Source organism: Anastrepha ludens, chromosome X (assembly GCF_028408465.1).
Source record: "Anastrepha ludens isolate Willacy chromosome X, idAnaLude1.1, whole genome shotgun sequence".
In the NCBI taxonomy this organism is placed as follows: Eukaryota; Metazoa; Arthropoda; class Insecta; order Diptera; family Tephritidae; genus Anastrepha; species Anastrepha ludens.
This window is the reverse complement of record NC_071503.1, coordinates 69,521,438-70,098,153: the sequence shown is the minus strand read 5'-3', so window position 1 is coordinate 70,098,153 and position 576,716 is coordinate 69,521,438. Positions and strand designations below refer to the sequence as shown.

Here is a 576,716-nt window from a genome sequence, read left to right as displayed (position 1 = left end):
AATAAGCAAAAAATTTAAAAATTTATGTGTAAATGAAATTATTTAAAACTGAAATACAAAAGTAAATTAATAATAATAAAGTAATGAACGCGAAAAACATAGGTTATAATTAAAAACATGACTTATTGCGATTTTTTAATATAACACAGAAATTGGGTAACAAAAAAAAAAAATTCTCAAACAACGAACAGAATAAGTTAAAGCAGATTACCTTTAATTTTTGTAAAATATCTCAAACACAAATTCAGTACCCTTACCTACGCTTTTCAACCATAGAATATTTACGTATATACAAATTTACATAAACCAACACACAGTTTTCAATAAAATTACATTATGTACATAAGACTAATTAAAAGTAGAAGTCGAAAAGGATATAACGAGCTTTGGATTCTACAAACTCACTTAAATTTAAATTATTACATTTCAATTGAATTAATTTTAAGGCAAATAATTATAAACATTTCAACATGTCATTTCTCCATTAAGCAAAAACGAACTGTTTTCGACTGTTATTTTCGGCGCGTTTCTTCTGGCAGTCTGCCATTTCGCCTATCAGCTGTTCAAAAGCCCATAATGTGTGAGTGCTGCCAAGTTTTGAAACGTCCTCATGGTCGCGCTCTCTCTCAAAATGAATAAGTTTCACATCTAGTTATCTATGCCCGTACAGGCAACATCGCGAAACTTAAAAACCCGTACACATATATATATATAGTAAATAACTTAAATAGCTGAACTTTAACATATAACATATATATATATAACTGTAACAAAAAACTGTACATATATATATATAAAAACAAGAATAAACTTTAAAAACGTGTACGAGTGTGTTTTATTCCTACATTTACATTTTAATGCAAACGCTCTATTTAACTCTGTTGACTACGCTCCGTGGTGAATTAATAAAAAAAATTTTAGCCCCGTTTTGTTAGCATTTGACATTCTCTCCTGAGCCTTCCAGAGAACGTTAATGTATAGAGAAGTCTCAATAACGTGAACACATGGAATTTCCGCGCGTAGTTCACCACAGACATATTTTTCACCAAATGTTAACAAAAATATACTCAACTGCTCAAATTAAACACCAGTTGAGTAAAATTCGTTTGTATGTAGGAAGAAAGAATGTTAGCCCTGTAGGCTAGCTACAGGCACTTTATAATAAAATACAAATATGCTAAGTTCAATAGTGACTTAGAAAGAGCAAATCATCAAAAGAAAAATATATATGTATATATAATTGTGGTGTGTATCTTGATGTTGTTCTACAAATGGAGGAACCTACAGTTTCAAGCCGACTCCGAACCGCAGATGTTTTTATGAGGATCTTTTTCATGGCAGAAATACACTCGGAGGTTTGCCATTGCCTGCCGAGGGGCGACCGCTATTAAAAAAATGTTTTTCTTAATTTTGGTGTTTCACCGAGATTTGAACCAACGTTCTCTCTGCGAATTCCGAATGGTAATCACGCACCAATCCATTCGGCTACAGCGGTCGAAAAATATATACATACATATTTTATGCCTGTCTAAGGCATCTTCTGTTAAAACCTTGTTCCCTTCAACCAAATAAAATGCTTCATAGAGAATTTATTCATTACCAGCCACACAGAAAAATGGCATATGCAAATTTATGTTCATATGCGCATATACATATGTATATAACGCCTTTTTCAATAGGTGCGCTTCAACTTTTTTCCGATAGGGAGGGCGAACGACGCAATATTTTTTATTTTTCGCTTGTTATTTGTAAACTTCATTAGTATACATTTCATCATGGAACGCTACACACTTGAGCAACGATTGCAAATCGTGCAAATTTTTTATGAAAATAATCGTCCTGTTGCTGCTACTTTGATCCAGATTTTTTCCAAAAAATCATCTTCAGTGATGAAGCTCACTTTTGGCTCAATGGCTTTGTCAACAAGCAAAATATGCGTTACTGGGCAGAAAGCAATCCACACGTGATTCATGAGGCACCGTTGCACCCCGAAAAAATCACTGTTTGGTGCGGTTTACATGCCGGCGGCGTAATTGGCCCATATTTTTTCGTTGACGAGAACGATCGCCACGTTACTGTGAATGGAAATCGATACCGCGACATGATAAACGATTATTTTTGGCCGCAATTGAATGGTATGGACTTAGACGACATGTGGTTTCAACAGGACGGGGCCACAGGCCACACAGCACACGCTACAATTGATTTGTTGAAGAGTAAGTTCGATGAGCGCATTATTTCCAGAAATGGACCGTTCGAATGGCCGCCGCGCTTGTGTGATTTGACGCCTCTAGACTATTTTCTTTGAGGTTATGTGAAATCACTGGTCTACAGTAACAAGCCGGCGACGATTTGTGAGCTCAGAGCCAATATTCTACGCGAAGTTGCTGGAATTTCGGCCGATTTATGCAAAAGAGTGGTCGAAAATTGGGTTCAACGATTGGACTTCGTAAAACGTGCACGCGGTGGTCATGCAAAAGAAATCGAATATCATACTTAAATGTATATGTTCAAACTCGATAATAAAAAAAAAATTAGTTAAAAACGTCAAACCGTTTGTGTTTTATTCAAAAAAAAAGTTGAAGCGCTCTTACTGAAAAACGCTTTATATGATGTGTGTATGTATGTGCACTAGTCACAGCAATAAATATTAAGGTAAAACTTCTTAAGAAATTCAGCGCACATTCAAAGACACAGCATTGAATGTACAGTAACCTTCAAATACTCTGATTTCATATGTTTTCGTTCAATTTTTATCAATTGAAGAACTACATACGTAAAGTACTATACTAATTAACTATTTACCTACTTTCAGAGAACATAAAATAAATCTTTCCAAATTTTCTCCTAGTATTGAAATGTTCGACACAGAACTTTTCTATAAGTTACTTATGCTGTTTTCTGGAACTTATTGTGTGCTCATGCGCGCATTTGACTCACAGCAGCTGTGGTTGTCGAGCATTTAGAAAGACATACGTATTTACATACATACATATATAGGTGCAAACAGATGTATATACGAGCCGCGACCATTCGATATGACAAAAATTCAAGATATACCAAATATTGACAAATAATTCTACGCGAAATTTCGAATATTCACTATTTTCGAATGGTCGAGAAAATTTAGATATAGGCGGATCGTTTTATGAATGAAAGTACTTTGCTCCTAGAACTATGAGCTCTAATTTATCAATGAATATTTTGATGATGAGTTTTTCTTCTACTGTAGAATAGTTGAAACTGTTCAGCGCCGCCGCGACTATTTTAGACTATTCAGCATTATGGCAACTAGAATGATGGCCACTAATGCTGCGCCTATTAATGCATTTTGTTCTTGTAGTCGCTAGGCATAGAATTTTGGCTTTGGACGACATACGCATTTACAGGAATAAAGTGAGTGGCCTGTGTGTGCAATTGTATGTATGTATGTATATGCATATGCATGTGTATATTAATAAGCATTATTATGCTAGGGCATCAAGTGTGCATACGCACATACAAATATGTACATGGAAGTGCAAAATATAATTGTTTTAGCATATATGTATATGTTAGGCAGGAATTCGTTCATTCGGGTATTTACTCCCAAATTATTGCATGTAAAAATGGTAAGGCGATGCGTCGTGAGATAGGTCATGGTTGCTGCAGAGCGTATGCACATACATATGTAATTGAACTTTTGTATAAATATAAGCAACATATATTTATATACATATATGTATGTACATACATATATGAATATACCAAAACACTTATACGCTCTATGCATCCTCTACTAAAATTAGTTTCAACACAAAATTTGTATATAGTTTTAAATTTACTAAATCGCACACAACCAAATGTGAGGTCGTTTTATAAAGTATTTTGTTTAAATTCTTTGTTTTAAATTAAATCAACAAACATTAAAGTTACTTTGATTTTAAATGTTGGCGCATATAATTCAGATATTTTCTTCTTTGTTTGAAAATATAGATTGAATAAAATTTCGTTTATCAAGGGAACATAAGAAAAATGCCAGGCTATTCGTCAATTTGATTTCCTACAAAAGCCAAAAACTGTGCAGAGCCAATATACTAAAGAGAGAATTTTCTGTAATCAGCTCTGTTAAAAGTTTCACCACACCCCTACGGTGGTTAGACTTAATTTTTGACAATTAACTATTCGTAGCCCGTGAGACTGCTCTATACATTAACGTTGTCTGAGCATCCTCTATGAATTTACGTTATCTGCCAGTACTGGCACCTCCCATACAAAATAATTTTTGTTCGAGATTGTGACTATGTTATTACTTATTTAATACTGCCATATTGATCTGGTCGGGGGAGTGAAAAGAAGAGGATGGGCGAACCGTTTAATCAAGTTCTAGAGGCGAGAAACGATGTCTTTGTTTGTACACACAAAAAGAAATCGACACGAAGTAAATACGAATGTGTAGATTTGTCTTTGCCTAAGCACTGAGAAAGCGTACGGTAAACGCACATATATACATATGTGAATATATGTATACATGTACATATACATATAAATACATCTGCTTATAAGTTAGCACACATTTTGTACTTTAGAAATTCATAATTGAATAACTTATTTATGCAGGCATTTTTTATTTATTTTAATTTAAGTTTTATTTCTTACGAAGTATTTTAGAGTTTTCTTTTATATATGTATGTATATATATATAATTGGCGCGTACACCCCTTTTAGGTGTTTGACTGAGCTCCTCCTCGTATTTGTGGTGTGCGTCTTGATGTTGTTCCACAAAGGGAGGGACCTACAGTTTTAAGCCGAATCCGAACGGCAGATATTTTTATGAGGAACTTTTTCATGACAGAAATATACTCGGAGGTTTGCCATTGCCTGCCGAGGGGCGACCGCTATTAGAAACATGTTTTTTTCTTAATTTTGGTGTTTTCACCGAGATTCGAACCAACGTTCTCTCTGTGAATTCCTAATGGTAGTCACACACCAACCCATTCGGCTACGGCGGCCGCGTGAGTTTTCTTTTACTCTACCATATTTTATTGAATTTTTTATCTAAATATTTATATGCCACACAAAAGTAGATACTTAAATGAATGGCATGAACGTATTTATGTACGTATCAAGGTATCTTTACTTACTAACAATGTATGTACATATGTACACTGAAGAGCAAAACTGTAACAAAATGTAATACTTTCTATTTCAACACATTTTTTTTTAGACATGTTTTAACAAATCAAATATTTTGTTTGCATAACTTTATTGGCATGTATGTACTCTCTCTCAAACCGGTTTGGTGTCAATGCAACAACAACAACACTAGTAGCAAGCAATAATGCAAATAAAGACAAATGTTACAGTTTTGCACTCAACCCATTTTTTATTTTTTACAATAAATAAAATAAATATTAATAAGATGTCCAATATCCTTTGGATTTTTTCAGCTCGTGGATACGATTGGGCATACTTCGTGTATACCTCAAGACAAAGTCAGTCGGAATAGCATCCCATAAAATTACTTTTTCAGCAGCAAGACCCATACTTTCCACTACACCCGGCAGATTTTGTGGCAATATGGCCAGGTATTCCTCTTTCCGCATTATACCGTCTATTCGTACTAAAGGACCCACACCATTTTTGGAAATGCAGCCCCACACCATAATGGAGCCACCACCATGTTTTACTGTCTGCTTGATGTGATGTGGCTGGACTGCATTTGGGTCTTTAACCCAATACCAGGCCCGACCATCTGACTGAAATCGATTGATTTTTGTTTCATCAGACCAAATAACCTGCAATCGTTTTGAAATTTTATGAAAAAAGGTCTTTTATAATCCATTTATAAAGACGTACCTGATCCCAATCTTCAACTGTCCAGCTTTGGTGAACGGCAACAAACTCCCGCCTCAACCGCACATGTATTTTTGTCAGCATTGGCTTGGTTTTCTTCTCCGCTGCCTTTAGCCCCAGTTTTGACAGGCTGCGCCTGGCTGTCCACTGACTGGCATCAATATCCAGCATCTTTAGTGCTTCTTTGGGAGTGACCGCCTTGCTGCTTGTTACCAAATTTGCCAGATGGCGGGCATCGCGGTCGCTTATCTTCCTTGGCCGGCCTCCTTTGTTACTGGGAACAGCGTCTGGTACATTTTTCCGCAGCCTTTGCACAGCCATGTGGCTCACTTCGAATTTTTTAGCTATTTTTCTTATAGACTCGCCCTTCTTCAGCAAATCAATTATTTGGCGTTGTACTTCCCGATTTAACATTTTGTCTTATTCACGGTCACGTTTATAATAATTAAAAATCCACCAAATATATAATTACGAGAAAAATAACGGAAAATTTGAAAATTAAAAGTGAGTGCAAAACTGTAACATTTGTCTTTATTTGCATTATTGCTTGCTACCAGTGTTGTTGTTGTTGCATTGACACCAAAACGGTTTGAGAGAGAGAGTACATACATGCCAATAAAGTTATGCAAAAAAAATATTTGATTTGTTAAAACATGTCTAAAAAAAAATGTGTTGAAATAGAAAGTATTACATTTTGTTACAGTTTTGCTCTTCAGTGTATGTAGATATTACTTTACATCTTAATATTGTACATTTGGAAAACTTATAACCAAACGAATTGTTATATTTGCACATGTTATTGTATATAGATTTATACATGCCATATGTACATTTATGTATGTATGTACGAGTATGTCCATACGCAGATGGTGTACAATGATGTTGCATATATACATATGTAAATCAATTAAAATAATAAAGGAAATAAATACACGGGTACATGAACGGCCTAATAAATTAGCGACTTCTTTTAGATCTGCACTGAAGCGCTCAAAAAGCAATTCCGGAAAACCCAATGCCACACAAGTCGTTGAAAATACGACCACAACGCACATAAGTACATACATATGTCCCGAAACCTATTGTAAATTACCTGCACCAAGTTTACTCTTATCAAGAGTCAAAATATCGTACACGTTGCTAGAAATACGATTGCAACCCGCCATCATAATTCGACAACTCACAACAAAACCCTCCCGCAAAGTGGTACGCATTTAAAGAGGCCACCAACTAGCAGAAGACCAGCTCAGCCCGACGTCCACATTTAAATTCTGTAAAATCAACAGCCACCTACTGGCAGAAGATCAACTCAGCACATTCCCACCCAACGACCGCACGCAATATTGTCGCAGCATGGAAATAGGCGCCAACAACAAATGCAGTTGCAGCACAGGCTTAGTTTTAGTATAAATATTGTGAAAATTGTAAAATCTTTTATCATTCTTTATTTCATTTCGAATAAAGGCGGTTGGCACCGCGACCCACTGCGTTTTTATTAACTTATATGCAGCCTTGAATTAACTTGGAATCTCGCCAAACGCACTTGAATGTAGAAGCCAAATTATTACGGTCTTAACAATTACGTTTTCGAAAAGTCATATTCTAACATGAACAATTAATATGAAAGTATTAAGATACAATGCAGCTGAATAAGGCCAAAGGAACTTCACTTTGCGATCATCATACCGAACTGAGATACAAGTAAAAATTAAAAAATTAAATTATTTGATTTTCAATCATAATGGAAAAATATGCCAGTCAGTTCATATTCATATTACAACAATTATATATTCATATTATAATATTGTCTATGCTGCCAGGGAAGTAAAAATGATTTCTTGGACTGTCTAATCACTGAAAACGAAATAGTTCGAATGGTTAATAAAACGAAAGCTAATAAGACGCCTGGGCTTGACGGGATTTCATATGGATTGTTGAAAAAATTCTACTAGTGAGCTTTTCAACCAGATTGTAAAAAATTACAATAACTTATACACAACTGGTGAAGTGGGAGACATTTTTCAAACAAATTTGGTTTAAGTTAGACTAATATTTTGAAGAAATAAAATTGTCAGCGGATTATAAAGTGGTGGATTATACGTCAGCTGGTCACACAAATATGAAAAAAAAATATTTTTTCAGTGATTTCCTCCCAAACGAAAATTTATCACATGATAGTTTATGTATTGTTTTTAATAAATAAATAAGTCAGCTGGCTATATGTAGGTGGAATGTGCGTCAGCTGATGCCCTGAAGGTGTAACGTAGGAGCTAGTCGGAAACATTTATAGCCTAAGTAAATGTATCAGCTGACGAGTTTTCCCCCAACATACTGCCAGCTGATTTGTTTTATTACTTACAGGATCATTTCAACAATCCGCACAAACATTTTTTTCGGGAGGAAATGACGTACTTGAAGTTATTCAACATTACATTTGATGAGTATGTCAAAAAGTGGGGATAAAAATATCCCGATCTGGCCACACTTCTCCTCAAATATTCCTCCATCGCCCCTTGCGGTGGTAACTCGTATTATATTAGTTGTAACGGTTTGGGCATATCGATTCTCACACAAGGCTAGGCATAGTTCTGGGTTTTGAAGTATTATACGTGTTAGTGAATAGAAATGTTGGCGCCCCTCTTTATAATTCATCGTCGCCGCCCCTGTACTTCCAATTGTCGTTACAGCTATCAAATTTATATTCAAACACTCTCATCACTGCAGTTGTTGTTGTCGTCGCTAACGTCGCTATTCTCATCGCTGGAGCTCCCGTTTACTTACTTCCACTATCTTCGCACCTTCCTTTATGCATCGTTTTTGCCTAATAACTAACAGCATTAGCATAAGTTTGTCGAACTATTTTCGCTCATTGTATTTTTTCATATTGTTTCAGGTGAAAAAGCAGGACCTTTCCAATATACCATAAGCGTCTTAGCTTACGCATATATTTAATTTAGTAATAAGAATCATTCTATTGTCAGAGCTCAAAAAATAAGCGTCGTACAATTTTTAAGCGCTTGTTTTTGTAATATTTAAAATCGTGAAAAAGACTTCACGATTCACCAAGAAGCATTAGTACAGTGACGGTCGAACAGAAAATAAAAATGTCGAGCATAGCGCCTTATTGCGTACTTTGTAAAAAAACAACTTCTCGGTTAAAATTATTTAGTGAAGACAATTTGTGCAAGTGCAGTGAAATATTAACTATCCGGAAAAATAATAATTTATCTGGATTCGAAACTGTGCTTCCTACGCAACAAACCAATTTTCAGTTATACCATTGCCAGTGTTATCGCCGCTTCACGGCTTTGCCGCCAAAATATAGAAAACTAGCATCGACATCTACAGATGCACCATCTCCTTTATTATTACCGTATGTATCTTGATTTGTTCTTATTAAGCTTAATTTTTTTATTGCAGTTTTTATTAATATACTGTAATATTATGGGAATCTTAATAATATAATATTTGCATCGTGCACGACACTACTTATACTATTACACTATATTTTTTTAACTCGGAAATTAAACTATAAGCTTTCAAAGAAAACGGATGCATTATACAAGTGATTTATCAATTTCAATATTTATGTTCACGTTATAATTAAAAAGAATACTCGTATTATGAAATAATAACAATAATTATATGTAGTAACAATATAATGCAATTCATAATATACCAGATCTTTTACAATTGTATACATATATAATTTAACTATACTCATGAAAAGAATTATTTTTATTAGGCAACAGGAAGATGGTTCAAGTTCAAGTGCGGAGGTCAATGAAACCAATCCCAAAAATTCTTTACTTGCCGAGGATACTGAGCTTAGCGAGATAAATATAAGCCCATATGTTTTCGAAAACATAGACTTTGTTGCCGAATCCGATACTATTCCTGAAAACGTTGAAGATAAAAATATTAGCGTCTGTGTTTTTTGCGATAGAAGCAGAAAAAAATGTAAAGATCGTGAGGAAAAATTCTCTGTTTTTACAAGAGATGGACGCGATACAATTGAAAATTTGGCAATCGAGAGCAACGATTCCGACATGATCCAGACAATTCAGGACTTACAATCAGATAAAGATTATTATTTTCATAAACATTGTAAAAATCATTATATTACTTCGCGGGAGTCAATATTACAACAAGGAAAAGAAAAATCTGAATGGCATTTGACACGAGACATCCGTGGAGAAGCTTACGATGTAGTTGAGCAGTTTGTCGCTGAAAATATTGTGAATCAAGAGCAATCTTTTTTTTTGAAGTTCTTAAATGAAATTTTCATTGAACACTTGAAGAAAAATCAACAGGATATTTCAAATTTTAGTTCTAAACCGTATCATTTAAAAGACAGATTACTAAAAAAATTTCCAAAAAAAATAAATATCATATCATTTAAAGGTCAAACTCTTGTGAAACCACTCAAGGGTATTATTAGCTGCTGCACATATTCTACATGAAGAAATACGTCAAATTCAATCTCAAAAGTTACCAGAACAGATCAAAACGAATAATTTAATTAGCGGTGAATGTAAAACTCCTGAAACACTAATACATTTTTATATAAATTTAATATCTGATGCTAATTATCGACGGAGGCAAAACAAAAAAACAGCGAGGTTAGGTAAATCGATTTCAGATGATTTGATTTACGCTGTTCATAATGGTACAATAAAATTATCAAAGCACATTTGCTTAGGCATGACGTTAAAAAGTTTAACCAACAGCCATAAAATTGTCAACATTGTAAATCGATATGGTCATTGCTGCAGCTACAGTACATTGGAGGGCCTTGAGACTGAGGCAACAATTGCCCGAAATTTGTAGAGAAGGTATTGTACGAACACCTGACTTGTACACTGGGGTTGCATTCGACAACTGCGATCGTTTCGTAGAAACGACAACTGGTAAAGATACGCTTCATGATACTGTTGGTATCATTTTTCAGATTAAAAAGAATATTATAAGCGACGAAGCTGTTGGAAATAAAAATGTACCATCAAGTTTAGAGATTGAAAGTCATATTGTTGACGAAGAAGCAGTTGAATATTCAAAAACACAGACACATATCGATGTAAGCGAAGCTTCGACTTCAGAATCTCGTAAACACAGACGAAGTAGGGATGTTAAAAAATAATCGATTTTTGCTTTAATCGATTTTTTTTCTTATTATCGATTTTTTGTAGTCGATTTTATTAAAGGCGAAAATCGATTTTTAATAAATCGATTATATGAATTACACATTTTAAATCGATTTTTGTAAATAGTGCCATCTGTGCGACGGATGATAAAATGGATAAGTAAGCTAACTAATGTGAACAAGTCGATAAAAATCAGTGCCATCTTTACGTACAAATATGTAATGAATTGTGATCCTGCCTTTATTTATTTCTTGGAAGCTTTGAAGTGTCGAAATAAATATTGGTTTAACCATAAAAATGTCTTCCGCTGCTAAAACACCCAGAAGCTGCTGGCGCAAGTATTTTACAATAAGGAAGGAAAATGCAACCGCAAAATGTAAATACTGCCCAAAAGAGTTAAAAACATGCAATAACACTACAAACTTGAAACAGCACATGGAAAGAAAACATTCTGATGTCTTACAAGCTGACGAGGTAAAACTCATTATTTGATGTAATAGTTATTATTTAAAATATTTTAAATTATATTTTGTTTTTATTTTTATCACCGCAGAATTCACATGAAGTTGATGTCCAGGATACTACCAATTTGAGGCATAATGATTCATTGGTGCATTCGCCATTGACAGACACTGAGGCTTCGTCGTTAACTCCAAAACGGGCTAGATCAACTATCGGAGCGGCTTTTTCAAGAATTTCAGCATATGCCTCAGATGGAGAAAAAAATAAACAAATAACAAACAGCATCGCAGAAATGATATGCCGGGACAGTCTTCCTTACAAGGAAGAACAGGATTCAAAAAGCTAATGAAAACTATCGTTCCTTTGTACAAGGTTCCATGTCGTAAAACTATCACAGATCTCATTGATACTAAATATGACGAAAAAAAGACCCTTATTAAACAAAAATTACGGTCTGTTAAAAACGTCTATCTTACAATAGATGAATGGAAGGATATGCAGTTAAGAAGTTTTTTAGGCGTGACTGTTCACTTTATAGAAAATTTTGAAATGAAATCGGTGAATATCGCATGTGAACCGCTTCATGACAATCATACAGGCGAATATTTATCGGAGATGGTTCTTAATGTTTGTGAAGATTGGGGTTTGTCGCATGACAAAATTGTGAGTGTTACTACAGACAATGGCGCTAACATGGTTAAAGCTATTGAGATTACTTTCGGCAGAGCAAAACATATTCGATGCCTAGCACATACGTTGAATCTAGTAGTTGAAAATTCTGTGAGTTCCTCTGATGTTAAACTTTTTTTGGATAAAGTACGAAAAATCGTAACTTGGTTCCACCAAAGTGGTGTAGGCGCTGAAGAATTGCGACAGATGCAAATGCAGGAAAGCGTTGTTGAAGGAAAATTGAAGCATTTGGTCGGAGATGTGTCTACAAGATGGAACTCACAATTATTTATGATTGAACGTTTTGTGTTAATGAGCAGCACAATTGGATCTATTTTAATAAACCATCCGAATGCACCCCAAATGCTTCAAGCAAACGAAATCGTTGTGCTCAAAGAAATTGGAAAAGTTTTAAAGCCTTTTCACAATGTTACCGAAGAAATGAGCGCTGAAAAATATGTGACAGCTAGTAAAGCTATACCTATTATCAAGTGCTTGAGAACTTTGTTAGACGCTATACCGATAACCAGTGATTTGGCCAATCAATTCAAATATTCATTGCAAACAGAACTAAAAAAAAGATTTGAAAACATACAGAAAGTTCACCTTTTCTCAGTCGCAACGTTTTTGGATCCTAGATTCAAAAAAATTCATTTAGATGAGCCATTATCTTTGTCAAAAACAATTAATTATACCAACCGATGCCTAAGTTTAAATACTAGGAATGATGATACTATACTGGTGACCGATTTTGAATCATCTGTTTCATCACAAGTTGCCAGCGACGATCAAGATATATGGCAGGTACACCATAACAAAATAATGGCTGCTAATACGTCAATGACAAAAAATACAGAGATAGATTTATATATCGCAGCGCCATTATCAAATCTTAAAGTAGACCCTCTCGATGTATGGAGAAGTTCTGAGGGAACTTTTCCAAAATTAACAGACTTAGCTTTGAAACACCTCTCAGTGATGGCCACTTCTGCACCAGCTGAAAGATTATTTTCGAAGGCTGGGAATATTGTCAGAAAAACTCGAAACCGTATTTTAGGAAAGCGACTACCAAAACTATTATTTTTAAACTCTTTGACTGAAGATTTATGGCAATAATTTTTTAAGTTTCTGATAAATTTTGATTTGAGGTTTGGAGGAAGCTTCCTTTTCTTTTTTAATGTTCATACCCAACAATTCTCGTTATAATATATTTAATACTTAAATTAATCGTTTAATTTTATTTTGATTCTAGTCGAATGTTAATTGATACAAAACATTTGTGGCAATTATTTAATTGAATTTTTTTATTACTTAAACTAAAAGCTTGAAGATAGCTTTCTTTTATTTTCTTAGTTTTGTTTGTTATATTGCTATATTTTGTACTCTTATAGTTTTGTATTATTTTTACTGCAATAAAATATTTAAGAGTACTAAAAAATGTATATATGTATCATTAATTTGAATATGTATTTATAATCTTAAAGTCGTCCTTTTAGATATTTTTTCATACTTATATATCAAATATGCATTTTTCGTATTAAAAAATCGAAATATCCACAAAAATCGATTATTCCCTCAAAAATCGATTTTTTATAAATCGATTTATCTTGAAACGAAAAAAATCGATTATTAAATGATCGATTTTTTCGACTCGAGGTCACATCCCTAAGACGAAGTTTTGATATTGTTGCCCACGAACAAATACGATATACAAAAAAACCGAGACTCATTGAAAGTATGTTGCCATCTGATCGATTACTGCAATTAAATACAATTAATTTTCTATCAGTGCAGCACATTGACTTTGCATGGGTGCTTTCACATTATTTGAATTTGCCGGGCACAGCAATGTGGGTTGGTTTTAATAGTTTGTTATACGAAGCACCACATTTGTTATTTAATTAATGCTTCCCAACTAACAAAGATATTGTATATGAAACTATGATTCAAAGTAAAAAAGTGGCTCTTGAGTGCGGACAAAAATACATCGAAGTAACGTACGACCTTGCGATTGCCAAAATTGCATTGCAGATTCAGAGCACGGAAAAGTGAACTTTTGACGATTTATTTATCCATCTGGGAGTATTTCATGCTATGATGGCGTACTTCAAAGCAGTAGGTCAATTTATTGATAACTGTGGTTTGACAACCATTATGGTGAATGAAGAATTGATTGCCAATGGATCGGTCAATGGGTTTATTACGGGCAAGCATTTTAACAGATGTAAACGCCTACATCCAATGATAGCATTGAAAATATTACATTTTGAAAACTTTATTCAACAAAAACAAATAGATTTACCTAATGAATTTAAAGTCTCTTTGGTGCAGTTTCTGAAAACGAGATCATCTGAACCTTCATTTGAGCAGGCAGAATTATTGGATATTAGGGTGGTCCAAAAATGCATGGGAAAAAATTTATATTAAAATTTTTATGCTGCCGCCCCCCATAATGGTAAAGAATGAAAAATAAAAAGACCCGTATTTTTTTTTTTTTTTAATCAGACCATATTTAATGGTGCCGCCGGGGCTTTGAAATATCCCATGTATTTTGCATGGGAAAAAAATACTTTTTCGTAGATTTCATGTAAAAACCTGGAAAATGAATATATTTTAACCGGATACCTCAGTTTCTCTTCATAATTGGTCAGGGAATAACAACCAATCTCACAAAAAAATATCATAAAAGTAATATAAAATATTGTTTTTCGATTTTTTCTTAGATTTTCGTTTTATGGGGGCTTTTTGGGGTTCTAATAGGTCTATTTATAAGTTCGTGCGGTTTTACAACAGATGGCGTAACTTGATTATTATTCCATCGATCCACATTTCCAAACATTCATTGGAGAGCTACTGTCGTAAGGCACAAACGTCAGTATAAGTTTTTTATTTGAAGCGTAAACAACAATATTTTTACCACACTTGAAAATGTCGAATTTCGTGCCAAATAATGTGTTTTTGCGGGGAATTCTTCTTCATTATTTTAATATGAAGAAAAAAGCAGCCGAAAGTCATCGTATCTTGGTGGAAGTTTATGGTGAGCATGCTCTATCTGAGCGAACGTGCCAGAAGTGGTTTGCACGCTTTAAAAGTGGTGATTTTGGCTTGGAAGACGAAGAACGCGAGGGTGCGCCGCCAAAGTTCATGGATACCGAATTGGAGGAATTGCTCGATCAAGATCCGGCTCAAACGCAAGAAGAGGTTGCAAAAACTTTGGGAGTTGATCAATCAACCATTTCCAAACGTTTAAAAGCCATGGGAATGATCCGAAAGGTAGGCCATTGGGTGCCGTATGAATTGAAGCCAAGAGACGTTGAACGCCGTTTTATGGCATGCGAACAACTGCTTCAACGGCACAAAAGAAAGGGTTTTTTGCATCGAATTGTGACTGGCGATGAAAAGTGGGTCCATTACGACAATCCAAAACGTCGGGCAACGTATGGATACCCTGGCCATGCTTCAACATCGACGTCGGCGCAGAATATTCATGGCCTGAAGGTTATGCTGTGTATCTGGTGGGACCAGCTGGGTGTTGTGTATTATGAGCTACTGAAACCGAATGAAACGATTACGGGGGATGTCTACCGACGACAATTGATGCGTTTGAGCCGAGCACTGCGAGAAAAACGGCCGCAATACGCCGATAGACACGACAAAGTTATTTTGCAACATGACAATGCTCGGCCACATGTTGCACAAGTGGTCAAAACATACTTAGAAACGCTCAAATGGGATGTCCTACCCCACCCGCCGTATAGTCCAGACCTTGCGCCATCCGATTACTATCTCTTCCGATCGATGCAACATGGCCTGGCTGACCAGCACTTCCGTAATTACGATGAAGTCAAAAAATGGATCGATTCGTGGATTGCGGCAAAACCGACCGAATTTTTCACAAAGGGAATCCGTGAATTGCCAGAAAGATGGGAAAAAGTAGTAGTAAGCGATGGACAATATTTTGAATATTAAATTTGTAACCATTTTACGTCAATAAAGTTTCAAATTTCGAAAAAAACCCGCACGAACTTATTCATAGTCCTATTATAAAAAATAGTTAATACAAAAAAAATTAATTATTTCATAATTGGTTGTTATTCCCTGACCAATTATGAAGAGAAACTGAGTTATCCGGTTAAAATATATTCATTTTCCAGGTTTTTACATGAAATCTACGAAAAAGTATTTTTTTCCCATGCAAAATACATGGGATATTTCAAAACCCCGGCGGCACCATTAAATATGGTCTGATGAAAAAAAAAAAAAATACGGGTCTTTTTATTTTTCATTCTTTACTATTTTGGGGGGCGGCAGCATACAAATTTTTTTTGGACCACCCTATTGGATATACTTGAAATATATGAGCAGTTCAAAACGCAAACATTACAGGGCGAACATGGTAAAACAGCGCAATATTACATGCTGTATGTAAAATTTATTGATTATTACTTATTACTCAATACTAGTATCCTGACGAGTAATTTCGAAATGTTTAAAATAGCCTTATCGAAAATCATTAATTTGTTTTAATTAATTAATTTCGCTTTCAATCAACCTAATTATGCGCGTTATGCAGTGAAATATCTTGATAATTTAATGAAAGTTAATGAGACACATCCAGGATTACACCCGAACTTTGAGAAGGGATCATTTGGCATTAAGCGGACAAAAAAGGCTTTTTCCAAACAACCGATTGACCTCACTCTTGAGCAGACAATTAATGCTGATGCAGCGAATAAGTTGACTGGAATATCACACATAACTAATTCCATCTCAGCCAGACAGCGATGGGGTCGCAGTCATACCATTCGATCAACTATCATTAGCCATACAATGAAAGAAACGGGGCTGAATAAAGTGCAAGATGTGACAGCAGATCTTTCAAATAGCCGAATAAAAAAACGTACAGCGCACCTTCACAGATTTATTGATGGTATTAAGCGTAATATCAATCCATTTGATGAAAATTTAGATAAAAAATGTTTGTACAACATTTCAACTGGTGAAGCAGCACCCGAAAATATTGAAAATTGCTTGCTCAACGTTGAAGAAGAGGGTAATAAAAAACGAGAAGCTTTTATTCAAAATTGCGTAAATGACCCGAACAAGTTTGAGCAGAGTATTTCTAAGTTGAAGGGTAATACTTTCACAGACATGATTAAAAAAAAGAAAATTACAGTTGCCCGAGGAGAGATGGAATTGCGAATGCAACGTGACTTATTCGGACAACTGCTTCAAATTTCTCTAAATAAAGAACTTGATTTGGATAAAGTGCTTAATTATCCATTAACACCAGTGCCACTGTCTTTGTGTCACCTTGACGGCACCATTGGCAAAACACAAAAGTCGGCTTTGATGACTTTATAAGAAAAATATAATCAATCTGAACCTGTTCAAGATACAGACGTTATTATATACGATGGATATTTCATGTTACATCAGATGAAAGATGTACCACTTAGCTTTGGAAACATTTCAAAAAAAGTATTGCAAATGATTTGTGCAAACAGAGCAAAAGTCATTACCATTGCCTTTGATTGATACATTTTCCCATCGATTAAAGGCACTGAGCATAAACTCCGAGGTATGGAACATGTAAACTTCCGTATCGATGGTCCAGATCAAGTGCGAAAAAAAGATTTTTCAATTGAGTTAAAAAATACCAACTTTAAAGAAGCACTTGTACAGTTTTTTATTGAAAATTGGGAAGAAAATTATATGGCACCATATATTAATAATAAAATAATTTATGTCAATGCTGACGATTGTTTTAAGTACGTAGTTAAAGTGGTAAAAACGGTAGAAAAAACACTTTCGTGTCCAGCTCACGAAGAAGCCGACACAAAAATAATTTTCCACGTTTGCCAGTTAGATTTTAATGCAAATGTAACGATTCGTTGCTCGAATGCTGACGTATTAATAATTATGTTAGCCAATATGGGTAATATTGCAGAAGATATCCAAATTTGTATGGAAGTCGGCGTCGGAAAAAATCAAAGATTTATCAACATAACAGAATTACATAAAGCATTAGGAGTAAATTTAAGTGCAGCGCTTCCTTCAGCGCATTCACAGGATGCGATTACAACCCGGCCTTTTTTAAGAAGGGCAAAAACCGCCCATTTTCAATAATGTCAAAATCTGAAGAATTCACTGAATGTTTCATCCAATTGTCACAACCATCTGAGAAGAGACTTGACTTTTTTGACAAAATACATACAAGAGTTTAAATGAGGCGAGAGTAGCATTGTTTCAAAAGACATACAAACTTCTTGATAATGATAATTCGTTTCGATTACCTAAGAAAGGTTTTGATGGTTCATCTCTTCCGCCGTGCAAAACGGAATTATATAATCATTTTCTAAGGACGTGTTATATTTCGGAAATTTGGTCTCAAGCACACCTGAAAGTACCAACTGTCAATGAGCCTTCTGACTATGGCTGGGTAGAAATAAATTACAGATATGAATTCATGTGGTTTTCTGGTACTCAGTTACCAACATCCATTGATCAAATAACTCAATCAGAAGAAGGTAAGAATTTTTTTTTAAATTTTATTCGTTAAACATGTATCCTAAATTATTTTTTGTATTTTTAAACAGATGACGATAATGAAGACATGGTGGAAAACAGCTCTGACAGCGACTCCGACAGTGAGTCAGAAAGAGAAGAAAGTGAGATGAGCAGAAGCGAAAATGAAAATGATTAATTAATATTTTTTTTTTCATATTTGTGGGACCAGCTGACGTATAATCCACCACTTTATAATCAGCTGACAATTTTATTTCTTCAAAATATTAGTCTGACTTTAATTTGATCAATGTTTTAATCGGGAGGAAATGACTAAAAATAATTTTTTTTTTACGTGCGAGGGTGGCTATAACTGCTCAACCCACCCTCGGAGCCGCAGCTGACGTTTACAACGCTTCATAATGCAACTATCGGAGGTAGTTTACGAATTATCGACTGAGAGGAACTTGATCGTGAAAATCTGTCGCTGGCTTACGGACTATGTAGTTGTCGAACATTTAGAAAGACATATTCGCATACATATGTATATTGATGCATACAGATGTACAGGTATGTACGGAGCCGCGGCCACTCGACTTGATAAAAATTCAAGACTTACCAAATATTGGCAAATAATTCTACGCGAAATGTTCCAATATTGACTATTTTCGAAAGGTCGAGAAAATTGGCATATGGGCGGCTGCTTTTATGAATGAAAGTACTTTGCTCTTAGAACTATGAGCTCGAATTTATCAATGAACTTTTTCATGATGAGTGTTTGTTGTGCAGTACAATAGTTGAAACTGATCGGCGCCGCCGCGACTATTTCAGACTGTTCAGCACTATGGCAACTAGAATGATGGCCGCTACTGCTGCGCCTATTAATGCATTTTGTTCTTGTAGTCGCTAGGCATTAAATTTTAGCTTTGGACGACATACGCATTTAGGAGAATAAAGTGAGTGGTCTGTGTGTGCGGTTGTATGCACATGCATTTGTAGGTGTATACTAATAAGCATTGTTTTGCTGGAAGTTCAAAATACAAATATGTAGTACATAGGCTAGACTATGATTCTAGGTGCCATAGTATAGCATATGTATAAAAAATTCACATATTTATATTTGCATATGCCATCTTCCTGTGTGCCTGGTAATGAAGCGTTTTCTATAAAGAGTTTATTGATTTGATCAATATATATGTATATATCAAAACACGCATGTGTACGTACATAGGCTAGGGCAGTGGTCGCCAACATTTTCAATGTGTTGAGCTACTTTCAAGATTTTGAAATAAACAGCGAGCTACTTGCACAAGCCAACATAAATTAAATAATACACAGTTATATTCGACATACAATACATGTATTTATTTTACTAATATACATACGTTCTATATATAATAAACTTATGACTTATAAAGCTTATACTTATGCATAACTACATCCATGTTCACACCTATCAATCGTAACAAAATTTTTTGCAGTCATAATGGCAAATCACAAGCAACTTAAAAAACAACAAAACAGTAATAGTACATTATTATATAAATAAAATATGGGCAGATAAAAAGAGCATATTTAATAAGAAGGTTGACATTCTGACGCATTGATAATTTTTTTAATATTTGTAATATAGTATAATTTGATACAGTCATTCGAATACAGTTATCCAAATGTGTATCTGTAAGCCGATTGCGGTATTTATTTTTAATAAATTTCATATTGGAAAAAGAAGATTCACACAAATAAGTTGAACTGAATAACGCTTTCACTTTCAACGCAACACGACATAAAACTGAATACTTATCTTTACTTACTAAAGTCCATATACATTTTGTATTTGAACCTAAAGATTTTAAAGTCAAGTCACTTTGAAAAGAATCAGTTCCATTTCTGTCACAGCAATGTCTTCGCCAAAGTTGTTCATAACACAAGTTGCAAACTGTTGTATATCAATGTCCATGAAGGGTGAAACAACAAATTGCGTCACTAAAGCAATTTTGCTGAAATCCTTGAAACGATTTTTGAAGTCTTCCTTCAAGTTAGAAACTATTTCCATATGATATTTACTGTCATAGGGCTCTAATAGATTTTTGGATATCTTTTCGGAAAGAATAGGAAAATGCTTAGTATCGCGGTTTTTTAGGTTTTGTTCCCAAAATTCAAGTTTTGTAATAAATGCATTTATATCAGAAATCATTTCCGCTAATTCTTTATCCCTGCCTTGAAGCTGCAAATTAAGCTCATTTAATTTCTCTGTAATGTCCACAAGAAAACCAAAATCTCTGAGCCAAGTCGAATTTTCCAGTTCAGGAATCGGTTCATCGCGTTTTTTGAAAAATTGGAGTATGTCAGGCAGGACATCATTGAAACGTTTGAGCACTCGTCCTCTGCTTAACCATCGCACTTCAGAGTGAAGAAGTAGCTCTCCGTATTGACAGTCAATTTCATCAGTTAAGGTTTTAAATAATCTTCTTTGTAACGCTTGAGCTCTAATATTGTTCACAATTTTCACCACCAGTTTCATAACGTTGTTCAAGTTTAGAAAATTTCCACATAATGCTTGCTGATGTATAATACAGTGGTAACTAAGAAATTGTAGAAAACTTTCATCCTTATGACATAGCGCCACGAGCCCCTTATCACAACCCTCCATAGCTGGAGCACTGCCAGTTGTCAGGCCTACCATTTTTGATATTGGAATTTTCTGACAAAAGATGAGATTTTTTAAATGAGAAAACAGCTCTAGCCCAGTAATATGTCCTTTGAGTGGAATAAACTTCAAAAGATCTTCTTTAATTGTAAAATCACTAAAAGCCATCCTGACGAATATGGCCATCTGTGAGGTGTCACCTACATCTGTTGATTCATCCAGTTGCAGTGAAAAATAAATACAGTTATCTAAGTCACTTCTTAACTGTAAAAAAATATCATTGCTCATTACTTCTACTCGCCTCATCACTGTATTAGCAGAAAGTTGCATAGATTTTATAGCAGACACTATTTCGTCTTTATTTCTAAAGTTGGCGAATAAAGAACCTGCAGCTTCCAAAAATGCTCGTTTTATGATTTCCCCGTCTTCATAAGGTTTTTTCTTTTGTGCAATTATCTGGGAAACACGATAAGATGCTTCAGTTGCAGCCTTATTTTTGTCGATTGTTTTCAAAAATATTGACTTTTGTCCAAATAACTGGATTTTTAAATGTTTAAATTTTTCTTTTCTGGTGGCAGAATTTAACGGGAATGCCTTCTCAAAATTCGAATGTACAGTTTTATGATGCCTCTCAATATTTCCTTTTTTAGGAACTGACACAGATGTATTACATAACAAACAAACACTTTTGCCTTTAACTTCTGTGAAGAAGTATTTTTCTTCGCATTCCGAATGGAAATGGTATGTCTTCGCCTTCTTACTACTGCTTGCCATAACGTTTCGAACTCTAACCCAACCGCTGCACGCTGAACGTTGATAATGCCGTTCAGTATTAAACTGAGCGCAATGTCGACGTGCATTGCGTATACATATATTATATAAAGCCAAAAAATTCTCGAACACGCTAATCGGTTCCAGCTGATCCTAGAACGGAGACGCGACTTCGCGTCGTGTTGCCTCAGTTTATCTATTTATTATGAAAATTTCTGAAATTTGCTAATACTGGTATGATTTTCAGACTTTTGGATTTTTTGCAACGTGAGCAGCGCGAGCTACCAGAATTGCCTTTGCGAGCTACCGGTAGCTCGCGATCGACGGGTTGGCGACCACTGGGCTAGGGCATCAAGTGTGCATATACGCACAAGCAAATATGTAAATTGAAATAAATTGAAAAAAATTTCGTTTGGCAAAGGAACAAATGAATGCATATTCAAATGTACATAAATATGATAAGGCGATGCTTCGTGAGATAGGTCATTGTTGCTCTAGTGCGTGTGCGCATACATATGTAACACCATAAGAATTGAAGATGCAACTGAACTTTTGCACAAACATAACTATCATAATATATGTATATATATATATTGATATACATATACATATATTCATCAATATACCAATATGCTCTTTGAATCCTTGTCTAAATTTAATTTCGAGTCGAAAAATTAGTAAAAACTTTCATCAAATTTGTATGAAGTTTTAAATTTACTAAAACGCACACAACAAAATGTGAGGTCGTTTTATAATGTACTAGCGGACCCTCACCCGCTTCGCTGGGTGAAAGAAAAATATAAATGAAAAGTGTTCTTAGTTTTTTTCTTGTTTCATCATTTAATTCATGCTCGGCCATTATTTTGTGACTTATTCTAATAACAATGTTTTATTTATTTTAGTGACTTACTCTAGTGATTGTAAACTAACAACTTATTCTAAAGCCTTCTGATACACAAAATTTTTGGTTTTATTTTCATACGGTGTATAAATATAAAGTAACGATGGTTTCCCTACTCGAGAACATCCTACATACAGTTGCCCATGTCCAAAGCATGGATAAGTTAGGTCAATTCCACATAATTGAAGTGTTTGACCTTGAGACTTATTGATTGTAATAGCAAAATCAAGGCGAATGGGAAATTGAAGTCGCTTAAAATCAAAAGGCAAATCTGTTGAAATCATTGGAGTGCGCGGAATCAAAACATCTTCACTTTTAAATTTGCCTTTCAAAATTGTTGCTTCAATTACATTGTTCTTTGTCCGTTTCACTGCTAGTCTTGTCCCATTGAATAGTTTCGGCTGATTGATATTTCGCAACATAATGATCACTGCGCCGACTTTCAATTGCAAACGATGTGGTGGCAATGGTGGTGAATTCAAAAATTCAATTGGATAATTCACTACATCGTCGGGATTAGTGATTGAATCAATTGATTTATAGGTGACAACTTCACCTGGAATTTGAGTCAAAATACTGGCATTGATTTCATTGACATCGACATTTTTGGCAGCTAATATATCTCTCTCGCTTAGCCAATCTTGATTTCGATAGTTTTGTGCAATATTTGGGAATACGTTTTGCACTAATTGTACTCTTGATTCTGTTACGGTACAAAAATTAGTTGGAAGAGTGATCATGCCTGTATTCTTATAAATTGGCTTTCGTCCATTTCCAATTTGCAACAAATGTTCGGAAAATTCAGCAGCTGTTGGATCATTCTGTAACTGCACACGAACATTAGTAGTTAATGTGAGTTTTTGAACATATCTCCACAGATTAGAAGATTTAAGGCACGCTCTCAATTCATCAGCTGCTGTTGATTTGGGAATAACAGGCAAAGTTTGTCGAAAATCACCGGCCAATAGAATTACTGCACCACCAAATATGTTTGTGTTATTTCGAAAATCTTTCAGTGTTCTATTTAAGGCTTCCAGTGATTTTTTATGAGCCAACGTACATTCATCCCATACAATAATTTTACATGTTTGTAAAACCTTTCCCATTCCAGAATTTTTAGAAATGTTGCAAGTTGGTTCTTCATTTACTTGCATATTTAATGGTAACTTTAATGCAGAATGCAGTGCGACCGCCGTCCAATAAAGTTGCCGCTATTCCAGATGATGCCAAAGCCAATGCAATATTGTTTTGTGATCGAATGGTGGCCAAAATTAACGACAACAAAAACGTTTTTCCAGTACCACCTGGTGCATCTAAGAAGAATATTCCTCCTCTTTCACTTGCAACATTGTCTATAATTGTGTCATATGCCTGCCTTTGTTCTGTGTTTAATTTTGGTAGGTTTGTTGTTACAAATGTGTTCAGATCATTTCGATCATATTCTTTTTCACGTCTTAATTCTGCATTGTATGCATCATGCATCGGACGATTTGGTGCGATCATCATTATATAATTCATCTGTATAATTCAAATTTGGATTTGCTGTAATGCGACGTACTTGATGTAGGATATCTTCTGTCATGTATTCTTGGTAAGTACTCCACAATTCTTTTGGGTTTGCTGGGAAACATATAACAATAATGCTGGCAAATAGTGTTCTTATTTGGTGTGGAGAACTTGTTGCACATGCATCCATAAGAGTTGCATCCACTGATTATCATTTTCAAGCAAATTCAATTCTTTGCATGCTTGTTGATAAGTACAACAAAGATGACCATTAACTCGTTTCAAACTTTCGAATGATCTTGGGCCGGGAATATCAACTAAGAGTAAACGTAAATAGAAACATTCCACTTTACTTGGATGCACAGTGTAAAGTCGTCCGATTGCATCACCCAAATGAACACCTGGATATCCATCTACAGGTATTCCTCGTTGCCTTCGTACCCAAGACCTTGATGATGCATTCCAAGTATAATATTTAGGAACATTTGAATAAAGCAATGTTCTTGCAAATGAATCTGTTTCACATAAGTTGAAAAATGCAGTTAGTGTTGTTGCTGGTGGTCGTTCGGCCATTTGTTGAGCAGTATTTTCAGTGAAATAAACACTTTGTTCATTTTCTAAATGGACTGACAAATGAATAACAGCTGGATGGCGATCATGAATCGGAAATGATAATATTCTCCAAACTGCTTCGTTGCTACTAATGTATCTTCCCATTTGGTAATTAGTAATTTCATCATTTCGATTTACAACTCCAAATACTGCCATGTCACTTCCTTTATTGATATATTTGCATATGTATTTGATGGATTTTACGGAGTTACAATATTCAACATTTATATGTGCGTTAAATGTTTTCGATAATAATTTGGAATACGGAACTATCCAACGGTTATCGATCTCCACATCTTGATTATTTATTTTCACAGTGACTGTTTTTCCATTATCTTCTACGGTACAATGGATATCCATCATTTCCAGTCATTGTTTCAGCAATTAATATTGCCTTGGGTAGTTTTTTGAACATTTACCATCAACCATACATGTAGAATTTTGATTTAACGTACCACACGGTCCATGAATCATGTTTTTGGTTACAGTAGAATGTAATTCTGGATCTTCATTTATATCTGGAATTTCAGCACATATAATATGATCAATTTTATCTGTGGTTAGTTTTTGTTTTAACCAAACCAAAATATGCGCATGAGGCAAGCCTCTTTTTTGCTATTCCACAGAATACATGAAACATTGTACATCTCCGTAAACTTTATGTTTTACAATGAAATCCATTAGAGACTGTAGCTTTCGTCTAAACACTCTTGCAGTAATGGCATGCCTAGCAGTAGCTGATTGCCCAGTATATAAATGATTCTTAATATCATCCCATTTCGGATTGCATGTGAAAGTTATGAATAAGTCGGGTCGACCATAATTTCTTACATAACACATTGCATCTTGGGCGTATTCATGCATATGCCTTGGAGTGCATGTATACGATGAAGGTAATATTACCATTTGACCAATGTTATTAACGTTGGTAACGTTGTTAATTGCGTCTTGTAAATGTATGTATTCGTCACAGCGTAATTTTCTTTGGTTGAAATTAATGTAATTCAATCGTTCTGTTTCTATTTTCGCATACATGTCAACAATATACTGATCAAATAATTTACGACATTTTAAAATGTGATTCTCTTGATTTTCTCTTATCATGATTCTGTATGCATAATAATTCATTGCGCTTACAGTTTTATTTGTTTCTTGACTATTTGCTGGATTTATTTGTTTTATATCAATCGAATAACCATCTTCACCACGACAGAACATAAGAGGATATTGTAATGCATCATATTTTCGATGCGTTTCATTAACACGTTCCAGTGTATCATTTCTTCTTTGCAAAACAATATCTCTTGGTTGAAATTCATCTCCAGATATAACAATTGCAACCTCGTTGCTTGAAGTTGGTTGATTGTATCTTCCACGATGTTCGCCGGCAGGCGTTTTATTTGCATCAATTTTAATTTTATGATTATCAGATGACAATCTTTCGATTGTTGTTTTAAAACTTTGCACCAAAACATTGTGTGTGTGTAATAAATCTTGTAACTCTCTCATAATGACTCTGTTTATATTTCTGGAAAATGCACACCGTGCTTCAAGTTCATCATCGTTGTCATTAATGAAATAAATTTGCAAAAATTTTGACTGTTGATCGGGTAGTGGTAGTAATGAACCTATTAAGTGATATGCTTGCCCTTGAATCTGAAAAAAGCCATAATTTGTGTCCATAAAATCTAATGATTCATTAGATGTGTCAGCGAATGTTGTTGAACGTTGAAGTTTATGTATTACCTTGAACGTTGGCATGAAGTTATCGGTTATAATTTTTCCAGCACCAAAAGATGTCATTTGAAAACATGAATTATATGTGTAAATTTTTTCAAGAAAATGTTTGGAATCGGGTGATGTTCCCGATAATAATGTAGCTAATGGTTCGGGCGGATATTGTATGTCTAGTAAACGAACTTTTCCTGCAGCGCAACACATGCCTGGTGTTTCAGTTTTGAATTTCATTGCTTGACAAAATCCGCAAAATTTATCCATACTTCCAATGACAACGTATTTGTGAGATGAATAATCAAGTTGTGGATTATATTGAAATGCTGCATTACAGAATTCATATTTATTGGCCGATTTTGAGAACGTGACCTAGTACGATCTCTTTGTTGACTTAATCTATCAGCATGATTTTCCTCACTTTCATTTTTTCTGTGATTTTGCGCATTTCTATTGTGACGTGTATTACGTCCGATGTTAGCATGTCTTCTACCTCTTGGAATTTCTTTTACCGAATCAAAGTGGTCTTCTTTATGTCACTCTGAGCTCTTGATTGCTACTTTCCTTGTTTTTTAACTGAAATTCAAATTAACATACTGTTAGCGCCATCTTTTAAAAATATATTTGAACTGTGAGCACGCGTTGAAATGAAAATTACACAGAACAGAAATGGGATAATAATATATATTTTTGAAATTTTTCTTGAAAATATCTACGAAAAGTGTGAAAACAATCTCTTTTCTTAAATATCTTAAGTAAAAACTTCTAAAATATTAATTATTTTTGCCGATTTCGGTTGCGTGTATTTTTCACACGATTTATTCACTGTTTCACTTGTTATCAATCATTTGCAAAATTAATATATATTTTGTAAATTTTTCGTGAAAATATCGTTGGGAAATGTGAAAACAATCTCTCTTAAATATTTCTGACACACTTTTTTTATCTCTTTGGTTGATGCCTGGAAACTGCTTCACTTGAACACTTTACCAAATAAAACACTTTCTTGTTAGTTTTAACAATTACTTTCACTATGCACTATTACTGATAACCTTTGGTAATCTTCTAAGAAAACGGCCTTGCTTAAGTACTTTTTTAGCGACGACCTGTTCAGGTTCGTTGAGCTAATGGTTTTGCTTCGGTTATCCCGAAGTGTGGGTGTAAAGAAGAAGTATTTAAGCAAAGTGTTAAGTTAGTCACAGCAGCATTGTGTTACGATTAATTATTGCAGGCCGTCTGCTACAGCTGTGCCTGCTAATTTGTTTGTTTCTATTCTATGCGAATGCAGGCGTGCAGCCACTGCTGTATGAATATATGTATATGTATGTATGTTTGCATTCCATTGAAATGTATGTAATGGAATGAAAATTTAGGCATAAATACTGCTGCGTTAACTTGTACATATGTGAATAAAATGTACGCTCCATGCAACCGTTTACAATAACAACCACACGCGTAAAAAGAACGCTGCCTCGTGTATACTGTGTGTTGACGAAGAAGTAAAGGAGATTTTAACCAAACATAGTTACAAACCTTCTCCACATGTGTTTCTTCAATGTGGCAAAGTTTGGTTAAAATCGGTTGAGCCATTCTCCGTAAAGTTCATCACAACGCGAAAAACGGCTGAATTTATATATATATAGATTTTTCTTCAATTCTTCTTTTTAAATTAAATGAACAAACATTAAAGTTACTCCGATGTTTTCGCACAATTCCAAATATTTATTTGTATTGTATTTGTTTGAAAATATAAATTGAATAAATTTTCATTTATCAAGGAAACATAGAAATGCACAAGCAAATCCCTTGCTAAATGCCGTCAGCATTCGTCAATTTGATTTCATACAGAAACCAAAAACTGAGCAGAGCCAATGTACTTGTGCATAATTCACTGTAATTAGCTCTGTTAAGAAGTTCCCCGCTGTCGAGTTGAGCGAGGTGAAAAAGTCTTCGCGGTTTAACTTCATTTTTGGCAATTCACACTATTCGTAGCTCGTGACACTTCTCTATACATAAACGTTCTCTGCGTTCGAAGCAAGCGAATGCGAGTAACTGGTGATGACAGCAATTAAATTTATGTTCCTGTATTTATGATTATCACTTTTTTTTTTTTTTTTATTGAATTGAATAACCTTTTCTTTTCGTTAACAACATAGCTGTTTAACATAATTATTTTTAGTTCCTGAACTTGCCATTTAATTCATATTATTTTTAAGATTAGAGGGCGGCGGCCGCCGTAGCCGAATGGGTTGGTGCGTGACTACCATTCGGAATTCACAGAGAGAACGTCGGTTCGAATCTCGGTGAAAACACCAAAATTAAGAAAAAAATGTTTCTAATTTTTCTAACCAAAAACTGAGCAGAGCCAATGTACTTGTGCGTAATTCACTGTAATTAGCTCTGTTAAGAAGTTCCCCGCTGTCGAGTTGAGCGAGGTGAAAAAGTCTTCGCGGTTTAACTTCATTTTTGGCAATTCACACTATTCGTAGCTCGTGACACTTCTCTATACATAAACGTTCTCTGCGTTCGAAGCAAGCGAATGCGAGTAACTGGTGATGACAGCAATTAAATTTATGTTCCTGTATTTATGATTATCACTTATTTTTTTTTTTTTTATTGAATTGAATAACCTTTTCTTTTCGTTAACAACATAGCTGTTTAACATAATTATTTTTAGTTCCTGAACTTGCCATTTAATTCATATTATTTTTAAGATTAGAGGGCGGCGGCCGCCGTAGCCGAATGGGTTGGTGCGTGACTACCATTCGGAATTCACAGAGAGAACGTCGGTTCGAATCTCGGTGAAAACACCAAAATTAAGAAAAAAATTTTTCTAATAGCGGTCGCCCCTCGGCAGGCAATGGCAAACCTCCGAGTGTATTTCTGCCATGAAAAAGCTCCTCATAAAAATATCTGCCGTTCGGAATCGGCTTGAAACTCTAGGTCCCTCCCTTTGTGGAACAACATCAAGATGCACACCACAAATAGGAGGGTGAGCTCGGCCAAACACCCAAAAAGGGTGTACGCGCCAATTATATATATATATATATATAGGGCATATCTTTTTTATCTTTAATAACTATGCTTTAAAAAATAAACATTGTGTATCAGCGGATTTACACACAGGGACATCTGGAAGGGAGACACTAGAAATTCTCTTTTCATGTCTCATTCACGGTCACACGGGCAAAATTGTTTTCGGCAACATTTTGACGTTTACTACTTTAGCATCTTGTGGTTGGAATATATTCTACAACCCGCTAATATGTAAAGCGGGTAAATATATTTATAAATTGTTGTACTTGAATAAACAAAATTAAACTAAAATAAATTAAATTAAATTCAACATAAAAATGTCCCAGAACTATCATATTTTAAATTATACCTACTTTACTAGCAAAAATTATCGTGCATTTTCCAAGCAGCGTTCGGATCTTTGTCATCGTTGTTATCTTCCGTTTGATTTAAAACCAACACATAACTCAGAACTTTCTCCCACAAAAGAAGAAAACAAATGAAACAACTGTCAAAAATTGCTTTAAGATTGGAAATACGAATAAGAAGAGCAAAGCGTGTCGCCAGTACAGGAAACAAATCCCCTTCTCTCTGCCGCGGCCGTCCTTCTCCAGCGAACAAAATGTTTCCCTTCCAAATGTTTCCGTGTGTAAATGGGCACTATGTGATTTAATTAAATAAACATGAATACTTGTTCACCTCACTAATGTTAATAGGTTTTAGAGATTAGGGACCAATCACCTATTTTTGCATAAGACATTGGTCTTTTTTACACGGTTTTTTCTGGAACCAATCTTCTTCTTCTTCTTAATTGGCGCTATAACCGCTTACGCGATTTTGGCCGAGTTTAGCAAAGCGCGCCAGTCGTTTCTTTCTCGTGCTAACCGGCGCCAGTTGGACACACCAAGTGAAGCCAAGTCCTTCTCCACCTGATCTTTCCAACGCAGAGGAGGCCGCCCTCTTCCTCTGCTACCACCAGCTGGTACCGCATCGAATACTTTCAAAGCCGGAGCGTTTGTTCCATCGTCTGCGATATTCGCCATTGCCAACGTGCAAAGGTCCAAAAATCTTACGCAGAATCTTTCTCTCGAACACTCCAAGCGTCGCTTCATCGGATGTTGTCATCGTCCAAGCTTCTGCGCCATACGTTAGGACGGGCATGATGAGAGTCTTGTAGAGTGTTAGTTTTGTTCGTCGAGAGAGGACTTTACTGCTCAGTTGCCTACTTAGTCCAAAGTAGCACTTGTTGGCAAGAGAGATTCTACGTTGGATTTCAAGGCTGACATTGTTATCGGTGTTAATGCTGGTTCCTAAATAGACGAAGTCTTTTACAACCTCGAAATTATAACTGTCTACAGTGACGTGAGTGCCGATACGCGAGTGCGCCGACTGTTTGTTTGAAGACAGGAGGTACTTCGTTTTGTCCTCGTTCACCACCAGACCCATTCGCTTTGCCTCTTTGTCCAGTTTGGAGAAGGCAGAACTAACAGCGCGGTTGTTAAGGCCGATGATGTCAATATCATCGGCATACGCCAGCAATTGTACGCTCTTATAAAAAATTGTGCCTGAGCGATTAAGTTCTGCGGCTCGTACGATGCTCTCCAACATCAGGTTAAAGAAGTCACACGACAGCGAGTCACCCTGTCTGAAACCTCGTTTGGTCTAAAACGGCTCGGAGAGGTCCTTCCCAATTCTGATGGCGCTGCTGGTGTTGAGCAACGTCATCTTACATAGCCGTATTAGTTTTGCGGGGATACCAAATTCAGACATCGCGGCATACAGGTAACTCCTTTCCGTACTGTCGAATGCAGCTTTGAAGTCGACGAAAAGATGGTGTGTGTCGATTCTCCTTTCATGGGTCTTTTCCAAGATTTGGCGTATTGAGAATATTTGGTCGATGGTAGACCTTCAAGGTCTGAAGCCACACTGATAAGGCCCAATCAGTTGGTTGACGGTGGGCTTCAGCCTTTCACACAATACGCTCGCTAGAACCTTATAGGCGATATTTAGAAGACTAATCCCGCGGTAATTGGCACAAATTGCAGGATCGCCCTTCTTATGGATTGGGCAGAGCACACTTAAATTCCAATCGGCAGGCATGCTTTCATCCGACCATATTTTGCATAGAAGCTGATGCATGCACCTTACCAGCTCCTCGCCGCCATGTTTGAATAGCTCACCCGGCAGTCCGTCGGCGCCCGCGGCTTTGTTGTTCTTTAGCCGCGTTATCGCTATTCTCACCTCGTCATGATCGGGTAGCGGAACGACAATTCCGTCGTCAACGATTGGGGTATCGGGATCTTCACTTTCTCGGTGACATGCGCAGCTGTCACTGTTTAATAAGTTCGAGAATTGTTCCCTCCATACTTTAAGATTGCTCTGTACCCCAGTCACCACTTCGCCGTCTTTGTTCTTACAGGAAAACGCCCCGGTCTTAAAACCTTCTGTAAGCCGCCGAACTTTCTGGTAGAATTTTCGGGCGTTGTTCCTGTTGGCCAGCATCTCAAGCTCTTCGCACTCACGTATTTCGGCCTCTCGTTTCTTCTTTCGGATAATACGTCTCTCTTCCTTTTTCAGCTCTCTGTAGCGATCCCACATGGCTCGCGTTGCGCCCGATCGCAGCGTGGCTCTATAGGCGGCATCCTTTCTTTCTGCGGCAGCGTGACATTCCTCGTCGTACCAACTGTTTTTTCGGGCTCGCCGGAATCCGATTTCTTCTTCGGCGGCGGTACGTAGAGAACGAGAAAAGTTGCTCCATTGTTCGTGGATGCCGGTTTGTTGGGCAGTACTCTCTGAGAGCAGGAGTGAGAGTCGAGTGGCGAATCTTCTGGCTGTCTGTTGTGATTGCAGCTTTTCGATGTCGAACATTCTTTGCGTAGGTAGATGTACGTTTTTTGCTGCACAGAGGCGTGTGCGCAGTTTGGCTGCAACAAGGTAGTGATCCGAGTCGATGTTGGGTCCTCGGATCGTACGTACATCTAATACACTAGAAGCGTGTCTTCCATCTATCACAACACGATCGATCTGGTTTCGCGTTTTTCGATCAGGAGACAGCCAGGTGGCTTGGTGAATCTTCTTATGCTGGAATCTGGTGCTGCAGACTACCATGTTTCGGGCCTCGGCGAAGTCGATCAGCCTCTGTCCGTTACCGGATGTTTCGTTGTGCAGGCTGAATTTTCCGACTGTGGGACCAAAAATTCCCTCCTTGCCCACCCTGGCGTTGAAGTCGCCAAGCACGATTTTTATGTCGTGGCGGGGGCAGCGCTCATAGGAGCGTTCCAGGCGCTCATAGAAAGAATCTTTGGTCGCATCGTCCTTCTCTTCCGTCGGGGCGTGGGCGCAAATTAGCGATATGTTAAAAAAATCGCGCTTTGATGCGGATTGTTGCGAGACGCTCGTCCACCGGAGTGAACGACAGTACTTGGCGACGAAGTCTCTCTCCCACAACAAATCCGACACCGAATTTGCGCTCCTTTACATGGCAGCTGTAGTAGACGTCGCAAGGTCCTATGGTTTTCTTACTTTGCCCCGTCCATCGCATCTCTTGGATGGCAGTGATGTCAGCCTTTACTCTGACGAGGACATCAACCAGCCGGGCAGAGGCACCTTCCCCATTAAGGGACCGGACATTCCAGGTGCATGCCCTCAAATCATATTCCTTATTTCGTTTGCAGGGGTCGTCATCAGTATAGGGAGGTCTCATCCGAGGCTTTTTCAAACTTTTCATTGGCGGGGGGATTTTTAAGTGGCGGGTCCCAAACCCAACGCACAACCAGCTATCCTGGAATGTTTCGCCTTCTCACGTTAGCTCACTCCCGAACGGGTGTTCGGAAGCTACCCAGAGGATACGTGGGCTAATCCCGGCCGTTGTGAGCTGCTTGAACCATATGCAGAAGAATCGTCCTGGCCATTCCCAAGTGAATGGCGATCAGTAACTTTCCCCACTTGCGTGGACTTCTACACATGGAACCATCCTCCCACCAATCTGGAACCAATCTACCGTGTAAAAAAAGAATTAAGTGTATATATATGTATATATAATTATAGTCAAAATATTGTTTCTTTACAGTCATAAAGACAATTCTTAAGAGACAGGTATAGGTTAAAAGTAAGTTCATTAACATTTTTCTAAGTAAAATGCCTTAATCGAAATTCTCAATTCGATTTCTGTTTTCCAAAAAAAGAGCTATACATATGTATGTACTTATGTGATCGTGTCGAACCAATAAGGTTTGAAATTCGGATTCAATATGATCCAATAGGACAACATTACTCGGTCAATATACCGGTACGCACTCGCCACAACAAAAATATCACCATCCGCGACAATTATAAATATATTGCGAAGTTAGCAACATATGTACGTACATATGTATTATATTAACTAGATTAGATCATCTTTTTCGTGCTTAATTACCGATCCGTAATCCTTGTCATGTCGGTCTCCTTGCCGCGGGGATGAGGCTTAAGTGGTGATTTAATCCCATGTTATGGAGATTAACTTACCACGAACCAAGAGGGTAGCTCCATATAGGAATTGGGTATCCACCCATCCGCGGAACGGTGGAATTGGTGGCCACCCAAGTACTATGTGGAGATTACCGTACCGACAACCTGGCAGGAGGTATAAAATGTATTTCTTTCTTGCAATGTGGAGGCTAAACAAGGATCTCTCTTCACGAGGTAACCCACTTTCGGGAAATCCTCCCGTCGAGCAATCGACGGCTCGGGCATCGGATGTGCAGGTCGAATGACACTCTTCCGTCAACGTCTGGCGAATCATTCGCGAGAATGGCAGCAAAGGCAATGACGTTGGAGATACATACCGACAAACAAGACGGTCTACTGTCCAAAGGGCAACAAGACTATCTTGACAGCTATCTTTGGAAAGCTATCGGTGAGTCGAAAGACGCGCCGACTTTCGAGGGGAAAAGCGTGGTGGACGGCATCGTAAACGTGCACTGTTCCAATGCTTTTTCCCGAGAATGGCTAGAAAAAGCGATAGCAAAGATTCCAGCCTGCGAAAACAGCAAGTTCATTCTTGTTGAGAGTAGCAAAGAAAGGCTGGCACGAGCGAGTGTCTGGATTCCGGGTCCTTCCTGTAATTCAGCAGAACTCCTCACACGCATCCGTGTTCAGAACAAGGACCTTGACACGACTCTCTGGAGAGTATACTCGTGCACTAGGCAGAAATCCGCTACCACTACGGAGGCGGGTTCCCACCTGGTACTGGGTATCGATCTTGGGCCCCTCAAGGTTCTTAAGTCGAAGTACGGGTGCCGTCCTCACCTACATCTGGGGCGAATCCACTTTCGTGTCCAGGATAAGGTGGAGGACAAAGCGTAAATATACTCAGTCTCATGACTGAAGTAATATTTACACAGATAAATCTGCAGCATAGCAAAGCGTCTACGGCTCTCTTGTGCCGTAGGCATGCAAAACTGCAAACAAACTCAAACATAATACTTATACAAGAACCATGGTTATGTCACAAGCGTATCTGTGGTCTAGGTGCTATGTCGTGGGGGCAAATACTTCATTGTGAAGGGAATGTGAGACCGCGAGCATGTATTATCATGCCGAGGTTGATCGAACACACGATGTTAAAAGAGCTATGCTCCGGAGATATCGTTGCTGCAAAAATAAAGTACTTGAAAAGTGGGAACAGTGTCGAAGCTATCATAGTTTCGGCCTACCTACCCTACGACTCTTTACAGCCACCTCCTTCGAGGGAGCTAAGAGAAGTGGTCAAGTATGCAGAATCCAATAATCTGGGGCTAATAGTGGGCTGTGATGCAAATTCACAGAACATTGTATGGGGAAGCAGCAAATGCAACCCTAGAGGTCTCAAGTTACTGGATTTTATCCTGTCATCCGATTTGGTCATTCAAAACACCGGTAACAAACCAACTTTTGTGACCAGAAGGAGACAAGAGGTGATTGATTTAACACTTACCAATAGGTCAGTTGGAAATCAAATTAACCGATGGCGAGTTTTGGAAAAGGACTCTCTTTCTGATCATCGTCTTATCGAATTCCGACTGGGAACTGATACAATATCAATACCTTCCTGTAGGAATTCTCGAAATGTGGACTGGGACAGGTATGGTGAGCTTGTAACAGAGCGATTATCAAACCTGAAAAAACTCAAATTAGTAGAAATGATTGAACATGCTACTAAGAAACTAGAAGGTGCTTTAATCAATTGCTTTGAGGAACTGTGCCCACACAGGCAAAGCAGACAGGGGAAAGAGGTTCCTTGGTGGAACCCTGAACTGTCCAAGCTTCGTGTACGGTCCAGAAAACTTCATAATAAGGCCTTAGAGACCCAAACAGAAGAGGACTGAGCTAATCTTCGACTTATACAGAAAGAATATAAGAACAAAGTACGGAAAGCCAAACTTGAATCCTATAGAAATTTCTGCAGTAACGTCGAAGAAATGAGGGAAAGAGCGAGACTTTGTAAGGTCCTTCATCTAGACGGCTCAGTAAGGCTGGATTCCATTCGAAAACCTGATAGTTCATACACCACTTCAAAATCGGAAACGTTTAACGCTCTACTCGAAACCCATTTTCCGTGTAGCAGAACTCTCTCTGAAGTAGAGAGTGGCATGAACAATAACGGTAGCAACGGTGGAACCTCTATGTACAGCTGGTATATTGCTAGTCGGATAGTGACAAGGGAATCGATAAGGTTTTCCTTGACTTCCCATAACAACTTGCGAAAATAAGAGGGAATGTGTATGAGGGAGAACAATTTGAAGATAAAAGACCCCTTTATTTGGCATTTCCCCGCTCGATTAACTTGACGAAAAATTTGCATGTGTAAGCAACAACAAAATCATCGGGTAAGATTAGCCTCTAACGAGTAGGGTTATTTATTACTTATTAAACTGGTATAACTCACGTCCGCACAAACATGTGTAATTTAAGGCAGCTCTATTCCCGTGTTGTCAATATATAATACATATGTTCATTTATACCAGTTGCTCCATCTACTAACTAACTCTTAGCGAAAAGAAGAGACCTAAAATTAATTGGGCTGGTAGATTAATGCGGCTGGTAAATGATTTATTTAAACTACGTAAAATCACTTTGTGATTCGATTCACAATCGCATTTTTGAATTAATTGTAAAGAATGATGGTAATGTACATTATTAAATAAAACAAATCACATTTCACAATCTAAATGTCTTTTTATCTTAGCATTTTACATCGAATTTTCAAGAAAAAGATTTTTTACCAATCAGTTCAGAACATGGCAAAATATTTCTTTATATGACTCTGAAATGATATTTGACACAGAAGCAAATTGAGAGATACTCCCTTTTTAAGGAAAACGATGTCACAACAAAAGAATGGTGCAACAAATCTTTATATCTATGGAGACTCAAACTCCCACGGTGGATATAATTTTTGAAAAATTTGAGAAATTTTCTTCATCCAACTAAATGTCTTTATTTGTTACATAGTGATTTGAATTTAATTTGTCTTCATTAAAAAAATGTGTTTTTTGTCTCATTCATACTTCGTTTTTAGAATACTGAGACTGCACATTTTATGTTGATATAACTCTATATTTATTATGTATTTATATACTATAGCATGTACAATAATTTATTTCTATAAGGAAAAACGCCATATATTATATTTCAGCTGCATCTTCGAATGCTTGAACATCAATTCACGATACCCAATTCTTTTTTTTCATTCCAGTTTGTTTTTTTGTAATGAGACAGAAAATTGTTTATGTACTTATCCAAAAATAAGCAAATAAGAGATGCGGTTATTTTATTTTTAGTGTGGTGTCTATATTCTCGGTGTTGTAGGGATAGAGATTGTTAATGAAATGAGAAGTTGCTAATACTAAATTACGTTTTTTTGAGATCTAAATTGAAGGTCCGATAGGAAAGAAGTTAATGAAAAAGTGTTGTTTAACATCTTTCACATCTCTGCGTGCTCCTTGGCAGATTTTTTTTAACTTTGCGCCTAATTGTATGCAACTCTAGGCAGAAGGATTATGAGAGTGCAGTAAAGCAGTATCGAATAAAAACAAATCTGCTGTTTGCTTAATGTACAAAATGGTCGCATCTCACGTAAAAATTTCAATACGTATTAAATGAACATTAACGTTGCCGTCTAACTGTTTTACAAAATTTTTGCAGCTCCAAGCCTGACTAATCTTCTCTTAGTTTTTTTTTTTACCAGAACCCTCTATAGAATACAGTTTTCCTATAAGCTTCACCAAAAAACGAAAAATGAATAAAATAAGCCACCCTAACATATAAATATATACACATTGTAGATTTTTCATGTTATTTAAACAAGATATGTAACTATGGAATACATGCAAAATAAAAATTGCGCAAATCTCATACCTCGTCACACATGTAGTACATGTAATACATATATTCACTACATCTGCGTTTTTCATTTGATTATACTTACATATACATATGTACATATATACATACATATTTATGTACAGTGTACATATACACTAGGGTGTCCGTTATTTACCAATTTGATTATTTTTCTTGCGACGCCCCCTAAACTTTTAGTTTTCCGTCTAAGAAAAATTGTGAGATCAAAATCAGCTCTTAATATTCAGAATAAACCTTGCCCCAAACACGATATATTTCCCATTGACATAACATGGGATTTTGCTACTTTTTGGAAAAACTTTTTTTTCTCTAGTATGATAATTTACAGCTATGAAAAACACATATTCTGATGGCAATTTTAACTCTCTACAAAAAAAAGATCTCTCATAATTTTTCGATAAATTGACTCCTTTAAAAGTTAATCGAAGTTAAAGTTGAACTGTGTGTAAATTTCAGACATTTTCACTTTTGCAGCAAAATTATTATTGTTGTAGTAAACTTCTCACGTTTATATAATATTTTAAAATAATCAATGGACTAGAGCCAAGTAAAAATTATTCAAACATTTTTCCATTTACAGTATCTAATCAACTAATATTACTTTTTAAAAAAATTATAAATTTTTGTACATTGCTATGAAATGTCTTTTTCAATTATTTTTACAAGCATTTCTGCCAACACATGGTTTGGTTTTTTCTTGCACATGCGCACTCAAGCATATTTAGTACTTTGACTATAGTTTAGTTGGCACTCTCAACTCTCAGTATTGTATGTAAATATCTTTTCATACTGTTGTGGATGTTCTCTGTCACATATCAACAACAATTAACTATATATTGAAATTTGTTAAGTCTATAATTCTTTAACTTAGAATCGGTGTAATTATTGATATACATAAACTTAAATATTCAATTAATATTAATAATACCTATAAAAAATTAACTTTACTTTTAAGATCCTGGATATTTGAGAGGTTTAGAAATTGTAAGAAATTTAAGAGTAGTCAATGACAATACAGAAAGAGCTGTAACATTGTCGGAAGAATATATTAACGTTTTAGCAAGAAGTGAAGATGACAAACAATATGTAATCCAGATTGTAAGCGAGTACAAAAAAAAAATTTCAAAATGTACAATAATTAAAACATTTTTACTAAAATAAATCGTGCATTCCTAGGTGGTATAAATTTGATTTGACTTATGAATTTTTTCATCTTTCTTCTTCATACCATAGAAATTGATCATTTTTTTATATAAATGAGAATTTTGCTATAACAGTAATAACTTTCCTGCAAAACTGAAAAAGTCTGAAATTTACACACAGCTCAACTTTAACTTCGATTAACTTTTAAAGGAGTCAATTTATCGAAAAATTATAGGAGATCTTTTTTGTAGAGAGTTAAAATTGCCATTAGAATATGTAATGGACTATGAATAAGTTCGTGCGGTTTTTTTTCGAAATTTGAAACTTTATTGACGTAAAATGGTTACAAATTTAATATTCAAAATATTGTCCATCGCTTACTACTACTTTTTCCCATCTTTCTGGCAATTCACGGATTCCCTTTGTGAAAAATTCGGTCGGTTTTGCCGCAATCCACGAATCGATCCATTTTTTGACTTCATCGTAATTACGGAAGTGCTGGTCAGCCAGGCCATGTTGCATCGATCGGAAGAGATAGTAATCGGATGGCGCAAGGTCTGGACTATACAGCGGGTGGGGTAGGACATCCCATTTGAGCGTTTCTAAGTATGTTTTGACCACTTGTGCAACATGTGGCCGAGCATTGTCATGTTGCAAAATAACTTTGTCGTGTCTATCGGCGTATTGCGGCCGTTTTTCTCGCAGTGCTCGGCTCAAACGCATCAATTGTCGTCGGTAGACATCCCCCGTAATCGTTTCATTCGGTTTCAGTAGCTCATAATACACAACACCCAGCTGGTCCCACCAGATACACAGCATAACCTTCAGGCCATGAATATTCTGCGCCGACGTCGATGTTGAAGCATGGCCAGGGTATCCATACGTTGCCCGACGTTTTGGATTGTCGTAATGGACCCACTTTTCATCGCCAGTCACAATTCGATGCAAAAAACCCTTTCTTTTGTGCCGTTGAAGCAGTTGTTCGCATGCCATAAAACGGCGTTCAACGTCTCTTGGCTTCAATTCATACGGCACCCAATGGCCTACCTTTCGGATCATTCCCATGGCTTTTAAACGTTTGGAAATGGTTGATTGATCAACTCCCAAAGTTTTTGCAACCTCTTCTTGCGTTTGAGCCGGATCTTGATCGAGCAATTCCTCCAATTCGGTATCCATGAACTTTGGCGGCGCACCCTCGCGTTCTTCGTCTTCCAAGCCAAAATCACCACTTTTAAAGCGTGCAAACCACTTCTGGCACGTTCGCTCAGATAGAGCATGCTCACCATAAACTTCCACCAAGATACGATGACTTTCGGCTGCTTTTTTCTTCATATTAAAATAATGAAGAAGAATTCCCCGCAAAAACACATTATTTGGCACGAAATTCGACATTTTCAAGTGTGGTAAAAATATTGTTGTTTACGCTTCAAATAAAAAACTTATACTGACGTTTGTGCCTTACGACAGTAGCTCTCCAATGAATGTTTGGAAATGTGGATCGATGGAATAATAATCAAGTTACGCCATCTGTTGTAAAACCGCACGAACTTATAAATAGACCTATATTTTTCATAGCTGTAAATTATCATACTAGAGAAAAAAAAGTTTATTCCAAAAAGTAGCAAAATCCCATGTTATGTCAATGGGAAATATATCGTGTTTGGGGCAAGATTTATTCTGAATATTAAGAGCTGATTTTGATCTCATAATTTTTCTTAGACGGAAAACTAAAAGCTTAGGGGGCGTCGCAAGAAAAATAATCAAATTGGTAAATAACGGACACCCTAATATACACCCAGATGTACGTAAGAATGCAGTACTGGTATGTTATGATACTATAAAATGCTATGTAGGTAAATAGAAAAAGTAAAGCAAACTTTTACATACCTGAACATTGAGAATTAGATGACAATTGCTGGCAAGTTTTCGCTGGACATACAATCCTTATTTCTAAATTAGGCGGCCGATCAATCAGTCAATCGACCAATAAAACAATTTGTAATCAGTTTAACATGATGTTGGAGTTTTCGTTTCAAATATAGTTGGTTTGTTATGGGTGGTTTATAGTATCACAATTGTTATAAATTGAAAATTCAATAATAATCGTTTTTTTATTTTTTTTGTTCAATTTGCAAAAAATAAAAGAGAAGTAATTAGTTAAAAATTTGTTCATCCTAAGCTGCACATTGAATTTTTTGCTGAAATATTTTTTGTTTTTGGTTTGTTACAAAAAGTTTTTACTTAAGTGAAAGTATGACTTCTGTTATTTTGTTAATTGGATGTAAATCTTATTCTTTATATTTAATTTGATATTGCGACTAAATACACATACATACATATACTAATGTTCTTATTTCTGTATCTACTCAAAAATTTTGATTCGTTATCCAAACAATAGCGAATATTTTATGATGTATATGGATGATGTTTCGATGATATGGTCTATTCCTGAACCCATGGGTGAACAACGCAAAGGCAATCGGGAAGATAATGGAAGCACGGTACTATATTTTAAACAAACTGAAAGCGTTATAAACATTGAGAATAATCACTTAAGAGAACGGTAGTTTTGCCATAAATTCTGTGACAAAAAAGAAAAAAGTTCCGCTTCGTGGCCATTTTCGCTTGTTAACAATGGGGTGGGAAGCTAAGGAAAATCACATTGCAGTGATTGCTCACGTATGTAAGTGTGGTAAAAGTGCAAATGAGATTTTAGAAATGCTGAAAAAATTAACATTTCGAGAATGTTTATTAACCGCACCATCAGACGTTTTTCCTAAGCGTCTGAAGTGACAGAAAAAGAAGTAGTCGTCCTCCCGTGGCTCGAACCGGAGCAGCCTTAAAAGCCGTTCGAAAAAGAATTCGCAAAAATCCCCTTAGAAAGCAGGAAATCATGTCCAGGGGAATGAATGTATCTACCAGATCCATGTCAAGACTAATTAGAGATGATATCTACAGGAAAGCCTTCCGTCGCTCAACTGGTCATCTTTTGACAACTCGTTTGAACAAGATCAAACTTGACAGATGCAAGCAGCTTCTTCGGCAGCAAGCGGTCAACGGCCATGAAAATATTATTTTCACAGATGAGAAAATGTTCACTGTTGAAAAAGTTTTTAATAAGAAAAACGAAAAACTTCTAAAGACGCAATAAATGTTGTTCCAAGTGTTCATCGTGGCCATCATCCAGCCTCCGTAATGGTTTAGTAAAGGCGTTACATCTCTTCATTTCTGCGAGAAAAGGGTTAAGACCGGGAAAAAGTATTCCCAGAAGGAGTTAAGCAGTACTTTCTTCAATGGAGAGCTTTGGATCTTTCAGCAAGATTCCACCCTTAAGGCAAAAATCACCCAGCAGTGGCTAAAACAATATTCCTGGGTTCATAGCCGCAGAACAGTGGCCGTCTGCAAGTCCATATATGCATCTATTGGACTACAGTTTGTGGTCAGAATTAGAGAACATAGCCTGCCGAAGACCTTACAGAAATTGGAGAGTCTCAAACAATCTCTGGTTCCAGCAGCAACGTCAATATTCATGGAAACCGTGCGTGCTGTAAAGCTAATCGTCTGAAGGCTTATGTAAAAGCAAATAGTGACCGCTCCGAATAAAAATTAATTTTTTTTTAATATTTACATGATCAAATAAAACTAACTTCATTAAAATAAGTATTATAATTTTATTGCGATAACGGACTTAACTTGTAGCAGACTTGTGGCAAACCCCAAGTATTGTGGTGTGAATAAGAATGAGGTTAGGTGCACATTAGCGTGGCAGTTATTTGACCTGTTTTTTTAATATATATACAATATTTTTTCGCGGGCTACCCTCCAGTTTGGTTCCATTCTATATAAAAATGACCTCTGTGAAATTTGGTGCCAATCGGATAGGGGAAAGGTGTGCCCCCGAGCCTTTCAATATGCAAAATTTACCCCAAAATGACAAAAAATTTTAATTTTATTAAAAGTGTGTTTTTTATTTTACATGAGTATATATACAGCGTAAATAAGTAGTAAAAGAATTTAATTGGTAGAGTATATTAAATTATACATATATAAATTGAAGAAGGAAATTATTATCCATACAGTATTTAGCATATATATATAGTTCCAATAACGAAATATAAAAAAAAACTAAAAAAAAGAAGAAAATAAAATAAAAATGAATTAAAAATCTTTATTTTTAGATATAGTTTGTTTATTGCAGTCTGGGAACTTCTGTCGATAGTCACTTACAACTTGGAGCACGTACTGCATTTGTCGCTCGTTTTTTGTATATAACTTATTAAAATCCTCTACGAGTACTAGTTTAACACCTCTCTCCGCCGTATCATTTGTTACTTTAAGTTTATTAACTACTTTTAAAGCTTGGACGAAATCTTTATGTTTGTGCCACCGGGCAGGATCTGTGCATAGGAATTCGTTTTTTTTTTGTTAAATCTTGCAAAGAATCGTTTTGTTTTGTTGGAGACAAATTGTTCAAGTCCTTGGTTTAATAATTCAGGAACTTGGCTTGTTTTCACGGTTATCCTTTTAATACTTTTGCTAAATGTGCAATCAGTTTCACGATTCAACGCCTTTACCATTTTAATTTTTGATTCTGCCGCCACATTTGGGTCAAAGAAGGCCAAGGCGATGGATTCAGGGGATAAATACCACAAATAATTTTTGGTTTTTTGTAAAGCCACACGAAAGATGTCTTCGTCAACTGTCCGGTATTTATAAATTTTGGAAAGAACACTGAAATCCAAAAATGGTGCTTTGGCTGCAGAAGGTGCACAAAACCACGCTTCGATATATATACTGATAAGGAAAATGCAAATATCACAAATTGCATTTTCCTCACGCGATGATAATTTAAATTCTTCGCGAAACATGAATATCTTAAAGCAATAAATAGCCTTAGCCATCCACCTTGCATGATGGATAGCTCCTGGAGCACGGAAGGATACTCCACGAGATGGTATTTCGCCAAGAAAAATAGCAGCCAATTGTAAAAATTCTCGATAATCCTCTCTCGGTTGTTGTTCTTGCAACGTGCTTCGTATAAAATCAAGATCTCGGGAAACATCGACCGGATCCAAATGTTTTCTGATCTTCTTATTCACGATTCCGGTTTTAAAATTATTTACATTTATTTTAGGCCAAGCAGCTTGGAACTTTTTTAAGATTGGTACGGTTGGGTCGGTAGTTTTACCCATCTTCTCGAAAACGGCTTTTAAAATGATTTCGTATATGTGATGGCGGCAAGGCAAATATAAGAGATCTTTTTCTAGAAAGCTTTCAATCAAAACACACGCACCATTAAAAGCGCCCGTATTAGAGGCAGTAGTGTCAAAAACCAATGCTTTTACGTAGTCCTGAATGCCCCATTCCGCAAGGGTTTCGCAAACAGCTGTTGCCTGTTCTTTCCACACCCTGATTGCAATGCAGGTACACCAAGAAGTTGATCAGCACTGCAATTTGAAAGAATAACAGGAAGTCGGATACTGTTTCTTTACCTGTTAGTGATGGCAGTAATTTACTATCCCAATGTATCGTAGCGGCAGGCAATTCCTTATCCTTAAAGATATTTTTGATTTCGGTAGCTTTCTTTTCGCGGAGTTTCTCACGAGAATTGTTAATAGACCACCTGTTGATCGCAAAAGTCTCCACATCTTGACCAAGGGCTTCAAGTGTAGCTATAAGAATATGAACTGCATTCCTGTCACTGATCTTGCACTTATCCAAAGCAGCAGCAAGCTTAGGAGTTATTATTATTTGTCGTCCTCTTTTTTGTTTTGCTGGTACAGACAAATGTTTTGAACATTGCGGAATTCCCTCTGAAGCACGCGCTTCTAAATCTTCTCCGCTGCTTGAACTCGACGTCATCAGTATATCAAATTGAGCTAGAAATAGTATTAACAATATAAGAACGATTTAGTTCAATATACATAAATATTCATGTTAAATAGGTAGCTAGAGAAGATGAAGATCAATACTTACTCAATTGAAGAACTTCATTATTGCTTCGTTCTTTTCTCTTCTCCTCTCGTAATTTTCGCTCAGAAACTCGAGTCTCTTTCACACTTAGCTGGTAATCAATTCCATACATAAACCCCGTGCGTCCTTTCATCCGCTGTTTGCTTAAGAACTGCTTATCTTCTTCAATGAATATGATATTCAATGCATTGGCGTGTGCAATATCGAAGAGATCCTCGAGTTTTTCAACGAAATCTTTTTCTTTTTTCTTATGATCCATCGACGTTCTTGCAGCATGAAGTTGAAAAGTTGCCGCCACTGCTGATAGAGACCTTCTAATTTTGGTATACAGTTCTTCAGTTCTTGCGTCGGAATTCGGGCTTTCTCACAATGTATCATCACTTCCCGCACAGCTAGTGAAGCACTAAAACTTGTAACGTTTGTTTTACAGATAGAAGTTTGTTTCCAAAAATTACATTTGAATAATACCCGAGCAGATAAACTTTTCTCGTAATAGAAACTAATGATTTTTTTAAAAAACTTTAATACAAAACTTTTTTAGCCATAAAAATTTGAATTACCGTTGTTATTTCAGAAACGAAATGCTCGCCTACTTTATTTGATACAAGTACTAGTTTTTGATATTGATATTATCCAAGACACGATGTGTACGTTAGTCAAAACGCGAACCCAATTTTTTATGCGCGGAAATCTGTTTGAAGAAATCTATTTTCATTTCGAATTTCAAAATGTGATCAGTTGATAAGTTATCTCACATATTTTAACTTCCGTTTTGTTTTTGTAATTCAGAAATTGAAGAAAAATGGAAAATTTTTGACAGAGTTGTCAAAAAGCAAGGGTCGAACGACTTGGTAGATTCTGCATTGAATATATTTTATTAAGCGTAATAATTTGAATTATCATTGTAATGTGATAAACTAAGTGCTCGGCTACTTTACTTACTACTAGTACTTATACTACTAATTTTCGGGTTTTTTGAAACTTTGAAGGCCCGGGGGCACACTTTCCACTTACCAGATTTACTTCAAACTTTTTTTCCACCATTTTTATACATAAAGGAACCAATCTGGGGGGTAGCACCAATAAAAAAATAATCTTGCAAAATAACTGCCACCCTAGTGCACATCTCTACATGTTTTTAAACCATATCAACAATTTCTACCCGTCTAACAAGACTATGCCTGTTCTGTTCAGGTCTTAAAATCGGAATCGCGTTCGAAAGTGTTGAATGGGATGAATTTTTCTCTCATATCTACAGCCCCTGCAGAAATATTTATGGGAGGCGCCAAACATAGCAAACGAATTAAGGGAAATTACATGAGGCATGTGTGTCGTGAATGGAGAAATATTTTTTTTTCTGCCTAACTATTTGTTGTTCTTCTGAAAGAGTCCAGATTTTTAATGGCAGTGAGGGCGTTGTTGGCAAATACTATAGTTTATGTTATTGAATGGGCTATAATCCGCATTAAATTTTGGCTTCTAAAATTTTCTGGACAGTGGGACGATTCGACTATAGAGCAGTTTTATGGATCTTTCATTGGCAGACAACAAATTTGAATAATGCAGAAGATCGATTGTGACATGGGCTGTGTGGCATGGTACGGCATCCTGCTGAAACCAAAGATCGTCCAAATCCATCTCATCAACTTTCGGTCTCAAAAAATCGTTTCAAGAATCATGCTTCTGTAGCGCTCACCGTTGATCGTTGCAATATTTTCCAAAGTGGTTCGAACGTAAAGTGATTTATTTTGTTCCATGAAGGTATGGTTCTGACATTCAAGACTTCCAAAAGGAAAGCGTTGTTAGTGCCAAAAAAATATGTGATAAAATTTTTTTTTTTAACAATTACAGTTTTCGTAACAATTACAGTTTTCGCACTACTCTCTTGACGACCTTATGTACAGAGATAAATTAAAATCAGTTGGACAACGGTCACCCTCACGTTTTGTAAAGGGTAGAAAATGCTGCGTATATTGGGGAGATGAGTAGTTGTATGTATGTGTTTCCCCCAAATTCGGTGTATTGAATTTATGTTCGTATATTTTTGTGGATATGTAACACTAAGACTAAATAGAGCGCCATCACGGTAGCTTGCATATATTAATCCAACCTTCAATGGCTCTGCTGCATAGCTTCGGCTGAATTTATTTTTATTATTATTCCCTCGCCACTTTCCCCCCAACATACCGCGCGTTATGTTGCATGTTTTTACAATAAAATAATAGATTTTTGAATTTTGTGATGTATATCGACTTTAATGTTCAAAAACTTGAGGTTATTGACAAAACTTTTGTTAACTATTCCAGTTGCAGACATAATAAAAGATAAGGTTTTTACTGTATTTTGTTTCCAAATTCTGTTCACTTCTATTATTAAATCATTGTATTTCCCTAGTTTTTCGGTATATTTTCTGTGTATATAATATATGTACGTGTCACTGGGTGTGCTTATTTCAATAAAAATAGTGATTTTTGTTCGTTGGTTTATTAGCGTTATATCCAGCCTATTGTGGGTGATTTTTCTCTCTGTTCTTATGGCAATGTCCCAGTATACCGTGTATTCCTCATTTTCCAATATATACTCGGGGATGTATTCATAATAGGGTGAAGTATTTGTACTTAAGAGTAGATTATACGCTATTTCTTGGTGTAGTATTTTTGCCATATTGTTATGTCTTTCGGTGTTTTCGCTTCCCACCAAAAGACGACATCCAGAAATAATGTGGTCTATGTTTTCTCTATTTATTTATCATTTGCGAAATCTAGTCCTTGTATCTTTTAAGATATACTTTTGGTAGTTTTTTGCCAAGATCACTTGATCTTGAATCGCAATTAGGAACCATTCTGTTTCAGGATGCAACTCGCCTTTTTTCAACCTAGTATAGCGCATGTCTTATCTACATTAGCATCGCTCATTATATGAATGTGTCTTCCATGAAGTTGTTTCTGCGACCATATTGCTTGTGTTTTCTTCGATTGTTACAAGGGGGAATGTTCCTTGTGTGTTACGTAGATTAAGTGGTGAATAATTTTTGTCCGCTAGGGATTGATTACACTGTGCGACAATTTTGGGGTCATCAAAATCAAACCACACCGGACCTTTTTTTTCTGAAAATATACCTATTCAATAGCAAAACCCTCGCTGTGTTTTTAAAAGTTAGCTCGATTTTTTTTTTTTATAGCGTTTTGAAGTTTTCTATTTTCATGAGATTTTGGAGTTTTACCTGTACGCTAAATTTGACTTATAAATCGACCTTTGTTTGATTTAATCGATTTATTTTGTCATAGCTTGATGCAGAAATTTCGTACATGTACAAATAAACTTATTTTGAGAAGAACCTATATCTCAATACGCAATTTTGAATACCAAAATTTCGAAAAATTGTATGTTTTTACCATTTTTTACTGTAATTATGAAAATAATTAAAATTTCTCACTATTTCTTCTAGCAAAAATGTTGCAAAATGTACTAAAAAAATAAATTTTTAACAAGATTTTTCTTCATAAAAATAATTTTTTTATACTCTGCTTTAAATTTTTTTTTAAATATCTAAAAACTCTGTAGGTAAAAATATTAAATAGATTAAGTAAAAAGAATATAGACTTGAATTCTTATAATTTTTTTTTTTTTTAATAAAATAAAGAATTTTTACGTACTAAAACCTTAGAGACGAGCTCTTTTCGACAATGATTGAATTTCAACATCATCATTATCAGAGAGATGATGAATCTTCGGCTTTGAGTTGGTTTTGTCAAGTAAAACAGCTTTTAAACTAAATTTCGATCTGTCAATAAATAGCCTCCAGTCGTCTGGACTGTATTTAATTCCCATTTCACTCATCAACTTTACAATATTGTGACAATGAGCAAACGTCTTTTCCTCATTAACCGCAAAGCAATGATTGAATTGTTCTTTCCTATTTCGATACGCCGTAACTTTCGTACCTCTTTCTAACAAGTTATTTGATTTTAACATTGATGCTAATATTTCTGATTTCCGCTGTGTTAGTTCCAATTTAGCAACAATTTCATCTAATTTACTTTGCGTTATTAGAATCGGCTGGTCTGACGTTAATGGTTCGGGAACATACTCGGAATGTATATCAAATAATGATGGCTGTGTCATAACAGAAAAAGATTCACTTAAAGCATCAAAATTGGGACATTTTGGCACGGGAATATTTTCATTATGATCAAGCGGTAATTGTACACACCGGACTGAAACGTATTTTTTGTTTTTCGCTTTCTTTTTGTTCAATCCGATCACAGTATTTGCACAACTATAACAATTTTTTGGATCATGTTCTTCTGGATTGTGCCATAGCATTGGCATTCCAAAAGGCATTCTGCTATGTTTTTTGTGCAACCAATTAACTAAACCAACATAACAAGCTCTACACACTATGTTTGGCGCCCAAGGTACATTCAAAATAACTTCACGATCAAAATAATGTCTGTATGCCACAGTAAAATCATCACTGATTGATCTATGCTTTTCACTCGCTGGTGTGAAACGTCCACAACAATAGCAGAAAACGTTAATATTTGCAGGACAATTGTACATTTTTTATTTTCTTAATTCATAAAAAATTCACGTAAATGAAATTAATAAATATGTTAGCAAAAACCGTATTGTTCACAAAATATTTAGCGCGTCAAATGTGTTTTAGGAGTTGTTATGCACGAACCTGATCTCGCAAGACTGCTGCGATCTTAGAACAGGTAAAATCGTTGGGAACAAATTTTGGAATTTCTAAAACAAACATTTCCTGATAAGACAGACTACAACCTTCTTTATACTTTTTATTTTGGAATGTGTGCTAGCCACTTTTCTATGTACTTAACAGGCTAAAAGTCTTGTGAGACCAATCTTGCTTTTCACTACTCACGATCACATTTTGTTACATCCAATATTCATTGAAAAACCGTATCTGGAAAAAATACTAGCAAAAATAGAAAAATCTGAAAATGTGTATAACGGGTGGTTACGTATAAAATTATTTTCATAATTACAGTAAAAAATGGTAAAAACATACAATTTTTCGAAATTTTGGTATTCAAAATTGCGTATTGAGATATAGGTTCTTCTCAAAATAAGTTTATTTGTACATGTACGAAATTTCTGCATCAAGCTATGACAAAATAAATCGATTAAATCAAACAAAGGTCGATTTATAAGTCAAATTTAGCGTACAGGTAAAACTCCAAAATCTCATGAAAATAGAAAACTTCAAAACGCAATAAAAAAAAATCGAGCTAACTTTTAAAAACCCAGCGAGGGTTTTGCTATTGAATAGGTATATTTTCAGAAAAACAAGGTCCGGTGCGGTTTGATTTTTGATGTCGCACTGTGTTATTGAAATTTGAAAATTCCAAAAGATACTGGGATAGCAAAAGGTACTGGGATAGCATATGTATTTATAGCTTTGGTAATATTCATGGTAATTTGGTAATGTCATGGAGATTCGAATCAATGTACTCCGAATTCCGACTGGTAGTTATGCAACAACCCATTCGGCTACGGCGGCCGCCAATTTATTATATTATATTTAATATTTCTGCATACATACACATAACAAGTTAATATCATTAAAGACTTAAAGCAAAAAAATAAAAAGTTTTTATGGAAAATACGCATTTTTTCATGTACAAACCAGCAACAGTTGGCATTTAACATTGGATTAAGTTGTTTTACGGACTCTTAGAGTAAGGCCAGAGAGCGTCAATGTATAGAGAAATCTCACGGGCTACGGATAGTGTGAATTGTCAAAAATGAAGTGAAACCGTGAAGACTTTTTCACCTCGTTCAACTCGACAGTGGAGAACTTCTTAACAGAGCTGATTACAGTAAATTATGTACAAATACATTGCCTCTGTACAATTTTTGACTTCTGTATGAAATCAAATTGACGAATAGCCGACGGAATTTTGCAAGGAATTTCCTTGTGCATTTCTATGTTCCTTTGATAAACGTAATTTTATTCAATTTATATTTTCAAACATACATACATACGTTCATATAAATATTTGAATTATATAATATGTGCCAACATTTAAAATCAAAGTAACTTAAATTTTCGTTGTTTTAATTTAAAAAAAAGAATTTAAACAAAATACATTATAAAACGACTTCACATTTTGTTGTGTGCGTTTTAGTAAATTTAAGACTTCATACAAATTTGATAAAAACTATTAATTTTTCATGCAATAATTAGGGAGTAAATACCCGAACGATCGAATCCCTGTCTAAAAAATGCTAGAACAATTTTCTTTTGCATATGCGTTTACATATTTGTATGTGCGTATGCACACTTGATACACTAGCCTATGTATGTACACATTTGTATTCTGAACTTCCAGCAAAACAATGCTTATTAATAAACACATATGCATGTATAGGGTTGTTCAATAGGTGCGCTTCAACTTTTTTCCGATAGGGAGGGCGAACGACGCAATATTTTTTATTTTTCGCTTGTCATTTGTAAACTTCATTAGTATACATTTCATCATGGAACGCTACACACTTGAGCAACGATTGCAAATCGTGCAAATTTTTTATGAAAATAATCGTTCTGTTGCTGCTACTTTAAGAGCATTACGGCCATTTTACGGTCCATTTAACAAGCCGTCCCGTTTTGGGGTTATGTGAAGTCATTGGTCTACAGTAACAAGCCGGCGACGATGTGTGAGCTCAGAGCCAATATTGAACGCGAAATTGCTGGAATTTCGGCCGATTTATGCAAAAGAGTGGTCGAAAATTGGGTTCAACGATTGGACTTCGTAAAACGTGCACGCGGTGGTCATGCAAAAGAAATCGAATTTCATACTTAAATGTATATGTTCAAACTCGATAATAAAAAAAAAATTAGTTAAAAAAGTCAAACCGTTTGTGTTTTATTCAAAAAAGTTCAAAAGTTGAAGCGCTCTTACTGAAAAACCCTATATATGCGCATATGTACATATATAAATTCACATATTTAAATTTGCATATGCCATCTTCCTGTGTGCCTGGTAATGAAGTGTTTTCTATAGAGGATTTTGATTTGGTTGAAGGGAATTCAACAAAGTTTTACAGAGCACATTACATAGTCATATTAAAAAGCTACAAACATTCTTTGCATCTTATCACCAACAAATTCTTATCGAGTGCTGCTAAATTTACATAATTCAGTCACTTACTGTTCCCTTGATAAACGTAATTTTATTCAATCTATATTTTCAAACAAATTTAAATGTACAAAATCAATCAATCAAAGGAGACATATGTATGTAACGGGTGATTTTTTAGCTATTATAATATCTTTTTAAACAGTTGGTTTAAACGGCTGACGCACGTGTCGTGTTTTGTTTCACTATCAAACATCTTCAGTTTAGTCTATAATTTAACCATGAATCGTCTTACAAACGAACAACGCTTGCAAATCATTGAATTTTATTATAAAAATGCGTGTTCTGTTAAGAAAGTTTAAAGTCGAAAAATTGTGCTCAGCGACGAAGCTCATTTTTGGACCAATGGATAAGTAATAAGCAGAATTGTCGATTTTGGAGTGAAGATCAGCCAGAAGAATTGCAAGAGCTACCAGTGTATCCAGAAAAGGTCACAGTTTGGTGCAGTTTATGGGCTGGAGGTATCATTGGACCGTACTTCATTAAAAATGCTGCGAATCGTAACGTAACTGTGTATGGTGAGCGCTATCGTGAAATGATATCCAACTTATTTTTACCCAAAATTCAAGAGCCACATGCCCACAGCACGCGTAACAATGGACTTGTTGAGAGGCGAGTTCGGTGAACATTTTATTTAACGTTCGGGACCTGTCAATTGGCCACCCAGATCGTGCGATATAACGCCTTTAGAGGCTATGTTAAAGCCCATGTCTATTCAGACAAGTCTGCTTCAATTAACGCATTGGAAGACAACATTAAGGGGTTAGGGGTAGTCAGAGGCCCGAAAAAATGATGATTTTCACGAATTTTTTTTTGCTACTTAATTAATTTATTTAACAAAAATAAAAACATAGCATAAAAACATCATGTTTTAACTTGACTTCACCAAAATTTAAAAAAAAAAAAATTAATAATTGCAAAAGTTATCGCTGTTTGTGTGAAGCCCGTTTCTCCAGAAGTCCCTTGCGGTGAACATCACAAGTCCTTGCAGATTCATCTAAAAGCAATCGGATGAGAAAAATTATTTTTATTGATAGATAATCTCGAGCCGGATCGAAGCTTTTTATTTTTTTTTTCAAAATGAACAAAATGGCGGCCTCAGGAAATATTTTTCAGATTTTCGGGAAAAAACCAACAGTTAATTGTTAAAAAAAAATCGAAATTTTTGAAAAAAAAAAATCCTTCGATCAGGCACAAGTTTTTTATATTATGTTTTTCAAAAGCTGTATAAATTTTATTGAAATCTACGTAGCGGTTTTTAAGTTACAGTGTTCACCAGTTTGAAAAACATAGTTTTGAGAAAAACGCATTTAAAGTTTTGCTATCGGCTCCGGAGCGGCCGAGCGCCCTTTGTTAATTGTTGAATAACTTGAAAAGTATTTGTCGGATTCACTTCAAATTTTTACACAATATTTTTAAAACATTATACTTTAAGAAAATGCAAAAAAAAAAAACTCGATTTTTTGAAAATTCTGACTACCCCTAACCCCTTAAAGCATTTATATGTGAGATACCGGCCGAAACATTGGAAAGTGTATGCCAAAATTGGACTAAGCGAATGGACCATTTGAAGCGCAGTCGCGGTCAAAATTTGCATGAAATAATCTTCAAACATTAAATTATATGGACTGTATTATCGATTTAAATAAAAATTTCATGCATTTTTCGGAATTTTACGTGTGGTTTTTTGAAAAACTTTCCTATAGCTCTTAAAAAATCACCCTTTATATTTGAATTAAATGCGCCAACATTTCAAATCAAACTGCATACAAATTTCATAAAAATTTTTACTAATTTTTCGAGTCGAAATTAATTTTAGACGAGAATTCATAGAGCATACAAGTGTTGCTCAATATATGTATATGTACATACATATATTATGTTAGTTATGTTTGTGCAAAAGTTCAATTGTATCTTCAATTCTTATAGTGTTATATACTATGTGCATACGCACTGCAGCAACCATGACCTAATTTTTTTCAATTTACATTTTATTACGGGGAATAATATATGTATAAATTTTCTAGATAGTATAAAACTTTGAAATTTAAAATAAATAAAAGAAAAATTCAAAGAAACCTATTTGCATGTATGGGACAACTAAGTTCAATTGCATCTTTATTAAATATAGTGTTGCTCGCATGTGTATGAACTGAAGCAACCATTACCTACCTCACGAGCATCGCCTTATTATAATATAGTTCATGCAAAAATTAGGGAGTAAATATCCGAATGATCGAATTCCTGCCTAACAAATGCTCAAACAATTATATTTTGCACTTCCATGTACATATTTGTATGTGCGTATGCACACTTGATGCCCTAGCCTACATACATACGTACACATTTGCGTTCAGAACTCCCAACAAAACAATGCTTATTAATATACACATTTGCATGTACATACAACCGCACACACGGCCCACTCACTTTATTCCTCTAAATGCGTATGTCGTTCAAAGCTAAAATTCTATGCCTAGCGACTACAAGAACAAAATGCATTAATAGGCGCAGCCGTCGCGGCCATCATTTTAGTTGCCATAGTGCTGAACAGTCTAAAATAGTCGGGGTGGCGCTTAACGGTTTCAACTATTGTTCAGTACAACAAAAACTCACTATCAAAATATTCATTGATAAATTCGAGCTCATAGTTCTTGGAGCAAAGTACTTTCATTTATAAACCGAGCCGCCCATATGCCAATTTTCTCGACCATTCGAAAATAGTGAATATTGGAATATTTTGCGTAGAATTATTTTCCAATATTTGGTAAATCTTTAATTTTTGTCAAGTCGAGTGCACGCGGCTCCGTACATACATATGTATGCCTCAATTTATGTAATAGGTCTATTTATAAGTTCGTGCGGTTTTACAACAGATGGCGTAACTTGATTATTATTCCATCGATCCACATTTCCAAACATTCATTGGAGAGCTACTGTCGTAAGGCACAAACGTCAGTATAAGTTTTTTATTTGAAGCGTAAACAACAATATTTTTACCACACTTGAAAATGTCGAATTTCGTGCCAAATAATGTGTTTTTGCGGGGAATTCTTCTTCATTATTTTAATATGAAGAAAAAAGCAGCCGAAAGTCATCGTATCTTGGTGGAAGTTTATGGTGAGCATGCTCTATCTGAGCGAACGTGCCAGAAGTGGTTTGCACGCTTTAAAAGTGGTGATTTTGGCTTGGAAGACGAAGAACGCGAGGGTGCGCCGCCAAAGTTCATGGATACCGAATTGGAGGAATTGCTCGATCAAGATCCGGCTCAAACGCAAGAAGAGGTTGCAAAAACTTTGGGAGTTGATCAATCAACCATTTCCAAACGTTTAAAAGCCATGGGAATGATCCGAAAGGTAGGCCATTGGGTGCCGTATGAATTGAAGCCAAGAGACGTTGAACGCCGTTTTATGGCATGCGAACAACTGCTTCAACGGCACAAAAGAAAGGGTTTTTTGCATCGAATTGTGACTGGCGATGAAAAGTGGGTCCATTACGACAATCCAAAACGTCGGGCAACGTATGGATACCCTGGCCATGCTTCAACATCGACGTCGGCGCAGAATATTCATGGCCTGAAGGTTATGCTGTGTATCTGGTGGGACCAGCTGGGTGTTGTGTATTATGAGCTACTGAAACCGAATGAAACGATTACGGGGGATGTCTACCGACGACAATTGATGCGTTTGAGCCGAGCACTGCGAGAAAAACGGCCGCAATACGCCGATAGACACGACAAAGTTATTTTGCAACATGACAATGCTCGGCCACATGTTGCACAAGTGGTCAAAACATACTTAGAAACGCTCAAATGGGATGTCCTACCCCACCCGCCGTATAGTCCAGACCTTGCGCCATCCGATTACTATCTCTTCCGATCGATGCAACATGGCCTGGCTGACCAGCACTTCCGTAATTACGATGAAGTCAAAAAATGGATCGATTCGTGGATTGCGGCAAAACCGACCGAATTTTTCACAAAGGGAATCCGTGAATTGCCAGAAAGATGGGAAAAAGTAGTAGTAAGCGATGGACAATATTTTGAATATTAAATTTGTAACCATTTTACGTCAATAAAGTTTCAAATTTCGAAAAAAAACCGCACGAACTTATTCATAGTCCTATTACATATGTAAATATGTCTTTCTAAATGCTCGACAACCGCAGCTGGTGTGCGTCAAGCGCGCGCATGAGCATATTACTGTATTGAAGAAAACAACATACATAAGTAGCTTATAAAAAAGTCCTGTGCCGGACATTTCAATACTGAGAGAAAATTTCGAAACAATTATTTTATGTCCTCTGATAGTAGGTAAATAGTTAATTAGTATAGTACAATACTTACGTATGTAGTTCTTCAATTGATAAAAAGTGCACAAAAACATATGGCTATATCTGCAAGGGTAGGAACTTACTCTGAGATCACAGTATTTGAAGGTTACTGTACACATCTGACGGTGTACATCGAAATATTTTTTTGATGTGGCAAGTGCACATACATACACACAGCATATAAATATGGTATATATGCGCATATGTGTATAAATCCATATATTTAAATTTGCATATGCTATCTTTCTGTGTGCCTGGCAATGAATCAATTACACTGAATAACAACCCAAAAATATCTTGTTTGATGATTACATTTTCTAAAGCAGTTTTTCATGGTGATTACAAATCTGAAAACCGTTTTTCTCTATCACGTCAGGTTTTTAAGATATTAACATAAACATACATTTTTTAATCCCTTATTGTTACGAATGAATAAGAAAATAGAGTTTAGTTTACTAAGTTAATAACATATTTGCTATTTTTTTTCAGTGAAAACAATGGCGTCTAGAGGCTGCATCAATTCACCAGACTTGTTTTGTTATGTGTGCGGCTATCTCACAGACAAAAGACACCGAAAGACATTTACACCATTTCTGAGAAAAGCTTATGAACTATACTTTGATTCAAAGGTTGACAGCGGCAAGTTATGGGCACCACAGTTCATTTGTTTGACATGTGCATGCAACTTACGGGGTTGGATAAGGAAGGCTAAAAATAACAACCATCTGGCATTTGGAGTTCCTATGATATGGCGTGAGTCAAGCAACCACATCAATGACTGTTATTTCTGTTTGACAAATGTCACAGGTTTCTCATACAAGACTCGTTCATCTGTGAAGTATCCAGATATTCCCTCGGTTTCAAAACCAATTCCACATGAACCCGACAGTTGTCCAATACCAACATCACCTACAGAATACAGAGTCGATGATGCAACACAAGAAGAAAGTTCGTCTTCCAGCAACATGGCAGACTCTGACTACAATCCTGATGATGATGAAATTCATTTGATTAATAATGGTGATCTTTGCGACCTTGTACGGGACCTGGCACTAACAAAAGGTCAAGCTGAACTGCTAGGTTCACGTCTGGAAGAGTTTAATTTGCTATCACCAGGTACAAGAAATTCACAATTTCGACATAGACACAAAGAACTCGTGCAGTTCTTTGCAATGAGTGACTATATGTGCTACTGCACTGACATCCAAGGTCTTATGTTAAGCCTCGGTGTAGAACATAAGACTGAAGCATGGCGTCTATTTATTGATTCCTCCAAGGCAAGTTTGAAGGCTGTATTATTACACAATGGAAACATGTATGCATCAGTACCGGTTGGTTATTCTACTCATCTAAAAGAGACGTACGAACCCATGTCGCTACTTCTTGAAAAAATTTGCTATCGCGATTACAATTGGAATATGTGTGGTGATTTAAAAGTGATCACTATTCTCATGGGAATGCAGACAGGGTACACCAAGTACTGCTGCTTTATCTGCGAGAGGGGCAGCAGAGATAGGAAGCACCACTATATAAATAAGAATTGGCCTATTAGAGATAAAATGGAGCCAGGTAGTAAAAACGTCCTGCGTGTGCCATTGGTTGAGCGTGAAGTTATTATGCCTCCACTTCATATAAAGCTGGGGCTCATGAAAAACTTCGTGAAGGCACTAGACCAAAACTCAGATGCTTTTCGGTACCTATGCAACAAGTTTCCAGAGTTCAGTTATGCGAAAGTGAAAGAAGGTGTATTCATAGGCCCACAAATAAGGAAGATCATAGCAGACAGTCACTTCGAAGATTTACTCAGCAGAATTGAAAAAAAGCATGGTTGGCATTTAAGTCTGTTGTAGCCAATTTCCTTGGAAATAATAAATCTCCTGACTATGTAAATATTGTGCAGAAGTGCATTAGTGCGTACAAATTAATGGGTTGTAACATGTCCCTCAAGATTCATCTCCTCGACTCACATCTCGACTTCTTTCCAGAAAACCTAGGTTCTGTTAGTGATGAACATGGTGAACGTTTCCATCAGGGCATCTCGGTGATGGAGTCACGCTATCAGCAATGTTAGCCGACTATTGCTGGATGCTTCAGCGCAACATGCCAAATTGTCAGCACAAACGCAAGTCTACAGCCAAGAAATTCAAACCAAACTAACTTTTAATTTAAGGAACTTTACGTTATACCTATGTATTTTACAAGTATATTATATCTTAAACTATGTGTATTTATGTTAAGTAGTACTCTATTCAGCGATATATGCTCTACTGTGACTTCCCTGCGAGTTGTTTGCTTTGATACAATATTAAACATATATAAGTGGTCAATGACAAATATCTCAACAACGGTGGGTGATAGAGACAAACGGTTTCTATATTTGTAATCAGCATGTCTTACTTGTCTTAAAACAAGTGTTGGTTTCCAAGATATTTTCCGAAAGTTTTTTTTTGTTGATCAGTGTTATCTATGAAGTGTTTGATTTGATTGAAGGGAATTCAACAAAGTTTTACAGAAGATACCTAAGACAGACATAATATTATATATGTCTATATTTTTAGATAACTTGCTCTTTCTAAGTTGTAAAGGAACAAATATTTGCATGCACCATGCTAATGTAAACGTAGCTTAAGCTAGTATTCGTAAAAGAACATATTCAACATGCATCATTTTTATTGTGAACGTAGCTTAAGCTTGTACCTTCTGCTCAAATATGAACGAGACGTTATCAATAAAACGGTCCGCGGATGACATATGGCAAAAATAATTTTTTTGTTTTTTGCTAGGACTGTTATAAGCTTACATGGCAAATTTCAGCGTGATATGTCACATAGTTTGTTTTCTGTGCTACTGTAAACAAGTCAAGCTCGAGTGTGTTCTTCGAATTCCCTTTTATGACTTCAATTGTCTCAAAATGTTTTCCACGGAGCGGCAACTTGAGCTTGGGAAACAGGAAAAAGTCACATGGAGCCATATCAGGCGAATACGGTGCTTGCGGAACGATATTAACATTATTTTTGATCAAATACTCGCGAACAAGACGTGATGTGTGAGCTGGTGCATTATCGTGATGCAAGAACCATGACTTGTTGTCCCACAATTCCTTCCTTTTAAGACGAATGTTCTCGCGCAAACGCTTTAAAACGTCGAAATAATATTCAGCGTTAACCGATTTTGCGATTTGTGCGATTTTCAAGCACAATTTCCTTTACTTTTCCGATGTTTTCGTCGTTTACTGATGTTGCTGGACGACGTTCATGAGGCAAGTTTTCAACCGATGTACGGCCCTCTTTGAACGATTTGTACCACTGGAAAACACGTGCACGCGATAGAGCAGAGTCCCCGTAGGTTGTCTGCAACATTTTTAAGGCGTCTGAAGCCGAAATTTTGTTGGAAAAACAAAATTTCAAGCAAATTCTTTGTTCAACTTGAATTTCCATCATTAAATTCGAAGAACACACTCGAGCTTGACTTGTTTACAGTAGGTAGGTAGGTTTGGCAGCCGCAGCGCACATAGAGACAACGATGCCACTTAGACCACGGAATGGGTCCGTTGTGAGCCGCGGGGGCTGGGCTACATTTCCCTTTCCATATTGAACCATCCTGAGCTTTTGACAAAGCGTAAAAGGTTGTTGATACCTAAAGTGTATAGATTATCTATGTTCGTTAAGAAGTAGGATTTTAAAAATCGGTTTCTGCTTCTGGCTAGAGCCGGACATGTGCAAAAAAGGTGTTGAATTGTTTCCAATTCCTCCTCATTTCTGCAGCTACGACAGAAATCATGCGTGTATACGCCTAATCTCCTTGCATGATTTCCTATGAGACAATGTCCTGTGAGGGCCCCTACTAAGGTCCTGATTTGAAGTCTACTCAGTTTTATAATACTCTTGGACAGACGTAAATTTAGCCTTGGCCATGTTTGCCTAGCAATTTCGCAGGTGTTAGCGCTAATCCATCTCTGATTTGCAGAATTGATTAGTGCGTCCTTAATGAGAAGCTTACAAGTTGCGAGAGGTATCTCCATAAAATTACTTATGTCTGGCATACAGGTACCTTCTCTTGCAAGTTGGTCTGCCCTACAGTTCCCTGATATATCTCTGTGGCCTGGGACCCAGCATAATATTATACGATATTGTTTGGCCATCTCATTTAGAGATTGGCGACAACGTAAGACACTTCTTGATGTTGTTTGGAATGCATCCAGGGCTCGTAGGGCAGCTTGGCTGTCTGATAGAATGCAGATATCCGTTGATGATATTCTGTTTATCTTTAACCATTTTAAGGCTTCATGAATAGCGTTTATTTCCGCTTGAAAAACGCTACAGTGATCCGGTAATTTAAAGGATTCACTAATAGAAAGCTCTTCGCAAAATAACCCTGATCCTACACCGGTGTCCATTTTGGATCCGCCCGTGTAGATCTTAACGGGTGTGTTGGGTGATGGATCTTCTTTAAGCCATTCCAGTCTAGAAGGGATTTTCATTAGGAAATTCCTTTCGAAGCAAAGAATGGGAGGGTGATAATCACAGTCACTGGGTATATCCGTGTAGGAGTCTAAGATGGTTGAATGTCCATGTGTGACAGTCTTCCATTGTGAGCTCGCTTTGAGCCTTAAAGCGGAGCAAGCCGCTGAGTATTTGCAGAAGAGATCTAGGGGTGGCAGATGTAGTATGATATCCAAAGCCATGGATGGCGTGGTTTTCATGACGCCACATATTGCTAGTTCCGCTGATCTTTGCACCTTATTCAATAAATTAGAATAGGTTTTTTTCTGCATAGCACACCACCAGACAACATTTCCATATAGAAGAATGGGTCTGACGACAGCAGTGTAGAGCCAATGAGCAACCTTAGGTTTAATTCCCCAGGTCTTCCCTAAAGCTCTCTTACAGGCATAAAAAGCTAGGTTCGCTTTCCTGACCCTTTCTAAGGTGTTTGACTTCCAAGTCAGTTTCCTATCTATGTTTAGTCCCAAGTACTTGGTTTCTTCCGAAATCACAAGAGCTTCCCCTTTGAGCGTAATTGGACTTAGCTGAGGGATTCTGTGTTTCCTAGTGAACAATATGAGTTGTGTTTTGTCTGGGTTTACTCCTAGACCACACTTTCCTGCCCACCTAGAAAGTATATCTAGAGCAATTTGTATTAGGCCTCTTAATGTAGATACAAATTTACCAGAGACAGCAATAACAACATCGTCGGCGTAAGCTATCACCTTACAGCCCACCGATTCCAGTATTAACAGAAGTTTATTTACAACTGCGTTCCATAAAAACGGTGAGAGGACTCCACCTTGCGGTGTACCTCTACTTACCAATCTCCTGAGCTCCGATTCTCCTAGTTCCGCTTCAATGATTCTGCTATTTAGCATTTTGCCAATGAAGCCTACCAAGCCCGGTTCTACCCTAAGATCAGTGAGTGCTGCAGTAATTGCCCCCTCTTCAACATTGTTAAAGGCCCCTTCAATATCAAGGAAAGCGGCTAAAGTAAATTCCTGTTTGTGCAGTGAACTCTCTGCCATGTAAATAAGGTTATGTAGAGCTGTCTCTACCGATTTCCCTTTCGTGTAGGCATGTTGTGACGTAGAGATAAGATTTCTATCTATAGTTAGGCTTAAGTGAAATTCTATCAACCTCTCCAAAGTTTTCAATAGGAAGGAGGAGAGAGATATCGGTCTTAAGTCTTTTGGATGGGTATGTGAGTTTCTACCAGCTTTTGGAATGAAAACAATTTTGACTTGTCTCCACTTAAGAGGTATATGACCGTAGAGAAAGCAACCTTTGAAGATTGCTAGTAGTCCGTGTGCTAGATATCCGGCGGCCTTTTGCAGTTCCACCGGGTAAATGCCATCTGGGCCCGGTGATTTAAAAGGTTTGAAACTTTCAATCGCCCATGAGAGCCGATCCTCAGATATAGCATCTATTCTGACTTCACGACAGTGTTCTGTATCTTCCATGTCATGCCCAGTAATGTCTGAGCAGCCTGGAAAATGAGTGTCAAGTAAAAGTTCTAAACACTCTTTACTGGTTGTAGTGAAAGTACCATCACTTTTCTGTAGCAGTTCCCAATTTTGAGGGCTTCCCGCTAGAATCTTACGAAGTCTGGAGGCCTCAGTTGCCCCCTCAACCTCTTCACAAAAGGATTTCCAAGATTGCCTTTGGGCATTTCTGATTTCCTTCTTGTAGATTCTCAGAGCATCTTTATAGCCTTTCCAATCTTCATCGAGACGTGTTTTCTTTGCCTCATTAAAAGCGCTTCTGCTTGTTTTTTGAAGCTCGCTTAGCTCCACCGTCCACCACTTAGGCTTGGGTTTACCCCTCAGTCTTCTTATGGGACAGGCTACCGCCAAGGCAGCATTCATGTTGTAGGTAATCTTGTCAACCAAATTTTCTAGTCCTTCTATGCTTTGTGGTTCCTCTGATGGACATGTATATACCTTTCCCAGTCTGTTTTCCTGATATTTCTACCAGGCTTAGGTTTCGGTAGATTTTTGCTAACCTCAAACGAGATATATCTATGATCAGAAAAGGAATGTTCTTCCAAAACTTTCCAGTTCCTAATTCTGTTAATAACGGAGTCAAAAGCAAAAGTAGCGTCTAACACTTCCTGTATATTACTAATGACAAAAGTAGGTTTATTACCTTTATTGCAAATCTGTAGTTTAGTACCTATCAGATAGTCAAAGAGACACTCACCTCTAGCGTTAGTATCAGTGCTGCCCCATATCTCGTGATGCGCATTTACATCCGCACCAATGATTAGCTTTGCGCCAAGCTTCTGCGCCTGCGCTACCAGATCTTTGAATATTGATCTCGGTAGCTCCTCGTGGTCATGTGCGAGGTAACAGGAAGATAGCCACATCCGTTCATTTCCCGACTCCAGGCTAATGGTCAATTGATCGGTGTCGCTGTAATTAGAGAGCATGAAAGCATTTATCCCTTTTCTTATTAGTACGCACGCTCTAGGGTTACCTTTGTTGCGAGCATACATCAGTTTATATTTTTGAGTCCTTAGCCCGCACACAAGTCCATGTGATACCCATGGTTCTTGAATCAGGACAATATGATGTCCACCTTTGGCCAGGTGGATTATGAGGTTGGCGGACGCAACCTTTGAGTGGTGAAGGTTAATCTGAAGAACCCGTAACATCATGGTTACTGGGCTTCCTCTCCACCACCGTTTTGTTGGGCTCATCTGAATCTGACGCCAGTAGCTCTTCCTCATCAGTGAGAGTAGTATCAAGTACTCTATCTAACAAGGAAGAGATACTGCCGTCAACAGATGCCTTCCGTAGCGCTGTAGCAGTGTTAGGACCGGAGCCAGATTCCGCCGTAGGGCCTATCTCAGCTCCAGCCGGGTCCTTTAAGTTAGGCGCCTTGTCCTTATTGTAGACCCTCACAGTAGCACAGAAAACAAACTACAGTGGCTCACAGCTTATTTCGTGTGGCTGTATGTTAAACTAAAGAATTGTAAAATTATTTTTATTTGATTTACTTTAAAAAAAATTTAAATTCACAATCAAAGATAAATTATTTCTAATTACAAACATGTATAAATGCATTCAAATTGTTTCTGCTTTAGTAGAATATTTACAACAAAAACAGAATACTAGGTAAATTGACGTCACAGCTTATTTCGTGTGTTCACTTTTACCGTTATCGGCGCCAGTAAACCGGTTAGCAATTATAGGAAATTTGTTTTGCATAGTATATTAGATTATATCCTTATTTAGTTTACACATTGAAAATAGTCGGTTGTCCAGCTTAATTTAAAAATACCGTGATGGGTCGTCGTACGTCGATTGAAAGGCGCGAATTAGTGATTACGCATTACAAAAATGGAAAGTCGCAGAAAAAAATTGCTGAAATTGTAAATTTAAGTACTTCCACAGTACAGTACATTATTCAACGCTTTTCTCGTGAAAAAAGAGTGGTTGACAAAGGCCGCCAAGCTCCAAACAAAATGTTTACAGAAGCTGATGAAAGGTGGATATTAAGAAAAATTAAAAAAGACCCACGAATTAGTGCGCCAGCTTTGACAAAAGAGGTTGAAAAAGTATTTGATAAGTCATGTAATCCTGAAACAATAAGAAGAATTCTGGGCAAAGCTGATTTCCATGGTCGTGCAGCTCGAAACAAACCGTTTGTTAATGAGCGTAACAGAAGATTAAGGGTGGAGTTTGCCGAAAACCATGTTAATAAAGACCAAACATTTTGGAATGACGCTATTTTCGCCGACGAAAGTAAATTCAACCTCTTTGGTTCCGATGGAAAGTCTTTCGTTTGGCGTAAGCCCAACGCGGAGCTGGACCCGAAGAATCTGCGTGATACAGTAAAACACGGTGGGGGCCATGTAGTGGTTTGGGGCTGCATGTCAACAGCTGGTGTCGGAAACTTGGTTTTTATCGACGAAATTATGGATAAAACAGTTTATTTGAATTTATTAAAAAATAATTTACTACAAAGTGCTGAAAAATTAGGCATTCGGGACAGGTTCAGGTTCTATCAAGACAATGATCCGAAGCATAAGTCGGAATTAGTGCACCGGTGGATTATATGGAATTGCCCTCATGTGGTAAAAACGCCAGCACAATCACCTGATCTCAATGTAATTGAGAATTTAAGGAATATTCTGGATCAAAAAATTAGAAAACATAACATAAGCAACAAACAAGTTCTAAAAACAGCATTGCAAGTGGAGTAGGAGAAAATATCTCCTGAATACACTGGAAAACTTGTTAGCTCCATGCAATCCCGGTTAAAAGCTGTATTAAAACAAAAAGGCTACCCTACAAAATATTAGATTAGTAAAAACATAATAAATTAAAAAAAAAAATCATGTTTTTTCTAGTTTGGTTAAGCACACGAAATAAGGTGTGACGTGGATTTACTTATAATTTTGATTTTGCTGTAAATATATTACTTAAGAAGAAATAATTTAAGTTTATTTATGTATGTTTGTAACAAGAAATAATTTATCTTTGAATGTACGTTTAAGTTTTTTTTCTAAATAAAGTTTATACAAAAATATTAAACTTTTTTATTTTGATAAACGGGCACACGAAATAAGCTGTGAGCCACTGTATGTGACATATCACGTTGAAATTTGCCATGTAAGCTTATAACAGTCCTAGTAAAAAACAAAAAAATTATTTTTGCCATATGTCATCCGCGGACCGTTTTATTGATAACGTCTCGTTCATATTTGAGCAGAAGGTATTATTAGATTTTATGAGAAATGCAACTCTACATAAAAGAGGACTCTTTAATTTCCGCTTGAATTGTGAACACTCTCTCTTTAACCCATACAATCGCCATAAATAAAGGACAAACGGGCGTTTTTATAACTCAGGTGTGGGATCAACCTATCAAATATCTATTGAATCATCAAAATGGTTAACCCGAGACAGGATTTAGCGAATGCACTCAGTGAAGCAGGAGTGGAACTTCCTCCATCAGCTACAACACAACAGTTGCGCAACCTTCTGCAGAGCGTAGTAGGAACTGGAGAAAATGCCTCGTACTCTTTTCCTGAAAACGTTGCCGATTTCGACAGTAAGAATTCCGTCAACAATGAAAATGCCGCTGCCGCCAACATGGAAAATTATACTATCACAACACAGTAATTGCACAACCCTCTTCAGAGTGTAGTGGGAGATGGAACAAACGCCTTGAACTCCACTCCTGGAAAAGCTGTCGATTCCGACAAAACTGATGATGCCGTCAACATTAATAATGCCGATTGTACTGCCGCTGCCGCCAATAATCAAACAACTACTACTATGTCGACTCCGATATTGCTGACGCCGCCATTGCCGCTACCGCCGGCACAACAAACACTGCCGAAGAGATGAATAAGGGCCAGCGAGCCATGCCAACGCTTCGTGACTTAGACGAGGAGGTCATAGCATTGAAGAAAATAATCGAAATTCTAACACTGAGGAAACGGGTTGAAGAGCTCGAGTGCCGAGTCCCCAAGGAAAACAGGCGCCGTTTAGATTTCGGAGATATCGCGCATGCCCTCCCAAAGTTTAACGGTGATGACGTGTCATACTCAGTTCTCCACTTTTTACGCGGTTTCGGGGAGATTATGAATACATCAGGAGCAGACGATAGCCTCAAACTACTGGCACTTCGCCGTTCCTTAAAAGGAACGGCACGAGTCTTCTTGTCAACCACAACCGCACTTTGGAAAAGCAATCACCCGGCAGGAAATTTACAAAATGTTAACGCAGCGTAAGTGGAAGATAAAAGACGAGTCGATCCACTGCTACATATTGCACATGCAAGCTTTGGCAAAACGAGCCAATATCGATGAAACTGAGCTCATTGACTTCATCATCGCTGTTATGGGGAACTCAGTCCCCAATATTCAACTCTTGGTGATGGCACGCACTTTCGACGAATTGAAAACACTGGTAAACCGCTATCAACAAAAATTTACGCCGACCAACGTCACAGGTGTAGGAAGCAAGCAGCCCAACACAACAAACGCAAAACAGACATCAACAACAACAAACATTGAGCGACAAACAACAAAAGCGAAAGCAGACTCAACTCTATGCTTTAATTGCTCGCGATATGGGCACATGAAACCCAATTGCCTATACCCACTATGACCTGACGGGTCCTGCTTCCGCTGTTGGCTAAAAGGCCATGACCACTGTTCCTGCCCGAATCCAGCTAAAGTTTTAAAGCCACGGGATGACGTGGCATTTACCGAAGATGAAGCAGATTACGAGGGCAACGCCATTGGCGCATTTAATTTTGTAAGTCTATCGTTTCAATTGACCAGGGAAACAATATGTAATGAAGTTTTTTCTCTTTTTGATACCGGTAGTCCTGGTAGGAGAGCAGTCCAATGGAAACATATCCCATTATAAAGGCATTGGTGGAATTTGTTATAAAAAAAAAGTGAAATGTAAAATACAATTTTTAAATAAATCAAATGAAGTTGAATTAAGTATTATAGCGAACGAAAGTATGAACATACCAGTTATTTTGGGACGTGACTTCCTTCGAATTAGGAGATGGTATAAAGAGATATAGCAAGGAAAAATTATTAGAAATAAGAAATAGATAGTCGTATGTAGAGTTGGGTTTCGAGAATTTCCCGACGGGAATTCTCGAGAAATTCTCGATATTTTTCCATCCCGAATCTCGAGAATTGAAATTTTTAGCGTTTCGGGAAATCCCGAATCTCGAGAATGTTTCAAGATTTCTCGAGAAATCCATTTTTTTTTTTAATTTTTGTTGTCAAATATTAAGAGAAAAAACAATTCTTTCAAAAGTAAAAGAATACACATACATATGATTAATACCTGGAAACACCAAACTGTAACGGCCATTATGTTACAAAGAATCACACACTACATACTGTTTCGCAGATTCACATACAATTCACACCATAGTTTCAATTGCTATGCGAAAAGCCACAACAGTATAACTGTTCCATTTGTTTGTTTGTTTGTTTTGTTTTTGTTTTAGGGTGACTACAGAGTAAATGCTAGATGCGTTGCTATGCTATGTCGAGGGAAAGCACTGTAACATCAAGCTAATGAAGTTTAGTTTTATGTAGCAGCAGTTAAGCAATTAGAAATGCTTTGAAAATAGTCAAGCAATTTCAATTTGTTCGCAGACTGCACAGACGACGTTTGTAAATTTATTTTTTGTAGTGAGCGGGTGCATTTCATTTTGTGGTACCTGATTAAGTATAAATTATACACCGTATAATAAAATATTTTGTGGTCCAAATATTACTTATTTTTAAGTTTTGAATCGACGTATCGTTGACTGTGAGTACCGGTTAATTACTTCATTTAAAAAACAAAATTTAAAACAAATTTTGAATTTTTAGCATTAAAAATCATGAGTTCAGAATACGAATACGACCAAGTGTGGCAGCTTTTCAAGCGATTTGACGACGAAGCAACATATTTGAAATGCAATAAAATCATTAAATGCAAGTCATCGTCAACATCTGGACTTCACCGTCACATGGAGAGGATACACAACATGAAGCGAAGGGAACATGAGGCTCCAAAAGAACAGCCACCAGCCAAGAAGTCCCGAACTCTTCACAACTTTTTCAATACTTCTTCCTCGCCTGAATCGTTTGAACAAATTGTTGCAAAATTGGCTGAAAAAGATGGAATTCCAATAAACGCGATAACAAAAAGTGAGTTCATTCGTAATAGTATCAGCCGCTTAGGATTTCATCTTCCAAAGTGTCACAAAGCTGTTCCGGGTTTGGTTATGAAGTACTGCACAAAAATAAAAAGCGATTTGAAGATCAAAATTGAAAATTTTAAATTTGCACAGCGTAAGTTCAGCTTGAGCATCGACGAGTGGGCAAGCGTGCGAAACCGACGTTACATGAACATCCATATATATTATGACGATGGACAATCTGACAACCTTGGCCTGGTTCGCATTCAGGAATCATGTCCCGCTGAAAAAGTATATGAGCTCGTAAATGCAAAGCTTTCAGACTTCAATATAAAACTACAGTCCGACATCGTGGCTATTACAAGTGGTGCCAGTGTCATGATCAAATTTGGGAGACTATCACCAGCGGATCAACAGATTTGCTACAATCACGGCATACATTTGGCGGTCATGGAGGTAATGTACCAGAAACGAAAAGTCGCAAACAGGATATACGATAGTGACGTAAGCGATGGAGCCGATTCGGATGATAGAGGCTCCGATGAAAATGAAAACAATGCAGCCAGTACTTCATTTTCCGACATTAATGCGGAAAACGCTTCCGATGACGAGGACGACAATATCGTATTTGTTGCTGACAAGACGGTCACTATAAAGTCTGCGTTTGAAATCGTAAAAAAGGTTCGCAAGATAGTTTTGAAATTCAAGAACTCGCCTGTACGGAATGCCATCTTGCAGAATTATGTTAAAGAGGTCGAGAAGAAAGAGCTTTTCTTGCTGTTGGATTGCAAAACACGTTGGAATAGCCTGGAAACTATGCTGGCCAGATACATTTGCATCAGCAAGCATGTTCGTAAGGCGCTCGACACTCTTAATTTAAATTTTATGGCCACTACTGACGCAGAAGAAAAGTATTGCGAGGATATCATAAATGCTCTTAAACCTATACGTGTTGCTGTAGAAGCACTTAGTCGCCAAAATGTGAACTTACTTGCTGCGGATTCTATTCTCAAATTTTTGTTCACAAAATTGGAGAATCAGCACACCGAATTGGGCAATGAATTCTTATCCAGCCTAAAAAAAAACTTAACAGCTCGTAGATCTAGCCGTTTGTTATCGGCCTTTAAATATTTACACGATCCAGTTAACAGCTCTAGTGACAAATCTGAATTTTTCCACACCTGTTCTTAAACAAAATTGATAAAAGAAGCCGAAAACTACTTGGTTCGTCTATTTTCTATGAGCATTCAAGAAGACCAAGCAGTGTCTAGTTCTGACGATGATGACGTATTTGCAACCAACAACGTCGATGAAGAAGATATGGCGAAACAGCTTAAAAAATACGTTCAGCAATGCTCAAAACCGAAAGCAGACATTGCGCAGCATGCGGCGAACCAGATGTTTTCGTCGCTTAGAAACGAGCTAAAACTATATAAAAAAACTGGAGAGAAAACACAAAATGTTGAAAGATTGATCAGGGCCTTTAACACTGTTAAGCCAACATCGACTCAAAATGAGAGGAATTTTTCTACAGCGGGTAATTTTGTGTCCAAAAAGCGTACGCGATTGTCAGACGAAGCCATTGACAGTCTGTGTTTTTTAAAACACCATTTTGGGAAATAATGTTTACAATCACTTTTTTCCCCTATTTTAATAAGTATAATATTGAATTATTTTTGTTTTGATTTTTTTTGTAATTATTTTTGTTTCACTTTTTTGTTTGCAATAATTGAAATAGTAATATTTTCAAATATTTTTTTATGTAATTTATACTTTAATAAAAATAATATTTTATGAAATTCATTGCTCTTACACTGGTTTTAGATTTTTTTTTTAATTTTTTGGAATTTTTCCCGAATTTTCGAGAAATCTCAAAAATTATTTTCGGGAAATCCCGCATCTCGAGAATTGAAATTTTCGTTATTTCGGGAAATCCCGATTCTCGAGATTGGGATTTTCTCGGGAAATACCCAACTCTAGTCGTATGCATCAGTGACTACTCAACCAGTAATTGGCTCTGACGTACACCTATGCCGAAGCACTCTGGTGACGAACTCCCCTAAAGTAAACCTAATTCCGACATTTTTACCATCGACATTTCTCACAACGCCAATGACGTTGACATAGGCCCCAAACTGGGCAAACATCAGCGAGAGGTATTAAAACGACTCATTGACGATACCTACTTAAGCAATAACGTGAAAGCCGAACCGTTCAACTACGAAATGGAAATACATTTGACTAGTGACGTTTCATTTCATTGGGCTCCCCGCAGGCTCTCTTACGCTGAGCGAAGCCAGGCGCAAGCTTTCGTAGACGAACTGCGCCAAGATGGAATAATACGACTGTCCGTATGCTTCTGCTATCATACTAGTAAGAAAAAAGAACGGGCATTAAGTAAATTAACCGATAGGGATAACTATCCATTACCCCTGATTGACGACTGTATCGATTACCTGGAGAACGAGAAATTCTTCTCGGTACTCGATCTGAAAAGTGGATTTCACCAGGTGCAGATGGCTCCTGAGTCTATCAAGCTCACCGCATTCGTGACCCCAAATGGCCAATACGAGTATCTAAAAATACCTTTTGGTCTGAAGAACTCTCCCGCAGTATTCCAACGTTTCATAAATAACATCTTCCGAGATATGATCGACGATAAAAAGATTATTATCTACATGGACGACATTCTTGTTGCAACCGAGAAGTTCAAAGAACACGAAAATTTAGTGAAAGCCGTACTAAAACGACTTGCCCTTCGGGATTTGGAACTTAATTTAAACAAATGTAAATTCGGACATCGCGTAAGCGGTTATCGCGCCAATTAAGAAGAAATTCGGATATAACGAAATGGACTACTTAGGATATACGGTGACTTATAAGGGAATACGTCAAATTGACTCCCATGTATACAGAATTTTCCAATACCTACTAATCCAAAACAACCCCAATAATGGTTTGGGCCATTTTCATATTTTCGTCGCTTCGTGCCGTCCTTTTTTCAGATCGCCAAACCACTGCAAAACCTACTCAGAAGAAACTCGGCATTTAGCTTCAACGAAAAATGCCTTGATGCCTTTGACGAGCTTAAGTCTAGGTTAGTAAAAGGTCCAGTCCTGGCTATTTATAGTCCGGAACGGGAAACGGAACTTCACTGCGACGCTACTAACAAAGGCTTTGGATCAGTACTACTGCAACGCCACGATGACAAAAGGTTTCACCATGTTTCATATTTTTCTAAAACTGCTTCCAGCGCCGAAGCAAAGTATCATAGCTTTGAATTAGAATCTCTATCTATAATATACGCGTTGAGAAGGTATAGGCCCTATTTGGGGGGTATACCCTTCACAATAGTTACCGGCTGTAATTCACTGACAATGAACTTGGAGAAAAAACAATTGAACCCTCGAATAGCCATATGGGCCCTAGAGCTCGAAAATTATAATTATAAAATCACCTCATAAACACAGACGACGTCGAATTCCAACTACAGGTCGCTCAGGAGCGGGACAAAGCTATTGAATCAATACGTAATCGTTTAGAAAATGAACATCTAAATCGTTACGTTTTAGTAGACGGACTTGTATATAGGGAAATGGCAAATGGTTAGAAAGCACTGTACGTACCCTACGAGATGGAGTATAACATAATACATACAACTAATGCATGAAAAGTTGGGCCATCTATCATTTGAGAAAACCCTTAACAAACTCTGCCTGTATTACTGGTTTCCGAACATGCGAATTAAAACAGAAAAGTTTATCAATAACTGCCTAAAATGAATAATGCACCCTACACCTCCATCGGCCAGGGAGAGGACCTTGCATTCCATCCCCAAGACTCCATTACCGTTTGACACCGTCCATATAGATCACTTCGGTCCACTACCGTCAATCAATTCAAAACGGAAACACATCTTAGTCGTAGTTGACACATTTACGGAATTCGTCAAACTCTACCCAACCAACTCAATCAGTACTCGAGAAGTGATTGCCGCTCTTGAGAAATACTTAGCTACTACAGCCGTTCGAGGCGAATCATAAGTGACAGAGGGTCCTGCTTCACGTTTATGGAGTTTGGTGCTTTACTAATGAAGCAAAACATAGGTCATGTAAAAATCTCCGTTGCCTCTCCGCAGGCCAACGGGCAAGTGGAAAGAGACTGGGTTAAAAGTATCTTTTGTTTGTTGTAGTGGTGAACTAAGAGCGCAAAACGAGTACCCGTCAAAATTCCATGCGTTTCTGTCATTGAGACTTCTCTATACATTAACGTTCTTGTAATATACATATGTATTTAATTTTGAACGGCATGGAAAAAAGTCAAATAAATAGGTCTTATTAATAAGTTACCTAACTAACATTCTTTGCTTGTAATCACCAACAAATTCTTATCGACTGCTGCTAAATTTACATAATTCAGCCCCTTACTATTAACTTTTGGTGAAAAATGTCTCTGTGGTGATTAGTCCTCGCGAAACGAGTACCCCTCAAAATTCCATACGTTCCCATCATTGAGATTTCTCTATACATTAACGTTCTCTGTATCGCATCAAATAGAAATGAAGTAAACAACAGAGATAACAATGCAACGTATCGCATCCCATAGAAATGAAGTAATCAACGGAGATAACAATGCAACGTATCGCATTCCATAGAAATAAGGCAATCAACGGAGATAACAATAAGGTCATTATAAATAAACTATACTTAAGCGATAAAAATAGTGTATAAATAGAGCTATTCTTTGAGGAATCGACAGACTGGGCATAACCGCTGTGTAGTACATAAGTCACTGTATTGATTTGATACAAATAAAATATGTTTTTTTTTATAATACTATCAAGGGGACAGTTTTAACTGATGTGCTTTGCCTAATACGATATACAAAAATAAATGGAGCATCATTGTGCTTACTAAAAAACCAGAACACTCCATTAGATCTTTAAGCAATATTAAATCGACTTGATACAGCATAATGGAAGAAATGAAAAAATGTAAACAAGGAAAAAAATCTTTATCTGAATTCCATAGCAGGATCAGTCAGTTAATTAATCAAGTATTAACTAAATGTAAAATTGATTATCCAAGTAGTTGCGAAGAACTTCGAGAAAACACTAAAGAAATTGCAAGGATATGTTTTAAAAATGGATTAAGAGATAAATTCACCCAACATACTCTCTATCAGTATAGATTAACAGACCTAGAGACAGCATATGCCTTTGCTGCATATATTGGGTACCAAAAATAAAATAACGAAGAAGAAACACCGATATATAATGGACGTAGATAGATCCTACAGGAATTATAGATACGAAAATACCAATTACAATAATTATAATAATCCTCAAAGAAATACTTATAGAAACAACTACAATGGACAGAGAGCAAGATTACAACGAACAAATTTTCACAGAAGATAACCAATTAAAAGAGATCATTAACCTTCATCAAGAAACTCTAGTCCCAATAAAATCCAAAGGATAAATCAAGTAACAGACAATAATGATCAGCATTCATTAGAGTTAAAATTAGATGATAAAAAATACGAATTACAGGGAACTTTTTTAGAAGAATAAATTTGCCGTGTCTTCAAGTTATTTTCAATAAAATTAAATACAATATTCTAATAGAGACAGGTGCGACACAAAATTACATAAGTGTAGAAACTAAAGAGAGTTAAAATTTTTTTGTAAAACCATTTGAAAGTAGAACTCTTTTTTGAAAGTAGAAAATTTTGTTATTAGGATATGAATTATTATTCTATGAAATAAAAGGATTTAAAGAATTTGATGATTTTAAGACAAGAATCCATAAGGACGATGAAAGCTAGAATAGATTTCTCTGATTATAAATTAACGTATGTTGACAAATCAAAGAAACTAACAAACCAAATCAATAACATAATCGACACTTTAAAATATAAAAAAGAAATTTAAGAAGTAATGAAAATAATGAAGAAACTAATCCAGTACTTCCGTTCTCTACAGCGATAGAAGCTACAATTAGGATAAGGACAGAAGATCCTATTGGGACTAAACCGTATCCCTATCCATATGCAGATAATGATTTTATAAATGCAGAGATTGACAAAATGTTGAAAGAAAGAATACAACCGAGTAGGAGTCCTTATAACTCACCCATATGGACGGTGCCCAAAAAAGGACAAGAAGAATTAGGCAGACCGAAAAGAAGAATGGTGGTAATATAGATTTTTAAAAAATTAAATAATGAAACCATAACAGATCGATATCCAATTCTAATGTAAACATGACAATCCAGAATTTAGGAAAAGCAAAATTATGTATAGTACTACATTAGTTTTAGAATCAGGATTCCATCAGATTAAAATAGAAGGAAGCGATAGAGAAAAAACAGCATTTAGCATAAATGGAGCAAAATATGAGTTTTTAAGAATGCCATTTGCATTAAAAAATGCGCCTTCAATATTTCAAAGATGCGTTGACGATATTCTCCGTCCCTATATAGGAAAATTTGCCTATGTTTATATTGATGATGTACTCATATTTTCCCCCACACCCGAGGAACATATAGAGCATATCCGCATTATAATCACTGCACTTAGAAATTCTAATATGAAAATATTTATTATTTAATAAATAATGTATTTAGTAGAAAAACCGATACTACGAGTATTTAGAAGAATTTTCCGTTATTAAGTTCATTATAGCAAACTCACTAGTCGAAGATATAACAGATACCAATAAATATTTTAGAAGAAATTCATAATAGAGCAACCGAAATTTCAAAAATAATACGAAAGAAATAAATGAAATATACTAATATAGTAGAAATGACTAAAGCCCAAGCTAAAATATGTGAGATATGTAAAACTTGTAAATATGACAGACGACCAAACAAAATACCTTTTGGAAAAACAGCAATACCAAGTAAAGTAGGATCTAATATACATATAAATATATACATTTTATATGAACAGATTAATGTACATAGTAAAATCGACAAATACTCAAAAAACTGTTTTTTAAGAGAAATACAAACGAAGAAAGATACTTATAAAATTCTTCACGAAATGCTCTCACGAATTTTCTCGAATGCTAAAAAATTAGTCAGCGATAACGAAGCTTGCTATACAAGTATTCAAACTAAAATGCTATTAGAAAGACTACAAATAACGCATATCATCACACCACCATATCATTGGACAACCAACAGTCAAGTAGAACGGTTGCATAGCACCATCGCGGAAATAACAAATTCACTAGCTAAACAACATAAAGTAAAACAACTGGATATAATATTCGAGGCGATTAAACAATATAATAAAACCATACATTCAGCCATTAGATGAAAACCCGAGGACGTGGTTTTTAATCAACAGGGGTATCCTGATATCGAAGAAAATTAAAAAATAAACAGGACAAAGTCTTTAATTCACAACAAGAAAATTTTAAGGCTATTACTTATCAAGAAAGTGATGTTATATACTCGAACTCACTACAGGGATAAAGCAAAAAATAAATTTCGTAAAAATATAGTAAAAACTGACAAAGGAAGGACTATTAAAACAAATCAAAATAAAATCATACATAAGCTAACATACGAATAACTTAAAAATGAAAAACTTCATAATTATAATATTAATACATACATATTTCAACCGCACATAATACCACTAGTCTAGAAAAGAAGGTTTATGTATTAATTGAATCACTAGATCCAATGCACATATATATTCACTAAATAGGATTATTTATATCATATATCCAATATAACTAGAATTTTAGAACCCTATGAAAATATACTAAAGAATGGATATAATTTAGAACAAAATCTTCAAATTGAACAAATTAATGAATAAAATTGAAACGCTCAAAAGCCAAATAACCACCGGAATTAGTGAAACAGCATTAGATTTTATTGGAACAGGACTAAAATGGACTATAGGAACACCAGATCATGATGACATAATAGAATTAAAAACTCGAATCAATCAACTATTAGAAAACAATAATAAGCAATGAATAAAAATAAAATCAATTTGAGAAAACATTCGAGAAACTCAATTTAAAAGAGCTATCTGAAATCACAATAATAACAGAAGTTGAACATGAATTAAACAGTATAGTTACGGCGGTCGCCGTAGCCGAATGGGTTGGTGCGTGACTACCATTCGGAATTTAGAGAGAGAATGTAGGTTCAAATTTCGGTGAAACACCAAAAATTAAGAAATAGTTTTCATCGGTATGTTCAGGACTATTGTAGTATGACATGGAATACATACCGCTTAAGTCAGGACATGATGGAGTAATTGACGCAACGCGAGATCGATGAGGGGTGAATTTACAAACCTTTATTTCTTATGATGTGGTGATTTAGACGGAATTCATGTTTTACAAAGAGTTAGCATTTCCCAAATAGTTACAACAGGGAGAATAATTGGGTAGTCCCGACGCGATCGATAACATTGCATACCTCATTATAAACATGTTGGGATTGACCGAACTTATTTCCAATGAGCCCACCTTCCCATGGATGGATGAAGTGTAATTTGTGGAACGTGCGCTACAAATAGGAGGAGGATCTCGGCCTAACACCTAACAGAATTGCACGTACCAATTGCTTATTTATTTTTACCAAAATAGTTTCATATTGGCGCAACTTCGTGATCGGTTTTAAATTTAAAAATTAATTCACAAAATAAAATCTTGGATTAAGTGAAATAATTTCTTGTTTTTATATTAGACTTGGCAAATTCTATTGGTGCCATTATTTACATTCAAATATTAATTAAAATTAATTTTTTATATCATTCGCAGTTTGTTTCCATTTAAGTAAGAAAATACCTTTCTGCTACCACTTTTTTCCACTATATTCACCTTCTTAAATACAACCTTTTGTAAGGGAGTGTCAAAAACCGAATGTCCTTGGTGAGAAAACCTTTAATAATTGAATCATGGAACAAGATCAAGAAGACTCATGCACTATTCGAATATTAGATAAAATAAATAAATGCCGAATGTAATACAAAACAAATTGAAAAGGGAAATATTTTATTAAAAGGAAAGCATACAATAGAAGGGAGTGAAATAGAAGGTATAAACCTCATTCAATTTAGTAATAATATAGCAATAGATAATGTAATTTATAAACATCAAGCAAATATACTATCTAAAATTATACATGAACAACAAGAAGAAAAATTGACTATTAGAGTTATTAGAATCAGAATCAATATACAAATTTAATAATATAGAAGAGTTATCTACAATCTTTATGGTATACCTATTGAACAACACTCCATAAAATATATATGTATGTATATACCTTAACAGTCATTATAATAGCTATTGCTTGTATAGGATTAGTATTCCTAGCATTTTAAATAATAAGGATTAGGAATGAAATGGCAAGAAAAAGAGTATCAGAAGGAATACAAAGAAGTTATGAAGCAGAAGTTTTACGACTACAAAGATTATGAATCGAGGAGGATACATTTTTAAGGAGGAAGGGAGTTAACAATGCACCATATGGCATCCCATAGAAATGAAGTAAACAACAGAGATAACAATGCAACGTATCGCATTCCATAAAAATGAAGTAATCAACGGAGATAACAATAAGGTCATCATAAATAAACTATACTTAAGCGATAAAAATAATGTATAAATAGAGTTATTCTCTAAAGGGACGGCAGTCGGGGTATAACCACTGTGTAGTACATAAGTTACTGTATTGCTTTGGTACAAATAAAATATATTTTTGTATAATATTATCAAGGGTACAGTTTTAACTCGCGCACTTGACGCACAGCAGCGGTTGTCGAGCATTTAGAAGACATATTTACATACACTTGCTCGCATAACTCTGCGTACACTTAGAAAAAGAACAAAACTTGTATGTTTAGTAGTCGATTATTTTAAATATAAGGCACTTGAGACTATGCTTTTTTTTATTTGATTCTTTGCTTATATCTTAACATATTTATGCTTTCTTTTTATTAAAAAAAAAAAAAAACTTAATAGGAAAAAAATGCATGATGTCAATGATACTTGAAATTTCACATTCATGCATGCATATATAGGGTTGTTCAATAGGTGCGCTTCAACTTTTTTCCGATAGGGAGGGCGAACGACGCAATATTTTTTATTTTTCGCTTGTCATTTATAAGCTTCATTAGTATACATTTCATCATGGAACGCTACACACTTGAGCAACGATTGCAAATCGTGCAAATTTTTTATGAAAATAATCGTTCTGTTGCTGCTACTTTAAGAGCATTTCGGCCATTTTACGGTCCATTTAACAAGCCGTCCCGTTTTGGGGTTATGTGAAGTCATTGGTCTACAGTAACAAGCCAGCGACGATTTGTGAGCTCAGAGCCAATATTGAACGCGAAATTGCTGGAATTTCGGCCGATTTATGCAAAAGAGTGGTCGAAAATTGGGTTCAACGATTGGACTTCGTAAAACGTGCAAGCGGTGGTCATGCAAAAGAAATCGAATTTCATACTTAAATGTATATGTTCAAACTCGATAATAAAAAAAAAATTAGTTAAAAAAGTCAAACCGTTTGTGTTTTATTCAAAAAAGTTCAAAAGTTGAAGCGCTCTTACTGAAAAACCCTATACTTAGACTTAATTTATTCATCTCACAAGAAATTATCCACTTGCGCATGCAAAATGCCGACTGCAAATAAGCATGAAAGAAAAATGTACAAGTCTCATGTTACTTTACTTTGCCTAATACCAAATCATGGCATTTTGCATTTCAATGCAAACGCTATATTTAATTATTTTGACTACGCTCCGCTAAGTTAACTCTCTTATGTTAACTTTTCCAAGGCCAGGATGAAATAATAAAAATTTCTTAGCCGCGTTTTGTTAGCATTTCACATTTAACCTGTTTGCTTCTGTGTATACCTACAGCGAATATTCTTAAAATACGTAATATGTAAGCAGAGGTCAAACAGATCACTATCAACTTAACAACATAAATCTTCAACAAGGCGAAGAAGATTAGAAAAGTATAATCATCAACATGTGCAGGGACATTAACATATTTGCTCACCAAAAATACATCATTGGCAAACATACTAAATAATAGCGGAACAAGATCGAAACCTTAGGGACGTCCGCTATTGTTGCTTTGAACGGCTTTGACTTGCTGAGTTCTACACCTAGGCAAGCTGTAGAAAGCTAGCGCTGTCGGGAAATACATAGAAGTACCTGAGTTTTTATCAGAGCAAAGCTTTAGAAAAGTCTAAGAGGTAGAGGAGAGTTAAATCACTATTATCGAATGGTATCCTAATATCATCTATGGTAGGATTTTAATCATAGCTGTTGCGCAACTTTGCTTATAATGGAGACAGTCTATAATGGAGACAACAAGTTTTTTTTACTTATTTTATGTCAGAAAAACATAGTTTGGGACTGACTACTAAAACTAAAGAATAATGAAAATATATACAAATTAAGTTACAAACTTACATTTAATTAAAATATATAAGCTTACCTCTAACTAACTAAAAGATAGAGTTCTTAAGTACAGAAATTTTTTTCTTAGAAAATGAGATATCTAACACGTTAGAATTGGAGAACTAAATAAATCACGAAGGGTACGTTCAATAGAAGCATTACGAGCACAAAGTGTGTTTAACTTATGTAAATAGAAAGGAAGAGCGTTACGAAGAATTTTCGGAGGTGTAAGAAAATGAATACGTTGAAGCAGAAAAGGGCAATCAATAGCGCCTTTAATAACATTGAAAACGAAAGAGAGAGAAATAATCGATCTTCTACTTTCTAAGGACTTCAGGTTGATTAATAGCAAACGCAATGTGGAGAATAGGACAAGATTCTAGTATAAATTTCAGAGACACCTTTTCTACGCGTTCGATCCTGTCAATTAAAAATTTATCGTATGGCCTCCAAATAAAGGCGGCGTATTCCAACCAGGAGCGAATGAATACAGTAAACAACAGTATCAGGGTCCGTCAAATTTGGGCTATTCCGTTGTACAAAGCCTAAGACAGAATATGATTTTGATTTATTTATAACTGAAAATATTTTTAAATCGTCAGCATAGGTATAACAGGAAATTAGCAAATGAGAAGCAATTACTAATGTCGTTTATGAATAACACAAAAAGTAACGGACCTAAAACCCTTCGCTGAAGCACTTTAGAACAGGCAATGAATGTTTCAAAGGAAGAATTTGGCCTATAATTACTTCATTCTTATTGCCGTTTTCAAAAATAGGGGATATAAATACTTGTTAGTTTCCAGTCATCGATGATAATTCTAGAGGATAATGACTTATTTAAGATTATTTTGAATGGTGTCACAGGGTTTTAATCTTAATATTGCAAGAGCGACATCATCTTCTGAAAACCGTAGGTGCCCAAAACTCAGAGATAAAGATTGATTTATAGACCGATCTAAAAACTGATAAGAATCAATCAATATCATTAGAAACAAAATTAGATTGGGAGAATTCTTCCCAACTTCCTGTTGAGAGAAAATATTGTCACCAAAAACACATAAATGATCATCCATTACATCATTATGTGCAAGAGATACAATATTATCTGCATGTGCTTTATATAAATCAAAATTACAACTAGGCGTTAAATAAGAGGTTAATATTGTATAAGCAAAGAATCTGCTGAACTTTTTACGCGTATATACAGTTGATCCAATATAATGTCATAATTGCTGAGCGTAATTTGAACTGCTTGTAGTCTCAAATGAACTGCAATTAGAACGGCACCACCCACAGACCATCCAGTTCTCCTAGAGTCGCGGTCCTTGCGAAAGACATTTTATATGTAGATTTGAATCAAAATACTCATTGGAGGAGGAGGCAATCTGATTTTGATCTATGTTGGAATTTTTGGCAGTAAAGGAGATTATATTGTCGTCGGTGACTAAAGATTTAAATGAAGAGAGATGTATCCATTTTTTCAAAGCAACTACTTGCAATTCATTACTACTGTTCTCGCTAATTACAACTGTTGAAGCCCTTTTATGATTTTTGGACTTATTAACCATAGTAGCCCACTGTGCGTTAGTCTGAGATTGAGCCGCAGCAGAAGAAAGCACAACGGCGGAGCTCTTAGCAGTAACGCTCTCCGTCTGACTCTCTAAATAAGGCTGTGGATTCATCCAAGTGCAATCATTGCTTTTTACATTTAACTTCCGCAATAAGAAGATAAATTGCAGAAGATAGTTCATGAATGTGAAGCTTACTCTGCAGTGAGTGAATTTCTAACTGAAGATATTCAGTTTGCTTATTAAAGGCTCTTTATCATCATGCAGTGCATTGATCACGGAAAACATATGCGCATTATCAACTCTAAACGCAGCAATCTCTTGCTACGGCATGGGGCGGTGCCGTGGTGGACCGTTTGAATTCTGCTTTATATCTATAGATCATTGAGCTCACCTCGTACGAAAAAGATGAATTCAAATACTCACTTAGGCGACAAAACTTCTACTGTAACGGGAACAGGTTACAGTGGTCGGAATACTACTGCCAAACATACGCATAACGCTCTTCATCGCGGAGGTGCTGTTGTCTACGAAGACTCGGACCACGAAAGCGTGGGGAGTACTAATACAGCTGGGGAAGAGGCTCTTCTGCGTTATCCGGCTGGGTCCAAAGGTGCTGCTTCGGATAGCAAGAGCAGGCTAAGTTTCAAGCTCGATAAGGAGAAGCTGAAGCACGGTACTAGGCCGTGGTCAAATTTTGTGACCGATTTGGCAGGAAGTTCAACTTGACGAAGCAAGAGGAGGAACGGTTGGCTTGGGCCAGAGAGGAGATAAAAAATAGCAGGGCCTTTTATGTAGCAAAACCTCAGTTCGCAGCCTCTAATCCGAAGTATGCAAACAAAATTGAAGAAGAACTAGCCATCAAGAAACAGCGTTCTACGGATAGCTTCGGAAGCTAGTAGAAACGCCTGCCAGAAAGAGACATGCTTTGGTGGTAGCAACCGACGCAAACGCACATCACACGGTCTGGGGTGGTGCGGACATAAACGACCGAGAAGAATTAATATTTAACTAAATTCTTCAATGTAGCCTAGAAATAGCTAATAGAGGTTGATCAAACCAAAGAATGTACTTGATCCAACACTTTACACAAGCAAGCATGTTATGGTGCATGAATGGGAAGTGTTGAGTAGACATTCATTCTCTGATCACAGATACATAAGCTTTCAGGTTATATTATCCTCAAAAAATAAAAATATATCCCTTAGAAATCCTAAGAATACGAACTGGGATATAACAGGTTTTCCAATAAGAGGTGTTATTTTGATAAAAGATCAATGGTTTCGTTGCTTGTGTGGCACGTAGCGCCGTCTTGTTGAAAATAAACATTGTCCAGATCAATATCATCCAAAACCGGCGGTAAAACATCGTTAATCATCTCTCGTTAGCGCAATCCATTCACCGTAAGTTTTGCTCCAGTTTCATTTTCGAACAAGTAAGGTCCAATGACTCCGATGGACCATAAACCGCACCGACAGTCACACGTTGAGGATAGAGAGGTTTTTCAACAATAACTCATAAACTTTCTTAGTCCCTGATTCGACAATTTTGCTTGTTGACGAAGCCACCGAGGTGGAAATGGGCCTCATCACTCAAGATGGTTTTTCGACGGAATTCCGGATCATTGTCATGCATTTCAACGACCCAATCAGCAAAGACACGACTTTGTTGATGATCGGCCGGCTTGAGTTCTTGTGTTAACTGGACTTTATAAGCCTTAAGACCAAAACCTTTATGCAAAATACGGTGTAAAGACGTTTGTGGAAAGCCTAATTCCAAAGAACGACGAATGGACAAACATGGGTTTTCTTCAACACTTTCGGCTGCAAAAGCTTTTATTCTTCACATCACTAAATTTTCCCAACAGCTCGAATTTTTTCACCAATTCCGGTATTGCGGTCCGACAAGGTGCTTCACCTAGTCCCAAAAATGTAGTAATAGACTTTTGTAGTAATGTGAAGGACACTAAAGAAGCGGCTAGGCTTAGGAAACTGCTATCCAAGTATCCGTCTATGTCAAGATCAATACGAAAAATTAACGGGGAGTGGGCTGACAGTTGTCAAGATTCTCTAGAAGACCTAGTCAGCACACATTTTCCAGGGCGCACGGACACTATAGATCTCGAATCACGAAGAGATATTGTGCATTATATCCCGACGAACGTAATTACGACTAAAAAGATAGAATGGGCTATACAAAGTTTCGATCCACTTGTGGTACCATGTTTAAGAACGATATGCATGGGGTGCTTGAGGTTCAGCTATGTTCCTGTATTGTGGAGAGAAGCGAGAGTTGTGTTTATTCCAAAAGCAGAATACTTGAGAATACAGGCTCATTCGTCTGACCTCATTTTTTCCTGAAAACGTTAGAGAAGATTCTAGACGCATACATCAGAGATACAATTGCGCCGAACGAATTATCCAAAGCTCAGCACGCTTACACTAAAGGCAGATCTACTGAAATCGCGTTAGAATATAGAGAGTATGCTCTAGGAGTATATCTAGATATATCAGGGGTCTTTAGCAACGTGACGAAAGATGCTATTTTAAATAGTATACAGTTACTTAACGTGCAACTCGCGGTTTATCTATTGATAAAGCAGCTACTAGCTAGCACGCAGATAAGATCGGAGTGGAACGATACGAGCGTTACAAATTTTGGTATCTTGTGATGTCCTTTTAATCGTCAACACTACATTTGGCAAAAAATGGGGTCTGAAACGCTATATAAAACACTTGGCGTACAATACGATCATCAGACTCATTTTGACATATGGAGCTTATATATACGTTAACGGTATAGCGGCAAAATCTGCTTCTAGAATTAAAGCACTAGGAATGCTAAAACAAAACATTTCCAAACAAATAGAGTTTCCCATCAACTGTATCATTATTATTACAATAGAATGTGATCAAAAATGTATGCAGAATAGACCATTTTATCTGAACACATACTGTGCGCATTAAAACCAACAGACAGATTGCTTACAAAAATATTTAACACTAGAACTACGAAGATTTACCATATACATACCTATTTCAACTAATCGGTCATTTTGACCGGTTTTTTTGTTTAACTACACAACACAGTAGAAATTTAGAAATAAAACTAAAAATGCATAAGATAATTAAATTTTCAAGCAAAAGAAACATATTTTATTAATTTATTGTAATTACATAACATAAAAAACATAAATAAGATAATTTTAAGTTCTTGGCTTCATAAGCGCCACGCGCAAATAAAATGGCCAAAAAAGCGTTGAATTTTTCTTCTGATAAATCCAATTCTTCACCAGTAACTCGTAAACCTTCTTGTTTTGTGCATGTTATGATGTGATGTATAATATCACGATTACTTAGTAATGAGAAAGCACTACTCACAACATTCATTACAATATTTTTTTTGCATATCCTGTAGGTCCTACTTTTTGTTTGAAAATGGTATGTTTTGGTTTTCTCCCGGGATAGGATCCAGCTTTGATTTCATTCCAAATAGTTCCATTAGCAATTTCAGTTTGCTGATCTTCACTCTCATCGGAATAGGACGGAAATCTTACACTTTTTCTTTTACATACCTTGAGTATGTTCTCCTCTTCACTATCTCTGGATACATAGACTTTCTCTTTATCAAACTGGACCGCTGAAATATTTGTTGATTTGCAGACAACTTCGGATATATCTTCGCATATATTTGTTATATCTTGAAGAAATTTTGTTTTTTTCGAATGTGACGCCATTTTCAGGGTAATAACTTCTAACTGAAAACTATAATTTTATTTCCCTTTCTAATAATGAAAAAAATATTCAATCAGAAACCACTTACAATGTATGCAAGAATAATGTGAGATTATAAAGAAATATAAAAAATATTCAATTTATTGTCATTTGCAACTATACACGGTAAGTAAGAATACTAAATTGAAATGTTTATAAGCTACGATTTATGATAACTTATCAGTATAGGGGTTACAGACTGACTGTAGAAATTGTATTCATATTACGGATTTAGTATAACTGTATATACCATATTACAGTTATACAAATTTTCGCATAATATATGGAAAACGTAAAATCTTTGAATTCCGGAAATGTTTCATATTCAAAAAGAATATTTCAAGAATATACAAAAAGTATTCATGATATTTTTATGACCGATCAAAATGACCGGTTCGTATATTTTGGTATAACACATAGTTAACTCTGAAAATTGGAAGCGTAAGAACAAAATAATCTATAATATTATTCTATACACAAATTTAATAAAAATCATGACATTATCGAAAAAAATGTAATTGGAATATTTAAGAGGAAATGGGAAATAAATGTTCCAACCGGTCATTTTGACCGGTTCGTAGTTCTAGTGTTAATACTAGATAGACAATGCTAGAAAAATCCAAGACCAAAAACATAAATAGCAACCGTCGTATATTTAAACATAATACAATTTAACTGCCCTAAACTTGGATTTTACTTAATCAACAGTTAAATGGAAGATGGTTCCATATGTAGAAATCCACGCAAGTGGGAAAAGTTACTGATCGCCATTCACTTGGGAGTGGCTAAGACGATCCTTCCACATATGGTTCAAGTAACTTACAACTTCCGGGATTAGCCCAAATATCCTCTGGGTAGCTTCCGAACACCCACTAGGGAGCAAGCCAACGTGAGAAGGAGAAGTATCCCAGTATAGCTGGTTATGCGCTGGATTTGGGACCTGCCACTCCATTCTCGCTCCTGCTCTCAGAGAGTACTGCTCAAAAATCCGGCATACACGAGCAATGGAGCAACATTTCTCGTTCTCTACGTACCGCCGCCGAAGAAGAAATTAGATTCCGGCAGTTGGATCCACGAGGAATGTCATGCTGCCGCAGAATGAAAGGATGCTACCTATAGAGACACACGCCAATCGGGCAACACGCGAGCCATGTGGGATCGCTACTGGGAGCCAGGAAAGGTCAATAGAAACAACGCCCGAAAATTCTATCAGAAAGTTCGGCGGTTTCAAGACCGCGGCGTTTTCCCGTAAGAACAAAGACCGCGATCTGGTGACTGACATCCAAAGCATTGTTAAATTATGGAGTGATAGCTGCATATGTCCCAGAGAATAAGAAGACTCCGATACCCCAATCGTTGACGACAGAACTGCAACACAAAGCCGTGGGGGCCAACGGACTGCGGGTTGAACTATTCAAACAAGCGTCAGCTTTTATATAAAATAGGGTCGAATGAAAGCATGCCTGGCGATTGGAATTTAAGTGTGCTCTGCCCAATCCACAGAAAGCGTGATCCTGCAATCTGTGCCAATTATCGCGAAATTAGTATTCTAAATATCGCCAATAAGGTTCTAGTGAGCGTATTGCATGAAAATCTAAAGCCCACCATCAACCAACCGATTGGACCCTGTCAGTGTGTCTTTAGACCTGGAAAGCCCACCATCGACCAGATATTCACAATATCTCTCCAATGACAGCAGAATCGACCCACAACAAATTTTCTTCGACTTCAAAGCTGCATTCGACAGTACGAAAGGAGTTACCTATATGCCGTGATGTCTGAATTTGGTATCCTCGCAAAACTAATAAGGCTATGCAAGATGACGTTGCTCAATACGAGCAGCGCCATCAGCATTGGGAAGGACCTCACCGAGCCATTTGATATCAAACGAAGTTTCAGACAGGGTGGCTCGCTGTCGTGTGACTTCTTTAACCTGATGCTGGAAAAGATCGTGGGAGCCGCAGAATTTAATCGCTCACGCACCATTTTTTATAAAAGCTTACAATTGCTGGCGTATCCCGATGATATTGACATCATCGGCCTTAACAACGGCGCTGTTAGTTCTGCCTTTTCCAAACTTTATAAAGAGGCAAATCGAACGGGTCTGATAGTGACCGAAGTACTTCCTGTCAAGGTTTTTCCGTTAATCCGAACAAAACAACCATAGTCTTGTTAACGAGAAAACGGAAATCGGATGGATTAAGTCTTCCAACACTGAAAGGTGTCACACTTGGTATTTCCGATAAAGTTAAATATCTAGGAGTAATCTTGGATAAGAAGCTGACTTGGGAGACACACGTTTCACAGAAGGTGAATCGCGCATTAAGGATTTTCAGCAATACCGCAGAGCCTTTGGCAAAACCTGGGGTTCAGACCCTGCTGACCTGTGTGGTCCTATGGATATACACAGCACTTATAAGAGCAATCATCACTTACGCCTCAGAGGTCTGGCGGCGATGGAGCATGGTAAGTCCATAATCCGGGAACTATATAGGCTGCAAAGAAATGTATGTTTATGCACCACGGGTGCCATGAGTACAACCTCTGGTGATGCCCTAAATGCTATGCTTGATTTGCTCCCCCTAAATCTTAAGATACAACAGGAAGCAATAAAAGCAATGTGTAAACTCCATAAATATGGTTTCTGGCACGAAGACGGAACTTCGGGACACAGAGAAATCTTCAACTTGCTATCTGAGCAGTAAGCACTGTTATTGGCACCTAAAGACGACCTGATACCCACAGTTTCATTTGGAAGGAAATTTGATGTCAGATTTCCACTGCGTGAGCAATGGAGCAATCCAGAATGCATTCAGGGAGGTTTGACGAATATTTTCTTTACTGATGGGTCCAAGAATGAATTAGGGTCTGGAGCCGGATGGTACATAAACGATAGTAATAAGTATCACTACGCTATGGGGGAAATGGCAACTGTTTTCTAAACGGAAGTTTTTGCCATCCTGAAAGTAGCCAAATGGATAATCGAGAGGAGATGGAGCGGGAAACAGATTGGCGTTTTCAGTGACAGTCAGGCTGCACTGAAAATTCTGGAGAGCGCGAAGCAAATCGAAATTGCCGATGAATTGGCCAACCGTGGATCAGCGGTTCCCCCACAAGGGCCGGAACCAATAATCGGAATCAGTTCCGCAAGAATGATGAATTGGTCTAGAATGCTGCAGAACTGCAAAGTGTTTTGTGACAAGTCCGAAAAGAAAACTGTCAAACTTTCTACTAAAACTTGGAAGGAAAGACGTTCGGCTGATGGTCAGTATTATTACAGGACACAACCTATGGGGACAGCATATGACCACCATTGGAATCATTGAGGACCCAATGTACCTGTCTTGCTTGGAGGAGGCGGATAGCACTCAGCACTTTCTCTGTGAGTGTCCTGCCTTTGCTAGAGCAAGGCTACGAGTTTTGGGTTCCGATGTCGTGAGAATGAGTAACATTCGTTGCCTAAAGCTGGAGGATATTTACAAATTTGCCAAAGAATATGGAAAATTCTCACAGGACTTACTATCTCTATCTCTGTCTCTATTCTTTCCTATCTCTTTCTCTGATACTTTTCTCCTTCGCTCCTTGACTATCTACCCTCTTTTAAGAGCTCTTAATACACTGGCCTTTTTTAGCCTGAGTGTTTTAGGAGCCACCAAATTTCTTGTTACTGCCCGGCTCGACCTATTCAAATTTCAAATGTTCACTTCTTGTCATCAAACAAACCTTGTCATGTTGGTCTGCTTGCCGCGGGGATGAGGCTTAAGTTGTGAGTTAACCCCACGCTATGGAGATTAACTTACCACGAACTAAGAGGGCAGCTCCATATAGGAATTGGGTATCCACTCATCCGCGGAACGGCGGAATTGGTGGCCACACAAGTACTATGTGGAAAGCACCGTACCGACAACCTGGCCGGAGGTATAAAATGCATTTAATCACAATGTAGAGGTTAACAAAGGATCTCTCTGCACGAAGTAACCCACTTTCGGGAAATCCTCCCGTCGAGCAATCGACGGCTCGGGCATCGGATGTGCAGGCCCAAGCCCCACATTCCCCTATGACCGGAACAGACACCCAGGGTTCCGGAGGAAGCGCACTACTAGTGGTGAAACATGGCACATTGGCTATGCCAATGGAGAGCCGAGTGAGGGTGAGCGATAGACCGTCGTCGAAACGATCTGAACCAACTGAACAAGTTCTGGAGGATGTGGAGATGGCGGACAATCTGTCAATATACTCAGACGGATCTCTGGTACCGAGTAAGTCTTTGACAACGGTTAAACCTGGTGTGAATCAGGTAAGTACCGGTAAAAAGACTGAAGTTATTGGGGAGTCGAACGCATGTGTTAGTCTAACCGCAAGGCAGATCAAACGAAGAAGACAGAAGGCGAGGCAAGCCGAAGCACTAGCTAAGGCAAGGACTCAAGCTCCGTCAACTTCGACACCTGTAACGGAAACGGGAAAGCGTGGCAGAACAGAGGATTCCTCTGTAGCGCTGCGCTCTTCCGGAAACGAAACAGGGTCTGTGCCAACGACCGGGAAGAGGAGAAAGGCAAAGCAGAGGAAAGTCGAGAGACGGAATTCAGAAATGCCTGCATCCTCGACCCAATCCAAGGCAGACAAACCTTTGCCTGACAAGGCAGAGGCTAAGGGACCTCAAATGTCGAATGACACTCTTCCGTCAACGTCTGGCGAATCATTCGCGAGAATGGCAGCAAAGGCAATGACGTTGGAGATACATACCGACAAACAAGACGGTCTACTGTCCAAAGGGCAACAAGACTATCTTGACAGCTATCTTTGGAAAGCTATCGGTGAGTCGAAAGACGCGCCGACTTTCGAGGGGAAAAGCGTGGTGGACGGCATCGTAAACGTGCACTGTTCCAATGCTTTTTCCCGAGAATGGCTAGAAAAAGCGATAGCAAAGATTCCAGCCTGCGAAAACAGCAAGTTCATTCTTGTTGAGAGTAGCAAAGAAAGGCTGGCACGAGCGAGTGTCTGGATTCCGGGTCCTTCCTGTAATTCAACAGAACTCCTCACACGCATCCGTCTTCAGAACAAGGACCTTGACACGACTCTCTGGAGAGTATACTCGTGCACTAGGCAGAAATCCGCTACCACTACGGAGGCGGGTTCCCACCTGGTACTGGGTATCGATCTTGGGCCCCTCAAGGTTCTTAAGTCGAAGTACGGGTGCCGTCCTCACCTACATCTGGGGCGAATCTACTTCCGCGTCCAGGATAAGGTGGAGGACAAAGCGTAAATATACTCAGTCTCATGACTGAAGTAATATATTTACACAGATAGGTATGCAAAACTGCAAACAAACCCAAACATAATACTTATACAAGAACCATGGGCATGTCACAAGCGTATCTGTGGTCTAGGTGCTATGTCGTGGGGACAAATACTTCATTGTGAAGGGAATGTGAGACCGCGAGCATGTATTATCATGCCGAGGTTGATCGAACACACGATGTTAAAAGAGCTATGCTCCGGAGATATCGTTGCTGCAAAAATAAAGTACTTGAAAAGTGGGAACAGTGTCGAAGCTATCATAGTTTCGGCCTACCTACCCTACGACTCTTTACAGCCACCTCCTTCGAGGGAGCTAAGAGAAGTGTTCAAGTATGCAGAATCCAATAATCTGGGGCTAATAGTGGGCTGTGATGCAAATTCACAGAACATTGTATGGGGAAGCAGCAAATGCAACCCCAGAGGTCTCAAGTTACTGGATTTTATCCTGTCATCCGATTTGGTCATTTAAAACACTGGTAACAAACCAACTTTTGTGACCAGAAGGAGACAAGAGGTGATTGATTTAACACTTACCAATAGGTCAGTTGGAAATCAAATCAACCGATGGCGAGTTTTGGAAGAGGACTCTCTTTCTGATCATTGTCTTATCGAATTCCGACTGGGAATTGACGCAATATCAATATCTTCCAGTAGGAATCCTCAAAATGTGGACTGGGACAGGTATGGTGAGCTTATAACAGAGCGATTACAAAACCTGAAAAAACTCAAATCAGCAGAAATGATTGAAGATGCTACTAAGAAACTAGAAGGTACTCTAGTCAATTGCTTTGAGGAACTGTGCCCACTCAGGCAAAGCAGACAGGGGAAAGCGGTTCCTTGGTGGAACCCTGAACTGTCGAAGCTTCGTGTACGGACCAGGAAACTTCTTAATAAGGCCTTGAAGACCAAAACAGAGGAAGACTGCGCTAATCATCGATTTACACAGAGAGAATATAAGAAAAAAGTACGGAAAGCCAAACTTGAATCCTATAGAAATTTCTGCAGTAACGTCGAAGAAATGAGGGAAAGAGCGAGACTTTGTAAGGTCCTTCATTTAGACCGCTCAGTAAGGCTGGACTCCATTCGAAAACCCTAATGGTTCACACACCATTTCCAAATCGGAAACGTTTAATGCTCTACTCGAAACCCATTTTCCGGGTAGCAGAACTCTCTCTGAAGTTAAGAGTGGCATGAACAATAACGGTAGCAACGGTGGAACCTCTAGGTACAGCTGGTATATTGCTAGTCGGATAGTGACAAGGGAATCGATAAGGTTTTCGTTATCTTCCTTTCAGAACTTTAAGTCCCCTGAACCTGACGGTATATATCTAGCAATGCTTAAAAATGGAGGAGACAGGCTGATAAAGGCCCTGAAAAGGATCTTCACAGCCTGTCTTGCATTTGGTTATATACCATCCCAATGGCGACGCGTAACATGTTCGAGTGGGGGTATTGCCGAGAAGTCCACTTAGTAGAAATCAACACGCTTACCAGAGTGGAAAATCATATGAGTCAGCCTTACACGATCTTGTTAGCAAGATTGAAGCTGGGCTGAAAGCTGACGAATACACAATGGGCGTGTTCGGGGACATTTAGGGGGCTTTTGGTAATGCCACTTTGGGCTCGATATGTTCTTCTGCCGAACGACACGGAGTTAATCAAGCCATTATAAAATGGATATATTCCATGCTCTCTGAGAGGCTGTTAACCGCTGGTGGGAGCAGTGACGAGCAGTCAGGGCCAAGTAAGGATGTTCCCAAGGGGGTGTTCTTTCTCCGCTGCTGTGGTGCTTCGTCGTAGACTCTCTATTAGTGGAGTTGCAGGAACTCGGCTTTCACGTCCAAGCATATGCGGACGACGTCTGTGCGCTAACATTGGATAAATCCTTAAGGAGGCTTAGCACGAAAGTGCAGAGGATTCTTGACAAAATCGATGACTGGTGCATGAGACAAGGTCTTTCCGTTAATCCGAACAAAACAACCATAGTCTTGTTTACGAGAAAACGGAAATTGGATGGACTCAGTCTTCCAACACTGAAAGGTGTGACACTTGGTCTTTCCAACGAAGCTAAATATCTAGGAGTAATCTTGGATAAGAAGCTGACTTGGGAGACACACGTTTCGCTGAAGGTGAATCGTGCATTGAAGATTTTTCAGCAATGACGTTGAGCCTTTGGCAAAACCTGGGGTCTGACACCTGCTGTGGTCTTATGGATATACACAGCACTTATCAGACCAATCATCACTTACGCTTCAGTGGTCTGGTGACGAAGGAGTATGGTTAAGTCCACAATCCGGGAACTATACAGGCTGCAAAGAAGTGTATGTTTATGCACCATGGGTGCCATGAGTACAACCTCTGGTGATGCCTTAAATGCTATGCTCGATTTGCTCCCCCTAAATCTTAAGATACAACAGGAAGCAATAAAAGCAATGTGTAGACTCCATAAATATGGTTTCTGGCACGAAGACGGAACTTCGGGACACAGAGAAATCTTTAAGTTGCTATCTGAGAAGTATCCACTGTTTTTAGCACCTAAAGATGACCTGATACCCACAGTTTCATTTGGAAGGAAATTTGATGTCAGATTTCCATTGCGTGAGCAATGGAGCAATCCAGAATGCATTCAGGGAGGTTTGACGGATATTTTCTTTACTGATGGGTCCAAGAATGAATTAGGGTCTGGAGCCGGATGGTACATAAACGATAGTAATAAGTATCACTACGCTATGGGGGAAATGGCAACTGTTTTCCAAACGGAAGTTTTTGCCATCCTGAAAGTAGCCAAATGGATAATCGAGAGGAGATGGAGCGGGAAACAGATTGGCGTTTTCAGTGACAGTCAGGCTGCACTGAAAATTCTGGAGAGCGCGAAGCAAATCGAAATTGCCGATGAATTGGCCAACCGTGGATCAGCGGTTCCCCCACAAGGGCCGGAACCAATAATCGGAATCAGTTCCGCAAGAATGATGAATTGGTCTAGAATGCTGCAGAACTGCAAAGTGTTTTGTGACAAGTCCGAAAAGAAAACTGTCAAACTTTCTACTAAAACTTGGAAGGAAAGACGTTCGGCTGATGGTCAGTATTATTACAGGACACAACCTATGGGGACAGCATATGACCACCATTGGAATCATTGAGGACCCAATGTACCTGTCTTGCTTGGAGGAGGCGGATAGCACTCAGCACTTTCTCTGTGAGTGTCCTGCCTTTGCTAGAGCAAGGCTACGAGTTTTGGGTTCCGATGTCGTGAGAATGAGTAACATTCGTTGCCTAAAGCTGGAGGATATTTACAAATTTGCCAAAGAATATGGAAAATTCTCACAGGACTTACTATCTCTATCTCTGTCTCTATTCTTTCCTATCTCTTTCTCTGATACTTTTCTCCTTCGCTCCTTGACTATCTACCCTCTTTTAAGAGCTCTTAATACACTGGCCTTTTTTAGCCTGAGTGTTTTAGGAGCCACCAAATTTCTTGTTACTGCCCGGCTCGACCTATTCAAATTTCAAATGTTCACTTCTTGTCATCAAACAAACCTTGTCATGTTGGTCTGCTTGCCGCGGGGATGAGGCTTAAGTTGTGAGTTAACCCCACGCTATGGAGATTAACTTACCACGAACTAAGAGGGCAGCTCCATATAGGAATTGGGTATCCACTCATCCGCGGAACGGCGGAATTGGTGGCCACACAAGTACTATGTGGAGAGTACCGTACCGACAACCTGGCCGGAGGTATAAAATGCATTTAATCACAATGTAGAGGTTAACAAAGGATCTCTCTGCACGAAGTAACCCACTTTCGGGAAATCCTCCCGTCGAGCAATCGACGGCTCGGGCATCGGATGTGCAGGCCCAAGCCCCACATTCCCCTATGACCGGAACAGACACCCAGGGTTCCGGAGGAAGCGCACTACTAGTGGTGAAACATGGCACATTGGCTATGCCAATGGAGAGCCGAGTGAGGGTGAGCGATAGACCGTCGTCGAAACGATCTGAACCAACTGAACAAGTTCTGGAGGATGTGGAGATGGCGGACAATCTGTCAATAGACTCAGACGGATCTCTGGTACCGAGTAAGTCTTTGACAACGGTTAAACCTGGTGTGAATCAGGTAAGTACCGGTAAAAAGACTGAAGTTATTGGGGAGTCGAACGCATGTGTTAGTCTAACCGCAAGGCAGATCAAACGAAGAAGACAGAAGGCGAGGCAAGCCGAAGCACTAGCTAAGGCAAGGACTCAAGCTCCGTCAACTTCGACACCTGTAACGGAAACGGGAAAGCGTGGCAGAACAGAGGATTCCTCTGTAGCGCTGCGCTCTTCCGGAAACGAAACAGGGTCTGTGCCAACGACCGGGAAGAGGAGAAAGGCAAAGCAGAGGAAAGTCGAGAGACGGAATTCAGAAATGCCTGCATCCTCGACCCAATCCAAGGCAGACAAACCTTTGCCTGACAAGGCAGAGGCTAAGGGACCTCAAATGTCGAATGACACTCTTCCGTCAACGTCTGGCGAATCATTCGCGAGAATGGCAGCAAAGGCAATGACGTTGGAGATACATACCGACAAACAAGACGGTCTACTGTCCAAAGGGCAACAAGACTATCTTGACAGCTATCTTTGGAAAGCTATCGGTGAGTCGAAAGACGAAAATAGGGTCTGGAGCCAGATGGTACTTAAACGATAGTAATAAGTATCACTATGCTATGGGGGGAATGGCAACTGTTTTTCAAACAGAAGTTTTTGCCATCCTAAAAGTAGCCGAATGGATAATTGAGAGGAGATGGAGCGGGAAACAGATTGGAGTCTTCAGTGACAGTCAGGCTGCATTGGAGGCCCTGGAGAACGCGAAGCAAACCTCAAAGATTGTTCAAGAATGTAAGAAGAAGCTTAATTCTGTCGCAAGACAAAACAGGCTTGTACTTATATGGGTTCCGGGATACTCCGGTGTTCAAGGAAACGAAATTGCCGACGAATTGGCCATCCGTGGATCAGCGGTGCCTCCACAGGGGCCAGAGCCAATAATCGGAATCAGTCCCGAAGGAATCAAGAATTGGATCAGCGTTTATGTAGGCAATCTACATAAAGAGCGATGGTCTGGTCTGGAACGCTGCAGAATTGTAAAGTGCTTTGTGACAAGTCCGAACAGAAAACTGTCAAACTTTCTACTAAAACTTAGAAGTAAAGATATTCGGTTGATGGTCGGCATCATTACAGGACACAACCCATGGGGTCAGCATATGAACACCATTGGAATCATCGAGAACCCGGTATGCCTGTCATGCTTGGAGGAGGCGGATAGCACTGAGCACTTTCTCTGTGAGTGTCCTGCCTTTGCTAGAGCAAGGCTACGAGTATTGGGTTCCGATGTCATGAGAATGAGTAATATTCGTTCTCTAAAACTGGAGGATATTTACAGATTTGCCAAAGAATCTGGAAAATTCTCACAGGACTAACTATCTCTATCTCTGTCTCTATTCTTTCCTATCTCTTTCTCTGATACTTTTCTCCTTCCCTCCTTGACTATCTACCCCCTTTCCAGAGCTTCAAATACAATGGGCTCTTTAGCCTGAGTGTTTTAGGAGCCCCCAAATCTCCTGGTGCTCTTTGGCTCGACCTTTTCAAATTCAAATTCATCAAACAAACAGTGGGCGCACTCTCGTATCGGCAGCCGCCGCACTGTTGACAGTTATGATTTTGGGGGTTGTAAAAGACTTCGGGTATTTAGAAACCAGCATTAACACCGATAAAAATGTCAACCTTGAAATCCAACGTAGAATCTCTCTTGCCAACAAGTGCTACTTTGAACTAAGTACGCAATTGAGTAGTAAAGTCCTCTCTCGCCGAATAAAGCCAACACTCTACAAGGCTCTCATCATGCCCGTCCTAACGTGTGGCGCAGAAGTGTGGACGATGACAACATCCGTTGAGGCGACACTTGGAGTGGTGCAGAGGAAGATTCTCCAAAAAATGTTGCACCTTTGTACGTTGGCAACGGCGAATATCGCAGTCGATGGAACGATGAGCTATATGAGCTTTACGACGAAATAGACATAGCGTAGCGAATAAAGATCCAGCAGCTACGTTGGCTAGGTCATGTCGTCCGAATGGATACAAACGCTCCAGCTCTGAAAGTATTCGATGCGGTAACAGCTGGGGATAGCAGAGGAAGGAGAAGGCCTCCTTTGCGTTGGAAATATCTGGTGGAGAAGGACTTGGCTTCACTTGGTGTGTCCAACTGGCGCCGGTTAGCACGAGAAAGAAACGACTGGCGCGCTTTGTTAAGCTCGGCCAAAATCGGGTAAGCGGTTATCGCGCCAATTAAGAAGGAGAGAAGAACAAAAACTCTTAAACTACCATACTCGAAACGTGGTGCTGGCATTGCTACTGATGTTTTATGTAAAAATAAGAATGGGGCTCAAATATTCCATCCATTTAAAGAAGTTTTCACTGGCTGTAGCAGTGTCTTTTAAACTTAGTTAATAGCTATGAGGGAGTCTGCGCCTGTCATGGACTCGACTGTCACAGCACAATCGACCACTATCTACTCTGACAGTCAAGTAGCCATAAAATCTCTATAGTGCCAATGTACAAAGTGGTGCACGCCGGACGTTGACTGGTTGCTGGATACCTGGAAATTTCCTCGCGGATGAGCCGGCGAGAAGTTTAACTGATCATAAATTAGTCAGGTCTACCCAACATGTGGCCATCCCTTTTCTTCAAGCAAGCTCTGGATCTGGTCGGTCTTCATAATGTCAGCTAACAGTAGGCAAACCAAGGAGCTCACTTATGAAACAACTTGATAGATTATTATTATTTTTCTAATAGGAGGAAGCGTCAAAAACCAACTTAGCCGGTTGGCCGTCGGTGTGGGCCTTTACCGCTAACAAAAACCTCTCGTGTCAACGATTGGACCTCCCAGAACTTTACCGTCGATTTATGCGCCGGGAAGCCTTTCTCGAGTACTTTTACTCAAATCGTCAACCTATGTCAGTGCCGGTAACTGTCCGGTGTTCACGTTGCGTCGACTTTTAGCCGTTATTTGAAGTCCACCTTTCCCATTCCCTCACGCAACATTTCTGTTATACGCGCTGCAGCTACATTAAAAGCACACCATTTGCTTGCCTTATCGCACATTTGAGTTCTGAGGTACACTACTCTTGCGAATTCGCTGAAGGCCTTGAAGAGCGCAATTCTTTCGTTTTTCGTGCGCAAATAACGCACTTTCTAGTGCGTCAGGACAGACATGACAAAAAGGGTCGTTTTCCAAATGAAAGTTGTGCAAATATTCCTTGAAACACTCAATTGTGTTACATAAAAGTCAAATTCTCCGTGCTTTCTACCCACCCATTTCGTAATGTCCGGTATTAGATTATAGGTCCAGCGACATTTTGTTGAATGCTCTCTCTGCCATTCTCTTACTCCTCTTTTTTAACGCCCCAGTACGTATTCTTCCCTGCTGGAAAAGATCGTGCGAGCTACAGAACTTTATCGTTCAAGCACAGTTTTCTATAAGAGTGTCCTTTCGTCCGAATGGATACATGCGCTCCGGCTCTGAAAGTATTCGATGCGGTAGGCCTCTGTATAGTGGAGAAGGACTTAGCTTCACTTAGTGTGTCCAACAGGCACCGGCAAGCACGAGAAAGACACGACTGGCACGTTTGTTAATCTCGGCCAAAATTACCGAATTGCAATAACCGCGCTCCAATCAAGAAGAAGATGAAATGGTGCCAAACAGTTTTCTTACTAATCTTCAATGCATAAAAAATGAAATATTCTCGGGTCGCGGACTTCAATAATTGAATAACGTTTTCGGCGATTGACCTACAAGAACGGAATTGGTGAAATTCTCATCTGGTTGTTTCATTTGGTACATAGAAAACACACGTTTTTTGGGCGGCTGCTTACCTTGGCCGTAGTGGTACTGAGGAATGTTTTATTTTCCTACACTGAAACACCAAAGACAAACATGTAAAAAACATTTATTTAAGTGGAATGTCGTAAATCGTCGTGTAGGATCTGAAGCAATGTATACTTATCTATACATCATGAGACGGGCCCACTATCAAAACATTCAAAACTTTTTACTTCGCTGAATAATATCGAGTCCGTGGTAATGGTTGTAAAGGTGGAACATTGTAGATCAAAAACAGTGTGACAACACTAACATATTTGGTGGGAGCTTAGCAGCATCGGAAAACTACACTGCAGAATAATCAATTCTTGGCCGGATATTCATGCGGGACGTTCCGGTAACATAGATCGATTTTCATAAGAACGCAAAGGATTTTCACTGAATATTATTCAGCAATATGGGCCTTATAATTCGTTAATGTTGGTTGAGTGCAAAGGTATTTTTACACACCTTTCTTGCTTATATTGAGGTAGCGACATTTTTTTGTATATTACTAAATGTAACTCGCATTGTGCGGGAGGTGATTTTATCTCTAGCGGAATTTTTCCGCAAATCTTTCATTTAATGTGTGCGAAACCGATTTCCGCTTGCCTGAAAATCATCAAATAAAAAAAATCTAATATTCAGATGTGACACTTACTACCGTGTCTATGAGATCGTGCTTATCTAAGATTACTACTGCTTTGTGTTCGCCAAAAGAATTAAAAACTGCTTTTGGTGGGCACACTACCCTGCATAATCCAAAAAATGCATCAATATCACATATGTTCAACAACAAACTTGCGAGCAACATTGAGGCTAATAATGTACAGCTGATAGCAACAATTTAATAATTAATTAATACTGTTGTTGTCTTTGCAAACCCATTTTGTGTAAACTCCAAAAACATCCAAGATCAAAAACATTATAGATGCACTACGTACATTAAAATATATTAGTAAAATATGTATCTGGTGCGATAAGTCCAGAAAAATCAAACCCGCAAAGTTAAGCTACAATTAGTTCTAAATAAATTCATTGTAAAAATAATACAAAACGCAAAATCGCGGTATGTACTGCATCAACCAAGGAGAATTAAGAACTGAAGAGAAGGAAATTACATGTTTGTGAAAATTCAGTGAATGGCTTTGGTAATATTGTGATCTGTGAGATTAAAACTAAACCAACTATTGCGAACGAAGTGCCGCTTATTAAATTGTTAAAGCACAAATGAATATAAATCCTCCAAATGCAGTTTTTTGTGTTTTTATGCGGAAGACGCCGTGGTTAGAAAGTACGTGTGTTGTGTGCATATAGTTTCCTTTGTCTGGTTTTTTCCGTTGCTTTCGCCTACTCTTCTTCTTCACAGACAAATAATTCCCTCTCGTTGTAAGACTTGCGACTGCTGCGCTGGGACATCTGACTGCTGAAGAGGAAAACTTCGTTTTGTTCCTGTTGGCGCCTACGATTGCTTGTTGCTGTTTGTCCCCTTTTGATTTTGCTGTTGCCGTACCAAACTTTTATGTGAGAGCCAATAAAAGTATTATCTTAGTTTGTGATCATCGTCATATTAAACATTTTCGCTGGAGCTAGCTTTACCATATCACCAAAAACAAATAATGCCTTTGCCGAGATCACCGCCAAGGGATCTATTGGGTCTATCTACACCAACTCAACTTTCGAAAAGTTGAAAGCAGAAATGATACAATTGAAAAAATAAAAAGAATGCGACCGAAAAACAATTAAGTCCTAGTAGAAAAAAGTAAAGAACAAAATCTAGTTGTAAAGCGTATATTAGGAAAGCTAAACCGTGTGATACGATATGTAGAGACAAATTAAATTTAGGGCAGTTGAGGGTCCAAAAACTACGTCAAATTTTTGAAAAAGACAAATAAATTGGGATAGTAGCTGAACTTAAAACCCTGGAAATGGCTGAGGAGATTCTAAAAAATGCAAACAAATTAGAGGGTTCAGCGATTTTTCTTAATTATAATGTTCTCATAGATAACTTAAAATCAAAAAACTAAAATTAAGCCTTTCAAAAATTAATTTAAGTCACATTGAAAATTCAAACTTTAATTTAAAGCGAAAAAACGTAGAGCTGAGTTCTTAAATAGGGAGGATAATAGAGCAAATGTAAAAAGCACCAGTGATAAAAATAACACTAACCTTTTGAATTTAAAAATTCTTTTATATAATATACACAGGTTAGAAAACAAATTGGTCTTTCTTGCATTTTTTGAATTCGCAAATGGCTTCGATATCTTAATTTTAATTGAAACGCACATTGAATTTACTAAAAATTTACGTTATGGAAAATATCTGTGAAACTGTAATTTAAAATGGGAAGCGACAAGTAGAGAAAAACGTTTGCGAAGAGCTAAAGGCGGTCTTGTTTATAATGTTAAAAAAGGAATAGAAAATGTTGAAATCAAATGCTTATTTAATCAAACAGAATAAATCAACTGGATAGAAGTAAAAAAAAATAAGAATTTTATATTATTTTCAGTTTATATAACATAACATAAGAGGCAAGGAGTGGACACGAGAACTCAAAAAAATTGAAAACTGTTTCCTACAAAATGAGTGCAACAATAAAATAACAATAGGAGGCATGAATGTCAGGATAGAGGATTCGCTGCAAGATATTGAAGGCATTTTTAAAGTGACTTTTTACAGCAGAATGTGATGTAAGCAAATGAAATGACGTTACGATAAATGCAAACAAACGAAATTTTATAGAAACTTGCAATTTAATGGTTTTGTAATTATGAATGGGCAAATAAAAGGTGATGAAGACGGTAATCTGGCATTTATTGAAGGAACAGAACCTTTTGGGTTTAGTAGAGTATTTCACGGTTCAGCAAAAATGCAATTTAAGAAAAAACGAAAACAAGTTGGAAGAATTCGACGGCAGTAAGGTAAAAAAAAATTTAAACAAAAATTGGGAAAATGTGAAAATGCTAAACAAAAAAATAGATTTAGATGATATTACAAAAATAATCAATGATTCTGTACGGAATAGACATGTAACAAAATATACACGTAAAATAAAACTTTACATAATAAAGAGATTTGGTTTAATTTCCGATGCGAAAAGTTCCGAAAAATTTCGTTCAAAGCACTCCAAGAGTATAACGAAACACAATTGCAGTCTGAGGTATTTTGCAGCAAACAAACAATATACAGCTATTTGTGAAGAAAGCATTGAGAATTATTGTAAAAAAATTTAGAGAAAAATATATGATATTTAGTATAGTATAGATTGGTGGGCTCTGGAAAATAAATAAGAGGTCAAAAAACTGATTTTGGTTCGAATATAAATCCGTCTTTATTGAGGGAATATTTGAAAACATTTTAAATCCAACCCATACAGCAGATAACATTCTCTACGCTGCTATCGAAGTAAAAAATTATTTCTTGGACTGCCGCATTACTGTGGACGAAATAGTTAAAATGCTTAATAAAACGAAAGCAAATAAGGCATCTGGGCTTAATAGGATTTCATATGCATTTTTCAAAAATTCAACCAGTGAGTTTTTGGACCACATTGTGGAAATTTAAGTGATATTAGAAAAATGTTTTTCTTAATTTTGGATTTTATGCATTTTTTTATGAACTGTAGTGCGTAAATTCTAATGGGTGTTCTAAATTCTTGGCTGGCTCAATGGTTTGAAGCAAATAACTTGATTACAGAGTTTCAAGCAAGTTTTTGGCAAAAATATTTATAAATTGTCAATATCTATAATCTTTCGTCAAGTGCACCTAAAATGTACCTTTTTTTTGTTGATTTTAAAGCTGATTTTGACAAAGTGCCCAGAAAACTGCCCAAATTTGTTAACTTCATTGAGAATATATATCTAGAGACAAGATTTATAATATGGACAGGTGAAGGTTATTCAGATGAAACGTTCTCTAGGCTAAAGCAAGGGTGTCTGATGTCTTCTTTATTTTTTGCGCTATATTTAAATACCTTGCATGAAGATTTGGGTGGTGGTTTGAAAGTTGACAATATAAATATAAGGCGGAGGACGAAATAAATATACTTCAAATAATGATAAATAATCAAGAGGCTTGCTTTGGAAAATAGAAAATGTAGGTTAACCTAGCCAAATCGGCAATAATGGTTTTTCGTCGTGGGAGCAAACTATCACAAAAATACGGCAATATAAAAGGGAGAATATTATTATAAGAGACACGTACTGTGTCCTGTGTACCTGGGGGTGGTTCTTACACCCAAAATGGTTTTCCAGAAACATCTAGAAAAAAGGAATAACGCCTCAATATCAAGTTTAAACTTCATATGGAATAACTTTTATTAAAAGAAGAAAATACAATTAGGTGTCAAATGCAAAATGTTTCAATCAATTTGCCGAGCTGTTCAAAGTTATGTGGTGCATATATGGGGATACTACAATATATATTTGAGAATGTTGACAAATTGAAACTGCAATTCATAAAGAAAATGTTTAAGCTCACAAGCTGTTCGCCTATTTATACTATTTATTTAGAAACCGGTATCGAAGGTGGTCACATTTACACGCCGGGATTGCACTCAAACTATATCCAAAAACAATATTTGAAATATGAAACCTTGAGGCTCCCGCGCCTCTTAACAAAAATAGTTTTAAAAATAAATGTTAAATCAAATAAGATTGGCTTACAATTAGAAATGGGACGAAAGGGTCTTAGTAGAAAGCAAGTAGGCAAAAAAAAGCGAAATATTTCTAAATTGTATTAACACTACTAACAGGAAAAAATGTGGAGTACAGCTGTAAAGAATACAGACAGAATGTATACGGAACTGGGCCATAGTGTAGGTCAAAGTTATTTTAAGGATGGCATAGAAAAATTTAAAATTTTAAGGATTTTTAAAGTAATAATTAATTGCATTACGCTTAATGGTCTATACAATAAAAACTGCTTTTTATGTAACTCAAATGAAAAAGAAAAAATCCAACATCTTTTTAGACAATGCCCAAATTAAAACAATGCCGCTGTACTTTCTTTGGAAAGACTGTCCTTAGTAATACCGAAATAGTTCATGTTCTGAATGGTGTGAATAATTTTCAAAGGAAATCATTTATCAATTTTATTACTGGTGCTTTAAAGCACAATTTATTATAAAGGGTTTTCAAATAAGAGGTGTTATTTTGATACTCAAAGAAAAGTGATATTTTTTAATATAAATGATCGGATGTTTATTTCATTATAAAGAGGAAGGTATGCCGTTAATAGTGGAAAAAAACATCAGACATATGACCACCACGACCATGCTTACAGGACAATATCCTTTTTAATGAAATTTTCCATAACCGAATTGCAATGTGGCTGCCCTATGTCCTCGATAGCCTCACGAACTCCATCTTTGAGGTCTTGAATCAACTCTGGGCTGTTGGCGTAGACCTTCTCTTTCACGTGGTCCGAAAGAAAAAAGTCACAAGGTGTTAAATCACAAAATCTCGGTGGCCAATTGTGATCACCTCTTCGAGAGATAACACGGTCCGGAAAGTTTTCCCGTAAAGATCAATGGTTTCGTTGCTTGTGTGGCACGTAGCGTCGTCTTGTTGAAAATAAACGTTATCCAGATCAATACCATCCAATTCCTGCCATACAAAATCGTGCATCATCTCTCGATAGCGATAGATGACACCTTGTTATTGGAAATAGTTCTTATGAATAGTTTTATAAATAAATATGATACTTTATTAAATGAAAAGGAGGTGAATTCAATAAAACTAGTGCCGTCTATGTGTTAGGCCCAGGATTTTCCAGCCCATCTGTTACTCATAGTATTTGAAGGTTTTGTAAACATAGTCTTAATCAAATAAAGGAAATGAAATTGAACATCTGAGTACTCCTTGACCTGCGGTTGTGATGTGGCTTTTTTTCGTCCAAATGAAGAAATTCTTAAGAAACTGCATATTTGCACCTTCTGATCTAACACTTAAAGTTATATTCCCATCCTTAAGAACATGCAATGGTGTGTAATGTTGGAATCCAGCTCAATTACTGTCGACATTTATTATTTAGCCTACCAATGAAAACACTAAAAATATGGTTTGATTCAAGCTGCAAAATAGGGATCCAAACAAAATAATGTTCCAATTTATTGAGGATAAGAGCTATAAAAAAGCGCTTGTCTGCAGAAGCAGGAGGCAAAATTTCATAACGTGCATGTGGGCGTATACATACATAAGTATGCGGTGTGTTAGTACTATTTAGGTAAGAACATAACATATCTTTAAAGCTTACGATAATCGGTAAATGCGATCTGCGATCCTATTGCGAAATTTTAACATCAGCATTATCATCAGATACGTGTCTAGACTTGTGTTAAAGCGGCGGAGCCAGAATCACCGTCATAAATATCATCACCTACTTCGCTCCCAGTGTTTTGCTGTAATACGTTTCGATTACTGCTACTTGCGTTTTGGCAGTTATATTGTCTAATGCTAGTATATATATAAAGCGTTTTTCAGTAAGAGCGCTTCAACTTTTTTTTTGAATAAAACACAAGCGGTTTGATTTTTTTAACTAATTTTTTTTTTATTATCGAGTTTGAATATATACATTTAAGTATGAAATTCGATTTATTTTGCATGACCACCGCGTGCTCGTTTTACCAAATCCAATCGTTGAACCCAATTTTCGACCACTCTTTTGCATAAATCGGCCGAAATTTCAGCAATTTCGCATTTAATATTGGCTCTGAGCTCACAAATCGTCGCCGGCTTGTTACTGTAGACCAATGACTTCACATAACTCCAAAGAAAATAGTCTAGAGGCGTCAAATCACACGAGCGCGGCGGCCATTTGACCGGTCCATTTCTGGAAATAATGCGCTCATCGAACTTACTCTTCAACAAATCCATTGTAGCGTGTGCTGTGTGGCTTGTGGCCCCGTCCTGTTGAAACCACATGTCGTCTAAGTCCATACCATTCAATTGCGGCCAAAAATAATTGTTTATCATGTCGCGGTATCGATTTTCATTCACAGTAACGTGGCGATCGTTCTCGTCAACGAAAAAATATGGGCCAATTACGCCGCCGGCATGTAAACCGCACCAAACAGTGATTTTTTCGGGATGCAACGATGCCTCATGAATCACGTGTGGATTGCTTTCTGCCCAGTAACGCATATTTTGCTAGTTGACAAAGCCATTGAGCCAAAAGTGAGCTTCATCACTGAAGATGATTTTTTGGAAAATTTGTAAATTTTCATAAAAAATTTGCACGATTATTTTCATAAAAAATTTGCACGATTTGCAATCGTTGCTCAAGTGTGTAGCGTTCCATGATGAAATGTATACTAATGAAGTTTGAAAATGACAAGCGAAAAATAAAAAATATTGCGTCGTTCGCCCTCCCTATCGGAAAAAAGTTGAAGCGCACCTATTGAAAAACGCCTTATATTGAAGACCCATTAACAGCTGACGCGAACGACGTATTCTTCGACTTTGTTGCATTACATTTCGGTTCAGTGTTCAGTACTGTATGTAGTAAGTATGCGGCCAGTTACAGAGATCCACCATAAATGTGTCGATCAATGTTAATACCACAAAAAGTGAATTATTGACAACAGTTCAGAGAACATAAAGAAAAATCTGTCCACAAATAAAAATCCGCTATTTTTAACAAAATAAAGAAATCTTTTTCGTACACATTCGCATTAGAAATGTATTTTTCCTGTACATGATCTAGATTTGATGTTTCAAAATCGGTTGCAAATTAGGAGTGCAATCGTCGTGTGGAAATTTCCGTTGTTGTTGTTGTATCAGCAAAACATTCCCCATACATGCACGAGAGTGCTGTTGGAGTGACAGTTCTTGGCCGGATATATAGTAAATCGGGTCGTTCCAGTAACGTAGAACCGACTGTCGGGAGGGAACGTACTTATTTGTTTATGATTATCGTTGTTGCAATCTTTTCAATTTGAGTGGTTTTTGGTTTCGCATTTTAATTTTTGTGGGGTTTTTTTTTTTTTAGCTTTTTCGCACGGGTGCGTTTACAGGTGCTTATTCCAAAATTTACATACATATTTCAGAGTTGTTGTTTTTGTAAGCTGTTCAATTTGAGGTTTGCTTATGCTTCAATTCTGATATTTTTAGGTGTAGTTAAGCTTTTAAGTTAGCGAATTTAGTATATAATAATATAAATTGTTCGAGAGCACATACCTTCTGCTCAAATATGAACGAGACGTTATCAATAAAACGGTCCGCGGATGACATATGGCAATAATAAATTTTTTGCTTTTTTGGTAGGACTGTTATAAGCTTACATGGCAAATTTCAGCGTGATACGTCACATAGTTTGTTTTCTGTGTTACTGTAAACAAGTCAAGCTCGAGTGTGTTCTTCGAATTTAACGATGGAAATTCAAGTTGAACAAAGAATTTGTTTGAAATTTTGTTTTTCCAACAAAATTTCGGCTTCAGACGCCTTAAAAATGTTGCAGACAACCTATGGGGACTCTGTTCTATCGCGTGCACGAGTTTTCCAGTGGTACAAATCGTTCAAAGAGGGCCGTACATCGGTTGAAAACTTGCCTCATGAACGTCGTCCAGCAACATCAGTAAACGACGAAAACATCGGAAAAGTAAAGGAAATTGTGCTTGAAAATCGCACAAATCGCAAAATCGGTTAACGCTGAATATTAATATATTTAGACGTTTTAAAGCTTTGCGCGAGAACATTCGTCTTAAAAGGAAGGAATTGTGGGACAACAAGTCATGGTTCTTGCATCACGATAATGCACCAGCTCACACATCACGTCTTGTTCGCGAGTATTTGAACAAAAATAATGTTAATATCGTTCCGCAAGCACCGTATTCGCCTGATATGGCTCCATGTGACTTTTTCCTGTTTCCCAAGCTCAAGTTGCCGCTCCGTGGAAAACATTTTGAGACAATTGAAGTCATAAAAGAGAATTCGAAGAACACACTCGAGCTTGACTTGTTTACAGTAGCACAGAAAACAAACTATGTGACATATCACGCTGAAATTTGCCATGTATGCTGATAACAGTCCTACCAAAAAACAAAAAATGTATTTTTGCCATATGTCATCCGCGGACCGTTTTATTGATAACGTCTCGTTCATATTTCAGCAGAAGGTACGTCTTTCTTCTCGCTCTGCACAGAAATTCCAATCTTCGCGGTCTTTTTCTGATAATAATCTAAAATTTGCTTGAGAACTATAACCAGGTTATCAGAGAGCGGTGTCGTGTCAGAATAAAAAGCGATTTCAATACAAAAAACAAAGAAAAAATAAATAGCAAATCGCGTAAAAGAAAACTGGTTTTTCGTTTTTCCGTTAATCCGTTTGTCCGCTGATACTGCTACCAGAGAACGTAAATTCATAGAGAAGGCTCAGGAATAAATGAACAGGTTAAATGTCAAATACTAACAAAACGCAGCCAGAAATTTGTATTATTCCACCACGGCCTTGGAGCGGAGCGTAGTCAACAGAATTAAATATAGCGTTAGCATTACAATGTAAATTGCCATGATTTGGTATTAGGTAAAATAAAATAAAAGGAGACTTGCATATTTTTCTTTCATGCTTACTTGCCGTCATTTTGCATGCGCAAATGGATTATTTCTTGTGAGATGAATAAATTAATTCTAAGTATAGGCAAGCATGAATGTGAAATGTGTATTGATATTAAGTGTATTATCAAAATTATTTCAAAATATACACATAAAAAATTAACTTTGTAAACCATTCATTGACATCAAGGGTTATTATTCAACAATGTTTGGTATTTTTTAAATTATAATAACATCTACCATCCATATTTATGTGGGCAGGAAAAAAACTTGACCTGCTTCGTAACACAGCTCATAAGCATATCTAAAAGGTTTTCCAATAACATGGATTCAAGACCTCAAAGATGGAATTCATGAGGATATCGAGGACATAGGGCAACCACTTTGCAATTCAGTTATGGAAAATTACATGAAAAGGATATTGTCCTGTAAGCATGGTCGTGGTGGTCATATGTCTGATGTTATTTTCCACTATTAACGGCAAACCTTCTTTTTATAATGAAATAAACATCCGATCATTTATATTAAAAAATATCATTTTTAATTTTTCCTTGAGTATCAAAAGAAAAACCCTAATGGAAAACCCTGTACATATAAAAAATCAAGAGACAAATATATGCAAACAAATTCCTCACATATGCAAAAAAACTCATGCAAACAGTGCGGTTACATATACATATATGTATGCATATGTTGGGACAATGTATGTATGTACACACAAATGCACACACTCACTTTATGCCTCTACATGCGTTTTTTCCAAAACTAAAATTCTAAGCCTAGTGACTACAAGTACAAAATGTATTAATACCGCGACGGTGCTGAACAGTTTCAAATATTAAAAGCCCAACAAAAACTAATTCATTGATAAGTTCTCATATTCTACAAGCAAAGTACTTTCATTCATAAAACGAGCCACCCATATACCAATTTTCTCGACCATTCGAAAATAGTTAATATTGGCATATTTCGCGTTGAATTATTTGCCAATATTTGGTAAATCTTGAATTTTTGTCATGTCGAATGGTCGCGGCTCCGTACTTATGTATGCATCAATATATGTACACTTGCTCGCATAAGTCTGCGTACACTTAGAAAAAGAACAAAACTTTGATGTTTAGTAGTCGATTATTTTAAATATAAGGCACTTGAGACTTTGCTTTTTTTTATTTGATTCTTTGCTTATATCTTAACATATTTGTGCTTTCTTTCTATTAAAAAAAAAAAAATTAATAGGAAAAAAACTCTTACAAAAAAAAACAAAAATATGACTCCTCAAAAGTCTGCGTATACTTCAATTATTCTGCGTACAATGCCGTAATTTCTTGTACTTTGTTGGATTTCCATTTCGTTTTAAAACCTCTGCCAGACGTCTAGGCATTGAATCAACCAGATTTTTAGTGTCCTCGGCAGTTATTTTGCTCCACTCCTCCATGATGACCTCCTTCAACATGTTTTTAAAGCTTATGTTGTGCTGACGAATCGTACGCTAGAGTAAATCCCATAGGTGCTCAATAGGGTTTTGGTCTGGAGAGTGGGAAGGGGATCTGAGCTGGTTTTTTACATATGTATGCATCAATATATGTATGTAAATATGTCTTCTAAATGCCGCAGCTGCTGTGCGTCAAGTGCGCACATAAGCTTACAAAAAGTTACAAAAACCAGCAACAAGTAGCTTACAAAAAAGTTCTGTGTCGGGTAAATAACACAGCCCCACAAAAAAAAAAAAAATTTAAGTCCCAGAAACTTGACCTCGGTTACTATATGTTTTTGGGGTCGCTGAATCCGAATCCGGGGTCAGTTTCACCCCATCAGGTCAATTTCAAGGTCAGTTCAAGGTCAAATCTGTAAAAATGGACCCTAACCATACTATCAAACAATTTAACATATGGTTTTTTATGTTTTTCATCGACTTTTCATGCATTTTTAGAGACCTTATACTTTCTACAAATACCTTTGCCGTTTTGTCTGCCTGCCTAGGGTACCTCCTCGTGGTGACGGTGGAAACGACATGGACGTTTCTTTCGTCGGCCAAATCCCTGGGCGAAGGCGTTCGCGCCGTCATGGCAGACATGAGGCACAATGTTACGATGCAGGGCTTCGGAAACCCAGTATCGGCGGCTGGTCAGGGTGAGAAAGCGGGCACGCAGACGTCGTCATCATGCGACCGCAGCTCTTTGATAGTGGGAAACTTGGCTATGGAAGAGTATAATGCTACAAGAATCTTTCACTTCAGGTCTGGTGACCAAGAGTGCAAAGTAAAAGAGCGTGATTGTTTTTGTTATATTTGTAGTAAGTATGAGGACCCTAAAAATAGAAGAAAATTCAATGAAAAACATAAACAACAATATCATGAATTATTTGGCATTGATAGTACAGTCGACGAATCCGATTGGGTTCCAAAACCCATATGTGCATTATGCCGGAAAATGCTAGGAAGTAAAAAAACCGAAGTAAAAATGAAAGTGCCGACGTTATGGAAGGAACCTTTTGAGAAAAGAGATTGTTATTTTTGCAATACAAATTTGTTGGGGATAAATAGTAGAGTCAAGTCAAAAATTAAGTACGCTAATGTTAAAAGTGTCACGAAACCGGTTTACTTATCTCGAATTCAGGAAGAAAAAGTATCATTGCATTCGTTTGCAAGTGAACATATGGATGTTGAGCAAAATTTGGAAACTGATGCAGATGAGAGTTTGGTAGAAGAAATAGAAAGAGTACCTGATGAAGAAGGATTTACAGAAAATGACGAATCGATTGATGATGACACTGACGTTGTTAGTGCTAGTGATGACGAAGAGTACACTCCAAATAATGCTGAGAATAGCAAAGGTCCAATTGCACAAGAACATGTGAATGATCTCATACGTGATTTGGGCTTACCAAAGGACGGGGCAGAGTACCTAGCATCATGGCTTAAAGGAAATACTAATGTAGCTGATAAAATTAAAGTTTCTTACTATCGAGATAGGGATAAGGAATTTCGTGAATATTTCGCTAATGATGCAGAATACTCTCTGGTGTATTGCAAATTTATAGTTGGATTGATGAATCGCTTCAAGCAAGGATGTTATAAAGCTAACGAGTGGAGATTGTTCATCGATTCGTCAAAGAGAAGTTTAAAAGCTGTTCTTTTACACAATACAAATGTTTATGCAGCTGTTCCCATAGGATATTCGGTAATATTGGATGAGAAATACTGCAACATGGAAGTAATATTAGATAGAATTAAATACAAAGAACACCAATGGCAAATTTGTGGGGATCTTAAGGTTCTAACAATACTTCTAGGGCAACAATCGGGATTTACAAAATACCCTTGCTTTTTATGTGAATGGGACAATAGGGATCGAACAAATCATTACTCCAAGAGTATTTGGCCTTTGAGACAAAAGCTCGAACCGGGTTCTAAGAATGTAATAGAACAACCACTTGTTGATCCATCAAAAATTCTAATACCACCTCTGCACATAAAATTAGGACTTATGAAGCAATGGGTAAAATCACTTAATAAAGATGGTAGTTGTTTTAGGTATCTCCGGAATCAATTTCCAAAATTAAGTGATGTTAAAGTACGTGAAGGAATTTTTGACGGACCTCAGATTCGTAGGATGATAAATGATAAGGTTTTTGTTACCAAAATGGACAAGAAAGAGAAAGAAGCATGGTTGTGTTTCAAAAACGTAATTGAAAATTTCTTAGGAAATCGAAAAAGCCCGGACTACAAACAAATAGTATTGAATTTAGTGGAAGCTATAAAAATCAAGGCTGCTTAATGAACCTGAAATTGCACTTTTTACATTCTCACGTAGATGACTTTCCAAATAACTTGGGAGATTACAGCGAAGAGCAGGGAGAAAGGTTTCACCAAGATATTAAAGAAGTGGAGCGGAGGTACCAAGGAACATGGAATATAAATATGTTAGCAGATTACTGCTGGTCGTTAAAAAGAGATCTGCCATCGAACTCCAAAAAGCGGAAGCGAAACCCCCTACGTAGATCTTTTGACAATAAAATAGTTCGTTATCATAAAAAAGAGTAATAAAGTAGATTTTTCATGAGTATTGTGAAATACATATTCTTCTAAAAAATTTTAATGTATCTAATTGTGATATAGATTTAATGGACGGGATTGTATTTGTGTGTATATTGTTATTTTCTTTTTTTTTAATACCTTTTACATTGTTTCAGCCTATAACAAATTTTTTCACTCTGTTTACTTTTTAGAGCTTGAACTGACCTTGAAATTGACCTGATAGGGTGAAACTGACCCCGGATTCGGATTCAGCGACCCCAAAAACCCCAAGATAGTATGGTTAGGGTCCATTTTTACAGATTTTGATGATTTGACCTTGAACTGACCTTGAAATTAACCTGATGGGGTGAAACTGACCCCGGATTCGGATTCAGCGACCCTAAAAACATATAGTAACCGAGGTCAAGTTTCTGGGACTTAAATTTTTTTTTTTTTGTGGGGCTGTGTAATTAATTATTATATTACTTTAGAAAATAATTAATTATTATATGACTTTACGTATGTAGGTCTCTAATTGATAAAAAGTGCACAAAAACATATGTATGTATAAAGCTGGAAATTTAGAAACGTACAGTCAAAGAGTAGTGAGAGTTAGTTGTATGTTACTGTACATACATTGAACCTTCGGATGAAGCCCGAAGTGTCAAATGTATTGAATATTAAAGCTTCTGTGAGCTGTGACGCGCCCATAAATACTGTGCCTTTAAATGTTCGCTGGATTTCTTGAGAAGTTTTAGGGAATCGTAGTATTTTGTGCTGTGGCAAGTCCACATGCATATATATACATAATTGGCGCGTACGCTCTTCTTGGGTGTTTGGCCCAGCCCCTCCTCCTATTTGTGGCGTGCGTCTTAATGTTGTTCCGCAAATGGAGGGACCTACAGTTTCAAGCCGAATAAGAACGGCATATATTTTTATGAGGAGCTTTTTCATTGCAGAAATACACTCGGAGGGTTGTCATTGCCTTCCGAGGCATATACATACATATGTACATATATATGCACATATGAATATAAATTCACACATTTGCAGTTGCATATGCCATCTTCCTGTGTGCCTGAATCATTCCGCTATGAGGATTATTCATTTGATATGCTTGTATAATGTATGTAAACATGCATACATACAATTTTCATAAAAAAACCAAAAAGACCAAATCTAATATGTTAACATGCATACAAATCATATGGACATATCAAATAAACAAATTTATTTTGTACGCAAGCAAATGTAAGCTCTCCGGCAGCCATATTAATTGGTTTCCTACTGTTAACTTGTGTTGAAGTAATTTCTGAGTTTAATTTCGTACCCGAGTTTTGTTAGATCCCAAAATGAGGAGCGGGCTGGGACTCAACCTTCTCTATGAATTTACGTTCTCTGCTGCTACCAGAGAACGTTAATGTAAAGAGAAGTCTCACGGGCTACGAATAGTGTGAGTTGTCAAAGTTGAAGTGAAGCCGCGAAAACTTTTTCACCTCGCTCAACTCGACAGCGGGGAACTTCTTAACAGAGCTGATTAAACTGAAATCTGTACAAGTACATTGGTTTTGCATAGTTTTTGGGTTCTGTATGAAATTAAACTCCCGACGGTATTTCAATATACTTACATTTGTTTCTTTGCAAACGAAATTTTTTTCAATTTTCATTTTATTGCAGGGAATAAAATATGTATGCATTTTCTAGATAGTATAAAACTTTGAAATATAAATAAAATAAAACAAAACTTCAAAGAAACGTATTTGCATATATGGGACAACTAAGTTCAATTGCATCTTTAATAAATACATATAGTGTCGCCGTACACTTACATATGTATGCACTGAAACTACCATGACCTACCTCACGGGTAAATACGCGAATGTTCGAATCCCTGCCTAACATATGCTAAAACAATTATATTTTGCATATGAGTGTACATATTTGTACGTACGTATGCACACTTGATGCCCTAGCCTATTTACGTACATACATATTTTTATTCTGGACTTCCAGCAAAACAATGCTTATTAGTACACACGGGTCACTTTATTCTTCTAAATGCGTATGTCGTCCAAAGCTAAAATTCTATGCCTAACGACTACAAGAACAAAATGCACAATATATGTACAAAGCTGAAATTCTGTGCCTAGCGACTACAAAAAACAAAATGCGTTAATAGACGCAGCCGTCGCAGCCATAATTCTAGTTGCCGTGGTGCTGAATTGTCTAAAATAGTCGCGGCGGCGCTGAACAGTTTCAACTATTGTACAATAGAAGAAAAATTGATAAATTCGAGCTCATAGTTCTAGGAACAAAGAACTTTCATTGATAAAACGAGCCGCCCATATGCCAATTTTCGCGACCGTTCGAAAATAGTGAATATTGGAAATTTAGCATAGAATTATTTGTCAGTATTTGGTAAATCTTGAATTTTTGTCATGTCGATTGGACCCGGCTCCGTTTAAATGTTTGCAACCGTAAGGGTTGCCTATATTCGACGGACCCATCTAGCAACCCTGAATCTTTTCACAGAGACGTCAGATCGCTTAATGACATACAGCGTTGGAAGCGCCAGTCCAAGCAGATTTTTACCATGGGTACACACGGTACACGCTACGCAAGCGCTTCCAAATTGTTGAAATTTACATTCAACAAAAGAAGTCAATTGTGAAAACTCAAAGTGCGTATACAAAATTAAATAATGTGAAAAGTGCGCCTTCTAAGAACACCATTAACCGTTTATACGAAAGGTTTTCGACTGGTGATGTGACCAAGGCGATCGGATGAGAATATTGCTCTTGTACAGGCCAGTGTTGAGACGTCGCCAAGAACATCCCAAAATCGCCGTTCTCAGCAGTTGAGACCACTTTACAATGAATTATCCGCATTGGTTTGCATTTATTCCCGTATAAGATTCAATTGACGCAAAGATTGTTGCCTGCGGACAAGCCTCGTCGATTGGAATGGGCCCAAAAAATACAAGGGGCCGTCTAAATATGTTTTCTAAATGCTCGACAACCGCAGCTGCTGTGCGTCAAGTGCACGCATGAGCATGCAGTAACTTGCAAAAAACAGCACAAGTATCTTATAAAAAAGTTCTGTGTTGGACACTTCAATACTAGGAGAAAATTTCGAAACAATTATTTTATATTCTCTGATAGTAGGTAAATAGTTAATTAGTTAGTACTTTGCGTGTAGTTCTTCAATTGATAAAAAGTGCACAAAAACATATGCACATATCTGCAAGATTAGAAACTTAGTCTGAAATTAGAGTATTTGAAGGTTAGTGTACACATTTGGCGGTTACTGTACATACAATGCTGTGTCTATGAATGAGCGTTGAACTTCTTGAGAAGTTTTACCTTAATATTTATTGCTGTGTCAAGTGGTAATGAATCAAATCTCTATGAAGCATTTGATCGTGTTGAAGGGAACTAAGTTTTAACGTAGATACCTTAGACAGGAATAATATATGTATGTACATATTTTTTGATGATTTGCTCTTTCTAAGTCACTATTGACCTTAGCATATTTGTTTTTTATGGTAAAGTGCCCGTAGCTAGCCTACAGCGCTAACATTCTCTCTTTCTACATACAAACGAATTTTACTCAACTGCTGTTTAATTTGGCCAGTTGAGCATATTTCTGTTTACTCTTGGTGAAAAATTTGTCTGTGGTGAACTACGCGCGAAAAACCAGTACCCCTCAAAACTCCATGCGTTCCCGTCATTGAGACTTCTCTATACCTTAACATTCTCTGTGCGGTTGTCGAGTATTTAAAAGACATATTTACATGCATATATTTATGTACGGCAGCCGCCGTAGCCGAATGGCTTGGTGCGTGACTACCATTCGGATTTCAGAGACAGAACGTTGGTTCGAATCTCGGTGAAGGACCAAAATGCAGGAAAAGTTTTTTCTAATAGCGGGCCTCCCCCGGCGGGTAATGGCCCCTCCGAGTGTATTTCTGCCATGACAAAGCTCCTCATAAAAATATCTGTCGTTGGGAATCGGCTTGAAACCGTAGGTTCCTCCATTTGTGGAACAACATCAAGACGCACACCACAAATAGGAGGAGGAGCTTTGCCAAACACACAAAAAGGGTGTACGCGACATTTATATATATACATATTTATGCATAAATATGGACAGAAAATTGGCATATGGGCGGCTCGATTTATGAATGAAAGTACTTTGCTCGTAGAAATATGAGATCTAACTTATCAATGAATTTTTTGTTGTTGTGCTGTTTAATATTTGAAATAGCGCAGTCGCAGCTGCGTCTATGAATGCATTTTGTTCTTGTAGTCGCTAGGCTTAGAATTTTAGTTTTGGAAACAAACGCATGTAGAGGCATAAAGTGAGTGTGTGCATTTATGTGTACATACATATTTATATACGAATATGCACTGTTTTGCTTTGAATAGAGACATTTACGTACATACATTGACCCAACATATACATACATATATGTATATGTAAACGCATACTGTTAGGATGAGAATTTTGCACACATATATTAGAAATACGAGGTGTGTTCAAAAAGTATCGCGAATTTTGTGTTTTTCCAAAAATTATTTATTTATTCATTAATATCTATTTTGTCCCCTGCAAAGTAATCCCCAATAGATATTATCCACTTGTGCCACCGTTTTTTTTTTTTTCAATCTTCGAAGCATTTCAAAAAATAATTTTTTTATCTTTTTCAGCTCCTCCTTCGATGCCGTTTTTATCTTGTCAATCGTAGCGTAGCGTCGTCCTTTCATAGGCCTCTTCAGTTTCGGGAACAAGAAATAGTCACAGGGGGCCAGATCTGGGTAATAGGGTGGCTGTGGCATCATTAGTGTGTTGGTTTTGGGCCAAAAAGTCGCGCACAAGCAACAATGTGTGAGAAGGGGCGTTATCGTGATGCAAAAGCCAATTTTTGTTCTTCCACAAATCCGGGCGTTTCTGGCGGATTGCTTCGCGCAAATTGCGCATAACTTGCAGGTAATATTCCTTATTGACCGTTTTACCCTGTGGCAAGAACTCATGATGCACAACGTCTTAATAATCCAAGAAAACAGTAACCAAAACTTTTGGCGCGCTTTTTTTGGTCTTGATTCGTGCGGCAGGTTCCACTGAGATGATTGAGGTTTGGTTTCTACGTCATAGCCATAAACCCACGATTCGTCACCACTTATGACCCTCTGGAGCAAATTTGGGTCGTCGCGGGCAGAGTCCAACATCTCATTAGAAATGCTCAGGCGATGCTGCTTTTGGTCGAAATTTAGTAGTTTTGGTACGAATTTTACGACGACCCGTCTCATGCCCAAATCATTGGAAAAAATTAATTTTTTCGTCAGTTGTTGAAGTGCTCGGGCGTCCGGCACGCTTTTCGTCGTTCACATCTTCTCGGCCTTCTGAGAACATTTTGTACCACCAACCTGCGAAAATTCAAAATTCGCGATACTTTTTGAACACACCTCGTATGGTGGCATATGTGTCTGTATTTGCTTTTGAATTTTTTATATGTATGTAGATATGCGTATGAGCTTTGTTATGAGGCAGGACAAGATTTTTTTCTGCCCACATAAAACATATGGATGGTAGATGTTATACGTATTCAACACTCTGTAGTATATGAATATACATAATAATAACCCTTGATGTAAATGAATGATTTACAAAGTTATTATGTGGATATTTTGAAATAATTTTGATAATACACTAAATATCAGCCTTCTCTATGAGCTTACGTTCTCTGATACTTGTTTAAGGTAAAATATAAATGCATATGTCTAGCTAGCCGAGAACGTTAACAATCTTTGTTTCTAATAACCAACAAATTCTAATCGACTGCTGCTAAATAATTCAGTCCTTTAATGTTAACTTTTGGTGAAAAATGTGTCTGTGGCGATTAGTCTTCGCCAGATAAGTACCCCTCAAAAATCCATATGTTTCTGTCATTGAGGCTTCTCTATACATTAACGCTACTGCACTACCACTGCTATGCTCTTGCTGCTTTGAAGTGGATTATTGATTTCTAACGCTCTTTTTGTTTTAAGTTTTCTACATACACACTAGATCAAAACGCCTCATAGCTACTTCTTTGGGTTTGAGTCCAACAACACAACAAAATCTGAGCAAAGGTGAGAGTTCGCCTAGTGCTGCGTGGGTCGCAAAACTAGAGGCAAAAATCGTAAGTGCAGTGAAGGACTCAACGAGGGAATCAGGTGAGCGCATACTGCTACTCGTAGGGGAACTTACGGCTAAGCTCAAAAGCATAAAGCAAATCGTAAAATCTTTTGAAAAAGTACAGACAGTAAAACGTCACTGTGTCGAATTAGAGAAGTTGCGTAATGACGTTGGTACTCTTAAAACGGAGATGTGCGCAAATGTTTCGCTTAGCGTTGAAGTCTGGTCACTGCAAAGCCAGCTTGATTGCTACGAAAGAGCTGAAATCGCCGCTGATGCATGTTTACACGGCATAAAAACAAAAAACGGAGAAGATTTACGATGCCTGCTGAATAATATTTGTAGCTCAACTAATACTCTGATACCTGAGATCAAGAGCATTTTTCGAATGCGCAAATCTACCAACACAAAAACTGACGCTACGATTATTGTAACGTTCAGCTCTCCTAAGAAGAAGGTAGCATTTCTCAAGTCGATTGCTCTGTTTAATCGCAACAACGACAAATTGTGCTTAACGCTTTTGGTCCCGCTAGATTAGTTTTTCTTTGATAACTTCGCAAATAATTTCTTTTTCTCTTTTTGCCTTTAGGTAGTCGAGTTTTGTTTTAAATCCTGTATAAAAACTTATTAGTGGTATTCCATTATTAATTTATTTATAATTATAAGGTAAGTTTTTCGTTTGGGGACCCAAGTTGCCCCACCCCGTTCTTTATGTTAGAAAATAGACTCTGTACTCTAAGGGTTAAGGCATGCAGGCTTCGACTCCAACATGCCAATTTACGCTAATGAATGCTGGACTAAGGCAAATCACACACTGTTGAAAATTGCGTTGCCCTTAAAAAAAACAGAAACACATTTTCTCAGCTTTCACAAGGAGTGCGAAAATTTTCATAAAGCGCTCTCTTAGCGATGCACTTTTTTGTGTGTCATCTATGCAAACACTGGAAACTTAGGGAGAACCGACGATATGTTGATTGATGACTATAAACTCTCTTTTCATGAAATTTATTACTTTTCAAATTGTAAATATTTCTTTTGCAGAGTTATTTGAATGTGTTCACGTTACTTATAGATCTAAAGGGTTTTCCAATACGAGGTGTTATTTTGGTATTCAAAGAAAAATGCTTTTTTTTTTAATATAAATGATCGGATGTTTATTGCATTATAAAGGGGAAGGTATGACGCTAAGGGGGGAGCCTGGTTTATGAGGTCTAAAAATTGCATCTCTTTGCGATTTTTTTTTAAAGGAAAAAATTAATTTAGTACTGCAAAGTTTTTTCTATCTTTCAATGAACATTTAAAAAGTATAAAAAACTTTTGTACTGGTTAAAATAAGTTGAAAAAAATGTTTAACATAGAAATTAGTAGAGCGCTACAACGCTGGACTTTCCAACTGGCGTACAAGATACAGCTCGTAATTATTATCTAAAGCAAAAAATTCAAATGGTTTTGTAATTATCATGATTTTTTATTCTAGATGAACTAAGAAAACTGAGAGAAGTTCCAAAATTTCAACTATTTGGAGGTTTTAAAGAAACAAAATGCCTTTCTACAAAAAAAAAATTCACTTCAACTTGGTATAAAAATCTTGAAAAATTTTTTTATCTATTTAGTTAGTTCAAATAGAAGAGAATTTAATACTGAAGGGAACAAGCTATGATTCATTTCAAAAGGTTCATTAGTTTTTTCTTCATTCATGTACGCCAATTCAAAGAAATCATAAAAATGAAAAGTCGAGAAAAGAAGATAAAGTTTGTACTATAGCTGTCCGGTCACAGCGTAACTACCTAACTCTCGCCCACCTTGGCTTTGTATCTACGGAAATATTGAGAATTAGACTCTGTAACTTTGTGTGAATATTCTGAAATATATTAGGAATCGCTTAAAACGAAAATAAAAAATTGATTTTTTTGACCTTATAAACCAAGCTCTCCCCTTAATAATGGGAAATAGCGTCAGGCAAATGACCACCACGACCACGCTTACAGGACAATATCCTTTTCATGAAATTTTCGATAACCGAATTGCAAAGTGATTGCCCTATGTCCTCGATAGCCTCACGAATTCTATCTTTGAGGTCTTGAATCGACCCTGGGCTGTTTGCGTAGACCTTCTCTTTCACGTGATCCGAAAGAAAAAAGTCACAAGGTGTTAAATCACAAGATCTCGGTGGGCAATTGTGATCACGTCTTCGAGAGATTACACGGTCCGGAAAGTTTTCCCGTAAAGATCAATGGTTTCGTTGCTTCAATGGTGCACGTAGCGTCGTCTTGTTGAAAATAAACGTTGTCCAGATCAATACCATCCAATTCCTGCCATATAAAATCGTTAATCATGTCTCTATAGCGCAATCCATTCACCGGTAACCCCTGTTATTGGAAAACCTTTTATAATAGAACCTAACCTTTTAAACATTACTCTCAGCGCCAGTATTAACTCCGAAACACCTAAATCAGAATAGAAACAAGAATTCCTTAAAAATAAAGAAAACCTAAAAATCCATACATTCATCTAAACCGATGGCTCACAAATTAACAAAGTCTCTACTTACGCTATAACTACCGACTCCAATGTACTCAAATCTGGCATTCTGCCACCCTATGCCCCTGTTTTATCAGCAGAAATCATCGCCATTTTTGTTGGTAATGAACTAGCAAACCAAGCTGCCAAAGAAGCATCTCAACTTCCACTCATTACTACCAACACCGTCAGCATAAAAGATATCAACTCTTCTTAAAAAGTACACACCAGGCACAACACCATAACCTGATATCACAAGCTTCTAAATGGTATCAACGAGTTTACTAAAAACAACACATAAACTGCTATTACTTAAAAAACGCTCAAAATTCACTTACCAGATTGGACCAAACAAAAATTTTAAGATTGCGATTAGGCCACACCAAGCTTACAAATACATACCTTAGAGACCCGAACACCTCCATATTATGCACCATGTGCCAGACTAACTCAACGCTATCCCCTGAACATATCCTCGATACTTGTCCTTCTGTAAGACAACTACGAACACAAATCTTCTCACCTCCTCTCCAACCCGAACTTAGAAAATATGACCAAAATCGATGTCACGGTATATGAAAACGTAAATTCACAAGTGTAACTACTTATACATATATAGCGGGCGATTTTTTAGCTATTATCATTTTAAACAGTTGGTTTAAACAGCTGACGCACGTTTCGTGTTTTGTTTCACTATCAAACATCTTCAGTTTGGTCTATAATTTAACCATGAATCGTCTTACAAACGAACAACGCTTGCAAATCATTGAATTTTATTATAAAAATGCGTGTTTTGTTAAGAAAGTTTATCGCGCACTTCTTCCATTTTATGGTCAGTTTAATTGACCCACTGAAGCCGCTATTCGAGCTATTGTGACTAAATTTAGAACCAAATTTACATTATTGGATATCAAACCACCAACACGCTTACGTAGAGTGCGAACTGAAAAAAATATCGGAGCTGTATCGGCCAGTGTTAATGATGACCATCAATTATCGATTCGCCACCGTTCGCAGCAATCGGGCCTCTGTTATTCAACAACGTGGAAAATTTTGCTAAAGGATTTAGTTGTGAAGCCTTTCAAAATACAGCTGGTGCAAGAATTGAAGCCGAACGATCTACCGCAACGCAGAACTTTTGGTAAATGTGCTCTTGTAAAGTTGGCCGACGATCCACTTTTTTATTGAAAATTGTGTTCAGCGGCGAAGCTCATTTTTGGATCAATGGGTACGTAAATAAGCAGATTTGTCGATTTTGGAGTGAAGATCAGCCAGAAGAATTGCCAGAGCTACCAATTTATCTAGAAAAGGTCACAGTTTGGTGCGGTTTATGGGCTGGAGGTATCATTGGACCGTACTTCTTCAAAGATGTTGCGAATCGTAACGTAACTGTGAATGGTGAGCGCTACCGTGAAATGATATCCAACTTTGCCAAAATGCAAGAGCTTGACTTGCATGACATGTGGTTTCAGCAAGACGGTGCCACATGCCACACAGCACGCGTAACAATGGACTTGTTGAGAGGCGAGTTCAGTGAACGTTTTGTTTCACGTTCGGGACCTGTCAATTGGCCACCCAGATCGTGCGATATAACGCCTTTAGGGGCTATGTTAAAGCTCATGTCTATTCAGACAAGCCTGCTTCAATTAACGCATTGGAAGACAACATTAAAGCATTTATATGTGAGATACCGGCCGAAACATTGGAAAGTGTATGCCAAAATTGGACTAAGCGAATGGACCATTTGAAGCGCAGTCGCGGTCAACATTTGCATGAAATAATCTTGAAACATTAAATTATATGGACTGTACTATCGACTTAAATAAAAATTGCATTCACTTTTTTGAATTTACTTGTGTTTTTGAAAAACTTTTCTATAGCTCATAAAAAACCACCTTTTAGAACAAATTAATTTAACGTATCAATAGACATTGCATATAGTACGTATATCCTTAAACTAACTACTTATTTTAAACACATAGCGTAGCTTAAGATCTTAGAAGCCATAGCCATCTTCTTTTTACAGTTAGCTTTAGGTTTTGTAAACTTTGCTAACTGCTATAAATAAATAAATAAGTCAAATGCTGTTGGGGTGGATGGTATACACCCTATTTTTCTAAAAGCTGTTCTATTGATTATACTTCCATATATTACTCACTGTTTTATCATGATACTACTAACTTCCGTTTTCCCAAAATGTTGGAAAATTACTAAAATTTTGCCCATCCATAAAGCCGACAGTGAACTCAAACCAATTGCAATTTTACCTTATATTTCAAAGGTATTCGACTTATTCATGCATAAAAAGATGAGCGCTTTTTTTCAAAGAACTCTCTTCTACACAAACGGCAATCCGGTTTTCGAAAAGGGCATTATTGTATAACTGCACTGATTGACGTCATCGAAGATATTCGTGAGCCCATTGACAAAGAAAAAGTCACTTTTCTTACCCTATTTGACAACTCAAAGGCATACGATTCAGTTATTCACAGTATCTTATTGGCAAAACTCGACAATTTTTTGGGCTTTCTCCCACTCCTATACAGTTAAAAAATATGTCACAAGCTGTCTGTAGTGGGTCACTGACATCATCTGTTGTACAGTTGCACAAGGAAGTTCCGCAAGGACCTCTTCCTGGTCCTCTTCTCTTCTCTTTGTACATCAACGACCTACCAGCAATCTTTATCGAAATGCACTCTCACTTGTGTGCAGATGATGTAAAGACTTATCGATCTTGCAATATCAATGAAATCGATGACTGTTCTTAAAATCAACCAGAATTTTTGCCGCATAAACAAATGGTTATTCCACAATGCACTAATTCTCAACCCTAAGAAGTCTATTCGAAAACCTGATGGTTCATACACCATTTCCAAATCGGAAACGTTTAATGCTCTACTCGAAACCCATTTTCCGGGTAGTAGAACTCTCTCAGAAGTTGAGAGTGGCATGAACAATAACAGTAGCAACGGTGGAACCTCTAGGTACAGCTGGTATATTGCTAGTCGGATAGTGACAAGGGAATCGATAAGGTTTTCCTTATCTTCCTTTGAGAACTTTAAGTCCCCTGGACCTGACGGAATATATCCAGCAATGCTTAAAAAAGGAGGAGACAGGCTGATTGGGCCCTGAAAAGGATCTTCACAGCCTGTCTTGCATTTGGTTATATACCATCCCAATGGCGACGCGTAACATGTTCGAGTGGGGGTATTGCCGAGAAGTCCACTTAGTAGAAATCAACACGCTTACCAGAGTAGAAAATCATATGAATCAGCCTTACACGACCTTGTTAGCAAGATTGAAGCTGGGCTGAAAGCTGACGAATACACAATAGGCGTGTTCGTGGATATTGAGAGGGCTTTTGGTAATGCCACTTTCTGCTCGATATGTTCTTCTGCCGAACGACACAGAGTTAATCAAGCCATTATAAAATGGATATATTCCATGCTCTCTGAGTGGCTGTTAACCGCTGGTGGGAGCTCTGACGAACAAATCACAGTCAGGGCCAAGCAAGGATGTCCCTAAGGGGGTGTTCTTTCTCCGCTGCTGTGGTGCTTCGTCGTAGACTCTCTATTAGTGGAGATGCAGGAACTCGGCTTTCACGTCCAAGCATATGCGGACGACGTCTGTGCGCTAACATCGGATAAATCCTTAAGGAGGCTTAGCACGAAAGTGCAGAGGATTCTTGACAAAATCGATGACTAGTGCATGAGACAAGGTCTTTCCGTTAATCCGAACAAAACAACCATAGTCTTGTTTACGAGAAAACGGAAATTGGATGGACTCAGTCTTCCAACACTGAAAGGTGTGACACTTGGTCTTTCCAACGAAGCTAAATATCTAGGAGTAATCTTGGATAAGAAGCTGACTTGGGAGACACACGTTTCGCTGAAGGTGAATCGTGCATTGAAGATTTTTCAGCAATGCCGTAGAGCCTTTGGCAAAACCTGGGGTCTGAAACCTGCTGTGGTCCTATGGATATTTACAGCACTTATCAGACCAATCATCAATTACGCCTCTGTGGTCTGGTGGCGATGGAGCATGGTTAATAATCCGGGAACTATATAGGCTGCAAAGAAGTCTATGTTTATGCATCACGGGTGCCATAAGTACAACCTCTGGTGATGCCCTAAATGCTATGCTTGATTTGCTCCCCCTAGATCTTAAGATAAAACAGGAAGCAATAAAAGCAATGTGTAGACTCCATAAATATGGTTTCTGGCACGAAGATGGAACTTCGGGCCACAGAGAAATCTTTAAGTTGCTGTCGGAGCAGTATCCACTGTTTTTAGCACCTAAAGATGACCTGATACCCACAGTTTCATTTGGAAGGAGATTTGATGTCCTGAATGCATTCAGGGAGGTGTGACGGATATTTTCTTTACCGATGGGTCCAAGAATGAAATAGGGTCTGGAGCCGGATGGTACTTAAACGATAGTAACAAGTACCACTCTGCTATGCGGAGAATGGCAATTGTTTTCCAAACAGAAGTTTTTGCCATCCTAAAAGTAGCCGAATGGATAATTGAGAGGAGATGGAGCGGGAAACAGATTGGAGTCTTCAGTGACAGTCAGGCTGCATTGAAGGCCCTGGAGAACGCGAAGCAAACCTCAAAGATTGTTCAAGAATGTAAGAAGAAGCTTAATTCTGTCGCAAGACAAAACAGGCTTGTACTTATATGGGTTCCGGGACACTCCGGTGTTCAAGGAAACGAAATTGCCGACGAATTGGCCAACCGTGGATCAGCGGTGCCCCCACAGGGGCCAGAGCCAATAATCGGAATCAGTCCCGCAGGAATCAAGAATTGGATCAGCGATTATGTAGGCAATCTACATAAAGAGCGATGGTCCGGTCTGGAACGCTGCAGAACTGCAAAGTGTTTTGTGACAAGTCCGAACAGAAAACTGTCAAACTTTCTACTAAAACTTAGAAGTAAAGATATTCGGTTGATGGTCGGCATCATTACAGGACACAACCCATGGGGTCAGCACATGGCCACCATTGGAATCATCGAGAACCCGGTATGCCTGTCATGCTTGGAGGAGGCGGATAGCACTGAGCACTTTCTCTGTGAGTGTCCTGCCTTTGCTAGAGCAAGGCTACGAGTATTGGGTTCCGATGTCATGAGAATGAGTAATAGTCGTTCTCTTAAACTGGAGGATATTTAAAGATTTGCCAAAGAATCTGGGAAATTTTCACAGGACTAACTATCTCTTATCTCTTTCTCTGATACTTTTCTCCTTCCCTCCTTGACTATCTACCCCCTTTCCAGAGCTTTAAATACAATGGGCTATTTAGCCTGAGTGTTTTAGGAGCCACCAAATCTCCTGGTGCTCCTTGGCTCGACCTTTTCAAATTCAAATTCAACCCTAAGAAGTCTCAAGTGCTTGTTATCTGGAGAAATCCCATCGACACTTCAACTTATCCAAAAATCTTACTTGGCGGTATTACTATTAATTATGTGGATACGGCTTAAAATCTCGGAATCCTTTTCAGCCAGGAATTAACTTGAGATAGTCACGTAAATTTAATCGTAGGTAAAATGTACGAAATGCTTCGCGCGCTCTGAACTATGCAACACTTTACTCCTCTACTCATTCGAATCTTAATTGTTAAAACGTTTGTTTTGCCATCGTTATTCTGTATATGGCTGTGAAGTCTTTATAAATTGTGGTTATGCGTGTAAACACAAGCTAAATGTTTTGTTTAATAATATTACTCGTTATGTGTTTGGCATCAACGTTTCTCCTCTTTCTGCCACAATCTACTCCAAGCCCTTGGAGAAGCTTTTTCAGTTTAGATCCCTCCTTACTTTTGCACAAAATCTTCTACTTGAAAGTACCTTGGTACCTCGCCCTCAGAATCACTGCCACGAAGTCGGTGAGAACCTCAAAACTTCTCGCTGCTAGATACAAAACACAAACGTCGGAAAGACAGCTCTTTGTGCATGTCACTCGACTTTGGAATTCTCTATAAATAGCATGAACACATTTAGACGCGAACTTGAGATATGTGTCAGTACTAGGAGATAAAATTAATTTTAATAATAAGTAAGTCACAAGTAATGTTAACTTAATTTTTTTTTTTTTGTTTTTTGTTTGAAACTTAAAATATATTTGTAAATTGAAATAAAAAAAGAAATAAATAATACACCATATTTGGCGGCTAAAAAAAAAAAATTTATAGAAAAATGAAATTGAAAAATTAAGATTAACTTAGATTTGGGTCTCTCAGTTGTGGTTCGCTGAAGCTGCGTTGCCGTTATTATGGATCGAAACAATTCACGTCAAAAATTACATCTCGGGACATGAATGGTCAAGTACCGCACTATGTTCAGCTTTAGTTTTAGGTCGTAACACTGCTATTTAGCAAAGAATGCGCAATCTTTTGCATTCCATCATTAGACTTTGACGCCAAACTTAAAAGCTCTCTCTTTTATGAAGATAAATTTGTATAATTTCTCGAATCACATGGTAACGGAAATATACCATTTTGTTTATTCGTTTGTAGATAATACTATTGAAATTCCAAAACACTGGCTGGCTGATACAACCAATATAATAGAACAAATATTTGGAAATATTAAGGAAAACACTCTTTCTGTTGAGGCTTTGAATTCTTTCATACACAGTTTGTCTCATAATTATTTTCACAATGTAATATTGTATAGTATCATTATATTGATATTAGATTCGATTATGGCATATTACCTTAAGTTCCTTTTTCGCAGCAGAACACTTTGCTGATGCCTTCTATTTGATCCTGTAAACAAAAATTGTTATTGGAACACGCAATATGCAAAAACAATAACGAAAACGAAAACCAAAATGCGTCATATTTAGCGTTGTTACAAAATTGTTTTCACAACTCGAAGAAACATAAGCAAACCTCAGAAACTTAAGTGTATACCATGTTTTGTTTTTTTTTTTTTTTGTTGCTGCTGAACTAAGAGTTGATAGGCCTGGTAATTTATATTGTTATTTAGATTGTTCATTACATCGCATCAATAAAAAAGGGTTTGCAACAATTTCGAACTATCGTGCGAGCGAAAATAGTATTTATCATTATATATTATATATATAATTGGCGCGTCCACCCTTTTTGGGTGTTTGGCCGAGCTTCTCACCCTATTTGTGGTGTGCGTCATGATGTTGTTCCACAAATGGAGGGACCTATAGTTTCAAGCCGACTCCGAACGGCAGATATTTTTATGAGGAGCTTTTTCATGGCAGAAATACACTCGCAGGTTTGCCATTGCCTGCCGAAGGGCGACAGCTATTAGAAACAACTTTTTCTTAATTTTTTGAACTTTCACCGAGATTCGAACCGACGTTCACTCTCTAAATTCCGAATGGTAGTCACGCATCAACCCATTCGGCCACGGCGAGGATTATATATTGGTTTGTTATAATTGCCATAAAGGTAAATCAGACAAGAAAATGCCTGAAATGTTTTCTATTAATGCAAGGGCAGTGTACAACATCCTGTAAGAACAAAGACCGCGAACTGGTGACTGACATCCAGAGCAATCTTAAATTATGGAGGGAACACTTCTCGAACCTGTTAAACAGTGACAGCTGCGCTTGTCACAGAGAATGTGAAGATCCCGATACCCCAATCGACCACGACGGAATTGACGTTCCGCTACCCGACCATGACGAGGTGAGAATAGCGATCACGCGGCTAAAGAAAAACAAAGCCGCAGGCGCCGACGGACTGCCGGCTGAGCTATTCAAACATGGCGGCGAGGAGCTGGTAAAGTGCATGCATCAGCTCCTATGCAAAATATGGTCGGATGAAAACATGCCTGCCAAATGGAATTTAAGTGTGCTCTGCCCAATCCATAAGAAGGGGGATCCTGCAATCTGTGCCAAGTACCGCGGGATAAGTCTTCTAAATATCGCCTATAAGGTTCTAGCGAGTGTATTGTGTGAAAGGCTGAAGCCCACCGTCAACCAACTGATTGGACCTTATCAGTGTGGCTTTAGACCTGGAAAGTCTACCATCGACCAAATATTTACAATACGCCAAATCTTGGAAAAGACCCACGAAAGGAGAATCGACCCACACCATCTTTTCGTCGATTTCAAAGCTGCATTCGACAGTACAAAGAGGAGTTATCTGTATGCCGCGATGTCTGAATTTGGTATCCCCGCAAAACTAATACGGCTTTGCAAGATGACTGCAAGAAAGATTCTGCGTAAGATTTTTGGACCTTTGCACATTGGCAACGGCGAATATTGCAGACAATGGAACGATGAGCTGTATGAGCTTTACGACGACATAGACATAGCGCAGCGAATAAAGATCCAGCGGCTACGTTGGCTGGGTCATGTCGTCCGATTGGAAACAAACGCTCCGGCTTTGAAAGTTTTCGATGCGGTACCAGCTGGTGGCAGTAGAGGAAGAGGAAGGCCTCCTCTGCGTTGGAAAGATCAGGTGGAGAAGGACTTGGCTTCACTTGGTGTGTCCAATCGGCGCCGGTTAGCACGAGAAAGAAACGACTGGCGCGCTTTGTTAAACTCGGCCAAAATCGCGTAAGCGGCTATCGCGCCAATTAAGAAGATGAAGTGTACAACATTATAAATCGCATAGAAAACGAAAATCCGTTATAGTTAAAACACTCCAGTGGCAGATCCAAAAATCTAACATCAAGGATGGTAAGGTCAATAGTGAAACAAATTCACGAAAAACCGCAGTGTAGCCTTAGAATGTTAGCTGCAGATTCGGAAGAACGCCAGGATGTGAAGGTAGCTCACGAAACAGTCGGAAGAATTCTGTTAAAACTCAAATTTTCATGCAAGAAAAAAAGTTATCGCTATCTAACCCAAGCTAACGTTGACAAACTACCTTATATTGCTCTAACTCACGTTGTGCACTCAGGGGAATATTAGGACAATGTTTTTTTTGTGATGAGACAAAAATAATGCTATGTAATCTCGATGGATTTGAAATGAAGTGTGCAAAAATTTGGACTCATCCAGAAAATCCAAAAGAATTGTTATTCAAATTATATTAAGGTAATGATCTCAAGCACAACCTTTACATATACATATTTATGTAGTTACAGGTCTTGGTTGCTACATAACTAAAATATAAAAAAAAATAATTGGCGCGTACACTTCTGTTAGGTGTTTGGCCGAGCTCCTCCTCCTATTTGTGGTGTGCGTCTTAATGTTGTTCCACAAATGGAGGTACCTACAGTTTCAAGCCGACTCCGAACTGCAGATATTATTATGAGGAGCTTTTTCATGGCAGAAATACACTCGGAGGTTTGCCATTGCCTGCCGAGGGGCGACCGCTATTAGAAAAATGTTTTTATTAATTTGGCTTTCACCGAGATTCGAACCAACGACCTCTCTGTGAATTCCGGATGGTAATCACGCACCAACCCATTCGGCTACGGCGGCTGCCCAAAAGTAATAGATACACCTGCCTAAAGCCCAGATATCAACCCAATCAAAAATGTATGGTCGCATTTGAAACGAAAGCGCCAAAAGGTGTCGTACAAACAAAAACAACTTACAATCGGTAACAGATGCTGCAGGTGGCCACACCAAATAATAACATAAAAGTAGTCATGTATTGGGTTGGCAACTAAGTAATTGTGGATTTCACTCATAGATGGCTTCAGTTGAATTTTTAGGTTTGCAGACGTAGTACAAACACATTTTTTATTTGATAGTTGGCAATTCAGCTATCAATCAGTAAAAATAGTTGTTTGATCGGTTGCGTAGTTTCCGTTTGGCGTTCGTTGAAAAATGGAAAATCAAAAGGAACATTTTCGTCATATTTTACTATTTTATTTCCGCAAAGGGAAAACCGCATCACAAGCTCATAAAAAGTTATCTGCTGTTTTTGGTGACGAAGCCTTAAAAGAACGGCAGAGTCAAAATTGGTTTGCCAAATTTCGTTCGGTGATTTTTCACTCAAAGATGAAAAAAGGCTCTGGTCGTCCAGTTGAAGTTGATGACGCCCTAATCAAAGCAATAATTGATTTGGATCGTCACAGTACAACACGTGAGATTGCAGAGAGCTTCATGTATCAAATACATGAAAATAACTTAAAACCACTTGGCTATGTTCAAAAACTGGATTCCTCACAAACTGAAAGAAACGCATTAACAGCTGCGATTTGCCAAAGAAACGTAAGGAAAATGATCCATTTTTAAAACGACTGATAACTGGCGAAAAATTGGTTGTTTACAACAATACCAAGCGGAAAAGTAATGGGGCAGGCCAGGTGAACCAACTCAAACAACATCAAAAGCATTCATCAAAAGAAGGTTTTGTTATCAGTTTGGTGGGATTACAAAGGAATTGTCTACTTTGCACTCTTACCACCCAACCAAACTATCAATTCTGATGTTTACATTGAACAACTAACGAAATTAAACAATGCAGTTGAAGAAAAGCGGCCCGAATTGACAAATCGAAAATGTATTGTATTCCATTATGACAATGCAAGACCACACACATCTTTTTTTGTATTGTATGTTTTATTGGAGCTTAGTTGGGATGTTTTGCCATATCCACCATTTAGTCCTGACCTTGCACCTCCTGATTACTTTTTGTTTCGATCTTTAAAAAACTTCTTGAATGGTAAAAATTTCAATAATGAGGATGATGTCAAATCGTACCTGATTCAGTTTTTTGCTAATAAAAACCAGAAGTTTTATGAACGTGGGATTATGATGCTGCCTGAAAGATGGCAAAAGGTCATTGCTCAAAATGGGCAATACACTACAGAATAAAGTTATATAGTTCCATGAAAAAATTGTCTTTGATTTTCTAAAAAAATCCGAAATTATTTAGTTGCCAACGCAACGCATTTATTTGATGTTGTTGTTGTTGTACAAGGAGTGCTGCTGATATGACAGTCCTTGGCTGGATATATAGTAAATCCGAAACGTTCCGGTTATTTGATATTTTAATTTGTTGGTATGTGAAAAGAATTTTGAGACAGTGCCGAATATAACATCTTGTTTTAATTGCTTTTTGTCTAAATCACTTTAAATAAACAATTTTATTTTTTCATAAATAAATAAATCAATATGTGCATTACTTTCGAAATCGACTTCAAACATTTTTCCTTTTAAAATATTTTCATATGAAAAGATTTATGAGACAAACTCTATACATAATTGGCACTTATGTATACCCTTTGCTTGGGTATTTAGGCAGAACTCCTTCTCCAATTTGTAGTGTGCGCGAGTAGCTGTTTCATGGCAAAAATACACTCAGGAGTATGCCATTGCCTGCCCAGGGGCGACCGCTATTAGAAAAAACTTTTTCTAGCTCCAATTAATTAATTAAAATTATGAAATTTTGAAGCACATGGTAGGACAGGAAGCAGCATAATAGGGTTCAATATGGGGACTATTTAAGCGTTTTATTTAAGAGGGAATTGCTTTCTCCTTTATTAGCGTTAATTAATGCCAATATGGTTATATAGGGTGGGCCATGTAAAATTTGCTTTTTGAATCGGCTATAAAAAAACACTAATCAATATTTTTTCAAACTTTTTTTTTATTTTGAAGATTGAACATTGTCATTTATGAATGAAAAATAATATTGTTCAAATGACTGCCACGACTGGCTTTACAGTAGGCCATTCGACCAACCCAATTTTTAAGCACATTTTCGATTGTTTGGGCTCCAATTTCGACTTCGTGTTTTAAAGCATCAATCGTCTCTGGATGGTTCGCATAGCATTTGTCCTTAACGGTTCGCATAGAATTTTGTCCCCACAAAAAATAGTCCAACGGGCTTAAACCACAGCACCGAGGCGGCCAATTGATATCGGAATTCAAAAACGGTAGCCAAAAGTTCGCGTGTAACTTTGGCAGTGTGACAAGTTGCACCGCTGTTGAAACCAAATGTCGTCCATGTCATCCTCTTCAATTTTTGGAAATAAAAACTCGTTGAGCATGTCACGGTAACGCTCGCCATTTACTGTAACCGCGGAAGAAGAAGAAGACTCACCACTTTGGAAATAGGTTTTCAATATTTCCCAATTTTACCATTCTCAAAAAAATAGGTGGTTCAAAAAGCAAACGCTATATGACCCACCCTGTATATACATATATACAACTTTACAACTTTTGTTGGGTTTTTGGTCGAGCTCCATCTCCTATTTGTGGTGCGCATTTTGAAGTTATTCCACAAATGGGGAACCTACTGTTTTATGCCGCCTCCGAACTATACCTGTAGATTTCTTCTTATGAGATTCTGAAAAATAACCGTTTTATTGTTAGTGTTGTTCTATAAGCAATTGTTATAAATTTAAATTAACAAAAAAGTGTACATTATATAAATGTTAACAATAATTGCAATTGCATTAAAATTTTCACTTAATGCAGAATTTAAGTTCGCTCCGTTCGCTCTTTTCATACATTTTATAAGAGAGGCCACCGTGGGCTCGATCTCCACTGCCATACATGAAGACCACATCTCAGCAGACAGCGCACTGTTGCTTTACAAATGTTAGCGATGCTGTTAAGTGTTCTACTTGTGATATTAGAAAGAACACCAGAGAATAGATCGGTTCATTAACTCCTGCCCTTCTAAGTGAGGAGCGTCCTCGATTTAATTTACATTAATTTCCAATAACTGGTGATTGTATCGTGTAAACCAATGTATGGTATAACGACCTCTTGCCTAGAATAATTTGTATTAAATCTTTTAGCAGAGTGTGTTTAACAAATGCATATAGTCACAATATTTAAATGAATATACATAAAATTAATAATATTTTAAGCAGTAGAAATGTACGGTGCAACAAGACATTCCTTTTATTCTGATAGAGTTTCACTGCGTATATTCTGTTTCGGACATACCTGACTATCTTTCAGAATTTTTTAGGAGGGGTTTTGCTTGGTAAGGGTCCCCACTATTGAGCTGAGTATTCAGGAATATTAACATTTTGTAGAATTTCTTCTGCAATGGCCAGCCGAAATGTTGCAAATGAATATTTCTTCAAATTTGGAATTTGTTCTGATTTTAATATTTCAATATTAACAGCATTCTTTTTTACAGTTAATCCAGCAGGGGTACATTGCACCTCATTGCCAGTCTAGAGTTGATAAATAATAAGTCGACGTGCTTTGCACGTCCTTCCAGAGCAAGGGATGTAAATTCTGTTAATCAGGCGTATTGCCATCACCGTTTCATTTAGTATTAAAGTTTAAATAAATCCCTTGGCAAAAAGTGGATATATTTCAAACTGTCCTTATGGACCACCCTCCCTTCAATAAGAACTCTAATTCCTAAGAAATTGGAAATTTATTATGGAACCCTATAGTAAGACCACCAACAGCGACTACAATACGCTATTCGTTTTCCACAATTAGCCACGCAAATTGATTTTTTAAATAATGTTTTGATGTCGGATGAAGCGCATTTCCATTTAAATGGTTATGTCAACAAACAAAACTGTAGATTGTGAGGCTCTGAAAATCCAAGGGCAACACACCAACATCAGTTGCACCCATCTAAATGTACTGTTTGGTGCGGTGTTATGGTCAATAGAGGCAAACTATGGACCTGCTGCGTGAAATTTTCGGCGAACGTCTGATTTCTAGAAATTCAGATTTCCCTTAACCACCTCGTTCGCCAGATTTGACTGCGCCCGACTTCTTTTTATGGGGATATTTAAAAGACAAAGTGTATCTTAATAAACCAGAGCCTATTAGACAGCTGCAGCAAAATATTCGAGACCAAATTCACCAAAATAAATGATTATTGCAAAAGTTATTTGTGTTTTACATTAGTAGATCTTATTTGGCCCACCCTGTATGAGGAGCATGTTGTTGCTACTTAGTCCTAACCTTTAAGACTGTCAAATGCTCCACATTCCAACTTCCGGGTCATCGTACAATGGTACGAGTGGGCGAGAATTCAGACAAACCTCGATGCGCGTCGCCAATGTTTGTTCCCGAGAGTATCATATGGCTTGCGGAGCCGCCACACGGACTAAGCGCCACTTTGTAGACTTCACAGCTGCTTCCTACAGTCCGCTTTGATAGGCAGCGCTCGGCGTTATAAAATTAAAGCTGTTTCATTGTCGCTGTACAAGTCCCTGCACGGACTTCGCCGGCTAATAAACCGAGTGAAGACGATCAAAAAAGCGGAGATATCATCGGAATGGTCATCCAGATAACGATCTAACGGAAGTAGACTACTAGTAGTTAGTGATGCCAACCCACCCTGTATGCAACTAATGTTCTTCAGAAATGCACTTAGTTGATCGACCCTCACATTTATACGCCATCTCTATCTCCTGGGCATCACTTGTGGAATGCTGAAAGCTCCGACTTCTAGGAAACCACCTCAGTATTAATACCGTAGTATGTAGAAGTTTCTCTAATGAAATTAATCAATCTGTAAGCGGAACAATTTAACTATCTAAATGTTGTGTAGTCAATATTAAATGATTGAATGTGTCGACTAAACAATGTATTTTACAGCTTCACTGCAGTCACGTAGTTCAGGGTGACAGGTGGGATCTAATGTATCATCACGTAGCCAACTGGCCATAAATGGTGGTTCAAAAGTTCTGAAGCAGATATGCCTCTACTGGCACAATCCGCTAGGTTTTGCGATGAACGTACACACATATTGCGATTCATCCTTCAAAGTTAGCTCTTGTATTTGCCGGACCCAATAAGATACATATGATTTAAGTCTCTGGATACTTTCGCAACCAACAGAGAGCGATAGTCGAGGGGGATCTCAAAGACGATACTTGATTGACTAATCCTAATGCGTTTCGAAGAGTATTGGCGAGTAACAGTGCCGCACCTACAGTTTGTTAAGAAAGAGTTCTGTCATTGAAAATAAAATCAGTTTTTCGATTTTATTAGGAAAAAATAATACTTTTTATTTTTGACTTCTTTTTTGTACAGGGAATTTTTTAAAGGGAATTAATAAAACAAAAAACTTCAAATTCTTTGGAAAAACAACAAAAAATGCAACAAAAATACATAACACACTATTTCGACACGGTCAATAAACTAGTTTTACAGTCTTTACTACAAGTGCGCAACTAAGTTTCCGCTGTTTGTCAATAGATGGCGCCAGCAGTGTGTGTTAGTCGTTTGTAACATAACCTAAACGTCATAAACCAAGCTTAGACATATGGTAAACAAACTGCTTCGACACATTAGTGATTTTGTTTTGGAATCATATACTTATGGTTTTGTGAAAATGTCTGATTATGTGGCGAATAATCATCATTTGCGGGAAGTGTTGTTTTTTCTCTTTCATTCGAAAGAAACGGCGGCTGAAGTGCATCGAGAGCTACAAAAAGTTTATGGAGATGCTGCTTTAAATGAAACAACGTGACGAGATTGGTTCCGTAGCTTCAAATACGGTGATTTAAATGTTAACGACCGTCCGCGTGAAGGAAGACCAAAAACATTCGCAGACGCTGAATTGGAGGCATTGCTCAATGAGGATCCGTGCCAAACGCAAGAAGTATTAGCAGTTACCCGCCAATCCATTTCCAAGCGATTGTATGCTTTGGGAATGATTCAGAAACAGGGGACATAGGTTCCTTATAAGTTAAAATCAAGGGATGTTGAACGTCGTTTTTTCGGCTGTGAACAACTGCTCCAGCGACAAAAAAGGAAGAGTTTTATTCATCACATCGTGACGGGTGATGAAAAATGGATTCATTACAGCAATCCAAAGTAAAGAAAGTCATGTGGACTGCCCGGTTATGCTTCTCCTTCGCCGTCTCGGCCGAATATTCACGCTGCGAAGCTTATGCTATGTATTTGGTGGGAGCAAGTTGGTGTTTTTTATTATGGACTGTTAAAACCAAGCGAAAACATCACTGGGGATCAACTTAAATTGATGGGATTGAGCCGAGCACTGAGCGAGAAGCAGCCGCAATACGTGAAGAGGTATGAAAAAGTGAGCATGATAACGCCCGGCCTCACGTTGCCAAAACCGTTAAAACCCGTTAAAACCTACCTGGAAACACTGAAATGGGAAATCTTACCGCACCCGCCATATTCTCCAGATATTGCGCCGTCCGACTATCACCTGTTACGAACGATGGCACATGGTCTAGCTGACCAGGAGATCCATTCATATGAAGACATCAAAAGACGGCTTGATCCGTGGATAGCCTCAAAAGATGAACGGTTTTCCCGCAACGGTATACGAGATCTATCAGAAAGATGGGAAGTAGTAGTAGCCAGCGATAGGCAATACTTTCAATGATTCACTTGTAACCATTTTTTCAGAATAAAGTTGTATTTTCATAAAAAAAAAAAAACGCGAGAACTTAGAAGCGCACCTAATAAATAATGTGAATACGTAATTTTTTTATTAATTTAACATTTAGTATGAGCACCGTAAACTTCAATAACATTTTTCAGATGCTTTTTCATGGAATAGACCAATTGGTTTACGCCGTATGCACTCGGTATATTCTGCCATTCCTGCACTATTGCAGTTTTTAATGCTGCTGCATTCTTTGGATGTCTTTCTGCGACCTTTTTCTTAAAGAAGGACCACAAATCACGATTTATGTCCCGACCCTGGGCTGGTGTATTTATAACTTTTTCGCAATTGTAGAAAAGCCACATCTGCACATTATGCTCTTTATGCTTTGAATCGTTATATTGGTAAAATTTGAAATTAGTTTTATTCTCGGCGATAAGCCCAATTTTTTTAGCAATGCTGACTAAGTTTTTTTTTTCAATTTATTTAAATATTGTTTCGCGTCCATTGTTCTGTTAATAAACACCAAGTCTACTACTCCTTTACTTGAAATGCACCTCCAGACCATAACGGAATTTTTTCCAAATTTAACCGCGGGAATTATATTTCGATTTTGTAAAGCTGTCAAGGCGGCCGCCGTAGCCGAATGGGTTGGTGCGTGACTACCATTCGGAATTCACAGAGGGAACGTAGGTTCGAATCTCGGTGAATCACCCAAATTAAGAAAAACGTTTTTCTAATAGCGGTCGCCCCTCGGCAGGCAAGGGCAAACCTCCGAGTGCATTTCTGCCATAAAAAGCTCCTCATAAAAATATCTGCAGTTCGGAGTTGAAACTGTAGGTCCCTCCATTTGTGGAAAAACATCTAGTCGCACACCACAAATAGGAAGAGGAGCTCTGCCCCGAATACAAGCCAACCAAATCAGGTAAGTTGTGAGTGAGGTTCATCACGCCCTCCATGTTTGAAATCCCTTTCAACAATCGAACCCCAGACATCAGCACCAAGAAGTACATAGACCCGGGGTACTAAAGTATATGACTGCAAATTGAAGATTTTCCAAATGTCTCCATTACCCAGTGTCGATACTAACCGCCGGGGTAACTGAAGTAATCGTACCAATAACCTATGCATGAATGTCCAGTTTAAATTTAGAAAAAATGATTTTTATTGTGAATCGGACGTTACCCTTGGCTCTCGTACACGCAACTCCACATTATCTTATACTTGCTCTTATAAGGACCCAATCTATTAGCCAAACCCCCTGAATTCCGGGTGTCCGCTGCTTGTGACCCTTGACGAAGACGTTGGCTCGTGCCATGTCTAGTAGATCAATTTGGCTTCCCTTCTCAATGCTAGTAACGATTGTATTGCTTGCTCATAATGATGGTGAATTGGATACAACGTCAGGCTTAGCCACAGCAGAATCTACCTCGTTGGATGAAATAGGTTGTTGTGATTCGTGTCGGCAACAAATAGTATGACGTCTGTGGCCACACTGGCCCAATATCGGCCGCATGGTACTTGCATAGATTTATTTCGGGTCCGACGTCCAAAAAGTTATCCGTAATTATCTGTGAAATCAGGCGTAATCAAACACGAAACTTCAGTTTACCGTAATCGTGCGAGTTAAGCTCATAAGCTGACGTTGTAGTGAATTCATTAGTTCGTCACAGGAGGCCCCACCAATGTACCGCACTTGGCCGTTAAAGGTGCTGTTGGCAAGTAGATATCTGACCTTATTTGAGTAATAGTATTAGGAAATATATTCAAAAGTTGTATGAGCTGAGGTTTCATACAATTGTTCTAGATGTTATAGTTTGAAACACTAGAAATTTGGAAAACTTGTCCAAACATGTTCAAAAATAGTTCGAGATCTTGCAGTTTAAAATAGCTTCTTTTCCCTTCCTCTCCAGTTTGTGAAGAAATAATCATTCAAAAATTGTTTAATATTTTCTTATGCGGCGCGATGTACGTGATGGTGTTCTGTAATTATAGTCTCAATCTGGTCATATAGGCCAAAGATATCAGTTAAAATTGTTTGCCACATTTAAATTTTGTATTTGAAAATGTTTGTAATAGGTCATGTTGAATGTGTGCTAAAATGAATAAACTGCAATGATCTGCGTTCACCACATTGGTGTCCACATGCTCTTGAATAATTCCCAAAATAGTCTTTTTATCACAAACATGAATAATAGGTATGTCTGGTTCTATTTCCGAAAATAATAAAAGTCCATTTGGACGGTATTTCAGATTCGTCAACAATTATCTGGTTTTTAAAACAATTTACAGGCTTTTCAACCGCTTCTATGGTATTATGTAATGACTGTTCGCTATGTATCTTCGCTGAATCTGAATTTGAACCTTCTCTTATTATGTCAAACAAATTTTATAATATTTATGCCTTCACATTTACTACATAACAACTTTTCTGTAATGTAACTAATATTACCTTTCTTAAGGTTTACTATAGTCTTAACCTGCGTAACCAATTATCACATCCAAAAGTTGGTAGTAGAATAAAATCAGAATCTATACCATTATTCATCGAGTACGACGCTGTACTTTTTTCGCTTGAATATATTGGGTTGAGGAATAAGTTCATAAAGTTTTTATATTTCCTTCTATATTTATTTATTTATTTATATTAATTACAATTAATTAAGCAGGGCTATCAGCTTACAGTGTCCATACAGCAAATGCTAATCGAGCTAGGCAAGAATGTGAAACTAATGTGGTTACCAGGCCATGTCGGCATAACTGGTAACGAACGTGCAGATGAAGGCGCGAAATATCCTCCACACACTTTTATGCCTTTCTCCAGTAGAATAGTATGAGAAGTCGCCTCTTGCTTCGCTACCAATAGAACAATGTCACATTGGCTCAACTACACTCATCCGTATAAAAATATCAAGACTAACTGCTTGGCCGTGAAATTTCTTACTTCGACCTCTGTTGCAATGAACAAATGCTCCGTTAGACTCCGCTTAGGACACTCTATCTTCCAAGCAATGAGCCACAACCATCATGTCGATTTTGCTGTACAGTCGCACTTACGATCCCTCATATCCTTGAAAAATATGTCCTCCTCACTCAATCTAGAAATAATTTTTTCCATAGCTAACATCCCTTAAACCTTTTGAAAGAACCAGCAATAAATAACATAAAAACAATATGTGATTTTCTAAAATAAAGGGCTTTCCAATAACAGGTGTTATTTTGAATGACCCGCTATTTCGGTAGATGCCACTTTTGAAGCTGTCATTTTTTTATATTCGACAAGTAGAAACTACGCCATTAATAAAAATGGAACGATACACGCTTAAACAAAGCATTGAAATTATTAAAATTCACTATAAAGATGTCTAAAATTTGGCAGAGACGGTTCGTAAAACTCGAACATTTTAGGCTCGTCGTGAAGCACCTTGTCCGACTGCAATACAAGTAAGTGATGTGAAGATTAAGTCCCGTGCACGTCGCTCAGAAACAGCCGAAAATATTGCTGTTGTAGCCGAAAGTGTTGAAGAAAACACAGGTTCGTCCATTCCTCGACGTTCTTGGAATTATGCATTCCGAAAACGTTATTACACTGTATTTTGCATAAAGATTGGGGTCTTAAGGCTTATAAAGTCCAGTTAACACAAGAACTCAAGCCGGCCGATCATCAACAACGTCGCACATACAGGTATTTGAAAGATCTACGGGGTCAAAAGTCCATTTAACAAAACAATAAATACATTTATAAAAATGACTTCCTGAGGTACCTGACCCTTCCGAGAACAAAAGCCAGCCCCTCCCGCGCACCCTACAAGCATTTGACATACGATAACGGCAGTCGGAATTCGATCGTATCACCTCGTGTACGTTATCTGTTCTCGGCACTCTTGCAAAACCCAAACTTTAAAAGTAAAATTTTATGTTTTTGTGTTCAACAGTGGAGTAAAGAGTTATGGATTCTGAAGCATCAGGTTAGTAATGAATGAAATCAATTAGAATCTTAATAATTTTCAAGTATTAAAGTTAACTTTTCAACCCTATAAGTACACACCTTCTCAAACTACTTTTTTTTTCTTCAAATAATATTTGTTAGTCAATAAGTAATACTATCGAGATAAATCCGGTTAAGATTCGATTGTAATTGTTTAGTATGTACCTTGTTTTGACAATTCATCAAAGAATTTGATCCGGATAAGTCCGGATAAACGGTATTTTAGTACTTTGAATGTTGTTGGTAAAATTTTATGAAAAAGGTCTTTTCCATTACAAGGGATTAAGCGAAATATTTATTTGTTGTAGGTTCAATGGGAACATCGGGAATGAGGATTGTGACTAGAAAATACTTGCTTGACCTCATGAACAATGAAAATTTACCCAACATAGAGGCAAGGCTAAATTTCTTGAAAGATCAGTTTATGTATATTAAAGGATTCTCTGACAATCAAATTGAGACGTTGAAAAGCAATTTTGCACATTTCAAATCAAAATTTAAAAATCGATGGACTAAAGCTCATTATAAAGAAGCGGTATTCCTAAAAAGTAATGAATCTTGGCTGAACGGAACCTTCGCCATTCCCGTTGCTGCTGACAGTCCTTCAAATCGAACAGGACGACCGAGTAAATCTTTTGGAGATCTGAGCGAAAGAAGTAAAAGAAGAAAAACTGAGGAAATGCGCTATAATTTTGATCAAAACCTTATCGTGCATGCTGCGCAAGTAGAATTAAGAAAGTCAGGAAAACGCGATGCTTCGAATGTGCTAAAAGAAATCATTACTTCGCCAACTCGCGCAACCAAATATAAAAAGGCCTATTATCGAACAAAATCATCAAAAGATAAAATTTGCCCCTTATCTGTCCGGGAAACAATGCAAATGTTCATCGATGCAGATCTAACACGAGACCAATACGAGACAATAAGAAGAACAAATAAGAAATTCTTTCCTTGTTATAGTCTTTTACAAAAAGAAAAAAAGAAGTGTTATCCGCCACCAGAATCTTGCCTTGTAAATAGTACAGATGCGGAAGCCGAATTGCAACCTTTGGTCGACCTTACCGTTAGACGATTATCGGACTACCTGGAAGAGGTACTAACAACATTGAAGGTCCAAGAATGTGAGACCCTTAAATTAAATTTTAAATGGGGTTGCGACGGGTCCCAACAGACCCAGTTCAAACAAAAGATTGAAAATGATACGGATTCAGATACGAACATTTTTCAAAGCTGCTTTGTTCCTGTAAAATTAGTATGCGGCCAAAACATGGAAAAGACTATATGGGAAAATCCAACACCATCTTCTCCTCGATTTTGTCGGCCTATAAGATTTAAATTTATCAAAGAGACTACTGATGTAACGGAGCAAGAAATTAATCACATCAATAATCAGAAAAACAGTCTGGTTGCAACAGAATTTGACTTGAGTGGCAAACACTATTCAGTTAAACACGAACTTATAATGACAATGGTTGACGGAAAGGTCTGTAATGCTGCCACAGGAACCACATCAACCAGTCGTTGCTACATTTGCGGCACAACCTCAAAGGATTTCAACAATTTGGATAAAACAATAGATGTTAATTTCGAGGCTATTCAATTCGGCCTTTCGGTACTACATGCCAGGATAAGAATATTTGAGAGCATTCTCCATTTGGCTTATAAGTTGCCAGTAAAAAAATATAGAGCAAGAAAAAGAAAAACTGAAAAAAGCCTCGAGAAAGAGAGAAAACAAGAGATCCAGGACAGGTTTCGCTAAGAAACGGGATTGTTAATAGATATGCCAAAGGCGAATTTCGGTAATACCAATGACGGTAACACAAGCTGAAGATTTTACGACAATCCTCAATTAGCATCCGATATAACAGGCATCAGCTACGAATTAATATATAGACTAAAAGTTATTCTAGAAACAATTTCTAGTGATCATAAAATTAATCCTGAAAAATATGATATTTATGCAACAGAAACTGCTCGATTATATGTGGATCTTTATCCGTGGTATCCCATGACACCCACAATGCACAAAATACTTATTCATGGAGCTGTTATAATAAAGAGTGCTTTGTTCCCAATTGGCCAGCTCTCTGAAGTGGCTACAGAAGCCCGAAATAAGCATTTCCGCTCTTACCGGCTAGATTTTGCCCGAAAATTTACTAGAGAAAATTGCAACAGGGATATTTTTAACCGCCTCCTTTTAAGTTCGGACCCCTTAATGAGCTCTAGGAGGCAAATAAAAAGAAGAAAGTCCCAATCATTTCTGCCAGAAACATTGGAAATGCTCATGCCTGCCGATCCAAACCTAGAATTTTCTTCACGTAGGGATGAAGAAAATCTAGATAATACCATTTGATTGGATGCTTTTTTTAATTGTTTATATTTTTTTATGTTTGATCTTGTAAATCTTTCTTCATTCTCATATTATATTTCATTCAATAAATGTTTTAAGTTCATTATTTTAGTTGGTTTTATTCAGAAACATCCATTAGCACACGTTAAACCCAAAAAATACTTTTGGCCCCTTAGATTGTTCAAATACCCCTATGTGCGTCGTGTCTTTGCTGATTGGATCGTTGAAATACATGAAAATTATCCGGAAGTCTATGGAAAAATCATCTTGAGTGATGAGGCCCATTTCCACCTCGGTGGCTTCGTCAACAAGCAAATTTGTCTGGGGCTCAGAAAATCCAAGAGTTATTGTTGAAAAGCCTCTCCATCCTAAACGTGTGACTGTTTGGTGCGGTTTATGGTCCGTCGGAGTCATAGGACCTTACTTTTCCGAAAATGAAACTGGAGCAACAGTTACGGCGAATGGACTACGCTATCGAGAGATAATTAATGATTTTTTATGGCCGGTATTCGATGGTATTAATCTGGACAACGTTTATTTTTAACAAGACGGCGCTACGTGCCACACAAGCAACGAAACCATTGATCTTTTATCAAAATAACACCTCTTATTGCAAAACCCTTTATAACTATATGCACAATTCAGTCTAACCTTCAGTCTAAAGTTCAATGACATTCCTTGCATTGGCTTGTCTGTCAGTAAAGCTGCTCTGGACTGTATCACTGGGCATACGGAATGGTATCATAATATATGGTTGTTGTGGATAACCAGAGTAACCTAAAATTATTATTTAGTTATAATGTTAATTTTAAAGAAGCCACGTATTAGTTCCCCCACTTTTAAAATCTGCTTGAAGGAACTATTCTACTGCGCTATGCTTCCATATAAAAGCGTCGTGGTTAACTCTAGGATTTCTCGCGTCTATTGGGTTGGGGAATAAGTTCATATCGCTTTTATATTTTCTTTTATTTGAAAACGATTTGTTTGCTGTTTGACAGAGAGTAAGTATTCATTCGATATAACCCTTTCTGCTCTACAAAACGGTGCAGGTGCCTCTAAGATGACTACGAAGTTCATTAGCTTGCTTAAACGAGGGGTGCCTTTTATATTTCGGGATTTGACAACCCTGGTGTTGCAATCTGGCAACTAACAGCTGTATCGCAAAGTTTGACATTTTTTGGCTTTTACGTACTCAGAACGTTTTGAAATACCAGCGCTATTTGTGTTGTTTACAGTAACTTAAAAGATTCATCTCGGTCCAAAAATGGAATTAAATCGTGAACATTTTCGTGCGATTATTTTTTACAACTTTCGACGTGGATTAACTCAGCAACATTGCATGGATGAACTTAATTCATTTTTTGGCGATGAAGCTCCATCAAGGACCAGTGTTTATCGATGGTATGGTGAATTCAATCGTGGTCGTAGCTCAATCCAAGACGAATTTCGTGAAGGTCGTCCAAAATCAGATGTTGTTCCGAAAACCATTGATGCTGTGCACGAACTGATATTGCAAGATCGTCATGTGACCTATCGTGAGATTGAGACAATGTTAGGCATTAGTGGGACCAGCATACATTCAATATTGCATAAACCTTTGACTGTCAAAAAAATTTTGTTCGCGTTGGATCCCACACAATTTGTCAATCGCTCAAATAAAGGCTCGTGTCGATTGGGCGAAGGAAATGCTCAAAAAATACTATCGCGGGGCTTCGAAACACGTCTATGACATAGTGACAGGTGATGAATCATGGATTCATGCGTATGAGCCCGAAAGTAAACAGCCGTCGACTGTATAGGTGTTTCAAGATGAGCCAAATCCAACAAAAGTTGTTCGCGCACGAAGTACTTCCAAGCAAATGGTCGCCTGTTTTTTCGGAAAAACTGGACATGTCGCAACCGTACCACTAGAACAATGCAGAACAGTAAATTCTGAGTGGTACACAACCATTTGTTTGCCAGTTGTCTTCCAAGAAATTAGAAAAACCAATCGCCAAAGACGGATCACTCTTCACCAGGACAATGCAAAAGTGTATCTTCATGGAGAATATTTTGAAAAACAATAAAGCGATTTTCGATGATTAAAATTTGTTTTTGTTCTCTAATCCCGACATATAAAAGGCACCCCTCGTATTGTAAATGTCTTTATTGTTATAACTCTCTTGCAGTACGATGAAAAAATATGGTAGTGGTTTGTTGTTGTTCCTTGTATTATATTAGTAATGTTAGGTATTGGGTTGGAGAATAAGTTCATAGCGTTTTTATATTTCTTTTTATTTTACAACGATTTGTGTCCTATTTGGCAAAGGGTAATTATTCATTCGGCCGCCGTACCCGAATGGGTTGGTGCGTGATTACCATTCGGAATTCACAGAGAGAATGTAGGTTCGAATTTCGGTGGAACCAAAATTAATAAAAAAAAAACAAAAAAAACATTTTTCTAATAGCGGTCATCCCTCGGCAGGCAATGGCAAACCTCCTCTTAAAAATATCTGCCGTTCGGAGTTGGCTTGAAACTGTAGGTCCCTCCATTTGTGGAACAACATCAAGACGCACACCACAAATAGGAGGAGGAGCTCGACCAAACACCCAAAAAGGGTGTACACGCCAATTATATATACGAGTATACCTGTTTATAATTATTCATTCGATATATGTAACTCTTTGTGCTCTAAAAAAATATTCTAATATTAGTATTTTTGAGTTATTTCATTTTTTATTAGTTGTGAGACTTAGAAATGGAATACCCAGGAAGAAAAATCAAAATTTTCGACATTTACTTTTCATTGCTTTTCATCAAGATCAAAAAGCTGCTGAAGCAGCCCGGGTCATTTGCAACGTGTATGGAGAAAATGTCATAGGCGAGTCTACAGCATGGAAATGGTTTGCAGAGATCAAAAAGGGCGTCGATGACACGTCCCGCAGCGGAAGGCCTTCTGAATTCGATGAAGAACGTTTCAGATCACTTTTGAAGGAGAACAGTCGCCAAACCAGTCGTGAATTGGCGGAAAAAATGGACTGCAATCACAAAACGATTCTCAGTCACTTTCATACAATGGGATTTACCGAAAACTTGGGAGCCTGGGTGCCTCACGAAAAAAACAAAGACAGTCGCCTTCAAATTGCTTCTCAGCATCTCGCCCGCCATCGAGCAACACGCGGTCATAAATAGTGCTTTTTGTAACGAATCGTCACGGGAGATGAGAAATGGGGCCTATACAAGTACATCAATATGAAGCAAACAAAGGAGTGGGTCGCTTTAGGATGTACGCCAAAGCCGAGAGTCAAGCCGCATCTTTATCCAAGGAAGATCATGATATGTGTTTGGTGGGCTGGGAAGGCATACTACACTGGAAAATACTCGCAAAGAATGTCACGGCCGACAAGGAGCTCTATGTATTGTACATGGCCCAACTACACCGCGCGCATGAGGCTATTCGACTAAAAATACCTGATTAACATGATCCAACCATACACCCTCACGACAACGCCAGACCCCATGTTGCACAAGTTGTCAAAGCCGAACTCCAAGAGCTCGAATGGGAGGTCCTTAAGCAACTGACCGATTACCATTTTTTCCGCTCCCTGTCAAACCATATGAAGAGCGTTACCTTCGATAACAAATAGGTACTTAAAAACTGGCTCAACCAGGCGATTTCTGGCGGAAAAGCATCAAATAATGGGCCGAGAGAAGGAAAGAGGTTGTAAACAGCAACGGTAAATACATAATTGATTGACTTTGATTGGAGATTGACTTATATAATTTTTTTTTTTTTTTTAATAAAAGCCTTCTGTAAAAACGCTACGAACTTATTTGCCAACCTTATATATTCATTGGAATGCGGTCATTTATCTATTTCTCTTGAAGGAACCCTTCAATAATTTTTTGGGTTTTAGTAGGAGCACTGGTAACGGGTAAGTAAGTAAAAAATAATATTTGGATAGGAATACTCCAACTCTTTGAAACGATCCAATAATGTCAAAAGGAAAAAATTGTCCCCTTGCTCTTCGAAAAACCAAAATCGAGTTGCAAAAGGCCGGATTATCCTACAGTGATATTTCAACACAATATCGATATCATCGGCCTTACCAACCGCGCTGTTAGTTCTACCTTCTCCAAACTGGATAAAGAGGCAAAGCGAATGGGTCTGGTGGTGAACGAGGACAAAACGAAGTACCTCCTGTCTTCAAACAAACAGTCGGCGCACTCGCGTATCGGCACCCACGTCACTGTAGACAGTTATAATTTCGAGGTTGTAAAAGACTTCGTCTATTTAGGAACCAGCATTAACACCGATAACAATGTCAGCCTTGAAATCCAACGTAGAATCTCTCTGGCCAACAAGTGCTACTTTGGGCTAAGTAGGCAACTGAGCAGTAAAGTCCTCTCTCGACGAACAAAACTAACACTCTACAAGACTCTCATCATGCCCGTCCTAACGTATGGCGCAGAAGCTTGGATGACAACATCCGACGAGGCGACGCTTGGATTGTTCGAGAGAAACATTCTGAGTAAGATTTTTGGACCTTTGCACGTTGGCAAAGGCGAATATCGCAGACGATGGAACGATGAGCTGTATGAGCTTTACGACGACATAGACATAGTGCAGCGAATAAAGATCCAGCGGCTACGTTGGCTGGGTCATGGCGTCCGAATGGATACAAACGCTCCGGCTTTGAAAGTATTCGATGCGGTACCAGCTGGTGGTAGCAGAGGAAGGTTTTAAAATTAATAAAAAAGATGTTTAAAGTATTTATTAATCAGTAATATATTTTCCTTCATTAATTACAATGTCTTCCCAACATTAAGGCAAATTTTTAATTCCCTGCTCAAAAAATTGTTTGTCCTTGGAGACAAAATACGCTTCGATATCCCTTTTTATAGCTTCTTTTGAGGAGTAGTTCTTGTTACTCATATGGAATTGAAGTCCACGGGAAAAGGTGATAATCACAAGGTGCAATATCCGGAGAGTATGGTGGATGCGGCATTAGTTCCCATCCGAGCTCGTTCAGCATGCCTAATGTTTGCCTTGCGGTATGAAGTCTTGCGTTGTCGTGCTGAAATAAAAATTTGCGTCTATTCACTAAAGACGGTCGATTTTTGTGAAGTGCCTCATTCAGGTTTGATAGCTGATGGGAATAATAATCAGCAGGTATCGTCTGGTGTGGTTCCAGAAGTTCATAATAAACAATACCGGCCATATCCCACCAAATAGATAGGAGAATCTTCTTGGGGTGAAGGCCATCTCTAGGGGCCGGTTCTGGTGTTTCATCTTTATCTAACCATTTAATCTTTATCTAACCATACAGGATTATTGTAAAGGACCCATTTTTCATCACCAGTAACGATACGGTTCAAAAAACTTTCATTTTCAAGCCGTTGCAGCAGCTGAGAACACACATTCACTCTCTGCTGAAGGTTGGCGACGGAAAGTCTATGCGGAACGCATTTTCCCAGCTTTGAAACTTTTCCCAAGTGAACCAGGTGCCTGTTAACTGTTCCATGCGATGAATTTAACCTCTGAGCTATCATATCGACTGTTAAATTTGGTTCAGCTTCCACGAGTTCGAGCAAGGCGTCGGAGTTAAAGACTTCAGGACGACCTGCGCGCGGGGCATCCTCCACGTCGCAGTTACCACTTCGGAATTTTGAAAACCACTTTTGCGCAGTTCTTACACTCACGGTATCCTCTCCGTGAACAGTGTTAATTTCTGCAGCAGCAGTTGTTGCATTTTTACCACTTTAATAAAAAAAATACAAAATATGCCTCTTATACACGTTCGAAGATTCCATTTTATTTTTTAGCAACACGTGCTTCTATCCGCGATTAAGATCACTTGTTGTAAATCACTAATAATCTTAAGTTTTTACTTACTACAGAAGCCTTTTTTGTGCAAACTTTGCATGGCTGACAGCTACTCGTCTATATGCTCCCCTCCTCAGTTGGTTGTATCGTTTGATTGTGTTGTTGCTAAATCGGTAATCAAATTAGTATCTTCCAACTCACAAACAAACAACTTCAACTCTAACTCTAAGAAAACAACTCAGCCTTTAATAAGATGGTGCAAGAAATTGCTGCCCTTAGACCAAAGCATGTGCGTGTATTGAATTTAATTAATTAACTCTCCACATGAAGAAGTAATTAAGTAACAGTTGAGGCATCAGACGTCTACTGGCGGGAGCAACAGGTGGCCACATACCGTGTGGACCAATCCGTATGTGTCTTAAGGCCTGAGCAAGTCACAAACAGGCTAATTATGAATAATTACATTTCTAATAAATGAATAATTTATTGAGGAACGCAAATATTAGTTCAAAAGCTTACCATAATTGTGGAAAAATAAGAGCGAGGAATATAAAGACAGAAATATAAAGTTAAAATCGTGGCAAATCTTATTAGAAAAATATAAAGATGTAGACAAAAACGCTAATATAGAAAGTGGAAAAAAAAAATAACATACATAACTATCATTTTTTCCGCTTTCGATGTTCGCTCAGCAACGAACAGCAACACGTGTGTGCCAAATGAGTTTCAACCGATTGTTTGGATTTGTTTTCGGTTTGTGGTCTGCATTATGTTATGAATCTGGTCATTATGCCTTCATGGAATGCGAAAAAAACTGCATGGAGGTTGGTGTTATTTATTCGTGAAAAGAAGGGGCGATAGGAAAATATCTGTTCACATATTCTTTATTAGCGTTTTTGTCTACTTCTATATATTTTTCTAATAAAATATCTGTATTTATATTCATCGCTCTTATTTTTCCACAATTATCGAATGGCTATTGGACAAATCAATAAATCTTCAATAAATTGTTTATTTATTTGTTAAAAATATAATTTATGATGAATTTGTTACAAATAGAATTATGAACATGTTCACACTCCAAAATTTTAAATGAAATGAGAAAAATCGTCAAATTCGTTACACAAACACGCAACCGGTTACAAAACCCGAAGGGAAAATCGTCAACTTCGCCACACACACGCAACCGTCAGTTGGCGCCTATTGTGGTAGCGTTACTTTGCTCTCAGCGAATTTGACAATAAGTGACTTCATACACAGAACATTGATGAATAGAGAAGTCTCACGAGCTACGAATAGTGTGAATTGTCAAAAATGAAGTGAAACCGCGAACACTATTTCACCTCGCTTAACTCGACAGCGGGGAAGTTCTTAACAGAGCTGATTACAGTGAATTATGTACAAGTACATTGGCTCTTCTCAGTTTTTGGTTTCTGTATGAAATCAAATTGTCAAATGCCGACGGCATTTTGCAAGGCATTTGCTTGTGCATTTTTATGTTCCCTTGATAAACGAAAATTTATTCAATTTATATTTTCAAACAAATACAACCAAATAAAGATTTAAAATCCAACATTTAAAATCAAAGTAACTTTAATGCGCACATTTTGTTGTGTGCGTTTTAGTAAATTGGATGAAAATTTTTACTAATTTTTCGAGACGAAATTAATTTTAGACAAGAATTCCAAGAGCATATTGGTATATTGATAAATATATATGTATATCAATATATGTTTATATACATATATTTTGTTAGTTATATTTGTGCAAAAGTTCAATTGCATCTTCAATTCTTATAGTGTTACAAATGTTTGTATGTGCACACGCACTGCAGCAACAATGACCTATCTCACGACTCATTGCCTTATCATATTATATTTATGTACATTTGAATATGCATTTTTGTTCCTTTGCCAAACGAAATTTTTTTAAATTTACATATGTATATTACAGGGAATAATTCATATATGTATGCATTTTATAGAGAGTACAAAACTTTGAAATTTAAAATAAATAAAATAAAACTTGAAAGAAACGTATTTGCATACATATATGGGACAACTAAGTTCTATTGCATCTTTAATAAATATAGTGTTGCACGCATATGTATGCACTGAAGCAACATGACCTACCTCACGAGCATCGCCTCATCATATTTCATGCAATAATGAGGGTGTAAATATTCGAATGATCGAATTCCTGCAAATGCTAAAACAACTTCTTCTGCATATGAATCGACGTATGTGCATGTGCGTATATGCACACTTGATGCCCTAACTAAATATATATGTACGTTCAATTGATCAAATCAAAAAATTCTGTATACAAAACGCTTCATTACCAGGCACACAGGAAGATGGCATATGCAAATATAAATATGTGAATTGAATTCAAGCAAATCAATGCTTATTAATATACACATATGCATGTACATACAACCACACACACAGGGCACTCACTTTATTCCTCAAAATGCGTATGTCATTCAAAGCTAAAATTCTATGCCTAGCGACTACAAGAACAAAATGCAGTCTTAGGCGCAGGCGTAGCGGCCATCATTCTAGTTGACATAGCGCTGAACAGTCGCGGCGGCGCCGAACAGTTTCAACTATTGTACTGTGCAACAAAAACTCATCATCAAAAAATGCATTGATAAATTCGAGCTCATAGTTCTAACAGCAAGTACTTTCATTCATAAAACGAGCCGCCCATATGCCAATTTTTTCGACAATTCGAAAATAGTCAATAATGGAATATTTCCCGTAGAATTATTTGCCAATATTTGATAAATCTTGAATTTTTGTCAAGTCGAGTGCCCGCGGCTTCGTACATATGTATGCATCAATATATGTACGTAAATATGTGTATATGTACAATGCTGTGCCTATGAATGTGCGCTGCGCCTTTGAATGCGCACTGGATCTCTTGAGAAGCTTTACCGTTTTATTTTGCGTACCGTTACATATGCGCAAATGTATATAAATTCACAAATTTACATTTGCATATGCCATCTTCCTATGCGCCTGGTAATGAAGCGTTTTCTATAGATTATTTTGATTCAGTTGAAGGGATTCAACAAAGTTTTACAGACACCAGACGGACAGTCATAACATATGTATATAATTTTGGATGATTAGGAAAAATTCAAATATATACACATGGTAGAAAAAGTCTGCGTTCACCCACTGTTATAAAGTATTAAAATAATTTAACGTGTTTATCTTAGAACTCTCAGTTATTTCTTTTCACTTATTTCAAAGAAAATTATTCATAGAGGCTATGAACAAAATTTTTTGGAGTTTGAGCTGCGTCGTGTTCAGATAACGGGATTGTAGTACAGTTACTTAAATAGGCTAAGCAGAAAAAGTGTGCGTTCATTTCGAATAGTGACGATTATTTGCATGGCAATTACGTTAAATTAAATTTTAAATCATTCATGTAGTTGACGCGGTTAAGAACAAATCTAAAGAGGGAAAAATTGATATTAGAAATACATTTTTTGTTACTATGGACCAAAGGCGAAAAGAAATAGATATTGGTGAAAGGAAAATCATTGTAAGCTTGTGGCAAAATAGTATGAGCTATCGGGAAATCGCGAAAATTGCTGGGAGGCAATACTCCTCGGTCCAAAGAGTGATAAACAACTTCAAGCAAACGAATTGTTTGGAGTCTAAGCCTCGTTCTGGGCGTCCAAAAAAACTGACGGAAAGAGAAGAACGCAACATAACTATTCTTGTGAATTCTAATCCACGACTAACAGCAAGCCGAATTTCAAAAGACATAGAAGTAAAATACCAAAAGAAAGTACATCCAGATACAGTAAGAAAAATTCGAAAAAGAATCGGATTTCACGGCAGAGTGGCCCGAAAAAACCCTTCATATCGCGAGTAAATCGACTTAAGCGGATGGCTTTCGCCAAGGAATACGTAAACAAGCCACCTGAGTTTTGGAATAGTGTGATTTTTTCAGATGAGGGCAAGTTTTGCATTTTCGGGATAAAAAGTCGTAAAATTATTTGGAGGAAAAACGGAACGGCACTTGGAAAGCAAAATCTGGTACCTACGGTAAAGCATGGGGGAGGAGGTGCCATGATATGGGGGTGTATGGCTAGTTCGGGCGTTGGAAATATGCAGTTTTTTGAGTCGATAATGAACAGACATGATTATCTCGATATTTTAAAAAAGAATTTGTGAGAAAGTGCAATCAAACTGGGACTCGGTGAAAGATTTGTTTTCCAACAGGACAACGACCCGAAACACACAGCAGAGATTGTTAGGTTGTGGTTGCTGTATAATGTTCCAAAACAACTTCGCACACCCCCACAATCACCTGACCTTAACCCCATTGAGCACTTATGGGACGTTCTAGAAAAAAAAAATACGAGAGCGTACAATAACTAGCAAGGAAATGCTTAAGAACGCGCTTAAAGAGGAATGGGTACCCATAAGTCCAGAAATAACAGCCAACCTAGTTGGATCAATGAAAAGACGCCTCCTAGAAGTCATAAAAAGCCGGGGATATCCAACTAGCTATTAATTTTAAAACATTTCTATGATCTTAAGCCTTTTATTTTATTATTATTGAAGTGAACGCAAACGTTTTCTGTTTAGTTTGAATGGCCTTTTTAATTTTATGTGATCTCATTTTAAATTTGATTTTGTTATTGGTAGCGAAATATGTGTGATAGTTACGTTTAAGTGAACTTAATAAAACTCATTAAAAAAAATTTCTGAAATATTTATTGTTTTGAACTTTTTCTAATGCAAAGAATATTTGCATAGGTGAACGCAGACTTTTTCTACTATGTGTAGGTCATATTAAAAAGCTACCTAACATTCTTTGCTTCTAATCACCAACAAATTCTTATCGACTGCTGCTAAATTTACATAATTCCGCCCCTCACTGTTAATTTTTGTTGAAAAATGTGTCTATGGTGAAGTTGTCTTCGCGAGACGAGTACCCCTCGAAATTCCATACGTTTCTGTCATTGAGACTTCTCTATACATTAACGTTCTCTGCTTCATATTAGCACAATTGCTGACCCGTATGGCCAGATTACCATTTTCGTAACTTGATTTAGCATTTTGTTTTTTTGTTATTTAGTCTCGGATTTTAATTCTAATTAAAATGTAATGTTTATAATTTTGTAAAATATACAATTTTTTTTAAAGTAGTTCAATAATTTACTCAGTTTTATTTAGCTTTACTTTTTTTCAGCATCTGGTTATTGTTGATGTTCTTCTTCTTCCAGCAATGTTGCCTATCTTTGGATATAAAAACGCACTAAAATGGCCATTTAAAGAAAATTAAATTTCAAATTTGTATTGAATTACTTAAAAAACTTTGTATGCGTGACAAATTGTCTCTGCTTTTTTTAAATAAATGTGTTATGGTTACGTACATTTCATTTATGAGTATTTTATTAAAAGAACGACTTTTTTGCTATATTTGAGGTTATGTAACAATATAAGATACTCTTTTTGTAAAAATGTCGTTATAGTTTCTTCAGTATTGTGAAAATGTCATTTCAGTTTCTTCAGTATTTTCTGGTATTTTTTTGCTTATTTTTACTATGAATACATATATGTCCCACCAAGGATTGTGGACCAGAAGAAACGAGAACATCTTTAGGGTTTTAATTAGCACTCAGTAAATTCGAACTTAAAAGGAGCAAAAACTTAAATCTGCATTTCAAAATACCAAATTTTATAAGAATCAAAAAAATTTCATTAGCACTAAAATCTTCTCAGAGTGATCTTTTTTAACCTTGTTTTGTTTAATAACACAGTGCTTTGTTTACTTACTGTTTCGGTAGCTTTAAACTAAAAAAAAAACACCAAACTTAAATTTTTTCGGTATTTGGGTATAAAAAGCGCTAAATTCATTGCGAAGAGCAAATGGTTGGCAACACTTTACAACTCAGTTAATGTGACATCACGCATCCTCTGATGGGCGCAATATTGTTTCTATCATTCTTGGTAGCGACTAATGGTGCTCAAACTCACCAATGTAAACGTACGCCCGTATCAGCTGACACGATGAAACAAATGAGAGCCCCATGTAAATGAATTCCCACCACCATTCCGTTCCGTAGTATCGTAGATCGTTGACGTGGGATTTTGCATTGTTTCCGTATCAGCTGATTGCTCTCTCACCACACTGTGTTGCTCGGGTACTTTTTCCCCCGGGCCCGGAGTTTTCAGAGGGGCCCGGACTCGAGGGTAATTCCAAGAAATTTCCTGCTTGAAAAAATATAGTAAATAATACTTCTACCACAGTTCCGTCACAGACTTTTTTTGGTGTCACCATATCGAATGTTATGATCCCGATTACGAAGAATAAATATAGTATGGTGATACAAAAGTGTATATTATTGAGCTCTTATTAAAATGGAACATTTTATGCTACTGATTTATAAGGTAATTAATAGTTATAGTGATGATTAGATAAAATTTAGATAGTTGTATTTTAAATGAAGACCAATTTTGAAACGTAGTTATTCTTTAAAGCAATTTGTCCTTACGTTGATAAAGAATTAAATTAAAGAATTAAAGATCTGCTGAAGAGTTTTCTAAAATTCATTTTAATCAATATTTCATAATTAATTCTATCAAAAATTTTATCAATGAGTTTTTCACTGTATAAATGTTATATCACTATAACATAATGCGCATTTTGATAAATAAAAAAAATACCAGTCTAACGGTTAGACGCGATACAAGTGAAACCTTCCGTAAAACAAACTGAGAGAGAATAAGACGAAAGCAGCATTAGGAGCGGGATAATTATAGGTTCATTATAATATTGCTATAAAGTTCATATTTTATTTTCTTCATTTTATTATTATACATCCTCAATGTTTTCAATTTCAACAAATGATACGAGTGGCTTATGATAGATAAAATATGATACAAATGCTTTGGTTTCGATGTTGTCAAAAAAAATACCAAAACGGACCGAAGAAACAGACTTACAAATTTCTTCCACTTTCGTCTACTTGTATTCATATAAAAACTTATGTCTCTTCCCACCAAAGCTAAATGTATTAGTATATTTCTTCTTGTATTTATTCAATAATTTGGGCCGAAATCCCGGCCGTACTGCAATACCGGGCCAACCCGTGGCAGAGGTGGAGCAAGCCCCTAAAACACTCCGCCCATTTCCAAAAATCAGTTTAACATTTGTTGTCCTCCGATGGAGGATCTATCAGATAAAGTGGGCTTCAAGACCGTTTTCCCCGGGGGGACATTTCCCCCCCGGGGTGATACATAAAAAATTCCCGCACTCTTTTCGAGAGTGACGGTTTGCTAGATATATTAAAATCAGCTTAACATTTGTTGTCCTCCGATGGAGGATCTATCTATGTATGGTAACCATGTAACTATGTATGTAACGATAACCATACACAACCCAAGAATGATAGAAACAAGATTGCGCCCATCAGAGCGTACGTGACGTCACGTTTGCTGAGTTGTGCAGTATTGCCAACCATTTGCTCTTCGCAATAAATTTAGTGCTTTTTTATACCGAAAATGCGACAATTTTTAAGTTTGGTGTTTGTTTCTTTTTGTTTTTAATTTAAGGCTAGCGAAACTTTAGGTTAAAAAAAAACTGTATTATTATACAAAAGAAGTTTAAAAAAGGCCACTCTGAGAAGATTTTAGTGCTAATGAAAATTTTTTTACTCCTATAAAATTTGATAATTTGAAAGTGCAAATTTAATTTTTGGCTCCATTTAAGGCTATGCGAAAATATTAAATGCCCCGCTCTCAACTCTTCTTAAGATTGAAAACCTTTTTACACATTTTAAAAAGCCTTTGAATTTATTGAATGCGAATTAAAATCATAGAGGTGTAATCGTTTCTTCCGGTCATCAATCCTTAGTGAGACATAGAGCATCAAGAGGTGTATTCATAGTAAAAATAAGCAACAAAATACCAGAAAATACTAAAGAAACCATACTGACATTTTTACAAAAAGAGTACCTTATCTAGTAAATATAGCAAAAAAGTCGTTCCCTTAAAAAAAGAGTCTCGCTTAACAAAAAAAACTCATAAATTAAATTGTACATAAGCATAACACATTTATTTAAAAAAAACGTACATTCTACAGACAATTTGCCACACATACAAAGTTCTTTAAGTAACACAATAAAAATTTCGTGTTTTATTTTCTTTAAATGGGCATTTAGTGCGTTTTTATATCCAAAGCTAGGCAACTCTGCAGTAGCGAGAGAGAGATTTGACTGCCGAAAGCAGAAGAACACCAACAACACCGGCAATCGCGGGCAATGCCACCAGATGTTAAAAAAAAGTAAAGCTAGATAAAACTGAGTGAATTATTTAAATAATTATTAAAAAATGTATATTTTACAAAATTATAAACATTACTTTTAATTAGAATAGGCTAGAAAAATGTCATGTGGAATGAACTAAAACTCCGAGACAAAAAATAATAAAAATAACAAAAAAAAAATGCTAAATCAAGTTACGAAAATGGTAATCTGGCCATACTGGAGCTAAAATCACGTAACTAGTTGTCAAATTCGCTGAGCGCAATTTAACGGGACCACGATGGGCGCCATCTCATTATTCTTTGCATCATGTACACAACCAACAAACTACCTTGTCAATACATTTTCTAATAAACCTTTTGAGAATTACACGCTCACAAAAATTAATGTACGAAATATTTATACCGATTCACTTAAACTGACTTTCAGTATCTAAACCAAAAATAGAAAAGCCAACAAGCAACGGCGAGCTGTTTGATTTCATGTTCGTGCCTGTGTATGTGCATTTGTGCGTTCATATCGCCACAGTGCATGACTACCAGCCTCGGCTGAGCACAGTAAGAAAATGTATTCGAGCGTATATATGTATGCATGATGGAAAGAATAATGAGATGGCGCCTATCGTGGTCCCGTTACTCTGCGCTCAGCGAATTTGACAACTAGTTACGTAATTTTAGCTCCAGTATGGCCAGATTACCATTTTCGTAACTTGATTTAGCATTTTTTTTGTTATTTTTATTATTTTTTGTCTCGGAGTTTTAGTTCTTTCTTCATGACATTTTTCTAGCTGTTCTAATTAAAATGTCATGTTTATAATTTTGTAAAATATACATTTTTTAATAGTTATTTAAATAATTCACTCAGTTTTATTTAGCTTTACTTTTTTTTAACATCTGGTGGCATTGCCCGCGATTGCAGGTGTTGTTGGTGTTCTTCTGCTTTCGGCAGTCAAATCTCTCTCTCGCTACTGCAGTGTTGCCTAGCTTTGGATATAAAAACGCACTAAAATGCCCATTCAAAGAAAATAACCCAACAAATTTTTATTGAATCACTTAAAGAACTTTGTATGCCTGACAAATTGTCTTTAAAATGTACGTTTTTTTAAATAAATGTGTTATGCTTATGTACAATTTAATTTATGAGGTTTTTTTGCTAAGCGAGACTCTTTTGTTAAGGGAACGACTTTTTTGCTATATTTGAAGTTATGTAACAAGATAAGGTACTATTTTTGTAAAAATGTCAGTATGGTTTCTTTAGTATTTTCTTGTTTATTTTTACAATGAATATAACTCTTAATGTCCTATGTCTCACTAAGGATTGATGACCGGAAGAAACGATTACACCTCTATGGTTTTAATTCGCATTCAATAAATTCAAAGGCTTTTTAAAATGTGTAAAAAGGTTTTCAATCTTAAGAAGAGTTGAGAGAGGGGCATTTAATATTTTTGCATAACTTTAAATGGAGCCAAAAATTAAATTTGCACTTTCAAATTATCAAATTTTATAAGAGTAAAAAAAATTTCATTAGCACTAAAATCTTCTCAGAGTGACCTTTTTTAACCTTTTTTTTGTTCAATAATATAGTTTGTTTTTTATCTTAAAGTTTCGGTAGCTTTAAATTAAAAAAAAGGAACAAACAGGGTATAAAAAAGCACTAAATTTATTGCGAAGAGCAAATAGTTGGCAATACTGCACAACTCAGCAAACGTGACGTCACGTACGATCTGATGGGCGCAATCTTCTTTCTATCATTCTTGATATGTATGTACATATGTACGTTAGTGTGTTTGTACGATTGTGCTCTGCGCTCAGCTTTGTGTCGATTTTACTGTGCGCTGCGCAGGTTGGGGTATTCTTGCAGAATGTAAAGATGATTCACACACTGTCGACCGACTGGGTACAGTTGTCACAAGTGACGATATGTATAATTTTTATATGAAAAATCAAGGCGAATCTATTGAAGGTGGTAGCAATAACACAGCTGATTTGTTATTTTTTTCTTCCGCCGTGTACATTTGGATGTCAACACAAAATTGAATTACGAAACGTTTTACTTAGCTTAGTGTATGAATTCACCTTGGAAAAAATTCAATTTTCTTCTATAATAAATTTTAATAAAAAAAAAAAAAACTGTTTTCAATAAATAATCAGAAATGTCCTACAATGCAAATTTCAAAAAAAAAAAAATTCCATTTTCGTCTACTTGTATTCATATAAAAATTTATGTCTCTTCCCACCAAAGCTAAATGTATTAGTATATTTCTTCTTGTATTTATTCAATAATTTGGGCCGAAATCCCAGCCGTACTGCAATACCGGGCCAACCCGTGGCAGAGGTGGAGCAAGCCCCTAAAACACTCCGTCCATTTCCAAAAATTAGTTTAACATTTGTTGTCCTCCGATGGAGGATCTATCAGATGTTAAGCTGATAAGAACAGATAAAGTGGGATTCAAGACCGTTTTCCCCGGGGGGACATTTCCCCCCCGGGGTGATACATAAAAAATTCCCGCACTCTTTTCGAGAGTGACGGTTCGCTAGATATATTAAAATCAGCTTAACATTTGTTGTCCTCCGATGGAGGATCTATCTATGTTAAGCTGACTACACTTTGATCTTAGCCATAAGGCCGAGAAGCGATAACCAACACAACCAACAAACTACTTAGTCAATACATTTCCTAATAAACCTTTTGAGAATTACACGCTCACAAAAATTAATGTACGAAATATTTATACCGATTCACTTAAACTGACTTTCAGTATCTAAACCAAAAATAGAAAAGCCAAACAACTGTTTTCAATAAATAATCAGAAATGTCCTACAATGCAAATTTCAAAAAAAAATTTTTTTTCTTGTGATTCGAACCAAGAATTTTGGATCGGAAGCTCACATTGCTAGCCGCTCGGCTATCGCGCCATACTGTCGTCGCTGGCCTAAAAGTTATTTAGTTCGTCGCTACGTTTATATGTAATATTCGTAGCCAAGATGGTCGCTTTTTTCGTTTCACTTTTTCTCAAATCACTCCCAACGATTCTAAAGAAGTTTTCACTTCAAAAAAATTTCAAGGGGCCCGCATCTCAAGTTTCCCCCGGGGCCCGAATACTCTCTCCACGGCCCTGCCTACAATAGTTCTGCTTTCTTTTCTAGACAGAGCTAGTACGAATCGGACGTATATATCTGCACTCTGTGTACACATGATTTTCGCGGTTTTGCAAGTGGCTAGATTATTCCACCTCCTATCTATGCATATTTTCATGTCCGCAGCGATGCCTTTATATACCGTATTTAAAGGTTTCAGTATGTCGTTATCTTGTACGAATTGTCTGTAAACAGAGCTTTTGGAAATCTCATCTACAATTTCGTTTCCTGCAATGCCCTTATGTCCGGGTACCCAATAGATATGCAACCGTCTGTCTGCGGCTAATCTCTATATGGCTTCCCTGTTTCTTAGAACATTTTTAGATGAAATTTCATATGAATTTATTGCTTTTATCGCAGCTTGGCTGTCAACGTATAGATTTATTTTGGAGTTGCTTGATGTCTTTGCGAATGCTATTTCCGCAGCTTTACCTACAGCAAAGACTTCTGCTTGAAAGATACTGCAGTGGTCAGGACGCTTAAATGGCTTTCTGATGCCTAGCTCTGCGCAATAGATTCCTATCCCTACTCCGTCTAACATTTTCGAGCCATCAGTAAATATATTAAGAGTATTTGGGTTAGGTTTCATTCCTTTTTTCCATCACCCTTTTATTGTTGTTCGGAATTTCTGTGTGTGTAAAAGTGTGTATTCAAAAATATCATTGTGTCAGTACAACCAAACACAAATACACAAAACGGTGTATTGTGTAAATATGTAACTAAAAGAACGCAGTTGTTTTCTATGGGATAAGTTTTGCTCAATTTTATGTATCCTACGGGCAACGGAAAGGGACTACGATACGTTGGTTAGTGTGAACACCATAACTTCCTACGTTTGCTTGTGTTGTTACTGATTCACCAATTTTATCGTCTATTTCAAATGCTCAGAATGATTTGCTTGTTAGGCGAGCACAATTTAGCCATAGTAGCACTTTTGGTTTTTGGTGCAAACAATAATATATGAATTAAGCTTGCAAGCATACAAGCATACTGGTATGCTTCATGGTAATATAATAGACAGTAATTTTGAATACCTTAAAGAACAACAGCGCCAATTTCGTCTATAAGGACTGTTGGATTAATAGTTCAATCTAGAAAATATCACTTCATCGAAAGATTTCGATTCCCTAATTATTAATAAATTGTATATCATTGAGAATCTGCAAATTTCATGTGCGTCCACAATTGCTGTGCCTTATATGCCAAATAATTAATTTTTTTTTCTTTCAAATTACTATACTTCATCGTTTTCTCCTGGTTACCAAGTTGATTCAAGCTATAAATAGTGATATTTCAAAAGCTTTTGCTTGCGGAGTTAAATAAAAAATTTAATACTTTTCTAAGAATTACTAGCATTTTGAAGGTTCAGACCCTTCTATCTAAACTTAACGGGTTCCTTGATTCGTGTAGGAAAAATAAGTTAACATTGAATACAAATTGAATACACCTCTATCTCACATTCATAAATTTCGCGATCTTTGTACAATTTTTAACTCAGCTCTTACGTTTGGTGCCCATATCAATTATGTACATATGACCTAGAGCTTTCGCATCTTTAGCATTTGTCAAGAGAAATAGATCCGAGTTCAGATACCCGTGCACGAAAAAATTAAGTATAACTCTTTTTATAAATCTATATTAGAATATGAATATGAAATCCATTTCATGCTCTCCATAATATGGCGGCCGCCGTAGCCGAATGGTTGGTGCGTGACCACCATTCGGAATTCAGAGAGAACGTAGGTTCGAATCTCGGCGAAACACTAAAATGAAGAAAACGTTTTTTCTAATAGTGGTCGCCCCTCGGCAGGCAATGGCAGACCTCCGAGTGTATTTCTGCCATGAAAAAGCTCGTCATAAAAAATATCTGCCGTTCGGAGTCAGCTTGAAACAGTAGGTCCCTCCGTTTGTATAACAGCAATAAGACGTACACCACAAAGGGGAGGAGGAGCTTGGCCAAACACCCAAAAAGGGTGTACGCGTCAATTGCATATACATATATATAATAAGAAAATTTTGAAGGTAATTCTACCTTATTTTCCATGACGTAAACTTATAAATTTGAGTACTCTTCAAAGTAGACTGTAGAGGAAAGTACAGATTGTCATTGGTGGAATTGATAAAACTTTATGTACCTGCAAAAAATTTTCGCCGCTATTACAAATTTTCTGTTGATATTTGTAAATCCAAATATGCCTTGAAGGAACCTATCCCTTTATGGCCTTTAATTGGGTTTAATGCGTTCGAATGGAATGATTCTTCTTTAAGCCGCTGCTGTTTTAAAAACATATAACAGGTGGCGCTAAAGTAATCCTCCTATCAGAAAATGCTATAAATTTTGCGATTGGCCCCTATTGTCAGTTCTGTTTTGACATTTGTGTAGTAAACACATGCGAAATACACGTTAATAAACAATTTTACGCTACACTGCTCCAGAACGCGGAATATTGCTAACTATTTATTTGACCAATAATCGGTCGGTGACTTTGGCACAACGTGAATTTCGTCGCAGATCTCCTCGCCGTCCAACGCCTACTGGTGAAACACTGCGACGTTTAGCCGCTCGCCTCGAAGAGACTGGCACAACACGAGCTGCTGCCAGGTGTGGCAGACCCCGGAGTAGCCGTTCTGTAGAGAATATTGCTGCTGTAGCCGAGGATGTCATGGAAGCGCCGTCGACATCGACCAGACGACGTGCCACGCAAATGGGTATCAGTCGACGGCCTTTACAGCGAATTTTGGTACAAGATTCGCAGATGTTTCCGTACAAAGTCCAGACGGTGCATCAGCTGTTAGCTGCTGACCGCCAATCGCGTCTAACATACGCTCAAGCCATCCTTAATCACCACCAAGAGGAAGATGATTTTTCATCAAAAATAATCATGAGTGGTGAGGCCCATTTCCATCTTAGCGGGTACGTAAATAAGCAAAATTTACGCTTCTGGGGCACTGAAAATCCGCGTGCAACCCACGAAGAGCCATTACACCCGCTCAAAGTCACTGTATGGTGTGCTGTTTTCGTTGGAGGAGTCATCGGACCTTTTTTCTTTGAAGACGTCGCGGGCCAAACGGTTACTGTGAATGGTGAGCGCTACAGAGCAATGATCAACGAGTTCTTTTTGCCGCAACTTGATGAATTGGGATTGGAAAACATGTGGTTACAACATGACGGTGCAACGGCACACACTGCACGTGCCACAAACGATATGCTGAAGGATGCATTTCCCGGGCGCCTAATCTCCCGTTTTGGCGATTTGCATTGGCCAACAAGATCGCCTGATTTGACCGCTCCAGACTTCTATTTGTGGGGCTTTTTGAAGTCGCGGGTTTATGTCAACAAGCCTCAGCTCTTAAAGACAATATCCGTCATGAATGTGAGGACCTATCGCCGGAAGTTTTGGCCAAAGTGATGGAAAATGCCATAAAAATGGCAATCAACTATGGCGGCGGCCATTTACATGACATCATATTCTCGACTTGATGTAATAAAAAAAATTAAAAGACCAAATAAAAATAATCCACAAGAAGAAATAAGCAAAAGAATCAAAGTTTTTCATTTTTTTTTAAATTACAGCCAAAAAACATCGCAAGGTTACTTTTGCGCCACCTTGTAGTACTTTTTATTTTAAGTATTAATTAATTTTACTCATTACTCGCTGCCTTTTTAAACGAACCCTACCAAATGGAGCTGCCGGTGAAGAAGTTCATCAAAAGTGAAATAGTTAGCACTATTAAAAGGCTAAAATAACTCAAGGCACCAGGGTATGATGGCTTCATGGCCGAAATTCTGAAAAGCTTTACTCATTACTAGTTTGTTCAGAGCTTGCTGAGAACAAATTTGCGTGTATGAGACTTGTAGAATTTACGCATGTGTTAAGACTATACAAAGTGAGAATGCAATTACCCTGAAAACGTTTTAGCCTTCTATTCGTACTGCAGTGCCGCGTACCCGAGTAAGTTCGAATTCGAAAGAGTAAGTCGTAGACTCCCGAAATCAGTAAGGCTAACTCGGAGAGTGCAGGCATGCGCAGACCGCGCGTTAGCTCTGTCTTTCTCACTCTTCTACAAAAGATCTAAAAGAGAAAATATTAATCCTGGCAATCCTAATAAGAATAATGGAAAACTTTTATGAAATTATTGCATTGTCATCGGTCCGTGAAAGGTGTGCAGAATTCCAAGTCGATCAGATTTTTAGAAGCCAGTGAAAATTAAGCTCAAAGATTCCGTTACATTCATTCATACATACATACATACATACATACATACATACAACCCGAGCTAATAAAAGCGTGTTAAAAATAAACCAAATCTAAACAGTGAGTCGCGTAAAAGTTAGGCTAAAGTTTTATGAAAAAACCCCAAGCTCCTACCTTCAGACGCTATGCCACATGTATGTACCTTCATTTGCGGACACGTTAAGGGTTAACATAGCAGAAGAAAATATATTGAAACACATATAGGGTTTTTCAGTAAGAGCGCTTCAACTTTTGAACTTTTTTGGATAAAACACAAACGGTTTGACTTTTTTAACTAATTTTTTTTTTATTATCGAGTCTGATGGATGAAATTCGATTTCTTTTGCGTGACCACCGCGTTCACGTTTTACGAAGTCCAATCGTTGAACCCAATTTTCGACCACTCTTTTGCATAAATCGGCCGAAATTCCAGCGATTTCGCGTTCAATAATGGCTCTGAGCTCACAAATCGTCGCCGGCTTGTTACTGTAGACCAATGACTTCACATAACCCCAAAACGGGACGGCTTGTTAAATGGAACGTAAAATGGTCGTAATGCTCTTAAAGTAGCAGCAACAGAACGATTATTTTCATAAAAAATTTGCACGATTTGCAATCGTTGCTCAAGTGTGTAGCGTTCCATGATGAAATGTATACTAATGAAGTTTACAAATGACAAGCGAAAAATAAAAAAATATTGCGTTGTTCGCCCTTCCTATCAGAAAAAAGTTGAAGCGCACCTATTGAACAACCCTGTATTAGAAAAACTAACAAAAAAACAAGAATTCAATTTGGTAATTGAAAAAAGACTGCAAAATGTCGAAAAGTGGCTCTATAAAAACTAAAAATGACTAATTTCTTAAAGTAATGCTATGGAATGCAAATAGGCTGTTAAAAAAACATTTTGTAACCAAATACTTACAAGAACTAAAAATCAGCAAAACACAATTACTTCTTATGGAAATACACCAAAAAACTAAAACAACCATCAGTGCAAGAGCACCAACCAAGACACCGAATAATAAGTGGGCAAAGACTAATAATAAAAAAGCAGAGGACACCTTTATTCCATATGGCTTGCTAACTTCAGCGAGGAACTAGTTTACAATCATAATTACCGTAAATGAAATCCCTCCTTAACTACGAACGATATAATAAATGAAATCAAAAGATTAAAGCCAAACAAATCGCCAGGTTATGACCAAATAACTGCAAAAATTTTAAAGCAGCAGCCAAAGAAAACTCTTGAGGATTCAACGTGTAAAATTAACCCTACATTAACGATGAATTACTTTTCAATTTACTGGAAAATTTGCAGAAGTCATAATGTTCCAGAAACCAGGATACGAAGTAGCGTCCTACCGACATATCTCACTACTTTCCACTTTAACAAAAATTTTAGAAAAATTATTAATCAAACGAATTAATACAATAATTGAAAAAGAAAATATTGTTCCTGGGCACTAGTTTGGATTCCTAACTAAACATTCGATTATTGATCAAGTCCTTAGGATTGTTCGAGTAATCGAGAATGAGTTTGAAGAGAACAAAATATACTTTGCTGTATTCCTCAACGTGTCAAAGGCGAGTGATAAAAGGCCTCTTCAATTCACCACTTCCCCGGTCGTTATCTTTATGCTCGATTAACTTAAAGAAAATTGTGCATGCGAAAGCAACAACAAACGCATCGAGTAAGATTTGCCGCTAGCGGGTATGTTATAACTCATTAAGCTACGGCGACACGCTTATGCATTTCTTATATGTGTGCGTGTCAGGTACATGAGGCTTTGAAAAAAAAAAACTGATTTGTATAAGTGAGGCATTTTTATTTGGTTTGGTTATTTACAATTTATTAAAACTATTTTTTTAATACGCTATCAATCAAATGACCACCTTTATTAGCAATCACAAATTGCGATCTTTTTTCTGCGTTTGTCATCACCTTGTCAAGCATTTCGGGTTTTATAGCGTCGATTTCGGTTGTTTCGGTGTAAAGTTATTAATGGTTGAAATTGTACTGAATTGATGTATCGAAAACATGTATCATACATTTGTTGAAGTCGATTGGTTGGTAAATGACAAAGTTATTCAGCGTTTACATACTGACGTAAAAGATGAAGCGCCCTGTATTATAAAGGGTGGTTAAGTTTGAAGGGCCGGTGTTGATATTACGATAATAATGGCACACCTGGTTCAAATTTTCGATGACTCTGAGGCATAATTGAGGTTCTATGCCATTAATGTGCCTTTAGCTCTTGAATTGTTGCCGGCTTATCGACGTACACCTTTTCTTTCAAATAACCCCAAATTAAGAAGTCCAACGGTGTCAAATCACATAATCTTGGCGGCCAATTGACATCGCCACGACGTGAGATTATTCGGCCATCAAATTTTTCGCGCAAAAGAGTCATTGTTTCGTTAGCTGTGTGACAAATGGCACCGTCCTGTTGAAACCACATATCGTCCACATCCATATCTTCCAATTCGAGCCATTAAAAGTTCGTTATTATCCCACGATAGCGAACACTATTCACAGTAACTGCCTGACCGGCCTCATTTTAGAAAAAATACGGCCCAATGATGCCGTCGGCCCATAAACCGCACCCAACAGTCACTCTTTGTGGGTGCATTGGTTTTTCGGCAATCACTCTTGGATTATCATTCGCCCAAATGCGATAATTCTGCTTATTGACGAATGCACTGAGGTGAAAATGTGCCTCATCACTGAAGATGATTTTCTTCCAAAATTGGTCATTCATTGTTGCCATTTCCTGCCACCATTCTGACCATTGACGACGCTTGAAATTGTCAAGAGGCTTTAGTTCTTGAATCAATTGCGAACAGCAGGAATATTTTCTGCAGTACGAGCTGTACGAGCATGCACGGGTTTTTTCACATCTCCTACAGACCCGATTTGCTCAAACTTTTGCACAATTTTTCCAATTGTACGCACATTTGGACGATTAAATTGACTCCTTCTGGGGGCTGGCGAAGTTTCGAGATACAGAAGTTGAAAAGCAAGGGTGAAAGGGCACCTACCTGCAGAACTCCTTGCTTTATCTTCCTCTGTTTAGAGATTTGGTCTCGAAAAGTCAATAACGAATGTCGACCACTCAAATTGTTCGCTGACTGTAAAATGTCATCTAGTGGCGTGGCATGGCTGACAGTGGCGAAAGCCTTCTTCAAGTCCAACGCTACTACGATAGTCCTCTGGCAGCGGCGGTTTTGGTTGAGCCCGCAGTTGATATGGGTGTTTATGGCGATGAGTGCTGTGGTGGTACTGTGCACTCGTCGGAAGCCAAGCTGGTATGTGGCTGGGATCAGGTGTTTCGGGTAGAGTGGGAGTAGAAGGGCCGATAAGAATCCCCTTGATTGGCGAGTTTCCCAGGCTTTAGTAGCGGGACCACTCGCCCTGCTTTTCACTTGTCAGATGTGATGAGAGTGGCCAAGGACAGACTTTGTGAGAAATCCTACTCCCAATGGTCCCAGGTGCTTCAGCATCAGTGTGTTCAGTCCGCCAGAGCCAATGGCTTAATATTGTATTATATGATTTTCATTTGGGGATGGCCCGCTGAACCTCATCATTGGAGAAAGTAAGTGGCGCACTGTCGTTCCTCAGCTTGTGCAGCCGTTTGGTGGCACGACGCTTTGTTCTGTCGGCCGGAGGATGCAGTGTGAAAAGTCGGCTAAAATAGCTCGCGCATGTCTTCGGGTCCAACGAAGTGCAACCGTTAAAGGTGATGGCCACCATGTCGTTGTGCTTCGTCGGGTTCGACAGGGACCTCCAAATTGAGATCGTTTATGAGAGGTCGTTTATGGACGATCACGGGAACCAATCGTTTGCTATAATGGTACGTATGTCCGGAATCCTTCCAACAAGTATAAAGCGAGCCGCAGCAGCTGTGAGCACCTTGCGGAATGCGTGTTCGCTTACGCGCAGACCGGTGGGGATGGGGAGAACTGCGAAGGTATCTTCGGTGAATAACGCGAAGCCGGCCCAATTAGCTTTGTTGAAGCATGCACAACCGGTGAAGTATGTATGGCCGGTGGTCCGCGCAAATCAAGTGGGAAGCAGATCGAGATGATCGCCATAGATCGCCATGTTATGCTATTTATCAGACCAGCGCTAGCAATTGTTATGTCAGGCGAGCAGCTGTAATTGCCCACTACCCTTGGGGGGATTATGGTTTACAATGCTGAATGTCGAATCGTTTATCTGCTCTGCCAAATGATGCTCTCTACGACCATTTGGTAGGCTTGAGAGCCAAAGATCGTGATGCGCATCAAATCCACCTATTACCAATCGGTTCTTACCTCTGATGAGCACACCAATTTCAGGGTGATATCGTTTCGGGCAGCAAATGGCAGGTAGTATATATGTTAAATATTTCGAGCTCAGCATCGCCTGACCGGACAGCTATACCTTGACATTCATCGATAAGACGATGCTGAAGGGTGTGGTGGACTATAAACGCTAGGCCTCCACCCGTGTCTCGCTCGTGATTCTTTCTGTGCACATTATAGCTATCCCTGGTAATCAGGGCGGATCGAGAATGCAGTGTTGTCTCTTGGACCGCAGCTAGTTTGTCCGCGCACTGGGATTAGAGCAGGAGGGTTATGGGTCAGAGAGGAAGTTGTGTTGAACCGGTGGGTTCCTAACCGTTGCGGTTTGGTTACTGGCGGCAGTTTGAAGTGCCGGCAGATTCGACGAAAAACCCACTGAGGCAAGGGCTGTCTGATGCCGGGAGCAAAACGTGCTCACATACCGTGTGGACCACTCCCTATGTGTCTTAAGGCCTGAGCAGGTCTTAAGGTGGCTCCACCCGTTGCACTTATTGCACCTAACCGAGGTGGAGTTCGGGTGGAGCCGTTGGTGGCATATGCAGCAGTAGAATACCTCTGGTCCAGAGTTGGGCTCAATACCAGCCCTAAAGAGAAGTATTTGGAGCACACTTGCTGCGTAGGATTGCTTCTGTTACGATTAATTGGAGGTGATGTACGGTGCACTAGGCAGGGCTAGTTTACTGGGTCGGAGAGAACCCGAGTGATTCCGGTATCGTAGAACCGTCTGCCATGGGAATGTAAATTTAGTACTATGTTTTAGTTAGAACCAGCTTTGACAAAAATCTATTAATTTTTATGTCGTCTCACATACATATGTATTTTATATACAATATATCATGTTTTGATATACGTATACATCTGTGTTCACAATAATAACATATCATATTTATTTATTTATCTATTTTTAATTTTTTTTTATAAAAATGTAGTTAATACCACAACAAAAACATAAAGTTTCAAACTTTGTATAAAATTTTAAAGAACTAAATGAACATTCAATATTTCAAATATTTAGGTTGTCTTAAAAATCTTTGATCATTTATTACATCAAAATGCCTTTCAATATCTTGAAAATTAATATATTTATAATTGCACAGACATTCGTAAATTTCATTTGATATTAATTTGTTTGAAACCAATTTTTTTCAACAGCAATAGTTTCGTTGAACCCTGCTTTAAACAACCATTTGCCGTACGGAGTCAGGTTGAAACTGTACGTTCCTCCATTTGTGGAACAATATCAAGACGCACACCACAAAAAGGAGGAAGAGCCGAACATCAAACAGAAATGGACGCGCCATTTAAAGGGTTTTCCAATAAGAGGTGTTATTCCCATAAAAGATAAATGGTTTCGTTGCTTGTGTGGCACGTAGCGCCGTCTTGCTGAATGTATGTATATGTCCAGATCAATACTCGTACCATCCAATTCCGGCCATAAAAATAGTTAATCATATCTCGATAGCGCAATCCATTCTCCGTAACTGTTGCTCCAGTTTCATTTTCGAAAAAGTAAGGTCCAATGACTCCGACGAACCATAAACCGCACCAAACAGTCACACGTTGAGGATGGAGAGGCTTTTCAACAATAACTCTTGGATTGTATGAGCCCCAGACAATTTTGCTTGTTGACGAAGCCACCGAGGTGGTAATGGGCCTCATCACTCAAGATGATTTTCCCATGGACTTCCGGATAATTTTCATGTATTTCAACGAGCCAATCAGCAAAGACACGACGTTGTTTATGATCGGCCGGCTTGAGTTCTTGTGTTAACTGGACTTTATAAGCCTTAAGACCCAAATCTTTATGCAAAATACAGTGTAATGACGTTTTTGGAATGCCTAATTCCAAAGAACGACGAGGAATGGACAAACCTGTGTTTTCTTCAACACTTTCGGCTACAACAACAATATTTTCGGCTGTTCTTGAGCGACGTGCACGGGATTTAATCTTCACATCACAAATTTGTATTGCTGTCCTACAAAGTGCTTCACGATGACCCAAAAATGTTCGAGTTTTACGAACCGTCTCTGCGAAATTTTAACAATTTTTATAATGAATTTTAATAATTTCAATGCTTTGTTTAAGCGTGTATCGTTCCATTTTTATTAATGGCATGGTTTCTATTTACTTGTCAAATACCAAAACAAGACAGCTTCAGAAGTGGCATCTACCGAAATAGCGGGCTATTCAAAATAACACCTGTTATTGGAAAGCCCTTTATTTATTTATTCTTAGCCATGACCTAGCAGAAGCTCACATGTCAAAACACGTGCTATGCAACTGGAGTCGAATATTTATTAACTCAATAGGAGTTTGTCGGTGAAAACAAATTCTCCTTGTCTTGAAAAAATATTATATCCAATTATCCGTATAACCGACTGTCGTGGGGCATTAATGCTACTTAAACTCCATACAAAATATTCAATTATGTATTTTATCTTCAAGCATTGAGTAGGTAATAATATACATATAGTCACAATCTCGAACAAAAATTATTTCGTATGTGGGGTGCCTGTACTAACAGATACATGTTGTTTGACTATTTTTTGTAAAGATGAGAATAATTTTATGAACACGACTCATTCTACAGGCCACTTAGTTTCTTCCCTAGGTCAAGAACGCATGAAGTTAAAAACCCCCTTTGCATCCGCCGAGGAACTTAATAAAAACGTTAAAGGAAAATACTAAGTGGTGTGTGATGAAACAGTTCAAAATGTGTAGAAAAACGTAACTTCCACGGACAAATTGCACGAGCGCTTTAAATTTCCCACTTAATATAAGTAATAATTAACGACCTAAGGCACACCACCATGCTTGCTAAGATGTGGCGCATCTACAACTGAACTAAACTACTGCAAGCACCCACTCACTTGCCTAATCTCAATATAATAGAGAATGTTTGGAACGATATGTTCAGAAAACAAAATGATAAAGCTTTTCGGAAGACAAACAAACTGAGAAAAGCTCTGCAAACTGAATAGAACACTATTTCACCACACGTATGTAAAAAGGCTGCCGTAGCCGAATGAGTTGGTGCGTGACTACCATTCGGAATTCACAGAGAGAACTTAGTTTCGAATCTCGGTGAAACACCAACATTAAGAAAAAGTTTTTTCTAATAGCGGTCGCTCCTCGGCACGCAATGGCAATCCTCCGAGTGTATTTCTGCGATGAAAGAGCTCCTCATAAACGTATCTGCCGTTCAAAGTCGGCTTGAAATTGTAGGTCCCGCCATTTGTGGAAACAACATCAAGACGCACGCCGCAAATAGGAGGTGGAGCTCGGCTAAACACCCAAAAAGGGTGTACGCGCCAATTATATATACTGTGAGCGTCAAAATAAAGTGTAAAAAGCATTTTGTTATAATAATTTAGACCGCCAAATCCGGAAAAGGAAAATCACCAATATGGATATGCTGAGACTCGTTATAAAGAAAGAGTGGGATAAAATTTCATCTGACGTGACAAAACAACTAGTTGAGTCGATGCCCCGAAGACTGCCTTCCGTTATCAAAGCTAAAGGGAAATCAACAAAATACTAAATCGATATCAGTTTTGTAAAATATATCTCTGTATACTTAATTTTGACGCGTAAAATATGCACTAAATTTGGTTTGTTTTATAACTTTTTTTGTTTTAATTAATTTTTGTGTTTTTCTAGTATAGGGTTTTTCAGTAAGAGCGCTTCAACTTTTGAACTTTTTTGAATAAAACACAAACGGTTTGACTTTTTTAACTAATTTTTTTTTATTATCGAGTTTGAATATATACATTTAAGTATGAAATTCGATTTCGTTTGCATGACCACCGCGTGCACATTTTACGAAGTCCAATCGTTGAACCCAATTTTCGACCACTCTTTTGCATAAATCGGCCGAAATTCCAGCAATTTCGCGTTCAATATTGGCTCTGAGCTCACAAATCGTCGCTGGCTTGTTACTGTAGACCAATGACTTCACATAACCCCAAAACGGGACGGCTTGTTAAATGGACCGTAAAATGGTCGTAATGCTCTTAAAGTAGCAGCAACAGAACGTTTATTTTCATAAAAAATTTGCACGATTTGCAATCGGTGCTCAAGTGTGTAGCGTTCCATGATGAAATGTATACTAATGAAGTTTACAAATGTCAAGCGAAAAATAAAAAATATTGCGTCGTTCGCCCTCCCTATCGGAAAAAAGTTGAAGCGCACCTATTGAATAACCCATTATTAAGTAGAGAATCAAATACTAATTTAAAAAACATGAAATTAAAATATATTGTTTTGTTATAAAAGACTGAAATAAAATCCATATGATAACAAAATGCTTTGTACACTTTATTTTGACGCTCACAGTTCCATAACAAAGTGCAAGCCACTGAATACTGATCAGACAGTTTTGTACAATCATTCAAGGACATACATATGTAGGTATATACAATTATGTACGATGATTCGTTTGAACATGCATTCTAAAGTTTTGTTTATTTTTATTTCACAATATAAAAATATTTAATATAAAGTTATAATTTTGCTTAGCACTCCCGGACATTTTTCCCGTGGGGTACGATTTAACCGAGAGGTTATAAGCCGGTAAGCCCTATGCCATGGACTTGGGTCTGCCTCGTTCAGTAGCTGCTTTAAAGACTTTTAATTGATTCTGCGGATTTCAGCCTTTAAACGGCGCCTTAACATTAAAAATTCTATTCTGCCACTTTCGTTGATAACGCCTTCTAACATGAAGATATTTAGTCGCGTATTGTATCTCTTCACCAATAGGCTTCCTGGTGTTTGGAGACTCCCCCTCTTTTAGGCATTGCTGCGTCGCAGAATTTAGTCAGACTATTGTTTTATAGTGCCATCTCTAAGATCCATTATGTGTGTTTACGTCCTAGGATATATTCGGTAACCGAGCTACTAAGGAAAGTGATGTCAATAAACCTGTGTTTATTTCGAAACGAACTTTTATTATACAGCCTGGCTCAAAGTAAATGTGTAGAAAACAAAAGCACTATACCTTAATGACACTACATTGGAGCGCAGCAGTTTGAAAGCGATAACTGCATATGTCACTGCAGGCAGTGGTTCTGAAGTGGGTGTTGAATGCAAAATTAGCAAAACAAAGTGGACCTTCGGCAACCCCTCTCGAGTATGGCAAAACTGCAACATCGGTCTTCGCACAAAGCTGCGCATATTCAACTCCAGTGTTAAGTCAGTGCTTCTGTATGGCTGCATAATCTAGAAAGTAACTTCAACGATCACGAAGCTAATAAACACGAATGCAGATTTGTTCACGAAAGCCTTACAGGTGAATGTTCCAACCTTGCGTGGGAATACTTCTCAGCAAGTCGGTCGAGGAATTGTCAGACCGCGTACCACCTGGCAACGCTCTACTGATACAGAAAAGAAATCTCTTGGCCCACCTTGGAACGAATTGAGATCGCTAACACATAACGGTGTTCGCTGACGAAGAGGAGTAGTTGACACCCTATGTTCCAAAGAGGAGTTTAAGGAATCTATATACTTAGTGTTGCCACAAATTCTGTGACAAATTTAACAATGCATATGGCGAGAACGAATTCGCAGAAAAAAGTTCCGTTATATTTGTTTTTGTTCGTATGCATTGTCTACTCATAAATTTTACTCAGTTTCGTGGCAAATTTCGCTTGTTAACAACGGACTAGGGAGCTATGGAAAGTCGTATTGCAGTGACTGCATTACTTAAGTGTTGTAAACGTGCAGTGGCATTAATGGATTGCTGAAAAAACTTAATATTTCAAGAATGTTTGTTTACCGCACGATTAATCGTTTTTCTCAAACGTCTGAAGTGACAAACAGAAAAAGGAGTGGTCGAAAGATGATCTCCACATGAAAGCCTTCCGTTGCTCAACTGCTTATCTTTTGACAACACGCTTGAACAAATTAGACTCGACTGATTCAAGCAGTTTCTTCGGTGAAGCGGAAACGACGGCCATGAAAATATTCTTTTCATAGATGGGAAAATTTTCACTGTTTGAAAAAGTTTTTAACATGCAAAACGACAAAATGTATGCTGAAACTTCTAAAGACGAAAAAAATGTTGTTCCAAGGGTTCAGCGTGGCCTCCATCCAGCATCCGCAATGGTTTTGTGGGGAGGATCTTATAAAAGCGTTGCATCTCTTTCTTTCTGCGAAGAAGGAGTTAAGAACGTGGCAAAAGTGTACAGGGAGGATGTCTTAGAAAGTGTAGTGAAGCAGTTGAGTAGTCTCTGTCTTGAATTGAGAGCGTTGGATCTTCCAGCAAGATTCACCTTCAGCCCATAAGGCACAAACCCCACACATCAGTGGCTAAAAAACAATATTCCTGGGCTCATAGCCACAGAAGATTGGCTGTCTGGAAGTCTAGATATCGATCCATTGCGCTACAGTTTATGGTCAGAATTGGAGAACAAAACCTGTCGGAGACCTCACAGAAATTTGGTCAAACAATCTTTGGTTCGACCAGCAACGTCAATATTCATGGAAACCGTGCGTGCTGCAATAGCTGCATGGCCTAGTCGTTTGAGGGCTATTGAAAAGAATATGGTGACCATTTCGAATGAAAATTAAAAATTTCTTTTTTTAATACTTACATGATTAAATAAAACTAGCTTCATTAAAAAAATATTATAATATAATTTTATATCTATAACGCACTTTACTTGTAATAGAACTTTTGCCAGGACTAAGTAGAAAATGTATGTACATATATGTTTTTCCTGCATTCATAACAACTCATGATAACAATAATACAACGATGTCTATTAGGGGAAAAACCTCTAGTAATGATGCACCCCTTGAGTTTTTTTTTTTACTGTGTCATTAACATTAACAACGGTTAACATTAACCGTTCTAACAATCTAAGCAATCTGGTCTTTTTCACATAACTCCGCTGTGTGGCCTTAACATCACGTCTTCTGCAGACCGTGGAGCGCTCGCAGGTTTTGAAATTTTTTGTGTAGTATCGGAACATTTCTAACACAGTTTTGTTTTGAAAACTTGGCATACTATTCAGCCGATTTTTATTTTATCTCAATCCAACAATTTGTTTGCCATACTTACTGGAAGACTGATAGTAGCTGTCTGCGTAGTTCTATATTCCATTTTGTGAATTTTGATTGCGAACGGTTAATTGAATAAATGATTTGATCTTTTAAGGCTTGAACAATGTCTTCTTTTGTCGCAATTTCATCTAGGTCTTTGCATTCAATTGATATTTCGTGTGAAATAGCTCTGACTTCCGCCTTATGACCTTACCTTAGATATCTAGTGTTCTTTCAGCCCCTTTGATCGCTAGTTCCAACAATATCCTGCCTTTTACAGTTTTCCGAGCGCGAGTGACTTTTTCAGCCTTTGACAAGAATTCAAATACTTCGGATGCGGTTGGAGTTTTATACAATATATATATATCGACGTCTCACAGTACAACATTTGCAGCCACATAAAAATATCGCGGTTTGAATATACACGGCACTTTACATCGAATCTGTTCTTCGTTTAAAACGCTGCAGAGGAAAGTTTATCAGAAAGCAGTACCGCATAGATAATATTCCAGAATAAAATCAGATTTCCCTTCCTTAGTACCTTAACCTTGGCGTTGGTGGATAGACTTGCGTAAATCTAAGAAGGCCTGGAATATACCATCGGTTATCTGATGCTAAAGAATAAGGTGTTAGTCTAATATGGGTACATGGATGTTAGCCTAATATGGGTTACTCGTCTCCAACGGATTTGTTTGCAATTGGTGGTAACAGACTGTATTTTAGTGTTGCACCCCACTGATATCTGTAAATCTCCGTGAATAACTGCCGACCTAGAGAGCTAATGGAGGCTATGGCACAGCGGGCCTTCTTTACACTCTCATGGGGCTCAATTATGGACTTAAAAAATATGGAAAAATATTAAAGCAGGCGGCCGTAAAGTGACAGACTCACTGATGGAAAGTGCAAGGCATCTGGGCTCTAAAGGTACTTAAACATCTAAAGGGGCTATTCCATAACCAAGAATGAGTACTAGGCAGGGTTCTGTGCGAACTCCTGAGGACTTGACTTAACGTCAAAAGATGTGAGGCGGTGCTGAGCCGCGCCAATTGTACTCCATAGGCAAGGGAAAGTGACGCAGCTCAACTTCATGCAACTCTGCCAACACAGCAAGACACAAACTGAATCTTCGGACATAAGTTCGAAGGGATACACTTTCAGTCAGTCGCCGTAGCCCAATAGGTTGGAGCATGACTACCATTCGGAAGTGCACATGTTCGAATCTCCGGGAATGAAACACCAAACTGATAGAAAAGATTACGGTCGCCCCTCGGAAATGGCAAATCTCTTACTGTATGTCTGTTGTGGAAAAAGCTCCTCATAAAAAACATCTGCCGATCGTAGTCGGCGTAAAATTGTAGGTCCCTCCCTCCATTTGAACAACAACAAGGCGCACACCACAAATAGGAGGAGGAACTTGGCCAAACATCCAATAAAGGATGTAAGTGCCAGTTATACTTGTATATATATGGCATATATATATATATATATATATATATATATATATGTACATATTTTCTGCCAATCGTAATAGTAAGAAAATTGATACCTCCAAAACCGTCCGACTGGGAATGTCTACGGTAAGGCGACGGAGACATTATATTGGGCATGCATCGAATGACTATGTACCTACCACGAGCAGCTGATGTTGAAACGAAGAAGCTTCTGGGCCTCATCATCATCCAGAACAGGAGTCTATGCACGCAGCTGTGGAGAGTATTCAGAAGCACCGAACTGAGAACTGGGAAATTTATAACAATATGCATCGACGAATGATCAGTAAAACCAATTAGGAAGAGCAACTTAAGGATATTCTACAGATTCGGCACAATTCCCGTCCATTTACACAAAGGATGCGGTAATAGAGAAGATGTGCCTGAAGCGAAATCGGGGGTAATAACACCCGCAGAAGTGGCGGAAGGCTCAGCTAAAGAAGCCGGCAACACTGGGATCAAAATATCAAATGATATCAAAGATAGCTGAAGAAATGGCTAAAAGCGAAGTGACTGTAGACGTCTCCTGCTACCTAGGAAAACTGAGGGAATCGGCGTCGTTGAAAGCGAGCTTGAAGCGTTGAGGCAGCTTGACATATGAGACTCGGACAGAGTATAACTGCCAGACAACGATGTGGTCATGGCAAAAGATGAAAGTGAAGCGGTGCAGAAGGAGTAAAAACCATGACCAGCACTTTATCGTCCAAATATATCTTCACCCCGCCAAAACCGCCTCGGCGGTAACCGCAAAGGCAATAATCAGGTCTAATCTGAGTATAGCGCTTTCCAAGAACTCTCGGCCTTCAACGGCCCGATTAGAAATTTGGCTGCAATAAACACGCAAGTAATATGGGACATAAGATGTTATAGTCCCAGAGTCTGCGTGGTATTGACTAACAATATGAATTGTCAATGTCTTTCGGGGTTTCTATGCAGAGCACCGATTGGAATTAGAGGATGTCAATGAAACGTTTTGATGGGTAATTAACGACGAGCTGATTAACGACGCCAATGCATATCAATGCACTTATGCCAATAGCATTACAAATTTTTAATATGGTAACACATATACATTTTTAACTAGCGTACAAGAAAAGGTCCTATATAACCATAGGGAATAGTCGGAGTAGGTAGTAAGGAATTAGGTGATATCCCAATAACCATCGATGTCGGATCATGGTATATTAAGAATTGATATTGCAGGCTCACCAAAGGAGCAAAGAATCCTTTAGAACTCAAGAAACACAGATCGGGATTAATTCTTACGGAATATAAAAGTTAATCTATGCCAGCTAGATTATGACCACGATACTTTTGGAGACCATTGACGAAAGTGTTAAGGTCATTATTAAGTATTAATGTCATTATTGACTATTAGACTACTTCTTGAGACAGACTTTCCAACCTCTTCTCCTACGGTAGAGACAGGAACAAAACGTACTGAAATCCTAGGAAGGGTTAACAGAAATGAAGAGGTAATTACCTATGAAATATGTACGATAACAAGATTGAATTGGGTAATAAACAGTGTCGAGCCACTAAAAATCACTTGGTCTTGATGACATTCTCCCGGAATTACTCCAAAAAGCCATAGACCTTCTAGAACCACTTACTAGGATTTCTAGAACAAATATCATACTTGGGTACTTACCAAAGATATGGAGGAGGGCAAAAGCGTTATTTATACCGAAGGAAGTAAAGAATCCTTCAGGTATTTTTATCTTACTTCATTTACTAGAGGAAAACTGCTTTGAAGTCATTAATAGGGTTCTAGTTAGGAGAGATATTAATAATAATCTCGTTCACTGAACGCACAATATGCTAAGTAAGAGAAAGGTAGAGGTACCAGCCAACTCGGGTAGTATAACCGCAATTACATTAAAGGGTATCATCAGGACCACTATTGTGGATCATAGTAGTATGTTAGATGACCTCATGATGGAATTAGGCAGAAACGGTTTATCATATCATATCGTTTTTCTTAAATTTTGCCAACCAGGGGACTCCCAGAACATCATTTGTTTGCATTTTGTCCGTATAAACACTTTAATAAATTTTGTAGCTGAGTTTTCGTTGCCGACATATCTTTTTCAGCTTAAAAAAAACTAAAGTCCGACTCCTTTAATTCCTTTGCAGAATTTTACGACTGCCACATACAATGTCATCTTTTGTATAACTAAAAAAAAGTTTAGCTGTCTGCCGTAACAATAACTTTCCCATTAAGATGGCTTATTTTGAATTTATTACTATTTTTTTTATGTCGTACAGTGGTTGTCATGTGATAATATTAAGTTTTACCAATGGGCGCGTATAAATTTGTAAGAATTCAATACCGAAATAGTGAGAATTTTGTGGAGACGATTCAAAAACGTTGTGGATTTTTTTGGCAACACAGCCGTCTTCTTGCTGCACAGCGGACTAATTAATCGAGAAATTTTAATTGATTATACCAGTTCAAATCCAGAAAATACATATCCGTGTCCGTGCAGATCAATATAGTGAAGCCATTGTAACAGTTGGTGAGAGTGCTGATCAGGATACTTTCATCTGGATTCTGCATCCTTCACATCCTGCCTTAACAGGGACAGAGACCGAAACCAGAGGTCTAATAACAGAATTAATAAACCACGGACGGAGTATATACTAAGATGCGGTAGGAAGTCCCTGTAACTATTTTTTATTAACAAATAAAATCACGCACTGTGAAGGTATTTCTATGACAGTAGAGGCTTTGGGTTGAGGACGATGAGACGCCTACGCCAAATTTGTATGAATGTTCAGACAATCTATGTCCAGAGATTAAAATATTTTACAGTCGAACCCCCTAAGCATTTGAAATTCACCTTGAAAGGGCCTGTTAGCATTCAATAGGGAATGTATAAGTGTTAAAAATTGCCTGTCGGAAATTAAGCAACACTGAAAATCAACATGAAAAAGGTTTCATGAACTTAATAAAATTTCAAATTAACCCTTTGAATTTAAATAGATTATATATTTTCTGGTGCTTACTTTTGTATTTTATGTGAATGGAGAATGGTAATTTGGTAAATGTAATTTTTTTTAGGATGACTTAAATACTGTCAGACACAAATACATATGAGTGTTAAATGTGTGTAATTGTTATTTATAATTACAAGATTTAATTTGTTTTGTTACTGTTAAAATAAGTACTTTTAACTTGATTACCTTCAGGCTCTTTTGAAATGACAGTTGTGCTGCGATCAACAATTCCCTTTTTATCCTCTATAAAAAAGGAAAAATCAAAAAAGAATGGAAAAGAAAACAAATAGTCATAGTTGCTTCAATTTGAACTTAAAGCTGGTTAAAAGTTTTTAATTGATTGCTTTTATTTTCATTTCTTTTAAATTTGAATTCTTACCATTTTTATAAATCATAGTTTCATAATTTTTAAATTTCCAAATAATCATTATAACTAACTATTTGTTTTAAAACAAAACAAAAAAAGAAAAGTAATAAAATAAAATATTTTTAATTAAATAACTGTATACATAAATAGTGGTGATGACTGACAGTTTTTTCCGGATATTTTTACGCTGCACTTGTTAATATAATATTCGATTAAATATAAGATTTTTTCAATAGCACATCCGTCATACCTTTCCTATAATGAGTACTGCGTGGCTTTATTGTTTTGCAATTACAAGAGCAAAGATCTTTTTATAATTAAAACAACAGTTTAAAAACATTTACCAAAATATAAATCTCTCATATGTAGCAAAATTAAACAATTCAAAAGCAAAGTACTTAGTAGAGGATAATTTCAACAATTTCATAAGTCATTTTACCTCCTTTTCAAGAAAAGACAAAAGATTTTAAATTTAAGGATAAAAGTATTTCACGAAAATATTTTTTGGAAAAATTTCAGTGAGACTTACAGAACACACAAAACCAACAATATAATTAAAAACTTATTTGAAAAAAAAAAGTAGCAGCATATATAAACAGTCTTTAATTTGTACACTTTGCTAGTGTAAATATGAAATTGTACACAAAAGCCTGAAAGAATCTAATGATATCGCACCCTAAATACAAAAGGGTCACAACTTAAAATATACCTTCTGCTCAAATATGAACGAGACGTTATCAATAAAACGGTCCGCGGATGACATATGGTAAAAATAAATTTTTTGTTTTTTGGTAGGACTGTTATAAGCTTACATGGCAAATTTCAGCGTGATATGTCACATAGTTTGTTTTCTGTGCTACTGTAAACAAGTCAAGCTCGAGTGTGGAAAATTTTGAGTTGTGACCCTTTTGTATTTAGGGTGCGATATATATTTTATATTAAGGCAATAGAAAAAACCTTCCTCTTTCGGCTGTGATTTGAAAACATCAATTATACACATCAGTGGAAAGGGAAGACGGTGTATTTCAAATAAGTGCGTTACATTAAAAAGTATACAATATAAATACATGAAGTGCAATCAAATTTAATTTAATATTGTAAGCGATACTATAACCACTTTTTTTAATATATTTAAGGTGGATAAGAAAGAAATGCAAGGTCCACAGAAATATTTTAGAGCTACTTGGGTAATCTATATTTAATCTAATATTTTATATTTAATGTAACTAATGAACCATACTTAGATAATTAATTTTGAAATTATGCTGGTAGAAAAATTAATAATAACAATAATGCTACTAATAATAAAATAACTTTAACAATAACAATACTAAAATCCATCACCGTATAATCTCTTCTCTTAAACGAAACTATACCAAAGTTCAGACTAATCTATAACATTTTATAATCGTGCTAATCGATTATACAACCGCGCTAAGTATCAGAAGCTGTAGATGTGACAGCAATAGCTGCTCTACAAGAAATAAGGTAGAAATGACAGGGGGAAATAAAGAAACGAGAGTATAGCATCTACTACAGCGGCGCCGAAAGTCAAGGTTATAAAAGAGTTGTTTTTATGTTGATAAAAAAGCGCGGAAGAGTGTGATGGCTTTTGAGCCGGTGAATGAACGTATTCCATATTTGCGACTAAAATGGAAATTCCAAAACATAACAATTTTATCTGCTTACACCCCTACAGAAGAAAATGAAGATGACATAAGGGACGAATTTTACGACAAAATGTCACACATCTGCTCTAAAATAAGTAGATATGATATCAAAATACTCTGCGGTGACTTCAACGCGAAACAAACACACTTGGAAGTCCCCAGGCCACAATGGTGCTAATCAAATTGATCACATAGTAATAGATAAAAGGCAAAAGTCCTCGATAATCGACGTAAGATCTTATCGTGGTGCAAATTGTGACTTCTATATGGTTGTAGCTCGCGTGCGCCAAAGAATAATATCGCGAATCGTAAAAAATGAGTTTAAAAAGAAGCACTGGAACGTTGAGGAAGTCGTAGCAATGGAATCTACAAGACAAAATGTGGTGATATGAAAGAAATTTTAAGATCATAGAAGCAGATATAACATCAAAATGGCAAAGTCTTGAAGAACCCATTCTTAGCGCTGCAAATGAAACCATTGACCAAAAAGTTATTACCAACGAATGATATTACGCAGAATGTAGGGAGCTCAATAAAGCAAAGAATGAAGCAAGAAAAGCCTGCCTTGAAAACAGTACTCGAAGTAACCTACAAAAATATTAAGAAAAAAGAAAAGAATACAAAAAAATTATAAAAAAGATGAAAAAAGATTATATGAAAAGGGAACCGGAAATAATAGAGCAACATTTCCACAACAAAAAAACAAGATTTATGTACCGCAGGATAAAAAAACACACGAGCCAATTCCGAGATTGATGGCTTTCACGAACAAGAACACAATGGTGATTTAGTGAGTGATAGAAATGAAGTGCTAAATATCTGGAAAGAGCATTTTAATGAGCTCTTCGATAATAATGAAGATGTCACGTCTATTGGTACTGTATACCCAGTAGAAAAGAAGACCCCGATCTTAATGACACGAAAAGAGCAATAGAGAAGCTGAAAAATTACAAGTCCGATGGTGAAGACTGTATAAATGCAAAGCTCATAAAATATGGCAGAAAAGAGTTGATAAGACAGATACGTGAATTAATACTTCAAATTTGAAGAACAGAAAACATGCCTGAAGAATGGTATACAAGCCTAATAGTCCCAATTTATAAAAAAAGGGATAAATTAAATTGTGTAAATTATAGAGGGATAGCTCTTCTCAACGTGAGCTACAAAATTCTATCAAACATACTGGTGGGAGATTATCAATGCGATTTTGGAATCGGACGCTCGACAACAGATCAATGCTATATGATGTCGCAGATATTCGAAAAATGTTATGAGTTCAACATTAATCTACACTGACTTTTTGGAGACTTTAAGTAAGCGTTTGATAAACTCAACAGAAAACATATCGACCATCATCCAAAAGTACTGGGTATACCAGGCCCGAGCGCAGACCCTCAGATTTAGGGGGGGTTCCAACTTTTGTTGCAGTCTGATATAACTTTGCTTGTGTTTATAAATTTATGACACAGCACACGCTTAAGTCACAGTTTTGGATATGATGAATCATTTGGGTGTTTGGGTTTCAATCCTGCAAACCCTGCAACCCTAAAATAGTGAATGGCGAGCGCTATCGCACCATGATGAACGACATTTTGATGCTGGAAATTGAAGTCCGTGATTTCCACAACATTTAGTTCCAACAAGACAGCGCTACTTGTCATACAACCCATGAAACAATGGATTTACTTTGTCGTCATTTTTGAAAATAAAAAATAAAAAGAGTTTAACTCCTTTTTTGCAGTTGTTTCTACATGAAGTCGCTCGTGTAAGTAATTACGATCATATTGAACCCAGAACCATTAAAATCGGCTCGTTTTTGACTAAGTTATGAGCATTTAAACAAAAAATTTTCTTATATTGTATATTTAAAAAAAATCAATTTTGAGGCGAAAAACAAAATTACCGATAAATCTTGAAAAAAAAATTTTTTCGGGCGAACAAAAAAATACGTGTCTCGTTATTTTGATCAGAGAGCAACATATTTGAGTTACATCGCAATCGAAGAACATGTCCCGAATAGCCCGGTTGAATTGAAATGGAAAGCATCAGGGATTATCTTAAAAAAAATTCATGAATGGTTCGACAAAAAATTATAAATATTGCCCAATAAGTTTGAATCTTCGTGGTTTTATTTCAATTTAAAATCCCATACCTCTAAATGGAGCACCCTTTATTTTGAATAACAGTTAAAAAGGAAAGGATGTCGGCCCGATTGCGTGATTCGTCAACGTACATCATAATAAAACAGAATAACCAACATTTAAACTGTTGTCTTTTTTGAACGTGATTTGCACTGAATAAAAGCAGTCAATTGTGAAGGCTATATATAAAGTGCCCGACGTAAAAATTTGGATCGAGGGAAATAAATTTTACTCACATGACGCAGTTGTCATCGAGTTAGAAGCATTATTTAAAGACTTCGGGAACTCGAATTTTTTAAGAGATTTACGATCGATACGAGTAGTATTAAAAAGAACAAAAATTGAAAAATCGATATTGATGTCTCGGTTGGGAGAATGTTTCTCCCCGACATTTTGGAATGAGACGAATTAATGTGTGTCCTGTGCGGAGAGTGTTGGTGCTAAAGAAATAATTAAATTGGGCCAAAATATTATTGAAGCGATTCAACCATCATTTAAATATTGTTTTTCAGACGACTCAAAGCCAAAATAACCTCAATCAAGTCAATCCAAAATCAAGATTTTGTTTATTGTTTTTTTATTGACGTGATGTGATCACCCCAACTTCCATTTGAGAGGCCAAACAGTAAACAAGAGGTACTTATACTACTTTATGAGCGCAGAAAAAACAACGTCTATACCCTTCCGCAAGATCCTGTTTCCAAATGGTACTATTTCGAAGAAAACACTTTGAAACGTTTCTCCTCCGATGACGATTTTAAATTCGGGTGTTTGAAGTTTGAAGAAGCCCTGGCTATATGTAAATATCCAGAACCGAACGATTTTGCGTTACCCATATTTATCTAAAATTTAAATTGTTTTAATAATGTATTTTTCTTTCATTTTCAGAAAAAACCTTAGTAATTTTGGTAACAAATTTGACTAGTTTTTTTTTCAATTTATCAAATTTTTATTATTTCAATAACTTCGTTTTATTTGTTATAATAAATCTAAGTCAAATCAATAACAAATGTGACGTGATACTTTGGGTACTTTATTTCATTTTATTAGTATAATTCCTTCGGCGCAAAACCGAAACAATAAAAATTATGATAAATGGTCCTTTCAATAATGAAAAATGCATTAAACGTTAAACAAATATGTGGAACAAGCTGTAACAATTTGAAAATTGTTACTCGTAATTATCAGTTAACTAAATTTTAAAGTCCTTATACATTTTGCACCTTCAGTAATTACTTATGTTACTCATGTTTTATACACATATTACTGATTTACAAAACTGAAAATATAACCACTTTAAAATTGTTTCTATATTTTTTTAATAGCACAATGATAGACTAAAATATAACAGGTTGAAACAGGTGGATAACATTCTTCATATGAGTCTTTAAAAGTTCTACATATTTATTCCAATAAAACCTAACGAAATGTACCTAAAAAATGATTTTAGTTAGTGTAAACGCTCGCGTGCGATCTATATAAAAATTTTCTCATGCATACCGCTGAATCACCTGATTTGGGAGATTTGCCTATACACCTAATTCTCTTTTTACACGATAGATACGTTCCCAAAGAATTCGTGTAAAAAAAATTCGTGTAAAAAGAGAATTAGGTGAAAACAATACTAAAAAATTCTTTTTAGAGTTCACTAAAGAATTTATTTCGTGTTTACACATTTTAATTCTTTAAATACAATATATTAAAAGAAATAAATTATACTTTGAAAAAAAGAAAACAATATCTGAAATTCATTAATATAAAACAAGTAAAAATAATATAAACATAAAAAACTTTTATGCATTGTCACTTTCTGACAATAAACGCATACGTTTGCGTAAGACTAGAATATCACTGCCATCACTAGAATTATTTTGTTCATCATCTTGTGAAATTGTTTCTGGATTATCATCTCTAGGCTCCTGTGTTGATAATTCAGTAGTTTTTAGAAGGAAATCAGTCATTAAAGATTGTGTTTGATTTCGTGATAAACCTTTATAAAGTTCCCTGTAAGATGCCATTAATGATTTCAGTTCACGTTGAAATTTTGCAGCTCGTTCCTCATCAGGATCATGTTGTTGAAAATGATTACCTAATTTTCTGGCAAGATCAAGACCTTCTTTAATTAGAGTTGCATTTAAAATGGGAGGATCTTCTTCGTCATTATCGCTGTGTTCTCTCTCTTGATGAGTCTCAAGGGTGAGGTCTATAATTTCATTTTCGCTCAAGCTTTTATCAGCTAATAATTCCTCTATATCGGCAAATGATAGATCATCGAATCCATCTCCACCAATTGTATGTGCCAGCGTTGTGATGTCAGTAAAAACAGCGTTATTATGGATGACAGGTTCAGGATCTTTGCTTTTGACACATTCTGGCCAAATATTTTTCCAACATGAGTTCAAGGTTGATGGCTTTAAGTCAGCTAACGCTAACCCAACTTGATTAATGCAGTCAATAATAGAACATTTTTTCCTCATATCAATGACTGTTAAATCCTCATTATGGTCTAGTTTGTCTACCACGTATTGGAATGAACGTTTTATGTAGTACTTTTTAAAAGTAGCAATGATCCCTTGGTCTAGCGGTTGTATTAAGGATGTAGTGTTAGGCGGATGATAGCAAAATTGCACATCTGGGTGCTCCAAGAGCGGATGGCAAGGTGCATTGTCTAGAATTAAAAGAACTTTAAATTCTAGACATTTTGCATTCATGTAGCGTCTAACTTCTGAAATGAAGTATTTCTGGAACCATTCTGTAAAGATTGCACTGGTCATCCATGCCTTTTTGTTTGCTGTCCAGTGAATTGGCAGTTTATTGAAATCTACACTTTTCATCGAGCGTGGTCTTTAAGCACGATTTACTAGCAGTGGTTTTAACATACGTTCTCCTGAAGCATTGGAACAAAACAACAATGTTACACGGTCCTTTGCTACTTTTAAACCACCGGCAGTTTTCTGCGATTTTGCAACATAAGTTCTGCTGGGCATTTTTTCCAAAAGAGGCCACTTTCATCTACATTCCAAACTTGATCTGGGGTGTATCCTCCATCTTCAATAATTTTTCTAAGTTTTTCAGGAAATTTTTTGGCAGCCAATTCATCTGCAGACGCAGTTTCTCCCTTAATTTTTACATTATGGAGAGCATGTCGTTTAAGAAAACCTGTCATCCAACCTGTACTTGCAGAAAATTCGGGTTGTTTTGACTGAGATGAAGTGCCTGGCTCAACTTCTTTAATACGTTTATAAATTCTTAATGCAGTTTGCTTGATAGCAATTCCATCTACTGTTATTCTTTTTTGTGATTTATCTTCAATCCACATTACCAAAGCTTTTTCCATCTTCTCTTTGACAACATATCTTATGTATGACGATGATTTAGCACTTATTTTCGTTCCAGAACATACCGATTTTCTAATCGCAGTTTCATTTTTCTTGATCGTTCTTATGGTAGCTTCATGAATACCAAAATGCTTTCCTACAGCCGTTGCTCCTTGTCCTGTTGTAAGTTGATCTAAAATTTTAATTTTAGTATCTAAACTGATCGCCTTCCTCTTGGCTTTTATTACAGGTGAATTATGTGACATTGTGTTAAGGCTACCAAAATATTTTTCATATTAATAATGCAAACATTTGAAAATTATTTAAAGCTTACCTGTTATTGAGTTAATAAATCTATACGAGCACTAACTTTATTTTACTTATAATGTTTTAAATACTCACAACAACTAAGCGCCTTTTCTTTTCAACTCTCAAAACCAAACTAAATTGCGTAAAAAGTACATTACGTCTTTACTCTATGCATAATTCGGGGAATCCCACTCATATACACATATTTTTATAGCAACAGCTGTACACGATAACAGCCCAAAGCCGCTCATCCTGTATAGATGCGATTACATGCTGATATTCTAAGATCCTAAACAAATAACCTAAACCGATATGCTAAAACAAAAATCCCAAACAATGAATCCGATTTGCTCTATGAGATTCAAGAAAAATTCATAAAATATTGAAAATCGTGTTAAAACAAAACAATTCGTGTAAAAAAAAATTTTTTTTCTCTTTTTAACTCGTGTTAAATCAAATTCGTGTAAAAAAAATTCGTGTAAATAGAGAATTAGGTGTATGTTACTGGCTACAGAGGAAACTTTTTTAAAATATCAGTACTCAAATTCCGTACACATGTTCCTAACTTGCGTGAAACAATAGCATAATAAGCAATGATGTTGTTGGCGCATACACTCAAACTTTTTAACTAAAAATATATATTTGAACATAAAATATTTAAAAGAGCCAATATGAGATTGCACTTTCAAATGTTCACCTTGAGAGCATCGGTCGATTGTGGATTATTTGCATAGACCTGAGACTTCACGAAACCCCACAGGAAAAAGTCTAGCGGGGTCAAATTGCATGACCTTGGTGGCCAATTCACATCACCCCTGCGAGAGATAACCTTACCCTCAAATCGGTCATGCAGAATATCAATCGTGGCGTTTGCTGTATGGCACGTAGCGCCGTCCTGCTGGAACCACATGTCGTCTAGGTCCATATGGTTCAATATGGGCCATAAGAAATTGGTTATCATCGTTGTGTAGCACTCGCTGTTGACGGTGACCGCCTCACCAACGTCGTTTTCAAAAAAGTACGGACCAATGGCGCCGCCGGCCCAAAATCCACACCAAACGGTAACTTTTTGAGGATGCATTATCACCTGGTGAACCTCGTGTGGATTGGTGTCGTCCCATATACGACAATTTTGTTTGTTAACACAGCCATTCATCCAAAAATGCGCCTCGTCACTAAAGATGATTTTTCGCCCAAAACTGGGGTTCTCTTCCAAACGATTCGAAGCCCAGTCAGCGAACAAACGGCGTTGTATATGATCATCAACTTTGAGCTCCTGGGTCAGTTGGATCTTGTACGGGTGTAGGTCCAAGTCCCGACGCAAAATTCGCCAAGTTGAAGTCTGCGAAAGGCCAAGTTTTTGTGCACGGCGAGGAATAGACTGTCTCGGGTTCGGCTGTACACTTTCACGGACCGCGGCAATGTTCTCGGCTGATCTTGCGTTCCTTGAACGTACGGGTGTTAGCTGATTGTTTACTGACCCGGTCGTCTCAAATTTGGCCACCAAACGTTGAAGAGTCGACTATGAAGGGCCACCACGTCTACCGAAATTTGGGCGCAATGCACCATAGGGTTATTTAAAATAGTTACAGAATCAATGTGAAATACTTTTACAGAAGTAATACAGTGCAAATAAGAGTTTCTTCTTCTTCTTAATTGGCGCGATAACCGCTTACGCGATTTTGGCCGAGTTTAACAAATCAGCCGGCAGTCCGTCGGCGCGCACCTCGTGATGGTCGTATTGGGGTATCAGGATCTTCAGATTCTCTGTGACCTGCGCAGTTGTCACTATTTAATAGGTTCGAGAAGTGTTCCCTCCATAATTTAAGAATGCCCTGGATGTCAGTCACCAGATCACCGTCTTTGGTCTTACAAGAAAACGTCCCAGTCTTGAAAACTTCTGTAAGCCGCCGAACTTTCTGGTAGAATTTTCGGGCGTTGTTCCTATTGGCCAGCATCTCGTTTATTTCTCGTGCTGACTGGCGCCAATTGGACACCCCAACTGAAGCCAAGTTCTTCTTCACCTGATCTTTCCAAAGCAGAGGAGACCTTCCTCTACTACCACCAGCTGATACCGCATCAAATACTTTCAAAGCCGGAGCGTTTGTATCCATTCGGACGACATGACCCAGCCAGCTAGCCGCTGGATCTTTATTCGCTACGCTATGTCTATGTCGTCGTAAAGCTTATACGCTGCCAACGTGCAAAGGTCCAAAAATCTTACGCAGAATCTTTCTCTCAAACACTCTAAGCGTCGTATCATCGGTTGTTGTCATCGTCCACGCTTCTGCGCCATACGTTAGGACGGGCATGATGAGAGTCTGGTAGAGTTTTAGTTTTGTTCGTCGAGAGAGGACTTTACTACTCATTTGCCTGCTTAGTCCAAAGTAGTACTTGTTGGCAAGAGAGATTATACGTTGGATTTCAAGGCTGACATTGTTATCGGTGTTAATGCTGGTTCCTAAGTATACGAAGTCGTTTACAACCTCGAAATCATAGCTGTCAACAGTGACGTGGGTGCCGATACGCGAGTGCACCGACAGGAGGCACTTCGTTTTGTCCTCGTTCACCACCAGACCCATTCGCTTTGCCTCTTTATCCAGTTTGGAGAAGGCAGAACTAACAGCGCGGTTGTTAAGTCCGATGATGTCGATATCATCGACATACGGCAACAATTGAACGCTCTTATAAAAAGTTGTGTCTGAGCGATTAAGTTCTCCGGCTCGTACGATCCTCTCCAACATCAGGTTAAAGAAGTAACACGACAGCGAGTCACCCTGTCACTATTTAATAGGTTCGAGAAGTGTTCCCTCCATAATTTAAGAATGCCCTGGATGTCAGTCGCCAGATCACCGTCTTTGGTCTTACAAGAAAACGTCCCGGTCTTGAAACCTGGTGTAAGCCGCCGAACTTTCTGGTAGAATTTTCGGGCGTTGTTCCTATTGGCCAGCAACTCCAGCTCCTCGCACTCACGTATTTCGGCTTCTCGATCTCCTGTCCGATAATACGTCTCTCTTTCTATCTTAGCTCTCTGCTCGCGTTGCGCCTTATCGAAATGTTGCTCCATTGCTCGTGCATGCCGGTTTGTTGGGCAGTACTCTTTGAGAGCAGGAGTGAGAGTCGAGTGGCGAGTAGTGATTGCAGCTTTTCGCTGCCGAACATTCTTTAGTAATTAGTTGCAAATAAGAGCTGCAACAGATTAAATTTGAGACCCAAAAGTCTAATAATTTTAGTTATTTAGCCTTGTTGAACTCTTTTGGGCTTTCTATTTATACTTCATACAATTTTTGAAGTGAAACTTTTTCGGCATTGATGGACGAGCGAGAATGGAGAGTAAAATTTCAAGGCCATGCAACGTTGTGGGCATTTTCGTTCCGCGAGAGAGAAAAGGGATGTATGGGATTTAGCCATACAAGGCAACGGCCTTGACTGGGTTTAACATGGCAAACTCCAGGGACCTATCCTTGTCACTTGCTTTATTCAAGTCAACACACAGCCCCCTGGATTTGATCCTGTCTTTTCCTTGGCCATCCTGGATAGCTGCTGAGCACCCGCCGGGCAGTGAACGAATGTGTGAGACGAATGTCCCCCCAGGACATTAAATTTGGGTTGTGCGCTGGGTTTGGGACGCGCCACGGAAAACAAAAACAACCAGTGAAGACCGCAATAGCCTCGGATGATGAACCCCTCAACGTTGACGACCATCGCAAACGAAAACCGGACTACGATTTACGGATATGCACCTGGAATGTCCGAACCCTAAATAGGGAAGGTGCCTCTATCCAGTTGGCGGAAGCCCTCGAAAAAATTAAGGCTGATATCACCGCCATCCAGGAGATAAGATGGACAGGACAAGGCTGCTCTAAGCAAGCAGGCTGCGATATCTACTACAGCTGCCATGATGCGGATTTGTTGTAAGCGGGAGGCTTCGGTCCCACGTCTCTAGGTTCACACCTGTGAGCGATAGGCTAGCCACAATCCGTATCAAGGCACGGTTCTTCAACATAAGCCTGATTTGCGCGCACGCCCCAACGGAGGAAAAGGACGATGCCATCAAAGACAGTTTCTATGCGAGACTCGAGCAAGTATATGACCGCTGCCCAGCCCACGACGTGAAGATCGTACTCGGGGACTTCAACACAAAGGTTGGGCGAGAATCTGTCTTCGATCCCACTGTCGGTCAGTTCAGCCTCCACGAGACCTCATCGAACAATGGTCTAAGGCTGATCGACTTCGCTGCGGCGCGAAACATGGTAGTTAGTAGCAGCAGATTCCAACACCTCAACATCCATAAGGCCACCTGGCTGTCCCCTGATCAAAGAACGCGCAACCAAATTGATCATGTTGTGATCGACGGAAGGCATGCTTCATGTGTGCAGGATGTGCGAACGTTCCGTGGAGTGAACATCGACTCTGACCACTATCTTGTCGCAGCCAAGATACGCATGCGGTTATGCAATGCGAAGGACGTGCGCCCCACTACGCAACGAAAGCTAGACGTCGCTAAGCTGCTATCACAACGGACTGCCGAAACTTACTCCGCTCACCTCTCGGAGTTGCTCCTCCACGATTCTCTACCTGCAGACGCAGGCGGACTTTGGGCACATATATCCCGCTCTATGCGAGCTGCCGCTGAAAAAAACCATTGGGTTCCAACGCCAACCGAAACGAAACCAATGGTACGACAAAGAGTGTCGCGAAGCTACTGCAGCGAAGAACCCAGCTTACAAAAGAACTCTGCAGTCACCTGCAACGCGGGCCGTGCGAAATAACTACAGGGAAAAGAGATCGGAAGAGAGGCGCCTCTTCAGACGCAAGAAGCGAGAACAGGAGAAGCGTGAGCGTGAGCTGCTAGAGGAGTACAGGGGCAGGAATGATGCTCGAAAATTCTATCAACAAGTCAAGCGTCTGACACAAGGTTTCAAGACCGGAGCATCAGCCTGCAGAGATAAGAACGGAAATCTGGTTATGGATACACAGTCCACACTGGGCATATGGAGGGAACACTTCTGCAATTTACTTGCTGGCGATGACGCACACAATTCCGACCCAGTAGAAGATGACTCGATACCGCCAATCGACGATAATTTGGACGTTCCACCACCTAGCCATGCCGAAGTCAGAGTTGCCATTCAGCGGCTCAAGAATAACAAAGCGGCTGGCGCTGACGGCTTGCCCGCTGAATTGTTCAAGACTGGCGGCGATGTGCTGATAGGGAGCATGCATCAGCTCATTTGCAAAATATGGCTAGCAGAAAGCATGCCCGACGATTGGAATCTCAGTGTCCTTTGTTACTGAAAAAGGGTGACCCGACGATCTGCACCAACTACCGGGGCATCAGTCTTCTAACCATCGCGTACAAGGTCCTGTCTAGCGTCCTATGTGGAAGACTTAAGCCGTTTGCCAACACACTGATCGGGCCTTATCAGTGCGGCTTCAGAAGTGGTAAGTCCACCATCGACCAGATTTTCACATTACGCCAAATCCTGGAAAAGACCCATGAAAAGCAAGTCGACACCCATCATCTTTTTGTCGACTATAAAGCTGCGTTCGATAGCCCGATAAGGGATTGCCTGTACGCCACCATGTCTGAGTTCGGTATACCAGCAAAGCTCATACGGCTTTGCAGAATGACGTTGAGCAACACAACCAGATCCGTCAAGGTAGGGAATAGCCTCTCCGAGCCATTCAGTACCGTTCGAGGTTTCAGACAAGGCGATCCACTGTCATGCAACCTCTTCAACTTCGTGATGGAAGGGGTGCTCCGAAAAGCAGGTGTGCATCGTAATGGCACTATTTTCTACAAATGTGTCAAGCTCCTTGCGTACGCCGATGACATTGACATTATCGGCCGTTGTAAGCGAGATGTCACGGCTGCGTTTTCTGCTATCGAGAAGGAATCATCACGAGTGGGTCTGGCGGTGAACGAGGGTAAAACAAAGTATATGCTGTCTACAACGCGGAACACACGGCGTGTAGGAACGCACGTCATTGCGGACAACTATACTTTCGAGGTTGTGCCAGAATTTATTTATCTTGGCACCGCCGTTAACAGCAACAACGATATCAGCCTGGAGATCAAACGGAGAATCACTCTTGCTAATAGGTGTTACTATGGGCTAAGTAAGCAATTGAGTAGTCGAGCCCTCTCTCGCATGACCAAACTGACACTTTACAAGATGCTCATCATACCCGTGTTGCTTTATGGCGCAGAGGCATGGGTAGTGTCACAAAGCGATGCAGCCGCTCTTGGGGTGTTCGAAAGAAAAGTTCTTCGTAAGATCTTCGGTCCTGTGCGCGTTGGCGAAGACTACCGTTCAAGAATGAACCACGAGCTGTATGAGCTCTACGCCGACATTGACGTAGTTCAACGCATCGCCATCCAACGCCTGCGTTGGCTAGGGCATGTCGTGCGTATGGATGAAGAAGCTCCAGCAAAGAAGGTGTTCGAGGGCGAAGTCCAAGGGAGCCGACGCAGAGGAAGACCATTGCTCCGGTGGAAAGACCAGGTGGAGGAAACCCTATGCTCGCTTGGTGTACAGAATTGGAGAAGGCGCGCGCGGAGCAGAGGCGCCTGGAGAGAGCTAGTGAGGTCGGCCGTAACTCGGTAACTGGTTGTTATGGCCACCTAAGTAAAAGAGAGAAAAGAGATATAACGTAGAGGAAAAGGAGAGAGAGAGCCATACCTAATATATATCTTAGATACACTTTAGGCTATTTTTTCTGTGTTTTTCCGTGTGGTTGCTAATTTTTAGTGGGAAATAACATTGCCTACTTTTTGGCGCTTGTTTTTTGGTGCAAACTTGTAGGAAATATATTTTTGGTGCCTACTGTTTGGGGCGTTTTGTGGTCCCAATTTTTTTGGCGCCTACTTTTTGGCGCTTATTTCCATTTCCTGGCACTGCTTGTGCGTACTATAAAGTGCTATCTATTCCGGCGTCGGATTTATTGGTATTGCCTTGCGGTAATTTGTGCCGTTGTTGCGGTCCTGGAAGCGCTGTATTTGTGCGGGTGATAAACGCTCGGAGGAGGGTTGCCACGGTTTGTGTCCGACGCGTATCTACACTGGTCGACCCTTCTCCGTTTTTCGCAAATTTTGTCTATTTGTATTCACTGCAAATGTTGTGAATTTATTGACATAAATATTCTTTCTCTCTCTCTCTCTCATTCTCTCTCGGGTCTCTCCTTCTTTCTTTGTCTGCCTTGGAAGTTTCACTTTTGTTATGTGTACTACGCTACACGCACTTTTTTTGTACTTTTTATTTGATACTGCTGAAAATATTAAAATTATAATTATTATATATACTTATTGCAAATTCACCACACAAGCAAATCTTCCACAGGATACTATATTTTCAGAATAAGCTTGGATAGTTTGGATTCTAAAGTGCAGTGAAGTGATAAAATCAGAAACGAATTGCAATACTCGTAGTATATTCGAACAAAATATAAATTAAATTACTTAAAAAATTTAATCTAAATTATTTTAAGTAATACAATAAAAGAAAACATGTGAACAGCAAAACTTAAAATTATTCTCACACGGAAAGCTTAACTGTTTAACAACGGGAATAGTTGTTGCATTACGATGTACATACGTATATATGTAATTAAATATATTGAGCTTGTGTAAATAATCAAAATAACTTCTTACGCAACTCGATTGGAAAGAACAGCACAAACAAAATTTATATATGCATTTATATTCGATATCTAAACACAACATATATATACACATACATTTATGTTAAATGCCTATAACAATAAATTTAATAAAATAAACTATAAGCAAATGTCGTCAACAAGATATTATCAAACGTGCGCAATAATCGACACGTAATTTGTGTATATACTTAAACACTCTTTAGGGGTTCAAAACTTTTACGAAGGAAGCTAGGTGAAATCCAACTAGGGTCCTCTCATAATATTGGTATGGGAATAAGTTTTCGTCCTTTCTTATTATTTAAACAATTTAATCATACATGATATTATGTGAAGTATGTGCCATTGGAAGCATATTCATTTCCATTTTTCATCGCCCGTGACGATGCGATGCAGAAAACCTTTTCTTATCTGCCGTTCAAGAAGCATCTCACACGTCACCAAATGACTCTCGATATCCCTCTCCTTCAATTGATGTGGTACCCAGTTACCTGCTTTCTGGACCATTCCCATCGCGTGCAAACGTTTACCGACGGGCGATCGACGGTCAACACCCAACTCTTTAGATATATCATTAAGAGCTCGGCATGCGTCTTCATCCAATAATTGTTGTAGTTAAGTGTCTTCGAATTTTTTCGGTGCCCCTTCGCGATCTTTATCACTCACGTCAAAATTGCCAATTTGGAAGCGTCGAAACCTTTCTATATAAGAAGCATTTGATGGAGCGTGGTTACCATATATATTGATTAATATACGACACGTTTCAGCTGCACTTTTCTTTAAAAGGTAATAATGAAGCATGACTTCCCGCAAATGCTGTTTTTTCGAGATGATCACATATGCGATCGAGACCTCACATATGCACCTTCAAATCACCAGTAATATAAATGGTATCAACAGCAACACCTCTTTTACGAGGGCGGAAACTAATTCTCATACCAATAATAGAGGGATTAAGAAGCTTTGGGATTGGGTAGATCAGCTGCATGGCACCAGATGAAAAAAAGAATGAAAAATCCTCATTTCCCACCCATCGGTTAAAAGAAAGAGTAAAATGATGGAGAGTTCGCTTAAACGGCGGCTAACTAAAGCCATCTAAAACAGAGAGGACTCATCACAGCTTTATAGCATTATAGCCCAGACAACATAGCTTTAGAAGGGGACCAGGCAATAGGTATGAAGTTATTGAAGCTGTGCGAAGGGTCGAAGTAGCATGCCACTAGGCACGACCTATAACCTTTCTAGTTAAATTAGATGTTCCGACAAAACAAAAAAAAAGTTAGATGCTAACACTACGTTTAATTCTGTTAGATTGAACGATATGCTTAATTCACTAGAACGGCCATTCAGGGTACTATTAAAAAATTATTAAAGATAATCTGAGAGAACGCTGGATGTTGTATGCAACTACGCAGGGAAAACGGAAGAAACGAGTAGTACAGTGGTCGGTACTTAGCCTCGACATCTAGAATGCCACGTACGAAAGCTTTCTACGCATGAAAATGCCGGGATATGCTTTCAGCAGATGAAGTGGCCGGTGCTATAACAGCATGCAGTTCCCAGTTGATACAGCTAAAGTTTAATCAAGTTAAACGTGGTGTTGGTGTGTAGATTAGTCAGCACGGCCTTAAATTAGCATAAGCCTAAACAAAGATCGTACAGCTCACCAGGAAACGCATCTCTACTATAATTACAATGACGGTTGGGAACCAAACCGTTACAACATAAGAGGCACGTCGGTGTGAAACAAACAACACATTCTTGTGCCACATTCACGAAACTTGCGAAAAGACGTCACGCAGCCCGCCTGACAGCAAATGTCGGCGGTTATAATCCACTGCGTAGGATGTTGGTAATGTCGATAGCCAGTCAGTGCTCCTGTACTGGGTAGATATAAGGCCTAATCAATTTACATGCCCGCAACAATATTGGAACAAGAGTACCACAGAACTGTGGGTAAGCTCTTAATAGCCAATTTACAGCCATTACGGCTGCCTATTATGAAAAGCCTGAAAAAACGCCCCAAATAAGAGATAGCATCCCAGGGGCTCACATAGAACAGCTCCGTATCTGAAGTAATGCTATCGCAGTGTCTGAAAAGTAATAACAATAAAAGTAATAATAACAATAGTAACATTAATTAATCTCTTCTTTTTTTTTTAAATAGATCATGAAAAATAAAATTAATACCAATAAAAGTAATGATAATAACACTAATAAAGCTACATAACAATAAAAGTAATAATAACAATGGTAACATTAATTAATTTCTTCTTTTTTTTAAATGTCTAATGCATCATTAAAGTTGCCGTCGCAGCCGTTGTATGTAAAGCTTACATTGACGAAAAAACTGCCCCTAGTCGCCTACCCTAGAACCGGTTTCGCATTACTTCAGGGTAGCGTTCCATATTGCATATTACAAGATCTCTATCTGTACCCATTCCTTTCTCCAGCGTTTCTTGAATTTCTCGTAATCACTATTTTGCGCTTGCTTTGAGTTGATCTCTTAGCAAGGAAGTTTAAGATCCAGGTTTGTATACCGATTTGTAGTAGAATTTTCTTCTTAATTAGTGGTATTAGCTCCGTTTTCTCGGCATTTGATTAGAGTCACCTGACTGCTTCAATATTACTTAGTGAAGTCGCTAAGCGGGCGGGATCTATCAATCTGGGGGTAGTCGACAACGGCAAGGAAGACGGTGGCACTTCTAGGGAAGAATGGAAGAAAGTGGCATCCGCCGTCTCTGCAGCCTTCATAAAGGTGGTAAAGGAATCTCTTGGACCTCTATCGTGCTGTGATATAGCCGGGTGGCACTTTAGCACTTTTAAGCGTATTACGTGCGCTAACGAACGGTCAGGCACAATATAAAGGACGGCAGCAGCTCTGGTGAGGGAGGTCTTGAAGGGCGCTAATCTGGAAGCTGTGGACAAAAAGGACCTGCCTCAGCATACACATACCCGGGTCTAGCTCCCCTCTCCGGAAGAAATGGGGGAAATTGTAACTCAAAACATCTCTCACACAACTGAAAGATGGTTAAGGTGGAGAAGCTCGATGAACAGTTTCGGCACGTGCTTATTCTGCTAAATGCAGAGTCTATCGGGCCTTTCGCTGAAACTAAAAAGGTCATCGCCTATGGCTTCGAGAGGGTAGTCCTAAAGGTCTACCAAACCGATGACAGGAGGAATGTCCCTGCAGGCCCTGGAAAGGCCCATGTTACAGTAAACTCCCGTGGGGATGGACGTGGGATCCGTCATATCAGATGGGGGTAGTAGTAATAGAAGCCCCACTAGTGTAGGGCATGTCACCGGTCGTCTGCATCTAGCTCATCTAAAGGTAGGCCCAGGAAACATGCTGTTTCGACAGGTTGGGTCCAGAGAGAGAGGAGTGTTAGATGAGTCGGTTTTAGAGGGCATGTGAAAAGGTGGTTAGTGTCGTGCGGGGTGCCTTCACATGCCGGACATATGTTTGGTACGTCGGGGTCGATTCTGGATAAGTAGGAGTTTAACCTGCTACAATATCCAGAACGTAATTGTGCCAGTATTAAGCGGGTCTCATGCGGAAACTGGAGTTCTTCATCTGCTATAGGTGGTGGCTGGACTCCGATTACGGCATTCACAGGACGGGAGCTTAAGAAGGTGGTGACGGTTTCACGGTGAATGTCGTTTATTGACTGTCTAAACCAGTGTTTCCCAACGTGGGGCCCACGCCCCACAGGGGGGCAAGTTGATAGTTAAGGGGGGCAATTTTAAAATGGACTCGACACGACTTTAACCCTTTCGCTTTGGGTTATTTAAATGCAATGCTAAATATCGGTGACAAATTTAACACAAAAGGCAAATTCTTAAAAAAATGCTGTAAATAATTATTAGGTATAATTTCGTTTGACGTTACCAAAATATCAACTGGGTAATTAGAGTCGTCAAGTAAACTTCGTCGGGGATTCACCGTGGAGTGCGCCACCTGCCGCGGGGAACCCCGGACGTTTTAAAACTCGCTAAACAACGGCGTTGTTCGCACCTAATTGGCCCAACTCAACTTCTGTAGTGTTTCACATCATTCAGTTGGTATTAATTTGAAATAAGTATCCGTCAAGTAATCGTTGATTTAACAAATATATTTAGATATATTGTAGCAGTTACGCTTATGTCGTATTATTCACATGCATACATAACTCATGACTGCGCAATGCGCATCATAACACGATCAGTAATATAGTCGACATCGTTCGCTCAAGATACACAACCAGTTTTCAATATATAAAAGTATTTAAGTTGTTATATTCTAAATAAAATTATATAATTATTATTTAGTTATTGTTATTTTAACACCCACCAACAACAATATTGTATAGATATAATTGGTAAGTATTTGATTTTATTTATATTTATTTTAATTTTAGAAGCATTTAACTTTCCAGAAATTTTTGTCAAGTGAAAAAAATATCGGTAATCGTATTATATACATTTAAATAAATATGTTTCTTTGCGTCATACGTTTACTCTGTCATTTTGAATTAATTTTAACACATATTTTATTATATTGTTTTTTAATTGATTTTTTTTTAGCCCATAATAAAATGAGTGGAACAAACAAGAAAAAAACTCATCAATATTCGGAGGAATATTTAAAATTTGGGTTCATACCCGCTGTTCACGATGAGCGGATGCCGTTTTGTCTTTTATGCCAGCAATGCTTGACCAACGAATCAATGAAACGAGGTCGTCTTGAGGCGCATTTGAAGGCGAAACATAGTGCTCATACAAATTCAGATTTGAGTTACTTTAAAACTTTAAAAGAAAAGTTTGAAAAAAGAACAACATTACAGTCTCTATTTACTGCTCGTTCTTTAACAAATAATCGTCTTTCTGAGGCTAGTTATCAAATTTCTTTATTAATCGCTAAAACTGGAAAAAATCACACTATAAGAGAGAATTTGATAAAACCGTCAATATCAGCATTTCTTAAAATGGGTTCTGGAAAAAGATGACAAAGATGTAAAAGCTATGCCACTCAGTAACAATACTGTTAGCAGAAGAATAGACGAAATGAGTGAAGATATTGAAAAACAACTTGTTGAAAAGCTGAAAACAAGAAATTTCTCAGTACAAATGGATGAATCAACTTTGAGAGACAGTGAGGCAGTATTGATAACCTATGTAAGAGATATTGATGAAGGGCATTTTACTGAAGAAATGTTGTTCTGTAAAAGATTAGAAAGCACCAATACCTCCAAAGATATATATAATAAGTTAAAAACTACTTAGATGTCAATGATATACCAATGAAAAATATAACATCTTGTGCTGCAGATCGCGCCCCTAATATGATGGGCAAGAAAAATGGCTGCTTAAAATTGATGAAAGATGCGAATCCAGAAATGATTATTGTACATTGTGTTATTCATAAGGAAAACTTGGTAGCTAAAAATATCTCGCCTGTTCTAAATGAAGTACTACATACAGTAATAAAGTGTGTTAATGCTATTAAAGCTAGTGCCAAATGTGAACGTCTTTTCAAGATATTTTGTCAACAACAAAATGAAGACCATGTGAGACTTTTACTTCATACTGAAGTAAGATGGCTATCCAAAAGCAACTGCTTGAAAAGATTTATGCAACTGTTTGACACTCTTAGTGATTTTTTAAGCGACAAACCTGAAATGAAGTATCTGTTAACAATCGATGGTAAAGCATTTGTAAGTTATTTAGCCGATATCTTTGAAAAATAAAATAAGCAACTTCAAGGACCAAATAAAACACTTGTCGATGCAAAAACAAAGATATTTGGTTTCATTACCAATATAGAGTTATATCAGAAACACATTAACAACAAAAACTTTGAACAATTTCATTGGCTCCAAAAATGTGAAGTAACTGATACCGCTTTACTTGTTATTGTCAATCATTTGAATATTCTATCCGCTGATTTAAAAGAAAGATTTTCTGATTTAAAACAAATTGATTTCCCAACATGGATGATGCAGCCAATATTAGTGGATTTGTCTGATATATCAAATATGCAGTATCAAGAAGAACTCGCAGAATTGCAAAATGATGAATCCGTAAAAACTTTATTTAATATAAAAGGAGCGATGGCATGGCTTTGTGAAGAAACTGAAACTAAATACCCAAATGCAACCAAATGTGCAAGAAAACTTTTACTACCGTTTCCATCTTCATATTTAGCTGAATGTGGATTTTGTGCTGTAAATGATTTACTGATAAAAAAAAGAAATCGACTTGGTATAACACAACGTGGAGACTTGAGATTAAAGCTAAGTAAATTGGAACCTAATATAAAATCTCTGTGCAGCAAGCATCAAGCGCAAGGATCGCACTAAATAAATATAAAAAAATCAATATAAAAATTATTTTGAATTTCAGTTTTTCATTATATGTTTTGAAATTTTACTTACGATGTTTTGATAACAATTTCATAGTGATTCCTTCCTAAAACTTATCATTTATATTTCTTAAGGGAACAAAACAATTTTTAAAGGTTAAAAATTATGTATGGGGGCATAAAAATTTTAGAAATGTTAAGGTGGGGCATGGCCTAAAAAAGGTTGGGAAACACTGGTTTAAACACTGTCAGGTCCAGTAGATTTCGGTCAGTTTTGTCCTTGATTTCGTCGGCGTAGTTTAACAGGTGTCTCCTGACGAGCCTGGTGAAACCTGCGGTAACATCCCAGCAGGAACTGCTTGCCGAGCAGTTTGTTATGCCCCATTACTGGGAGCATTGTGCCTTGTTGTGAAGGTGTTGAACAGGGGACATCAAGAGGCATCGGTCAAGCCGGCAAGTGATTTGAGGACGTTGTTGAGATTTTGGACTTTAGTGGCAATTGCGGTTGTGTGCACAGAGAAGGAGAGCAAACTGTCGAAGGTTACACCGAAATTTTGGGGTTGCTTAACGTCGGAATTGGTGTGTCGTCGACTTTTAGCTTAAGGGACAGCTTGACGCCATTATCGTGCAGTCGTCAGAGTATGAGACCAGGGAGACTCCCGTTGGTGGTTGGGGCACTTTCGAGATGTAGAAATTGAACAGCAAGGGAGAAAGGACACCACCCTGCGGTAAACCTTGCTTTATCTTCCTCTGCTTTGATGTTCGATCTCGAAAAATCACTTCTTCAGGGCCAACGCTACTAGGATAGTCCTCTCGCAGGGGCGGTTTTGGTTAAGCCCGCGGTTTATCTGGACGTTTATGGCGGTGAGTGCAGTGGTGGTGCTATGCACTCGTCAGAAACCATGCTGGTGTCGGGCTGGGGCCAGGTGTTTTGTGAAGAGTGGGAGTAGGAGGGCTTCAAGCGTCTTCACTAATGGGGAAAGGAGAGTTATCGGGCGATAAGAATCCCCTTGGTTGGTGGGCTTCCCAGGTTTCAGTAGTGCGACCACTCTCCCTGCTTTCCAGTTGTCAGGGATGATGTGAGTGGCCAAGGAAAACCCTTGTGAGAAATCCTACTCCCAATGGTGCCAGGTGCTTCAGCATCAGCGCGTTTAGTCCGTCAGGTCCGGAGAAAGTAAGTGGCGTACTGTCGTTCGTCAGTTTGTGCAGCCTTCTGGTAGCACGACGCTTGGATCTGTCGGCCGGAGGATGCAGTATAAAAAGCCGGCTAAAGTAGCTCGCGCATCTCTTCGGGTCCGACGAAGTGCAACCGTAGTGCCACCGGTGGTCACGCTCGTTTGCCAAGCTGGCTGCTTCGGCTGGGAAATGAGGACGGATGTCCTTGAATCTTAAAGCTAAAATGAAGCCGGTCGCAGCAGCTGTGAGCACCTTGCGGAATGCGCGCAACTCGGTGGGGATAGGAAGGGCGGCGAAGGTGTCTTCGGTAAATTCCGTGAAGCCGGCCCAATTAGGTTTTTTAAAGTTAAAATAGGACAGGTGGTTCGCGACAACAGAGTCGGCAAGTCTCTCAATCGAGACGAAAATGTGCAAGTGGTCTGATGCAAGCGATAGCATAGGTCGCCACGTTATGCTATTTATCAGACCCGCGCTAGCTATTGTTAGATTAGGCGAGCTGCTGCAATTGCCCACTACCCTGGAAGGGGCGTCGTCGTTCACAGTGCTGAATGTCGAATCGTCTATTTGCTCTGCCAATTGCTGTCCCCTACGATTGTTTGGCAGGCTTGAATGCCAAAGATCGTGATGCGCATTGAAGTCACCTACAACCAATCGGTTTTCACCTCTGATGAGCGCACCAATATCAGGGTGATATCCTGCCGAGTAGCAGGTGACAGGGGGTATACAAACATTAAATATTTTGGGCTCGGAATCGCCTGTCCGGACAGCTGTGCCTTGACATTCTAAGTTGCTATCCCTGCGGTCGATCCCTTCATCAATGAGACGATACTGCACTGTGTGGTGGACTATAAACGCTAGGCCCCCACCGTTGTCTCGCTCGCGATCATGTCTGTGCACGTTATAGCCATCCCTAGTGATCAAAGAGGACCTAGCGTACAGCTTGGTTTCCTGGACTGCACCTATTTTGATACTGTGCCGGCTCATGAATTCAACTATCTCGGCGACCTTGCTGGTGAGTCCGTTATAGCTGAATTGTAGGAGCTTGAAGCTTCTAGGTAAGGGCGTTGTAACTCGAGGTGTGAGGGACGCGTTGCCTACGTTGGGCCTGCTGTGCAATCCGCTGGAGTTGTTGCGGTCTGATGATGGTGGGCGGCCGCACCCCGGGGCGGTTGCGGGTGCAGAGCTCTGCAGCAGGGGGCAACGTAGTCAGTTGTCGACTCACTGGTGGTGCGCAGGCCGGAACATCTCCGAAAATGGCACCAGCCATTGCAAGAATTGCATTTGACTGATGCCAGATTCCGAGGTATTACGGTCTGACACACGGAACAGACTCGGGGACCAAGAGCTGCTGGTTGGTCCCTGCACTGAGGTTGGAGCAGGAGGGAAGTGGATGTGTTAAGTCGGGGGAGTTTTGTTGCTCCGATAGGCTCCTTACCGTGGCGGTTGGTGGTGCTGGCCTATCAGGGAGAGTAGTAGCCGTGGAGGCATCGGACGCCTGCAGGCGGGAGCAACACGAGGCCACATACCGTGTGGACCACTCCCTATGAATCTTAAGGCTCGAACATGTAGCTCCACCCGTTGCACTTATTGCACCTAACCGAGGTGGAGTTCGAGTGGAGCCTTTTATGGCAGATGCAGCAATAGAATACTTCTGGCCCAGGGTTGGATTCAATTCCAGCCCTGAGGAGAAGTATTTGGAGCAAGATTGCTGCGAGGACTTGCTCCTGTGACGTAAGGGGAGGGGTGATAGACTGTTCACTAGAGAGGTCTAGTTTACTGGGGCGGCGGCCCTTGGTCGGGAAAAACCCGAGTCATTCCAGTAACGTAGAACCGGCGGCCATGGGATCGAGCAGCGGGGTCCGTCTTCAGTATCGGGTAACTGTTCGACAGGGCGGAGGAGGAGAAGTTTCTGGCGTCAGATACTGAGGAGGCTGAAATCAGGGTGTTGACAAAGGTTATCGAAGGTGAATATTCTTCAGATATATCTTCAGCACTCTGAGGCAGCATCCACAAATTCAGTTCAGACAATAATTCAAGAAGTGAGTCACTTTTTGATTTTATTCTAAGAAGAATTGGTTCCTTGCGGCCATTGAGAAAGAACTCGACCTGACTCTGACTTTTTCTTCATTGATCGAATACCTGAGTGAAGGGTTAATGCTTAATGATCGGGACTCTCCGAAATTAGGGCTTCGTGTAGACGGCTCTTTAATAGAGTCAAAAGAATTAGGGCTCCCTCGGGATGGGAACTGTGCAAAGTAGGATTAGGAATCTACTAGTCCGAAATTAGGAAAGGGAAGCGAGACTCATAGAGGAGATTCTATAAAAGTGTGGAGGTCTAAAACGAGTCCGCGAGATTCAGACGTATTCTCCCGAGGAATTCCGAGGGGTACCTGAGAGACAGATCGGGGTGTTGGACGATGAGCAGGAGGGATTGCAAAGTGATTGCTTATGCGGGTGACGTGACACTTATTATCAGAGGAAAGGTTTTACATGCCCTGATGGAATTGATGCAGGGTTATCTGAATCTAGTTGTGAAATGAACCACAAATTGAGGTCTCTCGAAAAACCTCTGAAGACGGAGCTCGTCATATTTACGGAGAAAGTTGCAATACCTACAGTTTTTCTCCCCTTAATAGCGAAAGCTAGGTTGGTGCTCTTTGACAGGTTGAAGTACCTTGGACTTATCCTTGACAGAGGTCTAGATCTAACGTGGAAGCCAAACATTGAGGAGAGAATTAGGAAGGCAACAGTCGCCTTGTATTGTTGCAGGGGCGCTTATCGGTCAGAGATGGGGCCTCTCGCCAAAAGTTACGTGTTTGCCTTTATAACACAATTATAAAACCAATTTTGTTGTAGAGTATCCTTGTCTAATGGAACTCCCTGGAAAGGATGACATTAGTTAAGAAGCTGTAGAGGGTGCACAGTCCACCCTCATTGGAATCAGTAGGGCCCATTCATATTACCTTAAGAGAAGATTGGGCGAGGTGTAACATTTGGAATCAGGGCATTGAAAATATGTTTACGGATCGCTTGAAGTTGGACGGTAGAGTATCCAGTTGAAGTTGCGGAGAGGGGAGTATTCTGCGAGGAGCTCCCCATCAAGCTTAAATATAGGCTTTCGGACGACTGTAGTGTTCTCCAAGCGGAAGTAGCCACACTCAGGGTAGTGGATTGTTTACTTGTTTCTGTAATTACTATAAAGCTGAAAAATATCTACTCCGACAATCAAATGGCAGTTAGGAACTTGGGCTCGTTGCTTGTGGGGTCGATATGAGTCGGGGAGTGCCTGGCTTCTCTCTCGATTACATCCTAATTCTTCGATATTTGGATCATTTGTGTTCCCGGTCACAGTGGCATAGAGGAAAACTGCTGGGCTGATAAACTAACTAGACAAGGACCCTGGAGACGGTTTCATTGCATAATGAGAGAATTCATATATTTACTAGTCCAGCAATGTGAGTATAGTATCTGGAGCTGTTCTAAATATAGTTGCTGCTCATGAACGTCAGCCCGAGCCTGGCCAATAAAAAACTGTTTAAAGTCCGCCACCAACATGTATGTTTATATAAAGGGTGGTTAAATTTCAAGGCCCGATGTTGAATGTAAACCACACCTAAACGTCAAGTTTTTTTCTGCATTTCATTTGACATTTTTCAATTTCAGATTAAGGGGGGAGCCTGGTTTATAAAGTCAAAAAAATCAATTTTTTTTCGTTTTAAGCGATTCCTAATATATTTCAGAATATTCACACAAAGTTACAGAGCCTAATTCTCAAAATTTCCGTAGATACAAAGCCAAAGGTAGGCGAGCGTTAGGTAGTTAAGCTGTGACCGGACAGCTATAGTACAAACTTTATCTTCTTTTCTCAAATTTCATTTTTATGATTTCTTTGAATTGGCGTACATGAATGAAAAAAAAACGAATGAACCTTTTGAAATGAATCATAGCTTGAGCCCTTCAGTATTAAATTCTCTTCTATTTGAACTAACAAAATAGATAAAAAAAAAATTCAAGATTTTTATACCAAGTTGAAGTGAATTTTTTTTTTATAGAAAGGCATTTTTTTCTTTAAAGCCTCCAAAAAGTTGAAATTTTGGAATTTCTCTCAGTTTTCTTAGTTCATCTAGAATAAAAAATCATGATAATTAGAAATCCATTTGAGTTTTTTGCTTTAGATAATAATTACGAGCTGTATCTTGTACGCCATTTGGAAAGTCCAGCGTTGTAGCGCTCTACTAATTTCTATGTTAAACATTTTTTTCAACTTATTTTAACCAGTACAAAAATTCTTTATACTTTTTAAATGTTCATTAAAAGATAGAAAAAACTTTGCAGTGCTAAATTAATTTGTTCCTTAAAAAAAAATCGCAAAGAGATGCAATTTTTAGACCTCATAAACCAAGCTCCCCCCTTAACTCAATTTGAACCCCGACAGGCAGCTGCTGTGAAATTCTTCGCTATCGTGAGATGATAACGAACTTTTTATGGCCCGAATTGGAAGATATGGATGTAGACGATATGTGGCTTCAACAATTCAAGAGCTAAAGGATGAGATAATTCGGCACATTAACGGTATAGAATCTCAATTATGCCTTAGCGTCATCGAAAATTTGGACCATCGGATGGAGGTGTGCCGCCAAGGCCACGGCGGCCATTTTTCCGATATTTTGTTTTATACGTAATTGATACATACCAATATTATCATAATAAAGAGAAATACAATAATTAAAAAAAAATTGTATTTTATTCAAAATTAACACCGGCCCTTGAAACTTAACCACCCTTTATATTCAAGAAAAGAGCTATCTGGCGCTTACACCCTTAGCGGGTGTTTGGCGAGCTCCTCCTCTTTGTGATGCGCGTGTTGATATTTTTCCACAAGTGGAGATAGCTACAGTTTTAATCCAACATCCGAACGGCAGATGGTTTTTTAGGCAGAAATACACTTTGCCATTACCTGCCAAGGGGCGAACCCATTCAGCTGCGGAGGCCACATGTGGTTATACCCCACAAAATTGGCACAGCTTAGCTTGCTTATGTTGAGAAATCTTACTGATAATACACCCAATTCTTTTTTTGCGAAAACAAAAACCGTGTAGAAAAATTCATGTGATATTGGAAAATTTGGGGATATGTTCTACAAGTTTAAAAAATTGTGTAAGATGAAAAACTTTAAATATTTCACCAAAAAACCTGCAAGAGACCAAAAGAAGTAATAATGTAAACCATATAACATAAGTATTTATAAAACAAAAATAATAAATTTTTATTACAAAAAAATGTAAATTAGTGTACTATGAAAATTTAATCGAACATATAAAAATTCAAATTGAAATTAAGAATAAAAATCAATTTTGCAACTATTCATCACTACATGATAACAAGCATGCACGTTTATTACGGACTGGACCAAAAATGCTTTCATCAGTATATAATATACATATAAGTAAGTCAGGTACTATGTCAGGTATTATGTCAGATATGTCCAGCCCATCTGTCGAGTTTTATTCAAATTAATAACGGTTTCTATTAGTTTTTTCTTTGTAACAAAAGTCTATTATTAGCCATTGTTTTTTGCTTTCTCAAGTTGTTTATACCATACAAGGTGCCGATAAATTAATTACCCTATTGGGAAACTTACAGCTCTTGCAAACAGCATCGTACGTCAGACATATTTGACACTTGTTAACTAGACAGCTGCAGTATACAAACACATAAACAATAGAGAGCGTAAGGGTTTAAATAAAGATTGAAAGTTTAATGCACCGAATAGGTTCATTCTAAAACATACTTATTGCATCGTTTTTGAAGGAACATACTATATCATACATATCCCTAGTTAATCGTATACGAAAACTGTTTACTTAATAAAGCATTCTTTTAGGAATCATGTTTTGTTTAGAAACATTTTTTGTTTTGCGATTCGTGCAAGAACGAAAATGTCGTATAAAAAAATGTATTAAAAACTCGTGTTATTTCAAAATCATGTAAAAGAGACCGTATAAAAAGAAGAGAGGGTGTATAACACATTTAATAATGTATGTATGTAATGTATTGACACATTTAATACAGATGGTGCATAATAGTCTGAAAACGCTTAATTGGAGGCATGATTAGGCTAAATTGCGAATCACATTTAACCGATAATACCACAACTTTAGGAGTTATTTAACAATCATTAAAGTGTTTTTTAAGTCTATAATTAATATGTAGAAAATTATTGGAAAAGCCAATTAATACTGAATAATTTCGGAAATTTCTTTGCAGTGTCTACGTAAAAGCAGCGCAGTACACAGGGTGCTTACGATATTTGAGAACATGCATATACATATGTGGCCATAACTTCCCGAAACCGTTTTTTTTTTTTTGTCTTTTCTCAATACGACACGGAGGATTACAACTTAACTCAAGATTTTGAAGATACATGCAGTTATCGCCGCCATACGAGGTGGTAATCTGGTCATAAATGGTGACGAATCAACAAATTCCATAGTCCCAATGGAAGAGTCGAGGAGAGCCAAGAGTCACCGAAGCAGATCAGAAAATCGCCGAACACGCAAAACACATGTTTTATTTATACCTCTGAAGAATAAACTAAACATGCTATATTGCTAAAACCGAGATGAGTTTACCAACATAAAAAAATATTCGAAAGTAGAAAGTACGTAGCCCGCGAAATTTGAAAGATTCACCTTATTGCACCTCGTATGTGCAAATCACACCGATTTAGAAATCTCTAATTTTCTTAAGTGCGCCCGTTAATTTGCTCATAAGGTTTGCCGTGAATTGGAAGCTTCAGGCGGCGATGCAGAATATGTTGCAAAACGCAAAAGACACGAGGAATGTTCCGACACCGAGAGCCCCTGCGTGAGGGCTTAATGTTTCTAAAGGTCTTATCCGTTGATTTGTCTATGAAAGATCTTCCGTATACGTCCTACGTTATGCGCTGAAGACAGTTTATGTCGGAGCAAACAAGAGAACAAGCAGGCGGCCGCCGTAGCCGAATGGGTTGGTGCGTGACCACCATTCGGAAATCACAGAGAGAATGTAGGTTCGAATCTCGATGAAACACCAAATTAAGAAAAACGTTTTTCAAATAGTGGTCGCCTCTCGGCAGGCAATGGCAAACTTCCGAGTGTATTTCTGCCATGAAAAAGCTCGTCATAAAAAATACTTGCCGTTCGGAGTCGGCTTGAAACTGTAGGTCCCTCCATTTGTGGAACAACATCAAGACGCACACCACAAATAGGAGGAGGAGTTCGGCCAAACACCCCAAAAGGGTGTACGCGCGAGTTTTATATATATGTATAAACACGAGAACAACGAGTTATGCGATCAAAACGCTTTCTAAACAAAATTAAAAACCTTGAAGCGCCTAAGACGCTTTCGTTTTTTTCAGACGACAATATTTTTGACCAAGATCAAAAGACCAACCTAATAATAAAGAGATGGCTATGTTCCAATCCTACAGAGGTTCCTGTTGTTATGCAGACGAAGGTTCTAACCATTGTCATAGGCTTAGGTGTTGTGAGCAACAAAGGGCATGCCATGCTACCACACTTCTTTACTGAAGGATTACGAGTGAATTCTGCTGCATATATCGATGATGTAAAGGCAGTAGTGAAACCCTGGATTAATAGTATACGCGGTGAAAGCCCATATGTCTTCAATCAAGACTCTTTGTTCCTTCACACAAAGCGGTGACGACACAAGATTGGATGGTTGAGAATTTCCATGACCGCATAACACCAAATTTATGGCCGCCTAACTCACCAGACCTTCATCGATTGGTTTATTACGTATAGGGGGAGATACTTGAGCGTGAAATCATCCTCATAACCCCATTTCTTCTAATAAGACTGCAATTAATACCGTTATGACCAATATATATAAGGAGCATTTGGATCGGGCATGCAATCGTTTCTTTACCCAGATCGAGGAGGTAATTATAGTTATGGAAATTTTATTGAGTGAATTTATAGATACATAATAAGTTAATGTTGTCTGAAAAATTCGTGAAGTTTCATTAAATTTTGTTCAAAATAAAAGCTAATCAGTTTAACTCTTAAATTGTTCTCAAAGACTGTACGCACCCTTCAGATCAGATACATGTTTGTCCAAAGTTCTAACTAACGTCTTTGGACTTGAAAAATGAGCAGTAGAAAATCCTTTAGAATAAAACTCACGCACTGGCTAAAAACTCTACAGAGATGCGGCATTGGACGGATAATTTTTTTACGAACTTCACAAAAAAGAATTGACCCTTATATACCCAACACAATGTGCAAAAATATAAAACACTATATGCAAAAATATATAATATTAGGGATAGCAAATAAACTAAATATGGATACCAACAATAAGAAAAGTAGACAAATTTTACGAAGATTCCTAATAATGCATAACTTAAGTTAAACTTAATGAAAACTAAATTGAAAAATTAATTGACAAAATTTAGTTCTTACGGTGCCAAAGCTTTCCAATAGAAAACAATTAAAAAATGTTGAAAATATGTAAATTAAGACAAGTTAACTATTACTATACCATAGATACTTGAGATTCTATTGTAGTTCTAATATATTTTACAATAAGAATGAATAAATAAAGAGCATACTTCAACAAATTCAAATAGAAGTGTATTTCAAACTCGACATAGTTTGCTGTCAAACAACATTTAAATTAGCATAATTATTTTATTTTCTTTCAAACTAGGTATTACTAAAAGTTGCTTTAAATACGTTTTAACGATATTATGTTTAACATTAAAACCGATTAAAAGGGCTTTTAATTTCATATACTAACAAAAGCCAAACTTATAAATAATTATAGATAATAAAAAACTTGTTTAGCAATTTTTAATAACGTAGAGTTATAGTTTCGTAGTTTTCTTTATATACTGCATACTGGCAAAATAAGTGAGAAAAGAAGTTTTTAAGAGTAGTGTTATCTTTCCTAAAACTAAAATAAAAACATAACACTATAATTAGAATCACCAAGTTTACCATTTAATTTTTCCTGTTCGCTAAACCCATAAAAAGTAATTAAGATGTTTGATCCAATAATTATTATATATTTACCCTTTACGTCGTCATCTTCTAAAGTTGTACTGGACGAGTCTGTTGATTCTTTAACTTGAGACCCTTCACCTTTCTTGGTGATCATACTCCTGCCTGTAAAATATGAAAACTCATATTACCATACACAATTTGTATCATATTTTGCAAAATTTACTTAATTTATATCCCACTGCAAAATAACCGAAATAGCAGTTTACATGACAAATTATGTTATTCATAGTTGTATTACTACGTAAAACTCAATGACAAAAAAAATTATGACCGAATTTGTATAGAAATCTGCGCACAGATAAATGTGAAAATAGGATTGTTTGTAGCTTATGCATCAAAATCCCATTTTTCCGACAGCGACTTGATCACAACGGTCATGCCCACAAAAATTTATGAATTTGTTTACACCCTTTAGGTGCATATATAAGTATCGAAATATATAGATTCTGTCAAAAAATATCGGAAATTGTTCATTTTAAAAGCTCGCGTTAAACGTATGTCTAAATTTTTTTGCTGGAATGTTGGTACAACTGTCCTCTATAGTGTCACAGAGTTTGAGCGTAATCTGTCAATTAGCTTGTTTTTGGCATTTAATTATATCAGTCAACCGCAAGTGTGCTCTGCGCTTTTCACTACAGAATCGTTGAAAATGTTGCAGAAAGCCTATAGCACGTGTGCTTTATCAAAAACACGGGTCTGCGAGTGGTATAAGGCTTTTGCAGAGGGCCGAGAAATCGTACAAGATTTGCCTCGATCTGGTCGCCCATCAACGTCTTCAACGGATGAAAACGTCGACAAATTCAAGGAAATGGTACTGGAAAACCATCATTTAAGTTTGAGGGAAATAGCTAGTGACCTTAGCGTGTTTCACGAATCAATTCGCAATATTTTACATCAACAATTGGGCATGGGACGCGTGGCTTTCGACTCGTTCCAAGAGAGTTGAATTTCTTTCAAAAAATTCATCGGAGGAAGGGGGCTGAAGACATACTTGAGCAAAAGAATTTGGACTCAACGTTTATGCAGCACATCATAACAGATGATGAGACATTGGTATACGAGTTTGACATGCAAACCAGTCAACAGGCGCCTAAATGGCGCTATCCATATGAGCCGAACCCCAGAAAACCACGTCAAAGTCGGTCAAAAGTGCAAGTCATGTTAGGTACTTGTTTTCTTTGATTATCACGGCGTTGTGTAAATTAAGAATATTACTTGGAAGGTATGCGCTCTTTAAGAGAGAATATGCGTAGGAAACGGCCCATTTTGTGGAAAGAAAACGCATGGATCTTGCACCATGATAACACACAGTCTCACAAAGCTCATATTGTGAACACTTTCTTTACCAAAAACTCGACAAATATCATCGAACAACCATCGTATTCACCGAATTTAGCCCCCTGTGACTTTTTCCTTTCCCCAAAACTTAAATTGCCACTCGGCAGTCGCCGCTTTGAGTCGATAGAGGCCATTAAGGAGAATTCGCTGAAGGAGCTGAAGAAGATCTCTTCAAATGCGTTTAAAAGGGTCGTTAATGACTGGACTAACCATTGGCATATGTGTATTGTTTTGAATGGGGCTTATTTTGAAGGCGAAAAAATAAATTTTGATGACGGTACTTTTTTGACAGAATGTATGTATATACAGACATTGCCGCTCCTTATAAGTGTGTATGTAAATACATATTTGTGTTTTTATTGCATTAAAAACAAGTTCTTCGCATTTAGGGGATTCTCCTATATACATACCCTATGATCAGAAAGTACCGGGAATATTTATATAAAAAAAAAACAAACAGAGTTAAATTTCAGCTTTTACATTTTCGTTCAAATTAAGACGACTTCTTATACACCTGCTTGATATGGCCATGATAAACGCCTATGTTTTGTTCAGAAGAATTAACAAGATTGACACGCATGGTAGGCAGTACCAACTGCCGAACTTGGGGGCAGAGATCGCATACGTACTCTGCAAACAACAATATTCTTCAATATTAAGAGCTCCAGGTCGTCCATGACAAACTCCTCAAGTAAAGAAAAGCTTACTTACCTCCTGACGACGTTCGCTACGACGGAGTTGGACATTTTACAAAGTTTTTATCACGCACCGGTAAAAAAAAGGTGCAAATATCCTGGCTGCACCTCCGAAACTCAAATCGTGTGCCGAAAATGTAATCTGAATCTTTGTTTTTCCCAGCAAAAGGACAGCTATCACAATTTTCACCATAAATAATTTGCACCAACTGCCTATTTATGCCCAAAAACATGCCTTTCTTTTGTAGACATTTTTCTAAAACTATTTGAAATACGACTGACTGTTTGTTTTGTATTGATTTCTGTTAAAAACTTTCTGTTTTGTTCAATAAAAGTACGTAATACACTGAATTTGCAAGTTTTTCATTTAGATTTTTTTGGCGTTCTTTCCCAAAGCCGCCTGCAGGCGGGGTAAGGTTTTATCCCTATATAATCCTAACCTATAAGTTTACCATAATCCCCACCCAAAGCAATTTTTTTCATTCAAAAATAAAATTTGGGCACTAGAGGGTTAAACATTCCTGAATTCCAACAATCCAAACAAAATTCCAGCAAATACATCTATAAAAATGCTTAAGAGTTCGCATTCGTTGTCATAAGCAAAATGTGTATGTTAACATGTAAAAAAAGCCGCATCTTGTTTTTAAGCAAATTTCTAACTTCACTGCTATATTACAGGGTGAACGATATGAAGTGTTACCAACTTCACAATGCTTGTATCTGTAAAGCAACTCATGATATCAACGTCAAAATTGTTTTAATGACAGTTCAATATATTGTTTATAAGCCATCAAAAGAATTTGCGTCTCAGTTTTATTGAATTTTTTTTTTTGTGATGGAATTGAAACGTAATAGTGAGATTGCGTTATATTTTGCTGGAAAATCACAACCAGCCATTGTTCGTGAGCTCAGTCACGTCAAAGTGAATTAAATGTTTGTGTATCGCAACAGCACTAGAAATGGTTCGGAAAGTGAAGGCTCGACTTCAACGAAATCGACGTCGAAGTGGAAGAAAAATGGCCAAAGAACTAAAAATATCGCAAGACAGCATTCGACGCATATTGAAAAATGAGCTCAAGGTCAAGGCTTATAAGTTCCAAAAAGCACTCGATCTTTCACCCCAGCAAAACAAAGTTCGATGCGAACGAGCAAAAGAGTTGTTGCGCGTGCACGAACGTGCCGAATTTCCTAACATTGTGTTTTCTGATGAAAAAAATGCTCCAATTGAGCAGTTCATAAACACTCAAAACAATCGTGTTTACTTGATCGAACGCTCACACAAGAATTTGAGCCTACGTATGGGCACTAGAAGCAATTTCCCATCGCAAGTAATGGTTTGGGCCGTAGTGACCGCTGATAGACGCTCTCCAATCGTTTTTGTCGAGCCTGGTGTCAAAGTGAATGCGACTTATTATCGGGAAAATGTTTTAGAAGCTGCTTTAGAGCCGTGGACACGCAAACATTTCGGTCGTAGACCATGGACGTTCCAACAGGACTCGGCACCGTCTCATAAAGCTCGTGTGAACCAAGAATGGTTAAAAAATCATGTCCCACACTTTAATTCGTCCACACAATGGCTTTCGAATTCGCCAAACGCAAATGCGATGGACTATTCCATCTGGTCCATTTTGTAGAGCAAGGTGAGGACTAAAAAATATGCCAGTATGGATGCGCTGAAAAAAGCGATTATACGAGAATGGGCCGAAATATGCACCTCAAAAGATCACATTCGTACAGCATGTAATTCATTTTTTGACCGTTTGAAGGCTATAGTCAAGGCAAAAGGTGGTCATATCGAGCTAAAGTGAATATATGTTAAAATTGTAATCATTTTTGAACAATTTTGTCTTTGAAATCAATAAAAACTAATTTCACACAAAAAAGTTATGGTGTTTTGAATAAGTAACACTTCATATCGTTCACCCTGTACATAGTTTTCGTGCGTTTTTTTTATAAATTGGATAATCTTATACATGAATATTCATATTAATTGAGTGTTTATCTCCTATTGGAGAACAAAAAGGAATAGGTTCGAAAATTTCAATAGTACAAAATGCCGAAGACGTAATAATTATTGTTATAAGCTAAGGGCATTTTTTTCGATGAAAATTGCTAACTTTTAAATATAGAATCGTCGGAAATTTGACGTGTTGAATTGTGTGAATTGTGATTTTTTTTTGCTGTGGCCAGTGCGGCCCGGTGCTTATGTAATTACGTATGTACATACTCGTATGCTGAAGAATAAATGTATACAAATAAAAAAAATAAAGAATTGGCGCGTACACTTCTGCTAGGTGTTTGGCATGCGACTTAATGCTGTTGCCCAAATTAAGGGACCTACCTTCTAATAATCGAATTTTCGAAATTTGATATTGGAGTATGAGGCGGGGATACGAGGCGCAAGGCGGTAAGAGGCCCAGGTAAGGCTGTTTCCCTCCAGCACCTATATGGTAAGAGAAGATACCAGAATCTTGTAACCATAAAACGCCATGGGAGAAGTCCCTGTACAAGAAAACTAACATGGCATCGAAAAAGAATGATAAACGGGCCAGGATATTGGTCCAACGTCGGTGGAAGTAGTGACTGCTACCATCGGCGGGCACGGTGGGGAACATTTCTGCTGCGGTTATTGCAGACTCCAGTAGTTAAAATGCTATTGCAAAACAAAGTAAAGTAAAATAAGAGACCGAGGCAGAAGCCGAGTAAGGAGGGATGGAAAACCCTTGCCCAATACAAAGCGGCGGTCAAAATTCAAATGCGGCTCGGCACCAAAAGTCCCCTCACGCCTTCGGAGCCGGAGGATTTGAAATGGGCCGAAAGTGCAACTATTAAAAGACGAAAGGTTTGCGACAACGAACCCTGCTTTCGCCAATAAAATTGAAGAGAACGTGGCGAGAAACTTGAAGAAGGCGAAAAGGCAAAGACCCGGGGAAGAAGAAAAACCTGTGGCTAAGCGTCGCCATACGAAAGCAGCTCCTGCAAATCCTACTGATCTGCCGAGCAGTGCCGAGAAGATAGCTAGGGTCAGTGATGTAGCCAAAAGACACCTGATCGTAGCACAGATTGACCTAAGTTATCCGAAAGGACACATGACCACAAACCAATGGAAGCAGATACATAAAAAACTGCTACAAGCTATCGTTGTGCGGATCGCAAGCGAGCTGGACAAATTCTCGTCCTCACTAAAAGGAGCAGGATGGTTCATGGGCGTGAAAATCCTAAATTGCAACTACGACACGACGCTAAAATGGCTCACTGCGACTGTTCCGATACACGAGAGTTTATGGAACGGCGCGAAACTGGAGATAGTACATGAGGAAACATTAAATGCGAACCCAGAGCTATGGTCCGGGTATCTAGCACGATTAAGCCAGAAGTTTGTCTACCGCTTTTCTACAACAAAGCCACGATATTCCTACGATACACAGTAAGAATTTTTTGGAAAATTCTGTTCAAAAATGGCTGCGCGATCCAATTGTTGACCAGTTTTAATAATTTTTATTTTAAAATGCTAGTGAATGATTTTGAAGTAGATTGTTTAGGACCGAATTTCAAATTTTTGTTTTATTATGTCAGAACACACCCTTGAATAGGGAAATATTTTTGAAAAAATCGGAAAAACTTCAAAAATAAAAAAAAAATTGTACGTATTCAAATTCGGTTTGACATGTTTTTTTTGTAGTTCTAGTAAACGGTAATACATACACCCCTTTAAGAGGTGAAAAATCATCCCCCAATTACCTAAAACCTTAAAAACTAATTTTTTTCAACGACAAAGCTAGAAAATTTGCCTGGAAAAATTAAAAAAATAAAGGGGGTGTCTGTAAAGCTGGTTTACTGACGATAGTTTAACGTGACAACGTCATAAGAAAATACTGATAAAATGGTTGCAATTATCAAAACAAAATTTTAATTTTATTTGTTTGATAGATATTTTGTATGGATATAGAGAAAGAGGTAAATGGAATCGCAATGGAATAGGTCAAGTTACATTTACACAAACGTGAAAAATGAGGAAACTTTTATCAAACTCATACAAGATATGTTCAAATTCGATTGTGCATCAGACGTTAATAAATCAACAACACTAAGAGGCACCATCATCGATTTGACTCTTTCAAGACATATTACACTCTAAACACTCATTTACTAGTTTTCCTATCATCGTCCTATTCTCAACAGAGAAATGGTTCATTACCATGCACACAGGAAGAAGGCATATGCAAATACAAATATCTGAATTTATATACATATGAGCATATACATACATATACATACATATATATGCTCACTCAAGTAGGAGAAAGCCAGATGTCGAACGTTGCTGAATGCGGGGGCCGATTGTGCTCTTTGTCGTTCGTTCCGCGCTCTCGCTTGCAGTTCAAGCAAGGTAACGACGCATGAGCAAGATAACGACGAATGAGCACGATAACGACGATTGAGCAAGATAACGACACATTTTTTCGTGCGTGCAGCCGGCTAAATCGAATTATAAGACGTTATCATGTCAAAAAATTCGTTATCCATTTGTCCTTATGGGGTCGAATTGAAGGACAGTTGAAGGTCAAACACATAATATTCACCAAAAAATTAAAAGGACTGATATATAAGTTTTTGGGGAACTGATTCCGAATTTGTTGTCAGTTTGTCCTCGTAAGGTCAAACTGAAGGTCAGCTGAAGGTTAAATATAGAATATTCATCGGAAAAATTAAAAAAAATTATATATATATGTTTGTGATTGTTGAGTGCAAATTCGTTGTCCAATTGTCCTTTTGGGGTCATATTTGAGCTCGGGGTGAGAAGTTTGCGTACTTGTCGGATTGTATTACCGTTGATTGAAACTACAATAAAAAATGCCAAGCCGAATTTGAACACATGCAAATTTTCATTCTTTAAGTTTTTCCGAATTTTTCAAAAATATTCCCTCTTTCAAGGGTGTGTTGTGACATAATACTCGTAAAACAAAAATTTGAAATTCGGGCATAGAAAATCTCTTCTAAAATTATTCACGAGCATTTTAACATAAATAAAATCGGTTAATAATTGCTTTCTGTAGGATTTAAGAACAAAATTTGACAATGGCGACATCAGATGATAATAATGAAAGTGATCTAATCGATGCGGTACCAGCTGGTGGTAGCAGAGGAAGAGGAAGGCCTCTTCTGCGTTGGAAAGATCGGGTGGAGAAGGACTTGGCTTCACTTGGTGTGTCCAATTGGCGCCGGTTAGCTAGAGAAAGAAACGACTGGCGCGCTTTCTTAAGCTCGGCCAAAATCGCGTAAGCGGTAATCGCGCCAATTAAGAGGAAGAGATCTAATCATCCAGATAAATAAGGAAACAGAAGAAATCTGTATCCGCCCTTTGGGAATATGTCGTGGGGTACCAGCAGTGCCTATCTATGCCTCAAAAGTGGAGCCCGATCTTCGCTTAAAAACCGTGGCGGAAGTGACACCGGCACTACAGCTTAGAGCCGACGACGCGTTTGCAATGGACATGATGGAGAGCGTTGAGGCGGTGACGGCAGCTGTACCCGCAAAACATGCCTTAGACCGCGATCCATCATAGTACAACGTCTTCATTGAGCTGCAAAAGCTCTCGGAGTATGTACAGAGACGAGACCAAGAGATGATGGATATTGTTGTTGTAGCAGTAACTTTTCCCTGTCAGTGCTGTGTAACCAGCGATCGCCTTCGTCTAGCTCAACTAGCTTATCCAGGAAACTAGCTGTTTCGAAACGTTGGGTCCAGAGGGAGAAGCGTGTTAGATGAGTGGGTTTGATGGGGCATGTGAAAAGGACTTTAGTGTCGTGCGGGTTGCCTTCACATGCTGGACATATGTTGAGAATGTCGGGGTCAATTCTGGACAAGTAGGAGTTTAACCTGCTACAGTATCCAGAACGCAGTTGTCCCAAGGTTACACGGGTCTCACGGGAAGTTGGAGCTCTTCGTCTGCGATTGGTGGTGGTTGAACTCCAATAACGGCATTCGGGGGTCGGGAGCTTAAGAAGGTGGTAGGGATCTCCCGATGAATGTCGTTGATGGTCTGTCTGTACACACAGTGCTCCTAAAGCAAGGGCAGGGTTTTTGAAAATGGATCCAAGATTTTCCAACGTAGAGTATTCGTATATGACCTCTAGATTTCAAATTTTCAAACCCCGAAATCGTACCTGATCCTATTTTAAAGATAGAGTAAGTTTACCTGTGGTAAATCTAGTTGAAAGATTTACATTACTTATTTTCAGTTTAAATGTGCATAGGTTCATGTCTACGCCAGATAAAGATCTAGTAGGCCTTGCCAGGCTAGACGTTTATTTGTACATTTCACAATATCTAAAAAGTCACTTGTAGTCTAGCAGCCATCATCTCAACAACACAAATACCTGTAATTTAAAATAAACTCACAATCCTAATATAAATCACCTTTGACGCAAACATTTTGGTCCTATTCAACACTAAAAAACTGAAATAATTTTTGTTAAATTACGAATAAAAAAGGCTTTGCAGATATTTTCAAGTAGTGTTTGACTTGTTTAGAATGGTGCAATGGATAATACGAAAGCTTGTTCTCACGATGAAAATAGACGTAAAGTCTGCGGACCTTGCGGTACAAAAATTTCTTTTGGCAAAAAAAAGCCGAATAAATTTCTTATAAACGAAAAGTATGAAACATTGATAAAGAAATTTATAAACAAAGATTATGATTTAAATAACGAAAAATACCCCCTTAGCATATGCAGAACTTGCTACCTCACACTTTTTGATGCAAGTAACAACATTTTTACAAGACCTTTTCCAGACATGCCAGATTACAATAGTTTGGTTTTACCTAAAAGTACTCGCACATCTATGGACAGTTGTAATTGTTATGTATGTTTAACAGGCAGATATAAAGGTCATGAGAAAGTAGTAAAGGGTAAGGGTTGTAAACGAAATTTCGAAACTAAGATTGATACAACTAATGGTCTTTATGGATCCTCAAATATTGACAAACTTGCAAAGAAAGACAGCCAAAAAAAGGAAAAAACTAATATACAAATATGTAAAAAATGCTTACAAGAAATTGGTAAAGGCAAAAAACATTCATGTAATAATATTCAAGGCAATGCTTTAAAAATAATAGAAAAACTTCCTGATGTCAAGCAAGAAATCGTTGCGTCAACTATTATTAGAACCAAAATTGATTCTGAAGACGATATAAATCGACACATTAAGAATAAGAAAATTGAGTTGAGTACGAAGGGTTCTAAAATGAGAGTTGTTGTTAATCCTAATGAAAAAAAGGACATTACGTTCAGTGAAGAGCGTTTGGATAATTTGCGAGTAAACCTTGGCTTATCCAGTAATAAAATGAAAAGCATTGCTAACTTTTTAAGATCAAATGTTGGAAGAAAGTCAGTACCCGTTGACTATAAGAAGCACATGTCAGAAAAATCGAAACTTTTACAAGATATATATAAAAAAGATAAATACTTTTTTGATTGTGATGATGCAAAAAAAGAAGAAAGACCAGTAGTTTACGCAAATGCGGAAGAACTTTTTGATGCAGTAATTATGGAAAGAAAACTTGAAGGGAATGTTTGTGTTAAAGCAATGGCTGACGGGGGCCGCGGATTTTTTTAAATTTCTTTATCAATATTTCAAGAAAATTCTGATGGTGATGATTTTAATTATGATGATTTAACAATTCATGATAAAAATCAGAGAAGTCTTTATTCTGAGGGAGGTAGCGCAAGTAAGAAAGCAAAATTGATGAGCGTGAAACGAGTTATACTACTATGCATTGTACCTAAGATAAAGGAAACGTATGAAAACGTAAAACTTTTGTTTGACATCACTAAAATAAATAACATTCCCTTCAAGTTCGTTTCGGATTTTAAATTGATGCTTATCATAAATGGCCAACAGACGGCATCTGCAATGTTTCCTTGTCCTTATTGTTTTGTTTCACTTAACGACTTGAAAGAAAACAAGACATCTGGACAGGAAGATGTGCTTTACAATCAATGTAGTTCCAATGCAGATAATTTTGAAAGCAATGTTATCAAACTGAAATCATACGGAGATTTAAGAAACGATTATGAACAGTTCAATCTTGCTGGTGGAAATAAGAAAAACAGCAAAGAGTTTCATAGCACTATTAACCTCCCTCTATTTACCGAAAGTGATGACATCACTGTGTTAGAAAAATGCGTAATTCCTGAATTACACGTGCTAATGGGCTTCGTAAACCATCTGTTTTGGAAAGGTTTAGTACCCCTTTTGGGAAAAGATAAAGCTTTGATATGGCCAAAAAAATTAAAACTTATTTCCAAAAACTACCACGGAGATTGTTTCAAAGGCAATGCATGTAGGAAACTTTTAAAAGAAGCTCACAAACTAAATGATCCTGAGATTTATGAAACTGTGGGATATTTAAAAATCATACCTTTTACCAATGCTTTTGTAATAATGAATAAAGTTGTCGATTGTAGTTTTACATCTGGAAAAGTAGGACCAGAACTAAACGTTCATTTGGGTAAGTTAAACAAAGCTTTGATTGCTTTACATGAAATTGAAGACATCTCAGTAACCTTAAAAATTCATGTCTTAAAAACCCACATTATGGAATGTCTTCAATTCATAAAACACAATGATGGTCTAGGATATTGGTCCGAGCAAAGTGGAGAGTCACTCCACCGTGAATTCTCGCAAACTTGGGAGAGATATAAAATAAATACAATCGAAGATGAGTTATACTTAGAGAAGCTTTTTACAGCAGTTGTAGAATTTTCATCACTTAATGCATAATCAAAATTTTGATTCCAAGGAGTATCGTTATCGCTCAAGTTTTTATTTAATAATAACATTTAAAAAAATCAAAAAAAAACCAAAAAAAAAATATAAAAAAACAAAAAATCAACCAAAAAAAAATTTAAAAAACAAAATGGGACCAGGTTACCACTACGTCCCCGTCGTTGGTCCTGGGTTACGCTGAAAGTGGTTTACATTTAAGTACATACATAAGTAATACATACATTTATCTTTAAAATAGGATCAGGTACGATTTCGGGGTTTGAAAATTTGAAATCTAGAGGTCATATACGAATACTCTACGTTGGAAAATCTTGGATCCATTTTCAAAAACCCTGCCCTTGCTTTAGGAGCACTGTGTACACTGTCCGATCCAGTACCTGTCGGTCTGTTTTGTCTAAGATCTCGTCCGCGTAATGGAAGAAGTGTGTCCTGAAATGCCTGGGAGGAGGCTCAGACTCAAGAAAGTGTCTACATGGGTGAGGCCTGCAGTAGCACCCTAGCAGAAACTGCTTGCTGAGCATTGTGCTATGCTCCTTCACAGGTGGCATGTTGGCCTCGTCGTGTAGGTGTTGTATCGGGGACCTCATAAGACATCCTGTCGCGGTCCTTATGGTAGTATTTTGGCAGGTCTGTATCTTCGTCCACTGCGTATCACTTGTTCCAGGCGACCAGACAGGCGCAGCATAATTTAGAACCGGTCGGCCTTTTGCCTTGAAAGACGACAGCAACATCTCTTTGTCTTTGCCCCAAGTGCTGCCGTCAAGCGACTTGAGGACCTTGTTGCAATTCTGTACTTTAGTTGCAATAGCGGTTGTAGGCCCTCAGAAGGAGAGCAAGCAGTCAAAGGTAACTCACAATATTTTGGGGTTGTTAACCGTCGGAATTGGTGTGACGTCGACTTTCACCTTAAGTTGCAGCTTGAACTCCTTTGAGCAGGTGGAGACGAGGGTCGACGTGGATTTAGTGGGGGAAAGTTGTAAGTTCCTCGCAGTGAAGAATCAAAAAAGGAAGGCGAGGTAGTCCTTTACCTTGGAGTATAGGCCTTCAATGTCATTGCCCGACGCCATTATCATGCAGTCGTCGGCCTGAGGATGCAGAATGAATTGCCGGCTAAAATAGCTCGCGCATCTCTTCGAATCCGATGAAGTACAACCGTTGAAGGTGATATCCACCTTGTCGTTGTGCTTCGACAGGTTCGACAGGGACCTTACGGTGGACCAGAGCTTACTCACACCAGTGGAGAAGTTGCAGGCTTTCAGATGCTTTTCCCATTTAGTCCGCTTATGTTGGGTTATCAGTTGCCGGATCTCCAAGTTGAGATTCCTTATGCGAGGATCCCCGGGATCGGCCTGGCGTAGGTGGTTACGCTCGTTCGCAAGAACAGACTGCTTCAGCTGAGAAATTGGGACGCACATCCCGGATCCTTCCAGCAGGTATGAAGCGAGCTGCAGCGGCTGTGATCACTTTGCGCGCACATCGGTGGGAATGGGAAGAGTGGCGAAGGAGTCTTCAGTTGATTCCGCGAATCTGGTCCAATCAGCTTTGTTAAAGTTGATGTATGACCGGTTATCCGCGGAAACGAAGTCAGCAGGTTTCTCGATCGAAATGATAATGGGCAAGTGGTCTGATGCAAGCGATAGCATAGGTCGCCAGGTTATGCTATTTATCAGACCAGCGCTAGCAATTGTTATGTAAGGCGAGCTGCTGCAATTGCCCACTACCCTAGTGGGACGTAGTCGTTTACAGTGCTGAATGTCAACTCGTCTATCTGCTTTGCCACTAGATGTCCCCTAGTCCCCAGTCTTGAATACCAAAGATCGGGATGCACATTAAAGTCACCTGCTACCAATCGGTTTTGACCCCTGATGAGCGCACCTATATCAGGGTGAAATCCTGCCGGGCAGCAGGTAACAGACGGAATGTATATGTTATAAATTTCGATCTCGGCATCGCCTGACAGGACAGCTATTCCTTGACATTCTAAGGTGCTGTCCTTGCGGTCGATGCCTTCATCAATGAGACGATAGTGCACTGTATGGTGGACTATAAACGCTAATCCCCTACCGTTGTCTCGCTCGCGATAATTTCTGTCCACGTTGTAGCCATCCCTGGTGATCAGGAAGGAGCTAGCGTGCAGTTTTGTCTATTGGGCCGCAGCTACCTTGATACCATGTCGGCTCATAAAGTCGACTACCTCGTCAATCTTACTCGTAAGTCCGTTGCAGTTCAATTGTAAGAGTCTAAAACTCCTCGGGAGTATGGTCATAACTCGGAGGGTGAGGGACGCGTGGTGTTGTCTGTGTTGGTCCTGCTGTGCGCTTCGCAAAAGTTGTTCTGGCCTGATGTTGAAGGGTGGCCGCCCCACACGGGACGGTTGCGGGTGCAGGGCTCTGCAGCAGAGGGCAAAGTAGTCGCGTGTCCACTCACGGGTGGTACGCAGGCCAGAGCACCTCCGAAAGTGGGACCAGCCATTGCAAGAATTGCACTGGACTGTTGTCAGGTTCCGAGGAACTTTGGTCTGACACATGGACCAGACTGTGCGGGCGACCAAGAGCTGCTGGTTTGTCCCCGCACTGGGATAGGAGCAGGAGGGTTGTGGGACAGTAGGGGAGGTTTGTTGCACCTGTGGGCTCCTTGCCGTTAAGGTATGGTTTGTGGCGGCAGTTTGACGTGACGGCACTGAGGATGGTATAGCTGTTGAGGCAGGGGCCGCTGAATGGCGGAAGCAACACGTGGCCACATACCGTGTGGACCACTGCCTGTCTGTCTTAGGGCCTGAGCAGGTCTTAAGATGGCACCAGCCGTTGCACTTATTGCACCTAATCGAGGTGGAGTTCGAGTGGAGCCGTTTGTGGCAAATGCAGCAGTAAAATACCTCAGGTCCAGGGTTAGGTTCAATGCCAGCCCTGAAGAGAAGTATTTGAAGCAAACGTGCTGCGAGGGATTGCCCCTGTGACGAAAGATTGGGGGTGGGATACGGTACACTAGACAGGACTAGTTTATTGGGGTGGCAGTCCTTGGTCGGGAAAAAGCCGAGTCATTCCGGTAACGTAGAACCGGCTGTCATGGGAATGAGAAGATGGTGGTTGGAGCGGACGGTAATTCCCTGCACCACCAATGGAGCAACAAGGAACTGAATGATCGAGGTGAGTCCCTTTTCAACTATATATTATAGAACAACGTAATTATAGCAAATAAAAGAAATATCTCGACATAAATAGGTCCAAGATCAGAAGCAGTATTAGATATTACTTTCTGTTACGGTGAGAAGCCACAAGTCTTAGATTGGCGGGTTCTTTAATAAAATTCCTTCTCTGATCATAGGAACATAAGCTTAACCGCACAATACAGAAACTTTCAGAAACCCAAAAAAACCCAGAATGGGTTCGATACGAAAAACTCTTGAAGTGCTACCTGAATCCATCGTCCGGCACTAGCGAAGATCTGGAGACAGCAACGGAGCTTCTTTCCTCTAATCAATCCTATCTAACCTCAAGGCAGAACCGAGAGCCAAAACAGCCATGGTGAAACAAGGTCAACAAAGAAATGAATTCTTTAATCTGCTAAGGTCCCCGATTGCGATGAATGCTAGAGAGTACAGAGCTTTACTGTTCATTTACAGGCAGGAAATTAGGAGAGAAGAAGAGAAGCTTATGGCAGAGTTTCTGTGGTGGCATAGACAAGACTTCTGAAGCATCAAGGTTTAGGAAGATTCTTGCCAAATATCGCACTGTTCCAACATTAATCTGCAACGATACAGGAGAATGGACACTAGATTGCAAAGACACACTGGAGGTACTAACAGATACCCACTTTCCGGACTGCAGCGCTATTCCCAATGATTCTACAGTTACGCAGTGACAGGAACTTCGAAGACCTGATCTCAGTAACTAGGTTGGAATGGGCTCTGAAGTCTTTTGACCCCTTTAAACTCCATAATCTGGAATGAATCTTCGCCAGCGCTACTACAGAAAGGAAGATTTGTTCTAATACCAGGGCTGAAAGAAATATTCCCGTACTGTAAATTACGTCCCTAGAGGCTGGATATTAGGTTTTTATACCTACATTAAGGAAAGAACTGAACTCAGCCTACTGTCACCAAATCACCATGCGTACATGAAGGAGAAGTCCACTGAAACAGCTCTTCACAGGGTGGGGCTACATACAGAAAAAGCACTGCACTATCACGAATGTGCTATTAAACACTGGATTGCCATCCTATTAAACTGCCGGATAGTGATAGGCGAATGGGGGTCCTGTATAATCTGGAAAAAGGCAAACGGAGGAACTCCACAGGGAGGAGTACTCTCCTTTCTTCGATGGAACCTAGGGGTAAATCAGATTCTCATCAAACTTGGGAATAGCGGGCCAAAGTGACGGCATATGATGACGACTGGGCTGTTATCATCTAAGGTAGGTTTCCACAAATGATGAGACTACGTAATTCTTCAAGTTAAATTTTGCAAAAAAGGCTACCGTCTTTATAGAGCAAATGGATGGGGGATAGAATCCACCATTCATACAATTTCTTTCTCAGGGTGGTTTCCACAAATGATGAGACTACGTAATTCTTCAAGTTAAATTTTTCAAAAAAGGCTACCGTCTTTATAGAGCAAATGGATGGGGGATAGAATCCACCATTCATACAATTTCTTTACAGATGGGTCCAGAATGGCGGAATGAGTAGGAACGATTGTCCGCAATTTGATGTCCAAAAGTCTTTCAGACTCTCTAATTACTGTAGTGTATTTCAAGTTGAAATCTATGCTGCAACAAAAGCAGCTTAATTGGCTCTGAAATTAACCCCACTTAATACTCGGGCAACTATTTTCACTGAAATACATCTGGCTACTAAAGTAATTATGACTCCTTGGACTAACTCGAAATGTGTTCAACAATGCAGATCCAAAATGGATGAACTCTGCGGAAATGGGCAGGTCACTATTTACTGGATACCAGGGCACAAAAGAATAGAAGGAATGAGCCGATGAACTCGTTAAGGCAGGTATTTGCTTACCGAGAATGAGCATGAAATAGCTCTGGAAGCGCAGTCGAGTTCTGTTTGCTTCGCAAATCAATACGCTTATTTTCTCAATTATACTTAAAATAGAGTAAAGTAGATATACAAGGTGAAGTCTCAAATTAAAAAGACTGACCTAAAATAGAACCGACTCAAGCTTTGATCTGATAAATTCGAGTTTATTTATTAAAAATAGTCCCCTCTGACTACGAAACACTGTTTTGCGCGATCTAAAAGCTTTTCGAAAAAGTGTTTCAGGTCATTGACCGGAATGTCCTTCACGAGGTCAATACAAGCCTTTTGGATGGCCTCTACGGACGCAAAACGTTTTCCTTTCATGGCGCGATTTTTTAACATCTCGCTAATTTGCGCCCACGCCCCTACGGAAGAGAAGGACGAGGCGATCAAAGATGCCTTCTATGAGCGCTTGAAAATAGGGCTGGAAACAAAAGAGTACACTCTTTGTGTGTTTGTGGATATTGAAGGAGCCTTCGACAATGGTGCCTTTGACTCTATGTGCTCTTCTATCAGAAGTCATGGATTGGAAGAAATCATTGTCAGATGGATCCATCCATGGATAAAGAAAGCGATGAAGGAGTCAGGGTTGATGTTAAGAAAGTTTGCCCACAAGGCGGTGTACTCTCTCTCCTACTTCGGTGCTTCGTGGTGGACTCTTTTCTTAATGATATGCAGGAAATTGGACACATCCAAGCATACGCAGACGATGTGGGCGTTTTAATCTCAGGACGATCACTTGCAGGTAGCTCTAAGTAAGATTTAGTATTGGTGCGAATTGCACGGTCTTTCGGTGAATCCTACAAGAAGCACCTTTGTGTTTTTCACTAGGAAACGCAATATGGAAGGCCTGTTACTACCCTCATTGAAAGGGGTAACACTGCAACTATTTTCTGAGGCTAAATATCTAGGAGTAATCCTAGATAGTATACTTACCTCGAAGAAGCACGTCGAGCAGAAGGTCTCTGGAATACTAAAAGTCTTCTGGCAGTGTAAGAGAACCTTTGGCAAGACATGCGGTCTAAGAGCGGCGATAGTACACTGGCTGTGCATCACCCTGATTAGACCCATTATTACATACGCCTCTGTAGTATGGTGGAAAGCCACAATGGTTAATTCCAGAGTGAAACTCCTAAGCAGGCTACAGAGAAGGGTGTGCTTGGTTATCACAGGTGCCATGAGCACGACATCTGGTGATGCCCTTAATGCCATTCTGAACTTGCAACCTCTAGATCTTCAAATTCGAAAGGAAGCAATGAAGGCGGCGTATAGGCTCCAGTTAAACGGAGTCTGGTGAAATGAAGTAAGCACTGGCCACTTTCAGATATACCACCAGTTGTCGGAGCGGTGCACACTGTTCTCGATGCCGGTAGACAATCTGATGCCAGTCGTTAGCTTCGGTAGAAAGTATGATGTTTTGATCCCAGATAGAGATCAATGGTTAAGTCCAGAGAACCTATTAACGGGCTACCAGCACATTTTCTACACCGACGGATCCAAAACCAGTGATGGAAGCGGATCTGAATGGTACTTCGACGAGGACACTAAGTACTCCTGTACCACAGGACAGATGCCACGGTATTCCTTACGGAAGCCTATGCCATCTTGAATGTGGCCTACTGGCTAATTGAAAAAAAGTGGCGGGGCAACAGTATTGGAATTTGTAGTGACAGTCAAGCTGCACTGATAGCCCTTGCTAACCGACGCTGCTCTTCGAAGTTAGTCGGTGAATGTAAGACAAAACTGAACAGTGTTCCAAAACACAACAAAGTTAGTCATATTTGGGTGCCTGGACATTGTGGTATTACATGAAACGAGTTAGCTGATAAATTGGCAAATGAAGGCTCTGCAAGTATGCCACTAGGCCCTGAGCCCATTCTAGGCGTCAATTCGGCATCGATTGAACTATGGATTGACGACTTCATGAGGTCTACCCACAGAGGTCGTTGGTCTCAGTTGAACTCGTGCAGAGTAGCCAAGTGCTTTGTGGAAGAACCAAACAGGAAAACAGCGACCTTTCTCCTAAAACTCAGCAGGAAGGACCTGAGAGTACTGGTGGGTATAATAACAGGGCACAACGTCTGTGGTCAGCATATGGCTACCATGGGGCTCGTAGACAGCCCGATATGTATGTCCTGTCTTGAGAATGACGACACTGCAGAGCATTTTCTCTGTAGCTGTCCTGCATTTTCCAGAATCAGACTTAGGATATTGGGTTGCGATACACTGAGTATGGACAAAGTTCATACTCTTCCTCTTCCGGTTCTCTTAAAATTCATCACTGAATCCAAGACATTTGTGGAAGAGTGACCTAAACTAATTTATCCGTTTTTACCTTCCACCTTTTCATCTTTCCTATTCTTTTCCTACTGATTTCTATCCGGATGTAGTACAATGGTCTACCGACTGAGTGCTTGGACTTGGCCAAACCCCCACAAATCTATTCTAATCTAATCTAAAGTTCCTATGAGCGCTTCCCCCGCCACGACATAAAAATCGCGTTTGGCGACTTCAACGCCAGGGTGGGCAAGGATGGAATTTTTGGTCCATCAGTCGAAAAAATTCAGCCTGCACAACGAAACATCCGGTAACGGACAGAGGCTGATCGACTATACCGGGGCACGAAAAAAATGGTAGTTTGCAGCACCAGGTTCTAGCATAAAAAGATACACCAAGCTACGTGGCTGTCTCCTGATCGAAAAACGCGAAACCAGATCGATCATGTTGTGATAGATGGAAGACACGCTTCTAGTGCATTAGATGTACGTACGATCCGGGGACCCAACATCGACTCGGATCATTACCTTGTTGCAGCCAAACTTCGCACACGCCTTTGTGCTGCAAAAAAGGTGCATCTACCTACGCAAAGAATGTTCAAAAAAGGAAGAGAGACGTATTATCCGACAGAAGAAATGAAAGGCCGAAATACGTGAGTGCGAGGAGCTTGAGATGCTGGCCAACGAGGTGAGAATAGCGATAAAGCGGACTCCCGGCTGAGCTATTCAAACATGTTGGCGAAACCGAACCGCGTTTATTCATGAAGTATTAAAGATATATCCTTATCGTGTCGGTCTACTTGTCGCGGGGATGGGGCTTAAGTAGTGATTTAACCCCATGTTACGGAGATAGATTAACCACGAACTAAGAGGACAGCTCCGTATAATAATTGGGTATCCACCCATCCGCGGAACGGCGGAGTTGGTGACCACCCAAGTACTACGCGGAGATTACCGTACCGAAGACCTGGCAGGAGGGATAAAATGCATTTTATTTTTTTTAATGTGGAGGCTAACGAAGAATATTTCTGCACGAGGTAATTCACTTTTGGGAAATCCTCTCATCGAGCAATCGACGGCTCGGGCATCGGATGTGCAGATCCGAACCCCACACCCCTTATGACCGGAACTGACCCCCAGGGTTCCGGAGGAAGCGCACTACTAGTGGTGAAACATGGCACATTGGCTATGCCAATGGAGATCCGAATAAGTGTAAGCGATACACCATTGTCGAAACGACCCGAAGCAACTAAACAAGATGTGTAGGATGTGCAGATGGTGGACAATCTCTCAGTAGACTCAGATGGATCTCAGGAACCTAAGTAAGGGTAAAAAGACTAAAGTCATTGGAAAGTCGAACGCAGGTGCTGGTCTATCCGCAAGGCAGATTAAACGAAGAAAACAGAGGGCGCAGAAAGCCGAAGCATTAGCTAGGGCAAGTACTCAAGCTCCGTCAACTTCGACACCTGTAATGGAAACAGGAAAGCGTGTCAGAATAGAGGATTTCTCTGTAACGTTGCACTCTTCCGGAAACGACCGGGAAGTTTAGGAAGGCGAAGAAGAGGAAAGTCGAGAGACGGAAGTCGGAAATGCCTGCATCCTCGATCCAATTCAAGGCACACAAACCTTTACCTGACAAGGCAGAGGCTAAGGGACCTCTAATGTCGAAAGACACTCTTCCGACAACATCTGGCGAATCATTCGCGAGAACGGCAGCAAAGGCAATTAAGGTAGAGATACATACCGACAAACAAGAAGGTCTACTGTGCAAAGAGCAACAAAACTATTTTGACAGCTATCTTTGGAAAGCTATCGGTGAGTCCAAAGACACGCCGACTTTCGAGCAAAAATTCCAGCCTGCGAAAACAACAAGTTCATTCTTGTTGAGAGTAGCAAAGAAAGGCTGGTACAAGCGAGTGTCTGGATTCTGGGTCCTTCCTGTAGTTCAGCACAACTCCTCACATGCAACCGTGTTCAAAAGAAAGATCTTGACACGACTCTCTGGAGAGTATACTCGTGCACTAGGCAGAAATCCGCTAAATCTTCGGAGGCGGGTTCCCACCTGGTACTAGATATCGATATTGGGTCTCTCAAGGTTCTTAAGTCGAAGTACGGGTGCCGTCCTCACCTACATCTGGGGCGGATCCAGTTCCGCTTCCAGGATAAGATGGAGGACAAAGCGTAAATATACTCAGTCTCATGACTGAAGTAATATTTACACAGATAAATCTGCAGCATAGCAAAGCGTCTACGGCTCTCTTGAGCCGTAGGCATGCAAAACTGCAAACAAACCCAAACATAATACTTATACAAGAACCATGGGCATGTCACAAGCGTATCTGTGGTCTAGGTGCTATGTCGTGGGGACAAATACTTCATTGTGAAGGGAATGTGAGACCGCGAGCATGTATTATCATGCCGAGGTTGATCGAACACACGATGTTAAAAGAGCTATGCTCCGGAGATATCGTTGCTGCAAAAATAAAGTACTTGAAAAGTGGGAACAGTGTCGAAGCTATCATAGTTTCGGCCTACCTACCCTACGACTCTTTACAGCCACCTCCTTCGAGGGAGCTAAGAGAAGTGGTCAAGTATGCAGAATCGAATAATCTGGGGCTAATAGTGGGCTGTGATGCAAATTCACAGAACATTGTGTGGGGAAGCAGCAAATGCAACCCCAGAGGTCTCAAGTTACTGGATTTTATCCTGTCATCCGATTTGGTCATTCAAAACACTGGTAAAAAACCAACTTTTGTAACCAGAAGGAGACAAGAGGTGATTGATTTAATACTTACCAATAGGTCAGTTGGAAATCAAATCAACCGATGGCGAGTTTTGGAAGAGGACTCTCTTTCTGATCATCGTCTTATCGAATTCCGACTGGGAATTGACACAATATCAATACCTTCCGGTAGGAATCCTCGAAATGTGGACTGGGACAGGTATGGTGAGCTTGTAACAGAGCGATTACCAAACCTGAAAAAACTCAAATCAGCAGAAATTATTGAAGATGCTACTAAGAAATTAGAAGGTACTTTAATCAATTGCTTTGAGGAACTGTGCCCACTCAGGCAAAGCAGACAGGGGAAAGCGGTTCCTTGGTGGAACCCTGAACTGTCGAAGCTTCGTGTACGGTCCAGGAAACTTCTTAATAAGGCCTTAAAGACCACAACAGAAGAGGACTGGGCTAATCATCGACTTACACAGAGAGAATAATATAAGAAAAAAAAGTACGGGAAGCCAAACTTGAATCCTATAGAAATTTCTGCAGTAACGTCGAAGAAATGAGGGAAACAGCGAGACTTTGTAAGGTCCTTCATTTAGACCGCTCAGTAAGGCTGGATTCCATTCGAAAACCTGATGGTTCATACACCATTTCCAAATGGGAAACGTTTAATGCTCTACTCGAAACCCATTTTCCGGGTAGTAGAACTCTCTCTGAAGTTGAGAGTGGCATGAACAATAACGATAGCAACGGTGGAACCTCTAGGTACAGCTGGTGTATTGCTAGTCGGATAGTGACAAGGGAATCGATAAGGTTTTCCTTATCTTCCTTTGAGAACTTTAAGTCCCCTGGACCTGACGGAATATAACCAGCAATGCTTAAAAAAGGAGGAGACAGGCTGATTGAGGCCCTGAAAAGGATCTTCACAGCCTGTCTTGCATTTAGTTATATACCATCCCAATGACGACGCGTAAGAGTAGTATTGCAAAAAGTTTTAGACCAACCAGTTTGACATCGTTCATGTTGAAAAGTCTGGAACGAGTGGTGGAGAAACATATTCGAGTGGGGGTATTGCCGAGAAGTCCACTTAGTAGAAATCAACACGCTTACCAGAGTGGAAAATCATGTGAATCAGCCTTACATGATCTTCTTGGCAAGATTGAGGCCGGGCTAAAAGCTGACGAATACACAATGGGCGTGTTCGTGGGTATTGAGGGGCTTTTGATAATGCCACTTTCGGCTCAATATGCACTTCTGCCTAACGACACGGAGTTGATCAAACCATTGTAAAATAGATATATTCCATGCTCTCTGAGAGGCTGTTAACCGCTGGTGAGAACAGTGACGAACTAATCACCGTCAGGGTCAAGCAAGGATATTCCCAAGGGGTTGGTCTTTCTCCGCTTCTGCGGTGCTTGATCGTAGACTCTCTTCTAGCGGAGATGCAGGAACTCGGTTTTCATGTCCAAGCACATGCGGACGACGTCTGTGCGCTAACATCGGATAAATGCCTAAGAAGGCTTTGCATGAAAGTGCAGAGGATCCTGGACGAAATCGATGACTGGTGCACGAGACAAGGTTTTTCCGTTAATCCGAACAAAACCACCATAGTCTTGTTTACGAGAAAACGGAAATTGGATGGACTTAGGCTTCCAACACTGAAAGGTGTGACACTTGGCCATTCCGTTAAGTTAAATATCTAGGAGTATCTTGGATAAGAAGCTGCCATGGGAGACACACGTTTCACTGAAGGTGAATCGCTCATTAAGGATTTTTCAGCAATGCCGCAGAGCCTTTGGCAAAACCTGGGGTTAAGACCCTGCTGACCTGTGTGGTCCTATTGATATACACATCACTTAGCGATCATCACCTACACCTCTGTGGTCTGGTGGGGCGGTGGTTAAGTCCACAAATTATTCAGGCTGGAAAGAAGTGTACGTTTATGCATTACGGGAGCCATGAGTACAACCTCTGGTGATGCCCTAAATGCTATCAAGCATAGCTCCCCTTGGATCTTAAGATACAACAGGAAGCAATAAAAGCAATGTGTAGACTCCATAAATATGGTTTCTGGCACGAAGACGGAACTTTGGGACACAGAGAAATCTTTAAGTTGCTATCTGAGCAGTATCCACTGTTTTTGGCACCTAAAGACGACCTGTTACCCATAGCTTCATTTGAACAATACAGAATGCATTCAGGGAGGTTTGACGGATATTTTCTTTACCGACGGGTCCAAGAATGAAATAGGGTCTGGAGCCGGATGGTACATAAACGATAGTAATAAGAATCACTACGTTATGGGGAAATGGCAACTGTTTTCCAAACGGAAGTTTTTGCCGTCCTGAAAATAACGGAACGGATAATCGAGAAGAGATGGAGCGGGGAACAGATTGGAGTCTTCAGTGACAGTCATGCTACATTAAAGGCCTTGGAGAACGCGAACCAAACCTCAAAGATTGTTCAAGAATGTAAGAAGCTTAATTCTGTCGCAAGACAAAACAGGCTTGTACTTATATGGTTTCCAGGACACTCCGGTTTTCAAGGAGACGAAATTGCCGATGAATTGGCCAACCGTGGATCAGCGGTTCCCCCAAAAGGGCCAGAGCCGATAATCGGCATCAGTTCCGCAGGAATGATGAATTGGAAGGAAAGACGTTCGGTTGATGGTCGGTATTATAACAGGGCACAACCCATGAGGTGAGCATATGACCACCATTGGAATCATTGAGGACCCAATGTGCCTGCTTGCTTGGAGGAGGCGGATAGCACTGATCACTTTCTCTGTGAGTGTCCTGCCATGGCTAGAGCAAGGCTACGAGTTTTGGGTTCCGATGTCATGAGAATGAGTAATATTCGTTCTCTAAAACTGGAAGATGTTTACAGATTTGCCAAAGAATCTGGAAAATTCTCACAAAACTAACTATCTCTATCTCTGTCTCTATTCTTTCTTATCTCTTTCTCTGATACTTTTCTGCTTCCATCCCTGACTATCTACTCTTTTTCCAGAGCTCTAAAGACAATGGGCTTTTTAGCCTGATGTGTTTTAGGACCGTTTCAAATTTCAAGAAAAGATATATACACATGCCCCACAAAGTCTGCGTTCACCCTACAATAACTTTTTAGTGAATGAAACACACAACCTGATTTTATAATTTTTATAAATTTGTATATATTTATATGTTTATTATATGTTTAAGTTTCAAAAACAAAATTAAATTTCAAGATTCCTCACATAAGTTTTTAGATAACGGTGAATAATGGCTGTATCAAGTAAATAAAGCGACCATAAAGTCTGCGTTCAGTCTTAAAGTCTAAGTCTCCATGCACTACCCCCTCACATGTTTTGAGAGAAATATTACGAATTTTCCAATGAAATTCACATGAGATGTTGATTTCGTGCTTATTTTGCTAAAACTAGCACCAACACTATTCAGTTAATAATAGTTTTTAAGTTATTTGTTGATAAAATTTGTCTTTTACCTTCACCAAAGTTTGATACAATAAGTGCACTTATCACATTTATTTTAATAAATATTCAAACTACATTAACATACACACACGTTTTTAACTCTTTTTATTGATATATACCATAAATTAACAATTTAAATTGCATTTATAACTTGCAAACACTTGACGCGCCAGCTAAATTAACAATAACTGAAAAGCATGGCTGAATGGAGTGCTGCCAGAAGCAAAAAATAAAAAAAAAATAGAATGCGATTGAAAACGAAGCAACATAGGAACATAATTTCCACACACTCTTTTTTGTTAGAATAATGAGGGAATGGGGGTTTACAACCTCTAAGGTGTATATATTGAGTTCATAAATATATATAAATACAATATCGATATGATTTTCGAAATACAGTTCAGCTTCACGTAAAACTCCTATGTGCAGCGGAGACGGTGTTGGACTATTAAGGGTTATTTTTTTGAAATGCGGCCGAAGGCCGCCTACGCAGAACAAGTTTTAGGCAAAAATACTGTGGACAGCATAGACGGTCTAGTATCTAGTATAAAAATCGCGCGATTTTTTATTCCAAATTTTCGCCTGCGGCGCTAGTTTTTTTTTAATAAAATAATTATATATGTATATATATATATATAATATATTCATAATATAGTGAAAATTTCGCGCCTGCGGTGCTATTTTTTTCTTTTTATTTAAATATATGTATGTATATATATATATCATATATTCATAATATAGCGAAAATTTGAAATTAAAAATCGCGCGATTTTTTATTCCAAATTTTCGCCTGCGGCGCTATTTTTTTTTTTTTATATTAAATATTTATGACGTATTTTTGTTTAAAATAAAATATATGTATAAATATATATATATATAAAACAAAAAAAAAATAATTGGCGCGTACACTTCTGTTACACCCAGAAAAATAACATTGGTTAAATGTAACAGTTTCCGTGGTTAATTTTACTACCATGTAAATTGTTGTTGCAAAAATTCTCAGCTAACTGCAAACGTTGGTCAAATTAACAATTTTTTTTCGGTTAGTGCGCGCTCTGTATAATTTGTTGCTGTAATTTTAACAATTTTAGCTTGTTATATTAACTGTTTGAAAAAGTTAAAATTTTCCTTACATTTTGTTGTTGTTTCCTTACCAACAAATATGGTAGAATTAACCAATTCAAAAATTGTTACTTTCTTCACTTACTATTTGTTCAGTAAAATTAACCTACGTAAATCGTATTTTTTTTCTAATGTTATTTTGTTAGTGTGATTTAACTGATCTTATTTGGTTAATTTTACAATAAAATTGTACATTTGAAAAAAAACTAAATCAACCATAAACCTTGGTTAATTATACCAGTACCAATCAGTTAAAATATTTCTCCCTGCAAATGCCTTTTAACAATTTCAATAGGTTATTTTGACAGTGGCAAATTGTTCCACTACTATTCCTTGTGTTAAAGTAACCATTGATACAGCAGTTAAAAAATAAACGATTGCAATAATAGAAGCGGACCATGTTGTTGCTGTTGTTATTGTTTGTAAAGGAACTTCGCCGACGCTCGCTGCAATCAGTTGGTTGAAAACTTTGAGCAAGCCGGTTGAATGTAAATTGTGTGTGCAAGTTATAAAAATGGAAAATAATATTTTGGAATCTGCAGAAAAGGACGGACTGGAATCTTTATTAGACTCTTGGGGATTCAGCTACATTTTACAAACATTAAAAGGTAGGTTTATTAAAAATAACTTTTGTAAATTAACAAAAATGCTGGTGAAACGGCGTCATGCAACCATTCCGTTATTTGGCTTTGGTTGTGTTGTTGCTTTATATTATAAAGTGTGAAAATAAATGCATGGATCGATTTCTGTTTGTAAATGAAATAAACTTATTAAGTAAATGTGTAATATTTTAACAAATCGTAGATGAATCTATAACACTTGAACGGCTAAGATATTTGGAAGAGCAGGACTTGACATACTTATTCCGGGAACGTAAGTTAGGAGAAAAAGTGGAGTTTCGTTTCAAGCTTCAGCAATGGAAAATCGCAAATGTAAGTACAAACATAAAATTTGTATTTTATTCGGTAAACAAAATACAACTTTTCTATTTAAGGGATATTCTGATGTCAAAGCCTGCGATACAATATCTGTAGACACGACTTTCCTGGAAGACGTGGAAAATTCACAATATTTAAACTGCAGTCAATCAACAAGCTCTTCTTCTAAAGTTATTCACGATCCTAATGGGTACCGCGGCTCCATTGTGAGTATATAAATATGCAAATATCTACAGTGAACGTCAAAAGAAATTGTGCATCATAAAATTGCAATATTCACGAAAAATTACTTATTCTAAAACAAGTTCGCAAATTCCTAGTAAAAGTATTCATTCACGAATACAATAAAAAATGTAAATAATAAATAATAATAAATACAATAAATAGTGTAAGTTAAACTTCGAGTATGCAATTTTGTAGCTTGTTAAATTTTGGTATAATAAGGTACTATTACTTAAAAGCCTACTATTACTTAAGCCGCTAAAACAATTACCTGATTTTTGGCAATTCTTTTTTCTAAACCCCAGAATTTTTTTGCATACAAATTTATAAGCTTGATTTCTTCTTAGTATCGTACTATACTAAAATTTAAATTACATTAAATTAAATCTTACTCACTGTAAAGTATTTCAATTTACATTCAAAATTTAGAATATTCAATCGGTATTGGGGAGTCATCCAAATGGATACTATGTCAATCAGACTTCCAAAGAAACTGGAAAACTGAACGACGCAGCACGTAAAATTCTAATAGATTCTATAGTAACTTGGCACTTGAGACATAAAATAAAACTTGGAAGAAAAGAATTTGAGCACATTTCTATTAAAATTGAAGAAACATTTAATGATGACAAGGTTTGTATTTTATTTAAAACGATATTTTGATATTTTTATTTGGATATTTTCTACATAGGCAATTTATTTTAATTTAATTGGATCGCGGCCCTCAGGAAGATTGTATGACAAATATTATAATACTGCAAAACGTTTAAAGAGAACGGGTGAATTTGTTTATGAAAAAAGCAATATAGGTGGTGAATCTCCAAAAGCCGATATTTCTAACTGTGGAGAAGAAACAGGTATACTGAAGCCGAATTTTTCTACGTCTTATGTGTACCATTATAAACATTTTGATTTATTCCTTAGAAATTGTAAAGGCTCAAGATTGGCTAAAAATTTTTACGGTGCCGTGGAATGACGTGCAGAAAAATGGTCAAAGTGTTTTAAAAAACGAAGACAAGAAATTCTAAACACAAACGGTACACAAAACAGAATTTTTGAAGTCTTACAAAATTGGAAGCTCTTTTCACATTCATTGGGGTATAACCCGGTAAGTAAAGTGCTTATGATAATTATAAATAGGGCAACTCCTACAAAAATTTGAATGTTTTCCAAATTTTACGAATTACCATAGTACAATATATAGTAACAGTATCAATCTATTTTTAGATTCAAATCGATTTTAGTTATTTGCATCCACATTCCACATCCATCGTCGATAAATGGAAGACCTTTAATCTCAAAATTATCCCACTGCTAAAAACAAAGTTGACGGATCCGGCGCACTTGCAACAATTGGAAACAATAAAATCACAAGAAAAAGGTTTGTCAAGGCATTTACTCAAACATATATTTATTTATATTTACATATCTTTACTATTTCTAAACATATACATAGGTTCAGAACAGATCATTGCACTACTGCTTCATGTTTTGCTGCGTCCAACAATAAAACGAAAAGCAAATACCGCAAGAAAGATTTACCGGTCTACTATCAAAGATTCGCAGATGTCGTTTATTCTTCATGTTGTTACGGCAAATGATGTTGAAAACTGTTTAAACAAGCTGAAGACTTCCCTTTATGATCGCGGTGAGACCTTACAACCAATAATTATTGCAGTTGGCTATAATTTATGTGACGCTAAATTTTATGTTTACTTTGATGAAATCAAATATGAGATGCCCTGTTTTTTGAGTGCGTTTGATACTTGCTTTAAGACATTTCATGTCCTTCATTTAAAATACCCCAGTGATAGCTTAGAATTTTGGTTGTTTGTTCAAAAGTATTTTTATTCGATAAATTTAGAAGGCGACAAAGCATCCCCAAATGTACTGTGTTTAATTAACGATCTTAAATAATATGTTAAGAAAACTTTGTCAATAAGCGTACATATATGTATGTATAATAATTCAATATGGTATCGTGCTTTTTGTGTGAACAAGTTTTTCAAAATGTGAATTTTCTTGCAATCCACTTTAAAGTTTTACATAATTTGACATCTTCAAGCACCTTCTTTTGTGTACATTGCAGTCACCATTTTCAGGGGTCATTTAAAAAACATTTTAAAAACATAGGGGTTTTAAAAACATTCGATCATTTTTTAAAAGATGTTTTGTGCAAAACGAATAATGCAAACGCCATATAATTTTTGTTAAGACTGTTATGGATAATTAAAAATATGGTTTAAAAGCTTTTACTATGCTACATATTGTTTTTACAAATTAAGTATGTTTAGTTTTCCTGAAAAAAAAATTTAATGTACTTTTTTTTATATAAAGGTATCTGAGAGAGATTACTGAATAATTATAATTTAGTTATAAAACTGAAAACTTGTGATTAAAACTACATTAAAAAAGCTCGAAGAGATTTGTATAAGGTTCTGATTTAACCTTTTTTTTAATTGTACGTACACTTATATATTTATGTTTAAAACGTTAACTTAAAGACTGTTAGGGATAACTTAAAAAAAATCTCCAACATTGTTACTTTTTGTGAATTATTTTTACTACAATCCATTTAAAAAAAACAAAATAAATTTTCCTGAATAAAATACAAATACTGTTTTTACCTTTACAGCGTTGATGTTTAAATCAAAACGATATAGAGTAGAAATGTAACTATAAAGATTCTAATTGTATAATAACTATTCTAAAAAAATTTTATTGTATCTATAATTGTGGTAATACTAAACAATTAATATTGTTATCACACAATTTATATTGTAGGATTACAGTATAAATAGTACTTTGACAATTTTAATTGTTTATGTACCACAACTTCAGTAACAATACAATTTTTTATAGTAATGTAACAGTAAAAATAGTTAATTCTACAATTTTTGTGGTTATATTACAATTTTTACATTAGTTTTTACCAACTTTTGTGGTTAGGTGGGCATTACTATTAATATAAGTTAATTTTACCAATTTTTATAGGTTGGAGCCATACGAACCTACTTTTGTGGTTAAGTTAACCAATTTCACATTGTTAAATTTCAACCATTTTTTTTGGTAAAATTAACAATTTTTAACCACAACTTCAGTAAGGGTTGCTAACTATTTTCTATTGGTTGGTTTCACCCATAGTTATAGGTTGGAGCCGTTTTAACATAGTTTTTCGGTTAGTTTTACCAATAAAATTGTTTGAGTGTAGGTGATTGGCCGAGCTCCTCCTCCTATTTGTGGTGTGCGTGTTGATGTTGTTCCACAAATGGAGGGACCTACAGTTTCAAGCCGACTCCGAACGGCATATATGTATATATATTTTTTTTTATTCCGTTGTGTAGTTTAGGCGGTATTGAGTAACAGAGTACAGACATTCGCATTTATATATATTTATATATATATATTAAAAATTCAAAATGGCGGATCCAATATGGCGGACGGATTTTTGAAAAAATTCATGAATTCGCATGAAACTCGTTACTCAAGGGTTTTTTAGTCGATGATTACGAATCTTTTGTTAGTTTCAAAAAATTTAAGAAGGCGGATCCAATATGGATAGCTAAGGTCCAGACAGTTAAGGCAAGACTAGTTTTGGTCCAACCAGCAAGGGTAAGACAAAATCATTTTCCTGACAGTTAAGGCAAGAATATTTTTGTTCCAACCGGTAAAGGTAAGGCAAGATCATAGTATATTAAAAATTTCTCGAAAGCAAACAAGTCAATAGACTTGTTCGACATATGACATAGATATGATGAATTGTATATTAGTATGGTATGTGGGGGTTAGGGCATAATGGTATATAAATAATTCTTTATATATCCGTGAAAATTAATTATGTAGGTAGAAAGAAAAAACTATTTTTAAAAATAAGATAACCAAAATTAGCGATGGTTATCTTATTATTCAACTGCTGAGTGATAATATCTTATTGACATATATTTTTAAAAATGCTTATTTCAAGTAAAACCGGAGGTAAGACATTATAAAAACTCGCAAATTATATTGTTTTATAATATAAATTTAACAGTAGCATTGTTAATTGGTTCCACTGATTTTCCATCACTTGTCATTTTTACATGAATTTATCAAAGAATTGCCTGGGTTTCAATGAAAATAACGAACTAAACCTCAAAAAACTCGTCAAATTCTTAACTTCAGCTAAAAAAAAAAATTCAGGATGAATTGTTATAAATAAATTTTTTATTTAAATTAATTAAAAACCGATAGTTTCAACTTAATCAAGAAGATATTTATGAAGTTATTAAGCAAAGATTCAAAAGTGTTATGTTTATGAAAAATCACCTTTACAGCCATATGGTAGCGATCAAAAAGTAAAACAAGGGATATGTCACGACACACCAAAAATGTTATGATTGGAACTGTTTCCAAATCTATTAGGTATCAAAAAAACAAACCAACTTCAATTAATTTGTAAAAAAAAATGTAAAATTGTCAATTGTCAATTGTCAATTGTATCTAAACAGCTATAATTTTTATTGTGGATTTTTAATGTCACAAAATCCTTCAAGACACAAATTCAATGTAAATTAAAAATATTTTTGACAAATCATTCGCCATATTGGATCCGCCATTTTGAAATTTGGAAATCTAACACCAGATTTGTAATCAGCGACCCAAAAAACCCCCGAGTAGCGAGTTTCACGCGAACTCATGAGTTTTTTCAAAAATCCGTCCGCCATATTGGATCCGCCATTTTGAATTTTTAAATTTTTCATTTTGTATTTTAAAGTAAACTTTATTAGCTAAATTTTGAGACCTCGTACAACTCTTTCCGTTGAAATGAATTTTTTTGGCATAGGTTATTAGAATGAATTTAATGAATTTTGATTACATTTTTAGCCATATTAAATGAGCCAACTTGAATTTCGTTTTTGGCCACTTTGCATTGAAAAGAAGATAAAAAGAGCTAAATTTTAAGCCCTATTAGAACTCTCTAGGTCAAAAACATTTTTGGATGGATAGGGGTCTCCCGTTGAGAAAGAATACCCCATATATATTTCATGCACGGAGATTCGACTCTACGTACTTCCGAATGGTACTCACGCACCAACCCAATCAGCTATGGCGGCTGCCAATAAGGAATAGATTTCAAAATTGTATTAATGCTTCAACTGCTAGCAGAGCCTTAACACATAAACAGTCAAAAAAGCATTGCGTTCAAAAATGACCTTTAGCAACAAGCCTCTAGAACTTTGGGAAAGGTTATTTTTTCGGATGAAAGCAACTTTTGCATTTTTTGTATCGAAGGAAATAACATTTCTTGGAGGAAAGAGGCTACAACGAGGCTAATATGAATTGTTGAAACTTCGTGGGTACCCTACAAGCTATTAGAAACGTGCATGTGTAGTTTTGAGAGTTTTTTGAATATTTTAAAATATGTGTCGTCTTTTGAATTTCATTTTTAAATTTCAAAGAAAAACTATTATTTATTTTTTAAAGGATATGATCTAAAGACAAATTGTTCACTTTATTTAATAAATTTAAAAGTTAAAAATAATACAAAATGTATGTCAATAACTGAAACCTTTTTCCATGTTACTTTTTCAACTAGCCTCAGAGGAACGTATACTGCTGACACCAAGTGTATATAGCATTTTTCAACAAGAACAAACATATTCTGACCATATTCAGCACCAAGAGCACATTTCGAATGATATACATCGCATAATCCGACCGTTTCAGGTGAAGATACAATAACAGCGAAACGAGCAAACATTGTGAAGATGTGATACCCGATTCGTTGAAGAGCCAACGTAGTCGTGCGTTTCTTCCGTTTTCGATTTATTTTATTTTGTGTCAAAGAGAAAATATAGAAGAGAAAGAGATTTGATATCGAACAAATTGGCACGTACTACTGCAGAAAATACTATCATTGCACCACCCAAGAGTTTTGGCCTCTAGTATAAAAATATATGTTCATTACCATACAAACAAGATCTGGGCAGTTTCGTTGCAATAAATGTTTACATGATAACGACATAGTCGCTTTATCAAAAACTTGGTTCAATAAGCATATCGTGATCATAATATAAATACGCCACATTAAAATATTTAAACTCTTTGTCTGAGTGTACCGTTCTCCCGATTTCAGTGAAACATGCACCGACTTCAAGAAAATTACTTTCTTTAGTGAAGAAATAAATGCTAACCACTATATACTTATCAGGTCAGTCAATAAGATCATGCGTTTTTTAAAGGTGGTTTTAAAATTAATAAAAAATATGCTTAAAGTATTTATTAATCAATAATATATTTTCCTTCATTATGTGCAATGTCTTCACAACGTTTAGGCAAATTTTCAATTCCCTGCTCAAAAAATTGTATGTCCTTGGAGCCAAAATACGCTTCGATATCCCTTTGTATAGCTTCTTTTGAGAAGTAGTTCTTATTACTCATATGGGATTTAAGTCCACGGAAAAGGTGATAATCACAAGGTGCAAAATCCGGAGAGTATGGTGGATGCAGCAGTAGCTCCCATCCGATCTCGTTCAGCTTGCCTAATGTTTGCCTTGCGGTATAAGGTCTTGCGTTATCGTGGTGAAACAAAACTTTGCGTCTATTCACTAAAGACGGTCGATTTTTGTTAAGTGCCTCATTCAGGTTTTATAGCTGATGGGAATAATAATCAGCAGTTATCGTCTGGTTTGGTTCCAGAAGTTCATAATAAACAATACCGGTCATATCCCACCAAATAGATAGGAGAATCTTCTTGGGGTGAAGGCCATCTCTAGGGGCCGGTTCTGGTGTTTAATCTTTATCTAACCATTCGCGTTTCCGAACAGAATTATTGTAAAAGACCCATTTTTCATCACCAGTAACGATACGGTTCAAAAAACTTTCATTTTCAAGCCGTTGCAGCACATTCACTCTCTGCTGAAGGTTGGCGGCTGAACCCATTTTCCCAGCTTTGAAACCTTTCCCCAAGTGAACCAGGTGCCTGTTAACTGTTCCATGCGATGAATTTAACCTCTGAGCTATCATATCGACTGTCAAATTTGGTTCAGCTTCCACGAGTTCGAGCAAGGCGTCGGAGTTAAACACTTCAGGACGGGGCATCCTCCACGTCGCAGTTAACACTTCGGAATTTTGAAAACCACTTTTGCGCTGTCCTTACACTCACGGTATCCTCTGAGTGGACAGTGTTTATTTCTGCAGCAGCAGTTGTTGCATTTTTACCACTTTTATAAAAAAAATACAAAATATGCCTCTTATACGCGTTCGAAGAATTCATTTTATTTTTTAACAACACGTGCATCTATCCGCGATTAAAATCACTTGTTGAATGCACAATATGTATATCAAAGAAAATATAAATACTTCCGTTATATTCCGCGAATAATTTTTTGTATGCAAAAATCGTTAAAAAGTGAAATTATGGGTAAAATACGTACGAACTTATGGACTGACCTGATGCTAAAGGTGAGTGAACCAAGTGAGAAAGCGAAGCATCCCAGGAAAGCTGGTTGTGCGCTGGGCTTGGGACCCGCCACTTAAAAATCCCCCCAATGAAAATATGTAGAAAGTCTCGGACGAGAACTTCCTACACTGATGACGATTTTTGCACAGGAAGTAAGGACTACGATTTGAGGGCATGCACCTGGAAAATCCGGTCTCTTGATGGGAAAGGTGCCTCTGCCCGGCTGGTTGATGTCCTCGTGAGAGTAAAGGCTGACATCACTGCCATTCAAGAGATGCGATGGACGGGCTAAGGCAAGAAAACCATAGGACCTTGCGACATCTACTATAGCTATTATGTGGAGGAGCGCAAATTCGGTGTCGGAGTGGTTGTGTGAGAGAGACTTCTCCGCCAAGTACTGTCGTTCATTCCGGTAGATGAGCGTCTCGTAATAATGCGCATCAAAGCGCGATTTTTTAACATCTCGCTCGTTTGCGCCCACACCCCGACGGACAAAGGCCGATGCCACCAAAGATTCCTTCTATGAGCGCTTGGAACGTTCCTATGAGCGCTGCCCCCTCCACGACATAAAAATCGTAATCTGATGGTAATCTAATGGTAATCCGCAGCACCAGATTTCAGCATAAGAAAATGCACCAAATAACGTGGCTGTCTCCTGATCGAAAAACGCGAAACCAGTTCGATCATGTTGTGATGGATGGAAGACACGCTTCTAGTGACTTAGAAGTACGTACGATCCGAGGACCCAACATCGACTCGGACCATTAGCTGGTTGCGCTACTACGCACACGCCTCTGTGCAGCAAAATACGTACATCTCCCCTCCCCTCAAAGAGTACTGTCCAACAAACCAGCATGTACGAGGAATGAAGCAACATTTCTCGTTCTCTAGCCGCCGAAGAAGAAATCGGATTCCGGCGAGCCCGAAATAATAGTCGGTACGACGAGGAATGTCATGCTGCCGCAGAAATAAAAGATGCTGCCTATAGAGCCACGCTGCGAGCAGGCGCAACGCGAGCCATATGGGATCGCTACCGAGAGCTAAGAAAGGAAGAGGGAGGTATTATCCGAGAGAAGAAACGAGAGGCCGAAATACGTGAGTGGCGAGGAACTTGAGATGCTGGCCCATAGAAACAACGCCCGAAAATTCTACCAGAAAGTTCGCCGGATTACAGAAGGATTTAAGACCGGGGCGCTTTCCGGTACGAGCAAATACGGCGATCTGGAGACTGACATCAAGAGCATACTAAAATTATGAAGGGAAGACTTCTCGAACATGTTAAATAGTGACAGCTGCACGTATCACAGAGAATGTGAAGATCCTGAACCAAAATCGTTGACGACGAAACTGTCGTTCCCCTACCCGACCATGACGAGGTGCGAATAGCGATAATTCGGCTAAAGAACAACAAAGCCGCGGGCGCCGACGGACTGCCGACTGAGCTATTGAAACATGGCGGCGAGGAGCTGGTAAGGTGCATGCATCAGCTGCTATGCAGAATATGTTCAGATGAAAGCATGCCTGCCGATTGGAATTCAAAAGTGTTCTACTCATCAGAATTGGGAAGTACCTCTTCGAGCCTTTTGATACCAAACGAGGTTTCAGACAGGGTGACTCGCTGTCATGAGACTTCTTTAACCTGATGTTGGAAAGGATCTTACGAGCCGCAGAACTTAATTGCTCAGGCGCAATATTATATAAGAGCCACCGAATGGGTCTAGTGGTGAACGAGGACAAAACGAAGTACGTCCAGTCATCAAACAAACAGTCGGCTTACTCGCGTATCGGAACCCACGTCACTGTTGACAGTTAAGATTTCGAAGTTGTAAAAGACTTCGTTTATTTAAGAACGAGCATTAACACCGATAACAATGTCAGCCTTGAACTCCAACGTAGAATATCTCTTGCCTAAAAGTGCTACTTTGGAAGATTCTGCGGAAGATTTTTGGACCTTTGCACGTTGGAAACGGCGAATATCGCAGGCGATGGAACAATGAGCTGTATGAGCTTTACGACGACATAGGCATAGCGCAGCGAATAAAGATCCAGTGGCTACGCTGGCTGGGTCATGTCGTCCGAATAGATAGAAACGCTCCGGCTCTGAAAGTATTCAATACGGTACCAGCTGGTTTTAGCAGAGGAAGAGGAAGGCCTCCTCTTCGTTGGAAAGATCAGGTGGAGAAGGACTTGCCTTCAGTTGTTTTGTCCAACTGGCGCCGGTTAGCACGAGAAAGAAACGACTGGTGCGCTTTGTTAAACTCGGCTAAAATAGCGTAAGCGGTTATCGCGATAATTAAAAAGGAGAAGACTTAAGGTGAAACACCACCGATTTAATCAGTTGATTTGTTGCCTGACAACGCCAGGCCACACGTTGCGAAGTCGGTCCAGAAATATTTAGAGCGACTGAATTGGAAAATCTAGCCCTACCCGCCGTATTCCCCAGACATTGCACCTGCGGATTGCCATCTGCTCTCTTATTGGAGAGCGGTTCCCTTCTTTCGAGAGCCTCGCAAACTGGCTCAACGAATGGATCACCTCAAAAGAATTCGAATTTTTCGTCAGTGGAGTAAGCTTCCAATGGCACATACTTCATATAATATCATGTATTATTTAATTGTTTAAATAATTCGTGTTTTTGGCTAAGAAAGGACGGAAACTTTTTCGCGTAACCAATATAATAAAAGAAATCCTGAACAGTTACCTTTCTGTGAAAAAACCCGAGCGTCAAGTAATTAAGAAGTTGATAATTTACACAAGAGTAAAGAAAATTTACGCGAAAAGCAAGTTAAAACAGTTAAACTTCGACCAGACCCCTTACGAGTAATTTAAAGAAAATTAAAAAATTGTGTGCCTAGAGAAAGTGAGGAATCAGCTGGCTCATGGTGAAAAGAATTACAAAAAAAACAACGCAGTATTAACTGATGTTACTTCGTTGCCATGTGAATATATACATTTATTCAAGATTTTCTAAACGTGATCCCCCTCGGCAATCAATGATGAACCTTCGATTGTATTTCTGCCATGTAAAAACTTTTTATAAGAATCACTTGTCATTCCGAGCCGGCATACAACTGTAGGTCACTCCACTTGTACAACAACATCACATGCACACTATTCAACTATTTAGAAATTCTTTGAATACACTTTCAAGAATAAGTTATGTTATGTAGTTAAATGCATAATTTACTTAAATCAGCATGGATATTTCAAAGATTGACTTGTCACGTAGACTTTTTCCGGCTATTAGTTCAATTGTATTAATAAGCTAAGCTATAACATAGAATATTAAGTGAAAAACTAGCTTGTTTGGGATTGGTTATGTTTTTGTCCATTTTATTCTGTTCATCAAATATATCAGTAGCTTTTTTGATTTTACTCAATGCTGTTGATTTAAAGATTTTCTCTGCAATCAAAAACGCGCAGGATTAGTCTTCAAAATGACTTAAAAACGTTTCATATGTGATGTCTGAAGACATGCCCTGAATTGAACATCAGTAACTGCTTCCAAGTGACCTACCCGAAGATATTTAACATTCTTCCTATCAGCTGCTGTATGTCTTATAATGCTCTTCAGTGTGTTAGCGAGATTAGTCGGAGAAGTATTTGATGAACAATTTTATTTTAATAAGCTTTTAATTAAATATATAACGCCAAAGCCATATTCTATACTACACTTTGTTAGACGGAATGCAATATACATATCTGATCTATGTATATACATTCAATTTGCTTCCTATCTCATTTATTCGGTTATATCTCGAATATGCGGTTTTTATTCGGATATCTTATAACCTGCTTGCCAATAATCAGATTGAGCATGTTACACAATTTTTTCTCAAATTTCTTTAAACTTTGAATACTTATACTTCCATATCTTAAGTCTATAGGAAGTCGGAGATTGGTACTACGCCAAACATTTACTTATATACTCATCAATGGAGTAACATATTGTCCCAACTTGTTTTACAACTCTCTCTCTTTGAAAGTTTCTGTGGGGACGATGATGGAACAAAATATGCTAATAATGCTCCAGTTTTTCATGTCTATCTGGATTTTTAGTATTTTAAATAGCCTTTTACTTGAAAGGATGAATTTTTTTAATCTTTTCAAATCTTTTCAATTCGTTTAATTAGATTTTGGAAATAGAGGGTGTATGCGTCAATTACATACGAGGTAACATGTAGGTATATAAATGAGCTATTATGGAAACTTTTTAAACTCTTTAAACTCGTGACAAAAAAACTTAAGGCAACGTATCGCTTTCTACTAGTCAAATGTTAAATTACTGTGTTTTTTTAATACAACACAGGGTCCGGCACTCGAAGTCTAACCAATTAAAACGGCCATAAATTTAGTTTGGAAAATTACTTTTATTCAATTCAAAGTAAAAACTGTGTGAAAATAATACAAAATTAAGAATCAATTTACTTTTTCTCGATATGATCACCTTTTGCCGTGTATATGGCCTTGAGATGGTACAGAAACAAATCGCAAGCTGCCCGAATGTGACTTGCAGGTATTTTGATCCACTCGCGGACAATGACTTTTTTCAACGCCTCGAGACTGGTGAATCTTTTAGTTCGGACCTTGCTCTCCAAAAAGGCCATCGGATTCGCGTCTGGTGAATTTGAGAGCCGTTGTGTGGACCTTATGAATTATGAAATTGATTAAAATATTGCACGAGTGTTTGCAGCATAAATTCTATACCGCTATTATTCATGTTACTTGTTCCACATTTGGGTTGGTTTTTAGGACGTTTGCATATCACTGAATTTGTAGTTGTGCTATTGATGGTTGGCGACTAAAAGTATTTACATTTGTTGCTGTAGTGGGTGGAAAAGGTCTTCTATTTGGCAGTAATTATTTTTGTTTTATCGATAAATATACAGGACACCCCCCATAATTAGCTGTATGACTTTCACCACAATTACTAAATTTTTTACACTTGCATCTTGTTTTGGTTCGCTACACATGGATGTGGAATGTAAGTCACCGCATATCACACAAACGCTTGGTGAAGTTCAATAACTACGAGTATGGTCAAATTCCTGCCAGGTTGCACATTGTACTTCCTAAAATTTGCTTCTTCATAAATCTGGAGTTTGGTCTAATGTATGCTGCCTTTCATAACAGAGACAACATGAAAATTGTTTCCACCTAACACCTTTGTTAAATTGTTTACAAGTGTATTTGAATTTTTCTGCTATCAAAGCTAGTTTTACGAACGCGCACTGTCTGCAGAGAACGTCGAACACTCATTGGTTTGCACTTTAAGTTTACTTTTTTGTTTTACTTTTGTTTATTTTTGCGGATTTTATTCTTATTTTAATGATTTTGTTAATTCCGGATTAAAGCAATCGTACTTAAGGTGAAGTGAACCAAGTGAGAAAGCGAAGCATCCCAGGAAAGCTGGTGGTGCGCTGGGTTTGGGACCGGCCACTTAAAAATCCCCCCAATGAAAACATGTACAAAGTCTCGAATGAGAACTTCCTACACTCATGACGGTTTTTGCACAGGAAGTAAGGACCACGATTTGAGGGCATGCACCTGGAATGTCCGGTCCCTTACTGGGAAAGGTGCCTCTGCCCGGCTGCTTGATGTCCTCGTGTCCTTGTTGCAGCTAAACTACGCACACGCCTCTGTGCAGCAAAAAACATACATCTAACTGCGTAAAGAATGTTCGACATCGAAAAGCTGCAATCACCAAAGTCGTGGGTGCCGACGGACTGCCGGCTGAGCTATTGAAACATGGCGGCGAGGAGCTGGTAAGGTGCATGCATCAGCTACTATGCACAATATGTTCAGAAGAAAGCATGCCTGCCGATTGGAATTAAAGTGTGTTCTGCCCATCAGAATTGGGAAGGACCTCTTCGAGCCTTTTGATACCAAACGAGGTTTCACACAGGGTGACTCGCTGTTTTCAACCTGATGTTGGAAAGAGAGATTATACGTTGGATTTCAAGGCTGACATTGTTATCGATGTTAATGCTGGTTCCTAAGTATACGAAGTCTTTTACAACCTCGAAATCATAGCTGTCAACAGTGACGTGGGTGCCGATACGCAAGTGCGCTGACTGTTTCTTTGATGACAGGAGGTACTTCGTTTTGTCCTCGTTCACCACCAGACCCATTCGCTTTGCCTCTTTATCCAGTTTGGAGAAGGTAGAACTAACAGCGCGGTTGTTAAGGCCGATGATATCGATATCATCCGCATACGCCAACAATTGAACGCTCTTATAAAAAACTGTGCCTGAGCGATTAAGTTCTGCGGCTCGTACGATGCTCTCTAACATCAGGTTAAAGAAGTAACACGACAGCGAGTTACCCTGTCTGAAACCTCGTTTGGTACCAAATGGCTCGGAGTGGTCCTTACCAATTCTGATAGCGCTGTTCGTATTGAGCAACGTCATCTTTCATTGCCATATTAGTTTTGCGGGGATACCAAATTCAGACATCGCGGCATACAAGTAACTCCTTTCCGTACTGTCGAATGCAGCTTTGAAATCAACGAAAAAATGGTAACTGTCGATTCTCCTTTCATGGGTCTTTTGCAGGATTTGGTGCATTGTTGCATTGGGGCATTGCATTGAAGGAAGGCCACTATAACACTTTACTCCCTTAAACGACTAATAGGATCAACTTGGAGGTCTTCCCCTTACATTGTTAATTCGCTTTACACAGCAATAGAAAGCAATCCTAACTTATGGCTTTAGAAAGGGGGTACATCAAAAAGACTCTGGATTATACACAAAGGATGGAAGGGACATAAACTCATTCAGAACAACCCATAAAGGTCATTCGACCAAAGAGGAGAAATTAACCTGTATTCTTTGTAAAACAGACTTTTGTTATACCAGTTAAGTTAATTTTAATGAATGCTTTATCACAATGTTTTCTTCCAAAGAAGATTGGGATAACGGCCTTATTGAACATGAAACTGAACATGGGGATAAAGCAATTATTGCGCCTACCCGATCACTGTAGTGTATTTCTAGCGGAAGTCACTGCTATTAAGGAAGGACTTACAGCGATAAATATGAGAGTATTATCCACAAATGACGTCGTCATTTACTGGGACAGTCAAGCAGCAATTACAGCGCTAGAATCCAAAACGCGCTCGTCAAAAACAGTCACAGGTAAGGCTTTTTTCAGTAAGAGCGCTTCAACTTTTTTTTTAAATAAAACACAAACGGTTTGACTTTTTTAACTAACTTTTTTTTTATTATCGAGTCTAAACATATACATTTAAGTATGAAATTCGATTTCTTTTGCATGACCACCGCGTGCACGTTTTACGAAGCCCAATCGTTGAACCAAATTTTGGACCACTCTTTTGCATAAATCGACCGAAATTCCAGCAATTTCGCGTTCAATATTGGCTCTGAGCTCACAAATCGTCGCCGGCTTGTTACTGTAGACCAATGACTTCACATAACTCCAAAGAAAATAGTCTAGAGGCGTCAAATCACACGAGCGCGGCGGCCATTTGACCGGTCCATTTCTGGAAATAATGCGCTCATCGAACTTACTCTTCAACAAATCCATTGTAGCGTGTGCTGTGTGGCTTGTGGCCCCGTCCTGTTGAAACCACATGTCGTCTAAGTCCATACCATTCAATTGCGGCCAAAAATAATCGTTTATCATGTCGCGCTATCGATTTCCATTCACAGTAACGTGGCGATCGTTCTCGTCAACGAAAAAATATGGGCCAATTACGCCGCCGGCATGTAAACCGCACCAAACAGTGATTTTTTCGGGATGCAACGGTGCCTCATGAATCACGTGTGGATTGCTTTCTGCCCAGTAACGCATATTTTGCTTGTTGACAAAGCCATTGAGCCAAAAGTGAGCCTCATCACTGAAGATGATTTTTTGGAAAAATTATAAATTTTCATAAAAAATTTGCACGATTATTTCCATAAAAAATTTGCACGATTTGCAATCGTTGCTCAAGTGTGTAGCGTTCCATGATGAAATGTATCCTAATGAAGTTTACAAATTACAAGCGAAAAATAAAATATATTGCGTCGTTCGCCCTCCCTATCAGAAAAAAGTTGAAGTGCACCTATTGAAAAACGCCTTATAATGTTTTAAACTATTAAATGACGTGTCTCAATGCTACATAGTACACCTTATTTGGGTGCCAGGCCAATATAGCAGGAAACTGTAAAGCATATGAACTTGCTCGAATTGATGATTATTGTACAATAGAAGCTGCTACAATATAGAAGAAGAGGAAACTGTTAAACACTTCTTTTGTGAATGTGAAGGATTAGATAGAAAACGACTTCACACGGTTGGTAGTGCATTTTTAACAGATTTAGTGGGTGTAGCGCATCTTAAACTAACAAAGTTAAGCGCATTTATAAAAGCCCCAGGATAGTTTGAAGGTGATCCAATAGTGTAAGGAAAAAGTTCCAGTGATATCACAATGAACCTACGATAGGCAGCCACCAGACCTACCTACCTACCTGCTCTATCTTATTACTTATTCATTATCAAGCTACAATTAAATCCGTCGAAATCCGTAAGAGGGAGTGGGTATTGATGGAACACACCTTCAAAAAATCAACCAATCCCACCCATAGAAAATCCTGGCGACACAGCCTACATGACGAAATAACCCTCAATAATATTACCTGGACTCAATTGAGGCAAAACGTAAACTATAGAAATAAGTGGAAATCATTAATTTTGGCAATAAGCGCCACATAATCGGCGCTTAAGCAAACTATAATAATAATAGCTATATAATTTTAAGCGGAACCATATCAATATATATATATATATATATAATTGGCACGTACACCCTTTTTGGGTGTTTGGCCGAGCCGCTCCTCCTATTTGTGGTGTGCGTCTTGATGCTGTTCCACAAATGGAGGACCCTAAAGTTTTAAGCCGACTCCGAACGGCAGATATTTTTATTAGGAGCTTTTTCATGGCAAAAATACACTCGGAGCTTTGCCATTGCCTGCCGAGGGGCGACCACTATTAGAAAAATGTTTTTCTTTAGTTATGGTGTTTTACCGAAATTTGGACCTACGTTCTCTCTGTGAATTCCGAATGGTAGTCACGTACCAACCGATTCGGCTACGGCGGCCGCCGATATATATCATATCAATACTTTAACTATTTCATTATATTTAACACACGGGCTGAAAAGTTAGATGGCACTAGTTTTATTGCATTTACCTAATTTTCAGTTAGTACTACCCTTAAAAAGACATTTGTTAAAATTTTATAATATTCTATTTATTAGTTCGTGAATTCTTGTGCTAAGAGTGCTACTACTTTTGTTATTTTCAGAACAATGGATCAAAAAGAATTTTGAGTTTTAATTTTAAATTGCTTCTTGATGAGAAAATGCACCATTCAAGGAAGGCAATGACTTCAATATTGTTATGATGACTCCGCTCCATCAGAAACAGCAATAAAACGATGGTTTGCTGATTTAAAACGTGGTCGTAGAGACAAAGATGTTGCTCATAGCGGTGGATGTCCAAATGAGGCGATAATACCAGAAAACATCAACAGAATCCACAAAATCGTTTTGAATGATCGAAAAGTGAAGTTGCCTGACTAAATAAGGTTATCAGAAGAATCATAAAGTTATCAGAAAAAGAGTTGGCTTTATATTGTACTAGCAACCCGCCCAGCTTCGCACGGGTATAAAATATATACCCTATGTCACTCACTGAAAAAATGATTAAAATCGATCCAGTAGTTTTGGCTTATTCATTATTGCCCGTGGCCCGCACGCGTTAAATTTGGAGTAAAACAATTCTCATTTCTTTATAGCATGAAGATTTCCTGCTATCTTTGGGATATCTAAATTCATACCCTACATTTTTGCATATTAACTTTTTGCATTTTTACATATGTATTTATTTTATTTTTACAACAATTACTATATTACAGAATGTCTTTATATACAACGTTCATAGCCTTCTTGTCATTAGACAATACAAACATGTTTTCTCTAGAGGTTACTCTTGAAAGAGCGACATACAGTTGGCCATGTGAAAAACAGTCAACACTCAAATCTAAGCCTGCAACGTTGAAGGTTTGACCCTGAGATTTATTAATGGTCATTGCAAAAGATGTCTTTACCGGAAATTGTAAGCGTTTAAATTGGAATGGTAGATCCGATGGTATCAGAGGGATTCGGGGAATCAATACATCTTCTCCGGTACCACATCCTGTGAGTATTGTGCACTCTATTATGAAAGTTTTCAGTGATTTTACCATCAAACGCGTGCCATTGCAAAGTTTAGGTGGACTTAGGTTTCTTAATAAAATAACAGGACAACCTATTTTCAGCTCCATTTTGTGAGGAGGGAGTCCAGACGGTTTCAAAGAGTTTAGAAATTCTGTAGGAAATTGAACAGCTTCTTCCAAATCGAGAACAGTATCGACCGAGTAGTATATTTTCGTCGGCGCATCAATCTTTGAAATAATCAAGTTATTTACTTTATCTACTTGTTCGTTAGTTGGTGACAGAATAGCTCTTTCTTTAAACCAAGATATTGTCTTATAACTTATGTTATCAATGTCTGGATAGACATTGTTGACTAACTCTTGGATGTTGTCTATCAAAACACAATTCTCCTTTTAGCAGCATCTCTGGAAATAGCGTGTTCTCACGTGAAGACGGATGACATGCGACCAAAGGTGGGATCTTTTTAGCGAAGCATTTATTTCGTCAGCACGTGTTCCTCGAGTCACAACTGGTAGGATTTGACGGAAATCTCCTGAGAACAGAATTGTATATCCACCCATAGGTGAATTTTTGTTGCGCAAATCGCGCATTGTCCTATCCAGTGCTTCCACAGACGTCTTGTTTGACATGGTAGCTTCGTCCCAGACTATTAATGAGCAGTCACGCATCAATTTTCCTGTATTGCTCTGTCTAGAAACACTACAGACGCTGTTATCATCATCGGTGGCGATTTTCAGCGGGTGCTTCATTGTAGAGTGTGTGGTTCGGCCTCTTTCCAAAAGACTCTTTCCAAAAGAGTAGCGGCAATGCCGGATGACGCAACAGCTAACGCAATTTTTCCGGTAGATCTCAATTACTAATTACTGTTGTAATATCTTGAAAAATATTGTTTTTAATTATATGCTGTAAAGAGCCATATACATAGATCTATATGAAAACAACAATGTATTTTAGGTATTTAATTGGATAAGGATTAATGTTGTACCCATTTGTTGAAATCGCTTCGAAAATAAGCTATTAGGTGTCGTAAAAAGTAAATGACAAAAAATGTTATTGTATGGAATTGATAGCAAACTAAACGCGCTCCGAATCAATAAAAACTATTCAAAAACTGTATTTTAATTATGTGCGATTTACTAATATAGAACCTGAAAATAGCGTTTTATTTCGCTGTAAAATTGTATGTACATATAATTACATGGAATTCAGTACATACATAGATACATATGTACATATGTCCGAAATGAAATAATGCGAGCGATTCGTAAATACATACATACATACGTCACCATACGATGTAATTCAACATTAATGAGGTGTGGTGAGATTATTGCTTCATTCGGTTGACAGCGAACACACACACAAACAGCTTTTTTGGAAAAAGAGCTGCTTTTGTTTAAACAATTTTGGTTAAATAACAAATAAATCAATTTTTTTTTTTGATGCAGAACGAAAGTAAATATTTCAAAGTTAAACTTCAAGAAAGTTTCATTTTAATTGGTTGATTCGTTTATGATTTATGGCCGTGAAAACAAAAAAATTATGTTTTTTTGCCACATTTTGACCGATTGCCACGCCCCCTTTATATATTTCTTCACATTATATAGATATAAACCTTCCTCTTCAATCAATCTATCTTTAAAAAAAACCGCATCAAAATCCGTTGCGTAGTTTTAAAGATTTAAGCGTATAAGGGGACATAGGGACAGAAAAAGCGACTTTGTTTTATAATATGTAGTGATGAGCATTTGACTATGAAAAAGCTCTGTTCAAAGTGAGTGCCGCGTTTCCTCACTGCTGCTGACTAAAAACAAGAACGTGTTGACGATTCTGAGCAATGGAAAAACTGTATGAATTGAACTTGGAATTGCTCCCAAATTCATCGTATTCGTCATATTTGGCTCCCAGCGACTACTGGCTGTTCGCAGACCTAAAAAAATACATGCCGGTAAGAAATTTCGCTCGAATAAGGAGGTTATCGCTGAAACTGCGGCTTAACTTTTGAATCCTTTGAAGATTCATCAGTAGGCTGAAATAATGATATGTATGATATGTATCGCTGAAATTGCGGCCTCTTTTGAATCCTTTGAAGATTCATCTGCAGGCTGAAATAATGATATGTATGTATATAAATAATACATATAATGAATTCAAGGACTACTGAGAACCTAAACGGGGTATATTACGTTTATGTTTATGTTTATTCTAATAAATTAAGGCAAGTTTCTTACAGACTGTAGGTAAATAGAAATACTAAACGCATTAAAAATTATTTATAAAAACTTAGGAAAAGAGATTAAAAATAAGAGCTCAAAGTATTAGCAAATATATATTTCCCTAAAAAAATTAATTAATATAGAACTCGAGATTTTATTTAATTCACTAAGTGCATACATAATTGGCAACATTAAAAGGCAGTAATACACACAGGTTTTTTTGCGGAATATTAAAATATGGTACGACCTAATAAAGAAGTACAATCTAAAGAACCACTAACAACATTAAATATAAAGTACAATTCTCCTAACTTCTGAGGTCTTAAGGCACATTAGAAGCAAGCGAGAATTATAAGAAGGCGTAGGTCCACAAAAATTCAAAGATCGAAAGCAAATTTATGAAAGATAAAAATAGCTCGATAAAAATAGGATTATTGTGATATGGTCTCCAAAAAAAGTAGCATATTGCAAATTGAAATGTACGGAAGTCGTATATAGCAGTTTAAATGTATGCAGATCACAGAACTGTGCCCAGTTCTGCCTAACAAAGGACATTTGTCCTATACGCTCGTGTGAATACTTCTTCTACGGGGTCCGGCACTCGAAGTGTAACCAATTAAAAGGCCATAAATTTAGTTTGGAAAATTACTTTTATTCAATTCAAAGTAAAAAATAATAGTAATAACACAAAATTAAGACTCAATTTACTTTCGCTCGATATGACTATGGCCTTGAGACGGTCCAGAAACGAATCGCAAGCTGCCCGGTAATATTTCGCATTTACCTTGACGCCGGGCTCGATGAAAACGATTGGAGAGCGCCCATCTGCGGTGACAGAGGCCCAAACCATTACCAATGGCGGGAGTTGCCTCCTGGTGGCAAATCGATGACTCAAATTCTCGTATGAACGGTCGGTCAAATAAACCCTATTGTTAGGCACACAAACAGCTGATTGTTTGCTGTAGTCATTGCGTCATTTTATTCTTATACTCATACATATGTACATGCGTATAATAAATTCGTTCATTCTCTTTTCTCATCTGTAAGCGTAAACACACGACTTTTTATACAAAGAAAAATACTACAGGTTACGAGCCCAGCGCGAGTTATGAGTTATGTTATTAATTATGTTATTATGTACCCTGTATTTATTAAGGTATTTACTAATGTATGTATGTATTATATTATTCACCGGCTTAACATAGCTGTACACATTCCTTGCAATATCTATGTACATAAAGGCATCGAGATCACGCCACTGTTGGCTGTCCGATTACAGTTATATGCTTCACAACTTCCCTTTTATGATTCATGTACTTGTTAGCTAATGAAATTAAATATGAGTCGATGTAGTTTTGTTTTTTAAGTTGAGTTGAATGAATAAAGTCATGAAAAAATAAAATTTCTTTGAAAAATAAAATTTTCTTTGAAAAATAAAAAGAAAATTTAAGTGGCGCAGTCGGTAGGATTCCTATTTTTGTTTAAAAGGAATCCAGTGAAAGGAAACGAAAACTCTAAAATAATTTTATACCGAAAAAAGACACACTGCTGGTTAATAAAAACAAAAGACGTACTTTTTTTCCAAGTGAGCAACGAAGTTAGTTAAAACAAAAATTTAGTAACTAACGCAGTAACAACACTGTGACAATATTATATGAAAAGTCAGGAGAAACGCCAACAAATTTTTGAGAAAAACCGTAAAATGACGGAGGGTAATCAAAGTACCATCGAACAGTGTCTAGCGGCTTTGACGCAGCTCGTAGTAGCGAATCATCAACCCATATCATGGAGGAGTAAAATAGAAAAGGGAATTCGGTATTTGCCGGAGTTCCGAGGAGAAGCAGGTACTCTGCCATCCTTTGTAGAAGCTGTTAACAGAGCCCTTGCAGATTTCCCGTCAAGTTGTGATGACGTTTATAAAATAATTTTCAACCTGAAGATTCAGGGCATGGCCAAAAATATACTATCCGTGAGCCCCCCTTCGACGTGGGATGAATGCAAGCAGCGGCTAAAGAAGCATTATCGAGCGTCCAAAAATCAAATGGAAATAACGAGTATTATCAATAATCTTAAAGTAAGAAGTATAAAAGATCTAGATTATAGAGTTACTAAAATATTAGAGTATATAAGCGAACTTGCACTGTTTGAAGATGATTCCGAAACTGTAACTAATATATTTAGTGGCATGCTTGTACAAAGAACAAAAGAATTAGTTTCAGGTACTCTTGCATTGCGGGGGTAATTTAAAAGTAGTCTACTTCTAAAGCATACAATAAAAAATACTGAATGTCATTCAAAATATTACCAAAATCAAAATTACTACTCAGATTGTAATAGTCGCTACGAAAATGAAAAACCAAAACAGTTACGACAAAACATAAGCAAATACGATCGAGAAACTAGACATCATACTAATAGTTCACAACAGCATTCATATAATACTAGATCATACCACAATAACAATTATAACCGAAATCGTCACGATGTAACAAATAGCAGCAATGAACCATTGAGACAAGACAGCGATAGTACTCGTAGGCAACAATATAGGCAAAGCGAACCGATGGAGGTAGATGTTATCAGCCAAACCCCATTTGAAACAAATACAACTGAAGACATTTTTTTATCAACTAGCCTCGGACCGTAATAAAATATTACTTAAACTAACAATCGAAAACCAAGAATATCTTGCGTTATTAGATACAGGGTCCACTGTAAGTTTACTAAATACCAACAAAATAGGAGAAAATAAATACAAAATATTGACAGAAACCACAACACCATTAAATACGATAGAGGGTAGAGTGCGTAAATTTAACAAAACAGTGTCTACTAAATGCCCAAAAGAGTTTCAATACCCCTACAATTCTAGAATGAAATGACTTGCGATATCAATGGATAAGCCATATGACCTTTTATTAGGTATGGATTTTGTTGTAAATAATATAGCAAAACTCGTTCTAAAAGATCAGCTAATACTCTTAACTAATGGAGCTACTTTATATTTTATATCAAAAGAATTTGAAGTCAATGTTTTAGCAAAATACAAAAGGAACAATTAGATGATTTAAACAAAAAAGAGAAAGAAGTTATTGAAAGGTTATTGAAGAAATATAACAAATTACTTTACAAAGAAAATGACATACTAACGAGTACAACAACAATTACACATGAAATAAATACTACGACAGACCAGCCAATAAATTCAAAATTATATCGCTATCCACCCAAGCACGAAGCAGAAGTGAGAAGTCAAATGGAAGAAATGGAAGCTCAAGGCATAATTAGAAAAGCAAAAGTCGCTATAGCTCTCCTATAATAGTCGTTCCAAAAAAATTAGATAGCTCAGGAGTCCAAAAGTATAGAATTGTTGTTGACTATAGACGTCTCAATCAAGTTACAATCGATGATAAATACCCCTTGCCAAATATAGACAGTATTTTAGACAAGCTGGGAAAAGCGCAGTATTTCACCACCATCGATTTGGCAAAGGGATATCATCAAATTTTGTGAGCCAAAAAGGATATAGAAAAAACTGCGTTTGTCACCCCTGCAGGCCTCTATGAATACGTTCGAATGCCGTTTGGCGCAAAGAACGCGCCGGCAACTTTTCAGAGGCTTATGAACGATATTTTGAGAGAATATATTAACAAGATTTGCGTCGTATATCTTGACGATATACTTATTTTTTCTACCACCTTAGAGGAACATGAAATATCGTTAAGTAAACTATTTTATAAACTGCAGCAGCACAATCTGAAAATTCAGTCCCATAAATGTAGTTTTATGAAAATACTACAGCGTTTAAGATGGAAGAAATTAAAATCAACAAGCTTGAAGTTGAGGACGGTTGGACCTTATGGAAGTTCCAGATAAAGGTGGTGCTTAGAGCTGGTAGCCTATAGCAACTTGTAAGTGGAGCTGTAAAGCAACCTGAAACTGATGGTGAACCTAGAAAGCAATGGATAAAAGATGTTGCAAAGGCGCAAAGGTCGTTTCAGTGGGCGAAGCACCGCTGATGCATGTTATAAACTGTGAGACTGCTGCTGCTATGTTTGCTACGCTGGAGAGCGTTTACGAGCAAAAGTCGGATACATCAATTCATTTGCTACAACAACAATTTTTTCAACACGTAAAAGCCGCCGATGACAGCATTGCAATGCATATAGCAATATAATCATTTCTTTGCGGCGTGGGAAGCCACAGAGAAAAAGGACCGTACATTGAAAATGCTAACGGCACGCTTGTGTATGGAAGAATCTAGATTGGGTGTGCAGCCAAATACGCAAGGAGCGTTCGTAGCTAATCAAGTTAAAGGTAGAGGCGACAATAAGAAAAAAGGAAAATGTTTCTTTGCAAAAAGCTTGGTCATTGCAAGCGAGACTGTCCAAATAGAGAAAATGGTAAAAAATTAGCACATGGTAAGGCTTTTGTAAGTGAGGTTATGTTTGTGCAATTAAACATATCACGTGAGAGCAGTTGGTACATGGACGCTGGTGCTAACGATCACATGTCTTATCGCAAAGAATGGTTCCATGATTATGTCAAGTTTGATACTCCAAAAGATGTTCGCATTACGGATGGTTCCATAGTGCAAACATATGGTTGGGGGGATATTCACGTTGAAGCTTATAATGGCAACGTATGGAACGCAAAGTACTTGGCTGATGTGCTATATATACCTGGTATTAAAATGAACTTATTTTCATCCAACGCATGTTTAGATAAAGGTTACTCATTGATAGCGGAGAGCAACGCTTGCTATTTTAAAAAACAAGGCAAAGTGTGGTTACAAGGTATACGAGAAAATTCGGAATAGTTCAAGCTATTATTGAAGATTAACGGCGTGGAAGCTGAGGCAAATTTTAGTGCAAAATCTGAGTCGCTGTAACTTTGGCATGACCGCATGTGTCATCAAGCTAAAGACCATGTGAAGAGCGTACTAACTCAACGAAGTATTTCTTTTAATAGCAATGATTTTTTTTTTGTGAGGGATGTGTATTCGGTAAACAGCATCGGATGCCATTCCATGAAAGCAAAAACAAAGCTAATTCGATAGGTGAGCTTGTTCACACTGATTTATGCGGCCCCATGCAAGAGATTTCATATCGTGGTGCGCGCTATATGTTGCTATTTCGTGATGATTTTTCAAATTACACTGTGGAACAAATTCAGGTTAGCAAAAATTAGGTCCATTCTGAGAGTGGCGGGTGAAAATAGAGGCGAAATTAGAAGACCCGTATCGCGCCGTTTTTTTATGTTAGTTCGAATTTTTTTTTAATCGGCCTTCGAAGTTCGAAATCGGAGCAAAATTGTTTATATGGTTTTTTGGCTATAACTCGTCGACTAATTGATATTTTTTCAATCTGTAAAAGCCAAATTATGGCTAGAGACCTGTGCAACAATTACAATTTTTGAAAAAATTGATTTCGAAAATTTTTGTGGTACTTATGAAACAATATACTGAAAATTGGCATTTGACTGCAAACTTCGAAGGCCGATTAAAAAAAAATTCGAACTAACATAAAAAAACGGCGCGATACGGGTCTTCTAATTTCGCCTCTATTTTCACCCGCCAAGTCAAAAGCAGATGTTGCATTGTTTGTTGAACGTTTTTTAGATAAAGCTGAAGCAGAAACCAGAAAGCGAGTACAGTGCATCCGTTCCGATAACGGACTAGAGTTTGTTAACAAAGACGTGGCAGAAATATTTGGTAGAAGAAAAGTGGTTCATCAAAAATCAACACCATATACACCAGAACACAATGGCCGCGCAGAAAGCGACATGAGAACAATTATCGAAGGTGCACGGTCTATGATTCACGCCAAAGAATTGAGCCTGAAATACTGGGGTGAAGCAGTGAACAATATCGTGTACACTCTTAATCGGAGTGGTAAATCACCATTTGAATTGTGGTTTAATAAACAGGCTGACTTGTCTGTACTTCGAGTTTTTGGATCGGAGGTTTTTGTGCATATACCACAGGAAATGCGAAGAAAACTTAATGCGAATTCCAAGAAAGGTGTGTTTGTAGGCTACGAGGAAAACTGCAAGGGCTATAGGGTTTGGATACCTAATTAAAGAAAAATTGAAGTATCAAGAGATGTTGTAATCAAAGAAACCTGCAAAGCAGCCGCAAATGTACACGAAGAACACGCTGAAGCAGAATCGCCAGTGGAAGAACTAACTACGAATGCTGACAAACCAGAAACCATAACTAATAGATGTGACAATCACGATAGCGAAGATGCAACTAATCAACCACAGATACGTAAGATCATGACACGTTCGCAAAGAAGATTGAAAGTAAAGCTGCACTAAGCTATGCGTATGTTGCTGAAGCAGATGAGCCGGACTGCTATGAGAAAGCAGTGTCTAGTAACCATTGTGCGCAGTGGAAGCGTGCCATGGATGAAGAGTTTTCATCGTTAATAACAAACCAAACCTGGTCCCTGGTAAGTTAGCCTACAGGTAGAACAGCGATATCTAACAAATGGGTCTACAAAGTTAAGCGTGGAAAAGAAGGTGAAATTGAACGTTTTAAGGCGCGTGGCGTCGATCGTGGCTTTTCGCAGAAGTTTGGTACTGATTATTTCGAGTTGCCAAGTTTACGTCAATTAGAATGATTTTTGCCATGTCAGTTGAGCTTGACATGGTTGTAAAGCAGTTTGATGTAAAGACAGCGTTTCTCTACGGTACTCTAAGCGAGGAAATTTATATGCACCAACCTACTGGTTACGAAGATGGAACTGGCAAGGTGTGAAAGCTGAATAAAAGTCTTTATGGTTTAAAGCAGGCATCGAGATGTTGGAATCAGATATTTACTCAGATGCTGGAGACTTGTAATCTAAAAGTCAGTGCAGAGGATCCATGCGTTTTTATCGGGAGTTTTAACAGTGCGAAATTAATTCTTGCAATTTATATTGACGATGGCATTATAGCAGCGCAGTCAAAAAAAGCACTTTGTAAGCTGATCGATCATCTCACGAAAGACTTCGACATTAACGTTTTTGAGTCGATATTTTACCTGGGTATGGAAGTTTTCAGGAAATCTGGGAAAATATTTATTCGACAAAAAGCATACGCAACAAGGGTGTTGGAACGATTTGGAATGCTCGACGCCAAGCCTGGTATTTTATACGAAAAAGTTAATAATTTGTCTTTGACCTGCTTCAGGAATTCGGACTTTGCTGGTGATTTGGGGGTAAGGCGATCAACTGGAGGTTATGTAATCATGTTATGCGGCGGTCCTATTTCGTGGTCATCAAAAATTCAGCAAACAATTGCACTCTCAACAACCGAAGCAGAGTACATGGCCGCTTGTGAGTCAGTAACAGAACTAACTTCGGTTCGTCGATTATTGGAGGATATGTCCGGAAATCGCACATTACCAGAACTTAGTTTAGACAATCGAAGCGCAATTAAACTGGTGAAGAATCCACAATACCACAAGAAGACCAAACATATTGATGTCAAATTTCATTTCATCAGAGAGGTGTATGTCAACAAAGGCTTCACGCTCAAGTACGTGCCAACAAATACACAGCTGGCGGATATTTTCACGAAGCCTTTAAAGAGTTTAAATTTCAATAATTTTAAGTCACTCTTGAAAGTTTGTTCATTTTTTGAAAATGAATAATCTGATCAATGAAAGTGTTAGGCACACAAACAGCTGATTGTGTGCTGTGTTCATTGCATCATTTTATTCTTATACTCATATGTATATGCGTATAATAAATTCGTTCATTCTCTTTTCTCATCTGTAAGCGTAAACACACGACTTTTTATTCAAAGGAAAAGAATACACTTATTGGGAGTTTACAAATTGCTGAATTTGAAAAATTTTCGCATCAGAAAACACAATGTGCGGAAATTGACTGCTTTCGATCAAGCGAAGCAGCTCCTCCGCTCTCTCAAGTCTGACTTGTTGCTTCTTGGTGTGAGATCATGCGCCTTTTGGATCTTGTTAGACTTGGCTTTGAGATCGGTTTGTAGTATGCGGTGGATGCTACGGTCAGATATTTTCAGTTCTTTCGCTCAAGTCGCTTCTTCACTTTTTGAACCATTTCACGTGACGTTGCAGTCTTTTGATGACCACCTCCGTGACGTTCCGCGATGCTACCTGTATCATTGTAACGAGTAATGGTGTGATAAACAACAACTTTATTTACTTTAAGGTGCTCGAGCTCACGAACAATCGTTGGCTATGATTTTCAGCCAAATATAATGCAATCACACTATTGCGTTTGAAATCCATTACTGAATTTCTTTTTTCGCGCTTGTAAACAATACTCTGGACTGTTATTTGGCCACCTAACAGACAGCTGATGCCCGTGCATAAGCTGCGCGAGCGGTCTGAAGCTGGTTCCACTTAGAGTGCCGGACCCTGTATGGTTCTGACCTTTATTTCACTACAAAAAATGACTTGAGAATTGCTCACCCCAGCAGTTTCCCCCATACATGTATGTAGAATGTTACTGCTGCTTCAACAACATAGCTTTACATCTTCGAGTCTAATCGGATCGAAGTCAATCGAATTTGCCTCAATGACTTTTTCTTCGTCCATATTTGTTTTCCTCTGAATTTTCGTCTAACTGTTACTCAAACAGGCAGTGAAGGCCAATCCCACATTTCAATCACATATTTCTGTTTCCACTCTAAACACTCGGCTTAACGAATCGTTGTCTTCTTGTAAAATCCAAGGTTGGCTAGTTCTACCAAACATCTTCGCAGCTGACGGTAATAATGCTTTTTGGTAAATTTTAATAATCAAAACTGCATTTAAATTGGCGGTAACAGAAATAAACGGCCAAAAACTCTTTCAGAGAGGCATTCCAAAACAAGGTTCATGTTCGATGCTTAACAAATCATTGAAGTTGTCGATTATCAGCAGTGCACCTGGTCCGACGTAGGATACTATTCCCGAAAGGAAGACTCATCCGTGAATATTACGTTTGCCCAATCCCGTTCTGAATTTGCCTTAGCCCATGCAAATTTTATTTCAATTATGTGATTATGAGAGCAGCAGTTTTCTGATGTGCTCCATAATTTAAGGTCGTCTGTTTGTAAATGTCCACGAATCGTGTCTTTGAATACATATACATATATCACATTTGCTTACTACTTGGTGTGCTTCGTCACAAACAAACCAATGATCTGCTGATCTTGCTTTGGAGGGGTATTGTTCTTTTTGGACCTCGTCCGGGGAAGTCGTCAACGTTTTTAACTGCGGTATACCGTTGCACCTAGAGGGTTGGTGCGTGAAACACAAAAAATTAAGAAAAACATTTTTCTAATACTGGTCCCCAATCGGTAGGCAATGACAAACCTCCGAGTGTATTTCTGCCATGAAAAAGCTTCTCATAAAAATATCTGCCGTTCGGAGTCGGTTTGCAACTGTAGGTCCCTCCATTTGTGGAACATCAAAACGCACGCCACAAATAGGAGGTACAGCTCGGCCAAACACCCAAAAAGGGTGTACGCGCCAATTATATATATATACATATATATACATATAATATATACCGTTGCACCCATTTATTTATGAATGCCTTAGACGTCTTCAAATATTTTGCTGCAGATGTCCGTGACTTTGTTGCTGCTTCAAATCGATTTTCATATGCGGAACTCATTTTGTAAAAACAATGTACATATTCTAAATTTCTCACAAAACTAACAAATTGCACAACGCGTATTGGGATAGAATTCACCTATTAAGCAGCATTTACATTTTTCCTAATCGATCTCTTGGTTTGAACTTTGCTAGTCACGCTTGCATTAGACAGACTGTTTATTGATAAGCATGTTGTTCTCCCATTTCTGAAATGAATGGCAATCCTTAGCCTAATATAAGTCGTTCCCATAACGTATGCGTGACTGTTAAGAGAATTTTGTCTTGCTGATTGACCTTGATCGATTTGCAAAATCAAACAAAATGAACCAAGTCACAAAGGTTGGATGAGTGAGAATAGAGCTACAATAATATAGGACTTCGTCGCATAATAATCATTTGAATCGAAGCTACGATTTATTAGATCTGGAATTTATTTTCAAGACATGTATACACATTTAGGGAACAAAGTATTTCGTTAATTGTATATTTCCCAAAGCTGACCACAAGCGCAATTGTTAAACTACGAAGAGCATAACAGTTTCCAAATAATAATATACCTATAGTCCACCTATATTTTCATTGTCTCCGATGGGTTTAATTCTTCATTAAGCTTATATGTAAAGGGTCTTTCAAAAGACACGGCTCGATGTTGTTTTTCAGGTTTCATCTGCTTTTGAAGCATCATTTTTAAGATATCTTATAACCATAATATATACTAAATATTTGCCATTAAATGCCGAAATGAAATTATTATTTAAACTCACTTGAAAAATTTCTAGTGGCTAACATTGTAGTAAGAATAGCTCCCTTCAGTTTACGACGAGCATTGAATTTCTTGAGGCAGTCCACAGTTTCTTGGCGATGAACCACTGAGGCCACACGTTCTCTTTGCTGCAAGTAAAAATAACTTCCTGATACCAAAAACATTACACCACCGAAACCATCAATACTTACGCAAATCCAAGGATGCTTCAACGCTTCAGCTGCGGTTATTCTCTTATTGGGATTGACTGTAAGCATTTGATTTATTAAATTTTTTGCTTCCGGTGTTACGGTATCCCATTCAGGCGATGGATACTATTGTATAAATGAACATTTATAATAATTATTGTATGAGTACACCAAACATGTTAACATTCTTACATCGTATGCGCCAGCCTTTATCTGTGAATAGAGACGATGTTGATCCTCGTCCCAGAAGGGCGGATAACCGACTAGTAAAATGTATAAAATAACTCCTACGAATTCAAGAAATAATGTTTCAATTATGAAGTTCAAGATGTATGCGATTAATATACTATATCTATGTTATTAATAAACATCTATTATATGTACATTCGAAACCATGCTGAATTAAACAACATTTCAAAACCGAAACAATGTTACTCGACGGTTATCATGTGTGAAAATTGAGATTTTGTAATGAAGAAGAACAAAGGCACTAACTGCTCAATAATCTTTTTATCATATTTATAAATTTGGTAGATCTCTACGGAGACGATTTAGAAAAGTAATGTCCACAAGCAAAAGGCATTTCGGTAATGCGGACGCCGGTAGTTACGAAATTATAAAAAATAATTAACCGTACCACGAATTACTGGTGAAATTTATCTCTGCTTTAAACATAAGGACGCAACCTCCCACATAGCAAACGAAACAATGGAATTGTTGAAGACGAAATTTAAAAGGAGTTATCTTAAGCCACAACAATGGGAATTGACCGCCAAAATCATGCGTTATTACAAATAAATTTAGCTTGGCAAATGGCATCGAAAATTTAGCAAAAAATTATAAACAAAGGATAGAAATTGAATTAAAAAAACCAAAAATACGAGGTGGTTATTTGTCGGATGTACATGTTTAATATTCAAAAATTATAGAAAATATTTTATTTAAGGTAATAGCAATTGCTAGGTTCACACTTTCTCGTCCATTTGACAATTTGTGGACGTCTCGAAAGCTTGTACCAGTTATTTCGAAATCACATTCGTTAACGCAAAAAACTTGCTGAGAGAAAGCGAAATTTCGGCATTTCGCTTGGAGCGAAAGTTGCAAATTTGTGGCGGGAAAATTTTTGCTACCAAGACGAACATATGATTTGTGATCGAATGGTTGCATCTTAGGTCACAAATATATTTAAAATTATAAAACTACAAAGGCATGCATGCGATAGGTACAATAACTAAAGAAATAAACAAATGTTATTAAATTAAATTTCCTAGATTAATTTAATCGATTTAATGAATAAAGGTACTCTATGAAAGAAAATAAGTTTATTTATTTATCTTTTCATTTGTCTTTGAATGGATACATTCTTACAGACTATGCTAATGTACAATACATACATAGATTAGTAATTACTAGATTAGTAATTAAACGATGTAAGATGGTTGATTAAAATGCCATACGGCCATGTAAAATCAGCAACAGAAGAATTGAAAAACAAATTTAAATCAGCACATGTCCTAGAAATCAGAACATTCATCCCGTAACGCAGGGGCACTCTCGAGCGCAGTCAAATCCGACTGATCCCAAACAGCTGTTTTAGCAGCTTGTTTGCAAATTCCTCTTCCCGTAAAAGTTTGTATGATTCTCTATTTGCGGGTGTAAGATACTTTATTCTCCGAATTTTGTTGCTTTGCTAATTCTGGCTGGTTTTTTTAAACGTACACTCCTAGCTAAGAACTCTGTGTGCCATGAAAAAGCTCCTCATAAAAAATATCTGCCGTTCGAAGTCGGTTTGATACTATAGGTCCCTCCATTTGTTAAACAATATCAAGACGCACGCCACAAATAGGAGCTCGGTCAAACACCCAGAAAGGGTGTACGCGCCAACTATATATATGTATATAAGATCTCTGTCTTGCGGTAATAAGTCACTTTGACAACACTTTAACAAAATACGTTTAAAGGTATATGTTGTCTCTTTCAGCATGATGACAAGTACTAAATAATTTCATTTATACTTAGTCTTCCCATAAGTTTTATGGAAAGGCGAGAACAAATTTGCAAAAAAAATTTCCGTTATTTTGTTCGCATTGCCTATTTACAAGTTATATTAAGTATCGTGGCAAATTTCGCTTGTTAACAATGGAGTGCAGAGCTCAGGAAAATCGCATTGTAGTGATTGCATTACGTAAGTGTAGTAAACGTGCAAGTCAGATTTACGAATTGCTGAAAAGACTTAATATTACCGCACGATCAATCGTTTTTTCTAAGCTTTCAGTAAAAAAGTTTTATAATTTCATATCTATAACGGACTTAACTTGTAACACAACTTATGGCAGGACTAAGTACTTAGAAGTTACGTATGTGCTAAAATGTAAAAGTGAAGGATGCGATCGTCGGCAAATGCGTCACGCCATCAATGTGGGGTAGGTGTTGTAGACGACGCCGTTAAATATACAATGCAATTTATAATTTTATTCATTCAATTCATTTTTAGTACTTTTTTTAAATCAAAGTTTTATTCAAGAGTATTATTCTTAAGTGGTTATTCTTAACGGTTGCTTTTTGTTTACAAAGGCACATCACAAAGTGACAGCATATTTTGTAACTTTGGATACACACAAATTGATCGACCCAATACCGCAACAATGAAAATATGTACCTTCAGCTTAAGAGCTTAACATAAATTACTGAGTTTGATGACCACAAAGACTCGCCTTATGTATGTGTGGTAAAACAAACATTTAATTCAACTAAAATACTTCAAAGAAATTTATAAAAACTTTTTGTTTTATCCAATTTCTTATATGCAAAATAACTACTTTAAGTATTGAAACATAATAATTCCAACATATTTTTCTTCTTAAGAAACAGTTATACACACATAAACATATCCATGGCTTATTGACGTAATCGAGCTCATAACAGCGGTTTGTTTATAAGAAAACTGAGATTCTATTTGTGATATACGAAAAAAATGAACACAATCCTCGCTCATGTTGCCTCGTTGCAGTCTAAATCATAGATGACTAGATAGGAAACTCTTTTTCTCGTGAGAGCTTTGAAAAATGTGCACTTTTTATAACATTTGCCAATATTGCCACACCGGTAGAAACATGAATTGGGTATTTTTGAACCAAAAATTGGGAATTTTGCAGTTTCCACACCACCATTGAGGTTAGTATTTAATTGGTGTGCGATTGCCCAATAGCCTTATATCACTCGTATACACCTACATATACTAAAAATAAGCACAATTCGTATGAAATATGTACATAAATAAGCAAAAAATTTAAAAATGTATATGTAAATGAAATTATTTAAAACTGAAATTCAAAAGTAATTTAAGAATAAAACATAAAAACATAAGTTATAACTAAATACATGGCCTATTGAGATTTTTTAATATAACACAGAAAGTGGGTAACAAAAAAAAATTCTCAAACAACGAACAGAATAAGTTAAAGCAGATTACCTTTAATCTTTGTAAAATATCTCAAACCCAAATTCAATTCCCTAACCTACGCTTTTCAACCATAGAATATTTACGTATATACAAATTTACATAAACCCACACACAGTTTTCAATAAAATTACATTATGTACATAAGACTAATTAAAAGTAGAAGTCGGAAAGGATATAAGAGGCTTTGGAAAATTCTAAAACTCCCTTCAATTTAAATTATTACGTTTCAATTGAATTAATTTTAAGACACATAATTACAAATATTTATTCGCGTCATTTTTGCATTAAGCAAAAACGAACTGCTTTCGTTAGTTATTCTTGGCGCGTTTTCTCTGGCAGTCCGCCATTTCGCCTATCAGCTGTTCAAAATCCCATAATGTGTGAATGCTGCCAAGTCTTGAAACGTCCTCATGGGCGCGCTCTCTCTCAAAATGAAAGAGTTTCCCATCTAGTTATCTATGGTCTGAATAACGACTGATTGGACGAGCTGTGAAATAAGCGGGCAGAACTCTGTTGCCGAGTACCCCGTGACGTTAACACGCTTTTATTAGCTCGGGTTGTATGTATGTATGAATGAATGTAACGGAATCTTTGAGCTTAATTTTCACTGGCTTCTAAAAATCTGATCGACTTAGAATTTTGCACACCTATCAAGGACAGATGACAATGCAATAATTTGATAAAAGTTTTCCATTATCCTTATTAGGATTGCCAGGACTAATATTTTCTTTTTTAGATCTTCTGTAGAAGAGTAAGAAAGACAGAGCTAACGCGCGGTCTAAGCATGCCTGTACTCTCCGAGTTACTCTTACTGATTTCGGGAGTCTACGACTTACTCTTTCGAATTCGAACTTGCTCGGGCACGCGGCACTGCAGTACGAATAGAAGGCTAAAACGTTCTCATGGTAGTTGCATTCTCACTTTGTATAGTCTTAACACATGCGTAGATACTACAAGTCTCATACACGCAAATTTACTCTATTCAATTTTCATATAAGATGAAATAATTTTCATATAAGATGTAATTGTAATGTGTAATGTGATAACTGCATACATTTGGATTTTCAATCGATAAAAAAGAATTTTAGGATTCCAAAATAGCAATCGGAACCCGGCATACACAGATGTTTTCACGTAAACTCATAAAAAATCAATGACTTAACATAACTAAACTTAAAATTTCTACATTAAGCAAAGTGTTAGGAAGTTAAAAAAACTAAAAAACACGCTTTTATTGCCAATCGAACTAAAAAGTAGAAAATAAAAAATAGTTAAAAAAAACTAAAAAACACGCTTTTATTGCTAATCGAACTAAAAAGTAGAAAATAAATTTTAATGACAAAGAGATCTATAATGAAGTAATAGCAAATCGAACGATCAGTCATAGTCAACTAGCTCAGAACAGAATTATAACAAAAATTAAGATACAAATAGAATAATTCAAATTAGAGTTAAAAACGTGGGATGCATTTTGCTTCACTTTCATAACCCTCTATACATAGGTAGTTGCCAATAGAATAATTGTAATATTTACTATATCAAGCATCCCTCGCTTTTAACTCTAATTTGAATTATTCTATTTGTATCTTAATTTTTGTTATAATTCTGTTCTGAGGTAGTTGACTATGACTGATCGTTCGATTTGCTATTACTTCATTATAGGTCTCTTTGTCATTAAAATTTATTTTCTACTTTTTAGTTCAATTAGCAATAAAAGCGTGTTTTTTAGTTTTTTTTTAAATTATTTTTTATTTACTATTGCTGAATGCTAAATCAAATAATCTATCATCCTTGAGTCAGAATGAATAAAATACACGTTTCTTAGATACACAAAAAATGTAGTCAAACCAGTTACCGACAAAATGTTATTAAATTCTCGTAAAAAACGAAGTGATGCTCTGCAAGGACGTGTTTTATCAAAGAAAACACAGCAGATGAAGTCTAGTGGGTAAGTCGCATGGAATAGTGCTTTCCAGATAAATTGCTCTATCACCCCCTTAGCATGCTTCACTCTGTGCAATGGTGCAGTGTTAACGCTGAAAGACATGTTTTCGCTTTGGATATTGCGAGGTTCAATTCGGTTAATTGTAGTCGGTGTGTTGCCTTTGAATTTAATTTTGGTTTAAAAGCTCATACCAAATTACATGAGTTAATGATTTCTTTATACAGGAGTTGGAAATGAAAAAAACTACGCATAACTACCACAGGAAAAATTCCTTGTTGTGGAAACTTGTAATGTTTTGTTTGCAGAGGTCAAAATCATAATGACAAGAGGTTGATATAGTTAGTTAGGTGATATATTTAGTTATTCATACATATAGCCATGGATAGTATGTGCGAATTCAAAATTGCGATGCATAACACATGAGCTGAAAACGATGGTTTGCTGACTTCAAACATGGGCATAGAGACATCGATGATGCACAACGTGGTGGACGTCCGAATGAGGCGGTAACACGACAAAAAAATATCCAAAAAATCGTTTTGAATGATCGAAAAGTGAAGTTGCGTGAGTTAGCTGACATCCTAAAGATATCAAAAGAACGTAGTGGTTTTATATTGCATGAGCATTTGACTATGAGAAAGCTCTACTCAAAGTGGGTGCCGCGTTTGCTCACTGTTGACCAAAAACGAGAACGTGTTGATGATTCTGAGCAATGGCAAAACTATATGAATTGAACTTGGAATTGCTCCCAAATTCATCGTATTCGCCAGATTTGGCTCCCAGCGACTACTGGCTATTCGCATACCGAAAAAAATGCTGCTCGAATGAATCGCTTAAATCGAGGCCTGTTTTCAGGCAAAAGATAAATCGTTCTACAAAAGTGGTATTGGAATGTTAGAGCGGCGCTGGAATGATTGCGTTGTTCTTAATGGAAATTACGTTGATGAATAAAGCTAATTTTGAACTAAAAAAACGTGTTTTCTTTGTTAGAACCGGAACTTTTCAGCCCATATGCTACACAATGATAAGTGCACATAGTTATGCTATGAGGTAGGTATACTAGAGTTAATACAGCAAGAAAAGTACAAAATGTTTTCATAATTTTCCTGACAAAAGCATGTAGTATACACCTTACATATGTATGTCTGATCGTGTCAAATCTAGATACTTCAGCAAAATCTACACATTGTATATGGCTGTCGAAATTATTTATTAGTTAGCAACGATTTGGGTGTGCCATATTCACATGCAAAATTTCATTTTTTCATGCAATGTTGCATACTCATATGCCGGATACAATTAAGTTGTATATTTGCTCGCTTACCGCATGCCCATATATCTACTGATTTGCCATAGGGCTCCTTTTTCAACACCTCTGGCGATAAGTAGCCAGGGGTGCCGGCAAAACCGAACCATGCCTGATGGTCGCCCTGAACTTCAATGGCGAGGCCAAAGTCGGCGAGTTTTACAGCTGCACCCTTGGCTTTACTAGCTAATAGTAAATTCTCTGGTTTCAGATCACGATGCACCACACCATTCTGATGGCAATGATTAACCGACTCCAAGATTTGTTGAATGCAATGCGATGCATCTGCTTCTGAATAAAACTCACGCGCAACAATATCTTCAAATAGCTCACCGCCAGTAACACTGTAATTATAAATTAAATAAGCGCATTACTTGCACTTTTGTTCTATGTAATAAGTCCCTACATACACATATACATATATGTGGTCCTACATACTCACATGTGCTCGCATATATAAAATATACTTACAGATCAAAGACCAAGTAATGGTAGTTTTCTTCTTGTATACTATCGTGTAGTCTAACTGCAAGAATAAAAATGTCAATTTAGTTAAAATTGTTCGAAAGAAAAAATACTTAATTTCGAACTATAGAAAAATGACGCTGCAATAGCAACTATGAGCAAATATTATGCATATACGTGCGAAAAATTCTCGTAAGAAATCTTGGCGATTATTTTTGAGGCACCAAAAGTAACTCAAAAATTAATCCTTTTTTACATATTTTAGGTTTACAAATATTTTAAGTATATATTTAACTAAAACGCTCTTTAAGTACTTCTTCTCTTACCGATATTAGGATGGTGCAGCTTTCTGCAAATTCTAGCTTCCCTCTCTAATTTTTGGAAATCTGTAAAAAAATAACATTCTGTTTAATTTAATTTTATTTCTTAAGCCTATATTTATTATGTTTACTGATGTTGTTTATTGATACTGACGCAATACATAAATATAAAAAGAACTAGAATAGCTAGCCCATCTCTAAATGAAATATTACAGTATTCATTAAGGGGGGGTAGGGTTTTTAGGGTAAAAAAATCGATTTTGGTTTATTTGAGAAAATGAATGTACATAATCTCAAGAATGTTGTGTCCAAATTTTAAGTCAATCGGTGCAAAACTCACAAAGTTAGAGCATTATAACCGTTGGCCGCTCCGACTCGGCTACCTGCTATGGTCGAACTTTAAATCGATTTTCTGGAAAACGACGTTTTTTAAGTCGGTGGACACTTTTTCTCTGAATCTACCCGACCGATCTTCCTGTACACACTTTCTCTACATAATTACCGAGGTAACCCTGGGAGGTTTTTGTTTTTTTTTCAATTTTTATTTATTTTACAATAAACAATATTATGCGATTTATCGTCTAAAAATCGCACTTTTACATCAAATGTTAAAAAAAATTGAAAAAAATTTTTTTTTTAATAAAAACTCGACAGGGTTACCTCGGACAACGGATTACCTAATGAATACTCTTTGATTTTTTGATTTCAGATGATCCAATGCTGAGAAAAACTGTCCACGGCAAATTGCCTTTTTTTTGGAGACGTCTGCGTAGATCTGCTGTCAACGGCTCAATTTTGTATATTTTCTTGTGAAAATTTTTGAAAATATTTTTGAAATATGAGTTTACAGTATACTAATTGGATAAATAAATTTACATGAATCATCTTTCCAAAAAAAATTCATAAATAAGTGCATATTTTTAGTGGAATTAACCCTACCCCTCCCTTAAGTAAGTAATAACATAGAGCCACAATCTAAAACCAAAATTATTTTTGGCACCCCATTCCTTCGCAAACATACATGAAAAGAAGAGAGCTCCATATAAAAGTGGGCAGAAATAGGAAAATGGATTGATTTTGCTAAAAATGTGTTCTTTAATAGATTAAAGTACTCTGAACCCATAAATCAAATTTATTTTTAATAGCTTCTATATTTTCGATTAAAAATATTTCCATCAAAATTTATTATTTATGCCCGCTCAGAAGCGCCCGAAGCGAAGAACGTGCCGTGCCTGGCCACAGAAAAATAGCACAATGCGCTAAAAATACTCCAGAGTTTGGATCCGTTGAATAAGCAAATTGTAAATATAGAAAACCTCCATGCAAAAAAAGCCGTACTCTAGCTTCAAAGTAAATTTCTAACAGATGCGATATTTTTTGTGAAGTATTCTATATTTCCCAATAATTTGCGAAAATAAAAAGGAGCTTTGAGACTCTTATTTATTTTTCTTTTTTTCATTTATCAACATAAATTACAAAAAAAGTGTCCACTCATTTCATTGTAATGCAAAAACAAAAAAACAAACACGTACAGAGAATTCACGACTCATCTTAAATGATACATTTAAAATTCCGCTATTTCCGACGCAAGTTTCTAAAAACGAAATTGTATTTTTAGCATGCGAGAGTGTGTAGAGTGAGTTTGAAATAGAGCAATATTAAATTTTAAGTACGCTTGTTTCTTTTTTTAAACATGGGACCGCGTACTTTGATAGAAAAGTGTGAGTTAATTTTGGAGCATTTCAAAACACAAATGTGGTATCGTAAAATATTTGAAATTGTAAATTTGACCGCTTTATGCATGAAAATCGTGTAGTATATGCATATTGTAGTAGACGACAAACTTCAAATAAAACTTCAGGGGTTAGTACGTTAAGTGAAGAAAAATCCAGCAACAAGCGCTCCAAAGTTAACTGTAATGTCCAACACGGATTTAGGTAAGATTTGCCACCCAGAAACTGTGCGAAAGTACTGAGAGAAGCAAATTTAAATAGCAGAATAGCCCGTAATAAACTTTTCGTAAGTGCATAGAATGGAAGTAAGAGATTACAGTTTGCGCGTGACCATCTAAATAAAGCCCCAGCAGTTTGGAGAACCGTACTTTTTGCAGACGAGGTCCAAATAAATTTATTTGGAACGAATACCGGACCTTCCATACAGCGCGAGGCCAATACGGTGCTCAAACCACAAAACACAGTGATGACAATGTGATGTATCTCAACAATTGGAGTTGGAAGTTTGACCTTTATCGAAGAAACAATAAACAAATATGTTTATTTAAAACTTTTGCGAGAAAATATGGTTAAAAGCGCTAGAAAATTACAAATTTAAGATAACTTTAGCTTTTATCAAGATAACGACCCTAAACAAAAGTCACAAATAATACAAACATGGTTAATATATAAATGTCTCTACATTTTTGAAACTCTTGTACAAGCACCGGATTTGAACGTCATGGAAAATTTGTGGTCAAAACAAATCTAATCTTAAAAAGGCGGTACTTGTAGAGTGGAACCAAATGAGTCCAGAACACACAAAAACAAACAATTGGTTGACTCCAAGCCACGTAGACTTCAAGCTGTAATTGATACCTTAAAAGTTTAAAAATTAAGAAACAAATCGTTGCTCTTTTTCAGTTGTATCATTTAAGCTGCGGCCGTCAATTCTCTGTATGTTTTTTTTTTTTCTGCATTACAAAGGCGAGCTTAACTCCTGGGGCCGCAGGCTGTGGCCTAGGTTTAAAGCCACGTAAAACAGAACTTATGCTTTTCACCACCAGATATAAGGTACCAACTTTTACCCTACCAAATATTAACTGACAAACTCTCTCACTATCACCCAGCGCAAAGTACTTAGGGGTAATTCTGGACTCCAAACTAAGCTGGAAATTAAATGTTGAAGAACGGGTAAGGAAGGCAGAAATTGCTTTATATGCCTGTAAACGTATGCTTGGAAGAAGATGGGGTCTTCAACTTAAGCATACATTATGGCTGTATAAGACGGTTATACGACCTAATTTATCGTATGGTTCGGTAGTTTGGTGGACGGCTCTAGGGAGAGAGTACAATACCAAACTACTCGGCAGAATGCAAAGATCAGCCTGTACAATAACGGTCGGTGCCATCAGATCATGTCCTAGAGAGGCTCTCAATTCACTGACACACGTTATTCCAATTGACCTACATATTAAGAAGACGGCAACCATGAGTGCATTTAGGTTAAATGAAGTGGGTCGCTGGAGAGAAAAAACTTATGGTCATGCTAGTCTATTATTGCGACAAACTCAGTTAATCTGGGTGAGAACTGACTACATCGTCCCGCCGGTAATATTCAACAGGAATTTTGCCACTCTCTTTCCTTCTAAGGAAGAATGGAATACGGGATTCTCTCTAAACCACTTCGACACTACAGTCTATACGGATGGAAGTAAAATGGGCTGCGGTGTTGGAGCTGGTATATATTCTCACAGACTTAAAATTGAGAAATCTGTGCGTCTCCCTAATACCAGCACTGTCTCCAGGCGGAAGTACTGGCAATTGGGGAAGCCTGGAGGCTACTAATCGCAGATTTCTCTTTTAAGGGTAATATCGCTATTCTCTCGGATAGCCAAGCTGCAATCCAGGGCCTGGGTTCGGCTACAACAACCTCTAATGTGGTGGAACAAAGTAGGAATAGCCTCACCTTCTTGAGTGAAAACCATAAAGTTACCTTAATCTGGGTCCCGGGACATCGGTACATTGAAGGTAACGAAAAAGCATATGAACTGGCAAGAGGGGGATCTGCCATGAATAACGCTATTGCCGAATCGGTATTCACAGCATTAGGTGCAGTCAAGAGTACAATTTCCCAAAAATACCTCCGAATCGCGGACTGTAGGTGGAAAGTCGAGACGAAATGCAAAATTAGCATTAAGAAGAATGAAACGACGGGACGCCTGGAGACTAACGGCAGTCATAACTGGCTTTTGGTCTATCGGAGAACAAGCAGCCAAAATGGGTATCCCTCACAATACATACTGTCACAGTTGCAAACAACCGGAGAAAAAGTAGACAATCTTCCATTTCCTCTGTGAATGCCCTGCCCTATGGAAGGACAGAATGTTAACCCTGGGCCAACCGCTGTTCGAGAATCTCGAACAACTATCTGGCTTAGACGTTAACAAGCTAATAAGGTTCCTTAACCGCACCGACTGGATATAGTTATGCTGTAAATAACCGTTAAACAAGTTGGTAACGAGGATGTGGCAACAAAATGGTGCGGAAGCGCTAGTTGGATTCTGAAAGAATCACCACTTTAACCAACCAACCAACAAAGAATTGAGTGACACTTTTTGTATTTTATGTTCACAGATGAAACAAAGCAAAATAAATAAGATATCTGCATACTCTGTTTTTTTTTTTTTCATTTTCGCAAAGAATTATGAAATACAGAAAACTTTATAAAGAACTAGTATCCGTATCAAATAAAGTGTGAGTGATTGAAGATGAGTGCATAGCTACGGTGGTACAGGCACTTCCTATGACAAAAATTCTCGGTTTACAAAATATTTTTGCCTTCGTCCAGAAAAAAAAGCTTATGGACGGCTCAGGTTTTATGAATGAACGAACGTTACTTTGAGAAATATGCACTTGAGTTAATGAATGAAATATTTTTCTTGTATTAAAAAACATTTTAGAATGCTTGGCGAAAAAACGTCATCGCGCTGTGCATGTTGGTGCTTCTGCGCTTTATGCTGTCCACATTCTTTCCTCGATAAAATTGTTAACTTCGAAATATGAAATTGTCGCACATTTGGTGAACCGTAACTTTTTTTTGCTGTGGAAAGTGCGGTCCGGTCCTTACGTTAATAATTAAGTACATATACTGAAGAATCGCATGTGGCTATAACTTGCCGAAATGAAGAGTCACGCAGTTATCGTCGCTATATGCGTAAATCACTCCGATTCGATCATAAGGTTCGCCGTGGATTGGAAGCTTCAGGCGGAGATGCAGAACGTTCTGACACTGTCTGATATTCAGAATTTATTTAACAAGTGAGGGCACTTCCGAGAGGGCTTAATGTTTCTAAAATGTTATCCGTTGAGTTATCCATGAAGGTCTCCAGTATAAATCCTACGTTATGTGGCGGACGTTGTAGCCGAGTGGGTTGGTGCGTGACTATCACTCGGAAGTGTTCGAATATCAATAAAACACCCCCGACACAACAAGAAGTACACCAAAAATAAGAATAGGAGCTCGGCCAAAGACCCTAAAGGGTATAAGCACCAATTATGTATATGTATATAAAACAAACAATTTTGACCTAGACCAAAAGACCAGCCGCAGAAATGGCAGATGACTATGTTCAAATCCTACAGGGCTTTCTGTTGTCATGCCCACGAAGTTTCCTGCCATTTTATGGTCTTTGGTGTTGTGAGCAACAAATGGCATGTTATGTCACCCAACTTCTTAACACAAGGACTACAAGTGAATTCTACTGCATACACATAACCCATTAAGTCTGCGTACACCACACACATATTTTTAAATTGATTAAAAACACAATAAAAGTTATAGTAGAAAGCATATTTTGTTTATTTATTCTTTCATTACATTCTCAAGTTAGAAAAGAAAAGGAAACTAACCAAATTCTTCACTTCATTGTTTACATAATGATATGTAATTGCAAGAACATGTAAACACAACCAGAACCAACCAGAAAGTCTGCGTAGAGCTCGGTTTTACAGCCCGCTACTTTATTAGAATTTTTTTCGGTTTTGCGCACTTTTCGTTATTTGTTATTATAATTGATTGGATAGCGATCAGTTGCACATTTCATTAAGAAATGGTAATAATAAGAAAAATGAAACCGAAGGAAAATAAATTAGGTATCAGAAAGAAAAATAATTATAAAATTGTGGAAAGATGGAAACAGTTTCCGAAATATTAGCAAAGCTCTTTGGAGAACGATTTCCTATGTTCATCGCGTAGTAAACAATTACAAGCAAACCAAAATTTGAACATATCAGAAAGTCTGATTGTTTGATTTGGCATATAAGAACATTTAAAAAGGAATTTGGAACAGAGAGCCGAAAATCTTGGCTTATCAAGAACGTTTTGATTACAACAAGATAATCACCCAAAACACCAAGATGGCTAAGCTTTGGCTCATGTAAAACGATCAAAAACAAATCCAAAATACCCCCACATTAGCCCGATCTCAATACTATTGAGCATCTGTGGGATCTATTAAAAAACAAAACTCATAATAAAAAGTAAGGCGGCTTTACGAAGTGTTGTCTGGGCAGAATAGGCAAGGATTACATTTGACGAAACATAGAAGTTAGTAAACTCAATGCCAAGTTGAATGAAGCAATATCGTGGCTATCCAAAAAATATTCATTTTCGTTTTTGTACATTATTTATAAACATTTTTCCATACGTTTTAAAACTATACGCAGACTTTCTGGTTGCTATATTTACATGTTGATGCATTTACTTATAGTATGTAAACAATAAAGTGAGGAATCTTGTTATTTTCCTTTGCTTATGTAACATAAGAATTTAATGAAAGAATAAATAAATAAAATATGTTTTCAACTATAAATTTATATTGGGTTTTTAATCAATTTAAACATTCTTGTAAGGAGTACGCAGACTTTGTATATCGATGTATGGAGCTTAGTTGATCGTGAAAGCATCCACATATCAGCATTTCTTCTCTGAAGGCTGCAATCAATATCGTAAGGAATATTTGATTCGGGTATGCAATCGTTTACGGACCCAGATCGGGGAGGTTATTACAGCTGATGAAAATTTTATAATATAGAATGTTGGGTTAAAAGATCCTGAAGTTTCATTAAATTTTGTTCAAAATAAAAGCTAATTTTTTCTACCGAAAAGTTGTCCTAACCAGTACAAATTGGCGAAAAAAAAATTAACTGCCATCATACAACGATTTTCAATAACCGTTATTCAATGGGATTTACCGAAAACTTGGGAGCCTGGGTGCCTCACGAAAAAAACAAAGACAGTCGCCTTGAAATAGCTTCTCAGCATCTCCTTAGTGCTTTTTGTACCGAATCAAACGGCAGATGAGAAATGGTGCCTATACGATTACATCAATATGAAGCAAAGAAAGGAACCCACTCCTATCTCCATATCTCCAGGAGATATGCCAAAGCCGAGAGTCAAGCCGGATCTTCATCCATAGAAAATCGTGATATGTGGTTGGTGGGACTGGGAGGGTACGGTGCACTGGGCAATGCTCGAAAAGAATGCCACGGTCAAGGAGCTATATATTGCCCAACTACACTGCGAGAATCAAGCTATTCAACTGAAATGTCCTGTTCGACATGGTTTAACGCTAGGCCCCCCGTTGCACAAGTCGGCATAGAAGGACTATATGAAGGGCGTCACTTTCGATAGCAAAGAGGTTCTTAAAAACTGGCTTAACTGGGCGATTTTTGGGGGAACGGCATTAACAAATTGGTCGAGAGGTGGGAAGAGGTTGTACACAGCAAAAGCGAATATATAATTGATTAACTTATTGTTATAATTATTGTTGTTTCTTGTTTTAAGTCTACTTGAGCAATGACAATTCGCTTTATTTATATAATTCATATTCACGTATGCTTGATGCTACTAAAGCAGGTATGTTATTATTACATGTTTGCTTATTCCAGTATATTTCAACACTTCCCCTGAATGAGCAATCACATAATCCAAAAACAAGAAATTACTTTTCAATAGTTACTTTGAATGAACAATCATAAACTACATAACTTTATCTTCACATTACAATAATATCATTAAGTTTGCAAGTCACTAGAATTCAAGGTATTAAAAAAAAACTTAGCAAAAACTTACACATCACATATAAATTCAATTTACTCCAAGACTTTTTACTAAATTTTCATGTTTTACAATAACAAGAGATTTCGTCAGGATATCAGCAAACATTTCATTTGTAGGACAATAAATAAGTTTTACATCACCACTTTTAATCTTTTCTTTTACAAATTTGCATTTTATGTCTACATGTTTTGTCCTATTAGAATATGCGTTATTGGTTGCTACATGAATAGCACTTTTGTTGTCACTATATAAAATCATCATCTTAGATACTCTTCTGGATAACTCTGCTTCTAATCGCTTAAGCCAAAGAGATTCCTGAATCGCAGCAACAATTGACATGTACTCGGCTTCTGTAGATGATAGTGCAATAATCGTCTGCCGCTTTGTAGCCCATGAAATTGCACCATTCTGACACAAAAAAACATAACCCGTGGTTGATCTTCTATCATCAACATTGCTCGCCCAATCAGCATCGCAGTATCCAGCAAGCGCGTCACCATTTTTCTTATATACGATACCTTTATTTATAGTACCCTTTACGTAACGTAGCACTCGCTTAACAGCTTCCCAGTGTACTTTACCAGGATTCTGACTGAATCTGCTTAACATATTTACAGCGAAACAAATATCAGGTCTGGTAACCTGAGCTATGAAAAGTAATGCACCAACTGCTTCCATGTACGGTACATTCGCCATATATTTTTTCTCGACATCATCTTTTGCACACATATCCAGTGTTAACTTTTGATTCGGGTTAGCAGGAGTTTTTACTGGATTACAATCGAGCATACGAAATCGTCTCAGAATATTTTCAATATACTGCGATTGGTCGATTTTTATGTCACCATTCACTTTATTTCTCGTTACATGCATGCCCAAAACTGATGATACTTCGCCAATGTCTTTCATCTTAAAGCTCTTCTTTAACTTTGCTTTAGTTTTGTTTAGCATTTGCACATCATTTGTAAATAATAACACATCATCAACGTATATTGCAACGATCATTATTTGATTCTCCTCTATTCTGAAATATATAATATATATTGATCAACGTCGCTTCTTGTAAGTCCAATATCAACTAAAACATTATTAAGAGTTTCGTTCCATATTCTGCTTGATTGTTTTAGACCATAAATTGATTTCAAGAGTCTACATACCTTTCGAGTACCGTCTTCAAACTTACGTGGTTGTACCATATAGACCTCTTCTTCAAGTTTTCCGTTTAAAAATGCGGTGACAGCATCCATTTGGTGTATCATCAACCCATGGATCGCAGCTAAAGCTAGTAGGAAACGAATCGATGTGTACCTGACTACCGGTGAAAACGTTTCTTCATAGTCAATGCCCTTATTTTGACTATAACCTTTGGCGACTTATCTGGCTTTGCGGCATATCACTTCACCATCAGCATTTATTTTTGTCTTGAAAACCCATTTGGATGAAATTGCCTTTTTGCCGGCTGGCAAATCCGTTAATTCCCATGTTTTATTTAACAATAAGGAATCATACTCTTTCCTCATTGCTAGTTTCCACTCGTCAGCATGCACAGATGATAACGCCTGCTCCGGAGTATCAGGATCTTCAGTAATTTCCATTTCTTCAACATCACATGCAAAATTCGCTTGTTTATTTCTGGTGGAACGTCGAAGTTCTAATTCTGCTATGGTGACATCTTCTTCAGGAGTATACGTAATATCATTCGCATCATCATAATCACTGATTTCATTATCAACCTTCGTTTCATCTGACTCATTTTCAGCTTCAATTTCTTCTATATTATCTTCATCCTCGTCCACTTCTATAATAGACAATTCTAAGTCTTCTGCAGCAGTATTCATTCGCTCAGCTACTCCGTTTTGTTCTGATGTGTATGGAGAAGTCTTTTGATGAAGAATACCGTGCTGAGACATATATTTTTGAAACATATTGTTCACGTATTCTTTCCCATTGTCAGTTCTTAGCATTTTGATTTTTTTACCAGTTTGTTTTTTAGCCAAATTCTTGAATTTTGAAAATTGATCAAATACTTCTGACTTTTTCTTAATTGGGAACGCGAAAATTTTCCGCGAATAGTCATCGATGAAAGTTAACAAATATCGTGCACCCGAGTACGATTCAACTTCCAATGGTCCCATTACATCCGAGTGAATAAGCTCCAATAATTCATTAGCGCGATGACCACTTTTAGGGAACGGCAAACCCGTTTGTTTCCCTTTTACACATACAATGCATTTCTTATCGGTGATGTTTTTACATTTTCTAAGCCTTTCGACGAATTTTTAACTGCAATTAAGTTTTCACGGCTTATATGGCCTAACCTTCTATGCCACAGTGCAAAGTCATCATTATATTTACATAGCATTGTACTTTCTTGGTTAATTTTACAATTTAATTGATATAAGCCATTAACCAAATTCGCGTTTGCTATCAATTTATTTTAGTCGTTAAAAATCTTGCACACATCATTTTCGAACAATACTTTATTTCCTCTCGTTGCCATTTCACTCACTGACAATAGGTTTGCACAAATATTTGGTACATAATCTATATTATGTACAGTGACGCTGTTTTTGTTAGGCATAATCACATTAGCGGTACCTGTGTATTCAACTTTCAATTTACCATTGTTTGCAAGTGAAATTTCTTTATCGCTCTTTCGCATATTAACTAATATGTTTTTGTTATTAGTTAAATGCACAGATGCGCCTGAGTCAATGTACCAATTACTGTTTGTATTTGAACGGTACTTTTCATTGTCTGCAAAGAGAGATGCAAGAAATCCGCTACCATTAGTATTGTTGTTCTTGTTAGTACTTACGTGCGTTTTTTTATTTGGGCAGTTACGACTTATGTGACCAAATAAATTACAAGAATAACAGCGAATCTTTTTCTTGTTGTTGTTTTTTTTCACATGCATTACATTATTTTCCGTATGCATGTCAAATTTAATATCTTGTAACATCAAATTTTTAACGACGTCGACGCTCAGCTGCGTTTTGGAATTTTCTACAGCTAAAACAAGCGCCCTATATTCATTTGGCAATCCAGCCAACATTAATGATGCGACAATTTCGTCACCTATCTGCAACCCAGCATTATTCACCTTCAATGCCGTCATTACCATTGCGTTGATATAATTCTGCGTAGACTCGAAATCCTCCAACTTGTTGTTTCAGCAATTCCACTTTTCTCATCAACCCGGTATCCTCATAAGCAGCAACCAAAGCATCCCATGCTTCCTTTGCAGTTGTTGCTGTTGCAATATGGGAAAAATTGCACGATTCGATCATCATGGTGATCTCCGCCAAAGCTTGCTGATCCCTTTCAATCTCCGCTGCCGTCGCATTGACACCTAGACTTTGTTCGACCGGCTTCCAGCACTTCTTGATGATTAAATAAGATTTATCCAGCCGCTTCCACGTGTCGAAATTTTCTCGACCACGCAGCTTTTCAAAAACTAAAGCTGGTGCAGCCATTTTATTTAATTTCGTTGCCAAGAGATTAAAAAAAACAAAACGCACAAGACTCTAATAAAAGTGTTATTAAATTAAAAACGCTTATTTTTTCCGTGTGTAATTTTCGCGTGTCAAGTCGCCCATAACCTAATAAAGAGGGTTTTCTTCTTGTCTTTCTTGTTTTAAGTCTACTTGAGCAATGACAATTCGCTTTATTTATATAATTCATATTCACGTATGCTTGATGCTACTAAAGCAGGTATGTTATTATTACATGTTTGCTTATTCTAGTATATTTCAACACCTTAAATAAAAGTCTTCGGAAAAAACGCTACGAATTTATTCCCCAACCCAATACCCAATTGGCGGGCGCCGTAGCCGAATGGGTTGGTGCGTGATTATCATTTGGAATTCACAGAGACAACGTAGGTTCGAATCTCGGTGATTACCAAAATTAAGAAAAACATTTTTCTAATAGCGGTCGCCCCTCGGCAAGCAATGGCAAACCTCCGAGTGTATTTCTGCCATGAAAAAGCTCCTCATATATTAAAAATATCTGCCGTTCGGAGTCGGTTTGAAACTGTAGGTCCCTCCATTTGTTTAACAACATCAAGACGCACACCACAAATAGGAGGAGGAGCTCGGCCAAACACCCAAAAGGGTGTACGCGCTAATTATGTATATATATATAATACCCAATATAATAAAGCCAAACGCACAAGTTTAGATTCACCAGCGACAGCAACAACTACAATTACTATAAGCAACAGGACCTGTCCCCTCAACCATCGACCAGCACGAATCCACCAGGTAACGATTGAAAGATCGTCGAACCAAAAACCAAAGACTTCGCGATAGCTCAAGTAAGCTTAAAACCTTCCAAAAACAAACAAACCTAGACGAGTACTGGCTTGGTAACGCTGAATCCTCTGAAAACAGATTTTCTCCTTTGGATGTTCATGTAAAAAAACCTAACGCTAAACCTCAGGAAAAAAACCCCAAGCCCACTCCCATATTTTTGGACAAAGTTAATATAAATAATTAAATCAATATTTCACCGTTGATGAAGGTTTTAGCAGAAACTGCTCCTAAAGTTATACTAAAAATATGCATCCTTCCATTCGCACCCAAGAAATTTTAGAGGAACTAAAAGATCTTTGCCACACAGCTTTAAATACCTTCAACATCAAGCACAGAAAAAACCTCTCTCTATATTCATTATTGAGTTGAACCCAAGTCCGAACAATAAAGAAATTTATGACGCCAAATATTTATTCAACACAAAAATTGTTTTTGAGCCCCCACGTCCGAAACGCGAAATTCCTCAAAGGGCTAACTGTCAGTAGTACCGTCACACTAAAACCAGCTACGCAGAAAACCCGTCTGCACTAAATGCGCTGGAGTCCCCGTATCCACAAATTGCTCGGCCAAAACGAGAACAGATGACGTCAAAAGCGCCTTATGCGAAGGAAAACATCCAGCGAATTACAAAGGCTGCACGATATATAAGAACCTTCAAAAACTCAAATATCCCCCCTTGAGAAAAAAGGATGAAAACACCGCACCCGTCGTTTCAGCAAGAAAGCTCAACCAGTTCGATCACTGTCACCCAACCACCTAGATTCACTCTCGTATTCACAAGTTATAAAACATGTTACACACAATACGAATGCTCCCTCAGCCCAAAAAAAAACAACATCCGAGTCCTCAACTGAAATGCGAGAAATTGATCGCGCTTTTGAAGCAAGTTTTGCAACAAGTGTCATCAATGATGAATCTGATCGTTACTCTCACGACTCAAAAATTAAGCCTTCAAATCCATGAATACTCTCATCTGGAATACTAATGGCCTATCAAAACATACATACATAACATTGCTCGTCACTTAACCCGAGTGTTCTGCCCTCACGAAATCGAACCCTCCCCAAGTACTACTCAAAAAGTAAAAGATACCCTAGAACACACACATCAGATGAAACCTCCCATAAAAAATTCTCAAAAAATTAAGTTAAAGAAGTGATAAAAAAACTTAAAAAAGAAGGCACCTGTATATGACCTCATAACAAGATAAGTACTGAAATAACCCCAAGAAGAAGGACTCACTTTCCTTACGTACATATATATATAATTCTATTATACCTATTATCTGGTTTTGTTCCATCTCAATGGAAAGTAGCTCAAGTAAAAATGATCCTCATACCAGGAAAAAGCGCCTATGGCCTATTGCTTCTAAAGTAATGGAATCCCTTTTTCTCAAAAGAATGAGGCCTATAATTGAAGACCGAAATATAATCCCAAATAACCAATTTGGTTTCAGGAAAAAACACAGTACCATCGAACAAGTCCATAGTTCACATAGAAGATAATTACATCAAAATTAATAATCTTTTTTTTTTTTGTTTTCAGATGAAAATTGCAAGTTGTATCTTGTACAGAAGTTGGACACAGGCGCTCTGGGAATCTATTGATAACTCGGCTTACAATATATTGTTGGAGATTGTACAAATTTTTTTTTGTAGTTCAAATATTGTATATATTAAACTATCCCCAAAACTTCATTTGGCTAATTGTTTTTTTTTTTCATCCTACAACGCTTCGCGAAAACTATTGAATTTAGGACATCTAATTGGCCCGCCGGCCTTAAGCCAAACGAGAAAATCTTCCCAAGTCAATTTCACACTAAATCGAAAAATTTGCCCACCAGTTAAGCTCAATAATATAATCAGAATGATCTCAGACGCCCCTTATTATATCAGAAATGCACAAATTCATCGAGATACTTTCAGATCTACAATACTTGAAGAAATAAGGAAGTATGCTACATCATACAACTCTCGACTCCAATCGCACTCACAGAAATAATTGCAAATCCCATAACCTTCGCCAGACTCAAGAGAAAGTCTACAACAGACTCATATCATAATAAATTAGTCTATATTATTATTTATTATAAAATTAGTAAATGGTTGCATCACTGGGTGCATTCCATAAATGCTTCTTAAATTAATTAAATAGCTTTAAGTGAAAATATTGCTTAATGTTTAAAATACAGATCGCAATAAATAAATTAATTAAAAAAACAAAAACGCAAGACGTACAAATGCATACTTCAATACATGTATATATGTATGCACGTTTACCGTACGCTTTCTCAGTGGTTCGACAAAGTTAAATTGGCACGGCATTTGGGTTGTGTTTATGTATTTCTTTTGGTGTATGCGAGCGCAAGCACCACACAAAAACATTGTTTTTCTCTGCTACAACTTGTTGCCAAATTTTACCCTTACTCTTCTTCTCACCCGACCGACCGCATCTATATGCCCGCTTCCCAAAAATTTAGTGATTATTATTTTATCTTATTACTTACTCAATGATTCATCAACTCATGCAACATTACCCACCACCAGCAGGGTTAAAAATGTTGTAATTTATTTCGAAAATAAATACTAAGTAAGAAATTCTCAATAATAGCTGCGATCTCTTGGAACCGACTTGCAAAAGAGCGCCAAGCAGTTTAGCCAGTTAATGTAAGCAGTTGAATGTGCTTAAACGATAGCAAACTGTTTAACAATAGGTGTCTGTGATTCGCCAAGCGTTAGCAAGTAACGAATAGATGGAACAACTGGTATAAATAAAAATATGTTGTTAGCACTGGAAAAAAGCTGCCAAAAATTACATTTGTTTGGAAGCACTCAATGGGTATTAGTACGACCGCCTTCAAACAGGAAAGCATTTGTTGCTTGTGAAAACTCGTTACTTGTGATGCGCGTTCTCCACCAACTTCCATTGTGTCCTCGTTCTTTTCAATGTTGTTGTTGCCTATAAATCAAAAACTAAATAATTCCAACGGAGCAATGAAGTTGAGGAGTTTGAACACGACAGGCAAGTTACGGTTAGGTTAGGTTAAAAAGGCTGCCCATAAAGAGGGGCTTGGACGAAAATCAAAAATTCGTCCATTTTGATACCATTGTAAAGGAGATAAGAAGGCTGGGAAAAAACAAAGGAGGGGGGATCTGTATTTGCTGAAGACAACCGAACAATGACTGATTTACAGTGGTATTAGCCTCTTGGTACTACTGATGAAGTTCATCATGTTTTTAACATTCAAAAAACACGACAGGCAAAACACCAAAAGAGAATTCGCAAAGTCGAAGCAACAAAATTTTCTCTGTATGAACGCGGTCTAATGAAACTTGCCTAATATCTGAAGACAGATTGGGCAGCATTGAAAGTAGTGGCTTATTCCAGTTTTATGAAGTGTGACGATACTCGCTAGCCAGATTCTCCTGCACATGCAAATTTTTCGTCAAGCCCAAACGTAGCGAACAGGGAAGTGGCGAATCGAAAGCGTCTAGTGTAGCAAACTAAAATAATCGAAAATATTGCGAATATGTCCCTAGAAAATGTCAGCAAAACTTTAAACTGCTGTAAGCAAACATAAATCGAAACAAACTGGAGCAACTACTCGAAATTTGACATAGTTTTTTTTTATAAAAATATGATTTACTTAGACCTGTCATAAGTTCTGTTACAGGTTAAGCCCGTTATAGATAAAGGTTGTCAAAAAAGTCTTGCGGTATTTCCGCAAGCTTTTCTTTGCAAGCGCGTAGTTCTAGTTGTATTCGTCGCATCGGTTCACGCTAGAGCTTTTTGGAAAGCTCTTTTCACGTGCTAACACGTGTTTGATTAATTGTTGTTTGCTTTTAGTCGTTCGTGAGTTATAGCGTTGCAAACATGGAGCAAAATAAAGAGAAAATACGGCATATTTTACAGTACTACTACGATAAAGGCAAAAATGCATCTCATGCTGCCAATACAATTTGTGCAGTTTATGGACCCGATACGGTTTCCATTTCCACCGCACAACGATGGTTTCAACGTTTTCGTTCTCGTGCAGAGGTGATCGAAGATGTGCCACGGTCCGGAAGGCCTGTCGTCGAAAATTGCGATAAAATCGCTGAATTGATCGAAAGAGACCGGCATAGTAGCAGCCGAAGCATCGGCCAAGAGCTGGGCATGAGTCATCAAACCGTTATAAACCATTTGAAGAAGTTTGGATTCAAAAAGAAGCTCGATGTATGGGTGCCACGCGACTTGACGCAAAACAACATTTTTGCCCGTATGGATGCATGCGAATCGCTTCTGAGTCGCAACAAAATCGACCCGATTTTGAAGCAAATGGTGACTGGCGATGAAAAGTGGGTCACTTACGACAACGTAAAACGCAAACGGTCGTGGTCGAAAAGCGGCGAAGCTGCCCAGACGGTGGCCAAGCCTGGATTGACGGCCAGGAAGGTTCTTCTGTGTGTTTGGTGGGATTGGCAAGGAATCATCCACTATGAGCTGCTCCCCTATAGCCAAACGCTCAATTCGGACCTGTACTGCCAACAACTGGACCGCTTGAATGCAGCACTCATGCAGAAGACGAAATCTTTGATCAACAGAGGCCGAATTGTCTTCCATCAGGACAACGCCAGGCCACACACATCTTTGGTGACGCGCCAGAAGCTCCGGGAGCTGGGATGGGAGGTTCTTTTGCGTCCACCGTATAGTCCGGATCTCACACCAAGTGATTACCACCTATTTCTGTCCATGGCGATCGAGCTTAGTAGTCGGAAGAAGTCCACAAGAGAGTCCTGTGAAAATTGGCTCTCCGAGTTTTTTGACAATAGGGAAGCGAGCTTCTATATGAGAGGCATTATGAAGTTGGCATCTCTTTGGGAACTCGTCATCGAACAAAACGGCGCACATTTGACTTAAATCGCATTATTATAACCAATTTTATGTACAATTGAAAATTCAATAAAAATACCGCAAGACTTTTTTGACAACCTTTATGTATAAACTATAATACCTCTTTTAATGAAGTTAATTTTATTTAATTCAGCTATTGCAGCACGCACGGTTTCCGTGGATATTGACGTCACTGCTCGAACTAAAGAATGTTTGAGACTTTTCAAATTGATGTGCGGTCTTCGACAGCCCATGTTTCCAATTTTGACCGCAAGTCCCATAGATTCAGATCTGGACATCCAGACGGGCAATCTGTAGCGGCCACTGCCTCATGGGCTGGAGCGTAGTCGCGAGGACGACCACTTCTTCTTCGGCCTGTCATGGGAAACGTTTGGGTGAAACGTGTGACGTTTGGGAAAAAACGATTGATCGTGCGGTAAACAAACATTCTCGAAATATTAAGTTTTTTCAGCAATTCATAAATCTCACTTGCACTTTTACCACACTTATGTATGTAATGAAATCACTGGAATACAACTTTCCTTAGCTCCCCAGTACATTGTTAACAAGCGAAATTTCCCACGAAACTGAGTATAATTTATGAGTAGACAAAGCATACGAACAAAAACAAACATAACGCAACTTTTTTCGGCGAATTTGTAAATTTTTTCACAGATTTTATGGCAAGACTACGTATATTGCGGTGTATATAAGTAAATATTTTCTTTAGAATTAAATAAACATATTATTATGACAATAATCGGCAGGTGACTTGTCAACTACAGTTAAACCACACGAAATGCAATATTAGCGCTGTTTGGGGGGCCGCATTCAAAATCGGACCATACCATTTCACCGTGTATTAGACCAGAACTTGTTATTTCGTTTAAGAAAAAAGGATGTGGCGTCACGCGTCATTCCATTTTTTTGCGATATCATCGATTTTTTGAGTGATTATGAAGTAATTGGATCGTAAAACACTTATAATAAAACAAAAATGTTTACAATTTCATTATCCTCTTATTTTAATTATCTTAGATTTGCTCCAAAACTTTTTGGGTTCAAAGAATACCCACACTTGAGGTGAGTCACTTCTTGACTGAATATTAACTTAGCCATAAGGAACCGTGGTAATACAACCACTTTTACCCCATCTAATGGAGAGGAAGTCCTCTCAGATACTATCAAGGACTGCCGAGTTTCCAGCGTGCCCTCCATTTTTTACCATCTCTAAACTTCTTTTAAACTCTCTTTGAGAGCTGTCTCCCTCCCTCTCAAGTTAGAGAGATAGAAGAAGGACGAACTGGACAAAGCACAAATAGTCATTGTCAGTTTCTTTCGGTGTGCTTTACTCATCGTCTAAAATTGATAAAGCGGAAAACTCCCAAAATAAGTAACTTTCCTTTTAAAACATCATGTCCTAAACGCAAGAAGAGAATTCCTGGTAAAATTATAGGTGATTACCGCCTTTAGGCGGTAGGAAGGTTTTTAATCTATCAAACGGAATCTTGGCAAGCATATGTACCTATATGAATGCCCTCAAATTCTTCAAGAAATCCATGAATGGGGCCTAAAGAGAATGCTCGAAAGACTTTTGCGGAAACATTGAAGAAAGCTCTCGGCGTAATCGAAAGTATTATTGTACGAACCCTATTTGTATAAAATAGATTCAGAAGTCAAACGGGGAACGCCCATTTTCCTGGCTGCACGGAAGAGCCTAGTTCGAGCACTCTTCACTTGAGGGACTGGGGTATCTCCGGAACATTATACATCATAAAAAGGTGGAGTTATAGTAAAGGGTAGACTTGCTTTTAAAGAATTTACGCTTGATATCATTCTGGATATAGAATGGACTTTCAACAACATCTACCGGACAGATCTGGATGTACCACGGTCCACGGAGATTGACTGAATATCAACTCAACAAAAAGTGAAATGGTGCTTTTCACAAACAAATAAAAAAGAAATGGGGTGGGACATACACTGGCTACCGAGGTAAGGTACCTCAACACAACTGGAACTGAAACATCGAAGACAAGTCCAGGAAAGTAGTTACTGCATGCAAATCGACTATATGTGAAATATGGGTCTTAAAACATTCCATAGTACAGTGGCCGTACACTGCGGTTGAGAGGCCCAACCTTGGCCAGCATCGGGAAACATGGTATACAGGAGCAAAATGGAAAGTGTGCAAAGGGCAGCATTCATGCTTATCATAAGAGCACTGCCTTCTACCCCAACAAAGGCTCTGGAGACTTTATTAAACCTTCTCACCACAGATATCTATAGCAAACTCCAAGCTATTTGCAACGCAATCAGACTAAATGCATGCCTCCCCTGTATTTCAGATGTGAGCACTCGAAAATTCTCGGAACTCTTCCAGGAACACACAGAGAGCTCCGCGATTCTATTTTGAAAACAATTTTTCCACACGAATCTCAGAAATATGCGAAAAAGAAAAAATTACGTTGACCCAGCATTAGGGGATTCAAGGACGGCTAGTACGGTAAACAGCACAATAGGGAAGAATAAAGAATACCAAATATGAAACTATAGGTTACTTCCAATGACACAGTTTAAAATACATAATTTCTTAACCTAAGACAATGTCGATTGGCCTTTTGTTAGTTTCAGAATGAATTAATTTATTATATTCGATGGTTGAAAGTGAAATATCATCTGTTGTGTTGGCAATACTTTTTTCAAGTTTCATGCATCTAGGAATCTCTACCAATGTACCGTGAAATCTGTCGACTTTGCTTTAGAGGTGCTATGCAGAAGAAGAGCAATTACAATTTCAATCTCAAAACTGTTGGCAAGTAGATGTCTGACCTTATTTGAATTTATTGATTTAAATAATTCTGGCCTCAGCAAATATATTCAAAAGTATAAGTTGAGGTGTTATATCCACAATTGGTCTAGAGGATATCGGCTGAACAATTTGGAAAACTTGTCCAAACATGTTAAATATCAATGTGGAGGATTTCTCCTAGATATGATAGAACTGGTGTTTCAGCTTTATTATTATTTTGGTGATGTCTATTATACTTATACTCAGAGCTTAACCAGATCTTTCAGTTTAAAATATCTTCTTTTCTTTTCCAGTTTTGAGAAGAAATAATCATTCAAAATATGTCTAACATTTTCCTTTATTGCAACTACAATACATTCGTATTATGTAAGTATATGGAGGAAACGTGTTTGTATCGGCAAAAGCATTAAATCTTTTTTCGATCATGTTTAAAAACTCTAGTTTCATTGCGAAAGGTACATTATTTTGTTGAATTTTTATAATATTTATTATTATATTTAATAACTTTTCAGTACTGTGAGTAAGTTTGCCTTTTTTAAGGTCTGCTATGGCATTAACCAGAGTAATGGTTTTATGTAAATTTATCAAGCCACTGTATCGATTAACATTTTTATAACTTTTCCTCACTTCCTATTAATCTGCTTTCCCTAAAAAATTAATCTCTTCTTCGATTTCTTCAATTTAATTTTCCACCTATTATCAAACGAATTCTCAACAGCTGTATCTTGTGATATAGATTTATTCTCTGAATTTTTCGCCCAGTATTCTTATCGGTTTCAGAACGTCGCTTCAACTATTGTCAGTGATTGACATTATTAGGTGAAAGATGTCTTTCCTTAGAGCTTTGAAAATTGTTAGCTTTATTTTGTTGTAAGAACTCGTTCGACGGGTTTTGAAGTTCATAGTACGCTGATCGGCGTAAGCGGGGCATAAAAGTGTCTATATCCAATAGCTTAGCTTTTTCTTGCCTACCGTTATAAATGAAACTGTGTTTTTGTTGCCTGTTATTATTTTTGAAATGTAGGTTTTTATGGCCGCTTTCAATTTACTCCCATACCTATAGTTTGACCGTTGCTATTTTTATCGGAACGCTTTACAAAAAGTCTCGCAAACATTTACCGTTCATGGTTCGCTTCTACCTCTTATGCAAGTACCAAACAGGACGGTAAGTCCGCCGGACGTGTGGAAAATAAAATGACACAAAGAGGCCCTTTTAGACCAAAAATAAAAACGCGTAGGGTATTTCTCGTTTATTAAATTCGCTTTAAAGTACACAGCTCGTACCAGTGTTGCCAACGCCAATAAATCTGAGTCGCTAGGGCCAATATCAAAAGTCGCTAGAAAGTCGCTAACTCCATCAGGGGCGGATCCTAAATTTCATTCTGAGAGGTGTGCACGAGGCCAGCTGCGGACTTAAAATTTTTAGATGAATAATAATTAAACCAGTAATACCAACTCTACTGAAAATTGAGATCAACGGACGTTAGTTTCAATCTTCTTAAATACTGGTTTTTTTATTATGATTCTATAAATCTACTAAATTTTCTAACGCTTTGTTTATTTGTGTCTGAAAAACATTTGTCTCTTTAAAATATCATTGGAAAGCATGAATGATTCAAGAAATGTTGAAAAAGTTATTTACGAAGTTGATCCAGTACTGGATTCAAATGGAAATATGAAAATTTATAAAATTAATAATATTAACTATTACGCTTTTATAACAAAACCAGGAAAATCATACAACAATTTACTATATTATTATTAATTAAAGTCTTGAAATGGATTTATATTTAAGCATAGAAAAGAAAAATTGGCACAAAAAAGCTACGCTTTAAGGGGGAACACCACTGTGACAGCCAAAGAAATAAGTGATTCTTTTAGGGGGGAAATGAAGGAATTTGTGGTTCGGATTTTTTTTATTTTATTAAGTGTCCATTAAAGACTGTCATCCTAAATTTTTATGGAAAAATATTAATTCATAAATTAAAAATTTCAATTATAGTTCGATAATTTATCCACGAAACACACCAATAGGCAGTGCGTTATTTTATCTAAGTCAGTAAATTGTTACTCTAGAGTATGGAAGGTAAAGGGCATTCACGGGTAATCAAGCTGACAGAAAAGTATCTATTGTCTAAAACGGTTTTGATTTGCTCTCCAAAAGTCGCCAGATAAGTCGCTAAATCATTTTTGTCGTCAACACTTTTTTTTTTGTCGCCAAGACTCAAGCAAAAGTCGTCAATTCTAGCGACAAAGTCGCTAAATTGGCAACACTAGCTCGTACTCGATTAAATAAATCGGCCTCCTATCAGCATAAGTAAAGTCAAGTCTTGCGCACTGAAGATAAATATATCGCCATTGGAGTTGACCGTGAGTACTGGTCTCGCTGCTGTTGTGGAGTTTATTTTGCTACAAAATTCAAGGAAATCTGAAATAAAATATCAGAGTAAGAAGCGTGGGCTCTCCTGCTAAAAGCGCGCCACCTATTAACAGGTAGCTTAATCGTGTACATCTTTATAAAGGGTGCCACCAGACAGTGAAAAACCAAATTATGCAGCGTATCCCAGTGTCTCGGCAAAACGTAAAGTCGCCGAAACATCACCTGATACCTCCGTGCATGATATAATGTCTGTATTGAAAAATATAGCAAAAAATTGGAAGCTTTAGTGACCAAAGATGATATTATTGAGCTAAAACAATCAGCATGTTCACATATGGAATGACTGGAAGCGGAAAATGCTAACTTGAAAAATGAACTAGCTCTACCGTCTGGTCAGCGAATCAAAGAGGAATAAAGTAATTGTTAAAGGTTAACCGAACGATATGCAGCGAAAAACTCATATTACTTAACATTGGCGTTCGGGAGGAGCAACAACTTTATGTAAGAGATGGCAAATGTCAGTATTAGCTGAATTTGAGACCATCGATATGGCAACGGAGGTTCTAAAAAATTAAAAGAAGCTATCCGGTGCTGAAATAAACAGATACTTATTTATATAAGAAAGGCCCTTCTGCTGTTAGACCGTGGTCATAAGGTGCAGGTGAGGAATGACTAAATTTGTCTTTTAACAGCAACAAAATACTTAAGTTGTAAGGGTAAGTCAACCAATTTTAAGTACAAAACAATTTTAGAAAAAATAAGTTATAAAACTGGGATTATCCAGACTGTTCAATCATAATAATAATATATTAACAAAGAAACTAATCCATCAGTTAGTGTAAAACACCATGTAACAAACTTTTCCTCTTAAAATGAATGTGCTAATTTAAAAATTCTTTCATACAATAGCCAATTTAATTAATTAATATTTAAAAAGTTATGCAAGTTCCTCAATTCCTTTGATATGTTATTTTTATTTGAAACCCTACATGGATAGGTTTATCCACTGCTGAGGATAAACCGAAATTCTCTCACCTTTTCAGGTATTATGTTTGCTATTGGATAGTTGCAAATAAAGTTCATAAAGTGGCTGGCCGGTGGCCGTATTTTTAACTATACCAAAGTGAGGCATTGGACTACAAGCGTTAGTTCTTAAAAATGTCGGAATGTGTTGTGCTGTCTGTATATTTACATGTTTCGCGTACATTGATTAGTAAAGATCTATAAGCTGAATTGCTTGGCTAGGGAAGAAAGGAAATCTAAAGATCCGGTAATACATTCGAGAGGGATAAAGCTACTCAGTTCAGTAAATGAAGTTGAAGGAGTTATTTTAAACGGCAGAATGTTTGATGATAATCGTGGGAAACTAACTTTTTGTAGGGGTGTAGGAAGTTCGGTTATCGATTATGCTATTAGTTCGGTCGACTTTATATCGTGGCCATGACCATAAGCCATTAACAATCGCGCCTACACTACCAAATAATGTTGATGCTCCTTTAATCATTTCTACCGATATTTTGTTATCGAAACCGAAACGGGTCTCTAAGTATTTGAATTGCTCAAGAAAATGATAATATTGATAACTTAGTTTCGACTTTGACGGACAAGATAGAGATCGCTTTAATTGCCGGTAGGTGCAAATGTCTTTTTGTCCCAGAAAATGCTTAGTATAACATTGAGTGTTTCAACACGCGCATGAAAATGCTTCAGTTTTTAATGAATTCCCACAGCAGGGCCCAGAATAAAGTATGAAGCTCAACGGAATTTTTATTTTAGATTATGCGTTAAAAAAAGGTTTACCTTCTGAACACCGTCAGAAACTCCAGAGATTCGTGGAAGCTAGCGAATTGAAATTTGTACTCAAAGGGCTCAAAGGCAAAAAATCACCTGGCATCGACCAGATTACTTACGAATTCTACAAGTACGCCTCAGAGTATTTTCTAACTGTGCTGCCATGCCTTCAAATTATAGCGGACTTTCATTGCTTGATACTAGTTACAGAATATTTAGTGATATTTTGTTAAACCATATAAATGCGTGGTTAGAATTTAATATTGTTTTAAGTGAATTTCAAGCGGGTTTTCGTAAGAATTACTCTACTACTGATAATTTGTTCAATCTGACTAATATCGTCCACCTCAATTTTTGTGCAAAAAAGAAAACTTTTGCGTTCTTTGTAAATTTTTCATGTGCGTCTGAAACAGTTCCGTGTAATATGTTTTTGTTTTACAAACTAACGCGTGCCGGCCTTTCCGGCCATATAATTGGGAATATAAGTCTTAGTTATTGCGATACCACAAATAAGTTCGCTCTAACGGAGCACTCTCTGACCCTTTCCGTGTTAATCAGGGTATACAGCAAGGTTGTGTGCTGAGTCCTACCCTTTTTTCTTTGTATCTTAATGACCTAAGTGGCAATTTACAATGCGGCATTAAAGTGGCTGATACTAAGGTCAAGGTACTGCTGTACGCTGAGGATATCGTTTCCCTTGCACATTCTGTGATAATTCTTCAAAAAATGATCTCTGATCTTTACGCTTATTGTACGCTGTGGGGTCTAAACGTAAACCTGATTAAATCTAAAGTTATGGTTTTCAGAGAATGTACAAGAATTCCTGCTGGCTGTCATTGGTTTTACGGTAGTGTTCCTATTGAAATCGTCAACCAATATTAGTATATCGGTATTAGGCAATGAAAACCCTAATATACAGATCAACTTTTGTAGCATGAATTTAAGGTGTGGAAAATGTAAAACGATTCCTCAGGAATCCGCCTTTCCTTATGGTGGTTTTTCTGGAGGTGTCTTCCACGCAAAGTGTATGGGCTTTTCGAAATACGAGACAGATGTACTGTTCAGGATTGCGAACCCAAAATCCTTTTGTGACTCATGCATCGATTGCATAAAAGAGGCAAACAATATCTATGAAAATTTTTTTGATTTAATAAAACAAAGGTAGAATAAAATTGAAAAGATCATTGGTGAAAAAGTGCAAGTATTACTGAAGCGGTAAAACAAATTAAAGCTGGCATAGCGGACAAAAATAAAAATAAGAAGAACCGAGCGGAGAAACCAACGTACACGGAAGAAGTGAAAAAGTCAACTACCGGTAATGTTCCAGTTATACTGGGGCCAAAGACAAATCAAGAGAGCGGAATAACAAAAAGCGATATTGCCCTCTGAACTGAAAGTGAGTGTAACCGGAATAATGAATAGACAAAACGGTCCAGTAGCAATTAGGGGCGAGAGTAACCAAGCGAGGAAAATACTGATTAATGATTGTAAAGAAAAAGTAAGTGACAAGTATGACATCCACCTGCAAAAAATTAGAGAACCAAAGATATGCGGCTTGAGTGAAAATCTAAATAGTGAGTTAGCAGCGCAAGCTATAAAAAAAAACCAAAAAAAGTGAATTAAAATGTGTGAATATACATAAATCCTACAAAATCCCAAAATTGTATAATGCAATAGTTGAAATTGATGGAAATGAATTTCAAAGTGTAATGAATACAAAGAAGTTGAACATCGAATGGGACAAGTATATGTAAGCTGGAATATATTGATGTGATACAATTGCTGGGGATTCAATCACAAACTCACCGTATGCAAGGAGAAATACTAAATACATGCCAAATGCGAAGGCTCGGGATACACATTCCGCGACGTACGAACACATTTCTGAAATGTGTAAATTGTGTTAAAGCAAAAGAAAAATTTGGCGTAGCCGAACTTCAAGTGAACCATGGCCGCAGAGATTCTAATTGTCAAACCCTCCAAAAAAAGATAAGCAATGAATCTAACAAAATAAAATATTAGCAACCAAAGTCGTTGATTAAATGCTTGTGCTTGAACGCGGGAGGGAAATAATATAAACCAGCTAGAAGCTATCACCCTTGAAACGAAATTTTATTTTGTTAGTGTTACAAAATCACAATTACAAGAGACGCAAGAAATAATGGTGAAATTAAATTGAGCAACTATTCAGTGGTAAGATGTGACAGTATCTCCAACTACACTGGGGGTGCGCTTTTCGATGTTAATTCTGAATGGAATGGGGAAGTATTAAGTAAAGTCGCTGTGGGAAATATGATTTGTTGGTTCGTGATAAAGGTCAAACAGAAAACTGTAACTTTGACACTAGTGGCAATCTATGGATCGCCAGATAAAAAGAAATCCCCCTGAAAATATATTTTTTGAGTTTTTTAACGAGCGACTGTAAGAAATTGGAGATGCAACTGATGAAACGTTAATAATGGGAGATTTCAACATTGATTGGCATATCAATAACTCATAAAAACAACAAATTGGACAATTGATTTCTGATAATGTATACCGACAAATAGTAAATGAACCCATGAGAGTAACTCAATCTACTACGACATAAATTGATATATTGTGGATATATTGAAGCGAAAGTTAACCCTAATTATAAAGTGAGCGATCATGATCCACATAAAATGCAGAAATTTAAACAAAGAAAAAACTACAAAAAAAAAACAATTAAATCAATTGTTTTCCACACAGAAACATTTATTGACGAAATATTAAAAAAGCAATTTCACTGAAATCGGCTCACACCACAACCTCACTGGAATGGCTTTAAATTTTAGTAACCTGCTAAAAAACTTAATTCAAACGATGACCAAATCTAAGGTAATTTGAGGTTAATAGAAACATTGACAGATGGTTTAGTAACTAATATAACAACAAACAAAGGGCAATGTGGAGAACTATTAAACATCTAGTTCTAAAAAAGGAAAATAACGAATTATCCAAAGTGTCGATAAATGGCGAGGTGCTAACAAAAAAGCACGAAATAGCATAGAAATAAAATGAACGTATTTTTTATAGAAAGTGTAGAAGAAATTAGCAATAGCATTCCAATAGTCGGGTATAAAGACATATTCAGCAAAGCGATGTTCACTTACAATTCACATCATTAAACATACACGGTTTAGAAAGGATAATTAAAACTATGAACAACAAACAAGATTTCAATTTGATATCTACGAAAATGATATCTTCTTAAATATCATAAACCATTGGCTGTAAACCGGGAAGTTCCCCGATAAGAGGAAAGTCTCAGCAGTCATACCCATACAAAATATTAAAAACATATTGTAGATAAACCCGAGAAATTTCGTCCAATTTCCTGAGCGGCTGTCTTCCTAGACTTTAAAGGAGCATTGGAAACAATCGACAGAAGCATTTAAAAAAAATACTTAATACGGAAGGAAAGGTGTTCAACGAAAGCTCCTTAAGCAACATAAGGCAGTGTACAAGGAAATCGGATTGGGTGTCTGTCCAGAAAGCCATAGCGTTGGGAGTACCTGAAGGATCGGTGCTAGGAACACTTCTAAACCTCATATACATAAATGATATGGGAAAAGTGTTACGTGGAGTCGAGATCTGAAAATTCGATGATGACACTCTACTGTATACAACTGGTAGTTCAACGCACGAATGGATAGAAAGAATAAATTTTATTTAAAAAAAAAACAATGATAAGTATTTAAAAATGAACAAGTTACAACTTAATGTTAGCAAAACTAAGGCTACCATAATAAATGGAAATTCAAATGAAGATATAATCATAGATAATGAAGCAATAGAAAAAGTTAATGAAATTAAATACCTAGCAAAATTGCCAAGAAGACTGGTTTTTTTCGTAAAGGGGAGATGGACTATGCGTTTGGCCCGGTCAGGTCTAAAAGGTCTTGATGGCTTGAACGCAGAGAAGTGCAAATGCTTGTGGAAGTTCATTCCGGAATATTTGGAGGCCATTTATAATAAATGCATATGTAAGGGATATTTTCCACGCGAGTAGAAAGTGGCTGGGGTCGTCGTTCTCTTGAAGTCCCCGAGAAGATCAGGAGGGATCCTCGGTCTTAGTGGGGTATCAGCCTCCTTCCAGTACTTAGAAAAGTGCTGGAAATGGTCATGGCTGAGCGGCTTCACGACGTAGTGTAGATGATGCTAGGATGTATGTTCCGAATGTAGTTAGGCAGAACGTCAATAAATATGTTCTTGGCATGTTTACTGACTTCAAGGGGGCATTTGATTACTTGGGCTGGGATCGAGTGTTGCAACGACTGGAGGAGGTCGACTGTCCGGAAATTACTATGTGGCAGAGTTACTTTTCAGACAGTAAAGCACCCAGCCACTTGTCACCAACAATCAGCATTTGTTGCTGATGATATAAATATATCAATCTTGGCTCATAGGCCAACACCTTAGAGATAGGATTCCTGTCTGAGTACACTAACTCCTTGGACTCCGAACGTTTGTGTGGTCGGTTCAGATCTTAAAAAGCTGGACGGCCTTCGTAAATATAACGTCAGCGGAAAAACATTGCTTCAAACAGGATTTAGTAAGTGACCAGCCGATAGAGAAGGCTGTGCAAATTGCGAAAAGCGGCTAAAAGGTTGCGCTCATAAAAGTCATCGAAGGATATGCTAGTCGGTAAAAAGACTAGAGAGTCTCTCTATGAAACTAAGCCAGATAGCCAGGTAGCTGGCATGGTATAACTGGGTGTTGTCTCTGTCGACCTAGGCATACCACCATTTTGACGTCAACGACTACAACAAACCGCTATTTGTCGCAGTGCACGGTAAAGGATGGTAACAGATCCTTTGTTTAAATGAAAATATTGCCAAATGGATGCAAACTATTTTCGACCTGGTCAAAAGGAAGTGTGGGCTTGAAAAGGCAGTCTTTGGGGAAAATGAGTTTCCGAAAATGATTGTTGTCAAAGTTTTTTTCTCACAGAACACCCAGCTCTTAAATTAGAAAATACCCCCAGTCAGAATTCAAAATAATCTGACAGCTAACCACTGAAAAATGTTGCAGAGACGGCTGAAGGTGTGTTATTCACCTTGTGCTATCTGTCAATGATAAGTCCTTGAGCAAGCTGTCAGAAGCAAAAGACAAAATCGCATATAACTTTGGTCATGTGCGATTGGTCTTAAAGACCAACAAGGCCTCTGCGGGGGATGGTGAAAATGAAGCAGTGGAGGGAACAGTGGAAACTCTACAGGTGATACCGGCAACCGCAATGATCACTACGAAGGATGCTGAGAACACAATGCCCTAAGTTGAGGACACCGAGAAACCTTGGGCTATTTGGGCACTGCCAACAACTCAACCTCCAATTCGTGATCGGACGTAAATGCACATCGTCTTGTCTGTCGGGTGTAAACAACACTGGTGAATTTTTAATAAATTATCTCTTAAGTAAGAATTTAAATATTAGTAATAAAGGGGCCAAACCTATCTTTGTTACCGAAATTAGACAAGAGGCATCTTACGTACATCTCAAATTTTATTAAAAATTGACATGTATCTGATGATTTTTTTCTATCAAACCACCTACACATATGATTTGAGTTGCCTGGTAAATCGGACTTGGGAAAAGAAGTTTCCAATCCGAAAGGAACTATTTAGAAACTGTATAAAGAAATAAAATACTTACAGATAGAGCAGTCTCGCTATCTTAAAATATTAGCAAGAAATTCAACTAAATAATACCATTATTTCTGCATACCATGAAAACAATGTAGTCAAAAGACATAATGTCAACCGGAGGCTTCCATGGTGAAGTGTCAAGCTAGCTCCTATGCGTAATAGATTAAGAGAATTGTTCAATTGTTGCGAGCACACAAAGGGGTGGGACGACTATATGGTCACTCTTGCAAATTACAACAAAGAATTAAGAAAATCCAAGCGTGAATCTTGCCGCAACCATTGCGAAAACATTGTCGAAATAAATACCAATAGGATATCTGTCTCAAGAATTACTGAAAACCAAAAAAATGTAACACAAATTATTATTCATTGACAACTTCATTTTTTCTAACCGAGTAGAAAAAGGCTGTTATCATTAACTAGCGATTAACTAACCTTAGCGATTCTAGGCCCGTAAGCATTTTACAAGTATTTTCAGAAGTGTGCGACTGACCGATGGAAAGCATATTTCACCATTTGTTCAGGAAAATTTAAATTTTGTGAACGCTCTGTGGGATAGTTCCATACGTTGGAGGATGCTTCCATATATAGAAGTCCACGCAAGTGGGGAAAATCACTGATCACCATGCACATGGGAGTGGCCAGGACGCTTCTTCTACATATTGTCCAAGCAGCTTACAATTTCCGGCATTACCCCAAGTATGCTCTAGGTATCTTCCGAACACCCGTTGGAGAACGAGCTAATGTGAGAAGGCGAAGATTCCTACGATATCTGGATGTGCGCTGGGTTTTTTGACCCGCCACTACGGATCAGAGCTTCCTATACTGAAGATGACCCCTGCAAAGGAACTAAATACTAAGACTTGAAAGCACCCCTGCCCGGTTGGTTGATGTACTCGTGAGAGTAAAGACTGACATCACTGCCATTCAAGAGATGCGATGGACGCGGCAAGCAAGAAAAACTTAGAAAAACTACAACAGCTGTCATGTAAAGGAGCACCAATTGTGGGAAAGAGACTTCGTGGCCAAGTATTGTCGTTCACTCTGGTGGTCGAGCGTCTCGCAATAATCCGTATCGAAGACCGATTATTTAACATCTCGCTCATTTACGCCCAAGCCCCCACGGAAGCTAAGAACGATGCGAACAAAGGTTTCTTCTGTAAGCACTAGTACGTTCTTATGAGCGCTGCTCCCGCCATGACACAAAAATCGCGCTTGGCGACTTCAACGCCAAAGTGTGCAGGAGGGAAGTTTTGATCGACTTCGCCGGGGTCCGAAGCATGGTAGTCTGCAGCACCAGATACCAGCACACCAAGCTACGTGGCTTCTCCTAATCGAAAAACGCGAAAGATGGAAGACACGCTTGCGATAGATGGAAGACACGCTTCTAGTGTTTTAGATGCGGTAGCCAGAGAAGAGTGTATTAAAGCCCATAGAAAAGATGAGAGAGCCCGCCATATAGCATAGCATAGCAACTTTCAAAGCGCTACTAAATGGGAATTTTTTAAGAAGCTGAGGGACGGCGTAGAAGAGGGCCCCTGTGGAAAAGAATATAAGATGGTGATAAAGATGTTTAATCGTTAGAGAGCACCACAACCAGTATGCCCAACGCCCAGGAGGCTTTCACGTATGATATCGCCGATGATTAAAAACCCACTCCGCAAGTGAGCGCAGCCGCATTAAGGACAATAAAGCCTCAGTACTGGATGGAGTACCCAACATTATCCTCAAAATGGTTGTCAAGGCGACGCCAAACGTTTTTGCCACTTTGTTTCACAGCTGCCTGCTCGAAGACGTATTCCCGAAAATTGGAAAAAGCAGTGATTAGTGCTCTCACTATAAACGGGAAAGCTACCAAAACAACCATCATCGTATCGTTCTCTTTGTATGATAGATTTAATCGGCAAAATTTTGGCGCGAATAGTGTGCAATAGAATTAAGAACACAGGATTTGGAGATATGCCAACTACTGCCGTACTTGAAGAACCTAGGAATCATTATAGATTAAAAATAACGTTCGCTTTCAAGACTTATGGCAAATATAGGACAACCTCAACAAGAAAAAAGACTGCTGTTTCACTTGTCACTACATCCATGATTACATATGCAGCACCGCATATGAAAGAAATTAGAACCACACATAAACTAAGCGCGCTTAGTGGAGTTGCCTGATCTCCCATCGGGCGCGTCCCAGGCGGTGGATAGGGAAGCCCATGGGGTGGGTTCAACACTCGTGTGATGACTCAAAGTTGGCATAGAATCAGGGTGCCATCCCGAACCAAACTGGCTAGGGAGGAGTCCCGAACAAAAACCGTCCTTGGTAATGGACAACACAGAGGATATTACTTCAGGTGGAATCCACACAAGTGGCAATCCACCCGCTTCGGCAGCAGGGGCATGGATTCTGGAGGCCCCAACCATTACCTAAGTGTCTCAGCTCTACGAGCGAAAGCGCATCCTGGAGGAGACGGGGGTTGCTATCGCAACCTCCTCTCCTTCAGAGTCTGAGAAACTTTTCCCTGTTTCGGAGGGCCTGAGTTGTGAAGTCTCTGCGGTGGCTGCACGACCTCCCAAAGAAGCCGGGAAATCAAAGAACGTGGCAAGGAGGGACAGAAGAAAGCGGCGGGCAAGGCTCGTGCGGGAGAAAGCCACTTAAGGCTTTGTCGGCCCTTCTGCGTCTGTGTCATCCAAAAGACCTCGGTCAGCAGAAGTGACACCCACGGAAGCTACCGAATCCTCGGTGAGCACGGGCGCTCCCTAGTTGTCTCGCTCTCGACGTAAGCGGAGAAGACCGGTGGCTGAAAGCAGTACACCTCCCTGCCCTGCAGTTGCCGCCAATGGACGAGCCACGACCCCCCAAGGTACGGGCGCGGTCTTGGCGCCAGTCAATGTGGCGGGAAAAGGTTCTGCTCATCCACGTCCCTATCGGCGCCTTGGCAAAATGTCCAGCACAGCTGTCTGCCCGACGAAATCTTCGTCAGTGGAGGATGGGGAGCTGGACCTTCGCCCAAGCCCATCCAAGGGTGTGGCCAAGCCATCGTATAGCGAGAAGGCTGCTGGCCCACGACCTGTGGCTGTGATTGGTAAACTGGGGCCTGATCATCAGCTGACGGTCAATCAAATCAAATACTGCAAAAGTCAACTGATGCGTCAGGTTATTGCCTCCGGTCCTGAAGCCAACGCGACGGGCTATGAGACAAAGGAGGCACAATAAAGGTGACGTGCGCGTCTCTGGCCAACTTCGAGTGGATCAGGACCGTTGTCAATAACGTGCCCCCCATGGGGACCACTCGCTTCGCAGTCTACAGCGAGGAGAGTGTACCCCTTAGGAAGGCCATCTGCTGGATTCCGGATCCAGACCTGTCTACGGCGGATGTCCTATCCTGTATACGTGCTCAGAATCCGGGCATCAACACGAGGCTTTGGCGAGTCCTCTCGTACACCAAGACCAAAAACCGGGAAGGAAAGGAAGGGACTGCTCTTGTGGTGCGAGTGGATGAGGCCAGTGTTGATGTCATGGGCTCACGGTACGGGAACCGTCTGAGTCTTTCTTTGGGACGGTCAGCTTTCACGTCTTTCCCAAATGATTGGCTCGGACGGTTCCTGTAGCTACCGTCCTTTGACGGTGACGCAGATTAACTTTCAGCATTCCAAAGCCGCTACTGCACTACTAAGTAGAAGGCTTACCCAGCTGCACACATTACCCCACATAACAACAGTGCAAGACCTGGTAGCGGCTGAGGTGAATTACAGAGTGCAATGGACGGGGCTCTCGAGTATTCGAATTTATCGCGTCCTCTTGCCTAGACATACATAACAAGGGCTCACATCCAACGTTTGTAACAGCTAGAAGGCAGAGGAGGTGAGTGATCTCACCCCATCAAACTAAAAACGTGGGTGGTCAATCAAGAACTGGAGAGTGCATGCCGAAGATTCGTGCTCGGACCACAGGTATTTTGAGTTTCAGTGTGGCGAGGAGGCACAAATGCCATTGCCCTCTAAAAAAAAAAAACAATCGCTTCTGCAGCGATATTGAATCTCTGAGTGACACGGCGAAACTGGTTAGGATCCGAAAAAGGGACCCAACTGCAAAGCTGGGGTCACTTAGGAAATCTGATGGCTCCTTCACGGAGCGGCAAAGTGAGACACTCAGCTTGCTGATGGAATCACACTTTCCTGGTAATCAGATAAGCGTCAGTCTGCAACAGCCCTTATTGACAGAGGCAGTTGTCAGAGTTGTTACACCTTCTCGGCATGACTGGTTCGTCGCCAGATTAGTGATGAATAAGGCCGCCATTCGATTTGCCATCAAATCTTTCGGCGGCTACAAGTCGCCCGGACCAGATGGCATATATCCTGCCATGCTGAAGGAAGGCGCAGAGTCCGTGACAGCAGCCCACGCTCTTGGAGGATGGTGAGGGTCGCTTTCATCCCAAAGGTTGGAAGAGACGACTACACCAGCCCCAAAAGCTTTAGACCCATCAGCATGACCTCTTTCATGCTGAAAAATCTCGAACGACTGGTGGATTTGCGCATACGTCAGAAGTCGCCGAAGGCTCACCCTCTGTCTCCATTTCAGCATGCCTATCAGAGTGGAAAATCCTCCGAGTCGGCACTGTAAAATCTTATCGCTAGGGTAGAGGAGGGACTACGCTATGGGCATATTGTTAGACACAGAGGGGGCTTTTGATAATGCTACTTTTGACAGTATGTGTAGCTCTGCTAGTAGGTACGGCGAAGACCGGGTGCTAGTAAATTGGATTCGTTCGATGCTGGCCCAAAGAACCATTTCAGTGCGAGCATAGGAAGATCTGCTGGTGTCATCCGGGATTAATAGAGGTTGTCCCCAAGGCGGTGTGCTGTCTCCATTGCTCTGGTGCATGGTAATCGATCCTCTACTCACCACCTTAAACGATTCGGGAGTCTACGTACAAGCATATGCGGACGATGTTGTTTGTTAGGTAACAGGCCCTTCGCTTATGAACATCTGCAGAAAAGTGCAGAAAACTCTGGATCAGATTGGCACTTGGTGCTGTGCGAATGGGCTATCGGCAAACCCCATCAAAACTGGTATTGTTCTCTTCACCAGAAGGAGGAAGCTTGATGGACTCGTTCTGCCTAAGCCAAAAGGCGTCACAATCCGGCTATCCAAGGAAATTAAATATCTTGGAGTAATCCTCGATAGTAAGCTCCTATGGAAATCACACGTTGAAACAAAGACCTATGGATCTAAACGGCTATGATAAGACCTATTATCACCCATGCATCAGTGGTCTGGATAAGTAGACTCTCTCTGGTGGGAGCCAGGAGGACCTTATCGAGACTACAACGCACTGTGGCCATCTGTTGCACCGGAGCTTCCCCGACTACTTCAGCCCCGGCATTAGATGCTCTGATTGGTTTACCACCACTTGATGCCTTCATCCAAGGATAGGCCTTGAAGCCCACCTGCAGGCTGAAACACAATGGGAACTGGTACGGCCCCTGCCCGTCAGTGGAACACAGAGAAGGCATGGACGTCGATCCAACGATTCTCTCCATGCCCCTTGACTCCATGCCATCAAGAGTCGTACTTGAAAAGAGATACAGTTTAGTGCTGCCAGAGGCTCAGTTGTGGGAAGACTCAGAAAATGAGCCCGGCAAACACTGTTTTCGCATTTTTACGGATGGATCCAGGACCGAGCATGGCTCCGGCTCTGGGGTCTACGTGGAATCCAGCGGGACAAAACTGCACTTTGCTCTTGGAATGCATGCATCTGTGTTTCAAGCGGAGGTGTATGCAGTTCAAGAAGCGATGAACTTTGTTGTGGAAAACCAATGGAGAGGCAGATCTATATGTGTCTGCAGCGACAGCCAAGCTGCGCGTATGTCCTGAGACAGCCCTCCAACCACATCAGGGGTAGTCAAGTCCTGTAAATCCAGGCTAAACTATGTCGGTAGACATAATAGTCTGATGCTAACATGGGTCCCGGGACACGTGGGTATCGCGGGTAACGAGACCTCTGACTCCTTAGCTAAGATGGGCTCTGAGGCCAACTTATTTGGCACATGGAAAGGTTGGTCATGTCAGACATTGTACTCTGCCCAGGTTGCGAAGAGGAGGATGAGACGGCGGACCACTTCCTGTGTGTCTGCCCCGCCTTCGCTCGAATCAGGTTTGACGTCTTTGGCACTGATGGGTTAAGAAGCGACCATCTTGGCTCCTTGGCACCACAAGATCTACTCAGATTTCTTCGGAGATTGGGTAGATTTAAAGAAAATTAGAAGGGAATCAAAGTGTAGTCCAATGGATTTAATTAATGTCTGAGTGCTGCACTTGCTAGTTGTCCCCACAAAAAGAAAAAAAAAAAAAAAACAGCGCGCTTAGAGCTACGAGCGCTTATCGCACGGTTTCAGACGATGCCATAGCAGTCATATCGAGGGAAATCCCTATAGATATCAAAGAGATGTAGAGACTGTATACTATAGCGCGGAAAACGACCTCTTTTACCCGGTCTGCCCTGACGAACCAGAGAGTGCAAGGCATGTCTATTCCTGTGCCCGCGTTTCGAGAGAGAAGACCTTTACAGTGTTTCTGGCGAGCATCCTACAGAGGCAAACCTTAAGATGCAAATGTGCGATAAACCTGCAAAGTGTGGAACCAGCGCGTGTAATGAAAACGCTGGGTTTGAAGAATGGGTCTAAAAGGCGAACCTGCGACATCTACAGCTTCATCTCCAGGCTGAAATGCTGAAGAGTCGTTGCAAGATGAACACCTGATAGATTTTCATACTGGCACAGACTGACTGATTTGACTTAACATACTCCATAATGGCCTCCCGACGTATTACTTAACAAAGTTCCGCGAGGAGCAACCGTTCGGACAAGAGAGGGTTTTATTGTAGTTCGGTTTAAGGTCCCACAATTGACGCTGAGCTGTTCCGGCTAAGGAGTCACTGACTATATAGGCCTCCTTGTTCACGGCAGCCTTCTACCTTCATGGTCTCATGGTAACAGAGCTGAGCCGGTAATTCAGCTGGAAGCTTATCCTTCCCACGGCTTCGAAGGAGTTTCGCTGCTCGTTTCCAAAAAACAGATGGTTCTAATAAACAGATAATTCTAATAGGTTATGGGCTCTTTGATGTAAATACTGCGTTGTTAACCGAAAAATCGAAAGTTGATGCTGTGCTGAAAAGTGTTGAATACGTGCCAGAGCTTTGTACAAATTTACTATCGGTGCAACAGATGACAAAAAACGGCTAGAAGATTGTATTTGAGAACGAGTGCTGCAAAATTTACGATGCGCATAGAAACCTAATTGAAAACGCAAATGTTGTAAATGATCTGTACCGGGTAAATTGCAATATTCCATTCGGAAGCGAAGCTAATGTAAGCAACGCGTTAGTGGCGCGCGATCAGTATGAATTATGGCATCGAAGAAAGGGACATATTTGCGAAGAGCATTTAAAAAAAGTGAAAATTGCATCTAAAGATGTTGAATATAGTAAAAGGAAAGCAAACACGGGTCTCCTTTAAAGGAACTGGTAAGCTAGCGAAAGGACTACTTCATTTAGTGCATTCAGATGGGATGGGGCAATTCGCCGTAAAATCTTTTTCTGGTATGCGTTTTGCGGTTACATTCATTGACGATTTCTCCCACAGAATATTTTTGGTGCCGATTAAGAACAAAAACTAAGTTTTTGAATTTTAAAAATGTAGCAGAAAATCAGAGCGGTCGCAAGATAAAAGTTTTTCGTTCGGATCTGAACTAATCTGGAACTGAATACACCAATGCAAAGTTTCAACAATTTTTGTCAAGGAGTGGTATAGTGCACCAAACTACTTCTCCTTACACTCCGGAACAGAATGGTGCATCAGAAAGGCTTCAAGGTTCCGTCGTTGAAAAAGTTCGTTGTATGTTAATAGATTCGGGACTAAAAACTAAATTTTGTGCTGAAGCCGTAAACACTGCGGCGTTCTTACTAAATCATGTGCCGTTTGGTTCAAACGCGAAAAGTCCAGAAGAAATGTGGACGAATAAAACACCAATTCTAAAGCATCTAAGGGTGTTCGGTAGTAAAGCCATGGTACACGTGCCGCACGAAAAGCGTAGAAAATTATACGCGAAATCGATTGAGCGTATCATGCTTGGATATTACACGGCTTCGAAAGCATATCGCTTATTTAATCCTAAAACTTAAAAAATTATGATAAGCCATCATGTTGTTTTTGTCGAAACGCAAAATGCTAATTCGGGACAAAAAGATTATACATTCAAAATGCCGATGCTATGCGAAATAAATAATGTTCTCGATTCAGGTGAGGGACAATGTAGTTAATTTTCGAATGTAAAGCAAGAGCATTTGACTTCTGAGCGGCAGATTGAAGTGAATGAAACAATTCGTCAAACATTCAGAAAATAGAGCAAAACTATTCGTCTGACCATGAAAAAACAAGAACATCGTCTACTGATTATGAAAGTGTAAGTGATTCCGAGGAACTTGAGCAGGAGGCGAGAACGTTTTGAGGCGCTCAAAGAGAATTGCAGGTAAAAAGGGGGATTACAGTTTTTGAGTAACAGACTTCATTTCCGACGACCCTCAAACTCTTGAAGAAGCAATCAGCAGTGCATATGTAGATGAATGGAAAAATGCCGTTAATGACAAAATAAGTTCTCTATGCGAAAATAAAACATAGTGTTTGACTGTGCTACCTCCTGGCCGTAAGGCAATCAAATTTATATGGGTATTTTAGACGAAAGTTGACGCTAATGGTAAACTCATTCGTCGGAAAGCCAGATTAGTGGTGAAAGGGTTTTATCAGAAAAAAGGCGTAAACTACGAAGGAACTTCTGCCCTTGTAGTCCGATATACCTCTTTACGCCTATTGCTCGCGTTATCGGCCAGACATAATTTGTTCATCCACCAAATGGATGCAGCTACTGCTTTTCTTAACGCTGAGCTGAAAGACGAAATATATATGTCTTAGCCAGAAGGTTTCCAGGAAGGATTAAAGCAATCAAGCCGATTGTGGAAAGATAACTTCAACACAGTCCTCATTAACATTGGTTTAAGGCGCAGTGAGGTGGATCCATGTGTATATTATCGCACCTCAGGCAACGACTTGTTTATGTTGACGACGTATTGTTATTCGCAAGTAATATGGAAAGCTTGAACGAACTAAAAGCGCAGCTATCATCGCGATTTAAGATGAAAGATATTCTTGAAGTTTCGTCTGCTCTTGGCATACGCGTAACAAGAGATAAATTTAAAGGCGTAATATCTGTCAAGCCAGATTCTGGCAAGTTATTCTAATAGAATAAAATAAAACAAAATAATATGAAATGGAATTTGATAAATTAAAATTAATATAATAAATTAATAATTGATAATTAAGTAGCTAATCGAAATATTGTTTATAATTTCAATTAAATGGATACATATGTAAATGTAAACTATATTTCAGCTTAAGTTGTTTTTCTATTGTATGTAAGTAACAGTGCGAAAGTGAAAAAATAACTACAGTAATAAATAATTGTTCGAAAAAAAAAAAAATTTGAACATATTTTGTGAACCAAAAGACACATATACATTAAACATATAACAAAAAATTAGTGCTAATATAGTTCTAAAAGAATATTGCCTCGCAAAACAAAAACAAAAAAAAAACACAGACAAACAAATACAATAATAAATTAATACTAGTATGCATATGTATATATAAACAAACACAAGCGGCGCAATTAAGTAAACTGCAGTAACTTCAAAAGTGCAGTGACAGTAAGCCCCAAAAAACAAAACAACAAATATATCCATCTCAAAAAAAATAAAATTGTTTGAAATAAAAATAAAATATTTATGTACTTAAAATATATATGAAATAAAATATTTATATACACAAAAAAAATCGTTACAGAGGGGAGTGAAAGTGGAGCTGTACTTCAAACTCACCGGCTACTTCACATTCACCGGTTCATCAATCATCACCACCAATAATATCCACCGTTACACAGGATATCGTGGGAAAAAGGAATGACCTGTAACTGCGTGGCCTGCCAAAGGGAAGTGGAAGCTGGAAACAAACCAATCCATGCTAAATAGGTATTGAGAGCGAAGAATTGAAGCAAGCTTTGTGATTGACCGAGATTAATCATCTCACAGGTCACAAGGGCTTCAATTATTGGCATCTCGTGTGTCCACTTCTTATTATATGCAAATAATCCACGTATATATCAGGTCAGTCCATGAGATCGTGCGTTTTTTAAAGATGGTTTTAAAATTATATTAATAAAAAACATTTTTAAAGAATTTATTAATCAATAATATATTTTCCTTCATTATTTCGATGTCTTCCCATCGTTGTTTGTCCTTGAAACCAAAATACGCTTCGATATCCCTTTTCATAGCTTCTTTTGAGGAATAGTTCTTGTTACTCAAATGGAATTGAAGTCCACGGAAAAGGTGATAATCACAAGGTGCAATATCCGGAGAGTATGGTGGATGCGGCATTAGCTCCCATCCGAGCTTTGTTGTTGTTGTTGTTTTAACAGCATAGTTAGCCCTGTCAGTGTAGGTATATCATCTGTCGTCTTCGTCTAGCTCATCTAGGGGTAGGCCCAGGAAACATGCTGTTTCGACGGGTTGGGTCCAGAGGGAGAGGGGGGTTAGATGAGTCTGATTAAGGGGGCATGTGAAGAGGTGGTTAGTGTCGTGCGGGGTACCTTCACATGCCGGACATGTGTTTGGTATGTCGGGGTCAATTCTGGATAAGTAGGAGTTTAACCTGCTACAATATCCAGAACGTAATTGTGCCAATGTTACACGAGTCTCACGGGGAAGCTGGAGCTCTTCATCTGCAATGGGTGGTGGTTGGACTCCGATTACGGCATTCACGGGACGGGAGTTCATGAAGGTGGTAACGGACTCCCGGTGAATGTCGTTTATTGACTGTCTGAATACTGTCCGGTCCAGTAGGTCTCGGTCAGTTTTGTCCTGGAGTTCGTCAGCGTAGTCGAGGAGGTGTCTCCTGACGTGCCTGGGAGGCGGCTCAGGCTCAAGCAGGTGTCTGCAGGGGTGAAACCTGCGGTAATACCCCAGCAGGAACTGCTTGCTGAGCAATTTGTTGTGCTCCGCGACTGGGAGCATTTGTGCCTCGTTGTGCAGGTGTTGTATGGGTGACATCAGGAGGCACCCGGTCGCTGTCCGAATGGCGGTATTCTGACATGTCTGAAGCTTTATCCACTGCGAATCACTAGTACCAGGCGACCAGACAGGCGCAGCATAGTTTAGAACCGGCCGGCCAATTGCCTTAAATGTCGAAAGCAACAGTCCTTTGTCCTTGCCCCAAGTGCTGCCGGCCAGCGATTTGAGGACCTTGTTGCGATTTTGGACTTTAGTGGCAATTGCGGTTGTGTGCGCAGAGAAGGAGAGCAAGCTGTCAAAGGTTACACCCAAAATTTTGGGGTTATTCACAGTCGGAATTGGTGTGTCGTCGACTTTTACCATAAGGGACAGCTTGACCTCCTTTTTCCAGGTGGTGAAAAGGGTCGCCGTGGACTTGGTGGGGGAAAGTTGGAGATTCCTCGCAGTGAAAAAGCGAGAAAGGTCGGTGAGGTAGTTGTTCACTTTGGAACACAGGCCATCGATGTCATTGCCCGACGCCATTATCGTGCAATCGTCAGCGTATGAGATCAGGGAAACTCCCGCTGGTGGTTGGGGGAGCTTCGAGATGTAGAAGTTAAAAAGCAAGGGTGAAAGGACACCACCCTGCGGTACGCCTTGCTTAATCTTCCTCTGCTTTGACATTTGATCTCGAAAAATCACTGACGAGTGCCGACCGCTCAGGTAGTTCGCGGACCACCTCTTCAGCCCTGGCGGAAGTGTCGACTGATAAATATCATCTAGTAGCGTGGAATGGCTGACTGTATCGAAAGCCTTCTTTAGGTCCAACGCTACTAGGACAGTCCTCTCGCAGGGGCGGTTTTGGTTAAGCCCGCGATTTATCTGGGCGTTTATGGCGGTGAGTGCCGTGGTGGTGCTGTGCACTCGTCGGAATCCGTGCTGATGTGGGGCTGGGGCCAGGTGGGTCGTGAAGAGTGGGAGTAGGAGGGCTTCAAGTGTCTTCACTACTGGGGAAAGGAGAGTTATCGGCCGATAAGACTCCCCTTGGTTGGCGGGTTTCCCAGGTTTCAATAGTGGGACCACTCTCCCTGCTTTCCACTTGTCAGGGATGATGAGAGTGGCCAGAGACAAATTGAAGACCCTTGTGAGGTATCCTACTCCCAGGGGTCCCAGATGCTTCAGCATCAGCGCGTTAAGTCCGTCAGGGCCAATGGCTTTCGATGATTTCGACTTGTTGATGGCCCCCTGAACCTCATCACCGGAGAAAGTAAGTGGCGCACTGTCGTTCGTCAGTTTGTGCAGCCTTCTGGTAACACGGCGTTTGGTTCTGTCGCCCGGAGGATGCAGTGTAAACAGCCGGCTAAAATAGCTCGCGCATCTCTTCGGGTCCGACGAAGTACAACCGTTGAAGGTGATAGCCACCTTGTCGTTGTGTTTCGTCGAGTTCGACAGGGACCTAACGGTGGACCAGAGCTTACTCACTCCGGAGGTGAGGTTACAAGTCTTCAAGTGCTCAACCCATTTAGTCCGCTTATGTTGATTTACCAGTTGCCAGATCTCCAAATTGAGATCCCTTATGCGGGGATCCCCGGGATCGGCCTGGCGTAGGTGGTCACGCTCGTTTGCTAAACTGGCTGCTTCTGCTGGGAAGTGAGGACGGATGTCCTTATAACATCCAGCTGGGATGAAGCGAGCCGCAGCAGCTGTGAGCACCTTGCGGAATGCGCGTTCGCCGACGCGCACATCAGTGGGGATGGGAAGAGCGGCGAAGGTGTCCTCGGTGAATTCCGTGAAGCCGGCCCAATTAGCTTTTATAAAGTTAAAATAGGACCGGTGATTCGCGGAAACGAAATCGGCAGGTCTCTCGATCGAGACGATAATGGGCAGGTGGTCTGATGCGAGCGATAGCATAGGTCGCCACGTTATGCTATTTATCAGACCCGCGCTAGCTATGGTTAGGTCAGGCGAGCTGCTACAATTGCTCACTACCCTGGTGGGGGCGTCGTCGTTTACTGTGCTGAATGTCGAGTCGTCTATCTGCTCTGCCAATTGCTGTCCCCTACGATCATTTGGCAGGCTTGAATGCCAAAGATCGTGATGCGCATTAAAGTCACCTACAACCAATCGGTTTTCACCTCTGATGAGCGCACCTATATCAGGGTGATATCCTGCCGGGCAGCAGGTGACAGGGGGTATGTATATATTAAAAATTTCGAGCTCGGAATCGCCTGACCGGACAGCTATGCCTTGACATTCTAAGGTGCTGTCCCTGGGGTCGATTCCTTCATCGATAAGACGATACTGCACAGTGTGGTGGGCTATAAACGCTAGGCCACCACCGTTGTCTCGCTCGCGATCGTGTCTGTGCACGTTATAGCCATCCCTGGTGATCAGAGATGACCTAGCGTGCAACTTTGTTTCTTGGACCGCAGCTATCTTGATACTGTGCCGGTTCATAAAGTCGACTATCTCGTCGACCTTACTCGTAAGTCCGTTGCAGTTAAACTGGAGAAGCTTGAAGCTTCTCGGTGAGGTCAGTGTAATCCGGGGGGTGAGGGACGCATGGGGTTGTCTACGTTGGACCTGCTGTGCAATCCACTGTGGTTGTTGCGGCCTGATGGTGGTGGGCGGCCGCGCCTCCGGGGGAGGTAGTGGGTGCAGAGCTCTGCAGCAGGGGGCAACGTAGGCAGTTGTCCACTCACGGGTGGTGCGCAGGCCGGAACATCTCCGAAAATGGCACCAGCCACTGCAGGAATTGCATTGGACTGATACCAGATTCCGAGGTATTACGGTCTGACACACGGAACAGACTGTACGGGGGACCAGGAGCTGCTGGTTTGTCCCCGCACTGGGGTTGGAGCAGGAAGGGATAGGAGGGGTTAAAGGGGAGTTGTGTTGCTCCGATAGGCTCCTCACCGTGGAGGTGTGGGTTGTGGTGGCGGTTGGTAGTGCCGGCCTATCAGGGGGTGTGGTAGCCGTGGAGGCATCAGACGCCTGTTGGCGGGAGCAACACGTGGCCACATACCGTGTGGACCACTCCCTGTGCGACTTAAGGCCTGAGCAGGTCTTAAGGTGGCTCCACCCGTTGCACTTATTGCACCTAACCGAGGTGGAGTTCGGGTGGAGCCGTTGATGGCAGACGCAGCAGTAGAATACCTCTGGCCCAGGGTTGGATTCGACTCCAGCCCTGAGGAGAAGTATTTGGAGCAGGTTAGCTGCGAGAGTTTGCTCCTGTGACGTAAGGGGTGGGGTGATATACGATACACTAGACAGGGCTAGCTAAACTGGCCCTTGATCGGGAAACAGCCCTTGATCGGGAAAAACCCGAGTCATTCCGGTAACGTAGAACCGGCTGCCATGGGAATGGTCCCATCCGAGCTCGTTCAGCTCGCCTAATGTTTGCCTTGTGGTATGAGGTCTTGCGTTGTCGTGGTGAAGTAAAACTTTGTTGGTGTGGTTCCAGAAGTTCATAATAAAATAAACAATACCGGCCATATCCCACCAAATAGATAGGAGAATCTTCTTGGGGTGAAGGCCATCTCTAGGGGCCGGTTCTGGTGTTTCATCTTTATCTAACCATTTAATCTTTATCTAACCATACAGGATTATTGTAAAGGACCCATTTTTCATCACCAGTAACGATACGGTTCAAAAAACTTTCATTTTTAAGCCGTTGCAGCAGCTGAGAACACACATTCACTCTCTGCTGAAGGTTGGCGACGGAAAGTCTATGCGCAACCCTTTTTCCCAGCTTTGAAACCTTTCCCAACTGAACCAGGTGCATGTAAACTGTTCCATGCGATGAATTTAACCTCTGAGCTATCATATCGACTGTCAAATCTGGCTGAGCTTCCACGAGTTCGAACAAGGCGTCGGAGTTAAAGACTTCAGGACGACCTGCGCGCGGGGCATCCTCCACGTCGCAGTTACCAATTCGGAATTTTGAAAACCACTTTTGCGCAGTCCTTACACTCACGGTATCCTCTCCGTTAACAGTATTTATTTCTGCAGCAGCAGTTGTTGCATTTTTACCACTTTTATAAAAAAAATACAAAATATGCCTCTTATACGCGTTCGAAGATTCCATTTTATTTTTTAACAACATGTGCTTCTATCCGCGATTAAAATCACTTGTTGAATGCACAATATAACAAAAAATATATAAATAGTTCCGTTATATTCCGCGAATAGTTTTTTGTATGCAAAAATCGTACAAAAGAGAAATTATGGGTAAAATACGCACGAACTTATGGACGGACCTTTAATAATGCATAGATATATATATATATATATATATATACATATACTGCCTATAAAGTGAAAGATACAGTGGGACTCGAGGTAGAGGAACGTGTTTGTCGCCAAATAATTTGCGAGTACTATTTTTCGGTTTATTTTCGGGATTTTTTCAAAAACAAAACAAAATCAAACAAAATTGCGGTTACTTAATTCAACCGTAATATTTTCAATATATTTAAAAAAAAGTTTTTTTTCGACAATACAAATTTTGTTTGAGCAAATACTAAATTGTTCGCTGCTTATTTTCGTTCTCGTTTTCTGGTCAAGTTTCAGCTATTATATATCTCAGTATTTATCTCTTTCGTTTTTGTGCTGACAAATTTCCAGAACCGTTTTTATTTTTCAAAAGCCAGTGAAGAGTTTTCAATATCAATCGATTAATCACAATATATTGAGGATATGCTGAAGTGTTTTAGCTTGACTGACTGGAATGTAAATCAAAATTTGAAATCTTAGGTGAAAAACGAGAGAAGGCGAAAGTACCAGTATGCAAGCGATTGGGTGTTTACTGATTGCTTCCCAAATTACGCGTCGTGACATATGTTTCTCTGTGAGTTTATTAAGTCGTTTTTCTGCCAACCCTGGTAAAGCTCATTGGACTGCAATTAAGCGTGTAATGCATTACTTAAAGGGTACCATGCATTATGGTTCCGTGTGGAGTTGCCTGATCTCCCATCGGGCGCGTGTCAGGTGGTGGATAGGGAAGCCCTGGCATCATAATAGTCGCCTTCCCAGCTCGGTTTGGTTCCAACACTCGTGTGATGACTCAAAGTTGGCATAGAATCAGGGTGCCACCCGCGACCCAAACTGGCTAGGAAGGAGTCCGACCAAAAACCGAAAGGGTAATGGACAACAATGGATCTATTACTGTAGGTGGAATCCATACAAGTGGCAATCCATCCGCTTCGGCGGCAGGGGCATGGATTCTGGAGGCTCCAACCATTACCCAAGCCTCTCAGTTCTATGAGCGAGAGCTCATCCCGGAGGATACGGGGGTTGCTATCGCAATATCCTCTTCTTCAGAGACTGAAACACGTTTCCCAGTTTCGGAGGGCTGAGTTGTGAGGCTATTTCGGTGGCGGCACGACCTCCCAGCGAAGCCGGGAAACCGAAGAGCGTGGCAAGGCGGGAGAGAAGAAAGCGGCGGGCAAGGCTCATGCGGGAGAAATCCTCATGCAGCTCTGTCGGCCCTTCTGCGTCTGTGTCCTCCAAAAGGCCACTGACGCTCGCAAATTGTCCCGCTCTCGCCGTGAGCGGAGGAAGACGGTGGCTGACAGCAGCACACCTCCCTGCCCTGAAGCTGATGCTGATATCCGCGCCACGATCCTCCAGGGAACGAGGGTGATATTGGCGCCAGCCAATGTGGCGGGCGATGGTTCTACTGAGCCACGGTCTAACCGCTGCCTCGACATCAAATCCAATTCAGCAACAGGAGGATGGCGAGCTGGATCTTCGCCCGAGCATATCCAAGGGTGTGGGCAAGCCATCCTATAGCGAGACGGCTGTTGGCCCACGACCTGTAGCTGTGACCGGAAAACTGTGGCCTGACCATCAGCTGACTGCCAGAGGATCAGTTGTGGTCAAACTCTGAAAATGAGCCCGGCAAACACTGTTTTCGCGTTTTCACGGATGGCTCCCGAGACACGTGGGTATCGTGGGTAACGAGATCTCTGACTCCTTAGCTAAGATGAACTTGTTTGACCCAGAGCCCGTTTTGCCACTCCCTTCTGCGGCCATCACAGCCACGGTTAGCAAATGGGTTACTACAACTCACAAGCGAGCTAGGCAGGTTGAGAGAGGCTGCAGATGGACTAAACTGATGTTACCTGTCATGTCCGATCGACGGTCGCAAACCCTCCTGTCATTAAGCAGAAGGGACTGCAGACAGCTGGTTGGATTGATGACGGGCCACTTTCTGTGGGCGACGCACATGGAAAAGATGGGCATCTCAGACAGTGTACTCTGTTCAGCTTGTGAAGAGGGGGATGAGACGGCGGACCACTTCCGGTGCTTCTGTCCCGCCTTCGCTCGAATAAGGTTTGAGGTCTTTGGCGCTGATGTGTTAAGAAGCGACCACGTTGGCTACTTGGCACCACAAGATCTACTCAGATTTCTTCGAAAATCGGGTAGATTTAAAGACAATTAAAAAGGAATCCAAGTGTAGTCCAATGGATTTAATTAATGTCTGAGTCCTGTTCTTGCTAGTTGTCCCGACAGAAAAACAAAGAAGAAAGCGACTTAGATGAAAGATGTTCCACCACAGGTTACATATTCCAATACCAAGGAAGTCCTATTTCTTGGTGTACCCGCCGGCAACGAACAGTTGCGCTCTCATCAACTGAAGCCAAGTTCATGTCTTTGACTGCAGCAATTCAAGAAGCGATATGGCTCCAACGACTACAACATGAGTTCATTTCAAATGCAACTCTAACGATCGTACTTTATTCCGACAATAAAAGCGCTATATAATTTGCATTAAATAATTCGTACTCGGCTCGTAGCAAATATGTAGACATAAAGAGCAAATTCATTCATCAAAACCTGGAGAGTGTTATGATAAAGGTGTCTTATGTACCAACCACCGAGATGCTGGCAGATGTTTTGACAAAAGGCGTCCCTAAAGCTAAACATATATTTCAAATATTAACTAACATTAGTTTGTTTCTTTAAATTTTACTCATATTATAATTAATGATATTGTACCCTTAACTATTAATGTTGCTTTAAGTGCTTTGAAATTTTTTAATTTGATCTACTTTATATTAAAATGCAGTTGAGGAAGGGTGTTGAGAGTAAACATTGAACAACCTTTATGTAATCCATTTAAACGCAACTGCTTTTTTATTATATTCACTTCCGTTTTTGTATACATAATTCTCGTTTCTAATTATGAGATGGTTCTAATAAACAGATAATTCTAATATATATCATTCCACATGTTTGTGTCAAGCTGCGGACCTTTCCATTCCTTGAGCTTAGGTGCCACTCCGCGGTGTGCTCGTCCTTGCAGTCCACAAGCAGGCCTCATCCATTACGGCCTCTTAGAACACAGTAAGGTGTTATTTGTATTCATCCCGCTTAGCCACCGATGCTGCACAGGGCTGATCGGGTAAATTCTTGGACCGTTGTTTCACAGGTGGCCGAGCTGCCTCAGGGGGTCTGCCCTCCTCCAAGGAGCGCAAGTACCATTTTATTCACTCGCAATGAACCCCATCTTGGCGAGGGTAGAGCCGGATGTCTACCCCTCCTCCGCCCCCCTCCCCGTGCTAGAGTCGGAGGGGGACCGAGGAGGGGCAGACATCCGAGTGCCTAGAAGGTTTGTCGCTCCTGCCTGTTGGGGATCACGCCCAATCTCGCTGCTGGGGTACCTCCGATCCATTACTAACCCGACCGGCATCCGATCCTGTGCTTGGCACCAACGACGACGGTGTTCGCTGCTGAGAACCACTAGGTTGGTAACTGGCAGCAGTTGTTGGTCTTCGATGATCTCCTGGCCTTTCTATATTTGATGCTGAGGCTGTGGTAATTAACCTACTTGCTCTCTCAGCATCTAGGGCTGGTTTGTGGTAAGTTTCACTGTTGGTGGATAGTTCATCATCCTCGCGCACGTGTTCCGCCAAGAGCGACACTTTTGCTTCTGTGAACCCCACGCGGGGGTGTTTGCGCAGCTTCTTCTCACTGCATCTTTTGTTGTTATTATTATTGTGCATGTTTTTTTATTTTTATTTATCATGTACGACAGACTGTTCGACAAGGCAAGCTCGGCAGTCTTTAAACTTTTTGGGGGTCTTAATAGGTCCTCTGCCTCTTTTGTTGTTATTATTATTGCGCATGTTTTCCTATTTTTATTTATCATGTACGACAGACTGTTCGACAAGGCAAGCTCGGCAGTCTTTAAATTGTTTGGGGGTCTTAATAGGTCCTCCGCGCCAGCGCCTCTTGCCGGTTGTAAGGCCACAGTTACTCCTCAATTTGGCCCGGTGTTAAGGAGGCGCAGTTTATATAAAGCTGAATTAACCACCTGGTTGCAAATCATCCAATGGGAACGGTGACAAATAACACCCTGAGTTAGGGGGTGACAGATCTTGGTCATAGTTCTCAAGCAGTACCAGACATCAGGGTGAGTCATCGCGTAAGCGACAGCTCTTCCCGGTGCCTGGATCCGGTTTGATGAGAGATAATATGAGAATATTTTTAATATAATTAACAGTATTAAAATAAATTTAATATTAATTAAACAACTAACAATATTATCTATGAAATTAACACTGCATTTTATAGCTCATATCGTTAGTTGTTCAACTAATATGCTCATTAAAATTGCACATTAATATTATTAAATTTATATTAATATTGTTAATTATATTAATAATATTCTCATATTTAAGACGGTGGAGACCACTGCGCGCAAGAAACGTGATCCCAATTTAACGCGTTTGTAGCGCATTAAATGCATATGTATACAAGGCATGGACGCAATTCGTGTCGACAATATGTAGATACATATACATATGTGCTTTTATATGCTAGGACGATCACAACAGCACAACAGTAATATTCTCAATACCAGCATAAGCATGATAGCAATGCTATGCAACAATGGGAAAGGGCTGTAGCAGAGGGACTTTGGCGGCGACGCAAATTGTAGAGCAAGGTGGTAACGTGTATAGAGGCATGCGCTTGTGAAATAGTACACCCAACACGGTTTTTTTTACACGATTTTTGATTTTTTAGCACACAATTTTCGTTCTTGCACAATTCTCATACCAAAGAAGTGTTGCTCAACAAAACGTAATTCTTGAAGGAATGAATCTTAAGCAAACATTTTTCGTGTAAGATTAAATAAAGATACATACTACATACATATATCATACATACATATCATAGTGTGTTCCTTCAAAAAAGATAGGTTGAACACATTTTAGAACTTACGAAATCCGACTGTGCATTAAAACTTCTACGTAACCTTTAGGTCGCGTATAGTTGGATAACAAGTATTGTACAAGGTGGAGCGAAAATCAATCATCCAATTTTGTTTTTGAATCATTTTTTGCCGAATAAAAAAAGATTATTTTGAGTGATGTAAATCTTTATTTGGCCTTTATGCGCTCCAGTGCTTGTCTGTTTGGTAGGCTGCAGCTGTATATTGCCCAAGCGTCAAATACGATTGTAGTACGACGCCATTATAAATCTTTCGATAGAGTGTTTAATTTTGCGCCACCTTGTATAAACAACTTGAGAAAGCGAAAAACCAGTCGCTAATAACAGGCTTTAATACAACAAAAAACCAACAGAAGCCGTTAATAAATTAAAAAAAAAACCCGTCAGATCTGCTGAACATATCTGACATAGTATCTGACATATCTACTGATGTCAGCATTTTTGGTCCAGTCCGTAATAATCGTTAACGCTTGTTATCAAGTAGCGATGAATAGTTGCAAAATAGATTTTTATTCTTAATTTCAATTCGAATTTTTATATGTTTTGTACTTATGGATTTCATTTTCACTGTACACTAATTTGAATTTTTTGGAATAACAATTGTAAATAAAATTGTTTTTGTTTTATAAATACTTATATATTATAATAAGGACTTCGTTATTACTTCTTTTGCACGTTTTTTTGGGAATGTATTTAGAGTTTTCCCATCTTACACGATTTTTTAAAGTTGTGGAACATATCCCCAAGTTTATCATATGCCGCATGTATTTTTTACACGTTTGTTTTTGTTCCCCACGTTTCTAAGGAACCGTGTAAAAAAAGAGTGGGGTGTACCAGCCGATTTTAATTTATTTTCCAAATGCTATCATTATACGCTTTCGTAGTCTCGGTGATACGAGAAAATGTACCAGTGTGGTAAGGTCGAACCAACAGACGGGAGGGGATTTTCAGTTCTACGTTATCAGAACGACCCGGTTTAATATCCGTTCAATGACTGCCGCTACAGCAGCATTTTCCCAAACCCGTATGGGGAATATTTATGCTGCTATAACATTAACCGCGGGGCAAGGACAGATATCTGATGAATTTTTTAAGGAGGGTTATTTCAGTATGTGCTTGGTAGTAGAACTAGTAATTTTCATGTAGAACTGCTTAGTCTTCAGATTTATAGTATGTTTGGTTGTATATAGGATGCAAAAAAGATGTATATTTTTTAATAGTATATTTGTGATGATGGTTGTCCTTTTTCCAATTTTTATTTGGCTCCTTAGGCTTAATCAGTTAGAAGGAGATGGATTGGAGTTAATTATATAATTTATTTGTTTACTTAGCCTATGAATACAATATAAAAAAGAAATTGTATAGACTATTATAAGATTAGCAGATATTAGTAAAAACAAGAGGAAACTCTCCCGCGAAGGCAGGCACCTTGTCGTGTTGCGGGGGCTTAATCGAATAATTAATCAGACCTTATCAGTGGATGGTAGTATGGTCGTTTAATTACATTCTAGTATGGAGTGAGTGCACTCCATTTCGTTTTTTGAACGATAACCAAGTTCTGCTCTGGGTTGGAACAAGGCGTAATATGACCTGTGCCGAGGTTCAGCCCGGCTGGAGACCCAGATTAAAAAATCCCCAGTCGCGAAAGGAGTGCTCCGGTTATCTGGCGACCTCCGGTTCTATTTAACCTTACCTGTGCACACGGACCTCTGCACAGGCGATACTCGTGCAATCAAAAATGGATTCGAAACCAAATAAAAAAACCACCAATTATAAGAGACAGACGGGGCGAGAGGGCTGGTCTCAGTGCAAGTACTGCAGGAGGCAGCGGTAAACCGGTCTCCAATTGGTCGACAGGAGTTTCGGGGTCAACTCTGCTATGCGAAAAATCCTCATCTCACCTCAACCTCTTATAGGGGTTCTAGGCTTAACCTGCGGGCTGCCGTTGAAGGGCCTAATATATCTACGCGGGTTACAAGTGCAGGGTAGCGGTAACCGGCTAAACATGTCCGTCCCTCAAAACAAAGTTATTACGAAACAAGGCGGAAAATAGGGTTTTATTTAGACTTGGAAGAAGTAGCAGCAGATCATCTAACCTAAGAACAAGTTAAATCGCTAGAATAGGCAAAGGGAGTAATGACGCAGACTGGTATCAGGGAAAAGCTAAGCTCTTCGCTTGCGAAGACATTACGTCAGCCATACTCTACAGGTTAGCCGTAAGTAAGGTAGGAGAGGTTTGACCGGGAGCCAAACTCAAAGCGGTCAGTAAGGAAGGAATTCCAATTCGAGTTTGAACTTCGGCCAAGCCGACAGCGCCGTATAAATTTGAGGAGATTTCTAAGACCTGCAATAGAGACATGCCAACTCATAACTGGAAGGTAGGAAGAATAGAAGAGCCGGTAGAAGGTAGGAGACCGGAGACAGATGATGCTCATCCTCAATGGAGAATCGCTCGCCTACTGGCGAGAAGAAACCGGCTCAATCGACTCTGAGAGGCTGACCGGTGTGGGGCCGCTCTTCAACGCGTAGCATGGGATCAACATGGTGACATGTTGCTATTCGCCTTTTTACCAAAGCAAATCCATACTACGATTACAAAACGAACAATTTTTTCTTTCGATCCACTCGGATTGTTGGCACCACTGTTGATCACATCTAAAATTATACTCCAAGAACTGTGGATTTAAAAGCTCGATTGGAATGAGTTTGTGCCACAAAATCTACAAAACCCTTGGGGCAAATACTTATCGTCACTCAGTTTGTTAACAACGCTTGCGTTGCCTCGCTTTAGCCTACAACCGACCACGTGCAATTTTCAAATTCACGGCTTTTGCGACGCGTCGATTCGGGCGTATGGTTGCTCATTGTACTTACGAGCCAAAGTAGCTGATGGTAATATTGTTGTTCACCCGCTTACATCGAAGTCACGAGTGGCTCCAGTCAAAAAACAATCACTTCCGAAGCTCGAGCTTTGCGGATCACATCTTCTCGCTCAATTATACAATAAGGTAAAGAATATTTTTTCAGACAAACTCACTTTCGCTTGTTTTTGAACCGATTCGCAACTAGTTCTTCATAGGTTGCAACACCACTCCGCGACATTGTCAAGGTTTGTCCGCAACAGAGTCTCCAACATACAGGAGTTAACAGCAAAAAGCCCGTGGAGATTCGTACCCACTGAACAAAATCCCGCAGATTTAGTATCGCGTGGTTGCTCTGTCGCTGACTTAAAAACTTCGAACTGGTTTTCAGGGCCATCGTTCTTACGTGAAGACATGGAAAAATGGCCCGATAAAGGGGACAAACTCGACATCGGTATTGAAATCATTAACGCCGAAAAGCGAAAAAACTTAATTGCTGTTCATACAATCGCTGTCTACGTCTCGTTGCTTGGATGTTTAGGTTTAGTGACTCATGCAGAAGGAGATCCAAGCCAACAACTTCTTCGCCAACACCTCAGGAACTGCGACATTCGCTATATTGTCTCATTTGGATTATTCAACAGCAGCATTTCATCGACGACTTTTATTTGCCAATAAAAATCTACCATTAAAAAGCAGCTTGAAATTTGTAACACCATTTCTAGACAACTCAACCGGTTTCGAGCTTATAAAGGTTGGTGGTCGTTTGGATAACGTACCTTCTGCTCAAATATGAACGAGACGTTATCAATAAAACGGTCCGCGGATGACATATGGCAAAAACAAATTTTTTGTTTTTTGGTAGGACTATTATAAGCTTACACGGCAAATTTCAGCGTGCAGAGCAGAAGGTATATCTACCAGACTCTCAAAAGCATCCAATATTCCTGCCCAGCAACTCGCAGTTCGTGATGAAATATGTTCGCCATTTACTTCTGCAAAATTACCATGCAGGTCCCAAGGCATTAGTAGCCTTAAATTGTTATCATTTCGTCTCAGGCTAGAGGATTTTGTCGTCATTTCGTCGCGAACAACAGGATTTTGGTTCAAGAGCAGGATTGTGACTTCCGTACCGCAAAATTGCCGCTTCTCTGGTCAACATTTGTGCATCCCCACGACCTCAGTTTTGTGCTGCCTTGCAAAATAATCCTTGGTAAAACCCCCCCTTTCAAGGGTGTGTTTTGACATAATAAAATTTTTTTTTAAATTCGGGCTAGGACAATCTCTTTCAAAATCATTTACGAGATTTTTAAGATAAAATTATTAAAATCGGTTAATAATTGGATCCTGTAGCCATTTCTGAACAAAATTTGTCAAAAAAGCCCACCGCGCCACGCATAGGAGCTCGACTGAGAGTAGGAGACTCGCTATAAGCCCCGCAAAAACTGAAATTATTCTCTTTACAAGAAAACATAGGCTTCTTATAATCTCCCCGCCGGTCTTTACGGGTGTGGAGATTACATTGAGAGAGTATGTGGAGTACTTAGGACTCATATTAGATAGGAAACTCACGTGGAAACTTAATATTGAGGAATGAGTAAAGAATGCCTACGTTGCATTATATACTTGCAAACAAGCAGTCGGTTGGTTGGAGGATGGTTCCATATGTAGAAGTCTACGCAAGTGGGGAAAGTTACTGATCGCCATTCACTTGGGAGCGGCCTGGACGATTCTTCTACATATGGTTCAAGCAGCTCACAACTTCCGGGATTGGCCCAAGTATCCTCTGGGTAGCTTCCGAACACCCGGGTAGGCAACATGCGAAAGCGAAGCCTCCCAGTATAGCTGGTTGCGCGCTGAGTTTGGAACCCCCCCACTTAAAAATCCATCTCAATGAAATGATTAAAAACGACTCAGATCAGAACTTCCTATACTGAAGGCGACCCCAGCAAATGAACTAAGGACTACGATTTAAGAGCATGCACCTAGAATGTCCGGTCTCTTAATGGAGAAGGTGCTTCTGCCCGGCTGGTTGATGTCCTCGTGAGAGTAAAGGCTGACATCACTGCCATTCAAGAGATGCGATGGACGGGATAAGGAAAGAAAAACTTAGAACCTTGCGACGTCTGCAACAGCTGCCTTGTAAAGGAGCGCAAATTCGGTCTCGGATTTGTTGTGGGAGAGAGTTTTCGTCGCCAAGTACTGTCGTTCACTCCGGTGGACGAGCGTCTCGCAACAATCCGCATCAAAGCCAGATTTTTCAAGATGGGCAAGGAGGGAATTTTTGGTCCCACAGTCGGAAAATTCGGCCTGCACAACGAAACATCCGGTAACAGACAGAGGCTGATCGACTTATTGGGGCACGAAAAACAAGGCAGTCTGCAGCACCAGGTTCCAGCATAAAAAGATAATCCAAGCTACGTGGCGAAAAACGCGAAACCAGATCGATCATGTTGTGATAGATGGAAGACACGTTTCTGGTGTTTTAGATGTACGTACGATCCGAGGACCCAACATCTACTCGGATCATTACCTTGTTGCAGCCAAACTTCGCACACGACTCTGTGAAGCAAAAAAGGCACATCTACCTATGCAAAGAATGTTCAACATCGAAAAGCTGCAATCGCAACATACAGCCAGAGGATTCGCCACTCGACAACAACAAACCGGCATGCACGAGCAATGAAGTAACATTTCACGTTCTATACCTACTGCCACCGAAGAAGAAATCGAATTCCGGCGAGCCCAAAAAAGCAGCTGGTATGACGAGGAATGTCATGCTGCCGCAGCAAAAAAAGATGCTGGCTATAGAGCCACGCTGCGATCATACGCAATGCGAACCATGTGGGATCGCTTCCGAGAGCTTAAAAAGAAAGAAAGAGAGACGTATCATCCGAAAGAAAACACGAGAGGGAAAATACTTGAGTGCAAGGAGCTTGAGATGCTGGCCAATAGGAGCAACGCCCGAAAGTTTTACAGGAAATTTCGCTGCTTACAGAAGGTTTTAAGACCGGAGCGTTTTCCTATAAGAACCAAGACGGCGATCTGGTGACTGACACAAAGAGCATACTTAAATTATGAATAGGAAAACTTCTCGAACCTGTTAAATAGTGATAGCTGTGATTGTCACCGAGACTAGGAAGATCCCGATACCCCAATTGTTGACGATGGAATTTTCGTTCTGCTACCCGGCCATGATGAGAACAACAAAGTCGCATGCGCCGACGGACTGCCGGCTGAGCTTTTCAAATATGGCGGCGAGGAACTAGTAAAGTGCATGCATCAGCTTCTATGCAAATACGGTCGCCATAAGAAGGGCGATCCTGCAATCTGTGCCAATTACCGCGGGATTAATCTTCTAAATATCGCCTATAAGGTTCTAGCGAGCGTATTGTGTGAAAGGTTGAAGTGCATTGTCAACCAACTGATTGGACCTTATCAGTGTGGTTTTAGGCCTGGAAAGTCTACCATCAACCAAATGTCATATGCCCACGAGTACCTCAGTCATTATAGCCAACTTTTACCAATATAAACACGACTACACTTTTAATGATATATATATATCTCATTTATTTCGTTTTTGTATAACCAAGACCGTATTTCAATTATTTCAATATATTATCCAACTTCGGGTGTTGCCGGTAACGGGTACTACGCTCAACTGGACGGACGTCCACAGGGATGTATTTTTTAAGCTTATGGCAGCGTTGCCACATCAGGTGACACAAATATTCGCAGTACGCCAAATTTTGGAAAGGACTAGGGAAAGGAGAATCGACACGCACCATCTTTTCGTCGATTTCAAAGCTGCATTCGACAGAATGAAATGGAGTTACTTGTATGCCGCGATGTCTGAATTTGGTATCCCCTCAAAACTATACGGTTATGCAAGATGACGTTGCTCAATACGAGCAGCACCATCAGAATTGGGAAGGACCTCTCCGATCCGTTTGATACCAAACCGGGTTTCAGACAGGGTGACTCGCTGTCGTATTACTTCTTTAACTTGATGTTGGAGAGGATCGTACGAGCCGCAGAACTTAATCGCTCAGGCACAATATTTTATAAAAGCGTTCAATTGTTGCCGTATGCCGATGATATTAACATCATCGGCCTAACGAGCGCGCTGTTAGTTCTGCCTTCTCCAAACTGCTGGTGGACGAGGACAAAACGAAGTACCTCCTGTCTTCAAACAAACAGTCGTCGCACTCCCGTATCGGCACCCATGTCACTGTTGACAGTTATAATTTGGAGGTTGTAAAAGACTTCGTATTGAGGAACCTGCATTCACACCGATAACAATGTCAGCCTAGAAATCCAATGTAGAATCTCTCTTGCCAACAAGTGCGGCTTTGGACTAAGTAGGCAAAAGAGTGGTAAAGTCCTCTCTCGACCAACAAGACTAACACTCTACAAGGCTCTCATCATGCTCGTTCTAACGTATGGCGCAGAAGCGTGGACGGTGACAACATCCGATGAAGCGACGCTTGGTGTGTTTGAGAGAAAGATTCTGCGCAAGATTTTTAGACCTTTGCACGTTGGCAACGGCGAATATCGCAAACGATGGAACGATGAACTTTATGAGCTTTACGACGACATAAGCATAGCGCAGCAAATAAAGGTCCAGTGGCTACGTTGGCTGGGTCATATAGCCCGAATGGATGCAAATGCTCCGGCTTTGAAAGTATTCGATTCGGTATCAGCTGGTGGTAGCAGAGTAAGAGGAAGGCCTCCTCTCCATTGGAAAGATCAGGTGGTGAAAGGCTTGGCTTCAGTTGGTGTGTCCAACTGACACCGTTAGCACGAGAAAGAAACGATTGGTGCGCTTTGTTAAACTCGGCCAAAATTGCGTAAGCGATTATTGCGCCAATTAAGAAGAAGAAACAAGCAGTTGCTATTAAATGGGGGTTAACAGCTTGTGTTAGATAATACCGTTGGGTTACCATTGGTCAGCAATTTAGTAATGGAAAACAACAAGATCCAAGAGGACAATAGGGCATGGATAGATGAAGACGCGTGCGTAACAGCTACGTTACCATGGCCGCAAATAAACAAGAAAAAGACAACGAACTGCTTAGCCTCTCAAGAGAGAATATTTCGAAGGCCGTGGCTTGTATCAGAGCAGTCCACAAGTTCGCGCGTATTTTACCCATAATTTCACTTTTGTACGACTTTTGCATACAACAAATTATTCGCAGAATATAGTGGAACTATTTATATTTTCTTTGATATATTGTGCATTCAACAAGTGATTTTAATCGCGGATAGAAGCACATGTTGTTAAAAAATAAAATGGAATCTTCGAACGCGTATAAAAGGCATATTTTGTATTTTTTTTATAAAAGTGGTAAAAATGCAACAACTGCTGCTGCAGAAATAAACACTGTTAACGGAGAGGATACCGTGAGTGTAAGGACTGCACAAAAGTGGTTTTCAAAATTCCGAAGTGGTAACTGCGACGTGGAGGATGCCCCGCGCGCTGGTCGTCCTGAAGTCTTTAACTCCGAAGCCTTGCTCGAACTCGGGGAATCTGAGCCAAATTTGACAGTCGATATGATAGCTCAGAGGTTAAATTCATCGCATGGAACAGTTCCTTTAAATTGCGTTGTAAACTGATAATGGTTTTAATCTCTCCACCGCCGCTAAAAGTGTTGCCTTATTTTGGAGATTACTTGCTATCGCTGTTGTAGGTTTCCTCGGAACCCTTGAACCTCAGGTTCTGCGATGGACTTTAGAGGCTCATCCACAGTAAAGTTTCCAGACGTGAAGAATTGCAAGTCGCTTACGTTTGCCGAGATGTCGCACAAGGGCCGAGAGCTTACGCAAGCTTCAACTTCCGTCAATAATGTGTTGAGTTCCGCATAAGACAGGACAGTATCACCGAATGCTCCTTCCATATGTGTGGCGACTGAGGGGTTAAGAACCTATCAATGCTCAAGTCGTTTTAGAAAGAACAGAATTTTTCGTCTGCCATGCACTGTTGTAAATTGTTAGCCAGCTCCTTCTCCGCGACTACAAAATTTGTGCCATTGTCGAAAAACATAACTTTGCAGTAACCTTGGCTATTAACGAAACGCTTACAGACGTTAAGGACAGGTGGCGTTGGCAGATCTCCTGTGAACTCAAGGAGCATAGTGCTAGTGCACATGCACACAAAAGAACAAATATAGCAGCGGCAACTAATCGAAACTCGACAAGTTTAAGGTATCCATCTCTAGATATGTACTCAGGAACCAGCTCGTCCCAATTGACAACAGTACGCCAGATTCTCTTATGGTACAAAGAGGATCGAAAGTTGCATCCGAAAGAAAACATTTTTAGAACATTTCTTCTAGTGAAGGTAGACGGAAGCTTTTTAAGACTTACCGCATACGCCAAGTAATCGTTAAGGGTATTTCACGTCAATCCCAGCACTTTTACCTCCCATTTTTCAGCTAGCAAGTGATTTATCTGGGTTTTGAATGTAACCTTTACACCCTTTCGTAGATAAGTGTTCAGAAACTATTCTACCTCATCCATACCGATATGAATGTGAATAGAACCTGGCGTAGTGAAGTGCAGATAGGCTAGCATAAGTCCCTTGATATGTAGCCCGCTCGTGATCTTTCCATGGGTGGTCGGTAGATTGTTGGTTACCTTTGCCAGCACCAAAGCGTTGACAACGTAAGTCGGCTGCAACTGCGATGGCGCTAGTAAGCCCCTTGGTTCACCATTTGGTGTAGACTCCATGCTTTTGATCAAAAGCGTTGAGGATCTTCTTAGAAAACGAAGTCGCTGTGCGCAACTCTCTGTGACGAATGAGGCGTGCGATCCGTTGTGGAAAAGTACGCGCAGGATATGCCAGCAGCCAACGTAGTCACGTACGTTGACCTCTGCACTAGCCATTAATATGTGTAGTTGTAGGAGCGTTGTTGAGGCCCTGAGAACATGTTGTTGGTTGCTGAATTGCTCCATTCAATGCTTTGTAGCAAGCGGCAGGAACCGCCAGTCGCACCTAAAACCAGATTTTTCAGTTTAATGCTTTCTGATCTTGACGAAGACAGTTAAAACATTTTGCTCTCTACTTGATGACTTGCACTCTAGCTGTTGGGCGTACGGTTGGATGAATCACCACCGTGCAGAATAGCCGTGTTACTGCCATTCTTACTGGCTGGCTCGGTACCACTAGGTGCTAGTTCTTCCAGCGATCGACAGCGGCTCCCAAGGAATGCTTGAAAGTCTACGAACGTAGGCAATTTATCGTTCATTTAAGAGACCTCCCACTGTTTTCTAGTTTCATATGGTAGCTTGGATAGCAGAGGCCAATCCAGAGAATAAATTTAGTTTTATAAATGCTTAAGTGCTTCTAAGTTTAAAATGCTTATTTAATTTTATTTTGTTTATCTTTATTATTTAGCTTTTTTCAACTTAAAACTAAAAACGGCGTAAGATCAAAAATTTCCTAAACGAGTACTATGTAAGATGGGGGATAGGTGTAATAAAAATTGTTAATTTAACTCTTTGTTCAGATCAAAATTGGCATATGCTTCTTTAATCTGGAATGAACTTATTCCTATAGGACAATGCACTAACTCCCAACACGAAGAAGTCTGAAGTGCTTGTTATCTCGAGAAAGCCCCTCGACACTTCAACTTTTCCAAAAATCTTCTTTGACGGCATTACTATTAATTATGTGCATTCGACTAAAAATCTCGGAATCATTTTCAGCCAGGGAGTAACTTGGGGTAGTCACGTAAAGTTAGTGGTAGGTAAGATTTACGGAATGCTTCGCGCGCTCTGCACTACGCAACACTTCACTCCTCTACTCATTCGAATCTTAATTGTTAAAACGTATGTTATGCCATCGATATGATGTACTTCACTCCTCTACTCATTCGAATCTTAATTGTTAAAACGTATGTTATGCCATCGATATGATGTATATAATTGTGAAGTCTTTATAAATTGTTGTTATGCGTGTAAATATAAGAAAAATATTTTGTTTAATAATATTATTCGTTATGTGTTCGGCATCAAGGCTAGAGACCACGTTTCTCATCTTTCTACTACAATCTACTCCATGTCCTTGGAGAAAGTTTTTCAGATTAGATCTCTCTTACTTTTGCACAAAATCTACTGCTTGAAAGTACCTGGGTACCTCGCCCTCAGAATAATTGCCCCGAAGTCAATGAAAACTTAAAACTCCTCGCTGCTAGATTCAAAACACAAACGTCGGAAGGTAAATTATTAGTGCATGTCACTCGAATTTCGAATTCTCTTCCCCAAAATTTAGTATCTATAAGTAGCATGAACACATTTAGGCGCGAACTTCAAATATATAGGAACTATGAAAGCACATCTTGCCGGAAGGCCATGATTTAAAACATCTCGTGCGTCAAGTTCGCAAAATCTAGTCCTCTTTGTCCACGAACTGGTTCAAAGCATGAAGAAGATGCCAGGCTATACTCGGCAACGATGCAGACTACATAGCTTATTGAGTAATTGCGACTCGTAGTTTTATACATACTTCCATGCAAAAAAAAAATAAATATATATCTTTTATACTTCATAAATAATCGCGGTTCCTTTTTTCTGACACAGACTGTAATTCATAAGTAATGTTTACTTGATTTGTTTTTCTTTAGAAACTTAAAATATATTTGTAAATTTTACAATGGAAAACCATTGAAACTTATTGTGACTAGCACTAATAATTATAAGGTTTATCCCTGCTGTGTTAGGATTGAATCAACTGAATAAATAAATAGGATTGAATTCATCAGAATATTCAGTAACCCTCATTTGGATTTTTCTGCAGAGATCTCGTTTTGGCTCAATGCTTGAATCTTTAATAATTCATAAATTATTGGTTAAGTCAAAAATGTCTGAATCTAGTTTGTAAAGTGTATATTATGGTATATAATCATAGACACTAAAAAAAAAATAATAATAATAATAAATACACGCCAAAGTTCTAGAATAAATTACCCAGTTATTACTGAAAACAATAAGTGCTCGAAAAAGGTTTTTTTCATGACAATTTATATACATCGCTTACCTCTTGCGGTGAGTTTCTTTGTGTTGATAATTTTTGCGGCAAACTCAAACTGTGTCGATTTTTGAACACATCGCTTGACAACAGAGAAGGCGCCTCTGTAAAATGAATAATAATTCCGTTAACCCTTCAATAAAACCATGTATGCACAGATAAGTAGTGTTAAAAGATTAAAAACTAAGAACCAGTATTATAACACATTTTTTTATTTATCATAGTTAAGTTTAACTTAAGACTATGCGATTCACCAATCTCTTTTTGAGCATAACTTAAGTTCGCTTATTGGCAAATAGCTGATTGTTAGCTGCAGTGCAAATTTTGTGAAACAAAATAACTGAAATATAAATTAGTTCTGCTTCAAGAAATGGATTCTAATTGGAGTAGCGACGAAGGTTCGAATTTCTCCCTTCCTCAAACAGGAAGAGGAGCTCGGCCACACACCCAAAAAGAGTAGACGCGGCAATGTTTCGCTTGGTCAATTTAGAAAATATATTAATATTTATTTTTTCCTGACATAATACATTAAAACTAAACCGCAACCACTATCCGATTGCATCCGAATACTTCATCATCAGGCTCATTTGGGTTCCCGGGCACAGCGGCATAGAGGGAAACTGCTGGGCTGATGAGCTGGCTAGACAGGGAACTTTGGAGACGGTTTCGTCGCGAAATGAGAGAATTGGGGCTCCCCTGAGAACCTGTGGTCTGCTCCTGAAAAGATGGACCTCGAGTCAACTCAGCGAGCGCTGGGCTAGTGCGCAAACGTGCAAGGTCGCGAGATCCTTCTGGCCACGGGTAGATCGGGGACGCTCAAAGGCTAACAAAGCCCCAGCTCTCAAATTTGGTGGGCATCCTTACCGGACATTGTCCGTTAGGTGTTCTCGCCGTGAGACTTGGGATCGGCTCAAGTCCGTTCTGCAGAAACTGTCTGGAGTACGAGGTGGAATCATCTCAACACCTTCTTCTCAGCTGCTCTGCTCTCGTCTGGCAAAGACTTAGACATCTGGGCTCTCACTTTTTCGCTACGCCTGCGGATATAGCCGGTGTAAATATCATAAATTTGGTGAAGTTCATTAGTAGCTTGTTACGGCTAACTACGAACGCAAATCATCCCCCGCCGGCGCCGTCGTAAAATGTATGGTCATCATCGTATCTAATCCCAAGGCTCCTTCCTCCTTCCCATCTCCTTTCTCCTCTCCCATGTATGGCACCACAACGTACGAATTTCTTAATATTTGTCCAAGTGAGGCCTTAGCTAGGGCAGCCATTTAACCTAACCTAACCACTATCTGTTCAAATGTTTCTCGTTCTACATTGTCGAGCACAAATTTAAAAAGAGTACACCTAATTCTCTTTTTACACGAATTTTTTTTACACGAATTTGATTTAACACGAGTTAAAAAGAGAAAAAAATTTTTTTTTTACACGAATTGTTTTGTTTTAACACGATTTTCAATAGTTTATGAATTTTTCTTGAATCTCATAGAGCAAATCGGATTCATTGTTTGGGATTTTTGTTTTAGCATATCGGTTTAGGTTATTTGTTTAGGATCTTAGAATATCAGCATGTAATCGCATCTATACAGGATGAGCGGCTTTGGGCTGTTATCGTATACAGCTGTTGCTATAAAAATATGTGTATATGAGTGGGATTCCCCGAATTATGCATAGAGTAAAGACGTAATGTACTTTTTACGCAATTTAGTTTGGTTTTGAGAGTTGAAAAGAAAAGGCGCTTAGTTGTTGTGAGTATTTAAAACATTATAAGTAAAATAAAGTTAGTGCTCGTATAGATTTATTAACTCAATAACAGGTAAGCTTTAAATAATTTTCAAATGTTTGCATTATTAATATGAAAAATATTTTGGTAGCCTTAACACAATGTCACATAATTCACCTGTAATAAAAGCCAAGAGGAAGGCGATCAGTTTAGATACTAAAATTAAAATTTTAGATCAACTTACAACAGGACAAGGAGCAACGGCTGTAGGAAAGCATTTTGGTATTCATGAAGCTACCATAAGAACGATCAAGAAAAATGAAACTGCGATTAGAAAATCGGTATGTTCTGGAACGAAAATAAGTGCTAAATCATCGTCATACATAAGAGATGTTGTCAAAGAGAAGATGGAAAAAGCTTTGGTAATGTGGATTGAAGATAAATCACAAAAAAGAATACCAGTAGATGGAATTGCTATCAAGCAAACTGCATTAAGAATTTATAAACGTATTAAAGAAGTTGAGCCAGGCACTTCATCTCAGTCAAAACAACCCGAATTTTCTGCAAGTACAGGTTGGATGACAGGTTTTCTTAAACGACATGCTCTCCATAATGTAAAAATTAAGGGAGAAACTGCGTCTGCAGATGAATTGGCTGCCAAAAAATTTCCTGAAAAACTTAGAAAAATTATTGAAGATGGAGGATACACCCCAGATCAAGTTTGGAATGTAGATGAAAGTGGCCTCTTTTGGAAAAAATGCCCAGCAGAACTTATGTTGCAAAATCGCAGAAAACTGCCGGTGGTTTAAAAGTAGCAAAGGACCGTGTAACATTGTTGTTTTGTTCCAATGCTTCAGGAGAACGTATGTTAAAACCACTGCTAGTAAATCGTGCTTAAAGACCACGCTCGATGAAAAGTGTAGATTTCAATAAACTGCCAATTCACTGGACAGCAAACAAAAAGGCATGGATGACCAGTGCAATCTTTACAGAATGGTTCCAGAAATACTTCATTTCAGAAGTTAGACGCTACATGAATGCAAAATGTCTAGAATTTAAAGTTCTTTTAATTCTAGACAATGCACCTTGCCATCCGCTCTTGGAGCACCCAGATGTGCAATTTTGCTGTCATCCGCCTAACACTACATCCTTAATACAACCGCTAGACCAAGGGATCATTGCTACTTTTAAAAAGTACTACATAAAACGTTCATTCCAATACGTGGTAGACAAACTAGACCATAATGAGGATTTAACAGTCATTGATATGTGGAAAAAATTTTCTATTATGGACTGCATTAATCAAGTTGGGTTAGCGTTAGCTGACTTAAAGCCATCAACCTTGAACTCATGTTGGAAAAATATTTGGCCAGAATGTGTCAAAAGCAAAGATCCTGATCCTTTCATCCATAATAACGCTGTTTTTACTGACATCACAACGCTGGCACATACAATTGGTGGAGATGGATTCGATGATCTATCATTTGCCGATATAGAGGAATTATTAGCTGATAAAAGCTTGAGCGAAAATGAAATTATAGACCTCACCCTTGAGACTCATCAAGACAGAGAACATAGCGATAATGACGAAGAAGATCCTCCCATTTTAAATGCAACTCTAATTAAAGAAGGTCTTGATCTTGCCAGAAAATTAGGTAATCATTTTCAACAACATGATCCTGATGAGGAACGAGCTGCAAAATTCCAACGTGAACTGAAATCATTAATGGCATCTTACAGGGAACTTTATAAAGGTTTATCACGAAATCAAACACAATCTTTAATGACTGATTTCCTTCTAAAAACTACTGAATTATCAACACAGGAGCCTAGAGATGATAATCCAGAAACAATTTCTCAAGATGATGAACAAAATAATTCTAGTGATGGCAGTGATATTCTAGTCTTACGCAAACATATGCGTTTATTGTCAGAAAGTGACAATGCATAAAAGTTTTTTATGTTTATATTATTTTTACTCGTTTTATATTAATGAACTTCGGATATTATTTTCTTTTTTTCAAAGTATAATTTATTTCTTATAATATATTGTATTTAAAGAATTAAAATGTGTAAACACGAAATAAATTCTTTAGTGAACTCTAAAAAGAATTTTTTAGTATTGTTTTCACCTAATTCTCTTTTTACACGAATTTTTTTTTTACACGAATTCTTTGGGAACGTATCTATCGTGTAAAAAGAGAATTAGGTGTACCTCTGTTTATATATGTGCATGTACTTAATAACTATCGTAACCTCTAGATTTAGTAACTCGTATGTTCTGACGACTTCTGTCTCGCCTTATTCTATCCTGCCATCTGGTGTCAAGGCGAATTCATGGTTCATTTTTAGTATCCCATTCGCTCGCAAGGCGAATTGAGATACTAAGGTGGCGCCATTAAAAAACAGTTACTTTATTTTTCACAATTTTAACAAGTCTGACGTCAGCTCCCTTCGCAATACAAAACAAACAAACAAAAGGAGGAGAAAATATATATGTTTGTGGAAATTCAGTGAGTGGCTTGGTAATATTGTGATTTGTGAGATTTAAAAAAAACAAACTAATGAAAAAGAAGTGCCGTGAGCTAAATTGCTAAAGCACAAATTAAAATATAGCCTCCAAATTATGTTTGTTTGCGTTTTTATGCGGAAGGCGCCGTGGCTAGAAAGTGTATAATTTCTTGTGTTTGGTTGTTGCTTTCGCCTACTCTTCTCGAAAGGCGCAATCGTGTATTCTATCATCCTTGATTCGCTCGGTATTTGTTACCAGTCGATTCGCGAAGTTTCTTGTTTTGCTATAATGTATACTATGTTGAACAAAGAAGCATAGCATAGAGCAGAGCAGAAAATATGCAGCAATATTATAAGAAAAGAAAACACTATCATGGTCGCCTAGCTATACATATGTATGTATATGTATGTATGTATATCAAGCCATAATGCAAGCAACAAAAATAAGGCCCATATTTTAAACTGAACATTAATTTCTTTAACAACAAAAAACAAAAAAACTATACAAATAAAAATGAAAAGTTGGAATGGGCCATTAATAAATAAAAATAAGTTTAGTTCCATTTAGCTCTGACACCTCAGAGCTATGATTTAACGCCCCTACACTTTTTTGTCTGGTGTGTCGTATGGAAGCGATGCTTTCCGAGCAACCCATTCACTTTGAGGCTGTCAAGCCGAATTAGTGATGGCACGATTAATCGAACAATTAATATTAATGGTTATTTTCCTTTACTTGTCGGTTTAATTGTATCTTGAAATCCCTTTTGATTAATTGCAATGTTAATCGATTATTTCCAAAATAATCGGAAGATGTACGCCACTAGAAAATAAAATCATTTCACATCAGCAGCGCTTTTTACAATTTTTTTCAAAAACTTATATTGTCCAAAGTTTTATTCAAGCGAAAAAAAAAAGGAAAATGCCCCCAATACGAAGTGATGTTTGGAAGCATTTTTCAATGGAGAGTTCTACAGATGTAAGGTGTAAGTTGTGCTGCAAAACTTTAAAGTGCTCCAACAACACAACAAATATGATGCAGCACTTAAAGTTGAAACACTCAAAGGAGGCTGAAGCCTTAAAAGTAAGTTTAGAATTCCACCATCAATTAATCGCAACTTTAATGTACAATGTGTACTACAGAGAAACAATGAAGCATTGAATGAAGCCAGTTGTGTCACAGAGGATAGCAATGAATTGCCAAGCACGAGCCAAAAACCTACACCAAGAAGCAATCAGCCAAATATAAACACTGTGTTTTCAAATGTAGAGAGTTTTGCATCAGGTGGTACGAAGCATCAAAAATTGACGCAATCAATAGTGGATGTGGTTCTAATGGACAATTTGCCATTTTCGCATGTGGAAGGTATTCTTTCATATGACTATTATTTCTGCATTGTTGCAATGCATTGTTGCTGATTCCTCATAGACATATGGATGTGTATCCTTTTCAGGGAAAGGGTTCTTGCAGTTGATGAAACATCAATATCCGCTTTATAAAGTTCCGACCAGGAATACAATAAAAGCAGAAATTGAAAAAATGTATAATAGAGAAGTGGAAAAATTTAAAAAGATGTTATCGCATGTGTCTAATATCTGTTTGACTACTGATATATGGACTGACACTCAAATGAACAGCATGCTCGGTGTGACGGTACATGGTTTGTTTGAAAGTAAACAATTTTATGGAACAATTGGTGTATTTAAACTAACTGAAGCCCATACAGCTGCACACATCTCAGAAGTACTAAAAGGTTCGCTTTCGGAATTTTCCATAAACAAAAGCGATGCTATTGCAGTGGTTACTGATAATGGCGCTAATATCGTTAAATCTATTTATAATACTTTTGGGAAAAATCACCATATTCCATGTTTCGCGCATACGCTTATATTAATTTGTGACAGTTCATTAAATACGCCTGAAGTCAGCGATATCATCACAAGCTGCAGAGCAATAGTCACTTGGTTTAAACGGCATGTTAAAGCCAATGATAATTTGCGCCAACTGCAAATATCTGCTGGAATTCCTGAAGGCAAACAGTTAAAACTCATTTTGGACGTTAAAACCAGGTGGAATTCTACATATTATATGCTTGCTCGCCTCATTCAGTTGATTCAATATGTCAGCCAAATTTTAATAAGCTTTTCTGACGCACTACCGATGATTACAACAAAAAACAAGGAAGAAATTATTGAAATGATCGTCTTATTAAGACCCCTGGAAGCGATGACGACTCAAATAAGTGGAGAAAAGTACGCCGCATTGAGTCAAGTTATTCCACTTTCTCATTGTGGGCGCCAACAAATAATGAAAATTTCTTGCACATCTGTGGCGGCAGATAAATTGAAAACGAATAGTTTAAAACAATTTGATAGGCGATTTGGAGAAATGGCGGCATCATTTTTACTGGCGGCATCTACTTTACTGGATCCTCGTTTTAAGAAAATCCAATTGCTCTATCTACAGTTATGCGACATATAAGAAGGGAAATGGCTGAAATCGAGCATATGGAAGACAGCATTGGAAGTGGAAGTGATTTATGGGCTCCCCATAAGTCCTTGGCCCACAAGCGGAAAAGAAACGAGAACGACTTAACGCAACCACAAGATGAATGAAGCTACTTTTTAAATTCTCCGGTCCTCGAATTGAAGCGTGATGTGGTAACCGCCTGGGATGAAATGAGCTCAGTGTATCCAAAGCTTTACTCACTTTCACAAAAGTATTGTTTCTTAATAGGAACATCAGTTCCTTCGGAGCGCCTTTGTTCAAAAGCAGGGGCCACTGCTACAGAAAAGCGCAATAGATTGACAATCAAGCGTTTATCAAAGCTGTTGTTTTTAAATTCAATCCTTAATAAATAAGTTGCAATGGAATACGAGTATAAGTTCAATAAATATTTAAGAAGTTCTTTCAATTAACCCGCAAATTTTAACACATTGTAAATTGTAATTTTTTGTCTTTATGATTTTTTAATATTACCTGGAAAACATCGATTAATAATCGGTTATTTGAAATTGATTTCGATTAATTGCAATTAATAATCGATCGCCGCAATTAATCATATTATATGATTCCATTAACCGATTAACTCATTTTTTTGCCATCACTAAGCCAAATATAGAGCAAACCATTCGTGAGCTTGAATGAAAACCATGAACGAAAACAAGAGTTTTGAAAATTGTGTTAATTGTGAAAAATTGAGTTAACAGGTAACGGTAATGCGAAGCTAGCCGAAGCAGCCACATTAATGAAATCGTATTCCATAAATAGTCGAAATGCTTGCTCTTTCGAATAAGTCAATAATATGACAATGTATTGCTTCTTTTTAAATTTTTAAAAAGAACCCACTATGGACTACCCTGCTGCCGTAGCCGAATAGGTTCGTCCGGGACTTACCGAAGCAGGCAAAGGCAAACCTTCAAGTGTATTTCTGCCCAGAAAAAGCTCGTCATAAAAAATATCTGGAATCGGTTTAAAAGTGTAGGTCCCTCCATTTTGTGGAACATCATCCACAGGAGAAATTTTACAATGCATATGGCGAGAACAAATTCGCAGAAAAAAGTTCCGTTAGTTTTACTTTCGTTCGTGTGCCTTGTATACTCATAAATTATACTAAGTTTCGTGTCACATTTCGCTTGTTAACAATGGAGTGTGGAACTAAGGAAAATCCCATTGCAGTGATTGCATTATATAAAAGTGGTAAAAGTGCAAGTAAGATTTACGAATTGCTGAAAAAAACTTATTATTTCTAGTGTTACAGCGCAGTATCTATTTCAGTAAGCACCAAAAAATGCATACTTGCCCTACACTTCACTGCACATTCAGTTCAAAGTAAAGCGCACGAAGAAAACTCGTACTTTTACATTCTGTCAAAAAAGTACTGAGAATTGTTCAATAAAACGCAAAATAATTGTTTAATCAATGCCGCTAATGACTAATTCAAGGTTGGAGACAATATCCGCGGTTCTTCAACCAACCAATCCAACGGTACATGGGGTACAAGCTTCTGAACATATTACGTCTGCTGATGGGGACGCACAGCTAGGGGCATGCATGAGGCACCACGTTGATGGTTTGGCACATCAAGGCACGGCTCATGCACTATGTGCTATACCAGAGGAAGAGTACACACTGCTGAGTACAAATTTGGGCAGCATAACCTCAACTTGATGGTTTACCTCGTGCTAGCGAAAACCATGAGCGATCGCAGTCCAATAGAACTTCTGTTTACGGAATGGAGGCACCATTTCGTAATAGATCTAGCTTTACCACGTGGATAGGTTATCCAGTCAACTCGTACTGCGCTGCTGCAAAAGCGCATGTACCATTTTACCCTCTAGCACCATTTAGTTGCAACACACATTTTACACAAGGGCGTAACAACCTTCCATCTACAGTCGGTTAGAAGTAGAACAATCCCCACGGGCACAACATAACAACTATTTAAAATAATGAAAGATTTGTACAATACATAAACAAATATGACGTCAAATGTATACAAAACTTATATTGGAATCAGACTGCAGAAATTAGATTCGGAGACAGCACCACAAGAGAGACAAAAATCTACAGCGGAGTGAGACAAGGTTGCATACTATCGCCACTATTATTTAACGTGTACGCAGAAAAAATATTTCAAGAAGCAATAAATGACACAGAAATAGGTATTAAAGTTAATGGGATATGTATAAATAACATTCGCTACGCAGACGATGCAACGTTAGTAACAAGCTATTTCCAGGATCTCCAAACTATTGTAAAAAGTGGAAAAACACAGCAAATTCTTCGGGCTAAATATAAATATTGATAATACCAAATATATTATTGTAAATAAAAGCAGCAGAGACTAATCCTATGCGAGACTAACTATAGGGGGGCAAAACAATAGAGAGAGTAAAACGTTTCAGGTATCTGGGAGCATGGCTCAATGACCAATAGGACCATGATCATGAGATAAGAGGCAGAATAGAAATGGCTAGAGCGGCCTTCATGAAAATTAAAGAGATACTGAGACGCCGGGACAAACCAATCGGGTTAAAGAGTGGATTTTTAATATGTTATGTATGGTCTCTTATATGGATGCGAGACCTGGACATTGAAAACCATAAGCATACACACACTAGAACCTTTCGAAATGTGGTGCTATATAAAAATGTTAAGAATAAGCTGGAATAACAAAATATCAAATGACGTAGTGCTAATTAGAATGCAAACCTCTAGGATCATGCTTACGGACATAAAAAGAAGAAAAGTTGGAAAAAGAAATTGGTAGGAAGAAAATGACGTGGCTAGACAACATCAAAGAGTGGACAGGTCTCAAAACAATCGGCGAACTAAAAGTGACAGCGAGAAGCAGACAAAAATATAATGACATCATTAATAATATGTCCTGACAACTGTACGACTAAGATCAGAATGACGTTTCTATGTAATCGCGAACACCCAGCATGGATACGCCGATTAAAAAGATATGGGCGTCCAGACGTCATATGACATTCACTGCAGTGCAAGCTATGTCAGGAGCCATTGGTAAGGTATGAGAAGCTGGAAACTCTAAATAAATTTGCGGTAAAAAATTACTGTTGTACTCTGAAAGCCAATAGAAAACAACCTTATAACCTTATTGCTTGCAGGTGGACAGTGGAGATAAACTGTATTAGACAAACCGACGACAGACACAGACGCTTGAGTCAAACACTCACAACAGTACCGAACTGAAGACAAGGCAATAGTTTGTGAGTATCGGACTATTGCATATTCTCCGTTGTTTCATTCCCCCCAAAACCGCTTTCGAAGCCAGTGGGAGGAGTGAATACTATCGATGGCGTAAAATCTCCATACGCCCACAGGAGCGGAACCTGGACGCAGAAGCCTGTTGTGTCAGTAGACATAAACGCGGTTCCACCTTGAAGAAATGCTAACGCGGTTCCAGGGTGGAAATCAGCCGAGGAGGAGAATTGTTATAATGTTAGTGGGAGCATGTTCCACATACCATTGGTGTAACGGCACCTTTGATGATGTTTCAGACATTTTTATTTACACCTCCTGACTAAAAAAAAAACAAAAAAAAGGTATGTAACTTCCAACGCACTAACTCATTAAAAAAATAGCGCCATCAAAAACATTTTTATGACGCAAGTCATGTTTATTTTGGACTTCACCTTGTATAGTCACGAAAAAGAGCTTAGACAAAAATGGCAGACAAAAATCACGGATGCTGATAGACTTTAGAAAAATAAATTATTTTTAAATATAAAAAAATTGTTTCGGATAGATATGCCATTCCTGATTCATCATTAATTTGACGAACTTATGGAAATCTAAATATTGTACAATATTAAAATTATACTACGCTCTATTTAAAATTTGGATTTCACCAGATAATTTTATGCGAAGAAGACCGACAAAAAAACCGCTTTCAGTATTAATAATGGTAAATATGAGTTATGTCGTCCTAACATTTTCCAGCGAGTTATCGGCGATGTCCTTCGTGAATACACAGGGAAATATTGTCATGTTTACATGGACGAAATCATTGTTTTCTCTCCCTAAAAGCAATGACATTTAAATGACATAAACCAAATTTAACAAAGTTTAGAGAAAGCAAGAATGAGAATTTCATCGGAAAAATCAAAGTATTTTAAAACCGAGGTGGAATTTTCGATTTCACGAAATGATATTCGAACATGCTCAAATAAAATAAATGATATTCTCAACTACAAAGCTCTGAACACTATTCTTGCGGTACGTTCATTCCTTGGGCTATGGGCATATTACCGAAGCTTTGTGAATGACTACGCCAGTATTGTGAAGCCGCTTACAAAATACATGACAGGTGAATATCGAAATGCTGCCGCGAATAAATAAAAAATCGTCTTCATAGCACTAGACGAGGAAGCTATAAGGGCCTTTGCAAAAATAAAAAAAGTGTTAGCATCTGATGATGTTCTTCTGGAACACCTGGATCATAGCAAACCTTTCGAACTTACGGCAGAAGCGTCTTGAAATGCATTACGAGCAGTTTTAGCATAAATTAGCCGACCAATAACTATGGTTTCTCGTACACTGTCTATTACAGAATAAAACTATGCAACAAATGAACAGAAGCTCCTCGCAATAGTACGGGCATTAAAAAACTTGCGTCATTACCTGTATATTATTAACAACATTAACATCTTTGCCTATGGCCAGCCCCTGATTTTCGCTATATCTGATAAACACCCCAACACAAAAATGAAAAAATGGTGTGCCTTCATCGAAGATTTTTCACCAAAATTTCACTACAAGCCACGAAAAGATGAGGTCCAGGGGGTCATTAACAAAATCGCATCAACAAAAGTCATTGGCCTGACGGACTTAACATACTGATGCTGAAAAAACTATGTCCATTGGGAGTAGAGTATCCCACAAGGGCTTTTAATATGTGTACATAAGGCGTTTTTCAATAGGTGCGCTTCAACTTTTTTCCGATAGGGAGGGCGAACGACGCAATATTTTTTATTTTTCGCTTGTCATTTGTAAACTTTATTAGTATACATTTCATCATGGAACGCTACACACTTGAGCAACGCTTGCAAATCATTGAATTTTATTATAAAAATGCGTGTTCTGTTAAGAAGATTTTTCACCAAAATTTCACTACAAGCCACGAAAGGATGAGGTCCAGGGGGCCATTAACAAAATCACATCAACAAAAGTCATTGGCCTGACGGACTTAACATACTGATGCTGAAAAAACTGTGTCCATTGGGAGTAGAGTATCCCACAAGGGCTTTTAATATGTGTACATAAGGCGTTTTTCAATAGGTGCGCTTCAACTTTTTTCCGATAGGGAGGGCGAACGACGCAATATTTTTTATTTTTTGCTTGTCATTTGTAAACTTCATTAGTATACATTTCATCATGGAACGGTACACACTTGAGCAACGATTGCAAATCATCGAGTTTTATTATAAAAATGCGTGTTCTGTTAAGAAAGTTTAAAGTCGAAAAATCATCTTCAGTGATGTAGCTCACTTTTGGCTCAATGGCTTTTTCAACAAGCAAAATATGCGTTACTGGGCAGAAAGCAATCAACACGTGATTCATGAGGCACCGTTGCATCCCGAAAAAATCACTGTTTGGTGCGGTTTACATGCCGGCGGCGTAATTGGCCCATATTTTTTCGTTGACGAGAACGATTGCCACGTTACTGTGAATGGAAATCGATAGCGCGACATGATAAACGATTATTTTTGGCCGCAATTGAATGGTATGGACTTAGACGACATGTGGTTTCAACAGGACGGGGCCACAAGCCACACAGCACACGCTACAATTGATTTGTTGAAGAGTAAGTTCGATGAGCGCATTATTTTCAGAAATGGACCGGTCGAATGGCCGCCGCGCTCGTGTGATTTGACACCTCTAGACTATTTTCTTTGGGGTTATGTGAAGTCACTGGTCTACAGTAACAAGCCGGCGACGATTTATGAGCTCAGAGCCAATATTAAACGCGAAATTGCTGGAATTTCGGCCGATTTATGCAAAAGAGTGGTCGAAAATTGAGTTCAACGATTGGACTTCGTAAAACGTGCACGCGGTGGTCATGCAAAAGTAATCGAATTTCATACTTAAATGTATATGTTCAAACTCGATAATAAAAAAAAAATTAGTTAAAAAAGTCAAACCGTTTGTGTTTTATTCAAAAAAAAAGTTGAAGCGCTCTTACTGAAAAACGCTTTATAATTCCTGACAAGTGAAAAACAAGGAAGGGTGGGCCTACTACAGAAACTTGGGAAACCCGCAACCAATGGGATTCTTATCAACCGGTAACTCTCCTTTCCCCAGACTCTTAATGCCCTTCTACTCCCACTCTAGACGAATCACCTGCCCTCAGCCACACATCAACACCGCTTCCGACAAGTGCACTGTACCACCGCAGCACTCACCGCCATAAGCACCCATATCAAGCGCGGGCGCGAGAGGACTGTCCTAGTTAGACCTAAGAAGGCTTTCGACACTCTCAGACACGCCAAGCTACTAGATAACATTTTACAGTAGGGCTGAAGAGGTGGTCCGCGAACTATCTAACAAGGAGTTCTGCAGGGTGGTACCCCTTCCCCCTTGCTTTTCAACTTCTATATCTAGAAGCTCCTCCAGCCAACAGAGGGAGTCTCCCTAATCTCCTCCGCCGACGACTGTGCGATAATGGCGTCGGCCAATGACATTGATGGGCTGTGCGCCAAAGTGCACGAATATCTCACCTGCCTTCCCGCTTTTTTACGGCGAGGAATCTACAACTTTCCCCTACGAAGTCCACGGTGAACCTCTTTACCACCTAGACAAAAAACTGCTAACTTCTCTGCGCACACAATCGCGATTGCCTCTAAAGTCCAAAATCGCGACCAAGTCCTCAAATCGTTTCCCGGCAGCACTTGGGGCAAAAGCAAAGAAATGTTGCTGTCGACATTTAAGGCAATTGGTCGGCCGGTTCTAAACTATGCTGCGCCTGTCTGGTCGCCTTGAACTAGTGATACGCAGTGGACGAAGCTTCAGACATGCCAAAACGCTGCCATTCGGACAGCGACGGGTGGCCTCGTGATGTCTCCACTACAACACCTACACGACGAGGCATAGATGGTCCCTGTGAAGGAGCAGAACAAACGGCTCAGCAAGAAGTTTCTGATAGGGTGCTATCGCAGGTCCCTGAACCGCTTCCCAGGCACGTCAGGAGGCACCTCTTCAATTACGCTGACGAGATCCAGGACAAAACAGATCGACAATTACAGAACAGATAGACTACAAAATTCATCGGGAGGCTCTTACCACTTTCTTAAGCTTCCTACCCGCGAATGCTATTATCGGAGTGCAGCCACCACCCATAGCAGATGTAGAGCTCCAGCTTCCTCGAGAGTCCCGTGTAACTTTGGCACAATTAATGTTTATACCATGTTACTGCTGTTGTTGTAGCAGGTTAAACTCCCACTTATCCAGAATTGATCCCGACATACTAAACATATGTCCAGCTTGTGAAGAGACTCCGCAATACACTAACCACCTTATCATATGCCCCATCAAACCCACTCATCTAACACCCCTTTTCCCTCTGGACCCAACCTGTAGAAACGGCAAGTTTACTGGGCCTACCCTTAGATAAGCTAAATGAAGACGACCGGTGATCTACATAACACGGACAGGGATAAGTATATTGCTATAATAACAGCAGTTACATCGTATACACATTCACAACATCAATATACGGTAACTGTTTTTTCTGTTTAAAATTATTATTTATACTTATTATAATGTACGAGTATAAACCTGAAACCAGGCGGGCGCCGTAGCCGAATGGGTTGGAGCGTGACTACCATTCGGAATTCACAGAGAGAACGTTGGTTCGAATCTCGGTGAAACCAAAATTAATAAAAAACATTTTTCTAATAGCGGTCGCCCCTCGGCAGGCAATGGCAAACCTCCGAGTGTATTTCTGCCATGAAAAAGCTCCTCATAAAAATATCCATTTGTGGAGCAACATCAAGACGCACACCACAAATAGGAGGAAGAGCTCGGCCAAACACCCAAAAAGGGTGTACGCGCCAATTATATATATATAAAAAAATGAAAATAAAAAATATAAAAAATCAATATTTGAACGAAGACCACAGGCATTTAGTCGTGAATATTCAGATTTTTTTAATGCTTAGTTAAAAAATGTTAACGGGAAATAAATACTGTATGCCAAACCACGCTTGAGAGCATGAAGAACAGTCTTAATTTTTGCGCCGCAATTCGCAGATGAATCAATGAAACGTAAAGATATTTTATATTCTGCAAATGCAAAGTTGATGGAGCAACGATGTATGCCTATAGAGCAACAAAACACCTATAGAAATGCATACATTCATCTACAGACCACTATACTTACCTGGAAACAAGGTCTAGATTGGCAGAATCTGTTTTATTTCCTAACTCGTGTTAAGGGATTATTGAATCCGCCCCTGAGTATTTTCTTCATTGTCATCTTCTAATTATTCATTACGCGGAGCCACAGTCAGCGAGATAAAACTGTAGTAAGGGTTACAGCAATAAATGAAAAACAAACGATGAATGATAATGGCAAGCGCTTACCACACGGCAGAATAAATGTGGTTGCTGAACCAAATGGAAGTCTGATATTTTAATTTAGCTGACAGATGTGACGAAATTCGTACCATGATATTTTGCTTTTGTTTATGTTCTCTCGAAAGCTGAGGACAAATCGTGAAAAATACTCAATTATGTGGAACAAAACAATTAAGTATTATTGCATTAATAATGGGCATAAAGTAAGTATCTCCCAACATGCTAAACATCCACCCCGCCCAAATCACTAAAAACTTCTTACTCACCACCTTCTCTTTGTGGTGTGCTTTTTGATGTTGTTCCACAAATGGAGCGACCTACAGTTTCAAGCCGACTCCGAACGGTAGGGTAGATGTTTTTTTATGAGGATCTTTTTCATGGTAGAAATACACTTGGAGGTGTACCATTGCCTGCCGCGGGACGACCGCTATTAGAAAAATTGTTTCTACCATTTGGTGTTTCATGCTCAGAGAATCGAACCTGTGCACTTCCGAATGGTAGTCACGCATCAACCATTCGGATACGTGTTCATTTCAATTGAAATAAAGAACATTGAAATACAAGTACTCAATATGTTTAATTGATTCACTACATTTGGATATTGTAAATTATTAGTTAATTTGTATGGAATATGCAAAAGCCGTTAATGCATGGCAATTTTCATAGAGGCTTACTTCATTTTTACTCGGAAGAAATTTTGCATTATGTAAAAGAATTATAGGAACTGAATTACATATTTTATTAATGTAAGGCATTTTATTTATTCATTTAATTGTCTAAAAGTGCAGTATTTCTTATAGACTATGAAAAACAGACTAATGCTAAATAATTCAATCAAAAATTAATTAAACTTATTAGTTACTATACTAATTTACTAGTTTCATTTAAATGAATGAAAGGTAACATTTCTAATAATTAACAGAGAAAGAATATTAGATAATGCTGAAAATTTAGTTCAGCAATTCATTTAGTAACAATTTGAAGTGGTTCTTAGTTGCAGAAAAATCTAGGCCAATATTTGAAACCCAGAAATTAATTTTCTAGAGTAGCGATGGGGAGTCAATCATTCCACTTATAAAATCGAAAAGGAAAGTCAGGGAGAGAATAGTCCTACTATTAATGAGCAAGCACCGACTTTAATAGAATGGAATTGAATCAGTGGAATTAAAAAAACGCAAAGCATAACGCACAAAAGCTTTCTGGACACGTTCAAGCCTACTAATATAACAAGCATAACATGGTCTCCAAAAACAAAAACGGCGTATTCCAATTTCGAACGCACCAGAGAGGTATATAAAAACTTAAGAGTGTATGGAACAGCAAAGTCCGACCGAAAACGTCGAATAAAAGCAAGTACTGAATATGACTTTGCATTGGTGTAATTTAAATGTCTTTGAAAAGAGAATTTAGAATCAAATACCACACCGAGATCAATAATTTTAATTTTGTTTGATAAACTAGAACCACCAATGTGGAGAACAAGTGGGTATAAGAGAACAAGATTTAGAATAAGAAACATAAAAATACTTGCTTATATTTAAATCTAATTTATTTCTTTTACACCACGCTGCGACGTTATATATAAAGATTTATAGAGTCCGCTGTACTTGCGATCATTAGCATACGACAAAAGAAGATGTGCGTTATTAAAACAACTGGAAATGACACCAGAGTACGCAATCAGAGAAATAAATGACGAGCCAACAACATTAACATCACATTTCCGAGAGGAGAGATAGGATTTAATCCTTGAACATCACTAAAATAAAAAAAGCTATAGTACAGTGAACATTTATGCTACTTGAACACCACTAAAATAAATAAAAATAAAAAAATAGTGCAGTGAACATTTATGATACTTCAGCACCACAAAAATAAAAACAAAAAAAAAAAATTTATAGTGCAGTGAATATTTACAACAAATAGACACCACTATATTTTTTTTACTCAAAGTGTATTCCAAGAGGCAACAATCCTTTGACAAACGGAGAAGAATGGAAGAACAGGCTCACATTGCATCCGTAAGCGTGTCCGAAGAAATGGCCAGAAAGGATCAACAATTAGAACGCTTACGCCAAGCATACTTAGACCTACAACAACAAACACAACAGTTACAGCAACAATAGCAAAACCTGGAACAACACCATATACGAGGGGTGCCTTTTATATGACGGGATTAGAGAACAAAAACAAATTTTAATCATCGAAAATCACTTTATTGCTTTTTAAAATATTCTCCATGAAGATCTATACACTTTTGCATGCGTTTGAACCAATTGTCGAAGCACTTTTGCCACTCTGAATGAGGTACCTCCAAAACATGCATTCTTCATCGCCAAAAATTGAATTAAGTTCATCCATGCAATGTTGCTGAGTGAATCCACGTCGAAAGTTGTAAAAAATAATCGCGCGAAAATGTTCACGATTTAATTCCATTTTTGGGCCGAGATGAATCTTTTAAGTTACTGTAAACAACACAAATAGCGCTGGTATTTCAAAACGTTCTGAGTACGTAAAAGCCAAAAAATGTCAAACTTTGCGATACAGCTGTCAGTTGCCAGATTGCAACACCCGGGTTGCCAAATCCCGAAATATAAAAGGCCCCCTCGTACAAGACAACTGCACAAGAGACAACATTTTGAAAACAATGAATAACTTGCCAATTTTTACTGGTAGAGGAGAAGTAACGGTAAACAGTTTCTTCAGCAGTATTGAGTATTTGCTATCAACTATACAAGATGAAAATATTAAGAAGGAAGCCACAAGAACAATATTGTACAAAGCATCCAGGGGCAGGCGAAGGATACCATCATAAACATTCCCAACCCGGACAACTGGCAACAGATCAAGAACACGTTAAAACTGAGGTATAGGCCAAGCGTAGAACCACATCAACTATACAGAATGATAGCCAATTTAAAGGTGAGTGAATTAGTAATTGAAGTACAAAACATTAAATATAAGTCAGATGAACTAACGGTATATTATCACAATGATCATTATATTGATTTGTCGAACATAGATACTTTACTTGTAAACACAGTTAAAGAAATGACACAAGGGACTCTATTAGAAAAAATTTACGAAGAATGAAATATTAATGATATCTTAAAAATATTGACCAAAAGGAGATTCGAAAATACATGCATTAGGCCAGAGTATAGGAAATTTAAGACTAATGACGACAGGACATTTAGGCAAAATCGACCTCAAAGCAAGAATACATTTAACAACCAGAATAACAATAACAACCATTAACACTATCAGCGAAATTATGTAGGACAAAGTTCTTTTAGACAGAATACTGGACAAACACGAAATAATATTGTATTAATATTAATAATAATGATAATTATAATAATTCTTCACACCTTCACCTTCAGAACGATTTAGAATTCAAAATAGTAGGGATAATAACCCATCAGGCAACTTCCAGCGTTTCGGGCAGGTAGGACACCTTAGGCCAAATTTCAATGAAAATAGATGGAATCAACCTAGGCAAAACCTAAGCCAACCCATGGACGTTGATAATATAGAACGTTATGGTATACACAATATCCAGAGGGTCGGGCAGGTAGGACACCCTAGGCCATGTTTCAGCCAAAATCGCTTGGAACAACCTAGGCGAGACCTAAACGCACCCATGGAATCCAGAAATGATGTACAAAACTATAAGTTAAATGAAATAATATGTAGAAAATACTGAACTAAAAGAATGTAAATGCGGCGGAGGTCAATTTAAACAAGCGCCTAATAATCAAAATAATTTTTTTTTTTTGGGAACAACCTCAGACTACTTACCCCACGTAAAGTTAACAATTATTAAAAAATAATATAATGCACTAATAGATACCGGTGCAAATATAAGTTTTATAGACAATGATATGAAAGAATTTAAGAAAACATTACTTACAAATCCAATCGAAATCAGTACAATAAATAGAAAGGATATAATAAGATATGAAGTGCTAACAGACGCACCTAAAGAATTTAACGTAAATGAAAATGCGAAAATCAGGTGGAAAGCGACAAAATTGAAAGGACGAAAATACAAATTTATCATAGGCATTGATTTAATGAACTGCTTCAAAATAGTAATAAATCTAGAGGATGGTCACATATCCTTCAATAATAGAATAACAAATTTTACAGTAAACCCATATAAAAACATTCAAGTTTACACACTGGAAGGATCAGACTTTGACGGGGTTATAATTCAGTTGAACCATTTGAATACAGAAGAATATAGAGAAGTAAAGGACATATTGAACAGATTCAAGAAATTATTTTTTAAGGAAGGCGACAAGCTGACCAGTACAATGGAAATTAAACACGAAATCAGAACAACAACGGATGCACAGATAAACGCTAAACTATATCGATATCCACCAAAACACGAAGTAGAGGTTAGACGACAAATTAAAGAAATGGAGGAGCAGGGAATAATTAGGAAGTGCTGCTCTCGATATGCGAGCCCATTAGTAGTAGTACCTAAAAAGTTAGATAATTCCGGAGAAAGAAAATACAGGATTGTGGTAGATTATAGAAAGCTCAACGAAATAACTATAGACGACAAATTTCCATTACCACACATAGACGTGATTTTGGACAAACTAGGTCGGGCACAGTATTTCACAACCTTAGACTTAGCTAAAGGTTATCATCAAATTTTAATTAGAGAAGAGGACAGGGACAAAACAGCGTTCGTGACGCCACATGGGTTGTACGAATTTATAAGAATGCCTTTCGGACTAAAAAATGCCCCAGCAACATTTCAGAGACTGATGAATGAGACCTTAAGAGATTTTATAAATAAAACCTGCGTGGTATATCTTGATGATTAATATTCAGTACGTAACTAAAAGAACACATTAAAGCAATCAAGGATATTTTTACGGTGTAAGAGAAAGCTAATTTAAAAATACCGGTAGATAAATGTAATTAAAAAAAAGAAACAGAATTTGTAGGCCATATATTAACTAATGAAGGAATAAAACCAAATCCTAACAAAATTAAGATTATTCAGGAACTAACACTACCAAAAACTGATAGACAAATAAAAGGGTTCCTCGGACTCAGGATACTATAGAAAATTTGTAAAGGATTATACTAAAGTAGCACAGCCCATGACATAATATAATATTTGAAGAAAGGAGTAAAAATAAACACCAACGATCCGATGTATATGGAAGCTTTTGAGAAACTAAAACTTTTGATATTTCACATCCGGTTTTAAGATACCCAAATTTCGAAAAAAAAAATTATTTTGACAACAGACGCATCAAATTATGCCATTGGAGCCATCCTTTCACAGGAAGGACATCCAACCTGGTTTATATCCAGAACCTTAAACAATCACTAAAGTAATTATTCTGCCACAGACAAAGAATTTCTGGCCGTAGTATGGAGCGTCAAGTACCTAAGACCATATCTTTATGGCAGAAAATTCAAAATTTGTACGGACCATCAACCAATTAAATTCCTTCACTCAAAATATAAAGGTAAGGATATGCCTCCGAGACATCAACGCTGGCTCTTGAAACTAGGTGAATACGACTTTAACATAGAATACATAAAAGGAAAAGATAATAGGGTTGCGGATTTTTTGAGTAGGTTAGAAAGACTTAATGAGGTAGACGAACAGGAAGACTTGGATAATACAAAAAGTGTTAAAACAATAAATAATATAGAAGATGACAATATATCTATTGCAACAGCCCATTTAGCAGAGGAAGAATTACAGGATCATTTTAGCATTAAGGAAGAAATCGTAAATAAATATAGTACACAGATCATAATAACAAATAACAAAATGGAAGAAATGAAGATTATACATAATAAAAGAATCATTTTTATAGCCGAAGCAGATTTCAATGAAATGGGATTTAAGAAATATATTACAAAAGGAACAAAAGGGATATATGCGGAAGTTTCAGATCACGGCTATAATAAAGTACAGGAGAAGCTTATTGAAATCTATTCGAATGACAGTCAGGTAAAATTTATTAAATGTACAATAAGAGCACATGATATCGAAACTGAGGTTGAAGCGGTAAAACAAATCTCACTATACCATGTGAGAGAAAGTTTACACTCAGGGATTCTAGAAACATATAACCAAATAAAAAACGTAATATATTATCCAAAGTTAATGGAATTGATTCAAATAGTTATCAATCAGAGTGAGGTTTGTCAGGAAGTGTAGTATGATAGGAAACCAGTTAAACCAAAATTGAGTTCTTCAGAAACGCCAACAAATAAAAATGAAATTATACACGTAGATACATATGTCATGAAAGGACACCACTTTTTAATAACACAGGCCTGCGAAATTTAACTTTTTTCAGTTTCTAGAATGGCTGTACTTGTTTCTTGTGGTTTTTATGCGCTGAAAACGAATCTGACCTTCATAGTACAACTCTTTAGCTTTAAAACCCATTTTTTTTAATTATTGTACGATTTTTAAAAAAAAAGTTATGACATTTTGAAATTAACAGTTTCAGTAACGCCAATAGACGTTATACCCAACGTATACGTAACTGAAACTGTTAATTTCAAAAGGTCATAACTTTTTTTTTAAAAATCGTAAAATAATTTTAAAAAATGGGTTTTAAAGTTAAAGAGTTGTACTATGCGACCTTTTTGTCGAAAATTGAAAAAAAAAATTTTCTAGCCCAAAAAAAATTATCAAAAATGGCTAAAATGGCCATTTTTTGACCTTTTAGGCTTCATTTACCAAAAATCCTGACGTGATGGAGCATTTTGAAGGTCAGATTCGTTTTCAGCGCATAAAAAACTACAAGAAACAAGTACAGCCATTCTAGAAACTCACCCTCGCAGGACTGTGTAATCATAGATAAATTTTCAAAGTTCGCAGCAGCTTATGCATTGAAAGATAGAAACCATATCACCATTATTGAACAACTGGAAGATCATTTCACTAAAATAGGGAAACCTAAGAAAATTGTTGCAGATAATGAATTTAAAGAAATAAGAATAAAAGAATTTTTAACAGAACAAGGAATAGAATTACATTTAGCAAAACCAAATAGTCATACAGGAAGCTCAGACATAGAAAGATTCCATAACATCATAGCAGAAAAATTTAGAATTTTATACCAAACAAACAAAGACTTACCTATACAGCAATTAATTCAACGAACAATAAGAAATTACAACGAAAGGTTTCATTCCAGCATAAAACACACACCAAAAGAAGTACAGGAAGGACGAGTAGATTTAGAAAAAATCAAGAAAAATTTAGAAGAATGTAAAGAAAAAGAAAATTGATAAACTTAATGTAAATAGAGAAGATTATAGGGAAACATGAGAAGAAAGTTTTATAAAAAACTACAAAGCACTGAGACATAAAGCACAACCGAAATATAAAAAAGCAAAATTAGAAAGAGTACATCTTTGTACTATTAAACGACCATTGGAATTCACAGATAACTGTCATTTGCCTATTGATAATAATGTGGACAGCACTGACTAACGGAGAACTGACGGAACAAGCAGGGTTTATAAATATCTACATAACAAATATAGATATATGTAGTTAAGGAATCGGACATAGTAAATTTTCATGAAATACGCATAGTAAATTTACATGAAATAAAAAACATTTTAAACCTGATGGCTGTAAATATCAATTTAATGAAAACAAAAAACAAAAACTTACTTCAATTAGAATTGTTAGACGCTAGAAATAAATTAGTTACTTTAATACGAAAACAGAACAGGCAGCGGAGAGGACTAATTAATGGAATAGGTAGTGCTTCGAAATGGTTGTTCGGGACTATGGACGACGAAGACAGATAGAACATTTAGAAACATCTTTTTAGTATTGACGAAATTAAAGAAAATAGCGGGCAACAAATTCTAATTAATGAGAGTATAAACCATTTAAAAATGATTGTTAAAAACGACAGAAAAATAATAGAAACAGAATTAAATGCTATCAATAAATTTGTAGAAACGGAAAATGATAAAAATATATATATTTAGAACAATTATCAAATATACAATTGATTAAAACTAAAATAGAACACCTGCAGGATAATGTAATTTCCACAAAATATGGGATTGCACATCCAAGTATATTAACTTATAATGAAATAAAAAAATATGCGATAGATTATAATAAGCTAAAATATATTCAGACAGGAACGTCCTTCTTTAATATTTCATGTTTAATTTTTGGCATAAAAATTCCCAAAACATTCATAACTGTTAAGCTAAAATATATTGTTCCACTATTAAATGATCACAACGATGAAATAGATTCTATACTAGAGCAAACAATTGATTTTGAAAATAAAACATATATATTAAGTTTGAAGAAAACAAACATATAAAGAATTTAAAATTATGTAACCACTGTGTAATAAAAAGAGGTTGTCTGTAAAGTCGGTTTACTGACGATAGTTTAACGTGACAACGTCATAAGAAAATATTGATGGAATGGTTGCAATTTTCAAAACAAAATTTTAATTTCATTTGTTTGATAGATATTTTGTATGGATATAGAGGAGGAGGTAAATGGAATTGCAATGGAATAGGTCAAGTTACATTTACACAAACGTGAAAAATGACGAAACATTTATCAAATTCATGAAAGATATCTTCAATTTCGATTGTGCATCAGACGTTAATAAGTCAACAACACTAAGAGGCACCATCATCGATTTGCCTTTTTCAAGACACTTTACACTCGAAACACTCCCTTTCATTTCCTACTTTTTCTATCATCGTCCTATTCTCAACAGAGAAATGGTTCATTACCATGCACACAGGAAGAAGGCATATGAAAATACAAGTATGTGAATTTATATACCTACATATGCGCATATACATACATATATATGCTCATTCAAGTAGGACAGAGCCAGATGTCGAACGTTGCCGAACGCGGGGGCCGATTGTGCTCTTTGTCGTTCGTTCCGCGCTCTCGCTTGCAGTTCAAGCACATAAGCTTACATTTGCTTGCGTACAGAATAGATTCGTATACTTGATATGTCCATATGACTTGTATGCATCTTTACATATAGATTTGTTCTTTTTGAAAATTGCGCGAAATTGTATATGTATATGCATGTTTATATACATATATTAGTATACAACATATCTTATAATATACATTTTTTCCTTCATATATAATAAAAAAATTAATAATAATAACATTAAAACAACAGGTATTATTAACAAACTTGGTTTTATTTTAAATTCTTCAAGTAAATCAAATTAATAATAATCAATAAGAAGGCATATGCAAATACAAATACGTGAATTTATATATGTACATATGCGCATATACATACATATATACGCTCACTTAAGTAGGAGAGAGCAAGATGTCGAATGTTGCCGTTCGCTTGCAGTTCATTCAAGGTAACGGCAATGAGCAAGGTAACGACAAATGAGCAAGGTAACACTAATGAGCAAGGTAACGAGAAATGAGCAAGGTAACGACACATTTTTTGGTGCGTGCAGCCGGCTAAATCGAATTATAAGACGTTATCACGTCAAAAATAATTGTCAACTAATAAAGAATAAAGATTTAGAAATTACACAATTAGACATAGATACAATGATAATTAAGAATGCAATAAATATTAGTATCAACCGAAATTGTAATTTTGAGAAAATTAATTCAAACGGAAATTATATAATAAAATTCAATAATTGTTCAGTCAGAATGAAAGATTATTATTTTTCAAATATAATTGAAAACAAAGGAGACGAATATGTAATTGAAAATATATATTACAGAAAAAAACTTTTCACATAAAATAACATATCAAGAAATTAAAGCAGAAAACAAATATAATTCTAGAAATATTAAAACATTAAAATATCATAGTAATATATCTTATGGATTTAATTTTGTATTAACAACAATAATTATTATTACCCTAATTTTTGTAATTATGAAGCAAAGGTATATTAAAGTAATCGCTACATATTATAAAACAAAGTCGCTTTTTCTGTCCCCTTGAATGCTTAAATCTTTAAAAGATTGATTGAAGAGGAAGGTTTATATCAATATAATGTGAAGAAATATATAAAGGGGGCGTGGCAATCGGTCAAAATGTGGCAAAAGGAGGTTGTCTGTAAAGTCGGTTTACTGACGATAGTTTAACGTGATAACGTCATAAGAAAATACTGATTGAATGGTTGCATTTTTCAAAAGAAAATTTTAATTTTATTTGTTTGATAGATATTTTGTATGGATATAGAGAATGAGTTAACATTAACATAACATAATATACTTTAACATAACATAACATAACATAACATAACATAACATAACATAACATAACATAACATAACATAACATAACATAACATAACATAACATAACATAACAGAACAGAACAGAACAGAACATAACATAACATAACATAACATAACATAACATAACATAACATAACATAACATAACATAACATAACATAACATAACATAACATAACATAACATAACAAATTACCCCGTATTAAAGCACTTATCAACAGCTTTCATTTGATACCCATATTGTACATACACAACCAAAGATTACCCGGGTCCACGTTTTGACCTATATCTCGAGACCCCAGTCACGGAGCGGCATGAAAAATACTCTGTACTAAAGCATTCACCAACAGCTTTCATTTGATACCCATATTGTACATACACGTCCGAAGGTTTCCTGGGTCCACGTTTTGATCTATATCTTGAGACCCTATCTACCAATAGGTATTCAAACTATACGGAAATCATCTTCAATACCTACTTAACAATGTGTGTAAGTTTGGTTTAATTCGGTGCAAAGACACGGCGGGTCCACGTTTTGGCATATATTTCGAGACCCTAGTCATCAATAGGTATGAAAATTACCCCGTATTAAAGCACTTATCAACAGCTCTCATTTGATATCCATATTGTACAAACACATTCTAGGGTCCACGTTTTGGTCTCTATCTCGAGACCCTAGTCACGGAGCGGATGGAAATACTCTGAACTAAAGCATTCACCAACAGCTTCCGTTTGATACCCATATTGTACATACACATCCGAAGGTTACCCGGGTCCACGTTTTGACGTATATCTCGAGACCCTATCTACCAATAGGTATCCAAACTATACGGAAACCATCTTCAATATCTCCTTAACAATGTGTGTAAGTTTGGTTTAATTCGGTGCAGAGACACGGCGGGTCCACGTTTTGGCATATATTTCCAGACCCTAGTATTAAAGCACTTATCAACAGCTTTCATTTGATACCCATATTGTACATACACAACCAAAGGTTACCCGGGTCCACGTTTTGACCTATATCTCGAGACCCTAGTCACGGAGCGGCATGAAAAATACTCTGGACTAAAGCATTCACCAAGAGCTTCCATTTGATACCCATATTGTACATACACATCCGAAGGTTACCCGGGTCCACGTTTTGACCTATATCTCGAGCCCTATTTCCAAAATAAAATATAATCCATGTTACTCGTGGAGGATGTAGCTTTCGAATGGTGAAAGAATTTTTAAAATCGGTCCAGTAGTTTTTGAGCCTCTTCATTACAAACAAACAAAGTTTTCCTCTTTATAATATTAGTATAGACAACATATCTTATAAGGTATATGGTAAATATTACCATACATTTTTTCCTTCATATATAACAAAAAAATTAATAATAATAACATTAAAACAACAGGTATTATTAACAAACTTGGTTTTATTTTAAATTCTTCAAGAGAATCAAATTAATAATAATCAATAAGAAGGCATATGCAAATACAAATACGTGAATTTATATATGTACATATGCGCATATACATACATATATACGCTCACTTAAGTAGAAGAGAGCAAGATGTCGAACGTTGCCGTTCGTTTGCTTTGTTTGCTTTGTCGTTCGTTCCGCGCTTTCGCTTGCAGTTCATTCAATGTAATGAGCAAGGTAACGACAAATGAGCAAGGTAACGGCAATGAGCAAGGTAACTACATATGAGCAAGGTAACACTAATGAGCAAGGTAACACTAATGAGCAAGGTAACGACACATTTTTTCGTGCGTGCAGCCTGTTAAATCGAATTATAAGACGTTATCACGTCAAAAAACATAATTGAAGTGAAACTTCTTTAGGCGCGTCGGGGGCCCCAAGGCAGATTGAAAATAGGCGAGTGAAACGGTAAGTTCGGAGCGTTACCGAAATCCGTCAAATGGGCGGGGCCAAGGAGCAGCTGCTCCTTCCCACTCTCGCCTATTCGCTCTCTCTGTCGCTCTCTCGCATCGCAAGCGCTGAACGATGTGAGGGAGCCACCGAGACACGCGTCTCTCCCCTTCTCTCTCGAATGCCTTTCTTTCTCTCCCGTTTGCTCTATAGCAAACTACCCACGCCGTGCATCAGCCGTTCAGTAAGTGTGAAGCGAGGTTAGGATATTGCGTTGACCTGTGATTCGCACTGAACGAAGCGATATTCTTAAATTCAGTGTGTGTTGGTGAACAATTAAGTTACGGGCAAAATGAGTCAGAGTGAGACCGATGTGACGCAAACTTGCGCATCAGATGCGACTCATCAACAGATAGTTGTCTCCAATATGCCTGATGAAATACATGGCAATCCAAGGTAAATATATATTAAGTAAATATATCAAATAAATATATCAAAAAATATATCACATAAATGTACGATGAAATACATCACGAATGAGCGATTTTGAATACATAACCTCGTTAACGTGTGGGTTTGAATAGAAAATTCACTAAACTCGTAATTAATACACAGCCCCGGTAAATTGGTTTATCGCGTTCTTTCTGTTGGGCTCCCATGCATGGAACAACCAACTTAGAAGTTTCACTTCTACCATGCGTGAGTCTGACAGACCCTAGATTTTTTTTTTGTTTTCACGGCGATAAATCATAAACGAATCAACCAATTAAAATGAAACTTTCTTGAAGTTTAACTTTGAAATATTTACTTTCGTTCTGCATCAAAAAAAAAATTGATTTATTTGTTATTTAACCAAAATTGTTTAAACAAAAGCAGCTCTTTTTCCAAAAAAGCTGTTTGTGTGTTTGTTCGCTGTTAAGCGATAATCTCACCACACCTCATTAATGTTGAATTACATCGTATGGTTACGTATGTATGTATGTATCAGAGAACGTTAATGTATAGAGAAGTCTCAATGACAGGAACGTATGGAATTTCGAGGGGTACTCGTCTCGCGAAGACAATTTCACCATAGACACATTTTTCAACAAAAATTAACAGTGAGGGGCTGAATTATGTAAATTTAGCAGCAGTCGATAAGAATTTGTTGGTGATTAGAAGCAAAGAATGTTAGGGAGCTTTTTAATATGACCTATATATTTGAATTGTTCCAAATCATCCAAAATTATATACATATGTTATGTCTGTCTGTCTGGTGTCTGTAAAACTTTGTTGAATCCCTTCAACTGAATCAAAATCCTCTATAGAAAACGCTTCATTACCAGGCGCACAGGAAGATGGCATATGCAAATGTAAATTTGTGAATTTGTGAATTTATATACATATGCGCATATGTATATGCTGTGTGTATGTATGCTCACTAGCGACAGCTCAAAATAAAACGGTAAACTTCTCAAGAAATCCAGCGCGCACTCATGGCGCAGCTCATATTCATAGGCACAGCATTGTACATATACACATATTTACGTACATATATTGATGCATACATATGTACGAAGCCGCGGGCACTCGACTTGACAAAAATTCAAGATTTATCAAATATTGGCAAATAATTCTACGGGAAATATTCCAATATTGACTATTTTCGAATTGTCGCGAAAATTGACATATGGGCGGCTCGTTTTATGAATGAAAGTATGTATTTGCTCTTAGAACTATGAGCTCGAATTTATCAATGAATTTTTTGATGATGAGTTTTTGTTGCACAGTACAATAGTTGAAACTGTTCGGCGCCGCCGCGACTGTTCAGCGCTATGTCAACTAGAATGATGGCCGCTACGCCTGCGCCTAAGACTGCATTTTGTTCTTGTAGTCGCTAGGCATAGAATTTTAGCTTTGAACGACATACGCATTTTGAGGAATAAAGTGAGTGCCCTGTGTGTGCGGTTGTATGCACATGCATATGTGTATATTAAAAAGCATTGTTTTGCTTGAATTCAATTCACATATTTATATTTGCATATGCCATCTTCCTGTGTGCCTGGTAATGAAGCGTTTTGTATACAGAATTTTTTGATTTGTTTGAAGGGATATGGGCACCAAGTACATACGCACATACAAATATGTACATGAATATTCAAAAGAAATTTGTTTTAGCATTTGTGAGGCAGGAATTTGATCATTAGGTTATTTACATGAAATATAAGGCGATGCTCGTGAGGTAGGTCATGTTGCTTCAATGCACACATCCGTGCAACACTATATTTAATAAAGATGCAATTAAACTTAGTTGTCCCATATATGCAAATACGTTTCTTTGAAGTTTTCCTTTATTTATTTTAAAGTTTTATACTATTTAGAAAATGCATACATACAAATGTATGTATATTATTATTCCCTGTAATAAAATGTAAATTGAAAAAAATTTGGTTTGCCAAAGGAACAAATAAATGCATATTCAAATGTAAATACATATGTCGATATACCAAAACTCTTGTATGCTATGAATTAATTTCGACTCAAAAAATTAGTAAACATTTTCATCAAATTTGTTTAGTTTTAAATTTACTAAAACGCACATACCAAAATGTGAGAGGTCGTTTTATAATGTATTTTTTTAAATTAAATCAAAATATTAAAGTTACTTTGATTTGAAATGTTGGCGTATATAATAAATATTCAAATCATTTTTTCATCTTTGTTTGAAAATACAAATTGGATAAATTTTCGTTTATCAAGGGAACATAAAAATGCACAAGCAAATACTTTGCAAAATGCCGTCGGCTATTCGTCAATTTGATTTCCTACAGAAGCCAAAAACTGTGCAGGGCCAATATGCTAAAGGAGAAATCGCTGTAAACAGCTCTGTTAAAAGTTTCACCATACCCCGGCGGTGGTTACACTTCATTTTTGACAATTCACACTATTCGTAGCTCGTGAGAATTCTCTATATTTAACGTTCTCTGCAATTACGTGTGCGAAAAAGCGGAGATGCAGAAAAGAACTGTTCTATTCCCCCCCGCTTTAACCCAGCTATGTGTTCAGGTGCAAATGACGTTTTTGCGTGAAGTCTGATATAAAATAAGATCTATTTACTCTTCTTAAATGGATATAAACTTTTCCAGGCGAAGTAAAAAAACTGACATATATTTGCTTCAACCGTATATTTGTGAGTACACAGGTAATACGTAAATATATGAATGATATAGGTAATATCTCATATTAGCATAACCTTTCTGCAAAAAATTAAGGAAACGATCACCAATCACGCCGGCAATGATACAATGAATTTTTCACTATAACTGACTTCAGATTAACGTTTATATAATAAGCGTATATGTAACATTTTTAAATTTTTTTAGAATTTTTTTTTTTTTTAATTTTTAATAATAAGTGGTCTTCCTCTTCCTCTCCCTGTAGCTATTTCTTTTCCTCTTCCATCTCCAGCTCCATCTCCTTTCTTTATCCCGGAAATGGGCAGTAAAAATTACTTCGCTTAAAAGCTTTCATCAACAGCTTCCATCTGATACCCATATTGTACAAACACATCCAAGGGTAACTTGGTTCAACTTTTCGGCTATATCTCGAGACCCTGGTCACTCAGAGATCTAAAAAATACTCTGTATTAAAGCACTCATCAGTAGCTTTGATTTGATACCCACAATGTAAAAACACATCCTAGGGTTACCCGGGTCCTCGTTTTGACCTTCGGCAGCGCCACCTGGTGGCGAGTGGAATCAATAAGCATATTATACTAACCTTCACCGTGGAAAAATATATATACATATGTACCAAATTTCATAATAATCGGCCCCGACACACACGACCAAAATGTATTCAATTCTAATGAATGCTATGTGCCTTACAAAAAATACGTGCGGCAAATAGCAAAAACACACTCACTTAACCGACGCACCGCATACACACGCGTTATCGGATTTCAACCAAACTTCACAGAAACCTTTGCCAAAGCAACACCAACAATGTGTGAAACTTTCATTGTTTTCCTTACACGCGTTGCTGAGATTACCCCGGACAAATGCACAATTTTTTTTCGGCTTAATTTTTATATATATAGATTATTTTAAAACATGGCGCTTATTCTGACTAAACTACAATATGTAAAGATATGAAATATATATCAAAAGAAAGGTTTTGATGAGCATATTTCCGGAAAATTATAAAAATTAAAATTGGTTAATTTGTTCATGAAATATTTGCGTGTAAACTTATTAAAATTTTCATATTGATTGGCCTCTGGTGACGGTCAAGCATTGTTTGACAAGAACTTTATATGTGTGCGTGTCGGGTGATTGACGCTAATATCTAAAATTTTTGATTTTTACCGACAACAAGTATGTGTGACACGACGCCACCCGACTGCACTAACACATACAAAGCTCAGTCAAGCATGCTGTATCGTCCCAGAGGCCAGATAACAGCGATGTCTATGCAGAGCGGGATGACACACAAATATACGCATATATATTATATGAGTACGTTTGCTTTGTATAACTCTCTTTCTAATGAGCACAGCATTGTATACATTTGGATTCTCAATAATTGTTTTGTTTTGTTCTCTTTACTAATAAATATGTATTCATGAACATAGTCCCAACGGGTGCTGCGAATTTTTTTCAAAATTTTGTTGTGATGGCAATAATTGGTATGAATATGGCAATTGACTTGAAATTTGTCAATTCACTTAAAACAACGGTAACAGTGCGAATTAGAAAGAGTTTTGGACAGACGCAAAATATAATTTATTTTAAGAAAAAAGTACATCCATATTTAATTTTAAAATATGCCTAGAGGACGACCAACAAGAGTTCGTAGAAGAGTTAATACTTTAAGTGGAGGAAAGAGCAGGTAAGTAAGTGATAAATGTTTGAAACGTCATATGAGGGCATATCTGTTGAAGCTGTTTTTATTGATGGACCTAGTGGCTCTGGAAAAACATTTCTATATAAAACTCTTACTCACTATATTCGTGGTATTGGAGAAACAGTGATTACCGTAGCTTGGACAGGTATAGCTTCAATTTTGTTGCCAGGCGGGCGAACTGCTCACAGCGTTTTTAAATTTCCCATACTGTTGACTGAATCGTCAGTTTCTTTGGTAAAACCAAACACTAAAGCTGGTCAGGCATTAAAGGCAGCAAAAGCTATTATTTGGGATGAAGCTAGCATGGTACCTGGCAGAGCTCTGTTACGTTTAGATCGTCTTTTGCGCGATATTCACCAAAATGAGACGCCTTTTGGTGGGAAAATTATTTTTGTGGATGGAGACTTTAGGCAAGTTTTGCCTGTGGTACCGAGCAGTACGCGAACTGGCATAGTTGGTAATTGTTTAAAGCGTTGCGCTTTGTGGAAATTTTTTAAATCATTTAAGCTCACAATCAATAAGCATAGTCAAGAACCCGACTATTGTAATGTTCTTTTGCGCATAGGACACGGCGAAGGGCAAGACAATGCATCAAGAGTAAAAATTCCTGGTCAAATTCTTTTAAAAAACGGAAATCTCATTGACTGGGTACAAATAATGGAATAATAGAAATTGATAATTTAAAATACCGAGCCATATTATGCTACCTGGTCAAGAGCGCACATATATCAGCGCTGATACGATTGTTTCACAAGATCAGGTAAGATTCCCTGTGGAATTTTTACACTCCCTCAATTTTAGCGGAACTCCGCCGCATAAGCTTCAATTGAAAATTGGAACAGTGATAATGTTGATTCGCAATTTAAGCCCAGCAGAAGGATTGGTGAATGGCACACGACTTATCATAAAACAAATGCATCGGATTGTTTGCACGCGGAAGTGTTATGCGGAGAGGCTCAGGGAAGGCGATTTCTATTGCCTCGTATAAATTTGGAACCGAGCGAAACCACACTTCCTTTAACGTTGAAGCGCCGCCAATTTCCCATTATAATAGCCTTCGCCATAACAATAAATCAGGCCCAGGGGCAATCATTATCAAGGGTGGGGCTTCATTTAAGGGAGGATTGCTTTGCTCACGGCCAACTTTATGTTGCGTTAAGCCGGGTTAGATCCTGGGAAAATATACGAGTTCAAATGGGCAATAACGAAAACTTGACGTTGAATGTAGTTTATAATGAAGTAATTTAAAAAAACATATTACCGATTTAACTGAAAAAAATTTTTAAAATGTTATATGCATAAGTTCTTACATATTACATATGAATAAAAATATACACTTTTCTAATCATCATAACTTTTAATATAGGTATAAAAGTGTTACATATGCTGTTTACTTTCCGTGGGAAAAAAGCCCACCCGATTTTCGGAGGTTACATACTAGTATCTATTTAGTATATGAATATACATACATATGGATATAAAAATTTAAAAAGGACACATATTGTGAATAATAACCGTTGATGCAAATGAATGGTTTACAAAGCAATTTTTTATGTGGATATTTTGAAATCATTTTGATAATACACTTAATATCAATACAATTTAGTTAATAAGATACTTAAAATTTCATATTCATGCATGCATATACTTAGAATTAATTTATTCATCTCACAAGAAATAATCCATTTGCGCATGCAAAATGCCGACGGCAAATACTCATGAAAGAGAAATGTGATTTTTGCATACAAGTTAACAGGACGCCTTACAAAACCTCGAATTGGACAATAACCCCATGGGTTAGTGGCACCGATAATACATCCGGTGAATTCGTTATAACCGCTGACGCTCATCAGCATTCCACGAACATTTACATCAAATTAGTAAATGTATCGATCAGCAACAATAATGAGTCAACAACAGTCAGCATATTGATGGTCGAAATAGGTGTAATGTAGAAGTAAGAAACATAATGTAATTAATCTTAAGTTAAGCTTAAACGAATAAAGACAAATGAATCGGACAATAGTCCGATTGTCCTTTTTAAAAATTAAAATCGAAATGTAAAATATTAACTTACATATGTACATACATACATATATATATTAGAAATATGTTTGCATACGTTTGCCTATTTGCTTTTGAATTTTTTATATGCAGATACATATGAGCTGTGTTATAAGGCAGGTTAAGATTTTTTTCTGCCCACATAAATATGGATAGTAGATGTTATATGTATTCAACACTTTGTAGTATATGAATATACATACATACATATGTATATAATAATTTAAAAAGTGCAACATATTGTTGAATAATAAACCTTGATGTAAATGAATGGTTTACAAAGTTATTTTTTATGTTATGATATTTGAATAATTTTGATAATAGACCTAAATTCAATACAATTTAGTCAAATAGATCCTTAAAATTTCACATTCATTCATGCATATACTACTTAGAATTAATTTATTCATCTCACAAGAAAGAAGCCATTTGCGCATGCAAAAGCCGGCGGCAAATAAGCATGAAAGAAAAATGAACAAGTCTGCTGTTATTTTCTTTTGTCTAACACCAACTCATAGCATTTTACATTTCAGTGCAAACGCTATATTTAATTCTGTTGACTATGCTCCGCTATGTTAATTCCCTTCTGTTAACTTTTCCAAGGCCGTGGTGAAATAATAAAAATTTCTTACCCGCGTTTTGTTAGCATTTCCTGAGCCTTCTCTATTAATTTACGTTCCCTGTACATTAATATAGGGTTGTTCAATAGGTGCGCTTCAACTTTTTTCCGATAGGGAGGGCGAACGACGCAATATTTTTTATTTTTCGCTTGTCATTTGTAAACTTCATTAGTATACATTTCATCATGGAAAGCTACACACTTGAGCAACGATTGCAAATCGTGCACATTTTTTATGAAAATAATCGTTCTGTTGCTGCTACTTTAAGAGCATTACGGCCATTTTACGGTCCATTTGACAAGCCGTCCCGTTTTGGGGTTATGTGAAGTCATTGGTCTACAGTAACAAGCCGGCGACGATTTGTGAGCTCAGAGCCAATATTGAACGCGAAATTGCTGGAATTTCGGCCGATTTATGCAAAAGAGTGGTCGAAAATTGGGTTCAACGATTGGACTTCGTAAAACGTGCACGCGGTGGTCATGCAAAAGTAATCGAATTTCATACTTAAATGTATATGTTCAAACTCGATAATAAAAAAAAAAATTAGTTAAAAAAGTCTAACCGTTTGTGTTTTATTCAAAAAAGTTCAAAAGTTGAAGCGCTCTTACTGAAAAACAATATACAAAGTAGGCATCTAAGCAACAAGAATCGAATAAAAGAGAGGCGCAGCGACATCTGACGGCAACGAAATAGCGGGTGCTTCATGTGACAGTAAAATGCAGCAGACATTGCGAAATGTCAACTCCGATGCAATTGGAAGGGATCGGAATCAACCAAAAGCAGAGAACGTAAATTGATAGAGAAGGCGCAGAGAACGTTAATGATAGAGTACAGAGAACGTTAATGTATAGAGAAGTCTCAATGACAGGAACGTATGGAATTTCGAGGGGTACTCGTCTCGCGAAGACAATTTCACCATAGACACATTTTTCAACAAAAATTAACAGTGAGGGGCTGAATTATGTAAATTTAGCAGCAGTCGATAAGAATTTGTTGGTGATTAGAAGCAAAGAATGTTAGGGAGCTTTTTAATATGACCTATATATTTGAATTGTTCCAAATCATCCAAAATTATATACATATGTTATGTCTGTCTGTCTGGTGTCTGTAAAACTTTGTTGAATCCCTTCAACTGAATCAAAATCCTCTATAGAAAACGCTTCATTACCAGGCGCACAGGAAGATGGCATATGCAAATGTAAATTTGTGAATTTGTGAATTTATATACATATGCGCATATGTATATGCTGTGTGTATGTATGCTCACTAGCGACAGCTCAAAATAAAACGGTAAACTTCTCAAGAAATCCAGCGCGCACTCATGGCGCAGCTCATATTCATAGGCACAGCATTGTACATATACACATATTTACGTACATATATTGATGCATACATATGTACGAAGCCGCGGGCACTCGACTTGACAAAAATTCAAGATTTATCAAATATTGGCAAATAATTCTACGGGAAATATTCCAATATTGACTATTTTCGAATTGTCGCGAAAATTGACATATGGGCGGCTCGTTTTATGAATGAAAGTATGTATTTGCTCTTAGAACTATGAGCTCGAATTTATCAATGAATTTTTTGATGATGAGTTTTTGTTGCACAGTACAATAGTTGAAACTGTTCGGCGCCGCCGCGACTGTTCAGCGCTATGTCAACTAGAATGATGGCCGCTACGCCTGCGCCTAAGACTGCATTTTGTTCTTGTAGTCGCTAGGCATAGAATTTTAGCTTTGAATGACATACGCATTTTGAGGAATAAAGTGAGTGCCCTATGTGTGTGGTTGTATGTACATGCATATGTGTATATTAATAAGCATTGATTTGCTTGAATTCAATTCACATACTTATATTTGCATATGCCATCTTCCAGTGTGCCTGGTAATGAAGCGTTTTGTATACAGATTTTTTTGATTTGATCAATTGAACGTACATATATATATAGTTACGGCATCAAGTGTGCATATACGCACATGCACATACATACGCCGATGCATATGCAGAAGAAGTTGTTTTAGCATTTGCAGGAATTCGATCATTCGAATATTTACATCCTAATTATTGCATGAAATATGATGAGGCGATGCTCGTGAGGTAGGTAATGTTGCTTCAGTGCATACATATGCGTGCAACACTATATTTATTAAAGATGCAATAGAACTTAGTTGTCCCATATATGTATGTATGCAAATACGTTTCTTTCAAGTTTTATTTTATTTATTTTAAATTTCAAAGTTTTGTACTATCTATAAAATGCATACATATATGAATTATTCCCTGTAATATACATACATATGTAAATTTAAAAAAATTTCGTTTGGCAAAGGAACAAAAAATGCATATTCAAATTCACATAAATATGATAAGGCAATGCGTCGTGAGATAGGTCATTGTTGCTGCAGTGGGTGTGCAGATACATTTGTAACACTATAAGAATTGAAGATGCAATTGAACTTTTGCACAAATATAACTAACAAAATATATGTATATAAACATATATTGATATACATATATATTCATCAATATACCAATATGCTCTTAGAATTCTTGTCTAAAATTAATTTCGACTCGAAAAATTAGTAAAAATTTTCATCAAATTTACACTAAAACGCACACAACAAAATGTGAGGTCGTTTTATAATGTATTTCGTTTAAATTCTTCTTTTAAAATTAAAGCAACAAACATTAAAGTTACTTTGATTTTAAATGTTGGATTTTAAATCTTTATTTGGTTGTACTTGTTTGAAAATATAGATTGAATAAATTTTCGTTTATCAAGGGAACATAAAAATGCACAAGCAAATGCCTTGCAAAATGCCGTCGGCATTTGACAATTTGATTTCATACAGAAACCAAAAACTGAGAAGAGCCAATGTACTTGTACATAATTCACTGTAATCAGCTCTGTTAAGAACTTCCCCGCTGTCGAGTTAAGCGAGGTGAAATAGTGTTCGCGGTTTCACTTCATTTTTGACAATTCACACTATTCGTAGCTCGTGAGAATTCTCTATATTTAACGTTCTCTGTATGTATTTACGAATCGCTCGCATTATTTCATTTCGGACGTATGTACATATGTATGTATGTATCGCCACCGATGATGATAACAGCGTCTGTATCGTTTCTAAACAGAGCAATACAGGAAAATTGATGCGTGACTGCTCATTAATAGTCTGGGACGAAGCTACCATGTCAAACAAGACGTCTGTGGAAGCACTGGATAGGACAATGCGCGATTTGCGCATCAAAAATTCACCTATGGGTGGATATACAATTCTGTTCTCAGGAGATTTCCGTCAAATCCTACCAGTTGTGACTCGAGGAACACGTGCTGACGAAATAAATGCTTCGCTAAAAAGATCCCACCTTTGGTCGCATGTCATCCGTCTTCACGTGAGAACACGCTATTTCCAGAGATGCTGCTAAAAGGAGAATTGTGTTTTGATAGACAACATCCAAGAGTTAGTCAACAATGTCTATCCAGACATTGATAACATAAGTTATAAGACAATATCTTGGTTTAAAGAAAGAGCTATTCTGTCACCAACTAAAGAACAAGTAGATAAAGTAAATAGCTTGATTATTTCAAAGACTGATGCGCCGACGAAAATATACTACTCGGTCGATACTGTTCTCGATTTGGAAGAAGCCGTTCATTTTCCCCCAGAATTTATAAATTCTTTGAATCCGTCTGGACTCCCTCCTCACAAAATGGAGCTGAAAATAGGTTGTCCTGTTATTTTGTTAAGAAATCTAAATCCACCTAAACTTTTCAATGGCACGCGTTTGATGGTAAAATCACTGAAAACTTTCATAATAGAGTGCACAATACTCACAGGATGTGGTACCGGAGAAGATGTATTGATTCCCCGAATCCCTCTGATACCATCGGATCTACCATTCCAATTTAAACGCTTACAATTTCCGGTAAAGACATCTTTTGCAATGACCATTGATAAATCTCAGGGTCAAACATTCAACGTTGCAGGCTTAGATTTCAGCGTTGACTGTTTTTCACATGGCCAACTGTATGTCGCTCTTTCAAGAGTAACCTCTAGAGAAAACATGTTTGTATTGTCTAATGACAAGAAAGCTATGAACGTTGTACCTATATAAAGACATTCAGTAATATATTAATTGTTGTAAAAATAAAATAAATGCATATGTAAAAATGCAAAAAGTAAATATGTAAAAGTGTAGGGTATGAATTTAGATATTCCAAAGATAGCTGGAAATCTTCATGATTTACTCCAAATTTAACGCATGCGGCCACGGGCAGTAATGAATAAGCTACTGGATCGATTTTAATCATTTTTTCAGTGAGTGACATAGGGTATATATTTTATACCCGTGCAAAGCCGGGCGGGTTGCTAGTATTAAATAAAAGAATTCAGGAGAATTCTAATCTAAAGGAGGGAGAAGATACATATACAAACACACACACATACATTAAAAGTGATCCAATTGATGAGTTCATTGCAAATATAAAGTGAATATTAAAATCCATTATTTTTCGGTCGCAATGCTAAGAATTGCAACCGTTCCAATTTAACATAAAAAAAATATTAATAATAATAAAATTTAACAAAACTTTGTCAAAATCTGTATTTCTTGTATTTCCGTTCCCACACGGAAAGGAAAGTGCAATATTAAAATTAATTTATTATTTTTCGGTCGCAATTCGGAGAATTGCAACCGTTCCAATCTAACTTGGTCAAAATCTGTATATGTTCAACCTCCGCTCCCATACCGTAAATGCAATACTACATAAATATTCAATAAATAACACACTTATAAAAAAATATGGGTGGTTGATAAAAATAATTGTAAAATTAGTTTCAGTCAGTCTTGTTCCTCCCGTTCATCGAAGTAGTTGCTGAGTTTAATAAATAAACAAAATAAAAAAAAGGAAACAAATTAAGTTTTTTTTATAACTCGAGTTAACGGCAAAAACGTAAATCGCGTGATTCATCACTGACATATGTCTCACCAAAAATTAACAGAAATATACTCAACTGGTCAAATTAAACAGTAGTTGAGTAAAATTCGTTTGTATGTTGGAAGAAAGAATGTTAGCGCTATAGGCTAGCTACAGGCACTATATAAAACACAAATATGCTAAGTTCAATAGTGACTTAGAAAGAGTAAAACATCAAAAAATATATTCATATATTAATGCCAGTCTAAGGCATCTTCTGTTAAAATTTTGTTCCCTTCAACCAAATCAAATGCTTCATAGAAAATTAATTCACTACCAGACACACAGAAAAATGGCACATGCAAATTTAAACATGGAAATTTATATATTTACATATGCGCATACATGTATATGTACAGAGTGGGCCAAATAAGACATACTAATGTTAAGCACAAATAACTTTTTTATTTTTTGTCATATTTATTTTTCTCTTTTTGTAGGTTATAATTGAATTGTTGGAAATTTATTATGGAACCCTACAGGACAACACAACGCGTTAAAATGATCGAGTTTCTTCTATTCTTCTATGTAAGAATAGAACACAATTAGCCACACAAATTAATTTTTTAAATAATGTTTCGATGTCGGATGAAGCGCATTTCCATTTAAATGGTTATGACAACAAACAAAAATGTATATTGTGGGGCTCTGAAAATCCAAGGACAACACCAACATCAGTTGCACCCATCTAAATGTACTGTTTGGTGCGGTGTTATGGCCACTAGAGTTATCGGTCCATATTTCTTCGAAATTGAGGATGAAACGCCGGAATCGAGTAGCTTCTTACAGAATATTGATTGAAAACTGTTTGCGGCCAATGGCGGAGCAGTATCCTAATTTGTGGATTCCACAAGATGGAGCAACTGCGCATACTGTTAGGCAAACTATGGACCTGCTGCGTGAAATTTTTGGCGAACGTCTGATTTCCAAAAATTCAAATTTCCCTTGGCCACCTCGTTCGCCAGATTTGACTGCACCCGATTTCTTTTTATGGGGATATTTAAAAGACAAAGTGTATCTTAATAAACCAGAGACTATTAGACAGCTGAAGCAAAGTATTCGAGACGAAATTCTGAGCCCTCAACCAGAAACATTATGTGGTGTAATGGAAAACGCGTTAAAAAGAACCAATCTTTGTATCGAGAAAAATGGTAGACATTTGTCTGATGTAATATTTCATACATAATTTCCATAAAATATATTCAATGTACAAAAACAATTACCCAAAATAAATAATTATTGCAAACGTTATTTGGGTTTAGGTCTTATTTGGTCCACCCTGTGTATATAAATATGTCTTCTAAATGTTCGATGATAAAGATGTATAAAGCCTCGGAGGAGAACTTCCTATACTAATACTCCTGCAAACGAACTAAGGGCTGGGATTCGCACTAACGTAACTTGGGCAATTTTTGGCAAACCATAATGTCTTAATTAATGAAACTTGGTGAAGATGTTAAGGAGGTGTTACGGGATTAATAGTTTCGTAATTATTTGCCTTCAAAGTGTCCTCGGGACCTTCACTATAGTTTGGCACGTTACACTACATTTTTTTTTTTCACTTCACTAAAAATCACTAAATATACACTTACACGCGTGTTTTTACTTATTGTATTTTCATTGAAATTAAATTCAGATGCATTTATCCATATAATCACTTTTATAAGGGGGTTTTAATTCCAAAAAAGATGAATTTCAAAGTTTCCAAAAGAATCTCTGGTTTTATTTAGTGGAATGTTTTGAAGTGAGTATAAAAATGAAAAATCTTAAAGTTAAAAGAAAATAGCGTGAACATGAAATTGAATAAAAATATTTAGCGAACAGCGAAATCTGTACTGCTAATATGTAATATGTTATATATATATAGGCATATGTTAACAGAAATAACGAACAGCTCATCACCAATCTATTATACTGTCAATTACATACATATGCCTGCAATTCAATATATTGTATAAAAGAGTTCTACCCAAAAACACTGTAGATTGCGTAGCCGGAGTTGGACTGATGAGGGTTATTTTTTTGAAGCGCGGCCGAAGGCCGCACACGCGGAAAGAAATTCTATACAAAAATACTGTGGATTGCGTAGCCGGAGTTGGACTGATGAGTGTTATTTTTTTAAACGCGGCCGAAGGCCACCCATGCGGAAACGAGTTCTACGCAAAAATATTGTGGATTGCGTAGCCGGAGTTGGACTGATGAGGGTTATTTTTTTGAAGGAAACGAGTTATTTAATAAAGACAACTACATCCACCCTATTTGTTTTGCAGACATGATAATCGAATTTTTGTGAAGAAAATCTGTTTCTAAAAAGCATGAAGACTCGTTTGTAAAACTGATCAAAGCAATGCAATATACTTATAAACCGTAATTTTTGGCTTGTAATAACTTTATTATTTTTGCGATACCTTTAAATCATTGTTTTTAAGCTTCGATGAGTTAAATACGTGCATAACATAATTGGGCTACAGGCACTTTATCATAAAAAACAAATATGCTAAGTTCAATAGAGACTTAGAAAGAGCAAATCATCAAAAAATATATTCATATATAATGCCTGTCTACGGCATCTTCTGTTAAAACTTTCCTTTCCCTTCAACCAAATCAAATGCTTCATAGAGAATTGATTCATTACCAGACATACAGGAAAATGGAATATGCAAATTTAAACATGAGAATTTATATACTTATGCGGATATATATATGCTGTGTGTATGTATATGCACTTACCATAGCAAAAAAAATATTAAGATCCCCTTAAACTTCTTATAGGCACAGCATTGTATGTACAGTAACCTTCAAATACTCTGATCTCAGAGTAAATTTCTAATCCTGCAGAGGTATGTATGCTTATGTTTTTGAGCACTGTTAATCAATTCAAGAACTATATACGTAAAGTAAGATACAGGTAACTATTTACCAACTATCAGAGAACATAAAATAATTCTTTCGAAATTTTCTCCTAGTATTGAAATGTCCGACACTGAACTTTTTTATAAGCTACTTGTGCTGTTTTCTGCATGTTACTGTATGCTCATGCGAGCACTTGACGCACAGCAACTGCGGCTGTCGAGCATTTAGAAGGCATATTTACATATACAAATATGTATATAAGTTAATGTTTTACATTTCGATTTTAATTTTTAAAAAGGACAATCGGACTAATGCCCAATTCATTTGTCTTTATTCGTTTAAGCTCAACTTAAGATTAATTAAATTATGTTTCTTACTTCTACATTACACCTATTTCGACCATCAATATGCTGACTGTTGTTGACTCATTATTGTTGCTGATCGATACATTTACTAATTTCATGTAAATGTTCGTGGAATGCTGATGCAGCGTCAGCGGTTATAACGAACTCACCGGATGTATTATCGGTGCCACTAACCCATGGGGTTATTGTCCAATTCGAGGTTTTGTAAGGTGGGGTGTTAACTCCTCCCCTCTGAAGTATGATTGTCCTCGATCATTAATAGAAGGGTAAGCCGTTGAATTTTACGTATGTTGGAATGCCATTACTTTCTTGTGGTGGGCTTTCTGCTTAAGGCTTTGATACTTCTTTCTCGATGTATTGTATCTTTATTGATTTTTTCTTTAGCAAATGAAAAGCGCAATGGTTATCATGGATGTTATGGATATTAAGCCTCCGATAGATAGTGGTGCCTTTTTGAGAGAATTTATTTTATGTGTGTTGTTTATATGTAAGTCCTTTAGGGACTCGAGCGAAAGTATCTCGATATGGTCCTACTCTAATGGAGTTGGCTGTAATATTGCTGGGATAGATGTAATTGGCATTACTTCTATATTACTATATTCTTTCTTGTTGATTCTAATGGCAGCGTTGTAAAATATTACAATATGGGTCCCGTTTATCTCCTGTGCCATTTTATCGGCTTCTATTTTACCGCTGAATTTATTGAGTAGAATTACGCCTTTGTTTATTTTTCTATTGTTGGTACGTGGTGGTCATTGGTGGTATTACACGTAGAATTTAAGCTATTTATTATTCTAGATATACATAAATCATTACTAATATCTATGACATCTGCTTCTTTGCAAATCATTAAATCATTGTAAGTTTCACATTTATTTTTGATACCATATAATTTATCTTTTCCTTTTAGAATTTCTTTGTATTTTGTTTCAATTATAATATTATTCATTTTCTTAAAAGGTCTTACAATTATCCCTTTGAATGTTTCACTTAATGTTAGGGGTATTTTAATAATATAAATTATTTTCATATCTTTACTCAAAACGTTAATTTTTGCTAATCTTAGTGCATCTTCGGCACTCGTAAATGGAACATTTTCCCTTTTTAGTTTGCTAATTGAAAATTCGATTTCTTCTTTACTTAGTAATACAGAGTTAATTATATCGCTCTTTGCCCATTGAATGGCGTATCCTATATTAATTAATTCTTCTTTTATTAATCTAATTTTTTTGCAAATTTACTATAGATTCCATAACAATACTATCATCTTTTCTGATGGTGTTCAACATCTTATTTACTATGCCAGTTATATTATTTATACGTTTTTCAAATACATTGTTTATTACTACTTGTTTGTCATTGTTTTCACTATTTTTGTGAGCTTAATAACCTTCTTGGTTTAAATTTTCCTTTATTAGTTTGTTCAAATACATTTTTTTACACTTTTTCACCATTTCTTAAATATTTTCTTAATTTATATACTTAAAATAACTTTCTTTAAGTCCTCCTGGTGTTGCGGTATAATTTCCCTTTTGCTGCAGTTATTCGTGGTACCACCAAACACACTTTGAAGAGGAGTGCGTTTCTGTCCTACAGGAATTTAACGCTGCTGTCTTCTGTTTTTTTTTTATTTATTTTTTTCTCACAGGCGTTTTATCGTCACTTATTAATTTTAAGAATTTCGCGCGTTGATACTTCGGCTGTTTTTTTTTCTTACAGGGGTTATTATTTTTGTTTTTTCCACTCACTACCGATACGCGAACTTTAACCGGTCCCAGCTCGGGCGCCAGTTAATGTTTTACATTTCGATTTTAATTTTTAAAAAGGACAATCGGACTATTGTCCGATTCATTTGTCTTTATTCGTTTAAGCTCAACTTAAGATTAATTACATTATGTTTCTTACTTCTACATTACACCTATTTCGACCATCAATATGCTGACTGTTGTTGACTCATTATTGTTGCTGATCGATACATTTACTAATTTCATGTAAATGTTCGTGGAATGCTGATGCAGCGTCAGAATTCACCGGATGTAACCCATGGGGTTATTGTCCAATTCGAGGTTTGGTAAGGTGTGGTGTTAACTTATATTAATGCATACATATGAACGGAGCCGCGGCCATTCGATATGGCAAAAATTCACGATTTATCAAATATTGGCTAATATTTCTGTAAAAAATATTCCACTATTGACTATTTTGATTTGATTAAGGGTGTTTTTTTTAGAGGTTAGGTTTTCGAGATGAAATAAAACGTATATAATTTAATGTTATGGCCAAGAATTTAGCTTTATTATAAAGATAAGGGTTTGCCATTATGTTTTAAAAATGATTTCGGGCAAGTGGCCGCCGCGGCTGGCTCGAATAAATTCCAGCCGAGAGGCCCAATTTTCGACCACTTTTTGCAGCAGTTGGGGCCGTATGTCAGCAATAACGTGCCGAATATTCTCTTCCAAGACGTCAATCGTCTCGGGCTTATCTGCGTAGACAAGCGACTTCACATAGCCCCACAAGAAATAGTCCAGCGGTGTTATATCGCACGATCTTGGAGGCCACGCCACAGGTCCACGGCGCGAGATAATGCCCTCACCAAAAGTTTCCTTCAATAAATCGATTGTTGCGTTGGCTGTATGGCATGTAGCGCCGCCTTGTTGGAACCAAAGGTCGTCCACATCAACATCGTCCAATTCAGGCACGAAAAAGTTATTAATCATGGCTCTATAGCGCTCTCCATTGACTGTAACATTATGGCCGGCTTCATTTTTAAAGAAATATGGACCAATGATTCCCTCTGCCCATAGAGCACACCAAACAGTGACTTTTTGAGGATGTAACGGCGTCACAGCAATGGCTTGTGGATTATGTTCACTCCAAATGCGACAATTTTGCTTATTGACATACCCATTCAACCAAAAGTAAGCTTCATCGCTGAACAAAATTTTCTTGTGGAAATCGGGATCGGTGGCCCTCTCGTTTTGGGCCAAAATTTGCACGATTTGCAAACGTTCTTCAGGTGTAAGTCTATTCATTATGAAATGGCAAACCAAACTGAGCATAAATCAAGTGACAGCTGTTAAAAAGACCATCTACGAAAAAAGTAGTGCCAACTTGAAAACCTAACCTCTAAAAAAAACACCCTTTATGTTCAATCTTAGATGTAAATTTTTGTCATCGTTGAGAAAAATTGGCATATGGGCGGCTCGTTTTATGAATGAAAGTATTTTGCTCATGGAAATATGAGCTCGAATTTATCAATGAATTTTTTTATGATAAGTTTTTGTTGTACTGTACAATACTTGAAACTGTTCAACGCCACCGCGAATATTTCAGACTACGGCTGCGCCTATTAATGCATTTTGTTCTTGTACTCGCTAGGCATAGAATTTTAGCTTTTGGTGGCATACGCATTTAGAGGAATAAAGTGAGGGACCCGTGTGTGCGGTTGTATGCACATGCATATGTGGATATTAATAAGCATTGTTTTGTTGGGAGTTCAAAACACATATAGTGGTCACACAATTATTCGTACACCCTGCGTAGTACGTAAAAAACTTGAGCTTTGCGCAAATTTATTGCTTTGACAATATATTTTTTTTGGGTCAGTGTAAGTATGTTACATTCCTGATGAATTGCCACAAACAAAACTCCTGTTATTTCAACTCACACTGTTCCAAGGAAAGCAGGCAGACATAGCAAAATTCTGCAAAACATTTATTCGTACACTTTCAGTTCATGATATTGTTGCTACAAAAGTAACGGTAAAAATCGTTTGTGTTTTTACTAATATTGCTGAAAACGAAATAAGATTGGTTTTGTTTTTAGTTTTTATCGCTGATTTAGTTTGAGTTCCGTGTAATATCTCGATTGAAAATGACCAAATAGGACGAAGTGCGGATTTACCATTTGAAATGCGTAAAATTGTTATTAAATTGTTCTTGGAAAATAAGTCCCTAAGCGAAATCGGCAAAACAATTGGCAAATCGCATTCTACGGTGCAAAGTGTTATTGCTAAATACGTTAATACTGGTAAATTGGAAGCGAATCACCAGTAAGCCGGAAGGTGAAAAATATTGACTTCACGTGCGGAACGCAACATAGTAGCATCAGTCGCGCAAAATCTCAAAATAACCTCCACGATACTATGCCGAAATATTCTAGAGTCTTTGCTTAAAAAGTAAGCCCATAAACAGTCCGTAATTGTCTGCAAACCGCTGGTTGTCAAACCAGAGTGGCATGCCGTAAGCTCTACATTTCAGATATTAACAGAAATAAGAGATTGGATTTCGCCAAACTCTATATAAATAAGCCAGATTCTATTTGGGAAAACGTCATATTCAGTGATGAGTCGAAATTTAATGTTTCCGGATCAGATGGGCCTCCAAGAGTTTGGCGAAAAGAAAATACAGAACATAATGAAAAGAATCGTATTCCTATCGTTAAGCACGGAGGAGGAAATGCAATGGTTTGGGGGTGCATAGTTGCATCTGGAGTAGGAAAATGGTTTTTATTGATGATAAAATGGACAAACATCTGTATTTAAACATGTTGAAGAATAATTTGTATGGTAGTGTCGTTAAACTTGGACTGAGTGCTAGAAGGTTCTTGCTCCAACAAGACAATGACCCAAAACAATCATCTTCTCTCGTGTAAGAATGGCTTAATTATAACTATAAGCAGGTTAAATATTCACCTCAATCACCGCATATGAACCCAATTGAGCATGTCTAGGAGCTCTTAGAAAAGAGAATCAGGAGAAAGCATAAAATAACATCAAAGGCGACAGCTTTAAGTATTGAGTGGGAGAAAATTCCAGCTAATCAAACCAGGGTTTTGGTAAAAAGTATGCAACGACATTTGGAAGCAGTTATTAAATATAAAGACGGCCCAACAAAGTACTAAACACTCGTTTTTTTTTCATAATCTTTTTGTACGAATAATATTTTTGCATAAAATTGTGGCTTATTTCGTTATTGCCTTAAGGTCTCTAATTCCAGAAGTGAATCTGAGAGTTTTTGTTCCTTAAATATTGAATAAATATGTTATTCTTTACGAATATATCAAAATTTTGTTCGTTTGTATACATCGTGCTAAGCATGAAGTGTATCTGTTTATAAACTCTGAGAATACGAAGAAATTGTGTGACCACTGTATATGTACATGCATAGGCTAGGGCAGTGGACGCCAACCCGTCGATCGCGAGCTACCGGTAGCTCGCAAAGGCAATTCTGGTAGCTCGCGCTGCTCACGTTGCAAAAAATCCAAAAGTCTGAAAATCATACCAGTATTAGCAAATTTCAGAAATTTTCATAATAAATAGATAAACAGCGGCAACACTGCGGTAAGCGATTTCGCGCCGACAAACACGACGCGAAGTCGCGTCTCCGTTCTAGGATCGGCTGGAACCGATTAGCGTGTTCGAGAATTTTTTGGCTTTATATAATATATACGCAATGCACGTCGACATTGCGCTCAGTTTAATACTGAACGGCATTATCAACGTTCTGCGTGCAGCGGTTGGGTTAGAGTTCGAAACATTATGGCAAGCAGTAGTAAGAAGGCGAAGACATATCATTTCCATTCGGAATGGGAAGAACAATACTTCTTCACAGAAGTTAAAGGCAAAAGTGTTTGTTTGTTATGTGATACATCTGTGTCAGTTCCTAAAAAAGGAAATATTGAGAGGCATCATAAAACTGTACATTCGAATTTTGAGAAGGCATTCCTGTTAAATTCTGCCACCAGAAAAGAAAAACTGAAGCATTTAAAAATCCAGTTAATTGGACAACAGTCAATATTTTTGAAAACAATCGACAAAAATAAGGCTGCAACTGAAGCATCTTTTCGTGTTTCCCAGATAATTGCACAAAAGAAAAAACCTTATGAAGACGGGGAAATCATAAAACAAGTATTTTTGGAAGCTGCAGATTCTTTATTCGCCAACTTTAGAAATAAAGACGAAATAGTGTCTGCTATAAAATCTATGCAACTTTCTGCTAATACAGTGATGAGGCGAGTAGAAGTAATGAGCAATGATATTTTTTTACAGTTAAGAAGTGACTTAGATAACTGTATTTATTTTTCACTGCAACTGGATGAATCAACAGATGTAGTTGACACCTCACAGATGGCCATATTTGTTAGGATGGCTTTTAGTGATTTTACAATTAAAGAAGATCTTTTGAAGTTTATTCCACTCAAAGGACATACTACTGGGCTAGAGCTGTTTTCTCATTTAAAAAATCTCATCTCTTCTGAGAAAATTCCAATATCAAGAATGGTAGGCCTGACAACTGACGGTGCTCCAGCTATGGTGGGTTGTGATAAGGGGATCGTGGCGCTATGTCATAAGGATGAAAGTTTTCCACAATTTCTTAGTTACCACTGTATTATACATCAGCAAGCATTATGTGGAAATTTTCTAAACTTGAACAACGTTATGAAACTGGTGGTGAAAATTGTGAACAAGATTAGAGCTCAAGCGTTACAAAGAAGATTATTTAAAACCTTGGCTGATGAAATTGACTGTCAATACTGAGAGCTACTTCTTCACTCTGAAGTGCGATGGTTAAGCAGAGGACGAGTGCTCAAACGTTTCAATGATGTTCTGCCTGCTATACAACAATTTTTCAAAGAACGCGATGAACCGATTCCTAAACTGGAAAATTCGACTTGGCTCAGAGATTTTGGTTTTCTTGTGCACATTACAGAGAAATTAAATGAGCTTAACTTGCAGCTTCAAGGCAGGGATAAAGAATTAGCGGAAATGATTTCTGATATAAATGCATTTATTACAAAACTTGAATTTTGGGAACAAAACCTAAAAAACCGCGATACTAAGCATTTTCCTATTCTTTCCGAAAAGATATCCAAAAATCTATTAGAGCCCTATGACAGTAAATATCATATGGAAATAGTTTCTAACTTGAAGGAAAACTTCAAAAATTGTTTCAAGGATTTCAGCAAAATTGCTTTAGTGACGCAATTTGTTGTTTCACCCTTCATGGGCATTGATATACAACAGTTTGCAACTTATGTTTGCAACAGAAATGTTTTACAACAGAAATGGAACTGATTGCTTTTCAAAGTGACTTGACTTTAAAATCTTTAGGTTCAAATACAAAATGTATATGGACTTTAGTAAGTAAAGATAAGTATTCAGTTTTATGTCGTGTTGCGTTGAAAGTGAAAGCGTTATTCAGTTCAACTTATTTGTGTGAATCTTCTTTTTCCAATATGAAATTTATTAAAAATAAATACCGCAATCGGCTTACAGATATACATTTGGATAACTGTATTCGAATGACTGTTTCAAATTATACTACAAATATTAAAAAAATTATCGACGAGTCAGAATGTCAACCTTCTCATTAAATATGCTCTTTTTATCTGATCTTATGATGATAGGTGTGAACATGGATGTAGTTATGCATAAGTATAAGCACTGTAAGTCATAAGTTTATTACATAATATATAGAACGTTTATTAGTAAAATAAATACATGTATTGTATGTCGAATATAACTGTGTATTATTTAATTTATGTTGGCTTGTGCAAGTAGCTCGCTGTTTATTTCAAAATCTTGAAAGTAGCTCAACACATTGAAAAGGTTGGCGACCACTGGGCTAGGGCATCAAGTGTGAATACGCACATACAAATATGTATGTGCACGCACATGCAAAAAAAAATTGTTTTATCTGATTGTATACAGACAAATTCTGAAGCCTGTATGGTCCTACGGCGCACAGTTATGGGGCTGCTCCAGCCAAAGTAACATTCAATCTATACAAAGCCTCCAAAACAAAATTATTAAATGTGCAGTCGGTGCTCCGTGGTATATCCGTAGCTCCGATCTTGAACGCGACCTAAATATTGACTCGGTGGCAGACACAATAAAAAAGATGGCAAAAGCCCACGATGAAAGGTTAAAAAACCACGTCAATACGCAGGCCACTATTCTCGCTAATCCAGCTAATTGGAGAAGAAGACTCAGGCGCAGAAAGCCCAAAGACTTAATGTACTAACCACACCTTAGCGTTAATTGTTGTATATACCTTATTTTCTAAATTCTAAACAAATTGCTAGTTAGTTATTACAATTTTTCTTTGTAACTAGTCGCAGTGTAAAATAATAAAAAATAAAAAAAAAATGTGCGTGCACATAGTACATATTTGTATGTGCGTATTCACACTTGATGCTCTAGCCTATGCATGTACATATACAGTGGTCACACAAGTTCTTCGTATTCTCAGAGTTTATAAACAGATACACTTCATGCTTAGCACGATGTATACAAACGAAGAAATTTTTATATATTCGTAAAGAATAACATATTTATTCAATATTTAAGGAACAAAAACTCTCAGTTTCACTTCTGGAATTAGAGATGGATATATACATATATATATACATATAATTGACGCGTACACCCTTTTTGGGTGTTTGGCCGATCTCCTCCTCCTATTTGTGGTGTGTGTCTTGAAGTTGTTCCACAAATGGAGGGACCTACAGTTTCAAGCCGACTCCGAATGGCAATATTTTTATGAGGAGCTTTTTCATTGCAGAAAGACACTCGGAGGTTTGTCATTGCCTCCCGAGGGGCGACCGCTATTAGAAAATGTTTTTCTTAATTTTGGTGTTTCACCTAGACTCGAACCTACGTTCTCTCTGTGAATTCCGAATGGTAGTCACGCACCAAGCCATTCGGCTACGGCGGCCGCCAGATATTTACTCCCTAATTATTGCATGCAATTTGATAAGGCGATGCTCGAGAGGTAGGTCATGGTTGCTTCAGTGCATACAAATGCGTGCAACACTATATTTTTTAAAGATGCAATTAAACTTAGTTGTCCCATATATGCAAATACGTTTCTTTGAATTCTTCTTTTACTTTAAATGTCAAAGTTTTATACTGTCTAGAAAATGCTTTCATATGTCTATTATTATCTGTAATAAACGTAAATTGAAAAAAATTTCGTTTGCCAAAGGAACAAATACATAAATGCATATTCACATGCCGTCAGCAATTTGATTTCATACAGAAGCCAAAAACTGTGCAGAACCAATGTAAAGGGTGATTTTTTAAGAGCTATAGGAAAGTTTTTCAAAAAAACACTCGTAAAATTCAGAAAAATGTATGACATTTTTATTTCAATCGATAGTACAGTCCATATAATTTAATATTTGAAGATTATATCATGCAAATGTCAACCGCGACTGCGCTTCAAATGGTCCATCCGGTTAGTCCAATTTTGACATACTCTTTCCAATGTTTTGGCCGGTATCTCACATATAAATACTTTAATGTTGTCTTCCAATGCGTTAATTGAAGGTTTGTCTGAATAGACATGAGCTTTAACATAGCCCCACAAAAAATAACTAAAGGCGTTATATCGCACGATCTGGGTGGCCGATTGACGGGTCCCGAACGTGAAATAAAATGTTCACCGAACTCGCCTCTCAACAAGTCCATTGTTACGCGTGCCGTGTGACATGTGGCACCGTCTTGCTGAAACCACATGCCATGCAAGTCAAGCTCTTGCATTTTGGGCAAAGAAAAGTTGGATACCATTTCACGTTAGCGCTCACCATTCACAGTTACGTTACGATTCGCAGCAATTTTGAAGAAGTACGGTCCAATGATACCTCCAGCCCATAAGCCGGATACATTCTTCACTCTAAAATCGACAATTCTGCTTATTTATGTACCCATTGATCCAAAAATGAGCTTCGTCGCTGAACACAATTTTTCGATAAAAAAAAGTGGATCTTCGGCCAACTTTCCAAGAGCCCATTCACCAAAAATTCTGCGTTGCGGTAGATCGTCCAGCTTCAATTCTTGCACCAGCTGTATATTGAAAGGCTTCACACCTAAATCCTTTCGCAAAATTTTAAACGTTGCTGAGTAACAGAGGTCCAATTGCTGCGAACGGCGGCGAATCGATAATTGATGGTCATCACTAACACTGGCCGATACAGCTCCGATATTTTTTTCAGTTCGCACTCTACGTAAGCGTGTTGGTGGTTTGATGTCCAATAATGTAAATTTGGTTCTAAATTTAGTCACAATAGCTCGAATAGCCGCTTCAGTGGGTCGATTAAACTGACCATAAATTGGAAGAAGCACGCGATAAACTTTCTTAACAGAACACGTATTTTTATAATAAAGTTCAATGATTTGCAAGCGTTGTTCGTTTGTAAGACGATTCATGGTTAAATTATAGACCAAACTGAAGATGTTTGACAGTGAAACAAAACACGAAACGTGCGTCAGCTGTTTAAACCAACTGTTTAAAAAGATAATTTTTGACAATTCACACTATTCGTAGCCCGTGAGACTTCTCTATACGTTAACGTTCTCTTCAACGCGGCTAGGAAATTTTTATTATTTCACCACGGCTTTGGAAAAGGTAACATACGAGAGTTAACATAGCCGAGCGTAGTCAACAGAATTAAATATAGCGTTTGCATTGAAACGTATTAGGCAAATTCGGTATTAGGCAAAATAGAATAACAGTAGACTTGTACATCTTCTTTCATGCATATTTTCCGTCGGCATTTTGCATGCGCAAATGCATTTTTTCTTGTGAGATGAATAAAATAATTTTAAGTATCTTATTAACTAAAGTGGCCGCCGTAGCCGAAAGAGTTGGTGCGTGACTACCATTCGGAATTCACAGAAAAAACTTAGGTTCGAATCTCGGTGAAACACCAAAATTAAAAGAAAAAGAAAAACATTTTTCTAATAGCGGTTGCCCCTCGGCAGGCAATGGCAAACCTCCGAGTGTATTTCTGCCATGAAAAAGCTCCTCATAAAAATATTCGACATTCGGAGTCGGCTTAAAACTGTAGGTCCCTCTATTTGTGGAACAATATCAAGACGCACACCACAAATAGGAGGAGGAGCTCGGCCAAACACCCAAAAAGGGTGTACGCGCCAATTATATATACTAAATTGTATTGATATTAAGTGTATTATCAAAATTATGTCAAAATAAATACTTAAGAAATTATCTTTGTAAACCAGTCAATGACATGAAGGGTTAGTATTCAACAATATGTTGCCATTTTTAAATTATAATAACATCTACCATCCATATTTATGTGGGCAGAAAAAAATCTTGACCCGCGTCATAACACAGCTTAAGCATATCAACATATAAAAAATCAAGAGACAAACATATGCAAACAAATTCCTTCCATATGCAAATAAAACTAATCTAAACAGTATGCGTTTACATGTATGCATATGTATATTCCCATATACATATGTATGTACATATAACCGCACACACTTACTTTATGCCTCTACATGCCTTTGTTTGCAAAACTAAAATTCTCAGCCTCATAGGCGCAGCTGTAGCGGTCATGATTAGTTACCCGCGACGACGCTGAACAGTTTCAAATATTAAAAAGCACAACAAAAACAAATTCATTGATAAGGTCGAGTTCATATCTCTACGAGCAAAGTACTTTCTTTCATAAAACGAGCCGCCCGTATGCCAATTTTCTCGGCTTCATGTAGAATTATTTGCCAATATTTGGTAAGTTTTGAATTTGTGTCAAGTCGAGGGGCTACGCCTTCGTACATGTGTATGTATGCATCAATATATGTCTTTAAGTATGATATGTCTTTCTACATGCTCGACAGTCGCAGCTGCTGTGCGTCAAGTGTCAGTGGGCGTACAGTACGTTGCAGAAAACAGCAACAAGTAGCTTATAAATAAGTTCTGTGCCGGACATTTCAATACTGCAGAAAATCTCGAAGCCATTATTTTATGTTCTATGATAATTGGTAAATAATTAATTAGTATATTACTTGACATATTGAGGTCTCTAATTGATAAAAAGTGCACAAAAACATACATATGTATAAAGCCGGAAAGTTCGAAACTTACACTGAGCCTTCCGATGAAGCCCAAAGTGCCAAATATTTTATATTGAAGCTTCTGTGAACTGTTCAACGCTGTTCATAACAACAGCACAATGCTGTGCCTATGAATGTGCGCTGGATTCCTTGGACACTTTTTGCGAATCGTAATATTTTTCCTGTGGCAAGTGCACGCGGCCGCATATGTATGTATATAAATTCACATATTTGTATTTGCATAAGCCATCTTCCATCTTTCTCTTTGATGATTATTAATTTGATTTGTCTGAAGAATTTAAAATCAATGTATCTTCATCATCCTTACCGAATTTATAATTAGTGTTATATATGTATACAAACATACAGTTATCCAATCAAAATCAAATCTAATACAAACATAGATTTTTTCATGCATACAAATAGTATGGACGTCAAATGAACAAATCTATTCTGTACACAAGCAAATGTAAGCTAATGTAAACTATCATACATTTTTAACTTGTTAACTTGTGGTGAAGTAATTTCTGGGACGAATTTCTTACTCTTGTTTTGTTACTGCCCAAAATGAGGAACGGGCCTGGACTAAACCTTCTCTATGAATTTACGTTTTATGCCAGTACTGGCATCCTCCATACAAAATAATTTTTGTTCGGGATTGTGACTCTATGTTATTACTTACTCAATGGTTGCAGCTACGGCTAACAGGAGAACAGTCAATTTCGCTTTCAAAATTAGTGGAACAGCAAGTGTATAAACTTTCGTGTCGCTGCCTTCAGCCATCAGTGAGGATGTAAAAACTTTACGTAAAATTTCTAATGGCACCAACGAGGCTATACGGGGATTGGATGACATTGAAAGGAGTGATCGCAACTATTGGTTGATCCACTGGCTGGAATCAAAATTCGACTCGGAATTGACGACGTCGGAAATCAATTCACTATCTCGACAATAGGTTATCTCTTCTATCAGTTCGTTAAAGGAAATTTCTTCACATCGTCGCATATTACGGCTCCGGTTAAATCGCAAACCTCGCAAATTGTGAGAGATCGAGGAATCAAAAGCACATCTATAAATAGATCCTGATGACTTTTTTGTAAAACAACATTTTCGGAATATGGTATTGCGAAACACCTTACAGCGGACATCGTTAAGAAGTTTCACCAAATATGGATATCTTAACATTATCGTGACTTTCAAACGATTGTATGGAGGGAAAGTCCTGACTTGCCTCTCAAACATTATTGGTTGAACACAGTTACCTATGGGACTGCATGTGCACCATTTTCGGTAGTAAGGGTTCTGCAGCAACTGTCTTATGACTACCAAGAGCAGTTTCCCCGCGGGGGTAGCAAATTTCTTCCGACCAGGCAGTTCAGCATGAGATGTTCTCAAATTGTATTGGAGTCCTGAAACGGATATATTGACCTATCGAGTCCAAATATCCACCACATCTCTAGCTAGTAAAACAAATGTTTTCTCAGCTGCTTCACCCTTTAGGACTTTTATATCCTATTGTTATCTCCTTTAGAGTAATGCTCGAAAGACTGTGGCTTCAAAACGAAGGCTGGGGCGACCTACTGTCTGCGCATTTAGTAAACCAAAGAGTTGCATATTAGGTAGACATTCGTCAAGTGCGCGATTTAACGATTGCTCGATTCGTTCCTAGTAATGTCACAGAATTGGAGCTTCATACGGTTTCAGAGGCCTCACTCAAAGCATATGCAGCCGCAGTCTACTATCGTTTCATAGCGAAGCTGGAAAGACCAACGTTTCTCTGATAGCTGTAAAACTTTGCGTGCCGCGACTCAAATCGAACAATCAGAGTATATGCCTGGTGTGCCTCACCATTGTTATGTCTCAGCTTTCCATTCTTCCAGTACATCATGGCATGTGGCATCAAAGGACAATCCCGCAGATAGTGCTTCTCGAGGAATGTCAGCTGCTGGGCTAACCATTTTGAGTTACGGTGGAAAGGACCAAGCCTGGTAAGCAGCGAGGAGAAACTCCACAATATTTGAAATAATCAAATTTGTTTTACTTCAGACACAGATCCAGACATTAAAAAAGAAGCTAAGGGTGGCGCCGTTCCCATGTTAGCTACAGCGGAAACCGAGGACAATATATTGAACCCACTATTTGAATTCATATCCTCGTGACTACGTCGTTTTATTGATCGTTTACCATTTTTAGACAAGAACCACCTTCAAGAACCTTCCTAAAATTCGAGAGGTAAATGCACACAGCTGTGCAGTGACAATAGACGCACTTTTCTATGTGCTTCACGTGCCAAACTGAAGCTAGTGCAGAACGATACATGCACAATATGTAACGAAGACAACGCGAGACGAACTTTGGAACACCTACTCTGCCACTGCCTTGCTCTCAGGAAAACACGAATAAACTGCTTCCGCATAGTTTTCAGCATTAGCAGAAAAAAATTAACAGCCTTCTTAAATGATCCAAACTGTATATGAAGGAAAATATATAAAATAAACTCTCCATACTAACACTTTCCCAGCCTAAGGTGTAACACTTTAAATCCTTTTTTTTTCTTAATATTCGAAGATCCTTTTGAAAAGGTTATATCCAGAAATTGATAGAAAATTAAACTCTACGAAGCTATTTGGAAGCCAATTCGTTAGCTATAATAGAAATATGTTAAATTCACGTTCAAAGCCGAAAAAGGTCTGGCTAGACCCGGTTGCCCAATGTAGGGCTAAGCCGACTCCGAACCACAGATGGTATTTTATGTGGAACTTCTTCATGGCCGAAATGCATTCATTTGCAACTGCTAGTACATCGTGATGTCGCTACACGATCGCTATTTCGCTGCAGCCGTCTTCTGAACTTGGCCAGACCCGTTGTTCGGAAAATCATTTCTTGGCTTGTGATCTGACATCGCTTCTGGCATATGCATTTTATTTTAAACAAATAATTGACCGTGAATATAATCACCTGCGTAATTGTCTCCAGGGTCTGGTTGTAGAAATTATTGATTCATTCCAGGTCACAAATGAAAATCATCCCAAGGCCTTGGACACGATTCAAGGACGGTATGCCAATGAAATGCTCATATTTTTGAAAAACATTTCGTCGCTTTTCGAAATGTCGTCAACCCTTAAGTCCAGCGGTGCGGAAATAAGGAATCTTCTCGATACGGCGTCTGCGATCTACAGCTCACTACAGTAACTGGGAACTGACAGCCAAATTTCTCAGGCTATGTTCATTAACCGCTGTAGCCGAATGTGTTTGTGCGTGACTACAAAATCGGAAGTGCAGTGAATATCTATAACTAGAAAGTTTTTTCTAATATCGGTTACTCCTCAGCAGGCAATTACAAGCCCACGAATGTATTTCTGTCACTAAAAAGTTCCTTATAAAAAACTACATACATATGTAACGTTCAGAGTCGGCTTAAAACTGTACGTTCATAAATTTGTGGAAAACAGGCTTCAAAATCAAAGAACCAACGGATCGAACTGCTGCAATTGCTTTAAGCCCCTTAATGTATCATAGTTCAATGCTTTGAATATGCGGAAACGCAAGGTATTTGCATTAACTGCCTGTCAAACTGTGCATCGTCGTATAAGTGCAGACAACATCATAACGCCAGATCTAGCTAGTGTTTGATACTCCTCAATAGTACAACATTACACAAAGTATTTTTGACTTTTTCAGGGGTAAAGGGCTGGATCAAGATGTCATGCGACCCGTGCCGAGGATCTGTCAGGCTTGGGGCTCTTTTCCAAAACGAACTAAGTCGCAAACGGAGTCTGGCGAATACCTGGCGCCCTCCGTAGTAATTAGCGTTACCTGTGTAGTTTGGAGCTATGGAAACAAAAATGAAGTCTCCAAATAAAAAAAAAGAAACATAAAAACAAATAAAGGAGACCGGTCCTCCTCATAGACCGCAAGGAACGACAAGTTCCGCCCTCCAAGCTACGGTTGCACCTAGCTCTCCAAAAAAGTATCGTATCGGCAATCTTGACCGAACATCAAAACCTGCAACCGACAAAGCGAAAGCCAGGTCGGAAGCAGTCATCACCACAGGCTCCAACACAAAAGCAAAAGTGCATTAGCCTTGCAGGCTTCTGTGATCCAGCCGGCAAAGTTGATCCCGGCCAGAGATATAGCTACAGCTAGCTCCGGTACCGATAAATGGCCGACTGTAAGGGTGGTAGACCCAGCGAAAGCAGGCTACCAGGATCGTAGGAGTGCTGCCAGGCTTCTAAGAAAAACACATGCTAATCAACCAGAGGAGCATGAACTAGCAGCTTTTCATAGCCACGTATCTTTATATATAAGTAAGTATATATAGGTAAGTATATATACATACATATATATATAAATATATATATGTAGTTATGTCATTACGAGTATTACGCTAGCTTTGTGTAGTACTAAACGAATTTAATTCGTATAGTTATCCGACAACTTCATGGTCATAGTCAACATCAAGGCTACAAGCTAAGAAAAGAAACTGAAATGCACAAAACAAATGTAGTTTGTAAACTTTTTAGCTTAAATAAAATTTGCAAATTCGACATTTTAATTATATCCTTCTTTTAAACAGTTCAGAAAGAAATTATTTGTTTCTTTTGTATTAATAAGAATGCCATTTTATTTCGTGTTTTCCTTTTCATATACATAGTATGCAATAAATTATGGATTTAACGATATTTTATAACGTAATAAAGAATTTCACAGCTGATATAGAACTCAAAATCTATTTAATTTTTAATCTTTAATTTATGTAAAAACCATTTATGAAATCTGCATATCAGGCGCTTCATATACAGGGTGAACGATATGAAGTGTTACCAACTTCACACTGCTTGTATCTGTAAAACAGCTCATGACTTAAACGTCAAAACTGTTCTAATGACAGTTCAATATATTGTTTAGAAGCCATCAAAAGCATTTGCGTCTCAGTTTTGTTGAATCTTTTTTTCTATGATGGAATTCGTAATAGTGTGATTGCGTTATATAGGGTTGTTCAATAGGTGCGCTTCAACTTTTTTCCGATAAGGAGGGCGAACGACGCAATATTTTTTTATTTTTCGCTTGTCATTTGTAAACTTCATTAGTATACATTTCATCATGGAATTCTATACACTTGAGCAACGATTGCAAATTGTGCAAATTTTTTATGAAAATAATCGTTCTGTTGCTGCTACTTTAAGAGCATTACGGCCATTTTACGGTCCATTTGACAAGCCGTCCCGTTTTGGGGTTATGTGAAGTCATTGGTCTACAGTAACAAGCCGGCGACGATTTGAGAGCTCAGAGCCAATATTGAACGCGAAATTGCTGGAATTTCGGCCGATTTATGCAAAAGAGTGGTCGGAAATTGGGTTCAACGATTGGACTTCGTAAAACGTGCACGCGGTGGTCATGCAAAAGTAATCGAATTTCATACTTAAATGTATATGTTCAAACTCGATAATAAAAAAAAAATTAGTTAAAAAAGTCAAACCGTTTGTATTTTATTCAAAAAAGTTCAAAAGTTGAAGCGCTCTTACTGAAAAACCCTATATTTGCCTGAAAAATCACAACCAGCCATTGTTCGTGAGCTCAGTCACCTCAAAGTGAATAAAATGTTTGTGTATCGCACTATAAAACGATACAATGCTGCTGGTAGCATTGCAAAACGCTATGGAGGTGGACCAATCCACGTGGAAGTGGAAGAAAAATGACCAAAGAACTGAAAATATCGCAAGACAGCATTCGACGCATATTGAAAAATGAGCTCAAGGTCAAGGCTTACAAGTTCCAAAAATCACCCGATCTTTCACCCCAGCAAAAAAGAGTTCGGTGCGAAAGAGCAAAAGAGTTGTTGCGCTTGCACGAACGTGCCGAATTTCCTAAACTTTTGTTTTCTGATGAAAAAAAATTCCCAATTGAGCAGTTCATAAACATTCAAGACAATCGTGTTTACTTGACCGAATGCTCATACAAGAATTTGAGCCTACGTATGGCCACTCGAAGCAATTTCCCATTGCAAGTAATGGTTTGGGCCGCAGTGACCGCTGATGGACGCTCTCCAATCGTTTTTATCGAGCCTGGTGTCAAAGTAAATGCGACTTATTATCGGGAAAATGTTTTAGAAGCTGTTTAGAGCCGTGGACACGCAAATATTTCGGTCGTAGACCATGGACGTTCCAACAGGACTCGGCACCGTCTCATAAAGCTCGCGTGAACCAAGAATGGTTAAAAAATCATGTTCCACACTTCATTTCGTCCAAACAATGGCTTTCGAATTCGCCAGACGCAAATCCGATGGACTATTCCATCTGGTCCATTTTGGAGAGCAAGGTGAGGACTAAAAAATATGCCAGTATGGATGCGCTGAAAAAAGCGATTATACGAGAATGGGCCAAAATATGCACCTCTAGATCACATTCGTGCAGCATGCAACTCATTTTTGACCGTTTGAAGACTATAGTCAAGACAAAAGGTGGTCATATCGAGATAAAGTGAATATATGTTAAAATTGTAATCATTTTTGAACAATTTGTGTTTTAAATCAATAAAAACTAATTTCACACAAAAAAGTTATGGTGTTTTGAATAGGTAACACTTCATATCGTTCACTCTGTAGGTGGATATGTTATCTAAATGAAAGAAGAGGTAAGTATTCCGTTGCTCACTTGCATTTACAGTCTGTGTCTTTCTTGTAGCTTCAATATATGTATTTTTCGTTCTGCTTTTTGCTACGTAATAGTCCCACTCAAGGGCTGCGGCGCCAGTGCTAACTCATGATAGTGTCGTTCGAAACTTTTCCGTAAACGCAAATTAACAAAACTGAGTGAGTCGTACACGAAGCGTTTCGAGGCGGTATTTTTATGCACGCAGTCGAAAGGGCCAAATTATGTTGTTGTTGTTATAGCAGTAACTTAGCCCTGTGAGCGTAGTGTAATCATCGGTTGTCTTCGTCTAGCTCATCTAACGGTAGGCCCAGGAAACTAGCTGTTTCGACGGGTTGGGTCCAGAGGGAGAGGGGTGTGAGATGAGTGGGTTTGATGGGGCAAGGAAAGGTGGTTAGTGTCGTGCGCGGTGCCTTCCCATGCCGGACATATGTTTAGTATGTCAGAGTCGATTCTGGATAAGTAGGATTTTAACCTGCTACAGTATCCAGAACGTAATTGTGCCAAGGTTACGCGGGACTCTCGGGGAAGTTGGAGCTCTTCGTTTGCGATTGGTGGTGGTTGGATTCCGATAACGGCATTCGGGGGTCGGGAGCTTAAGAAGGTGGTGAGAGTCCCCGATGAATGTCGTTTATGGTCTGTCGGTACACTGTGCGATCCAGTAGCTGTCTGTCTGTTTTGTCTTGGATCTCGTCCGCGTAATTGAGGAAATGCCTCCTGACGTGCCTAGAAGGTGGCTCAGGCTCAAACAGGTGTCTGCATGGGTGAGGATTGCGGTAACACCCTAGCAGAAACTGCTTACTGAGCCATTTGTTATGCTCCTTCACAGGCAGCATGTTCGCCTCGTCGTGTAGGTGTTGTATCGGGGACATCCTGAGACATCCTGTCGCGGTACTTATTGCAGTTTTTTGGCAGGTCTGAAGATTCATCCACTGCGAATCACTGGTTCCAGGCGACCACACAGGCGCAGCATAGTTTAAAACCGGTCGGCCTATTGCCTTGAAAGTCGACGGCAACATATCTTTGTCTTTGCCCCAAGTGCTGCCGGCAAGCGACTTGCGGACCTTGTTGCGATTCTGTACTTTAGTTGCAATAGCGGTTGTATGCGCAGAGAAGAAGAGCAAGCTGTCAAAGGTAACTCCCAATATTTCGGGGTTGTTAACCGTCAGAATTGGTGTGTCGTCGACTTTTACCTTAAGTTGCAGCTTGACCTCCTTTGTCCAGGTGATGAACAGGGTCGCCGTGGACTTAGTGGGGGAAAGTTGTACCATAAAGCGCAGTGAAAAAGCGAGAAAGGCAGGCGAGGTAGTCGTTTACCTTGGAGCATAGGCCATCAATGTCATTGCCCGACGCCATTATCATGCAGTCGTCGGCGTAGGAGACCAAGGAGACTTCCTCTGGTGGCTGGGGGAGTTTCGAGATATTTATTTTTTGTTTGTTTTTTAAACTACAATCTGTTAAATTTAAACAATAAGTATTTTTTTTTTTAAAGTAGTATTGGAATCCTTTGTTTTCTAACCAATGCTAGATAAACATTAAATTGTTTAGGTTGCTTTAGATTATGCTACATTATATTGTTTTCTAAGTGGTAACTATTCTTTTTTGTTTTGTTATATTGTGTGTTCTGTTGAAGTTAATCGTTTTAATCTTCGTTTTCCCAATTTCTCCGATTGTGGTAGTTTGCGCACTTGTTCATTTTGATGATTTGTTAGTCGTTGTATATGCTTGATGCTGTATTTTCTAATTGTGTCATATATTGTGTCGATGATGAGGTCGTTTAGTATATACCAGCCTGCTTTTGTTATTGTTCGAAGTATTTTAGATTGCGTCCTTTGAATTACTTTGATATTGGTTTTTTTTTTGCTGTGCCCCAGTTTTTTTTTTAGTTTTGCATCTATAGTAATGCCAAGGTACTTTTATAAAAAAATGTCGGTTTTCCAGATAACTTTTGAGAATGGTGAAGTGATTCTGTGGTAATATTTGGCTCAGCTCATGCAGCAGTCCTTTCTGCCACACCCTGTCAAAAGCTTTTGCAATATCCAGGTAGACAGCCATGCAGAACCTTTTATTATCCAGATCATTTAATATGTTGTTTTATAACTCTGTGGACTTGTTGCACAGTTGAATGCTGTCGTCCTAATCCAAATTAAGGGCTTCGTATTATTTTTTTTTCTATCAGAATTTTGTCTAATCTGGCAAAGAATATTTGTTCAAACACTTTTGAAAGAATGGGCAAGAGACTGATGGGGCGATATGATGTCGTTTCTGATGCATTTTTACCTGGTTTGGAGATTGCCGTTATTTGTGCAACTTTCCAGAGGCGTGGGATGCATTGTGTCCTTAATATGCTGTGGAATATTTGTCGTATATTTGTAATTGCTACATCAGGTAGTTCTTTTAGTATTTTACCATTTATTAGATCGTAGCGCGATGTTGTTTTACTGTTCAGATTTTTCAAAATGATATCTGATTTCTGCTGAGGTTGTCATTTTCATTTAATATAATATACTTTTCTGGGTTACTCGTATTTACATTTTGTTCAATGTGCTGATTGTCTTTTTCGTTTGAGAATATTGTTTTAAATTGTTCAGCTAGTGTGTTTGCCTTCTCTTTATTGGTCTTTGCCCAAGTTCCTTGTCGTGTTTTGTTGGGAGGGTTATGTGGAACTGCTTTGACTAAGTTTTTAGTTACTTTCCATAGAGAATAATTGTTAACTGCCATGGCCCCTAAGTTATGTATGTAATTCTCAAGCTTTTTATCTTGGTGTTCTTTATGGAAATTGAAAAGCAAAGGTCTGTTTGGATGTTTGGTCTCGAAATAGCACCGACGAATGACGACCACTGACGTAGTTCGCGGTCCACCTCTTCACCCCTGACGGGAGTGTCGACTGTAAAATGGCATCTTTTAGCGTGGCGTGGCTGACTGTATCGAAAGCCTTTTTTAGATCCAACGCTACTAGCACAATCCTCTCGCAGGGGCAGTCTTGGTTGGGTCCGCGGTTTACCTGGGTGTTAGTGACGGTGAGTACCGTGGTGGGGCTATGCACTCTTCGGAAACCATGCTGGTGCGAGGCTGGAGTCAGGTGTTTCGTAAAGAGGGGAGTAGAAGGGCTTCAAGAGTCTTCACTACGGGGGAAAGGATAGTTATCGGACGATAGGACTCGCCTTGGTTGGCGGGTTTCCCAGACTTCAGTAGTGGGACCACTCTCCCTAATTTCCACTTCTCAGCAATGATGAGAGTGGGCATTGACAAATTGAAGACCTTGATGAGGTATTCTATTCCCAATGGACCCAGCTTTTTCACCATCAGCCTGTTTAATCCGTCAGGGCCAATGGTTTTAGATGATTTCATGTGGTTGATGGCCCCCTGAACTTCATCGGTGCAGAAAGCAAGTGGCGCACTGTTGTATGTCAGTTTGTGCAGCCGTCTTTTAGCACTACATTTGGATCTGCCGGAGGATGCAGAATGAACTGCGGGCTAAAGTAGCTCACGCATCTCTTCGGATCCGACGAAGTACAACCGTTGAAGGTGATATCCACATTGTCGTTGTGCTTCGTCGAGTTCGACAGGGACCTTACGGTGGACCAGAGCTTGCTCTCACCAGAGGAGGAGTTGCAGGACTTCTTCCTATTTGGTCCGCTTCTATTGGGTTACCAGTTGCCGGATTTCTGAATTGAGATCCTTTATCCGAGGATCCCCGGAATCGGCCTGGCGTAGGAGATCACGCTTATTCGAACAGCTGCTTCAGCTGGGAAATTGGGACGTATGTCCCGGATCCTTCCAGCGGGTATGAAGTGAGCCGCTGCAGCTGTGATCACCTTGCGGAATGCGCGTTCGCCTACACGCACATCGGTGGGAATGGGGAGAGCGGCGAAGATGTCTTCAGTAAACTCCACGAATCTTGTCCAACCAGCTTTGTTAAAGTTGATGTATGATCGGTGATCCGCGGAAACAAAGTCGGCAAGTTTCTCGATCGAGATGATAATGGGCAAGTGGTCTGATGCAAGCGATGGCTATTTTGCTATTTATCAGACCTGCGCTAGCAATTGTGATGTCAGGCGAGCTGCTGCAATTACCCACTACCCTAGTGGGGCCGTCGTCGTTCACAGTGCTGAATGTCGAATCGTCTATCTGCTCTGCCAGTAGCTGTCCCCTACGATTGTTTGGCAGGCTTGAATGCCAAAGATCGTGATGCGCAGTTGCTGATTTCGCAAATAAGTGATTTGTGTGCAGAAGTGAAGGAGTTACGAAAACATCAAACGGTTGATGTCTCCTCTGCTCTGGTACAGCTAACCGCTGAGGTGAAAGACCTTAATGCTTGTGTTCTTGCATGTGAGTGTCATGCAAGGAACACAAAAAATGCGAAAAGCAAATCGAAGAGACAGGAATCACTATCAGTGACTGCTGCTACGTCGCCTGTAAACGTGCCTATTGTTGCTGCTCCGCATGGTGAGACTAATTCGTTTTCCTCTGCTTCGCACTCTCATGCTGCTGCTGGTGATGCGCCGCTCTCTTATAGCGCTGCTGTTACTAATACAGCTAAAGTGAAGCTGACGCCAATTGCTGCTGCTGCTGCTACTACGTCCGTTCTCCCATCAACATCAACTTGCAGAAAAGCGTCGGCATTGCCGACTTCTCTTGCACCTACATCAAATCGTACACGTGAATGGAAAACCGTAACTAGAGCTAATAGGAAAAAGCTTAAGCAACCTTTAGTTATTGGTTCAAACCAAAATAGTGAATTAAGTGTAGTTCCTAACATGAAGTGGCTGCACATATCGTCCTTCTCAAACACTGTGACAGCTGCCGATATTGTTGATTATGTTGCGAAACATGCAGAAATTGACCGCAAATTTCTTTCCTGCTATATGCTTATCAAAAAGGATACCCTCGTAAAGGATTTCAAGAAAATCAACTTTAAGCTAGGCGTATCTGAATTTTCCTATGATAAGCTTTTAAATGCGGATATATGGCCTACGAACGTAAAAATTCGGCCATTCACTTTTTTTCAAAAAGACGTCACTCCACCTCTAATTCCGTAACTTCTGCAGCTAACTCCATCGCTAGTAATAAGTTATTAAAATTGTATTTTCAAAATATATCTGGACTTCGGACTAAATGCTCCACGGTATATATGAAAAGTTCTTTCTTAGATTTTGATATTTTTGTATTCGTTGAATCTTGGCTGAATGAAAATTTCTTCGACTGTGAAATTTTTGACCTCAATTTGTACGATGTTTTCCGTAAAGACCGTGACCCTGTCAAATCTGGATGTTCCAGAGGAGGTGGTGTTCTCATTGCTGTTCGGAGAAAATTTCGGGCATCATTGGTTACACTTACCAATTCTGACACACTCATCGATCAGCTTTGTGTACGTGTTTATGGCTCATCTGGAACAGTTTATGTGTGTGCATCCTACATTCCGCCGAATAGTCCGGATCATTTATACTTTGCACATTCTGACAATGTTGTGTCATTAGCATCAAGCATAGCTGGTGACAGTCATCTTTGTGTCCTCGGTGATTTTAATTTATGTCGCCTGAATTGGTCCCCACTTAGAAACTCGCCTGCTTTTATGGCTTCTAATGTAAATTCTTCAGCCGAAATTCATGTCATTGATAGCTTTTTAAGCATTGATTTATCACAAATCAATGGTTTTTATAATAGCCTTAATAGAATCCTAGATCTAGTGTTCATTTCAAATAACATCAACTACACATTGTCTGAAGGCATTGCTCCCACATCTTTAACTGATAAACATCATGTTCCTCTTTCTCTTGAGTTGGAATTTTATGAGTTTTCTGAGGTATCCGATGAGCCTAACATCAAATTTAACTACAACTTATGCGACTTCTCAATTTTTAACGAAATTTTATTAAGTATTGACTGGGGTAATGCCTTCCACGACAATGATGTTACCTCTTGTTTTCATTTTTTTAAGACTAAGGTTTCTGAGCTCTGTTTGAAGCACATTCCTATTTATCATAAGAAAGTATATAAGTCACCTTGGCATACCAAACGGCTTAGGCACCTAAAGAATCTAAAAAACAAATTCTCTAAACTGTATAAAAGGTCTGGAGACCCAATGCACTTCTCAAAATTTCAATGCCATTTAAAAGAGTTTAACTGTTTGAACAAGTTCTTATATAGAAATTACATCTTGAATTTCGAAAACAATATTATTTCGGATTCGAAGGCCTTTTGGCAATTCATCAAATCAAAAAAGTCTTGCTCAATGGTGCCAAACAATGTTTTTTATAATGGTAAATATGCAAATTCTGCCATAGAATCTGCCAATTTATTTGCTGACTTTTTTTGCTCTAATTTTGAACCCGACCTAGACTCCGATTCTAGTTTGCCCTCTAATAGTTTTTCACCTCTAAATTTTGGGACTTTGTACCTATCTGTTACTGATGTCGTCAAGGGTATTACGAAGCTTAAGTCTACAACGAAAACTGACTCGGATGGCCTTTCGGGCATTTTGCTGAAAAATTGCTTGTGTCTCGCTGAGCCTCTTACAATTATATTCAATAAATCGTTGTCCTCTGGTATTTTTGTTGACGACTGGAAATTTACTTCCATTACGCCTATATTTAAGAGTGGAAATAAAAACGATGTTAGCAATTACAGACCGATTTCGAAGCTTTCGTCTGTCTCAAAACTTTTTGAGATAACAGTAAATGATAAGTTATATTTTGCTGTCAAAGGCCTAATATCTACCAATCAACATGGTTTCGTTGCAAGTCGCTCCACTGTCACTAACTTGTCTATTTTCAATGATTACTGCATTTCAGCCTTCCAGAACAGATCTCAAGTTGATGCAATTTATACAGACTTCTCTAAAGCGTTTGACAAAGTATCGCACCGAATACTCTTGTCGAAGCTTGCATCATTGGGTATACACTCCACTTTTTTGTCTTGGATCAAATCATATTTGTCCAACAGACACTGCGTTGTAGCCGTCGATAATACGACATCCCGTGCATTTATTGCATCCTCCGGTGTCCCACAGGGAAGTATTCTAGGACCCCTCCTCTTTATACTCTTTATTAACGATATTGGTTCTTGCTTTTCATTTGCAGAACACTTGTTGTATGCTGATGATCTTAAAATATTTGCGGTGATTAACAGTGTTAGGGACTCTGAAAAGTTGCAAACCGACTTGCACAATGTCCGGAACTGGTGCTATTTAAACCATCTGTCACTAAATATTAGCAAATGCTTTCACGTAAAATATGCTAAATCAAACAACACTTTGCATACTTCGTATAATATTGCTGGCTTACCTTTGCAATCCGTTGAGGAAATTAAAGACTTAGGCGTTATTTTCGACTCTAAGCTGAATTTCACCAGCCATGTTAACCACGTCATAAGACGATCATATGCGATGCTAGCATTCGTTCGCCGAAATTGTTCTGCATTTACCAACCCACACACTCTCAAAACATTGTATTGTGCTTTTGTTAGATCAAGATTAGAGTATGCCGCTATTATTTGGAGACCGTACCAAATAGGTCTGTCTAATCGGATTGAGAGAGTGCAGAAAGTCTTTCTTCGTTTTGCGCTCCGATCTTTAAACTTTTCTGAACCTGTACCATCGTACCGCTCTCGATGTTTACTAATTGACTTAAAACCACTTGATAGCAGACGGTCTATTCTATCGTGCTCATTTATTATTCGTATTATTTCTGGATCTATTGATTGTCCTTCCCTCTTAAGTAAAATTCAATTTAATATACCCAATATGAGGCTCCGACAGTACGAAACCTTTAAAATTGGCTTCTCGAGAACCAACTATGGGATGAATGCTCCGATTCCTAGGGCATGTTCAGATTTAAATATGTTTTTCAATTCTTCTGGTGCTGATTTTACATGGCCGTATGGCATCTTAGTCAATCATCTTAAATCGTTCTTTTCTTAGTAATTAATAAACTATTGTACATTAGCTTAATATAGTCTGTAAGAATGTATCCATTCAAAGACAATAAATAAATAAATAAATAAATAAAAAATAAAAAGGTCACCTACGACCAATCGGTTTTCACCTCTGAGCAGCGCACCTATTTCAGGGTGATATCCTGCCGGGCAGCAGGTGACAGGGGTATGTAAATATTATAGATTTCGAGCTCGGCATCGCCTGACCGGACAGCTTTCCCTTGACATTCTAAGGTGCTGTCCTTGCGGTCGATGCCTTCATCAATGAGACAATATTGCACTGTATGGTGGACTATAAACGCTAGACCACCACCGTTGTCTCCCTCGCGATCCTTTCTGTGCACATTGTAACCGTCCCTGGTGATCAGGGAGGAGCTAGCGTGCAGTTTTGTCTCGTGGACCGCAGTTATCTTGATACCATGTCGGCTCATGAATTTGACTATCTCGTCAATCTTACTCGTAAGTCCGTTGCAGTTCAATTGTAAAAGTCTAAGACTCCTCGGGGGGGTGTGGTCGTAACTCGGGGGGTGAGGGACGCGTGGTGTTGTCTTCGTTGGTCCTGCTGTGCGTTCCGGAAAAGTTGTTGAGGCCTGACGTTGACGGATGGCCACGCCACAATTACATGATGGTTCACATGTATAATTTGTCTGTAAGATATTAATAAAATTACAAATGTACGTTTGTACCTTTTACCTGGTCTGTATTTTCATTTCATACGGCGGCCGCCGTAGCCGAATGGGTTGGTGCGCGACTACCATTCGGAGTTCACAGAGAGAACGTCGGTTCGAATCTCGGTGAAAACACCAAAATAAAGAAAAACATTTTTCTAATAGCGGTCGCCCCTCCGCAGGCAATGGCAAACCTCCGAGTGTATTTCTGCCATGAAAAAGCTCCTCATAAAAATATCTGCCGTTCGGAGTCGGCTTGAAACTGTATGTCCCTCCATTTGTGGAACAACATCAAGGCGCACACCACAAAAATGAGGAGGAGCTCGGCCAAACGCCCAAAAAGAGTGTACGCGCCAATTATATATATAATATATATATTTTCATTTAATAACAAAATTGAACACTTTGTTATTATGAATGCTGCAACTTCTTGGTCAGCAGTAAATAATAATCCTAGTTGTTAATTATTTTTCCTATTAATAACACAAACGTACTTCGAACAGTTTAACGTGACTCTCGAGTGCTTTGGTTGCGTTTATTTTCTATTCACAATCCAATTCGCCTTGGAAATAATTATTTTGACACTTGTGCCAAAAAAGCTAAAACAAAATACATATGACTTTTGGTTTTGTACAACTGCTATCACTTTGTATATACACGCAACAGAAAGGGACCATGACAAATCGACACATTCGCATTTACTTCGTGTCGATTTGTTTTTGTGTATACGAGGAAAGACATCGTTTCTCGCCCCTAGGAATTGTTTCAATGGTTTGCCCTTCCATTTCTTTCCACCGATCGACCGCATCAATATGCCAGTTTGCCAAAAATTGAGTGATTTTGACTGTATCTTATACTTACTCAATGATATAAATAATACTTTATATGTAACTACGCACTTTCGCACATTTGTACTTTCCGTAGTCGTAACAAACCGTTGCCGTGGTATGAGCATTGGCTGTGTTGATTGTTTTCGTATATCAGTAACACAAGCTAAGTTTGGTTAAACACATCCCGTCATTAGGCAGCCCATCTGTCAAGTTCGCTCCGAGCCGAAAGCAAACATTGAAATCTATCAGCCTTGCCTTCATGCTTTTCACCACGATTGTTTTTCGTTTGACTAGACGCTATTTAGCATTTTAGATTAGTGTGTGTGTGATTGGTGTTTTCTATGAGAACCAGAACGTGAGAGTCGCTACTAATTATCACATACGAGGTGGCAGAAGAAGGCATTGTTTTGGTGTTGTAACTAGAGTCAGCTGTCTTCGCGTAAGTGAACAAAACCAGCCTACTCTGTTTTAATCCTGCTGATTACCCCTGTTCCTGCTCTGCTTTACCACTACCTTGCTGGTGGGTTGCTGTTTTGCGCTACCTGGCGCTGCTTCGCTAATATTTTGCAGTGCCGGTCCCTTGCTGTTGTTACTTGCACTGCTTGCTGACTACAAGCTGCTTCCTGCTGTGCCTTTGTGCATTTGGTGACCGTATTAACTACAAATCCATTTAAACATTTTGGACCTTGTGAGTGGAAATTGGAAAAATTGATATTCGTATTCAGTGTTGTCGCCTTACCATGTATTTGCTGATCCGTACTTTTTTATTTTTTTTTTATTATTATTATATTGCAAATATTATTTCTTTTACTTCTTTATTATATTACAAAGCATTTTTACTGCTGCACAAAATATGCCTTACATTGAAAGAACGCCAAATAAAAATCCCGCTGTTGTAGCCATGCACTAAGCGCAAAAGATACTTGTTCTGACTCTAAATTAACGATATCTTACAAGCTATTAGATCAATAGAACAAAACTTTGAAAGAAAATCAAAAATTTGGGGACAGAAAGTTACATAAATGGGCTTAAAGCGCGAATAGAGAATGTCTCTAAATATGGGGGCGTTGGAACAAGAAAATAAACTGCTCAAGGAAGATATAAGGCAAATGAAAGAGGACAGTACTGCTACAAAAAGGGAGATCAGTTGACTCTGCGAAAGTGTAAGGAGCCGGAACCTGGTTTTAAAAGGCATAAATTTAAACGAGACGTCGAATGACAAAGTAAAAAACCTTTGTCAAGGAAAATTGGAACTGCCCCATGTAAACACGCGTGTAATATTCAAACAATTAAACAATAAATGTGGGGTTGTGGCTGAATTTTAAACACTCAATATGGCTAGTGGGATACCTCGAAACGCCAAAGCACTGGCAGGATCTTCTATTCTTATTGAAAATACCTCTGCGATAACGGAATAATGCATAAAAGAGTACTCCTGCAACTAAAAAAGGAACTGCTGGTTTTGGACAACAACATAAAGATACTCATGCATAACGACGCAGCCAACGTAAATGGAAAATGGATGCGCTACGATGACCATAATGTACTAATCTGTTGAAACGAGTCTGCTGACAAAATGCTTATGGAGTGGTATAGTGATTCCCTTAATATAAATAAAATAGATTTTGCAAAGCTTTTATTCAAGTAAAATGTAAAAAAAACTAGGTTATTTCATACAATGTTGCAAATGTAAATAGTAAACTTTAGTTTAATTAATTTTTTAACTACATAGGTTAAGTCTTTTGAATTGTTTTTTCTCTTTCATACTCATGTAAGCGCTGATAACAGGCAAAGATTTTTTCACCTATTCAAAGTTTTTCAACTACACTGGACTGATGTTTCTAAAAGGAAAAAAGTGGGGCCAGTGGAGGATGCCTTTATAAAAAATATTTGAAACCCTTTTATAACCCAAAGTTTAGCATGGTCGGTACGGGTACTATTTTGTACAATCAGTATACATATGTAATGGTAGATCCAGTTCCATTCCCCGATACATAAACTATACAAGCTGGAAATCTGAGTTGAGGAATTTGAAACGTTTAGAAAACGTTAAACTTACTCCTTTCTTTATTGTTGGAGACATAAATGCACGCGCTGGTAAAGGGCAAAACAGGAATTCCTTATCTTTCCTGCAGGTATCTCTGCTACACGAAATTCTAAAGATTTAGTTCTAGATAAGAAAGGTAAGCAATTACTGAAATTAATTTATAACTTTGGAGGCGTTATTCTTAACGGTAGACATTGCGAAGATACACTGGAGGAAATTGCGTATTGCGGCTCTGTTGGCGAATCGGTCATTGATTATAGTATCTATCCCTTTGATATGCTCTATATGTACACAATTATAGTATAGGCAACAAAGAGTACTCAGATCATATGCCCGTAGTTGCTACTCATAAAGCTTCATTTTGTGTAAGGGAGACGGAAGATTTATTTTCACCCAAACTAGTTTGGAGACCCAACATAGCTGAAAAATACTAGGAATTAATTGCAGCCACGTGCAATATGCACTCGAAGATATCTTTTGATAAAAAAGTTTCCATTTTGGTTAACACAACTCAACTCGTTAAATAATTTATTTTTTAAGTGCAAGCCCACAGATCTGGCTGACATTTATATTCCTAAGGCCAACAATGACAATATTATATATATATGTATATAATTGGCGCGTACACCCTTTTTGGGTATTTGGCCGAGCTCCTCTTCCTATTTGTGGTGTGCGTCTTGATAATGTTCCACAAATGGAGGGACCTACAGTTTCAAGCCGACTCCGAACGGCAGATATTTTTATGAGGAGCTTTTTTATGGCAGAAATACACTCGGAGGTTTGCCATTGCCTGCCGAGGGGCGACCGCTATTAGAAAAATGTTTTTCTTAATTTTGGTGTTTCACCGAGATTCAAACAACGTTCTCTCTGTGAATTCCGATTGGTACTCACGCACCGACCCCTTCGGCTACGGCGGCCGGTTTTCCGTCTGTGACCAGCTTTGGAATTGAAAGATACTTGTCACATGTGACAATGTGTGTGCGTAAGCAATTACTCTACAGCACTGACCATTGAACATTAAAATAAGATCGCTGACGGCCAGCTTCAACAGAAGTGGATAGAGAAGACCTTTTTGAAGAGTTCCTCTGAAAACTGTGCGAGCGGTGCAAGATGCTCCTAATTTAAAAAAATTTTTCCGCCACAATGGCGGCATTTTCAAGTCGTCGTAAAAGTCGGTGACGCCAGTCTGGCAGCAAGATGTCATTAAAAGGAAAATATAGATTTCTGAGATAATTTGAAGTGTCACAGTGATCTTTCCAATGCAGAGGAGGTCTTTCTCTTCCTCTGCTACCACCAGCTGGTACCGCATCGAATAATTTCAAGGCCGGAGCGTTTGTATCCATTCGGACGACATGACACAGCCAACGTAGCCGCTGGATCTTGATTCGCTGCGCTATGTCTATGCGTCGTAAAGCTTATACAGCTCATCGTTCCATCGCATGCGATATTCGCCGTTGCCAACGTGCAAAGGTCCGCAAAATCTTGCGCAGAATCTTTCTCTCAAACACTCCAAGCGTCACTTCATCGGATGTTGTCATCATCCACTCTCCTGCGCCATATATTAGGACGGGCATGATGAGAGTCTTGTAGAGTGTTAGTTTTGTTCGGCGAGAGAGGATTTTACTACTTATTTGCCTACTTAGTCCAAAGTAGCACTTGTTGGCAAGAGCGATTCTGCGTTGGATTTCAAGGCTGACATTGTTATAGGTGTTAATGCTGGTTCCTATGTACGAAGTCTCTTACAACCTCCAAATTATAACTGTCAACAGTGACGTGGGTGCCGATTTTTTTTTTTTTTTTTTTGTCGGGACAACTAGCAAGTGCAGCACTCAGACATTAATTGAGTCCATTGTACTACACTTGGATTCCCTTTTAATTTTCTTTAAATCTACCCGATCTCCGAAGAAATCTTAGTAGATCTTGTGGTGCCAAGGAGCCAAGATGGTCGCTTCTTAACACATCAGTGCCAAAGACCTCAAACCTGATTCGAGCGAAGGCGGGGCAGACACACAGGAAGTGGTCCGCCGTCTCATCCTCCTCTTCACAAGCTGGGCAGAGTACAGTGTCAGAGATGCCCAACCTTTCCATGTGCATTGCCCACAGAAAGTGGCCCGTCATCAGTCCAACCAGCCGTCTGCACTCCCCTCTGCTTAATGACAGAAGGGTTTGCGACAGTCGATCGGACATGACAGGTAACATCAGTTTTGTCCATCTGCAGCCTCTCTCAGCCTGCCAAGCTCGCTTGTGGGTAGTAGTTACCCATTTGCTAACCGTGGCCGTGATGGCCGCAGAGGGGAGTGGCAAAGCGGGCTCTGGGCCAAAGAAGTTGGCCTCAGAGCCCATCTTAGCTAAGGAGGCAGAGGTCTCGTTACCCGCGATACCCACGTGTCCGGGGACCCATGTTAGCATCAGGCTATTATGTCTACCGACATAGTACAGCCTGGATTTACAGGACTTCACTACCCCTGATGTGGTTTGAGGGCTGTCTAAGGCCATAAGCGCTGCTTGGCTGTCGCTGCAGACACATATAGATCTGCCTCTCCATCGTTTTTCCACAACAAAGTTCATCGCTTCTTGAACCGCATACACCTCCGCTTGAAACACTGATGCATGCATTCCAAGAGCAAAGTGCAGTTTTGTCCCGCTGGATTCCACGTAGACCCCAGAGCCGGAGCCTTGCTCGGTCCTGGAGCCATCCGTAAAAATGCGAAAACAGTGTTTGCCGGGCTCATTTTCTGAGTCTCCCCACAACTGAGCCTCTGGTAGCACTACACTGTATCTCTTTTCAAGTACGACTCTTGATGGCATGGAGTCAAGGGGCATGGAGAGAATCGTTGGATCGATGTCCATGCCTTCTCTGTGTTCCAATGCCGGACAAGGGTCGTACCAGTTCCCACTGTGTTTCAGTCTGCAGATGGCCTTCAAGGCCTCTCCTCGGATGAAAGCATCAAGTGGTGGTAAACCAATCAGAGCATCTAGTGCCGGGCCTGAAGTAGTCGGAAAAGCTCCGGTGCAACAGATGGCCACAGTGCGTTGTAGTCTCGATAAGGTCCTCCTGACTCCCACTAGGGAGAGTCTGCTCATCCAGACCACTGATGCATAGGTGATAATAGGTCTTATCATAGCCGTGTAGATCCATAGGACCTTGCTAGGAGAGAGACCCCACGTTTTCCCAAAGACATCTTTGCACTGCCAGAAAGCTATCAGCGCTTTGGATGCCTTTGTTTCAACGTGTGATTTCCATAGGAGCTTACTATCGAGGATTACTCCAAGATATTTAATTTCCTTGGATAGCTGGATTGTGACTCCTTTTAGCTTTGGCAGAACGAGTCCATCAAGCTTCCTCTTTCTGGTAAAGAGGACAATACCAGTCTTGGCAGGATTTGCCGACAGCCCGTTCGCACAGCACCAAGTGTCAATCCGATCCAGAGTTTTCTGCACTTTCCTGCAGATGTTCATAAGCGAAGAGCCTGTTACCAAACAAGCAACATCGTCCGCATATGCTTGTGCGTAGACTCCCGAATCGTTTAAGGTGGTGAGTAGAGGATCGATTACCATGCACCAGAGTAATGGAGACAGCACACCGCCTTGGGGGCAGCCTCTGTTAACCCCAGATGACACCTGCAGATCTTCCTCTGCTCGCACCGAAACGATTCTTTGGGCCAGCATCGAACGAATCCAATTTACTAGCACCCGGTCTACGCCGTGCCTACTAGCAGAGTTACACATACTATCAAAAATGGCATTATCAAACGCACCCTCTGTGTCTAAATAGATACCCATAGCGTAGTCCCTCCTGTCGATGGCCAGCTCTACCCTAGCAACAAGGTTTTGCAGTGCCGACTCGTAGGATTTTCCACTCTGATAGGCATGCTGAAATAGAGACAGAGGGTGAGCCTTCAGCGACTTCTGACGTATGCGCAGATCCACCAGTCGTTCGAGACTTTTCAGCATGAAAGAGGTCATGCTGATGGGTCCAAAGCTTTTGGGGCTGGTGTAGTCGTCTTTTCCAACCTTTGGGATGAAAGCGACCCTCACCATCCTCCAAGAGCGTGGTATTAAAGCCAGTGCCAGGCATGCCGAGAAGATTTTCTTCAGGGCTGCTGTCACGAACTCTGCACCCTCCTTCAGCATGGCAGGATATATGCCATCTGGTCCGAGCGACTTGTAGTCGCCAAAAGAATTGATGGCAAATCGATTGGCGGCCTCATTCACCACAGATCTGGCAACGAACCAGTCATTCCGAGAAGGTGTAGCAGCTCTGACAACTGCCTCTATCAATAAGGGCTGTTGCCGGCTGATGCTTATCTGATTACCAGGAAAGTGAGACTCCATCAGCCAGCTGAGTGTCTCACTTTTCCGCTCAGTGAAGGAGCCATCAGATTTCCTAAGTGACCCCAGTTTTGCCGTTAGATCCCTTTTCAGGATCCTAACCAATTTCGCCGTGTCACGTGCCGATACGAAAGTGCGCCGACTGTTTGTTTGATGGCAGGAGGTACTTCGTTTTATCCTCGTTAACCACCATACCCATTCGCTTTGCCTCTATATCCAGCTTGGCGAAGGCAGAACTAACAGCGCGTTTGTTAAGGCCGATGATGTCAATATCATCGGTATGCGCCAACAATTATACGCTCTTATAAAATATTGTGCCTGAGCGATTAAATTCTGCGTCTCGTATGATCCTTTTCAACATCAGGTTAAAGAAGTCACACGACAGCGAGTCACTTTGTCTGAAACCTTGTTTGGTATCAAACGGCTCAGAGAGGTCCTTCCCAAGTCTGACGGCGCTTCTGGTGTTGAGCAACGTCATCTTGCATAGCCGTACCGTATTAGTTTTGCGGAGATACCAAATTCAGACATCGCGGCATACAGGAAACTCCTTTTCGTACTGTCGAATGTAGCTTTGAAGTCGACGAAAAGATAGTGTGCGTCGATTCTCCTTTCATAAATCTTTCCGAAGACTTAGCGTATTGTCAATATTTGGTCGATGGTGGACTTTCTAGGTCTAAAGCCACTCTGATAAGGTCCAATCAGTTGGTTGATGGTGGGCTTCAGCCTTTCACACTATACGCTCGCTAGAACCTTATAGGCGATATTTTGAAGACTAATCTCTCGGTAATTGGCACAGATTGCAGGATCATCCTTCTTATGGATTGGGCACAGTTAAATTCCAATCGGGAGGCACGCTTTCATCCGACCATATTTTTCATAGAAGCTGATGCATGCACCTTACCAGCTCCTCGCCGCCATGTTTGCATAGCTCTGCCGGTAGTCCGCCGGCTCTCGCGGCTTTCTTGTTCTTTAGCCGCGTTATCGCTTTTCTCACCTCGTCATGGTCCTGTAGCGGAACGACAGTTCCGTCGTCAACGATTGGGGTATCGGGATCTTCAGATTCTCTGTGACATGCGCAGCTGTCACTATTTAATAAGTTCAAGAAGTGTTCCGTCCATAATTTAAGTATGCTCTGGATGTCAGTCACCAGATCGCCATGCCTTGTGCTGAAGGCGACAAACACGACTTTTATGTCGTGGTGGAGGCAGCGCTCATAGGGGCATACCAGACACTCATAGAAGGAATCTTTGGTCGCATCGTTTTTCTGTGGTAAAAATGCAACAACTGCTGCTGCAGAAATAAACACTGTTCACCTAGAAATTACCGTGAGTGTAAGGACTGCGCAAAAGTGGTTTTCAAAATTCCGAAATGGTAACTGCGACGTGGAGGATGCCCCGCGCGCTGGTCGTCCTAAAGCTATGAAAAGGGATATCGAAGCGTATTTTGGCTCCAAGGACAAAAAATTGTTTGAGCAGGGAATTAAAAATTTGCCTAAACGTTGGGAAGGCATTGTAAATAATGAAGGAAAATATATTATTTATAAATAAGTACTTTAAACAACTTTTTTGTTAATTTTAAATCCACCTTTAAAAACGCACGAACTTATGGACTGACCGATAAAACGATTGATGTATGCAAAAACTCGTAGAATTTTTTTAGTTGTTGACATACAGTGGGGTGCACAAATGAGTACATGTTTGTACTCCGTACACTTCCAAGTGCATAACAGTAACAACAATAAAGCAATTCGCAAAATTTTTTTTCAATTTAATTTTTTATTCAATTCTTAGTAAAATAAATAATAACACAAAACAAAAAGGAGCAAATTCTAGGAAATGAGCGAATAAAACAAAAACAACTTCTATGTACTCAATTTTGCACCTTTCACCAATTGTACGGATGGAGTATGTTTTTAGTATTTTGTCCATAAACCTTTATTACGTATGACATTTTGCATACGGTTTGGCATACTTCCTACTAAATTTTGTGTAATTTCAGCCGGAATAGTTTGCCATTCGTGCTGTACACGCCACCACAATTCGTCTGTATTGGCTGGGGCTCTTTGATATTGTCCTAACCGTCTTTTCACGATTGACCACAAGTTCTCAATCGGATTGAGGTCAGAACTTTGAGCGGGCCACTGCATTACCTCAAAATTTTGCCCAGCTAGCCATTCTTTCACAATTTTGGACGTATGTTTGGGGTCGCCATCCTGTTGAAATATTACTTCTTCTTCAGGATAAGCGGCTATGTCAACAAAATGGGGAAGATGAGTCTTTAGAATATGCAAAAATTCCTCCTTCCTCATTATTCCGTCAATTTTTTGCAATGGCCCAACTTGCCACCACGTGAAACAGCCCCATACCATGACGTTTCCGCCACCGTGTTTCACCGTTTCTTTAATATGGTGTCTTTGTATGGTTTCTCCGGGACGGCACCAGCAATACTGCTTACAATCGGACTGAAATCGATTAAATTTTGATTTATCTAACCAGATTACCCGCTTCCAGTCATCTTCAGTCCAATTTTGAATGAGTACATGGCGACAGTGCAGGTTTTGGTTTTTTTACCGCTGAGATATAGCCGATGTTATGAAGGGCTCTTGCTGCAGTCCATCGGCTAACGGGTTTGTTTATAGCTATAGCCGCGTGCTTTGGAGTTAAACATTTGTCCTTTTTCAATTGTGACATCATGACACGTGCATCCGAATCCATTAAAAGTTTTCGGCGACCTCTAACTTGTGCTTTAGTGACCACCCCTCTCCTTTTCTGGACTCTTATAACGACTGATTGGCTTATGTTCATGGATATAACACTGTCCTCAATTTGTCACGATAATTTCTTCATGACTTTAATTACGTATTAAATTGTTTCACTAACTTCCTCTATTTTATTAAATTTAAATGTGCCGCGTTCACAGTTTGCTTTAAACTAAGTAATCTTAAAATTTTCTAGAAAAATGAAAAAAAGAAAAATTTTGGGTAAATGAATTTTTTCGCTGATATTATTGAGAGAAAACTGAGATCTTGCAGGTGCAAAATTGAGTACATAGAAGTTGTTTTTGTTTTATTCGCTCATTTCCTAGAATTTGTTCCTTTTTGTTTTGTGTTATTATTTATTTTACTAAGAATTGAATAAAAAATTAAATTGAAAAAAAAATTTTGCGAATTGCTTTATTGTTGTTCTCATGTACTCATTTGTGCACCCCACTGTAAGTGTGTTCTGCAATGATGTCCGACAGTGATGTTGTTATCAGAGAAATGTCATGTTTTCTAGGCTGTGGTAAGATGTCATTGGTGAATGGCGGACGGTAATTTCCTTTGAGCAAGAATTCAGGACCGTGGAATCGAAAACGGTTGGCAGTTCCTCCTCGTGACACCAAGTCCGCGGAAATTTCTTCCGGCGGAAAATGATGCTACGTGAAATCCCCGGTTAACTGAAGTTTAGTCAGACCAATTTAAGCAACGAGGCAGCGCACTACTCCGGCCTCCTTCGTTGGTGATTTCGCACAGGATTTGCCATTAATTGATGGAAACACAGCAGATACGCATGCGTCATAAGCCATGGAGCTCGCATCCACGAAGGCTTGAATGATGGTTTCTGTGTAGTATACCACAAACCTTGGCACTTGAATACAATCGATGAGTGATAGCTGATGGCTCAAGTTTTACCATTCTGTGTCAATTGATTGAAGAATACTTTCATCGCACGAAAAACACAATTGCCACAGTTTAGCATTAGTAGTTTGCATTTTACGATAGTGGGGCTAAGTAAGCCTAGTGGCTTAGTGTGCTTAGTGAAATTTTTCCATTGATGACCTGGTGGAGTGTATGAAAACATAAAACAGCCTTCCATTGGAGACCATTTTAAGCCTTGCTGAAGGCCTTATCATCAACATAACACATGAACTGAAAAGTTCTGGACTTATCAAAGAAAACATTTTTCTCGTTTTTCCGAAATTAGCTTTATTCATCAACGTAACTCCCTTTCAGAAAAACGCAATCATTCTAGCGCCGCTCTAACATTTTAATACGAATTTTGTAGACGGATTTATCGTTTGCCTCAAAATAGGCCTCAGTTTCAACGATAATCTCTTCATTCGAGCGAAATTTCTTACCGGCGAGCAGTTTTTTAGGTCGACGACTTGAACGGTATTTTTTACCATCTTGAACCAATTTAAAATTAAAACGCGAAATTTTTTTTGATCCATTGTTTTGAAAATAACAAAAGTAGCGTCACTGTTAGCACAATAACTCACGAGCCAATGAATAGAATATCAAGCAACTTTAACAGCTGCCTTTTTAAGGCTAGTACTAACTGAAAAAGAGATGAATGCAATAATACTATTGCCATGCATCTGTAAGGCCTAGGACTTTTCAGCCCATGTGTTACATATTTTTTTGCGATGTCAGAATGCAAATATGCATCAAGTGTGTATACGTCCAAATGTACATGCATACTCGTATATGTACATATATAGAATTCATATGGGGTCATATGTACATACATATACGAACAAAATTATTCACACAACAGCTCATTTTGCATTCAAGAAGCTGTATTTTGAGAAAAAATTAATCTAATTAAAAATATTATTCTAAGAAAAATACACAAATATATTGTTTATTTAAAAGTAACATAAACTTAACAAAATTTTCCTCCATAAATAAAATATGATATTAACGATAATCATACGCTTCCTCATATTTTCAAGGGACAAAATTATTCACACAAAGTATGAATTTTAAATTTAAACTGATTTCATTTTTCTAACAAAGCAACCTATGCTTTCGAATAACTCCTGATATAGATACGATCATTCGAAAGTGAACTTATTTGATGAATTTGGAATTTAAAATAAATAAAAGAAAATATTTAAGATATTATACCTTAATGCATATATGGGACAACTAAGCAAAAGTTCAATTGCATCTTTAATTCGTATAGTGTTACACACAAATGCACATACTGAAGCACCTACCTATTAACAAAATAAGTAGAACGGCGAAAGGGGAACTTCTGATTCAGCTAAGAAATGGTGCTAGTAACCAAACCAAAAATTTAAAGAGCAGGTAGGAAATATACTGGCTGATTCGGCGAGAGTGAAAAGCCAGCGTGAACAAACCGCTATCGAATGTACAGATCTGGGATAAACGGCTACCAAAATGAAGTCATACATGCAGTGAACGAACAATTCCCAGAAATTTATTGATTAACAGATAGCTCAGTTAAGTCCATGCGGGTATTTCGAGATAACAAATAGCGACTCTAGTACTGCCCACCAAGCAGGTTTGCCTACAACTAGGCAAACTAAAAGTGGGATGGGAAAAGACAACGCTGACGCGATATTATCGATGTCTGGAATTCGGACATGTGGCGAAGTCATGCTAAAACACTGACAGAGGTAAAATTTGCTTAAGACGCGGGACTGAAGGACATATCGCGAAAACATGCACTACAAATCCAAGCTGCTTTGTGTGTAAAATCAAGGGGTTTAGCGAAACAGAGCACATTCTGGGTAGCACCAAATGTAGGATTTATAAGAAACCGATTAACAATAAAAGCAGGAAGGATTAAGTGTCTGCAATTAAACCTTAATCACTGTGAAGCTCCACAAGATCTCCGCTAAATGAGGAAAAAAGCTGCTATATTTCCCCAAACTGCAGCATGAATGACTTTGAGCAAACGTTTGATGTATTGACCAGAGTCATCAGAGGGAAAGCACCGATAGTAGTTGCAGGCGATTTTAATGAATGGGCTACAGAATGGGGCTGCTCGGTAACAACACAAAGGGGAGCAGCAGTACTGGAGGCCTTTGGTAGTTTAGACCTAGTGTTACGAAATCGAGGCAATAAGATTACCTTCGACAATAGCAGAGGCACATCCACCATATACCTGACCTTTGCTAGTCCAATAATAGCAAAAATAGCACAATAGTGTGACCATAAGATGATCCTGTTGAATGGAGTCCCCAAAGCTTTCAAATGCGAAAACACGTCGAAAGAGTTCAAAAACGAGGCTGGTAAACCAGCAACTTAGACGAAGAAATGTCACAAGGTGGCTATCACCTTCAACGGTTGCACTTCGTCGGACCCGAAGAGATGCGCGAGCTATTTTAGCAGGCTTTTCATACTGCATCCTCCGGGCGACAGAACCAAACGTCGTGCTACCAGACGGCTGCACAAACTGACGAACGACAGTGCGCCACTAACTTTCTCCGGTGATGAAGTTCAGGGGGCCATCAACAAATCGAAATCATCAAAAGCCATTGGCCCTGACGGATTAAACGCGCTGATGCTGAAGCAACTGGGACCCCTGGGAGTAGGATGCCTCACCAGGGTTATCAATCTGTCCCTAGCCACTCTCATCATCCCTGACAAGTGGAAAGCAGGGAGAGTGGTCCCACTACTGAAACCTGGGAAACCCAATAACCTAGGGGAGTCTTATCGGCCGATAACTCTCCTTTCCTTTTCCTCCTACTCCTACTCTCCACGAAACACCTGGCCCAGCCCCACATCAGCACGGATTCCGACCAGTGCATAGCACCACTACAGCACTCACCGCTATAAACGCCCAGATAAATCGCGGGCTTAACCAAAACCGCCCCTGCGAGAGGACTGTCCTAGTAGCGTTGGACCTGAAGAAGGCTTTCGATACAGTCAGCCATTCCACGCTACTAGATGATATTTATCAGTCGACACTCCCGCCAGGGCTGGAGGGATGGTCCGCAAACTACTTGAGCGGTCGGCACTCGTCAGTGATTTTTCGAGATCAAACATCAAAGCAGAGAAAGATTAAGCAAGGTGTACCGCAGGGTGGTGTCTTTTCTCCCTAGCTGTTCAACTTCTACATCTCGAAGCCCCCCCACCAGCGGGAGTTTCCCTGATCTTATACGCTGACGACTGCACGATAATGGCGTCGGGAAATGACATGGATGGCCTGTGTTCCAAAGTGAACAACTACCTCACCGACCTTTCTCGCTTTTTCACTGCGAGGAATCTCCAACTTTCCCCCACCAAGTCCACGGCGACCCTCTTTACCACCTGGACAAAGGAAGTCAAGCTGTCCCTTAAGGTAAAAGTCTATGACACACCAATTCCGACTATAAATAACCCCAAAATTTTGGGTGTAACCTTTGACAGCTTGCTCTCCTTCTCTGAGCACACAACCGCAATTGCCACTAAAGTCCAAAATCGCACAAAGAAATGTTGCTAAATTGCCTAAAGCAATAGGCCGACCGGTTCTGACCTATGCTGCGCCTTCTGGTCGCCTGGAATTAGTGATTCGCAGTGGACGAAGCTTCAGACCTGCCAAAATACTGCATTAAGGACCGCGACAGGATGTCTTTTGATATCCCCAATACAGCACCTAGGCTGCACCTGAGGCCCTTGTGCTGCCTGTTAAGGAGCCTAACAAATTGCTCAGTAAGCAGTTTCTGCTAGGGTGTTACCGCAGGTCTCACCCATGCAGACACCTGCTTGAGCCTGAGCCACCTCCCAGGCACATCAGGATGCATTTCCTCAACTACGCGGACCAGATCTTAAAAAAAACAAACAGACAGCTACTGGATCGGACAATGTACAGACAGCCCATAAACGACATTCATCGGGAGACTCTCACCACCTTCTTAAGCTCCCGATCCCCGAATGCCGTTATCGGAGTCCAACCACCGCCAATCGCAGACGAAGAGCTCCAACTTCCCCGATAGTCCCGCGTAACCGTGGCACAATTACGTTCTGGATACTGTAGCAGGTTTAACTCCTACTTATCCAGAATCGACCCCGACATACTAAACATATGTCCAGCATGTGAAGGCATTCCGCACGACACTCATCTAACACCCCTCTCCCTCTGGACCCCACCCGTCGAAACAGCTAGTTTCCTGGGCCTACCGTAAGATGAGCTAGACGAAGACGGCCGGTGATTACGCTACACTGAAAGGGCAAAGGTACTGCTACAACACCAACAACAACCGAACTGGTTCTCACAAGTTCTAGACGAAAAGTAGAAAACCATAAAATAAACGTTGTTGGTCACAATATAACATCAAGAGATGACATAAAATATTTAGATGTGATGATCGACAGAAGGCTTAGTTCTAAAAAGCATCTGGAATACTCAAGCTTGAAAATTGTATAATCCTGCACGGCTCTATCTCGACTGATGCCCAATGTGGGTGGACCAAGACAACAAATGAGAGCATTGTTGGCAAGCATCTGCAACTCCATCCTGTTTTACGCGACGGAAGTGTGGGGCGACGTAGTGAAATATCCCAGCTACTTGAGGCAGGCTAAACGGGTATACAGATTATGCAATGTTAGAATCATTAGAGGTTACAGGACGATATCTGACGAAGCAGCAGGCGTAATAGTAAGCAGACTTCCCCTCGATATAAAGGTAAAATGTATGAAACAAAAGTATCAGCATACAAAAAACGGGCAGATATCTGGTAACAAAGTCTCACTACGGGACGCCCTACAGAGGATCGCTGATTTCGCCCTTCAAAATTGGCAGACCAAATGGAACGATAGTGAGAAGGGAAGCACCACTTTCACTATGATCCCCGACATACAGATATGGATTTGGAGAACATATGGAAACGTCAACTTCATGCTGACACAGTTTTTAACTGGACATGGCTGTTTCAGGCAGTATTTGTACAAATACAAGTACACAGACTCCTTATTTTGCCTATATTTCCAAGGAAAATACGAAACTCCTGAGCATGCAATATTAAAATGCTCTAGATTTGATGGGGAACGAAGCATGTGGCGCTCAAATACCGGCGAGAGCATGACAGCTGCTAGCCTAGTACAATTTATGCTGGAATTTGAAGAAATTTTGAGGTATGCTTCTCTATGCAATTCTCAATTGCCCTTGCATATATGTACATATGTATGTATATGAAAGTGCGTATTCACACTCGATGCCCTAGCCTACATACATACATACATATTTGTCGTCTGAACTCCCAGCAAAATTTTTGATTATTAGTATACACATATGCATGTACATATAGCCGCACACACAAGGCACTTTATTTCCCCATCAAGCGTATGTCGTCCAAAGCTAAAATTCTAAGCCATGCTACTACAAGAACAAAATGCATTCATAGGCGTAGAAGTAGCAGCCATGATTCTTTTAGTGGCGGCGGCGCTGAACAGTTTCAAATATTGTACAGCACAACAAAAACAAATTCCTGGATAAGTTCCAACGCATATTTCTAGGAGCAAAGTACTTTCATTCATAAAAAAGAGACGCCCATATGCCAATTTTTCTCAACGATGACAAAAACTTACATCTAAGATTGAAGAAATCAAATCAAAATAGTCAATACTGAAATATTTAATACAGAAATATTGGTCAATATTTGGTGAATCGTGAATTTTTGTCATGTAGAAAAGCCGCGGCTCCATATGTATATATGTATGTATATGTTTGCACCCATATACTCATATATATATAAATGTCTTTTAAAAGCTCGCCAGCCGCAGCTGCTGTTCGTCTAGTGCGCGCATGAGCGTACAGTAAGATGCAGAAAACAGAAATAAGTAGCTTATAAAAAAGTTCTGTCCCGGACATTCCGATACTAGTGAAAACTTCGAAACAATTATTTTTTGTTCTCTGATAAAAATAAATAATTATTTAGTATTTTATTTTGCGTATGTAATTCTCCAATTGATAAAAAGTGCACAAAAATATAGGTATGTATATAGTAAAAGTTGGAAACTTATTCTGCAACTACAGTGAGACTTAGTTGGAAGTTACTGTACATGAATTTAGCTTCAGATGAAGCCAAAAAAGTGCCAAATATTTAATATTGAAGCTTTGTGAGATGTGCAGCGCAGTTTATAACAACAGGGACCAAAGCCGCAAATTGTTAAACTAATATTTTTCAATCAATAGGCACTGGTTATTTCTAAAATGTATTACACGCTATTAAGTAAATTATGATACAATTTTGTTGGCGCTTCATAGTTTTATAAATGTGCGCTGGATTCTTGAGAATTTTTAGCAAATAATAATGTTGTGGCAAGTGCATGCAGCCGCATATGTATATATAATAAATTCGCATATTTGTATTTGCATATGCCATCTTCCTGTGTGCCTGGTAATAAAGCGTTCCTCTGTACACGATTTTGATTTGGTTGAAGAGAATTCAACAAGGTTAAACAGTCAGACATAATATATGTATATATAATTTTGGATGATTTGGAAAAACTTCAAATAATTGGTCGCAGTAAGAAGCCTACAGCGTTAATATTCTTTGTTTATAATCACAATCGAATTGTATTAGACTTCTTCCAAATTTACATAATTCCAAATCTAGCAGTAACTTTTGGTGAAAAATGTGTGCAGAATCATGTGCAGAAATTGGTGAAACGGTGAATCGAATTCGTTTTACTAAAGGCTGATTTTTTAAGAGCTATCGGATATTGTCCCAAAAAACACACGTAAAATTCAGAAAAATGTATGACATTTTTATTTAAGTCGATAGGACAGTCCATATAATTTAATATTTGAAGATTATTTCATGCAAATGTTGGCCTCGACTGCGCTTCAAATGGTCTATCCGCTTTGTCCAATTTTGGCATACTCTTTCCAATGTTTCGGCCGGTATCTCACATATAAATGCTTTAATGTTGTCTTCCAATGCGTTAATTAAAGCAGGCTTGTCTGAATAGACATGAGCTTTAACATAGCCCCACAAAAAATAAAGGCGTTATATCGCGCGATCTGGGTGGTCAATTGACGGGTCCCTAACGTGAAATAAAATGTTCACCGAACTCGCCTCTCAACAAGTCCATTGTTACGCGTGTTGTGTGGCATGTGGCATAGTCTTGCTGAAACCACATGTCATGCAGGTCAAGCTCTTGCATTTTGGGCAAAAAAAAGTTGGATATCATTTCACGGTAGCGCTCACCTTTCACAGTTACGTTACGATTCGCAGCATCATTGAAGAAGTACGGTCCAATGATACCTCCAGCCCATAAACCGCCCCAAACTGTGACCTTTTCTGAATACATTGGTAGCTCTTGCAATTCTTCTGGCTGATCTTCACTCCAAAATCGACAATTCTGCTTATTTATGTACCCATTGATCCAAAAATGAGCTTCGTCGCTGAACACAATTTTCCGATAAAAAAGTGGATCTTCGGCCAACTTTCCAAGAGCTCATTCACCAAAAATTCTGCGTTGCGATGGGTCGTTCGGATTCAATTCTTGCACCAGCTGTATTTTGAAAGGCTTCACACCTAAATCCTTTCGCAAAATTTTCCACGTTGTTGAGTAACAGAGGCCCAATTGCTGCGATAATTGATGGTCATCATTAACACTGGCCGATACAGCTCCGATATTTTTTTCAGTTCGCACTCTACGTAAGCGTGTTGGTGGTTTGATGTCCAATAATGTAAATTTGGTTCTAAATTTAGTCACAAAAGCTCGAATAGCCGTTTCAGTGGGTCGATTAAACTGACCATAAAATGGAAGAAGCGCGCGATAAACTTTCTTAACAGAACACGCATTTTTATAATAAAATTCAATGATTTGGAAGCGTTGTTCGTTTGTAAGACGATTCATGGTTAAATTATAGACCAAACTGAAGATGTTTGACAGTGAAACAAAACACGAAACGTGCGTCAGCTGTTTAAACCAACTGTTTAAAAAGATAATAGCTAAAAAATCACCCGTTATTTATAGCTAATACAACGTTTTAAAGGGGAAATAAATCTTAGGAGCCAACCTCGCAAATTGACCCTCCGTGATGAACGCCATATAATAAGAACAATAAAGAAAATCCAAAAATTAAATCAACGAAAGTGGTGGCATAAGTTTTTAAAGAGCTCAACAAAGAAGTCCATCCGAAAACAGTTCGCAGGGCTTCGAAACCTACCGGGTATAGCTCGCGAATGGCTCGAAGATCAATAAAGTCAAAGTAATGAATAAAAGGATAGATTTCGAAAAGAAATATAAAAATACGCCACTTGATTCGTGGAGCAAGGATTCGAGTCTGGAGAAACGCCAACACAGAATTCGATAAAAGCAATACAGTAACGCTCCGCCAGATGTTTGCTGTAGGCCTCAACCGGTAATAAGTGCAACATGACATTCATCGCTACCGTTGGAACAGGTATCCTGTGTTTTCTGGTGAACATAATTAGTTCTGTTTTGTTGGGATTTACAAGAAGACAACTCGATAGAGCCCACCGGCTTACATTGTTCAAAGCATTTTGCATTATATTGCAGAGGCTATCTGGGAATTTTCCTCTTACTAATATTGCAACATCATCTGCGTAGTCCTCCTTTCCTCTAGATTCTTTAACAACTGATTCATTGCCAGTATCCACAGCCGAGTAGAAAGTACACCGCCCTGAGGGGTACCCCTCCTGACCGATCTGCGTATCGTCGAGAGACCCATTGTCGAAATTACGAACCTGCCTAATAGCAACTGTTCTATAAAGATCACAAGGCCCTCGGTGACAACCAAATCAGTCGTGGCGCTTGTTATGGCCTCCGGTAAGATGCTGTTGAAAGCACCGTCTATATCTAGGAAGGCTACCAGAGAACACTCTGTATTCTCTATTGATTTCACTTTCTCTGTAACTAGTGAATTTAGTTCTGTTTCTGTGGATCTACATTTAGAGTATGCATGTTGTGATCTTGCGAGTAGCGACGGTGTCAAGTTTTCTAAAGGTGTCTATTAATCGCTCTAACGTCTTTAATAGAACACGATTAGAAGAAGATTATTAAGAAATACAAAAAAAAGTAATTTCTAAAACGACTTTTTGGTTGTAAAATGTTATTTGTTTTATTTAATAATCTGCATGACCATCATTCTTTACAATTACTAAAAAAATGGGATTCTATTCAAGGTGATTTAATAGAGTTTAAATAAATTGTTCACTAGTCTGCCTTAATGGCATGAATTTATGAAATTTTATTATTTTATGGTTTTTCAATCTCATACACTTTTCTCTCATTCTTGCTATGGGAACAGGTGCTTGAATAGTTAAAAAAAGATATACGTATGTATATTAGGGTGGCCGTTATTTATGTGGAAAAAATAAAACACCTTTATTTTTTGCGGGACACCCACTAGAAAAGTAAGGTTATCTAAAAAACTGCAAATAATGAAATCTTAAGCCAATCGGAAAAAATTTAGAGGTTCCGACAAGAGCCTGAAGTTGAAAAATAAAGAAAAATTGGTATTTTTTTAAATTAATCCTAAGTTAAGTAAAATAAAAATAGTTTATGTATGTTTACTATTCGAAATATTGCAGCTGTAGAATTAGAATACTGTGTTCTTAAAACTATGTTAGTTTCTAAGAAATATTGATTTTATAGCAATCTAAATATTAAAAAAAGTAAACATATATTATGTCTCGTAAACATTCTCAGCAATTTCTAGGCCAGTTGAAATAGTTAATTTCGGAACTCCCAATAGTTGTTCACCATTTGCATGAGAGATAATGACAGGTAAACGATCTACTTTCTCTAGTCCTGTTAATTCAGGAAGCATTTTTCCATCCCAGTGTACTACTCCAGCTGCAACCTATAAAAAAATAAAATATTTTTATATACTAGTACCAAATCAAAACAATTTAAAAATTCTATTTTTCCATACCTTGAAGTTATTTTTAACACATGTAGATATTTTCAATCGGCTTTTTTTTACGTTCCTCCTATAATGTTGTGCGATTTATTACAAGTGTATCAACACAACACAAGTGTAACAAACTCCATCTCTCTTGTACGAAAAACCTCCAAATTTTTATTTTTATTCTTTTGAAGATTTTGCCATTCTTGATAAAGCTTTTCCACTTTTTCTATACAATGTATTTCTCGAACTGGAATGTGTGTCTTTCCCCAAAATATGCACACTTCTTTTATAGCTAACTTTGCACTTGCACGAATTTTACAGTACGATGATTGAAGAAAAACCGGGCAATGTTTTTTTTTTTGATGGTAATTTGGAGCCAAGTATTTGTGGAGGGTTCGCCATTTAATAATTATATTTTCCGCTTTCAGTGGAACACAAGAAACATTAGAACGTAAATTGCACTTTATAAACACAGCGTTTTTTGGTCACATACGCGCACTAAATTCAATCAGTCAGTAGAAAAAGTCGAGTAGAGGTTTCGAGACGCAAGAACAGTAGAAAAAAGCAATTAACGATTCCTCGAAAGTGAAACCACGGACCCCAATGTTTACAAATGTTATGTTTGCAGACGATACCCGAAAACTACAACCACAAAAATCCCGACAGTATAATCAAAATCGAACATCCATTAAGAAATTAACTTAAAATAAAATGAAACGATCAAGTAGCCGACCAATGATCGAATTTCACAATCATCCAGCTATCCAGCTTAGTGATATCAGTGTTACCAGCGTACAGCAATAGAAAGAAAGTCACCACTAAATGCTAACAGAGTTGCAAAAAAACAAAATCAATTTGTTTTGAACTTCATTTTTTTAAGAACAATCACAACAATAAGATTCAGTTGTGAGTGCACACGTGCACTTTGCAAAAAAAAAAAAATTTTGTGGAAAACCTAGTTAGAGCCAAACAATATCAGAAAACTAAATCATTGCAAGTGAAGTGTTTACATTTACATATTTTTTTAATGTAAGATACTGATTTTTAGAGAATTAAAGTTTAGGTCCTCTTTGCTTAATTTTTTTAAATTTAACCTTCACAATACTGTGATAAAATAATTATTTTCAAGCGATTCTGATCATCAGTAGAGTGCAAAAACACTTAAATCTAATCGAATGATTGCAATGATGATTGAAATGAAAAAGAAATTATAACTAACTTTTTAACATTATGTAGTTGTACTTTTTGAAAATCGACGATTTTCTTAAGTTTAGACTCAAATCGGAACCTCTAAATCAACTCAGATTGGCTTGGAATTTAAAATTTGGTAGTTTTTTAGGTGTTTTTACATTTGTAGAGGGTGTCCCGAAAGACATCAATAATTTTAATAATAACGATGGTGGCCGTATATATCCGCCGTAGCCGAATGGGTTGGTGCGTGACTACCATTAGGAATTCACAGAGAGAACGTAGGTTCGAGTCTAGGTGAAACACCAAAATTAAGAAAAACATTTGTCTAATACTGGTCGCCCCTCGGCAGGCAATGGCAAATCTCCGAGTGTATTTCTGCCATGAAAAAGCTCCTCATAAAAATATTTGCCGTTCGGAGTCGACTTGAAACTGTAGGTCCCTCCATTTGTGGAACAACATAAAGACGCACATAACAAATAGGAGGAGGAGCTCGACCAAACACCCAAAAAGGGTGTACGCGCCAATTATATATATATATATATATATATATACATATATGTATATATCCGGCAGTGTATCTTTACGACACAGTTCAATGGCTAATTCCATGTTGCTTCCAACATTATTGTAATATATAATTCGGTATCATGCGACCGTAGTATTATTTCCTAGAAGCGAAAAAAATGTTAACGAAATCTAGTAATCTTTTTTTGGAGGTGCTCGGAACAAATATTTATATGTATGCGGGCAATTAAAAAAAAAAGAAAAAAACTTCCTAAATATCATCAATTCGCCCTAAAGTTTACCAAGTTTTAAACGATTTCTGTCCCGTGTAGAAACATAAACACCATTGTAAAGAATTATCGGTCGAACTTTGCCTATTGAAGATTTAAAAGAAAATTTGCTGACACTGCTAAAGGTGAGCACCGGTAACAGTCTCGCTTAAAAACATACTTCAAGAATTAAAGAATATTTGTGAATGAATAATATATGTTTTACTTACTTGCCAAGTTCCTCCTTAATTTCATAATTGTCGGAAAAACGCGTACAGGCTGCTGGTGCAGCCATCGCGATGGCACACTTAAGAAAATCTATTTCGGCAGTAAAGGTAACTAAAGTTTAGATTTCTCTTCGGTAATATTTTTTTTTATTTTGTAGCTACGATTTTTTACCAACAGCAGCCGAAAGATGGTTTGCGAAAGCACGAGATTTCCCTCACCTATTTGACAATGAACGCAAACGTCGACTACACTTTGAACATGTATTATGTATTGACCATCGGATATTTAGCGTAGCTTCATTTATAAGCGTTTCCTTTGAAAATATTCGCGACTTAAAGGCGACTTAATTTTATGTTAATTGCATTCCTTTGTGCTTGGTGCTGGGTGATGTGAATGCTTGCGACCGTCTACAAAAATTAAAAATAAAATACCATCCATTAATATTTACAATTTAATATGCAATTAAATCTAAAAATATCTTGAAAGAACTAAGTAAACTTGTTTAACAGAGTAGTTCAATTATTGAAAAAAAAAATGTTTACGATGGCTAAGACAAGATAATTGGATTCGGTTTCCCAATAAACGGAGAGGTACTGCGGCTGATCCAACGTCATCATCCTACCCTAAATACCTAAGACCCATTCAAGATAGTTAGGAATGCTGAAATAAGGTTAGTAGTGCGGAGCGTGAAGAAAAGTCCTTTTGAAAGCGGTGTGAAAGTAGCAAAAAATATTTCGAAAACATCAAATGTGACAGTAAGCACAATTCGTCAGGCATTACATTCGAAAGGTCTCCACGACCGATATCCGAACCAATGCTTCATTCTAGCAGAAAGAATGCGAAACATACGTACCAATTTCCCAACCGAAGCAGCCATTTTAGCAAACGAGCGTGATCACCTACACCAGCCCAATAACGGGTATCCCCGAATAAGGGATCTCAATTTGTAGATTTGATAACTGGTCACCCAGCATAAACGGACCAAGTAGAAGAAGCACTTGAAGTTCTGCAATGTCACCACTGGTGTGAGCAAGCTCTGGGCTACACTAAGATCCCTATTGAGTCCGACGAATCACAACGACAAGGTGGCAATCAACGTTAACGGTTGCACTTCGTCGGATCCGAAGAGATGCGCGAGCTACTTTAGCCAACTATTCATTTTGCATCCTCCGGCCGTTTGGTCCAAGCGTCGTGACACCAGATGGCTGCACAAAACAGTGCGTTTCTTGCTTTTTCCAGCGATGAGGTGCAGAAGGTCATAAATAAAGCAAAAACCATTGGCCACAATGGAATTGACATGTTGATGTTGAAAAGCTTGTATAGTAGAATATCTCACAAAGGCCTTCAACTGTACTAGTAGCGTTGGACTTGAAGACGGTTTTCACCACAGTTAGTCGTTCAACGCTACTGGATGATATTATACAGTGGACGAAGGTAGTCAAACTAAAGCTTCGGGAGACTCTTACCACCTATATAAATTCTCGATCCCCAAATGCCGTTATCGGAGCCTAACCACCCCCTATTGCTGACGAAGAGCTTCAGCTAGCTCACGAGACCCGCGTAAGTTTGACTCAATTACGTGCTGAATATTTCAGTAGATTAAACTCTTACTTATTCATTATATGTCCAACATATGCAGCCACACCGCATCCCTCTCTCTCTGCACCCAAACCGTTCAAACAGCACGTTTAGATAAGTTAGAGGATGACGATCATTGACTGCAAGGGAAAGGTTTAGTTAACTGCCACGACGACAACAACAACAACTTCATCCCCATCGAGCATCTAAATGGACCGGAAGTAACCGGAAATTTTATCCATTCAAGGCCCTAAACAAAGTAAATGGAAAGCACACAAAATACTGAAAATTTGTTTCCGTCACTCATGATTATTTTGTACAGCTTCTTATGACTCCAAATATTATACTCGTATATGTATGTAGTATTCGAAGTTTTCGGCTATAGCTAGTGTTGTTGTACGAATTATGTTTTTGTTGTTTCATGAATTTGATAAGTATTAAGAAAATATATTACGAAAGTTATTAAGAAAATATAAATTGTTACACGTATCACCTTACAAAAGCTTAAATAAAATAAGCGGTATAATAAACAAGGTTGTTCATTTTCTTTTGACGCTGACTGCATATAGTCACATACGCATACTAACTACATGAATACATATGTATATAGCCACATATATTATATATATATGTACATAAGTACATAAACCTAATTATGCATTGAAAAGAGAGAGAGAAAGATTGAAATTGTGTTAAATAAAATGAGTACTAATTTACAAATATGTTTAAGAGAACCTAGCCTAAGTTTAATAAATACATGTATTACAGTTAATTTACCTTTGTTACTGTTTCAAGAAATAAAGAAGTTTCAGTTTTGATAAAGACACTGAAGAGACGTGTTTGAATCGCAAAACGTTATTGGCGACGAGGATTAAAGCTACAAAAATTCTAGAACAGTATTCTGAGCAGGGTCAAACTGTGTCTATTATTTCATTATTTAAAAAATTCGGCACCAAATTTATTCCGATAAGAATAAATAAACGTTTTTCTTTTATTTCAAAAATACGACAACATTTGTGTAAAATTTTAACTGTGAAAATTTATCTAAGTATCTAAGTTCTGATGACCTCTATCAAGGACTTGTAAAAAACAAAGAAAAAAATCTTCAGAAGTGTGCTTAATTTTGACCTTCAGTAAGGACAGTAAACTTGTAAAAAACTCTTCAGAAGTGTGCTTAATTTTCACCTTCAGTAAAGACAGTGAACTATTAAAATACAACAACTCGTTGCGTTGTTCCTCTTTAGCCTATAAGAAAAAAAAAAGAAAAAGGCAGAGACTTAAAACAATAAAACAACAATTGCACCTGCTTAAACATTAAGTGAAAGTTCCGGAATAGGCTACAACAATAAATACAAGAGCAATTCTGTAATAAGAGAGCAAAATTAGCAACAATAATAGCAAGCGGAGCATATGTAGCAGCGAAATCATACAAACATGCAAGCATAATTGGAAGTTATACCTGCTTGAACACCCACACAAACTTTATGGTGATCGTTCCAAATTACAAAAACAAGTAAAGTGGGTCCACAACAACAATTATCCTCAGTGAAATCGGCAACAAACACCAGAAGGTCATTCTTGTGAGCATAAGTACTGGAAATTTCCGCGTAACTATACATACATAAGTACATACTTCATATTTTTGAGTAATTTAAAATTACATACATATACTATATATACAGGTATTCCTCGTATAACGCGGTCTTATACAACGCGGTTTCGATATAACGCGATTTGGAAAAATTAGGTTTCAGTAAAACGCGAAATTTAGGCTTATATAACGCGAAGGGGAAAATACATAATTATAAAATCTGGTAACACTAATTTGCGTACCACATATTTATAATATGTAATGTATTTTTAATGTTAACCGGGAATTACCCTTTTTTGCTTTCACAACATGTGTGAGTATACCAGGCATGCTTACGGCATATATATTTGTACTCTTCTTGCTCATTAATATTTATTATATTATCAGTACAGTGTGAATTTTTGTTATTGGTAATTTTCTTTTTTATTTACAATGTAGATATGTAAATTTTTGCAGCCATGAATAGTGAAATTTCAACTGCCGAAAAACCAACGCTGAAGCGAAAATTTATTACCTTGGATGACAAAATTAAGATTCTGGATAGATTAAGGAGTGGTGAAAAAGCATTATTAATAGCAAAATCTCTCAGATTAAATGAATCCACAATACGCACCATTAAACAAAATGAAAATAAAATTAGAAATTCTGTTATTGCTGGGTCATCAATAAGCACAAAAAGAGTTGCATGTGTGCGTGATCTTTTAATCTTTCTCTCTGAAGCGCATACGAGAGGGTTTAAGTTTGGTTGAGAAAATGAAATCTTTCTTTACAACTAATGATCCTTCGCTGGAGAGATCCAGCAAAATAGTAAGGGAAATAGACATTAATCTAGCACCTTATTACGAAATTGAAAAGGAGCTTAAAAAAACCACCCACCAATAACTGATAACAGATTTTGCAATTATAAAACCAGTAGAAGAACCACAAGGTCCCACAACTAGTTTCTTATCCAATAGCGAAAACTATGTTGAAGAAATATCTTCTGATGAAGCTATTGCTCCCCCAAAACGCCCACGTGCAAAGATCTTTGAAGACAGTGAAACAGATTAATTACCATATGAAGTTTGAAGAATAACAATAAAGTGTTTAATAAACCTTTAATTTGTTTTAGTTTGTTTTTAAATTTTTTAATGTACACATAATTATTTAAATTTTGTTTTTTGAATTTTGAAATATGTATGTACATAAAAAAAAAAATAAAATAAATAATTGGCGCGTACACTTCTGTTAGGTGTTTGGCCGAGCTCCTCCTCCTATTTGTGGTGTGCGTCTTGATGTTGTTCCACAAATGGAGGGACCTACAGTTTCAAGCCGACTCCGAACGGCAGATATTTTTATGAGGAGCTTTTTCATGGCAGAAATACACTCGGAGGTTTGCCATTGCCTGCCGAGGGGCGACCGCTATTAGAAAAATGTTTTTATTAATTTTGCCTTCACCGAGATTCGAACTAACGACCTCTCGGTGAATTCCGAATGGTAATCACGCACCAACCCATTCGGCTACGGCGGCCGCCGTATGTATGTGCATATGTAGGTATTATTATTCATATCTTGTGTTTTTAATTGTATAAGAAAGTCTGAACTTTAGTATTGAGTTGAAATATATGTGCATCTGTTATTTTGTATGTATTTTATTAAAAAAAAACCTATTGGAACATAACCCCCAAATTTATATGAAAACTATGTTTTAGATAACGCGGAATTAATATACATAACGCGCAATTCTTCTGGAACGTAACTATCGCGTTATACGAGGGATACCTGTATTTCGCATAAAAAAAAAAAAAAATATAATCATTATGGAAACTTAAGAGATAAGTAAATTTAATTTAGTATTAGCGTGCATTAAAAACATTGAAAATTTGGATGGCAATGATCCAAACCAATTACCAGACTTTATAGAACAAATTGAAAATATTTTGCCTACAATTTCTGAATTCAACTCAGCTAATAGTAATGTGCTATTTGGTTACATAAAAAACAAATGTATTGGTAAAACTGGAGAAGCTATTCATCGACATCCTAACGTAACTTCATGGCCTATTTTAAAAGAAATCTTAACCACAAATTTTGGCGAAAAAGACAACAGTAATGACTTGATGGATAGTTTAAAAACTTGCAGAATGCAGGGAACTATCGAAAATTATTATTAATATACAAAATTAATAAATTAGCTAATAGAATTCATAACAGAAATTTGACTCATAATGATAATACTTACTCGACCGAAGAAATAAATAGAATACCTCTTAAGACTTTTAGAGAAATCCTCCCAGAACCTACAAAGACAATGATATTTTCTATAGAACTATAGTACTATAGAAGGTGCTTTAAAAATAGTTTTGGAAGCAAGACATCAAAATTATACACAGTTTGGACCAGCGAAACAATACAATTTAAATATAAATATTAAAGTAAATTTCAGCAACGATTTGAAAAGCTATCCGTATAACCCTCGAAATTACTACAATAATAAACAAATTTATAGCAATAATAATATGAATAACTATCGTAGAAACAATAATTCATTTAGACCTTACAACAACAACAATTTCGAAAATTTTCAAAATGCTCCTCAACAAAATCAACAATTTTTTCATAATCCTATTAATCCTAATCCACAATTTCGTAACACATTTCGTGGTAGTTCCAATCAAACTAGAAGATCAAACTATTCACAATCTTCAAATAGAAATCAACAACAATATGATGCTTGTACAAATTACAATTTACAAAGGCAACCAATTCCATCAAATTTCCATAATGGCGAAAATCAGAAAGTTGAACCCCTGGAAATAGGAAACTCTAGCGTAAATTTTCCGATTTCCGGCGAACACAATTACCCTATATAGTAATAAAAAATCCAATATAAAAATTGAAATTTATAATCGATACGGGAGCGGAGTTTAGTTTGATAAACCCTAATATTTGTCATCCTAGATGGAAGACAGAGATTAATATAGTAGCAAAAGCTTTGGGAACAGAGACTTTGATAAAAAAGCTTTGCAGGTTTCTAATATTTAGTGAATTTAAGTTAACTGAATACTTTTGCGAATTTTTAGAATGCAAATTCAATGATAAATTTGATGGCATAATAGGAAATAATATTTTAAGAGATTTGAATTCTGTTATTGACTTACCTAATAGACAGTTCATTACAAAAAATGCGGTTATAACTATATTTACAATAATTCTAAAGAAGAAGAAATGTATAATGAAATATCTTATAAAGAGAATTTTATAGAAATGTTTAATTACGAAATTGGAAAACACAACATAACTACTTTAATTAAAACAGATCACCTGCAAATATACGAAAAAGAAAAATTGTTGAAAATTGCTTTTAAATATAAGAATGTTTTCTATAATAAAGATGAAGACTTAACATTTACTAATGAAATTAAACATAGAATTCTAACAAAACATGATATGCCAATATATTCTAGATTGTACAGGTATCCCGAAGTACATAAAGAAGAAGTAGATTTGCAAATTGAAAATATGTTGAAACAAGGTATCATTAGGCATTCACATAGCCCGTACAATAGTCCTATATGGGTCGTACCTAAAAAATTAGATGCGTCTAAAGAACAAAAATGGCGAATAGTGATAGACTACCGCAAGCTTAATGATGTTACTGTACAAGATCGATACCCTATTCCAAATATAGACGATATATTCGACAAATTAGGGAAATGTCAATATTTCACTACCTTGGATTTAGCCAAGGGCTTTCATCAGGTAGAAATGCATCCAGAAGATATTCCAAAAACCGCGTTTTCAACAGCCACTGGACATTACGAGTTCTTACGCATGCCGTTCGGACTTCGTAATGCTCCAGCAACATTTCAGAGGCTGATTAACAACGTATTGAAAGAATACATTGGGTCAATCTGCTTAGTATACTTAGATGACGTACTTATTTTTTCAACGAGTATTGAAGAACATTTAGAGGCCATTGAAAAAGTACTTAAACGTTTAAATGAAGCTAACCTCAAAGTGCAAATAGACAAATGTACTTTTCTTGCAAAAGAAACAAAGTTTTTAGGCCACGTCATTAATCCTGATGGCATCAAACTGAATCCCGAAAAAGTTAAAGCCATTGACGAGATAGCGTTGCCCAAAACTCAGAAGGAAATAAAATCCGTTTTAGGTATCACAGGATACTACAGAAGATTTATCAAAGACTACTCAAGAATAGCTCATCATTTGATCAAATATTTAAAACAGGGCGCAAAAGTTAATACGAATGACAAAAATTTTCAAGAAGCTTTTAAAAAATTAAAAATTCTAATAAAAAATGATCCTATACTTGTTCATCCAGATTTTAGCAAAACGTTTACACTTGTAACAGATGCAAGTAATTTTGCTTTAGGTGCAGCTCTTATGCAAGGCAACAAAGTTATTTCTTTTGCAAGTCGTACACTTAATGGACATGAACGAAATTATAGCACGATTGAAAAGGAATTGCTTGCTATTGTGTGGGCGACTAAGTACTTCCGTCCATATCTTTTCGGTCGTAGATTTACAATTAAGACAAATCATCGTCCGTTAGTATGGTTAAATAATATAAAAGAACCAAATGCAAAGCTACAGAGATGGAAAATAAGACTTAATGAATTTGATTTTGATATCATTTACATAAAAGGCAAAGAAAACGTTATAGCCGATGGGTTAAGTAGGTTAAACTATAAAAAATCGGATGATGAAGTAGCAAAAAATTTACATGAACTGTTTGACGAAGATGTTAATACAGTACATAGCGCGGAAAGTGACGACACTAATTTTATTAAAATAACAGAAAGACCAGTAAATATTTTTAGACATCAAATAATTATGGACAGCTCAAATTTTAATTCTGGCAAAACTAAAATAATTTTCAAAAATAAAATTCGTCATATTTTAAAAGTTGCAGATAAAAAGTAGATTTTGGAATTTATGAAGGAAAAATTGCCTGCGAAGGGGGTCGAGGAAGCTAGCACCGCCACAACGTCAAAATCAAAAACTTTTTGTGCCCAATTTATGGGCTATTTATGGGCTAATTTTGGGCCGCGACAAAAATTTTTGGGCTCTTCTCAATCTAGAATCATTGACACTTCAAAGTGGCGGTGCCAGCTGTAAAATAGCCAGCACCGCCACAATGATAACTCGAGAACGGTTGGTCGTAGAAAAATCTCAAGGATATCAGAATTTTAGGCTATTTATGGAGCAGCTGCAGTGAGTCAATGTTCAATAACATCAGAAACCGATATTTTGGAAACATGACATTTCCAATTCGTGTGGATGATTTTATTGTAAAGCATACAGACATCATTGATGGGAAAATGCATATGAGTGGAATAGATACGACACCGACGATGTCTTCACAACAATCGCCAACAGATGTGAATTCTCCACGATCGTTCTGCAAGGAACCACTTCATCGTGATTCCTCAGTTACATGCAAAATTTGCACGTCCTCGTTTGCTGCAACGATTCCTGAAGATGAGCCACTGGACAAGCATCTGTGTCAATTGTGTCTGCGGATGTCAAAAGAGGAAATTGAGAACATTCTGGCCTCCAGAACTTATGAAAATTGGTACGGGCTAGTGGCAAAAGAGGAAAAAAAGAAAATAGCCGTAGAAAAAAAACGAAAAGTTGAAACACAATCACTATACTTGCAGCCGAATTTTACCGAAAATCAGCTTTTACTGCATCAATCACTTAAACGCTTTCCAGTATTAAAAAATGGAAATAGTTGCACTGCACCTGTACCAGTCGATGGAAAAGCCACAGTTTTATCAAACACTTGTGCATTTGATTCCATTGCTCAGGTAATATATACACGCATCATAGCGAAGTTTCCAATAAAAACAATTAATATGATAATTTTGTTATTGTATTGTTATGCAATCGTTACATTTTATTTCAGATCTTCACGGTTGCATGTTTTGACGATGCCGATTTTATGGAGTGCTGCAAAAAATCAAAACTGATTTTCTTCGATCTTATTGCAAGCATGAGTACCCACCAACTGAATTACGGCATGTACATTACGCGAGCAAAATTATTAAAATCGTTGATGCCATTTCAAGAAGGAGAGGAAATCGACGCAGTGAAATGCCAAATTAACGCTGGAGAATTATGCGCAAAACTGTTTTCAAAAATTCCCAGCTTTACAACGATCAAAACTTGTAGTACTGGCTGCGCTCCCATAGAAAAGGATTGGCCAACAGTTTTAGTGCCACTCAACGAAATAAAACAAATTCCTCAGTATTTGGAGGAATCTGTATTTATTAGACATGCAAAGCCATGTCGAAACTGCAAAATAACAACAAATATTGATTTTCGAATTGGTGTGTATCAATTTATAAATTTATTTTCTTATATTTGTAATATTTTACTTTATTTAATTAAAAAAATTTTATTTTAGGGCCCTTTGCAATAGTCGAGATATACCCTGTAGACGATAATAACTGCAATATACAACTGAAGGATTTTCAAAAATGCATTGAATTTAAGAATAAAAATAAACTGCAGCTACTTGGTGTCGTCAAATTTAGAGAATTTATTTCTCGAAAAAATACAAGAAATCAAGAAATGAAAAAATTAAAAACCGCCATTGAGAATAAAGAAAATATTCTTTCAAAAAACGAAGGTAATGAATCGCTAACACCAAAAATTGCTATGAAAGTATTAAAAATTATGATTCTTTTTCAGTTCCGGTAAATGGCCATTACACGGGTCTTGTTTTGTGTGGAGATAACTCATGGATAGAGTTTGATGATTTTAATCCCCAACAAAAGCCAAAAAAAATAAAAGACTGTACGTGGCTTCAGCCACATGTAGCCATCTATAAGCTTAAAAAATAAATATTTATTTTAATGAATAGTTTGTTTTTATATTTACTGTATGAAATTATAAAACCTATATGATAATATAGTTTAATTAAAGATATTTAATTTTTTTTTGGATCTCAAAATCAATAAAAAAAACTATATATTTTCGTGTGATTGCGATTTTTTTCTTATCACTATATGACACATCTGTTAGTTTGCCTACAAAAAAGGTTCAATCATCAAATATTAACTCTATTAAATAGGACACTAAAAAAATTACTTCTCCATACAATATTGTCTACTTTATGCGCTGCAACAAAATTTTTTGGACTTGTATAGTTTTCGATTAATTTTCAGTTTTGCATATCAGCTGTGAAATAGCCAACATTGGTACAGCGATAACTCGAGAACGGTTGATCGTTCACTCAACCTTCATTTATAAAAAATTTAAAAAATTTATTAAAAATTATTTTGCAGCTGAATACTATTAAGAAGCATGTAACTGTAATGATACTGCTGTAAAAATTATTTAGTTTGCCATTTTCATTATTATTTACGCGAAAATTGAGTGTGGGTGTCAGTGTACACAGAGGGGGTGGTTTTTTTTTGTTTTGTTTGTATGCATTTGAAAGCCCATAAATAGCCCAAAATTTTGATATGCTTGAGATTTTTCTACGACCAACCGTTTTCGAGTTATCATTGTGGCGGTGCTGGCTATTTTACAGCTGGCACCGCCACTTTGAAGTGTCAATGATTCTAGATTGAGAAGAGCCCAAAAATTTTTGTTGCGGCCCAAAATTAGCCCATAAATAGCCCATAAATTGGGCACAAAAAGTTTTTGATTTTGACGTTGTGGCGGTGCTAGCTTCCTCGACCCCTGCGAAGGGACTAGTAGTGGTTTGTTGTCCAAACATTGATTTATTCAGAGAATTTCAATCCAACTACACTGAATATTTCGCAAAAAACAAATATCTTAAAGTAATGAGATCACCGATTTTTATTGAAGACATAATTGATAGAGAAAAGCTTTTACGACTGATAGAAACAACGCAATTAAAGAATAACCACAGGGGTATTCTGGAAGTTTTCGAAGAAATAAAGAGAGATTATTTTTACCCAAAACTACAGAAAGAGATTCAAAAATACATAAATAATTGTGGAATATGTAAGTTAGCAAAATTTGACAGAAGTCCAGTGAAATATAAGTTGAACGTAACACCTACTCCAAAACATCATAACGACATTGTACATATAGATATTTGGTACCCACAACGCGGTGCGATGTATTTGCAAGTATAGATAAACTTACGAAATACGCAACTGCTCAGTATTTGGAGGATAGAACCTGGGTCTCAATTCTGACAGCCCTTTAACAAAGAATCCAGTATCTAGGTAAACCAAAACAAGTAGTTATTGATAGTGAACTAGATACAGCCGCAATAAGAGAGTTTTTGAAGGATCAAGAAATAAATTTACATACAACTACGACTTATTTGAAGACCGGAAATGCTGATGTAGAAAGACTGCACGGCACGCTTAATGAACATGTACGCTTATTTAACGCAGATCCAAGCAACACGGACGAGCTTCAGGACAAAGTTTTTAGAGCAGTAGTGTCTTACAATAATTCTATTCATTCTACAACGAAGCACCGACCAATTGACCTTTTAAACAATTTAATTTCGCAAGAAAACTTATCCAAATTTTCAGAATCATTACATGAGCAAAAGTCTAAAAGAATAAATTCGATAAATACGAAAACAAACAGAGTTGACGAAAGCAATTTTGTAAATGATGCTGTTAAAAATAATAGAGTAAGTAAGTCAAAACCTAAATACAAAAAAATTTCAAATTATAGAAAAGAAGGAAACTATATATTATCAAATGATAATAAATTAAAAAAAATATATAAATCTCAAATAAAACGAAAAAATAATTTTGATACTTTATAATAATAAGTTATGAGCCAGCAGGGACTGCTGTATCTGGTGGTGGAGGAGTCACATACGTATACTAACTACATGAATACATATGTATATAGCCACATATATTATATATATATGTACATAAGTACATAAACCTAATTATGCATTGAAAAGAGAGAGAGAAAGATTGAAGTTGTGTTAAATAAAATGAGTACTAATTTACAAATATGTTTAAGAGAACCTAGCCTAAGTTTAATAAATACATGTATTACAGTTAATTTACCTTTGTTACTGTTTCAAGAAATAAAGAAGTTTCAGTTTTGATAAAGACACTGAAGAGACGTGTTTGAATCGCAAAACGTTATTATATACGTACTTTAATTAGTGTTGACAATAGCAAAGAGAAGCAATGCTAACTAACTAGCTTCAGTTTACCATAATGAGACTATGTTACAAACTTAGTACAACTACCCACACCAAATAGAGCAAACACATTTCACACAAATGTCAGGCAGCAAAGCCATGGCCTACGCTGTCTGTTTTAAAATACTGATATACTGGTGACCGTTAAAATAGTTCTTAAACTTCGTTTGCATACAATCATTCATATAAAAAAAAGAGGGTGAGCGTTGTGCAGCTGATTTTTACTTACATGTATACATATGTAAGTTCGTCGAAATTTGTTTTGTGAAAATTCCAGTTGTTACAAAAGATGGAGGTGAATCGTGATATTTTATGACATTCAATAAATGAAATCATTAAAGAGTTGAAGAATTCATCCTCGTCTTCGTCCAATATCGAAATCGAGTTATTAACGTTTGAAAGAGATTTACGTAAGTGTATTAAACAAGAGTCTTCATTATATATTTATATCAGGTCAGTCCATAAGTTCCTGCGTATTTTACCCATAATTTCACTTTTGTACGATTTTTGCATACAAAAAATTATTCGCAGAATATAACGGAACTATTTATATTTTCTTTGATATATTGTGCATTCAACAAGTGATTTTAATCGCGGATAGAAGCACGTGTTGTCAAAAAATAAAATAGAATCTTGGAACGCCTATAAGAGGCATATTTTGTATTTTTTTTATAAAAGTTGTAAAAATGCAACAACTGCTGCTGCAGAAATAAACACTGTTCACCTAGAGGTTACCGTGAGTGTAAGAACTGCGTAAAAGTGGTTTTCAAAATTCCGAAGTGGTAATTGCGACGTGGAGGATGCCCCGCGCGCTGGTCGTCCTGAAGTCTTTAACTCCTTGCTGGAACTCGTGGAACCTGAGCCAAATTTGACAGTCGATATGATAGCTCAAATTAAATTCATCCATAGAACAGTTTACATGCACCCGGTTCATTTGGAAAAGGTTTCAAAGCTGGGAAAATGGGTTTCGCATAGACTTTCCGTCGCCAACCTTCAGCAGAGAGTGAATGTGTGTTCTCAGCTGCTGCAACGGCTTGAAAATGAAAGTTTTTTGAACCGTATCGTTACTGGTGATGAAAAATGGGTCCTTTACAATAATCCTGTATGGTTAGATAAAGATTAAATGGTTAGATAAAGATGAAACACCAGAACCGACCCCTAGAGATGGCCTTCACCCCAAGAAGATTCTTCTGTCTATTTGGTAGGATATGTCCGGTATTGTTTATTATGAACTTCTGGAACCAAACCAGACGATAACTGCTGATTATTATTCCCATCAGTTATCAAACCTGAATGAGGCACTTAAAAAATATCGACCGTCTTTAGTGAATAGACGCAAAGTTTTGTTTCACCACAACAACGCAAGACCTCATACCGCAAAGCAAACATTAGGCATGCTGAACGAGCTCGAGTGATTATCATCTTTTCCGGGGACTTCAATCCCGTATGAGTAACAAGAACTACTCCTCAAAAGAAGCTATGAAAAGGGATATCGAAGCGTATTTTGGCTCCAAGGACAAAAAATTTTTTGAGCACGGAATTAAAAATTTGCCTGAAGGAAAATATGTTATTGATTAATAAATACTTTAAACATATTTTTTTATTAATTTTAAAACCACCTTTAAAAAACGCACGAACTTATGGGCTGACCTGATACCATATATATAATTGGCGCATACACCCTTTTTGGGTGTTTGGCCGAGCTCCTTCTCGCGTGCGTCTTGATGTTATTCCACAAATGGAGGGACCTACAGTTTCAAGCCGACTCCGAACGGCAGATGTTTTTATGAGGATCTTTTTCATGGCAGCAATACACTCGGAGGTTTGCCATTGCCTGCCGAGGGGCGACTGCTATTAGAAAAATGTTTTTCTTAATTTTGGTGTTTCACCGAGATTCGAACCTACGTTCTCTCTCTGAATTCCGAATGGTAGTCACGCACCAACCCATTCAGCTACGGCATACAAATGTATGCATGAATATTTGTATGTACATACGTTTACCATACGCTTGCTCAGTAAAGACAAATCAACGCATTCGCATCTACTTCGTGTCGATTTCTTTTTGTATATACGAGCAAAAGATAACGTTTCTCGCGTCTCAAACTCCTTACAATGGTTCGCCCCTCCTCTTCTTTTCACGCAACCCAACGCATGGATATTCCCGTTTGCCAAAAATTTAGTGATTGTGACTCTATCTTATTACTTACTCAATGCCTCGCAATAGAAAAATGCAGAGAACGTTAATGTATAGAGAAGTCTCAATGACAGGAACGTATGGAATTTTGAGGGGTACTCGTCCCACGTAAACTAATCACCACAGGCATATTTTTCACCAAAAATTAACAGTGAGGGGCTGAATTATGTAAATTTAGCAGCAGTCGATAAGAATTTGTTGGTGATTAGAAGCAAAGAATGTTAGGGAGCTTTTTAATATGACCTATATATTTGAATTGTTCCAAATCATCCAAAATTATATACATATGTTATGTCTGTCTGTCTGGTGTCTGTAAAACTTTGTTGAATCCCTTCAACTGAATCAAAATCCTCTATAGAAAACGCTTCATTACCAGGCGCACAGGAAGATGGCATATGCAAATGTAAATTTGTGAATTTGTGAATTTATATACATATGCGCATATGTATATGCTGTGTGTATGTATGCTCACTAGCGACAGCTCAAAATAAAACGGTAAACTTCTCAAGAAATCCAGCGCGCACTCATGGCGCAGCTCATATTCATAGGCACAGCATTGTACATATACACATATTTACGTACATATATTGATGCATACATATGTACGAAGCCGCGGGCACTCGACTTGACAAAAATTCAAGATTTATCAAATATTGGCAAATAATTCTACGGGAAATATTCCAATATTGACTATTTTCGAATTGTCGCGAAAATTGACATATGGGCGGCTCGTTTTATGAATGAAAGTATGTATTTGCTCTTAGAACTATGAGCTCGAATTTATCAATGAATTTTTTGATGATGAGTTTTTGTTGCACAGTACAATAGTTGAAACTGTTCGGCGCCGCCGCGACTGTTCAGCGCTATGTCAACTAGAATGATGGCCGCTACGCCTGCGCCTAAGACTGCATTTTGTTCTTGTAGTCGCTAGGCATAGAATTTTAGCTTTGAACGACATACGCATTTTGAGGAATAAAGTGAGTGCCCTGTGTGTGCGGTTGTATGCACATGCATATGTGTATATTAATAAGCATTGTTTTGCTTGAATTCAATTCACATATTTATATTTGCATATGCCATCTTCCTGTGTGCCTGGTAATGAAGCGTTTTGTATACAGAATTTTTTGATTTGTTTGAAGGGATATGGGCACCAAGTACATACGCACATACAAATATGTACATGAATATTCAAAAGAAATTTGTTTTAGCATTTGTGAGGCAGGAATTTGATCATTAGGTTATTTACATGAAATATAAGGCGATGCTCGTGAGGTAGGTCATGTTGCTTCAATGCACACATCCGTGCAACACTATATTTAATAAAGATGCAATTAAACTTAGTTGTCCCATATATGCAAATACGTTTCTTTGAAGTTTTCCTTTATTTATTTTAAAGTTTTATACTATTTAGAAAATGCATACATACAAATGTATGTATATTATTATTCCCTGTAATAAAATGTAAATTGAAAAAAATTTGGTTTGCCAAAGGAACAAATAAATGCATATTCAAATGTAAATACATATGTCGATATACCAAAACTCTTGTATGCTATGAATTAATTTCGACTCAAAAAATTAGTAAACATTTTCATCAAATTTGTTTAGTTTTAAATTTACTAAAACGCACATACCAAAATGTGAGAGGTCGTTTTATAATGTATTTTTTTAAATTAAATCAAAATATTAAAGTTACTTTGATTTGAAATGTTGGCGTATATAATAAATATTCAAATCATTTTTTCATCTTTGTTTGAAAATACAAATTGGATAAATTTTCGTTTATCAAGGGAACATAAAAATGCACAAGCAAATACTTTGCAAAATGCCGTCGGCTATTCGTCAATTTGATTTCCTACAGAAGCCAAAAACTGTGCAGGGCCAATATGCTAAAGGAGAAATCGCTGTAAACAGCTCTGTTAAAAGTTTCACCATACCCCGGCGGTGGTTACACTTCATTTTTGACAATTCACACTATTCGTAGCTCGTGAGAATTCTCTATATTTAACGTTCTCTGCAATTACGTGTGCGAAAAAGCGGAGATGCAGAAAAGAACTGTTCTATTCCCCCCCGCTTTAACCCAGCTATGTGTTCAGGTGCAAATGACGTTTTTGCGTGAAGTCTGATATAAAATAAGATCTATTTACTCTTCTTAAATGGATATAAACTTTTCCAGGCGAAGTAAAAAAACTGACATATATTTGCTTCAACCGTATATTTGTGAGTACACAGGTAATACGTAAATATATGAATGATATAGGTAATATCTCATATTAGCATAACCTTTCTGCAAAAAATTAAGGAAACGATCACCAATCACGCCGGCAATGATACAATGAATTTTTCACTATAACTGACTTCAGATTAACGTTTATATAATAAGCGTATATGTAACATTTTTAAATTTTTTTAGAATTTTTTTTTTTTTTAATTTTTAATAATAAGTGGTCTTCCTCTTCCTCTCCCTGTAGCTATTTCTTTTCCTCTTCCATCTCCAGCTCCATCTCCTTTCTTTATCCCGGAAATGGGCAGTAAAAATTACTTCGCTTAAAAGCTTTCATCAACAGCTTCCATCTGATACCCATATTGTACAAACACATCCAAGGGTAACTTGGTTCAACTTTTCGGCTATATCTCGAGACCCTGGTCACTCAGAGATCTAAAAAATACTCTGTATTAAAGCACTCATCAGTAGCTTTGATTTGATACCCACAATGTAAAAACACATCCTAGGGTTACCCGGGTCCTCGTTTTGGCCTTCGGCAGCGCCACCTGGTGGCGAGTGGAATCAATAAGCATATTATACTAACCTTCACCGTGGAAAAATATATATATGTACCAAATTTCATAATAATCGGCCCCGACACACACGACCAAAATGTATTCAATTCTAATGAATGCTATGTGCCTTACAAAAAATACGTGCGGCAAATAGCAAAAACACACTCACTTAACCGACGCACCGCATACACACGCGTTATCGGATTTCAACCAAACTTCACAGAAACCTTTGCCAAAGCAACACCAACAATGTGTGAAACTTTCATTGTTTTCCTTACACGCGTTGCTGAGATTACCCCGGACAAATGCACAATTTTTTTTCGGCTTAATTTTTATATATATAGATTATTTTAAAACATGGCGCTTATTCTGACTAAACTACAATATGTAAAGATATGAAATATATATCAAAAGAAAGGTTTTGATGAGCATATTTCCGGAAAATTATAAAAATTAAAATTGGTTAATTTGTTCATGAAATATTTGCGTGTAAACTTATTAAAATTTTCATATTGATTGGCCTCTGGTGACGGTCAAGCATTGTTTGACAAGAACTTTATATGTGTGCGTGTCGGGTGATTGACGCTAATATCTAAAATTTTTGATTTTTACCGACAACAAGTATGTGTGACACGACGCCACCCGACTGCACTAACACATACAAAGCTCAGTCAAGCATGCTGTATCGTCCCAGAGGCCAGATAACAGCGATGTCTATGCAAAGCGGGATGACACACAAATATACGCATATATATTATATGAGTACGTTTGCTTTGTATAACTCTCTTTCTAATGAGCACAGCATTGTATACATTTGGATTCTCAATAATTGTTTTGTTTTGTTCTCTTTACTAATAAATATGTATTCATGAACATAGTCCCAACGGGTGCTGCGAATTTTTTTCAAAATTTTGTTGTGATGGCAATAATTGGTATGAATATGGCAATTGACTTGAAATTTGTCAATTCACTTAAAACAACGGTAACAGTGCGAATTAGAAAGAGTTTTGGACAGACGCAAAATATAATTTATTTTAAGAAAAAAGTACATCCATATTTAATTTTAAAATATGCCTAGAGGACGACCAACAAGAGTTCGTAGAAGAGTTAATACTTTAAGTGGAGGAAAGAGCAGGTAAGTAAGTGATAAATGTTTGAAACGTCATATGAGGGCATATCTGTTGAAGCTGTTTTTATTGATGGACCTAGTGGCTCTGGAAAAACATTTCTATATAAAACTCTTACTCACTATATTCGTGGTATTGGAGAAACAGTGATTACCGTAGCTTGGACAGGTATAGCTTCAATTTTGTTGCCAGGCGGGCGAACTGCTCACAGCGTTTTTAAATTTCCCATACTGTTGACTGAATCGTCAGTTTCTTTGGTAAAACCAAACACTAAAGCTGGTCAGGCATTAAAGGCAGCAAAAGCTATTATTTGGGATGAAGCTAGCATGGTACCTGGCAGAGCTCTGTTACGTTTAGATCGTCTTTTGCGCGATATTCACCAAAATGAGACGCCTTTTGGTGGGAAAATTATTTTTGTGGATGGAGACTTTAGGCAAGTTTTGCCTGTGGTACCGAGCAGTACGCGAACTGGCATAGTTGGTAATTGTTTAAAGCGTTGCGCTTTGTGGAAATTTTTTAAATCATTTAAGCTCACAATCAATAAGCATAGTCAAGAACCCGACTATTGTAATGTTCTTTTGCGCATAGGACACGGCGAAGGGCAAGACAATGCATCAAGAGTAAAAATTCCTGGTCAAATTCTTTTAAAAAACGGAAATCTCATTGACTGGGTACAAATAATGGAATAATAGAAATTGATAATTTAAAATACCGAGCCATATTATGCTACCTGGTCAAGAGCGCACATATATCAGCGCTGATACGATTGTTTCACAAGATCAGGTAAGATTCCCTGTGGAATTTTTACACTCCCTCAATTTTAGCGGAACTCCGCCGCATAAGCTTCAATTGAAAATTGGAACAGTGATAATGTTGATTCGCAATTTAAGCCCAGCAGAAGGATTGGTGAATGGCACACGACTTATCATAAAACAAATGCATCGGATTGTTTGCACGCGGAAGTGTTATGCGGAGAGGCTCAGGGAAGGCGATTTCTATTGCCTCGTATAAATTTGGAACCGAGCGAAACCACACTTCCTTTAACGTTGAAGCGCCGCCAATTTCCCATTATAATAGCCTTCGCCATAACAATAAATCAGGCCCAGGGGCAATCATTATCAAGGGTGGGGCTTCATTTAAGGGAGGATTGCTTTGCTCACGGCCAACTTTATGTTGCGTTAAGCCGGGTTAGATCCTGGGAAAATATACGAGTTCAAATGGGCAATAACGAAAACTTGACGTTGAATGTAGTTTATAATGAAGTAATTTAAAAAAACATATTACCGATTTAACTGAAAAAAAATTTTAAAATGTTATATGCATAAGTTCTTACATATTACATATGAATAAAAATATACACTTTTCTAATCATCATAACTTTTAATATAGGTATAAAAGTGTTACATATGCTGTTTACTTTCCGTGGGAAAAAAGCCCACCCGATTTTCGGAGGTTACATACTAGTATCTATTTAGTATATGAATATACATACATATGGATATAAAAATTTAAAAAGGACACATATTGTGAATAATAACCGTTGATGCAAATGAATGGTTTACAAAGCAATTTTTTATGTGGATATTTTGAAATCATTTTGATAATACACTTAATATCAATACAATTTAGTTAATAAGATACTTAAAATTTCATATTCATGCATGCATATACTTAGAATTAATTTATTCATCTCACAAGAAATAATCCATTTGCGCATGCAAAATGCCGACGGCAAATACTCATGAAAGAGAAATGTGATTTTTGCATACAAGTTAACAGGACGCCTTACAAAACCTCGAATTGGACAATAACCCCATGGGTTAGTGGCACCGATAATACATCCGGTGAATTCGTTATAACCGCTGACGCTCATCAGCATTCCACGAACATTTACATCAAATTAGTAAATGTATCGATCAGCAACAATAATGAGTCAACAACAGTCAGCATATTGATGGTCGAAATAGGTGTAATGTAGAAGTAAGAAACATAATGTAATTAATCTTAAGTTAAGCTTAAACGAATAAAGACAAATGAATCGGACAATAGTCCGATTGTCCTTTTTAAAAATTAAAATCGAAATGTAAAATATTAACTTACATATGTACATACATACATATATATATTAGAAATATGTTTGCATACGTTTGCCTATTTGCTTTTGAATTTTTTATATGTAGATACATATGAGCTGTTTAAGGCAGGTTAAGATTTTTTTCTGCCCACATAAATATGGATAGTAGATGTTATATGTATTCAACACTTTGTAGTATATGAATATACATACATACATATGTATATAATAATTTAAAAAGTGCAACATATTGTTGAATAATAAACCTTGATGTAAATGAATGGTTTACAAAGTTATTTTTTATGTTATGATATTTGAATAATTTTGATAATAGACCTAAATTCAATACAATTTAGTCAAATAGATCCTTAAAATTTCACATTCATTCATGCATATACTACTTAGAATTAATTTATTCATCTCACAAGAAAGAAGCCATTTGCGCATGCAAAAGCCGGCGGCAAATAAGCATGAAAGAAAAATGTACAAGTCTGCTGTTATTTTCTTTTGTCCAACACCAACTCATAGCATTTTACATTTCAGTGCAAACGCTATATTTAATTCTGTTGACTATGCTCCGCTATGTTAATTCCCTTCTGTTAACTTTTCCAAGGCCGTGGTGAAATAATAAAAATTTCTTACCCGCGTTTTGTTAGCATTTCCTGAGCCTTCTCTATTAATTTACGTTCCCTGTACATTAATATAGGGTTGTTCAATAGGTGCGCTTCAACTTTTTTCCGATAGGGAGGGCGAACGACGCAATATTTTTTATTTTTCGCTTGTCATTTGTAAACTTCATTAGTATACATTTCATCATGGAAAGCTACACACTTGAGCAACGATTGCAAATCGTGCACATTTTTTATGAAAATAATCGTTCTGTTGCTGCTACTTTAAGAGCATTACGGCCATTTTACGGTCCATTTGACAAGCCGTCCCGTTTTGGGGTTATGTGAAGTCATTGGTCTACAGTAACAAGCCGGCGACGATTTGTGAGCTCAGAGCCAATATTGAACGCGAAATTGCTGGAATTTCGGCCGATTTATGCAAAAGAGTGGTCGAAAATTGGGTTCAACGATTGGACTTCGTAAAACGTGCACGCGGTGGTCATGCAAAAGTAATCGAATTTCATACTTAAATGTATATGTTCAAACTCGATAATAAAAAAAAAAATTAGTTAAAAAAGTCTAACCGTTTGTGTTTTATTCAAAAAAGTTCAAAAGTTGAAGCGCTCTTACTGAAAAACAATATACAAAGTAGGCATCTAAGCAACAAGAATCGAATAAAAGAGAGGCGCAGCGACATCTGACGGCAACGAAATAGCGGGTGCTTCATGTGACAGTAAAATGCAGCAGACATTGCGAAATGTCAACTCCGATGCAATTGGAAGGGATCGGAATCAACCAAAAGCAGAGAACGTAAATTGATAGAGAAGGCGCAGAGAACGTTAATGATAGAGTACAGAGAACGTTAATGTATAGAGAAGTCTCAATGACAGGAACGTATGGAATTTCGAGGGGTACTCGTCTCGCGAAGACAATTTCACCATAGACACATTTTTCAACAAAAATTAACAGCAATCGACTGAATTATGTAAATATAGCAGCAGTCGATTAGAATTTGTTGGTGAATAGAAACAAAGAATGTTAACGCTGTAGGCAGAAATTTTTGCAAATCATCCAAAATTATAATATATACTACACAAGTATGTTTACATACCTATCTGTTAAACTTCGTTGATTCCCTTCAATCAAATCATTTTATAGAAAACGCGTCATTACCAGGCACCCAGGAAGATGGCATATGACAATTTAAATCTGTGAATTTATATACATGTATGTGGACTTGCCACAGCAAAATAATATTACGGAACTTTTTCATAAGTTACTTGCTGCTGTCTTCTGCATCTTACTGTACGCTCATGCGCGCATTAGGCGAACAGCAGATGCGGTCGTCGAGCATTTAGAAGATATATTCACATACATAAACGGTTGCAAACATTTAAACGGAGCCGCGTCCAATCGACATGACAAAAATTAACGATTCGACAAATGTTGGCAAATATTTCTGTATTAAATATTCCAGTATTGACTATTTTGATATGATTTATTCAGTCTTAGAAATAAATTTTACTCATCGTTGAGAAAAACTGGCATATGGGCGGCTTCGTTTTATGAAAGAAAATACTTTGCTCATAGAAATATGAGCTCGAACTTATCCATGAATTTTTTTTGTTGTTCTGTACAATATTTGAAACTGTTCAGCGCTATGGCAAAAGCCGTCTACAGCCAATAACTCAACAAACGCAATCCTCTTCTCCGGCGACCTCTGGTAGGGATGCCAAAAATAAAAATAAAAAATCCTCTGGGTCGCTGCTCAGAGCACGCTACTTAAGAGCCAAATTCATTCTGGCTAAGATAGCCTGTAGACTACATGATCGCGATACAGGGGACAAGGTCAGATATGACGCCATAGTTTCCGAGTACGAAACCATGGCCGCGAGGAAAGATACCGACCTCCAATCACATAAAAATCCTCAAAACCAACCAGCGGCAAAGCGTAAACGATCACAGGATGTGACTGGGCGCGCTGACAAGAAATGAAAAAATTTCTCGACTCAGAGAGTTGAGGGCCTTACAAGGGTTGCTTATAGCGAGGTGGCCAGGGATCACCTTCAAGTTTCCCTCGTAGACGCAAGATCCCATAGTAGTAGGGCGGTGCTGGCCAATTGGGGTGCCATTGAGACACGGCTGTCAGAAATGATTGTCGAATACTTCATGGCAAACCTAGGACAGGTACGTGTTTTCGACTCGGGAGATATCTGCCCCGGCTGTAGGGTGATCAAGTGTGCGTGAGAAGTGCGTTGCTGAGTTCAGTAATGCCTGGAAGGGCTCTCCCTTAAGCTGATCGCAGCTTCGGAGATCCCCAGAAGACCCAGAGCCCGCATTTGGCTACCGAAAAAGAGTCTGGAGGGTCGGAAGATTCTCCACGGTCTCAAGCTTCAAAACCTTGAGGTTCCGATGGACAGCTGTTCTATGATCAAGTTGGAGCCACCTCAGAAAAACAGCTCCACTGCAACGCTGCTAATTTCTGAAAAGTTCCTGAAGGTAATTGAGGAAAGGAAGCACAAACTCCGTTTTGACCTCAGGACGGCCACACTTAAGATCTGCCTCGCGTCTGGTGCTCCGAATGTCGAACTGGACGGAATAGGGAAAGTAGCAAATCAGTCCCACAAGCTACGGCCGTCTGCGACGGACGCGGTACCCGAAGCCAAGAGCTCCATGAAATCCTTGGAGCTCGGCCATAAAAACCGCTTCGGTGAATATCCTTTAACAAAGAAATGTTAAGGGTAGCACGGATTAACCTTCGCCACTCTAGTTTAGCCACCGATAACCTTTGTGTCACCCTCAGGGACCGTAATTTAATAAGGAGGCCATCATCATCGCCAATGCGAGACATACCATTTGGGGAAGCAGCGAGATAAGTGATCGAGGTTAGTCTCTTTTTGATTTCATTATTAGCCGTAATCTCATTATTTGGAACAAGGGCAACACCCCTACGTTTGTATTTCCAGCATCGGGAACATCTAACAGGTTTGAGGAGATTCTTGATACCACTCTTTCGACTGATTTGCCTGCCATTAGGGTTTTAATTGGAAGGTTTCTCAGAAAAATTCCTTTTCGGATCACACGTTGATCCTTTTCGAAATCAATTTCGCACGGAAAACCATATCTCGCCACAGGAACCCTAAAAGAACCGACTGCTCTTTGTTCAATAGGGGTTTCAAAAAAAAATTGAGCAGGAGAACTTTTTCCTACTCATCCACTGATCAACTGAATAAGCAGGTCGAACACTTGCAGCGATCTATCAGACGGCCTTCAAAGTGGCATGTCCAGTATCTTTTAGCAAGAAAGACTTTCCTCCCTGGTGGAGCAATACGCTGACCGACTTGAAAAAGAAGGTTTGGAATGTTTTTAACGTATGCTACCAAACTAAAAACTTTGAAAATTACCGTGTAACTTTGAATGAATACAAAAAAGCCATTAAATATTCGAAACGCAACGCCCCAAAAAAGTACTGCGAATCCAGTGAATCCTTGAAGGATTCTGCCAGGCTAAGGAAGACCCTTTCGAGAGACCACTCTAAAAAGGAGGATGGAGAGTGGGCTGAATCTGCAGAAGAATCTTTAATTATCCTGGCAAATAATCACTTTCCGGAAAATTCTATTACCCCACGTGACATTGTCGACTCGAGCCGACAGGTAGGGCTACTCGATGTTTCCCTGAAATCTATCCTGTCAGTTGGCAGAATCACGTGGGCAATTAATAGTTTTTTCCCTTTAAACCTCTGGGTCTAATGATATCTTGCCTGTTATGCTTCAGAAAACAAGTACCTGGGTGGTTCCTGTCCTGCAAGAAATCTACTTAGCATGTATCGCTCTTAATCACGTCCCCGCCAACTGGAAGAAAACGAAGGTTGTTTTCATACCCAAGGCAGAGAGGAGGGATCACAACTCGGCCAAGGACTTTAGGCCTATAACTCTTACCTCATTTATCCAAAAGGTGTTTGAAAGATTGATCGATTATCATAGCCGAGAGCACATCGAATCTAAACTACCACAAGCGCAACATGCTTACCTTAAAAAGCTTAAAAGGAATCCACGGAATTATCCTTACACGAGGTTGTAGGGATTGTGGAAAAATCTCTGGATCTCACTTCAATTCACTTTGGCGGCCTTCATAGGGAAGTTAATGCGGTGGCAATAGGGGCTAAAGTCCCTAGATTCGTTCACAAAGGGACGCCGCAAGGTGGTGTTGTTTCGCCCCTACTTTGGCTAGTTGCTATTGACGAAGCTGTGATAATGTTAAATAAGGGTGGGGTTAAGGTAGTAACATACGCCGGTATCGGGACCGTTTTCCTCAGTCATGGCTGAGATTTTGGAAAGTTCACTGTCTGTACCGAGTCGCTGCCGATTGTGGCCTCCGAGTAAACTCTGACAAAACGGAGCTGGTGCTATTTACCAGAAAATATAAACCTCCACACTTTCGACCTCCCAAATAAAACAACGACGTTCTCCGCTTTCATCGGAAGTTAGATATCTTGGAGTGATACTTGACTCCAAACTCCATTGGAGGCTACACATTTAAACGCTATTCATGCAAATCTATATTCAGAAAATAATGGGGACCCAAGCCACACGTCGTTCTGTGGATGTACCACGTAGTGGTGCTGCCAGTTTGGTGGGAAGTTCCTCGGAAGGGCTATAATATCACTAAACTGGGGAGGGTGCAAAGGACACTATTGACATCACCGGAGCATGTAAAACTTGCCCCAATACTGCCTGAATGTCGTTTTGCACATCGACTTTTACGTTATTTCCATCGCAGCTCAAAGTGCAATCAGGTTAAAGGAGGTTGACCTCTGGAGACAATCTCTCAAGGGACATGGTAGCATTTTCGGGCAGTTAACACCGTATTTCTCCGAATTTCGAACAGATCTCTCTATCCGCAAACTAGAGTTTGGGGGTCGTGCTAGAGCAATCTTTCCAAAAAGGCAGGATTGGATCGAGGTGAAAATCTGCACGGAAACTTGCATCTCTGTCTTCACTGACGGTTCCAAGATCGAATCTGAAGTCGGAGTAGGGGTTTTCTTTAAATCAATCAATTTATCTATCTCCTTTAAACTGCAGAATACTGCTAGTGTTTTTTAACCAGAAGTCTTTGCGATCCTGCAAGCATGCAAAATACTTAGGGAACGTGGGAGCGAGGGAGAAATTAACATTTTCTCCGATAGTCAAGCCGCGATTAAGGCTCTGGCGCCATGGTGCAGAACGAAATTAGTAAACTCCTGTAAGGAGGAGATCAAATCTCTTGGGAGTGCAGGAAGGGGACTGAATTGGCCTCAGAGACCTCCTATCCGGTCATCGGCATTCGCCTGACAGTTGTTAAAGGGGAACTGCACAAATTATTTCTCAGGAAAGCGCGGAAAAGATGGAGCTTCATTTCTTCATGTGCTATTTCCAAAACACTTTGGTCCCATTGCAATAGACGGGGGGCTCAGAAAGTTCTTTGGACTCTTCGCCATTCAATTTCCAAACTCGTAGCTGTGTTTAACGGTCATTGGACGATAGACACACACTCGGAAAAGCTAGGTTTACCATTTAACCCAATTGCAGAAGCTGTGGGGACCTTTGAGAGAAGGAGACTGTTGAGCACTTTCTTTGAAAATGTCCAGATTTGGCAGCTAGACGATTAAGGTCACTGGGCGCTCCTTTCTTCGACAGCCTGGGACAGTGCGCCAACATAAATCCCATTAATCTTCTCCATTATATCAACAGCTCTGGCTGGCTGTAGATATCTGCCTGTTGGAGGTCTCATATTGGTATCAAAACGGCGCTTTTGTACTACTTGAGGAGTACCAGACCGGCACTTAAACCATTTCACCTATCAAGCTATGGAAAAACAAACCAATCTAGATAAAAGTGAAAGTGTATAAATCGTACAAAAACCCAAAATTATAATAGTAATGAATACAAAGAAGTTCAACATCGAATGTACGAACTGTATATGAAAGCTGGGGATTCAATCATAAATCCACTGTATGCAAGGAAAAAAAACCAAATATCTATATGCCGAATTGCGGAGTCTCGGGACATACATTCCGTGAATATACGAACGAGCTCCAAGTGAACCATAACTGAAGGATTCGAATTGCTAAACTCTTCAAAAAAAGCTATCAATTACGAAACTTGATTTTGTTTGAATTACAGAATTAAAAAAAAAATGAAATCAATCGTTTCAACATATCAACACATAAATAAAGGTTTTTAACTTCAAATTAAAGTTTTTTTAATTTCAAATTAAATTTTTTTAAATTCAAATTAAAGATTTTTAATTTCAAACTGAAGTTTATCAATGTAATATTGAATATTTACAATAAAACATGAATACTAACAAGAATAAGAATAAAAAAATGTTAAATAAAGCAATTTGGACAAAGCATTTAATGCAACGCTTGTTCTGCTAAATCCAGCGGTAGTTTCCTAGACATGTCAACGTACTAATTGTTGCAATCAGTAGAAGTAACAGTGGTCATTGATTCTTCAATAAACTGTACCAAATTTTGATTATTTTGTGGATCGACCAGCCAATATCGTGCAGACAATTTTATTTTTGAAAATACCTTTTCTATAGGATTTAACATGGGGGAATATGGTGGCAGAAAAATTAACGTATGATTAGTCTCACTAATCTTTTCGGGTACTTCACGAGTTTTATGGATTCTGGCAACCAACCATGCTTCTACGATGTTGCTTTCAGGAAGTTTATTAAATAATCCATCCAAAATGTTATTGTATAAAAACATTTAAATTTACTGTTGAGTTAGAAATTACTTGAGGATGTATAATACTATTTAAATTCAAGGCTAAAATTAATGAAACATTTCTTCCACTTGTTATTGGAACTATTACACGGGCTCAAGTATTTATCCTCGATCGAGCTTTGTTTCTGCGAAGATGAAAGTTGGAACCGGATTCATCAATAAAAATTATTTTCTCATCTGTTTGTGGAGCATTTTGTGAAAAATTTAATTTTTAATGTTATTTTTAAAGCTTTTAATGCATTAAATACCGTTGTTGTGGTCATGTTGACGTTTTTATTTTCAAATTTTTTTTATATGTTTTAAAGTAAGTGATGGATTTTCTTCAATTAATTTCTCCACATGGCTTAAAATCTCATCACTTAGTTTAGCTTTTTGTTTTCCACCACGATTTCGTCTTATAATCTCACATCCATCATTCTTATACCTTTTAATTAAAGAAGTGGCTGCTAATTCTGCTGACTCTGCAATAGCTTTAACTTCTTCATAGCATTTTATCAAAATCTCCTTTTTGTCAATACTGCGGTTTCTGCAACGAGGAATAGGTCAGTTCTCATTATTTTCTAAATTGCTAGCATCAGAACCTTCTGTGACCTGCATTATTCGCCGATAATGACGTTTATTTACCGGACTTCCTGTATTATCTTCACTTATTCATTATCATAAACTTATTTAAGGGTTTTAAAGATTTTGAATTTGAAAGATTTATTTTAAAATAAATAATAATTACACAACAAGAAAAGAAAAGTTTTATTCTGCGTTTACTGCGATTGCAGAAAAAGTTTTATTTTGTGATTACTGCAATTGCTAAACTTTAAACAAGTGTTTAACCTTATTATCAGCAAAATAAACATATTTGGAAAATATTAATATAATTAATTATCATATCATATTTCATAAACTTTAAAAATCTTTAATTTGAATTTAAAAAAAATTAATTTCAAATAAAAAACTTTAATTTGAATTTAAAGAAATTTAATTTGAAATTAAAAAACTTTAATTTGAAGTTAAAAACGATGACCAAATCTAAGGTAATTTGGGGTTATAGAAACTTTGACGGATGGATTAACAACTATCTGAATACTATGAAAGATACAAAAATTAAGTATGAAACTGCGAAATGGAGCAGAAAACATAGTGATTGGCAAATATTAAGCAGAAATCGCTATGTCTACGAACTACACCTTGCTCGAAACAATTTCATACAAAAACAAATGCAAGTAGCACGAGACCAAAGGGCAAGGTGTAGAACTATTAAACTTCTACTTATAAAAAAGAAAAATAACGAATTTCCAAAGTGTCGATAAATGGCGAGGTGCTAACAAAAAGTACGAAAAAGCAAAAGAAATCAATGTATTTTTTATACAAAGTGTAGAAGAAATTAACAATAGTATTCCAATAGTCAGGTATAAAGACATATTCAGAAAGAGATGTTCAGTTACAATTCACATCATTAAACATACACGACTTAGAAAGAGTGATTAAAATTGTGAACAATAAAAAATACTTTAATTTGATATCTACGAAAATGATATTGTGTGCATTTCACATAATTGGCCCAATTTTTCTAAATATCATAAACTGTTCGCTGGAAACCGGAGAGTTCCCCGATAAGTGGAAAGTCACAACAGTCATACCCGAAGAACAAGTTAAAAACACATATAAACTAAAGGAATTTCGTCCAATTAACATGCTGATGATTGAAAGTAAAGTTCTTGAGAAGGTTGTTCATAAACGATTAGAACTGCATATGTAGAATAACCGATTACTGTCTGAAAATCCATATGGATTTAGACAACGCTATGGCTGTGAGTCAGCACTAAATTTAGTGATCACGAGGTGGGAATCAGAAATAGCGGAACACAAATGTACTTTTAAGTTCCTGTCTTTCTAAACTTTAAGAGAACATTCGAAGCCATTGACAGAAGCATTCTAATAAAAAATGACGAAAATGGTTCGAAAACTACTTAAGCAACAGGAGACAGTGCACATGGATTGGATGTCAGACCAGAAACCCATTGCGTTGGCAGTACCTGAAGGAGCGGTGATGGCAATACCTATTCCTCATATACATCAATGATATGGGAAAAGTGTTACGTGGAGTCAAGATCTGAAAATTTGTTTATGACACTCTACTGTATACAACTGGTATTTTAATGCACGAAGGCATTGAAAAAATGAGTAGTTAAAACTTAAGATGTAATCATACAGCGTCCGGCAATCGAAGTGTAACCAACTTCAGACCGCTCGCGCAGTTGCTGCACGGCCATCTGTTAGTGGGCTAAATGGCAGTTCAGAGTATTGTTTACAAGCGGCCGGAAGCATTTTGCCGAGAATAAACGCGAGAATGGATTTCACACGTAATAGAGTGATTGCATTATATTTGGCTGGGAAATCACAGCCAGCGATTCTTCTTACGCTCGAGCACCTTAAAGTAAATAAAGTTTTTGTTTATCGCACCATTACTCGTTACAATGATACTGGTAGCATCGCGAGACGTCACGGAGGTGGTCATCCAAAGAATGCAAAAGTGAATAAGCGATTTGAGCGAAATCCTCAACGAAGTACCAATCAAATGCCGAAAGAACTGAAAATGTCTGATCGTAGCATCCTGAAAAATGATCTCAAAGTCAAGCCTTACAAGATTCAAAAGGCGCATGGCCTCACACCAAGGCAGCAACAAATCAGAATTGAGAGAGCGAAGAGTTGCTTCGCTTGACTGAAAGCAGTCAATTTCCAAACATTGTGTTTTCTGACGAGAAAATTTTTGAAATTGCCAATGGTAATGGTATGGACCCCTGTAACCGCAGATGGGCGCTCTCCAATCATTTTCAGCGAGCCTAGGTCAAGGTAAATGCGAAATATTATCGGGAAAGTATTCTGGAGCTTGCTTTGAAGCCGTGGGCAGACAAGCATTTCAGTGGCAGACCATGGACGCTTCAACAGGATTAGGCACCGTCTCACAAAGCTCTAGTGAATCAAGAATGGCTAAAAAACAACGTTCCGAACTTCATAACGTCCACACAATGGCTCTCAAATTCACCAGACGCGAATCCGATGGATTATTCTCTTTCGGCCATTTTGGAAAGCAAGGTCCGAACTAAAAGAATCACTAGTTTCAAGGCGCTGAAAAAAGTCATTGTCCAAATCGTATTCGGGAAACTTGCGATTCGTTTCTGGGCCGTCTCAAGGCCACAGTCAAGGCAAAAGGGGGTTATATGGAGCAAAAGTAATTTGATTCTTAATTTTGTATTAGGTATTTTCACACATTTTTTACTTTGAATTGAATAAAAGCAATTTTCTAAACTAAATGTATGGCCTTTGTAATTGGTTACACTTCGAGTGCCGGACCATGTAGATAATGAAGCAATAGAAAAAGTTGATGAAATTAGATAGCTAGGGATAGTTAAAGATAAAAATTTGAATTTTGAAAGCCATTTGAACTATGTGTGTAGCAAAATTTCCAAGAAGACTGGTTCCGTCGTAGAATAAGAAAAATACTGTCAATTGATATCGCCTTAAGATTAAATTGTTTCTGGTTTCCACAGAAATGAGAAGAAGGCTGCGAAAGTTTCAAAATAAGAGTATGCGTTGTATTCTATTGTGGAATATATTGGCCCAATAATATGCATGCTCGATACTATAAGGTGGTAGTCTGGTCAAATACTCATTTTTTATATATTAGATATTTTTTAGGAGTTTTTTTTTTAATAAAATAAAATCGGATCGTTTTGATTTTATAGTATGTTATTATTGACATCAAATAGTATAAAAAAACTATTTTTTATTTTACATATTTGTTTGAAGTAGTGTGGCACCAAAGTAAGCGTCTTAAAAAAATATAGGTGGCTTTTAAACAGGATTTTGGCTCTTCAAGACATCTGAAACGAAAAAGTTAAACTGATTATTATTCTGTAGGCTTGTCATTCTAGCAGGTGCTACAATGGGAAAATTGTTTTGAAAAATGAAAAAATGGCGGACTTTGAAAAAAAGGTATGTTTTCGGGTGGAAATCAGACTGTAGTACCGCAAGTTAGGGCTGAAAAGAAACGAAAGTAGCACCTGCCAGAATGATAAGCCTAAAGAATAATAATCAGCTTAACTTTTTTGTCTCAGATGTCCTGAAGAGCCAAAATCCTGTTGACAACCCACCTATCTTTTTTTTAAGCTGCTTGCTTTGGTGTCTCACTACTACAAAAACAAAAATAAAAAAAAAAATATTTTTTTGTATACTATTTGATGTCAATAATAACATACTATAAAATCAAAACGATCGCATTTTCTTTACTTAAAAAAAATGCCTAACAAATATCTATAAAAAATTAGTATTTAATATGGCTTAATACCAACCAAGGAACTGAAATAAATGTATTATTATTGATATTTAAAATGAAACATAACCTGTTACCCAAATATTTATCAGCGCATCTAGTATATGTGGGAGAAGTGCAACTGTATATTTTAAGGAATGACAAGGATTCTAGATATATAAATTATTATTTTTATTAAAAATATTTCATAAATTGCCAAACACTAATAAAAGCAAAAGAAGTATTATTATATATAGAAGATTATTATATTATATTATACTACAGAAAATATTGTATAAAATAATCGAAGCACTAAGCAATCCACACAAAAATTAGAAAATTTATGAATTTAAAAGAATTATGAATTGAAAATGGCAAGAAATCTAAATAAATAAATAAATAAAATAACTACTATGTCAGAGTTTGAACGCCTGATAGGTCTAGCTTCCTTGTGTGCCATCTCCGCAATATGGCCAAAATATTAACTATAACAAATATGGAGAAGATTTCTGCAATAATAGAAAAATTAACCTTTTTCAATAAATATATCCCGTATTCGAGGTTGACCCCCATCGTGTGTTTTCTCTTTTTGCTGGTACGGCCAGCGGGGCTTGTGCTGTGATGGTTTCTCGGCTGGAGAACACTTGGCCACCTATTTTGGCGGTTTCGTTATTTAGTTGAACAACATGGGTACCGTTTAGAGCATGGGAGGCGTTACTGCTTACAATTTCTCCTTGGAAATCTGACAAGAATATTGTGTGGCCATTTATTGGCTCGATTGGGGTGAATTAGCAACTAGCATCTGCTGCGTTCAAATCGCATATTGTAGATGAACATATCAACAGGCTACCAATCGGCAAGTTTTCCCTTGGTTAATAAGTATTCGGTTGAGACGTAGATCTATTTATTTTAGTAATACTTGTAGATTGTATTTCTCAGTTATTACTTTTGGAGTTGAAAGTACCTAGAGAAGTAGCGTGCCCCTTGCGTATACTTGCATGGCTTGCCATACTCAATTGCCTCGAACATATTCCGATATGATGGTGGTTCCATCTCCGAGAGGATTTGGTTGACGTCCTCCGCATCGGGCAAGTTGGTATAAAGAATACCGCGCTCCGCTAGCTGGTATGCCCGGATCATCCCGTTTATTTCTTGACGCGCAGAAAGATGATGTTATAAAGTACACTTACTCTATCGCAGCTTCCGTTGCTATATTACATAATTTATACGGTCCATTAACTCGTTGGTTTTTAGTTTGTCTTCGGTGTTCGTTATAAAGCGGTTAACAATTCGTCGCCACTGCTATGCCTAAACGTTTCTAGCCTTCTCAGCCATTTAATTGTGTCGGCTACTTCGTCGCTTGTTTTTACTATTTTCTAACATGCTTCGAACGAAAGATTCAAAGCCTAACTGACCGTGTACGAAGCCCTGAGGATCACCACTTGTGACAATGTGATTTTTCGTGCCTCACGTTTTATATTCCAGCAAATGCAAATATCTTGGTATAAGTTTTCTTAGATATAAGAATACATTTATGCGATTCAGGGTTACAATTAAGCAGTATTCCGTAGATCCTTCGAGCCCATGAGTACCGCTTATTGCGTTTGGTGCCAGCTGAGTAGCTGTGTTTACATCGTGCACAGCACACCTTCCCTTTCTAAAGCCGAACTAGTTATTATATAACGCATTATAAAACTTTCCCCGCTGAGTCGAGAAGGCAAATTAGTATGTAGTTGGGAGGTTCCGCGGGAGGTCTTCCCTCTTTTGTATGCGTTCATTCCCCTAATATACACTTTGTCTTTTCGGTGCAGGCTTTGGTAACATCGACGCATTGCAAGTTGGTTGAACGTTAGCTTGGATGACATTACATTCGCAGATCCTTTGTAATCAGTTGGTCGTATCATTTCATTGAATACGTACAGGTTCAAAGGGCCGGTTTGTCGTACACACCGTTTCTGACGTGATTATCTATTGCGAGGCCAGTGCTCATTTAAGTTTATGCTATGTGATTGCTTTGGGTGTACCACTCGTTCAGCTTCTATTTGGAGAGCATGTATAAATTTGCGCTTATAACTGTAATATCCCCGATCTATTGAAGGTATGTTATTTTCCGGTGTTTGGCAAAACTACTTCTAGACATGTAAGTCCTTCCAGAATCACTGTAACCTTCGGGATAGTTAGTTGTGAGGCGAAGTTAAGTTGAAGTAATCTCTTAGGTTGGATGTTATGTTCTGTCAGTTTTGTTGTATGGCATGGAAACTTGGACGATGAAAGTTTCTGATATGAATCGCATAGAAGCATTCGAAATGTGGATACTAAGAAGAATACTTAAAATTCCGTGGACCGACTGTGTCTCAAACTCTGAAGTGCTTCGAAGAGTAAATAGCGAAAAAGAGCTTCTACGGTGCATTAAACGAAGAAAAACAGCCTACCTGGGTCATATATGCCGAAATCATAAGTATAATCTTCTGCAACTTATACTGCAAGGAAAAATTGAAGGAAGACGAGGCATCGGAAGAAAAAAATTATCCTGGTTGCGAAATATATACGTCAATGGATCGGAGTCCAAAATATCGGTCATCTTTTGGAATTAGCCCGAAACAGAGACGCCTTTTCAAACATTATAAAAAATTTATAAAAATGTTTTTATTTTTGTGAGCATATTTGTTAAGCTTTATTGTATTCATTTAATTTTGTATGCATATAATTTTATAGTTACATTATATCTTATACATGATCGCTTACATTCGGTGACGAATTGCAAATAAAGAAGAAGAATCTCTTGGGTGGTAGTTAGATGAAACGGTTGAAGCACCACTCTGGCACTCCCTAAATAGGACTAACGCGCCATTTTGGTACCTATATGCGACCTTCAACAGCCAGCCAAAGCTGTTGATATAATTGAGAAGATTTATGGGACTTAGACTGGCGCACAGCCACAGGCTGTCGAAGAAACTGGCACCCAGAGACCTTAGTCGTTTAGCTGCAAGACCTGGACATTTACAGAGAAAGTGCTCAACAATCTCCTTCTCTGAAAGGTCCCTACGGCTTCTGCAATGGGAGTTAAACGGTAAGACAGCTACGAGTTTGGAAATTTAATACCGTGGACTCCCCAGGACTTTCTGAGTCCTCCGTATATTGTACTGGGGCCAAAAGGTTTTCGAAATCGCATATGAAGAAATGGAGCTCCATCTTTTCTGCGCTTTCCTCAGAAATTATTTGTTCAATTCCCCTTTAACAACGGTCAGTTGGATGCCGATGACCAGGTAGAAGGTTTCTGATGCAAATTCAGTCTTCTTCCTCGCAAGCTCATCAGCAATTTCATTTCCCTGTATGTTCCTATGTTCTGGAACCCAGATCAGAGATCTGGCCACTCAAGAGATTTGATCTCCTCCTTACAGGAGTTTACTGGTTTCGTTTTGCACCATGGCGCAGGATCGCAAAGACTTCTGCCTGAAAAACACTAGCAGTATACAGCAATTTAAAGGAGAGAACGTCGGTTCAAATCTCGGTGAAACACAAAATTAAGAAAATCATTTTTCTAAAAGCGGTTGCTCTCGACAGGCAATGGCAAAGCCCCGAGTGTATTTCTGCCACGAAAAAGCTCCTCATAAAAAATATCTGCCGTTCGGAGTCGGCTTAAAACTGTAGGTCCCTCCATTTGTGGAACAACATCAAGTTGCACTCCACAAATAGGAGGATGAGCTCGGCCAAACACAAAAAAGGTTGTAAGCGCCAATTATATATATATATATATATAGATAAATTGGCTGATTTAGAGAAAATCCCTGCTCCGACTCCAGATTCGATCTTGGAACCGTCAGTGAAGACAGATATGCAAGCTTCGGTGGTTTTTTTCCTCGATCCAATCCTGCCTATTTGAAGAGATTGCTCTAGCACGACCGTCAAGCTCCAATTTGCGGATAGAGAGATCTGTTCGAAGTTCGGAGAAATACGGTGTTAACTGCCCAAAAATGCTAACATGTCCCTTGAGAGATCGCCTCCAGAGGCCGACCTCCTTTAACCTGATTGTACTTGGAGATGCGATGGAAATAACGTAAAAGTCGATGGGAAGTAAGTGCAAAGCGACATTCAGGGCACCACTGAGGCAAGTTTTACATGCTCCGGTGATCCCAATAGTGCCCTTTGCACCCTCCCCAGTTTAGTGTCATACGTTAAAATTGGCAGAACCCCTACGTTGTCATCGAAAGTGTGGTGGTTTATATTTTCTGGTAAATAGCACCAGCTCCGTTTTGGCAAAGTTGACTCGGAGGCAGCACGTGGCAGCCCAGCGACTGCGTACAGCCCTTTCCAAAATCTCAGCCATAACAGAGTCAAAGGGTCCCGATACCATTAGGACCAAGTAGTCATCGGCGTATGCTACTACCTTAACCCCATCCCTATTTAACATTATCAGAACTTCGTCAATATCAACCAGCCAAAGTAGGGGCGATAGTACACCACCCTGCGGCGTCCCCCAGTGAGTTTAACCAATTTTTCCTCCGCACTAACTTCAATACAGCCAAGCTGGAACGAGATCCAGAGACAAATAGGTGTTTTCACCACTAGTCTATCTTACGCAGTGACAATTGACTCCGCCCTGATGTGATTAAAAGCACCCTATATATCTATGAAGGCCTCTTTAGGATAAATGAGGTGAGACTTATAGGCCTAAAGTCCTTGGCCGAGTCGTGATCCCTTCTCCCTGCTTTGGGTATGAAAACAACCCTTGTTTTCTTTCAGTTGGCGGGGATGTAGATAAAGTACAAATTGTAAAAAATATATATATAAAAATTATGTACAGAAATACAAACTTGGTGGGGAAAAATCACCAAAAGAGTAATTAGAGACTCATTGTCATACATAGGTTATTTTTACTCGATAGTTAACAACAAAAGTATACCAGCTGGTTTATTGCCGGATGGATGGAGAGTATAAAAAAAGTTAAGAACACAGTAATGGCTGATTCACTAATTCACTATGTAGGATCAATTAATATTCTACCGAATCAGGAGAAATTCCTAGAAACAGTGGTAAAAAATCAGAGGTTGAGTATATTGAAATCTGCAACATACTAATCAAAGAGCAGTCAGGGTTTCGTTCAAAACATTTTTGTGAAACGGCTCTTAATTGGGTAATATCTAAATGGGAAGATGGCATGAGAAACAAAAAAGTTATACTGGCGTTCTTGATTGCCTTAGACAGAGCATTTGAAACCATTGATCGAAAGTTAATGTCATGTTAAAGCAAATTGACATCAAAGGGGTTGAGCTGAAATGGTTTGACAGCTGACAGTAAGCAACACACTACTATAGGTGAAGTTATGTCTGAGGATTTGAGGGTAGATATTAGACTTCCATAGGGTTCAGTTTTGGCGCCGACTCTTTTCGAAATCTATATTAACGATTTGTTTGACGATTATGCACTAGTAATGTTAAATGTAAAAATACTAATTATATTGTATGAAAATTTCACCATCTAATAAAACGAAATTAATATATATATTATAATAAAACCAGATTTGAACGACACGATTTACTGGTTAGCAACAAAATAATTTCAAAAGAAACCTAAGTTAAATGTCTTGGTGTCCTAATTGACAGTAAATTGAAATTCCATGACCCCATTGACTATACGGCGAACAAAGTAGCGAAACAATTAGATTTATGAAAGAGCATGTAAACATCTAAAGGTTAGGCTGGTGACTGGCTGGCCAAAGTCACTCAGAGACCATTTTGGTCCATAGCGATACCTATTTTAGCGAAAAATTCCATCACGCAAGATGCGTGTAGTGTTCGCGAATTTTAGGAGTCGCTCAAGCTCCAGTTCAGGGATAGATTCAAGCCTTTCAAAGCTGAGAGCATAGTCTAGCTTTCGAGCCGCCGGACATTAGCATAGAATATGCTACAGGGTTTCTTTTGTACCCGATTAATTACATTCCCTTGCAAACTTCGTTAAGAGTTCAATTTAGCTTGTAAGCGTGTGCTGCAACTAGGCAGTGCCTTGTTAGTATACCAAGTAAAGTTCTACAGTTCCTTCTGTCGAACAGTATATCTGATTTAGCACACTTGTCATCAAATGCGTTTTTACACATGATCCTGACAACTTTGCTAGGTATTTTGTGCAGGATTTCAGCGATAGAGACGCCGTCGAGCGAGGGTAATGTTCATGCTTGAATTTTGTACATATTTGTAAGGAGTAGTAAATTCCTTGACACTCAAGCCAGCATTGCTGGCCCAGTTGTGTATTGTTTTAAGAGCGTCGCTCATTAACGCGCTTAGCGTAGATAGGCCCCTTCCTGTAATAACTATAGCAATGTCATCGTATCAGTCTTGGAGCTCTATCTTCAAATCGAGTTAGTATTTGTTTTACGACCAGCAACCATAGAAGTACCCCATATCATGGGGACCAACCCAACACGAACTAAGAGGAAAGCTCCATATGAGGATTGGCTAGCCATCCACCCACTTCACGGCAAAATTGGCCATCCAATCACCATATGAAGATCACCGTACCGACGTACCTGTTAATCCTTAACCCTCATCATCCCATCATCTCCTCTCCTCATCCCATCAATTTCCTCTACCACCAATACCCTGACTAGCCCTGGTAAAGGTGGTAAGGCTGAGTCTGAAACGACTGATACCTCCGCAGTTGCAGAGCCTGCACGGCATGGCTACAAGGAGAGACGTGCTGCCTTCAGGCTACTGGAGCGCTTGAAAACGATTCCAGAGGGGGAGTGGTCTGTTAAACAGAAGCACTCATTTAGATGGGCGACAAGGGTAACGGAGGAGTCCCCTCGGGGTTCTGAACCGAACCCAAAACGTCAGTTGTCGGACGACCCACACAGCAACCCCAGCACGTTGAAGAAGCCCCGGAACAACAAGACTTCTCCAGCTACATACAGCGAAGCTGTCAAAGGCAAACAACTATGGGCGGTGGTTGATAAAAGCAACCCTGACGGCACTATATCGCCTGACAATTGGAAGAAAGTGGAAGCCAGGCTTTCAAGCGTTTTCTTCCAAATTCTGAAGGAGAATCCTGGTCCAGCTCCTTTCTGTCGCGATAGTGGATGGCATCAGAGCCACGTGAAGCTTATTGCCTGTGCCGATCAGAAATCCACTGATCTTTACAAAATAGCCATTTCAAGGATCGGCGAAGTATGGCCTGGGTCTAAACTCGAGGTAATTTCAAGGGATGACATCCCCAGTTTATTAAGAGCTAGGACCTGGTTACCAGCGGAGCCATCAGACCCTCAAAGGATCCTTGAAATGCTTCGGGTATGCAGTCCGGAGCTTCCTACATCGTCTGGGAAGGTCACAAAGCTGGACGATCCCAAGGGCGAGTACCGAAGCGCTACTTTCGTAGTCTGCAAGGACTCGGTGGACGCACTGGCGCGATCTGACGGTGTAGTAAGCTATGGGTTTTCGTCCATAACTCTGAGGGTCTACAATAAGGACAAGACGCCTAATTTAAAGGACCCGGTTGGAGCTGAGATAGGCCCCACGGCGGAATCTGGCTCCGGTCCTAACACTGCTACAGCGCTACGGAAGGCATCTGCTGACGGCAGTATCTCTTCCTTGTTAGATAGAGTACTTGATACTACTCTCACTGATGAGGAAGAGCTACTGGCGTCAGATTCAGATGAGCCCAACAAAACGGTGGTGGAGAGGAAGCCCAGTAACCATGATGTTACGGGTTCTTCAAATTAACCTTCACCACTCAAAGTTGCGTCCGCCAACCTCATAATCCACCTGGCCAAAGGTGGACATCATATTGTCCTAATTCAAGAACCATGGGTATCACATGGACTTGTGTGCGGACTAAGGACTCAAAAATATAAACTGATGTATGCTCGCAACAAAGGTAATCCTAGAGCGTGCGTACTAATAAGAAAAAGGATAAATGCTTTCATGCTCTCTAATTACAGCGACACCGATCAACTGACCATTAGCCTGGAGTCGGGAAATGAACGGATGTGGCTATCCTCCTGTTACCTCGCACATGACCATGAGGAGCTACCGAGATTAATATTCAAAGATCTGGTAGCACATTCGCAGAGGCTTGGCGCAAAGCTAGTTATTGGTGCGGAGAGCATAGAAGGACTAGAAAATTTGGTTGACAAGATTACCTACAACATTAATGCTGCCTTGGCGGAAGCCTGTCCTATAAGAAGACTGAGGGGTAAACCCAAGCCTAAGTGGTGGACGATTGAACTAAGCAAGCTTCAAAAAACAAGCAGAAGCGCTTTTAATGAGGCAAAGAAAACACGTCTCGATGAAGATTGGAAAGGCTATAAAAATGCTCTGAGAATCTACAAGAAGGAAATCAGAAATGCCCAAAGGCAATCTTGGAAATCCTTTTGTGAAGAGGTTGAGGGGGCAACTGAAGCCTCCAGACTTTGTAAGATTTTAGCGGGAAAGTGATGGTACTTTCCCTACAGCCAGTAAAGAGTCTTTAGAACTTCTACTCGACACACATTTTCCAGGCTACTCAGACATTACTGGGCACGACATGGAAGACACAGTACACTGTCGTGAAGTCAGAATAGATGCTATATCTGAGGATCGGCTCTTATGAGCGATTGAAAGTTGCAAACCTTTTAAATCACTGGGCCCAGATGGTATTTACCCGGTGGAACTGCAAAAGGCCGCCGGATATCTAGCACACGGGCCACTAGCAATCTTCAAAGGTTGCTTTCTCTACGGTCATATACCTCTTAAGTGGAGACAAGTCAAAATTGTTTTCATTCCAAAAGCTGGTAGAAACTCACATACCCATCCAAAAGACTTAAGACCGATATCTCTCTCCTCCTTCCTATTGAAAACTTTGGAGAGGTTGATAGAATTTCCCTTAAGCATAATTATAGATAGAAATCTTATCTCTATGTCAAAACATGAAAAAGTTTGGTCTAGGAGTCAACCCAGGCAAAACACAACTCATATTGTTCACTAGGAAACACAGCTAAGTCCAATTATGCTCAAAGGGGAAGCTCTTGTGATTTCGGAAGAAACCAAGTACTTGGTACTAAACATAGATAGGAAACTGACTTGGAAGTCAAACACCTTAGAAAGAGTCAGGAAAGCGAACCTAGCTTTTTATGCCTGTAAGAGAGCTTTAGGTAAGACCTGGGGAATTAAACCTAAGGTTGCTCATTGGCTCTACACTGCTGTCGTCAGACCTATTCTTCTATATGGAAATGATGTCTGGTGGTGTGCTATGCAGAAAAAAACCTATTCCAATTTATTGAATAAGGTGCAGAGATCAGCGGAACTAGCAATATGTGGCGCCATGAAAACCACGCCATCCATGGCTTTGGACATCATGCTACATCTGCTACCCCTAGATCTCTTCTGCAAATACCCAGCGGCCTGCGCCGCTTTAAGGCTCAAAGCGAGCTCACAATGGAAGACTGTCACACATGGACATTCAACCATTTTAGACTCCTACACGGATATACCCAGTGACTGTGATTATCATCCTCCCAATCTTTGCTTCGAAAGGAATTTCCAAATGAAAATCCCTTCTAGACTGGAATGGCTTGAAGAAGATCCAACACCCAACACACCCGTTAAGATCTACACGGACGGATCCAAAATGGACACCGGTGTAGGATCAGGGTTATTTTGCGAACAGCTTTTTATTAGTGAATCCTTTAAATTACTGGATCACTGTAGTGTTTTTCAAGCGGAAATAAACGCTATTTATGAAGCCTTAAAATGGTTAAAGATAAACAGAATATCGTCAACGGATATCTTCACAGATAGCCAAGCTGCCCTACGAGCCCTGGATGCATTCCTAACCACATCAAGGAGTGTCTTACGTTGTCGCCAATCTCTAAATGAGATGGCCAAACAATATCGTATAATATTATGCTGGGTCTCAGGCCACAGAGATATACCAGGGAACTGTAGGGCAGACCAACTTGCAAAAGAAGGTACCTGTATGCCAGACATAAGTAATTTTATGGAGATACCTCTCGCAACTTGTAGGCTTCTCATTAAGGACGTACTAATCAATTCTGCTAATCAGAGATGGATTAGCGCTAACACCTGCGAAATTGCTAGGCAAACATGGCCAAGGCTAAATTTACGTCTGTCCAAGAGTATTATAAAATTGAATAGACTTCAAATCAGGACCTTAGCAGGGGTCCTCACAGGACATTGTCTCATAGCAAATCATGCAAGGAGATTAGGCGTATACACGCATGATTTCTGTCGTAGCTGCAGAAATGAGGAGGAATTGGAAACAATTCAACACCTTTTTTGCACATGTCCGGCTCTAGCCAGAAGCAGAAACCGATTTTTAAAATCCTACTTCTTAACGAATATAGCTAATCTATACACTTTAGGTATCAACAACCTTTTACGCTTTGTCAAAAGCTCAGGATGGTTCAATATGGAAAGGGAAATGTAGCCCAGCCTCCGCGGCTCACAACGGACCCATCCCGTGGTCTAAGTGGCATCGTTGTCTCTATGTGCGATGCGGCTGCCAAATCTACCTACCTACCTACCTATGACCACTTCAACCTGCTTTGGCTATAAAGACGACCGTCGCAACTTTCCAATTTTCCTGTACATACATGCTCAAACCTCCATTGTAAATGTTCTTCAACCATGATAATGTTGAACGTGAAGCTTTTTGTATCATGGCCAGAATGATACAATCTGGTCCAGGCGATGCAAATAAATTTATTGCCCAATCCAGTCTTCCGTGGGTAATTGCGTCTGTTTTGTGAATCTCACTGCTACCCTGGCTGGATCAAATTGCAAGCGTCAACACAGCAAGGAAAATGGGTGCTAATAAGATCCTCTAGAGATTCTGTATTGTTTTTGGTCCATTTACCATCTTTGTTCCTGACAAGTTTATGTTTTTTTATTAAGAACGGGGCTCTACCAAAATAGTTGAGTGATAACTTTATGTTTTGCCAAACGGATAATCTAAAGCTAGATTTGTACTATAAAGGTTTAAAAATGTACAACGAACTGCCATCAAATATAAGAAGCTCCAACAGCCAACAAAAATTTCAACGTAAACTATACCACCACTGAAAAATAAATACACATAGCCCATAAAATCTGCGCACACCCTACAAATATTTTTACATTTATTAAGAACACAATATAAATTTGTAGTTGAAAACATATTTTTATTTATTCCATTCTTAAGTTACAAAATCAAAAGAAAATATGAAGATTCCTTGCTTCATTGTTTTCATAACGGTAAGTACTTGCAGCAACATGTGAATATAACAACCAAAATATCGGCGTACAGTTTTAAAACATATGGAAAAATCTTTATAAATAATATACAAAAGCAAAAACTATTATTTTGTTGGATAGCCACAATGTTTTAGGACTTCGCTCAATCTATTTGGCATTGAATTTACTAGCTTCTCTGTTTCCTCAGATGTAATCTTCGCCCATTCTGCTCGAATAACACTTTGAAAAGCTTCTTTACTTATTACTGCATGCTATTGAATTCGTTTTTCTAATAAATCCCACAGATGTTTTAAGCTGTTCTGGAGCGTTGTACCATCAGATCTCTGCTCGGTGTTTTGATTCGTTATCTTGTTGGAACCAAAATGTTCTTAATAAGCCAAGATTTTCGGAATTATGTGTCAAATTCCTTTTTAAAATGTTCAAATACTCTCATTTATCCATTATCGACTCCATAAATTTTAGACCCACACCACTTGCCGTCATGCATTCCCACACCATAACTCCAACATCGACGTGTTTGACAGTACAGCAATGATTTCCTCTTCTAAATTGGCGCGATAACCGCTTACGCGATTTCGGCCGAGCTTAACAAAGCGCGCCAGTCGTTTCTTTCTCATGCTAACCGCCGCCAATTGGACACTCCAAGTGAAGCCAAGTCCTTCTCTACCTGATCTTCCCAACACAGGGGAGGCCTTCTTCTTCCTCTACTACCACCAGCTTGTACCGCATCGAATACTTTCAGAGCCGGAGCGTTTGTATCCACTCAGAGGACATGACACAGCCAACGTAGCCGCTGGATCTTTATTTGCTGCGCTATGTCTATGTCGTCGTAAAGCTCATACAGCTCATCGCTCCACCGCCTGCGATATTCGCCGTTGCGGTCGTGCAAAGGTCCAAAAATCTTACGCAGAATCTTTCTCTCAAACACTCCAAGCGTCGCTTTATCGAATGTTTTCATCGTCCAAGCTTCTGCGCCATACGTTAGGACGGACATGATAAGAGTCTTGTAGGGTGTTAGTTTTGGTCGTCGAGAGAGGACTTTACTACTCAATTGCCTACTTAGTCCAAAGTAGCACTTGTTGGCAAGAGTGACTCTTCGTTGGATTTCAAGGCTGACATTGTTATCGGTGTTAATGCTGGTTCCTAAGTATACGAAGTCCTTTACAACCTCGAAATCATACCAGTCAACAGTGACGTGGGTGCCGACACGCAAGTGCGCCTACTTCTTGTTTGATGACAGCAGGTACTTCGTTTTGTCCTCGTTCACCACTAGACCTATTGGCTTTGCCGCTTTATCCAGTTTGGAGAAGGCAGAACTAACAGCGCGGTTGTTCAGGCCGATGATGTCGATATCATCGGCATACGCCAACAATTGTACGCTCTTATAAAAAATTGTGCCTGAGCGATTAAGTTCTGCGGCTCGTACTATCCTCTCCAACATCAGGTTAAAGAAGTCACACGACAGCGAGTCACCCTGTCTGAAACTTCGTTTAGTATCATACGGCTCAGAGAGGTCCTTCCCAATTCTGACGGCGCTTCTGGTGTTGAGCAACGTCATCTTGCATAGCCGCATTAGTTTTGCAGAGATACCAAATTCAGACATCGCCGCATACAGGAAACTCCTTTTGGTACTGTCGAATGCAGCTTTGAAATCGACGAAAAGATGGTGTGTGTCGATTCTTTTTTCGTTGGTCTTTTCCAAGATTTGGCGTATTGTGAATATTTGGTCGATGGGAGACTGTCCAGGTCTAAAGCCACACTGATAAGGTTGTTGTTGTTGTTGTTTTAACAGCATAGTTAGCCCTGTCAGTGTAGGTATATCATCTGTCGTCTTCGTCTAGCTCATCTAGGGGTAGGCCCAGGAAACATGCTGTTTCGACGGGTTGGGTCCAGAGGGAGAGGGGGGTTAGATGAGTCTGATTAAGGGGGCATGTGAAGAGGTGGTTAGTGTCGTGCGGTGTACCTTCACATGCCGGACATGTGTTTGGTATGTCGGGGTCAATTCTGGATAAGTAGGAGTTTAACCTGCTACAATATCCAGAACGTAATTGTGCCAATGTTACACGAGTCTCACGGGGAAGCTGGAGCTCTTCATCTGCAATGGGTGGTGGTTGGACTCCGATTACGGCATTCACGGGACGGGAGTTCATGAAGGTGGTAACGGACTCCCGGTGAATGTCGTTTATTGACTGTCTGAATACTGTCCGGTCCAGTAGGTCTCGGTCAGTTTTGTCCTGGAGTTCGTCAGCGTAGTCGAGGAGGTGTCTCCTGACGTGCCTGGGAGGCGGCTCAGGCTCAAGCAGGTGTCTGCAGGGGTGAAACCTGCGGTAATACCCCAGCAGGAACTGCTTGCTGAGCAATTTGTTGTGCTCCGCGACTGGGAGCATTTGTGCCTCGTTGTGCAGGTGTTGTATGGGTGACATCAGGAGGCACCCGGTCGCTGTCCGAATGGAGGTATTCTGACATGTCTGAAGCTTTATCCACTGCGAATCACTAGTACCAGGCGACCAGACAGGCGCAGCATAGTTTAGAACCGGCCGGCCAATTGCCTTAAATGTCGAAAGCAACAGTTCTTTGTCCTTGCCCCAAGTGCTGCCGGCCAGCGATTTGAGGACCTTGTTGCGATTTTGGACTTTAGTGGCAATTGCGGTTGTGTGCGCAGAGAAGGAGAGCAAGCTGTCAAAGGTTACACCCAAAATTTTGGGGTTATTCACAGTCGGAATTGGTGTGTCGTCGACTTTTACCTTAAGGGACAGCTTGACCTCCTTTGTCCAGGTGGTGAAGAGGGTCGCCGTGGACTTGGTGGGGGAAAGTTGGAGATTCCTCGCAGTGAAAAAGCGAGAAAGGTCGGTGAGGTAGTTGTTCACTTTGGAACACAGGCCATCGATGTCATTGCCCGACGCCATTATCGTGCAATCGTCAGCGTATGAGATCAGGGAAACTCCCGCTGGTGGTTGGGGGAGCTTCGAGATGTAGAAGTTAAAAAGCAAGGGTGAAAGGACCCCACCCTGCGGTACGCCTTGCTTAATCTTCCTCTGCCTTGACATTTGATCTCGAAAAATCACTGACGAGTGCCGACCGCTCAGGTAGTTCGCGGACCACCTCTTCAGCCCTGGCGGGAGTGTCGACTGATAAATATCATCTAGTAGCGTGGAATGGCTGACTGTATCGAAAGCCTTCTTTAGGTCCAACGCTACTAGGACAGTCCTCTCGCAGGGGCGGTTTTGGTTAAGCCCGCGATTTATCAGGGCGTTTATGGCGGTGAGTGCAGTGGTGGTGCTGTGCACTCGTCGGAATCCGTGCTGATGTGGGGCTGGGGCCAGGTGGGTCGTGAAGAGTGGGAGTAGGAGGGCTTCAAGTGTCTTCACTACTGGGGAAAGGAGAGTTATCGGCCGATAAGACTCCCCTTAGTTGGCGGGTTTCCCAGGTTTCAATAGTGGGACCACTCTCCCTGCTTTCCACTTGTCAGGGATGATGAGAGTGGCCAGAGACAAATTGAAGACCCTTGTGAGGTATCCTACTCCCAGGGGTCCCAGATGCTTCAGCATCAGCGCGTTAAGTCCGTCAGGGCCAATGGCTTTCGATGATTTCGACTTGTTGATGGCCCCCTGAACCTCATCACCGGAGAAAGTAAGTGGCGGCGCACTGTCGTTCGTCAGTTTGTGCAGCCTTCTGGTAACACGACGTTTGGTTCTGTCGCCCGGAGGATGCAGTGTAAACAGCCGGCTAAAATAGCTCGCGCATCTCTTCGGGTCCGACGAAGTACTACCGTTGAAGGTGATAGCCACCTTGTCGTTGTGTTTCGTCGGGTTCGACAGGGACCTAACGGTGGACCAGAGCTTACTCACTCCGGAGGTGAGGTTACAAGTCTTCAGGTGCTCAACCCATTTAGTCCGCTTATGTTGATTTACCAGTTGCCGGATCTCCAAATTGAGATCCCTTATGCGGGGATCCCCGGGATCGGCCTGGCGTAGGTGGTCACGCTCGTTTGCTAAACTGGCTGCTTCTGCTGGGAAGTGAGGACGGATGTCCTTATAACATCCAGCTGGGATGAAGCGAGCCGCAGCAGCTGTGAGCACCTTGCGGAATGCGCGTTCGCCGACGCGCACATCAGTGGGGATGGGAAGAGCGGCGAAGGTGTCCTCGGTGAATTCCGTGAAGCCGGCCCAATTAGCTTTTATAAAGTTAAAATTGGACCGGTGATTCGCGGAAACGAAATCGGCAGGTCTCTCGATCGAGACGATAATGGGCAAGTGGTCTGATGCAAGCGATAGCATAGGTCGCCACGCTATGCTATTTATCAGACCCGCGCTAGCTATTGTTAGGTCAGGCGAGCTGCTACAATTGCCCACTACCCTGGTGGGGGCGTCGTCGTTCACTGTGCTGAATGTCGAGTCGTCTATCTGCTCTGCCAATTGCTGTCCCCTACGATCATTTGGCAGGCTTGAATGCCAAAGATCGTGATGCGCATTAAAGTCACCTACAACCAATCGGTTTTCACCTCTGATGAGCGCACCTATATCTATTCAGCTGGTTGACGGTGGGCTTCAACCTTTCACACAATACGCTCGCTAGAACGTTATAAGCGATATTTAGGAGACTAATACCGCGGTAATTGACACAGATTGCAGGGTCGCCCTTCTTATGGATTGGGCAATGATTTGCGACAAACGATTTGAGGACTTCTTATCCCAAAAATACAAATTTTACTTTCGTCTGAAAAAATGAATTGTTTCCTCTGGAGCCTTATTCCTATCTAATAAGTATTAGCAAATTCCATGCACTTTCGTCTGTTTACAAGTCAAATAACGGCTTTCTCTGAAGGACTCCACCATGATATCCACCTCTATTTAAACTTTTCTAGCATTTTCTGCACAATAACTTTTTTAAAGGTTTGCTTTATGTTTTATGCAAATTTTGATGCTGCAATTCGAGGGTTAACCTTTTCCATATTGATTATGCTGCGCTCTTCTCGGGCAAATAGATCTTCGCTTAGATGTTAAAATCCTAGTATGTTTGTAATTGTTTACTACGCGTTGAACAGAGAAAAACAATGGAACTATGAAACGAAATAAAATCCTAATAAAGTAACGCTATTATTACAATAAAAAAAAAAACTGTACGCAAACTTTCCATATTTACATGTTGCTGCAATTATTGTCCTTACCGTTATGTAAGCAATGAAGTAAGGAATCTTGTTATTTTCTTTTGCTTTTGTAACTTAAGAATGTAATAAAAGAATATGGTAAAAAAATATAATATGTTTTCAGCTATAAATTTATGTGGTGTTTTGAATCTCTGAGACTTGATGGGCTATGTGTACGCGTTGTGTTCAAAAAATAAGGTGAAGGTTTCAACTTTCGTGGGCTACGTACTACGGAGTTTCGATTATTATTTCTTTTATGTTTGTACACTCGTCTCGAAGATATGGTTACGGTTTTAGCAAAACAGTATGTTTAGTTTGTTTTTGAAAGGCATAAAAAAAACAAGTGTGTTGAGTGTTCGGCGATTTTCTTCTATCGAAAAAAATTGGTCAAAGAAGACAGCATAATCAAAAAAATGTTTAAAAGTTGTACAAGCTTTTCACAGAAGGTCGAGTTATGACACCGAAACCAAAGCCCAAAGCGAAAAAGAATAAATCGTTGTCTTAACCCCAGAGGGGCTTTCAAATCGTCAAATTGCCAAACAGATTGGTCGAAGTCCAAACGTTGTGAATCTTTACGTGAAACAAGATGTCTCCTATGGTAAGAAAGACAGAACTGCGGCGGCTTTGACACCGAAGGAAAACTGCAAAATCGTTAAGATTGCGTCAAATTTCCCCCTTCCAACAGCACAAATTAAAGAAATTGCAATTGTTGCAGTCAGCAAATCCATCGTTCTAAGGGCTAAAAGCCCCACATCTGAAGCATACAAGGATTTTAAAAGGCACCACATGGCTTGGAGTTCTGTTACAAACAACATTCCGGTGAATGGAAAAAGTACTATTTAGTGACGAAAATAAGTTCAATCAGAACGGACCGGATGGATACAATTAATATTTTCATGACTTAAGAAAGGAAGAAAGGTAGTTGAGTCAACATCACATCCGTAAAAGTTGTACTATGATATGGGGAGCAATATCGTAACACGGGACGAGAAACAGCTATAAGGCTGTGTTCGAATCATCTTTTCGCAAAATTCGTGAAACATTTGGGCCTATTAACTGGATCTTTCAACAGGTGCATTTTACCTGTACACACTTCAAGTGTGGTCAAAACTTGGATTGCGTCCCAAAACGTTGAAACTTTAGCATGGTCCGTATTCTCCAGATTTGAAAATTATTGAAAATCTATGAGGATGGCTTCTTCGTAAAGTTTTTGAGAATGGGCAACAATTTCAAGACAAAAATGCTTCAATTCAAATCATTAAAACGGCCTGGTCTGAAATTTCCTTAGGCTATCTGGAGAATTTATAAGCAAAGTGGCAGCACAAACTTATACGATTTAAATAAGAAATTTCCTAGATTGGTTATTATTTTTTTCTTGTTTGGTTAGCGGGAATAGAGGATTCAAGTGAACCAATAAGTAACCCGACCCCCTTTAACCAATAACCCTTTCCACGACAGTCGGTTCTACGTTACCGAAACGACTCCGATTTATATCCGGCCAAGGACTGTCACTCCAGCAGCATTCCCCGTATGTAAGTATGGGGAATGTTTATGCTGCTATAACAACAACAACAACAACACAGTACTACAGCTGCTGAAATTTTACGGCTGCGAAATACCGTTACATGGAACTAACGTTGCGGGGAGCATCCAAAATCCTTAATTGTTGCGACAATAAATATTGTTGGGAGAGTCCAAATCATTAACCTCCTAAAGGATTAATATATGTTGCGGATCAATAAATTTTGGAGTGACAGAATCCAATTCACGGGATCAATATATGATAGAGCGAGAGGATCCAGTTCATAGGATCGATAAAGGATGCGGCGGGAATCAAATGAGTTTCCAAAATATTAGATCTTTTCAAATGTTTCAAATTACGTTTTACCTCCATTTATTTTCAGAAATATTTTCTTTTACATACAAAAATGGTTAATTATTACAAATAACAAGAGTTGATAAATCTTAAAATTTTTATAATTAAAGCATATTTTACTAAGCGGTAAGTTCTACAAATTTTAAACGAATATTTAAATGAACCCAACATAACGATATGTTTGTTAAAGTTTGCAACAGTAGAAATAAAATTATAAATTCCCAAAATAAATCTTCTTTCGTAGGCAGAAGACACAACTTGCATGTTACCACTCGAACGAGGCCGTTAGGTCCGGGGTGGCATTTCGTTACTCTGCGAGGGCCCTCTTTGTCGGTGGAGTAGGCTCGTTGAAAATAGCTACTACATCTCCTTATTCGAAGTTGCGTGAGGGTCGAGCTCATTTAGTATGGCGTTGCAGGCAGTCGAGATGCTCTTCTCTCCAGAAGTGTTTTCTTATTGTCAAAATTAGCTGCCATCGTTGATGCAGGCTACCACAGAACCCTTGACCTTAGACCCTGGAAGCGACTTTAGAGGTTCGCCCACAGTACAGTTCCCAGGAGTTAACACCTCTGAATCACAAGCATCGCCAGAGCTATCGCATAGCGGACGGGAGTTTATGCAGGCCTCTACTTCAGTTAAGAGTGTGCTGAACTCTTCATAAGACAGCAAAGATGTCGCCAATAACTCGTTTGAGGTGGTATTTTAAACCTTTGATACCAGTCTCCCAATAACCTACAATGTGAGGCGCGGCAAGTGTATTGAAACACGACTCGATGTCATAATCAGCAATCATAGTTTGGGGTTTTTCATGAACTGTTCGTATTTATTTCGAAGCTCCTTCTCCGCGTCGATTCAATTTGTACCATTATCCGAAAACATGACCTTGCAATATGCTCTAACATTGATGAATCTTTTGAATGCGTTCAGTACACAGACAAGTGAGCTCGGTACACATACAAATGAGCTCGTATATATACCCCTTCATAGATTTCGCTCCCCTTCTATGCGTCAACTTATACATGCATGAACCAGCGAAGTCCACGGCAGTTCGTGAAAGAAACGAACGTATGTTGTTCAGGACGTAAGAAAGTCAGCCATCGATCGATCGGCAAAGTTGCGATTCAAGCACGTCGATTTTACGCCCTTATGGTAAACTTGGCGAATCAAGCTACGGGCGCCAACAACCAATAACGACGTCTCAAAACAGTTTTCATAATGCGGTATCCGGCGTGAAAGCTGAGTTTGTGTATTTCGCAGACTATTAGCTTGGCAAGTGGACAATTCTTAAGCAAGATAATAGGTTGTCTAACATCAGGCACGATTTCAACACGCTTAATTTTCCACCAACACGTAAAATACAGGCCACATACAGAAACGGCTGCAAACGCAAAAGACTATTACGAAGCCGTGTTGGTGTTTTAGCGCTGCAAAGAGAAATTTCATTAGAAAAATAAAATCGTTGTGTATACCTGATTAGGTGAAGTTCAGTTTCAGATAACTCGGGACTACTCGGAGAGCTAAAACCCTTCATAAGATTGAGTCACCTGTTAGCCCTTAAGTTTGACAAAAGACGTAGAGCGTAGGAGATGACGCGGCCCAGCTTGGAATACGATGAGTATTACGTCATCACCGACCGATCCCTAGAGTTAGTCGCAGGAACACGAATGCTGCTTCGAATGCCCATATCTGTCATGAGCTCTATCAATGACTTCTGCTTCCACAATTGTTCAGCGGTCCTCAGATCCTCAGTCCAAGCGAAAAGCGGGTAGACCTGGCAACATTGTGAACTTAAGCGGTCTTCGATGAAATTAGCGACATAGTAATGCTACCGTCCCTTTGTGTTGTACGTGCGTACAGAACGGCGTTGTAAGCGGATATGTGCAGTTCCGTAAATGACCCAGCTGCTTCCGTACCAAGCCAATAATGGCCTTTCAAATATGCCAGCTGCTGCAGTTCTATGCGATGCTCCAACCACTTCGTGGCGATGGACTTAAGAATGACGTGATCCCAACCTACTTTAGTGCGCCATATGTCTTGAAACCACAGCTTTGAGTTTATAGCTGCGAGAGGATCGAAGAGCGTACTTGCGTGAGATAAAAATATGTGCTTGGTTAAATTAACAGGCGGTTCCCTCAAAGTTCAAACCCATCTTCTCGTAACACTTCGGAGACTTTTTGCTGTAGCAATTGAAGTTCTTCTTTACAAGATGGACTGGTAAATGGGCCAGCCATGTAAAAATTCTTGAGGGTGACATAAAGAGTCGGCATGTTTTGAGGATACGCAAATGTGTCAATGCATTTTGGTGACATCTGCGGTTACAGCATAGCGGTTCATTTTAAAGCGAAGGAAGATCATGTACAAATCTTGCTGCAGATGAGGTCCTACAAGTAACCCACCCTTCAGCGAATTGCCGAAAGCCAATTTTGCGGAGGCATTGAATATAACTCTCAATTTGGTTGTGATACTACTCTCATTTAAAACAGGCTGATGAGGCATATAATATTTGATTCACTGTATCTGACACGTCCCGCATATGTTTCATGTCACTCACAAGCGAGTCTTCTTTAAAGACGTGGCAATTCGACGACGTACTAGAGGCAAACTCCGGATATGCGGCCACTTTGAAAGAGCTATATTCTGCGTTAGTAAGTCGCTCGTAATCCGATGAAGAGACGCGTGCAGTGGCGGCGCCCTCTAGAGGTTAAAAAGCTTTTACACTTACCTACGATGTGGCGTCAGCAGCGGACAACGGACAAGACCCGTTTCTGACCAATGATTCAATACGGCAACGGTCGTTGAAGGCACGGCACGGTACAATAGGGTGTGATCAAGGTCTTTACGCACGCGGCAAGTGGAATCACTGTTACATCGATCTTTATAGTGACCTGAACTTAAGCAGTTGAAATATACACCACCATGCTTCACGAACTGCATTTTTGCTGAAAAAACTAACTCACCAAATATTTGACAATCAAAAATTGCATGAGGCCCACTATTACATGCACACACGTTATTCTGTTCTGATACCGCGTGGAACACATTTTTCAACTTGCTTGCTGATGCAATTTTTACCTTAATAGGTACTGATGTTGTTGACGACGCAAACATCGATAGCGATCGACATCGTATCTTTAAAAATGTGGTTAGTGGTTCAAAGGACGAAGGTTCATCACTAAGGAGCGAAAACCCCCACTGCTTACGCGTTTCGAATGCCAATTAACTGACCCCCTCATGCAGCAATCAATTATTCCAAAACTGAAGCGGACGACCCAACGCTTAAAGCACAGCTACTGCTGACTAACGAGGAAACGCGACGAAAAATCCAATCCATTCTGTAGAGTCATCGGGAAATGTGGGTAACTCTAATTCCAATAGATGTACGGCTGCGGACACGACTGCCAAGTTTTTTCTTGGATACGCCCATTTACAGCGTATTGACCAACGTTTAAACGATTCCACTGTTCACTCAATAACTGAAGGTAGCTCACAATATTTTCCGCATTCATCTTGAATCGCACGTTTTAATGGAATTCGAGATTTTTTAAGTTAAGATTTTGATGTACCAGTCTTCAAAGAAAAGTCGCAACGGGCTTTTAGAACTTTCGCGAAAGGCTGCACAAACATACACAAGATATAATGCACCAATTACACATTATGTACAGACTGCTAATTGTAATTTTATTTCTATCGAATGCGAATTCAAATCATCATGCTAGTCTTTAAAATATTTAAATAAGAAAATTGATCAATTGTTGACTGTACAAAAACAAGTTTGCCAACTTCTTGCGAAGCCTTACACTCCCAGACCACCACACCGCCCCCGCCATGCTTCACTGTTGGTACAAGATTTTCTTTTTCGAGCGCAGTACCGCTCTTACGCCAGACTAGTTTTCTTTCTTTAATGCCAAATATGCAATATTTGCTTTCATCCGAAAAAAACACGTTCCCAAAATTTTTTAGACTTGTTGACATATTCTTTTGCAAAATCCATGTGATTTTTCTATAGATTTCGGATATGTACGGTTTCTACGTGCTACATGTCCGCGATACCCATCTTTTTTAAGTATTTTTTTTTATTTATTTATTTATTGTCTTTGAATGGATACATTCTTACAGATTATATTATAATAATGTACAATAGTTTAGTAGTTACTAAGAAAAGAACGATTTAAGATGATTGACTAAGATGCCATACGGCCATATAAAATCAGCACCAGAAGAATTGAAAAACATATTTAAATCTGCACATGCGCTAGGAATCGAATTAAATTGAATTTTACTTAAAAGGGAAGGACAATCAATAGATCCAGAAATGGTACGAGTAATAAATGAGCACGATAGAATAGATCGATGCAGTAATCATTGAAAATAGACAAATTAGTGACAGTGGAGCGACTTGCAACGAAACCATGCTGGTTGGTAGATATTAGGCCTTTGACAGCAAAATACAACATATCATTCAAAAAGTTTTGAGTCAGTCGAAAGCTTCGAAATCGATCTGTAATTGCTAACATCGTTTTTATTTCCACTCTTAAATATAGGCGTAACGGAAGTAAATTTCCAGTCGTCAAAGATACCGGAGGACAACGATTTATTAAATATAATTGTAAGAGGCTCAGCGAGACACAAGCAGTTCTTCAGCAAAATGCCCGAAAGGCCATCCGAGTGAGTTTTCGTTGTAGGTTTAAGCTTCATAATACCTTTGACCCCATCAGTAACAGATAGGCACAAAGTCCCAAAATTAAGAGGTGAAAAACTATTACAGGGCAAACTAGAATCGAAGTCTAAGTCGGGTTCAAAATTAGAGCAAAAAAAGTCGACAAATAAATTGGCAGATTCTATGGCGGAATTTGCATATTTACCATTATAAAAAACATTGTTTGGCACCATTGAGCAAGACTTTTTTGATTTGATGAATTGCCAAAAGGCCTTCGAATCCGAAATAATATTGTTTTCGAAATTCAAGATGTAATTTCTATATAAGAACTTGTTCAAACAGTTAAATTTTTTTAAAAGGCATTGAAATTTTGAGTAGTGCATTCGGTCTCCAGACCTTTTATACAGTTTACAAAATTTGTTTTTTAGATTCTTTAGATGCCTAAGCCGTTTGGTATGCCAAGGTGTCTTATATACTTTCTTATGATAAATAGGAATGTGCTTCAAGCACAGCTCAGAAACCTTAGTCTTAAAAAATGAAAACAAGAGGTAACATCATTGTCGTGGAAGGCATTATTCCAGTCAATACTTAATAAAATTTCGCTAAAAATTGAGAAGTCGCATGAGTTGTAGTTAAATTTAAGTTAGGCTCATCGGATACCTCAGAAAAGTCATAAAATTCCAACTCAAGAGAAAGAGGAACATGATGTTTATCAGTTAAAGATATGGGAGCAATGCCTTCCGACAATGTGTAGTTGATGTTATTTGAAATAAACACTAGATCTAGGATTCTATTAAGACTATTATAAAAACCATGAATTTCGGCTGAAGAATTTACGTTAGAAGCCATAAAGCAGCCGAGTTTCTAAGTGGGGACCAACTGAGGCGACATAAATTTAAATCACTGAGGACACAGAGATGACTGTCACCAGCTATGCTTGATGCTAATAACACAACATTATCAGCATGTGCAAAGTATAAATAATCCGGACTATTCGGCGGAATGTAGGATGCACACACATAAACTGTTCCAGATGAGCCATAAATACGTACACAAAGCTGATCGATGAGTGTGTCAGAATTGGTAAGCGTTACCAATGATGCGCGAAATTTTCTCCGAACAGCAATGAGAACACCACCTCCTCTGGAACATCCTGATTTGACAGGGTCACGATCTTTATGGAAAATATCGTACAAATCGGGGTCAAAAATTTCACAGTCGAAAAAATTTTCATTCAGCCAAGATTCAACGAATACAAAAATATCAAAGTCAAAGAAAGAACTTTTCATATATTCCGTGGCACATTTAGTTCGAAGTCCAGATATATTTTGAAAATACAATTTTACTAATTTATTACTAGCGATGGAGTTATGTGCAGCAGTTACGGAATTATAGGTGGAGTGACGTCTTTTTGAAAAAAAAAGTTAATGGCCGAATTTTTACGTTCGTAGGCCATATATCCGCATTTAAAAGCTTTTCACAAGAAAACTCAGAAACGCCTAGCTTAAAGTCGAAAGAAATTTGCGGTCAATTTCTGCATGTTTTGCAACATAGTCCACAATATCGGCAGCTGTCACAGTGTTTAAGAATGACGATATGTGCAGCCACTTCATGTTAGGAACTACACCTAATTCACTATTTTGGTTTGAACCGATAACTAAAGGTTGTTTAACCTTTTTTCTATTAGCTCTAGTTACGGTTATCCATTCACGTGTACGATTTGATGTAGGTGCAAGAGAAATCAGCCTTGCCGACGCTTTTTTGCAAGTGGATGTTGATGGGAGAACGGACGTAGTAGCAGTAGCAGCAGCAATTGGCGTCAGCTTCACTTTAGCTGTATTAGTAACAGCAGCGCTATAAGAGAGTGGCGCATCACCAACACCAGCATGACAGTGCGAAGCAGAGGAAAACGAATTTGTCTCACCATGTGGAGCAGCAACAATAGACACGTTTACAGCAGTCACTGGTAGTAGTGGCTCCTGTCTCTTAGATTTGCTTTTCGCATTTTTTGTGTTACTTGACATGACACTCACATGCAAGAACACAAGCACTAAGGTCACTTAACGGTATTAGGAATCACCAAATTGCGTCACGCTGAACAGCAGCGCAGATTTTCAAGTAGAGGCAATAGGCCGCTCCCCTCCCAGAATTAATACTTAACGATAAGTAAATACCAAACTGCGACGTGCTGAACATCAGCGCAGATTTTCATGAAGAGGCAATAGGCCGCTCCCCCTCGCGTGAAGTATTACCTAACGGTCGTCCCGCGGCACATACCGGTATTTTGATAATCTAGGCGGCCAAAACTATTTTCACGTTTTTTTTAGTCTTAAATACTTTTATTCATCATCATTTAGACAATGGACTTTTTTTATTGAAATATTATATTATTAACCCTTAAATGACCGTGGTATCTTTAAAGATACAACCATTTTGTACTAGAATACTAAATAGAAAATGAATTTTTTTTGGGGTATTTATAGGTTAAATTATATAAAATAGACATCATTATTAATGTTTTAATTATTTATTATCAAATGCCAAGTTTCACAGAAGGTGTCAAATAAAATACATTGTTTGAACCAAAAAAAAAAAATTTAATTCAATCAATAATCTTACGTCAGTAAGAACTAAAGCAAAATGAAACAAATTAAAGGAAAAAATTACAAATTTTCATTATCTGATGAATCAGATTCGTTAGGTTGGGCCGGAATGAGTAAACTTACCGTTTCCGGTAAATATGATTTTAATTTTCCTCTTTTCACATTTCTAGTGCTGCTAAATAAAGGGTCTGAACTTAAAAAAAGTCGATTAAAAATTTCTCCATTGCAGTTTTCTCGGGAAAATTTTCTTGCGAAGTCTTGGCGGTAAGTTCTAAAATGTTTATTCCTTGCTCCTGCAGCTTCCTCCGAAAGTTGTCCAATAGGCACCAATGCATTTTTTATGATTAATGCACCAAGCTCAAGACATTCGTGGTTAATATCGTGCTTTAAATGCAGCTGATTAAAATCGTTGGATGTAGCGCCACAAATATAGCACTTATTGGTAGAAGTTGTGCCAGAAGCAGCGTTGCACACTTTGCCATCTACCATTGTCATGACGAACACGTGACTGACTTTAAAGGTTAAACTATTTGTTGAGGAATGCGAAATAGGGATATGGCAACACTGATGTAAAATGTCAAAAAGGAATATATTGGAGAACACAGCCTGGCGCGTTGCGGAGGTCGATCGTAATAAGTCGAATTAATAAACCACTTTTTTTTTAATTGTATTTGTAACTAATTTGAATTGTATTTGTAACTATTTTGAAGTAATAAACGTTTAGAGAGTATAATAGGCGGATTATACCACGCATCACAACAGGTGGCGACGAGGAAATTGGTCTCATAACCTACAAAACTGCAAAGTAGGAACATAAGCGAAAATGGCAGAACAAGAGGAACTTATGAAACTGTTGCAGATGCAAAGCAAATTACTGGAGCAATTGACTCAAAGATCAAAGCAGCCAGTAGAAAATTCGAAGGAACAGTTGATGGAGTCATTGGCGAAAAGCATAGCAGAATTTTGCTATGATGCCACAAACGCACTCACATTCGACACGTGGTATGCACGTCACGAAGACGTTTTCTTGGTCGATGGCAAAGATTTGGACGAAGCATCACGTGTTCGCCTCTTAATGAGGAAGCTAAATCCAATTGCGTATAACAAGTATGCAACATATATTTTACCAAAAAATCCACGAGATTTCACATTCGAAGAAACAATCTCCAAGCTGGGAGAAATGTTCGGTGCAAATGAATCGCTCTTCAGTATAAGATACAAATGTTTGCAAATTAGTAAGAATCAACAGGAAGACCTGGTATCGTATGCAGCCAGGGTCAATGCTCAATGTGAAAAATTTAGACTGTCGGAACTTTCGGCAGATCAATTCAAATGCCTCATCTATGTATTTGGGTTGCAAGCGCACACAGAAGCCGACATTCGTATAAAAATATTGGCAAAGCTAGAAGAAGATTCACAGCAAACATTAAACTCTCTGGTGAGCCATGCGAAAAAATTCATCAATCTTAAGAAAGATACAGCAATGGTGGAAGAGACAAAAGCCGTAATAACCAACGCAATACATGCAAATACACGCCAAAGCAAGAACGATGCAACTAAAAATAGCAAAACAAATAAAGCGAAGATTCCAAAAACACCCTGTTGGAATTGCGGAGACATGCACTATGCAAAATATTGTACATATCACAATCAAAAGTGTAACAAGTGCAACAAATACGGTCATAAGGAGGGGTACTGTAATTCATACAGCGCCAGTAAAAGCAAAAGCACAAAACCTCAGCGACACAAGCAACAACAAACGAGCAACAAAGGTCACAACAGTTGCTTACAAGTAAATTCAATAACGCTTGTTAATCGACGCAAATACACAACAGTAAGCATAAAGCCGATAGAAACCGCAACATCATCGTTTCCGTCGTGTGATGTCAGAATGCAGGTGGACACCGCCTCGGACGTCTCGCTAATCGGAAAGTCCACATGGATACAAATGGGTCAACCGGGAATACGGTTGGAGAACAAATACGTTACCAGCGCATCAAAAGATAAGATTCAACTACTAGCCGAATTTTCTTGTGAAGCTAGGCTAAACGGGGAAGTACAATACTGTAATTTATTCGTAACAAATATTGATTCTTTGAACATCTTAGGAGTTGACTGGTGTGACATTTTCCATATTTGGGAAAAGCCTCTCAATCTCATTTGTAACAACATCATATCGGTTCAAGATCAACAATCTACTATTTTGAAGCATATACAGCAAGACTATGCGGACATATTCAAGCCAGATCTGGAAAGTTGTAGCACAGTTACATCAGCATTGCATCTAAAGCCGGATGTTAAACCAATTTTTCGCGCAAAAAGGCCAGTAGCATATTCCATGCTACCGTACATTGAAAAAGAACTAAATAGATTACATCAATTAGGGGTTATCACCCCTGTAGAATTTTCTAAATGGGCAGCGCCTATCGTAGCAGTGAAGAAACCGTCTGGCAAGGTTCGGATCTGTGGCGATTATTCATCAGGGCTAAACGCATGGTTAGAGCCGCATCAATATCCGCTGCACACGCCAGAAGAAATTTACGCAAAGGTCGCGGGAAGTCATTGCTTTACCGTAATAGACCTATCAGACGCGTATCTACAGATACCCGTCACAGCAGAGTCAGCCAAGCTGCTCACCATTAACACGCATATGGGTCTGTTTACGTTCAATCGACTCGCACCAGGTATCAAAAGCGCTCCAGGAGCGTTCCAACAAATCATGGACACCATATTGGCAGGCATAGATGACACCGTCGCTTACATAGATGACATCATTATAGGCGGTGCAACCTTTGAGAAACATGTCGAAAACCTTCATAAAGTGGCGCAACAGCTACAGAAGTATAAATTTCGGGTCCAGTTCGACAAATGCAAATTTTTTGCTGCACAGGTAAAATATTTGGGGAACATTTTAAGCAAAACAGGTATAAAACCTGACCCCACCAAAATAAGCCAGATTCTAGCACTACCAGAACCAAAAAATGTGTCAGAAGTCCGAGCATTTCTGGGCAGTGTAAACTATTATGGAAAATTCATCGCAGAAATGTCCAACGTCAGAGCACCTTTGGACAAATTGCTTCATAAAAATGAAAAGTTTAATTGGAACGCTGATTGCCAAAAAGCCTTCCAGCAATTCAAACGCATTTTAAATTCAGATTTAATGCTTACGCATTATAACCCCAATTTACCATTGAAAGTGGCAGCAGACGCCTCCAATAGAGGAATCGGTGCGTTTATTTGTCACGTTTTTCCGGACGGATCAGAGAAGGTTATACAACACGCCTCAAAAGTTTTAACGGATGCAGAGCAAAAGTACTCGCAAATTGAAAAGGAAGCTTTAGCATTAGTTTTTGCGCTAAAGAAGTTCCACAGATTTATTTTTGGACGTAAGTTCACATTGTGCACGGATCATAAGCCGCTAATCGCAATATTTGGTAAAAATAAGGGCATCCCAACGTACGCAGCAAATAGGCTTCAGCGATGGGCACTAATATTGATGATGTACGACTTCAATATCCAATACATTAAAACAACAGAATTTGGATGTGTAGACATGCTTTCGCGCCTTATAGCCAATCACACAAAGCAAGACGAAGACATGGTGATAGCTTGTACGCAAATGGAAGAAGAAATGAACACGATTATTGAAGACCAATGTGAAAAACTTCCGGTGAGTTTTGAAATGATAAGAAAAGCTACAAAGCAATGTTCAACGGCCCAAGCTGTCATAAACGCATTATCAAATGGATGGAAGCAAGAAATAACACCAGAATTACAGCCACTTTATGCACGGAAAGATGCACTCAGCGTGATTCAAGAGTGCCTAATGTTTCATGAACGCATAGTGATTCCGAAGAAATTACAACCACGAATTTTACGTCAACTACACAGAGGACATCCAGGTAGAGAACGGATGAAATTGTTAGCAAGGAGTTACGTGTATTGGCCTGGTGTGGGCGAAGATATAGTCTCGTATTCACGAAATTGTCAACTTTGTGCATCAACAGCAAAAATGGCTGTAAAACATACACTACGATCATGGCCGTTAGCAACAAAACCAATGGAACGGTTACACATTGATATAGCAGGACCATGCAATGGGTTTTATTACTTCGTAATCGTAGATGCATTCTCAAAATAGCCTGAAATTTTTCAAATAGAGAATATCACAACGCAAACAATCATTAGCAAGCTAAATGAAACGCTTTCACGTTACGGAGATTGTGACACACTGGTCTCCGATAACGGCACACAGTTTACGAGCGGAGCGTTCGAACAATTCGTAACATCGCGGGGTATTCAACACATAAGGACATCGCCTTATCATCCCCAGTCCAATGGACAAGCGGAACGGTTCGTAGATATACTGAAAAGAGCATTAAAAAAATTAAAAATGGAAGGATTCAGAAAACTTGCAAACATTTTTGCAAACGTATAGATCCACACCAAATCCGAATGTGGTAGAACGTAAATCTCCGGCAGAAGCCTTCCTTAACCGGAAAATCAAAACAACGTTAGACTTAACTAAGCCACAAACAACGAAAATCAAACAACGAAATTTAAAACAAGAAAAGCAGTTTAATGTCAAACACGGAGCAAAATCTAGAGAATTTTCGAATGGAAGCCTTGTAAACGTTAAATGGCATCAAGGCAATGATACGTTTTGGATTCCTGGCGTTATCATAGAACGGATTGGTTCTGTGAACTACAATGTCAGAATTGAAGTAAAGGGCAACTCAAAACTGATTAGATCACATGCAAATAAAATGGTAAAACGGTATGGAAACCATACTGGCAATCGCGATGTGACTAAATATTTATGCGACGTTTTTGATCTCACAGAACTACCACGGTTCAATGAAGAAAATCAACCCGTACTACAGCCAGAAACTGTTGAAGTGGCTCCCCTAGTGGAAACCACCTCATCTGGTTCTAATGCACATGCAGAAACAAATAGAGGAACATCAACGAGTCGCAGGATTCGTAGACCACCAGCATATTTGAATGAGTATGATACTTCCTAACAAAGAGAGGTGTTGAGGAATGCGAAATAGGGATATGGCAACCCTGATGTAAAATGTCAAAAAGGAATATATTGGAGAAGACAGCCTGGCGCGTTGCGGAGGTCGATCGTAATAAGTCGAATTAATAAACCACTTTTTTTTGAATTGTATTTGTAACTAATTTGAATTGTATTTGTAACTATTTTGAAGTAATAAACGTTTAGAGAGTATAATAGGCGGATTATACCACGCATCACAACACTATTTAATTCTAAATCCGTAGCTGACAGCGATTTCAAAGATTCAGTTACGAAGTCAGTTTCCTTTTTAGTTATGTCCACACTTTCTTTCACAAACCGGAACCTCAAAGGACGACAAAAACGAGCTGAAGAGGGCGTTGGATTTTCCCAAACGACTTTATCACTTTTTCCACAGACTAACCTTAATGGAACAAAACAGGTTTGGAAGATATTTGAATCACAATCAGTATCACTTTCTTGTTTTTGTTTAAACTGTGACTGCTGTGAGCCGTCGCATCCCCATTTACAAATAAGTTTTAGAGCCAATCTTTCTTGTTCTTTAAGGGCTTCCAAATAAGTTAATAAGCGTTTCACTGTAACATCGACCACGGGCTGTAAATCACATTCGGCGCTAGTGCATGTAAATCCGATAGATTCAGTAGGCGGATACAATTCATTTTTTGCTTTTTGAATAAGTGTGTAGCAGTGAAATTTTTTACATGTGTTCCTTACAACTTCGTACTGAGCACTTGTTAGATCAGCATCAATCATCATTTTCAATGCTTGCATTGGTGATAAAGAGTGGATTTCTTGTTTCCTAGTGTTTGAAAATGCCTTTTTGTATTTTGTCGCACGTATCGGAGAGTTTTGAATGTCTTTTAATACTTTAGAAGCATCTCTCTTTCCACTTTTGATTAACTCTACTTAAGCAGCATGCATAATCAAGTTTTTGTCCTTTACTGTAGATCTGAGTTTTGCAGTTTTGCGTCTTTTAGATCTTTCACCTGAGTCACTGAAATGTTTCTGAGGACGGCCACATCGTTTCGGTATTGCTGCAACAGTTAATTCGAAACCTCCTTTCAACCAAGACTTGTACTTTGATAGGAAAACCTCTTCCTTTTTTTGTACTTGTAGCCACTTTTTCTTGATTTGTGATTGAAAATATGAAAAATTGTGCTTAAGAGCTGATATCTGTTCGTCAGAGTATTTTTCATTTGACAAAAGCTCCTGTTGTAAAGAGTTTAATTTTTCGTCCAAATTTGGTAAATTCTGAGCTTGCATGCGGTCGAATAGGTATTTTCGAGCCACAATTCGAACCCCTGAAGTGCCTTGAGAACCTTAAACAAACCAAAAAATAATAAGTTTAGAAAACGCTTTAAAAAAACTGTTCCATGAAACTTTTGAAATTCCACAATTAATTAATCTGCGGTTTTCTGCGGCTAATTCTACTTTATTCTACATCTCAAAGCATATGTACACAATCTGAAAAAAAAATTCAAGCTTGGACGGACTTGAAAGTATAACTTTCAGCTTAACAAATAAAAAAATATGTGCAAAAAATGCACTATTTCTCCTTGCACGGAATTCAATAAATTACGTTATTAATGAACAAAATCTATAAAATATTTATTAAATTTGGAAAAAACACACCTGAAGCTTCAATTTCCATCATTAAAACGAGACATATATCTCTAAATAAGTTAACTTTACTTTTTTGAAGATTTGTTGCTTCCCGAACGCCGAGCGAGATATGTGTAGTGTGATAAGCAATGAACTTTTGACTGCCAATACGGCGGTAGCGCACGCGACGAAAAAGCGCGAGAGGGGGTGGAGTGAATACTCTATTGTGTTATCTTTCTATTTAATTCATTATTAAAATCAATTAATGCATTTTACAAAATTGACTTTTGGCCGCCTAGATTATCAAAATACCGGTATGTGCGCGGGAGGGAAACGGAGCTGGACTGGGGTTTTTAGTGGGTGAGTCGAAAGACAAGTCTCACACTTTTCGGCTTTCAATGCGTTTTGCCACCTCCATAAAAAAAAAAAAAAGAGCCTTAAGGTCTTTCACCTCAGCGGTTAGCTGTACAAGAGCAGAGGAGACATCAACCGTTTGATGTTTTCGTAACTCCTTTACTTCTGCACACAATTCACTTCTTTGCGAAATCAGCAACTGCTTATCCGCTTTGAGAGAGGTAATTGCAGCCATCGCACGAGCATTTTCTGATCTCAGAGCCGCAATTTCTCTGATAATGATTTTCAGACTGATATCTGATTTGTTTACGTCATCAGCTGATGTTGATTTCGGCAGTTGTTGATGTGGTGATAACTGTGCATTTAGGTTAGCTGGATTCACTGGTACATTATCAGCAGTGGCAATTTCGTCATCCAGGTTGATTGGAGCTGATAGTGCAAACGAAAGGGAACAAATTAAAAAAACGATTGAAGAAAATATTGGCAAAAGCTACGATATTCACATACCGAAATCAATAGGACCAAGATTTATGGTATCACTAATGGGCGGCCGCCGTAGCCGAATGGGTTGGTGCGTGATTACCATTCGGAATTCACAGAGAGAACGTTGGTTCGAATCTCGGTGAAACACCAAAATTAAGAAAAACATTTTTCTAATAGCGGTCGCCCCTCGGCTGGCAATGGCAAACCCCCGAGTGTATTTCTGCCATGGAAAAGCTCCTCATAAAAATATCTGCTGTTCGGAGTCGGCTTGAAACTGTATAGTAGGTCCCTCCATTTGTGGAACAACATCAAGACGCACACCACAAATAGGAGGAGGAGCTCGGCCAAATACCCAAAAAGGGTGTACGCGCCAATTATATATATATAATATAGTTAATTTTTCACGTACGGTCAGATTGCTAGGTCGACCAGAACGAGGCTTTGACGAAGCAGTTATATTGTATGTTTGCACGACATACTGCACAGAAGAGTGTTTTCTTCCTATCATTTGCCCAATTTCGCGGAAAAACTTGCCTTCATTTCTAAGTTTCAGGATAATTTTTTTCTTGCCAACACAAATTTCCTTAGTTATGAGGCTATTTTTTGTACACAAAAACTTTAAAATAACTTTTGTTTTTGTTTTGTAAAATTTAATTATTAATGATGTGCTTCGGAAAAAACTTATTTTGCAGAAAAATTACCGAGTAAACATTTCCCATAAAAGTTTAAAATGTTTCAGTTTTTTTTTATAATAATTTTCTTAATATGTTGCTTTCATTTCTTTGTGTACGGCCACTTTTTCTTTTAAGTGTATGTATAGATGCAAGCTGAATGACCTCATCCAGCAATCCCATGGGAGCTGGTTCTATGTTACCGGAATGACTCGGCTTTTTCCCGACCAAGGGCTGCAAGCCTACACACCACTGGCGTTAGGTGTAACAAGTGGAACGGCTTGTGCCATCTTAAGACCCACTCAGGCGGTAAGACACACAGGGAGTGGTATACACGGTATGTGGGCACGTGTTGCTCCCGCCATCAGGCGGACCCTGCCTCAACGGCTTTACCGTCAAATGTGTCGGCACTGCAAACTGCCGCCACAAATCAAACCTTAACTGTTAATAGCCCATCGGTGCAACGGAACTCCCTTTCAGACCCATTGCAAGTGCAATTCTTGCAATTCTTGCAATGGGTGGTGCCACTTTCGGAGATATTCCGGCCTGCGCACCACCCGTGAGTGGACACGCGACTTCGTTGCCCCCTGCTCCAGATCTGCAGACAACCTCACGCGTCCCTCACTCACTGTGAGCACTTTGCGGAATGGGCGTTCGCCTGCGCAAACATCAATTAGCTTTGTTTAAGTTACTATAGAATCGGTGGTTCGCAGGCACAAAGTCGGCAGGTCTCTCAATCGAGACGATAATGGGCAAGTGGTCTGATCCAAGCGATAGTATAGGTCGCCAGGTTATGCTATTTATCAGGCTTGAATGCCAAAGATCGTGATGCGCATTGAAGTCACCAATCGGGTTTCACACCTGATGAGCCCACCTATATCAGGATGATATCCTGCCGGGCAGCAGGTGACAGGGAGTATGTAAATATTATAAATTTGCAGCTCGGGATCGCATGACCGGACAGCTATCCATTGACATTCTACGGTGCTGTCCCTGCGGTCGATGTCTTCATCAATGAGACGATACTGCACTGTGTGGTGGACTATGAACGCTAGGCCACCCCGTTATCTCCCTCGGGATCATATCAGTGCACGTTACAGCCATTCCTTGTGATCAGAGAGGAGCAAGCGTGCAGCTTGGTTTCTTGGACCGCAGCTATTGGGATACTGTGTCGGCTCATAAAGTCAACTACCTCGTCGACCCTACTAGACCGTTGCAGTTGAATTTAAGAAGCTTAAAGCTTCTTGGTAATGTTGTTGCAACGCGGTGATGAGGGACGCGTGGGGCTGCTGTGCATTCCGCTGTTGTTGTAGCGGCCTGATGGTGGTGGGCGGCCGCGACACGGGGGCGGTTTCGGGTACAGAGCTCTGCTGCAGGGGGCAACGTAGTCAGTTGTCCACTCACAGGTGGTGCGCAGGCCGGAGCATCTCCTCTCCGAAAGCGACACCAGCCATTGCAAAAGTTGCATTTGACTGATTCCAGGTTCCGAAGCATTCTGGTCTGACACACAGAACAGACTGTGCGGGGAACCAAGAGCTGGAAGTGGATGGGCTGTGTTGGGGGAGTTGTGTTGCTCCGATATGCTCCTTACCGTGGAGGCATGGGTTGTGGTGGCGGTTGGCAGTGGTGGCGGTTGGCAGTGCCGGCCTATCAGGGGGTGCGGTAGCCGTTGAGGCATCAGGCGCCTGCTGGCGGGAGCAACAGGCGCCCAAATTCCGTGTAGACCACTCCCTATGAGACTTAAGGCCTGAACAGGTCTTAAGGTCGCTCCACCGCTTGCACTTATTGCACCTAACTGGGGTGGAGTTCGGGTGGAGCCGTTTACTGCATACGCAGCAATAGAATACTTCTGTCCCAGGGTTGAATTCAACACCAGCCCTGAGGAGAAGTATTTGGAGCAATGCTGCAATGCTGTATATCGTCTAATGGAATGCAATTAATACTTTTTTTTTACCCTTTTTATAAAAAATACATTCGTTCGGCTTGCTACTTCGTGCTTTTTTGTTAACATCACGCCATATATCGACACTTTGGATAATTCGTTCTTTTTCTCGTTTAGAACTAAATGTGTAATAGTTCTCCACATTACGAGCTACATTAATTTGTTTTTGTTTGAAAATGTTTCGAGCAACTTGCAGCTTGTAGAAATAGCGATTTCTGCTTATATTATTGCCAGTCACTATGTTTTCTGCTCAACCTCGCAGTTTCATACAATTGAATTTTCATAGTACTCAGATAGTTGTTAAACCATCCGTCACAGTATCGATAACCCGAAATTACCTTAGATTTGGTTATCGTTTTAAATTGAGTTTTTTAGCCGGTTCCCAAAATTTAAAGTAATTTCATTGAGGATATATATATATATATAATTGGCATGTACACCATTTTTGGGTGTTTGGCCGAGATCCTCCTCCTATTTGTGGTGTGAGTCTTGATGTTGTTCCACAAATGGAGGGACCTACAGTTTCAAGCCGACTCCGAACGGCAGATATTTTTATGAGGAGCTTTTTAATGGCAGAAATATACTCGGAGGTTTGCCATTGCCTACCGAGGGGCGACCGCAGTTATAAAAAACGTTCTTTTAATTTTGGTTTTTCACCGAGATTCTAGCCTACGTTCTCTCTGTGAGTTCCGAATGGTAGCCACGCACCAACCCATTTGATTACGGCGGCCGACATTCATTGAGAATGCTTTTTAATATTTCGCCAATAAAATGTTGTGTTTAAAATGATTAGTTTGATTGTTTTCAAAGTTTTTTATTCGTTTAAATTTCTGCATTTGAAGTGGATTACAATCGACTCATGATCGCTGACTTTATGATTACGATTTTTCGCCTTGCCATTGAATGCTGTCTGGGGCTTCGCGACAAATAAAATAGGTGAGAGGGCACATTCTTATCTTACACCATTGACTACAGAAAATCTTTGGCTGTATTTGATTTTGCCTTACATTGAGGATTATTGTAGAGCTTGCGCATCATGTCAATGATTTTTCCAGGCACACCCAAAATAACGAAGGGCATTCCGTAAAGCGTCAGAGCTCTCTCGAAGTCTGTTAACAGTAACTATGTTATAATGGTGATCTCCATTCTGCGGATAGTCCTACTACTATACGTAATGTGTTAATATAATGAACACAAGACGTAGCAAGCGTGAAACCATTTTGTTACTGCCGAAGTTGAGGATTCAGACTGGTGTTATTCTATCCATAATAACAAACGCTAGTACTTTGTGTAGCGCATTTAAAAACATTAAGCCGCTACAGTTACGACAGTTAGGTTATGTTAGGCTTTTGTGGCAGTCGGGTTAGAGTATCCAGCTCATTTAGACCATGTAGGTCCGTTGTGGTACCAGAGAATGTTAATGGAATGAAAAGGAGCAAATGTTAAATGAGCTTTTTTCGAGTACTAATTTGTAGGTTCATAGTAAGGGATTTTCAAATTCAACTTACCACACTAGTGGAGGATTGCAGATATTTACACCGCTAGTGGAAGATTTCTATATTTACTTACCACGCTAGTAGAGGAATTCAGATTTTTACCACACTAGTAAGGGATTTCATATGATTTTTCACCACAGTAGTAAGGGACTCGACTTATTTCATGCCCACAGCGAAGCGAATGAGTTTGCGATTGGGAAAGATGCGTAAGCAGTCAATTCATGGCGCAGTTGCTAAAGTCGGAGGTATTGCTTGTATGGTGTTTGAGGCGCGTTTTAGTCCAGGTTCCAGTCCTGAATAGTCATACGTTTTTCCTTGCACTATTTCTTTTTTACAATTCAGTTTGGTAAAATTGTTGAGTTTAATTTAATTATAATTGCTTTAAACTACTGTTTTAGGTTTTTTTGAGTTTATATTTAGAAAATTTCTTTTCTGTATAAAATAGTTCATACTGCATATGAGGTTTCTTCTTCTTAATTGGCGCGATAACCGCTTACGCGATTTTGGCCGAGTTTAACAAAGCGCGCCAGTCGTTTCTTTCTCGTGCTAACCGGCGCCAATTGGACACACCAAGTGAAGCCAAGTCCTTCTCCACCTGATCTTTCCAACGCAGAGGAGGCCTTCCTCTTCCTCTACTACCACCAGCTGGTACCGCATCGAATACTTTCAAAGCCGGAGCGTTTGTATCCATTCGGACGACATGACCCAGCCAACGAAGCCGCTGGATCTTTATTCGCTGCGCTATGTCTATGTCGTCGTAAAGCTCATACAGCTCATCGTTCCATCGTCTGCGATATTCGCCGTTGCCAACGTGCAAAGGTCCAAAAATCTTACGCAGAATCTTTCTCTCGAACACTCCAAGTGTCGTTTCATCGGATGTTGTCATCGTCCAAGCTTCTGCGCCATACGTTAGGACGGGCATGATGAGAGTCTTGTAGAGTGTTAGTTTTGTTCGTCGAGAGAGGACTTTACTGCTCAGTTGCCTACTTAGTCCAAAGTAGCACTTGTTGGCAAGAGAGATTCTACGTTGGATTTCAAGGCTGACATTGTTATCGGTGTTAATGCTGGTTCCTAAATAAACGAAGTCTTTTACAACCTCAAAATTATAACTGTCAACAGTGACGTGAGTGCCGATACGCGAGTGCGCCGACTGTTTGTTTGAAGACAGGAGGTACTTCGTTTTGTCCTCGTTCACCACCAAACCCATTCGCTTTGCCTCTTTATCCAGTTTGGAGAAGGCAGAACTAACAGCGCGGTTGTTAAGGCCGATGATGTCAATATCATCGGCATACGCCAACAATTGTACGCTCTTATAAAATATTGTACCTGAGCGATTAAGTTCTGCGGCTCGTACGATGCTCTCCAACATCAGGTTAAAGAAGTCACACGACAGCGAGTCACCCTGTCTGAAACCTCGTTTGGTATCAAACGGCTCGGAGAGGTCCTTCCCAATTCTGACGGTGCTGCTGGTATTGAGCAACGTCATCTTACACAGCCGTATTAGTTTTGCGGGGATACCAAATTCAGACATAGCGGCATACAGGTAACTCCTTTCCGTACTGTCGAATGCAGCTTTGAAGTCGACGAAAAGATGGTGTGTGTCGATTCTCCTTTCATGGGTCTTTTCCAAGATTTGGCGTATTGTGAATATTTGGTCGATGGTAGACTTTCCAGGTCTGAAGCCACACTGATAAGGTCCAATCAGTTGGTTGACGGTGGGCTTCAGCCTTTCACACAATACGCTCGCTAGGACCTTATAGGCGATATTTAGAAGACTAATCCCGCGGTAATTGGCACAAATTGCAGGATCGCCCTTCTTATGGATTGGGCAGAGCACACTTAAATTCCAATCGGCAGGCATGCTTTCATCCGACCATATTTTGCATAGGAGCTGATGCATGCACCTTACCAGCTCCTCGCCGCCATGTTTGAATAGCTCAGCCGGCAGTCCGTCGGCGCTCGCGGCTTTGTTGTTCTTTAGCCGTGATATTGCTATTCTCACCTCGTCATGGGCGGGTAACGGAACGACAATTCCGTCGTCAACGATTGGGGTATCGGGATCTTCACATTCTCTATGACATGCGCAGCTGTCCCCGTTTAACAGGTTCGAGAAGTGTTCCCTCCATAATTTAAGATTGCTCTGTACGTCAGTCACCAGATCGCCGTCTTTGTTCTTACAGGAAAACGCCCCGGTCTTAAAACCTTCTGTAAGCCGCCGAACTTTCTGGTAGAATTTTCGGGCGTTGTTCCTATTGGCCAGCATCTCAAGCTCCTCGCACTCACGTATTTCGGCCTCTCGTTTCTTCTGTCGGATAATACGTCTCTCTTCCTTTTTCAGCTCTCTGTAGCGATCCCACATGGCTCGCGTTGCGCCCGATCGCAGCGTGGCTCTATAGGCGGCATCCTTTCTTTCTGCGGCAGCATGACATTCCTCGTCGTACCAATTGTTTTTTCGGGCTCGCCGGAATCCGATTTCTTCTTCGGCGGCGGTACGTAGGGAGCGAGAAATGTTGCTCCATTGCTCGCGCATGCCGGTTTGTTGGGCAGTGCTCTCCGAGAGCAGGAGTGAGAGTCGAGTGGCGAATCTTCTGGCTGTCTGTTGTGATTGCAGCTTTTCGATGTCGAACATTCTTTGCACAGGTAGATGTACGTTTTTTGCTGCACAGAGGCGGGTGCGCAGTTTGGCTGCAACAAGGTAATGATCCGAGTCGATGTTGGGTCCTCGGATCGTACGTACATCTAATACACTAGAAGCGTGTCTTCCATCTATCACAACATGATCGATCTGGTTTCGCGTTTTTCGATCAGGAGACAGCCAGGTAGCTTGGTGGATTTTTTTATGCTGGAATCTGGTGCTGCAGACTACCATGTTTCGGGCCCCGGCGAAGTCGATCAGCCTCTGTCCGTTACCGGATGTTTCGTTGTGCAGGCTGAATTTTCCGACTGTGGGACCAAAAATTCCCTCCTTGCCCACCCTGGCGTTGAAGTCGCCAAGCACGATTTTTATGTCGTGGCGGGGGCAGCGCTCATAGGAACGTTCCAAGCGCTCATAGAAGGAATCTTTGGTCGCATCGTCCTTCTCTTCCGTCGGGGCGTGGGCGCAAATTAACGATATGTTAAAAAAACGCGCTTTGATGCGGATTGTTGCGAGACGCTCGTCCACCGGAGTGAACGACAGTACTTGGCGACGAAGTCTCTCTCCCACAACAAATCCGACACCGAATTAGCGCTCCTTTACATGGCAGCTGTAGTAGACGTCGCAAGGTCCTATAGTTTTCTTTCCTTGTCCCGTCCATCGCATCTCTTGGATGGCAGTGATGTCAGCCTTTACTCTCACGAGGACATCAACCAGCCGGGCAGAGGCACCTTCCCCATTAAGGGACCGGACATTCCAGGTGCATGCCCTCAAATCATATTCCTTATTTCGTTTGCAGGGGTCGTCATCAGTAAAGGCAGTTCTCATCCGAGGCTTTGCAGTTCTTTTCATTGGGGGGGATTTTTAAGTGGCGGGTCCCAAACCCAGCGCACAACCAGCTATCCTGGAATGTTTCGCCTTCTCACGTTAGCTCACTCCCGAACGGGTGTTCGGAAGCTACCCAGAGGATACGTGGGCTAATCCCGGCCGTTGTGAGCTGCTTGAACCATATGTAGAAGAATCGTCCTGGCCACTCCCAAGTGAATGGCGATCAGTAACTTTCCCCACTTGCGTGGACTTCTACACATGGAACCATCCTCCCATATGAGGTTTGGCCTAAGCAAAAACCCTACAACACCAGAAGGCAACTCGGATGCCTTCAAATAAATCTCCATCACGCAAAAGCAGCCTCGGACGTGCTTACGAGGAGATTTAACCAAGAACTCTTGGATGTAGCTTTCATTCAAGAACCATGGGTACGTAAAGGAGTCATTCCGGGACTCCAGAGCGCAAACGGTAAGTTGATATATGCTGCCAACAAAGACCGTCCCAGAGCGGCGTTGATAATAAATAATCAACTAACCTTTATCCCAATATCACAGTTCATTACAGAAGACCTGGTGGCGATTTGGGTAAAAGTGCCAACGAGCAAAGGTGAGCATGAGGTAGTACTTGCCTCCGCCTACCTTCCAGGAGATGAGGTCACTGCTCCAACAAGGGAGGTTATAGCCCTGGTGGAATATTGTCAGCAAAAACGTCTCCGGTGGATCCTCTGCTGTGATGCAAATGCGCACCACACAGCGTGGGGAAGCACAAACATCAATCCAAGAGGTGAGTACCTTATTGAATTTCTACTTAGGTATAATATATCTATCCTAAACCGAGGCAACGAACCTACATTCATTAATGCAATCAGAGGTGAAGTCCTTGACATCACTCTCTCTAGCCATAATGTTTTGTCCGAAGTCTCAAATTGGCATGTGTCAGAGGAAACATCTATGTCGGATCACAGACATATTAGATTCGATATAGGTGCAACCAAACCACAAATGACAATTTACAGAAACCCCAGAAAAACTAACTGGGACTACTTTCACTTCTATTTAGAACAAAGTGTTAACTGCTCTAAGCGTCACATTCAACTTATATCTGAGCTTGAGTTCGAATCGAACGAACTACATTCAAACATAATATCTGCGTTTCACGAAAGTTGCCCAGTAAAAGTGAAAAAGCCACAAAGAAATGTTCCTTGGTGGAATAGTACACTTTCCAACCTGCGTAAAGAAACAAGAACCCTATGGAATAGAGCTAAAGCAATGGGGGACTGGTCCTCCTACTCAACAGCCCTAACCAACTACAATAAAGAATTGAGGAAATCTAAAAGGGCTACTTGGAGGAATCACTGTGAAAAGATTTGTAGTCTTCCGGATGCTATTCGTATCCAAAAAGCCCTACTAAAAGATCACTCAAACGGCATTAGTACCCTGAAAAAGCCAGACGGAAGCTACACAAAGAATCCAGAGGAAACCAGTCAACTTCTGATGGACACTCACTTCCCTGGATCACTTGTGCTAGACGAGATCTCTGTACCGGCAGAAGCCACTACATCTGTGGGTGCTGAGAACTTAAAACTAGGAAACAAGCTATTCCATGAAAAGCGGGTACAATGGGCGATATCAACATTCAGCCCATACAAATCTCCTGGTCCTGATGGGATATTCCCCTGTCTTTTACAGCAGGGTGCTCACCATATTATCCCTAATTTGACCAGACTATACAAAGCAAGCTTACTGCTAGGGTATTTGCCTACAAAATGGGCTGAGGTTAAGGTCGTATTTATTCCAAAGGTAGGGAAAAAACCCGAACAATTGCCTAAATCATACAGACCAATTAGTCTCAGCTCATTTTTCCTCAAAACAATGGAAAAGATAGTTGATCAGTATATTAGGGAATACAATCTAGCTAAATTCCCACTGCATCGACTTCAATTTGCCTATCAACAGGAAAAATCCACTGAGACTGCAATACACAGCCTGGTAACAGTTATTGAAAAGGCTATTGAGTCCAAACAGATAGCTCTATGTGCATTTATTGACATATCAGGAGCTTTTGATAACACCTCCTATGAGGCAATCTATAATGCCCTATATCTAAAGGAGGTACCTGAACCCATCACTAGATGGATAATATTCATGCTGAAATCTAGGACGATCAGCACCGAACTAGGAGGAACAATCAAATCTATTAAAGCCACAAGAGGTTGCCCTCAAGGTGGCGTACTCTCTCCTCTTCTGTGGACTCTAGTCATAGATGAACTTCTCCACAAACTGAATAACCTAGGATTTCACACTCAGGGTTACGCTGATGACCTAGTAGTTTATGTATTAGGCTGGCATGAGGAAACCATTTCGAATCGCATGCAGCAAGCCCTTACACTAATAAACAAATGGTGCACGGAAAAAGGGCTCTCCATCAACCCATCCAAAACAACACTTGTACCATTTACTAGGAGAAGGAACATAAATCTCAAATGTCCGACCCTTAACAGAACAACACTTGAACTCTCGACAGAAGCGAACTATCTTTGCGTTAGTCTTGACAAAACGCTTACGTGGAACTCCCATATTGAGAGAGTTACTTCAAAAGCCACAAGGGCATTCTTTGCCTGTACAAGGCTTTTTGGTAAGACATGGGGACTAAGCCCTAGAATGACCTTCTGGACATTCACCACAGTTGTAAAACCCATAGTCACTTATGCATCCTTAGCATGGTGGCCCAAGGTCAAGCAAAGAAAGGCGGTAAACGAATTAAGCAAACTGCATCGCCTGGTATGTGTTGGTATTACAGGGGCTATGAAAACGTGTCCCACGGATGCATTGGGTGTGCTCCTGAACATACCACCGCTTCCAATTCTAATTGAAAGGGAAGCTCGCTCGAGTGCCTTAAGACTAAAAGGTATATCTGAACTTAAAAGTGGGGATATGAAAGGACATTTAAAGATCTTAGAAGACTTCCTACATAGTCCCATTCTTCATAGGGATGATATACTATCACCCAAACCAATACTCTTCAAGAACTTCCAAGTTATAATCAATGAACGAACAGACTGGAGAACTAACTCTATCACTTTCAAACCTGGCTCCCAGCTATGGTTTACTGATGGGTCCAAATTGGAAAATGGTAGAACAGGGGCAGGAATCAATGGGCCCAAATTCAAAAAATCGATTCCGATGGGATCCTACCCAACAATATTCCAGGCAGAAATACATGCCATTGAAATATGTGTGAGAGAATGCCTTAGAAGGAAAATGAGAGGTACTCACATCTACATACTTTCAGATAGCCAAGCGGCTTTAAAAGCCCTTCTATCAACAACCATCACCTCTAAATTGGTAAACGATGGCCTAAACCTCCTAAACACGTTAGGAAACCTCAACACAGTAACACTATGTTGGATTCCGGGACATGAAGGACATGAGGGAAATGAAATGGCTGACGACCTTGCAAAACAAGGAGCAAATATGCAACTTACTGGTCCTGAGCCTTCTGTGGACTGACAAAAGGCCACATTAATGAATTCCTTAGGAAATGGGAGGAAAGAAAACTTGCCGCACACTGGCTAAATTGTGCCGGTCAACGTCAAGCCAAACTATTCCTAAGTCCCAACAAAGGAATATCTGACAAATTTCTCTCACTAAACAGAGTAGATCTGCGTCTTTTAACCGGATACCTTACAGGTCACTGCAGCCTGAGGTACCATCTAAACAATATTGGTCTATCCGAGACCAATGTCTGCCGCTTTTGCGAAATGGACATAGAAAGCTCAGAACATGTGCTTTGTGAATGTCCTGCGTTGGGCAGACAAAGACTTCACCACCTTGGTGGTATCGTAGTATCTCCATGCAATCTTTGGAACAACAAACCCAAAACTGTGCTAAAATTTCTAAAAAGCCTAAAACTCTAGGGTTACAAAATAGGCCTTTCACAATAGATCAGCTCTGGTCGCAGTGCGTAATGGCCTTCTAATAATAATAATAATATATAAATCAAAAAGGAAATATGTAGATATAAACATGCATATATTTAATCTCTTTAATCAAATCTAAGCTATATTGATGACAAATTATCATTCTAATATCCGTCCAGAAAGCCAAACGCGCATACACACATATATATGTACATATATAAATACGCATACAAAATTTCAACGAACGCAAAATGTATGCATATAAAACAGCAAATCGAATAAATGACCGATTTAGAAAGGTAAATTAACAATTATAAATTAGCGCAAGCATGAAAAGCATGTCTAGGCGTACTACATCGTTCCGTATTTGGCTCAGGTTCAAGTCCTGTACACACTTTTCTTTGTTCGATATTTTTATTTAAGCTTTTGTGTTTGGTTTAATTAGAATTGATTTAAAATAGTGTATTCGGGTTTTTGTAATACCTGTTATTTAGAAATTTATTTTCTATATAACATTATTCATACTTCTTTTGAATTGATATATTATATATGTAAAACAGCCATGAAGGCAATCATATGAATATGCATTCCCATATTTAATCTCTTCAGTCAAATCTGAACTACTTACATACACATATTGATGAGAAAATATTCTAATATCCATGTATGCATCCAGAAAGCCAAAGGCGCATACACGCATATGTATATAAATATATATAAATGTATACAAACCTTCAACAAACGCAAAATGTATGCATATAAAAAACAACTGCGACCGCCTTCTTGTCCGTCAGTGAAAAGATGGGATATGTATACCCTATGAGCAAAAAGAACCGGGAAGGTGATGTTGACTGTTTTTTTTCGATTGCCAAGGCATAGTCCACCATGAGTACCTTCCATCGGGCCAGATAGTCAATAAAGAATATTAATTATCCGCTTTGAGGCCTTTGAGAGATGCTGTATGTTGCAAACGGCTGAAAATGTGAGCAAACAATTCTTGGATTTTGCATGATGATAACGCGCCATCGCACCGATCAAAGAGAATACGACGAAGGAGCTGAAGGCCATGTCGGCTTACCGGGGTTGTTTGGAGGACTGGGTTAAACGTTGGCACATGTGTGTTGCTTCAAACGGGTCATATTTTGAATGAGATAATATAAATTTGCCTTAAATTTAACTCTGTTATGTTTTATTTAAACATTCCCGGTACTTTTTGATCATAGGGTACATATATGCGGCTTTGCGAACAGAAAAGTGTGATTCGCTGGAATTGTTCAAGGAATCTAAGTCGCATTAACTCGCGACTGTCCAACAGTTTGAAGCCACATTTACATACATATAAGGGTGCATAACATACATACATACGGAGCCGCGGACACTCGACATGACAAAAATTCAAGATTTATCAAATATTGCCAAATATTGACTATATTCGAATGGTCGCGAAAATTGGCATATGGGCGGCTCGTTTTATGAATGAAATTGACATATAAGCTCGAACTTATGAATGAACTTTTTTTTGTTTTTCTAAATTGTTCAGCGCCGTCGCTGATAGAATCATGGGCCTGCGACTGCGTCTACGAATGTATTTTGGTTTTGTAGTCGCTATTCTTAGATTTTAGCTTTGGGCGACATGCGCATGTGAGGTATGTGTTTTTGTTGTGTTCTAGAAAATTTTAGAATGTGTGGTGGCAAAGCGGCCATCGCGTTGCGCTTACTGTTGCTTTTGCGTCTATCAAAGTATTGTGTTTTTGTAAGTACAATATTAGGAATATCGACTGGTGAAAGAGAAAAGTGCACGGAAGCAAGAAGGGAGCGCTGTGCTCGCGCATATATGCATGAATGTATGAACGTGCATGGATGTAGTAACATATGAATGCAATTTTTTGTAGGATGTTTAGAAGGCAAGTAGGTATATATGTATGAATATATGCTAGGACATAAAGTGGGTATATATACATATATACATAGAGCAGAATTGTTTTTGCACTTGTTAGGAAGAAACTCGTTCAATAGTGCCTATGTGCATTTGATTTCTTGTAAGAATGTGATGTGCTGTGACATGTATACATACATAAGTCAAGGTTATTTGGACATACATGCATATGTACATATGTTTGAAAGGAAGATGATGTTCTTGCGCTTGTGCATTATTGTTTTTCATATACAAATGTACATACATACAAATGTACATATGTACATAAATGCTGTCGTATACAGAAACTATAAATTGGCATGCAATATAAAATAAGTGTTGATTTATCTTAAACCGTTTTTTTTTTTTGAATGCAAATACCTCCTATTGACATGTACATACATATTATGTACTTATATTGTCATATACCATCATTTATGTAGGTACATATAATGTATACGTTCATTAATGTATGTATGTAATGAAAAACTTCATGAATTACTTTCAGAACTTTATTAAAATTAATTAACCTTGGTTCACAACGCAGGCGCAGAAATAAACGCACCGCCTATTTTTCCTCGCCACATGTTAGACTCGATATCAATTAACGGCGCCAACTTTTTTTTTTATAAATTTTTTTTTTATGTAATTGAAAAAAAATTGTTTGTATTAAATTTTACGTTTTCGCTTATTATTCAAAAATACGAAAATAGTAAAAATTTAATTGGTCTAATGTCGAGGTGAGAGATGTGTTGTGTGTTGAGGTGAAAGATGTGTGGTGTTTTCAATTTTTGTGTGGACAAAACTCAGTGTGGTGTCTATAAAGTCGATGTTCTAAAATCCCTTACTACAAATCTTTCAAATCACAATTGTACTAAAAAAAGTTAACAGCAACATTTGCACCTTCTCATTCCATTAACATTCTCTGGTACCAGTGATAAGATATTTTATATATTCTCCTTTTAAGGAGTCTCCACACCCTTGAAAATGAGCGGGGAGACTGTGAGCAGTCTATGTTTCCTTGTAGAGTTAGTTCAGTTTTATCAGAGATTATACCAGCGACGGAGCATTCACTTGTAATGTCCGATTCTACGAAATATTCTCTCCATCGATCCAATTGCGCAGATTCGGATGTCAAATTATTGCCATTTGTTTCTTTTAGCAGTGGATTGCTGGGTTTGGCATTCAGCCTATAGAACTATTTGCAATGTTATTAATATGATAGTTATTAAAAATAAATAGTTTACCAAATTGTTCGGTTTAAGGAATAGGCACTGTTTGTCCAACAAAGTTGAGACTCATTACAACGATACTACAAGTTTTATAAGTTAATTAAAATGGAAGGAGATGTCGAAAGGCAAAAATCTCATTTTGAAAAAACGGTCAGTTGTGTTTACAAAACCAAGTGTATGGATGGAAAGGTAATTAAAATAATTTTCTTCAAGTAAAAACGTTTTAAGTTGTTGTGAGTTTTTGAAAAAAATATTAAGTAGCTTGATAAGAGCATTTCAGACGTTGAGCAATTAACAGGGAAATAGACTCATCGTCTAAAATTGATAAAGCGGTAAATTTTTTTACCAAAACGTGTTGCCCTCTTAAAGGCAAAAGGTACCCCAGGTGGAATTCGCCATCTTCAGAAGGGACACCAGGAACATGTTTAATCTGGAAAACAGAACGGGATCTTGGCAAGTCTACAAGGATGCCACCAAAACCTTCGCATAATTCGTCAAAAGGACCTAAAAACGATCCCGGAAGGAGTTAAGCGGAAAAATTAAATGCGGCTCTTAAAGAAACCGTTTACGGAAACTATATCAATTAACCAAACAGCGGCTGGGCCTCTTCATGTAACAAAATGCTAGACGTGCATGCGACCTGATCAACGAACGACAGCGGGTAAGTTGTTGATGTAGCAGTAACTTTGCCCTGTCAGTGAAGTGTAATCACCGGTCGCCGTCGTCTAGATCATCTAACGGTAGGCCCAGAAAACTAGCTGTTTCGACAGGTTGGATCCAGAGGGAGAGGGGTGTTAGATGAGTGGGTTTAATGGGCATGTGAAAAGGTGGTTAGTGTTGTGCGGGATACCTTCACATGCCGAACATATAACTAGTATGTCGGCGTCGCTTGTGGATAGGTAGGAGTTTAACCTGCTTCAGTATACAGAACGTAATTGTGGCAGTGTTACGCGGGACTCTCAGGGAAGTTGGAGCTCTTCGTCTGCAAAGGGTGGTGGTTGGACTTCGATTACGACATTCTGGGGTCGGGAGCTTATGGAGGTGGTAAGAGTCTCCCGATGAATGTCGTTAAGGGTCTGTCTGTACACTGTGCGATCGTGTAGCTGTCTGTCTGTTTTGTCGTGGATCTCGTCCGCGTAGTATGGAAGTGCCCCCTGACATGCCTGGGAGGCTGCTCAAGCTCAAGCAGGTGTCTGCATGGGAGAGACTTGCGGTAAGACCCTTGCAGGAACTGCTTGCTGAGCAGTTTATTATGCTCCTTCACAGGGAGTATATGGGCCTTGTCATGTAAATGTTGTATTGGAGACATCAGTAGACATCTTGTCGCAGTCCCTATGGCAGTGTTTTGAACGGTCTGTAGCCTGTAGCATAATTTAGAACCGGTCGTCTTATTGCCTTGAAAGTCGACATCAACATTTCTTCGTCTTTGCCGCAAGGGCTGCAGGCAAGACTTGTGGACCTTGTTACGATTCTGTAATTTAGTGGCAATAGCAGTTGTGTGCGCTGAGAAGGAGAGCAAGCTGTCGAAGGGGTTTTTTACTATCGGAACTGGTGTGTCATCGACTTTTTGCAGTTTGGCCTCCTTTATCCAGGTAGCGAACAGGGTCGCCATGGACTTAGTGGAGGGAAAGTTGTAGGTTCCCCGCAGTGAACAAGCGAAAACGGCACGAGAGGTAGTCGTTTACCTTGGCTGCCCAGGCCATCAATGTCATTGCCCGACGCCATTATCGTGCAATCGTCGGCGTAGGAGACCAGGGAGACTCTCTCTGATGGCTGGGGGAGTTTCGAGATATAGAAGTTGAACAGCAAGGGTGAAAGGACACTACCCCGCGGAAGTCCTTGCTTTATTTTCTTCTGTTTTGATATTTGGTCTCGAAATAGCACCGACGAATGACGACCACTCATGTAGTTCGCGGTCCACATCTTCAGCCCTGGTGGGAGTGTCGACTGAAAAATTTCCTCTAGTAGCGTGGAATGGCTGACAGTATCGAAAGCCTTCTTCATGGCCAACGCTACTAGGACAATCCTCTCACAGGGGCGCTTTTGGTTAAGCCGGTGGTTTACCTAGACATCTGCCGAAGCTGCAGGGTGATAAAGTGTGCCGATAAGTTCTCCAGGGATTTTCCGGAGAAGTGCGTTGCTGAAGTCACCAATGCCTGGGACGGGTTCTCACTTAAGCTCATATCAGCTTCGGAGACGCCAAAAAGAGCCAGAGCCCGCATTTGGCTACCGAAGATCAATCTGGAGGGTCCGAAGATCCAAGGCCTCAAGCTTCAAAACCCTGAGGTTCCCATAAACAACTGGTCTATGATCAAGTTGGAGGAACCTCAGAAAAACAGCTCCACGGCACTGCTGCTACTTTCTGAAGAGTCCCTGAAGGTAGTCGAGGAAAAGAAGCACCAACTGCGTTTTAGCCTTACAGGACGGCTAAACTTAAGACCTCCGCCACGTCTGGTGCTCCGGATGGCGAACTGGACGGGCTTAAACGGAAGTCTAAGATCATGGGCCTCCAGGGCAGACACTAAGATCTTTTTTATGTCCAGTCGGAACGTAAGGCTAGGGCTTGTATCCTCGTTAAGAATACAATTAATGCTGACTTCTCATTTCAGCGACAGTAGTCCGGGTAGAAGCATCTAGTGGCCGCTGCTACTATTTGGTTTCTGCATACATGGCCCACGAAAATGCAGCACCTCCTGAGGAAGTGGGGCATGTGATGGACTCACCTTCATTTAATAAAGGGGGACGCCGCAGGGAGGTGTCTTTTCGCCCCTACTTTGGCTAGTTGTAATTGACGAAGTTCGGATAATGTTAAAGAAGGATGGGGTTAAGGTAGTAGCATACGCCGATGACTTGGTCCAGATGGTATCGGGACCGTTTCCCTCAGTCATGGCTAAGATTTTGGAAAGGTCACTGGCTGTACTCAGTCCCTGGGCTGCCATTTGTGGCCTCCGAGTCAACTCTGACAAAAGGGAGCTGGTGCTATTTACCAGAAAATATAAGCCTTCACCCTTTCGACTTCGCAAATTAAACAACCACGTTTTCTCGCCCTCATCGGAAGGTAGGTATCTTGGAGTGATACTTGACTCCAACCTCCATTGGAAGCTACACATTGAAAATCGGGTAAAGAAGACCAGTTTTAAAGTATGGATGCCTGGTTCGGTGGGAAGCTCTTCGGAAGGGCTATAATATCACTAAACTGGGGAGGGTGCAAAGGACTGCATACATTGACATCACCGGAGCATGTAAAACGTGCCCCAGTACTGCCCTGAATGTCCTCTTGCACTTACTTCCCATCGACTTTTCCGTTATTTCCATCGCAACTCAAAGTGCAATCAGGTTAAAGGAGATTGGCCTCTGGAGGCGATCTCTCAAGGAACATGGTAGCATTTTCGGGCAGTTAAGGGGGGAAGTACCTTTAGAGGGCCGAAAAAAACCAGTTTTTCGTGATTTATTTTTGGGAAAATGAAAACAGTGCACATGAAATTAATATGATATATATTTAGGGCAATGCTCCAAGAAGAAAAAAGCGTATTTAACATTATTATAAATAAGCAATTAATTGAGTTATGGCGGTTCACGTAAATCGTGTCGCCGCTGACATCGAATTCGGCGAAAGCGATCCTGACCGCAACTTTCATCTGAAATCATAAAATCAAACATTATTTTACTCAGGAGGGTTTTTTATCCTAGATAGACTACAATCTCTAGCAAATTCGAAGATTAACGATTAAAATGAGGCTTCAAAAAAAACTTTTGGTTTTTTTTGCAAAAATTTTCAAACATTTTTGTGTTAAAAAGTATCTAAAAACTATTTTTTCTTTTCGTCCGTAGTCTACCTAGAGTAGCTTTTTATGCCCTTTAAAATGAAACCTTGATGAAGAAAATTGGTTCAATACTTTTTCCGTAATCACTTACGCCAATTTGAAAAACATGGTTTCGAGAAAACGCCGTTTAAAGTTCGCGGTCAAGGAAAAAGAAACTTACCGAAGTTGGACGCTAATCAGCACCACCAGGCTCATAGAGCAAACCCTCAGCTTCCTCAAAATATTCGTTTTCGGCCTCCTTCGTGCAGTCGCTGTGACGTCGGTCTGCGCGCGCCAGTCTAACGTCGTCCATCTGATCGGCGAACATCTTGCACTGATGCCCAATGATGCAGTCCAGAGATCCCATTAGCCTCAAAATCGAACTGTAGCCTTCATTAAACAATCCGGCAGCGATGTACGCGGCAATGTCAATAATTTTTTTCCCGGAATTGAGATGTTCTGGAGTCATGCGCCACACCGTGGCGTTGATTGACTCGTTCGCGTTCTGTGTATTCCCGCCCAAGCACCTATTGAGGAGATCATTCGTTGAGAGAGCATCATAAATGCGACGAATGCTGGTCTCAACGTCGGGTGGAATAAGACGCGGCGAGTGCTTGTAGGACTTCAAGCTTTTGGTGGCCTCGGCCCTACGCCACTCGCACCAGGTGTCTTCGCCTGCGGGGCAGTTTCCATGTCTGGGCTTTTTGTCTGTCGAACAATAGTGATTTAAATACTTTACCCCGTGCATTTCTTCCGACCTTTCGAACATGTCAATGATGGCATCCACCTCCATCTTTCCTGCTGAACCTTCGTGATTTTTCGTACATAATTCTTCGTGTTGTTCATACCAGTCTTCATATTCTTCTGTGCCCTTCTTCGGAGCCCACGCAGTACAAGCTTGGCAATAGGAGCTTCTTACCACCATATCGACAACTTTCCCGGTATAATGCCCAATGAGCGTTGTTACGCCATAGAGAGACGTGAACCCCCGCTTCTTCCAGGAACCATCGCCAGACACTTTCAAATGAGTTTCGTGGATTCCGTTTTCAACATTCTTCTTTCTCTCCTGCTGGACTGCTTCCTTCGTGGTTCTCTCGAAAGCCACTCTATTGTACGTGGTATTCGATAACCCCTTGCAAAAATCCATCAGGCCACAAAAAATGTTGATTCCTTGTCGACCTATGCCCAGTAGTCGAAAAACGAAGACAATTCTCCTATTGATTTCATAGCCCGTATTTAGAGTTGGCCCCGAATTTATTTCTCTCCGACCACATGAACATGAAACAACAATCTTAAAACCCAAACATCTTTGTCCACATTCCGCGAATTTCACTTCTTTTTTACAATTTGCGCAGATAAGAATGTCCGAGAGCGCGCCAAAAACTGTCAAAAATTCGATTACTCTGTACGTGTGAAGCACATTCACAATCACAGATTCTGCACTTGAACTTGCAATTTTATTTCGAGCAGAACTTGCATTCGGATCGTCCTTAACGTTTTTCGTAAATCGATTTCCATAAAATTTACGTTTTCTCGAAATCGAACTACGCGTCGCGGAGTCTTTTTTGCCTTTGGGATACATCTTTACTCGCCAAGAGTCGAGGCAACACTGAAACTAGCCCGAGAAACTGACGAAAAAGATGCGTGAAGAAGAAAGGGAAGGGAGAAGAGTATTTTAAGAATGTAAGTTTAGTGTAAAGAATGCGAAAAGTCGGCTCGGCGCGCGCCACTTTCAAGTGGCATATCTTCCATAATTTTCAAGATCGGCTTTTGAAATTTTGCAATAATATTCTTAGAGCATATACCTATCGGTTAAGACAATAAAAAAAAAATCGATTTTTTGAAACGTCTAAAGGTACTTCCCCCCTTAACACCGTATTTCTCCGAACTTCGAACAAATCTCTCTATCCGCAAACTAGAGTTTGGGGGTCGTGCTAGAGCAATCTTTCCAAAACGGCAGGATTGGATCGAGGGGAAAATCTGCACCGAAACTTGCATCTCTGTCTTCACTGACGGTTCCAAGATCGAATCTGGAGTCAGAGCAGGGGGTTTCTCTAAATCAGTCAATTTATCTATCTCCTTTAAACTGCAGAATACTGCTAGTGTTTTTTAAGCAGAATAGTGTTTTTTAAACAAATAGGCAGGATTGGATCGAGGGAAAAATCTGCACCGAAGCTTGTACCTGTCTTCACTGACGGTTCCAAGATGGAATCGAGAGTCGGAGTAGACGTTTTCTCTAAATCAGTCAATTTATCTATCTCCTCTAAATTGCCGAACACTGCTAGTGTTTTTCAAGCAGAAGTCTTTGCGATCTTGCATGCATGCAAAATGCTTAAGGAACGCGGGAGCGAGGGAGATATTATTGTATTGTTTTCTCTGATAGTCAAGCAGCGATCAAGGCTCTGACGACACCATGGTGCAGAATAAAATTAATTAATAAATTAATAAGTAAAGAAGAGACGAAATATCTTAGGTGTGCAGGTAACATTTCTCTGATCTGGGTTCCAGGACATAGGAACATAGAGGGAATTGAAATTGCTGATGAGCTTGCCAAGAAGGGGACTGAATTGGCCTCAGAGACCTCCTACCCGGTCATCGGCAAAAGATGGAGCTCCATTTCCTCATGTGCTATTTCGAAAACGCTTTGGCCCCAATACGATATTCGAAGGACTCAGAAAGACCTTTGGACTCCTCGCCAATCAATTTCCAAACTCGTAGCTGTGTTTACCGGTCACTGAATGATCGGCACACACGCGAAAATACTAGGGTTACCATTTAAGGGATTATACGCAGTTATGACTTTCAAAAAAATCGATTTTTTTTATTGCATTTTTGTAATGTACATATATTCAAAAGTATACGCACGAAATTTGAAATAGATCTAAGCAACACTTTCGGAGGTATACCTAAATATGTAGAGATGCCTCGGCACGTTTTAAGGTAGGTATTGAAACTTTAAACGTGTTTTTTTTTCAAAATGGCATTTTTCAAGTCGGGGTACACGATATCTCGAAAACGGCTTGTTTGATCGGTCAACCGTTTTAACTCAATCTTTAAAGATACATTTTCTAGTAATTAATCGTTCCTTTTGTAAATCTGATACTTATTTTCCATTTTATAATCAATTTACGGCCAAATTTTAAAGTAAAAATCGAAATCATTTCTTTTAAAAGCTGCCATTTTGTGAAAATTCACTATTTTGATTAGCCGAACGATTAATTACTAGATAATCTAATATATTAACAAAATTTGTTTGGTTTTTTTATTTCAGATAATCCAATCCTGAGTTACGATGTACACCGTAAATCGTCTTTTTTTAAAGGGGGTTCCAGAAATCGCCTGCAGCGCGCTCTATAATCAACATTTTCATAAATAAAAAATTTTGTTACGTTCTTGAAGGATGCTTTTATAACCGCCAAAAATTTTTAAATTAAAATATTCTGAAGTTTCTTCAGGATAAATCCTTGACAACCCGTCTTTTATTTGCTTCATAACTGCGTATAACCCCTTAACTCCCATTACAGAAGCTGTAGGGACCTTTCAGAGAAGGGGTTCCGGGTTTGGCAGCTAGAAGACTAAGGTCACTGGGAGTTCCTTTCTCCGACAGCCTGGGACAGTGCGCCAACCTAAATATAATTCATCTTCTCCATTATATCAATAGCTCTGGTTGGCTGTAGATATCTGCCTGTTGGAGGTCTCATAATGGTATTAAAACGGCGCTTTAGTGCTACTTGAGGAGTGCTGAGTGCACTTCAACCATTTTAACTACCTACCTACCTTATCTGGGCGTTTATGTCGGTGCGTGCTGTGCACTCGTTGTTGTTGTTGTTGTAGCAACACTCGTTTGTTTGTTAACAGTAATAGAAGCCCCGCCAGTGTAGGGCATATCATCGGTCGTCTTCGTCTAGCTCATCTAAAGGTAGACCCATGAAACATGCTGTTTCGACGGGTTGGGTCCAGAGGGAGAGGGGTGTTAGATGAGTCGGTTTTAAAGGGCATGTGAAAAGATGCTTAGTGGCGTGCGGGGTGCCTTCACATGCCGGACATATGTTTGGTATGTCGGGGTCAATTCTGGATAAGTAGGAGTTTACCCTACTACAATATCTAGTACCCTGCTACGGGTCCAGTAAGTTTCGGTCAGTTTTGTTCTGGATTTGGTCAGAGTAGTTTAAGAGATGTCTCCTGACGAGCCTAGGAGGCGGCTCAGGCTCAAGCAGGTGTCTGTAAGGGTGAAATCTGCGGTAACATCGTAGCAGGAACTGCTTGCTGAGCAGTTTGTTATGCTCCATTACTGGGAGCATTTGTGCCTCGTTGTGAAGGTGTTGAACAGGGGACATCAGGAGGCAATCCGTCGCTATCCGAATGGAAGTATTTTGGCATGTCTGTAGCTTTATCCACTGCATGTTACTAGTTCTAGGCGACCACAGAGGCGCAGCATAATTCAGAACCGGCCGACCAATTGCCTTAAATGCCCCGGATGCCCCGCGCGCTGGTCGTCCTGAAGTCTTTAACTCCGACGCCTTGCTCGAACTCGTGGAAGCTGAGCCAAATTTGACAGTCAATATGATAGCTCACAAGTTAAATTCATTCAACAGTTCACAGGTACCCGGTTCAGTTGGAAAAGGTTTCAAAGCTGGAAAAATGGGTTCCGCATAGACTTTCCGTCGCCAACCTTCAGCAGAGAGTGAATGTGTGTTCTCAGCTGCTGCAACGGCTTGAAAATGAAAGTTTTTTGAACCGTATCGTTACTGGTGAAGAAAATTGGGTCCTTTACAATAATCCTGTTCGGAAACGCCAATTTTTAAATAAAGGTGAAGCACCAGAACCAACCCCTAGAGATGGCCTTCACTCCAAGAAGATTCTCCTGTCTACAGGGTGGGCCATATAGCGTTCGCTTTTTGAACCACCTATTTTTTTGAGAATGGTAACACAAATGACATGTCAAATGTGTTCATAATTTACTTAATGGGACGCTATACGCTTGAACAAAATTGGGAAATATTGAAAACCTATTTCCAAAGTGGTGAGTCTTCTTTTCTGATGAAGCTCATTTTCACATCGGTGGCTACGTCACTAAGCAAAATTGTCAGATTTGGGGCTCAGAAAATCCACTCGTTACTGTAGGGAAGCAAATGCATCCACAACGAGTCACTGTTTGGAGCGGTTTTTGGTCTGGCGGCATCATCGGGCCATTTTTTTCTTCGAAAATGAGCGAGGAGCCGCGGTTACAGTAAATGGCGAGCGTTACCGTGACATTGTTTCCAAAAATTGAAGAGGATGACATGGACGACATTTGGTTTCAACAGGACGGTGCAATTTGTCACACTGCCAAAGTTACACTCGAACTTTTGGCAACCGTTTTTGAAAACCGAATAACCAGCCTAAATTCCGATATCAATTGGCTGTGATTTAAGCCCGTTGGACTATGTTTTGTAGGGAGCCGTTAAGGGCAAATACTATGCGAACCATCCAGAGACGATTGATGCTTGAAAACACGAAATCGAAGTTGCCATTCATGAAATTGGAGCCCAAACAATCGAAAATGTGCTTAAAAATTGGGTTGATCGAATGGCCTACTGTACAGCCATTCGTGGCAGTCATTTGAACGATATTATTCTTCATTCATAAATGACAATGTTCAATCTTCAAAATAAAACAAAAAGTTTGAAAAAATATTCATTAGTTTTTTTTTTATAGCCGATTCAAAGAGCAAATTTTACATGGCCCACCCTGTATTTGGTGGGATATGGCCGGTATTGTTTATTATGAAATTCTGGAACCAAACCAGACGATAACTTCTGATTTAATTATTTAAATCAAATCAAATCATGGTTTCAACGACAGTCGGTTCAACGTTACCGAAACGACAAGGATTTATATCCGACCAAGGACCCAGCAGCATTCACCGTATGTAAGTATCGGGAATGTTTATGCTGCTACAACATAACTGCTGATTATTATTCCCATCAGCAATCAAACTCGAATGAGGTTCCTTGGGACCTTGGTACTTTTTACTAGGAAACGCAATAATACGTAAGATTTGTAACTACCCACCTTGAAAAGAGTACACCTGCAACTGTTTTCTGAGGTCAAATACTTAGGGATAATCCTAGATAGTAAGTTCACCTGGAAGACGCACGTCGAGCAGAAGGTCTCTCGAGCACTAAAAGTCTTCTGGCAGTGTAAGAGAACCTTTGGCAAGACATGGGGGCTACAACCAGCGATAGTAGACTGATTGTACATCACCCTGATTAGACCCATTATCACATACGCCTCCGTAGTCTGGCGGAATGCTACTATGGTTAACTCTCGAGTAAAACCCCTAACCTGACTACAGAGAAGTGTGCGCTTGGGTATCACAGGTGCAATGAGTACGGCATCTAGCGATGCCCTTAACGCCATCCCGAGCTTGCAAGCTATAGCTCTTCAAGTACTAATGCGCCACTCGTTAGATCGTTGTCGGACCTTAATTATCTCTCAGCCTTTTTGGACTTGGTCCTTTCTAGAGCCAAACAAGTATTTCAAATGCAATTAAAAAATTAGTTTCTATGTAAGAAATCAAAATAATATATATATTATATATAATCGCCGCGTACACCCTTGTTGGGTTTTTGGCCGAGCTCCTCATCCTACTTTTGATGTTGTTCCACAAATGGAGGGGCCTACAGTTTTAAGCCGACTCCGAACGGCAGATATTTTTTATGAGGAGCTTTTCAATGGCAAAGATACACTCGGAGGTTTGCCATTGCCTGCCGAGGTCATCCCGCTATTAGAAAAATGTTTTTCTTAATTTTGGTGTTTCACCGAGATTCAAACCTACGTTCTCTGTGAATTCCGAATGGTAGTCACGCACCAACCCATTCGGCTAACGAGGCCGCCGAAATCAAATCAAATCAAAATAATACCTTGTAAATATTTGTTATTTTAGTTTTATAATAATATAAAAAACGAAGCAACATAGGAACATAATTTCCACACATTCTTTTTTGTTAGAATAATGAGGGAACGGGGGTTTACAACCTCTACAGTGTATATATTGAGTTCATATATATATTTAAATGCAATATCGATATGATTTTCGAAATACAGTTCAGCTCCACGTAAAGCTCCTGTGTGCAGCGGAGACGGTGTTGGACTATTAAGGGTTATTTTTTTGAAGTGCGGCCGAAGGCCGCCTACGCAGAAAAAAGTTTTACGCAAAATTTTTTAATTATTCTTTTTTATATTATATATAGATATTTAATATTGTATATAAAAAAGAATGTATATCATATATTCATAATATAGTGAAAATTTGGAATAAAAAATCGCGCGATTTTTTATTCCAAATTTTCGCCTGCTACGCTATTTTTTTTTTAATAAAATATATATATGTATATATAAGTTTTACGCAAAATTTTTTAATTATTCTTTTTTATATATTATTATAAATAGATATCTTATATTTAAAATAAAGTCAACTTTTTGTGTGTGTTCGCTAACCGGCCGTGTCTTTGCACCGAATTAAACCAAACTTACACACATTGTTAAGTAGGTATTGAAGATGGTTTATGTATAGTTTGGATGCCTATTGGTGGATAGGGCTCGAGATATAGGTCAAAAGGTGGACCCGGGTAACCTTCGGATGTGTATGTACAATATGGGTATCAAATGGAAGCTGTTAGTGAATGCTTTAGTTCAGAGTATGTTTCATGCCGCTCCGTGACTAGGGTCTCGAGATAGAGACCAAAACGTGGAGCCTAGAATGTGTTTGTAGAATATGGATATCAAATTGAAGCTGTTGGTGAATGCTTTAGTACAGAGTATTTTTCATGCCGCTCCGTGACCGGGGTCTCGAGATATAGGTCAAAACGTGGACCCGGGTAACCTTTGGCTGTGTATGTACAATATGGGTATCAAATGAAAGCTGTTGATAAGTGCTTTAAGACATGGTAATTTTCAAACCTATTGATGACTAGGGTCTCGAAATATATGCCAAAACGTGGACCCGACGTGTCTTTGCACCGAATTAAACCAAACTTACACACATTGTTAAGTAAGTATTTAAAATGGGTTTCGTAAAGTTTGGTTGTAATTCGGAACACTGGCAACGCGTACAGCGTTCGTTTGAACCAGCCATAATGTCGTTTACTTTTTTAACGCTTGGGGCGGAACTGAACTGTCAAATTTACAGTGTGAGTTACAATGTGTCAATATTTCTTTCTGATTTGGATGCCATAAGGAGAAGACGTGAGTGCAAAGTGTAAAAATTTTTTGTGAATTTTTTTGGAGTGGATTTTGGAACAGTGAATAATTTCTTACGAAATTTGAGAATTTAATGTGAAATCCGAATGTTCAAATGAAATTATGTGTTTGTGGAAAAAAAATTTTTTTCGTTTTGTTTTTTTGAAAAATATAAATGGATAATGGTTAAAAACGCTCCAATGCTTAATAAAACATATAGATTGAAACGAAAAATTCATGGATGATCAGGAAAAAAGACGATTGTTTCTTAGTTATTCATTTGCGTTGATTTGGAATTTAAAAACAATCTTCTTTTTTCCTGATTTTCAATTTATATTTTATATTTACTCAAAAACAAATAGAAAAACAAAAAATATTGTTTATGCCAAAGCGCTTGAATAAAGAATAAAGAAATAAATAATATGAAAACCATATGTCTTCTGTTCTAAACCATATCTATTCTATTTTAGTGTGCCCAGCGAAGCGGGCCGGGTTTGCTAGTTTAATATATAAAAAAGAATATATATATCATATATTCATAATATAGTGAAAATTTGGAATAAAAAATTGCGCGATTTTTTATAGCAAATTTTTGCCTGCTGCGCTATTTTTTTTTTTTAATAAAATATATATATGTATACAAATATATCATATATTCATAATATAGTGAAAATTTCTCGTATTTTTGTTTAAAATAAAATATATGTGTTAATATATATATCTATCAAATATTAATATATGATATTTTTTCAAATACAACATATATATGTATGAAATATTAATAATTACCTTTTTTTTTGTTTGAATACAAATCTGTAAACTCAAAATGCATACAATCAAACATACTTTACTGAAAATCAAGCATTAATATATATATTTATATAAATATATACATATATCCAAAAATATACCTCTATATATATATATATATATATATGTATATATATGAATAGACGTATATAATATAGAAATAATTTGTAAAATTTTGTATTTTTATTCATTTATTATCTTCTAAAATTGTTTATTTATACGATGTCTGGCAGCACTTCGGCTGGTTGTAGTAACCAAAATAGGAGGATTCTTGGTCAATTTTACAACTTTTAAAATCAAATAACTTAAAAAGTACAAGCCGCCGACAAGTGAGGTTTTCACTTTTAGAGAGTAGAATACCCCCTTTACACCCCCTTATACCCCTTTTCTTAAAACATTCGGGGTAGGGGATGGGTATTTTGCCAAGTTGGAGCTCTTCGTCTGGCCCTCGTTGGACTCCGATAACGGCATTCTGAGGTCGGGAGCTTAAGAAGGTGGTAAGGGTCTCCCGATGAATGTCGTTTATGGCCTGTCTGTACACTGTCCGATCCTGGAGTGGTATGTCTGTTTTGTCTAGGATCTCGTCCACGTAATTTGGGAAGTGCCTCCTGATGTGCCTGGGAGGTGGGTCAGGTTCGAGCAGGTGTCTGCATGGGTGAGACCTACGGTGACACCCTAGCAGAAACTGCTTGCTGAGCAGTTTGTTATGCTCCTTCACAGATAGCATATGAGTCTCATCATGCAGGTGTTGTATGGGGGACATCAGAAGACATCCTGTCGCGGTCCTTATTGCAGTATTTTGGCAGGTCTGGAGCTTCGTCCACTGCGTATCACTGGCTCCAGTGGTGGTTAGTGTCGTGCGGGGTGCTTCACATGCCGGACATATGCTTAGTATGTCCGGGGCAATTCTGGATAAGTAGGAGTTTCACCTGCTACAATTTCCAGAACGTAATTGTGGCAGTGTTACGCGGGTCTCACGGGGAAGCTGGAGCTCTTCGTCTGCTATAGGTGGTGGTTGGATTCCGATTACGGCATTCTATGGTCGGGAGCTTAAGAAGGTGGTGACGGTCTCCCGATGAATGTCGTTTAATGTCTGTCTAAACGCTGTCTGGTCAAATAATATAGATATTTGTTCGTTTTGTCCTGGATCTCGTAATTGAGAAGGTGACTCCTGACGTGCCTGGGAGGTGGTTCTGAATCAAGCAGGTGTGTGCGAGGGTAAAACCTATGGTAGCACCCAAGCAGAAACTGAGAAGGAGAGCAAACTGTCGAAGGTTACACCCAAAATTTTGGGGTTATTTACCGTCGGAATTGGTGTATCATCGACTTTTACCTTAAGGGACAGCTTGACCTGCTTTGTCCAGGTGGTAAAGAGGGTCGCCGTGGACTTGGTGGGGGAGAGTTGGAGATTCCTCGCAGTGAAAAAGCGAGAAAGGTCGGTGAGCTAGTTGTTCACTTTGGAACACAGGCCATCGATGTCATTGCCCGACGCCATTATCGTGCAGTCGTCAGCGTATGAGATCAGGGAAACTCCCGCTGGTGGTTGGGGGAGTTTCGAGATGTAGAAATTGAACAGCAAGGGAGAAACGACTCCACCCTGCGGTACACCTTGCTTAATCCTTCTCTGCTTTGACGTTTGATCTCGAAATATCACTGACGAGTGCCGACCGCTCAGATAGTTCGCGGACCACCTCTTCAGCCCTGGCGGGAGTGTCGACTGATAAATATCATCTAGTAGCGTGGAATGGCTGACTGTATCGAAAGTCCAACGCTACTAGGACAGTCCTCTCGCAGGGGCGGTTTTGGTTAAGCCCGCCATTTATCAGGGCGTTTATGGCGGTGAGTGCAGTGGTGGTGCTGTGCACTCGTTGGAAACCGTGCTGATGTGGGGCTGAGGCCAGGTGTTTCGTGTAGAGAGGGAGTAGGAGGGCTTCAAGTGTCTTCACTACTGGGGAAAGGAGGCCGATAAGACTCCCCTAGGTTATTGGGTTTCCCAGGCTTCAGTAGTGGGACCACTCTCCCTGCTTTCCACTTGTCAGGGATGATGAGAGTGGCCAAGGACAGATTAAATACCCTTGTAGGAAATCCTACTCCCAGGGGTCCCAGATGCTTCAGCATCAGCGCGTTTAAACCGTCAGGGCCAATGGCTTTCGATGATTTCGACTTGTTGATGGCCCCCTGAACCTCATCACCGGAGAAAGTAAGTGGCGCACTGTCGTTCGTCAGTTTGTGCAGCCGTCTGGTAGCACGACGTTTGGTTCTGTCGCCCGGAGGATGCAGTATGAAAAGCCGGCTAAAATAGCTCGCGCATCTCTTCGGGTCCGACGAAGTGCAACCGTTGAAGGTGATAGCCACCTTGTCGTTGTGCTTCGTCGGGTTTGACAGGGACCTAACGGTGGACCAGAGCTTACTCACCCCAGAGGTGAGGTTGCTGGTCTTCAGGTGCTCAACCCATTTAGTCCGCTTATGTTGATTTACCAGTTGCCGGATCTCCAAATTGAGATCCCTTATGCGGGGATCCCAGGGATCGACCTAACGTAGGTGGTCACGCTCGTTTGCTAAATTGGCTGCTTCGGCTGTGAAATGAGGACGGATGTCCTTATAGCTTCCAGCTGGAATGAAGCGAGCCGCAGCAGCTGTGAGCACCTTGCGGAATGCGCGTTCGCCTACGCGCACATCAGTGGGGATAGGAAGAGCGGCGAAGGTGTCCTCGGTGAATTCCGTGAAGCTGGCCCAATTAGCTTTTTTAAAGTTAAAATAGGACCGGTGATTCGCGGAAACAAAGTCGGCAGGTCTCTCGATCGAGATGATAATGGGCAAGTGGTCTGATGCAAGCGATGGCTATTTTGCTATTTATCAGACCTGCGCTAGAAATTGTGACGTCAGGCTGCTGCAATTACCCACTACCCAAGTGGGGCCGTCGTCGTTCACTGTGCTGAATGTCGAATCGTCTATCTGCTCTGCCAGTTGCTTTCCCCTACGATCTGCTGCGCAATCCACTGTGGTTGTTGCAGCCTGATGGTGGAGGGCGGCCGCGCCTCCGGGGGGGTAGTGGGTGCAGAGCTCTGCAGCAGGGGGCAACGTAGGCAGTTGTCCACTCACGGGTGGTGCGCAGGCCGGAACATCTCCGAAAATGGAACCAGCCATTGCAAGAATTGCCCTGGACTGATACCAGATTCCGAGGTATTACGGCCTGACACACGGAGCAGACTGTGCGGGGGACCAGGTGCTGCTGGTTTGTCCCCGCACTGCGGCTGGAGCAGGAAGGAAGGGGAGGGGTTGAAGGGGAGTTGTGTTGTTCCGATAGGCTCCTCACCGTGGAGGTGTGGGTGGTGGTGGCGGTTGGTAGTGCTGGCCTATCACGGGGTGTAGCAACCGTGGAGGCATCAGACGCCTGCTGGCGGGAGCAACACGTGGCCACATATCGTGTGGACCACTCCTTATGTGACTTAAGACCAGAGCAGGTCTTAAGGTGGCACCACCCGTTGCACTTATTGCACCTAACCGAGGTGGAGTTCGGGTGAAGCCGTTTGTGGCAGACGCAGCAGTAGAATACTTCTGGCCCAGGGTTGGATACGATTCCAGCCCCGAAGAGAAGCATTTGGAGCAGGATTGCTGCGAGTGTTTGCTCCTGTGACGTAAGGGGTGGGATGATGTGTGTTTCACTAGCCAGCGCTAGTTTACTGGGGCGGCAGCCCTTGGTCGGGAAAAACTCGAGTCATTCCGGTACGTAGAACCGACTGCCATGGGAACGAGTGGGGGCGTCGTCGTTCACAGTGCTGAATGTCGAATCGTCTATCTGCTCTGGCAGTAGCTGTACCCTACGATCGTTTGGCAGGCTTGAATGCCAAAGATCGTGATGCGCATTGAAGTCACCAATCGGGTTTCACACCTGATGAGCCCACCTATATCAGGATGATATCCTGCCGGGCAGCAGGTGACAGGGAGTATGTAAATATTATAAATATCGAGTTCGGCTTATCGACTTAAGGCCTGAACAGGTTTTAAGGTGGCTTCACCCGTTGCACCTGTTGCACCTAACCAAGATGGAGTTCGGATGGAGCCGTTTATGGCAACGCAGCAATAGAATACCTCTGGCCCAGCGTTGGATTCAATAAAAGCCCTATGGAGACGTATTTGGCGCAAGATTGCTGCGAGGAGTTGCTCCTTAGACGTAAGGGGTGGGATGATAGACTAATCACTAGACAGGGGCGGCAGCTATTGGCCATTCCGGTAGCGTAGAACCGGCTGCCATGGGAATGTTCAGAGTGTAGTCCAGAAAAACGGTTCACGATTGCTTGATTACAAGTTTCAATTCAAGAGTGCACTTAAAACTCATGAAAAAGAAATCAAAAGCTTACTGGAGGTTATCGATTAAAAATTCAGTGAAAGAATAAGTGGTATGCAAAGAGCGCAAGAAGTATTCGAGCAGTATTAAGAAACATCATTACTCTCAAAACAGTGATGCCAGACTTAAAAAAAGGTGCACCATTAGTGATTAAACCGAGATCGAAGCAAAAAAGTGAAAAAGCAAAATTAGACTTGATTGCAAAAGTTGATCCGGGAAACTTAAAAATGTCAAATATTGAATCCAGAAGAAACGGAGTTATAGTGATTGGAGCTGACAGTGCAAACGAAAGGGAAAAAATTAAAAAAAAAGATTGTAGAAAATATCGGCAAAAGCTACGATATTCACATACCGAAGTCAATAGGACCAAGATTTATGGTATCACTAATGGGCGGCCGCCGTAGCCGAATGGGTTGGTGCGTGATTACCATTCGGAATTCACAGAGAGGACGTTGGTTCGAATCTCGGTGAAACACCAAAATTAAGAAAAACATTTTTCTAATAGCGGTCGCCCCTCGGCAGGCAATGGCAAACCTCCGAGTGTATTTCTGCCATGAAAAAGCTCCTAATAAAAATATCTGCCGTTCGGAGTTGGCTTAAAACTTTAGGTGCCTCCATATGTGGAACAATATCGAGACTCACATCACAAATAGGAGGAGGAGCTCGGCCAAACACCCAAAAAGGGTGTACGCGCCAATTATATATATATATATTATAGGGTATCGCATGATGAAAAACCACTAGTAGAGAAACTAAAATAGCAAAATAAAATTCTAGAAAATAGTGAGATCAAATTAGTAAAACTTTATGAAGTTATAACGCTATGTTAGAAATGGACCCACGACTTTTTTCTATGTTTTAAATTGGGAAAAAGTTAATATTGGATGGGAGCACTGTAAGGTATTCGATGGCGCAGAAATCTTGAGACGTTTTAAATGTCAGGGGTATAACCATAAAGCTGTCGATTGCAAAAATTAAAAAAAGTATGCTATGAGTGCCTCGAGCAACATAGATCAAAGGATTGTAATAAAGTTAGTATTCAGAAATGTATAAACTGCATACGAGCTAATGAAAAGTTACATCTTGGCGTAGATGTAAATCATCCAACTCAGAGCAAAAGGTACCCGGTATACCTCAACAAAGTTGAAATAAGGCGAATGAATATTAGCTATTTGCAACCAAAGCAACTGTGCAGTTTTTATAATACAATAACATTGTTATTGTTTAGTTTAATAAAAAGAAAGTGTATCCTTCTCTCATATTCTCTAGTTCCGCTACTTAAACTTTCTCTTAACTCCTGTTTTAACCATACTTGCTGTCATATTCTGTAATTTTCGGATTTTAAACGCCTATAACACGTTCAATGCTTGCAGACGAGATGTTAACAAATCGAATAGATTAAGTAAACTAAAATACTATGAGCAACAGTTTAGTACTGCAGTGAGTTCGAAGGAGACGTGGAACAAAATTCGTGCGATCGGGATTGGGAACAATAATCAATCTACATATATTCGATTTATGTTGATGTTAATGTAAATGTACTAAATGAGAAATTTGTGTGCTTACCCGGCTCTGTTAATGATATATGTTATGATAATTACAATTCTAATCTTAACGTTGTGATGTCCAGTTTCTGTTTTAAATGTGTCGATGATTGTGAGGTAGTACAGTCCATACTTAGTGTCAGTCGAATGCGGCCGGTCTGGATGGTATTCATCCAAAATTTCTACCATTCTTGTTACCAAAGATCTTAAAATATCTTATTTATGCTCTGAATATCATCTTAACCACGTCAACCTTTCTCAACTCTTGGAAGAGAGCCAAAATCATACCAATTAAGGAACCGAATGGAGACTACCGCCCGATTGCAATGTTGCAGTTCTTTTCTAAAGTTCTTGAGCGTGACCGATTACAAGCGCTATGTGGTGATAATACCATATACAACTTCCTACCTGTAACCAGAGGTGTTCCTCAAAGCTCTATCCGTGGCCCTCTTTTATTTGTCTTGTACATTAATGATTTGTTCAGTGTGATTGAATATAGTGATGTCCATGTATATGCCGATGACGTTCCATTATATGTTAGTCGTGTCATTAGCTGTATAGATATTTGCATCAGTAATTTGAGTTCTGACTTGAGCCCCACAAGTCTCAATGTATCGTTATATACAAAAAATATATCAAGCTCGATGGCTATACAGAAGCCAAACTAAATGACGCTCTGATTAAATATGTGGACATTGTTAAAAATTTAGGGGTTACATTTAATAGAATTTTGACATGGAGTAATAACATCTTTATTGCCATAGGCAAAGTTTATGGTATGCTTCGAAATTTATGGACAACTCAACATTTTACACCAGTAAATATTCGACTGCTACTAGCTAAAACGTATTTGTTACCATCGTAACTGTATGGTTGTGAGTTATATACTCCTTGTGATAGTGTGTGCCGTAGTAAACTTAATGTTTTGTATAACAACATTGCAAGACACGTTTACTGTAAAAAATGTTATGACCATGTATATTTCTGTTTTTGCGAATAAAATTGCTTCCGTATCTTTTTACGACTTGCTTAGGTTTAAATGTTTAGTTTTACTCCAGAAGATCATAAACACTCAGGAACCCAGATACCTCAAAGTCCTGCCGTTCGTTAAACTTAGTCCCGATGAAATACAGTTGTTTGGTGACTGAATGTAAATACTTTATGTTCTCTGTCCGTCTTTGGAATACCTTACCTTACAAAATCAAACGTATTAAAGAAAGCTCGTTGCTTCAAAAATAAATTGCTTCGCTACCTTGCCGAAAATTGCTCAAATGGTTCCACATTATTTAAATATATTCTTTCCTTGTTTTAATACCTTCTCCAACTTCAACTTCTTTATCACTAGTTGAAATTTATATTTAAATTTGGATTTTACTATTAATTCTTTTATGCAAACTATTCTCAAGGTCAATAGCTGTAAAAATAACCCATGGTTGTATGTTTGACTTTAATAATAAATAAATAAATAACCAATGAAGGCGGCGTTCAGATTCAAGTCAAAAGGAGTCTGGGAAAACGAAAAAAACACTGGCCACTGTTAGAATTGCTACCAGTTGTCGGAGCGGTGCACACTGTTCTCGATGCCAGCGGACAATTGGGTGCTTTATGTTGACTTCGGAAGTACGACGATATGATCCTAGATAGAGATCAATTGTTAAGTCCAGATAACCTATTAACGGGATTTCACCCCACTTTCTACACTCACGGATCTAAATCCAGCGATAGTAGGTTTTCGTCGAGTGCATAGCACCACCATTGCACTCACCGTCATAAACGCCCAGATAAGCAGCGGGCTTAACCAAAACCACCCCTGCGAGAGGACTGTCCTAGTAGCGTTGGACCTGTATAATACTTTCGACACAGTCAGCCATTCCATGCTACTAGATGACATTTATCAGTCGACACTCCCGCCAGGGCTGAAGAGGTGGTCAGCTAACTACCTGAGCGGTCGTCACTCGTCAGTGATTTTTCTTGACCATACACCTAAACAGAGGAAGATTACGCAAGGTGTTCCATAGGGTGGAGTCCTTTCACCCTTGCTGCTCAACTTCTATATCTCGAAACTCCCACAGCCACTAGAGGGAGTCTCCTTGGTCACATACGCTGACGACTGCACGATAATGGCGTCGGGCAATGACATCGATGGCCTGTACTCCAAAGTGAACAACTACCTCACCGGCCTTTCTCGCTTTTTCATTGCGAGGAATCTCCAACTTTTCCCCACAAAGTCTATAAGGAGGCCAAGCTACAACTCAAGGCAAATGTCGACGACACAAAAATTCCGACTGTTAACAATCCCAAAATTGTGTGTGTAACCTTCGACAGTGTGCTCTCCTTCTCAGTTTCTGCTTGGGTGCTACCATAGGTTTTACCCTCGCACACACCTGCTTGATTCAGAACCGCCTCCCAGGCACGTCAGGAGTCAGCTTCTCAATTACGAGATCCCCTACGAGATCCAGGACAAAACGAACAAATATCTATTTGACCGGACAGCGTTTAGACAGACATTAAACGACATTCATCGGGAGACCGCAACCACCTTCTTAAGCTCCCGACCATAGAATGCCGTAATCGGAATCCAACCACCACCTATAGCAGACGAAGAGTTCCAGCTTCTCCGTGAGACCCGCGTAACACTGCCACAATTACGTTCTGGATATTGTAGCAGGTGAAACTCCTACTTATCCAGAATTGCCCCCGACATACTAAGCATATGTCCGGCATGTGAAGCACCCCGCACGACACTAACCACCACTGGAGCCAGTGAGACGCAGTGGACGAAGCTCCAGACCTGCCAAAATACTGCAATAAGGACCGCGACAGGATGTCTTCTGATGTCCCCCATACAACACCTGCATGATGAGGCTCATATGCTATCTGTGAAGGAGCATAACAAACTGCTCAGCAAGCAGTTTCTGCTAATGGTGTCACCGTAGGCCTCACCCATGCAGACACCTGCTCGAGCTTGACCCACCTCCAAGGCACATCAGGAGGCACTTCCTAAATTACGTGGACGAGATCCTAGACAAAACAGACACACCACTCCAGGATCGGACAGTGTACAGACAGGCCATAAACGACATTCTTCGGGATACCCTTACCACCTTCTTAAGCTCCCGACCTCAGAATGCCGTTATCGGAGTCCAACGAGGGCCAGACGAAGAGCTCCAACTTCCCCGAGAGTCCCGCGTAACCTTGGCACAATTACGTTCTGGATATTGTAGCGGGTTAAACTCCTACTTATCCAGAATAGACCATGAGATACTAAACATATGTCCGGCATGTGAAGGCACCCCGCACGACACTAACCACCTTTTCACATGCCACATCAAACCCACTCATCTATCACCTCTCTCCCTCTGGACCCAACCCGTCGAAACAGCAAATTTCCTGGGCCTACCGTTAGATGAACTAGACGAAGACGACCGGTGATTACACTACACTGACAGGGCAAAGGTACTGCTACAACAACATCAACACTAACCACCTTTTCACATGCGCCTCTAAACCCACTAATCTAACACTCCACTTCCTCTGGCCCCAATTGTCGAAACAGCAAGTTTCCTGGGCTTACCGTTACATGAGCTAGACGACAGGTTTTCAACAGAACACAGACAGGGATAAGTATACTGCTACAACAACAATAACAACAACAACAAAACGGATTTTCAACCAAATGTTATTGTATACTTTTCCCTTTCATCTGCATTTTTTATGATTTGATTATTTGCTTCGTGAAGTATTTTTTCTTATACATATATATACTTGGAAAAATTCGGATTTAGGGTCGAAAAAAATTCACATTTTCCTTGCGAAAATGGTGTTTTTACTCTATTTCCAAATGGTTCCACGGCTAGGTATCCTCACGATGGACCGTTCGGTTGTTTTGTGAGAAATATTACTAATGTTCCAATGAAACTCACAGGAGATGTTGATTTGGTGCTTATATTGATAAAGCTAGCACCACACTATTCAGTTCACAATAGTTTTCAGGTTATTTGTTTGTAAAATTTGTCTTTTACCTTCAGCAAATTTTGATATAAGTGCACTTATCACATTTATTTTAATCATTATTACAACTGTGTAACATACACACACGTTTTTAATCACTTTTTATCTATATATACCATAAATTAACAATTTAACTTGCATTTTTAAGTTTCAAATTCCAGATATGCCAGCCAAATTAACAATAACTAAGAGCATGGCTCAAATGGCCCAGAAGCGAAGAAAACAATGTGAATGCGAATGAAAACATAGGAGCATAATATCGACACACTGAGGGGATTTTCAGCTGCGGCGCTATTTCAAAATAAAACATATAATGTATCAAATATTAATATTTTATAAATATTAATATATTTATATCTATACAGGTTGCGATTCGCTATAATGTAACATGGGCAATTTTAGGCAAACTATAATGTCTTTATTAATGAAACTTGGTAGAGATGTTAGGGGAGTGTTAAGGAAAATCTTTAAAACTCCAAATTATTCGGGAAATAATAATTTCGTAATTATTTGCCTTCAAACTGCCCTCGGGAACTTCACTATAGTTTGGCACATTACATTACATATTTTTTTACACTTCACTAAAATTCACTAAATATACACTCACACGCGTGTTTTTACTTATTTTTATACTTATATTCGAACTATTTGCTGGCACCGTAGCCGAATGGCTTGGTGTGTGACTACCATTCGCAATTCACAGAAAGAACGTCGGTTCGAATCTCGGTGAAACACCAAAATTTCGTACCACTTGTACACAAACCAGTAAATGATAAAAACCGACCATGGTTCAGCGACTATATTAAACACCTGATTTACAAACGCAACAAAGCGTATCGCAAATGGAAGCGTTTCAGGACTTCGGAAACCTATAACACCTTTAAGGCTTGCAGACGAGATGTTAACAAATCGAATAGATTAAGTAAACTAATATACTATGAGCGTTCCCATGGCAGCCAGTTCTACGTTACCGGAATGACTCGGGTTTTTCCCGACCAAGGGCTGCCGCCCCAGTACACTAGCCCTGTCTAGTGTATCGTATATCACCCCACCCCTTACGTCACAGGAGCAAACTCTCGCAGCAATCCTGCTCCAAATACTTCTCCTCAGGGCTGGAGTAGAATCCAACCCTGGGCCAGAAGTATTCTACTGCTGCGTCTGCCACAAACGGCTTCACCCGAACTCCACCTCGGTTAGGTGCAATAAGTGCAACGGGTGGAGCCACCTTAAGACCTGTTCAGGCCTTAAGTCGCACAGGGAGTGGTCCACACGATACTGCGTGTGAGGTGGTCGCGAGTGGACGTGAGTTAGAAAGTGGTGCTTAATTTTTAAAACATCAGTGGTGCGAAACGCTGAAATTAAGAAAATAAGTGTGGGAATGTGTATCTAAGTGTGCTTTAGTGAGCCTGCTGAAATATGGAAACAAAAATAAGCTAAGTATTATAAATATCAGTTTAATAATATTTTGCCATTTGTTTCCTGTGATTTGTTTTTGTATTGAAATATAACCTATTTCAATTCGTCAAAGCCTTCACAAAGCCTCTCAGTGCTGAGAGAATGCATAACGGTGGTAAACAAAGGCGGCAAACAAAAACACAAAAAAAAAAAAAAAAAAAAAAAAAAAAAAAAAAAAGAGCCAATTAAGCATCTCTTTCTTTCTAAGTTCACTCCTCACGCTGAACCTGGCAGTAGCAATTTGCTATTGTATGCTTCAAAGTCATTTCTGTTCTTATTGAGCGGTCAGTAATACTATTGTTGTTACTGTGTAGTCAATGTTGTGCTCGTTAAGTCAATACCTCACGATTAGGCTTAGTCTGCCTCCTCCTTGTTCGCATCCTCATACATATGCTCTCAAATAGCATGATAATCAAAGAGAGCTTGTATTATTGTTTTAAAATTTGTTTGTCTCGTACACCCACACGTACATAAATATGTTTATATACAATGACGAACCGTTGTCCGAGTAACCCAGTAGGAATCGTGCACATCATCCCGGTAGGAAAAGTAGATAAAGTAGTATATACTCTACATTAGACATTTGTAACGTCTGCCTGTATACCGCTTCAGTTACTGCAGCTGTCGTTGGATAAAAAAAAAAAAGTTTTGTGTGTGTTAACGTCATCACAGTTCTTATTTAGTGGTCAAGGTTGGGTTTGTTGGGTTTTCTATGTAAATTCCTCACGTTAAGTTTAGTAGCACTAGTTTGTTACTCCTAACACTCGATTGTGTTCATGCGCGTACATAGCGGGCATGTATACTGCTTAAGTCGCTGAAGTTGTTGTAGGTAGAAATACCATACACAATCGATGCCGGCTGATGGCGTTATCATATGTTTAATCGCTATGCTCGCTCTTAAACGGCACGAGAACCTAATACAAATTTGTATCCTCTTTATTGCTTGGTACACATACACGTACATACTATTAAATGTAACCCACTAGGAATCGTGCACGACAACCCAGTAGGAAAAGTAGAAGAAGTTGCAATTAGCTAAACTGTTACCTAAAGAAGATAGATATGTTATTAGTAAAATATTATAATACATTCAACTAATAACCAAAGTTGCCACAAGCTTATTTTAACATGTTAGAACCGAGCCCAGTAAGGTTTTAACTTAATGGTATACTGGAAACCCACTTTTGAAATGTTCGCTTTGAGCTGGTGAGTTTGGTATTCTGTTACCTGAGTATGCAGGTGTGACAATCTGCAGAAATGGCTTTCAGGCTAATGCCAAGTTTGCCCCCGTCCCGTTAAAACCATGGCAGGACTCAGAAAACGCTCTCTATTCGTTGTCATTAAGTTGGCCGCGTAGGCTCAGTTGATTTAATCCTGACTAATACCGATCTGGCTCTGAACACAATTCTTCATAAGAGATTGTGTCAACCCTCGCATGGCCTCCCTGTTTACATAGATAACCATGGGATCAAATAGGTAACTACGCATACGAGTAAAGATAACGGCTCTGAGTGGGGACCCAAAAACTAAAATATGGAGCAATTAAACACAAAAAAAGCAAACGAAACCATTGATCTAAACAAGAAAGATCAAAACAACAAAGAAAAACAAAACAAGCTTGCCTCGGAGGACATAGATCCCTTCAAGAAAAGCTCACGCCTGGCTCATTCACCGGCAAGATCTCCTACGGACCGGACTTGCCGAGTCGAAGAGCCACAGAGCATTACGGGTGCTGGCTCACCCACTAACAGATCAGCACAGAAACAAGATCTGGAAACGAAAAACTCGTTTAGCAAGCTGGGGGAACAAGTAATAGCCCTCGTGAACATGCTAAACGAAAACGAAGGAAAGCGCCGTACCATCCACCAACCTATGAGGGACGTTATATTTAGCATAAAATCCCTCTACCAACGGGCTGCCGCAGAAAAATGTCGTTGCAACTCAAGGGGATGCCCTGCCATGAGAATAGTACACAAACGTCACCCAGGCCAAGAAATGCAACAGGAACTAAACGCCAAAAGGCTAGCACTGAGGATTCTCCGAGAGGTAAAACGGAAAAAGCAGAAGCAGTGAGAAGAACGCAATCGGTGGTGAAAGTTCATGTACCAGCTTCTTCTCACCCAGTCCAGCAGAAGCCAACAAATGAGTGGACACTGGTAAAAAACAAAAACCCAAAAAAGGCCAAACAAGGTATTAGTAAAAGTACGGGAAGAGTAAGACCCGATGCCATAATAATTGAAAAAACGGGTAACTGTTCTTACGCTGATATTTTAAAGAAAGTGAAAAGCGACGAAAAATTCAAGAATTTCGCTGAATCAGTTTCGAAAATAAGGAGAACCCAAAAAGGCGATCTCTTAATCGAACTGACGAAATCGTGTAAAAAATCTACTGATTTCAAAACTATCGTGGGTGCCACCCTAGGTAGCGAAGCAACAGTGAAGGCGCTTACTCATCGCATCACAATAGAATGCAAGGATATCGATGAAGTGACCTCCAAGGAAGAGGTGCATAACGCGATCAAATCTTTGCCTGGTTTTGACGACGTGGAGTTGGCAGATATAACTGGACTCCGAGCAGCCTATGCGGGCACTCAAACGGCCACCATTAGCCTGCCAGCTCTGAAAGCCAAAAAGCTAATGGAGATTGGCAAAGTCAAAATTGGATGGGTCGTCTGTCGCTTACGAGAACGTGTCTCTTTACAAAGATGCTATAGATGCCTAGAATACGGCCACATGTCGCGCACCTGTACTAGTTCTTTCGATAGATCTAAGCAGTGCAGGAAATGTGGCGCTGACGGTCACTTCGCTAAGGATTGTCAAAATAGCCCGAAATGTGTGCTCTGCGAGACTGACAGAAGGGAGAACATCAACCATATTACCGGGAGCTATAGGTGCCCTGCATTCAGGAGAGCTCTAACAAATAAAAGCAAACGAGAATTGTTCAGATAAATCTTAACCACTGTGAGGCCGCCCAAGACCTATTATCACAAAGAGTTAAAGAAATTAAAGCGGATATTGCCATTATAAGTGAGCCCTACAGGTGTGAAAACCACAGCACTTGGGCCTCTGACAGCAAAAACTGCGCGGCCATCTGGCTTTGTGGAGAGCTCGCTTTCCAAGAGAATAATAGCGCTGGCGAAGGGTTCGTGCGATCCAAAATAAATGGAATCAATTTCGTCAGTTGCTACGCAAGACCCAGTTTGACTACAGTGCAGTACGAACAGCTTCTTCAAAACATTGTTCTGGAAGCTAGTGGAAAATCGCCTTTAATAATAGCGGGCGATTTCAACGCCTGGGCAACCGAATGGGGTAGCCGGCGCACAAACAAAAGAGGAGAGATGCTTCTTGAAGCATTCGCTCCTCTCCACATTACTGTTCTAAATAGCGGGTCAACTTTCACCTACCGTAAGATGGGAATAGGGTCAGTCATAGATATTACCCTGGCAAATGATTCCCTTGCTCAAAAGATCAAATGGAGGGTGAGTGAGGGCTACACGCACAGTGACCATCAAGCTATCATAATGGACATCAATGAAAGGAGGCTTAAAATTGCACCCAAGCCGACAGGTCCAAAGTGGAAGGACGCGATGCTTGATAGCGAAGCCCTAACATATATGATTGAGCAACTACAAACCCCTGCTGGTTCTGCTGAGAATAGGACGAAACTCCTAGTAGAAGGACTAAGAGAAGCTTGCGACGCCTCCATGCCCAGGCGAGTAATGCACCAACACATATACCCATGCTACTGGTGGAACGAAAATATCAAATCACTAAGATCTCAATGCCTCCGCGCTAGACGCAAGATGCAGCGCAGTAGAGGGAGACCTGACTTTGTTGAAAATGTTCAAAACCTTAGATCAGCCAGGCAGGCGCTAAAAAAAGCCATTAAAACTAGCAAGCAAGAAAGTTTCAAGAAGCTTTGTGAGGAAGCTGATATCAACCCCTGGGGCACCGCGTACCGGGTGGTATTATCCAAAGCGAAAAGCGTACACACACCCCAAATTACTTGCCCAATTAGGCTGCGCAAAATTGTTACTACTCTTTTTCCTCAAAGATCCGAAAACATTTTGCCATCCTGCATACAACACGAAGCAAGCGACATCCCTCGTGTCACCGAGCAAGAACTCCAGGCGGCGTGTAATAAAATAAAGCCTAAGAAAGCTCCAGGCCCAGATGGCATACCAAATAGAGCCCTGAAATTAGCAATTTCCAAACGTCCGGACATATTTCAAGCAGTCTTCCAAACCTGCCTTAACGAAGGCACTTTCCCAAAGAGGTGGAAGAAGCAAACACTTGTGCTTTTACCCAAGGGCAACAAAAAGCCTGGCGAGCCCGAGTCTTACCGACCAATATGTCTACTAGACACAATGGGGAAAATTCTGGAGAGAATTATTTGCGACAGGCTGTCGTCTTTCGCTGAAGACAAAGGTATTCTATCCACTTACCAGTTTGGCTTCAGAAAATCCCGCTCAACAGTGGATGCTATCAAATGCGTGGTAGATTTAGCAACAGAAGCCATTGAAGGCAAGAGATGGCGCGGCGGGAAAAAAGAATATTGCGCTGTGGTAACTCTGGACGTTAGAAATGCTTTTAACACAGCTAGTTGGCAGCGTATACTAGAAACCCTCGCAAAAATAGGGTCGCCTAGTTATATAATCAAAATAATTGAGAGCTATTTCAGGGACCGTAAACTGAGGTATAGAAGTGACAAAGGCGTTGAGGAGTATATCGTATCAGCAGGGGTTCCTCAAGGATCAGTTCTGGGCCCACTGCTATGGAACCTAATGTACGACGGGGTTCTAAGACTGAATATGCCCCCCAGAACTAAAGTCATTGGATTCGCGGATGACATCGCGGTGGTAATGGTAGCAAAACATATCCACGAAATTGAGAGGATCGCAAGCGAATCAGTAAGCAGGATCAAGACTTGGCTAAGGTCTATGAAGCTGGAATTAGCTGAGCATAAGACCGATGTAGTTCTAATAAGCAGCAGGAAGATAGTAGAAACTATAAGTGTAAATGTTGGGTCTGTAACCATTACTTCAAAACCTGCTATAAAATACCTAGGAGTGATGGTCGACAGCCGTTTAAACTTCAAAACACACCTGGAGTACGCTGTAAAGAAGGCATCGAGTGTGCAGGTCTGCCTGTCGCGAATCATGCCAAACAATGGCGGACCTAGCCACAGCAAAAGAATGCTATATAGCAGGGTAGTCAGCTCGGTTCTTCTGTATGCCGCACCGATCTGGGCTGATGCACTGAACTTAAATAGCTTCACAAAAAAACTGACAGCCGTCTTTCGGCTAAGCGCTTTGCGAACTATCTGCGGCTTCCGTACAATTTCGGATGATGCTTCCTTCGTTATAGCAGGGCTAGTCCCCGTGGACATCTTGGCGAAAGAAATGCAGAGAGTGTACATAAGGCTATCTGAACACGACAGTAGAGCAAGTCGTAAAACTATTGCAGAGGAAGAAAGACGTCGTTCGATCGCCCACTGGCAAGACCGGTGGAACAGATCACCGAAAGGTAGATGGACGCATGGGTTAATACCCATCCTTACGACGTGGTTAGAAAGGAAGCATGGGGAAACAAACCTCCACCTAACCCAATTTCTTTCAGGGCACGGAGTATTTCGAAAATACCTCCATAGATTCGGCCATGACAGTTCTCCAAACGGAGAAAATATTATAGATTTTATGCTAAAATCGAGCGATAACTGGAAGCGAATCTGCGCGCATGCAAAATATATCCACAATGATCTAAGACGCGCGGAGGTTCGTAGACGAAGTAACTAGCAGCCTATGAGCTAACCAGCCCCGTGAGGTAATTCCTTCCTGGACAGTTCCGCGGGGAGAGTGGTAGAGTGGAGAGGTGTTTAGTACGTAGGTGTAGCTGTGAGGCTACAAGTCGTGCATACTGCTATGCCGGTATAGCAGTACTCATGAGAGTTTCCTCTTCATGGGCGTCATCCCGAAAAAAAAAAAAAAAAAAAACACGGTATGTGGCCACGTGTTGCTCCCGCCAACAGGCGTCTGATGCCTACACGGCTACTACACCCTCTGATAGGCCAGCACTACCAACCGCCACCACAACCTACACCTCCACGGTGAGGAACCTATCCGAGCAACACAACTCCCCTTCAACCCCTCCCCTTCCTTCCTGCTCCAACCCCAGTGCGGGGACAAACCAGCAGCTCCTGGTCTCCCGCACAGTCTGTGTGTCAGACCGTAATACCTCGGAATCTGGTATCAGTCCAATGCAATTCCTGCAGTGGCTGGTGCCATTTTCGGAGACGTTCCGGCCTGCGCACCACCCGTGAGTGGACAACTGCCTACGTTGCCCCCTGCTTCAGAGCTCTGCACCCACTACCGCCCCCGGAGGCGCGGCCGCCCACCACCATCAGGCCGCAACAAACACAGTGGATTGCGCAGCAGGTCCAACGTAGACAACACCACGCGTCCCTCACCCCCGGATTACACAGACGTCACCGAGAAGCTTCAAGCTTCTCCAGTTTAACTGCAACGGACTTACGAGTAAGGTCGACGAGATAGTTGACTTTATGAGCCGGCACAGTATTAAAATAGCTGCGGTCCAAGAAACAAAGTTGCACGCTAGGTCATCTCTGATCACCAGGGATGGCTATAACGTGCACAGACACGATCGCGAGCGAGACAATGGTGGTGGCCTAGCGTTTATAGTCCACCACACAGTGCAGTATCGTCTCATCGATGAAGGAATCGACCGCAGGGACAGCACCTTAGAATGTCAAGGCATAGCTGTCCGGTCAGGCGATTCCGAGCTCGAAATATTTAACAGCTGCTGCGGCTCGCTTCATCCCAGCTGGAAGTTATAAGGACATCCGTCCTCATTTCCCAGCAGAAGCAGCCAGTTTAGCGAACGAGCGTAACCACCTACGCCAGGTCGATCCCGGGGATCCCCGCATAAGGGATCTCAATTTGGAGATCCGGCAACTGGTAAATTAACATAAGCGGACTAAATGGGTTGAGCACCTGAAGACTTGTAACCTCACCTCCGGGGTGAGTAAGCTCTGGTCCACCGTTAGGTCCCTGTCGAACCCGACGAAGCACAACGACAAGGTGGCTATCCTTCAACGGTTGTATTTCGTCGGACCCGAAGAGATGCGCGAGCAATTTTAGCCGGCTTTTCATACTGCATCCTCCGGGCGACAGAACCAAACGTCGTGTTACCAGGAGGCTGCACAAACTGACGAACGACAGTGCGCCACTTACTTTCGCCGGTGATGAGGTTCAGGGGGCCATCAACAAGTCGAAATCATCGAAAGCCATTGGCCCTGACGGATTAAACGCGCTGATGCTGAAGCATCTGGGACCCCTGGGAGTAGGATACCTCACAAGGGTCTTCAATTTTTCCCTGGCCACTCTCATCATCCCTGACAAGTGGAAAGCAGGGAGAGTGGTCCCACTACTGAAACCTGGGAAACCCGCCAACCAAGGGGAGTCTTATCGGCCGATAACTCTCCTTTCCCCAGTAGTGAAGACACTTGAAGCCCTCCTACTCCCACTCTACACGACACACCCGGCCCCAGCCCCACATCAGCACGGATTCCGACGAGTGCACAGCACCAACACTGCACTCACCGCCATAAACGCCCAGATAAATCGCGGGCTTAACCAAAACCACCCCTGCGAGAGGACTGTCCTAGTAGCGTTGGACCTGTATAATGCTTTCGACACAGTCAGCCATTCCACGCTACTGGATGATATTTATCAGTCGACACTCCCGCCAGGGCTGAAGAGGTGGTCCGCGAACTACCTCAGCGGTCGGCATTCGTCAGTGATTTTTCGAGATCAAATATCAAAGCAGAGGAAGATTAAGCAAGGCGTACCGCAGGGTGGTGTCCTTTCACCCTTGCTTTTTAACTTCTACATCTCGAAGCTCCCCCAACCACCAGCGGGAGTTTCCCTGATCTCATACGCTGACGATTGCACGATAATGGCGTCGGGCAATGACATCGATGGCCTGTGTTCCAAAGTGAACAACTACCTCACCGACCTTTCTCGCTTTTTCACTGCGAGGAATCTCCAACTTTCCCCCACCAAGTCCACGGCGACCCTTTTCACCACCTGGAAAAAGGAGGTCAAGCTGTCCCTTAAGGTAAAAGTCGACGACACACCAATTCCGACTGTAAATAACCCAAAAATTTTGGGTGTAACCTTTGACAGCTTGCTCTCCTTCTCTGCGCATACAACCGCAATTGCCACAAAAGTCCAAAATCGCAACAAGGTCCTCAAATCGCTGGCCGGCAGCACTTGGGGCAAAGACAAAGAACTGTTGCTTTCGACATTTAAGGCATTTGGCCGGCCGGTTCTAAACTATGCTGCGCCTGTCTGGTCGCCTGGAACTAGTGATTCGCAGTGGACAAAGCTTCAGACATGTCAAAATACCGCCATTCGGACAGCGACCGGGTGCCTCCTGATGTCACCCATCCAACATCTACACAACGAGGCACAAATGCTCCCAGTTGCGGAGCACAACAAACTGCTCAGCAAGCAGTTCCTGCTGGGGTGTTACCGCAGGTTTCACCCCTGCAGACACCTGCTCGAGCCTGAGCCGCCTCCCAGGCACGTCAGGAGACACCTCCTTGACTACGCTGACGAACTCCAGGACAAAACTGACCGAAACCTACTAGACCGGACAGTATTTAGACAGTCAATAAACGACATTCACCGGGAGACCGTTACCACCTTCATGAACTCCCGTCCTGTGAATGCCGTAATCGGAGTCCAACCACCACCTATCGCAGATGAAGAGCTCCAGCTTCCCCGTGAGACTCGTGTAACATTGGCACAATTACGTTCTGGATATTGTAGCAGGTTAAACTCCTACTTATCCAAAATTGACCCCGACATACCAAACACATGTCCGGCATGTGAAGGTACCCCGCACGACACTAACCACCTCTTCACATGCCCCCTCAAACCGACTCATCTAACCCCCGACTCCCTCTGGACCCAACCTGTCGAAACAGCATGTTTCCTGGGCCTACCCTTAGATGAGCTAGACGAAGACGACCGATGATATACTTACACTGACAGGGCTAACTATGCTGTTAAAACAACAACAACTATGAGCAACAGTTTAGTACTGCAGTGAGTTCGAAGCAGACGTGGAAAAGAATTCGTGCGATCTGGATTAGGAACAATAATCAATCTATATTCGATTTATGTCATGTTAATGTAAATGTACTAAATGAGAAATTTGTGTGCTTACCCGGCTCTGTTAATGATATATGTTATGATAATTACAATTCTAATCTTAACGTTGTGATGTCCAGTTTCTGTTTTGAATGTGTCGATGATTGTGAGGTAGTACAGTCCATACTTAGTGTCAGTCGAATGCGGCCGGTCTGGATGGTATTCATCCAAAATTTCTACCATTCTTGTTACCAAAGATCTTAAAATATCTTATTTATGCTCTGAATACCATCTTAACCACGTCAATCTTTCTCAACTCTTGGAAGAGAGCCAAAATCATACCAATTAAGAAACCGAATGGAGACTACCGCCCGATTGCAATATTGCCGTTCTTATCTAAAGTTCTTGAGCGTATTATGCATCGCCAGAAAAACACGCTTCTGAATAACAACACCTTGGTGAACACATTGCAGTCGGTGCTGAGATGTAGTAGGAGCTGCATCACAGTACTCCTAAAAGTGTATGATGACATAAGGCTCAACATTGACAAAAAGCATGTGACTTGGGTATCCATACTTGACCATTCCAAAGCATTTGACTCCGTAGACCATAAACTTGTTGAAGCTTAAAAACTTATTTATCTTTTCAACGTCGGCTTTAACTCTAATGGAAATATATCTTAGTGACCGATTACAAGCAGTATGTGGTGATAATACCATATACAACTTCCTACCTGTAACCAGAGGTGTACCTCAAAGCTCTATCCGTGGCCCTCTTTTATTTGTCTTGTACATTAATGATTTGTTCAGTGTGATTGAATATAGTGATGTCCATGTATATGCCGATGACGTTCCATTATATGTTAGTCGTGTCATTAGCTGTATTGATATTTGCATCAGTAATTTGAGTTCTGACTTGAGCCCCACAAGTCTCAATGTATCGTTATATACAAAAAATATATCAAGCTCGATGGCTATACAAAAGCCAAACTAAATGACGCTCTGATTAAATATGTGGACATTGTTAAAAATTTATGGGTTACATTTAATAGAACTTTGACATGGAGTAATAACATCTTTATTGCCATAGGCAAAGTTTATGGTATGCTTCGAAATTTATGGACAACTCAACATTTTACACCAGTAAATATTCGACTGCTACTAGCTAAAACGTATTTGTTACCATCGTAACTGTATGGTTGTGAGTTATATACTCCTTGTGATAGTGTGTGCCGTAGTAAACTTAATGTTTTGTATAACAACATTGCAAGACACGTTTACTGTAAAAAATGTTATGACCATGTATATTTCTGTTTTTGCGAATAAAATTGCTTCCGTATCTTTTTACGACTTGCTTAGGTTTAAATGTTTAGTTTTACTCCAGAAGATCATAAACACTCAGGAACCCAGATACCTCAAAGTCCTGCCGTTCGTTAAACTTAGTCCCGATGAAATACAGTTGTTTGGTGACTGAATGTAAATACTTTATGTTCTCTGTCCGTCTTTGGAATACCTTACCTTACAAAATCAAACGTATTAAAGAAAGCTCGTTGCTTCAAAAATAAATTGCTTCGCTACCTTGCCGAAAATTGCTCAAATTGTTCCACATTATTTAAATATATTCTTTCCTTGTTTTAATACCTTCTCCAACTTCAACTTCTTTATCACTAGTTGAAATTTATATTTAAATTTGGATTTTACTATTAATTCTTTTATGCAAACTATTCTCAAGGTCAATAGCTGTAAAAATAACCCATGGTTGTATGTTTGACTTTAATAATAAATAAATAAATAACCAATGAAGGCGGCGTTCAGATTCAAGTCAAAAGGAGTCTGGGAAAACGAAAAAAACACTGGCCACTGTTAGAATTGCTACCAGTTGTCGGAGCGGTGCACACTGTTCTCGATGCCAGCGGACAATTGGGTGCTTTATGTTGACTTCGGAAGTACGACGATATGATCCTAGATAGAGATCAATTGTTAAGTCCAGATAACCTATTAACGGGATTTCACCCCACTTTCTACACTCACGGATCTAAATCCAGCGATAGTAGGTTTTCGTCGAGTGCATAGCACCACCATTGCACTCACCGTCATAAACGCCCAGATAAGCAGCGGGCTTAACCAAAACCACCCCTGCGAGAGGACTGTCCTAGTAGCGTTGGACCTGTATAATACTTTCGACACAGTCAGCCATTCCATGCTACTAGATGACATTTATCAGTCGACACTCCCGCCAGGGCTGAAGAGGTGGTCAGCTAACTACCTGAGCGGTCGTCACTCGTCAGTGATTTTTCTTGACCATACACCTAAACAGAGGAAGATTACGCATGGTGTTCCATAGGGTGGAGTCCTTTCACCCTTGCTGCTCAACTTCTATATCTCGAAACTCCCACAGCCACTAGAGGGAGTCTCCTTGGTCACATACGCTGACGACTGCACGATAATGGCGTCGGGCAATGACATCGATGGCCTGTACTCCAAAGTGAACAACTACCTCACCGGCCTTTCTCGCTTTTTCATTGCGAGGAATCTCCAACTTTTCCCCACAAAGTCTATAAGGAGGCCAAGCTACAACTCAAGGCAAATGTCGACGACACAAAAATTCCGACTGTTAACAATCCCAAAATTGTGTGTGTAACCTTCGACAGTGTGCTCTCCTTCTCAGTTTCTGCTTGGGTGCTACCATAGGTTTTACCCTCGCACACACCTGCTTGATTCAGAACCGCCTCCCAGGCACGTCAGGAGTCAGCTTCTCAATTACGAGATCCCCTACGAGATCCAGGACAAAACGAACAAATATCTATTTGACCGGACAGCGTTTAGACAGACATTAAACGACATTCATCGGGAGACCGCAACCACCTTCTTAAGCTCCCGACCATAGAATGCCGTAATCGGAATCCAACCACCACCTATAGCAGACGAAGAGTTCCAGCTTCTCCGTGAGACCCGCGTAACACTGCCACAATTACGTTCTGGATATTTATTTATTTATTTATTGTCTTTGAATGGATACAATCTTACAGACTATATTAAGCTAATGTACAATAGTTTATTAGTTACTAAGAAAAGAACGATTTAAGATGATTGACTAAGATGCCATACGGCCATGTAAAATCAGCACCAGAAGAATTGAAAAACATATTTAAATCTGAACATGCCCTAGGAATCGGAGCATTCATCCCATAGTTGGTTCTCGAGAAGCCAATTTTAAAGGTTTCGTACTGTCGGAGCCTCATATTGGGTATATTAAATTGAATTTTACTTAAGAGGGAAGGACAATCAATAGATCCAGAAATAATACGAATAATAAATGAGCACGATAGAATAGACCGTCTGCTATCAAGTGGTTTTAAGTCAATTAGTAAACATCGAGAGCGGTACGATGGTACAGGTTCAGAAAAGTTTAAAGATCGGAGCGCAAAACGAAGAAAGACTTTCTGCACTCTCTCAATCCGATTAGACAGACCTATTTGGTACGGTCTCCAAATAATAGCGGCATACTCTAATCTTGATCTAACAAAAGCACAATACAATGTTTTGAGAGTGTGTGGGTTGGTAAATGCAGAACAATTTCGGCGAACGAATGCTAGCATCGCATATGATCGTCTTATGACGTGGTTAACATGGCTGGTGAAATTCAGCTTAGAGTCGAAAATAACGCCTAAGTCTTTAATTTCCTCAACGGATTGCAAAGGTAAGCCAGCAATATTATACGAAGTATGCAAAGTGTTGTTTGATTTAGCATATTTTACGTGAAAGCATTTGCTAATATTTAGTGACAGATGGTTTAAATAGCACCAGTTCCGGACATTGTGCAAGTCGGTTTGCAACTTTTCAGAGTCCCTAACACTGTTAATCACCGCAAATATTTTAAGATCATCAGCATACAACAAGTGTTCTGCAAATGAAAAGCAAGAACCAATATCGTTAATAAAGAGTATAAAGAGGAGGGGTCCTAGAATACTTCCCTGTGGGACACCGGAGGATGCAATATATGCACGGGATGTCGTATTATCGACGGCTACAACGCAGTGTCTGTTGGACAAATATGATTTGATCCAAGACAAAAAAGTGGAGTGTATACCCAATGATGCAAGCTTCGACAAGAGTATTCGGTGCGATACTTTGTCAAACGCTTTAGAGAAGTCTGTATAAATTGCATCAACTTGAGATCTGTTCTGGAAGGCTGAAATGCAGTAATCATTGAAAATAGACAAGTTAGTGACAGTGGAGCGACTTGCAACGAAACCATGTTGGTTGGTAGATATTAGGCCTTTGACAGCAAAATATAACTTATCATTTACTGTTATCTCAAAAAGTTTTGAGACAGACGATAGCTTCGAAATCGGTCTGTAATTGCTAACATCGTTTTTATTTCCACTCTTAAATATAGGCGTAATGGAAGTAAATTTCCAGTCGTCAACAAAGATACCAGAGGACAACGATTTATTGAATATAATTGTAAGAGGCTCAGCGAGACACAAGCAATTCTTCAGCAAAATGCCCGAAAGGCCATCCGAGTCAGTTTTCGTTGTAGACTTAAGCTTCGTAATACCCTTGACGACATCAGTAACAGATAGGTACAAAGTCCCAAAATTTAGAGGTGAAAAACTATTAGAGGGCAAACTAGAATCGGAGTCTAGGTCGGGTTCAAAATTAGAGCAAAAAAAGTCAGCAAATAAATTGGCAGATTCTATGGCAGAATTTGCATATTTACCATTATAAAAAACATTGTTTGGCACCATTGAGCAAGACTTTTTTGATTTGATGAATTGCCAAAAGGCCTTCGAATCCGAAATAATATTGTTTTCGAAATTCAAGATGTAATTTCTATATAAGAACTTGTTCAAACAGTTAAACTCTTTTAAATGGCATTGAAATTTTGAGAAGTGCATTGGGTCTCCAGACCTTTTATACAGTTTAGAGAATTTGTTTTTTAGATTCTTTAGGTGCCTAAGCCGTTTGGTATGCCAAGGTGACTTATATACTTTCTTATGATAAATAGGAATGTGCTTCAAACAGAGCTCAGAAACCTTAGTTTTAAAAAAATGAAAACAAGAGGTAACATCATTGTCGTGGAAGGCATTACCCCAGTCAATACTTAATAAAATTTCGTTAAAAATTGAGAAGTCGCATAAGTTGTAGTTAAATTTGATGTTAGGCTCATCGGATACCTCAGAAAACTCATAAAATTCCAACTCAAGAGAAAGAGGAACATGATGTTTATCAGTTAAAGATATGGGAGCAATGGGATATTGTAGCAGGTGAAACTCCTACTTATCCAGAATTGCCCCCGACATACTAAGCATATGTCCGGCATGTGAAGCACCCCGCACGACACTAACCACCACTGGAGCCAGTGAGACGCAGTGGACGAAGCTCCAGACCTGCCAAAATACTGCAATAAGGACCGCGACAGGATGTCTTCTGATGTCCCCCATACAACACCTGCATGATGAGGCTCATATGCTATCTGTGAAGGAGCATAACAAACTGCTCAGCAAGCAGTTTCTGCTAATGGTGTCACCGTAGGCCTCACCCATGCAGACACCTGCTCGAGCTTGACCCACCTCCAAGGCACATCAGGAGGCACTTCCTAAATTACGTGGACGAGATCCTAGACAAAACAGACAGACCACTCCAGGATCGGACAGTGTACAGACAGGCCATAAACGACATTCTTCGGGATACCCTTACCACCTTCTTAAGCTCCCGACCTCAGAATGCCGTTATCGGAGTCCAACGAGGGCCAGACGAAGAGCTCCAACTTCCCCGAGAGTCCCGCGTAACCTTGGCACAATTACGTTCTGGATATTGTAGCGGGTTAAACTCCTACTTATCCAGAATAGACCATGAGATACTAAACATATGTCCGGCATGTGAAGGCACCCCGCACGACACTAACCACCTTTTCACATGCCACATCAAACCCACCCATCTATCACCTCTCTCCCTCTGGACCCAACCCGTCGAAACAGCAAATTTCCTGGGCCTACCGTTAGATGAACTAGACGAAGACGACCGGTGATTACACTACACTGACAGGGCAAAGGTACTGCTACAACAACATCAACACTAACCACCTTTTCACATGCGCCTCTAAACCCACTAATCTAACACTCCACTTCCTCTGGCCCCAATTGTCGAAACAGCAAGTTTCCTGGGCTTACCGTTACATGAGCTAGACGACAGGTTTTCAACAGAACACAGACAGGGATAAGTATACTGCTACAACAACAATAACAACAACAACAAAACGGATTTTCAACCAAATGTTATTGTATACTTTTCCCTTTCATCTGCATTTTTTATGATTTGATTATTTGCTTCGTGAAGTATTTTTTCTTATACATATATATACTTGGAAAAATTCGGATTTAGGGTCGAAAAAAATTCACATTTTCCTTGCGAAAATGGTGTTTTTACTCTATTTCCAAATGGTTCCACGGCTAGGTATCCTCACGATGGACCGTTCGGTTGTTTTGTGAGAAATATTACTAATGTTCCAATGAAACTCACAGGAGATGTTGATTTGGTGCTTATATTGATAAAGCTATCACCACACTATTCAGTTCACAATAGTTTTCAGGTTATTTGTTTGTAAAATTTGTCTTTTACCTTCAGCAAATTTTGATATAAGTGCACTTATCACATTTATTTTAATCATTATTACAACTGTGTAACATACACACACGTTTTTAATCACTTTTTATCTATATATACCATAAATTAACAATTTAACTTGCATTTTTAAGTTTCAAATTCCAGATATGCCAGCCAAATTAACAATAACTAAGAGCATGGCTCAAATGGCCCAGAAGCGAAGAAAACAATGTGAATGCGAATGAAAACATAGGAGCATAATATCGACACACTGAGGGGATTTTCAGCTGCGGCGCTATTTCAAAATAAAACATATAATGTATCAAATATTAATATTTTATAAATATTAATATATTTATATCTATACAGGTTGCGATTCGCTATAATGTAACATGGGCAATTTTAGGCAAACTATAATGTCTTTATTAATGAAACTTGGTAGAGATGTTAGGGGAGTGTTAAGGAAAATCTTTAAAATTCCAAATTATTCGGGAAATAATAATTTCGTAATTATTTGCCTTCAAACTGCCCTCGGGAACTTCACTATAGTTTGGCACATTACATTACATATTTTTTTACACTTCACTAAAATTCACTAAATATACACTCACACGCGTGTTTTTACTTATTTTTATACTTATATTCGAACTATTTGCTGGCACCGTAGCCGAATGGCTTGGTGTGTGACTACCATTCGCAATTCACAGAAAGAACGTCGGTTCGAATCTCGGTGAAACACCAAAATTTCGTACCACTTGTACACAAACCAGTAAATGATAAAAACCGACCATGGTTCAGCGACTATATTAAACACCTGATTTACAAACGCAACAAAGCGTATCGCAAATGGAAGCGTTTCAGGACTTCGGAAACCTATAACACCTTTAAGGCTTGCAGACGAGATGTTAACAAATCGAATAGATTAAGTAAACTAATATACTATGAGCGTTCCCATGGCAGCCAGTTCTACGTTACCGGAATGACTCGGGTTTTTCCCGACCAAGGGCTGCCGCCCCAGTACACTAGCCCTGTCTAGTGTATCGTATATCACCCCACCCCTTACGTCACAGGAGCAAACTCTCGCAGCAATCCTGCTCCAAATACTTCTCCTCAGGGCTGGAGTAGAATCCAACCCTGGGCCAGAAGTATTCTATTGCTGCGTCTGCCACAAACGGCTTCACTCGAACTCCACCTCGGTTAGGTGCAATAAGTGCAACGGGTGGAGCCACCTTAAGACCTGTTCAGGCCTTAAGTCGCACAGGGAGTGGTCCACACGGTATGTGGCCACGTGTTGCTCCCGCCAACAGGCGTCTGATGCCTACACGGCTACTACACCCTCTGATAGGCCAGCACTACCAACCGCCACCACAACCTACACCTCCACGGTGAGGAACCTATCCGAGCAACACAACTCCCCTTCAACCCCTCCCCTTCCTTCCTGCTCCAACCCCAGTGCGGGGACAAACCAGCAGCTCCTGGTCTCCCGCACAGTCTGTGTGTCAGACCGTAATACCTCGGAATCTGGTATCAGTCCAATGCAATTCCTGCAGTGGCTGGTGCCATTTTCGGAGACGTTCCGGCCTGCGCACCACCCGTGAGTGGACAACTGCCTACGTTGCCCCCTGCTTCAGAGCTCTGCACCCACTACCGCCCCCGGAGGCGCGGCCGCCCACCACCATCAGGCCGCAACAAACACAGTGGATTGCGCAGCAGGTCCAACGTAGACAACACCACGCGTCCCTCACCCCCGGATTACACAGACGTCACCGAGAAGCTTCAAGCTTCTCCAGTTTAACTGCAACGGACTTACGAGTAAGGTCGACGAGATAGTTGACTTTATGAGCCGGCACAGTATTAAAATAGCTGCGGTCCAAGAAACAAAGTTGCACGCTAGGTCATCTCTGATCACCAGGGATGGCTATAACGTGCACAGACACGATCGCGAGCGAGACAATGGTGGTGGCCTAGCGTTTATAGTCCACCACACAGTGCAGTATCGTCTCATCGATGAAGGAATCGACCGCAGGGACAGCACCTTAGAATGTCAAGGCATAGCTGTCCGGTCAGGCGATTCCGAGCTCGAAATATTTAACAGCTGCTGCGGCTCGCTTCATCCCAGCTGGAAGTTATAAGGACATCCGTCCTCATTTCCCAGCAGAAGCAGCCAGTTTAGCGAACGAGCGTAACCACCTACGCCAGGTCGATCCCGGGGATCCCCGCATAAGGGATCTCAATTTGGAGATCCGGCAACTGGTAAATTAACATAAGCGGACTAAATGGGTTGAGCACCTGAAGACTTGTAATCTCACCTCCGGGGTGAGTAAGCTCTGGTCCACCGTTAGGTCCCTGTCGAACCCGACGAAGCACAACGACAAGGTGGCTATCACCTTCAACGGTTGTACTTCGTCGGACCCGAAGAGATGCGCGAGCTATTTTAGCCGGCTTTTCATACTGCATCCTCCGGGCGACAGAACCAAACGTCGTGTTACCAGGAGGCTGCACAAACTGACGAACGACAGTGCGCCACTTACTTTCGCCGGTGATGAGGTTCAGGGGGCCATCAACAAGTCGAAATCATCGAAAGCCATTGGCCCTGACGGATTAAACGCGCTGATGCTGAAGCATCTGGGACCCCTGGGAGTAGGATACCTCACAAGGGTCTTCAATTTTTCCCTGGCCACTCTCATCATCCCTGACAAGTGGAAAGCAGGGAGAGTGGTCCCACTACTGAAACCTGGGAAACCCACCAACCAAGGGGAGTCTTATCGGCCGATAACTCTCCTTTCCCCAGTAGTGAAGACACTTGAAGCCCTCCTACTCCCACTCTACACGACACACCCGGCCCCAGCCCCACATCAGCACGGATTCCGACGAGTGCACAGCACCAACACTGCACTCACCGCCATAAACGCCCAGATAAATCGCGGGCTTAACCAAAACCACCCCTGCGAGAGGACTGTCCTAGTAGCGTTGGACCTGTATAATGCTTTCGACACAGTCAGCCATTCCACGCTACCGGATGATATTTATCAGTCGACACTCCCGCCAGGGCTGAAGAGGTGGTCCGCGAACTACCTCAGCGGTCGGCATTCGTCAGTGATTTTTCGAGATCAAATATCAAAGCAGAGGAAGATTAAGCAAGGCGTACCGCAGGGTGGTGTCCTTTCACCCTTGCTTTTTAACTTCTACATCTCGAAGCTCCCCCAACCACCAGCGGGAGTTTCCCTGATCTCATACGCTGACGATTGCACGATAATGGCGTCGGGCAATGACATCGATGGCCTGTGTTCCAAAGTGAACAACTACCTCACCGACCTTTCTCGCTTTTTCACTGCGAGGAATCTCCAACTTTCCCCCACCAAGTCCACGGCGACCCTTTTCACCACCTGGAAAAAGGAGGTCAAGCTGTCCCTTAAGGTAAAAGTCGACGACACACCAATTCCGACTGTAAATAACCCAAAAATTTTGGGTGTAACCTTTGACAGCTTGCTCTCCTTCTCTGCGCATACAACCGCAATTGCCACAAAAGTCCAAAATCGCAACAAGGTCCTCAAATCGCTGGCCGGCAGCACTTGGGGCAAAGACAAAGAACTGTTGCTTTCGACATTTAAGGCATTTGGCCGGCCGGTTCTAAACTATGCTGCGCCTGTCTGGTCGCCTGGAACTAGTGATTCGCAGTGGACAAAGCTTCAGACATGTCAAAATACCGCCATTCGGACAGCGACCGGGTGCCTCCTGATGTCACCCATCCAACATCTACACAACGAGGCACAAATGCTCCCAGTTGCGGAGCACAACAAACTGCTCAGCAAGCAGTTCCTGCTGGGGTGTTACCGCAGGTTTCACCCCTGCAGACACCTGCTCGAGCCTGAGCCGCCTCCCAGGCACGTCAGGAGACACCTCCTTGACTACGCTGACGAACTCCAGGACAAAACTGACCGAAACCTACTAGACCGGACAGTATTTAGACAGTCAATAAACGACATTCACCGGGAGACCGTTACCACCTTCATGAACTCCCGTCCTGTGAATGCCGTAATCGGAGTCCAACCACCACCTATCGCAGATGAAGAGCTCCAGCTTCCCCGTGAGACTCGTGTAACATTGGCACAATTACGTTCTGGATATTGTAGCAGGTTAAACTCCTACTTATCCAAAATTGACCCCGACATACCAAACACATGTCCGGCATGTGAAGGTACCCCGCACGACACTAACCACCTCTTCACATGCCCCCTCAAACCGACTCATCTAACCCCCGACTCCCTCTGGACCCAACCTGTCGAAACAGCATGTTTCCTGGGCCTACCCTTAGATGAGCTAGACGAAGACGACCGATGATATACTTACACTGACAGGGCTAACTATGCTGTTAAAACAACAACAACTATGAGCAACAGTTTAGTACTGCAGTGAGTTCGAAGCAGACGTGGAAAAGAATTCGTGCGATCTGGATTAGGAACAATAATCAATCTATATTCGATTTATGTCATGTTAATGTAAATGTACTAAATGAGAAATTTGTGTGCTTACCCGGCTCTGTTAATGATATATGTTATGATAATTACAATTCTAATCTTAACGTTGTGATGTCCAGTTTCTGTTTTGAATGTGTCGATGATTGTGAGGTAGTACAGTCCATACTTAGTGTCAGTCGAATGCGGCCGGTCTGGATGGTATTCATCCAAAATTTCTACCATTCTTGTTACCAAAGATCTTAAAATATCTTATTTATGCTCTGAATACCATCTTAACCACGTCAATCTTTCTCAACTCTTGGAAGAGAGCCAAAATCATACCAATTAAGAAACCGAATGGAGACTACCGCCCGATTGCAATATTGCCGTTCTTATCTAAAGTTCTTGAGCGTATTATGCATCGCCAGAAAAACACGCTTCTGAATAACAACACCTTGGTGAACACATTGCAGTCGGTGCTGAGATGTAGTAGGAGCTGCATCACAGTACTCCTAAAAGTGTATGATGACATAAGGCTCAACATTGACAAAAAGCATGTGACTTGGGTATCCATACTTGACCATTCCAAAGCATTTGACTCCGTAGACCATAAACTTTTTGAAGCTTAAAAACTTATTTATCTTTTCAACGTCGGCTTTAACTCTAATGGAAATATATCTTAGTGACCGATTACAAGCAGTATGTGGTGATAATACCATATACAACTTCCTACCTGTAACCAGAGGTGTACCTCAAAGCTCTATCCGTGGCCCTCTTTTATTTGTCTTGTACATTAATGATTTGTTCAGTGTGATTGAATATAGTGATGTCCATGTATATGCCGATGACGTTCCATTATATGTTAGTCGTGTCATTAGCTGTATTGATATTTGCATCAGTAATTTGAGTTCTGACTTGAGCCCCACAAGTCTCAATGTATCGTTATATACAAAAAATATATCAAGCTCGATGGCTATACAGAAGCCAAACTAAATGACGCTCTGATTAAATATGTGGACATTGTTAAAAATTTATGGGTTACATTTAATAGAACTTTGACATGGAGTAATAACATCTTTATTGCCATAGGCAAAGTTTATGGTATGCTTCGAAATTTATGGACAACTCAACATTTTACACCAGTAAATATTCGACTGCTACTAGCTAAAACGTATTTGTTACCATCGTAACTGTATGGTTGTGAGTTATATACTCCTTGTGATAGTGTGTGCCGTAGTAAACTTAATGTTTTGTATAACAACATTGCAAGACACGTTTACTGTAAAAAATGTTATGACCATGTATATTTCTGTTTTTGCGAATAAAATTGCTTCCGTATCTTTTTACGACTTGCTTAGGTTTAAATGTTTAGTTTTACTCCAGAAGATCATAAACACTCAGGAACCCAGATACCTCAAAGTCCTGCCGTTCGTTAAACTTAGTCCCGATGAAATACAGTTGTTTGGTGACTGAATGTAAATACTTTATGTTCTCTGTCCGTCTTTGGAATACCTTACCTTACAAAATCAAACGTATTAAAGAAAGCTCGTTGCTTCAAAAATAAATTGCTCCACTACCTTGCTGAAAATTGCTCAAATGGTTCCACATTATTTAAATATATTCTTTCCTTGTTTTAATACCTTCTCCAACTTCAACTTCTTTATCACTAGTTGAAATTTATATTTAAATTTGGATTTTACTATTAATTCTTTTATGCAAACTATTCTCAAGGTCAATAGCTGTAAAAATAACCCATGGTTGTATGTTTGACTTTAATAATAAATAAATAAATAACCAATGAAGGCGGCGTTCAGATTCAAGTCAAAAGGAGTCTGGGAAAACCAAAAAAACACTGGCCACTGTTAGAATAGCTACCAGTTGTCGGAGCGGTGCACACTGTTCTCGATGCCAGCGGACAATTGGGTGCTTTAGGTTGACTTCGGAAGTACGACGATATGATCCTAGATAGAGATCAATTGTTAAATCCAGATAACCTATTAACGGGATTTCACCCCACTTTCTACACTCACGGATCTAAATCCAGCGATAGTAGGTTTTCGTCGAGTGCATAGCACCACCATTGCACTCACCGTCATAAACGCCCAGATAAGCAGCGGGCTTAACCAAAACCACCCCTGCGAGAGGACTGTCCTAGTAGCGTTGGACCTGTATAATGCTTTCGACACAGTCAGCCATTCCATGCTACTAGATGACATTTATCAGTCGACACTCCCGCCAGGGCTGAAGAGGTGGTCAGCTAACTACCTGAGCGGTCGTCACTCGTCAGTGATTTTTCTTGACCATACACCTAAACAGAGGAAGATTACGCAAGGTGTTCCATAGGGTGGAGTCCTTTCACCCTTGCTGCTCAACTTCTATATCTCGAAACTCCCACAGCCACTAGAGGGAGTCTCCTTGGTCACATACGCTGACGACTGCACGATAATGGCGTCGGGCAATGACATCGATGGCCTGTACTCCAAAGTGAACAACTACCTCACCGGCCTTTCTCGCTTTTTCATTGCGAGGAATCTCCAACTTTTCCCCACAAAGTCTATAAGGAGGCCAAGCTACAACTCAAGGCAAATGTCGACGACACAAAAATTCCGACTGCTAACAATCCCGAAATTGTGTGTGTAACCTTCGACAGTGTGCTCTCCTTCTCAGTTTCTGCTTGGGTGCTACCATAGGTTTTACCCTCGCACACACACCTGCTTGATTCAGAACCACCTCCCAGGCACGTCAGGAGTCACCTTCTCAATTACGAGATCCCCTACGAGATCCAGGACAAAACGAACAAATATCTATTTGACCGGACAGCGTTTAGACAGACATTAAACGACATTCATCGGGAGACCGTCACCACCTTCTTAAGCTCCCGACCATAGAATGCCGTAATCGGAATCCAACCACCACCTATAGCAGACGAAGAGCTCCAGCTTCTCCGTGAGACCCGCGTAACACTACCACAATTACGTTCTGGATATTGTAGCAGGTGAAACTCCTACTTATCCAGAATTGCCCCCGACATACTAAGCATATGTCCGGCATGTGAAGCACCCCGCACGACACTAACCACCACTGGAGCCAGTGAGACGCAGTGGACGAAGCTCCAGACCTGCCAAAATACTGCAATAAGGACCGCGACAGGATGTCTTCTGATGTACCCCATACAACACCTGCATGATGAGGCTCATATGCTATCTGTGAAGGAGCATAACAAACTGCTCAGCAAGCAGTTTCTGCTAATGGTGTCACCGTAGGCCTCACCCATGCAGACACCTGCTCGAGCTTGACCCACCTCCAAGGCACATCAGGAGGCACTTCCTAAATTACGTGGACGAGATCCTAGACAAAACAGACACACCACTCCAGGATCGGACAGTGTACAGACAGGCCATAAACGACATTCTTCGGGAGACCCTTACCACCTTCTTAAGCTCCCGACCTCAGAATGCCGTTATCGGAGTCCAACGAGGGCCAGACGAAGAGCTCCAACTTCCCCGAGAGTCCCGCGTAACCTTGGCACAATTACGTTCTGGATATTGTAGCGGGTTAAACTCCTACTTATCCAGAATAGACCATGAGATACTAAACATATGTCCGGCATGTGAAGGCACCCCGCACGACACTAACCACCTTTTCACATGCCACATCAAACCCACTCATCTATCACCTCTCTTCCTCTGGACCCAACCCGTCGAAACAGCAAATTTCCTGGGCCTACCGTTAGATGAACTAGACGAAGACGACCGGTGATTACACTACACTGACAGGGCAAAGGTACTGCTACAACAACATCAACACTAACCACCTTTTCACATGCGCCTCTAAACCCACTAATCTAACACTCCACTTCCTCTGGCCCCAATTGTCGAAACAGCAAGTTTCCTGGGCTTACCGTTACATGAGCTAGACGACAGGTTTTCAACAGAACACAGACAGGGATAAGTATACTGCTACAACAACAATAACAACAACAACAAAACGGATTTTCAACCAAATGTTATTGTATACTTTTCCCTTTCATCTGCATCTCTCCCTCTGGACCCAAACCGTCGGATTTTCAACAAAATGCTATTGTATACTTTTCCCTTTCATCTGCATTTTTTATGATTTGATTATTTGCTTCGTGAAGTATTTTTTCTTATACATATATATACTTGGAAAAATTGGGATTTAGGGTCGAAAAAAATTCACATTTTCCTTGCGAAAATGGTGTTTTTACTCTTTTTCCAAATGGTTCCACGGCTAGGTATCCTTACGATGGACCGTTCGGTTGTTTTGTGAAAAATATTACTAATGTTCCAATGAAACTCACAGGAGATGTTGATTTGGTGCTTATATTGATAAAGCTAGCACCACACTATTCAGTTCACAATAGTTTTCAGGTTATTTGTTTGTAAAATTTGTCTTTTACCTTCAGCAAATTTTGATATAAGTGCACTTATCACATTTATTTTAATCATTATTACAACTGTGTAATATACACACACGTTTTTAATCACTTTTTATCTATATATACCTATAAATTAACAATTTAACTTGCATTTTTAAGTTTCAAATTCCAGATATGCCAGCCAAATTAACAATAACTAAGAGCATGGCTCAAATGGCCCAGAAGCAAAGAAAACAATGTGAATGCGAATGAAAACATAGGAGCATAATATCGACACACTGAGGGGATTTTCAGCTGCGGCGCTATTTTAAAATAAAACATATAATGTATCAAATATTAATATTTTATAAATATTAATATATTTATATCTTGCGATTCGCTATAATGTAACATGGGCAACTTTAGGCAAACTATAATGTCTTTATTAATGAAACTTGGTAGAGATGTTAGGGGAGTGTTAAGGAAAATCTTTAAAACTCCAAATTATTCGGGAAATAATAATTTCGTAATTATTTGCCTTCAAACTGCCCTCGGGAACTTCACTATAGTTTGGCACATTACATTACATATTTTTTTACACTTCACTAAAATTCACTAAATATACACTCACACGCGTGTTTTTACTTATTTTTATACTTATATTCGAACTATTTGCTGCCACCGTAGCCGAATGGCTTGGTCTGTGACTACCATTCGCAATTCACAGAAAGAACGTCGGTTCGAATCTCGGTGAAACACCAAAATTTCGTACCACTTGTACACAAACCAGTAAATGATAAAAACCGACCATGGTTCAGCGACTATATTAAACACCTGATTTACAAACGCAACAAGGCGTATCGCAAATGGAAGCGTTTCAGGACTTTGGAAACCTATAACACCTTTAAGGCTTGCAGACGAGATGTTAACAAATCGAATAGATTAAGTAAACTAATATACTATGAGCAACAGTTTAGTACTGCAGTGAGTTCGAAGCAGACGTGGAAAAAAATTCGTGCGATATGGATTAGGAACAATAATCAATCTATATTCGATTTATGTGATGTTAATGTAAATGTACTAAATGAGAAATTTGTGTGCTTACCCGGCTCTGTCAATGATATATGTTATGATAATTACAATTCTAATCTTAACATTGTGATGTCCAGTTTCTGTTTCGAATGTGTTGATGATTGTGAGGTAGTACAGTCCATACTTAGTGTCAGTCGAATGCGGCCGGTCTGGATGGTATTCATCCAAAATTTCTACCATTCTTGTTACCAAAGATCTTAAAATATCTTATTTATGCTCTGAATATCATCTTAACCACGTCAACCTTTCTCAACTCTTGGAAGAGAGCCAAAATCATACCAATTAAGGAACCGAATGGAGACTACCGCCCGATTGCAATGTTGCAGTTCTTTTCTAAAGTTCTTGAGCGTGACCGATTACAAGCAGTATGTGGTGATAATACCATATACAACCTCCTACCTGTAACCAGAGGTGTACCTCAAAGCTCTATCCGTGGCCCTCTTTTATTTGTCTTGTACATTAATGATTTGTTCAGTGTGATTGAATATAGTGATGTCCATGTATATGCCGATGACGTTCCGTTATATGTTAGTTGTGCCATTAGCTGTATTGATATTTGCATCAGTAATTTGAGTTCTGACTTGAGCCCCAGAAGTCTCAATGTATCGTTATATACAAAAAATATATCTAGCTCGATGGATATACAGAAGTCAAACTAAATGACGCTCTGATTAAATATGTAGACATTGTTAAAAATTTAGGGGTTACATTTAATAGAACATTGACATAGAGTAACAACATCTTTATTGCCATACGCAAAGTTTATGGTATGCTTCGAAATTTATGGGCAGCTCAACATTTTACACCAGTAAATATTCGACTGCTACTAGCTAAAACGTATTTGTTACCATCGTAACTGTATGGTTGTGAGTTACAATATATACTCCTTGTGATAGTGTGTGCCGTAATAAACTTGATGTTTTGTATAACAACATTGCAAGACACGTTTACTGTAAAAAATGTTATGACCATATATATTTCTGTTTTTGCGAATAAAATTGCTTCCGTATCTTTTTACGACTTGCTTAGGTTTAAATGTTTAGTTTTACTCCAGAAGTTCATAAACACTCAGGAACCCAGATACCTCAAAGTCCTACCGTTCGTGAAACTTAGTCCCGATGAAATACAGTTGTTTGGTGACTGAATGTCAATACTTTGTGTTCTCTGTCAGTCTTTGGAATACCTTACCTTACAAAATCAAACGTATTAAAAAAAGCTCGTTTCTTCAAAAATAAATTGCTTCGCTACCTTGCCGGAAATTGCTGAGTGTACTCAAATGGTTCCACATTATTTAAATATATTCCAATTAATCCCTACTCCTACTACTACTATTTTTAACTTACTTTCCTTTTTTTATTACCTTCTCCAACTTCAACTAGTGGTAAGTTGAAATTTATATTTAAATTTGGATTTTACTATTAATTCTTTTATGCAAACTATTCTCAAGGTCAATAGCTGTAAAAATAACCCATGGTTGTATGCTTGACTTTAATAATAAATAAATAAATAACCAATGAAGGCGGCGTTCAGATTCAAGTCAAAAGGAGTCTGGGAAAACGAAAAAAAAAACACTGGCCACTGTTAGATTAGCTACCAGTTGTCGGAGCGGTGCACACTGTTCTCGATGCCAGCGGACAATTGGGTGCTTTATGTTGACTTCGGAAGTACGACGATATGATCCTAGATAGAGATCAATTGTTAAGTCCAGATAACCTATTAACGGGATTTCACCCCACTTTCTACACTCACGGATCTAAATCCAGCGATAGTAGGTTTTCGTCGAGTGCATAGCACCACCATTGCACTCACCGTCATAAACGCCCAGATAAACAGCGGGCTTAACCAAAACCACCCCTGCGAGAGGACTGTCCTAGTAGCGTTGGACCTGTATAATGCTTTCGACAGAGTCAACCATTCCATGCTACTAGATGACATTTATCAGTCGACACTCCCGCCAGGGCTAAAGAGGTGGTCAGCTAACTACCTGAGCGGTCGTCACTCGTCAGTGATTTTTCTTGACCATACATCTAAACAGAGGAAGATTACGCAAGGTGTTCCACAGGGTGGAGTCCTTTCACCCTTGCTGCTCAACTTCTACATCTCGAAACTCCCACAGCCACTAGAGGGAGTCTCCTTGGTCACATACGCTGACGACTGCACGATAATGGCGTCGGGCAAAGACATCGATGGCCTGTACTCCAAAGTGAACAACTACCTCACCGGCCTTTCTCGCTTTTTCATTGCGAGGAATCTCCAACTTTTCCCCAGAAAGCACTTTAACAGTGGTGAAACAATACGAAAGAAAGAAAGACAACCGATCTTATTATAATGCGATTATTGAAATAAATAATGTAGAATTTGTAAAAGTGATAGAAGCAGAAAGCTTAAACTTAGGATGGGAACGATGTAAAGTGTTTGACGCAGTAAATGTACTGATGTGTTTTAAATGCAAAGGTTTCAATCACAAGCTGGTTGATTGTAAAAATGATGAAGCGTGCCAAAAATGTCATGGTAATCATAATTCTAAATTGTGCAACGAAAACCCAATAATGAAATGCCTAAATTGTATCAGAGCGAATAATGACTACAACATGGCATTAGATATTAATCACGATACGCTTGATAAAAATTGCCCATGCTACAAACATAAATTGGAGTTAAGGAGGAAGAAACTTGGGTATTAGCAATCAAAAATTAAGTATGCAAATAGCTATAAACCAAAAAATCAAATTAAGTGCATTTATTTGAACAGTAACAGTATAACAGCTAATAAAGAAGAGATCGAAAGAATGATTGAAGTTCTAAAACCTGACATTGTTCTTTGTGCAGAGATTCATACCACCGAGGATGTCATTGATGCTGAAATTGCCATTGTTGGATATAACTTTATAAGATGTGATTCACATAGCAGACGAACAGGTGGCGTACTAGCTTACAAACACAAATCTACTGATTTCAAAGTAATTTATAATAAGTCTACGGATACAAATATGTGGTGTACTGTAATCAGAACTAGAAAGTCAACGCACAAGTGGCAAATAGGTGTATTATATCATTCACCAAACACCAGTGATGCTGAATTTTTGGGGTACATTACTGATGTCTTAGAAGAGTGTTTTGATGAATCGAATAACAATGTTTTAATTGGTGACTTTAATATAAATATGAACAATCAATCAACATATACGAACCATCTAACTAGTATTTTCCAAGCTTCCTCTATGTACCAAAGAATCTCCTTCAATACAAGAATCACTGAATCAGCTCAGACAAAAATTGACTTGTTATTTTCTAATAGGAGCGAAATACAAATATGTAATTTAGATAAATACAAAATATCCGATCATGAAACCATACAGTTCATACTGCCTGTGCAGAGAAAATACAAAATGAGAATCCTTGAAATCCGAAAATGTTGGGAAAATTATTCCAAAGTAAATCTTGTTGAACACCTGCGCAACTACAGCTTGGATCAGATGAATAATCTTGATATCTGTCTTAGAACTAAAGAGCTAAGTAGTATTCTGATTAATATCATGTCAAAGTTAACATATGACAAACTAGTTCAAATTAAACTAATATAATAAATAAATGGTATGATAGAGAACTTACGGAGCTTAATAAATTAAAATTTGAACTTTTTAAAACGGCTGAAAGAAGTAATGACTGGTGTGAATATCATTTATTAAAACGACACTATAAGAAAATGGTAAAGCTAAAGAAAGCACAATATATGGAAAGCAAAATATCTATGAATTCCCACAACCAAAAACTAACGTGGAAATGTCTCAAAGATACTGTTAATATGACCACCAACACAACTAAAATAAAGAAAGTGGTATTAAATGGCGTGTGGATCGAAGATGAAAATGAGATAGCAAATGAGCTTAATAAATATTTTGTGGAAAGCATCATGACAATTCATAATAGTATCGAAAACATTGTAATGAATGAAGAGCGTGAAGTTTTGGACAGAAACATATTTGAATTTAGGAGGGTCACCACGGATGATATAATTAAAACTGTTTCGTCATTAAAAAATAAATATGGTGGTAAAAAAATGTTAACGGAAGGTGTAATAAAAGACTCTATGGAGTACTTGGGATATACATATGCCTGCCTAATCAATGAAAGCTTCTCTCAAGGTATTTTCCCGGAGTGCTGGAAAATCTCTGTAGTTATTCCAGTGGAAAAGATTAGAGGAACAACAAAACCAGAAGAACTGCGTCCTATAAACACATTGCAATGTGATGAAAAAATAATTGAAACAATAGCCAAAGACCAACTGCTACAGTATCTTGATGACCATCAAATTATAATACAGGAACAATCTGGGTTTAGATCTAAGCACTCGTGTGAATCGGCAATAAACTTAGTAATTACAGAGTGGAAAGAAAATTTGTCAAAGAAGGAGATCACAATATCAGTTTTTTTAGACTTGAAAAGAGCTTTTGAAACCGTAGACAGAGACAATTTAATAAAGAAGCTACATAATGTTGGCGTACAAAACCAATCTTTAAATTGGTTTGAAAGTTATCTAAGCGGTAGAAGACAAAAAACGGTAATAGGAGATGCTGTCTCTTCAGAAATAGATGTTCCAATAGGATTGCAACAGGGCTCTGTGCTCGCACCAATATTATTCATAGTATACATCAATGATGTTATTAAATACCTAAAATTTTGTAAAATTCGTCTATTCGCGGATGATGCCTTATTAACTCTGAGTGCTCCAACGGTGGAAGAGGCTATATCTAAGGTGCAAACAGATTTAAATATGATATACATATGGCTGTGCCATAACAAACTGAAAATTAACATCGATAAGACAAAATATATGCTGATGACAAGAAGAACAGTGGATCCAGACATTATAACGCTGAATATTGCAAATAATCCCTTGCAAAGAGTTGATAAAATAAAGTATTTGGGAATAATCATTGATGATAAGCTAAAATTCGATGAGCACTTGAAATATACAGAGGCGAAACTAGGTAAAAAGATAGGTATTATGTTCCGCTCATGTAAATTTATCAGCAAGAAATACAAAATTATGGTGTATAGATCAATGATTGAGCCTCACTTCATTTACTGTCCGACAATTCTATTTACGTTCACCGACACTCAAATCTCGAATCTACAAAAGAAACAAAATAAAGCGATGCGTTTTATTTTAAGAAAACGATACGACACGCCAATTCTAGAAATGCTCAGAGAATTGAATTGGCTCAGTGTGAAACAACTAGTGACATACTACACTTTGAAATTCATACATAATATAAAATTAGGCAATCTACCTGGATATCTAAGTAATAGAATGATATACAACAGTGAAGTTCACAACTACCAAACAAGGAACAGAAATAATTTTCACGTCCCAATAGCCAGAAATGAATTGGACAGGAGGAGCTTATACTGTAGATGAGTTAGAGCATATAATGAATTACCTGTACACTTAAAAAACTGTGAGAGTCCAGAAATATTTAAGAAACTTTTATATGAGTATTCTAAGCTTTCCATAGCATTTAGATAGTTAGAAATATATAATTGAAATTTATTGTGCCATAATACCCACCTTATATACTTGAAGTTTGTTCAGTATATACTTTATATCTTTTAGTAGTTTTAATGTAATTTTGCCAATATTATCTAGGTCTATAAGACCGTAATAAATAAATAAATAAATAAATAAATAAAGTCCACGGCGACCCTATCTACCGCCTGGATAAAGGAGGCCAAGCTACAACTCAAGGCAAATGTCGACGACACAAAAATTCCGACTGTTAACAATCCCAAAATTGTGTGTGTAACCTTCGACAGTTTGCTCTCCTTCTCAGTTTCTGCTTGGGTGCTACCGTAGGTTTTACCCTCGCACACACCTGCTTGATTCAGAACCACCTCCCAGGCACGTCAGGAGTCACCTTCTCAATTACGAGATCCCCTACGAGATCCAGGACAAAACGAACAAATATCTATTTGACCAGATAGCGTTTAGACAGTCATTAAACGACATTCATCGGGAGACCGTCACCACCTTCTTAAGCTCCCGACCATAGAATGCCGTAATCGGAATCCAACCACCACCTATAGCAGACGAAGAGCTCCAGCTTCTCCGTGAGACCCGCGTAACACTGCCACAATTACGTTCTGGATATTGTAGCAGGTGAAACTCCTACTTATCCAGAATTGCCCCCGACATACTAAGCATATGTCCGGCATGTGAAGCACCCCGCACGACACTAACCACCACTGGAGCCAGTGAGACGCAGTGGACGAAGCTCCAGACCTGCCAAAATACTGCAATAAGGACCGCGACAGGATGTCTTCTGATGTCCCCCATACAACACCTGCATGATGAGGCTCATATGCTATCTGTGAAGGAGCATAAAAAACTGCTCAGCAAGCAGTTTCTGCTAATGGTGTCACCGTAGGCCTCACCCATGCAGACACCTGCTCGAGCCTGACCCACCTCCCAGGCACATCAGGAGGCACTTCCTAAATTACGTGGACGAGATCCTAGACAAAACAGACAGACCACTCCAGGATCGGCCAGTGTACAGACAGGCCATAAACGGCATTCTTCGGGAGACCCTTACCACCTTCTTAAGCTCCCGACCTCAGAATGCCGTTATCGGAGTCCAACGAGGGCCAGACGAAGAGCTCCAACTTCCCCGAGAGTCCCGCGTAACCTTGGCACAATTACGTTCTGGATATTGTAGCAGGTTAAACTCCTACCTATCCAGAATCGACCCCGACATACTAAACATATGTCCAGCATGTGAAGGTATCCCGCACGACACTAACCGCCTTTTCACATGCCCCAACAAACCCTCTCATCTAACACCCCTCTCCCTCTGGACCCAACCCGTCGAAACAGCCAGTTTTCTGGGCCTACCGTTAGATGAGCTAGACGAAGACGACCGGTAACTACACTACACTGACAGGGCGAAGATACTGCTACAACAACAACAACAACAACAACTATGAGCAACAGCTTAGTACTGCAGTGAGTTCGAAGCAGACGTGGAACAAAATTCGTGCGATCGGGATTGGCAACAATAATCAATCTATATTCCATTTATGTGATGTTAATGTAAATGTACTAAATGAGAAATTTGTGTGCTTACCCGGCTCTGTTAATGATATACATATGTTATAATAATTACAATTCTAATCTTAACGTTGTGATGTCCAGTTTCTGTTTTGAATGTGTCGATGATTGTGAGGTAGTACAGTCCATGCTTAGTGTCAGTCGAATGCGGCCGGTCTGGAGGGTATTCATCCAAAATTTCTACCATTCTTGTTACCAAAGATCTTAAAATATCTTATTTATGCTCTGAATACCATCTTAACCACGTCAATCTTTCTCAACTCTTGGAAGATACCAATTAAGAAACCGAATGGAGACTACCGCCCGATTGCAATATTGCCGTTCTTATCTAAAGTTCTTGAGCGTATTATGCATCGCCAGAAAAACACGTTTCTGAATAACAACACCTTGGTGAATACATTGCAGTCGGTGCTGAGATGTAGTAGGAGCTGCATCACAGTACTCCTAAAAGTGTATGATGACATAAGGCTCAACATTGACAATAAGCATGTGACTTGGCTATCTATACTTGACCATTCCAAAGCATTTGACTCCGTAGACCATAAACTTTTTGAAGCTTAAAAACTTATTTAGCTTTTCAACGTCGGCTTTAACTCTTAGGGAAATATATCTTAGTGACCGATTACAAGCAGTATGTGGTGATAATACCATATACAACCTCCTACCTGTAACCAGAGGTGTACCTCAAAGCTCTATCCGTGGCCCTCTTTTATTTGTCTTGTACATTAATGATTTGTTCAGTGTGATTGAATATAGTGATGTCCATGTATATGCCGATGACGTTCCATTATATGTTAGTCGTGTCATTAGCTGTATTGATATTTGCATCAGTAATTTGAGTTCTGACTTGAGCCCCACAAGTCTTAATGTATCGTTATATACAAAAAATATATCAAGCTCGATGGCTATACAGAAGCCAAACTAAATGACGCTCTGATTAAATATGTGGACATTGTTAAAAATTTAGGGGTTACATTTAATAGAACTTTGACATGGAGTAACAACATCTTTATTGCCATAGGCAAATTTTATGGTATGCTTGGAAATTTATGGGCAGCTCAACATTTTACACCAGTAAATATTCGACTGCTACTAGCTAAAACGTATTTGTTACCATCGTATCTGTATGGTTGTGAGTTATATACTCCTTGTGATAGTGTGTGCCGTAGTAAACTTAATGTTTTGTATAACAACATTGCAAGACACGTTTACTGTAAAAAATGTTATGACCATATATATTTCTGTTTTTGCGAATAAAATTGCTTCCGTATCTTTTTACGACTTGCTTAGGTTTAAATGTTTAGTTTTACTCCAGAAGATCATAAACACTCAGGAACCCAGATACCTCAAAGTCCTGCCGTTCGTGAAACTTAGTCCCGATGAAATACAGTTGTTTGGTGACTGAATGTCAATACTTTATGTTCTCTGTCCGTCTTTGGAATACCTTACCTTACAAAATCAAACGTATTAAAGAAAGCTCGTTGCTTCAAAAATAAATTGTTTCGCTACCTTGCCGAAAATTGCTGAGTGTACTCAAATTGTTCCACATTATTTAAATATATTCCAATTAATCCCTACTCCTACTACTACTATTTTTAACTTACTTTCCTTTTTTTATTACCTTCTCCAACTTCAACTTCTTTACCACTAGTTGAAATTTATATTTAAATTTGGATTTTACTATTAATTCTTTTATGCAAACTATTCTAAGGTCAATATCTGTAAAAATAACCCATGGTTGTATGTTTGACTTTAATAATAAATAAATAAATAACCAATGAAGGCGGCGTTTAGATTCAAGTCAAAAGGAGTCTGGGAAAACGAAAAAAACACTGGCCATTGTTAGATTAGCTCCCAGTTGTCGGAGCGGTGCACACTGTTCTCGATGCCAGCGGACAATTGGGTGCTTTATGTTGACTTCGGAAGTACGACGATATGATCCTAGATAGAGATCAATTGTTAAGTCCAGATAACCTATTAACGGGATTTCACCCCACTTTCTACACTCACGGATCTAAATCCAGCGATAGTAGCTAATCTGTATGGTACTTAGACGAAGACATTAAGTACTCCTACGCTACAATACTAACCATCTGTATTCTGAACATTCTTAACGGAAGTCTATGCCACCTTAACACTTTATCGACCGGTGGTGGTTGAGGCAGCCACTTAGTAAGTACCGGCTAAATTTTCACTATGCATTGTGTTGTGCTTATTCCTTTTGTTTTAAAGTAATGGAATTTTATTGATATTTATACTTTATTTTGTATTTGTTTTATACAATTTATTGCCTGTTTAACTTACATTCATGAAATAAATTCAAGGTAACAGTAATTAAATTTTTTAATATCTATTTAGAGTGTGGTATCTCTCGTAACGGTCTCCCTTATGTAAGGGAATACTACAAAATTTACATACGAAACATGTTCGACTTCTTATCTTTTTCGATGCACATACTCTACATTGTTTTTGGGGGTTTTTGCATTTACCACTTGTCTCTATTCTTACCCGTTTGTGCTTCTTTATGGATGATAATCTTTCTGGATGATCTGATTTTGGTGCTCTTCTTGTAGGCTCTGAAGTATTTTGGTGGTTATTTGAGCATCTAAGCAAAACTCTTCATCTGCACTTTCTTTATCCATTAGAAACGGCAGAAAACTATTATAATTGATAAAAAATTGGAGAGGTCGGTACAAAGCTGCAAATAATTAATGACATTGGCGCTGCGAAGGTATAAAAAGAGCAACCCACTGACAAAAACCGTCGATAACCAAAAGCCGATTAATAGGCTACAGGTCAATAAGCGCTGACAATCGAAAAGCCTATAAATAGGCTACCGGTCGATCAAGTGTTAAATGTAGCATACTGGCTAATTGAAAAAAAGTTGCGTGGTAGTAGTATTGGAATTTGTAGTGACGGTCAAGCTGCACTGAGAGCCCTAGCTAACCCGCACTGCTCTTCGAAATTGGTCGATGAATGTAAGACAAAACTGAAGAGTGTTACACAACACAACAAAGTTTGTCTTATATGGGAAACGAGTTGGCTGATAAACTGGCTAATGAAGGGTCTGCAAGCACACCACTGGGCCCTGAACCCTTCTTAGGGGCCAATTCTGAAACGGCTCAATTATGGATTGACGACTTCATAAGGTCTATCCATAGAAGGCGTTGGTCTGAGTTGGGCTTCTGCAGAGTAGCTAAGTGGTTTGTGAAAGAACCAAACAGGGACATCACTTGGCAGAGCAGATAGACAATTCGATATTCAGCACTGTGCACGGGCGTCGTGCTCCACGCTCCATTCGCATGGCAGCCGGTTCTACGTTACTGGATGCACAGGGTTGGACTCGGGTTTTTCACGACCAAGGGCCGCCGCCCCAGTAAACTAGACCTCTCTAGCGAACAGTCTATAACCCCTCGCCTTACGTCACAGGAGCAGGTCCTCGCAGCAATCTTGCTCCAAATACTTCTCCTCAGGGCTGGTATCGAATCCAACCCTGGGCCAGAAGTATTCGATTGCTGTGTATGCCATAAACGGCTCCACCCGAACTCCACCGTAGTTAGGTGCAACAAGCGCAACGGGTGGAGCCACCTTAAGACCTGTTCAGGTATATAGCCACGTGCTGCTCCCGCCAGCAGGCGTCTGTTGCCTCAACACCACCTCAAACCACCAGCTCTTGGCACAGTCTGCTCCGTGTGTCAGACAATAATACCTCGCAACGTGGTATCAGTCAAATGTAATGGCTGGTGTCACTTTCTGACCTGGGCACCACCTGTGAGTGGACAACGGACTACGTTGCTCCCTGCTCCCAATCTCTGCCCCCCAACCGCCCCGATGGCGCAGCCGCCCACCACCATCATGCCGCAACAACTACAGTGGAATGCACAGCAGTTCCAACGTAGGCAACCGCACGCGTCTCTCACCCCCCGTGTTACAACAGCCTTACCTAGAAGCTTTAAGCTTCTACAATACGACTGCAACGGACTCACGAGTGAGGTCGACGAGATAGTTGACTTTATGAGCCGACACAGTATCCCAATAGCTGCGGTCCAAGAAGCCAAGCTGCACGCTAGGTCCTCCCAGATCACGGATCATGGATATAACGTGCACAGACATGACCGCGAGCGAGGTAATTGTGGTGGCCTAGCGTTCATAGTCCACCACATAGTGTAGTATCGTCTCATCGATGAAGGCATCGACCGCACGGACAGCACCATAGAATGTCAAGGTATAGCTATCCGGTCAGGCGTTGCCGAGCTCGAAATTTATAATACCTACATATATATTACCTGCTGCTCGGCAGGATATCACCCTGACATAGGTGCGCTCCTCAGAAGTAAAAACCGATTGGTCGTAGGAGACTTCAATGCGCATCACGATCTTTGGCATTCAAGCCTGCCAAACGATCGTAGGGGACCGCTACTGCCAGAGGAGATAGACGATTCGACATTCAGGGTTGTGGGCAATTGCAGCAGCTCGCTTGGCATAACAATTGCTAACGCTGGTCTGATAAGTAGCATAACCTGCAACCTATGCTATCGCTTGCATCAGACCACTTACCCATTATCGTCTCGAATAAGAGACCTGCCGACTTCGTTTCCTATTTTAACTTTAAAAAAGCTAATTGGGCCGGCTTCACGGAATTCACCGAGGACACCTTCGCCGCTCTTCCCATCCCCACTGATGTGCGCGTAGGCAAACGCGCATTCCGCAGGGTGCTCACAGCTGCTGCCGCTAGCTTCATTCCAGCTGGAAGTTCTAAGGACATTCATCCTCATTTCCCAGCCGAAGCAGCCAGTTTAGCAAACGAGCGTGACCACCTAGCCAGGCCGATCCAGGGAATCGCCTCATAAGGGATCTCAATTTGGAGATCCGGCAACTGGTAAATCAACATAAGCGGACCAAATGGGTTGAGCACCTGAAGACCTGCAACCTCACCTCTGGGGTGAGTAAGCTCTGGTCCACCGTTAGGTCCTTGTCGAACCCGACGAAGCACAACGACAAGGTGGCTATCACCTTCAACGGTTGCACTTCGTTGGACCCGAAGAGATGCGCGAGCTATTTTAGCCGGCTTTTCATACTGCATCCTCCGGGCGACAGAACCAAACGTCGTGCTACCAGACGGCTGCACAAACTGACGAACGACAGTGCGCCACTAACTTTCTACGGTGATGAGGTTCAGGGGGCCATCAACAAATCGAAATCATCGAAAGCCATTGGCCCTGACGGATTAAACGCGCTGATGCTGAAGCACCTGGGACCCCTGGGAGTAGGATGCCTCACCAGGGTTATAAATCTGTCCCTGGCCACTCTCATCATCCCTGACAAGTGGAAAGCAGGGAGAGTGGTCCCACTACTGAAACCTGGGAAACCCGCCAACCAAGGAGAGTCTTATCGGCCGATAACTCTCCTTTCCCCAGTAGTGAAGACACTTGAAGCCCTCCTACTCCCACTCTTCACGAAACACCTGGCCCCAGCCCCACATCAGCGCGGATTCCGACGAGTGCATAGCACCACCACTGCACTCACCGCCATAAACGCCCAGATAAATGGCGGGCTTAACCAAAACCGCCCCTGCGAGAGGACTGTCCTAGTAGCGTTGGACTTTCGATACAGTCAGCCATTCCACGCTACTAGATGATATTTATCAGTCGACACTCCCGCCAGGGCTGAAGAGGTGGTCCGCAAACTATCTGAGCGGTCGGCACTCGTCAGTGATTTTTCGAGATCAAACATCAAAACAGAGAAAGATTAAGCACGGTGTACCGCAGGGTGGTGTCCTTTCTCCCTTCCTGTTCAACTTCTACATCTCGAAGCTCCCCCAACCATCAGCGGGAGTTTCTTTGATCTCATACGCTGACGATTGCACGATAATGGCGTCGGGCAATGACATCGATGGCCTGTGTTCCAAAGTGAACAACTACCTCACCGACCTTTCTAGCGTTTTCACTGTGAGGAATCTCCAACTTTCCCCCACGAAGTCCACGGCGACCCACCTGGACAAAGGAGGTCAAGCTGTCCCTTAAGGTAAAAGTCGCTGACACACCAATTCCGACGGTAAGTAGCCCCAAAATTTTGGGAGTCACCTTTGACAGCTTGCTCTCCTTCTCTGCGCACACAACCGCAATTGCCACTAAAGTCCAAAAGCGCAAGAAGGTCCTCAAGTCGCTGGCCGGCAGCACTTGGGGCAAAGACAAAGAACTGTTAAAAAAAAAATGGCTCATGCTCTAAAGTAAACGACTACCTCGCCCGCCTTTCTCGCTTCTTCACTGCGAGAAACTTAAAACTTTCTCCCACTAAATCCACGGCGACCCGTTTTACCACCTGGACAAAGGAGGTCAAGCTGCAACTTCAGGTGCACGTCGATGATACCCCAATACCGACGGTTAATAACCCCAGAATTTTGGGAGTCACTTTTGACAGCTTGCTCTCCTTCTCAGCGCACACAACCGCTATTGACACGAGAGTACAGAATCCCACCAAGGTCCTCAAGTCGCTCGCCGGCAGCACTTGGGGCAAAGACAAAGAAATGTTGCTGTCGACTTTCAAACCAATAGGGCGACCGGTTCTTAACTATGCCGCGCCTGTCTGGTCGCCTGGAACTAGTGATACGCAGTGGACGAAGCTCCAGACCTGCCAGAATACTGCCATTAGGACCGCGACAGGATGTCTCCTGATGTCCTCAATTCAACATTTACACGACGAGGCTAACATGCTCTCTGTTAAGGAGCACAACAAAATTCTCGGCAAGCAGTTTCTGCTAGGGTGTCACCGTAGGCCTCACCCATGCAGACACCTGCTCGAGCCTGAGCCACCTCCCAGGCACATCAGGAGACACTTCCTCAACTACGTGGACGAGATCCT

General features: G+C 38.8%; 7 protein-coding genes and 3 pseudogenes across 9 annotated transcripts; 4 read left to right on the top strand and 6 right to left on the bottom strand.

The window, feature by feature from the left end:
- Positions 1-44,656: 44,656 nt before the first annotated feature.
- LOC128869625 (uncharacterized) lies at positions 44,657-48,729 on the bottom strand. Its single transcript, XM_054112195.1, has 2 exons — positions 45,308-48,729; positions 44,657-45,210 (listed from the first exon to the last, which is right to left on the bottom strand). The coding sequence occupies exons 1-2, from the start codon at positions 45,561-45,563 to the stop codon at positions 44,657-44,659; spliced, it is 810 nt and encodes a 269-aa protein (XP_053968170.1). The 5' UTR covers positions 45,564-48,729.
- Positions 48,730-156,661: 107,932 nt separating this feature from the next.
- Positions 156,662-156,802, bottom strand: LOC128870523 (U2 spliceosomal RNA; annotated as a pseudogene).
- Positions 156,803-160,160: 3,358 nt separating this feature from the next.
- LOC128870521 (U2 spliceosomal RNA) lies at positions 160,161-160,330 on the bottom strand (annotated as a pseudogene).
- A 76-nt stretch (positions 160,331-160,406) lies between these two features.
- Positions 160,407-160,519, bottom strand: LOC128870524 (U2 spliceosomal RNA; annotated as a pseudogene).
- Positions 160,520-177,159: 16,640 nt separating this feature from the next.
- Positions 177,160-518,561, bottom strand: LOC128870433 (calcium/calmodulin-dependent protein kinase type II alpha chain). 3 transcript variants are annotated; one of them, XM_054113062.1, is made up of 13 exons: positions 438,412-438,450; positions 433,240-433,428; positions 433,024-433,111; positions 339,650-339,744; positions 277,742-277,801; positions 277,422-277,476; positions 276,969-277,294; positions 270,429-270,523; positions 270,240-270,362; positions 270,050-270,176; positions 213,190-213,282; positions 181,317-181,373; positions 177,160-177,227 (listed from the first exon to the last, which is right to left on the bottom strand). In XM_054113062.1, exons 3-13 carry the CDS (start codon positions 433,086-433,088, stop codon positions 177,175-177,177), a joined length of 1,149 nt encoding a protein of 382 aa, XP_053969037.1. In that variant the 5' UTR covers positions 433,089-433,111; positions 433,240-433,428; positions 438,412-438,450; the 3' UTR covers positions 177,160-177,174. The 3 variants fall into 3 exon arrangements, with proteins under 3 accessions (XP_053969037.1, XP_053969038.1, XP_053969036.1); XM_054113063.1 differs by lacking the exons at positions 177,160-177,227; positions 181,317-181,373 and adding an exon at positions 212,727-213,134 and having other exon boundaries at positions 433,024-433,428; positions 438,412-438,447; XM_054113061.1 differs by lacking the exons at positions 177,160-177,227; positions 181,317-181,373; positions 213,190-213,282; ... (6 more) ...; positions 339,650-339,744; positions 438,412-438,450 and adding an exon at positions 516,828-518,561 and having other exon boundaries at positions 433,092-433,428.
- On the bottom strand, positions 187,166-189,537 carry LOC128870435 (tigger transposable element-derived protein 1-like). The gene is made up of 2 exons (XM_054113065.1): positions 188,960-189,537; positions 187,166-188,901 (listed from the first exon to the last, which is right to left on the bottom strand). Exon 2 carries the CDS (start codon positions 188,889-188,891, stop codon positions 188,244-188,246), a length of 648 nt encoding a protein of 215 aa, XP_053969040.1. The 5' UTR covers positions 188,892-188,901; positions 188,960-189,537; the 3' UTR covers positions 187,166-188,243.
- On the top strand, positions 239,000-239,873 carry LOC128870437 (uncharacterized). The gene is made up of 3 exons (XM_054113067.1): positions 239,000-239,244; positions 239,441-239,568; positions 239,631-239,873. The coding sequence occupies exons 1-3, from the start codon at positions 239,151-239,153 to the stop codon at positions 239,790-239,792; spliced, it is 384 nt and encodes a 127-aa protein (XP_053969042.1). The 5' UTR covers positions 239,000-239,150; the 3' UTR covers positions 239,793-239,873.
- On the top strand, positions 341,287-342,440 carry LOC128870436 (tigger transposable element-derived protein 1-like). The gene is made up of 2 exons (XM_054113066.1): positions 341,287-341,459; positions 341,518-342,440. Exon 2 carries the CDS (start codon positions 341,528-341,530, stop codon positions 342,173-342,175), a length of 648 nt encoding a protein of 215 aa, XP_053969041.1. The 5' UTR covers positions 341,287-341,459; positions 341,518-341,527; the 3' UTR covers positions 342,176-342,440.
- LOC128870434 (uncharacterized) lies at positions 441,161-443,616 on the top strand. The gene is made up of 4 exons (XM_054113064.1): positions 441,161-442,003; positions 442,102-442,525; positions 442,603-442,827; positions 442,890-443,616. Exons 1-4 carry the CDS (start codon positions 441,416-441,418, stop codon positions 443,039-443,041), a joined length of 1,389 nt encoding a protein of 462 aa, XP_053969039.1. The 5' UTR covers positions 441,161-441,415; the 3' UTR covers positions 443,042-443,616.
- Positions 491,549-495,749, top strand: LOC128870190 (uncharacterized protein K02A2.6-like). Its single transcript, XM_054112784.1, has 3 exons — positions 491,549-494,395; positions 494,867-495,078; positions 495,164-495,749. Exons 1-3 carry the CDS (start codon positions 491,549-491,551, stop codon positions 495,747-495,749), a joined length of 3,645 nt encoding a protein of 1,214 aa, XP_053968759.1.
- Positions 518,562-576,716: the final 58,155 nt, after the last annotated feature.

Coding starts and splice junctions, on each gene's coding strand:
- LOC128870437 (XM_054113067.1), top strand. CDS start 239,151: ATGGAAAATAATATTTTGGAATCTGCAGAAAAGGACGGACTGGAATCT. Junction 239,245..239,440: donor CATTTTACAAACATTAAAAG/GTAGGTTTATTA, acceptor AACAAATCGTAG/ATGAATCTATAACACTTGAA. Junction 239,569..239,630: donor AGCAATGGAAAATCGCAAAT/GTAAGTACAAAC, acceptor TTTCTATTTAAG/GGATATTCTGATGTCAAAGC.
- LOC128870434 (XM_054113064.1), top strand. CDS start 441,416: ATGTTCAATAACATCAGAAACCGATATTTTGGAAACATGACATTTCCA. Junction 442,004..442,101: donor CATTTGATTCCATTGCTCAG/GTAATATATACA, acceptor ATTTTATTTCAG/ATCTTCACGGTTGCATGTTT. Junction 442,828..442,889: donor TATTCTTTCAAAAAACGAAG/GTAATGAATCGC, acceptor ATTCTTTTTCAG/TTCCGGTAAATGGCCATTAC.
- LOC128869625 (XM_054112195.1), bottom strand. CDS start 45,563: ATGGATCATAAGAAAAAAGAAAAAGATTTCGTTGAAAAACTCGAGGAT. Junction 45,211..45,307: donor TAATGAAGTTCTTCAATTGA/GTAAGTATTGAT, acceptor TACTATTTCTAG/CTCAATTTGATATACTGATG.
- LOC128870190 (XM_054112784.1), top strand. CDS start 491,549: ATGGCAGAACAAGAGGAACTTATGAAACTGTTGCAGATGCAAAGCAAA. Junction 494,396..494,866: donor ACCAATGTGAAAAACTTCCG/GTGAGTTTTGAA, acceptor TTCTCAAAATAG/CCTGAAATTTTTCAAATAGA. Junction 495,079..495,163: donor TCCAATGGACAAGCGGAACG/GTTCGTAGATAT, acceptor GCAAACGTATAG/ATCCACACCAAATCCGAATG.
- LOC128870436 (XM_054113066.1), top strand. CDS start 341,528: ATGTCACATAATTCACCTGTAATAAAAGCCAAGAGGAAGGCGATCAGT.
- LOC128870435 (XM_054113065.1), bottom strand. CDS start 188,891: ATGTCACATAATTCACCTGTAATAAAAGCCAAGAGGAAGGCGATCAGT.
- LOC128870433 (XM_054113061.1), bottom strand. CDS start 518,228: ATGTATCCCAAAGGCAAAAAAGACTCCGCGACGCGTAGTTCGATTTCG.